The following is a 438535-nucleotide window of genomic DNA, read 5'->3' as shown; positions in this document are numbered from 1 at the left end:
GTGTGAGCTGCGCAGGAGTGGTGTTGATGCAGAGAACATGAAACTTGTGAAAGTTCACGGAGGCACAAGTGCGGACATGATATATGCCAAGATCAGGGAAGCAGAAGACATTGCTATCTCCAATAAGCGGCAACATCAGTTTGACACAATCCTGTTTTTTGACGAAGCCAACACGACTCAAGCTGTCGGCAGCATCAAGGAAGTTCTGTGTGACCACACAGTAGAAGGGCAGCCTTTGGCCAGTGGCTCGGGTTTGCAGATCATTGCAGCGTGCAACCCTTACCGTAAGCACACAGAAAAGATGATTCAGCGACTAGAGTCAGCTGGTCTAGGCTACCGTGTAAAAGCAGATAAGACCAAAGATAAACTTGGCTCCATTCCACTGAGGCAGCTTGTGTACCGTGTCCACGCTCTCCCTCCAAGCATGATCCCTTTGGTGTGGGATTTTGGGCAGCTGAACGATATCACTGAAAAAATATACATACAACAGATCGTACAAAGACTTACTGAGTCGATACAAACATCTGCAGCTGAAATTGGGGTAATAACAGACGTGCTTTTTGTCTCTCAGAGGTACATGAGAGGAAGAAATGATGAATGCAGCTTTGTCAGCCTCAGGGATGTGGAGCGCTGTGTAGAAGTTTTCAAGTGGTTTTACAGCCACAGTGAGCTTCTGCTAAATAATTTGGAGCAGCATCTTGCAGAGAAGGGGTCTGATAAATGTAAATTAAAGAGAAACAGAGTCATCTGGTCCTTAGTACTTTCAGTTGGTGTTTGCTATCATGCATCCTTGGAAAAGAAAGAGTTGTACAGAAGTGTTATCTGTGAGTACCTTCCAAAGCCTTATGATAGCCAGAAAGGGATTCTGGAAGAAATCAGCCTAATGCAAGATCTGTTCTTGAGTGGCGTGCCTCTGAGAGATACCATAGCGAGGAACTTAGCCTTGAAGGAAAATGTCTTTATGATGGTCATCTGCATTGAACTTAAAATCCCTCTGTTTCTTGTTGGAAAGCCTGGGAGTTCCAAATCTCTTGCCAAAACCATCGTGGCTGATGCCATGCAAGGGCAAGCTGCTTATTCTGATCTTTACAAGGAAATGAAACAGATCCATTTGGTGTCCTTCCAGTGCAGCCCCCACTCCACTCCTGAGGGAATCATCGGTACCTTCAAGCAGTGTGCTCGCTTCCAGGATGGGAAGAACCTGAAGGAATATGTCTCTGTGGTGGTGCTCGATGAGATTGGGCTAGCAGAAGACTCTCCAAAAATGCCTCTGAAGACCCTGCACCCACTCCTGGAAGATGGTTGCATTGATGATGTTCCGCTTCCTCACAAAAAAGTTGGTTTTATTGGGATCTCCAACTGGGCCCTGGACCCCGCCAAGATGAATCGAGGTATCTTTGTGTCGCGCGGCGATCCCAGCAACAAAGAGCTCATAGAAAGCGCAAAGGGGATCTGCTCTTCAGAGCGCATCATCCTGCAGAGAATCGAATGCTACTTTCCCATCTTCGCGGACGCATACGAAAAGATTTGCAAGACCCAAGACAGAGAGTTCTTTGGGTTGCGCGACTACTACAGCCTCATAAAAATGATTTTAGCTTTGACTAAGGCCTCAAAAAGAGAGCCCACAGCTTGTGACATAGCACAGGTTGTTCTCCGTAACTTCAGCGGCAAAGATGACATCAATGCCTTGGACATATTTACATCTAGGATCCCAAAAGAAGGAGAAATACACGCTGACGATGTCAGCACCATTGATCTGGTCCGGCAGAACATTTGCAGCGACAGTCAGGATGGTGAGTGCAGATACCTGCTGGTGTTAACTGAAAATTATGCAGCGCTGCAGATCCTCCAACAGGCTTTTTTTGCCGAAAGACAGCAGCCAGAGATTATCTTTGGCTCCAGCTTCCCCAAGGACCAAGAGTACACCCAGATCTGCAGGAACATCAACCGTGTGAAGATCTGCATGGAAACAGGGCAGATGGTTGTCCTCCTCAACCTGCAGAATCTCTATGAAAGCCTGTATGATGCCCTCAACCAGTATTATGTGTACCTTGCTGGCCAAAAGTACGTTGACTTGGGCTTGGGGACCCATCGAGTGAAATGCAGAGTGCACCCAAAGTTCCGTTTGATTGTGATTGAAGAGAAAGAGGTAGTCTACAAACACTTTCCCATCCCACTGATCAACAGGCTTGAGAAGCACTACCTGGATATCAATACCGTCCTGGACAAAAGGCAAAGAGACATTGTGGAGGAGCTAAAGAAGTGGGTGAATGACTTCATAGCCTTTGATACAGAGAAGCATCTCATGGGCAGGCAGGAATATAGCCCTTCTGACGTCTTCATTGGTTACCACTCTGATACCTGTGCCTCGGTCGTCCTGCAAGTGACAGAGAAGCTGAAGCAGAGATACCATCCTGATGAACTGATGCCAAATGTGCAACAAGAAGCCCAGCTGGTGCTGCTGAACTGTGCAACACCAGATTCTGTAGTTCGCCTGGGCAGTTCACGGCTGAGCTCCTGTGTGGCAGATCATCTGGCCAACAAATACTTTAAAGAGCAGCAGCACACCTCGCTTGTGGATTTCCTCCAGGCTCACATCCATGCAGAGTCCAGACATCGCACAGTCTTCACTGAGGTGAGTCTCCCGAAAATTTCTCTCTTAGGTCCACAAACTATCCGTGCACTAGGCTTTTGAACTGGCTTTGTTGGTATTACAGTATCAGTTCAGGTGGGTAGGGGTAATGTGAGCCCTCTCACTGTTTCAAAACCCAGATCTGCAGTTCTAGTGATGTGGGGTGAAAGGTTCATTTCAGTGATCACGCTGATTCATCCTGGAGCCTTTAATCTCTGTGTGGCCTTGGCATCCATGAGGTCGTATTCCCAGATGCTCTCTAGAAGGAGATTTTCAAGGGCACAAATAGGAGTTAGCTGCCTAATTTTCCTTTGTAAATATCCCCCTCTAATCACTCAGCCAGAAAAATAAAATAAAAAATGAGCCCTTACCAAGAGCTCCAGATGCAGGTGTGCCAAGGGTTTCTGATACAGGAGAAAAAGTAATTGAAATGAAAAGGAAAACTGACAAAGGCACATCCTCTGCAGCGTTGTTGTAGCCGTGGCAGGCCTAGAATACTGGTGTTCCAACGACACAGAGCTCTTCCTTGGGACCTGCTCATCAAAGCTTGTCCCTCTCGCTAACAGAAGTTGATCCAATAAAAGATATTATCTGACCCACCTTGTTTCTAAAAGCAGCACATGCTTGTGCCATGCGAGAGATCTAGGTTTAGGTGTCACTTGTAGATCTTAACATCTACAGCCACACATGGTGGGATGGGATGGGAACAACAACTCCACGTGTGTAGTGCAGGGCTCGGAAAACAAATTTGTTCACTCATCAATTTTACGCTGTGAGTTCTGAGCCGCAGCAGAGGCAGACAGTGGGGTTATTCACAGGAGAAGACGACTTAAAACAAACAAAGGCTGGTGGAGGTATTGTGGAGCAGACTTTTTTTTCCTTGTCCTTCCTTGCAGCTGTCAGAGGACTTCAAATTTGTCAGACACTTACTAGCCAGACACTGGGTACAAACCAAGTTTATGCACAGGATCCAGGGCAGCACCCTGGTAAAAAATCTTTGCACCCTACTCCTCCCACTTTCCGGCACTGTGGATGGAAGGATGGTGGGCCTTCTAACCAGGGCGTTGATTGCCTCTAGACCCTGCAAGTCAGGGCCTCCTGAACACTTGTCTTTGCATCTGTCTCTGGCTAGTAGGTTTAGTCTCCAGCTAGTCCATGTGGAGCCTGAGAACTCTCGGACGTCCGGGGCCCGTTTTAAAAAAGCAAAACCAAAACACCCCCTTTAAAAAAAACCCAGCATGCTGATCTCAGGAACTGTGTTAAAGTGTAAACACAATGCAGTTGAGACCCAAGGGTCAAGAGCACTCCGAGGAAGAGCTCTAACAGAGAGCACCTTACAAATGAGGGCGTATGGCATCGTTCCACAGCATAGACAGGCAAATGCTGTCATTCAGTTGCTACTTTCCTTGTTCACGTCTGAGCTAAGAACTCACATTGCAATTCTTGTCTCTAAGATCACCACTTTCTCCAGGCTTCTGACAGCCGCTGATTCTGAGCATTTGAAGGCAGAAGTGCAGGGTAAGGTTCAGAGTCTCGCCATCCAGTCCTGGTCCCTTCAGCAGTTCGACACAGAGCACTCATTCCTGAAGGAGATTCGGTGAGTCTGTCTGCCTTCTCCTACTCTGAGGAGTGGACAGTCTAGGTTAAGTTCAGCGATGACAGATCATTAGGACAATAAATAAATACCAGACCAAAGAGAGGGAGGGAGCTGAGGAGAGGGGTTACTAAGGTGACTCAGAGCACAAGTTGTGTTAATTCCAAGTTGTTGGGGCAGGGGGATTTGTTTTTAAAATTACACTATTCTTACACGGGTGGATGTTTAATGTCTTGTTCTCTCTGCAAGAACCCAAAGCTCATATGGAACCATTTCCTCCATTTTCTTTCTGTCCCCAGGAATTTCCTTGATTCTACGTCGGGAAATAAAATCCTAATTATTCAGACGGACTTTGAAGATGGTTCTCAAAGTGCCCAGCTCATTGCCTCAGCCAAGTATGTCCCGCGTGAGAGAATTGCTGACTGTGGTAATGTCTTCCCCAGTCTTAACTTAGAGCATTATTGGAGTGTCACTTGTTGGGGCCTCCCACTCTGCAATCTACCACTGGAGTAGATTTGATCTAACTTTTGCAAGGGCCAACCACGCTTTGGACAATGTTAAAAAAGACAAATCAGAAACTGGCGCACAGAGTGGGGTTGCCTTGTGCTCCCTCTCTGAGGTAAGATTTATATTTGAAAGCTTAGAAATGCTGAGGGAAGCAGAGGATGTCTACCAAAACAAAGCTATTAGTGACAGGGTCAGGACAGCCTGCTGAAGGTCTGAGAGTCCCAGTCCATGTTTGTCTCTTCCTGGAGGAGAGGGGAGAAAGAGCATCCAGTTACCTTTGACCAGTGTTGTGGAAGGAGGGAGTACGTGCCTCAGGGTACTGTACTGAACTTGTCCTCAGACGTTTCCCTTCCCTTGTAGATACTCAGCTGTTAATGAAATCAACAAGGTGGAGTTGGGAGAAGTCTCAGTCTTTGTCTACTTTATCACTAAACTGTCCCGTATAGAAGGTGGAACCTCTTACGTGGGATTCCATGGAGGTAAGACTGGCATTTTCAGAGCTCAGCAAGTTTGGTCATTTGAACTATGATCAAAAAACTGTAGTGATTTCCATTGGGTACGTTTTGCTTTTTTAAAAATCCAGTGACAGTGCTTCCTGAGGCTTACCAGAGCTGCCACTGCTTGCTACAAGCAGCACCCCACCTGGATCCTCCCCTGCCCCCAGTCCTCCTAGTCTCTTCTGGAAGGATCCCTTATTTCTGTACTCAGTGCTAAATAAATGCTCTTCCAGTTTCATTTGAGAGAAACACAGCTAGAGCATGACCCTAGCTGTGGCCCCTTCCCCTTCCTCTCCTGGCTATATCATGAATAGATCCCAAGGCTCTATTTTTCCCAGCAAGTCCTCCATCAACCCTGTTGTGCCCTGTGGAGTCTCCTTGTTTTAATTGCATCCTCAAGGCCCCCATAACATGCTTATCCTTCCAGTCGAGGAGAATCATACACTACCGTATCCAGAGCAAGTCACTGCAACTCTTTAATTGACAGGAAAGATTAACTATTCAGTGATACAAGAATCAAACCCTGGCAGTTCAGAGCATAAACCTGTTGGACCAAACCTCTGTTTGTTGTTTAAAGGTGCTGGCAGAAAGTTCCTCAGAAACTTCTGTGGAAGAGCATGTTACAGGCCTGAAATGTCTCGTTCTCTGTTTCCAGGGCTGTGGCAGTCAGTGCACATTGATGACCTCCGCAGATCCAAGGACATGGTCTCTGATGTGACTGCCCTGAGGAACCTCACTATCAGCCAGCTGTTCTGTGAGGATGTGGACAAGCCTGAACGTAAGCCACATGCTGGGCATGGCAGCGGGGGTGGTGATGTACCCTAGGGGAGCAGGATGAGAGGTTCATGCATCCCAGACATACTAATGTGTGGAGATCAGAGTCTCAGCAGAGGAGAGAAAAACGTCCACATTAAGCACAGAGGTTCTGATAAGAACTTTCAAGTATAATAAGAGTTTTCAGTACTGTAAATCCGAAGTAACTTTTGTACACTGGGCAAAAGCTATTTATTTCTGGTAGAGCAAATCCATGTTTCTGGGTGTACTAGACGTAAAATCTCAACTTATGCTTTCTTTGGAGGGTGTTGATTTGACACTGGAAACAAGTTCTCACTGTCATGTTTAGATTTTAGTTCACCTAAATATGTAGGAAGAAAACATTATACTTTCCCCAGCCTACCCCGCAGCTCTGAAATCGTAGTCACTTGCTTTCTCTCTTTCCTTCACAAGGGCCTGCAGGATCAGCATCGTAGCTGAGAACCGTACTCAGCAGACATTTAGGTGATCTGAGATTCTATGGAGGATCTAGTGCTTTAGTGTCCAGTCTGTATTAAAACCTTTTATCCCATTGCCCTAGCAGTGAATTGCTTTTCTTTCTAATTAGAAGTTGTGTATTGTGGTTGTAGCTATGATAGTGGATGGAGAGGAGCAAGAGGAGGAGATGGAGGTTGAAACAGCAGCGTCTGAAGCAGAGGAACGTGATGTAAGTTCAGAATCCATTTCTTTTACTTTCAATTACTAAATATGCCTCTCTGTGCTCTCTGATAAGGTACATGACCCGTTTTATACCCAAAGTCATCTCTGACCCTTGCAACTCTGATGTTATCCCACTGTTATTCACATCAGAAATGCTGCTGATTGAAAATAACCATTAAAGGAATGATTCCGTACATCATTCCAGGGACTCACCTTGGCTACTCTTTGTCCCTCACTTTGAGTCTCTGTCAGCTGTTTTAAAGGCCTCTGAGTTGTTTGTGCCTTTCAAGCTGAGGCCCACGTTTTAGAACTCTTAGCTTTAGTCATTTGCCCGTGTGAGTTGGTATTTGCAGTTAAACCATGTTAGTATCGAACTCCTGTCCATCCTGGTGAGGGAACCTGTGCAAGAACCTTGCTAGTGCTGGCTTGTGCTCACCATACTTTACGTGAACTCAAAAGAATGTGTAAATGTCAGCCAGACTCTGACTGTGTCCTGCCGAAGTCTGCGTTTCCCAGGTTGTCTTGTTGCAGTTCCTAAGTTAATATTATCACCTCCACTTCTGGTTTCTGAGCTAGCTGATTATCCAGTGGGAATCTTGTCCTACCTTTCAGTTAATGTTAGGTGGCGAGCCAGTTCACAGCATCACAGGAGGAGTATGTCATGTCAAACGTACCCTAGTGCAGAAAAGGCTGTGAACGTGAGTCTAAGGTGAAAGGAAAGGAGGAAGACAGGAGAAAAGTTGCATATTTACATAGGCACGTTAATGAGAATCTAGCTGTAATTGAAAAAGGGGAAACGTGCACAATCGTAGAGTAATACCAGGTTTGTTTTCCTTCTGCACCTGGAAAGACCCAAGTCCTGGACACCACCACTCTCCTGAGGAGCTGCGTGCAGAGTGCGGTGGGAATGCTACGTGACCAAAGTGAGGTCTCCTGCCGTAGTACGAAGAGGATCGAGATTCTTCTTGGCTGTCTGTCTAAAGAAGATGATTTGAAAGGTACGAGTTCCCCAGGGCCTTGCCCTGGGTTTGTAAGGTGGGCTGGACTCCCTTGTGAGGTCCTCTGCTGAATGACATTCACCTCATGGGAACTGGATTCTGCCCAGAGATGAATCCACTCTACAGTTCCAGGGCGGAGAAATATTGGAGAACTCTGCTTTGCTTGGTTTAAGGTGGTGGGTAATGTCCTTTCCCCTTTTGGATTGGGAGCTTTTCTGAGACTAGGTAGCTGGATCCAGTGGAGAGCTCTCCAGGACCCAATAGTGTCTGCACATGGTCTCCAGAATTATGCGCACCTCACTGGAGTTTGTCTGCATATATTTTAATTCCATCCTTGGTGATAATGCCTTGCCTGGGGTCTCAGATCCTGGACAGCAGCCTCAGGAGGTGCTATAAATTGGCCAGCTTCCTTTGTTGACTGGGTTGTGGATGAAAACTTGGAGAAACTTTCTGTTAGTCACTTCAGCATTTGGCCTGTGTGCTGGGGTAAGGAAAAGGGGTTGCTGAGCTCTGTGCTCTTTCCAGCCTCCTTCCTGAAGATAGTGAAGAATCGTCTCTTCAGCCTCTTGAAGAAACAAGAAGAAAATTCCTTTAACTTGAAGGACTGGGTGCTGCGAGAGGCTTCGAACCTTAACGCCCTCCAGGAGGCTGGGACTTTCAGGTATGGACAGCAGCTAAGCACATTACCACTTGGCAGCTTTTTAAAAATACCATCTGTATACATGGAAATGATAGCAGAGAGGGCACCTTCATGTGCTCTGAATATTGGATCTATTTAAGAATGGTGTAATAGTCTCAGCCCAGTGCTGGTAACTCTCTAGTCCTGTGTTCCCTTTGCTTCAGAGGGAGCGTGGCTTGGGCATGCTTAGCTGGATGGGCAGTGCCGGGGAGGGAGAGCATAAGTGCACTGTTACACTGAATGAAAACAACAGAGAGAAAACCGCATGCCAGAGAAGCAGGTGGAGAAATGCAGGATTAGGTCGGTCTCTCCCTTGTTTACAAATGTAATTGAACAGATTTCCTCTTGGAAACGTCCCGCAGTTGACTTCTGAACATGCAGATCAGCAACGCTCACTCTCTACTTTGTCTACATCCGTCTCTGTCACCCACAGACACACCCTGTGGAAGCGAGTCCAGAATGTGGTGATTCCATTCCTGGCTCATATGGTGTCAATCACAGACAGAGACTGCAACCTGGAGTTATTGGTCAGGCCGAATACAGAGGGATGCGTGAAAAATCTATGGATGTTCATCTTCAGTGATTTGAACCTTCTGAGCATCCCTTACAACGTGGGTAACAGCAGGTGAGCTGCCAAAAACTGCAGTGGGAGGGCTGGAGTGAGCAGTACTGAAGGGCGATCAAGTGAATGGCTCTATATTTGCATGGAGAACTAACACACAAGTTATTTTCTCTTGCAGCATAAGGGCCACATTGCAGTTCTTGCTGGGAGGATGTGTAATCAGCAGGCCCTATCAACACCGTTCTGTGATAGGCAGGACGGCTTGTGTTGTCCAATCCTACGATTCTGTATTTCCTGGCTTTTGGCACTCTCAGTCCCCAGCCACCTGCTTGAAACTGACCAGAGCCCCCCGAGTGACAGCACTGAGCACTAACTGCCCACTGTCTTCTGTTTTGCATGTGCCCCCACTCAGCTCTCAGACAGAGACGATTCTGGTGCAGAACGACATGAAGGTGTCTGCACATGCTGGCAATGAAATGCCCTTCAGCTGGAGGATAAAGGATTATTTGGAAGAGCTGTGGTTGCAGGCTCAATACATCCCAGGCACTGAAGGTGAGAGCCCAGTTTGAGCTCAGTAAGCAAGAGCATTGCAGCTAATTCCTTTGCTGAAAACCCTGAGTTGTCACTGCAACTATCTATTTTCTTACGACTATGAGGCTGCTTTCAGTGCCCTGTCCCATGTAAGACACTTGAGCGCTGCGCATCTGACTTGAGCTTTTTCCTGGTCACACTCTCGTTTTCTGTGCCCCCTGTATTGGAAATACCTGGGAATCTCAGGAGTTGATGTGTCAGTGGACCCCAGTACACTTTTCTTTGGGCCAGGTCCTGCCTTCAAGTCTCTTACCAGGACATGGGGTCCCATCCATGGCAGACAGCAGAGTCATGTGCTAGAGGAAGATGGGCTGTTCTAAAATTACTCAGCTGCTCCAGTGATGAGCATAGACAGATGGTCACAGAAATGGGGAAATACGGTGGGGTGGTTTCTGCTCACATCGGATGTGCTGTCCAGGTAAACGTTAAAAGATCTCTGGGCCCTTTACAAAGGCAGAGAGGGGTGATCTCAGTGCCTGACCAATACTCCTCCTCAGTAAAGCAGGTAGCAGTCTGGGGCTGTGAGGGGAGGTAGTGCTGAGTGCGTCACAGCTGTGTTTTGCTGACACTGCCACGCCACTGGTTAATTCTGTTCTGCAAAACCCGTTTGGGAGGGGTGCTGTATCCAACTAATTTTCCTTGTAACATAAAACTTCCTTTTGCATCCTGATGTTCCAGGCCATACAGAGAAGTTTGTGGGTATTTTCCAGAAGACTCCACTGGGTGAGTTTATTTCAAGTCTGGCCGAGGAAGAAAGGAACATGCTCTTCCACTGCTATGTCAGAGACTTCATCCTCCTGACCATAGGCGTGTCCTCTTCTGAGGAGTTACAGGTCAGTGTTTGAACCAAGGACCAAGAATAATTTAGATGTGGGGGAGCAGAACTTATTTCATTCATGATACTGAAGAACGTACACTAGAGCATTCACCTGGCCTCTTTCTCAGGGGACTCAATCCGAGTCCCTCTTGTGGAGGTGCCTAAAGGTGCCTTGTTGGATGGCAAAAGGAAGATACAACTTGCCACTGGAACCGCTGATTCAAATGGATGGAATATTACTTTCAGAAAGACACCTGGTCACCTCCGGTAGGCGCACCTGGGGACACTGACATGCTAGCATATTTACCGAATCCACTCAAAGATTTGCTCAGTAAAAGCATATTTAAACATATTTTAAAGTCATAGCGTTGATTAGTTCAGGAATGTTCTTGTAGCCATTTTGGGGCAGAAAAAACTTTTATTTTCTCTTAAATGTTCAGTTTCTGCAAATCGCCTTCTTATCGTGCATTGAAGAACTGAAGGCAGCATCTATAGGCGGAGAGGAAAAGATGCTTTCCCTGCCCTGGGTCCACCTTGGGTATCATCAATTTAGGAGCCGGCTGCAAAACTTCTCCAGGATCCTGGCTGTGAACCCAAGTGTCCTCAATAGTCTTCTCTACCAAGCTGAGAAAGGAAACACTTCGTCACCTTCTGAGATGGTACGGTCTCACTCTGGCATTGTGATTCTTAGCCCTGGGAGGAAGAGAGCTCCAACTAGCACAGCTCCCCTACATAGCATTTCATTTCCCTTTGATCTGTCTTTCTATTTCAGCAGCAATAAAGCACCTGCAACAGTGGGGAACTGAAAAATAGATATGGATCTTTAATACCCTGGATATTCAACCCATTATCAGATCTGCCCTGTAGTAACGGCAAGGAATAAATAATTTACCACGCTCCAGGTTAATCTATGCGATCTGCTAATGACCTGAGCCGGGGCACTTAAATCCAGGAACTCCAGGAATGTGAACCAGTGTGCACAGCACTCATGAGTAACCCTACAATAACAAACCAGAGCCCACAGCCCACTACTCACAAGTAGCTGTGAAACTGAGCTGGGAAGAGGATGTCACCTTTCCAGCTGCCAAGTTATACTAAAGCCTATGTGTGCATGTGCCTGTCTAGGTTCTGGATGTGTTTGCTGCAATGGCTTGTGCTGAGATGCTGGAGGATCAAGTGTTGAAGTCCAGGCCACAGATTTGGCTACAGCAGGTGAAGAATCTTCATATGCCCATTGAACTTATCTGCATGGAGAGCTGTTCTAAGGGTAGTGGAAGTCAGTGCCATCAACTGCTCCAGGAAGTCAAGTAAGTAACAATGACCCACTAAGAATCTCAGTCTTGAAAGACTCCTTGTATCTTGCCCTTCAAGGGGACGATGTCTAGTATGGACTGAATGTATCTACAGTACTGTTGTTCTCAGACTAAAACTCTTTTAACCCCTCCAGCATTACTGCTGGGCTGCATTGATTGTCATTTCCCCAGAACATGTCTGTTCTGCATTACAGGGCTTTCTCTATTTTCCTAAGTCTGTGTTTAAAAAAATAAAATAAAATAATCAGCAGCAGCTCCCATTCCAAATGGGATCCAGGATCATTTTAAATCTCTGGATGAAATCACTGGGTGGGTCCTGGTGCTTGCTAGACTGCCACCGTTGAAGTAACAACTCATCTCCACATTAAGCCCTCACGTACACTGACTCTGGCAGATATTTGGAGCTTCACCCCAGTCTTGCTTCCTATCCGAGGATGGTCCCAGACAGTTTAAAATTAACTAATGTCTTAGGAAAACAGGAGCAGGTGAAGGTGAGGGAAAAACCCTGTAGATAGTGGAGATCTCTTATTAGCTCTGTGATACAGGAATCAAACCTGCATAGGGTTGTCCGTATCCACAATCTAGCAAACGTATTGTTGTTTACTCGTATGGCGGTAGCACCTAAGAACTCCACTGTTCTGGGTGCTATATAAAGAGACAACAAAAAGGCAGTTTTTGCCCCAAGGAACTTGCAATCCTAAGTATGAAATGAGACAATAGAGAGAGACAAGAAACGGCGAGAGGAGCACAAGGGAACAATGAGACCATGTTTGTCAACATGAAAGCAGTGGTCATATCACACTGCTCTGACTTGATCTTCTGATGTTGCCTTTTCCCTTCCTCCTCCCTATTTCATTCATTTCAGCCCAGGAGGCTCCCGTGTGATAGTATTGTAACTGTGCTTTCTCTCTGACAGGCTTCGGTGGAATCGGGTCTTCTCTATGTCCCTCTTTGTGGAACACATGCTGCTTGGGACTGAGTCTCTGATTCCAGAATTGCAGGATCTGGTAAAGAGACACATCTTGCTGCTAGGCAATGTAAGAACATCCTCGTTAAGCAGCAGCTGGGGTTGAAGTAGGGATCTCTCCTCTCTTTCTGAAAGATTATTTGAATTTGCTGAAGGAGTGCTATCTAAAACCTGTTCCTGGTCACTAGTCACAAACAGAGCTGGGTAAATCATTTAGAACAATGAGTTCTCAACACATCTCATCTCTCCTTCTCTTCATGAATTGCCTGCAAACATTGCAATTTCCTCAAATGGTCCTTCATAGCCAGTTTCACAGATCCAACAGTGTAGCTATAGGAGGCAGAACCAAATCTGTGGACTGGGTCTGAGACCTGCTCTCTGAAAAGCCCCTGCTTGTTCTGTTCTGCATGCAGAGCTGCAGCCAGACTTGCCGTTTGCAGCCAATCAGAAATCCTGCCTCAGATAGTAAGAATCTCTTGCTTCCATAAGTCAGTTATCATTCTGAGTTGCCTGTAGGAGCTGCTGAGCTCCCTGCTGCTTTGCTGAGGCTTCCTGGTTATTTCCTCTCCTGAATGAAGGATCCACATCCCAACAGACCCCAGCTAGAAAGGGATCACCCAGGCCTCCCTTTTCCAAAGTTGAGTCACAGAAGCAACAGCACCCAGAGGGGAGCCACACAAGAGTGGTGCTTGAAAGGCCACCCTGTCCCCTGCTCCCACAGCTCCTGCAACGTCAGAGGCCCCTGACTGCTCTCAAGAACTGTCGAGCCAGCTGCTTTTCCCTGTACCATACAGTGTGGTGATAGACTGCTGTGCTAATGTGAACCAAGAGATATGGGCAGTGCTGGCTGCATTTGAGGGTTTTTTCCTTCCTCTTGCTTCTCCTGTCTCTGGAAATCTCCATCTAAAGCAGCAAAGTAGAGTCACTTACTGTTGCCCTCTCTTCCAGTGTCTTCAGTGGGACTCTGACATCAAGACTCATAAAACGTTCAGTGCGGTGATGAAAGTGCTGTGCCGGTGTAAGGAGGAAGCCAATGCAACTATTTGCAAGTAAGGCCATTGGGATTGGCGTGTTCCTGAAAGGGTGTGTGCGTAGGGTTACACTGAGCATTTCAGTGTTCTGCACTGAGCCTGGAACAGATAATGTAGCATGCAGAGCGTGTGGACTCAGGGTGGGGAGAACATTGACCCAGGCTGAGCCTTGGGAGATAGGAGTCCCTACAGAGCTTGTATTTTCCCAAGTGGTTTTTCAACATATTATTATGCACTAGGCTGACTTTCACATATCCTCTCGTTACTTCCCACTTCCCTCTTCCTTCAGCAAGCGCAAGGCGGCTCACTCATGAGCCTAGGAGCTTCAGCATAGGTTGAACGAATGAAATTTGTTCCTGTTGTGGGAATAAAGTACAATGGGCCAAATTTATCCTTAATGTAACCAGTGACGGTGGGCAGCAGGTGAACCGCGGGCTTGGGGAGGCTAGCCCCCGGCTGGCCCACCCCTCCTGCCCCCCTTCCCCCGCTGGAGCCCAGAGGGCACCCCCACCAGCTCCAGGCCTCCCGAGCTTCTGCCCCTCACCTTGCCCCGGAGCTCCTTGCGGGTGGGCAGGCAGCACGGCCCCCAGCCTGAGCCCCGGAGCACCCAGCAGGTGGGCAGGCCAGACCAAAAGTGGGGGGATGGGGGGGGTTCCTACCTGAGGTGGAGGCGAAAGCAGCCTCCTGCCCGTGTCCCAGGCCCCCTGGCCTGGCAGGTGGAGGGACCCAGGCTCCCCACAGTGCCCATGCAGCTCTCCTCGACCCAGCTCCAGCTGGCGGGGGGGAGCCTCGGAGCTACAGCCCAGCTATGATAAGAGCCGGGTGGGCAGCTGTGGGGAGCCGCAGTGGACCCTCTACATGCCTGTGGAGCGGGGGGCCCGAGCAGCCCCCGCCCGGGGCAGGTGGAGGGTCCACGACTCCATAGCTCCTCACAGCTGCCCGCACGTGACTCTTACTGTGGCCAGGCTGCGGCTCTGAGGCCCCTCCCAGCCGGAACCGGGTTGGGGAGAGACGCGTGGGCAGCTGTGGGGAGCTGGCCTGGAGTCATGGACCCTCCTCCTGGAAACGGGCCAGGGTCTGCTCTCAGCACCCCCGGGCAGGTGGAGGCTAGGCCCATCCACTTTCAGAAAGGGCTGTGGCCCCCAGGTTCCAGTGCCATTGGCCCTGGGCCCCAGCCACATGGGAAGGAAGAGCCGCGCCTGCAGCAGAGCATGGCAGGAAGCAGGAGGGAGCCTGGGGGTGGAGTGTGGGTGGGGCCACGCAGGCAGTTTGGGTAGGCTGAGCCTTCCCCTGCCATTGATACCCACCGCCCATGCTAGGGACCTAAATACGTGGGATGAACTTCACCCTTACATCCTAGACCAGGGGTCGGCAACCTTTCTGAAGTGCTGGGCCGAGTCTTCAGTTATTCACTCAGATTTAAGGTTTCGTGTGCCGGTAACACATTTTAACGTTTTTAGAAGGGCTCTTTCTATAAGTCTATATTATATAACTAAACTGTTGTTGTATGTAAAGTAAATAAGGTTTTTTAAATGTTTAAGAAGCTTCATTTAAAATTTAAACTAAAATGCAGAGCCCCCCCCCCCCGGACCCGTGGCCAGGACCCGGGCAGTGTGAGTGCCACTGAAAATCAGCTCGCGTGCCGCCTTCGGCACTGGTGCCATAGGTTGCCTACCCCTGTCCTAGAGAATCTACCCTGTGGAGCAGGCCAGCTTGGAGTCTCTAGGTCACTTGGATTATCTGTTTGAAAACGTATCTGGGCAGGTGGATAAAAATGTCCTTTTGGTTTCTTGGCAAAGGAGAAGCCAGTGATATTTGTCACAAGCACTTTTACATGCTAAGCTGGGAAAATAAGAGAATAAAATGAATAGATTATTCCATATGTTGCCTTAATTTACCTTGTGACCTAATTTTGGTGGGTGCTTACAAATGCCAGTGCAGGGTTCACACTGAACTGTAGCAATTAGTTCTCAACCTGTTGGATGTTCTGTGCTGTAACCTGGAATCTTATTCTTGTTTTATGCACCAACCACTTTCTGGTGTATGGCAATTTTGTATTCATCATGGTGAAAGCTGGATGAATAAAAACAACTTGCCGCCTTATCCTCTTCCCTGACCTTGAGAGACCTGCCAGTGAGACCCAGGTTCCCCCTTCTGATCCTTAATCTGAGTTGCAGTAGAAGACTCTTTAGGCTGTAGCTTGAGTGCTTGGATTTAGTTGTGTTGATTGGATTACAGATATGGTCTGAAGCCATGTCCGATCTGCCTGGAAGACCCTAAGGATCCAGTCAGCCTGCCTTGTGATCATGTCTTCTGTCAGAGTTGCATCAAACAGTGGCTGACACCGGGGCAGATGTTCTGTCCATACTGCAAAGTTAACCTGCCAGATGACTATAGTGTAACCATCTCCCAGGAGCTCAGGTATTCCATCCTTCCTATGACAACCCTGTGTCACTAACCCTGCAGCAGGAGATAATTGGCTAGTTGTGTTGGGAGACCCTGACCCTTAGCACTGAAGGTCTAAGTACCAGAAGAGTTGGTAGGATAAATTATACTGGTCTCCCTCTGCCCTGTGTTTAAAGGTCTGGTGAGGAAGTTCCCTCATTCCATTTGAGAAGTTTCAGATACTCTGTAAAGCAAAGTGCATGAATCAAGTGATTAAACTACTCCTATCTTGGGTCACTGTTTTCCGCTTCTTAGTGAGAAGTCAGCGGTAACAGTGTCCTGGGTCACTGGCAGTAAGATCACAAATGGCAGTGGGATACAGTCGTCATAGATAATAGTTCTGAGAAATGCCTTGTAATAATGTCTTTGTTAAAACTCTGGTTGTCGATATAGAGTCTAGTTTTGCTGATAAATCACCCTGTTGACTGGGCATCTGAGCTTTATCCACAGTGTCAGGCATAGAGTTTGAGGCCAGAAGGAATCACTAGATCATCTAGTTGGACCTGTGTAGCAATGTCATGCAATGTAACTGGTTCTGCAGTTGTCTGGCTACCTTAGTGATTTCTTTTCCCACCATTTCCTCAGTGTTGCAATAAAGAGGAATGCCCAGTTCCGTCAGATGTGCAATAGCTTCTTCATAGACCTGGTTTCCACCATGTGTTTCAAAGATAATGAACCGCCAGAGAAAGCAGTGATCCGGGAGCTGCTCAAACTGCTGTTTGTTCACCACGAGCCTTTGAGAATAGGCCCAACAAGTAAGCTCAGTTCCTCCTGCCTGTGTCAACAACCTGATTGAATCTGTTCTCCTGCCTCCCGCTAGCCCAGTGTTTCTCAAATGTGGCCACCAGGGGCTTTTTATGTGGCCAGTGTCTCTGGAGCTGTGCCGTGCCCCCACCCACCCACCCCTGAGCAGCCAGCAGGGGTTGGACACTGCCCTCTTCGGGAGCCACAAACGCCAGAGGAGCAGGCAGCTAGTGAGTTCCCCACCCTCTGAGGGTGGTGGGGTCAGGCTCCAGCCCTGGGGTGGCAAGTGGCAGGTTCCCGCTGCACGGCAGCGGGCTCTGTCCCCCAGCCGCAGGGCTTTGGGCTCCGGCTCTGGGCTCCAATCATGGGGCTCTGGCCTCGCAGCGGCAGGCTCCATCCCCCAGCTGCAGGGTTTGAGGTTCCAGCCGCGAGGCCACAGGATCCAGCCCCGGCCGCGTGGCTGCAGGGCTCCAGTCCCCGGGCTCACCCCCACCCCATCACCCTGGCCCTCGCTGTGACCTCTGGCCCCAGGTTTTGGCCGCATGCTCCATCCCCCTGCCGTGTGGCAATGGGTGCCGGCAACGGGCTCACTCCCCGCCTCCCAACGCTCCTGGTCCCTGCTGCGTCCTCTGTCCCCGGCCGCAGGGCTCTGGTCCCTGACTGTGCGGCTGCAGAGCTCCCGTCCCTGGGCTCACCCCCCTGTCACCCCGGCCCCCGCTGCCGTCCCTGGGCTCACCCTCATCCATCCCCACCATGGCCCTGCTGCCTCAGTACCCCTATCCCCATCCAGGGCTGTGTAAGTCTGCTGTGAAAAGTGACATTTGTAATGTTTGTTAATATCACTTTTCACTGCCTTCCAGCTAGCTAGCAAGTCTGATTCTGTGAAAAGTGATATTAACAAACATACAAATGTCACTTTTCACAGAAACAGACTTACCACCTAGCAAGTCTTTAAAAAAGCAACCAAAAAAGCAAAAGAAACAACAACAAAAGACAAAAACATGCGAAGTCCCTTATTTGTTTCTGTTCTGTTTAGGTCCAGTACAGAATAGAGACAACTAAATTATTTGTATTACTGAGTCTGCAAAAAAACCAACCACCCCAACATAAGTAAATGGCGATTTGGATGTGTGTGCGCGCGCATATTTGTTTGTTTTTCCTAAAATCAATTAAGTATTTTAGGAAAAACTGTCCAAGTGGTCACCAGCAAGCGTAGGTGGCTGCACTCTGAGGCCACCAAAAAATTTGTTGTGAGAACCCCTGCCGTAGCCCATGACTCAGTTTTTCCTCTGTATTCAGATCACCGCACCGTATACACAAAATTGCTGTCCCCATTTGACGACGTGGTGGATAAGACTCCTATCATCCGCTCAGTGGTGCTGAAGCTGCTTTTGAAATACAGGTAAGTTCAGTCAAAAAGCTGATGGGTGAGCGTGGGTTACATGCCCTCCTTAACCTCTTCAGCCAGGCTAGCTTCTCTCCAGTTATGTGCTAGTCACAGAATGAGGGAGAATTTTAGCCAAGTTCAGAGATTTGAACCTTGTCCTGTGAAAACCAATCTTTGCCTCTGCATCAGCACCAGTGTTGGGTGGGGGGTGTATTTGTGTGTGCGCACAGTATCTTTTTGTGCCCGACATTTGAGAATATGTGTCCATCCAGTCCTGACCCATATGTGAGCTAATTGGGAGCTACTCCTTACCTATATGTGAGAGAACTCTTAGAAAAGCTAAAGAATGAAGCTGACACACTGATGCACAAAGAACACTGGCAAATGAATATTTTATAAATCTTTAATTTTCTAACTATATGATGTGAGGGTTTTGTGTTTAAATTACTCATTCTGTACTGTACACTTGTCACATAAAGAGATTGTCACATCCAGAAAAGCTGCCCTTTGATGAAGTAAGCATGTCTGAGGCTTCGGAAGTGTAGTTATTGGGGTCTCTGTGTACAGTAACTCACTTTTGGCCAATCCAGGGTGGCCACATAGAGAGGAGGAATTCCCACAAATGATGCATGTGCTGGTTTCTCCAGTGCTAGATTCAGAATAGAAAGTGAGAGGGCTTTTCTCTGTACAGACATCAGTCCTTGCATATTATGTATTTGTGTTTCCTCTATGGCTGAGGGTCTCCGTTAAAGGAAGACGTGAGAGTGCCTCCGGAAATGGCAAAGGAAACACAGCATAGAATTTCTCAGTTTCATTTGGAAGCTGAATTAGGTTACCATGTTACCTGGCCAGCATTCAGAGCCTACTGGCTCTCAGAGCATAGGATAGTAGAGGTTATATAGGACCGTGCTGGGGTGTGATGGCACACCATTGTTGCCCCTAGCACTGGTTCTTATCACTATGATAGCCTTTTGGTGGATCAGAGGTCCCATGTGACTCCAGCTATCACCTGCCTTGACCTTTGCTTCCCTCTCAGCTGGACCCGAAGTGAACTTCTCTGCTATGTGGCCAGAATTTGCAATTTATGTTCTAAATAATGATTAGTAGCCATCAGCGTTGGAGTAGTTGGTAAGAGGAGGTTTCTCTGTTTCATAGCTTCAGTGATGTGAAAGCCTACCTGCAGGATCACCTGGCGCAGGTAGAGCAGTGCCAGATCCTGGACAAAGATGACAAGACAGAACTTTACACACTTTTTGTCAATTGTTTGGAGGTAGGTCTGCTTGCCCTATCTCCTTCGTGTCAGAAGTGCTGTGCAGGGATGTCCTGGCCCAACAGAATCCATATAGCAATGTTTCAAGAATACGGCTTTTTCTGTAATCCTGGCTGAGCTCGAGCACACACACTGACTATGTGGGGAGAGGGGTCTTATCCACCTAGAAAGAAAACCATGGCTCTGTTCAGCAGCAGACGGTCCTGCTTTGTCAGATCCCCAGAGAAGGCTTGTGCTGCAGCATTCCATGAGCTCCCCTGCTTCCACATCCCCTTCCTCTGCTTCAGGACGCTGCGTGTGGTTTGAGCATGATTAGATCGGGCCAGTAGAGGTTTATACTCCAGCAGTTGGGTTTGGGGCACCACACCTGAAATCAGACTGATTTTTCCCTTTGCAGGATTCAATGTACGAAAAGATTGGAGCCTGCGCTCAGGAAGACCAAATCAACCATCTGCGGGAAGATGGACGTTTTCTGGAGAGCTATCTGAAGAGGAACAACCAAGAAACCCTTCGGGAGTCCTCAATTGAGTACCTGCAGGGAGTGGCCAGGGTCCGGCTGTGCCTGGATAGGGCTGCAGAGCTGCTCTTGGAAACGCAGAGACCTAAAGGCAAGTTGGGCTCTGCTGCCGTCAATGAAAATGCTAACGTGTCAAAGGCTAAATCCAGGATACAGGCCCCTCTGATTGACTTGCTAGACATGTTCCGTGTCTCTGCGTCGCTATGCCTCACGCCAGTACGTGCACAGGGGGAAAATCAGCCTGTCTGCTTTTTCGTTCCTTTTTGTATAGCTTTTGTTTTTACTCCTGATCTTTGGTCGAGAAGCTGCATTAGATCCGTATCTGTCCCTTTACCGTGCAGTTTTAGGGAGTGTCTGTACAAACACTTTGCAACAAGTTGGTGTGTAAATCCACCCTGTACTAAGGATCTGTGCAGACCCTTCTGCTGCTCACTAAAAGTTCTCTGTAATCTGCTCCCATTTCAAAGCCAGTAGATCAAAGTGCACCATGGAATTTTTAGTGCATGGCAGCAGGAGCCACATGGATGCTTAGCGTGGGGTAGGTTTGTACCTCAGCTTGCTGCGAACTAAGTATTCATATAGACAAGCCTGTCACAGAAGCCAACCTACATTGAATAGCCAAACCTGTGCCTTGCGACCTGCAGACGAAAGTAATTAAATAGAAGCCATGGCTTTGAAATGGAGACTTATCATCTCAGCATTGATAATAGAATTATTAATGAAACTTAAATGAAGTCACATAACTGAAGCTCCTCTAGTCTCTTCCTAGCTCCACTGGAGTTTTGCCATCTAGTTTGGGGGTAAATTTTTCAAAAGTGCCCAGAAGTGATTGGGTCCCTGAGGAGCCGAAGTCTCACTGAAAGTCAATAGGCATCAGACCCTTAACTCTGTTAGCTGCTTTTGAAAATGTTACCCTTAGTCTAAAGCTAAGACCATTTGCTCTCCATTATAGAAATGCCCATATCAAGATTTCTCTAGCCACAGGATAAGGGCATTTTGATCTCTGTATATTCCTGGGTAAGCACATCTGAGAAGGAGGGGCTACTAAGATCTCCAATAGTGGATCAGATCAGGGAAATGGATCCCAATGCCGTGGCCAGTTCTGACAGCAACAGCTGACCAAGATAAGAAATTTTGACTTACTTTTATTCTTTCTACAGAGTGGGATAAGGCAGTGGACAAGCAGCAATACCTTCTGAAAGTAATGAGGTTCTGTAGGCTGGCTGGGAATGACTGGTACCGAGTTTACCTGGTCCGAAAGCTGGCTAACCAGTATGGGATGGAGTTTGCTCAGAAGCTTTCGGATGAGAGTCAGTTTCATTGGGTATTCCCAGTGGAAATCATTCAACAACAGGTAAAGCAAACCTGTCTCCCTGACTCATCTTTCCTTAACAATTTATGTTTCTGAATGCTGTTTCCTCCTCTTGGCGTTTTTTGTATTTGCATTTTTTCATGTGTCTGATGGTGTGTGGCTCTCTGGTACTGTCATGCGGGGCTGGAGCAGGTAGGGGTGGGAGTAACCTACTCCAGTATCCCTGCCTTCCGTAGAGAGGAATTTCTTCTGACCTGCAGAAAGGCCATTATTTTGCTTGTGTCAAAGCCTGGCTCCCGGAGCAGTAACATCCCAAGCAGAACCAACCTCCCTGTCTGACTAGCAGCCTGGAAGAGGCGACACCAAACACTCACCCTTGCTGGGAAGTCAGAGCCCTTCTCCCTGCATGCAGCATTTTAGTTAAAATAGAAATTAATCCCATCCCCCAACAGACAACGCGGAGGCTTCTGTGGAACAGTTTCCCACTTGTAAGGTGACATTCTTAAAGTCCGCCCACTATTCACACTGTGGGTGGGTGGGTTGTTTGTTCTTTGTTGCTACAGAGGGACCAACCTAATCAGATTGATCGGTACTTGGTATGTGGCGAGAACTACAGAGTCCTGCGTGATGCTGTGGGAAAAGCAATGATTGAGTGCAAGATGAAGGGCGTTGCAGAAGCACAGAAGGTAAGACTCTTCTCCCTGGTCAGCACAGATGTTCCCCTTTGGGTAGGACTTAGGGTGATCCTTTGCAGAGATTTAGAGGGCAAGTGTTTTAGCTCTTAATGCTTTGCTGTTAGCCATTCCCTCCCCTCTCTCTCTCTCTCATGCCTGAGGTGGAGATTTTTCTTTGCTTGCTGTTATTCTGATGGCTTTTAACTGGGCCTGATCTTTGTTCTCTGTTGACATGTGTCTCAACCAATGTGTGTGAGATTTGGATGATTGTCCCATCTCCAGTGCTGTTTGCCAGTCACATCATCCTCCCTACCACTCTCTCCCCTTTTAAAAATGTTCTGTGAAGCATTTCTTGAATAACAGGCTTAGGCTCTGTGCAACCAACTGGCTGAGGGGCTAAGTGGGTTTTCCATGCTGGCTGTGCTTCCTTTCACTGCCTTTTGATGCTTATGTAATTTCAAAACTTAATAACTATACATGTGTCATGAAGTAGGTGAGCATGTAAAACATGCTGACAGATACTATATACATTTAGTTGTCTCCTTTTTTCCCTACCTCTTCATACATTGCTTGTTCTCCTTGATTGTGAGCTGCTCGGGGAATGACCTGTGTTTTCCTGTTAGTGCATCACCTCCAGGGCCCCAGTTGTGATTGGAGCCTGTGGATGCTACAGTAATATGAACAGTTAATAATAGCTTTCAGTGTGGGTTAAGTGTGTACTGTCTAGTTGGGGCAACAGATGAGTGGCAGGTTGGCTGGACCAGGGAAGTTCAGAAAATATTTCTGGTGGATAGAAAAAGGGTCTGCTTGACTGGTGGTTCAGATACCCAGTGAGTTTTTACATTGTGTTCAGGACAGTGGACTTCCTTGCAAGCAGGTTCTTGTGAGGCTCTGACAGGGAATGGTGGAAATTCACATAAACATAAACTGCTCCCTCTGCAGAGGGGGACTTTCTCAGAGAACGCTGGGCCAGGACCGTGGCCTTCTCAAGTTTGAATAGCCATTTCCTTTGCCTGTCACCATCTGTGACAACGGGAGAGTGACATACGTCAGGGCTGAGGGGAAATGTACGTGTCTGTTACTGAGCGAAGATGGCAGTGACAGCTGAGGTAGCACAGATGTAGCCCCTTATCCTCTGCATAACCAGTTTCTCTTGTTTTTCAGGCATGTAACAGCTCTGGGTCTGCACAAGCTGTTCACCTGCTCTTGGCTATTTTCAGGGAACTCACTGCTCTGTATGGATGCAGGAACAAAAGCCTCCACCCCAAAAAGGAGGTGAGATAGCTTGCACCATTGGCAACTTGTAGACTGTCAGGGAACAGACCTGTTTCCTTCTGAGAGAAGAAGCTTTAGGTCACAGATGTGAGAGAACATCCGTTACCCTTCTGCCCAAAGTGCAGTTCTGAGAGCATCTGGCAGAGATTAGCTGAAGAGAAATCCGAATGTCTTCCAAGGGGGGAACCTGCTCCCTAGCTAACCTAGGGCCCTATCGGACCCTATTTACTGTAGTATCTGAGCACTTCAGAGTCCTAACACCCCTTGTTCAGTAGGGAAGTACCATAGTTACAGGTAGGGAATGGAGACAGAGACTAAGTGGCTTGCCCAAGGTGTCACACAGTCTGTGGCAGAGCAGGAAATTGAAACCCTGATCTCTCACATCTCAGGCCATTGTCCTAGCCTAGCCATGAACCATCCTTCGTCTGCATACACTGAAGGACCAGCTCCAGTAACTAGATAGTCAGTTACTTCAAGGCACTGAGGGTATCACACTTCACTAGATTGTGTGTAAAGAGCTGCTGGTGTCTGGTTGGCAATCGGGTACTTTATTTTCCCTTTTGTAATGTTTACCTTCAGCAATGTGATGCTATGAACAAGTTCATCCAAAGCTCCAAAGCCCTGGATTCTCCAGACCTGAAGCAGTTTGCAGCATCTCTTGTGACAAACAGTCTCCCATCACTGGCAGTGAGTCCGCAACACTTCAGCCCCAGCGGGGCACTGATTGAAATAGTCGTTCACACTGCAGCCCTCTTACTGTGCGGGCAGAATCGAGTCCTCAAACCCCTGAGGAACCTGGCCTTCTCTCCTGCCACCATGCAGGTAAGAAACCTGGTCTGTCCATGGCATCCTATATCAGAACCTTGAAACCAGGCCTCGGATTCAGCCAGTCCATGCTAGTGCTGGCACCTCTTTCATGCTGCCTTCTTACGCTCCAGAACCTGAGTTTCATTTAAAAAAAAAAAAAAGTATCTAACTCTTATTGAAAGGTTGAGATACTCTCATGTCCTGTTTTCAAGGCTAACTGATACAGTGACTTCTGCCAGTGTTTGCAGACTCTGAACCAATCGATCTGAGGGGTCCCATTCATCTCCCTGAGCACTAACTGGGATACCCAGTGCTAACTCTTGGATTATTAACTATTTCACGGTTCAGCCAAAGCATGCAGGAAAGGAGTGGGAGGGTCATGCTATGAAGATCTGCACAATCTAGTCTGAGTGACAGCTCGTTATGGCCCCATGACTGAGTGGGCTTAGGAGAGTGCCAGTTTTTCCCCACCTCCTAATCAGGAAGGATTTAAGGAGTCTAGCAGTGTTCAGCAGGGTACAAAAGGGAAGCCAAGCTCAAGAAACCCAGAGAGCATCCTCACCTGCCCAGTCTACTGGGAGTGGTGTCTCACAGGTGGACCATATTTTGTAGACACCTGGAAAAGTTAACACCACCTTTGTTTTTCTTTTAACCCCAATGTGACCCCTGCCTTAAAACTATCCCCATTCTGCTTCTCCTACCTTCCTGGCCTGGGAAGACTGGCCAGGAATCCCACTGTAGCCTGTCAACCTCCTTCCTTAATTGGCTGGAGGGTTTGTGGAGTAATGCCCTCTTCCCTTCTTAGGGCTGAGCCTGCTGCGTCCTCAGCAACACATCGTATTCAAATATGAAGTTTTCTTACTTTTGAGTAGAATTCACCACTTGTTTTGCCTCTCCCTTTCTCCTGATTTCCTTGCACTGATGAGCAATTGACAATCTGCCACAGCCTTAATGTTCTCTCATGCTAATTTAACTGGAAAACAGGTGTGTTGCTGAGCCACTGCTGTAATCATGTATTTATTCATGCGAATGTTTTCTAGCATTCTTTTCTGCCCACAATGCCTGAAGATATGATGATTCAGGCTGTGAATTGGGAGGGAATGAAGCAGCTGCACTGGTATGGTAAGTATCCCTGAGTGGATTTGGCAGCAGTGTAGGAAGTGCCATTGCCTGAGAATAACTGTTCCAAAAAGTTCAGCTAGGTGTCTGTGGAGCAGGAGTTTAGTATATATGTGATGCCTAAGAGGAATTTCATATTATTTTTCATGCTTACAAAACCCAGTTAGTATACGGTGGCAAAGTCTCCCAGGGATTTCTCTCTAGTTTCTTTATATGACCTAGTCAACCTAGAGACAGAATGACCTCTGGCTTCTGTGTGGGCAGCTAATATGATTCCTATGTGTTCCAAGAATTTTACTACTTTCCACTAGATCTGGATCTGCAAGTATATTTCGTGTGTGTGTGTGTACACAGAGGGGAATGTGTGGGTTTTATTTGTTTTAAAAATGCACCTCTATCCTGCTCACAGTACCATGCTATTGATTTCTTTGTCTCACAGTGTGTCCAAATGGCCATCCCTGCACTATTGGAGAGGTAAGCATTTGGGCTCGGGTGGTGGTGGGTTATTTCTTTAAAAGCTGCCTACGCTATATTTTATTTGCTATTTAATTACGTCCCAAAGTTAAATGCAAGCAAGCTGCATGAGCAACAATTACAGCATTGCATGGGGACTGTTGGAACAGCTACTGTGCTCCAAGTGGTAATACAGCCTCTTTCAGTGAGTGACAGCTTTCCAGTTAGCAAGTTGCATGTTGCATTCAAGTGTTGGGAAGTTGCTTCTTTCTTCATAGGCCTGTAAAATGCCCCCCTCCCCCCCACTTAAAACCATCTTGTTTGACAGATATGACAATATCCTGGACAAACCTTATTGAATTGAAACAACGAAGAGTCCGGTGGCACCTTAAAGACTAACAGATTTATTTGGGCATAAGCTTTCTTGCGTAAACCCCCCCACTTCTTCAGATGCTGTGTGGTTACTTGCATAACTGGTAATGACACTGTGTACTATCTCTGAGGAGAGAGGCAAAGGACGCAGGCTTAGACAGTCTGGGAAAATCACAGTATAGTTAGGGAACTTTGCAGCCTGGAAATATGCTGGTCAATACCCCAAGAGATGCGATGGCTGGGGAGGCCAGAAGTGCCCCCGCTGTACTACTGAGGGGAACTACAAGTGCAATTGCCCTGAACCATCTTTTCACAGTTGTACCCGCGTAAAAGCAATGACCCACATCGACAGGTACCTCACTGTGCGAGGCCTGGACTTAGAACTGAGTCGAGCCAAGACTGCGGCTCAGAGTCTGAATCCGCTCCATTTCTCTGGGTCTGAGATGCTGCTCCTTTGCCTCTCTCTGGGATTCATTAATCTGTGTCACTTCTTCTCCCTTTGCCAGTGTGGTCGTCCCATGGAACAGAGCCGGTGTGTTGACTGCAATGCTCCGATCGGAGGTGTACAACACATTCCCGTCCATGGCTTTCAGGGAGTCCAGTAAGTTTTAACTACTTTAACTTTTTCAGTGCTGACTTATGTAACACTTACATTCCCCCCAGAAGCTATACAGACGTGCCCCATCCTGGTGTCTCAACTGAATCAATGTTCTCTTGAAAACTGCTACTAGCGCAGACAGTAGTGAAGGGGTTAACCTGATCGCAGAGGCCAGTCGAGGTCTGGTTCTGCCGTGACCTGCTAAAAGCTGGGGTTTGTCAGTTGAGCGTCATTCTGCTTTTCACCTCTTCAGTCCTCCTCGGTTGCGCTGTTACTCTCTTTCCTGTACAGTTCTTAACTATTGTTGAATTATCAGCTGAATTTTCTTTGGCAACCTTCGGTTGACATCCTACACCTGACCAGCCTGCACAGAGCATGTGGTCTATTAGAACGCTTTAGGGGCTGTGATTCATGGGTTCGCCCCTGGCCCAGCCAGGTTGGCATTTACCGCCCTGACGTGCTAATGTTATGATCATTAGCGCTAACAGTGGCGGTTTCTGACCTGCCTACCACCTAGTGGCTAATCCTGACTCTTAGCGAACAGTAGCTGTATGGTACCTCTTCGTAGAAGATACATTAGGGGAAGATGCCCTGTGGAGTGGGGTGGGAGCGGCCAGCTAACGAGGTAAGTGAATCAGGCTATTGCAGTGTGAAACCCATCTGTAGTGATCAGCCTTTTCTTATCACCTTTCCAGTGCAAGAGCCTTAAATTGTAGCATGGTATCAATAGCAGTTAGATATGGAAAAGATTCTGTGTGTGTTTCGCCCCATCTCTCTTGTTTTTTCACATCAAGACAGAAAATTCACTGTGCATAATTTTATACAGGCGTTTCACAGACAGAACTCAAACTGGCCACGTGCTCGGGGATCCCAGAAACAGAGAAGCAATGGTAGCATCCGAGAGGGAGATGTCCCCGGTTGTCTTCATTGTGATTCGCTTGCTCACTCACTTGGCAATGCTGCTGGGAGCTACAAATGAAGCGCAGGTATTGCAAACCACGCACGTTGTCTGAACAGAGTAACTTCCCATGTGGAATTTTGGTAAGACTCCTCATACAGTCAGTGCTGCAAAAAGCCTCCAGCTTCTTCCCGGTGCTTCCAGAGGAGCTATTACTAGTGCATGCTGGCAAGACAAGCTGCTGTCGCAGGCACATAACTTTAAGCCCCCTCTCTAATTTCAGAACATAAGAACGATCACACTGGGTCAGACCAAAGGTCCATCTAGCCCAGTGTCCTGTCTGCTGACAGTGGCCAATGCCAGGTGCCCCAGAGGGAATGAACAGAACAGGGAATCATCAAGTGATCCATCCCCTGTCGCCCATTCCCAGCTTCTGGCAAACAGAGCTAAGGACACCGTCCCTGCCCATCCTGGCTAATAGCCATTCATAGCAGGGGGAGGGATAGCTCAGTGGTTTGAGCACTGGCCTGCTAAACCCAGGGTTGCGAGTTCAATCTTTGAGGGGGCCGTTTAGGGAACTGGGGTAAAAATCTGTCTGGGGATTGGTCCTGCTCTGAGCAGGGGGTTGGACTAGATACCTTCTGAGGTCCCTTCCAACCCTAATCTTCTATGATTCTATGATAGACTTATCCTCCAGGAACTTATCCAGTTCTTTTTTTGAACCCTTTTATAGTTTTGGCCTTCACAACATCCGCTGGCAAGGAGTTCCACAGGTTGACTGCATTATGTGAAAAAATGCTTCCTTTTGTTTTAAACCTGCTGCCTCTTAATTTCATTTGGTGACCCCTAGTTCTTGTGTTATGAGAAGGAGTAAATACATTTGTACAAGTGATAAAACCCAGTTTCAAAAATAGCATATCTTCCAAGCACAGTGTGTCTGGTACGTTTCATTCACAAACGGGTTAAAGAGAAGGGTTGTTCCGTCCATTCCCCAAATAGAGGTGAAAGCAAGAATCCTACTTTGTAGTGATTTGTTGGGACCTTTCAGAAAAGCTAAAGTCTATTTTCCAGACAGTGGTGTCACATTATAATGGAGGCTGGGGCAGAAACATATCTTAAGGGCAGCGCTGTCTTTCCCCCAGGTTTGTAGTGAATAAATGATTGAACCTCATGTGTGTAGATACCTGCATATAGTCCTGTCCCAGGGGTAGGTCTTCTCTAAGATGCTGGGTTTGCTAAAAGCGACAAAGAGTCCTGTGGTACCTTATAGACTAACGGACGTATTGGATCAAAAGCTTTCGTGGGTGAATACCCACTTCATCGGATGCATGCCCGTGAATACCCACTTCCGACGAAGTGGGTATTTATCCATGAAAGCTCATGCTCCAATACATCTGTTAGTCTATAAGATGCCACAGGACTCTTTGTCACTTTTTACAGATCCAGACTAACACGGCTCCCCCTCTGAAAGGTGCTGGGTTTGCGTGCATCAGACTAGGGTTTTACACTGCTTCTTCTCACCCTTCTTGTTTTTTGTTCAAGTCTTTGCGAAGAATCCTAAAGCCGCCAGTGCAGGATCCAGTAGGCTTCCTCCAGCAGCACATTGAGAAGGACCTGGAGCAGCTGACAAAAACTCTGGGAAAGAGTGCTGATGAGACCATCAACGTAGTTCATCTCATCCTGTGCAGCCTCCTCAAGGAGCCCCACCAGCACCCAAACCAGTGTAAGGAAAAGTGTACTCGGATGGAATGTGGAAGGCAGCAGGAGGACAGTGTCCTCATTTTAAGTGTAGCAGTTGTGTGGTTCCGCCACTGATAGCACAGCACCAGCTTGGGCAAAGCATTTCAGACTGGCAGCAGCAAAGCCAATTGGGGAGATCCAGAGCTTTAGTGATACCTATTTCCTATTCCTGCAAGCAGATGATTTGACTAATCATCTCTCCTACTGCCCGGGACGCTGGGGTTTAACCTGGTTTAGTAGAATTCTAGACTATCAGGGTTGGAAGGGACCTCAGGAGGTCATCTAGTCCAACCCCCTGCTCAAAGCAGGACCCATCCCTAACTATTTTTTTTTATTTGCCCCAGACCCCTAAATGGCCCCCTCAAGGATTGAACTCACAACCCTGGGTTTAGCAGGCCAATGCTCAAACCAGTGAGTCATTGCATAACTGACAGTATGCTGTATGGAAAGGATTTTCAGCTACAGAAACTGATGAGTTACTCAAAGAATGTAACAGTTGCATAAATCTCAACAGATCAGGTGTAATGGTTTATATGGCACCTTCTAAGCTACAATAGGAAACGGTCATTGAGAGTAGGATATGACTCAGGATGATTCTCAGTAGAATTTGAAGGTCTGAATCATGACACAATGGTCTTGCAGCAGATTTTATTATGGGGTTATTTATATGGAGGAGCTTGGTCTTAGTGGCTAGAGCACTGAACTGGGAACCAAGATTCCTCAAGTTCTATTCTTTGTGCTGCCACCAACTCATGGTGTGACGTTGGACAAGTCACTTCATTTCTCTGTATTTATGTTTGAACATTTGTGAAATATCTTATCTCCCTTCAGATGGGATTGAGGGACTGAATTAAAGTTTCTTAAGCACTGAAAGGTGGTAGGGGAGTAAAAGTGCTCAATTGGTCGTGCATTTTCTCTCCAGTGAGATCATTTAACATGGATGCCTGCCTAGATCTTAGGACCTCTGAAAGTGTAAGTGGCTCATCACACACTGACTGCAACTCACAAGGATGTCATGTTCCCACGGGGAAATCCTAGGAGTTTAAGGAACCCCAAGTTCATTTTCCACTGACATGTTGTAAATGTAACACACTATATATGCCCCTGTTGCAGGGCCAGTTCGCTTTGATGACGCACTCTCCACTAAGGAGCACAGAAATGAATGGGAAAGAATTGTCGCAAATACCATTATTATTCCTGAATTAAAGGTGAGATCCCACTGGGCTTTCTGTATCTGACTGCTAACCTAAAAACGAACTTGAGCAGCCCAAAGACCACTTGGAATTCTGAACTGCAGCCCAGAACTGTGCTGATGTACAGACCCACCAATCCATAAATCCACTCTGCTCCATGCTTTTGAAAAGCACTGCTAATCCAGGGAGGTTAGCATTCATCTGTGCTGTCTAACCACTCCCTGGCACAGCTTCCACATCTGACATCATACCCTGGGACAACCACCTTACTCTGCCTGGGCAAGAGGTAGAATCTGGAACCAAGAAGGGACAGTAGAGGATTCTGATAGACAAGTAGAAGTATCTCTTGGCTTTGGGAGGGATTGTCAGGCCCGGTTAGCAGCATGGAGTCAATCACATCTGACCTTTCCTGGTGCAGTATGTAAGGAACAGAGGACTTTAGGGATCATTGGGGTTGAGTCAGAGTGTGGAGAATAATTTTCTAGTATCAGTGGCTGTCCTGGCATGGATGTTAAATGCCCTGGCTATGAGCCCATCAGTGTTGACATCCTCCTGTGGTAACTGGCCATTAAACTACCATGGAAATGTGGCAAAGCTGTTGCAGAATTCTCTCTTTATACCGCCATCAGCATATTCTCTCTCATAAATCCACCCACCCCCCCGTTTCCAAAGAGATCCTTGTACTTAATTATATGGCACCACTGTTCCATTTTCCTCTGTCCTCAATGGTTTTGTGAGTGGAAGGGGTTGTGTTTCTGACATTGGATCTTTTTAATGCAGGATTTGGACAAAATACTTACAAAGTTAAATAAACAAATCAGTGAGGATGAAAGAATCTGTTCCAACCCAGTGGCGAAAATAGTGTATGGTGACCCCGTGACCTTCCTGTCCCAGCTACCCAAGGACAGCACCATGCATTGCTCGCGGATGTGGAGCTGCAGGAAGAGGATCTCAGTTGAGTACCTGGGGCATGTAGTCCAGCAGAAGGATGGCAAGGACATTGTGCCCATCCTCTGGAAGTTCCTGCAGAAGGTGAGTGTGCCGAGATCTATATCTCTGTCTCAGGACACACTGATGAGTGACTGCAGGTTCAGAGATCCAGTCCCCAGCTAACACATCATCATTAACAAAGGGGAAACTCCAACAGACAGCTTCATGTCTGTCTTTTTCTTTTCAACTATTTATGAATGTGATGCCTTTGATCTGAGAATGAAAACTGCTGTCAGCTACTTGTCAAAACCTGAAGTACATCAGTATGCATCAAGAACACTTTGATATTCTAAAATCACAGATAAAGCATAAAGGTAGTTTGTGTTAGTGTCTGTGAAGTGAAATCCATCAAGGGACCAGAAGCTAATTGGCCTCCCAAAGCTACTCTCTCTGGTTCAAGATTAAACTGTGGTTTGTTAGCTGTTATGTCCCTTTAAAGAGTGAGAAGAGAGGAAAGGGCAATTGAGCCGTTAATGATACTGTGGGATCATTACTTGCATCACCTAAGCTCAACCTGGGTTCTGTCAGCCTTTGTTTCCCTGTGGAACACAGCTCTGCATAGCATGAAGCAGGCCAGCTGGTAGCTTGTTCCAAGACAATGGAGGGTTAGTAGTAGAGAGATTGCCAGTGCAAGATTTCGGATAGTGGAATGATGTGTTCAGACCCACTTAGTGGGTGCGTTGCTGCATGCAGGACCAGTTTCAGTTAGCAGGTGGCCTTCAGGGGCAGCTCCCAGGACAGCTGTGCAGAAGTCTTTTGAGATGGCGTGGGTCCCCAGCCACGAGGCGAAAGGGCAGTATCCTGATTTCATTTCTCATGGGGGTCAGCAAGAAGCTTTCAAAAGTATGGCCAAAGTAATGTCCTAAAGCACAAGATGAGATTACTCTTAGCTTGCATTGATAACAATAATATTTTCTCATGGAACCGATGCAATCTAATTGTGCAGTTTCTTAAAGTAAAATGGGAATCCCTCAATACGTCTCCGTGCAGGAAAGTGCAGTTTGGGTGGTGGTCTCTCATTGCCACTAATGTGCTTCACTCTCTATATGAATCACTACCTAAGAGAACCTCCCACTCTTCCCCCTTCCTCCACCTATCTTTGTGACCTTCACTGAACAGGCAGCCTGGATATTACAGACTCTGGTGCAAGTGTCCTGGAGGGATTGACCACAGTGGTGACTTCCCCAGTGACAAAGCACCGATCTCTGGAAAGCACCTGAAAACAAGCCAAGTACTTGCTTCATTGGCATATGTAGTAAAATCAGACTGATATGGAGAAGGAATAGCATGAGCCCCTCTGCAAGGAGGATGCTCAAATTCAAGACATTCTCCATATTTTTATTTACGTAAGCATTGTCTAGAGCATTGTACACTCGGTGAGTTTTGCACGTGTAAAGCACTGTGCTTTTTGTCATTAAACATTCAGAAATAGTTTAAATAAAAGCACACACCAAGGCTGCAAGTCTGTGTCCTTTGCAAGCCTGTCCAACCCTTTGAGCAGTCTCAGCACCTCCGGTATGATCTGCCTTCAGATAACTACACCATACTCCTGGTGCCTCTCCCACTTTCTAGGAAGCTGAACTGAGGCTGGTTAAGTTTTTACCAGACATCCTGGCTCTGCAGAGAGACTTGGTGAAAAGATTCCAGAATATTACAGATGTGGAACACCGCACAATCAGAGACTTTGTCTCTAAATTCCACTCAGGTAAGACTGGCATGGGATGGTCCAATTTTAGTATTTCTAGTTTGTCATTAACAAAAGCGCACACAGTGCATCAGGCAAACGGTGTGAAGGGCTTGACACTCCGGGAGGTTCAGTGTTAAAGGGGACACGTCTCCTAAGCTTGAAAGCAAAGGCTGCGGTTTGAGCTCCGACTCCCATTAAAGGGAGTGACACACCCTGACCCCTCAGCAGTCCTGGCCCCAGTGCGTGGAAGGCTATGACTCCGCTACAGAGCTTACAGCTGCTCAAATGTAGCTGTAGTGCTGCTAGTGCAGATGCACTAAGCAGACGGGAAACAGCTCTCCTGCCGACTGAATTACTCCAGGCCCGTGGGTGGCAGTAGCTCTCCTGCCGACAGCGCTGTCCACACTGGCGCTTACATCGTTGTAACTTATGTCGCTCCAGAGGTGGCTTATTCACACCCGAGCGACCTAACTTATACTGACTTTAGCTGTAGTGTGTACGTAACCCAAGAGTCATCAGCTAGTTTGAGAGGACGTGAGCACATGAACATGGAGGGTTTGCTTGAGATCTATGTTGGATGAATTACTGAACGCTCAAGTGATGGTGACATTTTAGTACAAAAATTGCCCAGTGGACAGGATGGATCACACTCTGGTAACTACAGCAATTGCTTACAGGGAAAATTAACATTAGGAAAGTATTTAATGTATCTTTAGCTTTCATGCTGTTTAGAAGCTGCTATCCCAGGAGAGCGGACACTCTGACCATCTAGCTAGTGTTCTGGAGTGCACTTGGAAAGCCTGTGTATTATGAGATTCAGAGGTGTGGTGAAGGCCAGCAAAGGGTGTTTCAAGGATTCCTGGTTTTTGTGTTCTTCAGATGAGATGAGGAATCTGTGGCAAATCAGAGTGAACACATTTCTCTCTGTGTGGAACAAGTTGAGAAGATCCTTAGATACCAATGGTGAGTGTGCTGGGTACGCTCTTGCCATTACTGGAATGGCAGGACTGGGAGGTCACGCAGCACCGAGTGATGGAAGATTGGCCCCTCGTTACCCTTTGGTAATCCAAGCTCCTTCCATCACTGATGCAGAGAGATGTACCTGAAAGCTGACTTTAGACATCAAGGTGTTGACGAATGGTGTGGGTGCAAAGGGGAAACTTGTTTTCCCTTCCAATACTCTCCCTTGCCCCCTACTCACCACCCCTTAATACTTTGGATGAGCTGCAAAAACAGCTGTGCTCTGGCTCCCTCTTCCTATGGTACAGCCCATCCTAACCTGCCAAATGACTAGCTCCCTGTCCCAGCTCGGGAGAGGGAGCTCCACCTCTGGGGCTGTGAGCCTGTTGTGAAAGGCTTCTCTGCCCTGTTGCAGGTGAAATTAAGCTTCCCACAGGCTATTGTGATGCTGACTTGACCCTAGACAGCGAATTTGAGACCCTCCTGCCACGCAGACGGGGTGTGGGCCTGTGCTCCACAGCCTTGGTCAGCTACCTCATCAGCCTGCACAACGACTTCATCTACACAGTGGAGAAACACACAGCAGAAGCCAACCGGTATGTTAATGTGTCAGCTAGACACGCCACTGTTTCTCTTTGTTACCGGCCGTCCCCTCAGCCTCCTCTTCCCCCAGCAGTGGGTCAAGACTGCTCATCACTCTGCAGCTCTGACTGTAACATAATGAAGCTTCCTCCTTTCCCACAGCTACTCCATCAGCCCTTCAGAGGTGGCTGATCTGCATGTGATCAGTTATGAGGTGGAGAGAGACCTGATCCCTCTGATCTTGTCCAATTGCCAGTACAGCGTGGAGAAAGGCGGGGAGACTCTGCAGGAGTTCAACCTGGAGAAGATCCAGCAGCAGGTCACCAGCAGGTTCCTGCAGGGGAAGCCACTCATCACCCTAGTGGTAAGGAGGATGGGAGCCAGTTGCAGCCTTTTGCAGACAACTCTTCAGCCAGTGTTGGTGTTCATTTCACTGCTGTGCAGCTGGCATGTGCTACAACAGGGGTGACCAAAGTGCATTCCACCAAGATCGACAACCTGCAGGCCTTATCTCACACGCGTGTGCGCTCTCTCTCTCTCTCCCCCGACAGGGAATACCCACCCTGGTGTACAGACATGACCGGAATTATGAGCATCTGTTTAACGACGTAAAGAGCAAACTCAGTCAGGTGAGTCTCTGAGATTTAAGAAGTAGCAGGACAAGCAAGTGACCAAAGGCGCTTTCTAACTGGATAAAAATCCGGATTTACACCTCCCACATGCACCTCTTGGGTTATAGGGGCCCATGAGGAGGACACTCAGCTGTGCCTCATGTTTTAACCCATTTGTGCCTTAGTGTTCTCTCCTCAGTACATCCTGATTCAGGAAATGGAGGTAACCATCTTTATTGTTAGCTCCCTGTACTTTAAGACTTTGCCCTATATGGGGCTCCAGCCGGTTGGGCACCCATACGGTGCAGGTCTTCACTGCGTAATGAAAGGGAATGACGAGGAATGCTAAGTGGTGACACTGTGTTTCCTCCAATTACAGAACTCCCTCCCCAACTCTATGATCAACATGATCAGTGGGGAACTGCAGTCCTACAATGACATCTGTGAAGCTCTGTCCGTTGCTGAAATCACACTGGGATTCCTGGCCATGGCTGGAGAGGACTCAGATATGCTTCTGACCCATTACGTTGAAGTTGTTTTGCAGATGGGGGATCAGACAAGCCCTCATGTGCTGAAGGTGAGTCGAGTGAGCAGATTCCCTGAGTCTACAAACTCATAAACACGTCCAGTCAGACTGCTCTCCAAGCCCAACAACAGCCAGCTTTAAAAATTGGTAGTAAAGACCCCACGTGCCCCAGGGCAAGTGAGGTGATTTCATCTTTCCTGCACACACACGTGGAGGGAGGGTCTCAGCCAGCCAGCTTGTGGTGTTGGGTAGCGCTTTGTAACAATGACAGCAGAGCTGGGGCAGGAAGTGTGATGTGTCAAATTCACTTGCTCTGCAGATCTTTGTTGTCCTGCTAGGATTCAGGAACAAGGAGGGGAATCCTTGAGTCAGGTGATGCAAGTGCTGGGTATGATGTGGCACAGAGACCAAGGGAAGCCTCCACTGAAGAGGCAGCTTTCACTGGCACAGAACTGAGTATACTCCCCTTATCTCTTAAGGGTGGTGGTGGGGTTTCTCTTCTCCCACTGATGGGCACAGTAGTGCCAGAAGAGACTGTTTCTGGGACAGAGGCAGGGGCGCAACCTGCTCTCCAGTTGCTGAAATCGCGCGTTCCACCTTCACTTTGCCCTCCCTTCGCACAGGTGCTATAGGGATGAGCTGCTGGAGAGAGACGGACGTGGGAGACTGCCTTTTGGAAAGCAGGCCTCCACACCCAGGGTGACAGGGCTGGGTGAGCTCCAGCTTGGGGAGTCTTTGCTTTGTTTATGGTAATATGCCCTGATGTTTACTCCTGCTGATCACTGCTGTTTCACATCTGCTGGGTCACCCCACCTGCTTGCACCAGGCTTCCTGTGCTTACTCGAGTGTACAGGAAAAACCAGAATAGTCTTAATTGTTTTAAGCCTTTCCATGTTCTGCTGCAACACAGACCAGCGACGACGACGTGACCAGCAAGGTATTCCTGAGTGCATCCCTCCCATACAATTCTACTTCATTGGTGTGTTTCTTTTTCAGGCCCTAAGCCGATGTCGCCTAAAGCACATCATAGCCCTGTGGCAGCTCCTCTCTACTCACAAGTCTGAGCAACTGCTGCGTCTCAAACGGGTAGGAAAGTGTCTGGCCTCAGCATTCGGTTCAGTGTCTTTCCTTCTCCCCAGAGGAAACTGCTCACGTGTGCGTGTTCTTGCTGTGCCTTCTAGGATCCCTTTGTGGATGTTGATGCAGCCTATAAAGCTGATCTCGGTTCAGAGAACACCAAGCTCCTCAACACCTTCCTCATTCAGGCCGGGTTGGAGACCTTCCTGCAGGAGCTGCACGAAATGATCATCCTGAAGTTGAAACATACCAAAGTTGGAGATGAGTTCAACCCCTTGTGGAGGTAATGAACTGCTCAGCCCAGAGCTAACTACCTTCACATGCTCATTTTTTATTTCTGTCATTTACGTTGCAAAGGGGCAAAGAATTCCCTTAGTTTTTCCTGCTCAGGTGGACACAAAACACCAACTGACTGAACAGTGAAAAGCTTCAGCCGGTGCGAAGAATGTTTACACAGACTTTGGGGCATGTGACTTTCCTACATAGCCGTACGACATGTCACAGATTCCAATGGGAATTGCAGGGTTGGAGTGCTGAATGGAATGCTAGCACTGGGCGAATCCAAGCGTAGCACAGACCAGCTCGGTTGGCTTTCCATACACGGCTTTGCTCCTGCTCCTCAACCTAACCTGCAGCACTTCCCACGTCTCTGTTCTTGAGCTTCCATGGGGGTCGCCAATGTATCAAGCCTGACCTGTTGCACCATTTAAGCTATCTCACTGTAGAGTGGGGGGGGGGGAGGGAATCCTGTGTAGGATGCATGTGGCATACTGCAATGTTGTTGTTAATGGTGTTTTTCTCACACTATATTTTCTAGCCTGAAGGATACACTTCTTTCGTACATTGAAAGGAAAGGGAGCAGCGTACTTACAGAGCTGGAGGATATGTTCCCAGAAGAGATTCTGCTCTCTCACTGTATTGCTGCCTGGAAAGCTGCTGCTGTCCTCAAAAGGGATCGTAGACTAAGTTAATATAGTAGAGGATCCTGCAAACGCTGCTTTTTACGTGAGGTCACTGGAGGAGCAGCACTGGGTCTATGTAAGCCCTGCTCATTGCACTGATCTTCCTTCCTGTCCAAGGTGCCACAAACACGCCATGTCAATGAGATCTTGAAAGTAACCTCTCTCTTACACTGGACTCAGGACCAAAATGTGATGCACAAGCATAAAGGATTTTATGCATCAGAAGCAGAAGGACTGGGGGGAAACAAATGTATATACAAATATGTGCTATTTCTTGAGTGGGCAAAGCAGAGATGGAAACACTGTTCAGAGGGAGGCGTGGTGAAAATTCATGTATCCTTGAAGGATAAAAAAGCCATCATCCTTCAGTGACCTGGGCAGGGTGGGGATGGAGTTGGGGGTATCGAAGTGTCCTGTGAGCTACTTGGACAACCCCAGTAGAGGCATGCTCTGTTCTCCATGTTTTCTGTAGGCACTGTTCCAGTTCACATGCTCCCTTATTGCCAACCTTTCCTCTTTAGCTGGATGAAAGACAAATGTAGTCCTCCCTCATCCAGGTCTCATCAGCTTCCCTGCTGCACTACTACCCCAGCTGCCTTCATATGTCTAAAGGGTCATATTCGCTCTCTGAGCATTATAGCTTTATTCCTGCTCTACCATTCCATGAGTCCAGGGGTATCAGTTACCAGAGGTCAGTTAACTTCCTCTTTGCATAACACATACAAGAAAAAACAGGACGTTTCAAAGCTCACCACGGAAGTTGTTCTTGTAGCTGCCTTAAAGTAAAACATTAAAAGGCAACGTGGCCCAAATCCCACACCACAGGACAACCTAGGGGTCCTGAATTACTACCTCCACTACTCCTCCCCCTCGAAAGGTACCATACATTTGCATCAGAATGGTGCTACCAGGCTATTTCTGGCATGTGTGCAGGCAGACGTGCACGTTGGAGTTGAGAGAGCCACTTCACTCTTGTGTCTCAGGCACGTTTTCTGGATAGCATGGACTCTCCATTAGGGATTTAGTTGTCATCTTCTTAGCTGATATTGAACAACCATAATCAGACTATTAATAGGGAAAACAGAAATGTAAATGTCATTGGTCTGTGCTGCTTTCCCCATATACATTTCTTGTGTCTGACTTAATACTTTTCAGTATTGCCTTTCTCTAGCAGGAAGCATCTGCAGCTGTCAGTGCCACCCTGCTTTCCTGATATCACAGCAGAGTCATTTACATATATAGTTAGGACCATGTTTCTGTTTAGAAAAGTTCCTTCTGGGCCAGAAGTTTGTACTTTATAGCCAGAGTTTCACTCAGGAGCAAGTTTCTGATCAAATGTAAGGAAATCCAGATCTTTGCTTATGTACCAGTTAAGCAACAGGTTGTTTTTGTTTTTTTTTTTTTAGACACACCTTCAAAATGAGAACCTTTAACTACACACATTTGATAAATTTGATCCCATTAAGGTCTGTCTAATAAATAGTGCAGGTCCACAAATCTGGATTTCACTAGGTGGATAAATATGCATCCTAAAAACACTGGAATATGAATTCTCACTAGGAAAGGGTTTCCCCCCCCGCTCCTCTTATCGAGGGAATTTACAAGCTCTGCACTCCTTCTGTTCCCTGCCATTTATTGATCTGTTGCAGCATTAATATTTTAACAAATATTTAGGATAATTTGAAATGTAATGTTAATCATGATGGTTTGCCTATTGGAAGCAGTAGGGGTTCCATTTACATTTGCAGTATTTCCATCTCTTACTGCACAGTTAATGTTTTCAAGTTGCCTTTAAAAAAAAAAAAAAAAAAGATACCTCAGGGTCTCAGTTTGGACAGAGCCCAAACTAACTTCCTAGCAGCAAGCATTAGGTGACCTTTTCTAGTCACTGTTTTGTTGCTGTTTCTAGCTTTAAGGTGCCTTAGCTGTAACAATTTACTTAGAGGGAATCATGTTAGATGTTCTTATGCTTCATTGAGTTGCTTTGTATGAAGGATTTGATTATTTTTTGTATTTTTCATTTAGTCTTAATAAACTTGATCAGAAAAGTTACGACCAATGTAGAAATGTGCACCTATTTCAGGGCTTTTATTGCTGAGGATTTTGAGGCTGTTTCTTCAATAAATGAATTATTTGCTGCTAAAGATTCCTTAGCTGTCAATAGCGATGCTTGAAACTGTGTCTTGAAAAGCACCCAATGCACAGTTTTTGTACTATGATGAATCTGACATTTTAAAACCTTGTCCTCTTTTATCTTGCAAGCTGCTAATTATGCAGAAGTGCAAATTTGGACAGAGTTAATGGATGATTGCTGTGCTCAATTCCACACAGTCGATGTAAAACAGGAGCAGGGAAGCTTGCCCTGTCATTTCCTTCCCTCCCCTCCCCTCCCAGAGGGAGGAGAGGTGGTGAGTTTCTGACCGGAGAGCACCAGCAGTGGGCCTCTTGTCTGCTGCAGGGCCAGCAAAGTGATGGTGATTTTCACTGCAAAGCTCAGTCGGTCCCCCCCTTTCCCTTCACCTAGTTCAGGGATTCTCCAACTGGGGTCATTTCTCCACCCCCAAACCCTGCTTTACCTCCAGCATTTATAATACGGTGTTAAATATTTTTTTTAAGTGTTTAATTTATAAGGAGGGTTGTCCTCACAGGCTTGCTGTGTGAAAGGGGTCATCAGTACAAAATTTTGAGAACCACTGACCTAGTTTCTGCCTCAGCCAGGTCTTCCCATCACACTTTGCACTGCAAATCAGGCTGGGGCTGGATCCAGACCCGGGACCAGACCAGAGTGAAGTGGGAGGCTGGGCCCAATGGGGGGGGGGGGGGGGAAATAAGTCTGAACCCCGCAAGCTGGGCTGTTCCTCTCACAGATGTTGCCACGCGGTGGCTGCCATGAGCCCCAAGTCTGGCCCTGCAGTGCCCTGGCTCTGAGCATGGGCAGACCTAGGGTTGCCAACCCTCTGGGATTAGCTGGGAGTCTCCCGGAACGAGGCTCAATCTCCAGGAGGCTACTGAAACCAATCGGGGCGATTTTAGGCCACTAAAAGTCTGATGGCGCAACACGGCTAAGGCAGGCTCCTTGCCTGCCCGAGCTCTGCATGGCTCCTGGAAGCAGCTGGCAAGTCCCTCTAGCTCAGGGGTTCTCAAACTGGGGGTCAGGACCCCTGGGGGGGGGGGGGTCACGCGCTGTCAGCCTCCACCCCAAAGCCCGCTTTGCCTCTAGCATTTATAATGGTGTTAAACATAAAAAGTCTGTTTAATTTATAAGGGGGGGGGTGGCACCGATATAAAACTGAGAGCCCCTGCTCTAGCGCCTAGGCAGGGAGGCAGCCAGGGCCGTCTAGGCCCGCTCCCCCAGCGCCTCCGCAGCTCCCATTGGCTGGGACCCGCGACCAATGGGAGCTGTGGGGGTGGGTCTGCAGGCGAGGGCAGTACGCAGAGCCGCCTGGCAGCCCCTGAGCCTAGGAGCTGGACGTGCTGGGCCGGACCCTGTAACCCCAGCCTGAGCCCTCACCCCTGCCCCGGCCCAGCCCCTGAACGTGGGGGCGGGGCCTAGGAGAAGGGGCGGGGCGAGGGCGTGTGGGTTTCTGGGATTAGCAGTTGGCAGCCCTCGGCCGGCCTGCCCCTCCCCCATACTGAGACCAGCCCGCCACGGGCCCCTAGGAACGAACCTCTCCGCTCCGTGTTCCCGGCGGGCGGGAAAGCCGCAGCTCACCGGAAGCGGCTAGCCCGGAAGTGGAGCCATGGCGTGCAGCGAGACGGAGCCGCCGGAGCAGGAGACTCTGCGCCGCTGGGAGCGGTAATGGGAGGGGAGCGCGGCACGGGCGTGTGAGGGGCCCCGTAGGAAGCCCGTGCTTCCGGTTGCGGGGCATGCTGGGATGTGTAGTCTTGTAGCGCTGAGCGGCGAAGGCGTTGTGCGCATGCGTCATACTGTGGCGTAATGGGCGGGCTTCTCAGAGAACCCCTCCCCAGCCAACGTCATCAGGCCCAGGGGACCCCAGCTTTTTGATCCCGGAAAACCAAGCGCCTTTGCTCTGCCCCTGCTCTGAGGCCCCGCCCCTCGCTCGCTCACTCCCTCATTTTCACAGGGCTGGGGCAGGCTCTGGGATGGGGCCGGGGAGAAGGGATTTGGGGTGCTGGAGGGGGCTCCAGACTGGAGCCGAGGGGGTTTGGGGTGCAGGCTCCGGGTGGCACGTACCTCAGGCGGCTCCCAGAAGTGGACAGCATGTCCCTATGGCTCCTAGGCGCAGGGACAACCAAGGAGGTTCCGTGCGCTGCCGTTGCCCTCACTATGGTTGCTGGCCAATGGGAGCTGCGGAGCCGGCGCTTCGGTGGGGGCAGCGCATGGAGCCTCCCTGCCCACCCTTGCGCCTAGGGCCTGCAGGGACACACTGGACACTTCCAGGAACCATGCGGAGCCGGGGCAGGCAGGGAGCCTGCCTTAGCCCCGCTGCACCACTAAGTGGACTTTTAACGGCCAAGTCAGCAGTGCTGACCAGAGCCACCAGGGTCCCTTTTCGACCGGAACCAGATTCCTGGGAATCCTTGACTCCACTGGGCTGGGGCATGGGATGAGGTGGCAAAGCCTGGCCCTTTTAGGCCATGCTGAGCTGTGGCCCCTGGTGTCGCTCAAAGGTGGGTCCCCAGTTCTTTGAGTTGTCCTGACCTGGTGGTAGAAGTGGGTACCATCCCCACATCTCTCCCTTCCCAAGGGGCAGGCGCTGTTTGTCTGAGTGGCTCTTGGACGTCACACCTGTGCTGATTCCTCATTAGGGTGACCCGATAGCAAATGTGAAAAATCTGGACGGGGTGGGGGGTAATAGGTGCCTATAGGACATCTGGTCACCCTATTCCTGATGCTCTTTGGGGCTCTCCCCTGTGCTCCCTGTTAGTGGGGTGTTGTCAGGAGAGAGTGACTCTGTCCCAGTCTCTCCTCTGTGCTGCAGTGCAGTCATTCCTTCGTGCCCCCCAGTGTCCCCCTTCAGGTTTGTGGTCACTAACTGAGCTTGGTCAGGGTCTGCCTTAGTACTGAGGTGAGGTAACTCCTTGGCCTCACATGGTAGGTCTTTGCAGAGATCTGGAGCCAGCCAGCTTGTCAGCTTTGTTTGTTTCATCCCTTCCCATCCATCCAATGAAAAGCATCTGTTCTGGCACAGGATCTCAAATGCTTTCCAGTCAGCCCTCGTGAACCCTGCTGTGAAACATGGGATTTTTATCAGCTCCATTTTCCAATTGCAGAAATTGAAGCACACAGGTTTGCCAAGGTCACTCAGAAGCACTGACAAATCTGAGACTAGAACCTCGGAGTCCTGATGTTCTGCTTCAGTAACTAGACCACACTGCCCTAAGGAATACGCTGTCCACCTGCCAACCCATCATGTCGTTCCTAAACCAGCAATCTTGTTGAATGGAAACCTGCTGAAATAATAGAATAACACGATTTTGCAGGATGCCCGGACCAGCCTGCTTCTCCTGTGATTTCAAGGTGTTGTGTATGGAGTTGGGAATAAAAAGACACTATTTTTGCCTGTGGTTATCTTTCCTTAGGGAGCAGGCCCAGCTAAAGGCAAATGTGATTGAGGAAGACACTGAGGAATGGCAGAAAGATTCCACCTTTGCAGGACTGGAGAGAGTGGGAGGGGTGGACCTGTCTTATGTCAAAGGAAACGACACAGTCGCCTGCGCTTCCCTGGTGGTTCTCAGCTACCCAGATCTTGAGGTAATGGCCCTTGGGTGGTCTCATGGTTGAGTTACCTGTAATGTAAAGGCTTTGTAGAAAACCAACCTACCCCAAAGGGCATCATGGACTGTATCTCAGCATCACAAGGCTGCAGCCAAGTATCTGACCCGCATGTTCACCAAGAAAAGGCTTTCTGCAGAGAGCATGGGTGAGGAGGAGAGAACAGGAGTGATGGTCTCTGGTATTACCTAGCAAAATTAATTTGGAAATACGTAGTTTGGTCACTTCCTGCAGAGAGAAGCTTAGAGTCCAAGAGTTACAGAGAACTTCTGGAGGCCTGGGGAGATTGTTCCAGTGTGTGGCAATTGCTCAGGAGTAGGTCAGAGATGATGATGTTGATAAGAAATAGCTCATAAACTGGCTTTGAAGATTTTGATTGAATTAGGTCAATGATGGAAATCAACAGTTTCACCTTCTATCCAGAAACAAACCGCAGAAAGGCCATTGTTATTCAACATTTACCAGGAGAACAAGTTAAAACAATGTGACATTTCTAGACAGATGGTGCCTTCCTTGTCAGATCCCTCTGGTAATCAGTCAATATGAGATGTGATTTACAATGGCACTTCCAAATCTGTTGTGAATCTCCCACATTCTGCAGTCATTAAACTTTGAATTAATAAAGATTTATCCGAGTTTATGTACAGATTTCAACTAATGTAAAAAGTTGTCACTAACTAAAACCCCTGACAACAAATATGGAATTTAACATTGATATCCACTGGAAATCACAGAAAGTGAGAATCAGATCGTGCCACAGTTCTTAGAGACTTTCCCTAGACGGCTGTGTAAGTTAATTCACCTACTATCCTTGATCAGTGTCCTAACAGGCTTTCTTCTGGAATCCACTTGCTTTTCCAAATGCTGAGTGAGAGGCCCTTTGATCAGGCATTGATTATAAGTCAGGCTAAGATTTTGTCACGGATATTTTTAGTAAAAGTCACGGACAGGTCATGGGCAAAACAGAAACATTCAGGGAAGCCATGACCTGTCCCTAACTTTTACTAACAATATCCTTGACAAAATAGGGATCTGTGGATCCCCACACTACTTCAAGCGGGGCAGCTGCAGGGACTAGGAGCTGCCTGTAGCAGCTGGGGGTTGCAGGATGTCTCTGCCACCTGTAGCTCTGGGCATCCCCCGCTGCCCGCAGGGGCTGGGAGCTCAGGGTTTCCCACCACCCATGGGGGCCAGGAGCTGCCATAGCAGTAAGGAGCTCATCCCTGCCACCTTCAGCGGCCTGGAGCTTGAGGGTTCCCAGCCGCTGCCCACCAGGAGCTGGGGGGTACTCCACTGCCCCTGGGGCAGGGAGCTCAGGGGTTTTCCCACCACCCCCAGCGGCTGGGAGCTCAAGGGTTCTGCTGCCAGTGACAGGGAGCTGCTGGGGTTTTCCCCGTCGCCACCACCGGCAGCAGGGGTACCTCACAGCTTCCTGCCCCAGCGGGTGGCAGTGGACCCTGCAGCTCTTGACCACCGCAAGCTGAAGTCATGGAGACCACTAGAAGTCACAGATTGCATGATCTCCATGACTAAATCGCAGTCTTAATGATAAGGACAGTGATCTCCTGCTATTGCACACTCGAATGGGGCCAAAGCATCCCTAGCCATTGGCAAAGTCCCTGCACTCACTCAGGGTAGTGTAGACGAGCACTTCATTGCTCGTGGTACAAATCAGCCGGAGACCTCTTACTTTGCAAAACCCAGTGTCCTTTTATTTCCCTGTGTTCATTCCCACCACCATCTATAGACAACTGTGTACAATTCAGTAGGAGTTAGGGAGCCACCCTGGGGACAGCTAGTTCCTGTTGCTAGCTAGGAGCAGTAGTTCCTTACTCCTGTTCCCACTTCCTTCCTGCCAGCTTTATAGGCCTTTGCCCCAGCAGGCTCACAGGTGAGTACTCTCAGGCACCTTTAATGAGCCACACCCTGCCAGCTCCAATCAGTTCCCCTTGATGGGAGCTGCGCTAGCAGTTTCTGAGCTAACGGGCTGGTTCAGTGCCTCTTAGGCCAGCATCCTGTTACAGGTAGGCTAGGGTATGTCTGGTCATTTTCCATCGTCTGTCCATCACTTCTCTCCCCCCACCCCCACACTCACACTGAGGGGACAAGTTGGCATGAGCTAATGGGCAGCATTTGTGTTTAACTTTGGGGGAGTGGCCCAGCAGGGTTAGGGGAGAGTATTGAAGCGAGCAAGAGAGAGAGAGAATATAAATCCTGGAGAAGAAATATCTGAGCTGGTCAGGATTAAGCCAGCTATGGCCTGGGTTCAGCACACTGATCCTAGTGCCTGCTGTGTTAAGGTGCCTCTTGCAGACATGAGTCTATGTTCTCAGCACTGTCCTTGTTTTGTCCCAGGTGCTATATGAGGATTGCCAGATGGTAACTGTGAGTGCTCCCTATGTGGCAGGATACTTAGCTTTTCGAGAGGCCCCTTTCCTGGTAGAAGCTGCTCAGAGACTTCAGGAGCGACAGCCTGGGCTCAGGCCTCAGGTGCAGCATGTTCCTTTCTCTCATGGGGAGATGTCCCTGGGGTGCTGGATGTACCTGAAAAGAAACCCTCCCTAGAGGTTGCCCTGCCAGCACCTCTGCAGCAGGCAGGGCAGGGTGCACCCTAACACAGCCTTGTTGTTGTGTGTGCTTCACTGTCTCTGTGGGGATGGGGAAAGCGAGCCAGTGGCGAGCCAGACTTCACCTTGTCTGTGAGCAGGGAAGGCAAGATGCAGGGGTGACTCCCATCCTTTCTTTAGTACTATGGGGGTGCAGGGCACTGGGCTGCAATAGAAAGATCAGCTCCCTACTCCCGGGGATGGTTGTCAAAAGGGGCATGAAAGAGAGAGCGGGGCAGGCAGGGGTGGAGCGAACCTGGGTAAAGGAGCTGTGGGGGTGGGGCAAAGGATTGAAATGGAGCCTTCTCCTTCCTCACGGAGCTGGCCTCACTCACCACTTGTTCAGGTCGGAGGTGTGTTCGCTCAGCTGGAGCGTTCCATGGTGCTTGGTAACTAACACATCACTTGGTGGTTCTTCCAGGTGCTGCTCGTAGATGGGAATGGTGTGCTCCATCACAGAGGTATGAGAGAGCGCTGCCCCCCGACAGGGGACCCCAAGCCCTAGGAGAGAGCACTGCCCCCTGGACTCCCAGGGCCTAGGAGAGAGCGCTGCCCCCCGACAGGGGACCCCAAGCCCTAGGAGAGTGCGCTGCCCCCTGATGGGGGACCCCCAGGCTCCAGGAGAGAGTCCTGCTGTTCACTAGGGTCCAGAGAAGGAGACATTAAATAATTATCATCTAGCAATAGGTTAATTGCCCTCCCCCAGAGGCATTGATTGGGTTCTGATCCCAGCTGGAGGTTCTGGAACCTCCAGCTTTGGGGTTGACAGACTGCCCCTCTGTGGAGAACTCTGTCCCTGCGGCACTGGTCCCCATCTGCCAGAACCACCCACTCTGCGCTTGGCTGTAGTGTTGTCACAGTCTTACAGACATACCCGGGGCTGTGCCTTCTGAGGAGGGTCACCAGAACAGGCTGGAGAACCCCATTGCTGGCCCCTTCCTGTTTCCCTTGACCATCTCTTGGCTTGTTCGGCAGGGTTTGGTGTGGCCTGCCACCTGGGGGTGCTGACGGGCCTGCCATGTGTTGGTGTGGCCAAAAACCTCCTGCAGGTCGATGGCCTGGCCAAGGACGAGCAGCACAAGGGGCAGGTAAGGCCAGCGCAAGCATCCCTCCCTCCTGTGCCAGTGGGGGAAATGGAGTAAGAGCCTTGGTGAGAGGGAGCTCCTAGCGGCCCCCCTCCTGGCCTCTCCCACCATGAGGAGCTGGGGAGCCACATGCTGGCTGGTAAGGGGCAGCTCCCGGGTTCTCCATCCCAGCAGGAAGTGCTGGCGGTACAGTATTACGGGAGCCTGTTCAGACAAAGAAGGGACGTTCTGGAGTAGGCTCTCCCAGACCCTCCTGGAACTGGTGCACTGGAGCTCTAACCAGCTGGCCCTTGGGTGCTTGTTTTAGATCCGCGACCTGCAAATGGGAGGAGACGTATTCCCTCTGAGGGGCACCTCCGGGAGAGTCCTGGGCATGGTGAGTCATGGGGAGTCCGCTCTGCGTGTTGGTCGCAGCTGGGCCTTCTCCATGTTCCCTAGCCTGGCTCAAATGGGAAGGAGGGAGGGGACAAAGTGTGGTGCAGCTCTCTGCAGCCCAGTGACAATAAGCCAGGAGGGCAGGATCTGAGTAGGCAGGGCTAACGCTCACTTCCCATCCCTTTCAGCCCAAGGCGTGGGATCCCCTCCTGGGATGCACGGCCACTTTGTCGTATGACAGTGGTATGTGAGCTGCCATGTCCTGGTCTATCTGCCAGTGTCCTGCACCATTGCAGCAAAGGGCAAAGCACGGGCAGGAGTTTTTTCTGTGGCAGGTCTCCAGACTGTGAGACAGGAACCTCTGCAACTTGGTGGAAAAGGCAGCTTGGGAAATGGTGGGGCTGGCTGGGTCCCCACTCAGAGCTGGCAGGTGTTGGCTGCCTCCTTCGCCTGGGTATATTCTCCACTGAGCAAGGTCCCTTGCTCTGAGCAGTGTGAAATATTGGGGATGGGAGTATAAGGAGCCCTAGGAGACAGACCCTCCCTGTGATGCTCCCAAGCAGAGAGGAACAGTAAAGCCCGGGGCTCTGAAATGTCTGACACCCCCCAGCTCTCCCAAGTGTCCCCATGTGCGTTTGCAATCACTGACGTCTTGCGTTTGTTTTAAACAAGCCCCAGAGCTCTGGTCTGTCCGGTTTCCAACCCTCCAGGCCCTGCGCAGCTACAACAAGAGCACGAAGCCCATCTACGTCTCCGTGGGCCACAGGACGTGCCTGGAGTCGGCGGTGCGCCTCGTCCAGTCCTGCTGTAGGTACCGGATCCCAGAGCCCATCCGACAGGTGCGAAGGCAGGGGCAGCTAGGGGATGGGGAGCCGAGCCTGTCGCGGGAGACGTGGCCGGTTAGGTAGAGAAGGGGGGTGACAGGCAGCTGTGAATGACAGGGCTGCGCTGGCAGGTTGGCCTCCCTTCCTCAAGAGCAGCGCCCAAGTCTGCTGGGCCGTCCCCTCCAGCTACGGGCTACAGCCAATCCTGGCGGCTCTGATCTACCTGTCGTCTTCTTTATAAAACTGCTTCTTCCCTTTCTTTGTCCTCCTGACCTGTCCCTGACACACGGTGCATAGAAGCACCCGCAGCCCTCAGTGCGGCTCCAGCCTGCTCCTCTCTGCAGGCTGGCTCTGGGGTTAATAATGCAGAGGAGCTGGAGGTGCAGCGTTCCCGCAATGTGGAGCCGAACGCAGACTGCAGTGTTCATCCTCTGGGCTATGGGGTCTGCCGCACTCCGCAGCAAGCTGCAGGCTGCCGGTTCCAGATGTAGCCTGTAGGTGGCAGCACTAGATCGCATGCAGTGCCCCTTGCTGCCGGAGATTTTATAATTAAATCACAGCAGGGCTGGAGAAATGAATCTCAAGAAGTGTGAAGCCGTTGGGATTTCTAGCCGGAGAAGAGCTTCCTTCTCCTCAGGATCACCCTGCCATTAGCAGTTCAGGCAGGCTGCCCCGCTCAGCATTCGGGGAGCAGAGTCTGGTCTGTGTCCCTTTTGTAACATCACCCAGGAACACAGCATTCGATTGCTACACCTCGGCCTTCGTCCCGTGTCTGCCAGCCCTGGCTCTGCTGCTTTCTGAGCAGTATTGAGAAGGCTCCTACCAAGGCCAGACGCACAGGCGCTGCAGACAGAAGTTGTTCGTTGGTATTGTGATATTTTCTGAAAATTGAACCGTGTGACACTGTTTAGTTGTAGAGCGACCAGCAAACCTCAAAGCAAAACTGCCCATTGGCGTCTCCTGACCAGAGCTGATCATGGAGTTTCTGTTCCCATATCTCGCCTCCTGACAGGCTGGAGCAGTCTTACAGGTCATCTAGTCCCATATCTCACTGCCGGCAGGGCCAGCACCCAGTGCTTCAGGAGACAGGCTCTCATAGTGGCACTTGGGGGCGTGTTAGGAGGGAAGGGGAAAAGCCTTCCCCAGTGGAAACATGCCCGTAGTTCTCTTGGAAATCATTTTGACCCAGGTGCCCTACTCCTCACAGCTGCTTTCTGTCGCCTTCAGCCCCATTCCCATGCCTCTTCTTTGGGACTGGCTGCTAGACTCCTCCAGCCGCTCCAGCTGACCTGGGGCATTAGTTAAAGGGACAAAATGTATTTGCTGGTGACTCCTTCCAGGAGAAGATTTGAGAACCATCTCCAAGGATTAGAAGGGTGTGAACCCAAGGAGGGAGAGGAATTGTTCAGCACAGGGGTTCTTGGACTTTTTCATAGTACGGGTCATAACTTCATGGAGAGTGTGTCATAGACACTCGTCTGGACCTCACCAGTTCACTATCTCGTGGAACCTGCCCCTCATCACACAGCCTCCCAGGGGTTATGACAACAATCACCTACAAGAAACAAGAACTTTAGTAGCAAAGGATGTAACTTCTTTTGATGTGATTTAGTGGCTGGAGGCGAGATAGCGGAGCTGGCACCAGCTAGGTCTCCACAGATGCCGTAGCTGTTCCCCCGAGCAGAGTTTGGGAAGCCTCTGGTTTGGGTGGTCTAGGAAGGAGGAATGGGATAAAACTGAGCAAACACTGAACATTCAACAACATTGGGCAATCCTTTTCCTGAGATCTAGCTGACATAGAACAGGGATTAGCGTGTGGTAGGGCTGAAAGCTGCAGCCCTTTGAGTTAAAAGTGGGCTGAGTAAAGCACCAGAAAATAGAATCTAAGGGTCCTTCCTGCACTAAGAACAGGAGTACTTGTGGTACCTTAGAGACTAACAAATTTATTAGAGCATAAGCTTTTGTGGGCTAAAACCCACTGCATCGGATGCATAGAATGGAACATAGTAAGAAGATATATATACATACAGAGAACATGAAAAAGTGGAAGTAGCCATACCAACTGTAAGAGGCTAATTAATTAAGATGAGGTATTATCAGCAGGAGAAAAAAAACCTTTTGTAGTGATAATCAAGATGGCCCATTTTAGACAGTTGACCAGAAGGTGTGAGGATACTTAACATGGGGAAATAGATTCAATCTGTGTAATGACCCAGCCACTTCCAGTCTCTATTCAAACCCAAGTTAATGGTATCTAGTTTGCATATTAATTCAAGCTCAACAGTTTGTTGTTGGAGTATTTTTTGAAGCTTTTTTTGAAGCTGTTACAAAATTGCCACCTTTAAGTCTGTTGCTGAGTGACCAGAGAGGTTGAAGTGTTCTCCGGCTGGTTTTTGAATGTTATGATTCCTGATGTCAGATTTGTGTATTTCTCTGTGGTGAGCCTGCAGGTTGTTGAGGAGATGTGAAAGGGGAATGTCCTACAGCAGGTTTTGCCTGGGTAGTGCTGTATGATCGCAGCTTTTCTGATGCCCAAGGTGAACCTTCAGGGTTGTCAGCCCTTGAAGCTTTTCCTGGTTCTGAAGGTTCTGGTAGCTTCAAACACGCGCAGCTCACAGCTGAGCTCAGCTCTTCCATTCCCTCCTTCGCTGGGCTATGGTGCCGTCTTACATGAAGGCAGTGGCTGTGTAGCTGCTGTGGGGACATAAACGTGCCACCTTGCTGGAGGCACAGCTGACCCCATCCTGCACTGGGGTACACATGGCTAAGTTGTACGAAGTGGATGCCAGACATCATCTCGGCCATGGACGCAGTCGTATTTGAATTTGGAACAAGAGATGGCTTTGCTGACTCTGGGCAGGTGTCTCAGATGCAGCAAGTGTAGTGAACTTTCAGAGGAAGCAGAGGGAAATTCATTGTCTGCTACAATAAATATTTACATCTTGCTTGGACCTCATTCCACAAGTAAATACCAGGCCGAGGCATGAGAACTCTGTGTGTGCAGAGGTAGCACTCTGTCTCCTCTGGCAGGCTCATGAATATCCCAGCCAGAGGGACCTCCCAGGTGCAACCCAAACAAAGGCACCCAGGTGAACATGAACCAGTCTCCCACTGCCACAGGCAAAACACCCACCTGCAGCTACTGGTGGCATGGCACTAAATCTGCCTGAGCTGCCCCTGGTGTCCCCAACAAGGGCTCATCATGACCTGTCTGTGGGTGCAAGAATTCCAAGCCTGTCCAGATTCCAAGCTACACACGCATGGGGTATGGAGTGGAGCCTTTTAGCAAATGAGCTCCCAGCCTTTGACTCCCCGGGATGGAACAGGACCTGCACCAGGATAGGCTTTGTTACTCTGCTGCCTTGACTTTCTGCTTTGCTGCCCATCAGACTCCTGCTCACTCTTTTCACTCCAGCTGGCAGCTTGCCCAGCAGAGCAATCTGTGGGGCATCCCTGGCCTGCCACAAAGCAGCAGAGAGGCGAGTCTAAATTGTTGCCCCTGGATGCTGCACTTTCAAGCCACTGCACCTGTGCTGTTAAACTCTCCTCCATCAAGGAACTGGAACACAAGCTATCAGCTCTGCCCTGCCTGTTGCACGTTCCTGCTATCCAGCGGGGGATTGCCAGCTGAGGGCCAGAACCCCCTACTTCCTGAGACCTGACCCTCCTTCCCCCTCCACTAGTGTGCTGTGCCCACATGTGCCACTGCCACCCATTCACAAAATAGACAAGGTAGAAATTCCAGACCCCTAATGCCAGCACTAGTCCCCTCCGAAAATAGAAGGGATTATTACAGCACAATGATCCATCTTATTGATTAGCCTCTTGGTTAATAAGCTGGGTTAAGCTGTGTCTCAGCACAGCATTAGGAGTGAGGGCTGGCAAGTAACTTGCTGCCTAATCAAGCCTTAGCTGTGTTATTGGGCGAACTTGGTTTGGGGTTTTTTCCTCCTACAGAAGAACAGTAAGTGAATGAGGCTTTTGCTACTTGGGCTCCCAGCAGGCATTTTATCAAGCAGTCTGTTTCCCTTGTTATGAAATTCATCACGTAATGTCTTATCCTGAAGAGTGATCAGAGTTATTTGTCAGCTGAGTTATGAAACTGTCCAATTATGAACAGGGGAAAAAAATTCCTCCAAACAAACTGCTCCTTATGTAACCGTATTTCATTGTCTGGCATGTGGAGTTGGTGAGTGGCTCTTAAGCAGTATCTCCAGCACAGAAGGTGCAGGGAAGGCGTGAAGCGAGCTAGTGGGGAGTTGGGTGCAGGAATTTGCACGACCAGCACAAACATGTGAGTTACATCCAGGGCAGCCTCGGGGCGTTTTATTAATCCACCTCACTAGTCCTGGCCTTGTACATTTATCTAGTTCCCTTCAGCTGGAAGGAGCCCAAACTGCTTCAGAGGGGAGTTGTATCATGAAGCCATCTCTGGCGCTGTTCTGAGCTACCACCATGCAGTGAGGTTTTTCAGGGAGGAAGTGAAGAATGACTTTCCCAAATGAAGCTTTGGGGGAAAATTAGCCCAGAACTCCCACCATTACCCTTGTTGAGGTGGCTATGGCTTCTTTAATGACCACAAAGGGTTGTATCTCACTGGAAAGATGGCCCCTTGCACCACACCAGGCCACTGGTTCAGCAATGACTCTGACCTAGCACCAGTGCTGAGTCACCAGCAGCACATTCCATAGCTCTCTCCGTTTTCTTTGGAGGCCTCCCAGCCAAATACCGAGCAGGCCCTGCCCTGCTTAGCTGAGGAGATTTGACAAAGGTGCGTTTTCCTCCGTGGATCACACACCTGAGAATGAGCTGTGCTCTGGGAAATGAAGCTACCTGACTAAGAGACCAGAATTGCTCCTTAAGGATTTCATGTGTCACGTGGAGGACCCTTGGTTCATGACCACTTCTAGGCATCCTCGTCCAGGGCTGCCACAGCGGCACTGGGGCAGGCCGATGCAACTGGCTCAGGTGCGGGCTGGTGTGTGACCTCACCCTGCAGCCCAGAGCAGGGGAGGGAGACTCATTCCCAGAACCAGCCTAGCTCTCAGTTGGGACATGGAACCCTTTGCCTGTAGGTCACCAGTTCAAATCCAGCCCCAGACAAGTCATTCCCAGCTGTTAGCTGGCCTGTGTGCAATGAGTTGCTGGCTCTCAGCCTACTTCCTAATGGACAGGTGTCTGCATCCCTATAGCCACTGCCACTGCTGGCACCAGTGGGTCCCTGGTCTCACGCTCAACCGTGGGGCCCAAGAGTGAACCAGCCAGGGAGACCAAATGACCCGCTTGCCTCAGGGCAGGGCTGCCTCCTGCTGTGGCTGAGGCTGCTGGAGGGGCAGTGTGAGTAGAGTTTGCCCTGCTGCTGCAGCCCCCCTGTGTGTGGCTAAAGGGACGGGTGTGGCCATGTCTACCTTGGCTGGGGGGACAGTGCATTCGTTGACTGCTGCGATGGGGGAGCGAATGCCACTTCTGCCGTAGCCCAGCTCTGCCGCCCCTTCGCGATGCTCCTCCCAGCAGCAGGGTGGGAATGTTCCCGGTGCTGCTGGCTCGCACCGTAGCAACCCTCATGCTGGGAGCGGCAGGTGGGGAGGAAGCTGAGAGGCCAGTGTCTGTAGACAGCGAATGCCTCCACCCAGGGGTGACCCTGACCCAGCAGCACTCGCAGCCACTCCAGGAAAAAGCAATTAAAACACTCGAGCCCTTCCTTCCCCGCCTGCCTGTTTCCAGCACGGGGGGGGGGGCTGCGAGCCACACAGCCAGGTGCTGGCAGGGCGAAATTGTGCTGCTGGTCAGACTGACGTGGCTCCCAGCAGCTTCCGGCGGGCAGAGGGGCACTTGTCCTTCCCTCTGTGGCCGGGCCCAATGGCTGTAGCAAGGGGGGGCGGGGGCAGTGAGCACACGAAGGTGCAGCAGTGTCCTGGACTGAAGCAGAGGCAGCTCCTGTCCAGGCCAGCGCCCGCTTTTCAGGCCGGGCTAAGGCAGCGGTGTCAGAGTATCAGGGGGCAGCCCCTCAAAAGAGCTTTCTCCCCCTCCCCCGCTCCCCTGCCCCTGGGATCACTAAATACTCTGAGGGGAGGGAGACTGGCTTGCTCTCTCAGGGACTCTAACCTGCCGTTGGGGGTCTGACAGGTCGTTTTTGTCTCCTGTGTTTGTTCCCCAATAGGATGAGACACCCTGGGTCTGAGGTCTGGGGCTGTGCAAAGCATCACTCTTTCCTGCAGTTACATTTGGGGGGGGCTTTGCACCCCCATCGAGGAGGTTCTTGTGGACAGAGGGAGAAGCCAGTTGGGCTGCTTTAGGCATGAAGGAGTGTAGTACACCTTGAAGGGACAGGTTGGAGCCTGTGGCTAAAAGGGAGAGTACAGGGAGTCATACTGAAAGGTGAACTGTCAGGCTGGAGAGAGGTTATTAGTGACGTTCCTCAAGGATCAGTCTTGGGACCAATCTTGTTTAACATTTTCATTCATGACCTTGGCACAAAAAGTGAGAGTGTGCTAATAAAATTTGCAGATGACACTAAGTTGGGAGGAATTGCCAAGATGGAGGAGGACCGGAATATCATACAAGAAGATTTGGATAACCTTGAAAATGGGAGTAATAGAAATGGGATGAAATGTAATAGTGCAAAGTGCAAGGTCATGCACTTAGGAACTAACAGCAAGAATTTTAGCTGTAAGCTGGGAATGGATCAGCTGGAAGCCACAGAGGAGGAGAAAGACCTGGGTGTATTGGTCTTGGGGTAGAGTCCGGATTCTAGGACCCTGTGAGGTGAGATGGTCCCAGAGCTCAGACTCTGCGCCCAGAAGTCTGCACTGCAATTAAACAGCCCTGCGAGCCCACGTCAGCTGCACGGGCCAGCCACGGGTGTCTGATTGCAGTGTACACGTACCCTGTGAGTCTGAGACAGCCTGGGGGGTAACAGAGGCCCTGCCCTAGGGCTGGGCTGTGGTAACAGGAACCCGAGCGAGAGAGAGGGAAGCAGAAGCCGGCAGCTGCAGTGGGTGGCATTATTTCACCAAGCAGAGCAGCCTAACCAGAGCCTTTGCCCCGAGGTGAGCCCCTTACACCACGGGTGAGGCTGCTGGGCCTTTCGCTGGAATTCTGGGTCCCACCCCCTGTGCCTCTTTGCCCAAGGTGCAATCCAGGCTCTGCTTCCAGGTGTCGTGGGGGAGGGGGGCGTGCAGTGCCCCTGCTGCTGGATGGGCTGGGTGCAAGGGCAGCTGGGAAATAACTCGGGCGGCTCCCCCTTCACCTCAGCCATTGCCAGGGGTCTGGATTCACTCTGCAGGTCAGCATCCACCTCCTGCTTTGCCTCTTGCCACCATAAGTGGAGACTGGCCTGTCATGCCCCTGCACCACATCTGAGGGCATCAGAGCCGAGGAGGAGAGGGGGCAGATGCCAGCCGGGTGAGGGCTGGGTATGGTACGAGCTGTGCAGAGGCTCACGGGGAGGCATGTTAATTGTATTTCTACTGGACATCCCAGGCACTCGGGTCTCTTAGAGGCCTCTGGCTGAGACCAGCTGAACTCACCAGAGCTCCTGGACTGTGCGTTGAGAGCTGGAGGGATTTGATGGGGATTTGCTCTCCCAGCTGAGCTGCCTGGCTGTTACCCCTGGACTTTGTTGCCTGTTGCCCCCGTCCCCAGTGCTTGGGAGAGGGCCAGGGCTGAGCTGGCCCTTGGCACTGACTGGCGTGTGCCCGCTGCCCACTCTGTGCCTTGCCGTCTTCCGTTGTGGTAAATGCAGAGTTGGGGAGCTGGGCTTTAGGAAATCTCATTTCTGCTTCCAAAATCAACTGTGCTGCAGCTAAGGCTGCCTGGGCAGAGACCCTGCTCCTCCATTTTGGGTCTTTGTCTTCTCGGCCCATGTGCAGTTGAGGGCTAAGTGGAACGGGATAAGGTCAGGGTGGCAGGTGGGTCCCTCCTTGTGTGGGAGCCCTACCCAGGACTGCCGGCCGTATGCTGCAGGTAGCTTGGGGGTGAAAGGGGCTGAGCCTTCACGCCCCTCTCACTTGCAGAGAGGATGAATGCTGTGCTTAGACTGGGGATGGACAGCGCACCAGAGCCTTGCGGAGTGACTCCGCCTCCTGCCCTGTGCAGCTGCCTGAGAGCATCTGCTTGGCACAGTTCTTTAGAGGGCGCGGGCAGTCTGACCAATCAAGTCTTGAGTCTTCTCTAATCCATCTCCTCCCCAATTGCAGGCTGACATCAGATCCAGAGAGTACATCCGGAAGCACCTGTCCTCCCCACTGGGGGGCACATCTCCTGGGCCAGGGAGGTAGGTGTGTGGGTGGTCTAAGCAACCGCACATCCAGAGGGGATCTGCTCATGTAATGCTCTTGGGTAATTGCATTAAAGGGACAGTTGGGGTAACAAGGCGGGATAAAGGGCAGCAGGGTGCATGCTGCCCCCGCGGAGCAGGAGATTTCTGATGGGTGCCGTCTGTGCTGCACCATGTGTTCCCGCTGAAGGTGCAGCATCCTGGGCTGGCTGGACCATGAGACTGCAGAAGGTCACTGAGGATTTTGTCTGTTTCCGGTGTACATGATAAGCAAAGTGCTAAGACCCCTGTGTGTGATGTGAGGGTGGACGAAAATACCCTGCAAGGAGCTGGCCTCTGTGCCTTAATGAATAAAGAAAGGGCCAGGCCACCTCATTCTTTTGTAATGCAGGGCTGGATTCGGCCCTGGTATATTGGTGTAAATCCAGAGAAACCCCTCTGGTGTCTATGGGATTTCACTGGTGTCAATCCGGAATAAGTGAGATTCTCTAAATCATTCTCTTGATATCAACCCCCTGTCCCTCCAGGCCCTTTTTATTTAAATGTAGAGGCAACATTTTCAGCACAGTTCCTGGCAGCTCATAGCTGGATTCTCTCAGTTCTACAGTCACCTGCGCAAACAAGGGGCTGGAGAGATACAGGACAATAAAACTGAATGAAGAATAGCCTGGTTAGTGATGGGCAAATTGCTCCCAAGTCTCCCAGGCTGATCTGCCCTAGAGGGGATCGTAAGGACCAGAGCAGAGCTGGGTGTGGCGTGGAGGTTGGTGCTGGTTAATGTGATGCTCTGATACTGCTGATTGGAGGCAGGTGTGATGTGGGGAGGCCATGTTCAGAACTCGCAGGAACAACTCTACCTGTGCCCCGCTCGTGTCGTGCCTGGCCTGGCACCTCCACACAGCTCTGCAATGCGCCATACCAGCACTGCGTGCTAATCCAAGCCTGAGATCCCCACAGCCAGGGCTTGGCTGATGCCCCTCAATCCCAACTTGCAGCACCTTCCTGCTGGGCCAGTCCTGGGCAGATGCTGACAGTCCCATTGAATGCATGCCCCGAGCTGAGACCCCAAACTCATGCATGAGATATCAGCCCAGTGTCTCAAGATGGTGCCCAGAGTTCCCGTAGCTCCAGCTCCAGTTCCCAGAGTAGCAGGGAGTCACCTAAGCTGGTTTGGCTTTTTTTACTCCTCGTGACCTTTCCTTGTTCTTGTTCCAGGAAGGAAGAGGCTGAGCCCAAGCAATAATTTGGCCCCAGGAAGACGCTGCCCAGCCCCAGTGTGAACTTGAGCCTCCCACCCCCTCTGGGATCAGCTCCGAGAAGTCTCTACAGGGCAGCGTGACTCACCGTCCACACCAGGAACTCAGGGTACTTCATGGGGTGAACAGCCAGGATGAGCAGAGATTAACCAGGAGACGGCTTCCCCCTGGGCTCTGCTAATGGGGAAGGAGCCCCAGCCTTCGATGGTTTGTAAATTCTAGAGAATATTTTATATTCCAATTTTGAAACCACACACTGTAAAACTCAATTCTCCCCAGTGCTCGTACACCAACAAAGCAGGTTTGGGAGGCAAGGGAGGGATTGTTTGCAGCAAGACTGAGAGAATTCACTTTGGGGGGTTTCTTAACAAACGAGTTAAAAACAGCATGAAGCTCCCAGTTTGACACTGGCTTCTTGCCAATCCCTTTAGTGACACAGTCTCATGGGCTCCCTGCTCCCCATCCTCCTTTTACCCTTTCCTCCCCCCTGCTCCAGCCTGTGTGTTTGTGTCACTTCACACATCTCAGGGGAACAGAAGCCCAATAACTAGCTGCTGCTAGTCCTGACAGACGGGCAGAGGACGCTGTGTTTTGGGTGGGCGTGTAACTCACAAGGGAGGTGCGGGAGCCAGCAATCTGCTGCATGGTTTGGAGGAGGGGAGCTGCTAGGCTCTAAGTCCTGAATTCGGATCCCTGGGAAGCAAACAGGCTCCCTGGTACGCAGGTCATGCAGTCCTTGGTCCGTCAGGTCTCAATGGCTGCTGCTCTGCCTGCTGTCAGTTACCGAACCTTGGTGGCCTTATGCAAGAAATCATTCCTCTGTGCAAATGGTGCTGCAGGTTTGTCAGTCTCCCCATGGGACCTGCACGGTGAGCCCTGCTAGGAGCAGCATCCACACAGCATGGCGTGTTGATTCACATTGTTCTAGTGCCCCTCCTCACAGCCAATGGCATAGCCGACCCTTCACAAAGAACGGAACAGAAGTGGCATTCCAGAGCAAGGAGCCAGATAACGCCCAGGCAGGGGGTCCGATAGCCTGAATGCAGTAGGGGCATTGGGGTCAGGTTACTGGGACAGCTGCTTGCTGGGTAGCGAGCTTGGACAGACACCAAGCAGCCAGTGAGCCTTCGCATTGGCTACCAAAGTCCGATTGGTGGAGTGGGAGCCTCTCGCTGTAGGGCTGGGTTCGGGGGTTGGATTCAGCAGTTTGGTGGGATCCACAAAGTCCCATATTTAGGCACTTCTGCAATTCACAAACTCCCCCACAGCCCCCGCCACACACTGCAGGTGCCTCAGCTTGCTCAGCACAGGCGGTTTTGCAGTAAAAGTTCCCTTGTTGCCTGTTTCTGCTGCTAAACAGCCTGCACCCGTCTCTGTAGGCACCCACCTCTCACCTGAGCCCCAGAGCGAGTCATGGACAGGGGAAGACGGCTGGCTGGCTGGCTGGCTGCCCGCCCAAGTTGCAGGCAGGGCCTGATCTGGTCAGTGTGCTCAGAGGCTGTCTGACTCCACAGAACAACCGGGTAGGGCCTCCTGTATAACCTTTAGCCTAGTGGTTAGGCACTCCCCTGAGATGGAGACCCCCAGTTCAGGTCCCCCTCAAAGCTGTCTTCAGGAAATGTTACTTCCCAGGGAAGGAAGCGGGAGCTCTCTAGTGGTTGCAGGGTCAGAACTCCTGGGTTCTGTTCCAGGCTTGGCAGGGCACGTTTACCCTGCTATCGTTCTTTGTCGTTCTTTTCTCTCTCCAGCTGGGCTAAATTTTAATAACGAACAATCCAGCCTCTTCTCTGGGTGAGCGCAGCACCCAGCACCGTGGGGCCCTGGCTTACTTACCCTGTTAGCGCTGAGACGAGCGAGAGCAAACTCCTTTCTTCTCCCCAGGAGCCTGGGCTGGGGTGACCAGATATCCCATTGTTAAAGGGACGGTCCCATATTTAGGCCCTCCTGCAGGAGTCCTGACTTTTTCTTAAAAACTGGCAAATTGTCCCATATTTTCTCTCCCTCCCACCCCCATCAGTACTGGTGGGTCCTGCTGCTGGCCGGATCCCTGGTTGCCCACCTCCTGCCCACCAGCAGTGAGTGGGGGGGTCCAGTGGCTGACTATGGGGGTGGGTGTGCAAGGCTGATGGTAGGGCTAAGCTGCAGCACACGGGGATGGGACGCTCCCTCTGGTGGTGCATGCCAGCCCCACCCACCCCTGTCCTTCAGAGCCAGGCTGCACTCCTTTGATCACAGTGACATGTGTGGGCACAGAGGGGCCAGCAGACAGAGAAGGAAAGAGGGCGGCATTTGATTTCGTATCTGACCCCATTGCAAGAGGGGGTGGGGGAGGCACCAGGAGGAGCGCTGGCTGCAGGCTGTGCAAGTCCTCCCAAGCCACGCATGCAGCGCCACGCCTCATCCGACAGGCGCAATACCGGCTCTGACACCGCCATGTCCCCAGGGAACAGCCCCCGGACAGCTCCTCCTGAAAGCCCAGGACCAGTGCTGAATGCCAGCTTGAGAAGCCAATGAAACGGCTGAACAAACACACCACCACTCGCCTCCCCCGCTGCCGCCTCCTCGCTGATCCTCCACTGAACAAACTGCGAAAAGACCCAGAGCTGTCAGGGGGCCAGCAAGAGCTAGAGGCCTTGCAGCTGGCAGGGCCACCTGTGCTCCTCTAATGCCGGCCAAAGCCATTGCTCAGACTCACAGGTGGGGGGGGGGGGTGGAGAACTCGACAGTGACTCATCATCGGAGTGGCTGGTGAGGGGAGTGGCTGCAGCTCACACACAGTTACAAGGGAGGATTATTATGAGTGTAATTAGCACCCGTGGAGATCTCTCTGTGCAACAGCAAAGTCAGTTGGGCTTAACTATGAGTGCCAGCTGTGCCCAGCTGTTGGCATGGCAGTGCTGCCAGATGGGGAGCTCACCCCATGGGCTAGATCCATCCAGCTACCCACCCACATTCTTTTCTGGATGCCCATCACTGTGAAATCTGAGTGCTTTTCCCCAAAGGTGCATCAGACCCGTTTGAGGGAAAGGCTGCAGCACAGCAAAGACGGGCTGGTTGGTTTCCCTGCCCTGCCCTGCCCTGCTTTGCACTGTGGCTGGACCTGAGCTGGGAAGGGCTCGAGAAGAGTGAGGCCTTGTTCAGGCCTCCCTGTGTACACTGGGTTGACAGCTCTGAAGCAGGAAGCAACCAGCTCTTGCCACCCCCCCAGGTCTGGCTGTGTCTTGGGCATTAGCAGAGCGTGAGCAGTGAGGGTGTTTCTCAGGTCCCCTCCTTGCATTTCTCATGGGAGTTGCAATGTGCTGCCCATGCACAATCTCGTCATGGATGCAGCCCTGCGGGTATTTCAGCCCCAGTACGATACTTGCAATAGACACTCCAGGTTTCCAGTGTCCAACTGCACGTGCACAAAGCTGGTCCCCTTGCAAAGTCTGGGGAGTCCTGGCGGCAGACCCCAATAGCACTTTCTCCCCTCACCTGCCACAGACTCCTGGCTGGGGCTGGAGTGGCTGCTTCCCTGCCGAAGGGAACAGGTGAGGCACCTACAACTGGTGTTGAGGGGGGCCATGGGCACAGGGAATCCAGGGAAGAGTCGATGGCAAGTAGCCTGTTAAGGAGGATGAGGGGGGAGCCCTCCCACATGCCTCCGCCTGGGCTGCAGGTAAGGGGAGCTGTACGGCTCCCCTGGGGGCTCTTGGCACAGAGCTGCCTGGGCTCCACCCAGCACGCACGTTTCCTGCTGGCCTGGGCAGGTGGGTCCCCTGCCGTCCGCCTGAGATGGGCCTGGCACCCCCGGGGTGAGAGGTGGTCGTCCTGGTGAAGGGGGTGATGTGTCATGCTGCAGCACCCAGGCTGTGGAGCTCCATTCCCCAGGGGCAGTTCCGGCCGTGCTATCACGCACCCCTTGGGAGTCAGAGAGCTTAATTCAGGTGGGTCACTAACGAGCTGTTACCTGCTTGCAAGATTCACTGGCTTCTGATTTGGAGCAATGGCCTAGCTGGGCCACTTAGGGGGAGTCTCAAAAGTGCCTAATGGTTGTAGGAACACACATCCCATTCAAAGCCAATGGGACATGTGCTCCTAAATCCCTTAGGCAGGATAGGAATGGAGTTTACTTTGCCCCCCGAGCCAGCCCCGCCAGCATGCTGAGCTTTTCCTCACTCATTAGCCAGGGCGTGTGTGAGATCCCAGGTGCTTCTCTCCAGCTCTGCTTTATCCCAGCATTTCATTGTACAGTCATCTCCATGGTGATTAATCTCTTCGCTTGGACCAGTTATGCAGGAGCCAGAGAACACCAGGAGAGACACCAGGAGTCACTCAGGGTGAGCCAGGTGCATTGGCTGGGGGGAGGAGGACCCTGGAAATAGCCCCTGTAGGTTAGTACTGTGATTGCAACAGCTGGGCCCCTCCCTGTAAATCACCCTCTTAGAAAGTTGCTTTGCTGCCAGCCTTTGCCTGTAACTTCCTATCAGATGGTGGAACCGCAGCTCTCCTGGGCCTGACTACGCAAGAGGAACGAGTGAGTGTCTGAAGCTGCAGTAGTTAGGGATCTCCCAGCACCTGCAATGTAACCCCCCATGGGACGGGGCACAGGCCCTGTAGGGAGGGGGCACGTGGCCTGCTCCTAGGCATTGTGACGGGCTTGCTGGGGAATCCAGCATCAGGGAATGGAACTGGGCTCAGCTGGAGCTAATGTCTCAGCAGGGCAGGACCATGAAAATCCCTCTGCTCTGCTGCCAGGGCTTCTGGGAGTCTCCTCGGCTGGGTTCATCCCCAGTATCACACAAGGGCCTGCTGAGCCCCTAAGCTGGGTCCCAGACTAATGAACCCTGGGCTGCTGCAGGCAGCTGCATTGCTCTGGAGTCGGGGAGCTACGGTCTCTGTGCTGATGTGCTCAGAGCCCTGAGTCTGCTCCCTGAGAGGGAACTGCCCCTTCACCACTTCCCCCGGCTCCCCGCTATCTTGGGTGCAGCTGAATTCCCTGGAGTCGTGGGCTGTTCAGTTAACGCCCCCGATCCCCAGCCTTGTCCTTTGTGCTAAGATGCTGCGGTTGTCTCTGAAACGCTAATGGTGTGAGTGCCTCCCCTACCCCACAACCGTGGTGGGGCAGCTTGGTTCTGTACCTGTCCTGGGCACTAGTTCTTTCAGCTGCCAAAGCCTGAGAGAGGTTAAATGAATCAGATCCTCATTGGGAAAATCTCTGTGTTTGGTTACTGCTTCTGGCCTTCTGAATGCAGTGGGAGATTAGCCAGGTCTTTGTCTAATTGGTTTATAAACTAGGGAATTTAACTTCAGTATCCGGAAAGATAATGGAGCAAAGAATCAAGCAATCAATTTACAAACACCTAACAGATAATCAGGTGATAAGTAACAGCATGGATTTGTCAAGAACAAATCATGTCAAAGCGAGTGGATAGCTTTCTTTGACCGGGTAACAAGCCCTGTGAATGGGGGCGGGGGAAGCGGTAGATGTGGTATATCTTGACTTTAGTAAGGCTTTTGATACTGTCTTGCATGACCTTCTCATAAACAAACTAGGGAAATGCAACCTAGATGGAGCTACTATAAGGTGGGTGCATAACTGGAAAACTGTTCTTAGAGAGTAGTTGTCAGTGGTTCACAGTCATGCTGGAAGTCCCATAGGTATCGGTCCTGGCTTCTGTTCTGTTCAATATCTTCATCAATGGTTTAGATAATGGCATAGAGTGAACACTTATAAGGTTTGCGGATTATACCAATCTGGGAGGGGTTGCAAGTGCCTTGGAGGATAGGATTAAAATTCAAAATGATCTGGACAAACTGGAGAAATGGTCTGAAGTAAATAGGATGAAATTCAATAAGGCCAAATGCAAAGTTCTCCACTTAGGAAAGAACAATCAGCTGCACACATACAAAATGGGAAAGGACTGCCTAGGAAGGACACTGTGGAAAGGGATCTGGGGGTTGTAGTGGATCACGAGCTAAATATGAGTCAACAGTGTAACGCTGTTGCAAAAAAAAAGTCATTCTGGGCTGCATTAGCAGAAGTGTTGTAAGCAAGACATGAGAAGTCATTCTTCCACTCTACTCCATGCTGATTAGGCCTCAACTGGAGTATTGTGTCCAGTTCTGGGTGCCACATTTCAGGAAGGATGTGGACAAATTGGAGAAAATCCAGAGAAGAGCAACAAAAATAATTAAAGGTCTAGAAAACATGTCCCATGAGGGAATGTTGTGGAAAATTGACCACACGGTTGGTTTTGGATCAGACAGCCTGAGGCTCCTTTATTTTATATGAGCATCTATGCAAGGAGAGTCAGCATGGCCCCATGCAAGGTGGCAAGCTGCTCTGGCCTCCTTAAATTTTAGCTAGCTTATAAAGATTAAAACCACAAACAAATTACACATACTTCCGTATTAATTACCTTATTTGGAATACATTGCAAAATTAATATAAGCCAAAAGCAAAAACAAGCGTCTCGCCCACTAGGCCCCCCCTGTTACTCACTGTCTGTTCTTTTGCGGTCAGTGACCTTTCTAACACAACTGTTGTGGTTCTATATTTCATAAGCCTGGCCATTGCAACTTATGCTACTTGGGGACTTTATCACCCTGCCCCCTCATGCCCTTTATACACACAAAGCCATTGTTCCGTTTTGGGAACTTTCCACTGTGACTCCTTTTACCTCTTGACACGCCGAAGCAACTTTCCCTCACTCTTTCATCACTCTGTCCCCCTCCTCTCTTCCCCTTATCCACAGAGACAAGCTGAATCAAAGTTCAACACAGCCTAGAAACAAGCTTATCCAAAGTTTAGGCCTAAAAGCCTGGCCAAAGTTGTAAGCCCACCATTTTTTCCCTCACAGAAGATTGGAAAAAATTGGGTTTGTTTAGTCTGGAGAAGAGAAGACTGAGGGGGGACATGAGAGCAGTTTTCAAGGACATAAAAGATTGTCACAAGGAGGAGGGAGAAAAATTCCTCTTGTTAACCTCAGAGGACAGGACAAGAAGCAATGGGCTTCAATTGCAGCAAGGAAGGTTTAGGTTGAACATTAGGCAAAATTTCCTGTCAGGGTGGTTAAGCACTGGAATAAATGGCCTAGGGAGGTTGTGGAATCTCTGTCATTGAAGGCTTTTAAGAGCAGGTTGGACAAACACCTGCCAGGGGTGGTCTAGTTAATACTTAGCCCTGCCATGAGCGCAGGGGACTGGATGACCTCTTGAGGTCCCTTCCAGTTCTATGATTCTATGTAAATGCATGAAACTTCCTCACAGTGTGGAACTGTGAGTCCTTCCTGAGTATATTCTTGTGTATCATCCCCTCTCTAACCCTCTGCCTGCTAGAGCTTCTCTTGTCCTCGTGGCCTGTATTCCTTCCCTTTCCCCTGTGCAGCCTGTTATCCGGCTGGTGTGAGGTCTGTTCTTCCGTCGATGCCCTGGAGAGTTCTTTGCATATCTCTTAGTAACCATGGGGGAGTTTCTGCATCATGCTCAATGTATGAGGATTCCCCTGGCCCGGTGGGTGAGCCAAGCCTTGGGACGGGCTTGCTGGATGGTGAATTGCAAATTAGACTTCCTATCAATGAGAAGCAGTGATGCCATATAGACCTGCAGTGTCTGGAGATCCCACTCCCTTCTGGCTTCCAGGGCGTGGGAATTACAAATACGGAGCTGGCCCTGGTAGGATCCATCTCCGATTTCACACAAGGCCCAACGTGTGCCAGGGCAGGTGCATAGCGGCCTTCAGCCAGTCTGGTGCATTTAGGAAAGTGGCTATCTGGTAATATTCCTAACGAGTCATTAATTCAGAGCTCTCAAAGAGCTGAGCCAGCAGGGCAGGAATGTGTGAGAGAGAACCTGAAATGGGGGGTAGAGAGTGAGGCAAGTGCAGGTGGAGGAGATGGAGTCTCGTTCCTCTGGTACACTGGGGATCTGCTATTTGCAGCCAAGTTCCATGGGGAAAGGGCTGAGGCTTTAGCCACAGGGGCTGATTCTTTAGTCTCCCAAGGGAGAGGAGCTTTGTGGGGACAATTCAGACCTTGCACCTCCCCAATGGGCCCCCCTTTGTCCCCTGAAGGTGGGTTGGGAGGAAAGCAGGGGGCAGATTGTCCTCACCTAGCTTGTGCTACCACAGAGCTCAGCTAATGTAGGGGCAGGTCCTGGACATGGCTCTGGAACCAGGCTCTGGCTGGTGTCATCCAGGCCACGTTATGAAATCCAGAACCCTTCCAAATGTCTCCAACTCCCTGCGGCACCTTCAGTGCTAGATTCATGGCTCCCATTGAGCCTTGCAAACACTACCAGGCTGGGGGTGCCTCTGCAGAGCACAGCTGAGTCTCCTCTCTGCTCCATGTGAGTGGTTTTTGGAAAGCATCGCTTTAGTCTGTTCTTGGAACTGATGGGCTCCACCTGGCCTGCCCCCGCTCAGCCTCCCATGCACATTGTCTGTGCAGGGTGCATGGCTGGGTGGTTTTCAGAGCCATGATATTCACAAGCTGCTCATGGGCCCTCCCCCAGGGGAATTGGTAGTTGAAGTAACGACTAACTCTGGGATCCAGGCGGGCGGGTGGCCATTCACCCGGCTGGGCAGCGCCAGACTGGCAGTTCTATTGCACTCCCTGGCTGTGCCGCTCCTCAGGCTTGTCAGCACTCACAGGAGAGACCAGGACCTCGGGATCATAGAACCTCTTAGCTTAGTTTTGTCACAGGCCTGGAGCCCCAGGAGACTTGATGCACAAATCAGGCAGCTGAGTTTCCCCTCAGATTTCCAGTGTGGCTGTCTCAGAACAGAGGGAGTTAGTGTCTGTCTTCGTGTCTGTAGCTTTGAGACGCTGGCCCGAGACCTCAGCAGGGTGCTTGTCCTCACCACACCAGCCCTGGGGCGCTCTGTTCCCCATCAATGCCAGGAAACGGCGACTTCTGGAACAATTAATGGTCCAGGCGGGAGCCACCTCGGTGGTGACCCAGTGCACAGCAAATGGAGCTTCCCCTTGGACCGAAGTCTCGGTCTCCAGCATTAGGACCAGACTACACCAGTTAAGTGTTTGGCCGAGTAAATGAGACCTGTCCTTGCCACCGCCCAGGCGCCAGGGAAATCATGTGCTGCTCTGGGTGGAGAGGGGTCTCCTGCTCTGCGTGGCTTCGAGTTGGAGTGTGTGAGCTAAGGAGGGGGGTACTGGATGGACCAGGCTATGCAGCCACCCACCTCCAGCTCTCCAGCCCAAGTCTGAGCCAGGTTAGTATTGCCTGCAAGTCCCCTGCCTCGGAGAGCTCCTTGGTGCCTAATGGGCAGGCGTCCCTGTCGCTGACATCTGCTCTTCTTAGCAGAGAGGTGAGGGCTCAGCCGGATGTGGCGTTAACCCCCTTTGCCCAGGGAGGTGCTGGGCCAGGGGGCAGGGGCTGGGCTGCCCCTGCTCAGTGGATAAACGGCCCTGGAAAGTGCTGTCTGTGAAGCCAGCTCCTTCCACCAGCACTCGCATCACGCTCAATGGAAACTGATCTCAGCTGCCTGGCATTTAATGAGACTCCTGGTTAGCTGACAAGCTGCTGCCATGCAGCCTGTCGGTGAGTGGCGGGCAGGTTGGCACTGGTTTGCAGCCAAGGCGGTGGTCATCTCTGAGGCAGTCGGGGTGGCTGCTTCGCCTTGTGGTGTCTCTCCCACTCTGATCGCTGCTCAGAGCCACCCCCCGCTGGCTGTATTTCTCCCCAGGGAGAAGAGGGCAGGTCCAGGGTGTAGCAGGGTCCAGATGGGCCCCATAAGGAGTTTCTCTCTTGTCAGCAAGGAGAGGTTTCTTACCATGTCCTGGAAATGCCAGTTGAATGGTAACGCACCATGCTAGCGCACTGGTGGTTACGTCCCCCTGTGGCTTAGCAGGGTTTGAACCCAATACCTCCAGCACTCGGAGCATGGCCCTCCACCCCTTGCCCTAAAGCTGTAATCCCACTAGCTGGCAGCAGTAGTTGGCACTTATCTGAGTATGTGGAAAGCCCTAGGAGAGTACATGTAACACGCATGGAAACCATGGGTTGGTTTAATGCCGAGGCTGGTGACTCTACACCTGCCGGGTGTGTCTGCAGTACAGGGCAGCCCCTGACCTCTGACGCCTATGGGGGAAACAGGGTTTATGTAACCAGCAGTGCCGTGCATGGGGCACAGGATAGACTGGGGAATGACCAGCCTCTGGTTAGTTCAGTCTCAGGTTAACTGGGTTATATGGTCCCCGAGAAACGGAAAAGCTGCTGGCAGGTCTGTGCCTTTTCCAGGCTCCATGTTCCTTGCTGATTCCCGCCCCCCAGTGCCAGCCTGGGCCAGAGACTCGGTTGTGGGGCCTGTCTCGGTGATAGCTCTGTTACTCCCGCCCGAAGTGTCCGACTGCCTCCGGGGTGGTCTCAGCTGTGTCTGATTTCGGCACGTCCAGTGTAACAGGCCGACAGGGCTGCGTCTGAGTGGTGAGGGGAACTGTGCATTGCCTTGCTGGTGTAACCTGTCCTCTGTGCGCCTGGAAACAAGCCGCCTCGAGCCTGCTCTCCTTGCCTGGCCTGGAGCAGGGGCCAGCCCCGCGGCTTTATTTTAAGGCATGTTAATTCAAGGCAAATTAATCAAATTTCTCTGACATCCAAATTAATAGCAAATGAGGTAATTACGTGCGGTGCCATTAGTGTGATGGAGGAGCCCGGACTGGGCTCGGCCGAGTGGAGATTGGAAAGGCCAAAAGGCTTTATTTTATCCTTTCCAAAGGAGAAGGGGGGGAGCCCCGGGAGCTGAAAGGACTCTGGGCCGGCGGCTGGGAAGCCTGCATGTGTCCCTTCCTCGGGCTGGAGGGGAGAGGCTCGGAACTGCTCTGGGGGCAGTAGGAGTCAAAGCACATTGCTAGCAGGATGGCCTAGGCGGCAGCTCCCCTCCGGGCCGCGGGGCGGTATGGATGGGCTGTCCCACAGCAGCGCCGCGTGAGCGGGAGGATCGAGGGCTGCAGTAATAGCAACCCCAAGAGACAGAGGATGAGAAACCAGCCTGCCAAGGAGCCTGTTACTGTCTCAGACTTGGCCATAAACCTGTTCCCAGCTGCCTGTTTCCACCAGATAAAGCAGCAGGACAGGTCTCCGCGGTGGCTGGGGACCAGGCAGAGAGCTGTGGCCGTCGGCCTGCACAAAAGCCACTGCAGCTTATCGCCCAGCCATGCCCCTTGCTGCCAAAGCAGCTGCTCCCTGTGATAAAGGTTACAATGGGCCTGAGCCAGCCCTGTGCCTGCTCGGCAAACCCGCTTCTCGGAATTGGCCCCCTTTTGTGCGCAGCCTGGAAGGCAGGCGAGATTCATGGGCAGCCAGGCAGCAGCCGATCAGGAGTGTGATGTCCAGGCTGACGATGAGGCTGAGGGAGCAGGCTGGCTTGGGAGGGAGGAAATGGCTCTCGGCCACGGCTCTCACCCCAGAGCGTTTCTGTGACCTGCAGCTGCATTACTGTTCCCTCTTCCACCACGCACCCATGCAGAGCACACACCCTCTCGCAGCGCACGCATGCACACTCGTCACACACATGCACTCTTACAGCGCACCCATGCACACGCTTGTCGCACGCACACGCCCTCTCGCAGCACACACCTGCACACATCACATGCACATGCCCTCTCGCGTCGCACGCGTGCACACTCTCACAGCGCACACATGCACACTCATCACAAGCACACGCCCTCTCGTGTCGCACGCATGCACACTCTCATGCGCACACACTCTCACAGCGCACACATCACAAGCACACACCCTCTCGCGTCGCAGGCATGCACATTCATTGCACACACATGCCCTCTCGCAGCACACGCATGCACACTCATTGCATGTACACACTCTCGCAGCAGACGCCCTCTCACAGCACACACATGCACACTCATCACAAGCACACGCCCTCTCGCGTCGCACGCATGCACACTCATCGCACACACACACCCTCTCGCGTCGCACGCATGCACATTCATTGCACGCACACGCCCTCTCGCGTCGCACGCATTCACACTCATCGCAGCACATGCCTTGTCCAGTGGGCCCGTTGGTTAGTACCAAACGTGACTGTCGGAAAGTCTGTGGGTGACAAGCTCTCGGTTGGGTTTCCCTCTCAAGAGCTGGTTACCAAGTGTTGCCTCAGGAAGGTGCTTTTCCTTCCTCGCCTGCGCTTGCTGCTTGGCTGTTGTGCCCTTGCCTGTGACGCCCCAGCTGTTCTCTTGCCTGCGTGCTGGTTGCATTGATTGTTTGTAATATAATATTTATTGAGCCCTCCTGAGAAACTCGCACGTGGCAGGTCCTTGGTGAACATCCGAGAACTTTGGCTTTTCTCCCTGATGCAGCAGGCTCTGCTTGGGGGAGACGCACCTTCAGGCTAGTGGTTTATGCAGGGCAGTTTTCGGACTTGTGCAGAGCATGGTGAAGTGGTTCAAGCGTACCACTGGCGAGTTTGAGAGGGGAACCAGATGTCAGTAATCACATGGGTTCAGGAAGCAGCTAAAAGGGAAGAGAGGTCACCCTGGGAGCCAACCTGGTTGTCAAGTCATCACTTAAAAGAAAAGCCCTTTTGTAAGGAGCATTATTGCCAGCTAATAAAATATCAGACAAATTCTTGAGAGAGCTCTTAGGATCTGAAAGTCTGTGATAAATCTGGTAGCTGTGTAACTCACTTGAAATTACGACGTGTAGCAATGTGATTAAAGCTCCCTGTTTAACACACAGACCTTGTTACTGGCGAGCAGAAACAGGATGCTTGGGGGAATCGGGCTGGTGTGTAACAAGGCTTCCATGACAAATTACTTAGGTATCAATTAGCTGACTAGGAAAATGGCACCTGAATCTTTTTGTTTGCAGTAAACTGGTCTCCAATGAACCTGATGTGGTGATTGTCTGTAAGGGATAGTAATGCGCTCAGGAGCATCTTACTCGCAGGAGGGATGAACACAGGCATAAGGACACGTGCAGCCCTGTTTCTAACGTGCATGGCTTCAGGGCTCTGGAGAAGAGGCAGTGAGGCCAGGGTAGCCTGGACTGAAGGCATGAAGCTAGAGCATGAGCCCTAGAAGTGAAACCTAGATCAGCACCCGAGTTAAAAGAATGTGCCGCTGAGCAAATGAACACAACCCCCCACCCTCGGGGAATGTCTTACGGGCCCAGGTGTGTGTCGTTACAATTCAGCAGCCAGATCCTCAGAATAACACGTGTGTGTCTAGAACAACGTCTACTGCATAGGTTGGAGGTGATTCCCTAGCTGAGATTTGCTCTCAGAATAGGACAAAATCCTTCTGGTTTGCACTTTGAACTCTGGCCAGGACTGGGCAGCAAATAGGAGGGTGCACTTTGGGCTGTAGCAAGAAATCCCTGCCTGAGCCTCTGTGCCTGAAGCCTGGACAGGGTGATGGGACCCGGATGGGGCAGTGCCCTGGAGGGTGGGCTGCCTGGAAAGCCCGTGACCCAGCTACCTGGGTGGAACACCCCAATGTGCTCTCTGCAGTGGGGCCAGGCTGGGCTGCCCTGGCTGGGACTTTAAAGGCAGAGCACATGGTCTGCCCCTGCCCCTGTTGATCCAGGAAGTGTGCAGACAGGCTCCGTCCTGTCGCTTGGGAGGAAAACACCTGCAGCATATCGACCAAGGTCAGAGCTACCTTCTCATTGGGGCTTGGTGCCCAGGGCCAGCTGGTCTTTTCTGGAAACCAGGAGTCAGTCAGAGAGGCTGAGAGGAGGAGGAGCAGCCTCTGGGGGGGGCGAGGGGACATCTCCCCAGCAGGGTTCTGCTGTTCTGGGACACTCCCCTCCAGCGACGGGGCGGAGGACTGGAGGTATCAAGCCACCAAAGATACAATCTGGGCTGAACCCACGTTAAATACAAGCATGTCCAGATACCGGGGGGCAGCCTCCCATCCGGGCCCCCACTGGGTCCTTGCTCACCCTTTCCATGCGTGCTGCTGGGGGGTGGAGAAGGTGCTTGCTGTTCTGTGGCCTGGCTGTGAAGGTGACAAGGGGACTGGGGTGTGCACAGGTGTTCCCCAGCACCCATTCATGGTAACCTGGTGCTTTGGCCATCCTGAGGTGCCCCAGGCCTCTGCTGACTGTGCCGTGGGGGAGAGGGGGGGGTGCTCACCTGCCTGGCCTTGTGCCAGCCTGGGCATGTGGATGAGGAGCCGGATCCTGAAGGGAAAAGCTTGTCTCAGTCCTCTCAGGGTTTGAGCTGGGAACCCTCCAGAATCCAGCCCTGGCCCTGTGCTGCTGTGGGTGCAACCAGGCCTGGGCCAGGAAGGGGTCTGAAGACCCACAGAGTTTGGATATAAGGTTCATGGAGAGGGTCCATTGCCAGGGAGCGCTGGGGACAGGGCAGCAGGAGGGAGCACTGGCAGAACAGGGAGCAGGGATGCCAGGTGCACTCTGGTCCCATTGGCTCTGGTCTGCATTAGGCTGAATTCAGAGAGAACTCGGTTGATGTGGCTTTGAACTGAGGCTTGTGTCCCTTCTTCAGTGGACATTACAAACCACCAGCAAAGGCTCAAGGGGTTTAGACACCCTGGTGCTTGCTGGCCCTGGAGCTGAGAGATCAGCTGCACCTGCTGCCCTGGTTCTCTGGGGGTCCTGCATGGCTTGGAGTCCAGCACCCCAATGCAATACCCTACTTACGAGACTGGCATTCATGGGTTATTCTCTTTGCAGCCCAGTCTCGGCGCGCGAGTCTCATAAATGTTAATGACACTGACATATGGATGATCCATGGGAGGAGGAATGGAGGGAGAAGAGTAAGTTGCCAGTTGTGAAAGCACAACTCATCCCAAATCTAACAGCAATGCAACAAAACAAATCCAGTCTCCAAGCGCAGGAGTGGGGAGGGAACGGGAGAGCTGCAGAGAAGCAAAAGGATCAGGTGACTTGGGGATGGGAGTGGGTGGCACAGAACTTAATCACTCGTCTTTCATGTCTGGAGATGAGTTCAAATCCTGTCTTGCCGCACGAGAGAAATGTAGTTTGATTATCACAGACCTGACACGCAGCTTAGCAGTGCTGGCCGCTTTGGATCAAGAGCGCCAGGACTGGCGTAGCTGGGGGCTGGGGATTAGCGGCTTCGGCAGAGCGGCGTGCATAGGGCCTAGGGCTGGGCTACCGGGTTGGGGCAGAGGAAATGCAGGTCAGGGCTGAGCTGCATCAGAGAGCTGCAAGGGTACACGTTGTCTCTGCAGCTGATGCTGTTAATTTGCTTTCATAACCGTTGAGTTCACTGCTAAAATAAGAGCCTGGAGCTCTGATTTTTCTGGGGGTTGCAGGTGGGTCAGGCCTTTCCCTCACCTGCAGATGCACCGGTGCAGAGCCAGCCCAGACCGAGCCCCCACCTGGGACTGCCCCATGGCAGCAAGGAGTTACATAAGCGAGTCTCTGCAGCAGAGGAGCCAGGATGATAAATGTGGAAGTCTGCTGCAGGCTATTGCTGACCTAATTTCAGATATCATTGTGGCTCTTGTCATCTGTTGCTGCTGTCTCAGTGCAGATGGGCTGACAGTGAGCGAAGTGTGGGAGGGAGGCAATGCCGTGGGAACGCCACGTGGTGCCTGGGGGCTCGTGGGGGAGCGGGGAGAATCTGCAGACCTGGCTCAGGTAAAATATTCCGATTCAGTGTTTGATTCCCAAAGATGAGGCTGGGGAAAGGGGCCTCAGGCAAACCCAGAGCATGTGCAGGAGATGCTGCTGCTGGGGCCTGACCCTCCCGTTACTGGGATGATGCACATGAGATATTCAGTGTCCGGCTCAACTTGGTCCCTCTGCATTGCTCCCAAGCTACGAACACACGCCGGCTATGCAGTGTGCTCAGTGTCAGTGAGACGCTGTAGCTATTTGTCTCTGCTTGGGAAGAGACACCCTCCCTCTGCCCTGCAGCTCGGGCAGGGAGCTCAGTGCTCACCCCTCCCATGTGGTCTGAGGTCCCACCACCACCCCGTTTCCTGGGCTGCAAGAAACTTCCCCTTCAATGCACCCAGCAATGAGGCATGTTCCCCTAGAAGATCTTCTATGGGGTCTCAGCAGCTCCTGCTAGGATCAGTCACTCTAGAAGGCATTGGTGACAGACTGGAAAGAAGTGGAGAAAATCAGCATAACTCTGTTCAGGTAGCATTAAGAACGCAGCTGATAAAACCACAGGAGAAGGAAACCCAGGAAGGTTTGCAAAAATGTTCCAAGGAGCCTAGCAAGCAGGGCCAGTTCCAGCCTTTTCTAGACACACCTCTCTCTGCTGTCTCTGGGCAAAACATGCTTGCCTGCTACTGATGGAGGACAAATCTCATTCCTAGTTAGGCGAGGGTGACTTCCAAGAAAGCTGCAGAACCTGGAAAAGCAAAGTTGCCTCTCAAGTTGTGTGTGTAAAGATGGAAAGTGCTGTAAAAATCCCAGAATCTGCTGCAGCGTGATCCCCCTGTGTCACAGAGTCCCCAGGCGATGCTTTGGAACTGCTCCACACAAAGCCAATCAGGACTTCGGGGAGCCTCCTCTCCCTTGGAGCAGACTGTCTCCAGGGCAAGAAGCTCACACGGCTTCACCTCCTGGGTCTGTCCTTGGAGCATTCAGCATATGCCCCTCCGTGCGCTTCCCACAGCGAGTCCGTCCAGGTGGGGCCCTGGGGAAGCCACAGGGTCCTGCACCCCCACTTCGCAGTCAGATGTGACTCTTAGCCAGCCAGTAAAACAGAGGTTTATTAGATGACAGGAACAGGGTCTAAAACAGAGCTTGTAGGTACAGAGAACGGGACCCCTCAGCCGGGTCCATCCTGGGGCCCAGCGAGCCAGACAACCCCATCTGCCCTCACTTCCCGTTCCCAGCCAGCTCCAAACTGAAACCCCCTCCAGCCCCTCTTCCTCTGCTGAGTTCCTTTCCCAGGCCAGGAGGTCACCTGATTCCTTTGTTCTCCAATATCTTTAGCTATCACCTTGCAGGAGGGAAGGGCCCCAGCCATTAGTTGCCAGGAGACAGAGTGTTGACCATTTATGCACACTGGCCTTTATCCCACCACCTAGAGACTTAAGAAATGCATAGGGGAAACTGAGGCACCCATACACTATTCAGAGGAAACATTAAGAACTGTCCCACTTCGTCACACCCTGCAATCCTAATCCCGAGCAGGGACATTCACCACTGAGTCGGCGGGTCTCAGCCCAGCCTGTCACCCTCATGATGAAATCCCCAGCCTGGCATGCACACAATCTCTGGGGAGGTGTAACCGGTGGTTCTGCAGGCTAAGCTTGAGATGCGTGAAGAGAGCTGTATTTAGAGGCCCGGAACTGGCATAGCCGAGGGAGCGGAAGATGAGGATTGAGTGGTGTTGGCAGCGGTAGGGGGAGGAGCCCAGGAATGGAATAGCACCTGGCTGGGGCGGATAGGGGAGAAGCTGCACAGGTTGGGATTGCAGGGCATTGGCTGAGCTGGGAGGTGTAGGAGTGTAAGTAGCGGGAGGGCTGCAGGTCTGGACTGAGAGCATCAACAGAGCTGCAGAGGAAGTTTGCCAGTCACCTGCTCACTATTCCTGAATCTCCCCAGAGCCGTCAGCGGCTACAATTCATTATACCACTTTTTAAAATGAAGCTCCACTAAAATTTGAGACTTCCGGGCAGCGAGCTTGGCAGGCAGAGGCTGCTGCCCTGCCCGACCTGGCTGGGTGCCACTGACGTCCAGGGGCTGGCGCCATCGGCCCCCTCTGCTAATGGGAGAGGAAGTGAGCCTTAAAACTCTCCTGTATCCCTGACACCAGCTTTGCTTAAAAGGTAAATGCAGCCTGACGATTTAAGTGCCTTTGTTATTGCGGCTCTGGAGATGTCGCTCCCACTCCTCTCAGCTGCCAGCCTGCAAAATGGCCTCTGATTCCATATTACAGCCGCATGGGCCTGGCCTGCCTAGGGAAAGACTGAGGGCTGCAGGGGGCCCATCTCCATGCAGAGCTCTTCTAGGAGAGGCCACTAAAGTGTCCCGCTAGCACAGGGGCCTGTCTGCCTCTGCCCAGTGACAGCTGGGGAGGGAATGGCTCCACCTGGAGAGATCTGAACGTTCAGCTTTGTTCCATGAGTGCGTTAAAACTCATCACCCGGAAGGGAGATGCACAGTAACCGGGCGTGAATGACGGGGAGACTGGGAACAGCCAACGCTTAAAAACCGTAAGGAAACAATAAGCCCTGCAAAGAGTTAGCCTGGTTCCTGGAACTGAGTCATTGTTCTGGGGAAGCTCGACTTGTGGGGTATGTTAATCCCCAGTGACTGTGCCGCTAGCCAGGAATTCAGGGAAGGAGCTAGGAAGATCTTTTTTCCTTTTGTGTGAGGATGCTTCATTTATTTCATATTTTAAAGGGATGCTGCACAGAAATGGGCCAGCTGAGTGCAGCATCCTCCCGCTACCACAGCTGGCTATTTAACCCCCTCTGCCCAGGCCTCCCGGGGTTAACAGCACTCCTGAGCCTACCCCCCTTGGAGGTGTGGCAAGGGCATTGCTGGGTGGCAGATCCTATTATGGAGGAGCCAATATCCATCCCGACGGAGGTATTGTCTCAGGGCCTGTCCTGCTCCTTTACTCACCTGGGCCTGATTCTCAGAAGTGCTGAGCAGCCAGAACTGGAGTCAGTGGGATCGGGGGCGGGGGGGGCAGGTGTGTGTGAAAACTGATCAATTGTACAGTCTAGTGCTTGACCATCCTTTGGGTCATTATGAAATATATTCAGGAGACCAGATAACCCTGACTGATGTGGGTTATTGCTATAAGCCAATAATAAGACCGTGCAGGGCAAAGGTTCCCAGTCTCCGGGAAGCTGTCTCGTGCGGCGTTGTTACATTCACCTTATGCAGGTGTGCGCCCAACCTTCCACCCCTACAGCCATCTTTGGATACTCTACAGGGCCGGCTCTACCTTTTTTGCTGCCCCAAGCAAAAAATAAAAATAAATAAAAGCTGCTCGGACTGTGCTGCCCTGAGAATGGCCGGAATGCCGCCCCTGAGCATGTGCCGCCCCAGGCACGTGCTTCCTCCACTGGTGCCTGGAGCCGGCTTGCCAATAAAAGGAACTGCAGACATGCTCTGAAACTAGACTTAACCAATCAGCTTTCTCCTTTGTTGTCCTGGTGCCATGGCATCCCCTGTCTCTCTGTTCTGAACAGGTGCATTCCAAGTGCCAAGGGGAGTGACAGCACCTCCTAGGCCTGTCCTAGGGTTGAACAACCATATGTCTTGTCCTCTTCCTTTGGGACATTGTAGTACAGGCCTGGGAGAATATCTCCACCTCTGTTGCTATGGTAAAGCACTCGTCTGTCCTGATCTTGACAGCTTCCTTGTTTGCTCAAGCCAAAACTTGCTTAAGTGAATACAAGGGGTTATGCAATACTTAGCTTTAGTGAGCAGGGTTATGTTAAAAGCATCGGCCAATTTAGGCGACCTAACTGCTATTATATTACTATTATGTGCTTGATATGACCTGATAGCTGTATGATGGGGTTAATACATATTGCTGATGTGATAGATAAATGCTGGCCCAGCACAGGAGAGTCAGAAAAGCGCTGGTCACTTCTCCATGTCACCCTCAGTTCAGTTATACAGGTGCCCATCTGTGTGTGCGGCTGAGTAATGTGCTAGATGTAACAGTCACACGTCACCATAACTTATCCCCATGTTGGTCAATCCCGCACAGCTCACCTGGGGCACCTGAGCACCGGCACTGCTTCGGCCTAACACCATTACATGCAGTCATTAGGAATCTTGCTGTGCTTCCGTCCCACCCCCTTCGCCAGCTCCAGGAGATGTAACTGGGCCTGTTGACGGAGCCTGGGCAGTGGCCTTTCCAGGCTGGGCTCCTGCAGAGAAGTGCTGCGCTCGCTCGCGTGATGTCCTTGCTGTCGTGCTTCCTCCAGCTCCTGCTCACCCTCCTCTCCACAGGCCGTTCCCATCCCGAGCTCAGTGGGCTGGTGGTGGGCTGGTAGCTCTCTCCTTGGGTGTGTGCTGGTGGGAGTGGACTCCTCGGTTCCCCAGGGCCTTAGATGGAAATGTTCAGAGTCCGTGGGGCTGAATTTCATTCCTACGTCTGTACTTAGGCCGCTGACAATTCCCGGACAGACCAGGCACCTGCAGCTTCTCGTGAGGTCTGTGTGACCTGTGGTGTGATGGGGCCTGGCCCCAGGGCGTTCTCACAGCACACACAATCTGGTCACAGCAAACAGGGTTCAGGTCCCTGTTCCTGAGCTGCCAAAATATCAATTTCAGAGCCCAACTTTAGGCCCCCCCCCCGTGTTCAAACATTTCAGCCGAATGACTTGTCTGAAGGTGAAATAGCAGCGACGTTGGGCGTTCCTGGGTGACATCCTGGCGCTCTGACTCTAACCTCAGACTGGACTGGGGTGGCGGGGGATGGGCCTGACCATTTTTGGCAGTTATGTGGATTTACTGTTGAAACAAACTGCCGGGCCTTGTTGCGTGGGTCTCTTCAGTGCTGCTGCTTTGCTCAGGGGTCTGTACCTGGCGGAAGGGGAGTCTCTCTCACTCATATTGGCCCCTCAGAGGAAAGTCCATGGGCAGAGAGAGGGCAACGGCTCCTTTACAGGAGGGCTGATGGGTAGAAAGCTGGTGTAACTCTTACCGATCAGGCTTGTATTTGGGGGCGAGTGGTTGATGGCCAGTTCTGTTGGGTTTAACCCTAAAAACAGCGTCTTATGCCTGGTGGGGATTTTGTAAGGGGGCAGGTGCCCCCATGCCTATGCATTTCCCTTGTACATCCTTCCTGTGCCACAGTGAACACAGATGTACAGAGCAAAACTCTACAGCCTGAAAAAATGTGCCAAGGAGAGAACCCCAACCAACAGCTTGGGAGAATGGAGAGACCAGGTCTGAGCAGCCTCTGCTGTTAGAAGGGGCATCACCTCTTCCCGCCTGCTCCCTCACCCAAGCTACCAACTGACCAGTCGCTCTGAACGCCCGTCTTCCCAGCAGCCCAGGGAGATGCATCCTGGGAAAAGCGTTGGCACTTGGCGTGCTTGTTGTGCCCTGCAATGTAATGCTCCAACGGGGATTGTTCTCTATTCAGTAGGGAACTAGCTGTTCGTGTGGAGCGCATGCTGGTCCACGTTTCCGTTGCTCTGTGCAAATGCAGGACAACAGTGCTCCCTGACCTCCAGCACAGAATTGACAGCTCACGTCCCTTATTCTGCTCTGGCCTGCATGGGGGCAGGGCTGCCTTCACGCTGCTTTTCTCCAGAGCTGCACAGAGTGTGACTTCTGACCCGTTCATGTAGAAAAACAAGTCTGGACCTTTTTTGTCTGTTATTCACCCACTAGGAATTTCTTTGGCTTTAGCATCTGGCCTGTGGTGCCTGTCAACAACCTAATTCACTTCCCAGCATGAATGGGACCTACCCTGCCCAGGAAAGTCCACTGCAGGGACCTGGCGAGAGCTCCAGACAGTGGCAGCACTACTGCACCAGTGAGGCTCGTCCCCACACCCTGGGCCTCACGCTGGTCTAACGCTGCTGGCATCCCTAGCTGGACTAGCATGACGCCTGGCTGGCGTCGGTGCCATCCAGCTCAGAGCCAGGCCCCAGCTGTGCACAGGTTTCCGGCGAGCCATAGACGCCGGAGGGGGCCCGGCCCGGTCTCGTACCAGTGGCCATAGGGCACTCAGAGCCTGGAGGCAAATGTCCTCGCTGCCTGGTCCCTCTCTCCCGCTGGAAGACGGAGCGTCTGTTGGCAAGATGTGGCTACGCAGGGAAGAGACCAAGAGACTCTCATCCTTCCATCCCAGCTGGAGGCGCCCAGAGCTGGCAAGCAGGGCATGTCCAACAGGAGGAGGAGGGAGCAGCCCAGTTCAGTGCTAGTGTAAAACAAGCGCCGGTCAGCATTCCTGCAGTGACGGACAATGGTTATACTGGACTCAACCACCCCGCACTCGGCTGCCTCGCAAGAGCCGCCACCCCTTGTTTAGACTTGATGAGACCAGTGCGTATCTGAATACATCCTGCAGGCAGCCAGAGACTAATTAAAATGAGGAATCTGGGTCACTAAAAGGACGTAGTTTCCAGTGATTCACCTGCCAGAAAATCCCCGAAGAAACCTGCACTGGGGCTTTCAGAGCAGAGAGAGACTCCGGCTCCTCCTCTCTTCCTCTCGCTGTTGCTTCTACTGACCTACTTTCTCTGCATGGCACATGCTAACGAGCTGCCGCTGCTCCTTGGGGGAGAGACCTGCCACTCCAGGGCTTTGGGTTCTACCCTGTCCTGGGAGCTAGATCCTCCTTAATCTCGCTGCTGAGATACGGCTTTGAAGAAGGCAGCTGGATGCCAGGGTGATGGGCACCTTTCTAACCCTAGATGGGTTGGAGGGGGAAGGTGTGCTCTTTGGATGGGTCAGCTGAAATACACCTCTGTGCAGACTGACTCAGGACGGGATGGTGCCAGGCTCTCTGCCCTGCAGCGTGTAGCACATGACGGATCTGCTCTGGCAGCATTTTACACACTTGTCTCCACGTCTGCCCAAGGTGCAGGGCAATGGCCCATTTGGTGTGCCAACTGGAGCTAAGCCTCACGTGCCACCAGAAACCTTCCAGCTCCTCACAGATACAGCCTGGTTCCACCAGCCTGCCCTGCCTCTGGCCCTGCAGGTCTTGACCAGGGAAACCAGAGTGGCCTGGTTTTAGTGACCCTGGGCACATGTGTGTGCTCGCTTGCGCTCGCTCGCGCTCGCTCTCTCTGCCATTAGTGATGTTCTCCTGTCTCCCTGCCCCTGTCCAGCTCTCCCTCCCACCTGCTCCTCTGCCATGCTCACTGCCTTGGCAATTAGTCCCTGGATGGAGTCCTTAGGGGAGTTGGGGGCCCTGCGGTGACGTCAAGCATGTCATAGGCAATTAGTCCCAGCAAGTGGAGGTGCTGGCAGTGCCCAGCACTCGCTGAGTTTGTAGCTCCTGGATCATTGCTGAGAGGGGGGAGCCAGAGGACTCTGAGAAGCACGCTCGGTGCTGGTTACAGCTCAGGCATGTCTGTTTCCAGGCGAAACAGGTTGGCGTCCGAGAGCTGCTGCCTTAGATCTGCTGGAACCTGCAGTGCTTGGGGGGATTTGGCTTTGGAGCTGGGAAGGATGACGCCAGCACCCCAGGCTCCCAGGGGAGGTCATTTAAGAGCTGAGCTGAAGGGAACAAGGTACTTAACTCCCCCGTCACTGTGACTCGCCTTTGGCAAAATCAAGGCAAAGCCACCTCAGCAGATGGGTACAGTAAACCGCTCCTGCTTTTCTCTGCAACAACCACCCCTCCCTGTACCAGACCGCGCAAGAACCTATTCACACCACTAACTGCCCCTGGGGAAATTTAGCCAGCCACGCACAGGCTCCCTACCATGGGTTGCATGTATATTTAATACAGCTCCCATCACGCCACAGGCTCTGAGCACCCTGCTTTATGACATATGGCGCACATTACACCAATTAATCTAACTGCATTATGAAGCATCTCACATGCCTTTGGTGTTGTATAAATAAAAACAATACTCTGGCCTCGGGAAGAGCTCTGTGAAGGAAGATTTGTCCTTTCCATGGCCAGACACTGGTCCCCTAAAAACACATGACCTGACCTCCCTTGTGTCTTGCATCCTGAACCTCACACGGGTGCAGTAACATTGCAAATAATGCTGAGATGCGTTTCAGAAACCTGCGTTCCAGAAAGCGCCAGTAATGAGTGGAACGCAGCTTCCAACACACACACACGCTCCGACCCCCTGGGACAGACGGGAGCCTGGGTCTTTGTTTTCTGCCTGGTAAAGCAGCTTCAGGTTGTCAGGGCTGTGGAGCTGGGACTCCGGATGGTGGGTCCAGTATCCATCTCTCTTGTTTTATGGACTTTTGGGGGATCTTGCCATAAATGTGGATAATAAAAATGTCTCCTAGTCTTTCCCTCTAATGGCAGAACCAGCTGTGGGGGTTGGGGGTGAGGAATGTCCCTCTAATCATAGAGCCAACCTCATGGGGGAGAGGGAATGTCCCTTGAGCGATAGAGCCAGCCGTGGAAGGCAGAATGTGTGTGTGGTGGTTTTTTTCCCCACTGTGTCACAGGGAAGGCAGCAGCTCAGGGCTGTAAATCCGAGTCAGACCCTGTCCTTAAGAACACTCCCCAAGGCATAGGTCCTGTCCTCACTCAGCCTGAGCTCTCCATCTGCTCCCTCGCTCTCAAGGGCCCCTGGATTCAATGCACTTGGCACCGGCCAGGGTAACATCCTCCCTTGTTTGTTTCCCGCTGGAATGGCTATTTGCCCTGGCAGTCGCCCAGCATCACTTAAGCAGGGCCGGCTCCTGGAGCTGAGAGTAATCTTGAAGGCTGCTGCAGTCTCTTCCAACCAATAGGCCGGGAATCAGGACTGACGCTCCCCTTCCCTACCAAAGTGCCTCTGGCGTCCACGTCCCTGGTGCTGGAGCTACTCCAATCCCCACCTAACTGTGACTGGAGCCTGGGGCAGCCCAGGTGTACAGAGTGTCAAAGGTCACGCACCTGATTGGCAGGTGGAGAGCACTGGCTGGTGCAGCCTGGTAAAGTGATACAACTGCCCAGAAAAGATGGGGTTCAGTCCAGTGACAGGTCTGTGTGCAGGGCTGCTGAGAATTGTGGCACCGTGGGGTCACTTACCTTGCTGTCCTTTCTCACACAGCCTTTGGGCATCTCTGACAAACAAGTCCCTCGGGGCTATTCTCATCTGACTCGGCTTCCCCTCTGCCCCCTGAACTCCTGGCCGTTGGCTCTCCAGCTGGGTTCCTCCCATGCTGCAGTTTAGTGCACTGCCAACTAGCCACATGAGTAGCAGAGAGACCCTAGGTGCCGGAGAAAGCACTTGTGCAGGGCGTGATGGCATCTGTGTCTGCTGCGTGTGTTCATGGGGAGTGGCAGGTGCCTGTTGTAGCTGAATTCAGAGGCTGGCTTGAGAAAGCCAGGAGACAAGCAGCTGCGGTGTCCTCGCTCAATGGAGGGGAGGGGACGCTCCACATCCACCAAGGTGTGACCAGGAAGTTCTTTCCCTTCCATGGACAGCCCTCTACTCAGGAAGCCCAGCAGGTTAAGGAGGCCCAAGCAGGTGGGAAGTGGGCAGAAGTGTGCAAGAGGAACAGAGAGAAGCCGGGACCCAAACCATCTCTTTCTCGCTGCATGCCACTCAACAGCTTTTGCCAAGTTCTGTGTTACAGGGAGCCTTAATGCAACTAGATGGGGTAGGAGGAGAATGGTCTGACCCGCCCAATGCAGTCTGCTGTGGAAAGCAGCCTGGTTCTTTCTCCCAAACCCTCTGCACAGGGACTGGGCTACAGACCATTAGTCTGCTCAGGTCTCTGCAGCCTCCAGCAGCTGGGGGACTGGGAAGTAGCCCATATCTGCTGGCAGACAGTAGGTCCTCTGCCTTTTCCTTACGCAGATCTTCAGGTGGTGGGCAAAAGCCTCCATTAAACAGTTTCCCTTGAGCTATTACTCCACACTGATTGTGCAGCTGCAGTCCGGCTGAAGCTTTCCCAGCCTGATTTACATGCTGATTTGCATAAAGCATGCCCGTCATGCTCCGCATTTGTGTTCTCTATGAAGTGAATCAGAAACTCTCTTTTCTAGAGGCCAGCGCAGGTAACTCGGCAGAGCCATAGGCAGAGCAGAAGATGCCAGAGGTAAAAATCATCCTTCGCACCCTGTGATGTTATCCAAGGGCCCTCGCACCTGGAAGGAAATGTCCCCTTTATTTCAGGGATGTTATTATTTAATATCTAGACAGTGGTAGGGCCCAATAGCCCCCACCCAGATCAGGGATCTACAGTGGTAGGTGAGTTTCCGTGCCTATTAAAGCAAGGTCCAGGGCTTCCCTCCCACCTTCAGCTGCACCAATTTGCTTTGACCCTGACCTGCCCTGCAATCCTCCACTCCCTCTATTACACTCCTACATCCACATACAGCCTTTAACCCTGGCCACAGCACTGCCTGCTACTCTGGGGGGCGGGGAGAAGGTCATTTTAATCAGAGCAGCATTTTCCCGCTGCTGGTAAGAGGTGCCTTTCAGTGTGTATATTTTTATTACTTTTAAACTGTAGTGCCATATAAACCTGCAGCTTCTGGTACTGTGTTCCTTTTCTGGACTGGATGGTGGGCACTGTAGCTTTATACCCCAGCAACTGAAACATTTGAGTGCAACTAATATGATGTTTCCCTTGGAAAGTCTTTGCTCTGAGAACCAGGGAGTGTCTTGGAGAGATGAGTGACTCTGATCACAGGACAGAATCAGCCATGAATTCTGCTAAATAAGAATAGCATTTCCATTGCAAAGATGTAAACTGCTTCCACTGATACTGGGGTTGAGCAGCCTGTCCTTGGAGCAGAGATATTTTTATAAAACATATGAAATGTACATTGGCAAGTATTGAATTGTCGGGCATGTGACATTGGAGGAGAGGATGTTGGTATCCTGGGATATCAATCTATGCTGTTGTGCGTGTGTTCTTATACCACACTCCTCATTGTAGTAGCTGAAGACCTGCAAGCAGTGCATTAGCAATGTGACTAAAGCTCTGTCCCGGGGTGTTTGTTCTCCCCTCCTCTCCCCAAGGGGGAGAAGCCTGGGGAGTGGAGTGTCTTGTTTTGTTGGGGAGGGGGGTGAAATATACCAGGTGTGTGTGTCTGTGTTAGAGAAAGCAAGGTCAAAGAAATGAGTCTTGCCGGTGGAGTGGAAGGTGCTGAGGTTTGTGATGGCTCTTAGTTCCTGGGTACGCTTTGTTTTCCAACCTCAGAGCAGCCCCGGAGAACGTTAACACGTCTAGCGTAACGGGGGAAGTGTGCGTATGATCTCAGTGTCCTGACGTGACCATGGCTCCCTGTACAATGCCAAGTCCTTTCACTGGGCTTTGAGGGTGCTCAATTCCCCCCAAATCTAGGGAGAACCTGAAGAACTCGGGATGTGCCCAGAATAAGCAGGACACTAGCAAAGATGGCGACTGGGAATCCATGTGCCCCAGGCTGTGTTTTCTCTCCTCTGCTTCCTTCCTGGATCCCTGTCATTGCCCGGCTGTAACTTCTTCCCCAGCCTCCTGATCAAGGGGTCTTGGATGGGACTCTGCTGGCAACCCATCCGCACCGTCTCTTTAATCTGCTGGAAATGTCACTATTGAGGGACGCGTCTCACTTCCTGCCTGTCCCTGGGGGGCTGAGCAAATTACCCTGGCACAGGTTTGATATGCTGTATCACTGCACCTTTGCCGCTGGAGGAGTCTTAGGGCTGCCCATTCCCTGCCAAGGGAACCAAATGCTCGTGTCTGCATCTGTTCCAGCCATGGCTGGCTGCACATGCTTCAGGCCTTTATTGCCTCTTGTAGAATAATCCTCAGGCTAGACATAGACCCTGGTTCCCCTAGAACAAAATCAGGCCAGCAATCCAGTTTGGGGCACCCTCCCCCTTCTTCAAGGATTTTTTTTTTACTTGAAACAAGCCCAGAAGGAACAGGGCAGATCAAGGTACCAAACCCTCCTGGAGAGAAAAGGCTTTTATGGCAGGTTCACATGCTCTGGGTGGATGAGAGCTGCTTCCAAAGGAAGCTGTTTCCCTGACAACCAGAAGGCAGAAGGACATGAGGGAGATGGAAGCCAAATGTTTAGGGATGTCCTTAGCAGAGACTGTAAAGTGGATGTAGATACAGCTTCTCCCGAGCCCTGCCACCTGGGATGGAGCAGGCTGCAGCCCGGCAGTGCCCCAGGTGCTCCGCAACACCAGAAATACTTGGGACTATGATCTGGCTACCAAAGCCTGGGACTCTGTATCTTGCTCCCTGGCCTGTCTTTCCCTTGCTCATGCCCCTCTTTGCCTCTTTGGTTCCTGTCTCACTGAGATGGGGATTGTTAGGACATTCAGATTTGGCACTGGCGCCTTTGCCCTGGCTGGGATGCCCTTACGCTGCTGCCACTCCTTGCTCAGCCAGAGAGCTTCCTGCAGAGCAACAGGAGGCCTGTCTCCTGTAGGAGTGGCGGATGTTCAGCCAAAGCATGCACAGCCCCTGACTGAACAGTTGTAATATTCATTTTTGAGATGGCGTAACCAGAACTGTGCCGTATTTAAGGTGTGGGCACACCAGAGATTTACGTAATAGCTAGTAAGACGGCATTATGAGATTTTCTATCTTTCCTAATGGTTCCCAACCTTCTTTTGGCTTTTTTGACTGGTGCTGCACATTGGAGAGTTCTTTGAAAACATCTGCTCATGATGACTCCACGATATCTTTCTTGAGTGATAAACGATAATTTAGATCCCATCTTTTGTATAGTTGGGAATGTGTTTTCCCATGTGCGTTACTTTGCACTTATCAACACAGAATTTCATCTGCCATTTTGTTGCCTCATCACCAAGTTTAGCGAGATCCCTTTGTAACTCTTCACAGTCAGCTTTGGACTTAAGTATCTTGAGTAATTTTGTATCATCTTCAAACTTTGCTACCTCACTGATTATTCCCTTTTCCAGATCATTTATGAATATGGTGAACAGCACTGGTCCCAATACAGATCCTTGAGAGTCTCTGCTATTTATCTCTCCATTCTGAAAACTGACCATTTATTCCTACCTTTTGTTTTCCATCTTTTAACCAGTTACTGATCCATGAGAGGACTTTCCCTCTTATCCCACTAGTTTGCTAAGAATGTTTGGTGTCAAAGGCTTCTGAAAGGCCAAGTATGCTGTATCATCTGGCTCACCTTTGTCCACCTGCTTGTTGACTCACCTAAAGAATTCTAATAGACTGGTGGGGTGTGATTTTTTTTTCCTTTTACAAAAGCTACATTGAGTCTTCCCCAATGCATCATGTCTGTCTGTCTGTCTGTCAATTCTGTTCTTTATTATAATTTCAACTGATTTGTCTGGTATTGAAGTTAGGCTTACTCGTCTGTAACTGCGAGGATGCCTCTGAAGCATTTTTTTTTTTTTAAATTCAGCAATGCATTACCAATATCTGCCTCCTTAGCATGAAAGGCCTTGTGATAGCTTTAGCATGAATGGTAACACACAAATCCAATATTATAGACATATAAATATAGGAACATATCATTTATACACCTCGCTGTAAAAAACATACATGTGCATCATGAACTAATGGTAGAAGATGCAAAGGGACTTTTCCTGCGAATGCTCTGTATCTTATACGATGGTTGTCTTTTTTGGTGACTGGGCTTCTTCAGATTCAATTCTAACAAAAGTTTGTAAGTGACGCTCACCCCACTGTTCTCTCCAGCCCCTTTACCCACACTCAGGTGACTTGGTTCCTGGGGCTAACTGATGCAATGCACTAGGTGTTGAACCACTTGTGAAAGCTAAGGTACAAGAAAAGGTCAAATGTGGCCTGTACTAGATGATCTCCGTGGACAGGCCTGGCATCAGGGAGGGAGTCTAAATCTCAGGTTAGCTTAGGCTTCAAGGAGCCTTGGACAGAAATTCCTCTAAAATAACAAGCAAGCTGTGGCCAGCCCTGCCCATCATCCCAGTAAGAGACCGGTCACGGGGCTAGTCAGGAAAGTTCACAGAACGTTTGAAGGAGAGCCCAGTGTCTTTCTTCACTCTTTATTGTGTAAAAATAAACTCAACAATTCATGTAAATTTCAGCAATAAAATGAAAAAAGCATGAATACCAGTAGAAACAGTGCATTTCCAGAACTGCTGATGTGGATTGTGGCTGTGTGATATATTAATAACCCATTCAAAACCCAAAAAGACTGACAGCAAGTCATAGGAAAAATTTACAGCTTTGGTTAGCAAAATAATGACAAATTAAGATATATTTATTTTCTACCATTCTGTACAGTATATACATAATATCACTCTTTTTGGCAAATCAGATGCAATTAGGACTGTGGCTTTATTTTTTCCAATTATCAGTTTTTCCCGCAGCAAATTGTGCTTAAGCTGCTGATAGCTGAAGCCAACAGTTTCCAATCAATAGCTCAACAAACTGAACTTACACTTTTGGGTTTTTTTTAAGAGCACAGTTAAAATATGCTGCCCTGGGCCACGTTTTGGTATCAAGGTAACTTGATTTCTCTGCATCTCAATGCTGTGTTTTAAAATGGCTGGTCATGTGACCAACTCTCTCATGGCTTGAGTAGGATCAGCCCTGGAGCGCAGCATCAACCTTGAACTGCTTATTCCATGTCCCTCCACGTTGCATATTTATTTGCCACATCTTTGGCGTGTGTCACAAAGGCTGGTTCAGCCTCGTGTGAATTCTCTCTGCCTCACCCAACCCTACCACCGAAGATGGGTTCAGAAGCGGGCTAGGCACTGATCTCCTGCAGACCAAGAGTTGTAAAGGGAAACCATACAAAATAAATCTATTACTTCAAAATAAGCTTCTCTTTGTCACACACACCCCCCACACACACCTACACTGTAGAGTCTTAAAGTATTTTTCAGGGACGCTCAGTTAATTTTATATCCTTTTATTTTTTTTCTCCTTCATAAAAATACCTTTTATTGGTAATAAACTTCCTTTTACAGTAAGATAAATAATATCCTGTGTTATCAAAAGCAGAAAGGCTGAAGATTGAGGGTAGCTAAACTTTCAGGGGCCAGGAAAGGCTATTTGACAGCTGTCACACGTAGGGTGCCTGTGGCGCTAGGCAGAACAGACACTGCTTCTGCAGTGCTTCGTCTCTTAGAAAAGGACATTACCTGAGAGAGGCGTGGTTCAGTCAGTGCACCAGGGAGCAGCAGGGGCAGGGCGGAACGGACTCGCTGGAGGAGCTTCGTCCTCTCTCCCTTCTTTAAAGTGTTCGGGCATTAGGGGCGCCCAAGGAGGGCAAGGGACGGGTGACTCCAGGCCCCGAGCTCGCCGGGGCGTGGGTGCGGGGTAGCCTGATGCTGGATGGACAGATTCCAGCGAGCCCGAGCTCGGGATGGAGGCAGGCGGGGTGCTGACGGGACAGCGGGGGGACGGGGGTGCCGTGGTGCTGACAGGACAGCTCCGGGGTGCTGACGGGACAGCTCCGGGGGTGCCGTGGTGACGGGACAGCGGGAGGGGGGGAGGTGCCGTGGTGCTGACGGGACAGCTCCGGGGGGTGCTGACGGGACAGCTCCGGGGGGTGCCGTGGTGCTGACGGGACAGCTCCGGAGGGTGCTGACGGGACAGCTCCTAGAAGTCGCGGGGCTGCTGGGTCGAAGGCCAGCGGGACCTGAATGTGTTTTGGAGTCTAAAGCCGGGAGCGGTTTAGCTGGAGGGGGAGGAATAACGCTGCCGCCCCAGCCGCGCTCCTGCCGGGACTGCGCCCCCAGGACATTCTATGGCCTGAACATCGCTCGGGCAACCCCCCGCCCGCCCGCCCGCCCCCAGCAGCCCAGGGAACCCAGACGAAGCTCCCGCTGGGATGTCAAAGCCCGCTCACCCCGCCGCCGCCTCTGCAGGAACCCAGGGGTGCCGCAAAGCGGGGGGGTGGGACAGCCCCTCCTTTGTAACTCGCCCCAGGAAACGTGGGACAGGAGCCGCTGGGCTCAGAGCCAGGCCAGAGCTAACCCGCCTCCCCCGGCGGGAGAGGGGCGGCTCGGGAAGCGCTTGACCAGAGTCCGGGCACCTGCAAGCGCCTGACCCGAGCTCGGGCCCTGCTGTGGCCAGAGGATCCAAATCTCCTGCTTTGCCCCCACCCTCGCAGCTCCCCACAGCCCTGCGGGTCTCTGGCTCCTGCGGATGGGCGCTCTGACGGTAAATCACTGGCCAGCGACCCAGCAGGGCCCCCAGGTTACGTTGGCTTCAGCAAGTCAGAGCCGGAACAGGATCCCCCATGGCTCCTAGGGGGTCTCCTGGCCCCGAACCCCAGTTCCTAGGACACAGGGGCAGGGCTGTTCCTGGCCAAGAAACACCCCTGCTGGTCAAACGTTGAAGGGGGGGGTCAGGCTGGCGGAGGAAGGAGCCTGGGGACTCGGAGGGGTTTGGAAAGAAAGCAGGTCCCCCTGCCCCGCGAGGAGAGGGGGGGTGAGCGCGGCCCGGGTTTGCGGCTCCGCTTCCAAGCCCACTAGAGGAAGGAGGGGAGGTGTGTGGGGGGGGCGGGGTCTTCCTTCTTCTATGCTCCTGCAGAGCCAGTCCAAGTAAACAGGAGTCGCGCCCCGGCACTGAAAGACGGAAGGAGCCTCCCCCCCCCCACAAAGTAACCGGGGATCGGAGGCTCCTGCGTCAGCCCCACACCCCCTGGCCCAAAGCGAAGTCGGGGCCGCCTCGGGCTCTGCGCCACCGCCAAGGTGCTGAGGGGTGGGGCGTGCGGGTAGGAACGGAGCCGAGAACCCAGCGCCCCCCGCTTGGCTCCAAGGGGCCGAGCCGCGGGGGAGGGGGGCAGGAGCAGGTCCTCGCCCCGGACGCCGGTGAAGAGATGCGCCGAGGCGCTGCACCAGCCCAAGGCACGCAGGCTTCGAAGGACGTTGGCAAGACAGAAATGAGCCGCTTCGGGGGAGCGGGGAGCGGGGACGCCGCGCTCCAGAGACAGAGCGAAGAAGAACGAACCAACCCTCTCCCCTACTTGTGGGTGGCGCCGCTGGGGGCTGCCCGAGGCTCTGGGCCCGGCCCCCGGCCGGAGCGCGCCCCTCGGCCGGGGCCTGGGGCTTTGCTGGGGCTGCCTTTGCACGGACGGACGGACGGACGGGGGAGGGGGACAGACTTCAGTCCTTGATTCCTGGCGGGGGGGGGGCGCGCTCCAGCCCTAGTTGAGCTGGCGGCAGGCTTCGAAAGTCCACTTGGTGGCCCCCCCGTAGATGTCGATGTTGGTCTCGGACCAGGCGATGACGTTGCCGGCGGGGGCTTTGGTGCTGCACGTGGCCAGGCTGTAGATCTCCCCGGGGCTGAGCTTCCGGTCCCAGACGTTGAAATGGGCCAGTTCGCCCACGAACGCCTGGGTAGCGTCGAACCCCCCGCCCAGGGTGTCCTGGGAGAGATTCAGCAGCGGGTCACAGGGGCCAGGGCGGTTCGCGCCCCTGCTGCCCGCCAGCGCCGGGCTCCGAGTCCCCGGGAACCAGGGCCCGAGTCGCCTCTGGGCTCCTGTGCCCGGCGGGTGACGAGTCCCGCTCGGGGAGCCCGGCTGGGGAACCGGCGCGGGGCAGCCTGGCTCTCCCAAGGCCCGGGGATCAGCGCGAGCCCCTCCCGAGTCAGGCTCCCCCCCACCCCTGAGGGGGAACCAGCCGCCTGCCTCGGGCCCCTTCTGCAACCGCTGCGCCGCACTGTCCTTCGGGGGGGGGGGGGGGAGCCACTGCCCCCCACCGCAAAGTCTGCCAGGGCGCCCGGCGGGGTGTGTGTGTGTGTGTGTGTGTGTGTGTGTGTGTGTGTGTGTGTGTGAGACTGACTTAATCCCCCTCCTCTCCTTTGCCCTCGGGTCACTCCCCCTCTCCCAGCCCTCCCCTGCAGCCCCCCAGGGCAGCCCCGGCCTTCTGGACCGCGGGGCCCCTGCTGCCTGCGCTGGCGGCACCTTACCTGCTCCTGGCCCAGGACCAGGACTCCCTGCGGTTTGATGGGGTGATAGGGAGCCAGGTTCTCTCCGTGGCCCCCCTGCGTGCCGTCCTGGTAGGCCTCCCACACGCCGTCCCGCGTGGTCCAGGTGATGCAGATATGGTGCCACTTCCCATCGTTAATGACGAACGGGAGCTTAGCGACCTGGGGGGGCAGGGGGGTTACTGCAGCCCCGAGGCTGCCGAGTCAGAGAGGTCCCTAGATCGGCCCGAGCCTCCCCCATCTCGGAGCCGAGTCTGCTGCGGGGCAGGGGGCTCCATGGCCCGGAGAGGGGGCCGCTGGGACCGGGACCTGCCCCCGCTCCCAGTGAGGTCAGGGAGCTGAAGTGGCGCAGGATCGGGCCCGTTCTGCGAACTCGGACTCGGACCCGGACTCCACTGGCTGCACTAGCCCCAAGCTCCGGCGTAGGGCGGGTCTTATCCCAGCTAGGAGCCAAGTGTTTGGGTTTGTCAGTCCTGGGCCTCCTGGGGCCTGGCTCCCCCGCCCTGCCCCGGGCTGTCACTGTCCCCACTCCCAGTGCACGGGGAGTGGGGTGAGACACGCCACGCCATCCCCGTGGGAGCGGCGGGGACCCCACGCGCAGGGAGCCGGGGGCTCTGCGGGGGCCCAGCCTACCTTGTCGTTAATGAGGATCTCCATGGGGTTGTTGCCCCACTCGATGAGCACCAGCTCGTTGGCCTGGCCCGGCACCGCGTAGGAGAAGGGCGTCCCCACGCCCGGCGAGGCGCTGGACTTGATCCACATGGCCACGGAGAAGGCGTACATCTCGGGCAGGCTCCTCTTCACCTTGGCGTACATGTAGTTGGTCCGCAGCGGGAAGGTCAGCTGGAACCTGTCGGCCGGCCGGCTGTCTTTCTGCCCTGCCCGGGGAGAGCGGGGGTCTCTGCGCGGGGCCCGGCGGAGAGGCAGCTGGGCCGGGCCGCCCCTTGCTCAGGACCAAGGCTAGCGGCGCCGGGGGCTACCCGGGAGCCCTTCCTCTCCTCCCACCCCCCGCATCCTCCTCCCTCCCTCCCCCCGTTATGTAACGAGCCGTAAGATGGCACCGTCCCAACCCCGCCAGCCCGCTGCTGCGCGCAGTCCGGGCCGTTGCACAGCGCTTGGGGAGCTGGGGTCCCCCGCGAGCCTGCTTCCATCTCCGCCGGCCCCAATCAACCGCCCGGGCAGGGCCCCAAGGCGCAGCGAGCCGGGACGGGCAATCCCGCCGCTCGCTGGAGGTTGGGAGGCGGGAGGGCGCCTCGCACCCGCCCCAGCTCCCCTAGAGCAGAGCCCCGCAGAGGCGCGGGACCCAGGCGCGTCCAAAGCGCAATGGTTTCTAATGGGCCAGTTGCGGGTTTTCTGGGGGCAGATGTGCAGAGGCCAGGACCCAGCGCGGCGGGGTTAGGGCGCTTCCCGGATACCTGGTGAGCGAAGCAGGCCCCTTCGCCCCGCGCCCCCGGCCGCCAGGTCCCGCCAAGGGACAAGGAACCAGACTCGGGGTTAAAACGGGGCCCCTGGTTGGAGAGAGGAACTTCAATCCCGCGGCTTGTCGGCGGGGGGTGATGGTTTTATCCCGCCCTCGCTAGGGTTTGGGTTAGGAACGGCCAGCGGCAGCCCGACCCGTTACCTTTCTCCAGGTCACTGATCCGCTGGTGCAGGGACGTGAGCGTGGTCTCTATTTTGCTGCGTTCCTCGGACTCGTTCTTCGTCAACTTTCCTTCCTCCAGGCTGTTCACTCGGGACAGAACTTGCTTCTCTAAATCGTCTATTTTATTCTGAAGCACGTCCCGCAGGTGGTTGGTCTGGCCTGAGGAATTGATCCTGCTAAACTGCTGCGGGGAGCAAAGGGAACAAGGGGATTGTTACAAACCACATTAACGCCGAGCGGTATTTACCCGGGACACGCTCCGCCGCGCACCAGCTGCGAGTTGAACTCATTTAGCTCGGACCAAACAAGCGGCCTCGCTTAATTAAACTAAAGCGAACGCCGCCGGCGGAGTCACGGTTTGGGCTGCGCGGCACCTTGCTGCATTCGCCGCGCAGACGGGACAACGCCGCACCATTCCCGGTGACCCCGGGGCTCAGATGGGCACCGCGGAGAGGCATAACTAGGACCGTCCCCTCCCGCTCTGCCTAGCGCTAAGGAGGAACAGGAAATGCAGGTACCTCTAGGTTTTCTAGCCTCGTCTTGAGCGACTGCAACGTTTGCCCCAGCTGGCTCAGGGTCTCAGCCGCTGGCGCCCGGGACAGATCCCCCATGGTGTTTTTGGACGAGCCGGGCTGTTTGCGGCTGGATCCCCCGCCCGTTTTGGACTCGCTGGGGCCCGCCTCCGGCCCGCTCTGGCTCTCACACCTGCCCAGCTTAGTGGTCAGCTCCCGGATGGTCTCCTTGTGGTTCAGGATGGTCTCCTTCTGCTGGAGCACCGTCTCCCGGAGCTGCAGGACGGTGGTCTGCAGCTCCTCGGCGCTGCCGCTGCTCGGCAGGGAGGAGGCGCACATGTCCAGGTCCAGCGGCACCGAGGTGCAGATGAAGCGCGTCTGGCCGAAGCTCTGGGCGCATGCCCTCAGCAGGAGGACAGAGGCGAGGAAAAGGCTGCACGGGGCCCCCGCAGGCATGGCTGGGCCTGGCGCCACGTTCCCCCCACGCCGAGCCCCGTCCTTGGCTTCAGCACCCGGGAGCTGTCCAGCGAACTGCCGAGCCGACTGCGCTAGGCGGGCTGCTTTATAGCCCGCGGGCGGGGCTACGCCGCCATTGACGTCACGACGGGGTGGAATCCCGGTTTAATTGCCTGGCTGGCGGCGCGCGCTGGGGAAGGAAGCCCGGGAGGGGGAGGGTCCTGCCCGCTGGAGCTGGCGGGGCTCCCGCCTCCCTCTGCGGCAGAGCCCACGCACGGACACGCGCTCCGTGGGACAGTGCCTGGAAGGGGGGGGTCACTGGAGCGGGGGGGTAAACAGCGTGCGCGCGGGAGTAGTGGTGTGTGGGGGTGTGCGCGCGCACGCAGGGGGGAGTGTGTGTGTGTACACGCGGGGGGGGTGTGTGGACGCACGCGGAGGGAGTGTGCGGAGCCGGGGGGGAGTGGTGGGTGTGTTTGTACACGCAGGGGTGTGCAGGCCCGGGGAGTGGTGGGTGTGGGTGTGTACATGCAGGGGTGTGTGTGGACGCCCGCGGGGAGCGCGCGCGGCGCCCGGGGGAGTGGTGGGTGTGTTTGTACACGCAGGGGTGTGCGGAGCCCGGGGGAGTGGTGGGTGTGGGTGTGTACATGCAGGGGTGTGTGTGGACGCACGCGGGGAGAGTGTGCGGAGCCCGGGGGAGTGGTGGGTGTGGGTGTGTACACGCAGGGGTGTGCGGAGCTCGGGGTACTGGTGGGTGTGGGTGTGTACACGCAGGGGTGTGCGGAGCCCGGGGGCGTGGTGGGGGTGGGTGTGTCCACGCAGGGGGGTGTGTGGACGCACGCGGGGGGAGTGTGCGGAGCCGGGGGTAGTGGTGGGTGTGGGTGTGTACACGCAGGGGTGTGCGGAGCCCGGGGGAGTGGTGGGTGTGGGTGTGTACACGCAGGGGTGTGTGGACGCACGCGGGGGGAGTGTGCGGAGCCCGGGGTAGTGGTGGGTGTGTTGGTACACGCGGGGGGGTGCGGAGCCCGGGGGAGTGGTGGGTGTGGGTGTGTACACGCAGGGGTGTGCAGGTAGTGGTGGGTGTGGGTGTGTACACGCAGGGTGTGTGGACGCCCGCGGGGGGAGTGGTGGGGGTGGGTGTGTACACGCAGGGGTGTGCGGAGCTCGGGGGAGTGGTGGGTGTGGGTGTGTACACGCAGGGGTGTGTGGACGCACGCGGGGGGAGTGGTGGGTGTGGGTGTGTACACGCAGGGGTGTGCGGAGCCCGGGGGAGTGGTGGGTGTGGGTGTGTACACGCAGGGGTGTGTGGACGCACGCGGGGGGAGTGTGCGGAGCCGGGGGTAGTGGTGGGTGTGGGTGTGTACACGGCGGGGGTGTGTGGACGCACGCGGGGGAAGTGGTGGGTGTGTACACGCAGGGGTGTGCAGAGCCCGGGGGAGTGGTGGGTGTGGGTGTGTACACGCAGGGGGTGTGTGGACGCACGCGGGGGGAGTGGTGGGTGTGTTTGTACACGCATGGGTGGGGAGCCAGGAGAGAGGTGCCGCGGGCTCCCGTGCGGGGCTCAGCGCAGTCTCCTCTCCAGCACGCCAGCCCCTGGCACGGGTTTGGGGCGCCCCTCACCCCGCGCCCGCGGAATTAAAGCCTCTCGCCGGGATAAGGGGTTGTTGATCCGGCCTGCGGGGGCGGGCGTTGCCGCTGGGCTCCGGCCCGCGCTCCAGGGGCTCAGCCGGGGCGGGCCAGGCGCCCGGCTCTGCCGGGAAGCGAGCGGCGTTCCCAGGCTCGGAGTCCCGGGGCGCTAGACTGGGGGCGGTCACAGGACGGAGTCCCGGAGCTGGAACCGGAGTCTCTGGCGCATCCTGCGGAGCTGGCTCGCCGGAGCAGCGCTTACTCCTGCCAGGGGCTCGCTGAAGGCAGGAGCTTTCCCAGAACCCCCCCGAGCCCAGCGCCGGAGCCAGGTGAAACGCTCCGCTCTGCCACCCGTGCGAACAGCCTAGGCCAGAACCTGGGCCCTGTGCTGTGGGCTCCGGCCATGCACCGCTGGGGCTCCCCCGCTGCAGAGAGACCCCGGGGGGCCCAGCTGGCTCTGAGCCACCTGCCCCTGTGTACAGAGTGTCTAGCACAATATGGGGGAGGGGCTGATCCCTGATTGATGTTCGGGGCCCTCCCATCATCCAACGTTAATAGTAACGATCATAATTCATCAAAGGGTGTTCCTGGGGGCCGGGGTGAGTGGGGGGTGTGACCAGGAAACACTGGGCACTGGCAATCAGCAATCAGCCCCCGGCATAGGCAGCTCTTCCTGCTCCAGTGCCAGAGACCAAATCAGCCTCCAGCTGGCACCATCAGGGGAGCCCGAAGGTGGATTAGCGCCCCCAGTTCAACCCCTCCCCACCCCCAAGTCCTGCCCTAAGCACAGTTGGTCTAGACTAGGCATCTGGCTTTGTCGGTTTCAGGAACACAGGACTCGCATTTGTAGCACAGTGGTGTTGACACATAGCTTGGTTGTGGGTGTGAGAGAGAATTTTTATTGAAATGGGGAAAACAAATGAACTGACAAAATTAAAGGCCTTGGTGAGGGTACTTGGTAGCCAGGGTTACTCAGAGAAATTGCTGCTTTTTTATCTTCAGTACTTCAATCAAGGCTGACTATTATTCAAGTCTTGAGAACTGAGGATGTGGCGTTTCTGTTTGTATTCATTCCCCACCACCCTTCCCTTCAGATGGGAACCCACAGAGCTTCTCTTTGAATGGAAGTTGTGAGATTTGCATGAGAGCATCGCGGGTGCTTTCAGAGTGGTACAGGCTGCTGCAAGATAGAATAAGCTTCTTTATGGTCCATGATACATATTGCCTTGTCTAATCTAGATGTGTTATTGTTTCCCGTCTCCACTCACTAATAAAAGGTTATACCAGCTGGTGAGTATCGGAACATTAGAGCGGAATGTGTTAGGATGAATTCAGATCTACCTATCTATCGTGTTTTTATGATGCATCCATCACTGTCATTTCCTCACACATTTATGGAGGCCTACAGATAAATAATCTGCATCTCTTTCCTCCAGCCATTTTGCATGGTTGGTTGGTTTGTTTCCTTTTGCTATGGGCAGAAAAGTGAGGTTTCCCCTCTGGTGACCTTATGGTTCAATGTGCACGTTCTGACTCTTCAAATGAATGCTGTCCTGGGTGCTGGAAAGGAAAATGGCTGGTAGTAGTTCCCATTGATGACATTTGAGTTATCGTTTGCCCAGAGCCCCTCCCTATATGCATTGAGCCAGCTCAGTGGTCCGGCCACATGCCAATTTTTTAGATAACAGAACATTCAGGCCAAAGTCTGCCCTGGTGTAAGATTCCACTGATTTTAAATGGAGTGAAGCCAAGGAGTGGACTGAATTTTGATCAGTGAAGTGGGTGAAGGGATGCAAGGACTTCCAGTCTGGGAACACTGTACTGCAGAGAAAGAGTATTACATAACTTCCCAACCCCTTCCTCCTTTTACCTCCCATTGCAGGCTGCTGTCCTGGCCTAGTAAGATCTCTCTAGGAGGTGGAGTAGAAAGAGAGCCTCTCATGCTGTTCACAATAGTTTGCATGTGTGACGGTGTGAATCAGTTTGACAGAAGTTCTGATGCAAGCATTTAATTAACTCCAGCTGTCCCCTGTGAGTCTCGTTACAAAAGACTGAAACATTAAAGGTTCCTTCTCAGAAACCATTCTTATCTATCTCTATGCTTTCCTCCTAGCTAAGCAAAGTCCAATAGATTTAATATGAGAGTTTAGACCCAAAATTTTGAGTTTCACCTCATGCACGGGGGAAAATATATGATAGTTACTGTTCCTCAAGCAAATGGTTTCTTCACATTTGGGGAGAGGGCATGGTCTTTGGTATAAAGGCCTGGTGAATCCCTTGCCATATTCCATCAGGTTCTGTAACTTCAATGAAAAGCTAAGGAAAGCAACCAAGAACATAAGAACAGCCAAGTCAGACCAAAGGTCCATCTAGCCCAGTATCCTGTCTGCCAACAGTGGCCAATGCCAGGTGCCCCAGAGGGAATGAACAGAACAGGGCAATTATCAAGAACTGATCCATCCCCTGTCACCCATTGCCAACTTCTTCAGAAAAGTTGCATCATGCACCAGGGTCTGTTATTGCTTTTGTGGATTTAGTAGGTGTATAGGGCAAGCTCTTTTTATTTTTAAACATTCTCTCCCCACCTCCAAAGAGCGGATTTGGCCTTTGTAACTGAGGCCTGCCAGACACCACTGGCTAGGACCCCTCTAGATGACTTGGTGCTGAATATCAGCCAGAGGGAACACTGTGTGCATGTGGCGGGGTGGCTAGAGGGGAGGATATTACAATATTTCAAAGCAGTTCAAGCTGCTCCCTCAAGGGACTGAGATTCCTGCCTTCATAATAACCTTTGCCAAAGCCCACTGCCTGAGGAAGTGGTAATATATGTAAATATTCAATCTGTCCAATGCTAACCTTTGGGTGAGAACAACAGAATTACAAATATAAAAAGGATTTAAAAAAAAGTGAACAAATCTCTTTAATCCTGGAAGCTGGAGCCCCAGAGAGCAATGAGCTGCAGAACAGTCTCTCTTGTTCAGGAAGTCTGCTGTACATAAAGCACCCTCCTCTGGGGTAGTGTTAATTTCACAGATAATTCTCCTCTCTGCAGTGGGGACAGCACAATCCATTATGGGAACAGGGAGCTTTGAGATGGGATATCATAATGGTTAGGCTTCAATTAGTGAGAAATCCCCGCCCCTTTTGCCTGTCCATCAAGGAGGAGTCAGCTGATAAGTAATGTAGCTGTAGATTGTGCTAGTGCTATCTTTAAGGATCCAGGAGGGAGCAGAGATTCCCTGATCCCTGTTTCTATGACCCCTGGATTGTATGTCTATAACTCATCCAAAAATGTGCTTTAGGGTGGAACTTGGCACCTGAGGGTTATTCTGGGTAAGAACACGATGGGGAAAGGATCTTTACCCAGGATTACAGAGTAATGCCGTCTGCACCTCTTGCTAGCCATGTCCCACAAACAGGGAGAGCTGAGTTCCTTTTACGAGTCTTTAAGGCATAGGATGGGACAAGGAGCACTAAATGAGCTCAGAATGAGCTATTGCTACTGCATGGCTAAGTTTGCTAGGCGGTTTCTGTTTAAAGCTGATTTCCCCCCCCCCCCCTAAAATCCACAATCCATTGTTAGATCAATGTGAAAATTGGTACGGTGTGATAACTAGAAAAGACATTCTGTGCTTTTAAGGTGGAGTGTTCCTTGCCATAGCAGGCAGCAGGCAAACATTTCGCACTGGAGCTCTGAAATTTGCTGCATTTAGCTGCAGTCTCTCTTTGCAGATCGCTCCCTTTCTCTGTCTTCTCCCTTCTTTCTCTCACTGTTCCTGGACCCAAAGTCAGTTTTCTTTTCTGTGCCTGACATTTACAGCCAGTGAGGATGAAAAGATGGTTCTTCAGACTAGCTAGGTCTCAGAGATGCTATAGGGACATGGATCCTTTCATTACAAATAATTAATTTAGCTACATATTGCATAACATTCTGAACAGCTTTCTGGGGCAATCTCAGCTAGCTGGATGCACAGCCCCTATCAATATTACATTACATTTGGGTACAACAGTTATGAAGCTGCATTAAAAATTTAATTTGTGGTTTAAAACTGCAGCATTCCCTTAAAAGTGTAACAGAATTTTTGGTGCTTGGGGCTGGATCCTGCATCAGCTGAAATTGCAGGGGGAGATACACAAGGGGCTCAGATACCATGACGATGCATTCTGACTAGAATGAATGAGAAAGGGAGAGATGACACACACCTGAGCGGCTGTTAGCCTTGTTGTCCCTCCTGGTCACTGCCAACTGCCACAGGCATTTCCTTGACTCCTGGAATGAAGCAGGATTCCTTGTGCACCCATGTTTGGCAGCCAGAATTAGATGGAAGGAGGCCCACCTATGGCCACCCCTCAGCCATTTACCTGATCATCCTAATCCCCAATGTTCCCAGAATTTCTCATTCACCCATTTTCAAAGAAAGCTAAGTGTGAATTTGAAGATGGAGAAAGGTGCCCGCTCCCAGTGCTAGGACATGAAGCTGTGTCTTTATCCATTAACACAGGGTGCTGGCAGTGCCAGCTGCTTTACTCTGCTCAGCCTGGAGCTGGAAGGGGCCCCTTGAGGAGTGGAGAGCAGTGTTCAGTCTGTGGCCCATTTGGTTCTTGGCCTCTTTGCTGAGGCTGCCCACAAGGGTCCAACCTGTGATTGTGGCTTTAGTGTTATAAAATCCATACTTGTGAGGGGGCAAAACTGCAGTGCCCATAAGAGGAGGGAAAGTCTCTTAGTAATAAGGAGTAGGTGCTTCCGACGTAAACACAGGCTCAGAGCCTGCTTTAGGCATCTGCAAAAGCTACACTCCTCTCCATATAACACCCCCACTCCAAATGCAGCCGAGTCTCCAGCTGCTGTGAAATAGAATAAACGTTTCAATGAAAAATTAAATAGAAAATTAAATTTTTTTCACTGACTTTTTAATTGAGAAAATATCCCAGCTGTATTTCACGCTTACGATCAGCATGAATGTGTTCAGAGCCCATTGGTGTCCTTGTCTGGCTTCTTCAGAGAGCAGAGCTACTGCACCTGTGTCATTTTCCTCCTCCGTCTCCGTGCTCGGGTCTGATCCTGCTCTCATTGAAATGAACAGCGAAACAATGCAGAGAGCTGGATGGTATGGTCTGGGCCTAATTCTCAGGCGTGTGGCACACCAGCAGTTCCCATTGATTTTTAAGTGGAGTTGTGGGTGCTCTGGAAACCAGCCCCATAGAGAACTGGACTATTATGATTTGTAAAACACCTACAGCATTCCAAGCAGTGCTCTGACACAACCAGAGACTTAGGCTGAGATTTTAAAGGATTTTGGCATAGAAATCCCAGTGACATTCAGTGGGAATTGGGTGCCTAGGCTCCTTGGACAATCCCAGGTTTAAACCTCAACCCTGCAAGTGGCTCTGCCTCGGCAGCCCTCTGCATCCACATGGAGCTCTGTGTAAGCCTGAGTCCCTGCTGCGAAGAGCTCTGTAACGGGGTGCGCTCACCACTCTGGCGCCTCCTGATGGCTGTCTTGGGAATTAGCTCTGTGTGTTAGTGCGCCCTCTTTGGGTGGTGCCTCGCCACCATCACTCCTGCTCTAGGACTCACATCTCTCCAGGGACTGTGGTGTCCTCTTCAGCGACACAGCCCTCAGGCCGTGCCACACACTGTGCTCCTGGTTTCTGGGGGACATGCAGTCCACTGTTCAGCCACTTCCCGTAGTGGCAACTGCAGTGTAGTGTCTGGCCACTTCCTTGTGGCCCCAGCATCCTCTTTGCCCTTGCCCCAGGGCCTCAGCCTGCAAACCCCAGCAGCCAGGCAGGAGCTGTCTCTTACTCCCCTGGTCTCTGCTAGCAGCACTGCTCTGTCCAGGGTGCTGGCAGCTCTCTCAGCCCTCCAGAGACATAGACCTTCCTCCCTGGGCGCCCAGCAGAGAACTGCCCTCCTCCCCCCTGCAGCTCCCTTTTCATATGGGCCTGCTTGGCCCTGATTGGCTGCATCCTTCAGCCCTTCTCTGGTTGGTTGCTTCCTGTGCAGCCTTCCCTAGGGCTCTATTAACCCCTTAGAGCCCAGTGTGGGGCAGGTGCCCCATCACAAGCTCACATTCCAAAGAGATGAAAGAGAGGGAGAGACGGGACGTAACAAAAGCCAGTGACTGAGCAATGAGTGTCAGTGCCATGATTGTTCTACAAGTGTGAATTATTCTTGCACTCTCTTTCTCACTGATCCCTATGTTAACGCTACGTGGCAGGGAAGGCGAGGCTGTGCCAGCCTTCCAGGAGAGTGGCGATTATAGGAGGGATTCAAAGGGGGGAGTCGGGTCAAGATGGGAATTCCAGGGGTGTCCAGAGAAGGGGCTGGCTAGCCTACGCAGTGCATGCGTGTATATCGCATGGTACACTCCCATTTATCCAAATGCCTGGGGAGACATCTGAAAGTTTTGGGTAACTTGCCGGTTGGATAAATGGAGGTGCTGTTCAATAACACAGGCTACATGGGGCTGGGGGAGACACACTGTGGATTTGGATAACTCGGATTGTTGGATAAAGGGAGTTCAGATAACTGGAGTTATACCATATACGGTACACAACTGAACACACAGAAATGAAAAGGGATGGATTTTAAACACTTGTTTAAATGTTCTGTTGAGCTGGGGCCTTTATATATTTTTAGGCTATTATTTGTTTGGCCTGTGTGGCTCCCCTTTGCTCCTTCCTCTGGAATTCTCACAACACCCCAAACTTGTGGAAAGTACTTTTCCTCCTCTTCTTCTACATACACAAAGTAATGACATTGTCAACATATACTCGGTGGGCCTCACTCCACTTGATGCCAGTCTAGTGGTTCAAATCAGCAGGGTTACTCCTGATTTACACTGGTGTAAATGGCAGCAGTGTCAGGCCCTGGAGTGTGTGTGTGTGCTAATATCAACATTCCCAGATCACATTTGTTAACTGCCTTGTTAATTATAATGAGATTAACCACAGAGGCCAATCGAATTCCCACAGCTCCAGCAGCTTGCTATCAAGTTCACATATCATCCTCAAAACCCAGAGAAGGAATGGGAAATAGGTTTGATCATTAGGTCACTCTGGGGAATTTGAGATTTGAAAAGTGATAGGAAAGGGAGAACTGTTTTAACTGGTTTTAACTGGTTTTAACTGGTACATTTTGCCAAAATGGTAAAGAGGGGACTAGAGATTATACAGATTCCACAAAAAGGCAGAATTTCCATGGCTGGCTAGAGTGGAGAGAGAGAGGTTTTTTTCATTCAGAAGTACACTAGCATTAATTTTACAGGGACCAGAAAATGTTGCTTTTTTTCCATTGAGGACTTGTTTTATTTGGACATGAGTCTCTTGGTTGTTGTCTTTCTTTTTTTTTATTGTACATCATAAAACCAAACATTTTAATGGTTCTGATTATGGAGCAATCTCAGCAGCATCATTTCTAAATGCTGCTGCTGTGGAATAACTTCCATGTTCCTGAGCCCACAGAAATCTGAGTCTAAGATTCAGAGGCATTTACCCCAGTAATGCTGTGTAAAATTACTTCTTCCTGTTAGGCAGCTCAGTTCTGGATAGACAGAATGTCAAGTCCAGCCCACCCTCCTTGGTAGGGTACATTTGACATGGTAACAGCAAAAAAGACATCCCAGAAAACAAGGCACTTGGTCTGAGTGCTTTGCACAGGCTCAGAAAGAGCTAACAGAATTCACTGGCTTCATTTCCCATAGTTTAGGGGCTGTTTTGCCACTGAGTCACAGCAGATACTGATCTATAGTACCTGCAAATTGTTCAAGGAAACATTCCTGCCCTTATAAATGAGAGAGCTGGCTACTATCTGTTAGGAGATAATGATGTCTATAACAGTACAATTATTGTTTATTTAAATACACATACCTTGGTGACAGAGAAAATTATCAGGAGCTGCAAAGAGGCACAGAGAGATAATGATAATTTAATGAATGATCTTACATGTAGAGAATGCCTTTCATTGGGATGGATAGTCAAGTGGTTTGGGAACTCTACTCACTGATTGTACAAACTATCAAATCTTTTGTATCCCCAGTATTGTTGAGTACAGCTCCACTCACGTTTTATAAGAAAACCACCTCCATTAGGCCAACAATTTTCACCAGTCCTGGGAGTGGTCATTTAGGTGAGACTTCACTCTGTGTATAAGTATATATGAATCTTTACACCCATCAGTGAAGTGCAGACACCTTAAAAATCTCTATTCACTTTTATTTTGTATGCCACCTTTCATCCAATGATCTCAAAGTACATTAATTAGCATCCCTGTGAGCCACAGATCCATTAATTGACTGGCCCTTTCATAGTAAAGCAGTGGCAAAACCATGAACAGAAACCAGAAGCCCTGATGCCTAGTCCCCTTCTTCTAACTGCTATATTAGGTTCGTTCTGTCCTGCTCACTGAAATACCTCTCCTGATTGCAGAGCACTTCTGCCACGTAAAGTGTGGTGAGAGATTTTGACCTAAAATTTATCCTGGCCTGGAAGAGGAAGATGAAATTCTGTTGCTCCATCTCAGGCTTTGTCTACACTGGCAAGTGAAAGACAAAACTTTTGTCATTCAAAGGTGTTAAAAAACACCCCTCCCCGCCCCCGAAAGACAAAAGTTTTGTTGATGACACGCGCTGCTGTGAACAGCACTTTGTCGGCAGGAGCTCTCTCCTATGGACAACGCTAATGCCGCTCATTTGGGGTGGAAGATTTTTGTTGGCAGGAAAACTCTCTCCTGCCAACAAACAGCAGCTACACTGCAGATCTTTTAGTGGCATAGCAGTGTCACTAAACGCTGCGTAGTGTAGACATAGACTTTTCTGGGATAAGTGCACCTCTCAAGTGAGCACAACTGCTGTCACTCTCAGGCCTCCTCTCTCAGGACTTGCTGGTATTCTATGGCCCTGGGCTCTGGCAGTTGTGCTAAATAGGAGAGACATGATAATGGCACAAATGGGAAAAAACGGGCGGAGGGGGTGTCTTACAAGTCTCCCCTGCTCTACATGATGAGAGCTGTCTTTGCACCTCTTTGATTGGAAATCTGCCAGAAATGAATAGCTAACGAGCAGGGCGATGGCCTTGGAGGATATCACCGACCGACCCTCCTCTTGGGCTGAGGAAACTCCCAAGATCTTACTGCTAACCTGAAGTGCCCCTTACAAGCTCCTGGAGGCTTTTGGTGCCAGTTGCATGAACAAGTGTGTGAAATATGCTTCTGTCACAAGTCATCATGCTGGTGTTACGTGAGCAGCTGACTTTGAACCCTTCTACTTGGCAACAAAGAAGAGTCCGTGTGCTCGGGGGAAGGGAGCAAGTGGACGGGGAGCAGGGAGGGAGAACATGAGCCTGCACCCCAGCATCTTTTTGCTTCAGAAGCTTATTGCCAGGTGACATCAATCTGCAAATTGAACATCAGGGGTCTGAATCTCCCCGTGCCATACACCGTATGTTGTCCCTTCCATCTGGGCAAAGTGCCCCTTGTGCTGAGCTGTTCCATTCCCGGCTGTGGCACAGGAATGGGGAGGTGTAGGGATGAGGGGGGCTTTTCACTCAACTTGCGTCTCCTGCATTCTGAGGCTGTACTGCCTCCCGCCCAGCCCCAACAGTGAATTATAGCAGCTATGGGCATTGCAACACACTCTGACCATGTCCCTCCCTCCTCCTAGGTAACCCCAGAACTTGGCATTACTGCAGTCAGACATTTTGGGGTCCAGCCACTATTAGCTGAAAACCAAATACAACTAGGTAGGAATAATCTTAGGCTCTGAGAGGCAAGGTCAGACAGCTGCATGATTACAGTTCAAAATGGGAGGATGGGACAGAGAGTTCACGTACCATGAATGGTTGGACAGCTGACCTTGGCTTTCAGTGCCCCGGCATATAAGTTTTATTGTTGTTATGACTAGAAATACTAGAAATGCTTTGATGATATGAGATGAGTAATTTGCTGAAATTAGGCGAATTGGTGACCCCCTGGGGGTTGCTATGGTGACTCACTAGGAGTCAATATGTGTTACATGCTTTGTTTAAGTTAGCTATAAAAGATTAAGCAAAAGAATACACTTGGGAGCAGTCCGAGGAAGCGCTTCTTCAGCCAAGGAGCTGACACCTAAACTCCCCAACAGCTGGACAGAAGGAGGGCCCCCGAAGCCTGGCTGCTGATCACTCAAAACCATCTCAGACTTTGGGTAAATATAAACATTTTGGGATGCTCTGAACCTATTGCAACAGCATATATTTGGGTGTGTGCTTTAGACCTAATCAAAAAGTGGTTTTAGGTAAAAGCACTCTTGTTTACCAATCATTTATCAGATGGAGGAGCTGTGTCCCCATTGATGTATTCCTGACACTGCCAGGAGAGAAACAGTTAAGTTACCCCTGCTCTGGGTTCTGAAAACCCTGGGTAACCCCCACAGAACATCCCCGGAGCTAGGAGCCAGGCTGCCAGTTCTATGCCAGCTGTGGAACTCCCTTATGCAGGGGCGAGGTATTCTCTGAGGGCTACTTCTGGCCTTCTTATGGGCCCTTTATGCTGCAGAGGGGCAAAAAGGGGCTGCAGGATGGCAGACATACTGGAGAGACCCTAGACTCTGTGTGTGTGTGTGTGTGTGTTCCCATCTCTGAAAGCAAAATGAGCTGAAATAAGACACACTATCCACAGCTGTTTAAAAATGGTGTCGTTATCCTCTCCCTTTTCCCTCCAAGTTTGACTCTTATCCTGCTCTCTTTCTACCCAGCGAGGCCGCATCTTGGGGTGAGAAAGCTGCAGCCTGGCTGCTCCCCTGGTGCAGTGTGTAACCTGCTGAGATGGTAGAAGCCAGGCTCCAGCAGTAACTGTTTATCAGATGATGCTTTGTACTCCGGTGCCTTTGGCAGGCAGCCTGAAGGACGCTCTGTTAAGTTGAGTCTGACAGGTTTAATGCTACAGCTGATCTTTCTCCAAAGCTCCATGGTGGGGAGAGAGAGAGAGAGAGAGAGGTTACCATGCCCTTCCGAGCTATCTCAGCCTCTCTCAGAGAGGCAGGTGTTACTGGGCGCTGCTGGGGAAGGGAAAGTCAGTCTTTTGACTCAGTGTGAGGGTGCACATTGAATCTAGCATGTAGCAGCAGCTCCTCCTTCTCACTGTCCCTCCCCCCAACCCCAAAACCTGATTCCTGTTTCCAGGCTCCAGTGCTCTGATTCACAGTTACTACAAGGAGACAAGCACTGAAAGCTGTGCACTGCGGACACATAAATAATAGAACTGAAATCATCCTTAGTTAAAAATAGATATTCTTCTTAATAAATATTTTACATACTGTCTTTAGGATATAAAACTCCCCCCGACTGAAGTGTTAAAACAAACCCTGGTGTTAGACCCTAAGTCAGACCACTCCTAACTTTACAAACAATGCTTGTTTGGTCGAGGGTTTTATATCTATAGAAAGACATAAAATAATTCTAAAACATTTACGCTTTTAGAAAATAGGGACAGATCTCTTTGGCTAAAAGGCAGCTTTTAAGTCTGTGGGTAACTTGGTGACTTTTGAATTCAATTGATGCAAATTAATTTTAAAATACCTCTTGGAAGTTTATGAATATTTTTCTCCTCCCCAAATCAGAGGAACTGGAATTAGCTGTTTGTAGCTTGCAGCAGGGCCATGTGGTGACCAGTGACAGGGGGAACTGAGTTGAGGGCATAGGGTGGCCACTGTGAGGTAAAGATGATACACAAGTAGGAAGAATTTAAAGAACCTTACAACATTCCACATGTCACCAACGGCCCGTTAACGTGGCTCTGTCAGCACAGAACTCACATATTAGAAATAACTTTCCTTATCTCTGTTGCTAATAGCTCCTTAGATTATTTGATAGAGTCTTATCAGCTTGATTTTCCTTTGCGATTTATGCTGGGGGTTTTTACCATTTGCTTGTCACTCAGTTTGGACAATAAAAACAGGTTGGCCAGCTTCTCTTGTTTTTCCTAATCAAGTTTACTATCTGGTGTTCATGCACTAGGACAAGAGCGCTGATTTGGGGGTCACAGCACTGTACAAGATTGTTTCAATTCCTCTATCTGCTTTTATACACACACACACACACACACACACACACACACACACACACACACACACACACACACACACACACTTGTAACTGATTCCACTCTTCTAAATGTCTGTTGATACTAGGTTTTTTAAAACCATTTAAAAAAATGTAACTGATTTGCCTAAAACTAGTTGATAATATTTTTAATTGACTTTTCCTGCTACTTACCTTTTCTTTTCTTGTTTTTTAGTGCTGAATGGTGATGCCATAAAAAGTAGATGGTAGCAAACTGAATGAGCTGGCTGGGCAAGAGGAGGAGGCTGATTGTGGAGGAGCTTTTTACCCATCTACATCTTTGCAATCAACAATGATGGGAACTAGAGGAAAAGAACCCAAGTATTATATGGGGTTTTGGTAGAATATGGGAAAGTTTGCCAAAGTGAGAGTTTCTGGTGATCTTGCTGCAGGTGATCCTGTCTGATATCATTTGACACATGCCTGCATGGCCCACTCTGACATACTGTTTCCTTTTTCCTTAACTACTTAGAAATGGGGGATTTGCAAGCATCAATCTCACCAGCAGCTGATTTGCTAAACCAAGATTCAGCTTTGTAAAAGTGAAGGTCTAGGACTGAAATGTGACTCAGAGATACAGACTCAACCCCTAGCACAAAATTCAATAAATGAAGTGTGTGTGTGTGTAGGCATATGTATGAGGGCAGTAAACAAACACACATATCAGGCAATGCACTTCTAAGGAAAGCAATAGCTGGTGTATCTCCCTTTATTCATAATTATAGTTGTTTTGGTGTTGAAAATGAAGAAGCCAAATGTGTTTTCAGTTACAGGATTTTGAGTCACATTGTCAGGAAACTTAACATAATTGACACTTCAGACTGAACAGATTTGTAATTCCTATTGTTTTGGAGACATTTAGTTTCCTTGGCAATGGAGAATATAGTGATTATTGTTTTGTGGGGACAGGAGGAGTGAGGGGCTAAGGACAAGAGATTGCAGCTGGAGAGGCTGGTGCATTTGGACTCCTCAGTTAGCACAAATAATGTTTTACCCAACCCTCCTTGCATTTCATCATTATTTCCATTTCCATCTTTGCTGATCGCTGAGGGCCTGATCCACTTCCCATTGAAGTCAGTGTAAGTCTTTCCACTGCTTTTGATGGAAGATGGATTGGACCCAACAGTTTTGATGCATTAGCAAAAAACATCTCCTTTCTACCCAACCTGTTCTTTGGAGTCATGTAATGTTCTTAGAGTTCGTGACCTCACAGTGGCTATGAATTGTTTTGTCACAGATGCTGAATGATCCAGGCAAGAAGAGTGGGTGTTTTTATTAACTACTTGACAATTAAATATCTTGATAATCAGCAGGCATGGGAAATGGAATACACATGGAGCCCAGAAACATCCCTATAAAAACTATGGACCAAATCCTGAAATCTTTACTCCGTTTTTACTCAGACTCTACTCAAGCCAAACTCTCTTTGAAATTGATAGGGGCCAGCCCTGAGTGAGTGAGGAATGTGTGAAAACTGAGGACATGCTTTAGGATTTGGTGTTATATATATACAGGATGGTTGAAATGAAGCCACTTCTTGACAGAGCCAACTCTCATGCTGCACCCTGTGGTAGAAAGGCAAGGAGATAATTTCGCCCAAGAACACAAGGCCAAACCTTGGCTCATACAAAAGTCATGGGATGCAGGCTATTAATTGACTGGAGAGACATCACAAAGGGAAGGTCCCGTAGAATGCTTTGTCAACAGGTGTCCTTACCAGAAGAAATCAGGAAAACTCTTTTCTTTTGGAGGAATTTATTGATTCCTGGGGGTAGATCTCTCAAAGGATTTGCAGCACTCGGGGATCCCTGATTCACACAATTGCCTCATCAGGAAACCCAAATGGGATAGTGGCCCCTTCCCGTTTGCCTGAAGGTGTTTAGACCCATTGCATCTTGGGCAGTCATTATATCAAATTTCACAAGTTAAGTAGGGTTGGTCCAAGTCAACACCAGGGTGGGAGCCCAAAGGAAAAACAAGGTGGTACGACCTCAACAAGATGTCTGTAATTCAGTAGATGGCATTCTTCCTCCAACGTCTAATGCCCCAGCCTAGCGGTAGGGGACACTGTGACACTGGGAGTGTCACCTTTTTGATGAGATGTAAGACAGTAGTCTTGACTAATCACGACAATTTAAAGCTCCTATGACTGCCTTTCTCCACCTCAAAAAAAAAATTCACCTGATGTTCTATCCTAATACCAGTTTGGGTAACTACATTTTGCCTCTCTAAATTTCCTTTGCAGTTTAATTTGTATATGGGATTCTTCTTCTCTTCTTGTCCTAAACTATTGTGTGTTGTTCCTCTGTACTATTAGAGATGTCACATTCCATCCCAGAGATGGCTGCATTTTTCTTTGCTGAGTGAAATGGTGCCTTTATCTATATATTGGCTGTAGAGCCTTTTAGGATCATTTTCATAGAAAGATATTAATAGAAATATAAAATATTATCATTAGAGAATGAAATATGAAGAAGGAAAGAGATTAAGAGAGAAGTGGGGAAAAGAGAAAAGGAAGAACATTAACATCTCATGGTTTGAGGCAGGGTTTGGCTGAAGAAACACATGGAGAGTCTAAACTGTAATCTAGGGGCACTGGGCCAAGTTCTGTGGTCCACTGACATCAGTGAGAGTTTTGCTCCAGTAAGGACTGCAGAATTTGTTCCATTGTGAGAGAATCCTGGATCTGACCTTGGACTCTGGACTGCAACAATAGGAACCCTGGGAAAGGAATAATTTCCAATAGCAAATTTTATGGGGCTATAAATGGGGATTATTTATGGCTCCCTCTGTTCCTCACTCTATGGATATGAAATAAGGTGAGTAACTCTGGGTAATGCATTCAGCAACAACCGTCAAGGAGAGGCCATGACCACTAGCCTGAAGATTTTCATTATCAGAGATTGGATGCCATCAGGGCCAAGTTCCTGGCAGTGCTATATTTGAATAAATCAGTTCATTTTGATCTTGATGAAAACTTGCAAAAATTAGGAATTCAAATAGAGACCAGGTCCTGGTGACCTGCAGTATCTGTCCTTTAGAAAGGGCAATCTGTGAGCCTCAGCAAGAGGACTGGTAAAGTAAAGATTTATTATTTTACCTTTGATATTTACTGGGTTTGGAGTTCAAGAATCCCCAGTCACAAATTTCCTAAAAGTAAATGCTATGCCCTTTTTATCATGCATAACAAAAAAAAAGTGTGTATTCAAAACTGTGATTATGTCATCCCAGTCAGGTCCCAGAAACTATCATAACAATGGCAGCATCCTTGCTTCGCCATTCATTGGTGCTCTGAGGACTCCTGTGCTTGTACTAGTCAATGAATTGCACTGGTGTAGAGACCAAATGGACATGTGATGTGTTTCCCCTGTCCTGGGGCTTCCCTAACTCGCAACCCTGCTGCAATGACTGCTCTGGGCAATTGCAGGCTTGCTGAATAGCTGACGCATAGGCACACACCAAACTGTGCCCTCTCCTGCCCTCAGCCTACTCCTGACAGAGAGGCCACCTGTGTAGAGGGTAGTCCCTGGATGAGGAACCTTATGGCTGCTTTATAGCCTTTAGAGCTGGCATAACAGCCTTAAAGGGGCTGTAGGGTATGTTGTGATAAGTGGGCCTACAAATTTACTCTAATTGTTGGACAGTGCCTGGGGTTGTGTAAACACCTTTGGCCCATATATTCCATCTAAAGTAACACAACAGGTATGAATTCCCCACTGCTGCTTAAGTCGATAGCGTTCAAGCTCTGCACCTTGTGTGATTCTGTTGCATTCCACTGTGAACCCCTAAACAAAGCCCAACTAAACGGAATTTGGACATTAACAATATGTAACGAGGGAGCTGGTGGGAATGGAATCCTCATCCTCCAATGGGAAGCAGGATCTGGGGTTCCCTCACACTAAAGCCATGTCCAGGGAGAATGTAGCTAGCATAACATAACACTCTCCTCTTAAACAGGTTTGTAGCCCTGTGGATCTGCAGCGCACATAAACCTGCTGCTGGCAACACCTGTTTCCACAGTTAACTATGTGGTTTTTGCTGGTTTTTTTCCCCTGTAGGCTAGAAATCCAGATGGCCTAATTCTCTGTTGCCCTGTTCCTTGTGTAGCCATTTACACCCAAAGCAAGTGAATGTAAAATGTTGCCAAGTGGGAATGTGCCCCTCACTGGCTCCAGCAGGCATGTACACGTCCAGTACGTTCTTGGTGCAGGTGTAAATGACTACATGGGGAGACGAAGTGGGTATTCACCCACGAAAGATTATCCTCCAAAATGTCTGTTTGTCTATAAGGTGCCACAGGACTCTTTGTCGCTTTTTACATGGGGTAGGGCTCCTCTATGAGCCTGTTATTCTAAAGCAAAGTGAGTTTTTAACGTTTCAGTTTAACACTTATTGTTTGCCTCAGGACCTGGAGTCATAGGACTGGCGCAGCCAGAGAACTGAAGCAAGTTGACAGGGCTGCGTGCTGCCTTAGGCCTGGAATAACCGGTGATGTGAGTGGTTCAGGCCAAGCTGTGTGGGGAACATGTGGCTGGGATAATAAAAGGTATTGCGGGTCAGGACTGAGATGCATTAGCAGAGCTGTGTGAAAGGACTTTGCTGCCAGTCTGCCTCCACCATGACTGGCTCTTAGCTGTGCAGTCAGCCCTCCCTTTGGCTGGATTTTGAGGTTGGTAGTCTTCAAAGCACTGCAACCTGGGGATACATATTGTCCTCCAGTACTTGTCAGTTCATTTGCCCTTGGCTTTCTTGTGATTACCTCGGATTGCTGATGAAACTACAGCCTGCACATTTCTGGGGACAGAATGGGCATGTTTAGCTTTAGTTTTTACATATCTCACATATGTTCAGGTAATTACTCTTGACAATTTACTTTAAGTAGGATTTATGTTTCCACAGATGTGGTCTATAAACAAGGGGACAGACATTAGGTTTGCAGGGGAAGAATGTAGCCAACACATGGTTGCACCATATGCTTAATGTGGATTTAAGAGACTGGAGTTTTATTAAAATGGGATATTTTAAAAATCTACGCTAACATTGTGGAGTGATGCTGACATGTAGCAGGCTGCGGTTATATTGCTGTCTCGTGCAGAGCCCAATTACATCGCAGAGTGAAGCTGCAGAAGAATTCCCTAGAGGGAACCTGGGACAAATTCAACAGGCAAAGACACTCATTGGGTTACAAGGACTGGCTTGAATGGATTTCTCCTGTTGTGCATTGAGAATAAGTGCAGGCTCAGGTGGTCTAAGCCCTCCTAAAAGCAAGATGTTTTCCTGGGTGTTTTTGTTATTATGTATGAGGATGTTACCCTAGCATTTATAATTTTATTATGACAGGAGGTAATTAATTTATTATATTATTTAAATGATAATAAATACCTATGTGCCCTAACAATTAATTAGACTTATAATCACATAATTATAACTGATCAGCACTAAATAATCAGATACAAATAAATAAATTAGCTCACCCAACCAATAAATCAAAGTCACAAAAAAGCCCCTTTAGCTGTCCCAGAAACTTAGTCTTTCCAGGAAATGTTCTTGTTCCAGCCATTTGTTGGCAGCATGCTGGTATATTTTAAAAAATGTAGCTTATGAATAAAAATATAGCTAGAATCTTAGAACATAAGAACATAAGAATGGCCGTACCGGGTCAGACCAAAGGTCCATCTAGCCCAGTATCTGTCTACCGACAGTGGCCAATGCCAGGTGCCCCCAGAGGGAGTGAACCTAATAGGCAATGATCAAGTGATCACTCTCCTGCCATCCATCTCCATCCTCTGACGAACAGAGGCTAGGGACACCATTCCTTACCCATCCTAGCTAATAGCCATTTATGGACTTAGCCACCATGAATTTATCCAGTCCCCTTTTAAACATTGCTATAGTCCTAGCCTTCACAACCTCCTCAGGTAAGGAGTTCCACAAGTTGACTGTGCGCTGAGTGAAGAAGAACTTCCTTTGATTTGTTTTAAACCTGCTGCCTATTAATTTCATTTGGTGACCCCTAGTTCTTGTATTATGAGAATAAGTAAATAACTTTTCCTTATCCACTTTCTTGACATCACTCATGATTTTATATACTTCTATCATATCCCCCCTTAGTCTTCTCTTTTCCAAGCTGAAGAGTCCTAGCCTCCTTAATCTTTCCTCGTATGGGACCCTCTCCAAACCCCTAATCATTTTAGTTGCCCTTTTCTGAACCTTTTCTAATTTTAGAATATCTTTTTTGAGGTGAGGAGACCACATCTGTACACAGTATTCGAGATGTGGGCGTACCATGGATTTATATAAGGGCAATAATATATTCTCTGGCTTATTCTCTATCCCCTTTTTAATGATTCCTAACATCCTGTTTGCTTTTTTGACCGCCTCTGCACACTGCGTGGACATCTTCAGAGAACTATCCACGATGACTCCATCTTGGGCAAATGCAACATGGCTTTATTAATCAAATTATATGTAAAAGCATTTAAAATGCAAATATGGGTGCAGTTTGATTGGATTGCCGTCAAAGGGAAACGCTCTCAAGAATGGGGCAGGAGAACCCCCATTTAGAGCAACATTTGTGTTTTGGGCACCATTTGAGAATGAGGAGTAAATCCAGTTTCTCCATTTCCCTGCATTTTGCACAGTTCTTTGCATCCATGCAAAGCCGTTGTGAGTGGGTGTAAAACACTGTCACATCAGATTAGTAACAATGTCCACTCACATTGCACTGGTACAGGGCAACAGAGAATGGGGCCCAACAGAGTTACACTGGTGTAAAACTAGTCATGACTTAAAATCACAGACAGATTTCACTTTACAGACTCTCCTTATGTGAGGATATCAGGAACGTAATTTGTATATTTTGGTGTAAACTTGTCTGAAAAGCCTGCTTTGTGATCAGTGTTGTGGTGAGTCTTGAGTGATAGCAATGTCAATTGTGTGGTTTTTGAGTGTGTCTGCTTTTAGGGCCCGCTAGTCTGTTCTGTGTTCCATGAATCCATGTCATTAGAAGAACACAGAGGGCATCATGTCTAACAGCTCCTCCCGAAGAGGCTCACGCTGAAAATACAGTGTGGTTAGACAATTACCAGGAGTGACTTAGAGTCCCTGGAAGATATATTGGTGGGTTTGTCAAAACGTCTGTGCTTTCCCTTTCATTCCCTCATTTCCTCGCTGAGAAAAAAGGGGGACCGCAAGGTCTTACTTGTTTCCCCTGGAGCAAAAGACATCATCATAAATTTGCTTTCTTTTGAGGTTGTTTTTTGTTTCATTAAATAATTTTCTGCACAATTTATTACAAAAGCCTGAAATATATAAACAAATCCCAGCACCTTTGAAAACCTCAGGCAGAAAACTTCCTGGAAAAGTTTTAACTTAAAAGTGCTGTGAATATAAAACCCATCTCACCTCCTGACCAATGTCCTATCTGCATAAAATAGCACCCCCCAACACACACTTTGTGACTAACTTATTCCAAAATAATTATACACAAATTTCCACTTTTCTAAAACTTCAGGGACACCTTTATTTTTAGACCCATTTCACCTCACCACAGACAACCACATGCCACAGTGAGCGTTCTTTATTGCCTTCAGTTATTGACATAAAAATGCTGACTTGCCTGAAATGCTGACCGAGACTCAGGGAAACTAAGGTCCGGTCTACAGCTAAACATTAGATTGACTTGGCTGTGAAAAAATGTATGCCCAATGTGACTTGTTAGGTTGACCTAACCACCACTGTAAATGCAGCTAGATCCACAGAAGAATTCTTCCACTGCCTTTTGGAGAGATGGATTACCTACACTGATGGAAAAGCTCCTTCTGTCCATGTAGGAAACGTTTACACTACAGTGGCACAATTGCAGTGGTGTAGCTGTGCTGCTGTAGTGTAGACATACCCTAAGGTTATATAGAAAATGGAACAGTGACTCCTATGCCAAGCCCAGTACCTTCCTTCTCCTCCTCTTGGGTTAGATAGTGTGGTGCCCTTTTTGTGTAAATGGGCTTGCTTATGGGTGTGCTTCTGTCTCTTGTGGGGCTTTGCTGGGTGGGGATTTTGGAGGGTGATTTTTTTGGTGGGTGTTAAAGCAATGTTTTGGAGGTTCTGGGAAAATTTGGGGGGCATGTTAAGTTGTGGGGTGTTTGGAGGCTGTTTTGGGTGTTGTGGAAATTTTGTTGGACAGTATTTGTGGGGCATTTAAGGGCGTTTGGAAATCTGTTGTAAGGAGTGGGGATATTGGAGCTGATGTAATGAGTTTTGAATGTTTTTTGGGGGGGAGCAGTGAGGAGTTTGGGATATTTTGGGGGCTTCAGTTAGGAGTTTGGAGCAATTTGGAGGGTGGTATGGGGAATTTGGGGGAATGTGGTGGGAGTTTGGAGTGCTTTGGAGATGCTGAGGGAAGTTTGGAGACTTAGAGAATGCTTTTGGAATAGTAGGGTGTATTGTGTTCTGGAGTGCTGTGGGGTGTTTTGGGGGCTGTGTGTGTGTGGGGCTCTGGAGAGTTTGGGGAGTATGGGGTCTTTGGGGGTGCTGTGTGGGATTTGGAGGAAATTGGGGGGCTCTGGGGAGTTTTGCAGAAGGCTGGGGTATTTTGGGGGTGCGGTGGGGAATTTATAGTGTTTTGGGGGTGGTGTTCTGGGGAATTTAGGGGTACTGCGGGGTTTGGGGGGAGCTGAGTGGGATCACCCGTGACACCCCCACACCAGGGATTGGGCAGTGCCAGCAGGCTGAGAGGATGCTCTGGTAACCCAGCCCCTGCCCCTCCTCTCCCTGTAGTTGCGATCCCGAACGCGGCCGGCCTGGTTTGTCTCACGCGGCGGCCCGTCCCCGCGGTGCATTGTGGGCCATAGCAATATGGCCGCCTCCTTGGTGTGTTGCTGAGGGGAGTTTAATTCTCCTGCTCCGCAGGACGGTTCCCCTCCTACGGGGGCCGAAGCCAGCCCAGCCGCCAGGGCCGGTGTGTGTGAGGAGGAGCCGGGGGAGGGCACGATGGGCCGAGCTCGGCGCCCGCCGCAGCAGCCGGGGAGCGTGCACTGCCCGCGGGGCTAGAGGCCCGGTCCCCCCGAGTGCTTCTAGCGACACCTCAGCCCTCCCCGGGGCCGAGGAGAAGCCGCCTTCTCAGAGCCCGGCCGGGGCTGCTGTCCGCGGGCGCCCCCGAGGAGGAGACTCGCCGGCGCTGAGCCCCCCTGCAGACACCTGGGACGGGGCCCGCTGTCCCCTCGGCACCTGGGAAAGGGGCACGCAGAGCTCCACCCCGAACACCCCCCTCCTGGGATAGGGACCGCACCGGCCCCTTCCTCTCGCCGGTGTGTGCTGGGCTGGAGATTGCGGAGCACTTGTTGCCTGGCACCCTTCTCCCCCGATGGAGTCTGAGATGCTGCAGTCCCCTCTCCTGGGGCTCGGGGAGGAGGATGAGGCAGACCTGACTGACTGGAACTTGCCTCTGGCCTTCATGAAGAAGCGGCACTGTGAGAAGATCGAGGGCTCCAAGTCTCTGGCCCAGAGCTGGAGGATGAAGGACCGGGTAATGCTCTGGGGCAGAGGTTTTTGTGGGAGAAGGGGAAGGATAGGAGGAGGTTCTGGTGTTAGTCCAGGGTCTGCAGCATGCTTTTGGATGCATCGCTGAGTTTATTTGTTCCCAGTAGTCAGGTTTGCTGTGGTCCCATGCACTTGTTGCACGACTACAGTGGAAGTGAACATATTAACAGATTATGAATGTTGGTTACAGTTCCTAATTATATGCATTTTAAATAGCCACATTGAGTTTCTTTGAAACTAGTGCCCTCCTGACAAAGTAGTGGAATTAATGACGTCTTAAAATAGACTACTTTGGATCAGGTTAATGGTAGGGGTGGCCAACCTATGGCTCTGGAGCCACATGCGGCTCTTCAGAAGTTAATATGTGGCTCCTTGTATAGGCACCTACTCTGGGGCTGGAGCTACAGGTGCCAACTTTCCAGTGTGCCGGTGGGTGCTCACTGCTCAACCCCTGGCTCTGCCACAGGCCCTGCTCCCTTGCCACCCCTTCCTGCCCCTTCCCCTGAGCCTGCTGTGCCCTTGCTCCCTTCCCCCCCGGCCTCCTGCATGTCAGGGAACAGCTGATCAGGAGGTGCGGGGAGGGAGAGGGAGGGCTGATCAGGTGAGTGAGAGGTGCTGGGGGCGGGGGAGCTGATGGGGGGGCTGCTGATGTATTACTGTGGCTCTTTGGCAATGTACATTGGTAAATTCTGGCTCCTTCTCAGGCTCAGGTTGGCCACTCCTGAGTTAATGGTGTGGGCAGACAGTGCAGTAAATGCAGACATTATATTTTGTGAAGTTGTCCTGTGGGGGAGGGAGGGTTTAGTCCCTCTTTGGGATGTTGCATGGAATATATGAGTAATGCATTCTTACCAGAACAGTATTAGGATCATAATATTTTTGAGATGGAAAATGCCTATTTGATCTTCAAATGTGTTTACCTGCCAAGCAGGATATTGTCCCCTGACCAAATATCTTTTGAACATTAAACTGATGCTGTACTAATCTTTGTTACTAAAAGGCAGACCTTTCTGTCAAGCCCATGCAATCCTTTGTAGCTTGTATGCTGCAGCTAAAGTTTTCTGGTTAAATATAAATCTCTAAATGTTGGAAGGAAAAGGGTATGTACTTGATCTACTCTCAGAAGCGGCCGTGAGCTATAGAATTTCTGAGATCTTGGGCGTATACTGCCTTTGTGTGTGTCTGTGTATGGACACCTGTTGTGTCTCCAAATCCACAGCTACCTGACAAATTAAAAAACTAACATTCTCAATTAATTATTATTGTAATCTTGAAAATTGTATTGCAGGAAGCAATTCTGCATTGGGCCTATAGAGGTGGACTCGATGGGACCTAATAGATCGTCTTATTTTTGGTTTTCTTGATACTATGATAATACAGTTGTGATGTCAGAATGTTCCATAATTGTCATGACATTCTTATTTAATAACCACCCCTTCAAAGAACCTCTCCAAATTTCCACGGACACTTCAAATCTGTGGGACTATTGAGACAATTTATTAAACATGTTTGTTACAGTAGTGCCTAGGGACGAACCACTATTGGGGCCCCAACCGTACAAACAGTGTAGTACAATCCCTGCCCTGAATAATTTAGTCTAAATAGACAACATAGACAAAGGGTAGTTGAAAGGGATCTAATGTACAAGTAGAATGATCAGAATGATGGCAGCAGTCATGTTAGTTCCACAGTGTTTATGGAGGGGGAAGGGGTGTTAGGGTATTGGCTAAACAGAGAGGGTGCATGGGACAAGAAGGCGAGGAAGGGGGTTGGTGTAGAGTGAAGCTGAGGTAAAAAGACTGGGCAGGAGGAGGTTGGAGCAAACACCCAACCAGCACAGGTAAGACCAAGTCCAGTCAGAACTGTAGAAAATATCCTCTGTTCCTGCTTAAACTGTTTCTGTATCTGCTTTGCCTACTTTAGTTTCTGGCTGGCTCCTCCCTGAAGTTTTTTCCCAAAGGCCAGTTGGCTGGTGGGAAGGGAGGCACTGCATGGCTCCTGTTGTCCATACACAGTTCTGGGTCCAAGGGACATTGTGGGGGTGGATGTAGCCATTTTATCCTCTGGACCTGGTGCAATTTCAGCTGGATCGGAGATGCTGGAGGTTCCAGTTTACATAAGAGACTTCTCTGTGCTTTTTAATTACTCCATTGCACACTTTTTCTTTCGTACAGCTTGGGTACGTAGCAACGACTACAAATTTATATCTAGGTTTGATAGCCAGTACATTGCTGCAGCAGTGAGCTGGTGAATGTCCTTCAGGCCCTGGTGAAAGAACAAAGGGAACTCTCAGATATGATGTGCTCCATCGTTTGTGGCTGGTGACCAAAGTCGCATACAGGTGTTTGCCTCATTTTCCATTTAAAGAAGGTTTGTCCATGTCTCCCATGGGATGTCCTGATGCGAGTCAATCCGCACCAGTCTTTCTGACATAAATCAAAACCTGGTGGTTCCTCGGCAGGGTTAATGACAAGCTGTTTGTTTTGAGTGGTTGAAACGCTCCATGTGACTCTCTATCGAGCCTCAGCGTCGAAGTTTGGTGTAAGGGTCTTGATGCGGTTCCATAGAGGGTTGCAGGATTTTAATCTTGTCTTTGGCAGATTCTGCAGGTCATGGTGCAGTGGGATCTTCGTGTTTGCATTGACATGGTCATTTCATACTAAGAATCAGAGTGTTAACTCATGTCCTGCCCAAACTCTGTTTTTCATGCACAAAAAATTAACTGTAGTTTCAGTTGAATACAGCGTTCTTTATTTCTTGCCCTAAACTGTTGTGTGCTGGTATTGTGAACTATATAACTTGCACAGTTAGTAAAATGCATGAAGTGCTTTGGAATGGAAGATTCTATAAGAAGAATACAGGCTCATATGCTTGTCATTCAGCAGTGCTTATATGCTTCTGTTTAACTTTCACTTTTATATGAAAAGTCTAATTGGGAAGTAAAATGTCGCAGTGAAGCTATCCAAATTAAAAAAAAACATTAAAAGCTGTTATAGCCACGTGGTAGTTTGCTGCTTGTGCCTGTGCACTCAGTTCTTATGAGCAGGCAAGGTATAAAAAATACAAGAATCCTGCAACGCCTGCAGACAAAATTTTTGTAAGTTTCCTACCTAGTTTTCTGACAAGTTGGCACAGCGAGGCAGTATGACTTGCATATTTCTGTAAACCAAAACACAGCTGGATGGTTTTTCTGTGCCTATCTGCCTTGACGTTCTCTCTTTAATAAAACATTTTGTGCAACTTCTAACAGTAGAAATATAGTGCAACAGCACCAAGTTATTGTGGGATGAAAGTATCTGTTAGTCTAGAATGGGTAGGCAGATTAAAGGTATTCTATACATAGTACACTTCTAATTTTGTGACATTTTATATTTGAACAAGCAGAATTTAATATAAAAGGAGGTCTGTACTTGTAGTCTAAGATTTTAGGTTTTTTAATATATATACTTAAGTTTCACTACACCCATGTGTGGGTAGACTCAGCAGAGAAGCAAAGGACTAAATGGCCTGTGGAACCTGAACTGTTTTGCACTAGAGGATTTTTCCAAGTCAGAGTTACTGTGTATTAACAGAGCAGTATGTGAAAAGTTTGCATTACTACTGCCCATGCTATGCCAGGTCTGTGTTTGAACTAGAAGACTTTGATTTCTAGTATTGTCAATTGGACACCTTCCATGAGCACTAAATTTAATACTTTTAAAAAAAAAGAGTTTTTTATAATAAATGCATATGAATGTCCTTGTGGAAAATAGTTTTTAACCTTCATGATGAAGGCAGAAGTTAGTAGTTCAGCATGTCTGATTAAAGATGAAGAGTCCATCAAAATACAAGCAATTACAAAGAGTGGTGATTCCCCAAAGAGTATCTGAAAGGGCAAGTCCATTTTTAATGTTTAATGCTAACCTTCACAAAGTTTGAAAATATTTTTAGTTTGCCTTTTTTTCTTGTCAACTCTGGGTTTTCTCTCCCTCGTATTGTTAAACAAAGCTGGAATTAAGCATATTGCTGCCACTAAATAAAAAAAACCAAGTTATGTAAGCATCTTTAAAGCCCTGCGAATATATGGATATCCACATCTGGACCATGTTTGCAGCTCTCAGATTGGATGCGGATACAAATTTTATATCTGTGCAGGGCTCTAAGCATCTTGTCATACCAAAACGTTTGTACCCCAGCATCCTCTCTTTTGAGAACACAGTACTGGGAACAGAGTATGTCAGTTAATTGCTACAGAGCCAGTAGAGGGAATACACAGTTTTTGATTTTCAGACTGAAGAATAGCAGGTAGGGTTCTTGAAGCTGTCGGAGTCACCTACTGAAATCTTGGTTTGGCAAAACAATAATGGGACTAATGTTCAGGCTAAAATTAGAATCCAAACTAAATCTGGCTCAGAATGTAAAGCTCTGCTTGACCCAACTGAAATCCCACTGTGCATCTTAAATGAGAGAGTAGACAGTTCCATATGTGTTTTATTTTTTAACTGAGGTGTATGATGACTGTATTCCTCTACTTGGATTCTTATTGACTACTGTTCTTTTATGAAACTTCTACTTTATCTTCCTCCCCTGCCTGAAAAGTTCTCTTGTCAGGGTTCAGGAATGAGACTGGCCTGATCAAGGCTCCTGAAATCCATTCTAATTGATTTATAGTATATGCTCAAATAAGAGTGGCTCCAAATCCAACTCTGTTTCATCAGGTAGTGATGTATACCAGGGGTAGGCAACCTATGGCACGCGTGTCAAAGGCGGCACGCGAGCTGATTTTCAGTGGCACTCACACTGCCCGGGTCCTGGCCACCGGTCCGGGCGACTCTGCATTTTAATTTAATTTTAAAATGAAGCTTCTTAAACATTTTAAAAACCTTATTTACTTTACATACAACAATAGTTTAGTTATATTATAGACTTATAGAAAGAGACCTTCTAAAAACATTTAAATATATTACTGGCATGTGAAATCTTAAATTAGAGTGAATAAATGAAGACTTGGCACAGCACTTCGGAAAGGTTGCCGACCCCTGATGTATACTGTAGTCACAGTGAATGTCTAATTTTATTGAAAACTGTTTCAAAATGGTTACACTAATTGTTGTGGGCCAGATTCTACTATCCTTCCTTATGCCAAGTAGCACCTTCCTCCTCACTGAGAGGCCCCATTATTTTCAGTGGAGCTTTTCATGGGGCACGGTGCAACTCAGTCTGAGCAAGGCTGGCCCTGTGTGAACGCAACTGCAGAATTATTGTTTATCTTATGTACTGTTTCTTTAACTGAAGAAGACAGGAGCAAATCTTGAACCATCAACTTGGGCAGTAAAGTTTTCTGAACCATAAATATCCATAGATTCCAAGGCCAGAAGGGACCATTGTGATAGTCTGACCTCCTGTATAGCGCAGGCTACAAAACTTTTATTGTTGGTGCATCTACATTGAACTTTGTCACTTGTGTCAAGTGAGCTTTTCTTTGTCTTGGGATCTGTGGTGTTTTGTTTTGTAGCATATAGATGGGTGTCACTGTGAATCTGATTAACTTTATCAGGTATTCTTTGTACAGATCTGCCATTCATATGTGTCTAGCCGCTTTTCCTACTAGAGTATAGGGATATACTGTGAACAATTAAAATACTGGACAATTTAATTTAGAAACTATTTTGTTTGTTGTCTTCTCTATTTTCTTTATCTCCCTTTGTTACCCCAAATCCCAGTAACTATTTTTGGTATGTTTTTATTAGATGTCTTCTGCTTCTATTGCTTTTTTCCTACCTGTGGTGTTTGTTTCCCCAGCAACCAGCTGTGATCTCTCAGATGCTTACTATGATTTCATGTAGTGAATAAACACCAGGAATGGATCTTAAAATCTGGCAGGTGCTTTATTAAAGAAATTGACGTTTATTAAACATTCAGTCATTCCCTACCATTCAGCTAACTGAAGTCAACCCCACCCTGGTATTCTGCACATAGATTAAAACAAAGTATAAACAATTGTAGGTGAATAGAGGGTAAAAAATACTGAACCAGTTCTTATTGCCAGTAACTCTCGCAGCCCATCAAAAATGATCATTAAAGGTTACTGGTTTATCCAGAAAAGTAAGTAACTTTATTTAAATAGAGACCAGACAGGTATTGTGTAGAACACCTTTTCTGTGTGGACCGTTGTGAGATAGTGGTGTGGTTAATGTACAGGGAGATATAGCAACTGTTACAAGCTTAGTAATAGCTCATGAGTTGTTGGACTTAAGAACCTGCATTAATGAGAGAGAGAATGATGGCTGGAAGCCTGTAGTTATCCCTTTTCTTTTCAAGAGGCACCAAGGAATTTTAGATTTCAACGTTGTAGAAGGGATCTTATTTTTAATGTGTTTAGAGCAATGTGTATGAGCGCATATGCAGGGGAGTTCTCAGTTTAGAGGGGTTTAAGTGGTGCATACTGAAGGCTCCAATTTTTTTTTTAAAGGCAGTTTTGTTTGGGGAAAAAATTCTAAAGTAGAATTTTCCAAAATTCTTAAGTCCCTTAGAAAGCCAAATCCCATTGACTTTCAGTGGAGTTCATGCTTTTAAGTCACTTGTTGCAAGCCCATATGAAATTCCGACCCAAAGTCTTTGCTTAATTTTTTGAAGGCCCTACCTGTGCTAACAACAACATAATATAGCATATAGGACACACATGTGTCTGCCCCCATGACAGGTCCCAATATGCTAATCTGATAGTTCTCTAAGTTATATGTTTCCTTGAGAGCCACATAATGTTTGCATCTTTCACTTACTTGAAAATGTTTGGATCCATGTAAAAAACAGCAATAAAGGAAACAGTATACATACTGTAGAGTTGCTGCTTTTTTTCTTAAAAGCAGATTCATTTCAAACAGAAGAGCAAAGTTCACTTGTTATATTTCTGTATTTCCATTAAGTAGATCATGAAAATGGAGACCTATTCCAGGAGTAGTATATTAGTATCTGAACTAGTGGAGGTAATACCTGTGAGGAGGTAGGGTATCCAGAATAACCAGATTATTATGGCATTGGGGTTATAGGTAGAATCTGAGAAATTACAGCCAATCAAAGGGAAACTACCTTTCCAGTGATGTAAGGCACAACTTTCAACTAGTCTCTGAAAGTTCATTTCTGACTATTATAAGTTTAAATAATTAAGATAATAGGGCTTCCCCTACTTCCCTTGGGAGGCAATTTGACTGTCTAGTAGATTTCCCTATTAAGAAGTGTTCCCTGATATTCATCCGGTTTCTTAATTTCATTCCATTGTTCTGTTATGCCTCACATACTACCCTAATAATGTCTTCCCATCCTTTTGTGTCCTTCAGTGATTCCTGAAAATCCATTCTCTCTCTCTTGTGTGTGTGTGTTTTTTTTTTTTTTTTTTTGGCTTGCTGAGCTACAGAAAACTATCCCATGAGGGTTTGGGAGTAAGATGGCATTCTTTTTCTTGCTGTATAAGGCTTGATCTCATGGAGGCCTGAAAGGGAAGTTCTTTGGAAGAGAGGAATTGGGTAAGAAGAGGAAAGCCTCTATTTCCCGATTTTAAGAGTGATCATTGGTAAATGTAGTTAAAATGACTGAACATTGTCACGTTACCCCTTTCATCAAGAAGGCCTGCTTTTGCAGAGGTTTTATTCTTCCTGCTCTGGTTCTATGGAATGTGTGCCAGCAGAGTGACACTGCTTTTGTCTATTATTTATTTAAAGAATTGTTTTATCAGAAGGAGTTGGGAGTATGCTTTGAATGTTGAATTAAATCACATAGCTTTGGTAGCAAGTGAGTCATGAAACTTTATTAAAATAAAAGGATCTCAAATATGTTGGATTTTTACTGACAAGATGCTACTAAAGTCAGAACATTTAAATTGAGCCACATTTTACTTATATTGATTTCTAAAATACACAGAGAGCAAAAGAGTTAGTTATAGTGGTTTTATTTTAACAACTTTTTTTTGCTGCTTTATAACCTGCACAATGAGAATTAAATCCTGCTTTTAGGAGAACCGGCATAGACAGACAATTGGTTTTCTACAGAAATGTAGATTAACAACAGTACTGCATAAGAATGCTCTTAATTCAAATAAATTTGTAGAGCTTAACTGCTTGGTTGCTAAACGTTCCATGTTTCACAGGAATATTAATGGAACATGGCAGCATAATAAGTGTAGTGGAGGATTAGCACTGAATTTACACTTTGACTCATGTTTTATGTATGGTCATATTTAAATAATCTAATAGACGATGGTGACCATTACTCCAGCTTGAAATAATCATTGTAAGTCTCCTTACACTAGGTCACATTTGTAATCAAACTGTGCAGGGTTTGCTCGCTGTGATTACTGATTGCACAGGTGATCATGGAGTGCCAACGGTGTGCAGAATTTAGTAGGCCTGATGCTAGTCAATTAGACTGGGATCTAAATCCAAATGACTCAACTGTCTCTGTTAAATGAAGACAAACTCTGGATATTAGGAAGAAAACATGCTAGAGTACTGGATGGCTCTGAGGACTGCTAATGATGTGAATTCTTTCACCTCCAGGCTAATGGTTGAAATCCATTTTAGTTCAATTATGACCAAAAGTAGTTATGGCTCTTCAGTGACATTTGTAAAATGATTTGGTGGGTGAGTCAGGCTGCTAGTGAACAAACATCCATATCACAAAAGATCACCCCCAAAACTGGCATTAATGGGGAGCCTTGTTGGCAGTCTCATTATTGAAGCTATAGATTGAATCTCCTCTTCTCCATAGACATGATCACTCCAACACGCCATGTTTTGCACTAATGGAGTAGAGTTGGGAAGTTTGCAATTTCTGCTTATGTCTACACGCATTTTGTACCTAAAGAGAGAGAGGACTTCACTCTTCAATCAGAGTAGTTAATTCACATGTTTTAGAAGAAAAGGGTCTAATCTTGATATGGTAGTAGCAATTCAAACTGGATAATCTCTGTCACCACCTCTAGAATTTTCCCAGTTTAATTGGGAGTTTGTGGACATACAAGTTTGAAAATTACTAATCCATAGTTCTCTCATGCATTTTGTTTAACATTTCCCAAGTACCCCATCCCATTGTTTGCAATATAACCAAAATTCCCTAGAGCTAGGCTAATGGAAGAGGTTTTTTTGGTATTGCAATAAACCAATGCGGCAGTTTTTGTTTTTTATCCGAGGCTTAATTGTCTGCTTCAGCTGGAAAGTCATGATAACTCCTGCTTTAACCTGTATTGATTTCTCATATATAGGGCCCTACCAAATTCGTGGTCAATTTCATGGTCATGGGATTTTAAAACTAGTAAATTTCATGATTTCAGTTATTTAAATCTGAAATTTCATGGCGTTGTAATTGTAGGGGTCCTAACCCAAAAGAGGGGTTGTGGTGGTTTTTTTTTTTTTTTTTTTTGCAAGGTTATTGTAGGGGGGTTGCAGTATTGCCATCCTTACTGCTGGTGGTGGTGCTGCCTTCAGAGCTGGGCCATCAGAGAGTGGTGGCTGCTGGCCAGGAGCCCACCTCTGAAGGCAGCGCCACAGCCAGCAGTGAGGCAGAAATAAGGATGGTATGGTGTAGTACTGACCCCCTTACTTCTGTGCTGCTGCCTTCAGAGCTGGGCTGTTGGCCAGCAGCCGTCATTCTCCAGCCACCCAGCTCCGAAAGCAACAGTGCAGAAGTAAGGATGGCATGATATGGTATTGCCACCCTTAGTTCTGTGCCGCTGTTGGTGGGGCACTGCCTTCAGAACCTGGCCAGCAGCCGCTGCTCTCCGGCCACCCGCCTCTGAAGGCAGTGCAGAAGTAAGGGAGACAATAACCTTGTGACACCCCCCACCCCCCAGCAGCCCTCTTTGGGGCGAGACCCCCAGGTTGAGAAATGCTGGTCTCCCCCTATACTATAAAGATTTCATGGTCTGTGACACATTTTTCATGGCCGTGAATTTGGTAAGGCCCTACTCATATAGGAAACATAAGGGAATTAATTTTCAAAATATGTATGCACAATTGTAAGTGGAAACTGTGTAATGGTATGCTTAAGTTGTAGTTACGCTGTATGCACAATCATGTATTGAGTATACAAGTTAAGTGTGCAATTGTGCATGCCTTTTTCTGCATGGTGTTTAAGATAAATCCTACTTGAAATCAGCGTTTGAACTCCATAATATAAGTTCAGAGTACATTAGTAGAGGGTCCTTCATGTGTTTAGTATAATCAGTTATTCATGTCAGTAATGGTGATGTAAAGCAACACAATTTTACATTGAAATGGTTGAAGAAAATGTTCTGCTACTTTCAAACTTCACACCACAAATGATGTCCCCTTAATTTTGAAGATATTAAGGTTACCCCATCTAGCCCTGCTCAACAGCATTCCTTCCCCCTCTCCCCCAACCTTCTCTCTGTGGCTGTATCTCTGTGTTTCTTTGTTTTTTTAATTTATGGCATGTTGGTAATTGCCGAGTAAAAGTGCACACAGTGGTACAGTTGTTCAGTCCCCTTGCTCTGATCACCCTTGTTCTCTAGTGTCTTGCATGCCCAGCAAACATTACGGTGAGTTTCTTCTTCTGCACTAGCAGTTTGGAGTCAGGTCAGACCTTTGGCTGTGCATTGACTTAGGTCAGTCTCTCAGTGTAACGATTGACAAAATCAGTGACCAGCTGTTTGATTTCAGTATTTCAGCTCCAACCAATGTGGAAGGGGTAAAAATGTAATTTTTAATTTACCAAAATCACTTGTTTATTGTACAGAAATGGCCAAGAGACTTGTTCACTTAAACAGCTCCATGAGGGTACTTCGTTCTAAATATACTTGCACCAAGAGTAATAAATTGTAGAAATACAGTATTAATATGATGAAAATGAAATCTACATTAATTTGACGAGAGGCAGTTTGGAAAGTGGAGAGATTTTAGTATTAGTGAATGGCATGACAGCAAATTGTTACTGTTTCGTTTTTTCATTCAAAAGGGTATCCCTTTCTATTATGAGCTGTGTGAAACCTTGTTATGGGTTGAGTTAAAATCTTGTTGATGGGAACAGAAACTGAGAGAGACTGAGGCAGGAAGAAAGCCATGCAATAGCTTGTAAGTGCAGCGTGACCCTGGAAAAAGCTAGAGCAGGGGTTGGCAACCTTTCAGAAGTGCTGTGCCGTGTCTTCATTTATTCACTCTAATTTAAGGTTTTGTGTGCCAGTAATACATTTTAACGTTTTTAGAAGGTCTCTTTATATAAGCCTATAATATATAACTAAACTATTGTTGTATGTAAAATAAATAAGGTTTTTAAAATGTTTAAGCAGCTTCATTTAAAATTAAATTAAAATGCAGAGCCCCCAGGACCGGTGGCCAGGACCCTGGCGGTGTGAGTGCCACTGAAAATCAGCTCTCTTGCCATAGGTTGCCTACCCCTGAGCTAGAGAGAGAGAGCTTTTGGGTCTGCTGTTGGCTAAAGAGGCCTGGGGCTATAAGTGATGAAAATGCTCCTTTTGTTCTTGGTTCCTCCTGTACTTGGAGAAGCAGGACTTTTTACATTCATTACATACATTTCTCAGATGCAAGAAGATTGCAGCAGAGAAAATATCACACTCCATACATTTCCACTTCCACCTAGAACATCTTCAGGGCACTGAAATTTGACTAGCAGCTAAGTTCGAAAAAGGGAAACAGGATGTTAAGTTTTTGAGAGGAGGGGAGCATGTATTGTGTGTGCAGAACGTTTAATGTTTTCTTTTGGAGAAAGATTAGCATAGCTGATAAAACCAACATTCCAGCACTGAAAGTAAATGAACATATCGCAGAGTGGAGTGGAGTTGTGCCGTGTTATTGCTGCTTAAAATCACTGATGTCTGTTTGCAGTAGGTTGCTAATGCCCCATCACGTGTGTCTACAGAAACCTAAAATCAGTATAGAAGTGCTGGACTATAATTGTAAATTGCATATTTTAATTAAAATGTCTCTCAGGGTGAGAGTTTTTTCCTCTTGTTTCTCATGTGTGGCAAATGTTAGTAAATACCGGTAGCACTCTAGTGCAGTGGTAAACAGCCAGGTGGTAGTGCACTGTGTCACATGAAGCTCTTCTGGAGAAAACTGGGAAACATCTGTTCTTCTGACAACTACCGCTTTTTTTTATGTTGGCATTGTGTACATTTTAGTAGTTGAGAGACGTGAACCTTTTTGAAATGCTTTGTAAATGCTTCTCTAATTCTCTTTCTTCCCTCTCTCCCTCTCCCTACACAAGTAGGGAATTGGAAGGGTGGCTCACAGATTTCTTCTAAGTATTGGCTTTGCTAGTCTCCAACATGGGTCACACACGTTTTCATTCTTTTTTGGACCTGAGAGTTTTGTGAGCTGGGCGCTGAGTGCTTGCTGTTGTAAAGACCCTCTACTCCAGTCATTCTCAATCAGGGGTTCGTAGGCATCTTCTAGAGGGTATATCAACTCATCTAGATATTTGCTTAATTTTACAACAGGCTACATAAAAAGCATTAGCAAAGTCAGTACAAACTAAAATTTCATGCAGACAATGACTTGTTTATATTGCTCTCTATACTATACACTGAAATGTAAGTACAATATTTATAATCCACTGGATTTATTTTATAATTATATGGTGAAAATAAGCAATTTTTCAGTAATAGTGGGCTGAGACACTTTTGTAATTTTATTTCTGATTTTGTAAGCAAGTAGTTTTTAAATTAGATGAAACTTGGGGGTACGCAAGACAAATCAGACACCTGAAAGGGGTACAGTAGTCTGGAAAGGTTGATAGCCACTGCTCTACTCCCTCAGAATTTTTTCTAGAGTAACTTGAAATCTATTCTATTCTGTGCTGAAAATGGAGGAATATTTACTGCTTTTAATTATGTAAGTAGCTCTTAAGTGCAATTAAAGAATTCCCCAGTAAACCTGCCACACCTAAGTTGCTTATCATGTTCCACTTGACTTTTTTAATGGGGTGTCAGGAACATTCTGTGAACTCCTCACTTCTATTAAACCTTTTAATTTTAACAAGGTGATGAGTTGTACATACCATAAACACAGACTAGACATGGTGACGAGACCTGTCTTTTTGCTGTGATCTGTGATGCTGATTCAGTAGGTAATGGGGTATGCCCAGGGCCTGAAAAGCTCCTTGACTCTTATTCAGGTGGAAGGTACTTGTGCTACCACTTAAGCTACGGCTACACTACAGAGCTTACAACGGCGCAGCTGCACCGCTATAGTGCAGATGCTCTAAGTGGTTCTTACAACTTGTGACCCTGTTTTAAGGGGGTTACCAGGGCTGGCTTGGGCTTTCTGGGGCCTGGCACTCAAGCCCAAGCCTCATCGCCCAGGACTGAAGCCAAAGCTGGAGGATTTCAGCCATGGAGCTTAGATTACAGGCCCCTCGCCTTGGGCTGAAGCCTTTGGGCTTTGGCCCCCCCCAACCAAGGTGGCAGGGCTTGAGTGGGCTCAGGCTTCGGTCCCTCCTCCTGAGGTTGTGTAGTAATTTTTGTTGTCAGAAGGGGTGTGCGGTACAGTGAATTTTGAGAACCCCTGCAAGCCCCTGGGAGAGAGCTCTCCTGTTGACTTAGCACTTTCCACACTGGTATACTTAGGTCAGTGTAATTTTTGTCAGAAGGGGGTGGCTTATTCATACCCCTGAGCAACATAACTTGTACTGACATAAGCTGTAGTGTGTACATAGCCTTATTAAGGCCATGTCCCTCAATACACAACTACTTAACTTAAACTGTCACGTCTTTTCTCTCTCACCAATTAACTGCGCTTCCCTCCCACTTGAATCAGTTCTTGCCCCCTCTCCTGCTCCCTCCAAATTGTGCATACTACTTACTGAATTCTACCTAGTGCATTCTGGTCCTCATACCCTCTCTGAAGGGCTCCCCTGGGAGTTGCCACTCTCCTGGGCTCGTAGGAAGCCCTTGTTATAGTAAATCTCTTCTTTATATGGGCTAGTCTGTTCCCTGTTACCCACTCTTACCAGAAAAGTGTGACAACTGTGGGCACTCTGCTCCTTCCTTCCTTTCTCTTAAAGGACAAGAAGCAACACCTATGTTGCTCTCCTTCCACTCCTCACCTAAAAAACAACTCAGTGACTCCTGGGTTACTTTGCTTCTCTTCTGGACCCTTACCTAGAGAGAAGAAGCTAGCAACTCCCTGGCCCCATATTCAGCCCACTTGCCCAGGCATCCTTTCTACTTTTCTTGGACAGTTGACCTTTTAAAGAGCTGGATATGCATGTTGAAGACCCAAATGGTGTTTCCTGTGATGCAAGGAAACCGAAAACCAGATTGGCTCTCTAGTTCTGAGTTGACTCTGTTTTTGGACTTTACCTTTCCTCTGTAAGTTCCCTCTTGTATGACTATAGCTATTGTACGATGGATTTTCTTTAACTAAAGCCAGTTTGGTCTGCAATTAACATTCTCCTCAACAGAAGCTTTTGTGGATGCTTTTTCTTTAAAGGATTATGAAACCTTCCCTATAAATGTCGTTCATGTCCATAGAGAAGTAATGTGGTGCAATAACCTGCTCCTGTTTTATTATACAAGGAGGATTTACAGTTGGCAGAGTAATAAGTCTGTATCACTGGCACTTGGCAAAATGTGTCCCTTCTTAGTTTTCTTGTCCCAGTGGTTTTGCCAATGACACCTCAGCCGGTATTTTTAACTTGTGATTTTTTTGCTTAGTTTTGTGTTAATATGAGCTACTGCAGGAAATAGCTGTTGTTAATGTAACTGGCTATATAGTCTGCAGAACAGCAAAAAGAAACAATCTCCCAGGAATGTGTAAATTAGGGTTTGTGTTAGAAAGTGATAATTGGAATGTTTTTCTTCCTCTGTATATGTCTTGGTGTCTGGAGCATGATTTGAGAGCTGGTACAAGGGAGCAATGTGCAGCATAGTTTATGCCTTCAAAAGCAGCACATGGTCAAGTCAGAACTATTCTTCCTTTCTCTCCTTCCTTCTAGGGGTAGGTCAACAGCAGGAAGTTAAGCCCCTTGAAGTGCTCAACGGCTTGTGTGTCATTTGGGAGAAAGGCACTGTACAGTCCTGGGGAGCTCACTCAGTCATCACTAATTTTCTTCCTCTCTACTCCCCGATTTAAGTGCCTGGATTAATTTGGGATTTGTGCCTTTCTCCTGTTTGCTCTCCTGAGCTCAAAATACTAGCCTGTCATTTAAAGAACTAGGCACTCCCAGCTATGACTCAGGTTCTCATCCAAGAGGATAAAACAGTCCCTGCTTCACGATGCTTCCTGTTCCCCATGAAGGCCTGTGACATTGTCAGGGATATAGGGAGCAGAGAAAAAGTGTGGAGGATAAATTAAGATACTGAGTGCACCAGAAAGGAGATAAGCATTGGAAGGCTAAATGAAAAGAGTGGGTTTTAAGGACAAAACAAGAAGGAAAGGAGGGTTGCTTGACACACAGGAAGATGGAGGCTATTCCAAACATAATGGGTGATATGAAAATGGTTTAAAATTGACTGAGGCAGAGACAGAGTAGTAAAAGCAGAAGACTGAGTGGAGTACAAGACAGAGGAAGAAATGTGCTGAGATGTGGACATGGGAGGGGATGGTGTAGCCCTCAGAAAAATAAAGATTCATTGATTATAAGGCCACAAGGGACCACTGTGATAATCTAGTCTGACCTCCTGTATAATACAATCTGAATTTATTTCCAATCTGAATATGTCTAGCTTCAGACACTGGATCTTTTTACACCTTTCTCTGATAGATTGAAGAGCCCATTATCGATCTTTTGTTCTCCATGTAGGTATTTTATCAGTGATGGTTTTAGATTTTCTTCCAGGTCATTGATAAAAATGTTAAATTGCACAGGGCAAGAACTGCACTGCAGCAGCCCACTAAAAACCTACCCACTCAATGATGATTCCTCATTTACAATTACATTGTAGCTTGAAAGCTTGTCTCTCTCACTAGCAGAAGTTGGTCCAATAAAAGATATTACCTCACCCACATTGTCAGACTTGTTAATTAGCTTGGTTTAATCCATTTAATGTGTGCAGTGTTAATTTTGTATCATTCTAGTTTTTTAATTAAGATTCTGTGCAATACCAAGTCAAATGTCTTACAGAAGTGTAAATGACACTGTGACTTTTATCAACCAAATCTGTAATCTCAATAAAAAACCCAGATTTGTTTGATAGGATCTTTTTTCCATAAACCCGTGTTGATTGGCATTGATTATATTACCCTCCTTAAATTCTCTAGTGATCGAGTCCAGTATCAGTCATTCCAGTATTTTGCCTGGGAATGATGTCAGGCTGATATGCCTATAATTATGTTGATTGTCCCATTTACCACTTTTAAATATAGACACATTAGCTTTCTTCCCATCCTCTGGAACTTCTCCAATGTTCCAAGAGTTATTGAAAACCAACTTTAATGGTCCAGTGAGCTCCTAGGCCAGCTCTTTTAAAACTCTTGGATGTAAGTTATCCAGACCTGCTGATCTAAAACTGTCTAACTTTAGTAGCTACTGTTTAATGTCCTCCTGAGTTACTATTGGAATGAAAAGTTTCATTATCATCATGATACGAATACCTCATTTGATCCCCCCCTCCCCAATACAGAACAGAAATATTTATCTCATGCTTCTGCCTTTTCTGCACTGTTATTAACAATTCTACCATTTCCATCTAGAAGTGGACCAATAATATTGTTAGGATTCTTTTTGTTCCTAATAGTGTACTTTAAAAAAAGCTGCTGCTGCTTGTCCTTAAATTGTTGGTCATAAATTTCTCCTTGTGTTCTTTTGCTTCCATTATTAATTTTCTGCAATTCCTAGCTTCTGTTTTATATTAATTACTATCTGCTTCTCTCTTTTCAATTTGTTTTTATATATGCACATCTATATATAAATAATGTACTTTTTATAGCTGCCCTTATTTCCTTACTAAGCCCATTAGTTATTTTTTAACTAATGTGGCCTTCTTTTTGATTGTGGAAATATGGCTTTTGGGGCATCTAGTGAAATGTTCTTAAACAATTCCCAATTATTATTCACAATTTTCTGTTTAAATTCTTTCTCCCAACTGATTTGACTCATCATTTCTTTCAGCTTTGTGAAACTGGCCCTGTAAAGCCACACACACACACACACACACACACACACACACACACACACACACACACACACACACACACACACACACACACACACACACACACACACACACACACACACACACACACACACACACACAGAGTTTGGACTTCATTCTGATTGCACATAACAAATGTGATCGTCTGGATCACTTGTACCTATGTTATTGTTAATTTTTAGTTCTGTCATCAGTGCCTCTTTAGCTGCCCAGATGAGGTCCAATTTAAATCCCCCCCCCATATTGGATGCAACACCCCTCGAGTTAGGAAATTGTCATCTATAATATGTATACATTCTGAGGCTGTTTTAGTAGTGGAAGCATGAGACCTCCAGCATGTCACTCAGATATCTGGCTCCAAGGCTTTTTGTCCATGAGAGTAATGAACACTTTCACCTTCATAAACACAGAAGATTATAAAAATTGTGAACAATGTCAACAAGCTTTGTTGCAAAAGTTTAAACTTTCTCTGAAGCATCTGGGAGAAGGTTTTGGGGCACTCTGAAAAAAGGGGACTGCTGAGATTTCCGTTCAAATTAGGGATTAAGTAAGAAAATGGGGACCTGGTTGTGAGGAGGGGGCAGTTACTGTCACACTGCCATGAATGCCAGCTTCAGGGCAGAAACCCCAAACTGGTTCTATAATTAGCTTTCACTAACGCAGTAACAAGTGTGAACTCCTAAAGCACTACAACAGTCTTACTATGGAGTCACAGACAGTCCCCTTGGGCATTCCAGTCTGTCTTGCCAGCCTGGCAAGCTGGACTATGTGATAGATGGTTATTTTTCAACAGTGATACTCAGATGCAGGCTCACAAGATGCACGTGGCTCTTTAATGCGTCTCCTGCGGCTCTTTGCAGCACATGATATTGAAACACTGTGTGATTTCATTATTAACCAATCAGGATGCTTTTACTATGTTATTAACCAGTTGTAGTTGATAAAGTGACTGACCAAGTATTATTATTTTGCTGTAAGAATAATATATATAATAACTAAATATTTCCCATCATACTGTTTAAATATGAATATATAGTACTATAGTAAATGAAGCAATGAATTCACACTACAGTGGGTCTTTTGGGTAATGTTGATCACTAATTTGGATGGAGTACACCACTGCAACAGGAGTTTTGGACAGTTCAAAGCTAGAGCAGGAGAAGCTGCAGCAGGAGAGGGATGGAGTGCATCTGGAAATCCAGCAGCTTGCAGACCAGGAGCAAGATGTAGCCATCTTCACTAGAATAAGTTGAGAGACTGCTGCAGGGGCGGGGTGGGCAATGGGGTAGAAGACCCTGCCTGCCTGCCTGACTTACTGATGGGACACATATGATCTTCCAAGAGAAGGTGAGCTAGTGAGGGACAATGCGTTTGGGATGTTGTATTGTTTTGTGTGATCTGAATTTTCCTGCGCACAATTAAATATAAAGAGCATAAAGTTGGTAGATTAAACAAGGTGTGTTTGTGTTGACTGCTTCACAACTACTGTGTGCCCCAGGGGGAGTTAAATTGTAAACCAGAGGCTCCATATCTTTGGATGGAATTCTGGGAGAGGGATGCTCAAGTACTGGGGAGTCCGAAGAGTCAGCACTGTGCCCAGAGGGGCTAGGGGGCTGGACCATGGGTTCCAATGTGTGAGGGGAGGGGGACACCTGATAGGTGTGTGCCTAGGGATCCTGAGTGTGGGGGAGTGGCTGGACACCATTCAGGCTCCCGGAGCTTGAAACACTCTTGGGAATCCAGAGCAAGAGGCTTGGAATCCTAGAGCGTGACCAGGAAAAGGTGCTCACTAGGATCTGTGACTGATGCCATCCAGACTGTACAGCCTTGTGGGATGGGAAAGGGTATCCAAGAAAAAATCACTTGGATTATCTTCAACATCCTTCCAATTTCCCTGACATCATCCATAATCTGTGAGATATCCCATAATGCATTGTCTTTGGTGCCGATATACACCATTACTGGTGGATTCTTGCCTGTCGACTTCAGAAGCCTCTCCAATCTTAGAGTGATATCTAGGCTCTGGGAAGACAGCTCATCATCTTGTAGTCTGGCTGTTCCTTGCAGAACATTCTTTTCATTCTTCTTAGTATTGAATCCCCAACAAGGATCACCTGTCTCCCTTGTAGGATTGAAGATCTCTTTTTGGGCTAGCTTGATTTTCTTATTGGTTGGGCCGACCAGCCATCCCCAGGTCTGTCCTGTACATCTTTCCATTCCATATGACCAACTGGATCTTCAGAGAGAGGTTCTGCAATTTCCACTTTGAGGCCCGATGAGGAGCTTACATTTCATACGCAAAAAGAGAGAAAACCATTGCAGTGAACCAGAGAGGGGGATGATGCGGTGGAAGATGTCTTTAGCTGTGTCATTTTGCGTTTTGTGTAAAGGCTAGTGGGGGAGTGTAAAGACTGAAGAGCAAGAGGTTGCAGTCATCAAATATTAACTTGTTTCATGCTGGTTTCTTTTCCTCACTGGCTGTCACATCAGTTCACCAAGAGCCAAGAAACACCAATTTGCTATTACTAGACAAAGCAGTGTCATAAAAGCATTGAGAGTTAACTGTGCCAAAAGGAGTGGATAAGCCTCATTGACACTGGAGTTTTTAATCTTCAGTTGAGTGGTTCTGTCATGCATGATTACCTTGGACTTCTGCAGGCACCTTCAGAGTCTGAGCTCAGTGGTCCACATTTTATTGGCTAATAGTATTTCCTTATGTTCAGAGCAGGATCTTGCTGAACTCAGAGCAAGTAAATAGTGTATAAGTGTATGTTGCATATCGATTTCTGCTGCTAATATATCTAGAATACCAGTCCAGAGAAGTGCTTATGAAGTAAACTATTAGTCTAGTAGTTAAAAATCTATTTTATTATAAGCTTTATTTGCATTAATGACTGTCCTTGAACTTTGCTTAGTAGCTGTTTTCATTGGGTAAATAAAAGCACAGAAGTGGGGAGCATGTTGGACATGGGTACACATCTGATAAAATTCCATGGTAGAAGTGCAGAAAACTGAGGATAAAAAAGAGAAACACACACTCAAAAGGAGCTGATGCAGGAATCTAGCGCATGCTGTCACCACAGTCACAGCAAGAACTGACCTTTTGGGCTACAGATGGCCGCAGAGTACTGGCAGGGGCATATGAATTATTAATATTAAACTTCAAGTTTTTTCTTTGCATTCTATTAAATTTTATCTCCCCAGAAAAATAATTTGTTCATAATTTTATATATGATTTTTCTCAAACTTCGTATAAAAGCCTCCTTGAAACTGAGAGCTGTTTCCTTGAAGAATTTCTTTCCCTTGTAAATCCCACTGGTGAGCTGGAGAGGCTTTGTGAGGGTTTGCATGTGCCCCTTGTTAATTGATCTGACCTTTAGGCCACATGAAAGAGACTCTCCATTATAAAACCAGAATAAGGGCCAGATTCTGCCTTGGCTTGCGTTTTTTGCGGTCACTCACCCTGGTGCAAGTGAGTGTAAACTGCTACCAAATCAGAATGGCAGCATTTTGTGCTCATTGTGCTCTGGCCTAATTGACTGTACTGGGTGCAGGGAAATTGAGAATTAAGCTCTAAATTTCTAAGTGCTCTTTTTTAAAAGAGGGTTGGAAATTTAAACCAACTGCTGGGACTGAAAGGAACAAGCAGCTGGGTGAATCTATGTCTGCAGCAGATTTTCCTTCCCCTTTAGCCACTCTTGATATAAAAATGAGTCTGTAAAATCTGGGGTGTCATAACGAATCATCTTGTTATCCCTCTTCAAAATACTTAAGCTGGCTTTATGCATGATGATGGAATCGTGGTGACTAAGAATTGCTTTAAAATGAGGATGGGTAGGGAAAGAAAAAATGTTTCTTTCCCCTCAGAATGCTACTTGTCTCTGCTTGTTACAATTTTCAGCCTTCTCCACAGCTGCCTGATGGGTACCCCCTTCTGCATTCCTCACTCATGTGCTAGGAGCTCACACTTGGACTCTGCCACCCACTCCTGCAGTGTGAGAAGGCAGTGGGACCAAGGTGCTGTTGCACTGAGTAGGTATCTAAAGATGCTGCCTGTCCAGTCTTAGCTCAGAGCGTAAAGAGCCTGTATTGAGGGGAGCTTAGAGATCACCACCACAACCACCCAGGGCAAACCCAATATGAATTCTCCCAACTTAAGAAGCAGTAGGGACCCATTCTTCATATCAGACGTCTTGCAGCCAGAGGCCACAGGGCAACCCCCTTGCCATACTTGCTGCTTGGAGGAACTTCTGTCAGGTAGGGGAGTCTCTATGAGGTGCTGGGGAAGAGAGCATTATTGCTTGTGAGTGGTGTGGAAGGATGAATTTTAAGGGAAAAAGGAGGGGCTTACTGGCTTTTTATTTACTTACTTATTTAGAGAAATTGCAGTGTGGATGGGACAGACATTTTATGTAGGGAAAATTTCAAATATTGCCCACTGTTAAACAAAATTTCAAGGAGCTGCTTAATAAAATTTTGGTGACACGTCACCACAGAGGCTTGTTGGAGAGTTACTCATGGAAAGCTTAGCTATTCTGGACTTCTCTGTATAAAATATCTGCAACCCCCACCCCCCAACCTCGCAACTGTATAAATGGATATAAAGAGAAATGTCATGTCATTTTCCCTAAGGCTTTTTCTGAGTGTTATGCTCATGGCATACATACAGAGAATTTTAGATAAAAATATAAAGTACTCTTTCTAGAAGGTTGCAACCTAACACACTTTGTCTTTAGAATCAGAATCCTAACACAAGAACCAAAAACAGACACACAAAGCAGGCCCTAAGGCATAGGGGCATACCTCCCACCACCTTGCTCTAGGCTGGCTGTTGCAGACTGACTGCTGAAGACACTGCTTGATGCTTCTCTAAACAGCCCTCTAGCCTGCAAATAGGACCAGGAAAACCCCATAGAATTTAAAGCAATAGTTTATAATTTTAACACAGGTTTCAGTGCACCACATTGGGCAAGTAGACAGACTAAATTTTATAGGATCATGCGGGAGATCCAATTTGGGTGGGTCCATGGGATGTCTTATGTTGGAAATTAATCCTAACTTGTGTACTTAATGTTGGTATGGGTGCCCATAGCTTTTTTTAAATAAATTGTCAGAATACATTATTTTTTGTGCACGTTGCACTTGCTTATTTTAGTTAGAAATGACATTTTTGTTAATTAACTTACTGAGACGAAGGAAAAATCAATCTCTAGTTATCAACTCTTAGATGTTTAGCTTTATAATACGATGGAGCCTGTGATTTGAAACTTATTCTAGTACACCTCTACCTCGATATAACGCTGTCCTCAGGAGCCAAAAAATCTTACCGCGTTATTGGTGAAACTGCGTTATATCGAACTTGATTTGATCCACCGGAGCATGCAGCTCTGCCCTCCCAGAGTGCTGCTTTACCACGTTATATCCAAGTTCGTGTTCTATCAGGTGACATTATATTGGGGTAGAGGTGTAGTGTTGAAATTTCAGATGTTTTGGTATGTGGTCAAAAAAATGCCCATTCTGAAATTTTAAGTGGAACCCTAACTTAAAACTAGAAATTCCATCAATAAATTTGACACGGACTTGCTGATTGCTTTACTGAGGCTACATGATAAAGCACTGTCAGTCCTTTTTAAAAATTTGTACTTATGACATAACAAGTCATACACTGCAATTAGGTACCTGCACCTTGTCTATGCCAGCTGACTTGGGCTCGCCAGACTCTGGCTGTGGGGCTGTTTAATTGCAATGTAGCCAGTGTATATGTTCAACCCAAGTTCTGGGACCCTCCCATTTCTCAGGGTCCTAGAGCCTGCCTCCCACGCTGAGACTGGACATCAACACTGCAGTTAAAAAGCCCCATAGCCTGACCCCAGTCAGCTGGCACAGACCAGCTGTGGATTTTTAATTGCAGTGTAGACATACCTTTGGGTGGAGTGGGGGGTGTAGCTGTCTCTGAAGTTTTCATTCTGAAGAGGAATTGCTTTCAGGTTTACTAAAGCAGAAAAAGTGAGGCATCCTTGTGGTGATAGTCTCTGCTCTTTAATCATACTCATTTTTATTAATTACATTAGGGATTTCTGTAGCTGAAAATTACTAGTAGGTACAGTAACTTCAAGTAGTAATGGATTTGCACTAATTTTGGTGGAACTGATTTTAGTTCCAGAGCCTTCAGATAGTTACAGGCAATGTTAGATAACTTTTCTTCATCTGCAATTTTATTTTGTTTCAGGGCTTCTATTCCACTCTTATTTCAGAGCTTATTAAGAGGTGAATGCAAAAGCTTTTTAAACTGTGTCCCAAATCATATTAACAGAATCTGTAAACATAAAAAGGCAGAGAAATGCAGTGCAAAAAAGTCAGGTCCTTTAAGTACCTTCTTCCTGAAACACTTTATAACAAAGCACAGTTATGAATACTCCTCTCGGTTTCTGCTTTCTGTTTTCTAATTATTTTGACAAAAAAATATTTTTTAATGGAGTTAAATGTTTGAGGGGTGGACAATCTTGAGTAATAAGAGAATATTCACTGTCAGGTCTTCGTGTGACCTCACATGCTGCACAGTATGCACAGTTGCAGCGAAAGAAAATGTATGTAGTGTGAAATATGGAATTAAACTGCTTGACAAGTTAGTTCTGTCTCTTTGCTTTTAAAATACCAAATATACGAAACTGACTAAACTATTAGTTTAGTTGGTAAATGGCCTGTTGGTTTTGTTGTTTTGCAAGGGTTAGAGTTAATGATAACCCGTTGGGGAAATAGTCTGCCTGCAGCAAACAGAAAACTTTTACTTTTTTAGGGGCTTAATGAGGGTGTGTGTGTCACACTTTTATTGTAGTACATAGAGTGGTATGAATGACTCCTGTTAACAATAGATGTTATGACTGCACTGTACTGTAAAATACAGCCCTTTGATTTCAAGAGGGAGTTGCTTAGCCTGCAAATTCATCTACTGCCTGCAGTAATAGTCCATTGTAGATACTTGCAGCATGATACTCATGCATGTTACTGGCTGACATCAGTGAGACTTTGCACAATATCAGTAGGCTTCACTGGCACTTGGGTGCCCTGGTGATGCATACATAAGCTATCTAAATAGATGTATAGCTAACCTTGTAATGGTTCTGGGACTGGTTCCTTGCTTGGGGCTTACTGCAATTACAATACATTGTGGTAGTTGTTTGTTTCACAAAAGGGCATGATCCTCATCTGTGTGAAATGGGTTTGTTTGCCATGTTCCCCAAAGCCCATATTTTAAATAAAGCTGCTAGTTAAATACTAAAAATTGGGGGAAGGAGTGTAGTCTTTAACAAATTCTTTTTCTTGTAGAATTAAGTGGTATCCTGTATATCTCTAATTTCATACAACTCTTTGTGTATGATATTCCATAACTGTGTGGCTTTGTGAGAGGGAGGAGGTGGTAGAGAGAAAATCCACATTTATTTAAGATTGGCAGAAGGGTACATTGCACGGGTGTAAGTAATGGTGCCAGGGAGTGGGGAACCAGGCCCGTATGAGTGCCAGGGTGCACACAGGCCCCTCATCCCACAGAATGAACTGGTACTGTGTCCTTAGTTTTGGTCTCTGTTTTGTTACATTTTTCTCTTCTGATACTTAGAGGCAAGTGTCCTGGATGTCATAAATAGGTCAAGTTACACTGAGGGTGAAGTCAGGATTTATGTACTTGGGAGAGAGGAGTCAGTACTAAATAGCTGACCTTTTCTAGAGTGTTAAAATGGAGAGAAACACACACAGTTCTGAGAACACAGGATGTTTGGAAGGCCAGTTTCTTATTTGGTGCTTGACAGGAATTACAGTAACTGAGGTAATAACTTGACTGACACTCAGAGGAGATCTTACATGGACAGGAAAGCAAGCTATAGCCCTGGGATTAGTGGGCTAAGTTCTTTAACTCTGTGGATGCTGGCATTTATAAATTTGTAATGCTAATTGTGTCTGTCTTGGATTGTCACCTACTGTTTGGAAATACTTTAAATGTAGGCTATGTCTACACTGCAGACCTTACAGCGGCACAGTTGTACCTCTGTAGCTGTGCTGCTGTGAGGTCTCCCGTGTAGCCCCTCTGTGCCGTGAGAGAGAGCATCTCCCACCGACATAGCGCTGGCCACACCGGCGCTTTTGCTGGTGAAACTTTTGTGGATCAGGGGTGTGTTGTTTTTTTTTCACACCCCTGACAAAAGTTTGACCCACAAAAGTGCCAGTGTAGACCTAGCCTTAGATGGGTTTACAGTTGTGCCTGTCAGCATTTTCTGCATACATTGTAGAGGTCAAGACATGCCAAAAAGACACTAAAAAGCAAACCTTGTTAAAAAAACAAACAAAACCTAAGCTCCACTCCATTATCCCTCTTCCCTCTCACCTCTCTCCCAAAAAGCTTAGGAAAACTGGTACCTCCTTGTGCTTAAGACTGAGGCTTTGTCTACACTGGACTTTCGTTGGTAAAACTTTTGTCATTCTGGGGTGTGGAAACACCCCCAACACCCCCCCAGTGACAAAAGTTTTACTGACGAAAAGCGCCGGTGTGAACAGCACTTTGTCGGCGGGAGAGCTCTCTCCTGCCAACGAAGAGCGGCTACACTGCACACCTTTTAGCGGCATGGCTGTAGTGGCACAGCAGTATTGCTAAAAGGTGCTTAGTGTAGATGTAGCCTGAGTTGATTATAGTCTGTTATTCCCTGCAAGTCCCTGTAAACTGCATTTTACATTATTTCAACTTAAGTTAATTTAGTGCTTATGTAAGGTGTTAGACTGATAGCACTAGAAAATGAAATTGTTTTACTGCAGAACTGATGTCACAGTGGCATTGAAAAATTCTTGCACACTCATGTATCTCAACCTGTTTTGCAGAGGCCACTTCTAGGGATGAAGGTAGTTCAGTCTCCATGCTCAATGTGTCTCTGGGAACCTGGACTTGAAGGTGTCTTTATGTCACATGTGAAAAGGAGTCTGGAGTCCCACTTGTCTCTAGTGGATTGTTCTGGTGGATTTCCCAGTGCTCATAAAGCCACCATGGGGGCTCTGCTTTGCATGATTGGCAGCCCCTACTGAAGGGAACCAGTATTGTTTCAGAGGGAAAATTAGTAGAGCTTTGTAGGGAAAGGGTATTGTAACCAGTGGTATCAGTCCTCTTTGCTGAGCACAAAACATTACCCAAACAATTAAATTAATGATTAAAATGGGAATCCAGGATAAGAGAGAAAACACTTTTTTTTGTGCACCAAAATATCTGTGGCTGTTTATACTATAGAAGACAAGTTGAAGGTGGACATAAGACATGGTGCTGGATTTTGCTCATATAATTGCATTATGATCCTACTGCAGTAAATCACTGTAGCTCATTAATATAAGCAAGTCTGCATTAGTCATACACCATCACACTTTTTGTTAGTAAGAATGAACAATCGAGTTATAATTTATTTGAGTGTTTAATTAAAAAGTGATTAAGCTGTAATGCTGCTTGCCTTCTCACTGGCATGGTCATCAGACAGTGGCGCATGGGAGGCTATATGTAGCTGGGAGAGACATTATTAACTGACTTGAATAACAAAACACTAAATCTCTGGTATCAGGGTGGGAGATGATATTTCCTGCACTTCTAGTCTTCCCTCCTCCTTCCTCTATTTACTGTTAATTGTCATCACCTGGAGAGTGGATAAAAGGATAAACTTTTTGCTGTAAGTCTTTCTGGTGAAGTGTGTTTTTTGGTGACAATGGCAATCTAGTGTTAATACTGAAGATGTAAGTATGGAGTGCAACATGGATCACAAAAGCATAAGATGTCAACATCTGTTCTAGCAGAGAAACAAACATGAAACATAGATCCAGTGGTTTTAAGGGCATGACCCACCTGCATAACATATAGAACTTTATCCAGGGATTCCTATATAAAGATCAGTAATTTGTTGCTGAAAAATGTTCCATTCTCTATCCCTAAATGTGTTTTTGGCAATATGGCTATATTTGTATTCGGTGTGTGTGTGCTTTTTACTCAAGGTGCTTATAACATTCTTCATTGGAGCTGGCAGGCAGGGTGCAATAGATTTATTGGGGGGAGGGAGGAAGCCCAGAGCTACCTTATACCAAGAAGTACTTCCTTTCCTTAGAGCTAAGCATTGTTTTATTACATTGAAAATAATATTTTCAAGGAAATGAAACTATTTTTTAATAATCTTGTAGTAACCAGTTCTCAGCTTGGCAACGATTCTGTCAGATGAGTCTTCAGAAAGTAAATGAATCGATGATATAGATGATAAAATAACTCTTTATTACTAGTAGTGCTAGTTGCAAATGAAATATCACATGTATTCTACCTTGAATTAAGGGAATATTTAAAAAGCCTTGCATAGTAAGAAACTCTTGACAGAGGTGTGGAAACAGAAGCAGATCAACAGTTGATTCAGATTTTTGACTGTGATGAAATGGTTTAGTTGACATTTGTCAGTGATGTATAAAAAAGGTCGCCACTATGTTTGCTTGGAACCTGATTGAAAGGAACATTTTAGAAGAATTCTTGAAACTTTTTTTTCTCTGCATGCGTAAAGAGTGAGAAGACTTCCACCCTTGTTCTTGTATCAAAGGAAAGGGAACATTAAGTTAAATGTGAGGGTAGCATATGCAATGCGTCAGGATGGAGCTACATCTCAAATGTATGTGAAAGGTGGAATTGCTGAAAAAGGAGCCACCTGCTAGATGAGCTGGTCTTTCTATAGAGAGCCTAAAACATAGGAGCCATGGCACAAGAGCCAGCAAACAGAGCTGAAAACAGCTGAGATCTGTCAGAGGAGAAGGGAGCCAAACCCCTGTTCCTTAGGGGCAGCAAGTCAGTGAGAGAGAGAGAGAGAGAGTGTGTGTGTGTGTGTGTATTTTGCTTGCTGAGTTGTTTTCAGTTTGAAAGTCTGGTGGGGGCAATGTGTTGTGAGAGAAGCAGAGCTTTTGATCACATCTGAACCTTGATTTGGGGACCCTTGCAAAGGAAATTCAACCCAACAGTAAAAGGTTCTTTAGCCATATAAATAAAAAGAAAACAGGGAAAGACTCGGTGTTTAGTGGTCCCACATCTTATGTGGTGCAGACTAGGTGTTGGGCCATACCTAGATTATCTTTAAACAAATACTTTACCTCAATTTTTAATAAGGGTAATGAGGAGCTTGGGGCAGTGGCATGGGGACAAGGATATGGAAGTACAGATGACCACATCTGAGTGGAAGCCAAACTCAAACAGCTTAATTGGACCAACTGGGCGTGGGAGGGATGGGTAAACTCTATCCAAGAACATTAAAGGAACTGTCACATGAAGTTGCAAGCCCAATAGCAAGGATTTTTAATGGCTCCATAAACTCGGGTCATATCCCATGACTGGAGAATTTGAAAATATAGTACATATTTAAGAAGAGGGGATGGGGGAGAAGTGATCCGGGAAACTACAGGCCCTTTAATTTGACCTCAGCTGTATGGAAGGTCTGAGAAATTTTGAAAGAGAGTATTTAAGGATATTAGTTAATGTTAATTGGGATAAACTACAGCATGATTTTACAAAAGGTAGATCGTGCTACACCAACCTGATTTTTCTTTGAGAAGCTAATAGATTTTCTAAACAGAAGAAATGCAATAAATCTAATCCAGTGATTCTCAAACTTTTGTACTGGTGACCCCTTTCACACAGCAAGCCTCTGAGTGTGACCCCCCCCCAATAAATTAAAAATACTTTTTTATATGTTTAACACCATTATAAATGCTGGAGGCAAAGCAGGGTTTGGGGTGGAGGCTGACAGCTCATGACCCCCCCTCAGGTAATAACCTTGCAACATCCTGAAGGGTCCCACCCTCCAGTTTGAGAAACCCTGATCTAATCTAATTAGAGTGCAATGAAATATTTGATGCAGTCTTATGTGGGAATTTATTAGTTAGAGAAGATGGGCATTAATATGAGTATTGAATGGTGGGTAAGAACTGGTTAAAGGGGAGACAACAAAGGATCATATTGAAAGGTGAACTTGCAGGCTGGAGGAAGGTTAGTAAAGGAAATCCTCAAGGATTGGTCTTAGGACCAAGCTTATTTAACATTTTCATTAATGACCTTGGTGCAAAAAGTGAGTGTGTGCTAATAACATCTGTGGATGACACAAAGTTGGGAGGTATTGCCAATACGGAGGAGGACCGGAATATCATACAAGAAGATTTGGATAACCTTGAAAACTGGAGTAATAGAAATGGGATGAAATGTAATAGTTCAAAGTCCAAGCTCGTGCACTTACCGGCTAACAAAAAGCATTTTTGATATAACCTGGGGCTGTATCAATTGGAAGTGACAGAGGAGGCGAAAGACTTGGGTATATTAGTTGATCACAGGATGATTCTGAGCTGCCAGTGTGATGCAGCCATGTAATAAAATCATAGTATGCATCAGGCGAGGTATTTCCAATAGAGATATGGAAGTGTTATTACCATTATACAAGTCACTGGTGAGACCTCATCTGATGCTGGGTCCTCTCAGATTAGTAGAAGGTGCTGTCAGCAGGTATTCTTCATAAGGCCCCTGGAGTTCTGGAATGTTCGCCTGCTTCAGTCAAAAATACCCCAAAGTTGCCAGCACTCTGCGAGGCCCATTTTTCTTGTCTGCCGTTTGAATTAGCAGAGTGAAATGCTAGCCAATTTGTTTGAGAGTGTTTTGTATGGAGAGCTGTTTTTTGGCAGAAGGGGTGAGCTGACTGAAATTGACATTTGATTTGTAATTTTATAGAATTTGCAGGGTGCTCAGAGACTGTGCATGGGCACTTTTTTTGGCTCTAAATTGAAGTAAAATTAAATTTAAAATACTTTTTCACCCAATGTACAATGCACCTATGGAACTCATTGTAACATAGTATCATTGAGGCCAGGAGCCTAGAAGATTAAAAACAAATTAGATATTTATATGAATAACGAGAACATCCAGAGTTAGTCAATATTAAACAAAGCAAAAAACCCTCAAAGGGTTTGGAAAGTGAAATAAATCCATTTGCTTCAAGACGTAAGCCAAACTGTAGCTATTTGGGGGTTCCCTTTAGAGAGCAGTCTGAAATTGTTTGACGTTAGATGGGATCAAAAACAGTTGTGTATATAATGAAGATCCTCATCAACATAAGAATTGTCATAATAGATCAGAGGAGTGGTCTATCAAGTTAATTCTTCCATCATTAGCTGTGGTTAGTATCAGCAGCTTCAGAGAGAGATGCAAGAAAAACTTATAGCAAGATGTTATGGATAATCTGCCCACAGAAACCCATCACTGGCATATTCATGCATGTCAGCTTTTGAATGGTGTACAGATTATTTCTCAGTTGCAATATTTTGTTTGATTTTTCCCTTTATTATGCAATTCCCATCCATATCTTTTCCTCACCATTTACTATGGTACACACTGAGCATTTCTAAGGGTCCTTTAGATCCCCAACGTTGATACTGTTCCAGAAGTTCCTAAACATCCTGTGTGATAAGGTATTTCCCAAGGGAGAGCTGACCCCGTGGAACAAAGTCTCTTATTTAAATGTTCTAGCCTTCTCATCTGTCAGGATGTTTCCCTGGCTGTAGTGTTAATCAGAACATTTTATTATACAAACATAATACAGTTATCACTTATTTATATCAAATCTGATTTCAGTGGTTGGAAACAGTATCAATCACACCTATTTGTACCTCTCTGTTCCTGAGCCCCTTCTAGTTCGAACCAGGGATCACACGTCTTCCGAGGATAATTGCCAGATAACCCCATTGTGCTCCTATTCATCTGGTTTGGCTAACTTTAAACCTGGGATCTGACAAGTGTCCCAGATTTTTGAACATTCACTACAAATATTCAAGGGGTCATTCTCAGTGAGGCACGGGCATGCTCTTGGCATGCATGTTCATAAATGGAGTTCAGCAACAAATATATTTGTTCAACTGATCCACATGCATTTAACAATGAATTTGGATTGGACTCGTGTCCCTTATTCTGTCCTAGAATAAAAGCTTAATATATAAGATCTCTCTGAAACCTCTGCTTCTTACTTTAAAGTGTATCATTTCCTAAGGGCTTTTCAACCACGATGGAATCTCCATGAAATGCTGATAAGGGATTCTTGATTGTGCCGTTCCACCTGTGCCCTAGAAAGCAGGATTTAATGCTTGTTAATGTAACATGGTGATAGCTAACTTGTACTGCATCCCTGATTGATGCAGTGTTTTTTTTTATTAAGGACGTGGCTTGGGATGCAGTCCAGGAACCAGGAGCTAATTTTCCTGCTAATTTTCTGCAGCAGAGTCTCTAGGATAGAAGCAGGAATCAGTAGAAGCTGTAGAAATTTTATCCTGACATACTGGGTTTTTTGTTTCCTTCCTAGAATGTATAGTCTCTTAGCCATGTGCTCCAGTTTCTAGTTTTCTTTATAAATTATACATTTATATGGCTCCAGCTTTGCAGTAAGTTTTTTGCCTGCTGTTCTGAATCTTAATGAGCACCCCGGGGATGTGGAGCATGCGGGTGGCTTTGCTTCAGACAGGCAAGGGAATGCTGAACACTTCTGACATAAATATAAAGAACCACATTGCCTCTTTTGTTTCTTTTCCCTAGTTTAGGTATTGATATGGAGAAGAGAATGGGCAGGAGGGAAGAGCTGCCAAATGCAATTTTTTAAGCAGTATTTTTGCCTGACAAAAGCACTAAGTAGCTGGTGTAGTGCTGGTCCTAGGTACTGATAAAGTTAAGATGCTATCGGGTTTGGATTTCATACATTTGCACTGCCCCTTGTGGATATGGAAGCAAGTGTGATGAATGTGCTGCTTGATCAGTTTTACCTTGTTGCTGTCAAATCAACAGCCTTAGGCAAGACTAAGGGCAAACAAGTGGTTTGTTCCAAACTGAAAACATTACGCATCCTAGGTAGGTACCACAGACATAGTACCTCAGTATACTTTAAAGCCTCTTTTGAGGCTTTAATTTTTTTAATTTAAAACACTTTTTTATATTAGATGTAAGCTATCATGAATATACAGAATAGGAAAAAAACCCTTTAAAATGTAGTGACATGTCTGTGCTTAATGTAGCACAAAACTGGCATATTTAATGCAAAAATGAAGTGCATTTTTAAGGTTACATATATAAAAATTGGTATTTCTTAACTCTGTGGAGTTCCAGTACTAAGGCACAGGAGTAGAAAACACTACATAGTTTGCTGCTGGAATGTTAATTTCTTGACTTGTTATTTTAATGGTACAAACTTAGTCTTGCTTTAGTACAGTTTTTAAATTCAATTTCCTTGTCTATGTTCTTTTGAATAAGTGGGGGGCAGGAGGGAGAAGAATCATGAGCTGTTTAGCTTACATAGTTTACGAGTTTTGCATGCTTTACGAGTCGAGCTGGAAGTTCCTTATATTGAAAAATGTGCATTCAGTAAATGGTATGTGGGGAGAGTGCATCTTCGTGCACGCCTGTAGGCTTCAGGAAATCAACATGAGGTTTTAAATAGCCACATCTTTCAGTCAAACCAGTTTTTTCAACCCAAGACACTAGACTTTGTTTCCAAAAGAATGTATGAAAATTCTGGCCTGAATCCTTATCCCTAAACCAGTTAGTCTAGGGACCCAATCCCACAAACAATTAAGCACATGTATAATTTTATCTGTGAAAGTAGGATGGGGGCCTAAATTAGAACAAAAACAAGAGATGACAACTTGGGAGCAGGTGACCAAGGTGAAGACAATATTGATCCTAGAGTTTCTGTCGAGGGTAAAATGCACTTCTTGAAGATTTGAGACTTACATAGCATCTTAAAGATGGTATCTGCAGAAGTACAGCAGCAAGATGGGGCATTATTTCATCTGTGAAAGAAGGAAGAGTAATCCCCAATGAACTGCCAGCACTTCCTGCAGCACCTGTTTTTCCTTGGTGATCTCCCATCCAAATACTGGCCAGGCCTGACCCAGGGGAGTGTTGAGATCACTACCTGAGGTACCTTTGGCTGCACCATGTAGTCTGGTTAGCTTGAAAAGTTTTTGGTTTTGTTATATTACAAAATAGGAAGTGCTTTCTTTCTTTGGCTTTTTTTGTAACGCTTATTGCTTTGAAGGTCTGTAATTCAGTTCTGGTGTAGTTATTGAGTTAGGATTAGATGTTCAGTCATGTCAGGTTTCTTGCAAGGAGGCTGTTTTTAAAGGAAAGTGAAATAATGATGAGTGCAAATCTAGGACCATTATTGTATGCATTGTAGTTGTAGCCATGTCGGTCCCAGGATATTAAAGAGACAAGGTGGGTGAGGTAATATCTTTTATTGGACCAATTTCTGTTGTTCTTCACCAAACAAGGAGCCTCCACTGGAGAAGTAGATAGCATCATGGAACTGGTCACCTGAATACCCAGAGAGAACCTGCTTCAATATAGAAATAAAACCCCCTTTGACTGCACACCCAGGAGCGGCTCTAGCCATTTCGCCGCCCCAAGCACGTGCTTGGCGTGCTGGGGCCTGGAGCCGCCCCTGTGCACACCTCCTGTTGTCACCTGTCACTCTGCACTGGAACCGCTACAGCTACAACCAATACTGAAAAAAAACTTTCCTGAACCTGCATTTCTTGCCTTCAAACACAACACCCTCCACCCCCCAATCTCTCCAAGCTCACTAGATGCAAGCTCCCCATAGTCCAGGACACCAACGGAAATGGATGATACCAAGCTGTGAGGGGTTGCAAGTGCTTTGGAGGATAGGATTAAAATTCAAAATGATCTGGACAAACTGGAGAAATGATCTGAAGTAAATAGGATGAAATTCAATAAGAAAAAATGCAAAGTACTCCACTTAGGAAGGAACAATTAGTTGCAGACATACAAAATGGGAAATGACTGCCTAGGAAGGGGTACTATAGAAAGGGATCTGGGGTCATAGTGGATCACAAGCTAAATATGAGTCAACAGTGTAATGCTGTAGCAAAAAAAGCGAACATCATTCTGGGATGTATTAGCAGGAGTGTTGTAAGCAAGACATGAGCAGTAATTCTTCTGCTCTACTATGCACTGATTAGGCCTCAACTGGAGTATTGTGTCCAGTTTTGGGCACCACATTTCAGGAAGGATGTGGACAAATGTGGAGAAAGTCCAGAGAAGAGTGACAAAAATGATTAAAGGTCTAGAAAACATGACCTATGAGGAAAGATGGAAAAAATTGGGTTTGTTTAGTCTGGAAAAGAGAAGACTGAGAGGGGGAAGTACGTAAAAGGTTGTTGCAAGGAGGAGGGAGAAAAATTGTTTTTCTTAACATCTGAGGCTAGGACAAGAAGCAATGGGCTTAAATTGCAGCCAGGGAGGTTTAGGTTGGACATTACGAAAAACTTCCTGTCAGGGTGATTAAGCACTGGAATAAATTGACTAGGGAGGTTGTGGAATCTTCATCATTGGAGATTTTTAAGAGTAAGTTAGACAAACACCTGTCAGGAACGGTCTAGATAATACTTAGTCCTGCCATGAGGTGGTGGGACTGGACTAGATGACCTCTCAAGGTCCCTTCCAATTCTATGATTCTTTGATTCTAAAGTGGCACCAGACCCTGTCAGAACAGCAGATGCAAAACCTGCAGACATAGCTCCACCACTACAATGATCAATGCAGGGATTTGGAGCAATCAAATTTTTGAATGGCTCCATTCCGGCTCTGCTCCAGCTCCGGGCATAAATGCTCCCACAGTACACCTTTCAATGGATCCCTCACATGTCTATCACAACATGTGGTATACCTCATCCAGTGCACTAAATACCCCAATAACAACTATGTGGGTGAAACCAGACAATCACTGCATTCTGAAATGAGCTCACAAGAAAATAAGACAAAACCACCCTCTCAACTGTGGGTGAACACTTTTCACAAAGCAGTCACTTAATATCTGATCTATCAGTCCTTATTCTCAAAGGAAACCTGCACAACACTTTCAAAAGATGATCCAGGGAGCTTGAATTCATTACTCTGCTAGACATTAAAAATCATAGACTGAGCAGTGAGATTGGATTTATAGTTTATTACAACAACCTGTAACCCACTGACTCCTTGCTTTTGTCCTATGACTGCAGAGGTGTTAACAGGCCATTCTACCTTGAATGGTCCCTTAGAATATATGTTAGCTACTCATGCTAAACATTTGTTCCACCTTGCATTTAGCTGTTGCACTTGGAGTACCTTTCTCAGACCTGAAGAAGGGCTCTGTGTGGCTCCAACGCATGTCTCTTTTTTATCAACAGAAGTTAGTCCAATAGAAGATATTACCTCCCCCACCTTGTCTCTCTAGGACTATTAGTCATAGGTAGCTGCATAAGGGTTAATATTGTCAGAAGAGTTCCATTAAGATTCTCAAATTTATTTGACAACTTGTCAGATGTGGTGGAGTCTTAAAGATGAACTGTAAAGGAATTTTAAAAAATAATGAAAAATTCCAAGTCCTTCCCAGAATATGTATTCTAGAGTTCTGGGGGCTTCCCTCTCTCCCCATGCTCCAAAAGCTGGAGACAAACTTCTAAAGGGTAAAGAATGCAGTTCTGCTATAGGTAATATCCCAAACTCTGCTCCTGAAAAGTTTAATATTTAAAAAAAACAACAAATTTTTCATTTGTATGTTTCACTTTTTAAAAAGTTACATCAACACCTCCAATACACCCTCTTTTTAAAGAGAGCACTTTAAAGTGTACCTCAGATTGCCAACGCATATTAAAGGTCTTAAAAAAAAAAACAGCTAAACAAAAAACCCACCTTCTAGGCCACTGATTTTTTTAATTTTTTTTTTGTTTCTTGCTTGAGTGGTCACTTAAGGCAGGGTTTACTATATTCTGTTATTGATCTGGAATCTTGAATAGTGTGTTCACATTACTTTTTAATAAAGCATTTCAGTTAGACATTGACTAATCCAGGATGCTTGGCAGAAATCTATTGGCATCTGATCTCCATAATGTACAGCAATATGGGCCCTGGAAATGAAGAAATCTTAGCAATGCAAGACTTAAGTAAAGCTTTATTAAATTTCTTCTGAGAACTGGAGTGAGCCTGCTGGAGGTTTATGAGAATTCAGTGAGATTGCAGATTAACAAAGTAAGAATTAACGCAGTTCTGCTGGAACAAAAAGAGAACTTTCATAGCTTTCTTATCTCCAATTTTTCTTCCCACTCTTAATAGAATGCTTAAAATGTTGCTTGTTAAGGGATGGATTAACAAAGCTGAACTTGAACTCTTTGTGAGAGTTATAAGGTAGCAACGAGAATTACAGCATCGATAATAAGTGGTGAATTTTTTCACTAAGCATTATTATCTTCTCTTGTTTCTAGATGAAGACTGTTAGCGTTGCCTTAGTTTTGTGCCTAAACGTAGGTGTTGATCCTCCTGATGTGGTGAAGACAACTCCCTGTGCGCGTCTGGAGTGCTGGATAGGTAAGCTTATTGAGTATCTTTGGAGCAGTTTGGAAATGTTGCTTTGTCTCATTAATGTTCAGGTGTATGAGCTCATTGCAGCCCCACCAGCATGTGTTTCCTGGGCTAAAGGTAGGTTGAACAAAAGAAAATCTGTGACATCTGATTTGAATATGTCTGTGTAAATAAGTCCTTGCCTACACTACACAATTAGGTCAACACAAGCTGCCTTGTGACAACCTAGCTGTGGAAGTATCTTTACTTAAGTTTGGCTCCTGCCGACGTAAGTGCCTTCCTTTGCTGATTTAGTAACACAACTTCCCCGAGTGGCATAGAGTTATGGTTGATGTAATTAGGTCGACAGTGTCAGTGTAGACACTGCGTTGCTTACGTTGACTGTAAATGGCCTCGTTGAGCCATCCCATAATGCCCCATACTGGCAATTTGATCGATACAAGCACTTCTGATAAGGATGCGTACTACCAATATAAGGAACCAAGTATGCACACAACTGTGGTGGCTGGATGCCGATATAAGTTAAGTCAACATAATTTGGTAGTGTAGAGATGGCCGTAGGCAATTATTTCCCCAACAGTAAGTGCTGTGGTATGCACTACTTCCTGGTTTATTCCAAAATGCAACATGTGGAGGAAAAAGATGATTCTGTTAGCTGTTTATTTTTTTTAGGCTTGCAAAGAGCCTTAAAAATACCATGTCCTACAAAACTCTTTGGCTACTTTGGATTGGGGGCGTGAATTTAGAAGTTAAGGATACTTCCCAGAAACCGTCCTGCTGACAGCCCTTACTCTTAGGAATGTTTGCTTCATTACTGTGGTGGTGGATACTTGTCCCTGGCCTTTTAATTGAAAATGGGAATTTCCCTCATGGTTTGGGGACAAAAGTTAGATTGCTGTCAAATTTGTCTGGTACTAATAATGTTAGGATGTGAAGTATTTCTCCTGTGCAGGCTGTCTAACAGCTGTGTGTTTTCAGTAAATGAAACCTAAAGCCATGCCATCTAGAACATGCAATCTTGGGGCTTACAGCAGACTGAAGCAAATTCTCCATTGTACAGAGTTCCTGGTTTTCAAAATTGGCTATCTCCTGTTTCCACCTTCACTGAAACTGGTATTCAACTTTTCTTACCAAAAATGTTACAAATGCTGAAGATGTTGGAGGAGGAGGAGGAGTAGTGGGGGAGAGGGATAGCTCAGTGGTTTGAGCATTGGCCTGCTAAACCCAGGGTTGTGAGTTCAGTCCTTGAGGGGGCCACCTAGGGATCTGGGGCAGAATCAGTACTTGGTCCTGCTAGTGAAGGCAGGGGGCTGGACTTGATGACTTTTCAAGGTCCCTTCCAGTTCTAGGAGATTGGTATATCTCCAATTATTACCTTTTATTAGTTAAAAAGCACTGAACATGCACCCACAAATGTATCCAAATGCAACAGTTGTATTTGGTGGAATGAGCAGTTTGTAGCATTAATTTCTTGAGTGAAAATGAAATTCACCAAAAACTAAATTGGGTTAGGATAGGACAAAATGAAGAACAATCAGGACTCATCCAAATATGATGATTAGTGATTGACATCAACAAGAAAAATTTAGTGCAGTTCTGTTTTAATTTAAAATATATAAAGTGCCTTTTACATTTTTACGTAAATTTAAAATAGTCACATAAAACCTGTACTGCAATGTAGTTTTGAGATAACAAAAGCATGGATTATGGTAACAACTTCTGGATATGAAAGACTCCTTCATAATATTTTAGCCAGATGCAGGTGGAAGGGAGAGAGCTGTCCTGGGTAGTGATGTTATAGGGCCATTTAACAGCAGTTATGGATTGAATTTAGACTCCTATCTTGTGAACTCTAGTAATAGATGGCAGGCACATTCAATCAAAAAGTCAGATGCAGTTCTTATCATGCCTCCTGGATACTTCCCTGAAACTATCAGAATTACTTTGGTCTTTGCCATCTAGCCTTCATTCATAACCTCCTAATGTCAACCAGACATCAAGGAAGTCATAGAGAGCTAGGTGTCGTCATCATCAGGTACCTTATCCCATGCTTCTTCACTAACCCTCCTACAAGCCCAGTGTACACATTGCACAGGAAGGGAGACAAACTAGAACCCTGGATGAGCAAATGCCACAAACTACCCTCTGGAAATTCTGCTCGAGGGCAAACTGAGCCATCCAAGAGGAGCACTACCCACTTGTGATGTGCTCTGCTAGCAAGTCTACACCAGCTGATGAATGATGGTGTCCACATTGTGTTTGCATGTTGTAGTCCATCGTGCTCCTGATACTTTAGAGTTAATACTATTATTTTAAAGCTAAGAGGCTTATTGATAAAATAAGACGTTTTAAGGGCTGTACTATAACTGCCAAGGCCCACCGCTTTGAATGTGCTTGTGAATTGTTTTGTAAGATGATTCTGTGGAGTATCCCTTGCTGCTGTGACAGTTTTATCCAGATACCTTCGGTGCTCAGCTAATAAATTAAAAAACATGGAGACTAAAGTGTGATTAGGTAATTCTTCCTGCAGTCTGTTCCCTGTGCCTTTCCTTGAATCTGTCCAATGTATCTCCCTGGAATGAGAGTTGAAGGAGGCATGCAGTTATGAATTCTAGCAAGGTGAGGGATTGGTGTGCATATCTCTTGTAATTTGCCCTCAATGAGCAGAGAAACACGTCTGAACTTGTTTTCTATTTGTCTTCGTGAAAGCTAAGGTTAACCATTAGGCCTCTACTCCAGGTAATACACACAGTTTCCATAATGCTTCCTCTCCTTTCTAGAGGAATGACACCTGTCCTTTCTTCTTGTTTTGTTTTGTTTTATGGTCAGACATTAAATGCCACACCAGTAATGAAGAAAATGCCATTCTAGAAGATGCATGCCCTGTAGCATGCGAAGAAAAATCTCTGTTTAAACGTGGTATAAATGAGCCGAATGCTGAACAGGGGGAAATGTAATTCTACAGAAATCTCTTTTTATATATACCACCTAATAGAAGTTGTGCATCAAAGCAAGGCAGGAGTATGTAGAGAGGTTTGTCAGGGCCTTGTTGGGAAATGCATTAACTATAAAGCTGTGCTTGATATACATAAAGAAATGCCCATTTTCGTCCATTTATTTAAAATGTCAGAGCATGTGTCTGTAAAAGTCACAAGAAAATGAAAGTGTTTCTGCTTGAGCTCTTTATCCCGCCTCCCTGCCAAAAGTGCTGCAGCCATTGGGACTGCCATGCAAACTGTAAAACTATCATTGCTACAGCCTTAATCAGCTTTAGTTGTTGGTCTTATTTTGTAACTAAATGGAAAAATTACTGCCTCTTCCCTATCTCAGTAAAGAGAAAATGTAATATATTGACTTATTCCTGTATAATAAATCAATAACTAAAATTATAAAGAGGTCCTATTAATCGTTCCACAAATGCCACTCCCTATGCACATTGCCATCTAATTAGTCAAATTCTGCCAAGGATATTGCTATTTTCAAGCTTTAGTGTGAGATTTGATAATGTCAGTCCTATTCTTGTCCAGCATGAAATCCTCTAGAAGGCACAGGTTAGCTCATAGCAGCCTTAAGAGTGGATGAGTAAACTTTTTAAAAAGTTACTTATTGAATGTGCCTATTCTAGTCTCCCTGGTTTCCAACCTCAGGTTATTAACACCTTCGTTCGCTGGTTTTATAGAGTGGCACCAAGTTCATTATTTTTGTACAAGGCTCTGAAAGGACCTCATGAAAAATGCTAGTACCCCTGAGGCGTTCCAAAGCCCACAGTACACATTTCTTCACTGAGTGAAACTGAAGTATTGTTCATTAGCCTTTTTATGCATTTTACTAAATTCAGCTTGAACTGTTAAGTAATCCTGTACAATTGCCACTGTGTTTTGTTTTTTAATCATAGGGGTACTGCAGTAGCACCTTTTGTGAAGTTAACTTACTATCAGCATTTCTATGATGAAATCTGAGGGGCTTTTGAAAATTTATTATTCACCAGTTCCAAAGGGCTTGTGGTTGAAATTTGGCTTAAATGGCATTAGGCCTACTTCAGTTTTTCCACTATTTGCTTGTTTTCAGAAAAGTGGCAAAAATACATTGTTGCAGTTTAAAATAGAGTTTTTTGTCTAGAGACTATTTTGGTGACTGTTGGAACTGCAGGATCATTAGTGCAGAGTGCCCTGCTTTTGCATTAAAGGAGCTTTTGCATTAAAGGACTGAGTTTCCCCAAAGAAATAAATGGCTAAACATTCATTAATTTCTGAATAGGGCCCTATCAAATTCAAGGACCATTTTGGCCAATTGCACGATCATAGGATTTAAAAAATAGTAAATTTCATGATTTCAGCTATTTCAATCTGTAATTGTAGGGGTCCTGACCCAAAAAGGAGTTGTGGGGGAAGGGGTCCACAAGGTTATTGTGCAGGGGAGTTGTGGTACTGCTACCTTTACTTCTGCGCTGCTGGTGGTGGTGCTACCTTCAGAGCCGAGCCGCTGGCAGAGCCGCCACCAGCAGCAGTGCAGATGTAAGGATGGCATGTTATGGTGCTGCCTGCAGAGCTGGGCCCTCCGTCAGCAGCAGTCACCACTCTCTGGCCGCCCAGCTCTGAAAGCAGCGGCACAGAAGTAAGAGTGGCATGGTATTGTATTGCCACCCTTCCTTCTGCGCTGCTGCTGGTGGGGTGCTGCCTTCAGAGCTGGGCACCCAGCCAACAGCCATTGCTCGGCAGCTGCCCAGCTCTGAAGTCAGCGCAGAAGCAATACCATGACCCCCCTAAAATAATCTTGTGACCCCCCTGCAACTCCCTTTTGGGTCAGAACTCCCAATTTGAGAAATGCTAGTCTTCCCCATGAAATTTGTATAGTATAGGGTAAAAGTACATGAAACACTAGATTTCATGGTGGGAAACCAGATTTTTACATATTTTTCATGGCTGTGAATTTGGTAGGGCCCTATTTGTGAAGCAAGGCTTGACCTTAGTTTATGTAGATAGCTCTTCTTGGATAAAACTGAATGGGAGAGCCCATGGATTTTCTTCTCTTTGTATCTCTTCTAAAATCTCAGTCCTTGCAAAAGCATTAATGATTCACCTCCCAAAATGCTTAAGAAATAAACCTTTCTATGAAGAAAAAAATGGTATATTTAAACTTTAGTGTTGATTTTTGGTATATACTGCTATCCTGCTGCCCACCTTGGCAACTGTTTGTGTACACTGTTGACATCTGCCTGGCAATAGCCAGAAAGAGCTTTGAGGAGCTGGAGTCCTGCCTGCCATTTGACCTTGACATCTTGGCCAAGTACTATTTGAAGTGGTGACAGAACCTAAATGTGCTCTCCATCTCACCAGCCGGTTAGCTCATTTACAGCTACAGATCTTTCTGAACAATCAGCCAATCATTTTTGAACTGTACCCTACTTATTTGGGGATGAAGCCTGACTGCTCTGTTCTTTCAGTAACACATCAAGAAGATATGCTAAAATCCAGTTTAGATTCGCACTGTTCCGCGGGCTTGCCAGCTACTCATGGGGCTTTAGCGCGGCACCCTTATAGACATCTACCAATTTCCTCATTATTGTGTCTGTTGAATACTGTGCAGCAGCTTGGGGCTCCAGTAGTCATTGTGCAAGTTGGACTCGATCAACCCTGCCCTTTGTATCCTTACTTTTGCCATGTGGACAGTTCCAGTCTCCTGGCTAGCATTGCTCCCCCGATGGTTAAATGTGAAGGCAGGGCCCTGGCCACATTATTGTATGCAGCCAATTGTTCAAACAGCTTACTTCACAATTTCATCTCAAAGCCATGTCAAAAAACTGGCTGAAGTCAGATGCCCCTTTACTGGAATAGTTGAGCCTCTCAAATGGTATGTTGGACACAACCTTTCTAAGGAACAATGGCAACAGGTGATATGGGACTATATTTTGGAACTCTGGCGCATTTCTTGGCAGATAGACAACTCAGATCTGCGTCTCCTAGACTCTCCAAATCAGATTGTGTGTGCCCCTCAGAACAATCATATGAATCGAAAGATCATTCTTGTTGTTATAACAGAAGATGTTGTGGTCGCAAGTGGTTTAACTTACATCTTTACTGTTGGGGCTTCCTGAACTCCAGGCTCAAGAACAAACAGTGTGCCATCTGGCTATGAACTGCTCTATCATCTTGTTGGTGGAGGGTGCACTTGATGAGTCCAGATGCTGCTGCTGTGATAGGGGCTACATCATTTTCTTAACATCTAGTTCATTGTTTTTGCTGTTAGAAGCCATATACCAGAAAAAGCTTTTGGTCTTTTAAGAAAATCTCAGTAACCATAAAAAAAAACCCTTAGCTTCTCCCATACTTTATAAAGTGGTGCTATGAAATTCTGGTGCTGGAGGTATGCAATGGAGTATTTATGCTAAAGAAAACATTTAAAATAAATATGACTTCATCAATTTTATGAACCTTGCTTTTTTAATCAATAAGATTCTACATTAACTGGTCAGTACTAGCTTCTAGATTCTTGATACTCATTGTGGCCAGTTACACGGCCATGGGCTTTGAGTAAAGCAGATAAAGAGCAGCTGAAATTGCCAAGTATGTTGGAACAGTGACTCTCCACTGTCTAGGGAGATGAACTTTGTGCTCAAAAGTATAAAAAGCTTTAAAAAGGAGTTAATCAAATCTCTGTTGATAAACCAAGTATTTCCAAGTATTAATATAAAATCTAGGTCCTCTCACTGCCATTGTTCCCCTCACCCCCGGGATTGGTGTATTTTTTTTTTTATTGTTATCGGCTCTTATTTATATTTAAAAACCTAAAGTTACACCTCACATTTTTCCTAAGAAGATTTTGACTTCCCACTTTGAGAAAAAATGTTCTTATTGCAAGTATTGCAAACATTGCTGCTCTTCAATTCTGTATAACAGTAGATAAACTTGGGGTCAATTCCTATGGATACTGCCCTTAGGTAACTATGGTGAAAAGCTTTGTGAATGAATTTGAAACTGATGGTTTTACTTTAAAATAAATACCTTGAATCATGAAAGAAGCCTGTCTTAGAATATCATGAACATATTTTATCACATGCACTAGCCGGGAGGCTGAAAGTGAGGAAAACTTTATTCTCTCTTACAAAGGTTGTAGATCATACTTTGGCACAAATAGTGACTACCCAGATCATTAATCTGAGTTCATTTTGAACTTGACAGAAACCTAGCCTGGAGTAAGTGAAGTTGGGTTATGGAGTCAAATACTCATTGAGGTGGATTATTTTTTTTGGCGTTGTGCAAAAGCAGGCAATTTAGTAGTGATAAAAAATACTCCTTTATGTTTTCTAATTCTAGATCCTCTGTCAATGGGTCCTCAAAAAGCTCTGGAAACGATTGGTGCAAATTTACAAAAGCAGTATGAAAACTGGCAGCCCAGGGTAAGTGGATGTATTTGTTCTTGACTTTCCCCACAGTACCTGTCCCTGTAGACCCGATACTATTACGGGAAAACTGGCTTAGGTTAAAAAGGAAGTTATGCATCTATTATATAACTGAGTGATCTCACAGCCTCCATTGCTTGCCTGTCCATTCTCGTGGACAGGCTCTCAAACTCAGTTAGCTTTATGCTTCATGTGTCTCTTGGCTAACGCTTTCTTTAACCATGTCAGGGGTAATTGTTCAAACTCTAGATGCTACATTGATATATTTATTAATTTTTTTTTTTACTATTAGTGGACGTTTTGGAGAATTTTAGACCTTTTTTGCAGATCATGGTCTCTTTTCTGTAGTGATAATGTTCTTGGTACATTTATGCAACCTCAGCTAGTTGGAATGTGTATCTCTCTGCTCCCACGTAGTAGTGCATTTCTTAATGTTTTAGATGGAACAAACTAATAATCTTGTAAGGCCCATAGCTAATAGATGTTCCTGGTTTTGTTGAGAGAGGTACTTTTAAGATTCAGTCACTGACTGTTAACTCTGCCTAATGCATTGGTTCTCAACCTGTTTACCATTGTGTACTGCATATGCAGCTCTTAGTGTTATGTGGGGTGCATCCACATTCTATCCATCCATCTATCCATCCATACACTACCTGTATGGCTCTGAGGATGTCACATGGGCTGCAGCTGTGTATTGGGCCGCGGGTTGAGAACCACTGGTCTAATGTATGGCAGGTATATATTTTTGAAATGAAAATTTAATGAAGATTTGATCATAATGCCATAAAGCAGGTGATAAATAGCCAGCAGCTTACAGCTGTCTTTTCATTCCTTACTTTAAAATCACTTTTGAACCTTTGGTAAATTTCTTTGCTTCCTGATATTTCAATGTTCAACATTTTAGGAGCCTTGTTAAGGCTCACAAAGATGGAAGTTTATCATGTAATTTTTAAAAAAATAAAAATTTAAAACCTATTGAATTATCCCCAGCATCATTAATTTCCTAGTTTGTCCTGTCTATGTCCTTTTCTACAAGTCTTATCTTAGACTGTGAGCTATTTGGGGCAAAACCTCTTCCTCCTTGTGTACTGTACAGCATTGAGCACATTGTCACTATTACAACAGTAACTTCTCAATATGAAATGCATTTTATGTGACCTGGTTTGATCAGAGGAGAAGTAGCTTTACCAGTTGGGTTTGACTAAAATATATATTGTGCTTTTATATCCTATACCGGAGGTTGAAATTGTTTTATTTCCTAATGTTTGTGAACTTATATTCTCCATTTAATGAAGGACTATGGGAAAGGTTATTGTTTCATCTTTTCCTTTTAACTTACATTTTCAATATTTTGATCACCATCTTTGAGGTTCATATACCTTGTATGTCAGCTAGGGGACTGCTGTGCTTCCCGCCTGCTATACTGACAATCTCATTGTTTCATGTACAAAATTAATCTACTATTTTTTCTGGCTGAAATCTTCATCAGTGGATGGTTTAGGAGCATGTCCTGAAATCTGGAAAATTTCTTTGGTATTTTGTTCCACTCAAAGCAGCGATGCTTGCTGAGAGAGACTTTGCTTTGGTTTTAGCAATGCCCTCAGCTAGTTTTAATCAATCATTCTAGTTAAAATCTAATTGGTTATGCGTTGACATGAGGATGTTTCATAATTAATTGTTTCTATATAATTTATAAAATCAATATAGATAATAAATTTTGTTTTTTGTTTGGTCCTTGGGTGCCTCATGGCTCAGTCTTGCTGTTATCATGGCAGGCATCTCTTCCTGAAGACATTTTTGTTCTTTGTAAGGTCTTTGTTCAAGCTGATAGGTATCCATTAAGTATTAGTACCTTTATCGAGCATGGCTTTGGTGATGGGGTATTCTTCCATTGGAGCAGAAATGGTTCCCTTAGAGTACAGTTGCTGTAGGAGTCCTATTCCGTCCTGTCCTGTCCTCTATAGGTTCTCATACCACTCTCCATCACCATAGTATGTGAATGCGTTTCAGTAGGGCATTAAGTAATGCAATTAAACATCTATCACGTGGCATGTGTTCTCTCTTTGGGTATGTCTACACTGCAATTAAAAACTCATAGCTAGCCTATGCCTACTGACTTGGGCTCAGGTTCTGGGGCTGTTTAATTCCAATTTGGACTTCCAGGCTGGGGCTGCAGCCTGAGGTCTGGGACCATCCCACCTCACAGCATCTTAGAGTCTGGGCTTCAACCCAAGCCCAGAAGTCTACACTGCAGTTAAACAGCCCCTCAGCCCAAGCCTTGCGAGCCTGAATCAGCTGTCAAGGCCAGCTTTTGGTGTCTAATTGCAGTGTAGACATACCTGTTGTCTCCCCAGGTGAAGAAGGGTGTGCAGTCTTGATTTGCAGCGCTTTTTGGTAGGGTGGTTTCTTGATTTTAAATATATAGGGGTGTGTGTGTGTGTGTGTTGGAGAAGGCAAAGTCAAAGAAACTCACTTTGCACCTGCAGTGAAAGATGGTGTGGTTTGTGATGGTGGTTCATTCCACAGTCTTAGAGCAGCCCCCATGTAAGTTGTCTCTAGCACAGAAGATCTTTACCCTTATTGTAGAGAATTCCATTGTGTCAGAAGAGCAAAGTTATTGACCACAGTCTACCTTTTCTGATACACTAAAGAAAAGTCACAAGTTTAGTAGAGGATGTAGAAGGTGTAGTGAAACTAGGCAACCTTTCAATCCATTATCATAGTCCCTACATTTTCTGTCTCAAAGCCAGAGAAACAGTAAAATTTAAGCAGAGATGATTAATCTATTCAGAGTAGTCTCTACCTGTTAATAGCATTTAATTTTCCTATTATTTCATGGTGACGGGATGGGAGCGAACAGCCAGATTTACAGATCACTTTCTCTATACAACTGTTTTCAGTTAAGTATTCAATGGATGTGGTGTTTTGCATCAGCATTTCATTCTTTTAATATATATTTGTTTGAAGGCCCTGTCCTAATTGTAACGCAAAACGTGTTTAAGACAAGTTAATTTTCTTTTTGCATTTTCATTTTGGGTATACCAGAAACTTTCTCTTTTGATTCCCGTTTTTCAGGTAAAGGGTTTAATAATTCTGTGTTGCACAGAAAACCCAATTTCATAGGCCTCTTCCTTTAACTGTTTTCTTTGAGCTCTTATGTAACTTGTAGTATTATAAGGTTACTTAAAGGGGGTGTGAGAGACAGCTTTGAGTACAAGATCCTCCTGAGTACTGACAAGAGTATACCCTGTGTGTGAAACATCAAAATAGTTGTAATGAGTGACACTGGTTATTACACATGATTGCATTTATTGAATTTCCTCTCTTTCAGCAAAATAAGTTGGTCCAATAAAAGATATTACCTCACCCATCTTGTCTCTGCATTTATTAAGTAATGGAATTTTAAATTTTCATGGTACAGGCCATGTCCGGTATCTTCCATTTCAACAGTAATTGAGGAAATTAATGCTCTGGAACACATCTGATGTAAAACTCATAATATACTGTGTGGAATCTAACATTATAACAGTAAAACACCTTGGTGCACAGTAAAAACAAACGTGTTTCTATGCTGTTTTAATAACTGAGCCCATGGTACTGGAGACTGGTGAACAGGCTTCTGTAGCAGCAGGTGCTCTGTGTGTGGGCAGACCTCATGCTGCCTTGTAGAGTTTGCACAAAACATGAGGCAATTACTGAGCTCAGATGTTTGTGTGCAAGGTGCCTGGTTCTTAAAAGTAAATCACAGCCCTTTGAAACATTGCAAAGCTAAACACGTACCACTTTATTGCACTCTACAGGGCTCTTGAGTTTTCTGCAGTAATAAAGAGAAGTTGATGTAACATCTGCAATAAAACAATAGGAATGTTATTGAATTTCCTAGATCTTTGATGTAAATATTAATAGATCTAGTTTTGTCTCTTTTGCTGTTTCTGACATGTTTGGAGATTTGAGGGAGGGAAGAAGACTTGGAAAGGGAAAAATTTGGCAATCTGAAATGAGGCCAGGTCATTAAAACCTTCTAAGAGAGCTAGCTTTGTGGAGCTGCCTGTGTGAACTAGGAAACACCTGTCAATATCTTTCGTATAGTGCAGGCATGAATAGTGCTAATTAATTGTACACTGGCCACTGAACACCTAGGATGGTCCTCACAGTACAGTCCACCCAAGAATTATCACAGGACATCACTGCCAGTGCAGTCTTGTTTGTCTGACGTTCTTCATAGGATGTTATTTGAATCAATGTCTAGGAAATTATTGGTTTAAAATAAAAAATACAAATACACTGGGCAGAAATCTTGAAGAGGGGCAAGCTTGAAAATTCTATTTGTTTCTGAAAGCTCCCAGGCTGTGTCTGGTACACATTTCCTTGCCAGGTCTTATTGAGCCCCTTTCTAAATAATTTATCAGTTTGCCATTGCTTGAAGTATTTCTTCTGATTAAATTTAAGACTTTGCTTTATTGCTGTGTAGCTACATAAATTTGTGTGCTGCAGGAGGGGGAAAACACTTCAGCTGTTGTTTCATGTGCAAAATACTGCAGTTAAATAACATTTCAGTCATTTCATTGCAAGTCTCAAATGAAAGTTTTATTGGGAAAAGGGAGTAGGAGATTACAAAGCTGCGGGCATACAGTGAAGAATTTCTCTCTCTGAAAAATTTTCCTAACAAATTAGAATTTTGGCAGTTCAGCTTGGAGATAATTTAGGTGGTGGTGAAAAAAATGAATTGGGGAAAAAGCAGCCTTTTCTATACACTGCCACCCTCCTCTCCTGGAGCAAAATACTTGATAGGCTTACTTTAGAAATTCTTCATGTACTCAGTAAAAATATTTAGATGAGAGAAACTGATTAAACTTAAATGGTATGTATTCTTCCCTTCCTTCTCCTCACAGGATACTGACACCATCTGAAATGTAATGATAGGGAATAGTCAATTACACCTGTAGCAGCTTGGTCTATGTGTGAGGACAGAGTGTGGTGAAGGTTTAAATTTTGCTGAGTGAGATGATTGGTGTTTCTGTTGGCAACAGTGCATAAATACACCAGGAAAATCCATCATGCAGTGCAAAGGGGATGAACTTCCCTTAGCTTAGTTCCCTGTGTGAAAAACCAAGAGACATAGTTGAGCATGCAGTAAAGTGGGAACAATAGACTTCTGATTGTTGACAGCACTACTGCAGTGATGTGTTTCACCAATATGCAGACACGACTGTGGCCCCCTTCTGTACAGAGTCTGCTGCTACATGAATAAAAAATTGGAAGTTCATCTAAGCACAGCCTGAGGCTTGAGTTCTTGTTTAAATGTTTTGAAGAATTTTTGTGACAGAGAGAGATGATTGTGGAGCAGAGGGGGTCATGTGGGAGGGTGAGAAAGAAGGGCAGCTTGCTACAGTCATGCTTTACAATTTAGTATTCCTTTTCTGATGCCCTTGCTTGAGAGAACACAAATGTTTTTCTGCAATGTCTTGGCTGGAGTCCTCTGAATCGGGCTAGAACTGCCTGGGTATAAAAAGCACTAATTCCCCATTGTAGTTTGGCTGTTAAGCATGTAGCATTATACAGAAACTGCATTGTAAAAAGTCTTCCCATAGTCACTGACAGGTTCTCATAAGTGTGCCGAATATCACCGCTTGCTCTAGTTGTAATGATCAGATCTTCAGCCTCCTGGCTTCTACCCTTCCCTGGACGCCGAGGTCTGCTTACTTCATATTGTGTATGTATTTGTGACAAATTGCAAATGAGGATGTGTAGCCAAAGGCAAAATTGTAGGCTGGATGGCACACAGTTTACATAATTCAGGATCTGATGTGAAGTAGTTTGCAGCATATGCTCATTAAATTTGCATGAATTTAGATTTTTTTTCTTTTTGATTGACTGTGGTTTTTGACTTTTTTTCTTTTAACTCCAAACTGCTCAGAATACTCGGAGTAATGTTGGCTCCAATATATGTTTTGTTTGAATTTCACCCTTGTTTTAACAATGCTCCTTTTCTCTCTTCCCACCCTGCACTTCTGCAGTGCAGTCACTATTCAGAGTCACTGAACTGTGCTCCTGAATCAGAGGCTTCTGCAATACCATACTTTATTCCCACACAATAACTTCTTCAACTCCTTGCAGGCCAAAAAGTGATGTTTAATAAGTGTTTCTGAATAAAGGTCAGGTTAAGAAACCTAGTTTAAAATAATTCTCCACATTCCTGCACTGCCACTGCGTCACATTAGTGACACACAGAAAATGAAATTTCATATCTGTGTGCTCCCTTATCATAACTAGACTGAGCAATTTGACCTTTTAAGAACTTTATTTTCTGTGTGTGTGCGCGCGCAGTGTGGCACTCATTACTACTGTGCTGAGTACCCTAAATGCTACAGCTATATACTAGTAGGGCTTTGCACAGCCATCTGGAACACTGAGATTCAGGAGTTTGTGCAATTCCCTCATGTACTCCCTGGCAATGATGAATGTACAGCAGAGGCAGTAAGTTTGATCAAGCAGGGAAGAGTACTCTCATAAACTCCAAGGCCAGAAGGGATTTTCATGTTCATCTAGTCTGACCTCCTGCATAGCACTGGCCATAGAACTTCCCCCAAATAATTCCTAGAGGACATCTTTTTGAAAAACATCCAATCTTGATTTAAAAATCAAGTGATGGAGGATTCACCATGACCCTTGGTAAATTGTCCCAATGGTTAGTTATCCTAACTGTTAACAATTGACACTTTATTTCCAGTTTGAATTTGTCTAGTTTCAATTTTCAGTCATTGTATACCTTTTTCTGCTAGACTGAACAGTCCATTATATTATTAAATATCTGTTTCCTATGTAGATACTTACAGACTAATCAAGTCACCCCTTAACCTTCTCTTTATTAAGCTAAATAGATTGAGCTCCTTGAGTCTGTCACTATGAGGCATGTTTTCTAGTCCTTTAATCATTCTTGTGACTCTCCTCTGAACCGTTTGCAATTTATCAGCATCCTTCTTGAGGGTGTTGTCCAAGAGTGGCAAACCCTTTGGAGTTGGTGTTGGCCAGAATGTTGTTATAATTTAGGGCCTCAGAAGCAAGGAGATGGAATTATTCAGGCAAACCGATTTTGTAGAGGTTGGTTTGCTGATCTTAGCATCATGTTTGCAACGCTTAGACTTCACTAGTTCAAATCCCAGCAGGTGACTCATCTCTTTGTTCTTCTTATTGAGTCCTTTCCGCTCTGTATGCACACTAAAGATCCCATGGTGGTATTTGTAAGACGAGGAAAATTTCTTCCTTCATAGATTTTCAGTATCTTGATTGCTGCTCTTTATTCCTGAGGTGATTGCATTTTACTGGTGATGTATCTACATTTTATTCTGTGCTTGTGTGTGGCTTTTTATTCTTGTTTTTTATGTTTTGCTTTGTTTTTTGAGTTATGTTTGGTTTATGAAGGTGCTAACACTTGGTTTATTATGTATGGGAAACAGTCATGCTTGAGTGATATTTTTAGTGCCATTGTTTGCGGGTGGTTTATTTAACTTTGACATTCTTTTTAATTTGATACTTAGCGACCATGGCAAAAATAATTGTGTATAAATAAAATAACTGTATGCCACTTTGGGACCCTTCAGGATGAAAGAGTCTACCAAAATGTTTATTTTTTTAAAAATGTCACGTGATTGAATAAATGAACCAAAAATGTGTTAACTTAGTGGTTCTCAGTGTGTCTGGAAAAGGCACCTGCTGGGAGTGACCAATGGAGAGCTGGTAGTCACATGGTTCTGAGTGTTTTCTTTGTTTCCTGATGTTGCTTTTGAACTTGCCACACAGAGGTTAATGTTGACTGTCAATGGGAAGGGAGTTAATGGAGATATAGTCTTGGGACTAAGATGTAGAGTACATTATGAAAAAATTTGAGAGCCTGTTAACTTACAGGTTGGAAATCACAAGTAGTAAGTGAGGAAAGTCAAACTTGGTTCACTTTCTTTTTATTCACCTGGAATATAAAATCCCCAACTTTCCTTTTTTGGTAGAGGAGTGTGTGAAAATTCAATGAGCAGAACTGATTTAGGAACTCTCCGTGTTTCCTATGCAGTTCATCCATGTACTTGACTTCCTCACTCTTTTCCTGTTGGGCCCACAAGTTTTTCTAGGCAGTGACTCTAAAGTTGCAACAACTCTAGCCAGCTTTAGACACCTTGTTCGTTACATTGGCTTGAAGCATCTCTTATCTCATCCAGCAGTAGTAGTGCAGAATTCTGTGGACTATGAGAATTCTGTGTTTGTGTTTTACTTTAATCACCAATATGAAGGCATTAAGATAACCAGTATTCATTTTGATCATGCTAATACAACAGAGACTGTAAAAGCAAAAGCTCGTTGTCCAACCTCAGAGAGAGAGAGAGAGAGAGAGAGAGAGAGGATACACTACTGGGCTTTGCTTGTGATTGCAATTCACTGAACAAATAACATATTTAACTCCTGGACGGTCTAACATCAAACTGCTTTGTAACAATTGCACTGCAATATAATAGCCTATTGAAAATAACAGAATTTATTTTTTATTTAGCTTGTGGTTACTGTTTTTTGGCTCTCTCAGGAAGTTTAGCATTTTTAGCTCCACACCTAGTCGTGTGTGCTTGGTATTCTCAACGTGGTTAGAAGTACAATCTGTATTGCAGTTGGCACTAGCAAGCACTTTACTTGACAGACTCAGAAGCAAGGAGCCAAAGATTGAAATTGTACTAACCTTTTACTCCACAGTTGGACCAACTGGAACTGGGTTGAGTCATGATGGACAGGGATAGAAGTATCTGAGCATGTGGGTGCAAGAGAAAGGAAAGGTTGCATTGCCTCTGTATCTGTTTTGTGGATTGAGGACTCTATCTGCCATAGTTCACTATCACTAACTTAATGTACAGATTTCAGAACAAAAATCAAACCTAATGTGCATTTGAGCCTTGGTATTTCCTGTACATTGAAGCTAACTGCAATGGCACCACAGATCAATGAATGTTCTACAATCATTGTTAGAGCGCAGAGCCTGAGTGTGTGTGTTTTCTAAACGAGCACTCTTATCTCTGTGATGTGAATAGACATTGGCCCACACTGCTTGAGCCTTGGAAACGAGCCAGTGAAAGGTGTAATGGTGTGAAGCGCTCAGCAAGCGAACTGTTTCAAGTGAGTACACTGAAAAGTGTGCAGATGAGCTGCAATCATCATGCTGTCCAGCCTCATGCTTCATTACTCTGTTACTCGGCTGGGAGAATGCCAGAGCTCCCCAGCCAACTCTTCTCTCTCACAATGGAAACGTGTGTGAGCAGCAGCCTCACCTCGTATTCCAGCTGTAGCAGACTTTGCTTCAAAAAGAGTCCAGCAAATAAATAGATTTAGTGTGTATCAAAAACAAAAGGGCTCCACAGTGGAGAAAGGAGTTTTTTGAGTAAACATGGTAAAGGAATTGACCTGGCAAAAGGATCAAGTTCCAGGGCTTCGAGGTGAAATACAATAGGAAGGTGACCTCATCTGAGGATAGGTGTGTCACACAAGGTCACTTTCTGTCAATCCAGCCAGAGCACATGTAGTAAAACTAGCTGTGGAATGAGTAACAGGGAAAGGCCAGTTGTAAAAAATGTGGTTTTATTCCTTCAGTGAAAGTGCGTTTGTATAAAGGACTATTGGCAAAGGTAGTTAAAAATGTTTTTTTTTCATAGTCTGCGTTGATTTGGGAGAGGGAGAAAGCTGGGGTCCTGCTATGTTGTCATGGTGGCATCTCTGCCTTTGCATAGAGATTAATACTGCTGCAACCGATAGACAAAATTTTGGTGTTTCCATTTAAAGGCCTTTCTTGTATTGAGTTCAGCATTGTTTTTAAATCATGTACTAAACTGTCTGAATCATTGTAGGGAATAGGAGATGTTAACCTGTCCCTGGGTTTCAATCACACTAAAATCTGTAGCTTGTCATCTGTGGAACATGTATTCCCCCACCCCACAACCCCTTCTGCCTTGTGAAGCCAAGAGCTATGAGGGCCTTTCATACTTCTCCTCATGATAATGAACAGTCTCAAAACCCAGTCAGTTTAAACACTGCATGCAAAAAAATTGATTTCCCCCTGCTTTTAACCCTGACTCAAACATGTGGAAGTCATTGAGCACAGTATTGATTTTTCTGGTTCAGGTGCTACAATGTAATCACCTTCCTTCCTGATTCCCCCTTTCTCTCCCCTCACTTCTTTGAGATATTTACCTTCAGTAACAGCATGGACATATTTTGATGCTGAGGGATCTGTATTGAATATTTATTAGAACTACACCTGATTGACCTTCAGTGGAGGAGGAATTGCCTGTGGCAGCCAAGAGTGTTAATCAGGGCAGAAGTGTGGTTGAGTTCAGAGGACCTGGAAGGCAGAAGATAAAACTAGTTCTTAATAATGGCATTGGGAAGGGTGGCCTAGGCCAAATTTTGGCATTCAAGCACAACTCTGGATCTTCCTTCTCTTTTTAATAGTCATTAAGGACTGTCTGTGGTTCAATATTACTAAATGCTGAAGACAGTGTTGCTGCCCAATGTCTTCAGGTCTATTGCCTTATGCTGTTCCCATGTAGATTCTCCGTTACTCTTGTTACTGTGGCTTATTAAAGGGCAGACAATGAGATCTCTGAGCTCACTTGTCTGAGAGATCTAGAAATGTTATGGCCCTTTACACTCTATTTGGCCTGTATACATTTTATAAATATATATTTAATGGCTTGTGCCCTCTTGTCATTGAACTCAAGTGGGTGGCAAGACCAGAGGGAACAGAGAGATGGGTAAGAAAGGAGTGTCAAGATCTAAGGGGTAGACTCCAGCACTCAGTATTGAATTTGTAGTAGAACAGTGGCCTGAGGGAATTGGGGAAATCAAGTGCTAATCCCAGGTATGCATTGCCTGTTCCTGTTACACTTTACATAAAATGGAAGTGACAAGGTGGGAGTGAGGTAATATCTTTCATTGGACCAACTTTTGTTGGCGAGAGAGACAAGCTTTTGAGCCACACAGAGCTATCAGGTCTGTGTAGCTCAAAAGCTTGTCTCTCTCACCAACAGAAGTTGGTCCAATAAAAGATTCTACCTCATCCACCTTGCCTCTCTAATATCCTGGGACCGACACCGTTACAACTACACTGCATACATAAAATGAAACAGTCAATTACAATAATTTAAAATAGTTGACATTTAATCTTTTCTAAGTGACCTGTGCCCAGGAGAGAGATTCTTCAATAGCATCTGTCTGTCATTGCACTTAACTGTACAATTTTTCAGGGAAGGTTTTTGTAGCCAGTATCATATGATGTGCTTTGTCTCTTGGAACTGGCATCTACCAATGAATCAAGGTCTTTGGGGAGTCGGGGGAGAGGAAGCAGTTGCTCATATAGTACTGAAAAATTGCATATTTTTTGTGTGCCATGTCTCTCAAAGGAAACAGTGATGCTTTTCCAAGTATGTCTGCAGTTGGAGTTGGGCCTGATTCCCAGCTCGCATAGACGTACTCGTGCTAACGCTCATTGAGCTAGCATGCTAAAAATAATATTGTAGCCGTGATAGCATGAGCTAGCCCCCCCCCCAAGTATGTACCCAGAGGGACCAGGCAAATTGTACTCAGGGCAGCTACCCAGTGCCACAGCTCACTGCTGCCCGTGCTGCTGTGCCTACACTACTATTTTTAGAATGCTAGCTCAATGAGAGTTAGTGCGAGTATGTCTCTGTGCGCTGGGAATCGCACCCCAGCTCCAAGTATTAGACATAGCCTCTAATCAACCCAGGTTTCTTCTTTGTCTCTTGTGATCCCCTGCCAAACAGTTGTCTTAATTTTAAAGTTAATGCAGCCAAGATATTTGAAGCTGCATCATTTACCCCTTTCTCCATGTAATCTGTTGTTGATGCTGTTGTACCCATCATTAAATATCTCTGGACTTTGATATGGTTTCTGAAGTTTCACTCTCCTTGTGTTGCTTCCCTCTTCCTAATTAACTGGTGTGCTGCCTACTGTACATCAAAGGCTGAGCATTTCCTGATGAGTAACTAGTTAAGCATGAAAGCTAATTGAATACATGACCTAATTATTGGATCGTCTCCAAGTCATTGCTCTTCCTTTATTTCTGTAGGGTTTTTCTTTTAAAACCACAGCAAACATTAACTACTATTGCAGGAGAAATCCTGGAGAATTCCCAAGGGAGAAAGTATATGGAAAAAACTTGCCTTTCATCTCCCCAGTGCACATCCTGGGAAAATCTGATTTTGTTAAACAAGGTTCCCAGTTATATACCTTGGTCTGCTATCAGATGCTGTCACAAGATTGCAAAGCTTTTATTATTTTATTTGCTAAAGGTCTATTGAATTTAGAGAACATGATGAAGGCATTTATCACTAATGTAAGCTCTGGTAAAGCTTGACAATATAGACTATTGCTGTTTTGCAAAAGGTTTGAGTTTTCAGTTGTCAGCGTAAACTGATACTTTCTGATGAAAAGCTTGCCATAAGAGTGCAATCAACAGATATGGTTGTCAATAACCATTTTACCCCTCTCCTCCCATCTGAAAAATTGTCTTGGTACTAATCTGAACCTTTGATTATTAGCTGTATGCTACTATTTTTTTTAACCAATTTCATGCTGGCAGAGTTGATAGCCAGGAATGCACAAATCATGAGTAGCATTGAAATATGAGCGGAAAGATAACTGAATCCCTTCTTCTATCTCTTGGGAATGTGCTGAAAATTAAGGATAAATTTTAGTTTGTGAAGATTCAGTTTGAGCACAGCAATAGCTGTTCACTCCACAGGCCTGCCTAAATGGAATGTCTGACTTGTAATTCCTTTGTGTAAACATACAGTAAACACTCACAGCTGTTTCCATGCATTTGTTCTATGTAGTTGCCAGTGCTGTGTGGATTTCGAATAGGTAATACATGAGGATTCTACCTTAAATTAAATTAAATTTAAAAGTTAGGAATAAAGTAGCCTATGGCAGAATTTCTTTGCCATTGTTTAGAACCATTAGGAATACTGAACCACTTATGCCTGATGCCTTGTCTACATGCACAAGTTATGCCGCTTTTATATACTAGGATGGTTTAAAGCAGTACAACTCCCTAGTGTGGAGACATTGTTGTTAATCTGAAGGTACCTTATAGCTATCTCTGTAGGGAAGAGACACCTGTATGCTGATATAAGTGTATCTACCTTAAGAGTTATATGGATTTTAACTATTTTGGTAGAAAAATAACGTAAGATAAATTTTGAATATACTTAAAAATAAAATCACTTGGACACTATAGAAACAAACTACAGAAACATGCACTTTATGCATGTCTCTGGATCTCTTGTGAAGACTGGAATCTCAAAGCAAGAATCCAGTTAAGTAGATCAAAGATGATGGAGGATGCTTCTTCCACAACTGTGCTGAGAGGAGCTGTGGAGGCAGAGAAGCGTCCTCAAGCTGATCTTTGTACTATTCCACAGCAATGACCTGGCATCCTGGAATCAAGTCAACAAACTTGCAAAATCAGTTTAATGGGAAAACCTCTTGGTCTTGCCATGCTGCTCTCAGCTGCAGATACTGCAGGCAATGTGACCTTGACATAGAGAAATCTGGGACAAAGGGGAAGTTGGTACCAAAATCTCAAAAAGAGCCCAGAAACCAGTAAGGAAAAGGCAGCTTTCTGAACTAGAAGATTAATTATATAAGCATTTATTACAATAATGAGTCTGTTTAAGTTAAAGCAGCTTTTTGAAAAGTAGCAGACTTTCCCAGTCACTAAATAACTCAGCCAGTCAGCTGTTGGACAATGCTGACTGCCTGTCATATACGTTCTCTTTAGAGACCATAGCTGAGTCACTGCTGAACTGAGGATCTGAAATGGTCTAGTGCTATTCTTGGACAATCACAAACAACTCCTTCGCAAATAGCACATTCTTTCAGATTTGCATTTTAAGAAGGGTTCACTTGGCAAGGAAAAGCTCAGAAAATAATCCACTTCTTCCCATTTGATGTCTTGGTATCTTACTTTTGGAGAAGAATGGGTCCACCTCACAGTGGTGGGGGATTATGAGGCTTAATTAATGTTGATAAAGTGCTTTCAGTTCATCAAATGGAGGTGGATTAATAACAAAATAAAGTGACTAATTTTGGAATGCTCTATCACAATGTGGAAGCCTAGTGGCCCTGCATGTCTCTTGTTTTGTCTCATTACTGACTTTGACTTTCATATGTGAAGGCTCCATCTTCAGTAAGCAATAATTCTTCTGGTAGGATCTCGGAATCTGAGAGGAACCAGGTTTGGGTTGTATCTATGTCTGTGCTGATGCTAGGCATGTAGCCCAGCACTCAGTGAGCAAGAAGTCAGCACCTAGCCATACGTTTTTATTCTTTTACAATTTCACTGGAACAATGGAAAAAGTCAAGAATCCAAGGCTAACAGTTAAGGGTCCAGATCAACTTGAACTTTGGCCCTTTCCACACACCTCTGTTTAATTTTGGAAGGACCCTCATGAGTTACCGTTTGAAACACGAGTATTCCCTATTGCGATTAGATGCTGTTTACTTGGAGGACTTTACTGGGGTCTGTTGTTAGTGGCTTGGATAGTGAAGTAAAGAATATGCATATAAAATATGCAGACATCAAGCTAGGAAGGGTTGCAAGCACTTTGTCAAGGTCATTCTGAATTCTAATTCTGTCCTCCAAATTGGAGAATAGGTCTGAAATCACCAAGATGAAATTCAGTGAAGACAAATGCTTCTTGGCCTCATGGCTAAGAGGGGTGAAAACATAGTTATATTTAGGAACAAAAAAACCGTCATTTGTAAGACACAAGAGATAATTGTTCCACTCTACTTGGCATTGGTGAGGCTTCGGCTAGTGTACTGTGTCCAATTTTGGGTTCCACATTTCAAGAAAGAGGTGGAAAAATTGGAGAGAGTACAGAGGAGAGCAAAAAAATGGTCAAAGGTGTATCATGACCTATGACTAAAGATTTTTTTTTTTAAATAAGCATGCTGAAAAAAGACCGAGGAGGGACCTCATAAGTCTTCAGATATGTGAAGGGCTGTTATAAAGAGGACAGTGATCTATTGTTCTCCATGTCCACTAAAGGTATGGCAGGAAATAATTGGCTTAATCTGCAGCAAGGGAGATTTAGGTTAGAAATTAGGAAAAAAATGTCTAACAATTAGGATTGTTAAACACTGGAATAGGCTTCCAGGGGAGGCTGTGGAATTCCCGTCATTGGAGGTTTGTAAGAGCAGGTTAGATGTGCCAAAGATGGTCTCGGTATACTTGGTCCTGTCTCAGCCCAAGGGGCTGCAGTAGATGAGCTCTCAAGGTCCCTTCCAGCCTTATATTTCAGTGATTTTATTTTTTTCCCACCAACAAGGACCCCAACTTCATTCTGTGCATGTTCTTTTAACATAGTTTTTAATTTTTCCAAACTTTTTAAAAAAAGCAAATAAAAAACCCACAAATTTCCATCATGTAGAACCATATTGACCTCCACATGGATAACAAGCGGCAGTAGAATCTGGTATCGGAGGGATAGTCGTGTTAGTCTGGATCTGTAAAAGCAGCAAAGAGTCCTGTGGCACCTTATAGGCTAACAGATGTATTGGAGCATGAGCTTTCATGGGTGAATCCGTAAATCCACAGCAAAGACCTCCGCCACATTGAGCTAACAAAGGCTTGCATTCTATGAACAACTACTTCTGACTTCTAGTTTCCTTTATTTCCAACGTTTTTAACCGTGGTTCTAATTGTTCTTCATTCAGATGTTGAGGTTTTTATTAACATAATTGTTCTAATGCTTCAGATTTAGCTATATTCAACTCTGACGATTTTGTATGACAATTTGTTAGCTTTTTGAGATCTTTTATACCCTTGAAGCTTGGAAGAATTGGTAAAATACAATTTGGGGGACATGTGTAGAGAGACAGGTCTGAGACTTCTACAGACTTTATAAGCTGCATGTGACTCTCAGCCAGTGCTCTCTAACATAGTGGTGCTCAAAATGTTAGGGCTCAGTTCTTCCATTGAACTGGTGACAAGCTCGATTTGACCCCTAAGCAACTTTTTCATTAACTGCTGCATATGTCAATTTAATTTATCTTTCTCCTTATGGTCTAGAGCAGGGGTTTTCAACCTTTTTTCATTTGTGGATCCCTAAAAATCTCGAATGGAGGCATGGACCTCTTTGGAAATCTTAGACATAGTCTGCAGACCCTCCACAATCTGTGGACCACAGGTTGAAAACCACTGACCTAGAGATTGCACCTATGCTAATAATACCAGTTCAAGTTGGTTTTAAGATGGCACTGGAAAAAGATTAGAATCCTTAAAAATCATACTAATCACTTTTTGAAGTGTCATATATGCAGCTTTTCTGGACCACCTTAAACAGTGCCACCCCCCTGTGGCAGGGGAGCATTTCTTTGGACATTAGAGCAGTGATAAATGTCAGCCTTAGAATGCAATGTATCTTAGATCCTTAACTGTGGAGTTGCTATTGTGATTCTATAACACTACCAAGCTGCGGCAAGGGTTGGCAGACAATCAGGATTTTCACGTCAAAGCATGTTTGTAGGACCATTGAACTCTTGATGTTTCTCTGCCCTAATACAAGACATGCAAAAAGACCTGTTATCAGAGAGGTTTCATGAAAGGGCTAAGCAGCTCTGCCTGCTCAAATCTGATTGTTTTTCAGTAATTACCACCCAGCCTCTGCTTGACCTATTTAAAAATGCATTGTTTTTGTATTCAGTGAAACATAGTGAATCAGATTAGGGGCAGAGTAGAGCCTGCTACAGATCCACTAAAAGTGACTGGGGTGCTCTTTATCCAGTAAATAACACTGAACATTCTCTGAACAAGAATTTGATAATTGGGGGTTGGACATGCAAATTGCATTTAATGAAGACATTTATTTTTTCCTCTAAATAGTTTCAGAAGCTTTATATCCAACTCTGGTGCCACATGGGGGAAATTGGAGAGTTATATTTATTATCCTGTTCATTTCCCTAGGATAGAGTGGAAGAGTCAAGATATACTTATCTTTACACCTTCCCCTTTTCCTATTCTACTTCCCTGTTACTAATCTCCACCTATCACACCTTTCTGCTATTCTTTCTCCTTCCTCACAGCCAGTATTCTATTCCTTGACCTGAACACTCTTGCACTCTTGATGTGCAACCAGCAGTCTGAGAGCACAACTAGCACTGAATGTCTGTTAATACTGAAAGATACATATTTTTCTTGCCTCTGACATGAATACCTGTTGGCACATGCGCTGTCCCAGGAGATAAAAATTACCTAACGTTGAGTTGAGTTTATGCACCAAAGTGTGGTACTGCAGCCTGAACTGAACCTTGAGTAATGTCTGAGTTTATTTTTAAGAAGCTAGGAGACACATGTGGAGTCTGAAATTTTAAAGAGCTCTTAACATAGAGGTTAAGGGGAAAAGGTACTAAAATAACACAGTTGTGTGGTGGTTATGCGGTCTATTGATTAAGAAAGTTTTAAAGTTGTGTCCCGGTATGTACTTAAAATCCTGTTATACCATTTTGTGATATGACCCATCAAAGCCACCAAACTATCTTTGTAACTGGGGGGTGGGGGGAGATGAGGGGAGAGAGAACAGAATTTGTTCCTTATTTTCTAGCTTTTACTTCATGTATCATTTTATTTCGTTGCCTTCCAAAAATTAAGAAAATTGGCAAAACTAATATTTACTAGATCATTTCACAATGGTTCTTTCTCTGGGCAAACGGAGCAGATTCTTATACACTCTGTGTAAATTATACACATACGATTCAGCACTGAAGTGTAATTGTGGTGGCTAATAGTGTAATTACAAGGTATGACAATCTCTTGGCTGGCGTGTATTAGTTATTCCAAGTGGATGCTCTCCATGTCAACATCTAGTTCTTATTAATAGATTTCTCATTAGTTTTTTGGGGAAAGTGTTATGTGCATGTTAAATTTCAGGCTGGATTGATTTAAATCAGTGATTTAAATCGCCAATTTTAATTATGATTTAAATCAGCAAGTAGGAAACCTTGATTTAAATTATTGATTTTAATCTTAGGTTGCATTTATACTTAGTTATTTTCCTAAAGGAAAGATTGATTCTCCTTGGTTGGCAACCATTAAAACATGTTGATTTGTAGCCTTTACACTCTATTTGGTACCTCTTTTTGTATATCTATACACTATACCAATACATATTTGTTTAAGCATTCTTGGCATTAAGTTGAGTTCATTCAAGTGGTGGAAATGAGGTTTCTCCACAGGGTGGCTGGCCTTACTCTCGGAGACAGAGTGAGGAGCTCGGCTATTCGGGAAGGCCTCGGAGTAGAGCTGCTACTCCTCCGGATCGAGAGGAGCCAGTTGAGGTGGTTCAGGCACCTGCTAAGTATGCCCCCTGTGAGTCTTCTGTTAGAACTCTACCAGGCACGTCCCACTGGGCAGAGGCCCTGAGGCTGACCCAGGACACGCTGGAGGGATCCTATTTCCTGGCTGGCCTGGGAATCCTGGGGAATCCCCCAGGAGGAGCTGAAAGCTGTTGCAGAGGAAAAGAAGATCTGGCCCTCCCTACTCTCCATGCTGCCACTGCAACCCTCACCAGGAAAAGTGGCATAAAGGAAGAAGAAGAGAGAGAATTTTTTAAAGCAATTATATAGCTTAATATATGTTGAATCAGAATCTTATTTTACATTTTTTTATTTTAGAAAATGGTGAATGATGTATTATTTTCTAGATTAATTTTTACTCATGATTTGTGTCAAGCTGCATTTGGATGGAATTTGGAATTCAATGAAATATATACAAAAACAATATTTTAAAATGTTAGTTTAATAACTACTTTAATAATGTTTATCAAAACATATTTTGCATTTAAAACTAAGTGATTTATTAAGCTAAGGAGGTATTATCTGTAGTTAATAATTAAACCGTTGGAGTGCTTCAATATTATGCATAATTATTACCAGTATAATACTTATCTGTACTTGTTATTCCTAAGATCATAATTAAAGCCAAGGTTAACACTGCAGTATTAAAATACAGTTCATACATCAGAATTAAAATAGGCTCAGCATTTAAAATGGTGATCCACTAGACAATTTAAATAGGCTGATGCAGAGTTTTTATATAAAGATGTATTTCAATTTTTTGCACCATTAGTTATTCATTTCTATATTATTAAATTGTATAGTGAGAATACTAGGATTTGTCAGGCACTGTTATAAACCATTGTATGAACCATTATATGAAAACATCATGTTAATGAAATTTGGCTGCTGAGACGGTTGCATTTAGAAACTGATCTTGCATAGTACAGATAGATGTTAAAACGGCAAATACTTTGTGTGGCAAATGATTTTTTTCATGCATGATTAGTGAAGTTCATTTTCAATACTGAGTATAATGGAAAAAATGTCAAACATGGTTTGTGATGCTAGTACTTTTATCACTGTTTATCTAATAAAGGTATGGGGAAGGAAGTGTATAGCTCAGGTGAAAGTACTTTGATTTCAGCAATAGTTGCAAAACTATAACAAATTGTAGTAATAAATGTGATATTAGGTCATGTTTAGTGAGGCTAAATCTCTCCATAACAGTATGGTTTAAAAAAAAAAACAACTATTCTTTTTACCTTCATTTTGCCAGCACATATTGTGGTACAAATTGTGGTAAAGATTTTATGGAAGAATGAAATTCAAGACAGTAGTGTATATGTGTAGGTGTCTACATACAGACTTAAATTCCATAATGACATCCAGCATTTCAAAATAATTAGTATTTTTTGCTCTTTTCTCTTTGAATTACTGTATACTCAAAAGTTCTTCTTTCAGCAAAATTCATTAAGCTAAATACAAACTCTATGCAATCAATCTTCCAATGTGGTATCTTACTTCCCGGACACTGGTGCTCTATTCTTTTGAAGCCTTCTGATAAAAGGTGTTATGTGTTTTTATATGCTTCCAGTGTGTTTAGTATCAAGAAAATAAAACTCTGATGTTGCTCTCTGCTGCATTACACAGCATAATCACTCCACTTTGTGGCTGTGAAATGGTTTTGATGGTGTGCATATGCATATTTTGTATGTCTCTTATGGAAAATTTGTTCCAGATTTGCTGAGGAACATGTTACATCAAACTGACAGTTGCCTCCTGAAGTGTGGAATCTGAATTCATGCTGCTGACGTTGGTCTGAGTTAGAGTTAAACTTACAGGCAGAACTGTTAGTGTTATCTCTTCGAACTGAAGTTCTGCGAAACAGTGATGTGTGGCAGGCTGCAATTTTCTTAGTTTCATTTTTTCAAGAAATTTGATTGAATTCACTGTCATGAAAGTGGGAGATTAACAGCTGCTTTTACACACACTGTAAGAACTGCTGTTCTGGGTCAGACCATGGCCCATCTTGCCTAATATCCTGTCTCCACTGGTGCCTTGTATCAGAGCTTCTGGGCAAATGTACAGAACAGGACAATTATGGAGTGATCCATCCCTGTGTTCCACTCCCAGCTTTTGATAGTCAGACCTTTAAAGTCATCCTGAGCATGAGGTTGGCTAATAGCCATCAAGGGGCCTGTCTTTTGGCTATCACAACATCCATGGCAATGAGTTCCACAGATTAGTTGTGTATTGTGTGAAAAAAATACTTCCTCTTGTTTGTATTAAACCTGCTGCCTGTTAATTTCATTGGGTGATCCTGGTTTTTGTATTGTGAGAAAGGGTAAATAACACTTCTCTCTTCACTTTTTCCGCACCATTTCTATTATATACCTCTATTGTATCCCCCCTTAGTTGTCTCTTTTCTGAGTTAAACATCCCTAATATTTTTAGTTTCTTCTTGTATGGAAGCCATTCCATATGCTTGATCATTTTGGTGAACCTTTCCCAGTTCCATCATCATCTTTTTGAGATGGGACAACTTGAACTGGACACGGTATTCAAGGTGCGGCCACACCATAGATTTATATAGTGCCATTACATTTTCTCTCTTATTTTCTATGACTTTCCTAATAGTTCCTAACATACTGTTAGCCTTTTCAATCACTGCTATGCTCTGAGGAGAAGTTTTCAGGGAACTATCCATGACGACTTCCCAAGATCTTTCTTGGGTGGTAACAGCTAATTTAGAAACTACAGCCCCTGGCATTCCAATATTAGTATTCCCATGAGCAAAATCTAGGAATTACACTTAATCATGCAGTGGCTTTTGCAGTTTGCACTCTTGCATACTAGTGTGAGATCCTCATAGAAGTGAAAATGGGTGACCTATGCCAGGAACCCAGGAATTCAGAGGTTGACGCAGCGTCCCCCTGCCTTAACACTAACAAAAACATTCGTCTTTAATACAAAGCTTCCAGTTTCTGTAGCCATTTATTCTGCTTCCTTAGAACTGAGAAGGAGCTGATGGAGTCTGCTTTCTTTCTGAGGTCAGCTTCACTCGGCCCCTGCCACAACACACCTTCCTAAGGGCTAGAGCTCTTGACTTTTAACCTTCAACAAGCAGTTTATTTTCAGCTGGGAGTAGGTCTGTAAGAACCTCTCTCTACCCTATATTTTTCCTTCTTGGAGCATCTTATGAACTTGTTAAACCGTTAGTTTCAATCATCACTTCATAACTCCCCTCCGCCGTCCTGTTTCCTCAGTGTGAGATGTGGACATGATTTAATCATCATCCTCACAAGTAATGTGGTAGTAATACCCTAAGTTACTGCCATGTGCAGCTGACATCTATTGGGTGATCTTATATCAACCACTAAAACTCAAATCCTTAGTGTGCTTAAAGAAATGCAAATCCAACTGAAAGTCATGGAGTCACTTACTGGCTTATTGTCAAGTAAAACATTTGCATATCAATAACCAGTATTAGCTTATAGTTAATGGATTTAAATCCTTGGTGTGGTTCTGCCTATTTACCCAATTACATATCCTCATAAAATATACACACGGAAGGTGGCATTATGGAACAACTAAATTTTTAGATTTTTCATTATGTCAAACCTATGTGGGGAGCAGGGATCCTCCTTTTGAGGATTTCCTCCTTTGTGCCCTCTACTGGTTGGTAACTGCCTTTTAAAGGATCCACACTACAGCATCTGTTTTAGGGTAGCGATGGGACTATAAAGCCCATCTTAACTGATCCTACATTTCCCAGTGGGTCCTGTCATAGCACAAAGTGGTGATCTTTGCTTCTCCTACTCCTTTTGCTGAGAGCTGAACACTCTGCCTTCACAGGATGGCCAACCCTGCTTGGCCCGTGGAACTGGAAAAGAGGCTTAGGCTTTAACTTCGGTCTCCTAGGTAGTTTTTTTTTTTTTTAAAGACAACTTCAGCACCAGAGTTACGATTAACTTTAATTCTGTTTTCATTATTCCTTAAACCAATAGATTCTGTTCTGTTTGGTACAGCGACAACATGTTACATCTGGAATAGCCAAGTGCTAATTATAATTAGCAAAACGTGAAGTCTGTCATCAGTTGAATGGAATTTCTCCTTTCCTTCCCTTTTAGGCTGTGATGCAGACTTTGAAACGCTTAAATAGAGCTGCTGATCTTGATTTACTTCACTGATTCCCTCTGTCAACTACGGTCCTCTGATCTGCCATCACACTGCCTTTTACATAAAACATAAAATAAATAAGGGAAGCATCACTCAAGAACTTAATTTAGTGAAACTGCTGTATAAGATGGCGTTTGTCGTCTTGGAATAGAGTGCTTTTGTTAGCTTTTTTGTAATATCAGAAATAAGCAATATTTTGAAGCATGGTTTGAAAATCATTTTTATTATCTGATATCTTGGATTTCACCCACCCTTTTCAATGCCTTTCATCATCCCTTTCCTCATTATTTAGTGTGTCCCTTTCTTAAATAGGGTATGGAAATTCAAAGACCTCTAGCTTGGTTTCGGCCTAGAGTCTTGCTGGCCTTTTTCTTTTCTAGAAATCTGGGCAGAATTGTTCATTGGTAAATTTTGTGTGGAGTACAAAACCTATACACAGGCAGTGCTGCTGATATTAAGGAAATAGGTAGAATCTAAATGATCATTGCAGCTGAAATTTAATTTCTAATGCATATCCCATGGCTCTTCGCTCCCTGGCTGGGTTCCATGGGAATCTCAAACCGTGTAATATAAAGTAATTCTTTTTGATGACATCTTTATACTTGAGCAAACTGGGGCAAAAGTCATAACTTTGAACTTGCATGGTTTTGTGGGCATAAACCTTAAACAGTGCAGAGGTCTATCAGTAGCTTCATTTAGTAGGTTTGGCTGGCAAAGAGAAAAAATGGTGGCCATCAAGCAGCTAATGCTCTGTTATTTTACAGTATAACTTAGTACAATACAACTTACATACTACAATAATAGGTGCTACAGAAAATCCTAAGCATATATTGGATAACTTAGAACTGAAGCCTACTCCCTATGTTTATACTCTTAGGTACAAAAAAATTAAATTTCCCCTGTGAATTTCAGGGCAAGCATCCCACAGGTGGTAGTTTGGTGTCTCTCACCTGGCAGTGGTGTGTAGATTGGTTTTGGGTAGAACTGTATGCTAAGATAATATGCTTGGCTCCTTATCTTGTGTCCTTTACCAGGTTAACTGTACCTCTCACCCCTCCTTGTCCTTCTGAGCACATCTCCACACAGATCTCTAGCCATCACCTATCTTGGGGTAGAATCATGTGATTTTCCCACTCTGACTGATCTGTAGTTCCCTGTGATCAACTATGACTACCTTTTGGAAGAACTGGCTTTTCATTTCCATTCGAGAGTAATGACAATGGTAGCCAGTAACTAAACAGGCAAAGCAAAAGTATTATTTATTTAGACCAAAAGCATTTAAGAGAAAACAGATTTTATAAAATAAATAAAAATAAACCAATCTATATGCATACTTGCCAGCTACTAAGGCTTCCTTTTTCTTTCATCTTCTTTGGGGGAAAGTCCAATTACTAGAGACTTGCTATTTTTCAGCCTGTCTCCCTGCATAGTGCTGACAATTGACCATTGTAAGCAGCTTTTTAAGAAGGGCTCTTGAGAAGGGTTTTTAACTTTTGAAACAGAAAAGCTTCAAAAACAGACTCCAACGAGAAGCTGCTGAACTTGAATTAATATGCAAACTAGATACCATTAACTTAGGTTTGAACAGATACTGGCAATGGCTTGGTCATTACACTAATTGAATCTATTTCCCCATGTTAAGTATCCTCACACCTTCGTGTCAACTGTCCAAAATGGGCCATCTTGATTATCACTTCAAAAGTTTTTCTCCCCTGCTGATAATAGCTTCTCTTAATTAATTAGCCTCTTACAGTTGGTATGGGTACTTCCACCTTTTCATGTTCTCTGTATGTATAAATATCTTCTTACGGTATGTTCCATTCTATGCATCCGATGAAGTGGGCTGTAGCCCACGAAAGTTTATGATCAAATAAATTTGTTAGTCTCTAAGGTGCCATAAGTACTCCTTTTCTTTTTGCTGATACAGACTAACACGGCTGCTACTCTGAAACCTTTTTAACTTAGTGGTTTTTTGATCTCTAGGCTCCTAGTATGGCAAAACAAGGTGGGCATCTTCAATGGAGACCGGATATAGGATTCTCTAAGCTAATAGTTCTTATCTAGGGAGCTGTGTTGCCTTCCTGTTTGTTCTTCCAACAGCCCCCCAATTAATTAACACAATATAGACATATAATAAGCATTCCATTGCCTCAATATACAATAACTTCTCTCTCTAAGGGCATATACTGTGTTCATAAAATAAAAGTTAGATTATTATATAGCAATTCCACATCCACCGCAGCTAGGACAAATAATTAACTAAATTTCTTAATCTGAATAGGCCGGTCACTTGTGTTGGGAAATGTTATATTCTGTGTGTTTAGTAACTCATGCTAGTAAAGTTGTATCTTGGGACCACCCTGTGTGGCTTATTTTCTTAAATCATACAGCTGGTGGGTTTTTTTTTAAAGCCAGTTGTGTCATCTTTTCTCTGCATGGTAATATTGATTTCTGGGGAAGGATGTATCACTGTGTACAGTGGGGTCAGATTATTTTTAACTGATCAATAACCCAATTTTAAACTTTTCCTGAGACACTGGAGATGCCCAAGGGAATCTGTACTTAAATACATGGCAATAGTCATGTAGATGTTTGTGGATGATACTCTGTTTCAAGGTATGGATGAGTATAGCCTCTGGGGAGGAACATGGTAAAGTTCATTAGAAGTGATCTCTGCCTTCATGACAAAAGTTCTTTCTGATAAACTGTCAACAGTATCACTTCCTGGTTTAAAAACCAGAAGTAGTAGTTTTTGGGACTGACACATACTTACCATAAGCTGGCAGTTTCAGATGGAACTAAGGACTCAATGAAGAGACTGCACTACCATCTCACCCCTCCAGGTCAGGGCTGATTCGCATGGTGGAAAGATTGCACTGCCATTATTGAACAGAAGGCTTCAGGCTCCAAGTCTGTCAGTCCAGTACCTTTGTATCAGTGCACAATTCATTATAAAAGAACAAATGAAATCTTAACCTTTAAAAGAATGTTTTTTGAGGATTGTTTAGACAGGCAACATAAACTCTTTCCTCAAAGTCTTGAATTTCTGAAACCAGCCTGAGGGATGCATTCAAACTCATACCTACTAGTAGTCTAGTCTTGGAAAGCTTTCAAACATAGTTAAAATGAATTTATTCCTGTTCCACACCGAGGGAAAACCTGTAGTAGTATGAACTCTTTTTGTAAAATCTGTTTTCTTAACATTATCTTTTTGGTAGGACAGTTGTAAGCATTCCTCCCTTCCTACCACAACCACATCTTATTTTTCAAGGAATAATGCCAACAAAGACACTGAGAAGCGTCAGTGTAGCTTCCAGTTGTATTGCATCTCATTCTGTTATCTTTTAGCACTGACCTAAAATATCTGAGTTCTTTTGGAATCACCTTGTGGATAAGTGCTTTTGCATTACCCTGTCACAATTCTGCTGCTTCAGCATTTCTCAACTCATTCAACTCTTGGACTTTCAAAAATAAATTGTTGACTTCTTTCCAAAACCTTCCCTGGTTGTGTACGTTCCCCCCCCCCTTCACCCTAAGCCTTCTTTCATGGTGCGTTTACTCCCTCTAACTATGTCTGTACTAGGCCATTTCTTAGCTTTTCGGGTTGAGTGAAAATCACTTCAGAGAATACTTTTACTTGATCTCTTTAGCATCTCTTGCTGGTTAGATGTGATGGATTTACCTAAATTTGAAAGTAAGGGCTTCTCTCATGTATAGTTATTCAGGAATGCCTTCATGTTTGGACACTCTCTTATTCTGAAAAAGTGTGTTTTCTTCTGGTTTAGTTTGGATTAAACTAAACTGGAATAAATGTCCTCACATGGAGTTATTTAGGAATAGCTATTCTGCTTTAAATTCAGACCCTACCTTAATCTGAATTAAGTTGTAGACAAGCCCTTAGCAATAATCATGCGCTGTGTTAACATATATGCATTTAACATTTGAATTATATTACTGATATATCATCCTTAATGTTTGTACAGGAGGCCTCTCTATTTTGGAGTACTGGATTTTTACATTAGTTCAAATAAATATAAATGTGGAACATTTTGTAAACATGGTTTTGGTAAGGAATGTTACATGGTTCCTCAAACTGAGCACACTGTATAAAGAGAAATGCAGCTGCTTTACTTTGTTCGCTCAGATTTGCATTGTTTTGGCAGTCATTAGTAACAAATGAGGCTGCAGTTTAATTTTTGTTATTAAAACCTGAAAGGACAGACTCCTTGCCGCACCAAAACAAATCCACTCATCTGGAGTAGCATATTTGCTATGTTTTGTTCACTTAAATCCCACTTACTGGCCATTTGGAATGAAAACTGTGTTTTGAAAGAGGTGACAATAAATAAAATTTTAACTTCCAAAATAGTGGGATGTTTCTGAATTTAGTTATGTGAAATTATTTTGCTTCCCCAGGCTAGAGTTTACTAACACAAGACATGAAAACTAAAGCATTAGTAAATGTTTTAGCAATTAAACCCTCTATTCTATGGATGCTTTTCTTTCATTAAAAGCTTTCTATTAATTCAGCCCTTGAGCTCTACCAGCCTTGATTATCCTTTCACCTGTTTCTCCAGCAAACATCTTCATGCTGTTTTTCCAAGCCGCACCTATTCCTGGAGTGCCCTCCATGCTCTGCTCTGCTACGCCACCACTCTTTGGGTGCTATCAAATAATAAACAATGTGAGTGTAGTCCAAGGAATAGCTCCTTTAAGACCATCACAGCCACTGCACTGAATATGGTGCTGAGCAGGAGTATGATGGAGTGCAGAGCCATCAGACTATGAATATTCTCTTATGGGTATATTACCTTGTGGTTTCCTTTCTGCATCCAGATTCCCTACCCTTGTAGTTGTGTGTCAATTGAATCCCAGGTATGACCAAATTGGTTAGGTTAGCGTCGGTCAGCAGGCCCTGATGCATGCACCTACGGTTCAGGGAGAACATCTATGTCAGGGGTTGGCAACCTTTCAGAAGTGCTGTGCTGAGTCTTCATTCATTTACTCTAATTTAAGGTATCGCATGCCGGTAATACATTTGAATGTTCTTAGAAGGTCTCTTTCTATAAGTTTATAATATATAACTAAACTATTGTTGTATGTAAAGTAAATAAGGTTTTAAAAATGTTTAAGAAGCGTCATTTAAAATTAAATAAAATGTAGAGCCCCCTGGACCGGTGGCCAGGACCCAGGCACTGTGAGTGCCACTGAAAATCAGCTCGCATGCTGCCTTCGGCATTCGTGCCATAGGTTGCCTACCCCTGATCTATGTGAAGGCCCCTTGGTGTTTGCACACCATCATGGTCTGAAACTACCAATGGCTTCTTTACCTTTTATTGAGTTTCGAACCTATACTAATTTCATTGTAAGGGACTTGTTCCCAGTACAAATATATAAACACTCTGTAGATGTTTTATCTGTTTCTCAAATTCAGGTAGCAGTTTTAGGCTTTCTTTCAATAATTAGGTAATTGATCCCTTTTATCTATATAGTATTAAATAAGCTGCACATGCCTGGGTAGGGTCTGGTGTTTAATATCTTTTCCATTTAGATATATGTTCAAATCTGACCCAAGGCACAACACAGCCACTAGAGGGCATATGTCAAGTCCACATGATATCACTCTGTATACAGAAGAGGCCTACCTCTAGAATAGTAGAGTTGTTTGCAAATCAGGATTATATTCCAGGACTGGTGCTATGGGGATACACTCTGACCAGTAAGGCATTGTTACTGCGTGCATGCCCTGTAACCCTGGATGCGTTTGTGCTGTGCAACTTTTGTTCAAAGCCCTGACACCAGCAGCATGTTCACAGCACAAGAGCCTCACCCTGGCTTCCATCAACGTGATTACTCCTTGCGGGGTGCATCAACCGCCTTTCCAGTCCTGAGTCTCCCCAAAACCGTCTCTCTGGCAGTGTCTAGTCCCTTTCACTGCGCACTCACAGAAGTTAAGTTCACTGCCTCCAAAGAGATAGGGTACACATCAGCCTGTTAGGTTTGCTGAAGACTCATGTTTACGCCAATATAACAGCTCTGAAATGGTTTGTAGAAAACTAAGAATATATTTATTAACAAAGAACATAGATTTGAGTGATTTCAAACAGTGAAGAGATGCATGAGGATTATAAACGAAACAAAAATAACTCAATTCTAGCAACAGATAGCTCTGCCTAACATAGTTTCTTCCTTGCACCAACTTGTTAGTATTCTCCAGCATGGCTCACTGCTCCAGCCATGACCCTATCCTCACAGAATCAAAGAGTTGGTTTCTTTGTTCCCTCAGGAGATGGATACCCTAAAGCATTTCAGCAGGTCCTTATATCCTCAAAGTTTATCTTTGTTTTCAAAGTCAGGAAGCCCTTCTGGGGCTCAGCTTTCTGTGTCCACCAAGGAGTGGACACCATATTAATTTTTGCGGTCTCGTGATTTTGCAATGCAAATGATCTTTCTGTGATCTCTGATGCAAGTGAATAGTCCATTGTTCTTGGTCACACCTGGCTTGATTTGTGATTGGGCTGAAGAGGTGTTGGCCATTCACCTCTGGAAAAAAACTGTTTTGTCTCCTTGGTCTGTTTATACATACATACATACATACATACATACATACATACATACATACATACATACATACACACACACACACACACACACACACACACACACACTGTTTATATATATCAGGCCTGGTCTATACCGGGGGTGTGTGTGTGTGTGTCCTAAGTTACTCTTATAATTAAACTATACGGTCCTTTCTTAGTGTTCTGGATGGCAGGTAACTGTGTCCTCTCTGGCCTGAAGTGAATGAGACATCCAATAGTTCAATTAAAAGCACCATCAGGAATCTTTATAATTACATAGACATATACCTCCAGCTATAATCTGCTTTACTAATATCTCATGTAGTCTTGTTCTGAAGATTTGAAGAACAGGGATATTTATAGCATTAACAATTCCTTGTTTAACAACCTTGTCTTCCTCCTTTTTTGCAGTTCAAGTTCACTTTTACTGATATCTTTCTAGGCCTCTGTATTGCACTCTTCACCCCATAGTGGAGCTCATGCACTTTGTGCTTTTACAATATGTGCAATGTTTTGGGGGTGTGGTGTCGAGGGTTCTTCTCCTGCAGTGCGTGGCTTGTGTTCTCAAACATGGAAACCCTCAACACCCCCCTACCTCCGGTCAGCTTGCTTTGATCTTGGTTGGTCCCACAGTTGAACTCTCCCGGCCTGCCACAATGAAAACATGTCAAAGGGATCATATATCGTAACCCCTTCTACCTGGCACTGCTCACCAAAAATGCCTCATGCACCCTCTGCCAGCCATCTGATTCTCCCTAGGCTGGGAAACACTATCTTAAGAAACAGATTTACAGCCTTAATTATAGTTTAACCAAGTTTTACTTTTTTGTATTTTTGCAAATTTTCTTACGTTTTACAAAGGTGGAGATCCAAGTTACATGAGGATTGAGCTTGCTTCACCCCCAGGTAGTTTCCTCAGCTGCTTTCTTCCCTCTGTCTGTTCAGATTGACACCATGAGGAGTTAAGATCTCTGCAGCTTAATAATAGTTTAGGAAATTGCTTCTAATAATTAAATTTCCCTATGGTCTCCCCTAAACTATCCAAAAGCACCAGGCCTCCTTAATACCAACATATTAATACAATGTGAAGTTTCTAGGGTAAGCCATTTTGGGATTGCTAGAAGTAATCACCATTGCAAAATAACTTCCCACTTGGAGACTGCATAGACACAATAAATCAGTATAACAGGATCACAAAGGGTTCCCAGTAATAGAAGATGAATGGTTTTGTGTGTTATTATTCTGCCTACAGTAATAATGCAAAATTAAAGTAACAAAGGCCAAATAAAGGCCAAGCTATTTATTTACAGCTGCTGTCTTTTCTACTCTTCACCCAAACTATATCCAGGTATTGCAGCTTTTACTGTTGTGCTTTTCTGTTTAGGGCTGGGATGGGAAATGACATGGCTTCTCTGCCCTTCCTCAGTCCCTCTGGTATCTAGCCACACACACTTGTGGTGTAACTTAGTGGAGCTTTTCTTGGAACCAGAATTCCGGTCTTAAGCTGCAGGGAAATGGGTGATCAAGGCTTTAATCATGCAACTTCATGACAGATTCTGTTCCCTCTCCCCCTTAAATTTCTCCTTTTGGAGGTTTACTTTTTCCTGATGAAAAAGCAGAGGAGAGCCCTGGTCTCTCTGTCATCACACATTGTGCCAGTGACTGCCATCCAAGGATGGGAACCTTGGCCAAGCTCTGAGCCCTCTTTGCCCCTATGCCTATTATTAGCATAGCAAACCAAAATCCTTCAGAACGCTCTCCTATTTAACTACCCTAGGCTCCCTAAGCTCAGCATCTGGCAGGGTTGACCCACCTGGGGAACGAATCTTATCTCCTAGGTGGCAGCCACAGTACTTTGTTGCACAACTGCTGAGCTGCTGCAGTTCTCACCACTCTGAGCATAAGACAATGACTCATGGCAAAGGGGCTGCTTTAACTCTGAATTTCCTGACTACACTTGATTTATGCTTTGACTCTATTAAAAGTTTTAAAAAATGTAATTAGGCAAATGATTTCAAAGCAGAGCATTCATTCAAGTGCAAAAAATCCACAGAACTGCAGGATTGCTCTGTGCAGCCAATAAATATTCCGACAGTTCCCAGTAGGGTAGAAATTGAGGAATCCAGTGAATTGGTTTTTCCCCTCTAGTGAAACTCATCTTTGTGAGGTTGGTGTTTCACCTGTAGATGTTTTATTTATCCTTTGAAAGAATGAAATCCCTCATGAAATGTATAGAATAACTGGGGAAAGGCAGTAATGCTTGTGCTCCATCATTACCTCATTTGCTGTGGTTGCAGCACCGCTACCACCAATGCAGTGCCTTTATCTAAGGCTTATTAAATTAGTGGCTGTGCTGTTACCCACTGAAGGCTTTCGCCAGGTGTTGTCCCTGACCCGCTAATCATATTAGTTGTTGTGTGGCTTAATCATCATTTGGTATGCTGAAAGGGAAATCTACACAAACACAAAACCAGACTTACTGATCTAGCACAGGAAGCTTGAGAGGAAATGACATTGAAATATTGTAGATCCAAAAGTCAGTGCCAAGCCCTGGATATGTAACACCACAGCATTGCAGTTTTCTTGAGGCGAGAAGTATTTGTATGTGATCTGTGTGGTTTTGATGTATGAAACATACAGTCTCTACAGATGTGATCTCTTAGAGATTGATTTTTCATGACAGTGGTAAAGCCGCTAAATCAATAACTTCCCGTTACTGCCCTTTCTTATGAAGACTGAACCTAAATATTAAGTTGTGTACATAAAACAGAGAATATAACCTCCTTCCCTACCGCCCCCAAATCGAAAACCTATTGATAACATCAGTCTGAGAATATCCCTCGTCCCCTTCTCCATTCCTCTCCTTTGCAGACAAGATTTCTACAAGACTGTTAATTAAGGAATCCGGTTCCTGAAATTACTTTGTGTGAGGCTTGAGATTCAAATGTTTATAATAAATGTTGTCCAATAACTATATGCACAGGATTGTAGGGATCCATAGGACAAGAAAATCATGTTATTGCCAATATATGTGGCAGGTGGATCAATGTGTATGCATCTTCCTTTTGCCTTTCTTACCCTGATTGTTTTAAAATAAACCAGCACTGTTGCAGAGGCTATTATAGGCAACATCTGGCGTCCTCACATTTGTAGACCCCTTTTAGTCTAGGTCTTAATGGCATGGCATGGAGATGATGCTAGTCTTATCAGGAGATTGATTAATGGTGAAAGAGAGTGTCCATAAGTATTCTTTCAAATCTTTCCTTTGCCTTTGACACCTTGGCCATGAGGTGATCTTGATGCATCTGAAGACCCTGACCTGCTAGTTGTAATTGTGTTGCCTGCTAAGCCTGAACTTGTTGATCTCCAGGACCTGTCGCAAAGCCTGTTTGCTCAAGACTGTGTGTCTGGTTGGGGGTACCTAGGGTTATTTAGAGGGTGTTTAAAATATTTTATTAGCATTGGCAAATTACATTGTCAGTTACATTAATGACAGGTTCCAGAGTAGCAGCCGTGTTAGTCTGTATCAGCAAAAAGAACAGGAGTACATGTGGCACCTTAGAGACTAAGACATTTATTTGAGCTTAAACTTTTGTGGGCTACAGCCCCCTTCATCGGATGCATAGAATGGAACATACAGAGAGCATGAAATCACATTACTGTGTATTATGTAATGAAATGCATTTTGAAATAGTGTGTGCACTGTCCTAGAGCATTATAATAGTTGCATTGCATGAATCAAAAGTTAACTAAAATTATAACCATTCAAGCTGTCACCCTAACTTTCTCAGCCCTGTTAGCACTGTCCTTCTCTCTAAAGCTTCCAAGGTTGTGTACGTTTTATATGTTTAAATCCATTCACTTTGCGGGTGACTGACTCTCTATATTTCTTGTTTTGACTGGCAGTACAGCCTCTATGACTGAAGGGTAGTGGCAGATAATATGTTTGCATTTGTAAATTATTTATGCTGTAGGGAAAGCGGCCTCTGATTTCTCAGATAGGATGAGAGCTCCATATTTTGAACACTGGAAGGCTGGTTATGAATGTCTTTGTGGTTTGTCATGAGGACAGGCACTCTGTCATTTACTGGAAGCAAAGGATGACTGACGTGTGTGTGAACTGTATATAAGATAAAGTATAGATGCTTAAGACTCTATTTAAGCATATTTTAAAATTGTAAATATTTAAATATTCAAGCTTTTATGTAAAATTTCCTAAATACGTCAATAACTAACATTTTTCAAGTTAGTTGCTAAACGTTTACAAATACGTAACATTAGCTTAGACACCACATACCTATATCAACCAGGCACTGTATTAATTTTTGGAACGCTGGCAATTTTTTCTAAACAATTTTTCCTTTCCAGATGTGATTTCAGGGATCTTCCTCACAGGGTAACTGGTAGCATCATCAATCAAACCAAGACTGTAAAAATGTGCTCCATGGTCTGTTTTTCTTTTTGTAAAATTGTTTCTAGCCCACTTGGTTTTTGAGATAGACTTGAAAATGTGAAACTAGTAAAACAATGTAATGTTTTCTTCCTGAGTCTGCAAACAGCCTGAAACAAGTATGAAACGCTCCCTTTCAATGCAGCAACTTGGAAACCCAAAGATGCTTTATTAAATCTCTGTTTTAACTGTTTCGCTGTTACGCATGCTATAAAAAGCATCCAGCTAATGCATTTAATTTAGTCTAAAACTGCTTTCCATGCCTCCTTCAGTGCCAGAAGCTAGAACTGCCCCCACTCTAGCAGCCAAAACTTCAGCTTTCCCCTAACAATGTCTTCAGTGCAGTGTATTGTCAAATACTGGAATATGTGGCATATTGAAAACTAACAATTGTCGTGTAGGTGGTGGGCAACATTAAAATTTAAAGTTCACATAATAATGAGTGTAATCAGTTGATATTCCTAATCATGCTGACCAGTAGTCTCATTGTTTCCTTGCACGACCCCATCTGTGAGGCTCCATCTATGCTCTTTTCTTTATACTTGGATTGTAAAGTCTTTGGGGGCAGGGACTGTCATTTTGTTCTATGTATGTACAGCACCTAGCACAATGGGATCCTGGTCCATGACTGGGGCTCCTCAGCACTAGGATAACACAAATAATAATAATTAATAACTGTTATTACTGTAATTAATGTATTATTCAGTTTCTCATTTAGTTCATTGAAAAATCTAGTTTTTAATTTAAATTAAGTTACGTGGGAATTTCCAGACTGCTATATGGGAGTGCCACAGAATTAAAGAACCTTGTTGCAGAAATTAAGTATAGCTTGATTTGTGGAGAATGCAAGATCTTACTTAAAACTCTGCAGGGATCTTCACCTATTACACAACTTCAGATGCATCTGCTATCCTGAGCTGTAGTATATGAAATACAGAGTTCTAGACTGAGTAGTTGATTTTTAGGTAACTATTTGGTGTGGGGAGAGGAATGATTTTCAATTTCTGCTTTAAAATGTGATGTTAATGTTTAGATTCTGTTGAGGTTTTGGAACTTAGTCTCCAGCATTTCAGTTTGCTTTGAAATGGAATCTTAAGCTAATCAGTTAGAGTAAATAAGACCTGATCATAGATGGTGATGTACAGTTCTCAGTGTGAGGGTGTGGATATTATAGTGTGGTAATATTGCATAAATAAGCAAAGCTTGTAGCTGTGATTGCATAAATAGAATCATCAAAAGACTGTCCAGATCAGGACTCCCCAAGGTTATTGCTCTTGAGTAATTAAGGTGATCGAAAATCATATTCACACGGTAAAGCCAACAGACATCACTTTCAGCAATTTCATACTTGTTCATCAGTGCCTTTCAGCTTCGCATTTTGACAGCTCTAAGGCTAAATTGTGGCATCAGCCAGGAACGACAGATATAGCTGGACAGCATTTGCAAAGGAATGGAAATCCAGATTGTCCTGTCTGATAGCTGTGACAGGAGGCAAAGGCTTCTTGCCAAGGACTAAAGAAAATCATTCCAACAAATATTATAAAAGAAGAAAGCTGTACCAGGTATGCCAGTGCCCAATAACAGTAATAGAAAATTATTATTACCTCTTGTTAACAACTAGTGTAAGATAAGAGAGGCCAGCATGGTCTTCAGGTGCTGTAACAATCAGTGGCCCAATAACTTTAAAAAATAATTAGTGACACTTTATTTTAAAAATAATATAAACTACTATCTGAGTAGTGGGTACTGACCTAAAGCCTCATAGAAACTTTTCAGATAATTGCTTTTAGCGCAAGGGAGTGTTTTCTAACATCCGAAAGAATGTATTGGGCAAGAGTAATGTGATGGAAAATAACTAAGAGAGAAAATAATGACAGAGGACAATGCAGCATGGAGAGGGATGAAAAACACCTATGCAGAGACAAACTAACTCTAAAGATCTGGAAGAGATGAGAAGGAAATAGGTTTAAAAGCTAAAAGAAAGACATTAAAAACAAAACCATGAGTTAGAAAAGGTACGCCTTCCCAGTCAGAAGTTGAGGTAGAATTCTAGAATCAATGAACGCTCCTCGACAGCAAGTTAATTAGTATGTCAGCGTTGTTCAAAGATTTAATGCACTCTCCCAGTACCTGGAAGAAACGACTGTCCAGGGTTAGTGCATAGTGATGCATTTCAGTCCACTTAATCTTAAAACCAAAGGTATTATGATTTTATATACCAATGCCCTTGGCAAATCTTTTTGAGAAGAGGGTAGTGGCTGTGAATTTGTAAGCTGCAAATTTTTAGGCTATAAAGTTGATACAGTTGTGAAGCAAGTGCGCTGGGCCGACTGTGGGAACAAAGATATATGCTGCTTTGTTTCTCAGAGCTGTGAAAACTGAAATGTAAATAGTTCAGTGCAAAACAAAATAGATTCTACAAAACAGTATAATGAACGAGTAGTTGTGGCTTTTGATTAGCAGTGTGGACCTGTACCCCGATATGTCTAATGTCTTTAGCATTATATGTAGAGCTGAATCAAGAGACCTTGATGGGGGAAGCATGGGAGATATCACCCTACTTCCAGTAGATTCATCAATGAGTTTAATTGTCTGCCTACTTTAGAAGATAGCCTGTAGGAAGTTTTAAAGCCTGTGACTTGAGCTCTCGAGTATCTCATTGAAACTGAGTTCATACAGACTTTTCTGCAAGTTCTTACTGTGCCCACAACACCTCAGTAATATGCCAATGATATCTTTCTTTCCACTAATAACAAAGCCACTTGTGCCACCATTGTACTTGCATACGGTGTTCATGTACAACTTTGTATTTAACAGCTAAGTGACCAACGGTGTAGGAATCCGCATATAATGTTATCTGATAAAATACGCCCTGGGGCGGCTCCAGGCACCAGCATGCCAAGCGCGTGCCTGGGGCGGCAAGCCACGGGGGGCGCTCTGCCGGTCGCTGCGAGAGCGGCAGCAGGTTGCCTTTGGTGGCATGCCTGCGGAGGGTCCGCTGGTCCCGTGGCTTTGGCGGACCTCCTGCAGGCGTGCGGCCGAATCCGTGGGACCGGGGACATCCCGCAGGCGTGCTGCCGAAGGCAGCCTGCCTGCAGTGCTTGGGGCGGCAAAATACCTAGAGCCGCCCCGACCATGTAGATCATTGTTGCTACCAGTGTTATATAATTGCAACAAATCTTGTACAAAATATGTCAAGTAAGGTGTCTACAGAAAGGTTATGATTTGCTGAATATAATTATGCTATTTGTATGCTTGTATCATTTTTGTATCTGAAGTTATGAATATTAACTATGTACTTGTATTTCAAATGCAACACCCACATGGTATTCAGCCTGCACTTCTTGAAGGGACTGTTCAAGTTAAATGGCTCGTCAATGAACACTTAATTCACAATGGGCCATGGAAGACACCTATCTACACTTAATGGACTTTCCTGTGATGGCTTCTGCTATGACTAAGTGAAATCATGCATGGACATGTGACTTGCCCATGTGACTCCAAATATCATCTTGTTCCCTGTAATTTTCCTCAGCTAGAACAATGGGTTTCCCTTCACTTGACAGAAGCTGTAAAAGGCCCTGGAAACATCTCCATTTTGCCTCTTTCCTGTTCAAACCTCTGGACTATGAACTTATATTAATGGGAGCATTCTAACCAATGCTCCCATTTAGAAGCAACCAGAGACTTAACAAGCCAGTAGTTTATTCCATCACTGCTACAAGACTGATCCAAGAACTTTGCAATTGTTGTATGTATTTGATTCCTTTAACCAATTTTAACTCTCACCTTTCTTTCTTTTTATAAATATACCTTTAGATTTTAGATACTAAAGGATTGGCAACAGCGTGATTATTGGGTAAGATCCGAGTTATATATTGACCTGAGTATGTGGCTGGTCCTTTGGGATCAGAAAAACCCTTTTGTTTGATGAAATTAGTTTTAAATAACCACTCATCATTAAGTCTAGTGTCTGGGTGTTGAATCCAGGACTGGAATAGCTAAGGAGACTGCTTTTCTGACTTCTTGTGAGCCAGTGTATTGAAACAGAAGTTTACTTTTGTTGCTGGTTTGGTATATCTTATGGGAGAATAACCACCAGTTTTGGGGTGTGTCTGCCCTATTTCTCAGCAGTTTGTCCTGAATTTGGTATTCTCAGTTGTGACCCATGGAGGCATGCTGCCACTGCATCCCGAGGAAAATGGTCTTTCAGTTCCCACCCAAGGATAACCTGTTGTCAGCAATCTCTAAGTGTTTATAGAGCTCCCTTCACTGGAGTTTTTGTAGAAGATTTACACAGTTTTGTTCATGAAATTAACTCTGTTCCATGTAAACTGCAGCTTCTGTCACCCATTCAAAATTTGCTGTTTCTAATCTAATGGTTTGGCAAAGGAGATAACATCCATCATGCAGAGTACAGTTATGTCTTCTAGGCTACAGAACTATTGGTTGTGCTCTCCTTTTAATGTGTTTTGTTGCAGAGGGGTACTCTTTATTTTCTTTTACTTACATAGAAATGAACATGCACTATGAAATATTTCAGTTTTACAGGATGGGCTTGAACAGAGAACACTTCAATCTCAGCCCTTCCATCATTCCCTAAATGGAGCTTTGTTCAGAGTTTAAAATATTCCTTCATGGAGAACAGAATAAAATTGCCAGCAATAGATGCAAGATTTCTTAGAAAGATAGGGATGCCTGTGTCTTAAGACACAAAGCAATCAAAATGCAGGAGAGCGTTTGTTGGAAAGGAGACTTTAAGCTGCAGTTTCGTTAGATGAGTGATATGTATTTTTGGTCTGGATTCCTGTATCCTTATTTACTGTTTGTACAAGATTTGAGCTGTCACCAATACCGGACAACAGCTGTGCACTGTATTTTAGAGAATTCACTTTGGCAATCTAACATCTGGTAAAATAACTAAGAGTAAAAAAAAAATCTGGTGTTTTCATATTCTTCTTTGTACTCCAGTCCCCCACTCTCTGCCCTCTACAGACTTTGCAGTAGCAGTTCTGGAAAGAGAAACTGGTGCAATTATCATCATATTATGAATGTTAACTCCCTCACACTACCACCCCTTATTTTGCCACCCCTTCCCTCCCTCAGTGAAATAGTAAAAAGCTGGAATTTCCTTGTAGTTGTTTGTTTTCCTGATTCTCCTCCTCATCACTGAAAAAGATTTTAAAGGCTTATCAAAAACACAAAACAAATGACTGGTTATTTTTCTCATCATGGGTAAAACTAATAGATATTGGCTTGTTGTAATATGCATCAGAATAAGCTGAGTAGACTGATGGCTAAAAGTCCTTGGCTGACAGGTAGGCGTTTATCTGCTCATTTACAGGCTCTGCTCCCCCTCCCGCCCCCTCCTCCTGCAGCCCTGTGTTTATAAATGTGTAAATGATATGTTTGTCTCAGATCTGTAGATCTGCAGGCTTTTGTTTTAAAGTATGCATTCACCTTCATGAATTGTGAGCTGTATTTAATATTTATGCTAAAAGGACGTGAGGTGTATTTCAATGAGTATGTTCTCAAAAAAAAAAAAAAGTGGGAATTGAAAAATTACCCACTACTTGAGGGCTCTGGTTATAGTGTCTTGTAAAGGTGCCAACAGGCAGAATATGATTTAAGATGCACATTTTGCAAATCAGCACCTTCATAATAATACTATAAGTAGGGAGAGAGAAGGAATAAGAAAGAAGCCAGTGCTGAGGCTGTCTTCCCTTGCCTTTGCCTAGTGAGGAAACTCCTAAAGAACATCTGAGTGTGACAGAACAAGGCCTCTGTTCCTTAACCTCCTTGTTGTGACTGCTGCTGGAATGCTGCACACTCAGGATTGTGCCTTAGAGGGCTGAAACCAGGCACTGCAAGGCATTCTTTTTGCTTATTGGCTTGAAATGCTGAGTGTTAATTGAGAAACATTAAAACCAAGTTATCACGGTTCTGTTTAGCTGTCTGCTGTGTTCATTAAAGGTACAAAAAATGTAAAATGTTGTACTGGGAGTGGTTATGGAAATCCTTTAATATATAAAAATGATTTAATTGTCTTCGTAGCTTGCAAAACTGTACTTAAGGTGCACAGTCGAAGGTAAAAAATGTTTTGTATCTGTTCAAGATTGTCCTATTCTTATATGCAGTTCTTGTCTGCTGTAATATAGCAGCTTTAGTTCTTGAGGCCATTGTGATTCCGGATTTCTAGTCCCTTGGGTACGTCTGTTCTGCGTGTCTGGGAAAGACAGAGACTCTGCCTATCCAAAGGGCAATTAAAAGGCATTTTCTTGTCACCAGGCTTTGGCGCAATAGTACACCTTAAGTTTGACAAGCAAGCCAGCTTTCACATGGAGGAATCTGCATGGTTTTATACAGTGGATGCATGTTTTTATGGTGGGTGGCTTTGTTAAAGTTACTTCTAGTTCCCTCATCAAGTCGTTGAGTAAGAATGGTCTTGTAGCATTGATTCTTACTGAAGTTATGCTCCAATGTGGGCTGAAATGCTTTGGGATTTTCATGTTTGTAACGTTGTGTTATAATGTTGTGTTACAATGTAACATTGTGTTAGGACTGAGCTGTAGTTGAGATGCAGTATCCAAGGTTATAATAGGATCACCCAGAAGGAAAGTGAAAGCTGCTGCTCCTTCAGGAGTCTTTGGATCCCATTTAACATTGCTGCATGAACATCAGGTTGCAGGTATCCAGTGTGGGGTTTTAGGTGCATGGTTTCTGTTGGAATGTGTTTGTCAGAAAAGATGTACTCTGTGGTGCAATCTGCTCAGTGTTCTGAGTTGTGGATGTCAGACTATGATGTATAATTTTAATATAAAAATCTTGAATAATTTTAATAATAAAATCCTTAGCATATATGGCACATTCAGTAAGCCTGAAGTGCACGGACTCTGGAGTAACTTGATAGCTGATGTTAATAGCTAAAAGTTAGGTAGCCAGCTCCGCCAAACACTCCAATCTTATAGTAGATTAGAAGTTTGTGACATGACATAGTTCAAAAAGTTTGTCTGAGTTGATGGTGAATATCGTTAACTGGTGCTGGCTGATAGTGCAGACATTAGTTTATTTTCCCATAATTCATCAGTCTTATTTAACCTATTTTGGCATGTCCTGGCCACTAGCTGACCTTTAAAGTGACTATATTTTAATTTAGCATTCTTCTAGCATAGTCCTTCATATGTGCAAAGGAGGAGAGAGCTCATTTTGAGACCCAATAGCATTTCTAACCTTGCAGAACTGTTTATGTTAATGAGCTATTGTGATGGAGAAACCTACATAGTTTAAAGTGACTCTATTACTGAAATTGTATATAGTTTCATTATATTTAGACTGAACTATTGCCACAATCCAGCTATTTTTCTGACCTTTATCGGGAGGCATATTTTTTTCTGGCAAAAGCTTTCATATCTTAGAACACCTTCTTTACATTCTCATCTGTCTACACAGTTACTATAATATTGTACTTGGCCCCTGCCCTGCCCCGCGTGCAGTACTTAGCCATTTCCCTCTTCCTTTATGCAAAATGTCTTTGGTATGTTGCCACACATTTTTCAACATGAAAGTTGTTGAAAACTGCACTTCCAGTGTGTTATGTCAGTATGTAGAGAATACATGATGGAATAGTGAAGTATAAAGATTTTATCATGAGTTTTAGGATATCTGCATTACTGTCTGCATTGCACACAAGTGGCAATCCTAAGAGCAGTACAACCCTGCAAGAGTAATGGGTGGAGGGAGAGAAGACAGTTTGCTCTCTCCTTTTCCTATATCTGCTGTGCCTCTAAGTTCAGTCCTGCTGAAACCTCACCGCAGTTCCCCATTCTTCCTAACCTGGAGGCAGCAGTAGCCGTCCAGTTGAGTGTTGTGTTTGGGAGGGAAAAACTCCCTTCTCTTGGCCAGGATTTTCCTGGGTATCAGCACACCTTGCCCCCACTGGGCACCCCTTCACTCCTCCTGCTATCTCTACTCAGTGCCCAGCAAGCCCCTACCCCAAACCAGCTATGGGTTCTTGCTGTGGCCTCAATCCATCGATCCTTTTGTGTCTGCAGAGCATTTTGGTGGGTCCAGCAAGAAATGGCAGGAGGCTTTTAGCTCTGAGGTGAAAAATGATTGAGACCCACTGTTTTAGATGTTACGGTTTTTTTTACTGGGGCTATTTTTGTATGTATCCACTAGTAAAGAGAAGTGCCTTTGTACCAAGACTCCAACTATAACAGAGCTCAGAAAGGAGGGGGGAAAATTAAAAAACATTTAAACAGTCACCTAAAATAGCTATTCTACACAGATACTTTGGGTCTTTCAAGGTTAGAACCAATATCTAGCCCTGAAAGGTTGCGGAAATAGCTGACCATAAATGTGTCAATAGTGCAAGACTGAATATGGTCAATTCTGAGCCTCGGGGGGGAATTGTGAATAGGGAAACGAAAACAATGTTGGGGTAGGCTGATTTAAAATCAGTAAATAAAAGTAGCTGTTTGAAGTTGTTGAGGCATTTGGAATGCCAGTAGCAGTCCCTGGGTTGTTTAGTAAGCGTTCTATGTAATGCATACTGTTTGCTGTGTATTGAAATGTTTATGCTTCTATGCATCTCAAGTATGCATGTGCACATAATTAACCGTTAACTTATTTTTGGTATCACCAGGCCCGGTACAAGCAGAGCCTCGATCCTACGGTGGACGAAGTTAAGAAACTATGTACATCACTGCGTCGAAATGCCAAGGAAGAGAGAGTCCTCTTTCACTACAATGGGCATGGTGTTCCCCGGCCAACAGTGAACGGGGAGATCTGGGTCTTCAACAAGGTGTGTCAGCTAGAAGCGTGGTTAAAAAAGAGCATGCACAGTGAAATCTGTTACTATTTGTAGGAGAGCAGATTAATCTTCAGGAATTAAAATGACTTCATGAATGTTTGATTCCAGAACTGACATTTATTCTCTTTCCTTACCCACTCTCAAAGTTCTTTTGTCAGAAGAGGCAGTCTTGTCCCTCTCTCTGAGAAGTGCTAAACACTTGCTCTCCCAGAGCCTTCGTTAAATGCTTCTCTTAAAATAGTCAGAGGGGACATTACAGAGTAATTAAAGGTGCCAGCTATATCCAAGTTCCTCTACCTTCTCTGTCAAGTTGCACTCCTAGCTCCTGCCAGATTTGGAGCAAAAGATGTAGCTCTTCTCAGATGCTTGGCTTCCCTGCCTTGTGTCATTGGCTTAGTTGTTAGAGTTTATGTTGAGAGTGCCAGCTAACCCTGAATAGCTATTGTTCATGTTATGGCAGTACAATGCATGAGAGACAACAAAATATTCTCAGTTCCCAGTTTTAAAGTACAGAGTATTATGGTGCAAGTGAGTACAGTATAGTAGGCAACTCTTGCATTAAGGTCTTTGTCACTTTTACTGAGGACAGCAAGACTGGCATGATTGAGTATTTGTACAGCTGCTGGTATCACATATTAATACAGAAACTGCTACTCTGTTACATTCGGGCTCATAGTTATGGCTAATTAAGTTGAATGTACTTGGCCTCCCTTATAATTCATGCATATAGCACCTATGAAAGGTAAATGATGGAGAACATAGTTTTATTCCCCTGTTTATTTACTGTCTTGGTACAGTTGCAATAGAGACTTACTGTCAGTAGCTGAAAGTTGCATCCAGTGGAGGGAGAACTTGCTCCCATTTTTATATAATTCAATTGTTTTAGTTTTTGATTTGTATTGTGCCAAGAAAAACACTGCACCCATCTCACATCTTTTGGTTTTTTTGTAGTTGGAAAAGAATCCAGCGCTGATACGAGAGAATTGGGGCAGGAGGGGAATATAATTTTATTCCAATGCATCTAAATTGGAGACTTGATTAGCATTCAGCCCACCATTTTAAACAACTCATTTGAAAGCTGAATTTGGTGTAAGAACAAATCGCGGTGACCTTCTTCTTACTTAATGGGCAATAGGTAATAAATAAGATAAATAATGCTGGGCAGAATGTATTACACATGCAAGAGGAGCAAATTATTGCTCAGTGAAGTTTGTGTTATGCCAAATGCATTTTTAAGAACTGACTGGGTATTTGCCAATTTGCTTGCTATCTCAGCTGGTGTAATCTGATAAGGACTCTACTGGTGATTAGGAGGAGGGGCCCCTTCTGATTTATGGTCCAGTCTAGGGAGAAAGATTTGATCTGCATAAAGGAGGTTGAAATTTAATAGCCTTTTTGCAATATGTTAACAAACGTTGTCTCCCTTTTGGAAGGGAAGGCAGCAAAGTGACTCTTCCCACTCCCTTATTCAAAGGAAGATTTTGGAAAAATATGATAAAAATAGGGAAAACCAATATTTTTTAGAGACCATTTGTAAGGATGTGAGTTTTTGGACTGGGTAGAAGCTAATGAGGCTCAACATGTCTCTTTCCTCCTCTCTTCCCCACCCCCCTTCAGTGTAGTTGAAATAGCAGATGGGCTGAAACATACTATTGATCTTTTAAAATCACACTAACATATGTATCCATTTCTCTGTGGTCTGAAATAGGCCTATAATATGTACCCCCTGGAAGACCTCTGCATACCACCGGTTGAGAACCATTGACTTAGGGTACGTCTAAACTGCAACGTAAACCTGGGATCAGACTAGAGCCCAAAATCTCTTTCTGTCTATACACAAATCTCTCAGACTCGGGCTTGGACCTAGGGTCCTAGGACCCAACCAGGCTGGAGGATCCGAGCCCCAGTCAGGCTGTGACCAAGGGTTCAAGCCCTATTGCTTTGCAGTGTAGACACAGCCCCCCTCACCCCCACCCCTCGACTTGGGTCCTGGAAGTTCACCAAAAGTATCCCACAGTCCCATGGGCCAACTTCCTTTGTCCTTTTATCCCAAGAATCTCCAGTAGACTCCAGTGAAAACAGGAGCAATTCCCCTTGGTGTACAGCAGCAGCTCAGTGAGTCAACGTTAACCCTTCCATTGTCATCTGACCACTCAGCTGCAAATGCACCATCAGAGAGCCTTCTGTGTTTGCAGTGGAGACTGAACAGCAGATGCCTTTTGCAAAGCACGTTGCTTCATGGTCGTGGGAGCACAGCCAGATTTTGGTAAATCTCTGGTGCAAGGCCAGCAAAACTCTGGACTTTAGTGAGAGTACTAGGAATGACTACGCATACACACATAGCGAAGAAGCTGGCAGCTTTGCACATTTACCAGACCAGTGGCCAGTGCAGGGAACAGATGAAGCGGCTCAAAAGTGGGTATTGGAAAACCAGGGACCAGAACCACTCCTCAGGCAACTCGCCAATGACATGCCAGTTTTATGAGGAGTTTGACCAGCTGCTGGGCATTGTGAGCAGCAGCTGGGCATTGTGACCAGCATGGAGCCAATGGTGGTGGTGATGGCGACCTGGTCAGCTGGTCCCCTGCTCGCCTCAGAATCCAGCATGAGGACTGATAGGAGCCAGCAGCAGGCACTGAGGGAGGACAGTGGACTCACTCTGTTGCTGGAACCGGTCCCAAAGCAGCTTTGGAGTAGGAGCAGCAGCAGCAGCACATTCTGGGCCTACACTTGAAGGAGCCATTTGATGTTCCCCAGAGAAACCACCCACTGAGGAGCTGATAGAAGCCACCCCCTGAGCCTGGTAAGTTTCTGGCTCCATGTCAATGTTTGTTAATACAGTAATGGGAGGGATTTCTACTTTATGAATCAAAGCAAAGGTTATGAGAAGCCCTTACTAGCAACGTGTATAAGCTAATGGTGCATTGTACGTCAGTGCCTTGGCATCCCCTTCCCTCTCTCTCCCTACCACGTGGAGTTCAAAGTGACAATTGGGAAATGCAAACGGTAAAGAACATCTTTAATGTGTATTGTTACTGGAAAAGCACAGATTTTTGGTAGGGCCATTCCTGTTTCTTAAAAGCAATAACCTTCCATTGCCATGCCTGTAAGTATGCCACTCTGTAACCACTCACCGGTCTGTCAAGTCATCTAGAAATTGTGTGGGTGTGGGGGAGGGGGAAATGTGCTCAGTTTTACAAATCTGGTCCATTTCAGTTATAGGTAGTCCCTGCAGTCCACAGGTGACAAAATCATTTGTCCCAAATATGACTGGGGTCGGAAACTTTGTCCAGAAATGTGCTAGGGGGAAGAAGTCTATGGCGTCCTGTGTGTTTGCATGCAGCCATGACAGAATAAGCCGTATGGAAGCTAATGCAGCATCCTGTTGATTTTTCTCATGAATTCTGACCCAATCCTGGATGCTGATAGCTGCAAACTTTTCCTGAAGCAGGAACTCCAGATAGGTAGTCATGTTTTGGGGAAGGACATATTTTCCAGGGACACCTCAGTAGCTGACTAGCCTGTCCCCCTCATTGAAGTACAGTTCAGTTACTATATGTTTGAATAGTTAGAGTATATAAACTGCAGGTTTCCCACCGGCAGCTTGGAGTAACTTCTCCCTTTGCCAATCAGGCACCAGAAGAACTATTATGTCCTCCAAAATATGGAAGGACTGCACTGATAGAAAAAGCTTTTGTTGCATAGCCGCTGATTTCTCCCCTCTGCAAAAACCCAAGTAGTTCTGCAGTTTTCTAAAATAAAAACAGCTTTGCATTTTTAACTAATAATTGTGTCTGGACATCTTTTGCTGCAATTAATTAGGCTGTGTCCAGGAGCTTCTGTGGTCTGAAGCATCCCTCTCACAATATATTGAAGTTCTGTTTGTGAAAGTATCATTTTATGTCTTTGAAATTCCACCAGGACTTTTTCTGTGCTCCTGCACTGAGCTATTTGAGACAATAACCCGCCGTGTCTTGTCCTGTTCCAGGCCCCTTGACTTCTACTGATTGCAGCATCTCCGCAGCTAGCCCACATTGCAGCAGAAGCCTGGGCCAACGGACCTTCATGGACTATTCCAAGAGGAAGCGTTTCCATGATGAACTTGTGGTTGAAGTTCTGGAGAGGGCCAACAAGCAGATCCTGTATCAAAGACAGAGGGATTTGTGGCTAGAGGAAAGGCATGGCAAGAGGCTGGAGGAAAGGCTCAGGATGGCTGCACATTTTGAGGACAGAGTTTCAGTGCAGGAGCAGGCACTTGCTTTATAGTTCCTGGAACAGGAATGGCAGCTGAGGGAGGAAGACCAAGCTCAACAGAAACAACTGTTTGAGCGGCTCATGCCACTAATGACCGCAAGAGTAGTGGCTCCTGCTGCATCACCCCCACCACAACCTGAGTTCCCTGCATGCTGCCTACTCTGTGCTGCAGTCCAGAAGCAGCTTGGAAGACTCCCAAGGCTGAGTGGTACATGCAGTTGGGTCTCATGAGCAGCTGGACAGGGCAGCCTTGCCCCATGCAGCCCTCCATATTGACCCCCTCCCCCGTGGATGCCTGCACCCCACTTCCTACAGTGCGAAGTGCATGGCAGATGGGAAAAGAAGGAAGAGGAGAAACAGGTTGCCAGGGGACATGCCATGGTAGGGGATTTCTGTCTTCGGCCTGGGCTACACTAGTGGGGGGGTTCGAACTAAGATACGCAACTTCAGCTATGCTATTTGCGTAGCTGAAGTCGAAGTATCTTAGTTCAACTTACCTGGCCGTCCTCACTGCGGCAGGTCAACCTGCATGTCTCCCCCCATCGACTCTGCTTACTACTCCTGGTGAGGTGGAGTACGGGTGTCAATTCGGGGATCGATTTATCGCGTCTAGATGAGATGTGATAAATCGATCCCTGATACATTGAACACTACCCACCGATCCGGCAGGTAGTATAGACGTACCCTTCCACATGGTTTCAGTGTTTGTACTGTCTATATGCATTTTGTTGTTATTTTTTCCCCCTGTAAGAGTCTGTTGTTACTGGTGTTTTGGTATGGTAATTGGGGCTGGCCTGCCTGGGAATGGATGAATATTGTACTTTTCTAATACATGTTTATAAATAAAGCTTTTTATTTCATCAGGAATGTTTATTGCTCTCATTGCTTCACATCATGCAATCTGTATTCAAAGTAATAAAGATAAACACATGATCAGGGATAATTAAGAATTAGTGTGCAAAGACTGTCCCTCAGTAAATTATCTTAGCAATTCCTACTTCAATCACTTCCTTACATCAATCCATACTATGAATAACCCCTACCCCCTCTTTCATAAGTGGTCATGTCATTCATAAGTATATTGCATGGCACTAAACTCCCCACTCCTCCTCAGGCACTGAAACCATGCAATCAATGAGCCCTCCCATCCTGTTCCCACAAGCATATTCATAAAGTACTATTCCCCTTTTTCCATTGGGTCATTCAAGTCGATAAGGTGGGAGCGCAAAATATCCTTGACTATGTTGCCCAGGTGCATCCACTTCCAGCTGTGGTAGACGGACTTTCTGGCGGAGTGTACTGATTCAGTGGCCCCTCAGTGCCATAGGTTCATTCAGGGGGAAATGGCTCACTTCTGGCTTCACAAAGATTGTGAAGAGCACAGCAAGCCACAGTGATACGAACAGCATTGATGACACTGGAATCCAAACAGGTCTGTAAATAGTGCCACTGGGATTTCTGTCTGCTAAATGCACATTCAGCAACCATTCTACATATCCTGAGAGAGTAATTAAACCGTCTTTTGCCAGCGTGTCTGAAATCAGGGTACAGTTTCATAAGCCAAGGCAAAAATGGGTATGTGGGGTCCCCCAGAATAACAGTGGGGACAATAACTCAGTTTATGACAATGTCATTTGGTGGGAATAGTGTCCTAGCCTGTCCATGAATGTACGCTCCCAATCGGCGAAAAGCCTGAATTTTCCCAATGCAGCCTGTGTTTATGTTCATAAATCACCCTCTGTGGCTCACGAGGGGCAGCGTAACAATGGAGCAGTGCCTTTTGCAGTATTTGTACTCATGCTCCCTAAGGGAGGCAGACAATGGGCATGAGTCCAATTAGTGGCACCAGCACAGCTTGGAAACCCCATTCTCTCAAAGCATGCAATTACTTCAGGAATAACGTTTATGCCCACCACTGTGGGGTAAACCACATACCTGATTGCCTCAGAAACCTCCGCCACCACTTTACCCACGGTCAACTTTCCAACATCAAACTGGTGCAATGGACTTGTAGCAGCCTGGGGTAACCAGTTTCCTGACAGCTACAGCAACCTGCTTCTGGACCAGCAAGGGTGGCCTCATGCATGTCTCTTTATGCTGGAGGGTCAGAGCAAGTTGCTCACAAAGCTCCAGAAATGTAGCTTTCTTCTTTTGAAAGTTCTGGACCCATGGTTGGTCATCCCAGGTCTGCGTGATGATTTGAACCACCAGTCTGTGCTTATGGCCCTGCACTTACACTGCAGTGTAGACATACTGTGATGGGCTAATACTCTGCATTGCCATATGGGAGATCAAAGTTTGACTCCTGGATTCTTACTGTGGAGTCTGAGATCCTGAGAAGTGGAGGGTGTTACAACTTGTGAGATGTTTGGTGGAATGCCTTTATATTCCTAGCTAGAAGCCCTTTCCAGGAAGCTTATTAGAGAAGCCCTGCCTTTTTCTCTTGCCAAGGAGAAGAGTGAGGTTGAGGCCTTATGCTGGGGGAGGGAGGAGGAGGATATAAAATGAGGGAAAAATTGGGGGAACCTGAAAGACTGACAGAGTTGGAAAGCTACCAGTGGGGAAGGAGATAGACAGACAATAATCTGATAAAATACACCACTTCTTGGTTCTGTCAGTATGTACTTCCAGGCTTTAACTGTGCTCCGTATCTCCCCTTCTAACCTCACAGGTTTCTTTGGTCTTTTTGTTGTTTATCAGTGGGTAGATTCTGGTAAGATGCTAAATAATGAACTGGTGCTTCCTGGACCTTAAATTTGTTGCCAAAATACCCCATTTTCTTGCAGACTTCATTTTAATAGCAGGGAAGCATGTCTTGGATGCCTAGGCGCATACTCAGGGTGCAAATCCTTTATGTAGCATCCCATCCTGAGAGCTTAAACCATGCAGTTCATTCATTGGAACCAGGGCTGACACTCCTCAGATACCCACTGTCGCTTAAACACATCTTCTCCCAGAACTCCACCCAAAGGTGTGAGCTCTGGTTTCCATCTTCGAGGGGCCACGGTAGGTGTGGCATGTAATGCATAGATTATTTCTTTTCACTTAATTACTAGGGCTGTCGATTAATCGCAGTTAACAGACGCGATTAACTCAAAACAATTAATCATGATTTTAAAAATTAATCACAATTAATCGCAGTTCTAATCACACTGTTAAACAATAGAATACCAATTGAAATTTATAAAATATTTTGGATTTTTTTTTACATTTTTATTTATATTGTATTATGTGTTGTAACTGAAATCAAAGTGCATATTTTTTATTATAAATATTTGCATTGTAAAAATGATAAACAAAAGAAATAGTATTTTTCAGTTCACCTCATACAAGTACTGTAGTGCAATCTCTGTCGTGAAAATGCAACTTACAGATGTAGGGTTTTTTTGTTACATAACTGCAGTCAAAAACAAAACAATTTAAAACTTCAGAGCCTACAAGTGCCCTCAGTCTTACTTCATTTTCAGCCAATCACTAAGAGACAAACAAGTTAGTTTACTTTTACAGGAGATAATGCTGCCCTCTTCTTATTTACAATGTCATCAGAAAGTGAGAACAGGCATTTGCTTGGCACTTTTGTAGCCAGCATTGCAAGGTATTTACCTGCCAGATATGCTAAACAAAAGTCTTAAAAGAGCAGCACTCTGATGTGGAAACTACAGAACCCGAACCACCAAAAAAGAAAAACAATCTTCTGCTGGTGGCATCTGACTCAGATAATGAAAATGAACATGCGTCGGTCCGTACTGGTTTGGATTGTTATCGAGCAGAACCCATCATCAGCACCTATGTCCCCTGGAATGGAGGTTGAAGCATGAAGGGACATATGAATCTTTAGTGCATCTGGCATGTAAATATCTTCCAGTGCCAGCTACAACTGTGCCATGTGAACGCCTGTTCTCACTTTCAGGTGATATTGTAAACAAGAAGCAGGCAGCATTATCTCCTGCAAATGTAAATAAACTTGTTCATCTGAGCGATTGGCTGAACAAGAAGTAGGACTGAGTGGACTTGCAGCTTCTAAAATTTTACTGTTTTATTTTTGAATACAGGTTTTTTGTATATAATTCTACGTTTGTAAGTTCAACTTTCATGATAAAGCAATTGCACTACAGTATTTGTATTAAGTGAATTGAAAAATACTTTTTGTTTTTTACAGTGCAAATACTTGTAATCAAAAATAAATATAAAGTGATCACTGTACACTTTGTATTCTGTGTTGTAATTGACATCCATATATTTGAAAATGTAGAAAACATCCAAAAATATTTAAATAAATGGTATTCTATTAATGTTTAACAGTGCGATTAATTGCAATTAATTTTTAATAGCTTGACAGCCCTATTAATTACACAAGAAATACGCAGATCTGCCCAAAAATAATAAACCCTACACACATTTCTCTGCCTCAATTTCCTCATCTAATACAGGGCATTCATTGGGCTGGGATCAGGGTCCTTTGATCCCATCTAGAGTCCTTCTGTTCCAATGCATGGCTTATGATTTGAAACATGAAGCCTTCTCCTTAGATGAGATGGCTTCTTCTCACCATGTCCAGTCTGTGCCCTTCCTTCCTTCTGCCTGAACTTTTCCTGTGTGTGTCTGTCTCCTTCCCCTTCCCCTCTTTGGGTCCTTTTATAGACTCTCTTGTTTGTTACCTGGCTTCTTTTTTCCCCCCAGTTTTTGGGAATTTTTCACTCTTCCACTCACCCCTGCAGAGGGGTAGGTGAGAAATGGTTTTCTTAGGCTGAAGCTCACCCATTGTTCAAGGTGTTTCATTGAGTTCTAATTACCCTCCATTGTATCTGGACTAGGAGGACCTGATACAGCTCATGCCAGCAAAGGCAGAATTCACATACAGACAAAGGCATTCAAAAATACACCAGTTCATAATGACAACTTTGCAATATTAACCAGCATTCATAAATTGTAAAGACAGATTTCCAAAAACATCACACTAAGTACAGATTAGATGCAAAGCCCCTCCCACAAAATGTAGGCATACACATTACTCAAAAATAGGTATTTTTAAAGTTACCCTAGTCCTCTGCTCCCAAACATCTGATGCTCTGGGTAGATTGAAGCTGTTAAATTGTAAGGAAAATACCAATTTTATGTACTAAATTACCCAGTCTGTTTCTGAAAAATAAGATCTCCCAATGGTCCTCTTCTGTAGTTGATTGAAATCCAGTTGGTTGGTACAGTCACTGGCAGTTGGATTGACATACTATTGAGTGTGTCCCCGGGATACACTGGATAACACTATTCCAGTTCTGCCCTTTCTCTAACTGTAGTATTGCAACTCCCTGCCAGGCAATCTGCAAATTATCTATTTATCCTTCACCAGGAGACAACAGAACTTGCAATGGGTCCGTGTGACTCTAAGAATCCATCATTGTACGGCAGTGCTATATTTATGAGAGATTAAGCATTATATATTCTGATATGTAGATTAAAAAGGATAAAGCCTTCAGGAAGTATTATTTCAACCTGATTCACTTCAGCTACAAAGCCAAATCTCAGTGGCTTTCTTTAGTTAAACAGGGTTCAAATTCCACAGGGAATTGATGTGAAACTGAGAATGTGGCACAATTTGGATAAGACACTGAAAAAGCTAATAGTTAAATTAACTTGCTGTTTAAAAAACAAACCTGCCTTCCCCTGCACACACATTTTCTGTGAGTTAAATTTTTCATAACTCTTGTCATGTTGTGCTTGCTGTAGTATAAGTGCCTCTGTGGTTAGCTTAATCTTTCAGGGCAGCCTTGTGAAGCAAGCCTAGTTTTTTGATGTTTAATCTAGCCTGACAGATAAAGAGGATCGTAATAAATAAATAATCTGAAACCCATCTCTGTTTGTTTATTTAGAATGAAAACCTGGTCTTTTATGTGTTCAGGAGGAAAAAAAAGACAATCCTGATGTGCCCCCTCTGTCTGTTCTGTCCTGCGTTAGGGAATTCAGGGTAGAATGTAGGAAGGTGCCCACTCTACCCTCACTTCTACTAGGATTGCTCACACTTCAGAAAAGCATTCAGCCCTGTAATTTGTAGAGGGAGAGTTTTACAGTGATACCTGTCTGGGGCAGAAAACGGTTACAGTTGGGATAATCTTTCCTCCTTTCTCTCCAACTGCAGCATCAGATGGTTCGCTGCAGTGTGATAAAATGCGGCGTTACTCTGGGCAAGCCTTTGAAGGCTTGCAATGCTTTAATTTTTCTCTGCAGCTTGACAAACAAACCATTCCCTAAGTGAGGTGGCTGATGAGATAATTATACATATGGAAATAACTGGGGATGGGTTCCCACAGGGTGATCCCCACAAGGCTCTTCTCCTGAATTTTACTGAAAGATTCCATTAGGTTGTGAAATCCCAGGACAGAAACGGAACATAGAAACCTGCTGAAGAAACATTCTAGCTTTCCGGGAATTGACGCATACATAATCTTCAAACGCTGTCTTATCTTTGATATGAAGTGGGAAGAGAAATGGCACCACGCATTGGAAGGAAGAATTATTTCTTTAGAGCTCCAGTTTATTTCTGGATTAGTGGTTTTTATTATTTTTGCAAATAGATGCATGAAATGCAAGCACTATAACAGAAGCCAGAATTACATGATTAAGCTCTTCAGTAATACACTAACCATATGAAACTTGTGAAATCATAAAAATATTAATAAAAAACAAATGTAATCATGTTCAATGTGGCTCTTATTGACTCGGTGTTAAGATCTCCAAGAAACTGGACTGTTTCTTAAATTTTTAGTATTGTTGTTCAATTGATTTATAATCTCCTCTAAAGTTGCTAAACTAAGAAGACCCACATGCCATTCAGTGAGGTTAATTTGGTGTGCTGAAAGATTTGTTAGAAACTGGAGGTCAGTGATCGTGATTGCCTTGAGTATTGAAAACTTTATTATAAGGGGAGCTGGAAGCGACACCTAATATTTAAGTTGCGTAACCTTTTCTATTGTAAAACAATCTTCTGAGCTCTGAAAAGATCTAGCACCAACATTGCTGCAGCAAGGGAAAAGCCCTCTGAGTCTGAAAACTGCCATTTCTTTGTCCCTTTAAATTCTGGTCAAGTTTTGCTGAGAGAGAAATCTTTGAAAATTGCCATTCCCTTTTCTCACTTCCATTCCTCCTGAAAACATTGGCAATCTGCTGAACACCTAAACATCAATCTTCTAGAGCAGCGGTTCTCAAACTGTGGCTCAGGACCTCTGTTTTAATGGGGTCGCCAAGGCTGGCGTTAGACTTGCTGGGGTCTGGGGCTAAAGCTGAAGCCCAAGGGCTTCAAGCCCTGGGTGGGGCTCAGGCTTCGGCTTTGGCCTGGGGTGGCAGGACTCAGGTTACAGGCTCCTGGCCCAGGGCTGAAGCCCTTGGGCTTTGGCTTTGGGCACCCACCCAAGGCGAGGGGGCTCAGGCAGACTCAGGCTTCAGTCCCCCCTCCTGGAGTCGTATAGTAATTTTTGTTGTCAGAAAGGGGGTCACGGTGCACTGAAGTTTGAGAACCTCTGTACTAAAGAATTACTTTACTGGGAGTGCCTGGGAGCACTTGAGTGGGGAGGGGGAAGCTGGCCTAGCTTCCCCTGACCATCCCTCGGACCCAGGGCTGCCAGGTGTCACACACATCACAGATCTGTGTCACCCAGGGCTGGCTCTAACTTTTTTGCCGCCCCAAGCAGGGGGAGGGGGGAAAGGGCGCCGCCCCTCCCATAACAACGCCCCCTGAGCGCCACCCTGCCAAAACAAAAACAACCCCCCCGAGCGCCACCCCGCCAAAACTAAAAAAAAAAAAAACCCAAGCACTGCCCTGCTCTGCCAAACCAAAAAAACCCAACCCCAGTGCCGCCCCACCGAAACAACCCCCCCTAGCGCCGCCCTGCCAAAACAACCCCCCCCACGCCGCCCTGCTGAAACAAAAAAAAAACCCGAGCGCTGCTCCGCCAAAACAAACAAACAAACCCCAAGTGCCGCCCCGCCGAAACAAACAAACAAAAAATCCCTAGCGGTGCCCCGCCCTGCCAACCCCCACCCAAGCGCCGCCCCACCAAACCAAAAAAACCCTAGCGGCGCCCTGCCAAAACAAACAAACAAACAAAAAAACCTGAGCGCCACCCCGCCAAAAAAAAAAAAAAAAAGCCCCCGGGTGCTGCCCAGCCAAACAAACAAAAAAACCCCAAGTGCCGCCCCGCCACTGGCCGCAGTTCACCGCTCCAGGCCAATGGGAGTGGCGGGAAGGGTGGCCAGCACATCCCTCGGCCCGCGCCGCTTCCCACAGCCCCCATTGGTCTGTGATGGCAAACAGCAGCCAGTGGGAGCTGCAATCGGCCGAACCTGCAGACGCAGCAGGTAAACAAACTTTCCCGGCCTGCCAGGGTGCTTGCCCTGGCGGGCCGTGTGCCAAAGGTTGCCGATCCCTGAACTAGAACATCTCTTGAAGAAGAGTATTCTTCAAAAGGGTTTTGACTTAATGATATCCTGCATTTTCAAATCCAGCTTGTTCTTCCCTTTAAATGGCTTATCACTTTAGACTTTACACATAGGTAAATGTTCATAGAATCCTAGAATCTCAGGGTTGGAAGGGACCTCAGGAGGTCATCTAGTCCAACCCCCTGCTCAAAGCAGGACCAATCCTTAAGAATGTGCTTAAGAATTTGAGCATTAGATAAGTTAACTGTTTTTGTGGTGGGTAATTTAAATCCCACTGAATTTAAATGGGAGTTATAGGCCTGATTGTCATCCTAATGATGTCAGTGGTAGTTTTTGCGATTAATTTTATGGGGAGCAGAATTGGACACTGTACATGTGTGAGCATGTTGCCCTCTGGCTGCAGTTTAGAAAGAACATAAAGCTATGTGATGCTAGGAAAGATTTCTGTAGCTCAAGTTTTTTTGGAGGTGAAGGATTAGGGTTACAGCCTCAGTTCTGCAGCTCAGTGTTTTATATAAAGAGGGAGTATAGCTGCTCCATAGCTAAGGCTGCAGTGCATATCGTATTTTAAGGCTCTTTTTATAAATCCCTCTTGTAGCTCAAAAGAAATAAGACCCACGTGCCTTCAGTTTCTAATAGAAAATGCAGCACTTACCAATTGCAGAAGCTGAGTTTATGGGAGCTTCATGTAGTTAGACAGGCTTTGTAGGATTTAACTTCATCAATTAATTTTGAAAGATGCACAGTTGTTGTAAAGGCTGCAATAAAACAGTGAAAGGGTCTCATTAAACCAACACTAGAGATGTCTGCTGATGGACATCTTTGCTGTAAGCAGCCATTTTAAGTTATGTCCATAAAGTTTCCAGTGCCAAATATATTTGACCTTAAATTAAATTAAAGAGCAACCTATTTCTGAAGTTGAAGCTTTTTATGACTTCTTACTTTCCGTGTCCTGCATCAGTATTGCAAGGGCCTGATATGAACATACACTGTTGAATGTCAGGTTACACCTGCTAACATGTTTCAAAGGAACCTTGAAGCAGATTTTAGAATTTGTAAACATTCAAGCTCAATTTAGCAGGCAAGTAATATGACAGAATCTGTTTGCGTATTACATTCTTGAGTGGGGTTGTCATGTAGAATTAGCAATAGGCCCTGAACACATGCAGACTTTCATTCTATGATTTCAAAAGTAGAATTCATGGAATGCATATTTCAGTGCCTCAGAGACAAAGGCTCTACCATCAGTTGTCATTCTCTTCATGTATATAATGTCCACTTTTTATTTTGTTTCCTCTTACAGAACTATACTCAGTATATTCCACTATCCATATATGACCTGCAGACTTGGATGGGCAGTCCCTCCATTTTCGTCTATGATTGCTCCAATGCTGGCCTTATTGTCAAGTCATTCAAGCAATTTGCGCTACAGAGGGAGCAAGAGTTGGAGGTGAGACCTTAGTGAATTGCCAAAATCTTCCTGTGGCTTCATTTCTCTCTCTGCTGGGCATTCAGGGTCTGATCCTGCTCCCATTGACTTCAGTGGAGACAGGTTTGAGCCCATTATGAGACAATAAATATTTAAAAAAAAAGAGTTAAAAAGCAAATTAATTTGGAAAAAATCATGTCACTCCAGTGCAGTCTTTCTGGCTCTGTATGCCTTTCTGTTATAGTCAGAATCATTTTTATTGCAAGTACTAATTAAGTGATAACACTAATAGAATCAGTTTGTGCCTTAATAGTCTTTGCTGCTGAGATGAATGCTGAGGTGAAGCAGAGCCATTTATTTTAGATGCAATTGACCAATACTGATTTGGATTCCAGTAGTGTTTCTTGCTGTTGTACCAAATACATAAATGTTAAACTAAATGATTTAAAACTAATAGACAAAAGGACCTATTGTTGATCACTTTAGCTTGACAGAATACAAAAGTGTAACCTTGTGTTTCTAATGAAAAGACACTTTTCATTATAGTTTTAATTTGAATTTATTGGAGTAAATATGAATTGTGAAGGGGAATATATGAAATAACTTTAAGGTGCTTTCCCGTTGTGCACTAGATGCTTAGTGCAGCAATGTGTCAGAAACTGGATGTTGTAGGCAAGCAGGTGTGTGATTTGATGTTCTCCCTAAGCTTTAGCCCATTTGAAAAGCAGCCTGTTAAAGATTCGTTTCTTATACTTCCATAGCACTAAGTCAAATACTTTTAAAACTTTCAATATGTTTAACAGGGAATATTGGTCAATCAGGCAACTGGCTGGTTGTTACAAACATGATTCCATGACACTTATTGAGGGTGTGCTTGGTTTTAATTTTCTTAAATAGAATGAACCCCAGTGTTGAATTTTGCAGTGACTTTCTGGCAAGTAGAGACTCTCTCTTTCCCTCTTAAAGAAACATGCCAGTCTAGTAACAGTTTAAGACAGTTAGGTCTTTCTCATCATCCCATCTCTTTATAAGTAACGCTACCAATCAGTGAGCAAGTGTTTGCAGGTTCCTCACTGAGGAAGGACATGACACTGAAAGGCCCAGATCTGTATTGGCAGAGATGTGTGTTGAGTGTTACCATTTTTTCAGAACAAAAAATGGAAGAAGTTGCCATTATGCCCTGTGTTCCTCTCATCCTATAGCTTTTTTTATTCTGCTGCTTGTAAGCCTCACTTCTTTCATGTTTATCTTTCAGCCATCACTCACCCTGCCATATTTATTGCTTCTTTGTTTTTCTGTGTATAGATTCTGTCCTTCTGGGTGTTCTGTTTTTCTTTATTCTTCTTCTCTCTTCTCCCAGAGCCCAGGCATACACTAATTTAGAAAGATGCCTCACTCCAGCTCTTTTCTTTCCCCAGTTCTCCTTTGGTTTTCCTTACCTCCCCTTCCCCTGCATTTCTCTACCGACTCTCGGTTCTCCTTTGCTGCCATTGAGCCCTAGAGTGACCTGAAGATATTCTGGGTGTAGGGTAGCTACTGTTCTGTGTAGGTGAGATGGCTAGTGTGCACTAAGGGGATGGACAATGCAAAACTGCTGTTGGGTGTTGATGGGATTGCTGCTATGCAGGACCTTTCAGCACTGCAGTACCATGGCAGCACAGGTGGGTGGCTGGGCAAGCGCATGTGACCATGTTCCTAGGGGCTCTAGAACTCCAGAATAAGTAGAGTGGGCACAAAGACAAGGGCTGTCCTTCCAAACCAGGATATCTGGTTGTCATACACAAGTTGTTGAAACAGCCACCGTTGGAAAGTGTAGTCTCTGCTATCCAACAAAAATGCAAAAAGTTTGTCTGGCGTTCAGGATTTTTTTCCTTCTGCCAAAAACTTGAAAACCCAAACAACAAAAGTGTCTTCAGATGACTCTTCTTTAACTGACGACTTTCTCCCTGTACTGTAATTTATTTAAACATTTTATTTCCCAGGTTACAAGTCCAACTTTTCTGTCCTGGTAACTTACGTACTCTAGGTGTGTGGTGAGCACTGCTGAGGACTAGTTTACTAAGGGAACTGTTTTTTAATTTTATACAAAGTACTCAGAATAGAAGACTTTCATACGTCCTATCTAGAAAAATATAATACCTGCAGTTTCTTACATATTAAATTTTAATTCTGTATGCAGAAGATAAAAGTAAGAATTAAAATAAAGGTTATTTCAGGTGTCCAATTGGTGATGGTGTAATTTTACATTATGTTTTGTAATTAACTTAGTTTTTATCTTGGTGCTATTTTAATTAAGAGTTTGTTTTTCCACTAAGTTTAATGTCGTTGGCTATTGTTCAGATAGTCCACTGCATAAATAGTGGATATTAAAAACACAAAATCGGTTCATAGTTAATATCTCAAAACATTTGTTAATTTCAGTACGTATTGTAATTCCACTTTTGAATAAAAATTATTCAATACATTGAGGACTGAAAACGTGAGCTGCATTCGTTTTCTGCCTGTTAAAACTATTTATATATTTGTGACTTAAAAAAAATTGACCTACTATATTATAGATTCATGAAATATTTGACATACTTTTTTTGCCTTTGATAGTAACAGAGATTAAGGGATGACCAGATGGTGTGTTGAGCTAGATCAGAGGAAATGGTATACGTAGTGCTTAAAAAAATGAAAAAAGTAGACATTTGAAATAAATAAATGGACAGATCACACAGCCTTCTATAAGAAACATAAATGTAGATGTGAGCTCCTGGGAATACCCTCTATTTCAGGATATAGTCATTACTTTTACATTTCTTTTTTAGTGCAAATTCTTCTTGCTGAACGTTGATTATATTTGAGATTGTCTGAGGATTCCAGATATTTATACTAAAATTTCATTTATTTACCAAAATTTTTTAATTGACCCAGAGCTTCCTACCAGGGGCGGCTCTAGCAATTTCACCACCCCAAGCACGTCGGCACGCCGCGGGGGGCGCTCTGCCGGTCCCGCGGCTCCGGTGGACCTCCTGCAGACGTGCCTGTGAAGGGTCCACTGGTCCCGTGGCTCCAGTGGACTTCCCGCAGGCACGCCTGCGGATTCTCCACCGAAGCCGCGGGACCAGTGGACCCTCCGCAGGCACGCCTGCGGGAGGTCCACCGGAGACGCCTGCCGCCCTCCCGGCGACCGGCAGAGTGCCCCCCGCGGCATGCCGCCCCAAGCATGCGCTTGGCGTGCTGGGGCCTGGAGCCGCCCCTGCTTCCTACTTATTCACATTGTTAGACAGTGTAGACATGTGTTTATTATCGCTGCTCTTCTATTCACTCTCCCATTTCCCTCTTATTGTTTGTCAAAATTCATTGCCTCTTGTCCTAAATTAGATGCCAGTTGTGCAATGAGCTGTGTGTGGGTGGATCCTTGTGCAGTGCCCCAGTGAAGTGAGTTGAGCTCCGTATGGCTGCAGGGGTCTGCCTACACACAGCCCACTGTAAGATTCATTCTCAGAGCTCATGCCACCTGGTGTGTTTGTATAGGGCCCAGCATATTGTGGCTCCAGTACTCACTGACTGGGATCTCTGAGCAATATTGTAATGTAAATATTATACACACACACGCAATTTGCCGAAGGAACATTATTAATATTCCAAAGTCAAGCACTCAAATGTTAGAAAATGCCAGAATTAAGGTTGCCTGTGCAACCTTAATTTAGCCCTCTAATGTGTATGCATTATAATAGTCTTTAATTACATGATCACATACTATTTTATCCACAGCCGACCCTGGCCTTCCCCTTTGGCTCTTCATCTGATCTCGGTCTCCCTTATCTTCCTGCTGTCTCCCAGGGCCGCCCAGAGCATTCAGGGGGCCTGGGGCAAAGCAATTTCAGGGGCCTCTTCCATAAAAAACAGTTGCAATACTATAGAAATACTACATTCTCGTGGGGCCCCTGCGGGGTCTGGGGCAAATTGCCCCCCTCTCTCTCCCTCCCCTGGGCGGCCCTGCTGTCTCCTAGTCCCGAAGCCGCTGTTTCCATTCCCTGCTCCCAGTCCCAGTCTCTTTCCTTCTCACAACAGCCTCGAGCTCCAGGCTCCCTCCCCTAAGCTCCTTGCTCTAGTTTACTCCCCCGTCAACTCACTCCAGCTCTTGTTCCCCTCCCTCTGCATTCAAACCAGGCAGCTTCTGCCTAAATGCTTCCTGAGTGCCATCTGGGGCAGGGAGTGGGAGGTATCACTGAGGCACATTCCTGACAAAAAAGACCATCCCCTGAACAACACCCAAATTCAAAGCATGGGGATGCTTGATCTTTTTCAAACTAACGGTTGTCAGAATTTTTTAGCATGGGCAAAAAAAAATTTCTCCTACCCTCTTCCTTGGAAATGGCAAACGTTCTCTGAAATTTAAAACAAACAAACAAATAACATAAATAAATAAATAAATAAAATTGTGTGGCATGGACACCCGGCATGTGAAAATTTCAGACCATGTAATTAAAGTTTTTGGCAAAATGTTATAAGCAATGGAAAGCAGTGTCTTACGATGGGAAATATTGAACAACCTTAATAATAAATTGTGCTGCCAGCTCTCTCTGTACTATCCAACATAAGCACTGGGAATTATCTAGTGAAGGAAAAGGCCAAGGCATAATTTAAATGATTACAGAAAATTCAGACCTGTCATGCAGAATGTTTTAATATTTTCATTTGTGCCAGCTTAGTTTGCAGTTTTGAATATTGAATTATTATGTTTAGAAAATCAATGGGGAAAAAAACCTAGACTCTTTTTTTTTTTAAATCAACACTTTAAAAAATGGATAGATCTGATTTTCAAATTTGCTGAGGCCATGGGAGCTGCTGGGTGCTCAGCACTTATGAAAATTAGCCCACCTATTTAGTTGCCTAAAATGGACTTCTGAGTGTAACTTTAGGCCCCTGTTCTTGAAAATCTATGTGAAGATTTATCGGTATGAGTGTAAGAGTTGTTAGCAGGGTGTTGGTGTAGCAGATCCTTTTATGATACAGGTATTTGGAATCTGGTATCTGCCACTGGAAGAACTGCCAGAAGGATGTCCCTGTCATCCAACAAAGTGGGTATTCACCCAAGAAAGCTCATGCTCCAATACGTTTGTTAGTCTATAAGGTGGCACAGAACTCTTTACCCCAATCATAACTGTTACTGCAGGAAGTGTAGAGGTAATGGTGGAGTTGTTCAGGAGGTAGCTGTAAGATGTTACAACTCCTTCAAGAGTTACAATTAATCCAAACAAATTTTCTGTACATATATTATGTGCCTTCAGTTCCCACTTCATAGAGTGAAACAGTAATTCATAATAAGTTAATACCTTTTATTTAAATAGATGAAATGTAATGTTAATGCTTTTCCAACCTCTGCTTTCTTATACTGGAAGATGTAGGGTAGTGCAGGAGAAAGGAGGTTATTATGCAGTGCACCTTAGATAAAGCTAGGTATTGGAGTATTCTGAGATGTTTTAGGAATGAGTTGTTAGGTTACTTTCCTGGGACTATAAGAATTCTGTATCTGTGTGTTTGTTTACTCGTTAAATATTTGTCTTCAATTAACTTGTCTTGATCCATAGAAATTCTCCTTGTAAGTCTATGGAAGTGTATATTAGAGGAGATTCTGTTTGCATCCATTTAGTTCTGTCTTGTTGATTTTTTTTTTTTTTTTAATGCTAGTTAAAAACCATGTGTTAGCACGGTCACTGGCTCTTGCTATGAAGCAATGCTTCACTCTAGTGTCTCAAAGCCTGCATTAACTCTTACAAGCCAACATCCCGTTAGGAGAGTTGTGTTTGAGTTTTAAGCCTCTTTTCAAAACCAAAGCCTATCTTGACATAATTCTTTCTGTCTGACCCAGACTAAAGCAATGCTGTGTGCTCCCTCTGGTGGCTCCCTGATGTGTTACATAAGAGTCAATTTTTAGGGTTATGTTGATAATACTGAAAATGTTGGTGCACCAATGGACAAGTGCAATGGCACCATGGTTTCAAACTTAATTTAAACTAAACATAAACTCTCTTCATAGTAGCTCAATATGCTACCTTTGAACTTTCTGTTTACCTTAAACTTATGTTTGTAGCAGTTTACCTCTGATTCAAGTTAACTGACATTGGAAGAGATTTTGCATGGGGCAGCTTTTTCTGAAATGTGAATCTGAAAATCTGTGTTGCCAGTAACCATTTGTGTTGGAGAATGTGGGAGATCCCGCAGACAGAGGCCTTTAATAATCAATGATTAGTTCCTGTAATATGTGCAGCATTATGAGATTGCTTCATTATTCCATTTCGTTGTGCTCATGAGATGATGTAGATGTGTGTGTTAGGGATTTGTGTATGTATTCTGGGCACTTCATTCATAACCAGAGACGAGAGTGAAAACGTAACTTGTCCAGCTCTTTCCTCTTGCAGTGGCAATGTTTTACGTCTGGTGGTAATGCTCTCTACAGCTGCATGGCACCAAAGGGCTTAGTGTAAGTCCATAATTGGCCTGTTTCCTTGTGAGTATGAACAGCGTGAAAATACAAAGTACTCACTAAAGGAAATACATTAGATAGAAATGGCAAGTGGGGGATAGATTGGGAGTGGCAGAAGAGAACATAATCAGGAGAGAAGATGCAGGCTAGATTAAAGCAGTCCAACTTTAGCCACACTCCATTTTTTCCTCCATCCTTCCATCCACTGTTCTCATCTGTTTCCCTTCGGAAGAGAAAATTGGGGGGCTAAGTGCCTGTAGATGTCTGACTGGGCCATTAAACCATTTACCAGGACATTTTAGGCCAGGAAGTAGAGCACATTTAATCTGAAAGCATAAAAAATTTAGTTAATGGTGGCTGTGGCCAGTATGAATCATCCTGAGAGGTAACAGTCTGAATTCATATTCTGTCAACTACCTTCATATGTTTATTGTGTTGCTTGCAACAGTTAAGCAAACTCTAGATGTGTTTGCTACAGGAGCTAAACAGGCAAAACAAATGATAGTCTCATTACATTCCCAGGAGAACACTATTTTTTGCCTTGCAAGGTCGGTGTTTTACATAGACTGTGACTGTGGTTTGCATATGCATTAAATAGACAATTCTGGCAGATGATTTCTTCATTTCTGATTTACTGATTAGAGAGTCACCGCACTGGCTGTGGAAAGAGAACCTTAATTTGGGTGGGTAATAAAGCTAAATGTAAACACGTACATCTAAGGACAAAAAATGTAGGCCATACAAGATGAGACACTCTCTATTCTGGGTAGTAGTAACACTGAAAAAGATGTGGGTGTCATGGTGGATAATCAGCTGAATATGAGCTCCCAATGTGACACTCTGGCCAAAAGGGCTAATGCAGTCCTGGGATGAATAAACGGGAATCTCGAGTAGGAGCAAAGAGATTATTTTACCTCTGTATTTGGCACTGGTGCTACTGCTGTTGGAATTCTGTGTCCAGTTCTGATGCCTGCAATTCAAGAAGGATGCAGATAAATTGCAGAAGGTTCAGAGTAGAGCCACAAGGGTGATTAAAGCAGGGGTCGGCAACCTTTCAGAAGTGCTGGGCCGAGTCTTCGTTTGTTCACTCTGATTTAAGGTTTCACGTGCCAGTCAGCTGTACCTGTGATTTTTAGGGAGGGGGAAAGAGATGAGGACTCTGTTAGGTCTTTCCAATATAGCCTCCTCCTCTTAATTTACTAAAAGGCTAGAGTTTGTTTCAAAAGTCCCTTTCTTTTTTACAGTATCTTAAATGGTTTCCAAAGCACTGAAGGAGTAGTGCAGCGACTGTGCAAGCAAAAGGCACGGCCATTCTGTGCTCATTGCTGGCTTGCCCACCATCCAGGACATTAAAGACTCTTATTTAGAAAAGGAGGGCTGCTAGGTCGCTAGGGTACTTGACTGTCTTCCAAAAGTGTCTTGGGATTGTTTAACTTCCACATGGATGGGCAATTAGGACCTTGGTTTAATACCTCATCTGAAGGACGATACAAATAACTCTGCTAAGCAAAACGAGTTTTAATCATATCCAAATAAATACAGAAATTACATAGTGTCTTGTAGATAAAAAACATCCATTTCTTTATAAATAGCGTTGAAGCCCTGGCATGTTATGCGGTTTGACAAATTCATGTCCTTGGTTTAAATGCCAATTTTAATGATTGATACTGTGCCTTTCTCCACTCCCTTTTTGTCACAATCTGTCCTGCAGAAAGCTACATTCCCCGCTCTCCCTAGGCATCTTTCAGATATGGAAGCCAACTTGATCTTTAGAAATTAGATCTGCTGCTGATGGTGTCCTAGGATAATGTCATACCTGGCAACAATGGACACAGTAGTGTTAGTAGCCAGTGAGAACATGCTCAGTTGTAGTGTGTGTAATGGGCTATTTTGGAAGGAGTTGACCTGATGCCAGTATAGGAACATGGCAGGTGAAATGGTGCCTACAAGGCAGGGACTAACCTGTTCAGAAAATACCCTGGGTGTGTATTTCCTTCAGCCGTGATCTCTCCCTGTGGTTTGTTCTGAGAGTAAAGCACCCAGCAATAGCTCTTAATTATCTAATTAACTAGCCGAGTGTATGTAAATATACCACAATTCTGGAGAACTAAGCAAGGTGCTTAAGTGCATCATACTAACTGTGGCAAAGCAATAGGTTAATTTTGATGAATTTTCCTTAGAATTGTGACAGTTGAAACACCTAATTATGGGTCAAAGGAGAAATAGAAAGGGGGGGGGGGAGATTATAAGGCCTTCTTTGAGCTGTGCTGAAATGAGGGATGAAACATCACTTCTCGATGTGTTTTTCTACAGACTATATAATCTTTTTTTCTATTTTCAGCATCTTTTATTGTTTGAATTTCACAGCATTTTACCTTAAAGCATTTTACCCTGTTTTGTTCTCTATTTGTGTAGGAATTAAATTCTGCTGTGGGTGTGCATGTTCCTTTTGCCTCAAATAGGGTACATGACTAACTACTTCTAATCAGAGCTGAGGAACTTCTGTTTTGTTTTGTTTTTTCTCCATCTTGAACTTAAATCTCCAAAAATTAGCTTAATGCCAGAGCAGCAGGATGATTTCTGGCAATGGCATGAAGTATCATGGGGAATTTTCCTAATCCGCCATCTGCTGGAAACAATTACTTCTTTTTTGTAGCTGCATTAATGTCTTCTGCAGGGATGAGGATTCTGACAACTGTAGAAATTCTGTGAAACCAGAAGGTCTGGCCAGCATTTGAAATAACTAAAAACTACAACCTCCAGCCTCCATGTTAAGGCAAAGGCCTTTCGTTACTTTAACTTAAACATGCCTATTAATTCATAAAGACCTGTTTTCCTTGCATTTGCCTGCCTGCCAGCCTCTGATTTATGTGCATAAAAGTTTTGAATAACGGAGGTTTAAAATAGACTTATTGTCTCCCTTTGTGTTAATTACAAGTAGTGAGATTTACAAATCTGTTCCTTTTTCCTTCTGGCAAGTGCACCATTCACAAGTGGCAAAACTGAATACAAGTTAACTTGGGCAGCTATAATTTGTATCCAAAACAACTGATTTGCCATTTCACAGAAGTGTCTAGGGATTTCGGTTTAGCTGATAGCTAAAATCTCTATAAGGTAGCAATATTATTGACTTGATATACCATGGATTTTCCATTGTTCTTTTTACCTATTATGTCATCCCCATTCTCAGTAAAGACAGTTGTTTTTTGTTAACTGAAGTTTGTGATCGGAACATGCAGCTTAGTATGTGTACTGGGGAGGTGGCATATGAGGGAAGATGGTGACAGCTCAGAAATTAAGGAAATATGAGCCATTATCCTCAGGGTGTTAGGGGTAAATTCCTTGTACTATAACAAAGCCCCAGCATCTTTCTAAGCAGGTCTAGGGTCAATTATTTGCATGCCATAATTAAGGTTAATATTTTGTCATGGTTTTTTTTAGTAAAAGTCAAGGACAGGTCATGGGAAATAAGCAAAAATTCATGGGAGCCCTGACCTGTTGGTGACTCTAAAAGTAGCTGGGGGGGAGGTGAGGGGGAGTAATGACAGCTGGAGTCCCATTAGGGGGGACTAAAAGCCCAAGCCCTACTGCCACGGGTGGGGCGGGGGGGGAAACCATCCTGGCTCCAGCCGCAGCCACTGGGGGCAGGGGAGGTGGAGGGGGCACACAGCCCCAGCTGTGGGGGGAGCTTAGCCCCAGCCTGAGTCCTGATGGTAGCTGAAGACAAACAAGTCACGGAGGTCCAGTGAAGTGATAGAATCCTCCATGACTAAATCGTATCCTGAGTCATAAAGACAAGTTTGCAGCATGTGTCTGTGTTTTTAAGATAGGCTCCTACTAGTCAGCTGAAGCCCATCTCTTTCTTCATGGTTGGTTCACAATAGGAATGATTGTACTGAGGGACTGGATAGCCCAGGGAATTCCAAAGCTTTCACCTCTAGGACACTGCTTTAAATTTGATCAGGATGTCAGTTAGCAAAATTTGATACCCTATATTGGCTTCATTGTTGTTTGTGGTCCAGATTTTAATGGCCAAGATTTCATGTTATATTTCTCATGATTAGATCCCCTTATTGGGCATCTCTGTGGCAAACTCAAGGATTAAACAGACCAAAGAGGATGAGCTACTCTTCAGATTTGAGAAGCATTGATGGGGAGTGACATGAGAGAAGCTTGCCCTGCTGTTACCCATGCCATGCATACTACATGGCCAGAGGATTTCAGTATTCAGCACATTTCAGCCAGCATAAAATTCACTTAAACATGTTCCCCTAAAGAGCCCATGTACTGAGGATGCCCAGTGCGTACATCCTTCCTTAATGCATTAATTATCATTGCTAAAGCTGTTTGGATGCTCTGTATTTACAAATCTATAAAGGACAAACCTCCTCCATCCTGTCCACTACCCCCAAATCCCTTCCTGTAGTTATTTAAAATATCTGTTTTTAAAAAGTAGTTATAACATGAGATACTTAAAAGATAAAGTTTAGGTTATTAGAGAAGTGCAGTAAATCTAATCAGAGGTCCTAGGATTGGTTTGAGGATTGGTTCAGCTCCATCTAGGATGTAGGGAGATGACATCCATCTTAGCTGAGGGCAGCCTATTTGGATTGAGAACAATGGGAGGTGGCAGCCATTTGGGATAAAGGCAAGAAACCTGTATGAATGATGCAGCAGCTCCTGAGATTGAATTAAAAAAAAAAATCTGAAACCCCTCCACAACTTTCCTAATGCATCTTTTCTATGCTTCTCTGCAGCAGAGGTGGAAAGTTGTACTGAACTGTGTAGTGGGTGTGTAACATGGATGTACCTTCACAAAGGGCTCTGCTGAGACCACCAAACTGATTTACACTTGTTGATTTAAACAAGATTAGAGACTTAGGTATATAAATATTGCAAAGGGCTAGTGTATTGCCTAACTCAGTGTGAAAAAAGTGAAATCCTTCAAAAGCCATTAATCTTTGGTCATTAGGATAGCAGATTTGGATGGATCACTTTTAGAAGGGCCCCACTTCATTTTTGTTTGTAGTTCAAGTTGTTGATAGGTAAGGCTCAGATTTTGTCACAGATATTTTTAGTAAAAATCACGGACAGGTCACGGACAATAAACAAAAATTCACAGAAGCCTGTGACCTGTCTGTAATTTTTGCTACAAATATCCCGCTACTGCCTGCAGGGGCTAGAAGCTGTGGAGTTCCCCTGCTGCCCGGAGGCTAGGAGCTGCTGGGGGCTCACTGCCTGTTGACTGCTCCAGCCCTGGGGCAGAAAACGTCATGGAGGTCTCTGGAAGTCACAGATTCTGTGACCTCCGTGACATAATTGTAGCCTTATTGATAGGGCAATTTTCCAGTCCTGTTCACTCAAGAAGCCTCACACACATTTGGGTCCAGAGTTTTGGATGCTTGAAAGGGTGTTGTAGACACACACAAGCTAGTGTTTGTGTCTCTACCTTTTTAAAAAAGACACTGGAAGGAAAACCTACACTGTCCATATAATCTTTCTCTGAAAAATCTCCCATAGCACACGGGGAGGGGGGATAGCTCAGTGGTTTGAGCATTGGCCTGCTAAACCCAGGGTTGTGAGTTCAATCCTTGAGGAGGCCACTGAAGGCAGGGGGCTGGACTCGATGACCTTTCAAGGTCCCTTCCAGTTCTAGGAGATTGGTATATCTCCAATTATTACCTTATTACCCTTAATTGCTAGTGCCATTGTAATTCTAAAAACACACCTGGAATTACTGGTGCACAGTATTTCCATTTTACAAGATGATATCTGGACAGACAAATCAAAGGTAAAATGATACAGCTAGATTGTCTATACTTGAAACACTACAGCTCTGCCACTGCAGCACTTCAGTATAGACCAGGGGTCAGCAACCTTCGAGACGCAGCCCATCAGTGTAGACCAGACCTTATAAACTCCTTCATACCAGGCTTTGCCGTTCTTTTACCAAAATCCTGCACATGCTCATATGGCATCCTACTATGCTGCTTACCCTTCGTTTCTTTAAAAATTGATTCCCACAAAGGACCTGGAGTGAAGGAATTGAATAGTACGTATGCAAACCCTATTCCCTGGCGGCTGCTGCAGGAATGCTGTCAGCTTAATGTATTCCGCCAGTGCATGACTAGTGTGAAGGCAGCACTGACACATCTGTTAACTCTACCAGTCTCTCTTTGTGACTCAGATTTGGTGGCCGATTGTTCCCAAACCAATCATAAGTTTTAGCAAGGTTGTCACTGTAGACCTAGGAACTAATTTCTTGTTTAGAGCAGTCTGGCATTGCTGACGTTGTTTTAGCTCATCTGGTTGATGCAGAAAAAACTTGCTGTAGTACAGTTGCTCTGGTGACTGATGTTCACTGCTCTGGACAGAAGTTGCAACTCAGGGGTATTTCTGGTCAATCCTGGGGAGAGACAGACATCTGCCTGTCTTCCTCCTGTCTGTCCCCTGCCCATATTCTAATATTGACTTGCATGCTGCACCCGCTGGTACCTTTGCTGACCTTACACCACACACTCCCCTGTCTCTCATTCACCCCATAAGAGAGCAGACGTTTCCTCTTTTAATTTAGGTGATTCTTTTGCATTTCTCCTTTCCTTTGGTAATACTCCTCCTCCTCCCTTCAGCATGGCCTCTGTTCAGAAGTAAGAGTTCTTGTGGAAGCAGTGTGGGGAGTACTGAGGACTGTAGCAGTAGATACTCTGAGCTCCATCTAAAGCAGTCAGTCGCCTTTCCTCTGTTCAGTTCTCAGCTATTTCCCCACTTTGTAGTTAGTGAGAGTGGGCTGCAAAAAAGATATTTTTTGTTAAACTTTTTTCTCAGGTAGCACAATAGTTCACAAGACTTATTTCTACAATACTTGATTCAAAGGTGGCAGAATCTTGTGGAGTAAGAATCCTGTGAAGTGGTGATCGGCAGTTTAATTTGTGTGTCCCAAGTTGCTGGTTGTATTACTAAATATTGCAATACTACAAATGAGACAGACTGCAAATGTACACTTGAACTGTTCACTCCTGACATAGCTATATCAGTGCCATTACTACTTTAATCATTACTGAATATGGTGATGCAATCAGCCTTGGTAATTCTTAGCCGGTTGTTTTCAGATTTATTTTTTTGGATGGTTAAATCCTCTGATTGATGCCTTTTTCTTTTGATCTATCATCAAGGTTGCTGCAATTAACCCTAATCATCCACTTGCTCAGATGCCTTTGCCCCCATCAATGAAGAACTGCATTCAGCTGGCAGCATGTGAAGCCAATGAATTGCTACCAATGATCCCTGACCTGCCGGCTGACCTTTTCACATCATGCCTTACTACACCAATCAAAATTGCTCTGAGGTGGTAAGTGTCTCACCTGTTATGTGGGGAAAAAGCATGGTCTGCAAAGCTTGTCTGTTGAATTGATAGACTTGTTGATCCAGATATTTTATCCACACTAAAGTTCCTCTGCAGTACTGAATTACAGGGATTTGAAGAGCACACCTGGGACAGCATCTTATTAGTCAAAGCCAAGAAGGTGAAAATATTCGTATCTTGTTTATTACATTTTAGATTCCAGCTCGATACTTGGGTTTGCTCAGATTAAGGGATTTACTCTAGTGGAAATTAAAGGTACCTGCATTTTCACAGGGCAGAAATACCATACAAGACAATGCAACTTTATTTTGTAAGTTATCTTTCATACAAACTACATCCCAAATGTTGCGATAAATAGTACAGTAGTGTTAATAGCACAGTGAAAGAAATTAAGAATTAAAAACAAGAAATATGTATTGAAATGACATAGAAAGTTGAAGAGGCAGAGAAATACAAAAGCTTGGTCCAGACAGTAGCAACTGTACAAGAGCAAAGTTCTTGCACAACGTTAGAGAGATGATGTGGTGGAACAAAGAAAATATCTGCACTGGACAAGTGCATCATGCGGGGAACTTCTATGAGAGCTCAGTGCCCTGTGAGTGCTGAATGCTCTGATGAATTAATCCACATGAACTGGGTGCCCACCAAAGAACAGAAGGAGACCACCAAAGCTCATTTCCTTGATTCTCCGCTAAGATTCCAATTGCAGCCCCAGAATGAAAAGCCCAATGCCCTTTGATGAATTGAGTTGAAATAAATGTATAGTTAGGAGGACTGGTCGTTAGTATGTTCTACTTTGATCTTTGGTTTTGGTATCAGTCCTTAACCTACTAAGGAAATTAGGCGTCTAGCTGTCCTGTATCATCCAGATAAATGCATTTTGTCTAGAAAACAGCTGATAGTGCCCTTGTCCCATGTGGCCCTGATTTGATCCATGTGGTTCCCTGGCATTTTCTTCCCACTTACATCATTGTGGAGTCGCAATTTATTTTTTTGTTACGGAAGAGCCTGCTGCTTACTTTGAATGGCTGACATTCTCAGGCTTATTTGCGAGGGTGGTAGGGAAACTGTTCACTAGAAATGCCACTGTAATGGCTTAGCCCAGACAACAGGAAGATTTGGAGCTGCTGTGTAACAAGTAAAGAATTTTCTTTGTCTGGTTTTACTGTTCTAAGGAGGGGTACTGTATTACTATAAGGGGTTAATTCAGATTTAGCTTCAGACTGCCACTCATTTACCCACTTGAGGAACAATACTAGACCCATCCACTTTGAAGTCCCATCTCCAAACCCTGTTGAGTTCAATAGGGTATCCAGGGGTAGGATCACAGCTGGTCACTACAAGAGCACCCAAAGCCCAAGAAGCAAGACTAAGAGCTTCTGGGGAAGACAACATAACATTCTTAAGGAAGGGTGAGGGCGTTGTTGGGAGCTGCAGATGAGAAGTAGGTCTCACAGACAATGACCCCAGAGGCCAGGGGTCTGGAGCAAAGATGGACTTTCCTAGTGTGTCTGCCAAGAGATGGCAAGCCTCTAGGTAAGATACACGTGCCTATAGGCCTTTTATTGTTTCAAAATCCTTTGTCTTATGCTCTGCTGTGTTCCTTTTGGTAAGATTAAACTTTACTTCATTTTAAGAAAGCCAAAGGTCTCTATATTAACCACTGGCCACCGCTTCTGAAGGGAAGACTTTAGAGTGCCAGGTCCAGTTGGGTCTGTTGAGTTGAGACACAGGATACTATAGCTTGAGTTCCAGTCTAAGTGGGAAAACCACAGGTTTTCACCCCAGGACATGGGAAGGCAAGAAGCTGAACTCCCAAAGGTGTGACTTAGTGAGACCAGAAGAGGGGACAGAAGTGCCCCTAGCCAGGTGATTGACAAGGTGCTTGCAGATTGGATGACTGGGCTGTCTAGAAGCCTCATTACTTTACCTGCCCAGATACTGAAGTTCCGTGGATACTGCCATCCTGGATCTGGTCTCCCACTGTCAAATTCAAAGGTTGCCTGTATATATTTTTCTCCCTAAAGGTGAAAAAGAATGTTATGTTGTGAAAAGTAAGTCTCTCTCTGTATATAAGGAAACCCAGAGAGAAGCTACAGATTGTGAACAGAAAAATACAGTTCCAAAGAAATATTTTAAAATGGTATTGCTATTAACCGATAATTGCTGTCCTGAACAATAGGACACCTGGCATGGGGAGGAGGAGGTTTGGATTATACCACTTCAAAGTGAGGCATAGAATTTTGACTGTAAAAATTCATATTCATTGATGCTAAACCCTGTACCCTCAGAAATACATTGATTCCTGTATTATAGTTGAGTGGTATTGGCATGCTCTGTATAAAACATACACAAACCTACATTAAAAGAATATTATTAACATTGCAAAGTCAAGAACCTAGAAGTTAGGAAACACCCTACTTCATTGCATGTGGATTCAGAGGAGGATATGGTCCATATTCTGCAGAGAAGTTTGCTGTTAAAAGATTTGTGATTCTGCAGGTCAATAAATTTGGAAATCCTGTATTTGGAAGTGACATTAAAGCAATGTCTTAAAGTTTTAATGTGTATAGAGGATACGGGAAGAGTACATAAAAGATGATGGTCTTTTGTGTGGAGCCTTTCGTTCTGAGCCTTTAGAAAACCATTCAGCCAGTTCCAGCACATATACTTACATAGGCAAGAACAGAGACTATTTGCAGTTTTAGTCACTTGGGAGCTTTTAGTACACTTGAGTTATTAATGTAATTCAGCAAAATAAATTTGGGGTAAAAAATTTACAGCTTTTCCTTTTTTATTGGTTAGTGTGGGAAGAAAAATTGCTGCTTGCTGTACCTTAATGTCTTTATGCACCAGGGCTCCAAATGATTTCCATGACTTATCAAGAAATATAACCTACAAATCAACTGCAGTGTGGTTTTTCCCCTGCTTGTAGCTTCCTGTAGTACTTCTGAGCATTCAGTGTGACTTCCTATGTAACCTGTGTGTGTGTGAAAGCTACAGAGTGAGGTGCATGTTACCTGAATAGGGGTGTGCACAGGATAAAACATATCTGAGGGCAAACTTGGATCATCTCCTCTACTGGAACCCAATAAGGTTGCAAAAATTCATCACATTTTCAGTTGCATGTTCTTTGGGACCCAGTCTGATGCACACTGTGCCAATATATCAGGAGAGGACTGCCCTCCAGAGGCTCAACCATCCCTCCTTTCCCTGAGCTGGCTGGACTTCGGGAGCATTTTGGAAGCAGCATGCTCAGATCCATTTGAAAGCACCATGTTTTGTTATCAAGAAGTTTCCCCTACCTAATAATATATCGTCTTAGGGTTGTTTCTGTGGCATCTGCCATCCCAAAATGCACTACATACTATAGAGAGAGAGAGAGAGAGAGAGGAACCACTTCACGCACCGCTGAAAATTGTTATGATCATTAACAATTCAAACAAGTACCCAACAGTTTAGGACAGAGAGTAAACACTATATAGGATGGAAACTGCAGGCATTATTTAACAGACAGGGTAACTTCCCAAATTTGGCAGGACACCAGAGCAAACAGCTATAAAAGTGAACATGTCACAGGGTTTTTTAATGACTGCAAGTGGTAAGGGCCTTGCTTTTATATCCTCTGAAAGATGGTACTTCTGGCATCATGGTGTCACCCCCAGCATGTTAAAAAATATGTTATAATAGCATGAGTTAGACAGTGCATCAGTCTTTTCCTTGGAATGCTGTCTCTTTGTGCCACAACCGTAATAATTTGTATGTGATTTAAATTTGTTTTGACAACATCTAATGTATGAGAGGTTAGCAAATAATACAGGGATGAGTATGAAAGCCTGAGTCAATAGCAAACAAACCATAACAATATTTAAATGTAGTTTCCATATTCAGTGTTTCAAACAGCATGTCACTGGGGGCATATTTCTGTAGTTCAGAGAAAACTTTGGGGACTGCAGCTGCAAGTGCATTTCATGGTATGCAAAACACATTCTTGAAGGCTCAATTTCTCCAAGCTGTATGGAGATTTCTGAATAGTTAACTTGTTTTGAATATGGGTGCAGTTGGGAGGGAACAGAGGGTAGGTGAATGGAAAAGATAAGGCCTCGATCCATTAAGATTACTAAGTATGGTCTTTTAGTCTGCACATGCTGATTTTTAAATGAAAGATCTTTTCACAAATGTATTTTTGCTCTGATTGATTGAACAGAGACCGAAATCAGATTTCTGACGTATTTCCTCTGTTTGCTTAGCTTCCTCTTGTTAGACTATGATTTTACTCTGTCTGTGCCCACTGCAAAGTGGTTGGATTTCTAGCAATGGAAGGAGATAGGATATCTGTGTTAAACACAAGTAGCGTTGCCATTTTACAAAATGGTGTTTGATACAGAATTGTTTTACCCACTTGCTGACTGTGATCCAGTGAAATCCCAATAACTAGCAGCATTCGCTTCCCAGGCAGCTTCCTCAGTGTGAATAGAATACCCACTGAAAAGAGCCCCCAGTATTCTTGTAAATAAAATAACTTATAACTCTTCCAGCGGGACCGTCTCACATGTGCGTATCTTGGTCTGTCAGTGTCAGAATAAATTACCTCTGGAGTAGAGCTGGGTAAGATTTTTCTGACAAATGGTTTATTTGCCAAAAAATGAAGTTTTGAGTCAGCCAAAGCTATTCACTCAAATAGTTTCAGATTCCCCCCACAAAAAAAATTCAGGATAGATTCTCAAAACCACTGGAGGATGAGGTGAAGGGGCTGCTGTCCCTGAGTAGCTCAGAGGTTAGGGCACTCACTTGGGAGTGGGAGACGCAAGTTCAAATCCCTGCTCCAGAGCAGGGATACCAGATTTTCACCCCTCCTGGGAAGTGCCTGAAGCTGTTGGGTGTTCTGGCATGGATCTTTCTCTGTCTCTCCTGTTGAAGTATTCTACTGTGTGTATAATAGTTGGATAGTCATTGGGCCAGAGAGAGAGAATGGCTTATAGTGAGTGGTTAGGGTACTTACATGGGATGTGAGAGATCCAAGTTCAAGTCCTTGCTCTAATGAACATTTAATTATTTATACAAAGTGTAACCACTTTAAGAGGAGAGATGGAAAGAGACCTACCCCAAAACAGCCACTAGTCTGGTAGCTCGGTCACTCCCTTGGGGATGGGAGAGACCTGAGTTCAGGTTCCTGCTCCAGAGTGAGGACTTGAACCTGAATCTCCCACATCCCAGCTGACTGCATTGGACTGCTAGGTACAAACACGCCACCTCCTTCTGTTCTGTGAAACTAGCCCGTCACTTCTGTTGCTTTCTGGTTTTGGTGCCTGAAGTGAATGTTTGATATGTGAATTGAAAATGGTTTTGATTTATTTCTGTACCTTGGTTCTTAAGTTGGCTCAATGGTATTTGAAATGTTTTGCTTTAAAAAAGTATTTTAAATGCCCTTTTTGATGTTGCTTTGTAGTTTGCATGTATGTAAGTATAATGTGAAACGTGTTTTCCCCTGTAAATAGACAACCGTAACTATTCTCTTACAGTATGATTTGCTGTTAATTTTTTGGTTTTTGGTTTTGCTTCCTTATGGCAAGTGTAGCCAGGCTGTCCCTTTGCTTTTGCCAGCATTCTCTAGGTGAGGTCCTGTTGCACCACCATTTCTTAATATGTTCTTCCTCACAAGAAAGCTGGCCTCTGCATATTCTGCTTGTCACAAGAGTTAAGAGGTCTGTTTAAACTCCCACCAGGCTGAAGTACTCATATTTAAATGTCAGCACTTGTCACATGGCCACATGCAAGCCCATTAATAATATGGGCAATAGAACCTTCAGTGCTTTGGTATTAAATCCTGAATCATCACTTAAACTTCATCTCTGCCAAAAGTTGGTCATGAAGATACTGCGGTCGTAACACAGAATAGAGAATTCTTTACAAATCAAGTAGTGATAGTAAACTTTTAAAACTCCTTTCTTTCCCTCTAATCAGATGAAAAGAACCAGTGGCAGTCAAGCTTTTGAATGAGCCTAACAGGACACAAGGATCTGTGTGTATGTAATGTTTCTGTGATTAAAATTCTGCAAAAAAATTAAGTGTTTTAAACAAACTTCCTGAAATATGCAGCCATTGTGCCATTCACTGAATGAGAATCTGAAGTGAGATTGATAAAGCACTGACTAACTTATTTGCATTGACCAAGCTGAAACAAACTAAACAACTTGCCTACTTTAAAAACAAACAAAGTGTTTAATAAGGTAATGAGTTTCTAGTAATACAAGTAAGGAAACTTATTTATATGAATTTAAATCTGACAGTTTCCTTTAAAGTGTTCTTAAATCTATAGGTTCTGATGACTATTCAGCACCCGCATGAAGCATTTTCAAGCATCTGTGCAAACCAACTTGCTGCAGAGTGAAAGCCAATTTCACGTGTCTCCTGCTCGTCCACTTGTGTCCCACTGCAGAGTAAAGCCCTTTTCCATTCTGCCACTGTTCTTGATGCTGAAGGGACTATACCAGGCAAGTTAGCAAAGGCACTAAGCATTGTTAACCTAGTGAATCTGCCCCCAGGCTTCCTTGGCATCATATAGGTTGTTTTTTTTTGTTGGATTTGCTCCATTCGCTCACTAGCAAGGGTTGATGGGTATCAGTACTGTGACTAGTCCCCCGTACTCACTTTGCAATTCCATTGTGTGCGAGCAGCAAAATGAAGCTGATTAAATTTCAGAAGTGCTGCCTGTAGAAACTGACATTTTCGTACCTTAGGTTGGATTCGTGTTTTCTGAAGAAACTCCACTAATGCCACTCATTAGTGGATTGTGGGGAGAGGGGTACTTTCCAAGTAGTACTCTCAGTCTAGCCTGCCAGGTCAGGGAAGACTAGGATTCAAAACTGGGCTCTTGTGCTGCAGTGCCCAGCACTAACCAATAGGCAGCGGTTTTCAAGCAGATCCTTTTTTAAAAAGGAGGGGGAGATAGAAGGAACGGGGAAAGCAGATTGGATTGGTTAGATAAACTCACTGGTATTTGAGGGGCAAAGGGAGAAATCTAGGAAATAACTGGTGAAAACCATTTGACAGGTTCACTTTTCATGGTTCTGGGCAGTACCAGTACAACAGTATTGATTGCCTTGCTTCAATTTAGGGCAACAGTTTTGGCACAAAACCTATAGGAGAGGAAAGGGATAGTGGTGATTAATCTCTCTCAAAAGATTGGTGAATAGTTTGTGGGAAGCTGCAGTGTAGGCTGCCAGCCTGTAGGACCCAACTGCAGTGAGTTTTTTCAGATGTACAATCACAAGTGTCAGTCAGTTGTTGGAGCTGCACCGTGTATAGTCAGCAATGCAGCAAAAAAAGAAATGAGTGGTTTTTTGTTTTTTGTTTTTTAAGAAAAAGATAGCTCCACAAAGCCAGCCCCTTTATGTTACATTGGGGTTTTAAACTGAAAAGCTACAAGGCTCCTGTAAAACACATTCCCTGCTCTGGATTGTGAAAAAATTGAAGACAACTAATTTAAAAACATCCAAATAACACCCACATTGCTCCCAGTGCCAACAAACTTCTCTGTAATTGGTTCAGCTCTTGAAAATCTTTTTTTCTGCTTAAGAATTTAAACAGAGAGCCAGATAATCTCCTGCTTTCTTTCAAATGACAAGAAATTGCCTTCTCTCTTATAAACCCTTCAACTTGTATGAACAAAGAGAGATCCCTTACATATGGAAGGAGGAAAGAAAAAGGAGTGTTTACATCAGAGAGCCTTTGAAAGTTTCGTGAGGTTTATAAATTGGCTCTTAAAACGGTGACTGAAAAAACTGCAGAGGAAGATTGTGCAAGAACATGGATGTTCCCCATACTAAATTGAGAGAGGCAGATTTTCAAAGACAGATCTTATTGTAACCAATTACGTTGATGAGAACTGTTTTGCATCTTAATTATAATCGGAGCTGTAGCACCGCCTATAGTAAGCTGCCTGACACTTCCCAATATAAGACCCAATCTTCAGTTGCATATAACTGTGCCAAACTTAACCATTTGAGCTGAAATACCCATTTTGGGTGTCTGCCTCAGGATGAATTTTGTTGGAAAGTTTCAGCAAAATGCAATAGCGGTTTACGAGAACAAAATTAGGGGAAACTACATTGTTTTGCTTGTGTTAAAAATTTTTAACAGCAGTTTTATTGAGAGGTTCTAGTGCATCTGTGCTTTAGAGCAAGGCCTTGCACTGTGACAGGGGTACTCCCTAGTGTCAGGGATGTACCTTTTGCTGTTCCTGTGCAAAATTGCCTAAATTTGGCCAAGTTATAAGCATTTGAAAAATCTTTGTTTGCACATGCTCAGTAGAGACTTGCTACTTTGGCAGCTAAACTCTGGGAAGATTTTATGTGCACTAAGTATCAGAGAGGTAGCCGTGTTAGTCTGGTTCTGTAAAAGCAGCAAAGAATCCTGTGGCACCTTATAGACTAACAGACGTTTTGCAGCATGAGCTTTCGTGGGTGAATGCCCACTTCTTCGGATGCAAGAGTGGAAATTTCCAGGGGCAGGTAAATATAAGCAAGCAAGAAGCAAGCTAGAGATAACGAGGTTAGATCAATCAGGGAGGATGAGGCCCTGTTCTAGCAGTTGAGGTGTGAAAACCAAGGGAGGAGAAACTGGTTCTGTAGTTGGCAAGCCATTCACAGTCTTTGTTTAATCCTAAACTGATGATGTCAAATTTGCAAATGAACTGAAGCTCAGCAGTTTCTCTTAGGCTTTGGCTACACTTGCACTTCAAAGCGCTGCCGAGCGCTAAGTGTAGTCAAAGCGCCAGCGCTGGGAGAGAGCTCTCCCAGCGCTGTCCTTACTCCACCTCCCTGTGGGGAATAACGTACAGAGATGGGAGCCCCGCTCCCAGCGCTGGGGCTTTGACCACACTGACGCTTTGCAGCGCCACAATTTGCAGCGCTGGAGAGGGTGTGTTTTCACACCCTGCTGCAGCGCTGCAAATTTGCAAGTGTAGCCAAGGCCTTAGAAGTCTGGTCCTAAAGTTTTTTTGCTGGAGGATGGCCACCTTAAGATCTGCTATTGTGTGGCCAGGGAGGTTGAAGTGTTCTCCTACAGGTTTTTGTATATTGCCATTCCTAATATCTGATTTGTGTCCATTTATCCTTTTCCTTAGAGACTGTCCAGTTTGGCCGATGTACATAGCAGAAGGGCATTGCTGGCATATGATGGCATATATTACATTGGTGGATGTTCAGGTGAATGAACCGGTGATGGTGTGGCTGATCTGGTTAGGTCCTGTGATGGTGTTGCTGGTGTAGATATGTGGGCAGAGTTGGCATCGAGGTTTGTTGCATGGATTGGTTCCTGAGCTAGAGTTACTATGGTGCGGTGTTCAGTTACTGGTGAGAATATGCTTCAGGTTGGCAGGTTGTCTGTGGGCTAGGACTGGCCTGCCACCCAAGGCCTGTGAAAGTGTGGGATCATTGTCCAGGATGGGTTGTAGATCCCTGATGATGCGTTGGAGGGGCTTTAGCTGGGGACTGTATGTGATGGCCAGTGGAGTCCTGTTGATTTCTTTCTTGGGTTTGTCTTGCAGTAGGAGGCTTCTGGGTACACGTCTGGCTCTGTTGATCTGTTTCCTTATTTCCTCATGCGGGTACTATAGTTTTGAGAATGCTTGGTGGAGATTTTCTAGGTGTTGGTCTCTGTCTGCGGGGTTAGAGCAGATATGGTTGTACCTCAGTGCTTGGCTGTAGACAATGGATCTTGTGGTGTGTCTGGGATGGAAGCTGGAGGCAGGCATAGTGGTCAGTAGGTTTTCGGTATAGGGTGGTGTTAATGTGACCATCACTTATTAGCACCGTGGTGTCTAGGAAGTGGACCTCCCGTGTAGATTGGTCCAGGCTGAGGTTGATGGAGGGGTGGAAGCTGTTGAAATCGTGGTGGAATTTTTCCAAAGTCTCCATGCTTAGAACACTAAGCATGCCCTAGCACAGGGATGCAGGGGCTGAGCAGGAATTTCCCTGAAATTGCTGCTCCTGGTGCTGGGCACAGTCACTGAGAGCCAGGAGATTGTCTCCTCTGCGCTGTTCCACCTGCTGGTATCCAGGCAGCGAGGAAGAGAAAGACTTGAATGCAGAGGGACAACAGTCAGAGCTGGGGATGGGGAGGTTGGCGTGTGTCTTGGTGGAGGGAGTAGAGCTGGGGTGAGGAGTCTGGTACTGGGAGTTGGGCAGAAGACTTGGATTGGATGGCGCTCCTGGAGGCGGAGTTTGTGTGGGAATACTGACAGACTGGGATAATGAGGAGGAACTGGAAAGGGAGACTTGAAGGAGGAGAGACAGAACTGGGAAGTGCAGGCTGTAGGGGTTGGGATAGAGGTCAGGCTTCGAGGGAAATGAGTGCAGAAGGATCTGGGATCACTAAAACTTGGATAAGAACCCAAGATTTGCATCCTGGCATTCCTCTGCTGTCACTAAATATCTGTGAAACCCACTGGCAAGTCTCTCTCTCATCCCCCTCTACTGGCCAGTCCACCTAGAGCAGTGGTTCTCAGACTTCAGTACTGGTGACCCCTTTCACACAGCAAGCCTCTGAGTGTGACCCCTCCTTATAAATTAAAAACACATTTTTTATATTTAACACCATTATAAATGCTGGAGGAAAAACGGGTATTGGGGTGGAGGCTGACAGGTCGCGACCCCCTATGTAATACCTCACGACCCCCTGAGGGGTCCTAACCCCCAGTTTGAGAACCCCTGATGTAGACGATGATAACTTATTACAGCCATTGGTAATAGCCCAAGTGGCACATGTCTGTTCTGTGGATCTAACAGTCCCAACATTGCTGATGACCCATATTAATGTCAAAATTATTCCATGTGGTGGAATTTCTGGTTTTTTCAGTGTGGCTTTTTAAAAACGTAGGAAATTACACACACAAAACAAGTTAAAGGAACATTAAGCAAAATTTTTGCAACAACAAGTACTCAAAAGTTAAGAAATACCAGAATTAAAGATGCTTGTGCATGTGGGGACTTCCTGAGGTTTACAGGGTGACTTCCCAGCTGTGGCTCTACAATAGTGATCAGAGAGAGAGAACGCGATTCTGACATTGGTAGTTGGTTCAAAGCATATTTGCATTGATGCACAGGAAGTCCAACAGGGACACACAAAGACAGTTATATGTGCGCACACACCCCCAGAGTTGGAAGGAGTTCTGAGGTGTATCTTTTGTGACTGCATGCGTACTGTGAATCCGCCACTATGAACTATTTTCTTAAAACTGCTTATGCATGAAGTAATGGGCGGTGTTGATGTTGCAAGAGAAATTAATTAGTATCTGTCAACCTATAGAATCAAAGTGCACTGTAAGGCTGTTCTTGGGAGCCAAATTACTGTGTTGTTAAGAGTTTCTGTCAGACTGAGGAATCAAAAAGTATTTGTTACTAGTACTCAGATATTCTTCACTAGTGACCAGAATGTGCTAGGCATCGTACAGACCTATAGAAAGACACATCTCCTCCCCTAAAGGTTCACAGTCTAAAATGTCTTCATTCCCAATTTCAACTATTTGAGCATGTGGTCTTAATAGTATGTAGGGCTTTTAGAAGCTCCTCTTTCTACAGCCTTTCCACTGGGAAGTGGACTCTGACTACATCTTTGGACTCAGAGAAAGTAGAGAAGCATACAGAGCTGTAGGAAAAGAGTCCGAAATGTAACCTGGACACTAATTTGACTGGACAGAAATGAGAGATCCCAGAGTGCTGGGTCAGGTAACCTTCCTTTTTTTTTTTGATCTCAAGGGCCCTCTTTTCATCCCTGTTTGAGTGCATAAAGCTGTTTGGAGTCTGTTTCCATTCAGCACTCATGCTCTCTCTCCATGTTATCCACCCAGAAAGTGTGGTGGGTTGAGTCTCTTTCCCAGTGTCTGGTAACATCAGGAGAACAAGCTGGCTGAGTCTCAGTTCAGAAAAGGCTGATGGGATGTTGGCAGGTTGGAGGACATAACCAGAGGATATGGCAAAAATATCCGCCCCATAAGGGCATATGTCTGCCATTTGATGATTGTCAGACTCCCAATTGCTTTTAGATATACATGTATCTATAGAGACCCGGCTGGCTTTTTTACAGATGCCCCTGATCAGGAGGTTGCGGTCCTTTCACTCTGACACAGATCTCACTGCTGTCATCCATGCTTTTCTCACTTCAGGATTAGACTATTGCAATAGGTAGGGCTACACCTTAAATCAACTTGGAGACAGAGGCTAGTGCAGAATGCAGCTGCCTTCTTGTTTAAATAGTGTATCTTGCCATAAACCTGAGACTGCCAGTTCAGGATCTTTACTGGCTGTCTCTTGGTTCTGACCTTCTGAAGTCCTTAATGTCTATGTATCTGCCTGCCTGAGAGCTACTTCTCTCCTTATGCAGTGATAGCACAGGTGAGTTCTGTGGAGGCTCTCAAGCTGGAGTTCCTTTTGTAGGAGAGAGTGACTGGCATGGGGCTGTCCATGATGGCTCCTTGACTTTGGAATTTTTTCTCCCACTTCCATAATAGCCCAAATCTGTAGTCCTTTAGGAGGCATCTCAAACCCTATCTACTGAAGAAGAGTTGAGGTTTCGGTGGAGCATGGATTTTTATTTAGTGGGCATTAGGGTTTTACAAGAGCTTTGGATATGTGAACTTTTATAGACTGAAATAGAAATAACTAAGACTAAAGAAGACCACTTGCTATATAGCACCTAGACAGTAAAGCTCTCTGAACAGTAGTGTTGGAACAACCCAAAATTGTTTCTAAATGTATTTGGCCATGGGAAAGGAGAGCATAGCACTTGGGAGAACAGATCTTTGTCAGTAAAGGATGTTTTTTAGATAACTTGAACATGGGCAGGGTTAGAAGGAATTAGTTTTATTGTTAAGACAATGGCCTAAAACTCTGAAGATCTGGACTTGGACCTTGTCTGTGACCTTGCCCTCAAGGTCACTTAATTTCCAGGCCTGAGTTCCCCATTTGTAAGAAGTGGATGATTAATACTTCCCTACCTCACAGGGGTGTTGTGAGGATAAATCCATAAATGCTCAGGAGGAGCTTCGATACTAAGGTAAATGGATGGATATAGATCAATTAATCTTTGGTCAGAAAGAATGTGATAAATACAGACAGCCCAGCTCTGAGTGGCATTTTGATATAGGGAAAAATCCAACGGGATCTAAAGGGAAAGATGAATGAATGTCTACATTATTCAAATAAAATCTGTGAAATGCACCGGAGAGTTTTTTGTTTGTGCCTTTTGATTACAAAAGGAGTTCTGGTTCTTTTGGCCATATCTTACTTTTTCCAATCCTTCTTAAAAAAAATTTCACCTCTGCAAGAACCAGCATAAGCTGATTTCTTCTTTTACTAGCATTATGGAAGGAGAGTCAGGGCTTGGTGTCATGCCACCATTCAAAGGTCTGCAGTAACATCAGATCTCTCTAATATGGGCAGACTGATTTTGGAAATGATACACGTGAGGACACTTTGCATGGTTTAGCAGTATAAAATGCATATGAGCAGACTGTTGAACTCCTAAGTGATCCTGATCTCAGCATGATTCCATAATCCTGTATTTTTAAAGAGAGTCGACTCTGCTAAAGTTGTCACTTCTGATTTAAAAAAAAAAAAAAGGTTAGGTACTTTGTGCTGCTCTAATATTATTCTTCGTTTCCCCCCTCATTCAGTAGTGCAGTAGAAATTGGTGGGCTGTTTTTCCCTTCCATGAATTTATAATACGAGGGATTTTTATAACTCATATGAATGCAAAAGATGTTTGTTTCTGACCTTCTAGGCAAAATTGCTGGGAGTGATCCAGAAAACTTGCATGTGTCTTAAACAGGAAAACTGTCCCTTTCAGATACTGAGAGAGGTTACCTACTTAAGAGAAGACCACAACAAAAGTGAAAGCATCAGGAAACTGCAAATGAAGCCAAAGGTTTCATTTACATGTATGTTAAAAGTTAAACAAAACTTACAAAATAGTGTACATTACCCAGGGTTTGGTTCCATTTTTGGGAACAGTACTGGGTAGCAGAAGAAGAAAGACAAGTGCAGGCCTTGGGTTTGGCTATTGTAGGACTGGTGTTAAATAAGAAAAATTTGTTCCAGTTCCAAATCTTCAGATCTTTACAGTTAGCCTATATTTATCTGTAGCATCTTCCATCCTAAAGGATCTCAAACTCAAAGAGATCAACACGGTGATCTCTGTACTTACCACTAAAATGTAGCTAGCTCTGGGGTGAAGTGCTGCAGCTACATAATATCTCACAGCCACACTACTGAAGAGTTTTATGCAGGACAGAAAGACAATATTGTATCCATTTGTAGTGGTAGGGGGAATTTACGGAAGCCAAATTTAATTGTCTAGTTGAAAAGAAGACAGGACATCCAGAAGAACACCACCACTTCTCTTTCAAGTAGCACCAAAAGATCTTTAGGTAATTGGTATATCTCCAATTATTATCTAAGCTCCTAGAACTGGAAGGGACCTCGAAAGGTCATCGAGTCCAGCCCCCTGCCTTCACTAGCAGGACCAATTTTTGCCCCAGATCCCTAAGTGGCCTCCTCAAGGATTGAACTCACAACCCTGGGTTTAGCAGGCCAATGCTCAAACCACTGAGCTATCCCCTCCCCATGATGGTAGGTGGTCAGAACGTTGATTTTGACTTTGTCTTATCTAAAAGATGTGAATTCCTATTGTGCCCCTTAACACCATATGGGGGTATTAGATCAATACTGAATCAGAAGGAAAAGTACGATCACTTCCTACTGCACCTTTCTTTCTGGTTTTCCTTGACGTTTCCCAGCCGAACGCTAAGCAAATCAGACCCTGTTTGTCAGGAGAGATCTCTTGCAATCACTGCACTAAGTGGTAACACTACGATGAATTAAAACACACATACAGAGTGTAATTTTTGCTAAGCATGCTTCTGGTTTTTTTAAAACTTTCTGGATAACAGTAAACCTTTAGAGCTCCCATCACTCTTGAGCAAATTTACAGGGTAGTGTTTTGCTAAAAGTCATTTGACCATTGTGTGCACCTTTCTGCCTTTCCTGTCTAATCACCAGTGGTTACCAAAAGATTTATATGCAGTGACTTTCCCCTCTAGCCCATCCTGATGGATTCCTGCAATGATATCACAGCTGCTTGTTCGAGACATCGTGTTTCAGTGCAATGGAAGTGATTGTGAGATTGGTATTGCAGATAGAAACAGAATGTTCCGTATCCTCTACACATATTTTCTGGGCAATCACTACTTTTAAGTGAGGAAATAGAGAGAGACCATTACTAGTTTAAATGGGGGTTTGGTGAACTCGACTGCCTATTTCAGAGTTTGCAGGGAAATGGTGGGGCCTCATTAAAAGCCGATGAGCATTCCCTGCATTAATCTCCTCTGAAGTACAGTGGCAGTGCTGTAGCAGTCCCAGCTCTGTATACATAAAAGCCGCAAGCGCATGCTGTGCTACTTCCCTTATGCTGAATACCAAACAGATATGTGCTGCAGGGTTGTGTTGGAGAAAAGGAGTTTCCCTTACTAATCAAATGCAATCTGCTTTTATTCATTATTCAGTTGCCTTTGAGAAGCCGAAGGCACCACTGAAATATCTGAAATCTGAAGCTTATTTATGTCTTGCCCATAGTTAATTGCCAAAAGCTCCCAAAGGAAGTGCTTAGTGACAGCTTCGTAATGTATGTCATTTGGGGAAATGCCTTTTACAGCTGACCCTCAAAGGTGAGCTTTATTTTCCTAGTTTAGAAATAGAAGGAAATGCTTGACACAGTGATAATTTTTCCAACTCCACTATCCTGAATACTTGGGGGCATGGGGGAGCCATCTGCCAGAATTCCTTGCAAGAAAGGAAGCTGAAGGATCCATTTGCCTTGTGGCAAGTGACCTGTGCTGCTCGACAAGAAACTGTGGTTCAATTCTTGGTCTCCTATAGTGTATACTGTAAGGGGCTGGGAGTGCTGAGCACTCGTACTATCTCTCAATGGCCTGCAGCTAGACTGCGTTATTCTGTGATCCTATTAGATTTCACTAACTAAGCAGGGTTGGTTCCCGTCAGTGTTTGGATGGAAGACCTCCAAAGAAAATACCTGATGCTGCATAAATTGGTGGTGGTGAGTCAAAAGGTGACATTCTTCTTTCTGAGAAAGTAATGAATTAATGCACAATGGCTGCAGCATGTCGTTAGGGAATGGCCTGGTCATCTTTTGGATGAGACATAAATCGGAGGCCCTAGCCAATGTAGTTATAAAATCCCATGGGACTGTTTATATGAATGGGGGCAGTAAACCAGGTCTCTCAGTCAAATTCCAGCTCTGGCTACATTCTGCCTCCTTAAATTCCCCCTGCATTTTGGAGATGGTGTTTTTCTTCACTGTTGAGCAGTATTGCTGTGCAATTTCACCCCATAGGGATTAATATTTCAGCAATGGGTGTAGAGGGTCTATCAATTTAAGGTCCTTTAGGATGGAAGGTACAGAATATCAGAAACAACCACTAGCTGACTGTGACACCACTGAGCTTTTCTGAGCCTTGCCCTGTCATTGGTTAGAAAGAGGGTGGCTGCAATGCATATTCTGGAAAGTAGGGTGTAAAATAGGGAAAGCTGAAGGGTTGTCAGAACTCCACCAGGTACTCCCTGTGCATCAAGGAGCACAGATGTCTGGGGGTTCTTGCTCGCTGCTGTACCATGGGGAATTGGGCAGATACTTCCCCCACTTATTGGGGATGAAAGTGGCACAGCCTTGGATTGGCTTGGAAATGGAGGTGGAGGATTCTCTTCCCTGGCGCCAAAGGAATCTCTCAGCACACAGCCCTGCTGCTCAGACAGTTGTTGGAAAGAGGACCTACGCCTTGGGCAGTTGATCCCCTATGGTTTCAGCTGGTCTTCAGATTCAAGGTCCCATTCAATTGGTTTTCTCTCCAATCACAAAGGCTAGAAACTTTTTTTAAAATATGAACTTGTATTCTGCTGGAAATGATTTGTGAAACTCTGCATGAGAGGACTGGGGATGTAGTGGAGTCAGTGGAGGAACTCCCCCAAGAAGTCTGGGGAGAGGGGGTTGATGCTTGAGAATTGAGCACCTATCTTCTTTTCCACCTCAGATTAGCTAGTCTTGGAGTCTCTAGATATGGCAAACCACAGAGTTAACTGGACTCTGTATTTTTCAGTATGGGCAGTTGTGAAATTGTGGTGCCTTTAATTGCTGGAGAAATGGAATCAGTGTTTTATATTTTAAAATTATATTACCCAGGTGTTTGATCTTGACACATTGCTCTTGCGCTGTTTCTTCCCTCCCCCCTGCTGTGCCAGGTCTCTTCAGGGAAACCCAACCAACGCAGATCATTCTTTCACGAGCGTACACGAGCTCTGCTTTATTTAGTGTCTTGCTCTCCCTCTCCAGGGACTCTGCTGGATGACTGCAAAACCGTTTTTTCTCTCCGTGTGTTGGGAAACTTGTCACTGTGGCAGTTGCAATACCACAAGCTTGTCACCGTGACGATGGAAATCACTGCACAATCATGAGTGCGACGAAAGTTGAGAGCCTTGTTTGATTCTCATTATGCTGCGGCAAAGTTTTCCAAACCGAATGTTATTTTAAAAGCAAAAACACTGTAATAACCGTCTTCCTCATTCTTTCCACAGAACCTCCAAGAGTCCTGTCATTAAATATTTAATTAGTGTGAATTATTTTTCTTCTGTTCTCCACAGGTTTTGCATGCAGAAGAGTGTCAGATTGGTGCCAGGAGTCACGCTGGATTTAATAGAGAAGTAAGCAAGATTTTATGACATTAAAACTACTGCTATCCTGACTTCCATTGTTATAGTTGGTTTGATGGGGGGAGGGGAAATTGCTTTTTAGTCACATTGTCCTCAAGATCCCTTCATTCTGCTTGTGGGCATGCACCTCCTTGGGGTGCTTCTGTTGCCCAAGACTCACTTGGGGGTACCAAGTTTCCCTCTGCTCATTTTTCTTTGACTATCTTACCCCGTTAGTCCTTTGTTTTGCATTTGTTCTAATGCCGATGGGTGTCTCATTATATTGTCTTTACCACAGGCTGGCAGAACAAGCGGTGACTATAGAAGCAAGAATTCATGCAGAGAACACTGTTTAGATGGAGTCTTAGAATTGCCCTAGAGCTTTGCTCAGACCTTTTAACTTACAGGTCACGTAGGTCTCATTCGTGATACGTTGTACATACTCTAGCCTGACAACCGTCAGCCCAGAATCCAAACTTCAGTCACCTTTTTGGCAGTCAGTATTGTCAAGCCACCTAACTGGTGGTTTGGGGCACACGTTGCGAGAGCTTGTCAGTGGGGATCAATGGAGATGTTAGATAATGCTCATAGCCTTCAATTTTTGGAGTTACAACTTCACACATTAAGGTCACATGTGAAAGTAGTTTAGTACTCTCAGCCTATACCCTAGCTGACATAAAACCATGTGGCAAAAGCCTCTGCTTAAGGCAGGCAAAGACTGCTGTAGTAGAGAATGTCTAAAGTCAGGCAGTGAGGTGCATTGGTAGAACTATATGGGAGCACAGAACTGAAATGGTTCCTGCAGTTCTGGTGTTTAGATGCATTGGCAAAGCTGTGTCCAGGGGACACTGGGACTGGAATAGCATGGCCAGGATTGGGATGCACTGGCAGAGCTGTCTTGGGTGTACAGTGCTGGAACTCTGCAGGGGAAGCTTTCACAATACTTGTCTGAGGTGTGAATGTCTCTCGACACAGCTATCATTTTCTTTCATGACCTATAAAATCCATTCAATACCCTCTGTGTGTGTGTGTGTGTAAAATCAGAAAAAACAAGACATGTTTTGTCACTTCCTCAGCACACTGTAGTGTTCTTTCTATCTAATAATGGGATTATATTTTAATCCTTAATGTCATGGAAACCTATAATAATCCTTTCATCCAAACAATACTTGACCATGACTACTGGCTAATGGACAGCCCAGAGCAAAATGATGGACTAAGTAAACTCTTCTCCAAAACAAAGTCCAGGTTATGCAAGCCACCCAAGCTATTGAAAAACTAAATCATAATTCATCTATTGCATTCTTTGTTTTAAAAGTTTTTATAGGAAGGTATTTTTTGCCATCAGGTGAGGTAGTACATGTTTGTGTGGATGATCTCTGAGATCTGTGCCACATGGTTAGTATTTTCAAGCTTTCTATTCTTAGAACATTGTGTACCCAAGTTAAATTAGCTTGGAACAATTAATAAAAGATAATTCAATTTCTGAGATGTTTGCCGTGAGAAACGCTCATTGTCAAGATTAATTAGAATAGGCCATGGACTTGGACTTCTGACACGTGAATGTCTAGAGCCAATTATCCTCTTTCAGTTCTCCAGGATTAGTGTCATTCATTCATTCCTTTAGGTGAAAGGCATTCTCTGTGATGTTCAGAGGGATTGGGTTGGGGGGTATTCAATCAGTGGGTACATAGTAGTAGTGTTTTAATGTATTATTTTTTGCTTTTTTTAAATAGGTTTCTGTAGAATACAGTGATTTGCAGCTATCACTCATTGCTCCCAGACTGCCAGTAGCAAATGATATTTTGCAACCATGGTGATGAGTGTAGGATTCCATCAGCTAAAATACCCAGTTTAACGTGCTGTCTTCTCTCTTGGCTTATTGAATTGTTAAAGTAGATCCGTGTTGAATAACCTGCCCATTTTAACCCCAAATAAATTTCAAAGTATAGTTGAATGCCAGGAAAAGTTCCGTGTAATGTATTTTAGGAGATAGGTCTATATCGAGCTCTTGAGCAGCTTTTAAGTGTTTAACCATTATGGAAGCCATGCTGACATCACACGTTTGATCTATGTGAAAATGGGTCCAGCATCTACAATTTAGGTAGGAGAAGCCAAAGTATGATTCTATTAACCTTAACTTCAAAGGCAGTAATGCATCAATGGGTTCAGACCATGTCCAAGAGATCCAGTAGACAAAGAACAGGCTTGTGGTATAAAGGAGGAGGCTGAAATCACTGAGGGTCCCTGATGTGATCCTCAGCTGACATGAAACTGTAACTAGGCAAAGCCCTGCTGGAACGGTTTGAAGACTGGAACCTGCCAGGGGCTCCATGTGGAAGATGGGTGACACCTGGTAACCTTGACATGCCTGTAGATTGTTTGTTTATTGTTTTATTATATGCTTTCTCTGTAATGTTTTTGTCCTAAATAAATGTGAAGGCTGGCTGGTCACTGGTAAACACATTCAGACCCTGGAAGAAAGCAGAATGGCTGAGGCTGGACAAAGGTCAGATCTGCTGGGATAAGCACAGTGAATTGCTGGGGACTTGCAACCTTAAATCCCTTGTTAAGGAGAGCGATGAAGGTCCCCACACATAAAGAGGTGATGGTTGGAGACCGGAAACCTAAAGGGGGTCCATGAGCAGATGACAGAGGGAGGGGGCAGAGTGCATTTAACCCCGGAACTGTCACAGCACTTATCCGCTTCTTTCTGAGTGAGGATCCAGCCCAAACCATTGACTAAAACTGTCAGAGCAAGGCCCTTGGGTAGTGACAGATTATGCAGGAAAACAAAGAGAAATCTCTTCAGCTCATCAGCTGTGAAAAAGAAGCCGATGCAAAACAGGGTCAGAAATCTGTTTGCTAAAGTAAATAAAAGAACTAAGAGAATTAATTCAGCTCTTTCATCCGTCTCCAGAACTATTTTACATTCTCCATCCCCTAATTCATGAGCCATGTTGAGTTTTTAGGTTTTGTTTTCATTACACCAGCTGTGAACACACTTGATTTTTCTTTTCCTGTTTGCAATAAGCTTCGTGGATTTTTAACTGAGGTTTTCTAAGTATCACACTGCACATTGCAGCAATATTTATGCTGATTCGTCCTAGCAATTGCTATAAAATCTTCATGTCTATGTATAGATTTTTGAATAGTACGGCTTTTTAACTAATGTACTGTGCAAAGTACAGGGAAGATGGACCAGAGTTCCTTGTAATCTGTGAAATATCAGAGGGGTGGCCGTGTTAGTCTGGATCTGCAAAAAGCGACAGAGAGTCCTGTGGCCTTATAGACTAACAGACGTATTGGAGGACAAGCTTTCGTGGGTGAATACCCACATCGTCAGATAGATGACATGCTCCAATATGATTTGATGATTTTTATCAATTCTTATTTTTAAGATTGCTCCACCAGGAACACGGCCTTCTCCCACACCTTGTATTGCAGAGATCAGGTGTCACCCACCCTGAGGCAGTGCGGGAAGCCCTCTGCAGCTTCACAATCACAGACCTACTCGCTCACTCGCATGACAGCAGGGCTGCTGAGGGTTCCCTGCACGGCCACAGGGCTGGTGACTGCCGAACATGTCATTAATGATAATCTATTGCAAATATGTGAGTACCTCAAGGTGAAATGGAGGAGAAAAGTTGTCTCCTTTGAAAATCGGTTCTGTTTCACTGCTAGGTGGGAATACAATGTGTGAAGCCCCTAGCTCAACTTGAAAATGCGGGAAATCTAGGCCGTGTAACTGGGCAGCTGTGTGTTATACTGCTTATAAATAGGCAGTGGGCAGAAGGGTTCAGAATATTCTCAAAGATGTAAAATCATAAACTAAGGGGCTGGGGAAAGGGATTAATCATTAAACCGCTAAGTATTGACAAAGCTGTCGAGCTGGCTGCCAAGATGGGTTTCTTGATTTATTGTGTATTTTTGGCTGGGTGACATACACTTGTCCTTATTGCGGTCATCTTTTTGTGTTTTCAAGGCAAATGAGGCTAAGAGTCCATGTATAACTCTAAATTGAAAATGACAAAATTGACATCTCTACCAGTGGGTGAGGTAATATCTTTTATTGGACCAACGTCTGTTGGCGATAGAGTTGAGCTTACACAGAACTCTTCTTTGGGTCTGGGAAACATGACTACAAAAATGCTGTATTCTCTACCAGTGTCATTTTAAACCCACCTGGGCCACTTGTATCTTCTACTTCTCCCTCTGAATCTGTTTCATGGCTGTTGCAATAGCAGCATTTTAAGCAATGGAATAAGAAAAGTCAGAGCATATTAAAACAGGCAGATGTTGTGGGAACGGGGGGAGCGGTTTACTTTGTTGGCTTTGTTCTTTAGTCTGAACAAAATCCTAAGCACTGTAAATTGGTGACATAATCAGTTACTAAAATCTTTCTGTATTATCTAGAGCAAAGTTATATAAAAATTGTGGCCACACAGATGTTATGAGTCCACATGATATAAAAGCATAACATTAGGAGAGAGTTAACATACGTTACTGATTTTACTAGATTTATAATAATTCTAAATACTTAAAGCTAGAAGAATTTGTTTCAGCAAGCTGTATAGAAATTGCATGAAATTGGTAGCTGTCTATGCTGTGGTCATGTTAGTAAATGCTCTGGATTGCAGTAAGCTATCTAAACAACAGAAGTAGAAAAATAAGTAAAAATGGAGGTGGCAAAATAATTTCTTAGTTTTTCTGACTTCATTAACCACAGTGCTAAAAAATCATGTCTGGTCAAGTGACAGATCAATTAGCAAAACCTATCCTGTCAAACCTTTCCGTCTACTTAGCATGAGATTCTAGAACCACATCTTGTTTCTTAAATATATTAGAAACAAAAAGAATCCTAACAATGGTATTCATCCAACACTAGATGGAAATGGTGGAACTGGTAATAATAATGTAGAAAAAGCAGAAGTGTTCAATAAGTATTACTGTTCTGTGTTTGGGGAAAAGCCACATGATGCATTCATGTTATATGAGGGTGATAAAGTACTTTCCATCCAACAGTAACTAAGGATGGTAAATAGCAGCTACTAAAGCTAGTCATTTTTAAATCAGCTGGTCTGGATAACATGCATCCAAGAGTTTTAAAAGAACTGTCCAAGGAGTTCCCTGTACTGTTAATGCTGATTTTTCAATAAGTCTTGGACTGTTGGAGAAGTTCCGGAGGACAGAAAGAAAGCTAATGTTGTTCCATTATTTAGAAAGGCACGGTAGACGACCCTCATAATTATAGGCCTATCAGCCTGACTTTGATCCTGAGCTAAGTAATTAAATGGCTGAGATGTGCCTTGATTAATAAAAAATTAAAGGAGGGTAATTCATGCCAAACAGCATGGGTTTATGGAAAATAGATCTTGTCAAATTAACTTGATTTTTTTATGTGATTGCAAGTTTGCTTGATAAAGAGAGTGTTGATGTAATATACTTCTGTAAGACATTGACTTGGTACTGCACGACATTTTGATTAGGAAAGTAGGATGATACAGAATCAACATGGCACATATCACATGGATTAAAAACGGGCTGATAAGTCTCAAAATGTAACTGTAAACGAGAAATCATCATCAAGCAAGTTTCTAGGAGGTTCTGCAGGGATTGATTCTTGGTCCTATTCTATGTAACATTTTTACCAGAGACTTAGAAGAAAATATCAAATAATTACTGATAAAGTTTGCAGATGATAAATTGGAGAGGATTCAGAGAAGAAGTTTGAGAATGATTAAACATTTGAAAACATGCCTTATACTGACAGACTCAAGGAATTCAATTGGTTAGCTTCCTGGGGTTGTGTAATAATTTTTGTTGTCAGAAGAGGGTTGCGGTGCAATGAAGTTTGAGAACCCCTGATCTAGAAGAAAGAACACAATGGTAGAACCTAGAGGAGCAAGCTAATGGATTTTCCATTTCTAATTTATTATTGGATTTATTAATTCCTTCTGGGTGTCATTAAGTAAGTAGTTTTTAGGAGGTGAGGGTAGTGGTTTGGTGAACTGTGATTGGGAAGTCATTGCATGTATAAAGGTTGCTGTAGAAAAAAGCTCAGAAATGGGAGAGGAAAATTAATGGGACATCAAGCTGGGCATCACTGGCAGAGCAGGTATGCAAAAGATCATAGAAGATTAGGGTTGGAAGGGACCTCAGAAGGTCATCTAGTCCAACCCCCTGTTCAAAGCAGGACCAAGCCCCAGACAGATTTTTACCCCAGTTTCCTAAATGGCCCCCTCGAGGATTGAACTCACAGAGGTAGAATTCTCCAGGGTCCCTAGGGTGACCAGTTAGCAAGTGTGATAAATCAGGATGGGGGTGGGGGGTAATAGGAGCCTATATATATATAAAAAAAAGCCCCAAATATCAGGACTGTCCCAATAAAATTGGGACATGTGGTCACCCTAAGGGTCCCAGAGTTGAGGATGAGAAATTATAACTCAATACTACTGACTCGTGGGAACCAGTGGAGGCAGGTTCATGGTCCGGTCGAATGAGAAAAATGATGATTGCACCAGGAATTCTGCATGTACTAGAGAGGAGCCATATTGGTTTCAGGGAGGTCAGAGATGGAGGAGGTTGTTGCAGAAGTCAAGGCAGGAGGTGACTAGGGTGTGGACAAGTGTTTTGGGGATAAGTGGGGAAGGGTCAGATTTGTGAGATATTGGGGAAGGAAAAAATGGGGGGTAGGAGTCAGAACTCACTCTGTAAAGTCAGTTGTCCTTCCTAAGGCTTGCTGGTTTTGCTCTTGCTCTTGGACCTCTTAGCCACTTCGGATTTTATGTAGCCATTGGCAACTATGGCTCAGTGCAGGTGAACCTCTGCTTTCCAGTGAGCTTGTTCTTTGTTACCCAGCTTTAATGATCAGTTTGCCTGAAACAGATGAGTGATGACTCCCCCTAGATCAAAAAGCAAAACAGTTGCTTGGCCTTCTAGTCCTTTGCTCAGGCCACCACACCCTGCTTAGTATATTTCCTTTGCAGTTGCTGAGACCAGAAATCAAGCATTTCTCAGTATTGCACTCAAACGCCTCACAGTGCTGTAGGGGGTACTTGTTACAAGAGTTTTTTCTGAGTTCTTGCTCCTTCTTGATATCTCCATAACATACTTTTTAGAAGAGCTGCCTTCCTGAAAAATGTTCTGAATAAAGGTTCCTGAGGATAACAAACATTAAAACCTTTTCATCATAATCTGATAAAGATATCAATTATAGAGAACACATGTTTTTATTATAGTCCCATGACAAGTCTAGCTAGACAGTAGCGCATACTGTAATTTATAATTTAGCTGTCTTTAAACCTGGGGAAAGGAGTTTGTTTTCTAATTAAGATGATGAGTTTAGGAGTAAATTACTCTGCACCTTCCTTGAAGAGCCCAGATTTCTAATTATCTAGGCTAACCCAGCAGCCTGATGAATAAGCATGTTGCTGCCTCTACAGTACATGTATATTATCAATCCTTTGAGAGGGAGCCAAAATAATCCATATTTTGGAACTAATGCTGGAGTTAAGTAATACAATTTTTAAAAGGAACATACAGAATGTGAGGAAACCTGGGAAACTCAGGGGACTGAGAATGACGTAGAGTGCTTTTTTCCAGCGGGGCCATATGTTGGTGTCTGGTACAGATAATTAGTGAGCAGAAGTCCCTCTCATCTGATCGCTGTTCAGTTTTTTTGTCTGAAATGAGTTAATGGTTACAATCATTTGTATTGACCAAATATCCATGGTAAAAAAAAAAAAAAAACCATCACAATTGACATGAATCAATTCCCTTGCCACCAATGTTTTGTTACACATCTTAGCAGACATACCATGTTATCTGTGGGACATGGACAGTCTTCTAAACCCTAGATATAGTCCTTGCAGATCAGGGTTGAGTCACATAGGCAGGAGCAGTATAGCTTGCCTTGCTGCTGCCAGTTCTGTAGCTGTTTTGAGAACACAGATCTCAAGTCTCTAGGTCTGACAATCAAGCACCTTTCAACAGCGCAAAATTCACTTTACAAAAATTACTAGAAATAGCAAGTTTGGTACTAAAATTACCTTTGTTTCCATTATAACTATTATGGCGTGTCACAGGCTGGAAATCAGTAATTCATTAGTGTCTGTCAGTCACTGATAAGATGAGTAATGATTCACAAGGAACTAATTTAGAGATGAAGTGGGAAAAACAAAACCCAAAGAGACTGCACAGCAGACAGAATGTGAGTAATTGGGAAAAATGTAGAAATCATGCTGTAAAGTAACAAAATAACAAATGCCCAGAGAATCTTAATTAGTCCGAGTTGCCTTTAGAACAGTAGATTGGAACGGAGGCAAAGTAGTGTGATTAGTTAGTTAATAGTAGTTTAGTTTTTCATCTCTGGAGATCCCAGTTCAGATTATGAGTAGGTCAAGGATGCTTAGTAATTTTTAGACATCCCAAACCAACACACAATTTGTTGGGATTAGCAAGTGTCTATTCAAGAAAGACCCAGGACTGGACTGAGATGACAGTGGCCAGGTCACATGATATACACCCATTGGCAGATGTCTGAGGGGAAAATCTACGCGAAGGCAGATGTAGTGCAGAAAGTCAATCAGCATGAGATTCACACACTCAACTTAAGACAAAACCGAACACATTCAAAATAGCCTCTCATCCCTTCCCCTCTCTTTCTCTTCCCCGCTTCCACTCCATTAGGGAAAATTCAACAGAAACAGAAAACCAAGAAACCTGGTCGGAGAAGGGAATGAAGACACCTTTTCTGCAAGGCGTTTTGATAGCAGTCCTGGAACTGTAACAAGCTCAGTTTCAAACATTTGGAGCACTAATTTCCTCTTATTGTATGCTCAGCTGATCATGTACTTTGGCATTCAGAATGTGATCATCCTTCCCTTTAACAGCCTTTGATTTTGTATAAATTCATTTCCCCTGGTGCTGGCCGCGTGCTTCCTTGGATACCAGTATGTATTAGCCACATGTCAGTAAGGAAGAACAAGGCTTTATGTGACTCGCACTTCCCCTTAGAATTCCATGAAGGGCCTTTTACAGTTGTCAGAATCAAACTGTTCTTCTCACAACACAGCTCTGTTCTCAGCTCCCTTCCATTACTTTTGAAATCAAAGATAATTGCTTTTATCACTTTTCTATCCTGAGGGTTAGCATGTCCAGCAAGTTCTTGCTCATCTATTTAAAGCAAACTCCATCCACCTGTTGCCACTTTTGCTCAGTAGCCATTAGCAAGGACATTCTTTCATTCCAGCTGAAAGCGTCAGGAGGATCAGACCCGTTCATGTTTTGATAAGAACGGCACTGGCTTCATCCATTTTTAAATAAAATTGTTGCTAACACTAAACATGATTTTTTATATAGTATGCCCAGCATGACTTTGTAATCTATTCTAAAATTTTCTGACGACGCTAGAACTGGTTTTGGGTGGTTTTGTTTTGCAGCATGGGAATAGCCAGCAAGGTGCATATCTCAGTGTATGGGAAAGAAATATTATTGATGGCATCAGTAGTGTGGCTTGGTCTATAAGACAATTAGATCCTTGCCCCAAAGACCCTTCAATCTAAAATAGTCATGAACACACCGAATAAAAACAGTCCAAGGTGTGTAGGAAAGGGAGAGAGAGAAACGGTGGGGGAAAGTAATATTGACTTGGGAGGAAATATAATTCTTGGTTCACTTTTGAAGACTGCAAACTTTGGACCAAAGCTGGGCAGTTCACAGCCCTGGAATTCCTTCTAGTCAGTGTAATGGAAGACCCCCAAAATTGGCTTTAAATATATTTTGAGATTTAAACATGTCGGCAACCAAAGGATAGTAGTGACAATTTGTCATTATACTTAGCTGACAAACGTGGCTCATTAGTACTTGAGTTGAGGGGTGGGGAAGACTTTTAGATTGTCTTTAAGAATGATGATCCAGAAGGTTTTATCTTTGGCAATGAATCATTTCTTATTGAAATGGAGCACTTAGTTTTATCACCATTGTTAGATAAAGAGCCAGGCGCTTGTTTACTGCAAAGCTTATTGTGTATGCGAAGTAAAGATCATACTCAACAAGATGGTTTTCATGGCAACACCGTTCCATTGCTTAATAAAGATAGATGGCAGGACTGAAAACAAAGACACAAAGTTTTAGAACATTCCAGGATAAATGCTGTCAGAACTTTAACTCTTTTGTTGATTGTCTCAAGGAGATGGGCTAGGTTGCAGGAGGTAGCCAAATCCGTTAGAATCATGTCCTTTCTGTATCAGCCACGTGATTGTATGGTAATGAGAGAAATGCTCCCTTTGATTGAACTAACCATTGACGTGCAGATGTATCTTTCTAGCGGAATGACTTACACTGCAAGATTCTGGCACTTGTGTACCCTTTGGGCTATGCCCTCACGTATGCTCTTTGAGACACAAGTAACAAGGAAGCCCCAGAGAGCTAGTAAATATTAGCATTGGTGATTGGAGCCCAGCAGAGAGAGCTACCATACCTACTGCCTCACCACATTTCCCAGATCTTAAAAGATAGACGGGAGAGTGATCAGTGGTTATACTAGTGGCAGGAGAAAATGGTAAGAATTGGACTGAGGACCTAGCCAGGAGCAAGTTTGTAGATTTGGATAATCATCCCAACTTTGAACTTTCCCTTTCACTGCTTATGAACACATCAGAGAATATTAACTATAACATCTTGTTCTAACATGTAAGCCATACATTTTAATGTGCATCTCAATTTTATACACATTAGATGTCCAATAGTAAAGTTAATGCGGTGAAGCTTTTACCAACTGAGTGGGGGGGAAACCTGGCTTCCTTTGAAGTAAATGTTTCCATTGTAATTAAAGTGATTCACAGGATTTTGCTAAATTTCTGAGGACATTGACAGTTGCACCTGGCACAAGTTCAGTGACCTTGGCATTTCGTAGTCCGCACTTTTCACAATATACTGCAGTGATTTAGGGCTTTGTAAAAGTGACTGTTAGGAATAGTTGATGGAAGAAGCAATGGATACTGTAGATATGTTAAACCACAGCCAAGAGCTGAGGCAGTGTGGCCTCCCTCCTCCTTTTAAATTTTATTTGTTTGTTTGTTTATGGCCTAGATTTAGAAATGAAGTCTGCTTGGTCCTTGATGTCAAGGGCTCTCCAATGATTGTCAAAACATAATATGAAAGACATCAGGAGAAGTGAAACCAGGAAGGCCGCAAAATCCCACATGGGACAAACTCTTTCTGGAGCTTTGCTGCCTTCTGCTCATTCCATGTTTGTTTATTTTAGTGGCCACATACCCAAAAAGGTAAAAAGTATTTATAATATTATGGTCAGAGGACTGCCTTGAAAGACCTTGTCCCACAGTGTGCAAGCAAATACACCAAGAATCTCTGCAAATTGCTTTATCTGAAAAACAATTAAGATACTCACGTCTAAGGAAAATCTGCGTATTCAGTGGAACTCTGCAAAAATAAACAAAATGAAAGCTAACTCTGTTTTCTGAAGGGGGATGGAAATTAGACTATTTAATGTAAGCAATCAGTTTTTTATTTTATCATAAAACTGTGAGAAAGGAAATAAGAAATGCTTTACTTTTCCTCCAACCTTTTATTCCATATTTTTTTCTGTAGCATTAGGCAGCAGCTCCCATAAGTAATGGGTACAGGTTGATACTGCTGAATTTCAGTGCAGGTTGATTGAGTTTCTAAGGTTGGTTGGTGATGGACTTACTCAATTTTTGGCTGATTAATTATCCCTATTATTGAATTGATCTTTGTTTAAGCATCTGAGAGTTGAGAATTGCTCCTCCAGTTCCCCTCTGAAGTTAAAATTTGATTCCCAGGCAAAGATGAGATTGACTGTTATCAGATCGTATTCAGATAAAAGCCCTTTCCCCAGATCATTCAGCCTGTCATCCAGGCAACACAAGCAGTTTAATCTTTACTGCTGTCACAGGACAGGAGATCTGGATGTCTCATCTAGGAACAGAAGCATTGCTGACTTTTTTAATGCAAAGATTTATCCTGCTAATTTTTCCAAACTTAATTGAGTCTCTGTGTAATGTGCAGAATAACAGTGCCATCAAATACCTTCTAATGATGTTTGATAGCTGCAATTTAAAATCTATAGGCCCTGGTATATGTGTAGACAGACATTATTCAGAATACTGCCTAAGCACTTATGTACCTGCCTTCCTCCCAGGGCTGGCTCCAGGCACCAGCGAAGGACGCAGGTGCCTTGGGCGGCCAATAGAAAGGGGCGGCACGTCCGGGTCTGCGGCGGCGGCACTTCGGCGGTGGGTCCTTCACTCCCTCTCTTCTTCGGCAGCAGCTCAATTGTTTTTTTTGCCGGTTGGGGCAGCAAAAAAGCTGGAGCCAGCCCTGCTTCCTCCTGTTCACCTTCTCACCCAATAATAATACATAACATTTATATAGCACGTGCATCTCCGAAGCACTGGCAGACCTTAATGAATTTTCACAGCACTGGGAGAGGGTAGGCAAAAGTTTTATCCCCATTTTATGCATGGGGAAGCTGAGGCTCATGGAGAGACAATTTACCCAAGGTAACATAGGGTGTCAGAACAGGGTGTAAGGCCAGATAACTTCCTATTTCAGCCTGTCATTCATAGCTAAGAGCACCAGCCAAAATACACATCTCTGTGCATCTCACATTTAATAAAGAGAATTAAGTGTGAAATTGTTCTTGGAAATCTCTCTATCTCTCCCATGTGGACCGAAATTTGGTATTCTGAATTCTGCTCTGATGTAAGTTCTTTCTACTTGCTTTGAAAATTAAGTTAAAGGGACAGACAAGTAGCTTAGGATCAATATTTGCCCTACCAAAAAGCCTGACCAAGCAATGCTTTTGAATTCCAGCTATACTAATATAACTTCACTATTTTATTGTTGAGTATTGTCTGGAATGTAAGTGTATATTTATATGGAACCTTCACTGAAGAAGTTATGTTCCCTTGTGTTCCCTCTGCGGCAGCAGTTAAACACGATTTCTAGAGATGTATATTTTTCCTCTCATTCCAAACCAACCCAAGATTTTTTTTGAAAGTTAATTTCAAGCAGCTTGAGAAATACTGAGTTACAACAAGGGAAGACAGACTCCTTCTGAATCCTGCACTGGACATTGTGGATCCCTTCCCACATGTTTGTGTGGATGATCTGAAGATGGCTGGTAACAGGCAAATGATAAATTCACCTGCATCATTTAGTTTTGTCTCCAGACTTTTCGAGTCTGAACGAGTGTTACAGAGGTGTGATTGGGGTGGATGAGGGGAATCTGTGATGATAGTTTGCCCAATTTGGGATGCTAATTTTGCCGGGATGATTTTCTTCATGCTAAAGGATATATGTATAATCTTTGAGAGGTATTGAGACTGATCATGCAAAGTTGAAAAAGTAATGTAGTTCCTAAACTCAAGGAGTGAGAGAGAGCTTAGCGGTTTTTGTTTATGTTAAAATGACAGATTGTGAACCATGTAGGAATTACTCATTTTATTATAGAAAAACATACTGAAGAGTAATCTGAAGACACTTGAATGGTGGCAGGATGGGGTGGGTTATTGCTGGCTTCTGATCTGCTTTTGTTTGTCTATTATGTTGGGTGTTTTTTCTGGATCTGTGACTCCTCTCTGGTTTTGGGTAGTGTTTTTTTTATTTTGAGACTAGGCTCAATGGGATTGATATTGTCTTGAGTTATTTTATAGCACCCTAGATTTTCACAGAATACCTAGAAGGATATTTTCCCAGAAGCAGATGAGAAGTCTCACTGAAGTCAAGGCTTAAAGTTAAACATGTTTGTGTTGGTAGGATCAGGGTCTAAATTTTAGGTGTGACATACAGGAGAGGATAAGAGGAGGGTTTTCAAAGGTTCCAGTAACCAATGACACGCTTGCTTAGATTAAGCATGTGAACTTCTTGGTGGGCCTATCAAGATTTTTTGCTAAGTATAAAAATAAAGAATAAGATTATGAAAATTATTAATATTCTTAACATACAGAAAAAGTTAAGGTAAAATAATTCTCTCATTAGCACATATAAATAAATACCTAGATAGCGGCATTGTGAAATTTTGCTAAATATTTCAGATGAGTCAAACACTGCAATCCAACTAAACTATTATCATTATTTCAATGGAAAATTAACATTGAATATTGCAGGCGTGGCCAAAGTGCAAGCAGCATGTGGCTCTTCGAAGGGTCAGCTGCAGCTCGCGGAGCACGGGGCTTCATCCCATGGGGGAATGGGTGGCTTCACCCCACAGTGGGGCGAGCCACTGCTCGCGGCTTCAGCCCCATGTGGGGAGGGGGGCAGAGGCTAGGGTATCACCCTGCAGTGGGGTGAGCCTGCGATTGTGGCTTCAGTCCCGCAGGAGGAGGGGATCCGCTGCTTGATGCTTCAGCCCCATAGGAGGAGGCGAGCTGGTGCTGGGGGCTTCAGCCCTATAGGTGACACCTAGGTTCCTGCTTCAGCAGCACATGCTCATTATAACAGGAAATCGCGTCACTGTAGTGCTGTGTAGACCTCATGTGCTCTGATCTCCATGCGTGCTGCACACTACAGGCCGTGTTTACTGTCCATAAGTCGCATTTGAATAGTTTTATATTTAAGTGTTAGCCTTACATTAATTTTGTGGATGACAATGACATGTAAGAAATGGAAGTATGAAGAAGAAAACCAAAATTTTCAGCCAGAATGGGAGGAAGATTTTGCATTCACAAGCAAACTGGCAAACCCCTGTGCCTAATCTGCAATGCAAAGTGAACAACTTGAAACATCACTACAAAACAAATCACAATTTTTTTTGTTTAAGTACCTTCCTGGATCAGAATTAAGGAAAAACAAGCTACCCACATTAAAATTATGCCTCAGCAGTCAACAGACACTACTTTCTGCGTTCAGTAAGGAAGCTAACCCAACAGCTGAAGCTAGTTTTGTTATGGCATGGAATATTGCTCGTGCTAAATGTCAGTATTGTGATGGAGAATTTGTTAAGAAGAATATTGCAGAAGTTGGTTGCAATTTTAGATCCAAGCAACACCAAATTTCAATGACTAATACAGCAAATTCCAATTTTGTGCCACGCTGTGGAGAGGCAGCTCTCCCAGATCAGTGCCGATGTTGCAAGCAAGATGCAAAATGATCTAAAGAATTCTCTAGCATTCAACCTAGCTATCGATGAATCCACAGATATTCAAGATAAACCACAATTAGCGATATTTGTTCGTTATGTTTCTGCAGATGTAATTGTGAAAGAAGAAATGTTGGACTTAGTGGCGCTAAAAGAAACGACCTGTGATGTTGACATAAAGAACACACTTGACAAAGCATTGACAAATGCCTATGTACCACTGGATAAACTAGTCAGTGTTGCAGTGGATGGAGCACCTGCAATGGTGGGGGGGGGGGGGGAAGTAGGCCTTATCAGACTCTTAAAAAGTGATCCCAAATTTCCAGAGTTTCTCCCTGCTCATTGCATCATCCATCATGACCATCTCACAGGCAGATGCTTCAAGTATGAAAATGTTATGAAAATAGTCCTAGAAATTGTCAGTTTAATCCATTCAAATGAGAAGACTCATCAAGAGTACAAAAATTTCATTGAATTGATGGATCTTGAAGACAAACCTAACGTCTCTTTCTACTGTATTGTTAGGTAGTTATCAACCACAAATGTCTTAAATAGGTTTGTGGAGCCTATCAGTGCTTTCCTTGAAGAAAAGGAAAAGTCCTGTCTACAACTGAAAGATGAGCAATGGATGAGAATCCCTGGTGTTGCAGTTTCTCCGAGTCTCCCAAGACAGGAGAAGTGTTGGCAATAGATCACTGTTTGGAAGGTTACATTGCTAGGAGTTGTTCAGTGTTCTTTTTTCTCCTTTCAAAAATAAAATAAAATTGAAATTTTGGTTCCTCAGCATTTTTAATGTGACACTGTGATGTAGACTCCGTGTGTGTATTGCTGACAAGATCTTCCTGTTCATGGAGGTGGGACTGAACTTCATATCCCAAATCTGGAGGACTGGAGGATGTGAATGTTAACCAAGTGGACTTATGCCACCAACCCACATAGGCCAGAGAACAGCCTGCAGCTGCAGTGGTATTAGCTGCTGTTTGATCATCTCCCTTCATATTACATTAGCAATGCCCCTGACCCTTTAGTGAAAAGGACTTTGTTCTCTTCAAAGAATATTAAACATCATGGACAGAAGATTTTTATACTGAATATTTTACTTTGAAAGCAAGTAGCAAGTAGTTACAGCCAGGAGGATTCAGGTGGTTGAGCATTGAACCTTGAGATAATCTGTACCCTAAACGTCTGGATTTGGCTTAAGTGGAACAGGCAGGATGACTCCTGAAAGACCACAGAGCTCAAATGCAGCCAAAGTGGCGGTAAAAGTCATTGCCTCAGCTTGTGGTGTGGTTTTCTGTGTTACTCAGGGCTCCAAAATACATGCTTTCAGCAGCAGTTTTATGATGGTTTTATTGGCTAGAAGGAGCTTCTCAAGGTGACTGTGTCTGAAAATCTTGAGAGGGAGAAGTTTTTCAGATGAAAACTATTTAAAAATCTCTTCCTGCTCTGCAACTCTGATAGTGATGAAGAGAATGTCTCTTTCACAATCAAGTCCTTGTGCGATACATGTATTAACATTTTACACAGTAATGCAGATCTTGATGGCCCAGTGGGTACCATTATTGCTTTCCAGGAATGCTGACCTGTTCATCAGAAAGCCTTTTGCTTAGAGAAACCCCTTCTGTTGGAATAAGAAGCCACCTAGTGAGTTTAAATATTTACCTGACGTATTTTTCAGATAGTTGTTATGGTGGCACCTGAAGGCTATAGCAATGGATACATAAGAAATATATAGACAGATGGGCATCATATTCACATGAGGCAAATTTTCAAAGAACTTAGTGGGAGGAAAAATTTGGTATACTTGTAAGAAACAGCAAAATGTGCCCCTCATAAATGAACATTAATGACCTCAGTAGAAGAGGCACACATACTCCAATGTGCTTAAAGTATTGTGTGGCTTGAATAATGAGGAGAATCTCACTAGGTCTTACTACGTCATGGATAGACAATATCTTTCTAGTTCATTTACAACAGCAGGGAGTTGTGAAGTAAGTCTGTTACCCTCATAAACCTTTAACAGAAGGGCCACATTTTCCAACCCAATGTGCTCTTTATTATGATTGTAACTGCCTGGAAAGTTGTGTTTGCTGACTGAACATCATTCTGTGCCAGTAGATGCTGAGCAGTTCTTATCCAGAGGCTATTTGGAACATGAGCTCAAAGTTTTTATTATTAATCATATTTTTTATTAAATACTTCAACAGAAGTATTGGGTGGTGAATAAAATGAAGCCAGACAGCAGATCTGATCTGAAGAACAAACTTTTTGGAGTTCCTAACAGCACCTCTCCCTGCAGTGCCCCTCAAGATACATTTCCCTCACCTCATCTCATGGTTTATCATCTCTTGATCGTGGTCCTCCTTTCAAAATGTCAATTCCTGAGATAATTCAGATATTTCTGCTTTTTTTGATAGAATGAAATTTGTCCAGCAATATTAATTCTTGATAAGCCCATTTGGCTTATGATTCCATTATCCTCTTCATATTTGTTCCATCATTTTGCTAGGGAAAGGAGTTAAATTTACAGGATGGTAATATTTGAGATCACTTTTCTTTCCTTTCTTTGAAGATCAGTACTGCCTTTTGCTTACCTCCAATTTCCAGTACCTCCCCAATTGTCTCATCCTCCCCCACAATATTCAGTGACATGGCAAGTTTGTTAGCAAATTCCCTTAGTGCTGTAGAAGGCATAGCTGCTGTTACAGGAGTTCAGAATCTCAGGCATTTAAGTCCTCCATTAATTCATATAGTTCAGGTGATGGAAAGGTGAAAAGCAGCAAACTGGAGTAGGGAACAAAATATGAGGTAAACTGATATGTGGAAAAAGTTCCTACTGAAACAAGGAAATCAAGGAGGTGAACATGGAGGAACAAAGCAACTTCTCTTAATAAAATGAAAGCAACAGTATAGTGACACCTGTGGCCTTGAGTATGGCCTAAATGCATGCATGCATATATATATTTAAATAGTAACATACTTAATAAAAATGTCTTTTTTGTAGGATTCCTGGCAGACTGAATGACAGGAGAACTCCTCTGGGAGAACTGAACTGGATCTTTACAGCAATCACAGACACCATTGCATGGAATGTCCTGCCACGAGGTAGGACTGTCTGGCAGTTAACAGTGCATGTTTTCACCAGGAATAAGTGCTGCCTGCTCAGAGTAGAGGGGTAGGGAAATGAGATAAGGGGGTTAATAAAACAGGGAAGAAAGAGAGTCTGATAACAAAAGAGGTGGAGAAAACATGAGCAGAGGTGAGACACCAGAAGAAAGAGTCCATGCCTGGGAAAGGGAAAAACAGAAAGGCAGAAAGTATTCATTTTCTAAGTGGAGAGAGGGAAGAGTGGGTGTAGAGCTGGGTGAATAATTGATTTTCATTTGCTGGCCATTCTGAAAAGTTGAGGAATAAATTCAGTCCTGGTCAAACTGAATTAGAAAATGCCAAAAAAATAAAATAAAATAAGGCGAATTAAAAAAGTCAGTTTTGGGTCAAAGAAAATGTATAGTACAACCTGAATGTTTTGTTTCTGGGCATTTGTAAAGGGCTAGCTTCACTTTAACTTAGGTCTCTCACTTCCCAGGCAAGGGCCCTAACCACCAAGGTATAGGGTATTCTGAGGTGGGTGTCTCTGCATCTCTCTTGTTGAAACTATTGTGCTTTGCATAAAATACTTGGAATGGTCATTGGGCCAAAGAAAGAGCATGAGATTGACTCTGTAGCCTCGTGGTTCGGGAATGCTCCTGGAATGAGGAGACCAGGCTTCAAATCCCTGCTCCAGTGAATATTTATACAAAGTAGATTAGCTTCAACAGGAGAAATTGAGAGAGACGTGGTGGTGGCTAGCGCACTCAATTGGGATAGGGCCTGAGTTCATGTCCTTGCCCCAGAGCAGGAATTCAAACCTGGGTCTTCCACATCCACTGGGCCAAAAGTTATAAGGTGGGCTCTCCCACCATCACCTCCCATTCCTTTGTTTTGTGAATCTAGCCTGATTTTTTTTTTCTGGCTGAAACTATTCAGCGAATTCATTTCAAATTCACAAATAGTTTTGGTTGACCAAAACTGCATTTTTCAGTGAAGAAACTAGTCAAAAAACTCTGTCCCACTCTAAGTGTGACTTCTCAGTAGAGATGTTGTTGTCACACTTGTCAGGCAAACTCAGTGCCCATTAATCCTTCTGTGGGTGTAAAGTGACAGCAAAACTATTTCTGGAGGTCTTGGGTTTTTGCTTTTCTGTGTATTTTTTTTGTTGGAGGAAAATATTCATTGATCAGCTCTCGTGTGTGTCTGTGTCTGTGTCTGCTGGTACAAAATGCTTCTTACAGATCACTGAAGGTACCTGTGTCACACGCACATTATCTCTCTGCAGATCTCTTCCAGAAGCTCTTCAGGCAGGATCTGCTGGTGGCTAGTTTATTTCGTAACTTCCTGTTGGCAGAAAGGATTATGAGGTCTTACAACTGTACCCCTGTCAGCAGCCCACGTCTACCTCCAACCTATATGCATGCAATGTGGTAAGTCACTGCTAGCAGGGTACCTCTTGCTTTAAAGGCTTTGTACAGATGCCTTGGGGAGATTTCAACAGCCGCTGTCATACAAGGTTGTTATCACCTGAATCTGCGCAGCACTTTCCTGATTAAATTGGTGGATCAGAAATAGAAGCGCATGTGGCAACTTAATACCTATCTCCAAATGTATTGCTTCCCTGTGTGTATGATACCCCATTAATATAATTCTGATATAATTCCCTGATACAAAAGCTCCACTTCAGCTAAGTAACATTTCAGCCCAAATAGAGAAACAATGGAGCATCAGCCAGCTTTCTGTTTTGCTGGCATAAAGCTGTGAGTGTAATGGAGAGAACTGGGATAGTTGGGGCTAAGGGAAGAATTCTTGTAACTTTCACAATAGAAAGTAAAAGGAGGTGGGGTTTGTTACAGAGTTCATTTCCTGGCACTCTGCTTCTTTTTAGATGATTAATGGAAATGCAAATGACTCGCATTATGGAAAGCCTTTTAAATGCATTCCTGACTAATAAACAAATGCTGAGTGAATACAAAAGCCCTCCTTATAATTCTTCGTCCTGTCTAATTAAGGCTAGAATTGTACAAAACTTGGCTAAGTGTAACCTGATGGGGCCAAGCTAACAATTTCTGCAAGAGAAAATGATGCCTCTGTAATCTCCGAAAAGTTAATAAAGTAATTGCTAAATGTAATTGAATAGGCTTAATTTACTTGGATATTCAGAATGCTTTTGATAAACTCCCTCCATCAGACTACAGGGGAAAACAAAGTTTGAGTAGGGTGAAAAGTCATGTCATGGAAAAACTGGTTGAGGTGGCAGAAGTCATATTACATGGAGAGAAGTTCATAGTTCAGTATTGGGATAATTGTTAAATACATTCATTAATCATTTGGAGGAAGAAGTAGACGGTGATTAGAAGTTTACTGATGACAAAAAAATGTGTTAATTAATAAAAAACCATGGAGGGACTATGAAAAATGCACATTGGCACCTGTAGCCAAAGCTGCTCATATGTGCTTTTAAATTGGAGGAGCTTTTGAGGAAAAAGATTTGTCATTGTACATACCACAATGAAGTTGGCTTGTCACTGTGGTGTAAAAGCAAACAGGTTGTTTGTATGCACAAAAGGGACAGAACATGTAGCATACCAAAAAATGAGTGAGCGCTCATCTGTGTGACTGTATCCAATAGTTGCCTCACCTGAAAGGTATGCCAGAGCCTGGAAACCTCCCGAGAAAGACAATACAGATATGGTTATAGGTTGTGCAGGATTTTTATATGGGCAGAGATATACAAACAAATCTTTCTAGATACTTATACCATGCTCATTATCAGGGTATCTGAGCTCCTTCTGGTTTCTTGCTGGAGCCCTTCTGTGGGGCAATGTGGCCTAGTGGATAGAGCGCGGGACTGGAACTCAGGAGATGTACTATTTCCGGCTCTTCCACTGATACTGGATGACCATGGGCAAGTCACACCTGTGCCTCAGTTTCCCCAGCTGTAAAATGGGGATAATGTATTGACCTTTGTAAAGTGCTTTGAGATCTGTGGATGAAAGTGCTAAATAAGAGCTATTATTATTGTTTTCATTTTTACTTAGTATTTAGCAAAAGCAGAGCTTCCTTAGGAAAACATTCATCATGTCTGCTTTTACTGACTCCCAGATGGTAGCCCAGAAAGGGAGAAATGAACAGACAGCTCCTTGATGCATATTTTCAGTGCTCTTCCAAAAGGGAGTATTTAAAATAAAATTCAGGTTGGGGAGACTCTTTATTATTTGTCAGAGGAGGCCCAGCAACATAACAGTTTAATAACTCTAGTTTAATGTCTAGTTAAAGATTTTATAAAAAATAATCCTGTGCCCATGTATAGCACCTTTTATCCTCAACTCTCTTAACACATCACAGACTTTAAGCCTTGCAGCCCACCTGTAAACTTGGGAAGGTCCCGAGGCTCAGCAGAAGTGACTGACTTAGTCACACAGCACGTCAGCTGCAGGGCATGGGGGAAGAGAACATGGTCCTGACTCCCTGTCACGTGCTGTAACTCACTAGATAGTCAGGTCTCCCTAGGCCTCACACAGAGCTGAATTCTGAAGCCTTTCATCTGTTTTTCTTTTTTTATTAAAGCAGATCATTGCAGTTGTTGGGAATTTAACCCAGAAAATGTGGTGGAGGAAAGAACCAGAACTTACATTGCTGGGTGATAGAGACCTATTGGATGACAGAAAGCAAATGTGCTCTGCTGAGTACACTGGTTGTCATTCTGCTGTGAGCTTCTCACAGATTTTTGCACCTGGCAGATCAGAATTTGAATGCTTATGAATGTGGGTACTGGCTGTGCTGTCATCCATAGCGATTTGATCTGCAGGAGGCCAACAAGAAACCCCTAGGATCTGCTATAATATGTAAATGGATGATGAGCTCGAGACACTTAGTCCTACAACACAAAGGTTTTCTGCTTCCCCCTACCCTCAGTTCTAGTTGCTTTGCTTGTTATGTTGGTTGTCACAGGTGTGTTGTGATGGGGCCTTTCTGCTATTCCCCCACCTCCATGCTGAGGCAAGCAAGTATTGTGTGTCTCTACCCCCTTACATTTGATTTCATAGCTTAAAGCCTTCATGCTATTGTGCTGAAGTAGTTCAGATCCTTCCTCCACTCCTCTTCCTCGAGATGCTGATCTCCCCACCTAATCTGCATCCTTCCACACCCAGAAATTATGGGTGATTGGCCCAGTCCCTCCTCGCCATAGACACCACTTGTGCTGCATTTTGTTGTATGCCCAGTCACTGGATAAAGATGGAATCCATGCCAAACTCTGTTCATCCCTCTACTTAGCTGGCTGCAGAAGCAAGAGTTTTACCATATGCCTTCACTGTTTAGAAAACTGTCTGTTAAAACTTACATTGTTATAATACAGCCAGCTGTACTGAAGTGCATTATAATTTATCTTGCTGTTCAGATGTGAAGAAACATGATGAAACAATCTCATTGGGGAAGTATGAAATAGCAATTGTATGTAAAAAACAATCAAATTTTCTTGTGTTTGTTAGTGCATAGGGAGATACAGGATACACAAGCAAGCTGTAAAAAGGAGTCTGCTTTGGAACTGCATGAGTAATATTGAGTCAAATACTTTCTTCCCTTTCTCCACACCCTCTCTTCTCCCCGTGTACTCTTTGAGATCATTAGGATGTTCTCTGTGTCTGTCTTCCATTCAGAAAACATAAGTAATTTTAGTGATTCACTGATTATAGTAAAATATACTGAATGGATTCTGAACTTTGTACATGCTGTTTGCTCCTCCCCCCTTTCTGGGAAACACTGGTCAATTGTACAGTACGGATGCCCTGCACCACACCTTGCAACTCTGCTTCTGTTACTGGAAACCTCCTCACTGTCAGTGTAAGAGTGGAAAGAATAGAAAGCATCTCCTACTTCTTGTAATTCCATCAGGTTCCTCGTTTTAACACAAATGGGCTACAAAAACCAGAGTTCGGTGTTCAAGTTTCCCCCTTTTCTCCTTCCAATTAGTGTTATAGAGCTGGGCCCGGCGCCTTGTTGTTTCTGCTGCAGTTACATCAGTGATAGAAAACCACAAAGCAGTTGACAGAATATCATGACGGTGTCCTGCTCGGCTACAAGGGTACCACAGGGCTGTGCATATGCTGTGAAATGTTTGTCCACTTGACTTGAGCATCACTTGATCTCATGAATAATTATGGCTGTCCCTTTTTAGAAGTTAAACGTAGACCATTTTGCTCTGTATTTTAGTGTATATCTTTGTCTGTGCTTCTGCCTGATGGTTTTCTCTAGACCATGCTCACTTTTCACATCATTTGAGGATCCTAAATAGATTAACCCTTTTCTGAAAACAGTCACCAGGCTGCCAATGGCATTAGAAGTGTCTACAGATAAGAGTGTTTCTCTCTTCTGTCTTAGTCATCTGGAAGTAAATTCTCTGTGACCAGTTAAATCAGCTCTCTTAATTTATTCTGTAGACCAATGCTCTCTAACGTCTAAATCACTTCTTCTAGCCAGGAGATTGGGCTATAGGGCAAGCCTTGTTTTCTGAGGCCAGTTTTCATCCACTGATCAGCCAGTATTAGGATGCACCCAATAGGGCACTGAACTTGATAGTCAAGAAACCTGGCTTCTGCCCCCATTTCTGCCACTGACTACTGTTTGGCCCTAAATGTGTGACTTAACTTCTCTGTGCCTCTATTACACCTCTACCCCGATAGAACGCGGTAAAGCAGCGCTCCGGCGGATCAAATCAAGTTCAATATAACGCGGTTTCACCTGTAACGCGGTAAGATTTTTTGGCTCCCGAGGACAGCGTTATATCGAGGTAGAGGTGTACCACTCCAAGCCTGTCTCTCTCATCTACTTAAACTGTAAGTTCTTCAGGGCAGGGACTTTCTCTTACTGTTTGTACAATGTCAAGTGCAATGGGACACAGATCTTAGGTGAGTCCTGTGGGCACTACTGTGGTACAAGTAGTAGTAATATTCATTGAGGGACTGTCCAACTCAAAGCCTAGATGGATTTGTCTGTGGTGTATGAAGGGGGAAGAAACATTTTTGTCCTGCCTGCACGTGGGTCTCCATGGCCATGGATTGTAGTTTATATACTGTGATCCTCAGTAGAAAATTGTAATGATGGTAACTAAGTAAATTGACAGACTTTTCCTAATGTGTAATGTAGGCCATGTATTAAAAACTAGGCACCTTTATTATGCTGTGGCAGAGATGTGTTTATAATAATAATAGAAATATTGCTACAGTAAATATACCAAGCATGAAATTCTAGCTGAAAAGAAAACCATAATGTAACATCTCAATAACAGGTGAGGAGGGAGATTCTTGAGTCTTTGGACATTGTGGGAAGTATTGCAAAAAAGGTGCAAGTCTGCAGTTTTCTTCACTGGTGGATTTAAAAAGGACTTTTCTTTTAGAAACACAGAAAAGTCTTAACATCTCAGCAAGAGCAAAATGACTGAAGGATTTAGGGGGGCATTTGGCTACTCTGTGTTAGCCTTTTATAGGCTTGGGTGAGTTTGTTTCAATCAGAAACATGAGGTTTTTGGTCTCCACCTCATCGTTAGAGTCTCTAGTACCTATCAGAAAGGCACCCTCCTAGTTTGATCAGGAAAGGTCCAGAGTTGCTATAGCAGGGCATGGGTTGAGGTCAGGATTGAGATTCATTGACTGACAAGAGGAAGGTTGCCCATTGCTGCCTCTAACTAGCACTATCAGACCCCCATTTTCATGAGCACTGAAATACTTACCAAAGATTTTATAGCTCTAAATGTTTATAAAAATACATATTTCTGAGTGCTTCCCTCTTGCCTTCCCTAGAGCAGGCTCCGTGAGTCTGCAGTATCACTGTGGAGCTGCTGGCTTCAGACTGATATTTGAAAATTCAGTCAAATAGGATATGCTGCTGAGTTGTAGCAGCAAAAAAAACAAACATGGGAGTAACGTGTTCAATGTAGTTGGTACAGACTGAAATGTTTCAGTGTCAGAAATGTACAATTCAATCAAGTATATTTGTGTTAGTCCCCAGAGCCCAGATGGCTGAAACTCAGATGCCTTTAGCAGCTCCCCGGAAAATCATCAACTTCGTTTCCAAAATGAAGGAGCCCAGTACTTTTTTTTTTTTCCTGTGGTGGAATGCAGTCTAATACCAGCTGTTTCCACACAGAGAGAACAGAAGCATAACAGACATCAGTAATTCTTTACCAAAAATGAGATGTGCGGATTTAAAAGCATCAGGCACACTGACTCATCCCAGAAAATTAAAGTTAAATGTAATAAGTTCTGCCTTCATGATCTGCAAACCACTACAGTACATGTAGGTGAAGAAATACTGAGGTGGGTCTCTGTAACTGTGTTTTATTTATGTTGATAAAGTATTACTGTGGGCTTCCACCATGGAACATTTTATCATCTCACATAATAAAATGGTCTTTAAGCAAAGCTAGATGCTCTGTGCTTTCCATTCCCCGTTTAACAGTCCAAAACTTTGGAGCACCTCAGAAAACACAAACTAAAGGCGGTTGGAAGAGATCGGGATAAATTATTTAAAAGGTTATAATACATTTCTAAACAAAATTGAAGTTAAAATACATGAGCACTTCCCTCAAAGGAGGGGAGAGTTAATGACAGAATCCAGGTAGTCCTTTCTTGTTTATTTTTTGATGTAGAGTCATGCTGTTTTCCTCAAAGAGAAGACTAAGGGGGGATATAATAGAGGTATATAAAATCATGAGTGATGTGGAGAAAGTGAATAAGGAAAAGTTATTTGCTTGGTCCCATCATATAAGAACTAGGGGCCACCAGATGAAATTAATAGGCAGCAGGTTTAAAACAAATAAAAGGAAGTTCTTCTTCACACAGCGCACAGTCAACCTGTGGAACTCCTTAGCTGAGGAGGTTATGAAGGCTAGGACTATAACAGGGTTTAAAAGAGAACTAGATAAATTCATGGAGGTTAAGTCCATTAATGGCTATTAGCCAGATGGATAAGGAATGGTGTCCCTAGCCTCTGTTTGTCAGAGGGTGGAGATGGATGGCAGGAGAGAGATCACTTGATCATTACCTGTTAGATTCACTCCCTCTGGGGCACCTGGCATTGGCCACTGTTGCTAGACAGGATACTGGCCATTCTTATGTTAATTTCTGCATTGCTTCAAAGTAATAGCTTTATTTTGTATTTCCAGTGAGGGTGCCTTGTGGGACTGATTGATCAGTAAAGATGGAGGTGTTATGTATGGTTGGATTGCTTTCCTTGTAGACTCCTTCCCTAGGCATGCCCCACTCCATTGCCAGTTTCATAAATACAAATGCTCTTTCCTGTTGGGCATAGTTCTCAACTGAGTGAACTGAGCGGAATGTCAGACTAGTGAGAGACTGAAAAATACGTTTCCCAAATTCACTGGAAGAGGGATAAGACTGGGGTATGTCCTCTAAATATTTGAAGCTGTGGCATCTCTTTCTGCCTCTCTAAAGATTATTGAAAACCAGCAACTTTAATTACCCCAACTTCTTTAATTAGGTTGCACCACAGCAGATCATGGGAAGTAATAGTGTAAATTAACCTAGTCCCATTCCTACCCACTTCCTTGAACTATGGCTCTATTCTGAGGAGAAGGGCAAACATAAAGATAAATATGTTCCCTGCCCCGCGGCATTTACTGTCTAAGAAACATTTGAATGTGAGATTCATTTGGGGTGCACAATGCAGGCCCACAAAAATAGTGGCTGGGTTGAGCTGCAGCTGAAAATCGTGGTCCAAAAATGTAAAATGGGCTTCTCAGTTTTCCTAAAAACTTGCTTGTTTCCTTGAGGGAAATGTAGGAGTACATGCCACACTTAGCATTTTGCAGCTGAATGGACATTAAAATAGGGGACTATTGTATCCCAAAGGGGTTGAGTCATTTCTCAAATCTAACCAATTAACTATCTAATGGGTTTGAAAAACCTAACATCCCTTCCTGCTCAGTACCCACCTAGATCTTGTGTTGAACGTTGCTGTGATCTTTATCAGTGTGGACATGGGAGCTAACTCCTACCAGCAATTACAAAGGCCATCAGTCATTTAATTCTCTCAGGTCTGTTTTAACTTAAACTATAAGACTAAATCTGGCAGATGCCCAACTGCACAGTCTTCATGGCATATAGTAAAGAGCAGGTGACTTGCCTCTGCTAAGAGGCATTATATCAACTTACCTCATTCACAGAATAAGTAGGGGCAACAGAGTGTAAAAACATGAAATCTAATTAAAAATATGTTCAGGTAGAATAATGCATAGATGTGGTAATGCCCAACTGTTTTAGGAGACCACCTTGCAACTATTGCATCATAGCTTCAGCACATTTCAAAACAAGAATGGATATCTGGATAGTGAGGAAATGCAATAAAAGGGGGGAAAGCATAATACTGAGCTCTTATTCAACCATTTTTGTTCCTAACACAGTGAAAACTAATCTTCAAAAGCACTTTGCAAACAGAAATCCCCGCAAAAAGCCTAGGAAGGAAGGAAGGGTTATCCTGGGTTGGCTCTCATGAATCATTTCGAGAAAGGAATGGACCCCCCATCCCTGTCCCCCTGCTGCTCTCCAATTTATTTCCTGTTTGTGTGCTGAGGTGTAAGATTAGTTCAGAGAGTGTATCTAAAAATTGCCTGCCTTCGCTGTCCCTCCTGGTAGTCTGAAAACTTCAGTCATTACCTCTTCTCCTTAATGGTCTTTATTTCCCTCCGTGTAGAACCTAAATCTCTCTGGTTTCCCCACCCACATTTAATCACCCATGTCCTTTTATCGGTCTTTTTCTGGACTTCCCCAGTGCCCTTTTAGTGAAGTATGTTTCTACCTAAAGAGTGGGTTCATTCTCTAAACAAAGACACAAGTAAAAGATTAGAAAAGAACTTGCTGGTGTCTTTTTGGCAATTGGAAGTAATACAGTGCTGGCTTCAGTCCGAACAGTATTGTTTGTATTTTTTTTAAGTTTTAGCAATGACACTGTTCTTGGGAGGGAGGGAGTGTGTTGTAAGTAGTTGAATTGGTTGCATCCATGAAGCAATTCATGTTAATCGTTACTTCTCTAGACTGCGAAAGGCAGTCATATTGAAATTTGATATTGGCGATTTCACTTTTCAGAAAGATTGAATATTGGCTGATGTGGCTGCATTGATTTTTAATGATCTGTTTTTAGAAGACTAAAAGGAGATTTGGCTTTAATCTGCTGAAATCTCTTTTCAAATGCCTTATAGTTCTTCCTGATAACATGTTTAAAACTCTCAAGATCTGACCCTGCAGGGCTGCTGTGGACAAATTTTATAGAGGTATTAGTGCTCCTTACCTGAAATGACTTTGAGGCACTCAGTATATAAGGCCTGGTCTACACTTAAAATTCAGATCAACTTGGCTATGGTGCTCAAAGGTGTGAAAAATTCATACTCCCCGAGCATCGTAGTTAAACTGATCTTAGACAAGGGTGGGTCATCGGATGAATTCTCTCATCAACTAGCTACTGCTGCTTGAATAGGTGGATTACCTACATTGACAGAAATCCCCCTTCCATCCCTGTAGGAAGCATCCACCCTACCCTACAGTGCTATAGGGCACAGCTGCAGTACCATAGCTGTGCCGCTGTAGGGCCTGTAGTTCAGACATGCCCTTTGTGCTGTGCCTCTGCAGCATGATGACCTACGCAGTATCCTTTATAAGCAGCACATTTCAGACAGTTGTGCTTCTCCTCTCCCGACCCTTTTCATCCTCATCTAGTAAACCAGAGTTTAATAGTTCATCTCAAAGGTGCTCTGTTTGGCTTCTCTTAATATCTGAGGCTCTGTCTACACATCAATAAAAAAAAAAACCCATGGCACCAAGTCTCAGAGCCCAGGTCAACTGGCTCAGGCTCCTGGGGCTCGGACTGCAGGGCTAAAAATTGCAGTATAGATGTTGGGGCGCTCAGGCTGGCATCCAGGATCTGAGACCCAACCCCTTGTGGGCCAGCTGCAGGTCTTTTGCAGTGTAGATATACGCCAAGAGTCTCTTCTCTTAAGGAGGCCTCCCCAACTCTTTTCAGCCCCTACAGTTAGAAATACTCATCCTTTGGTCGGAGTCAAAGAATCCTTATAGATAATAATTACAATAATTGACTTTGCTTCTGCCTCAACCAGGAATAAATATTTCCCTCAGCAGCTCTGTATAACCATTTTGCCTACAGCCTGGGCATTTATTGAGCATGTGGGAACCATTTATTGCCTGTGCCTTGAAGTGGTTTTGATTATCTCCCGATTATCTCTTAATTATATTGGTAGCCTATTGCCAAGTGGAAAGTGAACGTTGATGAAGCAGGATGGCAGGGTTGGGCCTATTGAAACAAATGACACGTTTTGGATCAGTGGAAAAAAGGTCGTTTTTTAAAAATTCTTTCTTCATCCTGAATGTGTAGATTTTTCTAATTGTAAGCAGCTGGTGGCTTGGTTAATGGAATTGACTCTCTTGGTGAATTGCTCTTCCAGTAGTATCACTGCTTGGTAGTGCAGGGAGATTATTAAGATATAAGGAGTTATTAGAATAGATAACTACAATCCAGTTTATTGATTATCACCTCTAGCCCTACGTTTGCAAATGTTCCTTGACAAAGAGAAATTACTTAGCCTATTGATGTTAATGCTATATCCATGAGCCAAGGAGGAGCAATTCTGTCAAGTGAATAAATTAGTTACTGTATAAAAAACTCTTTGGTGGTGATGCAGCAGTTGAAGTCCCTAGCCTGTCATCTTAAAATTCCTGGGTTCAAATGCTAAATTGAGAAATGTCTTAAATGAGTTTTGAAGAGGGTGGGAGGATAACCATTGCAAAAGTGCCTCAATCCCATGTTTCAGAAGAGACTTAGGCACTTTGGAGCATAAGTTCCATTAACATTTTTAAAAATGGAACTTGGGTGCTTCAGAAAATGTTTCCCTAGCAGAATAGCAGCCCATGTGACAAAACATCAGATAAACTGGTAAATGTTCAATAGAGGTTGCTGTTCTGTATTTGGAGTGAAGAAGGATACCGCCTTTTCATATGATGTTGTGTACGAAATAGAAACTTTATTGCCTGTAATAAAGGAGGGTGCAAGGCAGCATTCGCTACTATTAATTTTTTTCAAATCAACAGACCCCAGGTAACTTAAACCCAAGAGTCGTGAAGGAGCTAGCTGAGGAGCTCGCTGAGCCAACTGCTAATGCTAATTTTTAAGAAATCTTGGAGTACTGGGGAAATTCCAAAGAATTAGAGGTCTGCACATTTGTTTACAAAAGGATAAAAGGGATACCCAAAAGAATTATTGACTGGCTAACCTGATGTTGATCTCAGGTAAAATAATGGAATGATTAATTTGGAATACTTTTAACAAAAAATTAGTGGCTAAAAATACAATGAATGCCAGTCAGCATGGTTTCACTGCAGGTAGGTCTTGTCAAACAGACCTGTTAATTTAACAAGATTACAGGTCTTGTTGATAAAGGCAATGGTATTGACATAGTATACTTAGATTTCTCCAAGGCATTTGACTAAGTGCTTGTCCACACGGAGACTTAGTGCGCAGCAAACTGGAATGTAAATTTCCAGCCCACTTGGTGTGCTTTGACAAGCTGCTATTTCACAGTGAACTTTTAGTGCATGGTAGCAGGCCCATACAGTGACTTAGTGTGCTGCAGATTTACACGCTGCCTCTAAGTGGAGAAGCCCTTAGTACCATATGACATATGTATTAAACTTGAATCATATGGAATTAACAGGGCACACGTTAGATGGATTAAAAACTGTCTCGCTGACAGATCTTGGAATGTAGTTGTTAATGAGGGGATATCAGTGAGCTGAGCTGTTTCTGTCCGGGTCCCACAGGAACTAGTTCTTGGTCCAATGCTATTTTATATTATCAACAATCTAGACAATGATATAAAATCTTTGCTGCTAAAGTTTTCAGATGACACAACTATTGGTGGTCTAGTAAATAATGAGGAGGACAGGTTACTGTTAATGATCTGAATCACCCGGTTCAATGTTCACAATCCAACAAAATGTATATTAATATAGCCATATGCAAGAAAGTACATCTGAGAACAAAGAGTGCAGGTGGTTACATGATGGGAGACTGTGTATTGGAAAGCAGTGACTTAGGTAGATAATCACGTCAGCATGAGCTCTCAGTGCAGTTCTATGGTGAAAAGGCTAATGCAATACTTGGACGTATAAACAGGGAAATTCCAAGCAGAAAAATCCAGGGGCTAGATTATTTTTTGCACTGTGGGGTGTGAGGAGCTCAATGTATTCAGTTTATCGAAGGGAAGACAAAGAGGTGACTTGATCACTGTGTCTAGGAATTACGTGTGAAAAAGACATTGAGTGGGGTGGGGATGGGGCTTTTCAATCTTACCGTTAAAGGTGTAACAAGATCCAGTGGGTGCAAGCTGAAGTTAGACAAATTCAGCCTTGAAATAAGATGTAATTTCCTAGCAGTGAGGGTGATAAAACATTGGAACAGTTTACCAGGGGAATTGGTGGACTTGACTTTCCTTGAAGTCTTTAAAATGAGATTAGAAATCTTTCTAAAATATATGCTTTAATCCAGCTGCTGGGAGAAATTTTATGACCTGTGCTTGGGGCAGCTAACCTTGGAATCTGTGAATCTTTCTGTTCATCCTCATCCTTCGTAGTCCTTTGGAAGAACATGACTGCTTACATTGCCCTTAACATGCTCATAAGACTTGAAGTTTTGCAATAAGATAACTATAATCAAACCCCATGCTTCAGAGCTTCAGCCAATTGCCTGCAGCTGTGTCAGGAAGGAATTTTTCCCTTGAGGCACAATTTTTCAAATGTATTTGGGTTAGTGCCTTACTCTGAAACATCAGAGATTGACCATAGCTGGAGATGGGATGGATCAGTGCTCTGAAGTGGAACAGAGAATCCTCTTTCCTAAATGTCTGGCTGATGTGTCTTGCTTACAATTTCAGGATCAAACTGGTTGCCTGGGAATTTCCCCAGGTTAGAATGGCAGAGACTTTAGGGGGGTTACACCTTCCTCTGCAGCATGGAGCCTTTCTCTGCTAGGATCCTCTGGGTTTGTCTCGCCTAATCAATTCCTTGCCATTTCAGGGGTCTCAGGCATTGGCCCCTTCTAGTCTCTGCCTGTGGCACACAACAGTGTGGTCTCTGTAGGACTGAAATGCTTTAGTCTAACTAAAGTAATTGAGTTTAATAGAGGGATATCTGAGTGAACTTTAGTGACCTTTGATAGGCGGGAGGTCAGAGTAGATGATCGAGGGGTCCCTTTTGGCCTTAAATTCTATGAAAATATGAAAAACTTGTGAAATCAGCACTTCGCCAAGGATGGTATACTGGCAGTTTGGCCAGTGCTGACTTACCTCTTGACCGAGTAACTTGCCTCATTTCAAGGGCATTAATTCCCCTTCTACTACGTACCCATAAAAAACACTGGATGTCTTTTGAGCAGTTGCTTGATAATTAGTCACTTCTGGTAGATTTCCGAGCCCCTCCCCCACTAAAACTTCTGTTACAGTGTACAACTTAACAAGAATGAGCCCTAAGATCTTTCAGCTATTTCCCTATGTTTTTCCTTGGCTCATTGTATACGTATCACCAGCACAAATGTGTACAACAAATCTCCTTAAACAAGGTAGCCATGCAAAACCCAGATCAGAGTAGGATTAATGCAGATAAGGCCACCCTTCAACAGTACATGTTCTGACAGAATTTCCAAGTCTAGAATTTTGAAGAGAAGCTTTATCATGATCCTGTCAGTGTATCAGTGAGTTGTGACTCGCAGGGCCTGTCAACAGGAGTAATTCTTGATGAAGCATATTGGCATGCCTAATAGACTGGAAGCTAATCTTCGAAAGGATGTACTCGGCACCTTAGTGTGTGCTTTAGGATTATGGGTCATGTTGGAGCTGTCCCCTGCTGGTGGATATTAATAAGACAGCAATGAGAATTTGATAATGAGAACATGAAAGTTCACTTTAAAAAGTGGCTGTTCCAGTTAAAACGAGAGCAGGCACAGATTTTGTTTTCTAGTTAAGTAGATAGTTAATATCAACATTTCATGATGAGTTTTGTGTCTGCCAAACCCTGTAAGTACTAAGTGGCAGTCATACAGTGTCGCACATGAGCAACAAGATGCCAGACTCCATTAATGCCAGTGGGAGTTCCATGTTTTTTTACCTTTGAATTGTGCTAGAAATGTGCCAACTAACTACAGGTCTCACCGAGCAGAGGAGTTGTAATGTAAGAACTTCCGCCTACCAATTTACAGTCAATCCAGGATTGTTATTTTTTCAGTTTATAAAAATACACCTGTTGTGCCATACAAACACATGGGCAGAAAAGTAGAACAACAGATAAGTCTGCCTGCCTTTTAGATTAGAGGGAATTTAGTCTTTATATAGAAGTAGTATGCTCACTGAGATTGTGTGGTGTGTTGTGATTTTGGACAAGGGCTGCAGTCACCACTTTGCATGAGTACGAACTGGCCTCCTGAGAACTCAAGGGCTATTACATATTAACTAAGCCAGTTTGGCATCTCTATAAGTTGTCCATGCTCTAATACTTAGCAGTTCAGACTTCTCCCAGCATTGTATACTCATATCCCAGGATGACCTGTCTTTCACTTGTTTCTCCAGGCAAGCTTGGGACCTCGCAGTTGATATTTGCCTTTCCCAATTACCAACAATCATAGAGGAAGGAACTGCATTTCGGGTAAGTTACTGAGGCATTGAAATGTGCTGTGTCCAGTTTAAGCCATTTGTCAATGTTCCAGCCCATGAAATCTCCTTTTTTTATTAAGTCTTGAATTCTTGCAGCCAAGGAACTAGGACTGGGCGGAACTTACATTTCCTGGGAGATCATAAACTGCCAATCATCTCATTTAAAGGAGTAGGCTTAGGGTCAGTTTAAAATCTTTCATTAGCATATAACATTTCTGTATGAGTGAATGCACTTGAATTCAGAGACCTTGCTTGTACAGGCATATGGAGTTATATGTGCACTTATACTTTAGAACGCTCTTAGTGAGATGTCATAATTAAGTCGGGGTGAGGGTTTCTTCTGTTCAATGCCAGTTTTCATTGTTTTAAAAATTGGTGGGGAGGAAGACATTCTTACTGGCAGAAACCTGTAGATTCTAGGTCTGGCCTCTGACATTTCAGATATCTCAGCGAAGTGAGCTTTCTACTAATACAGCACACCACTGAGATTTTACAATTCAATCATTTTTAATAACCATGTAAAAACCTGCAAAAATGAATTGTTTAATGGAGGTGTTTTCAAATAATACAGAGCAAAGTTGTACTCGGTAACTTTGGGGGTACTTTACACCATTTCTTTAGAACAGGAGATGACTTAGTAAAAGTGGTCTCATTAATGAGATTCACTACATTTGTTGTGACCCTTTCGCTTATCTCAAGCAGTGAAGAGCCTGAATGTTTTAACATGGGTTTCCTATATGGGATTATTTTGGATTTTGACATGCCTGTAGCAGTTTTCAAATCTAAGAACATAAGAGACTCTGACATCTTTCCCAGCTAACGTTTTTGTTTGCTCTTAACCCCAGTTTTCTTTCTCATCTGATTTATCTCCTCCTTTTCCAGAAACAGATGTAGGTGTTTTTTACTTGTTCATGCTCTGTTTCAATGACCTTTACCAATAACTTATCTTATTAATCTGACCTATTGTTTGAAATAGTTCTACCTAAATTCCCTGTCTATTCCTAGTTTCATAATTTTTAGATGATGAATTGATAAATTTAATTTTTGATTAGTGATCAATTGTTGTTATCCATGTTTAAAAACAAATCTGAAAAAGCACTGGTAAATGAATACCTCGCTCTGTGGTTCCCAGTGTGTTTTTGTATTGTCAGTCTCTCTTGACTGTAAGCTTCTCAGACTGGGAAGGTGATGCCTTTGGTAACATTCACAGAAGATTATCTCTGCAGCAGTTTGACTGGACCTGAGAGGGAACAGGTTGCTGTCAGAAAGACCAGAGAGAAGGTGGGTTTTTCTGCACTGCAATAAAACCCCCGTGGCTGGCTCGCATCACCTGACTTGGGCTCACAAGGCACAGACTTTGGGGCTATAAAATGGTAGTGTAGACGTTCAGGCTGAGGCTCATGCGTGGGCTCTGGGACCCTCCCCATTCGTGGGGTCTCAGAGCCTGGGCTCCAGCTTGAGCCCAAACAGCTATTCTGCAATTTTATAGCCCTGCAGCCTGAGCCCCAGAGACTGAGTCAGAGGATTTAGACCAGCTGCAGTGTGTTCTTGCAGTGCTGACATGCCTGGAGATTGCTGTAATCAAGACAGAAGAAACAGGATGAGAGTTGAAGTGTTGCAGACAGAGATAAAAAGCCTTGCAGTCTGTCTTCCATTTTCTAGGGCTAGGATTCTAATATAAGTTTATAAAAGAGGCAATATAGCTATAGAGCAAACTCTGTATCTCAGCAGGTATAGCAGGATCTGATCTGCAATGCATCCAGATACATTACAGTGACTGGCTGAGAGCCCAGTGTAGATTTATGAGACTAAAGTACTGCAGTTGCTAGACTCCTTTTGTGATTGAGCTGGTTCAGAGAGTAACTCTGATGATAATATGCAAATTTGTGTGGTTTTAAACTAGCTATTCCCATGCAAACTAAATGGCCGTTAAAGTTGAAACAAACAATCAGAAGAGAAATCTTTGCCTAGCCCTATTGCAGGTAGTTTGACTTTCTGTACAACCAGTTTGAATAGATTCCAGAATATAACCTCAAAATCTATATAGCATAAATCCATAATAGATTAATGTAAATGAGCACTAGTCAGCCTAGCAAGTGAAATGAAACTGGTATTTACTTTGCCACATAAATGATTTTTTCTAAAACCTTCCATGCAAGGAGTTTTAATGTGTCCTAGGATATGGGTCTTGAATGATACTAAGTATCCAGGGATAGGGTATAATCTTTAGTTTACACTTGTATTTTGGATTTCGGCCTTCCACGCACAAGTGGAATAAAATGAGTTTTTATAGTAATGTCCTTGCATTCCATGCATATTATCAAACTATATTTTCCCAGTAGGTTTACTGGCTGAAGTTGTATCCAAGTGACTGACTGCAGCACAAACACTTTGGCTCTTTTGGGGGTGAAGCTGGCAAATGTTCACACACCCTTTAATCCCCTTCTCTTTTCTATACATACTCTGTATTCTAAAATAGCAATAAATGTAATTGCCCCCATTCTGGCCTGCAGTGTCCCCTGCTATTGCAGTTCTGTGACACTGCTCTGATAGTGCACATAATATGCCCCCTGTGGCAGTCTTGGGCATCTGAAAACTGCCTGCCAGTGTGGTTGACTTACAGTGAGGAGTGAGCATGTTTCAGGGGTGAGAAGAGAGAAATATCCACCAGGGACTAGGTAAGAAGCCAGCAAACTAGATTCACTTTATAACCTAAGCAAGACAATTAGAAGTGAAAACAAGCCGTCCTCCAAGCTCCAGTCAATGCTGGGTTTTAAGTCTGATATGGCCAAGGCTGGCTGTATAGATTGCGAGAGGAAGGAGGTTGTTGCTTTGTCAAACAGACATAAAGAAGGTGAAACTTATTTTTTCAGTTTGGGAGGGGGTGGAAGGGGCTTCGCTTTCTACTGTGAAGCTTTGACAAATCATTGAAATGGAAAGACCGTTGAACATCCTTGATCAATCCCTTGTTTTCTAAATAAACATTCTGCCCTCCAACCTCTGCTTTATATCAGCAGGAAGCATTGTAAGCATTGTATATTGGACAAGGTTAGCTGCTGCCAGCTAATGCTAATCCTATAAGAAATTGTTGTTTAATGCAGGGCGGGGGTAAGTTTTATTAAGGTTAATCAGTCTGTTTCATAACGGGGCTGGCAGAAACAGCAATCAGTGTCTCAGATGTCAAATGCTCTAGTGCGAGTCAGAGGATTACTGAGCTACCATTTGTACTCTGGCCTTTTTGGCCACTGTCGGTTTAGATTCCAGTCTAGCCCTGGATAAAGTAATTGATAATCTCTTCTTCAGGGATGTTTTGTTTCAAAAGCATATTATAAAAAACATAAGCCACTGACTTCTGAGTATTCTCCTCTAGTCAACGCTGGAAAAACAGGGTTATCTGCTGGAGAGGAGCCTGTAGCCCAGGCGCATTCTTACAGGGAAGAAGCATGTTGGAGTTGTGTGCGCATGCGCACTTGAATGTGCTTTGAAGGTTCTTTTTCCCATTGAAGTTCTATTCTGGAAGCTGTTGTGTCCTATAGCTGGCCCTTGCTCTCAGCCCGTTTGTACTGCAAGCCTTACGTGACATAAGGCAAAAGGAATAGTTCTTCCAAGAGAATCTAGAGCAGGGGATCCTGCCATGCTGATGGCAAGTTGTCATGAACCCTTAGTGTCACAGCTGAGTTAAATGGCAATAGGGTGACCAAATGTCCCAATTTTATAGGAACAGTCCTGATTTTTAGGTCTTTATCTTATATAGACTCCTATTACCCCCCAGTCCCATCCCGATTTTTCACATTTGCTATCTGGTCACCCTAAATGGCAATGCATTTTGTGCCAATGCTTTACATCTTCCTGGTCCCACAGGGGTTAGAATTAAATCCCAAACAAATGACTCATTTCCCCTGCAAAGAGAAATTAAGAGTATTGAAAATCCATGAGTGCCAAGATGAACTTGCCCTTTAAGCCTACTCTACTCACAATTATCAAGTACAAATTGATAATACCCTGTGCTTACCTTATATAGCATTTTCCACCTAAAGATCTGAAAGCACTTTACAATGAGGAAATGTCACTTCCGGTGTCTCCACTTTCTAAAACTAAGTGTGCCCTGATCTGATCTGAATGAGATTCTCCAGCAGCCATGAGATGCTCCTGCACTTTGTGATGGGTTACTCCCAGCACACAACAGGATTATAGGTTTAGATCAAAGGAGTTGTCTGAAACTGTAGGGTGGACAGCCTCCCACATCTATTCTCCTTTAGGAAGGGTATATGGGGTAGAAAGGTGATTTATAAAGAGGAACTTAGGACTATCTAACTCGTTTGCTTCTTTGCCTCTTGTGATGCATAGTTCCGAACCTCATTCATGAAGCAGTCAGTGTAAATGTATTGTCTCTTGGCATCTCACTTTATATTCTGTACACAGACACACATTGCACTCCGCAATAGGCACCAATAACCTCAGTCTAATATCCACAAAAATGACAAATCTCAGACTGAGAGTTTACTGTGCATTTCCGTTGAGCTATAGGGATGCCTGGGTGGGCACTGTGTTTATAGGACCACCACAGTAACACTTCCTGCTACTCGGAGTATTTAGCACTTCCATGGCTCTTTTTTTGGTTATCCTTCCCCTTGTGTCTAGGCTGCTGGAGACCAGCACGGTTCTCACTCCAAATGCTTGAAAAGGGCAGTGTAACTGTGGAAGAATGGTCAGAACATAAAGCAGTTGTTCCATTAGCACTCTGTAACTCTGTGATCCCTTTGAGTAGTTTTCTATCAGAACACAGCCATTCTTATTGTTTGTAACCCAGTGTATGAATATCTCAGATTTGGAGAACACTCCCCAACATTTTTAGATGTTAATCCAAATGTGATTAATTCAAGATTCCTTTGTTCAGGTTGGTCCTGTGTCCAGTTATGTCAGATGTTTTCCAAGTGCTGAGCAATGTTTTAATCCTTTTTCCCCATAATAGCATCTCCTCTTGGATTCTTGCAGTACTTTGCAAGTCAGTTCCAGGCTTATTTCCCTAACTTGCTACAATCTTACCTGCTGAATCAGGGAATTCATTATTAAGTAGTTTCAGATTCTTCTTGTTTGCATACTTGAAGCCCTTAGATACTCTGCAGATCACCACCAGGATCAGTGGATGTGAGGGAATGAAGGGATTTTGTTTTTTTGTTTGTTTGTTTTGTAAAGAGAACCCCTCCATACAGCCCCAAAACTACATCTTTGAATCACCACCCTTTTTCATAGGAGCTGTAAGGCAGCCCAGGGAGCATGAGACAGGGGCTCACATCTTTTTCATTCTTGCTTGATTATTTTCACCTTGGACTTGGCAAAGGCAGAGCCATGCATTAAATAAGTGAAACTGCCTCTTTCGAAAGATAAATTAACTGCTGCTCTCTCTACTCTGCTTGTGGAAAAACATGTTCAGATTTTCCCAAAACTTTTTTACTCAAGAGATCTTCTTTGCCCACGTTATTTCTCCTTTCCCCCTGCCCTTTTTTAAAACAAATGTTTATATCAGGGGAGTCTGGCATATTTCCTGTGCTTTGTGAGGTTGCACAAGATCGGTGTTTGAGAAATCCTTTTTACTAGTTATGTGCCTTAATTGAAAGGAATAGTTGTTGGGAACAACACACCATACTAGTTAATTGATGCCAAAGCCTGTGGTCTCACTTGGTCTAGGGGCAGACAAACATCACACAAGTGCACACCCTCATAAAGAAGACAGCACAAAATTTACTTCCCTATTCTCGTTCCAACAGCACAGCCCATTCTTTGCTGAGCAGCTGACAGCATTCCAGGTGTGGCTAACGATGGGAGTGGAGAACCGGAACCCGCCAGAACAACTGCCAATAGTTTTGCAGGTGAGTCACCTTGGCACGGGCCAGGTAGTGAGCTAAGCTAGCTGGCACTGCTGAGACTCATGGGCACTCATGTGAATGCGTTTGTGTGCATGTCTTTCCCTGCCTGCTGAGTGCTATGCACTCAGCCAGATGATGTTTGGGTATATAAACTACGTGGGCTCATTCAGGACTAATTGAACCTGAGTGTGTGTTTGCTAGACCCTTGCTGATAAAGACACATTTGTCTTCCCTCTTTGTCCTCCACCTCTACACCTTCAGATAAGCATAAATTCTTGCTGTCGTCTAGTAGCACTTCAACAGCATCAAGCTCCCTCGCCCTCTCCTATTTAGCTGTGAATCAGCAAAGCTTTTTCACAGAATGGTGCACTTGCTGTATTGCTTCCTCCCTTCCTCCCATCATACCTCCAAGCTCCGTGAGGCAGGGACATTGTCTTGTTTCTACATTTGCAAAGCGGGCGCTGCTGCAGTCTAAGTGACCAGTGAATGGTTCCTGTGTCTGTCCCCTAACAGGGAAAGAGGGGTCTGGTACAATTATAGGAACGTGTTCAAAGTATCACACCTCCGGGTGTATTGGGAAGCAGCGCAGGCATGAGGCTCAGAAGGCCACTGCTGCTCCTCTGCACTCCTTCCTATCTGCTTGGGCTGGTCTGAGTTCATCTACAGAAAGGGAAAAATACAGTTTCAGAGTGAACCCTGGGGAGCACTAGAGTCTCATCTTAAACCAAGTTTCCTGGGGAGCAAAGGCAGAATGCCCACCTACACCCCCAAATGCAAATCCTTTCCCTTAGGTAGAGAAATGTAGATCCCCTCCCACTCAAAGGAATGGCGTCCTAGTCTTCCACATGTCCAAGGACATTTGTTTTCCATCCCCATAATGGGAAAAGACTCACCTTCCCTCTAACAGCCACTAACAGACAGTACCATCAATCTTTTTGAGACCAAATCTTAATTTTTCTGAGCCTCCAGAGGCTGAGATCAGTTGGAAAAAGAGATGTGCTGTTTATCTCTGTCACTGCAATGGAAGCAGGCAGGTTTCTTCTCTGGCAGTATGTCCACTGCCTTCCACTGAATTAGTTGGCACTAGGAAGCTCTTCTGGCAATTAATCTTGCAACAGTATTGAGATCTCACCTGGTTCAGGAATATGCTTCCATCATCTCAAAGAGTGAGACTAGGACAGAGCAACGTGGCCAGTGTAAATGTTAAAGCATTGCTATGTGTGGAGGGTAAATGTGTTCACACACTGCTTTATAAATGAGGATTGTTGTTTGAGTCGTGATGTGTCAGTGAACAATTGGGAGGGGGAAGGGTGCACATTTCAACCCCCTCTTGAATGCCGTGTCACATAGATCTTATGTCTACTGAACTGCACCCCTATGACCTAAAGAGGTACATTGCTGCGAATGTATCCCTGGAGAGGGAGGCATGTGAGTGCCACAGACATGGTGCCAGACATGTAAAACCTGGTTCTGCCGAGGACAAGAAAACAGTCCTTTTGTAAATGGTCTTTTATTGACTTATAAAAATTGCAGTCCATTTAGAATCACTGCTCTCTCAGGGGAAGATCTGACAAAGCCAGATTTCTGATTCAGAGAAAAGCAACAGGAGAACTTTACAAAGAGAAAAGTTAGCTGAGAGTCTGAAACAAGCCTGAGCAGTAGATTCTTAATCCTTGCTGAGGCACTTCTTTTCCAGGCTGTGAGAGTGCAGATGGACAGGATTATCACTTGCCCCATGGAGGTAAATAGGAGCTGCAGAGGGAGTTTTTGTTTTTGTTTCATGCAGTGTTGCCCTGTAATAATGGCAGCTGCTGCTGCTGCATTGACCTGATTTCCTCGATCCTGCATTACCTTGGAGCTTTAATGCTAAAGCCTGGACCCCATTATCCATAAATTATCCTCCCATGCCTAGGCAGTGCTGCAACTTGCATGCTCAGGCTTCCTTGGCTTTTTCAGATCCACTTCCCTCCTTATCGGCTTGGTACTCCAGATTTGAAAATGCTGCTTGCGTCTAACCTTGAGCGGGGGCCCTCTGTTGCTGGACAGCTATTGAGAGTTATGTGTAGTTGTTTGATCTAACAAACCAAACTGATCTGTAATCCAGACCTCCAAATGCCCCTGCAGCTCCTGTATCCTTTTAGGGAATGGAGAGATTACTCCGATGCAGTTGGTATGAAGATGCAGTTCTTATAGCAATAGCTCAGTGGTTTGAGCATTGGCCTGCTAAACCCAGGGTTGTGAGTTCAATCCTTGAGGGGGCAACCTAGGGAACTGGGGTAAAAAAATCTGTCTGAGGATTTGGTCCTGCTTTGAGCAGGGGGTTGGACTAGATGACCTCCTGAGGTCCCTTCTATGAAAAATCTCTCTCCTGGTTTCTTTTAAGCTCATATCATTATTGTCACATGGTTCCTGTATCCATATCACTTTTGTCTTCAGGTCATTGTGTTGCTTTGCTTCAGGAAAGTGGATGTGCATAAAAGAGACCCAGATACTTTTCTCAGATAATGAATTACAAGTTTAATTAAATCTTGGAGATATTTTATTTTATACATGCCTCTGTGATATTAACAGCAGTAAGATTCATTTGCATGCTCATTTAGAAACCCTTTTAAAATTGCATCTAATTTTTTTCCTGTCTTTTACAGAATGTGTGGATTTATTTAATTCTTATGAAAGGGAATAATATGCACAGCCCACCTGCTTTCAGCTTTCTCTGCCAATGCACCTTACACCTAGCCTGCACCACCCTCTCTTACTCTCAGTCCTGCCCTGCCCCACCCCCTCTAATCTCTGCTACTGTCTAAAATAGCGCTCCCTGTTACTAATGCCAGGCCTCTTCTGAGCACACTGCTAATTGTGCCAAATTATATAGAGGTTTTATGGTGTAGACAGAAGCCAGCTAAGGTGCGATGCCTAAAGTCCTTTCTCTTTTGACCTATATCGGGATTGGAGCATTATTGAGAGGTGAAAGGTCAGTATGCTCTCTGTAGCCTCACATAAATGCCATCCTTAGTGTCACTCTAGTGGGCTGCAGTATGAAGCATGACCCAGGCAGTATTAGTTACTGCTGTTTAATTTTTAAAGTGGAAGACCACCAAATAATGCAGGGGAGCGAGGGGGCAAATTGTGGAGCTAGATCAGGGAGCTTCTGCCATGATCCATACTGGGGGATATTACTCGTTTTAAACAGAGGATTAAACATTGCATTCCAAAATCTTACATCTGGTAAAGAGATTCACATCTGGAGGTCTCAATCTGTGCATATTTCATACCACAGTAAATGTAAGCCAGTAGAACTACTCCTTATCGGCATCAAATTCTGTTTTAATAAGATTTTTATTGAAGACTAATGTGACCCCTGGCTTAAATCCTTAGTCCCTTATATCCATTTGCCAAGGAAAGCAAAAACTTATTTCTGCTTCCGAGTTGTTTTGGGTAATGGGAGATCGGGCTTACTGCTCATCCCGAACGCTTCCACTGGATGCCATCCTGCTCCTGCTTTGTCTCCTTTCTTCCCTCTGTAAATCAGGAGAGAACATTTCACAGCCAGAATGGCTGCTTCTAACAGGCCTGTGCTGGATCGCTGCTTCTGTGCCTGAGAGAGATGTGAGCAGATGGCATGTGTCAGAAACCCCACTTTCCTAGAGTTGGGAAAACAAACTGCATTCCAAGAAAAAACATTTGCATATGTCTGCATAAAACTTTTTTCAGTGGGGAGCATTGCTGCATTAGAAGATGGCTGGTACCCACGGAGCGCTAATGGGACAAGACTCCAGCCAGTCAGCTTTCTTGCCTTTCAACATGATTCACTTGTTTGAAACCTAAGCCTTAGACGAGGCTGATGTGTCTGAGCGGGGAGCCTCTGGGAAGTCTTGTTATACTTGCCTGGCTGTTACAAGGCTTTCCGTTCATGGCACTAATCTTTGTTTTCCCCTCTCTCTGCAGGTGCTGCTGAGCCAGGTGCACCGGCTGCGAGCTCTTGACTTGTTGGGAAGATTTCTGGACCTGGGTCCCTGGGCAGTTAGCTTGGTGCGTACAATGTTGCACTGGCCCTTTGAAAGGGAGTGATTTTTTTTCAGTGTAGACAATATGGTCTGAAGGATGATTTATGAATGCAGGGTGTGGAAAATAGGCCCTGAGTTTGGAGCACTGATCAGGATCTGACAGCAGTCAGATGGCCTTGAGGTCAACATCAATCAGGTTGCCAGAGCTTAAGCAGGATTTGGAAGCTGCTGAGAGTCCTTTATGTTTAGTCCACGTCAGCTTTAGTCCACGTTGTCCATGTTTTGCTCCTTCTTTTCCAGCTGAGATTATGAATAGTGATGGCTTCTGCATAGAAGTACATGTGGAGATACAGACAGCATCTAATGGGCATGTGAGACCTATGGAACTAATTCTCCAGATGAAATGAAGTCCCTGAACCCAAGTAACAGTCATGAGCATTTCCTTTTGCTAAGAAACAAGTTCACCCCCAGGAAGTTATGGGATCAGACACATTTGTTTCACCTGTCCTTCATGCCTGGGGCAGATGCACTTGAGAGGATGGCAGCTTGGATTGAGGGAGAAGGTGAAACAGCTGGGTTTGGTCTGAACTAGCTATAACTGGGCAAGGAGCAGTTTGGGGGTAGTTGATTGATGTTTTTAATATATAAAATATTTTCATTAACAAAGTAAGCGTTAAAAATGGCTAGGGTTTATAAACTGTCATATAAACTAAATTAAACACAGAACTAGCCAGTTGTCTATCATCCCCCTGGTCACTTGACTTGTATGCTGTATCTCTTTTGCCTTGTCCTTCATCCATTTGGTCTTTTTAGATCGTGTGAGCTGTCCAGGGCACGGACAGCCGCCTTCTGCATTTGGAAAGTGCCTAGCACCATGTGGGTAATAAATACGAATGGAACAGGAGTGTCACTTGAAATACAAATGTTAATTATTTCAGGTGCCTTCTGTTAACAGAGGGTGCTGGTGAGACTTTGACAGCAGGGAATGAACAAATCCTGTGATGGGACCTTCGCAGATTTTTCTCTTTCATCCTCCTCCCAGACTTGTTCCCACACCACTGAGGTCAGATTCTGTTCTGCACCTTCCAGAAGCATAGCACAGAAGGCGTAGCCCTAGGAGGGAGGGGGTCAAAGGTGACTTTAAACTCTCTGGATTGCAAGCTGCTGTGGAGGCAAAACATGAGCAATTCGAAATTACTGTAGCCTCCCTTGTGCTCCTATGGCCTGCATTGTAAGCCAGCCTCACCACGGCAGTGTGTGCAGGGGCAGCTCTAGCGATTTCGCCGCCCCAAGCACAGCGGCACGCCGCGGGGGGGCGCTCTGCCGGTCGCCGGTCCCACGGCTCCGGTGGACCTCCCGCAGACGTGTGGGAGGTCCACCGGAGCCGCCTGCCACCCTCCCGGCGACCAGCAGAGCGCCCCCAGCGGCATGCCGCCCCAAGCACGCGCTTGGCGTGCTAGGGCCTGGAGCTTCCCCTGAGTGTGTGGTACATCTCTGGGGCCTCCTTCACTAGTTTTATACCAGGGGTAGGCAACCTATGGCACGTGTGCCAAAGTTGGCACATGAGCTGATTTTCAGTGGCACTCACACTGCCCGGGTCCTGGCCACTGGTCCAGGGGGGCTCTGCATTTTAATTTAATTTTAAATGAAGTTTCTTAAATATTTAAAAAACCTTATTTACTTTACATACAATAATAGTTTAGTTATATAATATAGACTTATAGAAAGAGACCTTCTAAAAACGTTAAAATATATTACTGGCACACGAAACCTTAAATCAGAGTGAATAAATGAAGACTCGGCACAGCACTTCGGAAAGGTTGCCGACCCCTGTTTTATACCATGTTTGGCCTATGGCAGCCCAGTGCAGTGCCTGTGAAGGGAGGAATTCTGCCTTGCCCCCTGTGGGATGTTTACAGCCCTTATACATCACTACACCACTGGTGTAGCATATAGGTGCTGGAGTAGGGGGACAGAATTCATCCCTTCAGGTTTATTTTGCACTGCACTTGTATAGACTATCTACAGTAGCCACTCAGTAATGGTGAAATGCTAAACAATTTAACTAGCTGTGTGTCCTCCTGCATGCTATTAGTCTCTAATACCGTACAAGTAGCTTAGTTAAAAGCTTCTGTAAGTGTGGGAGGCATGTATGATTTCCAGTGGAAGGACTGTAATTAATGAGTTTTTGCAATCTGTTTACTTGTGGGAGCAAATAGCCCCATCTGAGGGAGGAAAGTGGCACGTCATGAGGCGTGAAGAATCACATGCTGTAACGAATAAAAGCTGGTGCTAAATTAACTCTTCATCTCAGTGGGCCAGATATCTGGGGACATCCAGGAATAAAATCAGCGATAAATAACTACTCAGGAGTCCCCTGTTTACTATAAATGGATGATACTAATTTCTACCAGATTTCCCATATGTGCCATAAGTATGTAGCATCTATGTAAAGGGTGCAATTCTGACACCTGTCCAGCTCTCCTCCTGCCGTGGGTCTGGGAAACCTATGCTAATTTGCTGTTCTACCTTTCTCCCCAGGCTCTTTCTGTTGGCATTTTCCCTTATGTGCTGAAGCTGCTTCAGAGTTCAGCTCGGGAACTGAGACCACTTCTTGTCTTCATCTGGGCCAAAATTCTTGCGGTGGACAGTGTGAGTAATCTTGAACCATTACTGCTCTTTATTAGTTTCCAGAAACATCCTTTATTGTTATCTTCCTTAGCCAATTGCTTTAAAGTTAGAGGCAGACAGTACAATCTACAATGAAATGCAGGAGGTTGGATTTAAAACCAATGTATCCATTTAGTAGGAGTTCCCACCTGCGAAGTCACTAGTGCATTAGAGTTACCTGCTGAGAATTTCTGAATGTGAAATCCCCATTGATGCAGTGACAAGCCTGATTTGAAATGGCTCATTTAGCTCCCTGCACAGTCACTGGACTTTTTGCAAGTGATCACCAGCTCATTAAGGAAGTTATTCCGATCTGTATGAAGTGAAATGTCTCTTCTCTCAGTTTATCCCTCATTCATGCTGAAATCTCACTTTACTTGGAAGAAATTCCATTTTTCAATCATGTTTTTTTCTGTGTAAGGGTGCCCTACGTTCTGTGGGTACTTCCACTCTTAATGACAGCTTGTAGAGTACAGACACTGCAGGCCCAGCTAGCACAGGTCTAAGTAGTAGTGTAGACAGTGAGCCATACCTTAGGTGAGTAGAGTGCTCCGTACACCTGAACCCGCAGGGTACACAGTTCTCTACACGCCCAAGCAGTACCACCTACGTCTACGCTGCTGTTTTTAGCAATCCAGTGTCTTGCTGCCTCCCCGCTGCGTCACCCTTTCTCTGCCATAGTAGAAGTCTCCGCCAGCAGGGAAAGGCTCTGTCATGGGGGAGGCAGCGGGGAAAGGCTCCGGCAGCTGTTGCATGTAGCTACATACAGAGTAACAAGTGTGGACGCAGCCTGCTGTCACTGTGCCGTATAGCTACACATGTAGTGCGTGTAGTCTACATTCTGCTGTAAGCACAGCATAGCCTATAAGTGCTGTAGGTAAATGTCTGTTACAATGGCTTAGTCCATATTGAGGGCTCATGCTCTGTTTGCTAAACTGGTTGAGAACATTTGGTCAGGCTTTGCCTCCACCCGGGCAAGAACAGTCTCCAAACTCATCTTAAACACGTGGTGATCATCAGCATCTCTAAAGCTGTCCTAGAAATAGAGCAAAACTAGTTCTTTGGAGAGTTTAGATACCAGTGTTGCTCTAAATCTAATCTGGTCTTGTTCTCTGAGCTGCAATGACAGCTGACGTTGGTGGGCTTGGAAGTGCTGAAGAGTTCAGAACGGACAGGACACTGGGCTGCTTCTACACGGCCCATGATACTGGACTTCTCCCTTTCACGACACACACTGGTACCTCTTTAGCATCCTTCAGGACAAGGCTTAAAACTGGGATCATGATTTTTGAAGATGGCCTTAATAAAGACTCTGGTTTTTGGTAGAAATATTTGAACAGTTAGTTAATTGCAGCTGCAAATGTGCAGTGATACATGTAGTTTCCTGGTTTGACACCTACAATTAATTGCAGGTTCAGTTATTAGTTGACGTAAAATTGCATCAACTGCTTTTTAAAGTTGGAGTCTTCCTGTTTTAATGTTGGTTGGTTGTATATTTTCATGATCTTTTCTCTTGTTTGTAGCATAAGGAATGATAGTGGATTTGTTGGAATTCTTTCTCTCTTGATCAAGCACTGTCCTATTTAGTTTTATAAATATATTTTAGTTAACATCTTAAGAGGCTTTCGAATGGCAAAGAAAATTAAAATTATTAATCTTAAAACTCATATTGAAAAGCTTAGTTTTGATGCATGCTCCTCCGTGCAGCTTCAGCCCCAGAGACCGGTACAATACATAATAGGGATACTGTAGAATCAACTTAATTAGCATGCACCACAATGGAAACAAACATGCCAGTGAAGGGATTGTCCTGCTTATCAGAGGAAATATTCACTGATTTCAGGAACTGTTTTAAAAATAAGCCTAGAATCATCCTTCCAGCCTGGACTGGGCAGAGACTTGCCTAAATGCGCTTGATGAGACATCTTTGGCTTGTTAAGATGATCAAAAGACTGTGTAATGATTATGCCCACAATAAATATTAAAATCCCTGTAACTTTATAGTACATTTATCTTCCCCCCATCCTCATTTTCACCCTCATCTCTCTAAGAATAAAAATGAAAAATATGTAGTGCAAGACCAATATCTGCAGGATCCAGAAATGAAAGGGACAAAAGGGGTACAGGAAATGTAGCTCTTAGTCGATAGATACAGCAGTGTGTCATGTAGTGTTTTGGCTGTGAAGAGCGCTCTCCTGTGTGAATGTAGTGCTTTCAAGGATAGCTATTTTATAAGATTTATGATGGAAATGACAACTGCAGGGGTATGCCCTGAGAATGTAAGTGAAAGTATTCTCAGATGCTGAAGGCAGTCATGAAAGGCTGTTTTCCATTGTGTTGACTGAAGGATTAATTAGACTGCACTTAATCACTACTGCTACAGTGTTAGAGTACAGCAGGAGTGTGTATGCGTGAGTGGGCAAGCCATGAGAATATTCTCGTATTGGCCACATTTCTAACTGGAACTGTTTTCTTACAAGGGTGGGTGTTACATCAACCATCCAGGCAAAAGCCATGGCTCCTATTTTCAAACACTTTCCCAGAGAAGCTTCCTCCGGGGTGGATTGATTTAAATCAAAGTTCTCAAAGTGATTTAAATCACCAATTTCAATGATGATTTAAATCAGAAAACAGTAAACTTGGATTGAAATAATACATTTTAATCTAGTTTTTTATTTGTACTTTTTAGTGATTTTTCTTAAAGGTTGATTCTCATTAGTTGGAAATTCTTAAAACATGTTGATTTTCAACTAAAATGTAGCCTAAATATGGCACCTCTTTTGCTAAAGTGCATATACTGTATCTGTACATATTTATTTAAGCAATTATAAAGCTTAATATACATTTTTACATTCTTTATGATAGAAAATGGTAAATGATGCATTTCTTATTTTACTAGGTGGTTAATTATTTGCTCATGATTTGTGTCAAGCTGTATTTGGCTGGAATTTGGAATTCAGTTAAAATGCACAAAAACAGCATTTTAAAATTTTTATTAGTTAAATATAACTACCTTAAGTGTGCTGGGTACATAAGCAAGACAAAGTTTATCAAAACATGTTTTCCATTTAAAACTATCTGTAGTTGGTGTATTGAACTGATTGATTCTGGTCACCATGTCCTTCACAATTTTAGAGCTAGTAAATCTCATCCTCTCACATCTCATTTTTATTCATAGATTGGTAGAGGAAAACAAGCTTTACTGCTTTTTCAACTCCCAGTCAGTTTCTCAACTTTGAACCAGTTATTGAACTAATCTAATTGAATAAACTGAAATGAAGACAATAGTCCCTCTGCACCTGCAGAGGAGACTGCTGCTGTCAAAAGCTGGTTTAGCCATTCAACAAACTCTGGCTACAGGTTCTTAGCAATGACTTCCACCGGTTCAGTGGTATGACTTACTTGAAAATTTTAGAAGCAAAGGTGCTGCTTTAATATTATTTTTTAGTTTAATTTAAATGATTCAATAGATTATAGTAAGTTTATACTTTAATATGGGTTTTTAGAATTTGAAATTTTATTTTAAATAGCTTTATTTTAAAAAGAAAAAAATTTACTTCAAAATTTTAGAAATCTGATTTATTATTATTATTATTATTATTATTATTATTATTATTATTATTATCCATCCTGCTTTCTCCTGGTTCTAATTTGATCAACACTGTTTCCTTCATCTAGTTTTGCATGTATGTGCATCCTTCTTCCCTTTCAGGAAATTATTACATTGACATGAGCAGCCAGAGTTAAACTAATTGCTTAATCATGTTTGTTTTTGCTAGTGGGGTATAGTTACCTGAGGCTCTTTTCCTGCCTCTAGTTCCCCTCAGAGGTTTTTGCCTTGTGCTCTGGAGAGCAGACTTTGCTGCTAATTTTTTATTATAGTTTTGGTTTTCTCCCTCCATGCATGAGCAGTGAAACAATAGAAGTAGCCTGAGTGAAAACAGGCAAAGGTGGGTGTGTGCTGCTCTCTTGCATTTGTAATATACTATGTCATAGAATCATAGGGTTGGAAGGGACCTCAGGAGGTCATCTAGTCCAGCCTCCTGCTCAAAGCAGGACCAATCCCCAGACAGATTTTTACTCCAGTTCCCTAAATGGCCCTGTCAAGGATTGAACTCACAACCCTGGGTTTAGCAGGCCAATGCTCAAACCACTGAGCTATCCCTCCCCCCAGATTGATTAGAAGATGCCCTCAATTAGTAACTACCTGGTTTAGGAGTTGTACCTTTGTCATGCAAGTTGCAGGAAAAAGCAATCAGATGTAATAGAAGTGTTGTCTTCTAAGCAAAAATATATCTGTACTGTGAGTGTTCTTAAAAACTTTTTAGTGTCTGAATATATTTGCTTTAATCCTGTATATATGCAGACATTTGCACTGAGGTATTCAGAGATGACTCTAGCTATCCAAGGCTGAGTTTTGTTGGAGTGTTTCCAGCCAATCTACCCCCTGTGCTATACAGCATACATAACTGTGTGGCATGCTGCAGTATATGAATAGCAAGGAAACTGGTGTTAAAGAGTCCTTGGAAAGGAGGTCGGGCCAAGAATTTACCCTGTGTAAAACTGGTATAATTTGTTGGGCAGCATCCTCCAAATCTTAAATATCTCACTTAAAAAATCCACACTACAGTCAGTGAGAAAATTAACCCCCCAAAAAATTGCTCTTCTGATGGAACCTCCAGACTGTCAAGGACAGCCAAGTTACCCAGCGAAGTGTAACTCTGTTGGGATCGTCGACATTACAACCAGTAACTCTGTAGAAAACAGGGAAGTACTAGGTATGGTTGTGTTAATTTAATCTCTACTTAAAACAATGCAGCAAGAATTCAGTGCCCATTAAATGGGAAAAGACAACATTAGAAAAAGAACTTTAAGTTTCTAAGAGTTTAAAGACAGTGGAGAGTAACAGTGTGAGATTTTCGAAGGGTTGCGCTTTGACCCTTTAAATGGCATTTTTAACTGCCAGCTAAATGTTCTTTGCTAGCAGGATTTGAGAGGAGCAGTGGCATCTTGTGGTCAGTACAAATGCTCCAGATAGGTATTCCCCAGGGATAATTTTACATGGCTACACATTTTTTGTGCTCTAGTCCTTCCCCCACCATTGGAAATCTTTTTATTGTATGCAAGTGCTAACCTTTCCCACCTACCTACAGCACGTTTTGTTCTTGTGCCTTTATGATTCACAAGTACAGGATGCGAAGTAGGGAGATGTTATTGACACTGAATATTAATATTGTTCTCAGGCATGGCATAGAGAACATATTAGCAAAGTGTATGTTTAAAGCTATTCTGGAGTTACATGATTTGCTTCCCTCCCTCTGGCCTCAGATGATTGGCTGGTGCTGGCAGCACGTTGGGATGCAGTGAAAGCTGGGCAGTCTTTTCTTAGCAGGCATCTGCCTGCCTGCACACTGGTTTGAGACGACTTTGTCTTTCTAAGGGGCAAAGATACGAAGAAAGCGAAAAATGTTGGGAAGAAGGAAACCAGCTCTCCTTTTGCACAGTGTTACCTATGGTAGCTGCAAATTGACATTGTTCATTCCCTCGCTTCTTTAGTCTGCTGCAAACCGCGTCTTTTGTTGCTTCAGTAATGAAATATTCTCTTGCATCTTTGTCTTTCCAGCCCCCTCCTTTCAACAATTAGTTTTCCTCCCTAGTCCTCCATTCCTGATTAAAAATACATGATGCTGTCTCTGGCATGAAACATACAGCAGAATCGCTGCCACAGGGAGAGTTAAAAGCAAAGTCAGATTTCCACTCAAAATTGTCACTTTAGTGCTATGTATTCTTGTACTCTGACCTTAATATGTCATACCTGGAGCCTGAGATTTCATGCTAGCAAAAAGGGAGCCCCGAGGAGAGGATCCTGGTGATGATTATCAGTATTTGAATCCAGGCTGCCTGCTTCTCCTGTAATACTGTTCCTAGGAGCCTTGATTTCTGCATATTGTGCTGGGGAGAAAGATGGTGGGGTTCATCTGCCAAGCATTTTTTGTCACATGTCCAGAGAGGACGTTACAACATGATAGTGTCCTATCCAGACTGTGACATAGTTTGGTCTTGCCTATGTAGATGAGAGTAAATCATGTTACCAAACTGTGTTCCAGCCCCAGGTCAAGGATGGAATAGGCCAAGAAGAATGGACAGTCCCCCACCCCTCAGAGATCAGCTGTCAATCAGAGTGGAAACTCATTGATACAGGTCACCGTAGGGGGAACATGCAGTGTGCTGAGTGGGAACTTCAGGCTCCAGGATTGTCAGTCCTTGCACCTTTCAGGAGCAGTACCTTCACCTGAACAATATAGTTCCTTGTGGGCATTTATTCACGATTCCAAGCCACCAAACAGGATGTCATTATTAACAGTCTTTGCTCATTAGAAATACAAGATTGGAAAATCAGAGATTACTGGTTAAGATTTGGCGTGCTTGGGGAGAGACGTATAGAGAGAGCTTGCAGAACATCTGCATGTGATATGTTTGCCAGTCAGTTTTCTGTCTGTTTTTAGTGTTCCTAACACACAACCCTTCCTCCCAGCCTGGGTAGGTAGTTTGTGAAGATGATGTGCTTTGAGATGATGAGATGATCAATGTCTGGGAACCTCTAGGCATTTGTCCAGGACTTAGACTGGCCATGCAGATGAATATTTAGCTTTATGTGTAGGAGGTGATGTGTAGAAGTTACCAAAACATCTGATCTGCAGAGAGAAATTCAGCTCTTGTTCTTCCTAGGCTGGGACAGCAGCCATCAGCAAACCAGGTGGAGAATTAGATAAGAGACTTTTGAAATACGTAATTTTATTTCGGTTTTGTAAATGTCAGAAATCTGATTAATCAGATTCCTCTTGTTTTCCCTTTAGTGGCTCGTAACTACCATGGTGAAGGTATGCCATGGAACAAAGGGGAGTCGAATGCTGCCTCTCTCTCTAGGGTGCTCTGAAGAACCAGAGGGCAACTTTGCAGTTTGTATTCCTTTCAGATGCCAACATGCAGTGGAACTATTTGCTTTAAATAACACAAGGCCCTGGTCACCTCTTCATACCCAAGAGTCTTTGGCTGCAGTCCTGACAGGGAAATTTGCTCTTACTTTTGTTTCTCAAATGAAAATGGGATTGAGAAAAATGATTAAGACATGAAATATTCATAAATCATTGGAGGCAACAAGAAGTTATCTCCAAGTTATTGTACTCATTGTTTTTCCTTCTCCCTGTCTCGTTTTTCAGTCATGCCAAGCTGACCTTGTGAAGGACAACGGTCACAAATATTTCCTTTCGGTCTTGGCAGATCCCTACATGCCAGTAAGGACAAAGAGTCTTTTTCAGACTTATTTAAAACTTGCTTAGGTCCTCTTTGCTTTTATGCTGCTATGATGTGGTTGGTGCTATTGGTGGGGATGAAATGGGAACTGTGGGTGTTTTGATAAATGGACTGAAGTGCTATCTAATTTCATGGTACCTTCTGTAGCTACCTTTATTGGTATTCTGTTTAGTATCATCCTACAACAGGATAGCCCTCTAGCAGTATACATTAGGGACTATTCCCCCCCACCCCCCAGTTTCTCTAGTGAGAAAAGCACACAGCTGTCACAAACATGAACTAAATAGGGCACTGGCCTTTTCTGCACTAATGCTTTTTAAATCCTGAACGTAAATGAAAAATGCAATGGAATACAGAATAGTTCCCAGTCACTCAACCCCATGTAAAATATAATAGGATTGCTGCAAATTATTTCTTTTAAATGGTCTGTTTATTTCACTTAAAAATGAAACATAAAGTGGCCGTGTTGCCAGCCTGATGACATAACCAAGTCAGGCATTTCAGAGCTGCAGCTTAGATGTGTGGGATAGCAGGAAATTTCTATCTATCTATCTTTTTTTTTTTTTTTTTAAGCTGTGAAAGTATTCTAGAAACCCTTGGGTCTCTGGCTGCCTCCTTTCTACATGTCAGGCTGTTTTCTGTTAGAATTCTGATTAAAATCGCAGCCTCTCAATAGAGCCACAGCCAAGCAGGCCAGCCATGCTTCCTGTTCTCAGAGAAAGGAGTGGGGCAAGTTTCATGGCCTGTTCCAGACACTTGTCATTAAGCAACTCCAGAACCCAATTATAAGTTTTAGATTCTCGAATTATCACGGTTTCAGGAGATTCACATCAAAGAAGTCAAGAAGGCCAGCATGGTCTCTCTCCTTTCAAACAGTGCAGCATACAGTTGTTCTCTGTCCTGTTTAAAGATAAAAATTAGTTGTGGGTTGTTTTGTTTTTAAGGCTGAACACAGGACTATGACTGCTTTCATTTTGGCTGTGATTGTCAACAGCTACAATACAGGGCAGGTGAGTCCCAACATCTTGATCTTTACAATGCTTCTCCTAAGCCTGTCTCTGTACTGTGACTTTGCTTTGATGTGTCACCAACTGACTTGCATCAGAGCTTACTACAGAACTGGGAAGTTGCGGGGGGAGGGTGTGGGACGAGGCTACAGAGGGAGTATGTGCACAGCCCCTGGAAATACAGGTTGAGGGCACACGTCGCTGAACAGCATCCTCTGTAAGCAGTACACGGACATATTATTAAAGGAATCCTTCATGGTTCTCGTCAGCTGCAAGCCTGGTGGCTGTGATGTGGGTCTTGGGAAGGGGTTTAAAGCCAGGAAAATGGTATGAGCCATAAATCATGGGGCTCTGACAGGTGCAAGGAGTATTGCCAATGAGGGAAAAAAGCAAGTTTATTGCATTCGGGAAGCATTTGTGACATTAACAGTCGCTTGGCTGGCTGTAAGAGCACACAGGTGACCTCCCCAGACTCTTCATAGTGCACTTGTGCAAAGCATCTCCAATAAAATTTTGCAACAAAACTAGTATCTAACCATGGAATAATTCTGTTCTCTACATTGTGTCTATCCCCTCTCTCAAAATCATTTTGTTGTTTAATGGTGAGAGAGGAAAGTGCCTGTCTTTGAATCGCACTGAACTATGTTTTAGGAAGCCTGCCTTCAAGGAAACTTGATTGCCATCTGCTTGGAGCAGTTAAATGATCCACATCCTCTACTGCGCCAGTGGGTGGCGATTTGTTTAGGACGTATCTGGCAGAATTTTGACTCAGCAAGGTGGTGTGGCGTGAGAGACAGTGCCCACGAGAAGCTCTACAGTCTCCTCTCAGACCCCATCCCAGAGGTAATGTTTTAAGTGTCGACGTATATACCAGTTGGGCTGGAGCTGTTTTGAGTGAGGGCTACAAAACAATTTAAAAATCAGTATCTTCAAGAAATCTCATGAATTGATAGGTGTCTGGTTAAAAAAAAAAGCTTTCCATTATTTCTGCAGGAAAGGTGCTTAAGCCATGCAAGATCTGGATCAGGAAAAGCAGAATAAATGCAAAGGATTATATAGTCCATGAAAGAGGGTTTTCAGTGTGATGACTTTAAATCCAGGGTTTATACAAGCTCCACATTTGTTTGCTCACTCCTGTGTCAGAAGCCCTTCAAAACTCTGTTACCACAACTCACTGTATTTCGACAAGTTCTCTGATCCATTTTGTCTAAATCTAAGAACTGTTCTCAGCCTGGTGGATGAAAAAATGCGATTTTAATGGAATGCATGTTTCACCTTTATGAAAATACTGTCCAAGAAAGAAGAGAATCTTGTGCCAACCAACATTGTGATTGACAGACCCTCTGAGACCCCAGTGAAATTATATTCCAACTGGGAGAAGGAAGCTTGGAGATACAGGGCAATATCAATGTGCAGTTATTAAAGTTTAGATTTTCTTCTTTTAGTGATTTAACACTTCCCAGTCTGGGCACCCACAGCCTCCTTTCCTTTTTCCCAGGTTTTTCCCCACCTGCAGATAATTGTCATGCAAAAGATCAGGTGAAGTGTCCTCAAGGCCATCAACTTCTCTTGTCAATCAGCCAGATCAGATCCTTGCTGAGTTATGAGGCACATGCTCCGGAGGCTGATTATGCTGCCTCCACAGCATTCCCAATCTCAGCCAAGGCAGAGAATAAAGGACCACACTTGATCCCAAACCCTGGGCCTGTGTGGGGTGTGGCTGACCCTTCTTCCATTTTTAAGTCATCTGCTCCCTTTCCATGGTCCCATATCAGATAGTTGAAGGTTTTAGAGATCTCTAGTGTAAAGGGGACCTAGGTCCTCAGTGACGATTCCGTATTCACCTTTATGCTGTTAAGCAGAGGGTTCTTGACAGTGCCCATTGAAAAATCACCAAAGGGAAAAGCAACGTGACGTTCCAGGGAATAATACACACTTCTGCACACAGGAGCATTTAGAATTGCACCAGGATAAAACTTGGCAGTGCCCCTATATCTGTTTGTCTTTCTGGTCTTTGGGCTTCTTTCCTGGCCTTGAACTTCCCGTCGTAATCTCTTATTCTGCCAACTCGGATCTCTCCAGAGCCAGGCTACTGTGTTGGATAAATGGCGTAGCCTGGCTTTGGAGAGATCCGAGTTGGCAGAATAAGAGATTACGACGGGAAGTTCAAGGCCAGGACCAGGTAGGAAAGCAATGGTGATCTTTTATTTTGTCTCTCACAGGTTCGCTGTGCTGCAGTCTTTGCACTGGGCACATTTGTGGGCAACTCAGCTGAACGGACTGATCACTCCACCACCATTGATCACAACGTGGCCATGATGCTGGCACAGCTCATCAACGATGGGAGCCCCGTGGTTAGAAAGGTACAGCAGGAGGGACATAAGGAAGTGAGGAGGATTAATGCTGGTGGCCTTCACAATAATGCTAAGAAGAGTTAATTGTGTGTGTTGCTGGGGAAGCAGACTCTTTGTTCAGTGGTTTTCTTCCTAGGCATTCATGGATTTCATTCATCTGGAAGCATTTGTTCAAGCTCTCTGTCCTTTGGCAGCTGGTATAGATACATACTTCCTGCCCAGGGACAACACACAAACATGGTTCTCCTCAGTGACAAGAGCAGCGTAAGTGACAGCTGCTGGCCAGGGCTGTAGCCAGGGCTGGGCACGTGGACAGCTGCCCAGGGCGCAAAGCCCCGGGAGTGGAAAAACGATGGCAAAAAAATGGTAGGGGGCATAAATATGCTTGCTTGCCACATCTGGCCTGCGGGACCATCCTGCCCGGCCCCCAAGCTCCTGGCCCGGGAGGCTAGCCCCCGGCCCCTCCCACGCAGCCTCAGCTCACTCGCTCCCTCCGCCGCCGGCGCAGTGCTCTGGGTGGCGGGGCTGTGAGCTCCTGGGGCAGTGCTGCGTGGCCCGGCTCCAGCGCAACCAGCCACTGGTGCTCCGAGCAGTGCGGTAAGGGAGCAGGGAGCAGTGGGGGTTGGATAGAGGGCAGGGGAGTTCGGGGTGGTGGTCGGGAGGCGGGGGGGGAAACACGGGGTTGAATGGGGGCAGGCATCCTGGGGGAGCAGTCAAGAAGGAGGAGGGGCTGGATGGGGAAGGGGTCCCGGGGCAGTCAGGGGACAGGGAGTGGGGGTGTGTGGATGGAGCAGGGGACAGGGAGTGGGGCCATCAGGGAACAGCGGGGGTTGGATGGGGCAGGAGTCCCGGGGTGGGGAGCAGATAGGAGGTGGAGGCCAGGCCACGACCCCCTCCCCTAACCGGCCCTCCATACAATTTACAAAACCCGATGCGGCCCTCAGGCCAAAAAGTTTGCCCACCCCGGTTTAGCCTGTTGACTACTATGATTGCACTCTCAAAGCTGTAGAAATCTGATAGCTTTGCAGAGTCGTTTTTCTGTAGTTGGCCTTGTAGGTGAGGAAGCACAGGGTTCCCCGTGGGTTTTAGGATCAGGTAGGGGAAGACCAATAAATGGTCAAGTTGACCCACCAACAGTAAAATACACTTGCTGTTTAAAAACATCTGTCATTTTTTCTGTAAGCTTATCACAGAGTAACTTTTAATGGGTGAGTGGGGCTTGGGGGGTTAGAATGTGAGCGGGTGAAAACTATGCGGCTGCCACCTTCTTTAGGAAACCCTGTGGGGCAGTGTTGTGACTGGCCTTTGTTAGTGGAGCAGGAGTTTCTGTCAGGAGTCATTTCAGCAGGCTGGTGTGCTTTCTCATCTGCTTTGGAGTTGTCCCTTGGTTTTATAGCTCATACTCAAATCCCCCATGCGCACATGCCCTCAAAAACAAAATTGCCTGGGTCAGTTGGACTCTCCTCTCTCATCTGTAATGGAATCTTTGCATCGTGAAACTGATGACACAGTGTACTTGCTCTCTTGGTCCCAGATGACCTCTTCTCATTGGTTTTCCCTTGTTTTAATCTCTTGCCCTCAGAGAAACTGCTGAGAAGAGTTTCCTTTAGCATACGTGAGACTCTGGCAGCAAAGGCTGCTTCATCTACAAATGGATACCACCGTCCCAATGGAGCAGCATCGATTTCCCCAAATCTCTTAATTAAAAATTCCTTTAAATAATGGAGAGTTCAGTCTTCTGCTGACTATTTGTATTTCTTTCTCCTATCCCTGCTTGCAAAGTTAAGAAACAAGCTATGAAAGGGTTATTGCCCAGAACCTAATGAGGAGCCTGGCTGCCCAATGGCTTCCTGCAAATGGTTGTGTTATAGCTATTCATGTGCTTCTGCTGGTAGTACGGACTCTCTGTGCGTCATGGGTTTCGGAATGCCAAGGCCTTTTGTGTCGATGATTTTCTGGTTTCATTTCCTGTGAGGTTTATGTAAATGTCAGTCTCCTCTCTGTTTTATGCTGCTGGCATGCAGAATATAGTTGAGTCTCAGAGTTACAAACACCAGAGTTACAAACTGACCAGTCAACCACACACCTCATTTGGAACCAGAAGTACGCAATCAGGCAGCAGCCCAGACAAAAAAACAAAATAAAAAACAAATACAGTTCAGTGCTGTGTTAAACGTAAACTACTAAAAATATAAAGGGAAAGCAGCATTTTTCTTCTGCATAGTAAAGTTTCAAAGCTGTATTAAGTCAATGTTCAGTTGTAAACTTTTGAAAGAACAACCCTAACATTTTGTTCAGAGTTACAAACAACTTCCATTGCCGAGGTGTTTGTAACTCTGAGGTGCCACTGTAAGGTTGTGCTGCTTTCCATAGTCGGCAGACAATACATTTAAATGGGCATGGAGAGCATGATTTGGAATACTGCATAGCCACAGTGGTGCTGGCCATTGGCAGCTCACTAGATCCTAGGGACATGCCTCTGGGAGCGCTTCAGTGTTCGGCGTTCCAGGGTTGTCACAGTAAAGCACTAATGCCATTTGCCATCTGCCCTGAACGTCAGGAAATTCCATTTCCAAGGCTGCGGAGTCTCAAGAATGGATTTTAATAGGCATGGCATTTCATTTGCTGTACAGCATGAGGAATCCCCTGGAAACAGAAATGTACATGGTACATAAAACATATTGTGTAACATAATAACCAAATAATAAAAAGACCATATATTAAAACAGGCTAGTTCAGACCACAGTATATTTGCTGTTTAGCAATGCACCATGAGACCAGTTCACCTACCCCTTCCCTGAAGCCAATGCCTGAACCAGGAATAAATCTGTCAGAGGTTAGTGAACTCATGTGTATGCTGGTTCTTTGAGTTTGAAATCAATGCAGGAGTGGGGGCAGGGAAAGAAGCCTATGCACTTTGGTGTCTTATCCAGAATCCTGACTCTTGAGATTTCTATCTGATTTTGTGACTTCCTCTAGAAACAAGAGCTGTGTTCTGTACGGGTAATGCTCTGCTGTTTGTTACTGTTTTGATAGCAAAGTTTTACATTACAGGACTTTGGGTTTTAAATTAAATATTAAATATTAATTTGTTACTGGAAGCATAAAGTATATGGCAGCCCTATGGGAGGAAGAAGGGAGGGGCTGGGAGTGCAGTGGAGAGAACATGACAGCTCCATTCAGTAAAGAGACCTTGTTGCTTTCAAAAACCACAAGGAAGAATAATATGGTCTGACTGAGCAGTAATGTCTTAGTCTCTTGAAGTTCACGTGTTCTGACCCTCCATTATACAACAAAGGCAGGTTAACTGCTTGCTGGGCGTCTGGATTGTTCCAGCAGAACCCACCTGCCAGACACTGCCAAATTGTTCCTGGCAGGATTCACTTGCCAGCAGCTGCTCAATCATTCCAGACATAGCCAAACTTCCTGTTTATTTAGCTGGAATATTAGTTGCACAACAGGGGCTGTGTTGAGCCACAATGAGAGGTTAATTCTTTGTCCTTATTCCACCAACATCTTATGCTTCGGTTTATTCATTGGTGTAACTGTTTTCCAGTGTGCACAGTCTTTGGAATACGTAGATCTCTCTTTTGGAGATTTAGGCTGCAAACTGGTGTTAGCAAGAGACCACAACTCTCCAGCCAGTCAGTTGGTCAGTCTGTCTGGTGTTTCTAAGGGGCCTAGCACCACAATACCTAAGAGAGGGTCTAAGTGTTGATATCCACTTCCCCTCCTCCTCTCTAGGGCTCCCATGTTGGAGCCATTGAGCCAGAGAGAATTAAGCAGGGTCCCTTATCAGACCCCAGCGTCACCCCTACATTAGCCAGCGCTGGTCCTAGTAGATTAATATAAGCCTTGTTTTCTCGCTTGGGCTGACCGTGCTGCCAAGTGTAGGACTCAAGTTCCAATGTCCTTCATGGTGAGAGCTCAACAATGGCCTTGGCAGCCTATTGGTGTCTCTCTAGCTGAGTTTAGAGTGAGTGTAGCGCAGGCAGCAGGAATCCAGCTCCTTTCAGCAAGTCACACGTCAACAAATAGTGGTTTGGCCTTTGCCACCAAGAGCAAGAGTCCTGCTCCTTCACACAGTTCATTATTTCACTCCAAGAAACATGTGCCTCTCGTGAGCAGGTGGCAGCTTGTACGTGAGAGGAGGGAGCTGTGTACAAGACTCCAGTTCTGTTCTTTCTGTGGCAGTACATCAGTTTGACAATATCAGGCTGAATCAAAGAGTAGGGGTGCCTGGCCAGGAATAAAAGACCTTTTGTTATGAAGAATTCATTTTGAAACTCAGCGCTCTGGCTTTCTTCAGTTCTTTGCACTGAAGTGAAGGAAAAATCAATGCTTCTCCAAACCAAGTATAAAAAAGTGCCCTCATCCCCACTCGAGGTGACAGATGGACATTAATTTTGTCAGAGAGCTGGTTTCACAGGGGCTTTATTCTGCCTTATTTTTAAATGATAAAAAGATGCTCACAGAAGAGAGGCTATTCCCTACCATGTTAGCTCAGAGTCCACTGGTTTGTTGGGTTGGGCATGGGGAGGGAGAGTTAAGAGGGGATTTTGTATATTCTTACTGCTGTAGAGAGAGATGTGCACGCTGGATCTGTCAATAAGCCTCCTGTATCAGCATAGGTCAGGTTCTACACATCACTGTCCAGCGGTTCAGCAAGGCCACTCCATTCTTGTTAGCAGGCTGAGGACTGAAATATACAAGATTCCTGATTTTAAAAGCATTAGAACAGATTCTTGTATAACTCCATACCCTGCCTGTTTTTGAGATCTGAGCTACCTCAAAGAAAGTAAAGACCCTGAGTCTTGTTGGCGAGTGACTTCACTGAGAAGCTGCATTGTTTTGAGGGTTTTTTTTTCTTGTGGGAGCCTTTGATGTGGGGAGCAGGAAAATGTAAGTGAATCAGAAGAACAATCGAAAACCCCTGGATTTTATTTATTTCTTTGTATGCAGGCTTATTTGGGGTCTGTCAATCTAGCATTGCTTTAAATGTAAGATAATGCACTCTTCTGCTCAGAGTTCAGCATGACTTTGCTCTAACAGCAAGCTCTCGCTAGAAGGATGCCTCTGTCCATCTGTGTTACTTATAGGACTTTCTGTTGCATTCATCACCAGAGAAGATTAGCATCTCTGAAATACAGCGTCTGTCTACGCTGCAGTTCAAGCCCGTGCCTGAGCCCCCTTTGCGCATACACTGCAATTGCGCTAACCCAGGGCTTGAACCCAGGGTCCCAGGACCCTGTGGGCTGGAAAGTCCGAGCTCGAGTCAAGCAGGGACCGAGGGTCTGAGCCCTATTGCTTTGCCGTGTAGACGTAGCCCCGCTTGACTCCGGTCCCAGGAGTCAACTGGAATTATTCCATAATTCCATGGGACAGTTTCCTTAGTCATCTCTATCCCAACAATCTGCAATCCATTCTATTGAAAATGGAAGCCACCCCAACTTTGCAAACGGCAGCAGCTCAGGTCCGCATTAACCCATTCTGTTCTGATCACCAATCTGCAAGCACACGGTCAGAGACCCTCCTGGGTTTGCAATGGAGACGAAACCAGTCAAGCCTTTTGCAAAGCAAGCTACTTCCTGGTCACATGCAGGGCAGGCAGTCAGGTTTTCCCGCAGTGCATCATGGTCCTAGGGCTAGAGCAGGGCAGGGGGTTGGGGGAGAGCTAGAGACGCTGGGTTATGGCTACTTTGCCTTGGGTCTACACACTGCAGTGTGAATGCCAGAACCCTAGGTTCGAGCACGGGTTAGAAGAATCTTAACATAGGGTTAAAATACAATGTAAACACTCAAGCCTAGGGCTCCCTAACATAGGTCAGCTAACTCAAGTCCCACTAACCCTGGGCTTATGTTGCAGTGTAGACATACCCACAGAGGGGCACAGAGCGATCCCCTTGCGTTTCATGGGAGAGGAGCATTTGAGTAGAGATTTGTGCCCTTCAAAAAGCACATTTTGTCCTCTGCAGTAGTTTGTATTGGAAAAGGCAGTTGTAGAATATGCTTTGGATGAACTAAGCAAGTTATAGCTGCCACGTCCTCCTTCGAGTGATAGTCCCTCTGTATATTCCCCATGTGGGTACGCATGTGCGTGAGTCTGGAAATTCTTCAAAGCAGTGTCCATTGGCCCGCACATGCGCCGTAGCTCTCCTGGTGCTCCCAACCGAGGGTATAAGAGAAAGTGCGGGTCGACACCTCACCAGTTCCTTTTTAGCAACGCATGGCCTGAGTTGGAATTGTATCCTCCTTCACTTGGTTGCATAACATATAAAAAAAAGTTCCTCCCCTCGGGGGTGTCACAGATCACTCCACATGAGCACAAGCTGCCTCCACGGCATCCCTCTCAGATGTTCTGCTGCAGGACATCTGCAGAGTCGCCCCTTGGAGTTCTATCCACACATTAGCGACGCACTACGCTCTAGTTCATGTCTTGGCTGAGGAGGCAGCAGTGGGATCAGCAGTATTGAAAGTGTCTTTGCTACCAGCTCCCTCGCACCCAGCTCCAGGCTGAGCACTGCTTGCCAATCATCCACATGTGGAATATACACAGGGACCATCCCTTGAAGAAGTGGTGGTTACTTATTCTAACTGGAGTTTCTTCAAGATGTGTGGTCCCTATCTGTATTCCACCACCCACCCTTCGTCCCCTCTGTGCTGGACCCTGTTGGATTTGTGGTAAGAAAGGGAACTAGAGAGGCGTCGACCCACAGTGCCTCATACACCCTCAGTTGGGAGCACGAGGAGCACGGCTGCGCATGTGCAGGCCAACAGACACTGCTTTCAAGAATTTCCAGACTTGGGCATGTGGCGCACATGCATACCCGTGTGTGGAATACTGATAGGGACCGCACAGCTGGAAGAACCTCTAGTTCAATAAGTAACCTCCTCTTTCATAGATTGCAATTTGACAAACTATAGTAGAATTTGTGCAAACTCTGGTGGTCTCATTGGCACTCCCCTGGTGCACGCAAGCCTAATTTACACTCGTGTCTTTGTTAAAAGCCCTTTTACTTTGGTTGAAGCACAGCACAGGAATTCTAAATCAGAGCTTGTTCCCTCTGACTCTTCTTTGAATTTTTGCTGGAGTTCTGTTCCAAGCAGACAGTGGTCCATCTGACTGAGGCACTTTATTTCTAATGGCAAATTCCTTGTCAGGCAGTGGTTTCTGCCTAAAGCAGGCTGTTTTTCCTGACAGAAGAGAATCTCTGCATTTTCAGTGAATAATATCCCCTCTGCTTTAGTTGTTGGGTATGCCTTCTTCTATATTGTGAATTATTCTGGAATGGCCTATTGACCAGGTTGTTCCCCCTCTTTCAGTGATGTCTGTTCCTTGCAGGCAGTTGTTTGTTTCTGACACGCACACTAATCAAAGTTCTGTTTCTCTCTGCTTTCTATCCCCAGGAGCTGGTGGTGGCTTTGAGTCATCTAGTGGTTCAGTATGAGAGCAATTTCTGCACTGTTGCCTTGCAATTTATGGAAGAAGAGAAGAATTATCCTCTGCCCTCTCCAGCTACCACAGGTACATCCTTTTGTCTGCTCATGGCCAGGGGCAGTTTTGATCCTTATAGTGCTTGGGAACCTTAGCTGAGGAATTTGATTGAATGACCAACAGGCATCAGTTCTAGTGATGCTATGGGCAACTCTCACGCCTTTTTGGCACTGTAATGCATTTTACTGCAGAACCGCATCTCAGGGAGATCTCCCTCTGAAAAGACTGAGATGTGCTTCTGGCTCGCCGGGGAGTCACGGAGACTGAAATCCCTGCTACCCTGAGAAGAGAGTCCTCCAGGTGCATGTTAAAGCATGTTGTCAGTACAGTGCGGTGAAGCTTGGCCCTTGCTTTGGCCCTGCTGCTACCCATGTTGCACTTGTTGGATAAACAGGGGACTTGAGGCTCTCAGGCTGTTGAATTGATGCTGCCAAGGAGAATCCTCGTTGTTCTGCAGTGACCCAGTCCAGCTGTTTGTTACTTGAGAGGCTCAGACAGAAGACCGTGAAGACCTTCATATTGCTGTGTCCTGTTGCAGTGGGGCTGCATGCTCCAAAGCCTTTGGTTTGTGATCCTGCTCTTCGGTGCTTGATGTGCTGTTTTTTCCCATTCCTTTCTTCCTTGTGTATTTTGCTTCATTTGAGGAACTGAAGGTTCTAGAGAAACTGTTGCTGGCCCTTCATTTTTTAGAAATTAAATAAATTGGAACTCACCAGGAATAACAGAACTGTTGCGACAGGAACGGGCAGAAGAGAAGATTAACTATTTCCGCAATGATAATTAATCACTTCTTCGTCTGACGTAGTGAATCATATTAGAGAACTAGTGTCCCCCCATTTGTCCTTTTTGCTGCAGAAAATAATCATCCCTTATAATTGCATAGCACTTTTCACCATCCAGAAGGAGGCCAAAGGACTTTCTAAGTGGGATATTCAGGAAGCACCGCTCCCGTCGCTGTGGTGGAATGGGACAGCTGTTCTGTAGCAGTAACATTATGTATGTGCTGTTAGGAATGGGAATGAAGCATGACTTTTCCAGTTGAAATTGCAGGTATTCAGGGCATGAAGTGAAATTTGGCCAGGAAAACCAGGATTAAATAACCCTTTATTATGAAAAATGTTCCCAGATTGTTAATGAGCAGAAGCAATCAGCAATTCAGACTTAAGGATCTAGAAGATGTCCCCTCCAGCACCATGTTTGGGCATTAGTTTGGTATTGGCTTGGAGGGAAGAATCACCAAAACCACCACCTGTAGCACCCTGTTTTTCTTATTGTCTTTCATTCAGGGACTGACAAGGCTTGGCCCTGCTTAGCGTATGGAATATGTAAGGACTACAGACCAAGAAACATGGAGCTTTGTGCTTTGTATGAGCAGAGAGGATTGGGGCAGGGGGAGTAAAGATACCAGCCCTTTATCATAATTTGCTCTTTGTTTAAGGACAGCTTGCAGTGACTGAGCACCCTTTTTATCAGTAGTTGGTTTTAAATTGTTTTAATCATTTGCACTGATCACGCTACATTGCTGTGGGAAGGCTGCTCCCCAGTCTCTCTTGTGATGGCGTGTACAGTGGTTAAACTTTGTCCCCACAGAGTGTGGGAGTTTGACGCCAGTGCGAGATGGTCCGTGTACTCCGAGACTTCGTTCCGTCAGCTCCTATGGGAACATACGAGCAGTCACCACGGCTAGGAACCTGAACAAGTCTCTGCAGAACCTCAGCTTGAATGAAGAATGTAAGATGGCTTTCAAGATTCTTTCATTTTTCCTTACCTCGTGTCTCGCGTGAGACTTTGTTTTATTTTGTCCCTTTGCCAGTTCTTCCCTGCTGTGAAATCTCATGTGGAAAGCATCTCGAGCTGACTAGGTGTTATCACATGGTATCTAGCTGCCAGCCCCCAGGGGAGATATGGGCAACCCTTTAACCTTAACAGGCTGAAATTCTCTGTTCAGTAGTATTGACTTTATAAGCTACTGGAGACCAACCAGGGCACCTTCTGATGCACGTGGTTTTCACCAGCCTGAGTCACTACTGAAGCCTTGATGCTTACCCTCTAATTAAATATGCAGTGTTCAGAAAGAGGGCTTGGTGGATTTGCTTTACCAGAGGAATTTCTCTTCACTTGTTGAATGTCACAGGGTTCATGACAATCAGTTGATGCTTGAGCAAAAATTGTTCTTTTGGTAGTATTCCTGTTTCAGTTTCTCCGCACTTCCCTTTCGGCAGCTGGAAGCTCTGTTGCATTTTCTCCTGGGAATCTCAGCACCAGCAGCAGTGCTAGCAGCACCTTGGGCAGTCCTGAGAATGAAGAGTATATCCTGTCATTTGAGACCATCGACAAGATGAGAAGAGTTAGCTCCTACTCCTCATTGAATTCACTGATCGGTGAGTAGGGGCTCTTCTACCTTCCTCTGGTATTTCCTGCTTTCTTTACCCTCCTCTGATTTTGGTTCTAGATAGATCTTGCAACAGCAGGGGTTTTCCTTATGGGTACATGCCATCATGCTATCTGAGTGGGATTGTATGAAGAAATGAGAGAGGGAGTTAACCTGAAGATCTTGGGGGGCGGGGGGTAGAGCAGGGAATGGGATGTAGCAATGACATAGCTGCATTTCTGTGGTCATAACTCTATCTTGTGTTACAAATGGTAGGATTCTTGCTAAGAACTTGAGCATGAAAAGGGTAGCATCTACTGGAATCTTACAGCCTCTGCAACTTCATGGGCTAGGAAATGGATAGGAAGGCCCTTCATTCTATGGACCTGATAGCTGGGCTCAATGGCATGGACTTCTACCCTCAGTTGCTTTTCATGTAAGCTGGGCTTAGTCTGCTACATAGCACAGTCTTCAAACCTTGTTAGCCTCTGAGGAAGCCTTACCCAATTGATTTTCCATCTAAGTGCATTTGTACATTATTAAATGCGGGGTCAGAAGGAAGAAACCCTGGCTTTGTCCTAATTAGTTGGCAAGACAGCTTGGCATTTCACAGAAATGAGCTCTGAACAGAGTATCATAGGTGATCACTTTACATCCATTATCGCCCCAACTACATCCTCCTGGAGAAAGGTGGGAGAACACCAGCTGCAGCATCTGTTGATCTGCAGAGCACCAAAGCTAAACAGTCCTGTTCTGCCCTGGAGCCTCTGCCCTCTTGGTAATATACCGAATGCTGCAGAGTTGAGATGTTGGTGCCTATAGCGAAGGAGGAAGGCAAATGGATTTGCATTTCCACAGCACATGGTTGATTTGCATGTTGGATGTAGTCTGGCATTTCTTGTATAAAACTGAACTGGAAGCTCTGCACTAAACTAGTTCATTTCTTTGATTATTTTTCTGATGGCTTTTTTAGGCATGTCCGATAGCTACAGCAGCATTTTTCTTTAGCTGATCTTCTTTTTAAACTGGTGTGGTAAGAGCACAGCCAGCTAACATGCAAGGGTCCCAGCGTGGGAAACGGACGCTTGCTCCATGGGCTGGAGAAAGTGCACATCAGAGAAATGATGAGGGAGGCTCATAACCTTCCATTATGGTCAGTTGTGTGGGCCCATGATCTTCTCCTAGCTTTAAAAAATCCCTATCTACCATTGTCATATGGAGGAGTAATAACCTGTAGTAAATTGGTGAATGAAAACTCTACACATCACACTCCAGTACTAGAAATATTCTGGGATCCTGCTACCAGACAGATCAGTTGGCATCTATTGTAGACCATTAATGAATGACTGGTCTACAGGCCCAGTCCCTTGAGACAGTTTAAAATAAATCTTGTCCCATCCTAATAAAGTGTCATTAGACTCTTGAACAATCCAGTCACGTTACATAACAGATAATGACCCTGATCTGTGCACAACAGGATCACTACAATGCTGCTGTCCCTGTGGCAGGTTAAAACCTTAGCTCCCTTTCCTTGCCTCCTCTCTGACTTGGACTCTCCTGCCTATCCTTCCACTGGAAATTGCTGCAGCCTGCTTGATGGTTTGTTTGTGTCTCAGAAGATCTTTACAGCACAGTTGAGAAAGAGTCTAGAAATGAGCTGGAGATGAGCTAGGGAAACTTAAGAAAACAAAAAGTGGCTCTCCAAAGCCTCCCTCATTCATATTCAATCAGGAAGAGCTCATATCCAGCTGTAAACGACATAGCTTATAGAAGTGTTTAAAATTCATAACTTACACGGAATCCCATTACCTTCAGCATTTGCCTGTTTAAAGCTGGAGTTTTTTTCATTTCTGTTAAAGAATTGCAGTCTCCCAACCTGCTCTGTGCTAGGTCCCAAGGGAAAGATTTTTTCAGAATTTCATCAACTCCGGCCACCGTGTTCGGGCGACCCGTTGCCAGGCAGCAGGCCAGGGGTTGAGTTGACCCTGTAGTGTCCCTCCTTGAACTGACAAGGCCAGCTGGGACGATTGTTAACTCAGATGGAATGTATGGGCCCAAGAGTCAAAGGTGTTAACATGACCCCGTTACTGTCCAGTATTAAATAGGGTTAAACAAGGTTCGGGGGTTGATGTACAGAGACCTGAGCCTGCTTAGTACCATGGCGAACACATTATTAAAAATCCTTTTAACCTTTTACTAAAGATTCAGCAAAGAAGCAAAAACAGTTAGAGAAATTGAAATATAGAGTACGAAGTAAGTCTTTCACTTAGCCAACATTCCTTGTTCACTTTCCCTTTTAATACAGAGTCTCTAAAGGAAAAAGCCCTTGTTTGATACTCTCTTAGTAGGTATTAACCATGGTAATAACTGTCTTTTTGGGGAAAGGAGAAGTTAGTTGAGCTGGGCAGAAGCTGGTGGTGTTGCTGATGTTCCTAGAAGACAGCACAAGACAAACATACGTAAGAGGGAAGAGAAAAGAACAGCAAAGACAGAAAATCTGTCTCTTTTGTTGATTTTGCCTTGCAGCCGCACTGCTGGAGAAACACAGGCATGGCAGATGGTCTTATTAGCCATTCCAAGCCCTGGCAAACTTGTACCAGTGTTGAGCTGTTCAGGGCATTGCTTTTATCTGCCTCTCTGGCCATAGACTTACAGCGGTGTTGTAGCCTGGGCCAGTTAACCCACACACTTACTAAACAGAAGGCAAAAGGAGAGGGATAAGAACGAAAACAAATAAGGTGGGGAAGGAAGAGAACACACAAAGGGTGTGTGTGTGACAATGTCTCTCAACCCAGGTGATATTCAGGATTTAGTCAGAGCCTGTGGAGAGCGTCATCTGAGACCCTCTCTCTGGCCTGGTCTTATACAGACATCATTCAGGATCAGGTTGAAGGTGGTTCAGGGTCCCAGGAGATGGTGGGGGAGGCAGACATAAATGGAGAAATTTGCACCCCCTTCCTCCTCTCTTGTCTTTGTCAGCTAGCATTTGCATCTGTTCGTCTGTATTTTTTCCCCAAAAGTCTTTTTTATGGACACCAAAAGAGATAGATGGGTGCAATAGACCATCCCCTCATTATTTTGTTCACCAACTAGGGCTAATTTCTGATACACCAGCTTTAGTCCATTAATTTCTGGTCTCACACTTCTCTTGTTTACTAGGCATGATCTTAACACAGTCCTTGAGTTAAATTAGTAGAGCTTTTCATTTAGACTAATTCAGTCTTTGTCTCTCTTTAATCCTTTTTCCCATCAGTGTTTGCTGTTAGAGGTTATTATGACACTTTAGAAACTTTCACTCACTCCTCACAGTTGAGTTTACAATGCGGGTCAATTTGTAGGCCCAGTTATTACAACATCACCATCCTCTTTCTTTTCTGAGCCTCTTTTAGAGGCAGCCAGTTGTGTCCATCTTCCTTCTGGGTTATTTCCTTAAATCCTTAAGCTGCAACAAAGAATGGACACCATGTGCAGCTCAGAGGGATGGGTTTAAACTAAGGAAGAGCCTTGCTTGTCATCTGCCCTGTCTGAGGAATCACCTGACATTTCTCTTCAATGCCTGCCCCTCTGGCTGGTGGAAGGAGCAATGGGGACTTGTTTTATAGCTGTGGCCATGCCAGGTATTTGAGAAAGGGGAAGAAATGAAAAAGGATTTTTTGGAGGAACAGGTCAAATCCATTAAAAAAAAATGCAGCCCCTAATGTTAAGAAATACAGATCATTCTTGCCTAAAGTTTAACTTTCTGTCCTCTACATTCTTCAGACACACATCCAGCTCCGAGTCATTAGCATTCAGGGGCTTCTTTCTCAATTGCAGTATGTTTTATTAAAGAGTCCTCATTCGCACCCCGTGCCATTTTGCTACAAGGTGCTTGGCATTGACATTTTCCTCTTATTTTGCTTCAAATATCTCTGAGAGGCAATCCAGGAAAGAGGAGTGAGTCCTTGAGCTGCGCGTGTACAGTTCACAAGATGAGCTGGGTTCTGGCAGGTGACTGTCCCTTGGGTAGTTTTGGGCAGAAGAGTCATCTGCTTCTGGCCTCCCATTGCCCTTCAGCTGGCAGCAGGAAGAAGTTTTGGTTACAATAGCTGGTTTGGGGCGGAGGCTAAACCAGTTGCAGTCCTTTCCACAGCCAGATCCACCAGCCGTTAATCTTGCCTCTTTAAATAGAAAAGGGGAGAAATTAGACATTGGCTTTGGGTGCCATGAGACTGAGAACCGTTTTTTCCTACCCAAATGCTATGATTAAAGCCCCTCATTAGCTGTGTCTCATGGTGAAGTGGAGATCACTGCTTGAAAGATAATGCCAAACGCATTCATCAAAGAGGAAAGGAGAAACCTGGAGCAATAAAATGCTGGAGAAGGATTTTGTTTTCCAGTAGGAGAGTTATAAGATTTAATTGGGATGGGGAGAGGAGACTATGCCATGCCATTCAGAACCCCTCCTAAAGGACTGGCTTACAGCAACGGTTACAGTCAGAGGTGATTGTGATCAAACTGGGAGGGGAAGGTGGGGGGCAGACCATAGGCAAATGGGAGAGTGAGGGGGCAGATCTTGGGAGTGGGAGCACTGACAATGGACTTAAATTTGCAATTAAACAATTCATTTAAAATCTTGTAAGTGCACATTTACACTGATTAGTAATTAGCTGACAACAATGACCATATTGTTAGTAAGTATAAAATAGTAAACTAAGATACTGACTATATTATATGAAAACTAAATGCCACTGATAGGCTTAAGCAATATTGCACTTGTTTATGCAATAAATATGCTGGTGTGTGTTCCATAGCATGCCATACACTACGTAAAGAATATGGAAAAGCCTAGTGAGATGGGCTGGTTGGGAACGGCAGGACAGAGGTGTAAGTGAGGAACCAGTGGGACAGTGAGGAATGCCAGAATGGGTGGGGAATGCATGGAGCATGGGAGTAGAGTAGCACATTTTTTTCCCAGCCGTTGAAACTGAGTTGTCTTGGCCACAACCGTGCACCCGATCGAATGTGTAAGGGAGACAGGGAGTGGGTTAGTGGTGGTGGATTCTGAAGGTCCCTTTGTAGACTGTGCTCATAACTACCTCCATCCTGAGGGCACGAACCTTTTTCCTCAAGTCTCCTCTGGGATTAGCGAAGCATCAGAAAGCCCATGCTCTGCTGTGTGGGTCGCTCTTGGGGAGGAACTTTAAACTAGCTTTCCCTATGGTGCAGACTGCACTGCATAGACCAGTGGGGAAAATCTGGGCTTGGGGCAGCCGTCCTGAGCCCCCTTTCCCCTACATCACTGGGACTAGCCCATTGAGCGTTTTTCTGCATTGCCATGTATTTTGGGAAGGCGTTTATAATCGATTCCATCACCAGCTTCATCTTAGAGCAGCTTTAGCCTTGGGAACTACTGCTCCTCTGCACTCTCAGAGAGTAGGAGCACAGCAGTCAGAGGGTCCAGAGAGGCTGGAATGGGGAGGTATCCTCAGGATACCCTAGGTATGAGGTTAGGATTCGGTCATGGGTATTTTTAGTAAAAGTCAGTAACAGGTGGCAGGCAATAAACAAACATTCAGGGAAGCTCACAACCTGTGCCTGACTTTTACTAAAAATACCCTGGGGGTGGTGGGACAAACAGAGTGCTGCCGGGGCTTGCCGCTGCTCCAGCCCCCTACTGCTCCTGCAGTAGGGGCTTACCACTGGCACTCCAGCCCCAGTGGGGCTGACCCAACCCCAGCCACTGCTCCGGTGGCCAGGGACCACTGCTCTGGCGGGCCCTACAGCTGGTCGCCGGTCAGCTGTTTGGTGGCTCTGGGTCTGGCTGCCGGTCAGCAATTCCAGGAGCTGCTGCTCCAGCAGCCCCTGGGCTGACAGCTGCTCCAGCCCTGCCCCAGAGGAAGTCATGGAGGTCCCAGAAAGTCATGGAATCCATGACTTTTGTGACAGACTCGTGGCCTTACCTATGAATAGACCAAGGGTGCCGCCTATAAGCTGTGTGATCTCTGCAAGAAATGTTAATTCTCCAACTGCTGTCATGCAGTATTTTGCCCCTAAGGAGTTGGGCTGCCACTCACACCTACTGAAGTAGAGTTCACAGAGTCATCAGAATTTTAGATCTTTTCTCTATCCGAATCTAGGTCTCACAGGATCTTATGTTTTACTCATGGGAAGAGAAGAGGGAGGTGGGGGATAAATTACAATGCAGAGGTGGGATTAACAGTGACGAGAATTGTGTATCAGTATCCCCATATACCCCTCACTATTCAGTCTGAAATAGTTCAGCTCTATGTGTCAGTCCAAAACTTGTTTTTCACTTCAGGAAGAACATGCAAAAACAAATCAGAGCTGTTGCCTCCAATCGAAAATGCACAGATGCTGAGGTTTTGGTCAATTTGTGGGGTGTGGACTGCATCTCATTTTGGAGCTCCAGGTTTAGAATCACTGCAGTATTTAAAAGAGGCAAAAAACCTGATAAAGCCAAACCAAGGAAAGAGATTAAATAAAGACACTGATGTTTTAATTTGTGTGTGCTGCACAGCTGTGCCCTTGCTAGACTCGGGTTGCAAGGTTGAAGATCTAAACCAATTGTGCTGCCCTGATGTTTGCTGTTAAATTGAATGAAGAGTTACGCACACCCGTACAAAACCAAAACAATCAGTGAAGAAAGGCAATTTCTTTTTGATGTTCATAGCTGAAAGGAATTGTTTTGTAAATCTGTACTGCAAGGTCTATTTAACCAGTGTTGAATCAGTCCAACTAATTACAGAGCTGTCGTTTTAAATTAACTCTCCCCACTTTCCTAGTGCTTTGTCTGTGTCTCGTGGATTTTTTTTATTGTAGTCCATTATGTGAAATGAAACCACTGTTCCCTCCTGCTGTCCGTATCTCCTTTCATTATCACACTGACTCAGGTGGTTCAGGTTTAACAAGGAGCTGTCAGATGCGTCATTCAGCTGAATCCATTCGATGAGCAACACTTTTGTTAGGAAAAAAATAATAATACTGTAGTGAGGGAAGGGAACACACCTCCAAGCACTAACTCGTATGAGTCTAAAAAGCCTTTATAGAAATTCCCTCTGTTCTTTTCAGAAGCTGTTGAGCGAATGAGGAATTGCATTGGTGAAGTCCTCCCCCTCCCCCCCGCCCCCAAAGCTTAGATATTTAAAAAATGTCTTGGGGGGTTTTCTTCCTGCTTGCGTCATGAGTGAGGGCGTTATCAGAGGGGCTGGAAATACTGAAAACTAGATTCCCTCCTGCTCCCACATTCCCCCCCTCCCCGCACCCTCTGGCTTGCTCTTTCTTTAAAAGAAACCAAACCCTTTAGATTCCCAGCAGCCCTTATGTAACTTCCAGTACAGACCCAAACGCATTGGAGGCAGAAAGCTGAGCAGGCTTCAGGGAGCCTTTACAGCTGTGTTACCTGGCTGGCTGCGTCAGTGAATGGTACGCTTTTCCCCCAGGCTTTTATCACCTTGTCTGTCTTGTTTGAGTTGTTTTCAAGGTGAATTTGGTGCTTGTGAAAACTCAGTCGAACAGTGGCCTGTAGCCTGGCAAACACAGACAGGCACTGTGCCATCTTCTTCTGATTATCTTTGGGATTGCAGTCCTGACCTTCTCCAGAGCAGACTTGCTTTGTTTTCTGATGATTTTTCTTTATTTTAAATATGAATAAACAACTTCTAAGGGTGGGGATACATTTTTGCCTTATGGCCAAAGCCAGAATTTGAACCTAGATGTGCAGAAGTGGAAGACATGCTACATTCTTCCCTGTCACTAAGCAGAGCCACCTAGCCCTTATTCCCCTAAACTTACACCCAGTGTATCAGTGTGTTGCCTGGTTTTGAACACTTTTGGTTATGGCCTCTGCAAACATAGAGGCAAAATGGAGCATGAACCTTTTTGTAGTCTGGCTCATCATGCACCTGCCATTTCATCATTAAGGGCACATTTGACATTGTTGCATCTTTGTGTAGCCCCAAATTGTTTCCAGGATCGGTGACGATCCTGTGTGAACCCTATGTATTGGAAGAGTGAGGAAAGCTTGTGACAGTTTGATATACTGACAGCCCACAGTCCCACTGGCCAGCATGTTACTGTTCAAAAGGTGTTGTCAACCGTGTAGAGCCAAGAGATCTGCATACGCAGCTCTGGGTAGTGTTAATAGCCATCACTCTGCTAAATCCCTTGGGCTCTGGTGGGATGAGAGGCACTTGAATTTGCAGGTTGTATTAGGCCATGGAAGTTACGCGCTGCCTCGCAGTTTGCAGAATGCCCTGTCACATCATGGTGAATTTTTCTGGCAAAAGGGAGATTCTCTTGTTTAACCTAGAGAAGCATATGGAAAAGAGCGTTGTCTGTGCACTGCTCAAGCTTGTAACTGCATTTGGCTTCCATTGTGGGCCTGAGTTCAAAACTCAACTGTCAGTGTCTATTTTTTCTTGGCCTGAGTGTCAGGTACAGAAGCTCTCCGAGGAGAGTGCTTGCTTGTCAACCAAGGGACTGCATCTTCCTAACATAAAGCTTTATATTTAGATGCCCCGGGAAGCACATGGGGAAATGAGACAGCTTTCCACACCGTTTACAATTCACTGTGACTCATTCGAAAATCCTATTTTAGTTCCCTTTTGTCACTACAGCACCTACCTTATACCTCTCAAATGGCTCTGCTCCCAAGATCGGTGTTATAACCATAGTACATGGCAAATGGTGTAGGAGGTGTAAAAGAAATTGCTAATGTGCCTAAAACCAGTCAAATAAAATGTTCACCGGAGCCTTCTCAATCATACAAACTCTTATTTATTTGATGTGTAAGGTGTGTTTATCGCTCCCTCCCAGTGCATGTAGTTTGAAGGATTAACTCAACCTTCCACCCTGTAAAATGAATCATAGGACTGGAAGGGACCTTGAGAGGTCATCTAGTCCAGTCCCCTGCACTCATGGCAGGACTAAGTATTATCTAGATCATCCCTGACAGGTGTTTGTCTAACCTGCTCTTAAAAATCCCCAATGATGGACATTCCACAACCTCCCTAGGCAATTTATGCCAGTGCTTAACCACCCTGACAGTTAGGAAGTTAATAAAGAGCCCTGATACCTTCTTATTAGCATTTAGATGTTAAATACACCTGTGGGATGTATAAAGTCCTGAATGTACCAGCTGCATAGCTAACCTTTAATAGGGCAAAAGGATTTTAATAAATGTATCTGTTCAGAGAGACTCCAGACTTCTTACGCATTGAGTAGACTTAGGACAAGACGGTCAAGTGACTTGCTCCAGGGGACTAGAAAATAAGTATTTTGGATGCTAATTCCGGGCAGATATTCTGTCTGTCTGTGTGTCTGTACCCCTTGCAGACTGCCCAAAGGGATCACACTGTGAGAATTTTCTTCTATTTCTTGGACTGTGTTTGAGTGCTTACCTTGATCTTCTCTAACTGCCATTGTAAAGTCCAAGAGCAGCTCATATCTTGGGAGGAAATTAGTCCACATCAGAGGCCTGGGGGTGACTGTAGTTCTGATTTTTGTGTGCTCTCCATGTTTTTCTGTCCTAGGAGTTTCTTTCAATAGTGTTTACACCCAAATTTGGAGAGTCCTTCTACATCTGGCTGCTGACCCCTACCCTGATGTCTCAGATGTGGCCATGAAAGTACTCAACAGCATTGCCTACAAGGTATGACTGCCAGTCTTCATGTATCTCTAAGCTCTTACGTTTTGAGGGGATTTTTCATACTCGGGCGAAGTGTGGGTAGACTGAATCTGCACATGCCCAGTTGGAAGGTTATGGGAAGTGATCGTAGCTCAGTCTGAGCCAGGACAGTACTGGTAGAGAAGGAACTTTAACATTCCAAAACTAAAACACTCAGAGAAGCTCTGAGCCAAATAAAAAAGACTATTTGGGGAAGAGGCTGGAATTTTTTCAGAGATGCCATTATTAGCTAGAGGCCTTAAAAACTGAGTTTTGCTTACTTGCCTAGCAAGTAGATCAATCCCTGGGTGATGTCGTACAGCTACTTCAGTAAATTATCCCTATGCAAACTGATCTAGATTATGCAAATGGGACTGGCCTGCAGACTGAAGCCACAACGGCTCTCCAACCCAGGTGAACTAGTACATGTGAGTCTGCATGCAGACACCCTTCCCACTCCTCACCTCTTCAATACTGGCCTTAATCACCATGCTCATCACGTTTCATCCTGCGAGGATGATGAGAAATCCCTGGAGACTGTGGTCACTGGTACTCCTGAATTGCCAGCATAGGGAGCTGTAATAGCAACCCTCACCTTCCACCAGAAACCAAGCACCTGGCCACTTCAGTACTTCTAATCACCAACAGCCCCCACTGGATTGCGCTGGAACGCCATTTAGACACACTCCTCCCCCCACATCGGGATTCCACCTTCACGGTTGCTCCAACATTAAGACCATGAGCCATTTGAAAGCAAGATGGTGTCTCTTACTGATTTCTGACTGAGCTCCTGGGTTAGCATGGCTGTAAGAGATGTCAGCAGCAGCATCCACCATTCAGTGTTAGAGACCTGCTGCTTTAAATCCGTTTTTCCCTTAAGAGGATAATTCTTAATTTAAACCCTTCGTTACTTGTTTTGAATACACACATGGGTCAGCCTGCAGACTTCAAGTCTGCACACTGTGGGTGTTTGGATATTGAATAACTTCATCCGTTAGGTGATGAACTGAGATCTTCCGTTCGTGACTTAGGTACCAGATAAATCTGTGCATCAGATTGGAAAATCTCAAATTCAGAGATGTGATAAGGGGGCGAAATTAAAGCTTTCAGACTCCCCTTTCTGGACCACATCATGGTAATTATTAGACTCTTTGCAAAATGAAGCTCTGGTTCTGCTAAAATTATAGGATTGGCGTGGGCATACTGATGATCTAGGTTCTCCTTTTCCTGTCTTCCCTATTTTTCTTACTTTCTTACTCCCTTGCTATAAAAAGAGCTCCATGAGCATTACCAGAGAGGTGGTTGTGTCCTCTAAACATCTTCACTAGCACAGTACAATGCTGCTTAGCCAGCAGGAGCCATGCAGTTTTGAACATTATGGTGTCAGGGTGGGCAATGAATTTTGTGCCAGGACTGGTAAATTTTCATGGTAATTTTTTAAGGCTCTGTCAAGTGCCACAGGGCTTAGGTCCAAGTTCCTGTTTCTCTGAAGGCCACAGTCAATTCTATATTTTGGGGGTTGCTATCCTGGTTTGCTGACTGGTCCCCTATCTTCTGTCTGGCAGTATGCCTAGGACCCCAAATCCCAGGCATCTTCCGAGGATAGGAAGCTGCAGTAAGGGCCAAAGGCAATTGGAAAAACCTTCTCATGATCATGAGAGCAGCCCAAGTTTCACTGGGCATCAGTGCGTGCACAGCTGATGGAGAAGTGGAGAGCTGCTGCTCAGGAGGGTGAGGAGTCACAGGTTTGTGGAATGGAATGGCCGTCCACTGAGGATTTCGGCAGCTTGAGCGCACAGACCTCTTACATCTCATGCTCCACTTCCCAGGCGACTGCTCTATGGCCCTTGTGCTGTCTCAGAGGCAGTGATGTTTCAGATGGTTTTACACCCTAAATAATTGAAGCATTTGTCTTTGCAAGGATTTTTCAGCTGCAGATACTTGACCTTTTGCCAAGTTTCTCTCTCCCCTCCCTTAGCCATAAGGTTGAGGAAGTGCCAGTGTATGTAATTCGTCCAGGCACAGATGGCAGTGCTTCAGGCAGCCATGTGGGTAGAGGGAGTTTGGTTCTTAGTGCCTCATGATACTGTGGGTCTCCTTCCACTCCCACTTCTCTCAATGCAAAATGGTTTCTCTGGTTCCTAAAAAGGAACTTAGCGTATAGGGTCTTATTAAAAACCCATCTAAATGGAGAGCTAAGGCTGCAAATACCTGGTCAGATCTTGCCCTAACTCATTTCATTATGCCCATAAATCCCACCGCAAGGGCTCCTGCCAGGATTTACAGCCTTAACTTCACAGGTCCCCACTCTTGTGAGCTGAGGCAGATCGTGGAGGCCCTGAAGTTATTTAAATGGAGTTCTCGCCATTGAATTTCCATTTTAGCTTAATCTTGAGTTTGTACCATTTAGGGTTTTTAATGTATTTTCTTAAACACCCAGCGGTGGCTAGAGGTGAGCTGGATAATACCCGGTGAACTCACTGTGCCCTTGAAAATGTCTTGACGTTCAGCTCAGAGAAGATTGTCTGGAGAATCCCAACCCCCACCACAGGCACACACTTTCTCTCGTCTCTTCCATGGAGCCACAGCAGTCCTGGGAGTTTAGGCTTATTTGTCAGAATCCTTAATGTGCTGATCAGAGCTTTGGATGAGCAAAAACGGGCTCCTTTTGGATACTGGATTGCCACAGGTCCATTGTTCCTCTTGAGCCGGACTGTACAGGACAGATGCTAGACACTCATTTCACTGTTGGAAGGCACGTACATAGCACTGTGATGGGCATGGGATATGAACCTGCAGAGAACAGAATACTGTACGGTATTCTGGAGACGTAGGGAGGCATAGTCCATTGAGTGACTGTGGGAGTCACGGGCATGTTAAAGGCACACTTGAAGTCTCAGACTAGGATACTGCCGTGACAGTATTTTAAATCAGAATGATTTTGCTAAATTTGATTTTTAAAAAGCATTGAAATACACAGTGTTGTCTCTGGGGCTGATTAGGCATTGCTAGTACTCATGTTGGGTTGGTTTTAGCCTAGCAATTGAATTTAAAAAATAAATTGGAATTAAAGAACTTTCCTTCCAAACTCCAACTCAGAAAACCCCAAACTTGTTTTCTGGTGTGTCTGTTGAATTGAAAGAATGAGAGCCCAGTGAGTGATGCTGGCCCTGGAAGATTCTGATCATGATTAATTAATGAAGCTCCTTCCCAGGTTGCTTCATCCAGCAATTTTCAGTGGAAGGCCGGAGGCTCACTCATCTTGATAGTTACTCCTGTGTAACATGCCCTCCTTGTCAGCCACTTCTGTGCATAAACAAGCAGCTCTCTCTCTTTAGCTGACATTGTTATTCAGTTACCATCTCCCCCCCACCCCAAAAAAAAAAGGATGTGATGTGAATACTACAAGAACAAACCTCCAAAAGAGGGGGTAGGAGAGCAGCTGCCTCAAGTTGGTTATTTCAAGCGTCTCTTTGTATCACTAAACCATGGCCCTGAAATTGGAGGATTTGGTCACTACTTTAGCATAGAGGGATTTCTGTTCCCCTTTAAGAAAAGGGAGGGTCCTTTGTGTAACTCATTTCACTTCATATCCCTGCTATGTACAGCTTGGTCTGACTTCAGCCTCTCTTGAGAGCCAAGCTGACCTGAGTCACTTGTGATGAGGGAAACCTGCCTGCAAAATTCTTCAAGCCATGGACCTTTTGTCACTAAGTTAGTTAATTATGGACTATATATAGTTAGTTAACTAGTTATCTTCTACCTTCCCTCCACTCTCATCATGTGACCTTCTCCCTGCCCCAGATAATGGCTTAAGTGCCAGAAGGTTTTATTTGCACTACAGAGAGGGCAGTGATGTTAGAGCATCTGTGTCTAATGGAGAAGGTGGGTAGCACAGGAAAGCAGCTGTTTCAGACCATATCGGTAGGCTAGCTCAGGTGCCAGGCCTTGTTACTAAGAGCACATAGTGCCTGCTTTATTGGCAGCAGCTGCTCTTGTGTTTGGATAGCATGTGGCTGTACTGTATTGTAACAGAATCGTGACCACTCATGTACCTTTGGAGCCAAATCTGTGACACTCAAGAGGGATTGATTCTCCTAAAAGCAACTGACATTGTGAATTTTCTGCTAGGTCATCTCAGGGGAAGGGAGGAAAGAAGAAAGCTGAGGCTGCCTAAAGATCCTCTGGCTCCCTCAAGGAAGAGTGGCAGGATGGGCAGTATGTGCTCTCAAGCACGAGTGCCTCAGTTTTGGGTCCACAGTGAATTGTGTGTGTAAAGTGCAAAGGCAGATAGTGCTGCTCCCACTGGGTGCGAGATCTGCCTTTTATGCTCACTGACTGCGTGGATCCCAGCAAACCATGCACACAGCTCTTTCTGTTCACCTGCCTTGTATTTCTATGACTGCCCTGATCTTCTCATGGTTAGCGTACTTTCTACTGGATAAAAACCCCTGCAGTTGGGAGGTTCTGTTACCCAGGACCTGATTCTTTTGCCCACTGTACAATGCAGAATCTCCAGGTATTTCAAGAGGTGATAAAAGTCAGTTTGCCCATGTGACTTTTTGGGGATAGCATGAACTGCTGCACTTAGTTCCAGCAGGTTTTTGATGGCACAGTGGCGCTTCTGTCCCTTAAAAGCACTTCCAGCATGCAAGAGCCAGGTATGTTAAAAAGGAGGAGCAGGAGGGGTCTGAGTTTTGGGGTTTTAAGCAAACTGAAGATTTTTCCTTTTTTTAGAAGAGAGGGTGGTTGTCCTGGGCTGGCAGCATGCTCAGGCTGGAGAAGGTGAGACAGCTGCTATTGATTTCCTCACTGTCCCTCCTCTGGCTGGCACTCGAAGCTACAGCCAGCCAGCCTTCCTTAGCTGGATGGAAAATCATTGCTCTTGCATTTTCAGTTGAACTGTCCCGTTCTAAACTGTTTTTTGAACACTGTTAACCAGTGACCCCTTTTGCTCCAGGGGTGGCTGCATTTCAGTGGTGGATGAAGTGACCTGTATATATCCCTTACCTTCCTCACAGCAGTGTTGTAAGGCTACATGTTTGTAAGGTGCCTTGAGATCCTCTGGTGAAATTTTGTACATGAGAACATAAGAATGGCCACACTGGGTCAGACCAATGGTCCATCTAGCCCAGTATCCTGTCTTCCGAGAGTGGCCAATACCACATGCTTCAAAGGCATTGAACAGAACAGGGCAATTGTCAAGTGATCCCCCTTGTCGGAAAGTCCTAGCATGTGGCTGTCAGAGGCTTAGGGGATACTCAGAGCACAGGGTTGCCTCCCTGACCATCTTGGACAATAGCCATTGATGGACCTGTCCTCCATGAATTTATCTAATTTTTTTAATCCAGTTGTAGTTTTGGCCTTCACCACATCCTCTGGCAACAAGTTTCACAGGTTGACTGGGCGTTGTGTAAAGAAGTACTTCCTTATATTTGTTTTTAGTCTGCTGCCTATTAATTTCTTTGTGTGGACATAAGAATGGTCAGACCAAAGGTCCTTCTAGCCCAGTATCCTCTCTTCAAACAGTGGTCAATGCCAGGTGCCCCAGAGGGAATGAACAGAACAGGTGATCATCAAGTGATCCATCCCCTGTCACCCATTCCCAGCTTCTGACAAACAGAGGCCAGGGACACCATCCCTGCCCATCCAGGCTTATAGCCACTGATGGACCTATCCAGGATGACCCCTGGTTCTTGTGTTATGTGAAGGGGTAAATAACACTTTTTTATTCACTTTTGCCACAGCAATCCTGATTTTATAAACCTCTATTATATCCCCCCTTAGTCTTCCCTTTTCCAAGCTGAATAATGTCAGTCTTTTTAATAGCTCCTTATATGGAAATTGTTCTATACCCGTAATCATTTTCGTTGCCTTTCTCTGTACCTTTTCCATTTCTGATGTATATTTTTTTTTCTTTTTATGGGTAACCAGAACTGCATGCAGTATTCAGGGTGCCAGGGATTTATAAAGTGGCATTTTTATGGTCTTACTATCTCTCTCTTTCCTAATGGTTCCTAATGTTTTGTTTGCTTTTTTGATTGCCGCTCCACACTGAACAGATATTTTCAGAGAGCTATCCACAATGGCCCCAAGATCTCTTCCTTGAGTTTTAACAGCGAATTTAGACCTCATCATTTTGTATGCATAACTGGGATTATGTTTTCCAATGTGCATTACTTTGCACTTATCAACGTTGAATTTCATCTGCCTTTTTTTGCTGCCTAGTCACCCAGTTTAGTGAGATCCCTTTGTAACTCTTTGCAGTCAGCTTTTGACTTAACTATCTGGAGTAATTTTGTATCTTCTGCAAACTTTGCCCCTCACTGTTTACACCTTTTACCAAATCATTTACAGATTTGTTCAACAGCATTGGTCCCAATACAGATCCCTGGGGAACAACGCTGTTTATCTTTCTCCTTTCTGACAATTGACTATTTATTCCTATCCTTCGTTTCCTGTCTTCTAACCAGTTACTGATCCATGAGAGGACCTTCCCTCTTATCCCATGACTGCTTAGTTTGCTTAAGAGCCTTTTGTGAGGGACCTTGTCAAAGGTTTTCTGAAAGTCCAAGTACACTGTATCCACTGGATCACCCTTGTCCACATGTTTGACCCCGTCAAAGAATTCCGATAGATTGGTATGGCATGATTTCCCTGCACAAAAGCCATGTTGACTTTCCACAACAAATTGTGTTCATCTCTGTGTCTGATAATTCTGTTCTTTCCTGTAGTTTCAACCAATTTGCCTGGTACTGAAGTTAGCTTATTGGCCTGTAATTGCCGGGATCGCCTCTGGAGCTTTTTTAAAGAATTGGCTTCACATTAACTATCCTCAAATCATCTGTTACAGAAGCTGATTTAAATGACAGGTTACATACCCCAGTTAATAGTTCTGCAATTTCATATATGAGTTCCTTCCGAACTCTTGGGTGAATACCATCGAGTCCTGGTGACTTTTTATAGTTTAATTTATCAGTTTGTTCCAAAACCACCTCTATTGACTTCTCAACCTAAGACCGTTCCTCAGATTTGTCACCTAAAATGATTGGCTCAGGTGTGGGAATCTCCCTCACATCCTCTGCAATGAAGACAGATGCAAACAATTCATATAGCTTCTCCGCCATTGTGTTGTCTTCCTTGAGTGCACCTTTAGCATCTTGATTGTCCAGTGACCCCACTGATTGTTTAGAAGCCTTCCTGCTTCTGATGTACTTTAAATATTTTTGCTGTTAATTTTTGAGTCTTTTGCTAGTTGCTCCTCAAATTCTTTCTCAGACTGTCTAATTATACTTTTACCCTTGACTTGCCAGAGTTTATGCCTCTTTCTATTTTCTTGAAGAAGATTTGACTTCCAATATTTTTGTTTGTAACCAGTTCTTTTACTCTGTTTAGCCATGGTGGCCTTTTTTTGGTCCCCTTACTGCTCAGGGTGTAGAAGTTCAATATTATTATGCAGGACTTGGAAGTGGGCGAGGAAAGAAGATAGGAGGAATCTTTGGGTAGCAGCTGTACTTACAGTGAAAGCTCTTACAGGAGTGTGAAATCTGGATTGGAACTTTTGCTTGAAGGAGGGTAAATTTGGAGTATGGTAGGAAATCCAGCACTTCTTTCCTGAGATGAGAGGGAGAAAAATCTCGTTGCTGCAGGGTAACCCCCGAGTTTGCTACTTGCCCATTGGCAGCTTTTTACAAATGCTAGTGCAGATCTGAGATGGTAATTTAATTATGGGAAGGGATTCCATGTCCCTTAAAAGCCTTTCCCAGTAAATAGCAGAAGGACCTTTTCGGATACATGTTTCCTGACTGACCAAGTGATTTAATAATCTAATAGTGATTGGAGGGGAACTGTTCAGGAGCCATTAATATATGTTTTCAAACCCCACTGTGTTAAGAGTTTAACCACATTTAACCGGAGACATGGGATTTTATTAGAGAATAGATAACTGCAGTTGATGTTTGCACCCTCTCAGTTGTGGAATATTTTGATGTTTCCTAGGCAACAGTAAATGCCCGCCCCCAGCGCATCCTCGACAGCTCCTCCCTCACGCAGTCTGCCCCAGCCAGCCCTACCAACAAGGGCATGCACATCCACCAAGTGGGGTAAGTAGCCTGCTAAACGTTGTTACCTTGCCAGTTGCAGCTGAGTGGATTTGGGCACTCGCTCCCCACCACACGCCATTCAGCCACCCCAGTTAACTGAGACAGATGGGACACTTGCAGAACTCTTTCTGTCTGGTCTTCCTCTAAACGTTGGTGAAGGAGAAATCCCTGTAAGAAGCTGGGGATTTCCCTCTGGCACCCTCGTCAGGACAAGGAGCAGCCTGGCACACTGACTGCAGGACAAATCCTCCTGCTCTCAACCCTCATTGGTTTGATCTGAGGTAGATGGGACCTACATTTCCCTATAGAGCTGATCTGTCTGCTCTCCACTTTGAAATGGTGAGACTGCGTCTAAAGTGATCCAGAGCAAGAATGACATGGGCAAGTGGGCTTTCAAAATGAGCTGCTGTTGTGGTTATTCCCAACTCCAGCCTCTCTCCCCGTGGAAAACCACAACTGGCCATTTGGACTTCGCACCCTTGCAAACGTCATGCCAGAAAACCTCCCAGCGGAAAGGGGACACAAACATGTAAAGACTCTGTAGCCATGTGTTTGTTACTGGCCATGGAACAGGGAAAACATCAGGTTATCTCTGTCTTGTACTCTGCAGCGTTGTCATGAGCGGACATGATCCCTGAACTCCTTGGTGAGCTAGAATCACTGTTAACATCTCTTGGGTAAGGTGCCATACCTGGGTTCATATGAATCATTGTGACCATGGCAACCTCAGTGTTCCCCAGTGAGCATAGCTGTTTAAATCTCTAGACCTGAATTGAGGTTTGGCACAGCAGCCAAGACTCATTTTTATTTTGGAGGGAGGTGGCAGTGAAGTGTAAAGCCTAAAAAACAAAAGAACAAACCTGTACCTTTTAAAATTAAAAAAAAATTGCAAGGAAAGATGCAGAGGTGGCACAGTTAGTGATTTTGAGGGCATGCCCTTCTCCAGCACCCAGGTTTATACTCTAGCCTTAGTCTTCCCCCGATAGATAGATTTTCCACCTTGCTCACTTCGTAGGAAACTGGTCCTTTCTCAAGGGTGGAAGCCATTATTTGGTTGTATTCTACCCCGGAGAAGCCTGAATTTCAGTGGATGTTCATCAGCTTGGTCAGAAAGTGAGGGTGAGTCCTGTGTTCATCCCTGTGTTCTTTCCCAATACTAGAGGGTCTCCTCCAACTACCAGCACAAGCATCTCCAGCCTGACAAACGACGTGACAAAACCGCCAGTCAGCCGGGACCTCCCATCTGTAAGACCTTCAAATGTAGGCAGTCTTGGGGTCCAGTACACCCCCCACTCCCACCAGTTCCCCAGGACGAGGAAAATGTTTGACAAAGGGCCAGATCAGGTAAAATGGATCTTTCTACTAGCCATGACCCCTCTACCTTGTGTACTTTTTGTCACACGTCCTGTTCTTTGCTCTCCTACTTTCTAAATAGCCTTCTTTGCTTTTTGCAGCTGCCAGTTTAGTTTCCTCTAATCCTGCCAACATCAATAAAGTAAAAAATGAAATTGATTATTTTTCCTCGTCTCCAGGATAAATGTCGCTTTGTGGCTCTTGTTGTGACATTACTAGCTGCTGCTGCTGCTTCAGAGAAGTGTTTAATTGGAAAAGGTTATTTATTGTCCTGTAAACATTCAGTTACTTTACATAAATTGAGGCTGCTACCTCATCTTAATGAACAAAGTTTCAGAGAAATTCTCAGAGGCCAGGAGTCAGTCGCTCTCCTTTACTGCAGGAGAGAATGTCAGATCCTTTCAACAAGCACCTTTAGTTCGTGGGCCCCACAGGAGCAGCCCTTGTCACACAGTTGTAGGTCATGGTGCACTCAGATCTTCATAATCCCTCTGCTACTGTCAGAATATGCATGTGTTCTACATCAAGTCCATCCAGATAGAAAGAACAACAGTCCATACTGGCTGCAGTGGAGAAGCACACAGGTCAGAAGCATCTAGTGTTTTCATTGTTCAGTGCCAAAAGGGTTCATTGGGTTGATGCTCAAACAATACTTGATCCTTATTTAGCACTTTTCAAGGCGAGCAGGTGTAATTATTCCTACTTCACTAACGGGGAACCCGACACACACAGGTGGTGACTTGTTCTGCATCAGTGGCAGGAGCAGGGAATGCAGCCCATGGGAACACAGTGGAGCTCCTGCCCCCATCCCATGCTAGGTCCATTTGACCAGAGCTGCCACCCCTGGGAGAGGATGCAGGAGTGTTTTAGTGTCTGACTGCAGAAGGAAGCCCAATGGGTAAGAGCTGGGGTCAGGGAGGGGTTTACATACTGCCAGCACTGGCTAGGGCCAGGCAGATGCTAGGCATGTTTTCACACGTCATTTCACGAAGCGAATTCATTTCACTCTGAACGTGGATCTCTAGCCCTTGGAGGCTCTTTCGCAGAGGCTGCCAAACTGTACCACATGTGAGAAACCAGGGGGAAGGACAAGAGCCCCACTCACTGGTTTGTGCAGATAGTGCTGTTAGAAAGTGCCACGTGCTCAGACCTGGAGACTGAATTCCTCTCTGCGCCGAATGCAACCCAGTCAGCAGCACCTGCCCTAGCAGGACCAACCACCTCAGGAAGGAGAGGGGAATTCAGCCTCCATGGCTTGTTCAGTCCTTGGCCTCTCTGCCAAGACTGCCAACTGGACAGCTGGCTGCTAGGAATTGGAGTGGCCCCCAACAATTCACTTCCCATAAGCCACTGCACAGCAGTCAGGTGGTAATGCCTTTGGCACACTACCAGGCAGGAGGGACCAGATTCAAGTCAGCAGCTTAGAGCTGAAACTCGGTGTATCCCATTACGAAGCCACCTCGGCCATCCAGTCCCAAAGACAGACACATCTTTAATGAGCTGGATGAGGTTTGAGAAGGGCCTTTCCCTCCTTCTCCTATATGCCTTTCCACCCTTTTTATGCCTGTATGTATGCTGGCCCCTGTTCTGAGGTTTGGGCCAATAGTTTTTTCTTGAATCATTTTTCCCTATCCCCAATTGTGCCCTATGCTAGACTCCAGACAGGCCATGGAAAGGGGCCAGTGCTATTACTTCATACTTACAAAATAGCTGTGCCCAGAGGCCCTAAACATTACTGGAGCCCATGCTATGTCCTGTGTAGAGTCTGAGTGCTCTCCCTGAGGAGCTAACAGACGTGTTCTTCCAAAGCGTGGTGTGCACAATCTCGTATCTCGGCAGCGCCTTTCAGCATCTATCTGCTCAATTTCTCTTCGCGGTTGAAGTCGGCCTATGATATTAGTTGTGTGTGGGCTCTGGGAAGAGAGCCAGCACTTTGAATGGGGGTGGACAGCATCATTAACAAAAAATGTTTGCCTCTGTGTTCTCTTCCTGGGCAGACCACTGATGATGCAGATGATGCTGTTGGACACAAAATCTTCATTTCGGCCACAATGCAGACAGGATTTTGTGACTGGAGCGCAAAATATTTTGCTCAACCAGTCATGAAGGTAATATTCTCCTTCCATTCGTGTGTCTTGAATCACAGCCCTGGGATGCTGACCGCTGGAAATGTGGGTGCAATGTGCTCTCCCTTCCCTTGTTGTTCCTTTTCTGTTCATCCTGTGGAATGAGAGCGTTGCTCTCACACCACCCTCCCTGATACTTTGTTGATCCACATAACCACCTTGCCTGTAAAATGTGGGCAGAGGAACAGAGAGGCGATCAGAGGGCGGGAGGACTTAGTGGAATGTTACCAGAGAGAGAGCCCCACAGTATGAAGTAAAAGCTATGCCAAGCCCATGTGAGTAGGAGTGCCGGTATGTGGGGAGGGTCTGCTTGTTGGTGCCACTGGTCCAGTCAGCTGAGCAGCGTTGCCTTACTGTGAAGATTAAGCATGGCTGCAGCTTCCAAAGCATTGTATTATCCATCAATAACTAACATGCTGATGCTGTGACTGAATTGTTACGCATCGCACAGTGGCAGTTAGGTGCTCCAGTTACATCCACCACGAGAAGCACAAGTTACATACACAACTCAGAGTAACAAACAAAAATTCAGTCTCCCACTAAACAAAGTAACTTGGCGATGGACTAAATTCTGCAGCACTGATGCCCCAACAGTGAGGACAGATCCTAAAGCAGGGGAGGGGGGGGCCCAGGCCCTGGTCATGAGGCTTTCAGCCAAAGGAGCTTGACAACAGATGTCTCCTAGATTATGAGGGCTTGTTTCAAAGCAGCAGAGTCCATGTCATATTAAGTATTTTGTGTGTTTTCCCCATAACTTTCCTTACTAGTTACCTGAGATATTTGTGTTCAAAAGGGGGGTTTCTCCCTCCCCACTCCCTCCCCACTTCTTGCTTAATTCTGTAGCAAAGTTATAATGCTGAATTGTCACGTTGCGATCATTTCCATAACAGATACATGTCGTAAGCAAAGGAGTGACGTCATTACACTGGAGTTAACACTTCCCTAGCACTAGGTGTACCTTGCAAATGTTAACTGATCCTCACAAACATGCAGGATGGAAGTCCCTCTTTAAAAGCAAGTTTTGTTTTGTGTGTGCTTGTGACAACAAATTATCTTACTCTGAGCCAGGCAGCACAGGGGTGTATTCAGGTTAACTTTCCTGGGAAAATGCTGGAGATTAATCATTCTTCCCTGCCAACCCAGAGAACAAGAACAATGAAAACAACTTGTTTGTTACAATAAACGTCACTCTCCTTTTGCTGTGTAATGAAGCCCCTGTATTCCAACAGCAAGGGCAAAGACGCGGCTTTCTTCCCACCTTTGCATTCTGGCTGTGCTGATGCTAAAACAAGCGGAGGAAATCGTTGAGAATGCTGCCTTAAATGAAGATTTAATCCCAGTGTCAGCAGAGCATGTCCTCCACTCCAAGTTAGATTTGACCCTGCTTACTTGAGTGCAGCTTGAGAGCTGTGACCTACTCACAGGCATCTTGTAAAATCTCCTTTATCTCAGAAAAGGGGGGTTGACAGCAACTGAGGATCTGAAATAGTTCCCAGGAAAAACTCCCGCAGCCTTGGTTACTTAAAAGAAATTACAATTACAGCAAGGAAAGAGGGTGGCAGTGGAATTTGTTGTGATGATGAATCTCCTTTGAGATGCATGGGCAGGAGACAGACAGAGGACTTTGTGTGTGGGTAGGTGAGGGTGTGGGGACAGGGAGAGGAGTTGTGGCTGCAGAAGGGGCGATAAATTAGAATGGGTGGTTGGCAAGCCTCAAATTGTTTGCTTGGGAAAATCAGTATTTTCTTAGCCCTGGAGTGTGGAGGGGAGATGGCTAATGCTGATCTCAGGGCAGATTAACATGGTGTTTCCAAAGACATGTCATGCGGGGGTTTGGAACTGACAGCACAGGTATTTTGACTTCTGAGGGGAAAGAAATGTGTGCTGCCAGGACTGCCAGTGCGTGGATTCTGGGGCATTCCTGGAACACAAGGTTGCAGACGTTTGTGGGAGAGGAAGGACATGGGAAGTGCTGGCTACAGACTGATTCAGGCATGAAGAGGTAGCCTGTGTTGGCATCATGTTTTGCCCAATCGGTGGCATCTAAGTGCTGACTTTTAAGAGGTTGTGATTTACCAGACACTGTGGTGATTCACTTGTGTGGAAATGATCTGCCCCTTATCCCTGCTGTACACCTCAGACAATGTATGAGAGCAGATTTGGACAGTATCAGAGACTTGTGTCCAGGGGCTGTGATAGTTTTCTCTGATTTGGCCGAGCATCTGAATAATTGCCACAGCGACAATATGAAAGCTATTAATATGTGTCCAAAGAACATTAATTGGGAAATGAATGTGTTCATGGCTGGCCAGAAAATGTGTGCGGTATGGCATAGAAACATTACGAGCTCTGACACCTCTACATCTATTGGTAGGGCCCTACGGAATTCACAGCCCGGAAAGATGTCACGGACCGTGAAATCTGGTCTTTTGTGTGCTTTTACCCTATACTGTACCCTATATATACTCACAGGGGAGACCAGCGTTTCTCAGATTGGGGGTCCTGACCCAAAAGAGTTGCAGGGGGGTCACAAGGTTATATTAGAGGGGGTCACAGTATTGCCACCCTTACTTCTGTGCTGTTGCCTTCAGAGCTGGGTGGCCAGAGAGTGGTGGTTGCTGACTGAAGGCCCAGCTCTGCAGGCAGCAGCGCAGAAGTAAAGGTGGCAATACCATACCAGGCCATCCTTACTTCTGCCCTGCTGCTGCTGGCGGCAGCTCTGCCTTCAGAGCTGGGCTCCCGGCCAGCAGCCACCGCTCTCCAGCTGCCCAGCCCAGCTCAGAGGTAAAGGTAGCAGTACCGCAACTCCTCCCTACAATAACCTTGCGGACCCCCTCCCCCACAACTCCTCTTTGGGTCCAGACTCCTACAATTACAACACCATGAAATTTCAGATTGAAATAGCTGAAATCATGAAATTTACGATTTTTAAAATCCTATGACCATGAAATTGACCAAAATGGACCGTGAATTTGGTAGGGCCCTATCTATTGGTTAGGTCTCAGAGGATCTTTCAAGCATTAAGCTGTCAGTATTTTGGAGCAGAAACCTTGTCTGTGATTTCTCTCGCCAGCCTGACACAAACTCCAGCCTCCAGCCATTGTGGAACATAACCAGGAACACCATTCCACTGTAACGTAATTGTCCTTTGCTCCAGGCACCGGATGTGAGTCGGTTTGTAAGAGGGAAGAAGTAATGGCAGTAGAAATGTTTGTATGCCAGGGAGTGAAGATTTCAGGGAGATGCGTTCCCTGCTTGTGGTCGAGGGCTCCTGGATACAGTAGTGAGGAGGGAGCCAGGATGGATGGGGGAATGCAGTGAGTGGGCCAAGAGCATGGGTGGGGAGGTAGGCCAAAGCAGGACAGGTGGGAGCCAGGTAATGGGAGTGTGGGGGAGTAGTGCAGGCTGGCTGGCTGGCTCAGTATGCAAATTCCAGGACATGATATGTATAGCTGTCTAAATGATTACCAACTCCTCCCAACAGCATATCTTTCCTGTTCAAAAAAAATGGGAAATTCAGTAGCAAACATATCTGTTAATACAGAGTTACGGTTGCTTGCTGGTACATAGTCCCCTTGCTGGTACGTAGTCCCCTTGCAGACAAGTTTGAGCAAAACTCAGACTAGGAAATGCACAGGTAAGGTTGCATCTTAACTCTGCTCTCTTTCCGCAGTGCCCCTGGGTGCCCGTTAACACATATACCTTTGCTTTGCCAGTCCCACCATGGCTGAAATGTACGAGCTCTGCACTTCCTTTTACAGCCCATTCACTCTCACCCACAGGATTCCATCTAACGCAATTAAAGGACAAGGTGTGGGGGGGAGTTTGGCAATTCCTCATTCCCTTTCTTCCCTGGAGCTGGGTGAAGCCCCTGGGAATTATTTGTAGACACTCTAACGCAGTCAGGGTGTTAGGTGTCCCACACTAACTGGTGGAGGCAGAAGCTGGGCCTGCATGGTAAAGGGTTAGTTGTGATAGGAGGACATGTGGGTTACTTTGAGATATGTGACAGAGCTGTGACTGTGATATGAGAGGATCTATATTTTGCACCCTCCAATGTGTGTGAGCAATGGAAGGGAGCAACGTGTACCTTCACAATGCAGTGTGCAGAATTGTGTATATTATATTAAGAGCAGAGCACCAGGGTTTAGTAGAAAGGGAATTGTCAGTAGTAAGCTGGGATAGGAGAGCAATTTAAGCATTTATTACCTGCATGCACTCCAGGTAACGCGAGCGTGGTCCGTGTCAGATGTAGCTGCACTGAATGGCAGAGGCAATAGTTAGCTCTGCTTGGTAGAACTGTGTGTGCGAGCTCTGTGGATTATTTTGGGGTGTGTAACAGAGCTGTGATTGTGATATGAGGGGGTCTATGTTTTGCATCCTTGCGTGTGAGAGCAAAGGGAAGAGGTGCATGTGTACCTTCAAGACGTAGTATGCGTCATTTCTGTGTAGGTTGTGTCAGTAGCAGGGCACAGGGCTTTTATTACCAAGGATATTATCAGCAGTGAGGTGGAATATGAGAGCATTCTAACGTGTTAAAGCTGATTAAGTGAAAGTGTAGTTGAGATGGTATCCTACGGGTAAGTGTGAGGGATTTGTAAAAGGTTGTGAAATGTTTCTTAAATTGTAATGTGTGGTATTCTTTCTGGGGAGCTAGCTGTGTGTGTGTGTACACACGTGTACGTACACCAGGATCTGGAAGCTCCTGAAACTTATGTTGCCAAGGACCACTGTGAGTATGTATGTATTAATCCATTGCTCAAAGAGGGTAGAGGGAAGATGTCATGAGCAACCTTTGCGGTTGTTTTGTCCTTTTTGTCTTTTAATTGTGTTAAATGAAATCCTGTGAGTGAGAGTGAACGGGTTGTAAAAGGAGGTGCAGAGCTTGTACATTTCAGCAGTGTGGGGTAGAAGAGAAAAGGGCGTGTGTATTAAGAGGCGTATTGGGGGATTGCTGAAGAAGAGCAGAATTAACGTTGCATGGAAGATCTTACCTGTGCATTTCTTACTTTTCAGAAGTTTGTTTTGCTCAACTCAGTGTTCTGCAGGGGAACAGCATACCACCAAGCAACCATACCTCTTAATTACTTTGGGTTTTTGCCATTGAATGACGGTGTGTGTCTGTCACACAAACCAATAATATGATGGTGCTCTAACAGGAAAGGAATCGGAGGAATACTGCTGGGTGCATACTTATATAAACATCTACTGGTTATTTACGTTTTTCGAGTAGATGGAAAAATTGTATTTCACATGTAGGAAATTCCTCCCATCCTAAGCAATAACAATGAGGCATCCAATACTGCTCATTCTTGAAGCACATGGTTTGTTTTGTTTTTTAAATATCAATATAGGGTAACAGTGTGAGCTAATTGGCTGTGTGTCTGTATTTTATGAAACTAGTTACACTGTAGGCAGGTTTCCAAGTATCTTAATTTTTTTTTTATGTGAATCACTAAGAGGAAATAAAATCATTGGTTCAGTGCTTCATCAGCTCTACTGCTAGTGTAAGTAATTTTCTCTTGACAACAGCAGCAGCAAAGCCAGTAATATATTGGGAAATATTTCTGACCTATGGGGTTTAGTTGCCAGATTAAACTTCAAGCTTTTGGGCTTTATACAAAAATTGGCTGTGGTCAAGATGAGTTTCAGGGTCTCATTTCTAAGTGCAGAAAATGGTAAGTAAGTTTATAAAGGGAAAGAGAGAGAGAGAATTGGGGCTAATAGTGCCATTTAAAAATGGGTAATGTTTTGTGTCTCAATGCTTATTAAAAACATTTGTCTACTTTCTAGGATAGTTGCTCACAAGAGTGGTGTCTTATTAATATAATAAATCACTGTAGACAGCCAGTCAAAAAGCAACATTGGCTTGTGTATGGGGAGCGATTATTTGAGCTTGAGGACATCACATGCATGAAACAAAATTGTTTTTCTTTTTTTTCTTTTTTTTAGAAAAAGAAAAATTTGAAGCTCCATGAATACTAATTTAATATAAGGGGAAATGGGCTGAGAGTCAATCATGTGAATACACAGAGCCTCTTTCTGCATCCATTAGGCCCAAATAATTTGTTGGGTGTTTTTCCCTAAAAATTGGGATGTTCTGAGAACCGCAAAAGAACTGTGTTCATAAACAGAATTTGTACTATGGTTATTTCATCAGTCACATGGTTCCATCCTTTTTCCGACATGATAGAAAGAGGGTAGTATTTGTGATAGTGAGAGTTCTATAATGGTTTCCATTCTAACCCCCTGTTTTCAGGGATTCATTTTCATCATTCAGAATGAAGTTTTCTGGGCTTAGTATCTGACTAGAGATGATTGGGTGTGGGGGAAGGGCATTGAGCAAAATCAGTTCTTTTCTCTTAATACAAGGAGGCAGGTAGGGGAGGAAAGAATCAGTTCCTCATTATTTCTGAAAAATATTTTTGCAAGGGGCTCGAACTGCTCAAGGACCAAAATAGCTGGCAGTAGAAAGGTGAGTTTTGGACTGTGACCTGCTCACTGAGGAGAAATGCCTTTGAGTGTTCAGGTTTTGATTTGACGGAGTTCTGACCATTTGAAGGTTGCACTCCTCAAGTACCCAGTAAACTTTAGCAGTAGCACAAACCTTGTAGTGCCCATAGCTACAGGAGGCAGCAGTGGGTGTGCGTACATAGCTAACTTACCTATTCTGTGAAATAGTTGCCAAGCATGAGTGGTGGATGAGGGAAAGACTCTGCAGGAGGAGCTTTTGGCTGTCTCCTTAGTCATCTTGTAAGGTGTGCAGTGAACGAGCAATGCAGAGCTTCACAGGAGGTTTGTTCACTGTGAATCTTCTAGGGTAAAAACTGCACACTTCCTCAGATGCACAGGAGAGGCGCTCCATTGTGTACATCTCATAAGGCACACAGGACAGGATATTCCGGTGGTGTGGAGCCACATAGTTTGAGAGCATTGTATGCTTTCATAAAAAAAATAATAAAAAAGAGACTGGAAAATCTCTCTTTGAGAGTTTTTAGGTTGCTTGGTTAAGCACTCAGAAGTCAGAATATGTTAATGTTAAGGTTGGATGCACAACCTTAACTCTTCCCCTGTGTGCATATTAACAAATTTCTCAAATGATACAATATAAAATACAGTTTTTTCCCACAGCTCCGGGGGTTGTCAACCTGGAGACTTTGCTATGGGATTCAGGGTGTAAACCAGACCAGTGAGGAGTTGTCACCACTTGCCCTGCAACCCTGGGTGCCTTTCAGTGCTTTGCTGCTGTAGCACCTAGTCTGAGACACTTACAACCAGCCTATAAGCATTCAGGCCACACCCTCATATCTGTGTGCTGCTAGACAACCCTGCTTCAGCAGTTCTGTCTCTGGCTTTCACCAGCCTTGGTTACAACCAGCAAGGGGACCCCAACACACTCCCAGGCCCAAATTTCCCAGAAGTGTGTGCCCTGAAGTGTCCAGCCCTCTCCTGGACAGTTCAGAGAAATAGTATGGTTTGTTTGTTCCTCTAAAGACACAAAAGTACCCGCAGCTTATTAACTGGGGTAAATACACTCTGACCTTTTAAACATAGCACCGACTTGATTTATTGCAAAAATAAAACAAACGTGTTAACAATAAGACATAGATTAGGTGATGCCAAGTATAAGGAGTAAAGTTAAAAAGAGTTATAAGCAAATAAAAGTGAAAACATGCATCTAAAACTTAATCTAGCAAGGAACAGGTTTTGTTCAGGATGGTTTCTCTCCTATATGCAATTTCCAGAGACTTTGGCTTCTCGTCTGTCTGTCTAGTGATGGAAGCCACGGATGGCTTCTGTCTTTCCTTATATTTTCCAGAGTTCGGTGACTTTGTTTCAGGAGGCTTGATGGTACCTCATGCTGCTCTTCCCTTCCTGTGGGCCTTGTCAGGGGTCTTCCCTCACTTGAAACTGGGGGGTTTCAAAGTGAGACCCCCCACCCACCATGTCATCACTCACCCCCCCTTGGAACTGTTGGGCTCCAATGGGACCTGGGACTGACTCTCTAAACTAAAAATAAAAGTTTAGATCTAGTCTAGTAACACACCACCACCACAATCAGGAAATGTGGATTGAGACACTTCCCTCCCCTAAAACCTTAGGAATCCAAATCCCCCCATCCAAATCCACAGAGAGAAATAAACCAAACCCCTCCCCTTTCTCCCCCCCTCCAAGAACCCACCCAACCAAACAAGAAAGTAAAAGAAAATAAAAAAAAAAAAAATAAAAAAAAGAAAAAACTAATCTCTGTAATTCAAGATAGACAATACAATACAGTCTAAGCTTATCAATCTCTGGAATCCTCCCCCTTTCTTCCCTTTCTCAAGTGAAAAGCAACAAAACATAAAGAAAATAAAAACAAAACAAAACAAAAACACAATTTAAAAATAAGAAATCAAACTCAAAAGACTAATCTAATTTTAAAATAATACTCACTATTAAAAATTAGAAACTACTCCAGGAGAACTTGGAGACATGACTGTCTCTTAGCAAAGGCTTCCCTCCACAGAGATTTGAAAAAATCTTGTCTCTGATTGGTCCTCTGGTCAGGTGGTCATCAGGTACTGCATGTTAACCCCTTACAGGTAAAAGAGACCTTAACCCTTAACTATCTGTTTATGACAGGCCTCCCATCCCCCTGTATGTAAATGGGGCTTCCATTGTTTTGATTCCACCATGCTTCATTTACACAGGAGGCTGGTAAATAGCTGCCCTCTCTCTTGTCGGGGAGGGGACCTGTTTCTCCTTGTTTAGTCACAGACTTTAAAGCATAAAGTTGTTAAGTATCCGTATTTCCTCATATATTGTTAATGGATATATGTCACAGTGATATTAGTCACCAGTGTGTCATTACCTCCCAGAAAAACTGCACTCTGTATATTTTGATAAGACAGTAGCATCAGATACAATCAGTTGATTCAATTGCTTATCGCTGGAGGTCCAGCCGCCCGTCTTTATAGATCTGTAAACCTTTGAAATGGATTCTTCACAGGGTTACCCCTGCAAGTAAAGTTTATTCAAGCTCTAAGGAAGGTGACATGGAGTCTGGTGGTGAAGGAAGCTCCATGCCCTTTCTTCCCCCACTTAGTTCTATAGCTTTGTATACTTAATATATATAAAAATGGGCCTTCATTGTCTTTGCCTGAAGATCAGTCTGGTCACAGAATCAAATACACATTCCAGTGCTGGAAGACTTGTCTACCAACTCCTCCTGACATGCCTGGTTTAAACACACTTAAATCATAATTCCAGCATATATCCATAACTCTACCTACCTACTGGGTGTGTATATCACGCAAGAATATTCATGGTCAGTGAGTTGTTTTTTTTCAAATGATACCTCACGAGGTGTATTTTGTACAAAGATTATAATAATCGTGTGTAGGGTGTGAATAAGGAGTGCTTAGTGTCACTGACTTACCGCATGGCAAGCCGTGGTGCGAATCTACAGTACACTGCCCTGCCATGTACTGTCTTCAGATAGACATTTGTGTAATTTGCTTCCATTCCTGTTTCCTGTATTTTCATTGTATACTGCTCCGGTATATCTTTTCTCCTTGATGTTTTGTTAATAAGTTCCCTTCTTTCCAAGTCATGTGTATATATTAATAAAGGGCCTTGGCGCATCCTGCACTTTGGCACAAAGCAAAAGAGGGGACAGAAAGCCCCCCGTACTCTTTTGTGCCAATGCCATGTACTACCACTGCATTCCCCTCCCACAAATGTGCAGGGTATGGGCAGAGCCTTGATCCTGCCTCCCGAAGGGACCTGGAAATGAGCGTACGCTGTGCTGAGCATCCACCTGTCACAGCTTACTCTGTCCCAGGAGCAGCAGAGACACCTAGAGGGAGATTGATTCCCTTAATCACAATCTCCCTCCTGGGCTGCCCTTTGGCTGTGGGCTAGACTGCAATTGTACTTAATGTGTAGTGTATATGAAATAATCTTGCTGTGCACTTGTGATACGGCTTATGGACTCTGTCTGACTGGGGTAGGCAGCGTTGTGCATAGTACTATGAGAAGTTACATGTGGGTATCTAAAGCCTGACCTATACTAAAAAGTTAGATCAACCCAGCTACATCACTGGGGGTGTGAAAAATCCACACTCTGAGCGATGTAGGTAAGCGACGTAAGTCTCCGTGTAGACACCGCAAGGTCAATAGAAGAATTCTTCCTTCAACCTAGCCCCCGCCTCTTGGCGAGGTGAATTACCTATGCTGATGGGAGAACCCCTCCCGTCGCTGCAGGCAGTGTCTACACTGAAGCTACAGCAGTTTAGCTGCAGCTGTGCCGCTGTAACATTGCACATGTAGACAAGCCCTTAGTTTGAAGGGAAATGTTATGTTGCATTGTGTTAACTGAGAAATAGTATGTAGTTGTGCACAAAGAGTAGAGAGAAGGTTCCACATGCAACTTTTTTTGACATTTCTTCATGCTTAACCAAGCAACTTTGATATTCTGATACTACTGTTCTTGGCTGGAATTCTGTAAAATATTCTCCTTCTAGAAGTGCCACTCCTGAAGCTTTAAGGAACACAGAGCCCTGATTGGCTACTGATGCCTTTTGGGAGCTTCAGTCTGCTAAAGAAGTGAAGTGAAAAATGAGCCAAGTGCAGGTAGAAGAGAAGGACATTGCTGTTCCATTCTAGTACTTCATGCAGGGATGCTGCTTCCTAACATAAACAGGGGGAAAGAAAAACAGTCATTTCTGTAATGAATAAATAGAAAATGACTGCGAGCACATCTTGATTGCATTTAAATTATGAGTTTAGCTTTGCTTCATAGCCCTTGCTCTGAAAATGCAGGGATTAATTTCCATTATAAATCACTGGCTCAGTTTCAAACCATCAAACTGGACTTGATTTATTGATTATCAAATAAAATTCAGAAAGAGAACACTGCATTGCAATTGCTTGGTGGGGAGTTAAACAGCAGACAGCTTTGGAAATTCGGATCTCTGCAGAGAACTTGACCCAGCTCAAAGCTCTGAAAGTTCTTGTGGCAAAAGGCTGATCTGCCAACCTCGTGCAAGCCTGGATATGTATCATGCAGCGCAGCCTTGGCTTTGCCAGCTGTATGGAAGCCCCTTGTCAAAGAGAGCAGAAGCCAGTATTCATTCTGTTTGATACTGACATAGTGTGAGGGTAGAGGCTGGAAAGGATTCTGGAAGGTGAGAATTACATAAACAAATCCTTCTTGATAATCCTAGCCGTAACTTCAGCACTTTCACTGCACTGTATCTTGGCAGTCATGCAAAGCCCCAGCAGAGAGATTAACCCTTTATAAAATTGTGGCAGGAACACAAACCAGGATGGACCATCCAGTAGTAGTATTTGCTCTAGTAGAAGAGTGTCAGCCTCTTTTCCTGACCCCCAACTACCGATTCACTCATTGAGAGAGAGGCAAAGAGTTAAAAGAAAACAACTTCATTGGCTTTTGAATGGCACTTGTCTGTGGGAGGATTCAGAATTGTAATTGGTTTCTTTCTGAGTGGCAGCCAAGAGGTGTTAGAAATCTGTGGTGTGTCATGATCCTAATCACGTAACACTATTCCAGACACCCACGTTCCTCTGGGAGCTCTGCTTACAGGAGAGCTGAGCAAAAGCCAACACTGGGCTTTTGTTTACTAGAAGATTTTCTAAAGCTTAAATGGAAACTGGCTGGGAAAAGGGGAGAAAGGAATGAATGATTAGACAATCACCTGATCGGCGAGTGTTCTCTGGAATATATCCCTTCAGCCTTTCCTTCCCAGTCTGTGCTCAGCACCACTCGGGTGTGGAGCGGGAGGCGGAAGTCTCGCTCATACACTTGCTCACTCACATTTGCATTGTAATCCAGGAGTTCCCCAGTTACGTGCGCATGCTAAGAGCTCATCCGAGTACTTTATTATTTTTGTTAGCCAAAGTCCTGCAGTGGCTCAGCGAGATTACTCAGCGGGTCCCTCATGGGGATGTGGGAAGGAACGTTGTTTTGGCCACATTCTCTGTCCCCTTGTACTGGCTGCATGCAGCGACTTTAACTCTATTGCTCTCCCTCCACCCCCAATTCACACAGCAAGATGATTGCCGAGGGGGATCACTGCCTGGCAGTGTCATCAGCAGGCACACAGTGTGTCTGGCACTGTGAGATATGCAGTGGTGGTGTAGCCGTGTCAGCCACGGGATGTTAGAGAGACAAGGTGGGTGAGGTAATAGCTTTTATTGCAGTGGCTCTCAACCTTCCAGACGACTGTCCCCCCTTCAGGAGGCTGATTTGTCTTGTGTACCCCCAGGTTTCACCTCACTTAAAAACTACTTGCTTACAAAAATCACATTATTACTGAAAAATTGCTTCCTTTCTCATTTTTACTATATCATTGTACTTGCATTTCAGTGCATAGTATGTAGAGCAGTATAAACAAGTCATTGTATGAAACTTTAGCTTGTACTGACTTTGCTAGTGCTTTTTATGTAGCCTATTGTAAAACTAGGCAAATATCTAGATGAGTTGAGGTACCCCCTGGAAGACCTGTGCGTACCCCCAGCAGTACACGTACCGCTGGTTGAGAACCACTGTGTTATTGGACCCACTCCTATTGGTGAGAGTGAGACAAGCTTCTGAGCTACACAGGCCTGAGGAAGAGCTCGGTGTGGCTGGAACACTTTTCTTTCACCAACAGAAGTTGGTCCCATAAAAGATATGACTTCACCCACTTTTTCACTGCCAGAGAGCTCATTTTGGGCTGGTTCCCCATTACCTTTCTACGTATTGTCCTTGGAAGTACTGAGTCCATTTTCTTCAGAGCTGAAAAGCCCAGATGCTCCCTTAATCTGCTGCCCCATCTTTGAGCCCTGCACACACCGTATCTTGTCAGGGGAGGGGACAGTAGCTTCCCCACAGACACACAGTTCCTACTCCGAGTCTGAGAGAGCTGCAGGGTGCCAATGGACGGAGTTAGAATTCTGTGCACGCCCCTGCCCCTTCCTGCTTGAGACGGCCTTTAGATCTTACTCCAATTTATTCCTGCAGAAACTGGATTTTCATTAAAGTGTAATATCTCTGCTCTTGAATATGCTTTGATGCATTTTATCCTGGGTTTGTTTATTGCTTTGCATTCTTGGTCATTTGTCATTTCCTTTCTAATAAACCCTAGATTGCTGCAAAATGAAACCTGGGTGTTTTTTTTAAAAAATAAAAGGCAATCCAGCCCAATAATCATTGTTATGAGTCCTTTCCAATGTGTGGGATGTTTTGAACACAGTGTGCGTAGTAATGTCAGGCTATTTAAGTTCTTTTTCATTAGGAAAAAAAATGGGGGTCTGGGAGGGCTTACCCCTCCTTCTGCTCCCCCTCCCAAGAAATACCCCTTCCTGAGCAGCAATTATCCTTTTCATTGACATACACTGGGTGTAACTCCCATCAGAGCCCCCCGTTGCAGCTTTTTAATTGCCCAGAGGGGTGGTTCTAGAGCAATGGTTCTCAAACTTTTGTGAGCCAGGATGCATCAAATGGCAGAAAAATCATCTTTGTCCCTTTCACTTGTTTCTTCTACAATGCCTGTGTGGGAGGGGCCTGCGTGCCCCCAATCCCCTCCTGAGGCTCCCTCGCGATCGCTGGGCTGCAGAACTCTGTTCTAGAGCTCTGAAAGAGAGGGACACTCTTAGCCCCAGCAGCTGAGCATGCTGCCCCGTAACACATGGACCAGAACTGGTATCAAGTCTGGGACTCCCACATGGCAGTGCACACTGCTTACTGGTCACCCCAGTCTTCATCTTTATTGAATCTGTCCCTTGCTATGGATAATGGTTTTTAAGAGGAGGATGGGAAGAAAGGAAATTTTGAAAGGGACAAAGCCCTTTACCTGCTGTATTTACTGTTTTAATATCGCAGTTCTGAATAAAACCTTTAGTGCATCGTTCACTGGTATTTTTATAAAAGGAATTTCTTGTGCCTTTAAATTCAAAGGTGCTTTGGCTTATACATATTTAAAAATACACAACCCAATAATGCTCATTGCAGCATAACTATATCAACAAGCCTTCCTAGTGTAGACACAGTTTATCCTGGGCAAAAAAATGTTTTGCCAGGATAGCTTGTTGTGCTCAAAGAATTGGTATAAGTTACAACTCCATCTCTGTTAGAGCTTTTGCCAGTATAAAAATGTCACAGAAGATGTTGCCTCCCGAAGGCTGTGCCCACACCGTGTGCTAGGAGTGTGATTCCCCTGCTTGGGTATGCTGACTCACACTGGCTTTCATCTCTAGCGTCAGTAGAAATAGCGGTGTAGTTAGCCACCTGGAACTGGTGGGTTTGTACTCAGCACAGCTCTGCCATGCCCTCACTGCTGCTACCCCTGCTACACTTCTCTTTATGCTCATGCTGTCTGGATCAGAGGTACTGCTGGTACGTGTACACAAGCAGGGAATCAGACCCCTCGCTCATAGTGTTGACCTAACCTACGTGACATTACTATACCCACAAAAATTTCTAACTTAGACCTGAGCAGAGATAAATTAAACATTTAGCTCAAGCCTGCAAAGATTCTGGTTACTCCACTGGAATAATTATGAAGAAAGGTTGAAAAATGGGGCATGTTTTGTCTAGATAAGACAGACTTGGGGGATACAGGCTAAGTTTTCAAATATGTAAAAGGTTGTTATAAAGAGGATGGTGATCAGTTGTTCTCTACTTCCACCATAGGACAAGAAGTAATCAGCTTAGTTTGCAGCAAGGGATATTTAGGTTAAATATTAGGTCAGCTTTCTAGCTGTAAGTATAGTTAATCAGTTGACCTAGGAGTGTCATGGAATCTCCATCACTAGAGGTTTTTAAGAACAGGTTAGAAAACATCTGTCAGGGACAGTCTAGGTATAATTAATCCTGCTTCATCGTGCAGGGATGTACTGGGTGACCACCTGCTGTCCCTTCCAGCCCTTTGTATGCCTGTGGGCCTTACTCTGCAACTCATACTCCTGGTTAGTACTTAGTCCTATTGAACCTCAGAGCTACTCAGTGTGAGGAGGGGCTGCAGAATAGGACCCAGTTGTATGGTATTGAGTATATCTTATTTCAGTTGCCCCAAAGTTTCACAGACTGAGGGATTTGTGTCTCGAGCTGGTGTGGGATTTTCCCTCAAAATGGTTTTTGTTAGAAATTGCCGATTTGACAAAACTGAAACTTCTTGTGGGAAGGTACCAGTTTCAGTGAAACTTTTGACAGGTAAGGTAAGAGAGAGAGAGAGAGAGAAATACTCCAGAATAGCCAACCATTCCGTGGTCAGGCCACTCTCCTGGGATATGGGAGACCCAGGTTCTAGCCTCTGGTCTGATGCAGGCAGAGCAGGGCATTGCACCTGGGTCTCCCACATTCCAAGCGTGTGTCTTAACTACTGGGCTCTTGGCTCCCCTGGGGTGCAGCCTGGCTCTAGGTGTGTTCTGTTTGTTGAAAAAGAAAAACGTCAAAAGATCTCGGTATCATCCCTATGCAGAATGAGGGGGGTGCGGGGAATGGCATTCTCAAAAATGTTCCATTTCCAGCCCAGCTCTACCGGTGTGTAATTAAGATGAGAAGATAAGGGGTTACAGAAGTTCCTTGCAAGCTGTCGTGTTCCAGTAAGGGAAGCTAAAACACTCCGTCAGTTTGTCAGTCAGTGCTGCATTGATAACCTGAAAACCTTGAGATTTAAAAATCAAATACTTAATATGATCTTTCACCTCTTGTCAGTTCTAGACAATGAAAGGAAGATTTTAATACAAGTGTTAAACTTCTGCCTATGTGAGAGGGCCATTCTTTCTTTATACATTGCTCTGAAATGTTATATGATGCTTTGATGAGTTGCAAAATAAGCTATATTGTATTTAGACAGAGGAAAGTAGTTGGGTTGGCTCTGGGATAGTTTTGTAAGGTGCAGTTTGTCTATGGGTTCATTGCAGGGGCTACCTGGTGTCATAATTTAGGGCAACTGCACTTATATTTCCCCATTGTGGTCCAACAACAACATCCACTCTCAGGCTTCCAACTCCCTGGCCATCAGCTCTCTTGGGTGGCAATCTGCGTCTCTCCTCTTTCTGGCCGGGTGTTTCCAGGCTGACCAGTTCCCTGCCTTCTCTGTGGTATTCCCAGTGAAAGACAGTCTGCCTGCAGAGACCTGCTTCGTTTCTCTCCTCAGAGAGTGTAATCGCTACCATTATAATACAAATAAATAAGATGAGACAAAATACAGGAAACCTGTCGAGGAGAGGGACAAAGGGAAAAGATTACTAACAATGAGAAGAGTCCAGTCAAAAAGATGCTCAAATATTTAAAATCATACGGTCCTGCGTGCTCTTTCCGTTTACCGTCGGCAGCTGGATGTAGGGTTGCATGTGCTGAAGAATCTCTGATTCTGGCTGGCGTGTGTGAGAGAGAGAGAGTTAGGTTTGCATAGTTACAGCTACTCTGGTTTCGTTTTATTAATGTTTTAATTTATTGGAAGATTCCAGAAGAGCATGATTTGGAGAGCCAGATCCGCAAAGAGAGGGAATGGCGGTTTCTACGCAACACCCGCGTCAGAAAGCAAGCACAGAAGATCATCCAGAAGGGTGAGCTCTCTACTTCTCAGACACTTTTCTCATGTACCGCAGCTAGCATTATGCCCCCTTCTTTCCCCCCCCTCACCACTGGGCGTTACCCGGGGTTCTTTCAACCCAAAGGTCTTGGTGACTTTTACTCTGTGCAAGGTGGTGTCAGGAAATAAATCAGGGCAGACACAGCTATCCGACCGATCAATGGCTGCACAAACAGAACAACACGAGAGTGCTTTCACTTAAAGCTAAACTTTACTTAGTCTCAAGCACTTACACACGTCCGCAACAAGTTAGTAAAACACCCCTGGCCCTCGATAATTACCAAAGCTGAGTGTGGCTCTCGAGTGGCACAGCGGCAGCCCGTCTGCCGGTGGGGAACACAAGATGCATCCAGAGGGAGAGTCCAGTCCTGACGAGTCCCCCTACCTCAAACTTTTCCCCCTTATTTATACATTAGCAATAGAATGCCATGTCCCTTAAAGAAAACTTGTTAAGCAAGCAGTTTCAATGGTCAAGCAAGAGGCTCCTTCTGATTATTGATTAACCAGGTGTGGGGTTTTCCCAGAGTTTGCAGCCTTGAGGCCCCAATAGACATTCCTGCTCTTCTAAAATGCATGTATCAGCAACTTCAACACAATTCTTATCAGGAAGGACGCGGGGTCAAGCTGCCCTTTCTGTGGCACCCCAAACCCCCTCCCCTCCTGCCTTGGTCAAGCTGAGTTTGCTAGATGGCCCCTTTATGGCCTGCTGACTTGGCTGCTTTTAGCAATAATGGTTTCAGGCACTTTACTGGTTTGCCAAAATCTCCCCCTACAGCCGGGGCCTCTAAGCACTCCTGTAATACAAACAATAAATAAGAATAAACTATGCAAAGCCTTTGTGAGACCAGCGTGTTTAACTAGTCACTGGCCTTTTTCATGAGTCGCATTAGGGGAATAGGAGCTTGTTCAACTGTGAAGTGTTTCCCTAGAGGTGATTTATCTTGAAGCTTACAGGGCTTCATTTACTGCTAGTAGTTACTCCTGCTCAGGGGATTGACCCGCTTGTGGTGAGTGTAGACGTTCTCCTTTCCTTTTGAAAACCTAAATGCAATGTTGTTATCTAAGGAATATAGGCATATGTAGCAGCGTCAGCCAAAAATGATCGTCATTTTATGTAACCATCTGAGTTGAACTTGGGGTGGGAAAGAATAAGAGATAAGATTTTTGAGAGAGAGAGAACCTGCTATCAGAATGGGTTTTCCTGCTTAAAAGAATTGACAAAGTTCACAATTTTAAATGCATGTGTTCACCCTGAAGCCTTGGCCTTGAAAGTCAGCAGCTGGACTTTTCAGTAGCTCTGCCTGTCAGAGATGGCTTGTCCTCAAGTACTAAAGTGTCCAGCACAAAATGGATAATTTAGAGGCCCTTAACAGATATTATTGATTTACTGTTTTGGCCTTTCCTTCCTGTCCTGTAAAGTTCTGATGATATTGTGAGTTACATTTTCCAAGGGGTGGCAGGTTAAACTTCAGAGTCCCCACCTGGCCTAAAGGCCACAGTCAGGGTTTTTGATGTGTATCAAATGCTACTCAGGTTACAGTGATGCCAAACCAGCTTGTTTTGCAAAGGTGAATGATGTCTTGTCCTCTTGATGTTTAGCAGGCATCTGAATGACTCCAGAATTCCCTCACTCCACCGAGCTCCTGAGATGATTGTTTATGCCTCATATCCCATTATATTTTTTAGCACTTTTGTGTACAGCCTCATTTACACTCACGGCTGTTCCTCTATTATGCCTTGGATTCATATTTCATTAACATATATTTAGTGCTCTGCTGAAAGCTGATCTTGCTTATTTATAACTCTTTATGCATTTACGAAGTGGCAGTCAAGCTAGAATTTTTTTTTAATGTATTTGAATTCAGCTTAGCCCACTAAAGCAGCCTCTGGAATTTACATAGCTATGATGAGACCTGATATTATTACTCATTCTGTAGCTTGCTTAGCCAGTGAGTAGTGGGGGTTGAATCTGTGTCATTCCCCTACACTGTGGTTCTGTGTGTGGCTGCATGTTCAAGAGATGCTCTCACAATGGAAGAGAAAGTTTTGGGTGTTTTTCTCATATGAGATGCTGGCAGGGAGAGGATCAGTGTGAAACATTAATCTGCTGAGCAAGATGCTATCTGAGACTCTGTTTCTCATGTGCAGCTGGAGGGCTGGCAGGCCTGAGTCTTATACAATGGATGGCCTGGTGTCTACCACGGCAGAATATCATAAACCAGGAAAGTGCAGGGGATGAGTCAGGGACCTTTTCTGAACACAGATAGTACAAAGGAGGGGGGTTGGTGTCAGCCTGATGGGCTTGAATCTCTTCATGGACAGGTTCAGATTCTGTCATCCAGACTGTGAAAGTGAAATGCAAAATATTTGTAAAAATCACACACTCAAGATCCCAAGTATTAACAACAAATTCAAATAGACTTAAATCAATGCATTGTAAAACAAACTATCTCGAAGTCTATAGAGTCTATCTGCTGACAAGCTGTCAGCTCAGGATTCTGCATTTCCGCCACAACCCTTGGTGATATTACTAGTACCTAAGGTGGAGTGGATATAGCCGCATACGTTGGCAATGATTTGGATTCTTACCTTGTAAGGGTTTTCAGAAATTTTGCAATGACTCATGATGCCACCATGCTTATCCTGATGATGATTCTCAAAGTCAGAAATCCTACAGTCACACACTGTGTAACTCTGCCTGCATAAATAAAACCTTTGTGAAACGATGGCCATAGATTCCACATACCGGAGCCCAGAATAATGTAGCAGCTTGGTGTGTAAACGGCTGGCAGTGTTTCAGGCTTTTGTGAGCATTTCCCATTCGGATTTGGCCCCTTTCCTATGAAAGGTCCATCAACATTTTACAACAGTGATGTAGACATGGATCATTTCACGACACTTCTGGACTTGGGAGCCCTCTATTACAGCAGTGTCGTCAGTGGATACGAACCGAAGGCCAGATGTGAGATCTGAGCCCGCGAACACCTAGCCCACTTGCTAGACTGCTCTGAACGGTGCTGACGTTCACTGTCTGGTGGAGAAAAGCTTTCATCCAGTTTAAAATTTGCCAGAGATGCCCGACTATAACTTCAGGAGTGCGAGACAGGGAGAAGAGCTGTGCAGCTTCTCAGTCTCACAGAGGATATGAGCTCCCATGTCCGGGAGAGAGCTCACTGACTAAGCATCTCCAGCATAGGCTCTCCTAGGTGGCATGTTTTCTTCTCTAGTGGGGTGGGGAGGAAGAGATTCAGCCCCAAATAGGCCAGTTGGGGGAGGCCAACAGCTTTAGGTCTCTGAGCAACATGGCAAGAGTGAAGGATTCTAGTTTAGGGAGAGAACACCGTAAACTATTATTGTTTACGTAGCACCATAGGTGTCTGTGGTGCTGCTACGCAAAAGAGTTTTGCTAGACCAGTAGATCAGCATCCCGAAGGGACTCCTGATCACCAGATAGGTTGTGGTTACGGAGGCTTTGGGAGGCAGAAAATGATGAGGGTTTGGCATATGCTAGTTGGAAGTTAGGGGTGGTGTGAAAGGAGGCACAAAGTCTGGTGGGACAAAGGGACTGGCCAAGTGTAAAGCTTAGAAGGATGGGAGTGTGGGTTGAGGATTGAACAGAAAGTAGAGAGCAATATCCTTTTTGTGGTTTGATTCCCAGGTACTGAGTCTGGGTTTTCTCTCATTTCCCCCCTCCCTGTGCCCTTCTCCCCCATCCCTGCCAGGTATTTCACGGCTAGATGATCAAATCTTTCTGAACAGGAATCCAGGCGTTCCTTCCGTGGTGAAGTTCCATCCATTCACACCATGTATAGCAGTAGCTGATAAAGACAGCATCTGGTAAGAGTTTCTGTCTTCCTGATCCTAAAAGATTGGCTTCCAGGGTCATGACTGCACATGTAAGGACTGTCAGCCACAATGATGGATACCAAGTGCTCTGAATTCTTTGTTGGGGGGATGATATGCTTGTCCTCATATTCTCCCCATCCACTTCCATAGCTATTCTCCTTCCAGCTGAGATGGGTCAGGTAGGGCTCCTTCCGCAGCCTAGCAGCATTGTTGCTAGTATTGTCCAGATCAGGGCCGGCTTTAACAAGTGCAGGGCTTGATTCGTACTCACCCGGTGGTGCTCCGGGTCTTCGGCGGCACTTCAGCAGCGGGTCCTTCACTTGCTCCGGGTCTTCCGCGGCACTCAAGGACCCGCCGCCGAAATGCAGCCGAAGACCCAGAGCGAGTAAAGGGCCCGCCACTGAAATGCTGCCAAAGACCCAGAGCGAGTGAAGGACCCGCCACTGAAATGCTGCCAAAGACCCCCAGAGCGCCGCCAGGTGAGTAAAAATTAAAAAGGTGGCGGCACGGGGCCCTCTTAGGCACCGGCGCGGGGCCCGATTCAGGGGAATTGGGTGAATCGGCCTAAAGCCGGCCCTGTTCCAGAGCAACACACAATTCACCCCGCCTTGGGCTGAACACCTCGCCCCCGCGTGGTCCCACTCATGCTGGCGGGACATGGAAAGCCCCCTAGAGACTTAGGCTCCTCTTAGGTGCAGTATGTGATGGTTTTGAAGTCTGCATCTCTCCTGTGTTAAACAAATAAGGTGGCCTTTTGTGTCAGTAGGCAGAGAATCCTCATTATAACTAGATTTGTAACAGGTTAGGATATTAATCTTATTACTTCCTCTGCAGAAGCCAGAGATGTTATAGAAAGGCTTTAATAAAAAGACACTCAATACTCTTAAGGAGAAAAACAAATTAAATTGGTACCCAGTGCATGTAACCTTTAATGGCACTTTAGTGGGAAAGCTGCTTTTTACGGCTTGTGCAGTGAATGCTGATCTGACCTGATATTCCGCTACCTTTCCCAGTTTTTGGGATTGGGAGAAGGGGGAGAAACTGGACTATTTCCACAATGGGAACCCTCGCTACACCAGGATCACAGCAATGGAATACCTGAATGGACAAGACTGCTCTCTGCTCCTGACTGCCACAGGTGAGTTCAGCCTCAGTCACCAAATGGTCAAAGGGCAAGAGAGGGAGGAAGCATTTACAGGCTTCAGATGCTTGTGAGATGTTCTGAGCCCTCCCCTCTCATTTACGGGGATGGTCTGTTCACCCTTCCATGGGAATTCCAAGCCTGGGAGGCTCCTGGGAGAAGTTTATGGCTAGCAGGTTTGAATAATTTAACTGTTTTGAGTTGAACTTGATGCACTAAACACTTCTTGGTATCATTTTCAATCTCGTTTGCCGCCTGATTCATTTGATGAATGGTGTTGAGTCCTCGCCCAACACAGTTACAAACCATTTTACAACCTTATTGTATAGATGACCCGTGGAGGCAACACAATTTCAGTCAGCACTGTTTTTAATGGGAAGAAAATCCTGTCCACAGCAGACAGGGAAACCATGCTACAACTATGCTGTCAAATATTGTTACTAACACAGGTTTAGCTGTAGAGTGGGTATGGCCTGCCTGTATATTTTTTTACATTATAATTTCTCTGCAAGTCTCTTCCCTGTCCCTGACAAATCACCTGGGAAAAGAACTCCTATGGATTGCCCTATTGCAGGATAGCACAAAGTGCTGCTTTTTCCATTCTTCGGCCTCTGGAGCTGTGAGAGGGATTTACTTCTTCCAGGGAACTGTTGTAAAGCTGACGGTCTGAGTGTTTTCAATTGTTGTTCAAAGACAGTGCTGAAGTGTGCAATTATGGCATAATTAAGAAATGTGTGAGAGGGATTCTGAGACCTCTAGGACATCTCTCTTTCTTTTGCTGGCGGGGGGAACAAAATGAGAAGAGACATGATGCTGGTGTGAAGGGCTTGTGGACTTTGGTGAAGCTCGTACTGGGTTGTGTTTTCTATTTAGTAGAGTACTTTGGTTTTCAGCATTGATAGAAAGGAAGGAAAAGAGAGAAGTCCTAGTGAAAATGAACTGTTTCAAAGAGAAGGCTTTACCCCCTGGTTGCATGGGCATAAGATTAGAGAGAAGAAGAACCCTAATGAACAGGTGTAGGAGAAATCATTCAGAAAGGGGCCTGGAAGGTCAGGTGATATTTTCATTCCATTTAGGAGTCCATGATTGCAATTCTAGGGTATTGTTCCTTTCTCCATCTGCTCCCAAGTAACTAAGTGACATCTGTACCAGCAGTGACATTGCCTTTTTTCTATGCTCCTAAAGATGACGGTGCTATCAGAGTGTGGAAGAACTTTGCAGACCTGGAAAAGAATCCCGAGATGGTGACTGCTTGGCAGGGCTTGTCGGACATGCTGCCAACCACACGAGGTGGGTCTGTGCTGAATTCCCATCTGGGGGTAGAAATAACTTACCCTGGTGGAACCTTTTCTAGGGATAGGAAAAGTGGAACAAGTTGTTCTATTTCAGCCTTCAGTAACATCCTTGTTAACAGTCTCTGGGCCTTTGAGTGGAGTCTTACCAAGCCCTGGTAAGGGATTCCTTTTCCCCTTGTCCACATAAACCTCCAACACAAGCTCTTCTGAGCTAAGTATGACTAGAGTAGCCAGGTGGGGAGTAGCAGTGCAAGAGGGTAGAGATGGAGGATAATTCTCCAACGGTGGAATAGAGGAGTACAGCCACATTGTCCATCAGAGGCTCCACTGGAGTTGCATGGAGCTAAGTTAACTTATTTTGCTCCTGAGGAGAGGACTGTAGAACAAGGGTGTACTGAGCACTTTCCTACCCTGAACTGGCTGTAGCAGTGGTTATGTCTTCCCCGATTTGGATTTTATGAATAGCTCACCTATTTCCTCTTTCCCTTTGATTGGCTGCTCACCCTTTGCACGTTGCACTCGTGACCACACTAAGTTTGTGTTCCATTTTAGCACCTACTCCCTGTCATTTATTGTGGGTTGAGAGTTGGTAGAAGAGTGGGCAATCTCATCTGATATGTACAGGACAGTGGCACAATCAGACTCAAATCACCTTGGAACTTAAAAAATACCAAGCTAGTCTGCAGGCAGAAAGGCCACCCAGCCATGCACAATGCCAAACCCAGGAGTCTAATCCGGATGACCGTGAAACCTGTCTTAGGGTATTACTAGGGGGGGATGCTCTTTCCGTCCAAGGCCTGAGGTTACATCAGTGACCTGACAATTATCCTCCGTCACTTGAATTCTGTAAATCAAGGCTGGATGTCTTTTACAAAGATCTGCTGTAGCACAGCCAGCAGTTTTGGGTTTGATGCAGGTACCACTGGGTGAGATTCTCTGGCCTGCACTGTGCAGGAGGTCCGACTAGATGATCGTAATGGTCCAGTATGGCCTTAAACTCTGGCAGCTCTCATTTTTCAGCCTGTGTAGCTCATCTCAGGAGTCTGGCATAGTTTACTTGAAAACTCCCTGGTGCTAATCCAGTATAACTCTGTTAGACCCTATGTAATACCGTCAGAGCCAACACGGCCTGTACTTGGTTCTTGGTGACTTGTCAAACAAGTATTTCCACCCATATAACAAAGGGCTTGTGTACATTTAATTCACAGCGAGCTGGGTGTGAATCTGCCCCACACTTGCCGGCCTCCCGCTAACTGTCCATGTGCACCTTGCTGATGGGCACCATCAGTTTATGCAGGATCCACGTGAACTGTGAATAGGATGCTAGTGCGGGTAGATTCACAGCCCAGCTGGTGCAAACTAAATGTCCGGGTAGACATGTCCAAAGGCTAGCAATTTTTACAGCTCAGTCTTACTTCCCATGTGTCTCCCTTTAACATCCCTCCCCATTTTCCTGCTTCTCTTGTTTGATGGCTTTTTAGCTATTCATTGGATTTTACTTGTACTGCTTTGTTGGATTCATGACTGGTGTGTCCCTGGCTCTGTGGTGGTCTAGTCAGGGAAAAGTAGGATTGCTGTAAGTTCAGGCTCTGTACCACACTGTCATACACGCACGTAATTAATTACTAACTGCTGGAAGTTTGCAGCGTGCTGTGAAAATTGCCATGATTTAAACCTGCAGGAGCAAAAGCAGGAAGGAGCCAATGCACTGAGCTGTTAAGTGCCTGGCTCCCTATTCCTCCTGCTCTGGAGCAGAGGAGAGAAAATCACTAGCCACACACGTCAAGCTGCACTTTTGACTCTCATTCGGTTGGTTTCTCATTTCTCCATTTCTTTTTCCTTAACATCAGCCTTTTTGAGTGATGCTGCCTAAGCTTTTCCCTCCCAGGAATCAGGATATTATTTCCATTGTCCTGGTAATGGACTCTCCCAAATCATTGGCCTCTAGGAATTCCCCAAGGCTCCCATTATCATCCACTCCTTGCTGCATAATGAGTAGAGTTCACAGGAGATGCTGACAAATGCAGACTGAATCCCTTCTGGCTTGCTCCCGTTTTTCTCCCCCAATACCTACACACACCTTTAATCAGGGCAGGGCATTTGTGGCTTGCATCTTGCTCTCCGCAGACCTTGAAAGCAGCAGCAAAAGGAAGGTATGCAGAAGCAATGTTTGACATTGCAGAATAGATGATGAACAGAAGCAAAAACTGATTTAGTTGCAAGTGTCAGGAAGTTGTGCTTGCCAAGACAGCAGTGCTGAAACTTTGAGTCTTTTTCTCTTATGCATCCTCTATACCCTTTCCTTTCCTGTGGTCTAAGCAAGTCCAGGCTTCGCTGCTTTCTTTGCTGTTCAACCAGGGAGTGATTGGATTAGATTCAGAAGAGAAATGTAGATTTCTTTGTGGGGAGGGAAATAAACTCATTCATTTCAAAAGAGCCACGTGAAATGATTCCCTGGGAAATGAGATTCTCGACTGAAGAGCTAGCTTTTGCTGCCGATACCCAGGTTACAGTCCAGCGCTGAAGCAGTTATGTTCACATTCTCAATTTTCTGCCCCTCACTTCCCTCTTTTTTTTACTAAGGATGTTTACATGAAACCAGGAGTTTCACTGGAGTTCAGCTACTCCTGCTGTTGATCTTCCTCTCTCTTCATCCATACCCCCAGTGTCAGAATCCTTCCTCTGTGACTTGATCATCTTCTCCACAGCAACCAGGATGCTGACTTTGCATGGGTGTAAGCGTCAGGAATAGATGAGACGTTAAGAGAAACACAGCACCTTTCCATGCACTTCTCTCATTTGTGAAGAACAGGCTAGGGTGGGGAAAGGAAGAGTACGCATAGCGCTTAATAGAGAAACCAGGGTACTTCCTACAGGGGTCAGAAAGGCATCAGCAGGGTGTTTTAAGTGATGGGAGTTCCATGGCTTTAGCGCAGGGATGGGCAAACTGTGGGCCGCATCCGGCCTGCCAGCCATTTCAATCCGTCCATCAAGCTCCTGCTGGGGAGTGGGGTCTGGGGCTTGTCCCGCTCCAGCCTGGGAGCCTGCACCCCCAGGCAGAGCCCCTCCCGCACCCCAACCCCAATTTTGTGAGCATTCATGGCCTGCCATACAATTTCCATACCCAGATGTGGCCTTTGGGCCAAAAAGTTTGCCCACCCCTGCTTTAGCGCTGTAATTTATATCACAACAGCAAAGTAGTCTTGCATAGTGTCCATCAGTTCCTCACCTGGCTGAGATGCTTGAACCAAAGCGAGGCCATTACTACATAGGAAAGTTGCATCAGTTTAACTTAAATTGGTTTTAAACAGTTTTAGTTAAACTGGTGCAACCCTCGGTGTTGACACTGTTGTTCTGATTTAAGAGATTCTTATTTCAATCCAGTTCAAACCTGTTTCCTATCCATTTAAGCTGAAATGGGACGGGGCAGGAGCTGCTCTTAAACCAAAATAAAAGTGTCTAATTAAGGGGTTGCACCAATTTGGGTTCACACCGTTGGTTAAAACAATGCAACTTTCTTGTGTGGACAATTCCTAAGTCCAGCCAGAGGATGAAGTCTGAAAAAGAGGCAAAGCTCACGTTGTTAATAGCCTAATGTTTTGAACTAGGCAAAAATTAGATCTGCAAGTGCAAAACTGATGTGGCATTTAAGGAAAACTTGGAGCATTTTCTAGTGAGCAGTGTAGGAGTTGCTGTAAAGATGTGGTCCTACTGCTGTGGGCATTGGGGTTCAAATATTTACCATAAACATAGGGAGATTCGTTGTGAGTGGCTGGAGATCCCGGGGTGTCAGATAGGTGAGTAGCTCTCTATCTGTCCTCAGGTTTCTGTACAAGCAGCCTGTATAAGATGACTCAGAACTTGCACTGTCTGGCCCAGCAGTGTGTGTCGTGCAGCTGCACAGCTATGTCTCTGAAGACAAGAAATGGTGCAGACACTTCCCATGAGTGAAATGGCAACTTTCCCATTGTTCCTTCAAGATAAACCATATCTGTGAGGAAAAACGGAACATAAACTGCCACCTCCAATCTTAGCATCTCAGCTCTTTTAAAACTCAGGTTTTGGGACTCAGAGGAGTGTGTGGAAACACAACCAGCTGCCTTGAATCCACCTAATTACATCTACTTAAGTGTTGTGTTCCCCTCCCAGTTCCTCCTGTATACCACTCGCATAAGCCTGCATTACTCTCCTTTGTCCAGACTGGCAAAGAGAACCAGAGTGTGTATGAAACCTTCCTGTTTCCAGGATCGCTTTCTGAACACATTGAGTCTATATGCAAGACATATGCAGGGATCTCAACAAGTATTTAAACACAGCCATACTCTGTGAACGTGCTGCCACCCTGCAGCTTCTTTTGCTGTCCAGGGTTTATGAAGGTTTAAAACTAATCCGTTCTCCAGCTAATTCCCCACTTAAGAGCTGCCTAACTAGCATCTGTAAATTTTCTCTGACTGAGTGTTCATTAGCAATCCACTGAAGTATGGTGCAGGAGACCCCATTATACTGCTGCTCAGCCGCACTCAAGCCGGAAATGACAAAAAAAACCTTCCTGTTTTGTGTTTGGTTTGATCTATACAGATGTTTATGTCATGGGTCATTTTGATTTTCATTTGTCACTCTCCAGTGAGATGCATTTTATTTTATACCAAAGAACAAAACTATAAAAAGGATCTAGAGAGTGTCCAGTTTCAGGGAGAAACGTACCAATCAAATCTGTGGTGTTGGCAAACAGACTGAAGCTCGTTAATGGCTTCCTAGGAAAAGGCTGCTGTGATTAAAACCAAACCAGTGCCTTTTCTCTGGTTGGAAGCATGTACTTGACTTGGTGCTGCTGCTTTTCCCTTCACTGTTCTTTTCCTTTACTTTGAGTTGCTTTTCTAACCCTTTCCGATTTATTTTGCCTTGGCTGACCCACTTACCCTTAGCATCACCCCTTACTCCCTGTCTTCTCACAGGTCTGGCCCGAAGGGTTTCAATCTATCTTGACAGAAGTAAACAGGGAGGTGAGTGCTTTCTTTCCTCTTACCTATGAGCAGCTGGGGTGGGAAGGGCCTTCTGAATGTCAGCTGGAAGGCTTTGCTGCTTCTGTCCCTCCCATTCCTTGTCTTGTACATACGTAGTTAATGAACAATGGGGAGTGTAATGAAGAGTATATGATGCTATCTGGATGGACCCAGGTGCCCAGTGGAGAGGACAGCAAGTTAATCTGATGTGGCTGCTGTGGTGTGGGGGCTTTTTGCAGGTGGGAGATGTTGGGTAGTCTTTTGAGTACATAAAGCTCCTTCTGCGGTAGGAACGTTTCAAACCATCCTTGAGTAAAAGGGTTTGAATGACGGCTTCCAAATGGTGACAACAGATATCGCATTGAGCCAGTGGGATTTTTGTTTGTGTGATGTTAGTTAAATGTATGACATACCCATTATATCAGACTGTGACGGGAAAGAGAATAGCTGGTGCATCTTTATCAGGCTCTGTCTAGTGGGTTGAGTCCTTTGGCTAGTACATGTCTGGTAAATATTTCAAGCCCTGCCGTTACCTTCCATAAAAGTGTATGTAACTCCCCTGTCTTTGGCTGCAGAAGCCTGGGGGTTTGTTGGACATGAATCCCTTCTCTCTAATGAGCCCCTGAAGAGCGAGACAGATGGCGAACTCCTCAGAACACCATTTCCGTGTGTGTGTGAAAGTTGACGTAATCTTCATAGGCTGTTCGTTAACTATTAATAGTCATTAGCTGAAAAAGGCAGGAATGTGTCTGTAGTGATTAGCAGAACAAAAGTGGTTGTATCGGTGTGTGTGATTCAGAGCTCTCTAATTAAGGGCCTTTGCCCTCCGTCTGACTGTTCAAGAAACAGAGCTGTGGGATTGGACTGTGCAAAGCTAATGTGTTACTATTAGCATCCTGGCTTTGCTAGGCGTTCAGTGGCAAATTGAAAGGCTCAAATTAGAAAGTCTTGGCCAAAGGGAATTCCCTGTTCAGTAACTGGGCATCAGCTTAAGGAAATGCCAGACACTCCCATGCAGGATCAATACTGCCAATGCTATGCAAGCAGCACTCTGTCCAGAGCGCAGAAATAGCTGTGAATCAATAAAAACAAGCACAAGTGTTTAGCTCCCGGGCATTCTCCTAATGGAAAATGTAGCAGGGATTTCCCCTATCTCTGTTGTGGAATGAGTTCTCCAAAATGTACGAGTTTGTTTGATGGCCAAACAATCCAGATACACCCTCGTCAGATGCACATGTTTTGCTAAAGCCCCGGGGGCATCCTTACATTCCATTGACTTCCTGGGCCACATTGTTAGCTCTCTGGTGCAAGGTGGCACATTGTCTGGAGTGGGCACGACAGACTGTCAAAAGGCAGGGCAGCCTGGTTGGACATTCTATAATTAATTTCATCAACCTGTTAACAAGTGTGAACTCCTGAAGCACCTCAATAGTCTTACTATGGAATCACAGACAGTCCCCTTGGGCATTCCAGTCTGTCTGGCCACCTGGGCAAGCCGGGCTAAGTAATAGGTGGTTGCCATACACCAAAGATCTCAAAAGTTTCAGGTTACTTAGTCCCAAGAGATCAGGCACTTACCCCAGGTCAGATCTCAAAGACAACACTTGTCAGTCGTATTGTAAACTAACTAAGGCTTCATTAACTAGGAAAAAGAAATGAGAGTTATTTACAGGTTAAAGCAGGCAAACATATAAACACAAACGAGTTGCAGTCTATAGTTTTAAAAGGTGGCGGAGCTGTAGTAATCTGTCTTTTAGGGCTAACCCAGATTGAAAAATGTTCTTGTTCGCTATCTTTATTTCCTTCTTTCAGAATTCAAGCTGATGGGATGAGCCCTTTTGCACATAACCTGGGCTGGGGCAATTAGAAAAGTCTTTGTATTGTAATGTTCCACAGTGGCCCATTTAGTTTTGATAGTCCTCCCTGATGGGCAAGAGATGATCCCTTCTGACAGGCTGACCGGTTCAGGGCGAACACTTTTTACAGTTATAAAGCAAAAACTTAAATATTACAATATCTTTATCACATGCTATAAAGTAAGTGAGATTATTGTATGCAGCAATGTACAAGCATTTCATAAAGTCTAAACACATTATTATAAGTTCAATACCCGACTTAACCTTACTAAGCCCTGCTCTACGCTACAAACTTACGTTGGAATGACTTTGTTGCTCAGGAGTTTGGAAAATCCACACCCCTGAGTGTTGCAGTTAGACCAGTTGAGCTCCTGCTGTGGATGATGCTGTGTCGATGGGAGGGCTTCTCCCACCAACATAGTTCCTGCCCTCAGGGAGGTGGAGTACATGCACCTTTGGGAGACGCTCTCCCGTTGGCATAGGTAGTGTCTTCACAAAGCACTACAGTGGCACCGCTGCAGTGCTGTAAGTGTACACAAGCCCCAACTCACAGGCGAAACACTGGGTTTACAGCAAGGAATTTGTCTGTGCTTGGCTGAGGCCTAAAGCCTTGGCAAGTCCTGGCACCTGGTTTATCAGCATCACGTGGGGACCATCTTTTTGTTCTCTGTCTATACACCGCCTAGCACAGTAGGATCCTGGTCCATGAATAGGGCTTTTAGGCACTACAATAACAAATACAAATAATGAAAGCCGTGCTAAGTAACTACCTAGAGGGCACGAGGCCACAGCTTCTTGTTTGTGTCTAGATTGGCCCTGGAGCCTCCTTACAATGCTGGTGTGAAAAGAGGATAAAGTTGCACCAGAATAACTAAATGGATTTTAATTCACATCTTTTGTTATTTCCATGCAAGGCTGTGTTATTCCAAAATTGGAATGGCCTAGAATGTCTAGAAATGTAAAACCCAGTTAGTTATTTTTCAGTTCAGCACACCCTAGAGAGGCAGATGGCTTCTGGTTAAGGGGAGGTACATAAGGGAGTTTTCTTTGAATAACGTTCTACAGTTAGTATTGACATTTCCACACATCACCTCTCTCCGTGTGCCAACGTGAGCTCAGGTTATGAAAGGGAGAGGAAAGGGGATTTCCTTTGGGAGCATTCACAGGTGAGCGGACAAAGTCCAGGCATCAGAATCAAATGGTGGGGATGAAATAACCTCAGAAGGGATTGTATAAATCCTTGAAAGCCTATAAACTTGAGCATCCTCTTGATTTTCTAGCCTTGCAGCTCTGTGTGCGTGGAGAGAAGGCTGGAGTAGGAAACCTTTTCTGTCTCCCCTCCACCCACTTTCCACCTTAGTTGGTTCTGTGGGGTTTGTTGATTCAGATACAAAATACATGCGTTCGCTCTTACCTCACGAATGGCTCTATTCTTTTCATCCCAGGGAAGAGAAAACAGCATGTGCTCGTCAGCTCATTCCCTCCCTCTGTTCCCCCAGCACTCCCAAAACAAAATGAAAAATTTCAAATATCATATTCTGAAAGAACAGGAGCTTGGCCTCTCAAGGCCTCCACTCTGCCTTTTAATAAAACTGACACTTTCGCTGGCAGTAAGTAAGCAATCTAGATAAGAGAGGTGGGGGCTGCAGGGGGGATGCAGCAGTTGAGATCTCAAGGTATTAAAGTTAGCAGCTGGGGTGGGGGGTGCTGGATCCCAAGAAGAGGTGTCCAGCTAGCGTGTACAGGAGGTTGTCAGCTGGGCTGTGGAGGAGGCTGCAGCAGACAGCCTGCCTGCCCTAATACACAGCTGGCCAACAGGGGCCACGTGCTGAGTGAGATAACAGCCAGAGCACGGGAAGAGCGAAACCCCAAATCTCGCTTGGGGGTTGGTATCTGCTCCTTTGAGGGTGGAGAAAGAGAGAAGCACCTTAGGTAAAGACAGTTCTTCTATGGAAATAAAGCTGTTAGAGAAGCTGCAACTCCAGGACAAGGGTTTTGGGTGTTTTAAATTAAATTCCCAAAGTCACAGATACTTTTCCCTTTCGTTCTGTGTCACTGGAGGTAGTGCTTGGCATGGAAAGAGTGTCACTTAAGGGTACATTTTAGGACTGAAGAATGAGGTAATGCAGTCTTCCCACTGCTTCTTTGAAATTAAAATGGAGATACACCTCATTGCTTCCCCGGGAGGGCCCCTGTTCAAGAGATCAGCAGGGTGTCTTTCAGATGCTTTGGTATTGTGGTCCGTACAGGCATTTGCAAACTCATCAAAATGCCAAGTACAGGTTGGCCACGTTCCAGCAATGATAAAAATAAGTGCACAGAGTTGGAATGAATCTGATTTCAGCGCCAGGGTTATTTATTGAAATTTATACAGGGAACTATCCCATCGAGATATAGATCTGATTTTCAGAGGGAATCCTGCAGGGAACAGCCGTAGAAAGTTACCGCTTCAAGAACAGTTGTTGATATGCATTGCCTATATATCTTTTCACATCATGCAGAACTGCTAGCCCTTGTGTTAAAAGGCTCAGCTAAAACCCCTTTCAAAATTGTTTTCTTGAGTTGTGGAAGACTTGTTGTGTTTTATCATCCAAGAATGTAGGAAAATGTGGTCTCAAGAAATAATGTTAAAGGAGCTGTACTGTCCAGGTTCATGGTCCTAAAATTCACGGGTTTTTAAAAATTCCATAAATTCAGTTACCAGATTTCCCTATGGGTGCAAGTGTATCGCACCATTCCCTGCTTTGTCTGCCCCATGCTGGTGAGCAGGCAGAAATGGGGGGAAATCCGGATCAGAGACTCCGCCTCTATGGCTCACTCAGAGTGGAGGAGTCGTGTACTCTTTCAATATGCTGCCTTCTCATTGGAGCAACGCACTGGCTGAGCAGAGTGATTGCCCAACATGCTTGAACCTGTAGGGCGCAAAACAGCTGGTAGACCTCACTCTAAGCCCTAACACCCTGGAGATGGGTCCCTTTTAATTTAAAAAGGAAACATTAGTGAAAACTGAGAACCATGGCACCGCTGTAGCATGTCTGGTGAAGATGTGCCATGCCGATAGGAGAGCATCTCCTGCTGACATCGCGCAGTGTGGACACTGCTTTAAATCGATGTAACTTGCGTCTCTCAGGGAGGTGTCATTTTCACATCCCCAAGCAACATAAGTTACATTGACTTAAGCAGTTGTGTAGACCAGCCCCCACTTCTGTTTTTCGTACCAATGGTGCCGGAATTTAAGATGTTAACCTGAGTCAATAATGTACCAGTTTCCGTTCTTGAAACACTAAAAACCTCTGCCTCCTTTAATAAACATCAACTTGCCCTTAATTGATAACATGTAGGAGTAACGTCACTGTGTATATTGTGGAGTTTTCTTGTGATTAATATTTCACAGGCAAAAGAATCCTTCTCGTTTACATACTCGTGAATAATTTAGATTTATATAAAAAGTTGCCAGTTCTTTTGCTCTTTTTCTACACAAGTTAAGCTTCTTGTTTGGAGTTTTCTAGTCACATAGTTATTTGTTCCTTATAGCACATCTCATTGAAAGGGTTTGAAAACGTATCGTATCAGCCTCTTGTTTCTCACCGGTTGCTCTTGTCATCTGCTGCAGCCCGTTGAGGCTGGAAGCTGAGATTTCCTGGGATGTCATGCGTGCCTGGAATTCAGCACATGTGCAGCCTCTGGTGACGAGAGGTTGAACAGCTCTCAGGTTGCGGGTATTCAAAGTCTCTCATTAAGGAGGATGCCAAGAGTTTTTTCTCTCTCGTGCCTGGGTTGTTTGGGGTAATATGGGAACCACGGGGCCCCCCTTGGAGCAATGTGTGTCAGATGAGGTCAAAATTGTATTTCCCATTTTGTCGAGGAAGGTTGCTCAGAAGGGCACGCTAGAGAGAAGGTCATTAAAGCTGTGGTTATTGAAATTTGAAATGCAGCCCGTCCAGTCTCAGAAAACAGAGGTGATCAGATACTACAATGATGGAGCCCATCAAAGCATTAGTGGATAGTGGGGGATATAGTGCAACCCATAGGACTATGCATTTGGGTGTTGGCCACATTATATGGATTAAAAACTGCCTAGCAGATGGGTCTCAAAATGTTACTTAAAACAGGGCATCGTCATCGAGTGGGTGTGTTACCAGCGGGGTCCTGCAGGGATCGGTTCTTGGCCCTGTGCTATTTAACATCTTTATCAATGACCTGGAAGAAAACATAAAATCATCATTCACAGAGCTTATAGATGACACACAAGAACTGGGGGAGTGGGAAATAATGAAGAGGACAGGTCACCGATTGAGAGTGATCTAGGTCTTTCGGTAAACCGGGCACACGCAAACTATGGGTTTTTTGAATATGGTTAAATGTAAATGTGTGCAGCTGGGAACGAAGAATGCAGGCCATACTGACAGGCTGAGGGACTCTAGCCTGGGAAACAGTGACTGAAAAAAATGTGGGGGTTGTGGTGGATAATCAGCTGAATGTGAGCTCCCAGCGTGATACTGTGACCAAAAGAGCCAGTGTGATCCTGGGGTACATAAACAGGAGATTCTCAAGTAGGAGTGGAGAGGTTATTTCATCCTGTGTCCAGTTCTGGTGCTCGCAATTCAAGAAGGATGTTGATAAATTGGAGAGGGCTCAGAGAAGAGCCACGAGAATGATTAAAGGAATGGAAAACCTGTCTGAGAGTGGTAGACTCAAGGAACTCAATCTATTTAGCTTAACAAAGAGAAAGTTAAGAGGTGACTTGATCCCAGTCTGTAAGTACCTACATGGGGAACAAATATTTGATCCTGGGCTGAGGAAGGTCTAACACAATCCAGTGGCTGGAAGCCGAAGCTAGACAAATTCAGACTGTAAATAAGGTTTAATTTTTTAACACTGAGGATAAATAACCATTGGAACAATTTACCACGGGCTGTGGCGAATCCTCCATCGCTGAGCATTTTTAAATCAAGATTGGATGTTTTTCTGACATATGCTCTAGGAATTATTTTGGGGACCTCTGTCCTGTGTTATATAGGAGTTCAGACTAGATGATCACATTTCCTCTGGCCTTAGAATCTATGACTCTGTAAGTCGGTCCACCCATTCCTACACACCTTTCTCCAATTTGAACTTTAGCGTTGTTGGGTGCTGAAGAAGGAAGTCCCTTCTGCAAGATGCAGTCTCTCCACGTGTTCCCCCAGCTGGAGGGGACTCCTACATATGTGAAGCATCCTCTTCAAAATTAGATTTCCATCCCTCTTCCTCTCCAGAAGTGGAATCTCTCACAGTGCCCTTCTTTGGTGTGAATTCTCGCTCTTTCCAACTTGTGAAATCTCTCATGATGCGAAACCTCCACCTTTGTAAGAAACAAAATTTTCCCTTACTCTCCTGAAGATCCCAGTGACTATGAAAAGAACAAATTCCCCACGGCTACCCCAGAACAAACTTATTAATAATTGGCACCAACAATACCAACCTAAGCCCTACGACTTCTTATCCTTCCCAGTGGAGGAAAATCTGCGGGTTCAGGGATTATTGCTGCTGATCAAACTGAAGAAGATAATTGTCTTCAAACTGGGGAACATGAATGGAAATTTGGGAGCTTTAAAACTGCCTAGCAGAGCCTTGCCTACTTAACTCCATCAGCGATGTAATGGCAGTATCCATTTCAGGCCTCCCAGGTTTATCTTGTCACATGGGCCATAAACAAGATGACAAATGAAAACACTTTGGAGGTGCGTATAAGCTAAACCACTGCCTGCTTGTTTGCTTGGGATGTCTAGCAGCCCTCAGAGCGGCTGGGCAATCCAAAGTAACAGTCTATTTGACTCACAAGATAAAGATGTGATCTGTCAGCTTAGCTGTGGGTCTTGAATTTCCTGTAATAAGATGAGCCCATCAATGTCAGTGTCTTCTGATCCTGCAATATGAGGTGAGATCAGGAGAGGGCTCAGTTGTGCTTTTCCAGGAGGGGAAGTAGGTAGCAAATTCGGTCTGCATCTGCACAAAACACTGTCATCCCGTTGTCCTCAAAGCAGGCCTACTATTCCTTAGGGTGCTTCAACTTCTGTGCTTCATGCCCTGTCCAGTTCTGGAAGCATGACCTCTTTCCTTGTGGCAGATGTTTGCTTTGCTAAATGGTGTCAGTGGACCTCTAATGGCAACCAGAGCATTGCAAGGTATTTAAGTTCCTGCTACTGCTAATTTTGAAGAGCAAGATAAGAAAAATCCCCACTGAATTCCTTTTTGAGAAGGCACCTCGGTGTCTCTCTTTGGGGTCTTTCTAGTGTTAGAATCTTTCACAAAAGGTCCTGATGGAAGCAAGAAAAGTGAGGCTGCAATCCTAATCTATTACAGTACTCTTGTGAGTCTTCTGCTGTAATGTACCCACCTTATGTTTGGCACCATGTTCTAATCTGTACTATGAGAGCACCGTGCAAAGCTGCTTGTGAAAAGAGAGGAGACTCTAGAGTCTATCTTGGTTTGTATAAAAGAGAACTTGTGCATGTAAGAGAATGCAAACGTCTGTGCTTCTGTGCAACGAAATTCATTTCAGGTTTCCTTGCCCTGGGATTTTTTTTTTCATCTCTGTATGTTCATATGTATAGAAATCTCTCTGGGAAACCCACAGATCCAGGGTGAGTCAGTCTCCCAGCAGAGGAAGCAAAAGGTAATTCGTATATGGCTTTCTGCTTAAATCAGAACGTTTAGGCACTGTGCTGGCAGCTTGTAGCTAGTGTAAAGAAGACCATTCTAATTGAATGCACTGGAATTCTTCCTTGGAGATTACCCCACCAATTAGGAGTTTGCAGAGCCTGCTATTTCCCAAGTCCAAAGTAGCTACCTTGCTCTGACATTAGTATTCTGTGGACTTACGCACTGTTGACTCTCTCTGTGGCTTTTACCACTTAATCCTCTCAATGGGAGAAGGGGTGAAAGACAGTTCTTTGTTGAATAGAAATTGCCATACCAGCAAAGATCACTGGTACATATAGTCGGCCAACCTGTCTGTAGTAGGGGTCCGTATCAGATGCTTCAGGATAAGGTAGAGCCCTTGTAATGCTCCAGTACCATGGGAGGAAATTTTTGCTAGACCCCTGCTGGCAATCAGTTTATGCCCTGAAGCATGAGGATTGAGAGCCCTTGTACATGTGTTCTAGCTAGTGTAACTGCAGAATGTTCTCCTTATCCAGACACATCACTTTTTTTGAGTCTTGCTGAGCTATTTAACTGAATATCTTGCAGCAGCAAATTCCACAGCTTCACCATTCCTTGTGTAAAAACATGTCCTCTTAGTCACATGCAATATTTCGATCTGAGTGGGGATAAGAAATCATAGATTCCATAGTCCTTTGAAAGCAGTGCTGTGGCCATGCTGGGTGCCCTAACTCACGCCAGGCCAGTCTACTCAAGACAATCTTTAGCCTGGTATTTTTACAGGGTGATGAATAATTTATGGGTCCATCGCCCTGCAGAAGGCTGGTTCCATTTTCCTGTAGAGGCCATCTGGACCTTTTGGAGCATCTGCCAGAAGGGGACTTTGCTGAGCAGAGAGATTCCGCTTCCAGCTCAGGGGGGAGCAAGTGTCTTCTATAGCACACCTAGTCCAATGAGTGAGGGACATCGTTTAGAACTCAGGAACAGCTGGTCTGGCCCAATTTTGAGTGAGTGTGCGTGTGATTTTTGATTCTCCCAGCTCTGCTACAAAGTGTCAGATCACAAAACTTGGTCTTTGGCTCTGTCAAGCTCTGCTTGTGTTTGTGAAGAATAATTTCCATGTCCTGTGTTTTTTCTCAGGAGCAGGGATGGTGGTGGACTGGGAACAAGAGACTGGGCTTCTCATGACATCAGGAGATGTGCGGATTATCCGGATCTGGGACACAGATCGAGAAATGAAAGTACAGGTAACAGCTGCGTGTTTGCCCCTTTAACTCTGTCACTGCTACTGGAGCTTACCGGTCTCCCAGCTGACTCCCTGGAATTAGGCACCAAGGAGCGTATTTCCAGGACACATACCATCCACCGATTTAACAAACGCAGTTCACAGGTTCTCAAACTGTGGTCTCCAGAGAGCGGACTTGTCACATAATGCTGGCCCTTTCAGCTGCAAAATCCCATTACGAGACAGCTAAAAATACTTGAATACTTCCCTAACATTACAGTGCTTTTCCCTGTAGGAAATTGCAGAAGCTGAATGTTATGCAGTTGCATTTGGGAGAGGAGGAGAGCAGGCAGTGACTCACAAATGGGAGGCCAGGTGTATGCTACGGTCTCCCTGTTACAGTACAGTCACGCTATAAAACCCCTGGAGAGGGTAAAGTGCAGTGATGGAGGGGGACAAGCACCCCTCAGACTCTGTAGCTTCAGCTCCTAGAATTGTCTTGAAATTATACAGGGCTAATCCTTAAAACTCTGTCATTTTCCTTCCCACCTGCCATCTGAGGCCCGATTCAGGAAAGCATCCTCATTCAGAAAGGTGCTTAAGCATGCACTGAAGTGCTCTCATGGATTCCAAGGCCCCTTTGATCATCTAGTCCAGGGGTTCTCAAACTTCTTTGCACCACGACCCCCTTCTGACAACAAAAATTGCTACACGATGCCAGGCAGGGGGGCCAGGGCCAAAGCCAGAGCCCCACCACTTTTGGCCGGGGGGCAAATCCAAATCCCAAGGGCTTCAGCCCCGGGCGGGCGGGGAGGGGGGGGGGTCTGTAATCTGAGCCGCCCCCACATTCAGGGCTGCAGCCCTTGCCCCAGGAAGTGGGCTTGGGCTTCAGCCCTGGGCCCCACCAAGGCTACTGCCAGCCCTTGGCGACCCCGTTAAAATGGGGTCCCGACCCACAGTTTGAGAACCGCTGATCTAGTCTGAACCTGTGTAACACAGGCTGCAGAACGTCCCCAAAACAAACCTTTTTTAGAAAAATATCCAGTCTTGATTTAAAAATTGTCAGCAATAGAGAATCCACCACGACTTTTGGTGAATTGTTCCATTGATTGTTTACTTTCACCGTTACACCTTATTTTCAGCCAGACAGATTGAGCTCTCTGAGTTTCACTAAGGCAGGTTGTCTAATCCTTTAATCATTCTCGTGGCTCTTCTCTGAACCCACTCCAATTTATCAGGGCTTTCCTGAACCAGGGCTTGCATGCTTAGGATGACATCTATCTGAGACCTTATCTGATCTCACACCAGGCAAGTGAAGTCAGTGGAGTTACTGACTTACACCAGTATGACTGAGATCAGAATCTGGCCCAGTACTGTGTGGCCACAGACTGTAAAGCATTGGAAGTGCCCACTGTTTGGGAAGGTTTCCTTTCAGATCTATGGGGCTCTGCTGAATTTGCCTTTCAGGACTCCAAGGCTTACCATTACTTTCGCACCTTTAAAATGCTTCTGCACCAAAGCACATATATTTCCATTTAAAATAAATGAGGACAAAACCTGTCAGCTTGCATGTCAACTGTGATCCAATTAAAATGATGTTTAGGTATGTAAGGAGAAGCAGCAGATCTGCAAGAATAAAGTCACCATGCAGGGGAAAATGAAAACTAGTCTCCAAAGCTTTTAGAAATTAATTACCTCTCGATGAACATTAATTATGACACTTCTGACCCTGCAATGCAGCATAATTAAGCCTATGCTAATCTTAATTATTTTCAAACATTATTTTATCTGTGTAAATTAGGGAACATCAGAAATCAGTAGGGTGAAAATATTTTAAATTAGAATCGTTAATGATTGTATTGAGAGTATCTGAAAGCGTTCTATTTTTTTTTTTTTTAATTGTGCAAATTGGATTTGTGGAGATCCTGACAATCAAAACTTCCTCAGTCACTCTACAAAGCTAAGATTCAGCACCGAGAGCAGGGGAGCCATGTAATCCAAGCTAATAAAGATGCCTTCCCACCCTTTGAACCACTACGAAAATACCTTTGGGGGCACGTTGCGTATAGCGGTGGAGCAAGTACTTTCTTTCCACCCTAGCTGCATGTTCTTGGCACAGAGAATAAAATCCAGACATGGATCTTATGGAGTTAGAATAACCGTGTAAAAAAAGCCCCTAAAGTTAGGTGTCTCCAGCAAACAGTTAATTCAGCAAAGGCTGCAATGACAGCTAGAGAAGGTGAATGCGCACAGGAACAAAACCAGGATTCGGGTGTGAAATTAGCTAATGCAATTCCATAGTGCCTCTTCGATTGTTACCCTGGCTTGAAAATGTTGCTCAGTTTTAGCTGTTTAATTCTTTTTCCCGGTTGTACACCTATTATTCCAACTGATTCTTTTGTTTGTAGCAGATAAAGAGGGCAAAGCTACAGCATTAGAATAATAATGTAGGGTGTATTTCACCAGTATCCTGGTGCGTTACATTCTTATTCTCCAAATCAATACTTTTAAAAATGTATGCAGTCTCTGACTTCTGCTGATACCCCAAAAGTACAAACTGTTTTATCCTAGTGCAGGGAAGTGGGAGAGAGGACTGCTGGGTTCTAGGCTTGGCTTGGTACTGTTGCACTCTGTTATCATACACAAGTCACTTATTGAGACAAGAAATCATCAGATACTCTCTCACAAACTGGAATTTAAATTCCACCTTTTCTCGCTAATATCCTGGGACCAACATTTCTACAACAACAGTGTAAACAGCAAGTCACTTAATGACACAATGCCTTAACGTAGCCATCTGTAAAATGGGAGCAATAATTCCCAGCCTTACAGGGGGGTTGTAAAGGGTTCTGAGATCCACTGATGAGAGGTGTAAGAGAGAGCCAAAACACTGATAAAGTAAAAATGGAAATGACAAAACAGAATGACTCTTACTACCCAGAATGACTCTAATTATGACTAATGGGAGACATTTTCTGACAAAATGATTTTATTCTTTCCAGAGGAGAAAGAGGGTTTCAGAACTAATGGCAGATTAAGTGCTTACATGGTATATATCAGGGGTTGGCAACCTGCGGCACGCATGCCAAAGGCGGCACGTGAAACCGTAGATTAATGAAGACTTGGCACACCACTTCCCAAAGGTTGCCGAGCCCTGGTATATGGTATACAGTAGAAACCTGTGAAATGAAAAGGCCTCCTGTTGTACCAAAGCTTTTCTTAGCAGGTCTGTTACTTCCATTGCCAAGGTAACAGCTCTTCCAGGAAATAGATTTTGGTTTGATGCATGGAAATGTCTCCCTCTTAACAGATCTATTCTTTGATCAGACCCAGTGTCCTACTGCCTTTCAGTCCTCTACAAGTTTGTTACTCCTTTCTCAGAGGCACGTTCAAACTGCCTCTCAAGATTTGTCTGTGTTTTGGTTTGGACTCTGCAGATCCATTCCTTTAACAGGAGTTTAAGTAGATGCTGCTGCCTATAACATGTGCTGTGTCTCCCCTTTTATGTAGGTTTGGTTTCTTTTTTACATGTCTGACTTAGCTGCAAGCTATTTATTTTCAGCAAGTGTATGTCTCTTCAATGGCTCATCTCCTCCTGCTTTTTTATTATCCACCCTGCCTTTCTAGCAGCATTTACAGCCAACAGAAGCTGAAGATGGTTTATGGAAGGAATTCCTTGCAGACATTTATCTTAACTAATTAGGTGTTTTTAGGAGGAGAATAACAATGATTCTTCCTTTCTGAAATAGACTTTTTCCTTTATTTTGGTGTGTAAAGTTTAATTATTCCCAAAAGCTGATCTCTGAACAGCGCGCGTTGTGCTGCCACAAAGGAAACCCACGTTTGTGTCTCGCTGCCCAGGCTGAGCTTTGAGGGTTGGGGCAGTGACTCATTCAGGCTGCAGGGACAGTCCTGATTCAGCGACCCCATACTCACCGCTCACTGATTCCTGTCATTGCCTTGACAACAGCCTGGCAGAAAGCTAGCCATCCCTGGGTATGTCTACACAGCGTTTTGGAGTGAGCCTCTTAGTCTGGGTCTGCAGACTTGAGTTAGCAGGGCTTGCGTGAGCGCTCTAAAAATACTGGTGTGACAGCTCTTTGACGTTGTTACTCTGGTTCTGAAGCCCACCCCCTTCCCTAGGCTTCGGAGCCTGAGCTCCAGCCCGAGCCATAACTTCCAAGTGCTGTCTACACAGCTGCTTTTAAAGCACCAGCCCAAGTCCTGAGCTCGGAGGCTCCTTCCGAAATGCTGTGTAGACGTGTTCCTTTTGTCCCAGCTGGAGGTTCAGTTCTGCCCCCATGTGAGCGCAGAATTGCAGGGAGGGAGAATGTGTGAAAATCACAATTTAAATTGGTTTGTGATCAGGGTAAAGGAGAGAGGAGATTCCTTGAAACACGTAGGCGAGCCTGGCTCCAGCAGAAGGCCCTTTGGAAGGTAGCTAATGGGTACATCTACACTGCAGTCAAAGACCTGCAGCATGGCCATGGTTGGCTCAGGTCAGCTGACTCAGGCGAATGAGGCTCGGGCTGCAGGGCTGAAAATTGCAGTGTAGACACCGGAGGGGGGTGGGTCTCAGAGCCTGGCACCAGCCTGAGCCCGAATGTCTATGCTGCAATTTTTAGTCCCACAGCCTGAGCCCCGCGAGCCCGAGTCGTTTGACCCGTGCTCTGAGACTCGGTGCCAGGGGTTTTTTATTGCCGTGTAGATCTACCCAATGTCTCCTGTTTTGGGCTGTGGGCTTTGGAGGCCCTTTCCTCTTTCAGCCTGGTTTGTGTGTGTGCTTTGTCCCTAGGATATCCCCACAGGAGCTGACAGCTGTGTGACCAGCCTGTCGTGTGACTCGCACCGCTCGTTGATCGTGGCAGGGCTCGGTGATGGGTCCATCCGTGTCTATGACAGGAGGATGGCTCTGAGTGAATGGTAACTAACTGCAGCATTCCCTGTAGCCCACTGCAGTCCCCCTGACTGGCAAATGGTCTCCTCTCTGTGGGCTCTTGTCGTAAAGGCTCCACGTTCGCAGTGCACTTACCAGCTGTCACACTGGCTTCAGTAACTAGAATGTGTCACTGAAAGAATTTGTAATGTTTCAGTGAGCCCTTTATCGCCTTCATTATAGTACATGTGTGCCCAGTCCCATTCGTTAATATTGTCCCACCTCAGCAACCTTGCTGGAAGCCTGTTGGTTCAGGGATTTTCTCAGCTGACTCAGAGCTCTGTGGTGCTTGCCTGCATAGTGACAAGGATCATGCCCTGCATCATTAGACCCCCCAGGTTTGCTAACAAAGGCCAGAGGTGTGAGAAGGAGTGGCCCTTTTCTTCACCTCCATGATTTCAACCAGCAGGACTCAGAAGGTCCCCAGCTGCAGAGCTCCAGCTGCAGATATTGGAGGTGCTCGCTGTGCCTCCTCAGATTTCCTTCCAAAAAGTTTCCCCTTTCTCTGCTTGCTCCTCAGCCGCGTCATGACCTACCGGGAGCACACAGCCTGGGTCGTGAAAGCATATTTGCAGAAACATCCTGAAGGCAACATCATGAGTGTCAGGTAAAAAGGTCTTGAACATTGGAGACATTTTCCTCTCCCTTTAAAAATTGGTCACTGATATGTCAACACCAAAGAAGGTAAAACTCTGCACTTTGGCATTTCAGCTCAGTAGTTAACTCCTGCTCCAAAAGTTGGTGAGGGAAAGGAGGGAGAAGGAACGAAACCTGTAGCCTACCTGGAAGTGCATGAGGGGGTTCTAGGAGACATTGTATGCTCTGTTTCTGCCTCTTTGTTGCAAATGGCCTTGTGGGGGTTATAGGTGAGAGGACAGAAGAGGAGAGGACGTTCACTCTGCATCCCCTGGGCATATTGCTTGCTGGATTACTTCACCATCTAGCAATTTTCTACACATAAATCCATTTCTGCTGCTCAGTAAATACTGTGTGGAGAGCAGCCGATATTTATTTGCCTGTTAAAGGGACAGCAGAATACAATTTACGGTCACAAAGCTGCACTTTGTCCACAGAGATGCTCTTCTTCCTTGTTTACAGAATGTAAACAGAACATAATTCTCCAGGATGTAATGCTTTCCTGAGGCAGGGGATAGAGTGGCAAAATTTATCACGATTTTTAGAAAGGGGCTTAAATGGTGCAGCTGCCAGATTTGTAGTGCTCCCATATTAGAGTTTTTAATCTTCCTCATAATCTCCCTCAGCAATCCCAGGGAGCCAGGTTGGCATCCCTGCCTTGCATGCCTCTGTCTGAAGGAGCAAACATTCGCTTCCTCTCCTCCACATCCTCCTCAGCAGTGTCAGAAAGGCAGGAGAAAATCTCTGGTCCCCCATCCCAAAGCAACTGGACTCTGGTCAAACAAGCCATCCTGCAGTTCATTTCCTCTCCAGAAAGGAATGCCTTCGGGCTTGGAATAACTACAGTATCCATGAAGAGTGGCTTTTGTAAAAGAATTATCGCCAGCAACTGGTTCCAGTATAACTATGTCCTGAAATGCCTGAGACATTTGTGTTGCCAACTCCACATAGCAGGAAGTCACCGGACAAACCCTGCGCGCGCACACACAGGAGAGTATAGTCACAAAAGCATTCACAAGCAGCTCAATAGTGTTAATAAAATCTATTCCATGCTCTTACTACATTTTATTGCACACCAGAAGCAGCTACAACAGTACACCATCCTCATCAGAAGGGTGCCCTCTGCTCATTGGGAAGGAAACTGCAGCCCTCTGCTCATTGGGAAGGGTGCTCTGTACACGGCAGCCCAGCACGGCTTGGGTTGGTTAATTTCAGCTGAGCCTCCCTTTCTTGCCAGCCTCCCTTTCTTGCCAGCCTGGATTTGAGCTGACAGGCTAGTGGAAGGGAGAGCCCAGAGCCAGGGGGAGGAGGGCAATCGCCTCACCTGAGCTTGGTGCTTCAGGGTGCCAAGAAAGTAGATTTAAAAACAAAAATCTGCTAACTGGACCCCTTCCCCCCACTTCCAGGGTTTGATTTCTGAAAAGAGCTGGGCAGCTAGCCCCAGGCCAAGCCAGGGGAAGGAGTAAAGGGGAACTGAAATCAAGCTAGCTCTGCCTTTGATCCTGTAGTAAGGGCTTCATCCCTGGAGGCCCGGTGCCCCCCTGCCCCGTTGGGGCACATGGCCCTGTCTCATCTCACCCCACCTTCCATCCATGCAGCTCTCCTCACTCTAACCTGCCTCCCCGGCCCAGCCCGCTTCATTAGCCGGCATTCCCTGCATCACAGGGTGTGCTGCCTACTATGGAGCAGCGAGAAAGAACATTTGGGTAAAAACAAGCCCTGGCAAATGTGCTGCTCTCTCCAACGTGTGCCTGGCTTTAGCAAAGTATTTAATTAGCCTCCGCAGACTTCAGTTCCTCGCCTGCAGATTATAGTGATCTCAGCCTAAGCAGCCCTGGGATGTGATTCCTTCCGAGGACACGCTCCATTGAGACGTAATGACACTGACTTGGGGTGCAACAGAAAATAGTAAGAAGAGCACGGAATGGATTTTATCAACACTCTTGAGCAGTTTGTGAATGATTTTGTCACTATACATATAGGTGACGTCTTTCTCTGAATGGCACTGTGATTGGCAGTGACAGTCGCTAGATTTATCACTGGTCACTTGGACACTTATTTTCTCTCTAGGGAAACCAAAAAGTCACTAAATCTAGTGACAAAGTCGCTGAGTTGGCAACGCTGGCAATAATTACCCAGCGGAATCCTAGAGGACCCTCATCTGGATCAAAAAGCACGAGAGAATGAGTTTATAACCTAGAATTGACCATTGTAACCAGATCACCAGGGGAAGCTCACTCATATGACTGAAGGGATGATGACACCTAGGCTGGATAGTCATGTGGTCCTTTGTCCAGCCATTTTGATCTAACCACTAGGACCATGATTAGATTGTCCTATTCTCTAATAGTCCTTTAAGAATTCTTATTCCAAAATCTCAGCCTTACAGATTCATAGAGTATTGCAAGAGGTAGGCCTAGCTAGCTGTGCCTTAGACTCACTTCCTAATTGTGCTTAATTGTGGAGAAAATACGTCAGTTGCGGGGAGGGGAGCGGGAACAGCATGTCTGGTATAGAGCGCCACCTGTGCCCATAGAGTAATCTAGCTTTAATAATCCCTCTGCTTAAGGAATAATCAGCAACCGAGTTTTTAAATTTTCATCTGATCTCAAAACTCCATTGTTTGGGACTGGGTCTAGTTCCTTGAAACACTCCAGCCCCTGCTTGTGCAGACTGAACTTTCTATGAAGGTTCAAACATCTTTACATAAGCATCCTAGTTCAGCAACAGTTGTGTTAAAGGTGATCAGTGTCTTTCTAAGTACTGCTGGTTCAGGATCGCTGACTCTATTGATTATCACTGGGTGCCTCAGCAGCATTAGACCCAGTGGAGTCTGACATCCTCATTTTAGTTAGAACCTGCTATTATTCAGTTTAAATCGTGCTTATCTCATCACCTGGTGTCTGTTTAATTGGGTCAGAGCGGCCATGAATCTTTTCCGTGTTGCTGCCATACCCTGGTGGCCGTATCTGGGGCCAGTTCTGTCCTGCACCGGTAGCTTTGCCTGGATCGACCCTTAGAAGATATAAGCTGTTAATCAGCGTTTGCTGACACCTGCTCCACAGAGTCCTCTGAACAGCAAGGGACTTATGGACCAGGGTCCAAATAACTGGCATCGTGGGCGGTTGCATAGGAGCCCCTCAGATTACTGCCTGCTGCTGGACTGGAGCAGTCACACTGGAGGGAGGAAAAGGAACTGGGGCCTCATACACAGCTTGTTGTATTGTGGGCGTGACATCCCAGTGAAAGCCCTTTTGTCATGTCGATGGGGGTGGAGTCAGATAATAGTCACTCCTGGGGCCAGCAAACGTTCTTTCCTTTGTGTGTGTGTGTACACAGCACCTCGCCTGCTGTGGATCCTACTGGAAACCAGTGGTGCTGGGGTGGATACAGTCATGCTGGACGTAGAGCGGGAGAGGTGGTACTGGGCTGAATCTCTTCTCGGGTGTAGTCCTGTCAGCGCCACAACCAGGGCAGTGCAGCCGCCCAGGGCGCAAAGCCGCGAGGGCAGAGAAATGACAAGAAAACTGTAGGGGGTGGAAGTAGGCTTGCTCGCCCCGGTCACTAAAATGCCCAGTTATGGCTCTGCCGTGCATAATGGTGGTCTGTTCGCAGGCAAGAGAATGGCCTTTTCTCTGGGGCTTTCGAGGCTGCACTTCCAGTGGGACAGAGTCTAATGTGAACCTCCTCTGTTGATAGTGTGAATGGAGATGTCCGTTTCTTCGACCCCCGGATGCCAGAGTCTGTGAAGGTCCTTCAGATAGTCAAAGGGCTGACCGCCCTGGACATTCACCCACAGGCCAATCTGTTTGCATGGTAGGTTCTGACCCTATCCCACCTCCTCTGTGGAAAAAAGAGAGAAGAAATCCATCATTACAAATACCGTTCATGTCTCTTTTTTTCCCTTTGCTATGACCAGTGCCACTTCGTTCCCATGTGTGCAGTTCAGGTATTTTAACCCTTTTGTGTGTTACTGAAACCTTTGCACTGGTGACTCAGAGTGATGGTGCAGGGTGTTGCTAGTTCTCAGTGTGTCAGACTCCCTACCCAAAGGCAGCAGGTGTACGGCTGGGCTGAGGGGGGAGCCCCAGCATCCACTTCACGGTCACTGTGCCCTGGTAGCTGTGGGAGAACCACCTTAGGTGAACATGCACTTTTTCATTGGCTCTATATATTTTACATCTTGAAGTTACAGCATAAGAGATAAATCCTCAGTTTGAGCCTGTCTGTAAATCTCTCTGTGGTGAGGCTGCTGCAGCGTGGATTAAAACCAGTCTCTTTGCTTATAAGCGCGCGTGGTACACACTTTTGCTTTATAAATGACTCCTGTCTCCGTAGCCAAGTGGTAGTGAGTAGAAAACCTTTTATGTAGAATAGTATTGAATGAATGTGGTGAGTACATGATGTTCTCTCTTCCTTCCAGTGGCTCAATGAATCAGTTCACTGCAATCTACAATGGGAATGGAGAGCTGATCAACAATATCAAATACTATGATGGATTTATGGGACAGAGAGTCGGAGCCATCAGCTGCCTGGCTTTCCATCCTCATTGGGTCTGTATTTTCTTTTTAACTTTGGAATTTTTTTTGCAGTTCTGCATGAATTTCTGTGAAAAAGGAGCTGGTCACGATGACGAAAGACCTCCCCTTTGTACAGGAGGGTGCTGCACAGTCTTGCCCAACACAGTTCTGCAAGTGCACCTTAGTCCCTAACCTGCAACCTAGCTGCTTCAGTCCTCGAAGCCACCCTGCTCTGTCAATGCATTGCCATCCTATCCCAACAGCAGCACATGCGAATATGGCCAGTGCACCAAAGTGTGTGGTAGTTATTTAATGTGCAGAAATGTCCACTAAGGGCTAGAACAGGACTCCAAACTTCTGAGCCACTTTTGCTCACTGGTTGACTGCCCGTTTTTTCACTTCACTCTGGAACTGCCTTTTGATTTAGCTTTTCGCTCATGGCAGCTTATGCCAGAGATGTTCTGTAAGGTGTGTTAGCCTAGGACTCAGCTGAGCACCACCACCCTATTCTACAGGAGCCAGCTCTCTCCGCCAGCACATACACATGAGACAAGCCAAAATTTAGCCCAGGTTACAGTGCACCTCTCTATTCTGTGGCTCTTCCTCTAAAACTGATACCATCACCAAGTGCCTCGGAAATGGCTGCTGTCCGAACCCGCCTTACCACTGTATAGTACTGTACATGTGCATGGTGCTGTGCAGCAAAAAACACTGCTGAAAAAGTAAGAGTTCCTGTACAATCTAAAGGCACAAGCTCGTAAAATTCAGAACAAAACAGGGTGGAGAGAGTTTTTCAATGTGAATGTGTCACAGAGCTGGTGGCTCTGCACTAGTCTTTAGAAGGAGGGGAATGAAGGTGGTTGGCAGTTGTTTAATTAGGAGGTGTCACACATTTGCAGTATGTCCTGAGACGGCTGGAGATGGGAATAGTTGAGGGAGTTGGAAGGAGTAGCAGAAAGTAGCTGGATGGGGAATAGGGAGCAGGTGAAGGTTAAAGGGGACACGTAAGGGGGCGGAGTCATGTTAGAACCTTGAAGGTCAGGACATAAGTGGTTTACATTTAATGAGAAAGGACAGTGGCATTTGATGAAGGGCCTGAAGCAGTGGACAGAGCAGCGAGAGGAAGATGAGCTATGATGTGACATGCTATTGGCCCTCTGATCTGGGGGCAGGCTGGGGGGACAGGGGTGGGTGTTTCTCTGGATTGCTAGTAGAGGTTATGTACATTTTACATCCTGAGGCGGAAGACAATAAAGGGGAGCTTGTGCATCTCAGTCTGCTGCTCCTTTGCCTTGGGAAATCACCCTGCAAGAAGTCAAACACCTAAAGAATGATTTGGTCCTTGGGTTTGGGGGATGGGAAGAGGGGGTTAGCAAGTCTGAAAAATTTGTCTCCTTTAAAATAAACAAACAAAGAAACCCTCTAGTCCTGGTCTCTTTGAAGCCTGGAATTGCTCCTGGGGTTCTCGATAGAAGCGCGCCAATTTTCAATCCAGGGGATTGTTTGTAACAAACACATTTAGAAGAATTATACTAGAACTTGGCAGCTGATGGCCACCATAATTTTTTCCTTCAGCTGAAACAGTGGCATACAGTGTGCAGACATATAGGCCGAGATAGGTGGAGGAAACAGACTGTTGTAGCTACCTTGGCAGTCCCGGCTAGGAGCTCCCGAGCATCTGGCCAGCGGTGCTCAGAATGCTGCGACTCCCCACCTGGACTGATATGTATCTTGTAGCCCTTTTCCCTTCCCCACGTGACTCCTGCATATTTCACTTGTTTGCTCTCCGTCCCACAGCCTCACCTGGCGGTTGGAAGCAATGACTACTACATCTCCGTGTACTCGGTGGAAAAGCGGATCAGATAACAGCAGCCTTATTGGAGAAAGAGAGAGTCCCAGCGGGCAGGGCCATGTCTCACCTGTAATGTATATAGAGAAATGATCGACTTGAATGTTTAGTGTTGGCTGCTGCTGCTGCAACCCATAACTTGAACATGTTTTTTCTTCTGACTCAGCTACTGATGATTTGGAGAGGTGGAAAGAGAGACAATCTTCTATTTTCTTTTCAGCCAGAACCTCTGAAAACTACAGAAAAGGAACATTTCTTTTTTGTTTTCAGTGGTTGCTTCTGTTACAAACATGGTTCCAAGGCTCCGAAGGACTGGATGAGACGATACCTTTGTGAGGGGCTTTTTATTTCAGTCTTTGTTCTTTTCTTTCATGGGGGTCTAGGTAACTTAAGGAATGAAGTCTCACCCTACCAAGTGACCCCTCTGCCTGTTACCTATCCTGTGCCAAAGAGCAGCCCCTCTGGCAGGCAACAGGATCCCAGCTGGCCGCCTGCAGAATATCACACCTGGTCTTGAGCAATCTGTGTGTAACCGAGAGAAGGGAGACAGGAAATCATCTGCTGTGCTCGCTGGCCTCCCTCTCTCCAGTGGCAGTACAGACAGAGCGAGCAGACAAGCGTGCATGGCAGCAGGAGGAAGGGGGTCGGAGGTGAGGAGAACAGTAGCAGTGTGGAACACTGACAGGCCATAAAGCTCTGCATCCAGATGGAGGAGAAACAAGAAAATGAGCAACATCCTCAGTGCCCTAAGGAAATTGGATTGTGTCTGATGTAGCTACTTTCTGTTCATGGGCACGTACGTGTGTCAGTGCAGGTGAATGGGGTGAGAGACTTTGTCTTATTCACTCCATTGTTTCAGGAGTCGCTGTCCCTTTGCCCACAGCACACCCCCAGAGCACACGAGATGTCCTGACAACTGCATAGACAGAGAGAGGGCTTGTTCTACCCCGCCTTAAACCACAGGCTTTCATTTTTCTCAGAAGTGCTAATATTCTGCTAGCTAATAGACGTGACGGTATGCACCCAGCTGTATACATGTGCATTTGCATGCACCTTGGTCTATATGCATCCGGGCATATTTGTATGTGTCTGTATGAACCCAGGCAGATATGCATTGCATTGGCATGTCCTTGTGTGTCTACACATCTGGGCATCCACGTGTATGTTCTGATAACAAGAGAATCACTGCCGTCCTGGAGGGAGAGGGGCCAAAAGCAGATCATTCTGCCTCGTGCAAGACCATCTTGTCCCCAACTCTAGGGAAAGCTGATACCCTCTCCCACGCCTTTCATGCCTGTCGGTAATGAAGATTCCTGTCCCTTGGAATCCATAATGTGTCTGGAGATTGATTTGGGGAAGGAGGTGACGAAGCTGAAGGGAGCATTTCCCCAGTAAAGTACTGTCTAGATGTGAATCAGCCGGGCAGAAAGAACAAAACCCTGTAAAATAACAATGACGATGCTAAGCTATCCAAATCTAGGAAAACTCTCTCCATTCTGGTTCTGGCCTCACCGTTACTCACAGGCCAGCTGAGGTGCCTAAGTCAATGACAGTAGTGTTAATGAGAAAAGAAATGAACAACATTGTTGCTGCTTTTTGTTGTGGGCAGTAGTTTCACCTCCCATACTGAACTCAGCTGGGGATGGCTGACCTTGTCGCTGCCCATAACATGCCACATCATTCTGCTTCCGGAGATGCTCATTCAGTCTGAATGCAGCCAGGCAATGCCATGGCATCAGAATCGGCCAGGATCCTATCGTGCTCTGCCATTAAAAGTCAAATAGTAAAACGCTGCTGTCTGCAAATCTCAAAGTATTCCTGTTGCAAGGTGGCTTGAACTGTGGGGACTGAGGCAGGTACCCCAGCTGGGGCACTCACCCCACTCGCAAGCACAACTGCAGTCTTCTGTACCCTACGGTGATCCACGGGCCGCCTCACAGGATGCTGAATCGAAAGCGGTGGAAGGAAAGCTGGAGGAGCTGCTGTTTTACCTAAAAGTCTGTGTTTTTCTAATATGTGGACTACCAAAAGTTAGTGATGGGCTAAAAAAAAATTGCCTCTCTTGGTGGCCCATGGAGCTGCTGTTCTACACAGATTTACTTGCCCCAGTGTCTGTTGCCGTGGTACCAGTCTCGCCCCTCTGATTACCATGCCTGTCCCTCTGCGTGTGGCTCTGAGCTCAGGGAATGGCCAAGGACAGGCGTGCTGGCCAGCATTAAGACAGAGGTTGGGATTTGCAGATAACTGACTAACATGCACTATTTACAAACACCATAGATTTTTAACCTCAATCAGTGGATTTGTTTAAAGAACAAGCGATACCTGGCAAAATGCAAAGGTGCATTGTGGGAAGCTGCTTTGTCTTCATACCAGCATTCCCTGTGCAGCCAGGAGTAGGGTTTTTAACTGACTCGGCCTGTTGAGCTTTCATCTAAGCGTGTGCGTGTCTGGGCTCTGTTTTCACAGGTCTGGTGCAAAAATTCAATCATGAAGTTTAACCAAGGCTCTGGAGAGCATCCTACCTAAAAGTTCACTTATCTCTATTTATTTTACAAAAATAAAAAAGATATTAAAAAAAAAACTCTGAGATTGTAATGTGAGAGTAAAATAAATACAAACAATAAATGGTTAATAAAATATAAATGCAGAAACAGCCTGTGGTCAGGTCGTTTTATTGTAACGAATGGGAGGAGTTAGTGTTGCCTCGTCTTGAGAGCAGGAAAAAGGGCTGTGAAAGGTGGGGGGAAAATCATAGAAAAGTAGGACTGGAAGGAACCTCAGAACGTCATCTAGTCCAGTCCCTGCACTGAGGCAGGATTAAGTATTATCTAGATCATCCCTGACAGGTGTTTGTCTAACCAGTTGTTCAAAATCTCCAATGATGGAGAACCCATAACCTCCCTGGGTAATTTGTTCCAGTGCTTAACCACCCTGACAGTTAGTTTTTCCTAACGTCTAACCTAAATCTCCTTTGCTGCAAGTTAAGCCCATTGCTTCTTGTCCTGTCCTCAATGGTTAAGGAGAACAATATATCACCCTCCTCTTTATAACAACCTTTTACGTACTTGAAGACTATTATCATGTCCCACCTCAGCCTTCTCTTCTCTAGAGTGAAAAAAAAACAAAACATTTTTTTAATCTTTCCTCATAGGTTATGGTTTCCTAGATCTTTTATCATTTTAGTTGCTCTCCTCTGGACTTTCTCCAATTTGTCCACATCTTTCCTGAAGTGTGGTGCCCAGAACTGGACACAATACTCCAGCGGAGGCCTTATCAGTACTCACGAAAGTGGAAGAATTACTTCTCATGTCTTCCTTATGACACTCCTGCTAATACATCCCAGAATGACATTCACCTTTTTGCAACATATAGTTTTATTTAGTTTATTTAGTTTGTGATCCCCTATAGCCCACAAATCCTTTTCTACAGTACTCCCTAGGCAGTCATTTGCCATTTTATATTTGTGCAATTGATTATTCCTTCCTAAGTGTAGTACGTTGCATTTCTCCATATTGAGTTTCATCCTGTGTGATTCAGACCATTTCTCCATTTTCACAAGATCATTTTGGATTCTAATCTTATCCTCCAAAGTGCTTACAACCCCTTCCAGCTTGATATCATCTGCAAACTTTATAAGTGTACTCTGTATGCCATTATCCAAATCATTTATGAAGATATTGAATAGAACCAGACCCAGGACAGATCCATGCAGGACCCCTTTCAATCTGCCCTTCCGGCAGGAGGTCCACCAGAGCCGCGGGACCGGCGATCGCCAGAGCGCCCCCCGCGGCGTGCCACCCTGCTTGGGGCGGCAGAAATCCTAGAGCCGCCCCTGCACACAACTGATCAATTCAGTCCATAGGGGAGGAGGCTCATGCTCAGTCCATAGGGGAGGAGGCTCGTGCATGCCCCACTGACTCTGAGCTCTCACATTATAGCAGCCTCCATGAGTAAGGTTGCGTGTCTGTCACAGAGGTCATGGAAGTCATGGATTCTGTGACTGTCCATGACCTCCATGACTTCTGCGGCAGCCAGTGCGGCTGGTTCTGGGGCTGCCCGAGCACTTGGGCAGCCCCTGGGCCAGCAGCAGCAATTTGGGTGTGGGAGGGGTCTTAGAGCTGGGGCAGAGGGTTGGGTGCAGGGCGGCGCTGACCTCGGGGGCACCTCGGAAGCAGCTGGCATGTTCCTGCAGCTCCTAGGCAGAGGGCCGGGGGGCTCTGCACGCTGCCCCTGCCTACAGGCACCACCTCTGCAGCTCGTGGCGTGGGCAGCGCACGGAGCCCCCCTGGATTTCCCTCCCCATAGGAGCTGCAAGACATGCCAGTCGTTTCCGGGGAGCTGTGCGGAAACAGGTAGGGAACCTACCAGCCCCACCAACCCTCCCTCCAGCACCAGCAGGCACGCGTGCCACCACGTGCCCCCCTCCCAGTACCTGCGGTGCCTCCAGACCGCCCCCCCAGAGCACCCGTGACCCCCCGGCCCAAGTTTTAGTTAGGGGTCTATAGTACAAATCATGGACAGGTCGTGGGCCGTGAATTTTTGTTTACTGCCCGTAGCCTGTCCATGACTTTTACTGAAAATACCTGTGACTAAAACGTAGCCTTGCCCATGAGTAACACTTGCTGCCGTATCTGGTTAGTTAGGAGACTCTACCCCATCCTGATGAGCAATGGTCTGCCTGCATCCTCTCCTGGCTGGATTACAGCACCGCAATATACCTGGTACAGAAAGCTTCAGTCCATCTCCTCAGCAGCACTGGCTACCACGCGTGCATCACGCCTGTCCTGCACTCCGTATACTGACTCCCCATTGAATAGCGACACAAGTTCAAGGTCTCAGTCCTTGTCTTCACAGCATTCCACAGCCTGGGCCCAAGGTATCGAGAAGATTGACTAAAGCTCTTGGGTGAAGACCATGGTCGACGACTTCATTCCTCTGGCACAATGGAACTTTCTACAATAAGGGTAAAGCTCATCTGTGCAGGAGATGGAGCTTTCCAAGGTGGAATGAACTCTCCCAGGACCTGAGGACCATCACAAACCTCACCACTTCTGCTCTGAGTGCAAGGTACGTTCCTTTGACCTTGCCTTGTGTAACATGGGGCTGTGTATGTGTGTGTCCAAAGCAAGACATTCCACTCCACGCACGTCTCCTGCCAGGAAGAGGATGGGAGAACAAACCTGTGACAGATGTTAGTTGTGTTGCTTAATGCACAGCTGGAAGGCACTCGGATACTACAAGTGATGAGCGCAGTATAGGCAGTGCTATAGACTAGATGGGGCTAGAACGGATTGTTTGACGGGCTCATGTGGGAGCATTCCTCTACCTGCAGGGTGGCTCACCATGACACAGGGTGTCTGAGTGGAAGGCTGGCAGGGACATCTCAGAGCACATCCTGTCCCAGAAGGGTGACCCTTCTTCCCTTGGCAGTGTCAAAAGAAGCCCTTCCTGTTGCAGTAAGAGCTTGGAGGTTCCCTCTGCTGACAGAGATCGGGTGATTAGATCTCTATCAGCTCATCCCCTGAAACAGCTTCTAGAGAGGCTTTTGTTAGAGTGGGGGGGGGAATAAATCCCCCGAGTCTGGTGGCTTTGGCAGGGCAGACAGTTTGGATAAATGGCTGTAATGTTTTACTCTGCGTGGTCTGGCATGGCAAGGTGCCTCCTGCAAGCCTCTCATCTAACTGGGACCTTTCGGTGTGGAGGCAATAGTCCAGCTGACCGAGGAAGCTTGTCAGCAGAGTGTGGGAAAACAAAGGGTCTCTGTGAGATACAGCAGCAATAAGAAATAACTTAAACAGCTGCAGACAGCTACTGAAGATGAATCAGTGTGGTTAGCTGGGTCTTGGTGAAAACCGTTACTATAGTAACCCCAAAGGTGCACTGTCTGTTGTGTGTTCTAATCAACTGCAGTGACTACACTACGCTATTGTTTATTTAAACAAAGAGTGTTCGCAGCCATAACATCCGCTGTGCGCTGTGCACTCACTGGAGGGGTGACAGCCTGCCCGGGAGCTACTGGGTTCCATCTTCTGAGAATGTAGTTCCCATGAAAACGAGGGACTGGATAATGCTGGCCAGGGATGAGCATACCATGGGCAGCCACAGATGTGCTCCCAGGAATATAGCTCTGCTGATGCCCCTCAATCCTGACCCGCAGCCCCTGCTGTTCCAGCCTGTGCTCCCCACACGCGCAGAGTTCTGCCCCTCACTCCTGACCCACAGCCCCTGCTGTTCCAGCCCTGTGCTCCCCACACGCGCAGAGTTCTGCCCCTCAATCCTGACCCGCAGCCCCTGCTGTTCCAGCCTGTGCTCCCCACACGCGCAGAGTTCTGCCCCTCACTCCTGACCCACAGCCCCTGCTGTTCCAGCCTGTGCTCCCCACACGCGCAGAGTTCTGCCCCTCACTCCTGACCCGCAGCCTCTGCTGTTCCAGCCTGTGCTCCCCACACGCGCAGAGTTCTGCCCCTCACTCCTGACCCGCAGCCCCTGCTGTTCCAGCCTGTGCTCCCCACACGCGCAGAGTTCTGCCCCTCACTCCTGACCCGCAGCCCCTGCTGTTCCAGCCCTGTGCTCCCCACACGCGCAGAGTTCTGCCCCTCACTCCTGACCCGCAGCCCCTGCTGTTCCAGCCCTGTGCTCCCCACACGCGCAGAGTTCTGCCCCTCAATCCTGACCCGCAGCCCCTGCTGTTCCAGCCCTGTGCTCCCCACCCGCGCAGAGTTCTGCCCCTCAATCCTGACCCGCAGCCCCTGCTGTTCCAGCCTGTGCTCCCCACACGCGCAGAGTTCTGCCCCTCACTCCTGACCCGCAGCCCCTGCTGTTCTACTCCCGATTGTCTCATGCGCAGAGGCTGCCACTGATGCAGACGTCAGCCAAAACTGTTAGTTTTGGTGGCATGGACAAATGTGGACAAACTCATTTGCTCTTGTGACTTCAGACAGGGATCTGCCTTTGTTTTACCAAACCTGGCTTTGTCTGTAGCTTCCCAGAGCACAGACCTTGTTTTGTGTTGTTTAGCATGTGATGGGTCACTTAACTCAAGAGTTCATTGATAACAACTGAAATAACTCTCTGAATTGTTGGAAGGCCTCTACGTATTGGAGTCCACGTAGAAGTTGTGATGCTTTCGTGGGGCGCCAACGCCTGTGCGTGTCCTTGTTTAACACCCTGCGTGCAGCGGGAGAGTCTTGGCATCAGCTCAGTGCAACACTGGCCTGTCAGCCACTCAGCTGCTCCCCTCAAGCCTCTACTAGTCCTATCCTTGCCTGGCAGGTTAACATTAGGTGCCCGCAATGTTCAGCCCCCCTTGAAGAGCATTCCTCTGCAGTGTCCAGCCCCATCACTGGAGACTTGCAGAAGTTACCAAATCTGCTGTCTCCAACGAGACAGTGCACACATCGACCGGCTAGATCAGCTGAGGATGAACCCCTTTCTTCAGTATAACAGCTCCGAGATGAATTTCTACTACAACAAGAAGTTGTTTATTGATGAAGAACAGAGATGTAAGTGATACTAAGCAAGGATAATAGAAAAGAAAATGGTTACAAATAAAACAGAAGAATAATAGCCTTTCTAGTGACTACAACTTAGGCTACAATCCTTGTCTAAGGTAGTTTTCTCGCCTAATGCCGCCTCTCAGCATCACATGCTACCCACTCCTTGGGCTGGAATCCAGCTCTCATGGATGCAAAGAGTGTTGGTCTCTCTGTTCCCTCAGAGATGGATAACTACAATGTCTTTTCCCCTCTTCTGACAGTCCATTAACCCTTGGGAGTGTGACCCCAGACAATGTTCTTCTCCCCCGCTGATTGTTCTTCAGGGTGGGGACGATGCTGTCTTTCCTGTGTTCTTCTCATTCTTCTATCAGTCGGCTTCGCGTTTTGCCTGAATGTGCAAATATCATGCTCATTGTTTTGGTTCAGCCTGCTCCATTTACATTCGAGACCCAGGCCGACAAGCCACTCAACTTTCCTTTGTCTCAGACAAACTTGTTTGCCAGCTCTGCCTTGTTTCATGGATTGAGCATGTTTTCAGTGTACACCTACAACTTTGTCATTGTTACTCACACAAGCACCCCACAATGATTATAATGACCATTATGATATACGTTGTCATTTGATAACAGTCTGTATAGGTAAATACCATGGCAGCAATGTGTTGGGTATAGTGAGTTTGTCAGGTCTGGTGAGTTGCTGAGAGAGTAGTGAACCACAAGTGGGGCTCCGTGTTACACAAGTACCACATGTCGTGGACCCTTTAACATTTTATGATAGAGGTGAGTTTGGTGTGAAGAAAGGATGGAGAGGAAGTAGCTGTCCAAGGTCCTGATCCACAGTCACTTTCCCTTTTTGTGCCTGACTCCAATCCGTCTGGGAGTCAGCCTTGCTGCTGCTTGTGAATGGCACTCTCCTGCTCTGAGCAAATAAACTGCACTGAAAACAAAGCAAACACTGCTTTGCACTGATTGCACAGGAGAATTGTCCCCCCACCCCACTCCCCATTGCCTTGGGTTTTCATTATCCCACCTCTACCTATCTTGTGTGTCACTCCCACCTTTAAAATAAGCATCTGACACTTGAAAAATCCAGCTGTTTCATGTCCATCTAAGTAGACCTGCTGCAATCCAAAGAAGAGGGATTGGTTGTAATTCCTGAGTTAAACCTCTCCCACAGAATACACCCTGATTGTTAAAATATTCGTTGATGAATACCTGTTAGTATGATCTCCACAGGAGGAGTGTGAATAACCTCACAAGGGAAGTTGCCATCCAACTGATATTTCCTGGCAGGACCTGCAGTCTGGAGACATAAGCTAGAACTGGCTGTGGGGAATGGAGGATCCATTTGAATGCAGGGACTTTCAAAGCTGTAGTAAGCTATGTCCTTTGCCTTTCTCCTCCCACCCCAGTATTTTAATTAATAACCATACTTAAATTAACCAAACAAGTGTTCAAAGTAATCAAATTTGTCTCACAGCCAATCTAAAAGTCTCTGGTTATAACATTGAGGAGTCCTTGTGGCACCTTAGAGACTAACAAATTTATTTGGGCATAAGCTTTCGTGGGCTAAAACCCACTTCATCAGATGCATGGAGTGGAAAATACAATAGCAGGTATATGTACATAGTACATGAAAAGATGGGATTTGCCTTACCAAGTGGGGGGTCAGTGCTAACGAGACAATTCAATTAAAGTGGAAGTGGGCTATTCTCAGCAGTATCGGAGGGAGGAAACACCATCAGGGGCTCATTCACCTGCACATCTACCAATGTGATATGTGCCATCACGTGGCAGCAATGCCCCTCTGCCCTGTACATTGGCCAAACTGGACAGTCGCTACACAAAAGAATAAATGGACACAAATCAGACATTAAGAATTATAACATTCAAAAACCAGTAGAACACTTCAATCTCCCTGGACACACAATAACAGACTTAAAAGTGGCAATTCTTCAACAACAAAAACTTCAAAAACAGACTCCAACAAGAAACTGCAGAACTGCAATTAATTTCCAAACTGGACACCATCAAATTAGGCCTGAATAAAGACTGGGAGTGGATGGGTCACTACAAAACCTAATTTCCCCCTACTGTTACTCACACCTTCCTGTCAGCTCTTTGAAATGGGCCACCCTGATTACATTGCCCTCATTACCACTACAAAAGTGATTTTTCATCCCTTGATATTCTACTGCTGAGAATAGCCCACTTCCACTTTAATTGAATTGTCTCGTTAGCACTGACCCCCCCACTTGGTAAGGCAACTCCCATCTTTTCATGTACCGTGTATATATACCTGCCTACTGTATTTTCCACTGCATGCATCTGATGAAGTGGGTTTTAGCCCACGAAAGCTTATGCCCTAATAAATTTGTTAGTCTCTAAGGTGCCACAAGGATTCCTCGTTGTTTTTGCGGATACAGACTAACACGGCTGCTACTCTGAAACCTGGTTATAAAGTGTGTTTTAAATGGACTGAGGGTCATGCCCTACATGATCCAGCTGACAGGTTGTTTCTTTTCAAATTACTCTTCTGTACTGTGTTTTAGACCCTTTAAACAACAGGTTAGTGATTTGCTCTTCCCTATAATTAGATACAGTGATTCAAGTCTTTGATTACATTCTAGGTCTTGTGTTTTGCCTCCTCCTGGTGGTTTGTCTGAGCCTCAATAACCTCTCGGTATGATTTGCCTGTGTGAATCCAGGGCTGTGGGAGCATTGTCAGGGTCACACAACAGGATTAAACCCTGTGATGTTGCCAGTCGCTGAACAATATGTAACATCTGGTTGTAATCTAGAAACACTGGAGCTTTCAGCAGTTGGAAGCCAGACTCTGCTGTGATTTTTGTAGAGATTGATTCTCCTCCTGCCCCCCTGGCCCTGGATTCAACCCGGCCAACAATTTTTGCAGGTGCAGCGTTTGGTTTGTTGAATTGTGACAGCAAATACGAGTAGATTTCTGATTACCTGATCTGCAGGCGTCTGCAGTTTGGGATTGGGGAGAAGGCACAAAAATGGAAGAATGATTCTTCAAGGAGGGAATTGCCCTCACAAAGCCCAGGCGGTTTTATGGAAGCCAGGGCCTTCATTTGACAACTTCTAATAGTTCCATGGAGCTTTGGTCACCTGACAGGGTCCCATTTCACAGACAAGTCCTCTAAAATAACAGTATTTGAACGTCGGCTGCTGAAGGGTGGAGTTGTAATGAATTGAGGTGGTTGCACTGAAGGGTGACATAGCAGCTGCAGGTTCGTCGTCCGTGGATTGGCTTGACTGGGAGTAAATTGCTCTTAAACTGTGCTGAGTAAGAACTCACACCCTGTCTGTCTCTGAGGATTTTAAGGCCCCTCCTCTCCTACCAGCAGCCATTCCCAAACCCGTTGCTACCTTCTCTTCTCTTTAGCCTGTCTTGGTATCAGCCAGAGGGGGCAGGTAGGTTACCCAAGAATGGCTCCATTTTGAGGAGAGAATATACACGCTCTGAGAAGGCCAAGTATCACTGTGCCTCAGTGGGTCACAGCTGAGAATACCAAATTCAGGACAAACTGCTGAGAAATAGGGCAGACGCCCCAAAACTGGTGGTTATTCCCCCATAAAATATACCAGACCAGCAACAAAAGTAAATTTCTGTTTCACCACGCTGGCTAACAAGAAGTCAGAAAAGCAGTCTCCTTACTTACCACCACCAAAAACACCACTAGACTTAATGATGAGTGGTTATTTAAAACCAATTTCATTAACCAAAGGGTTCTTCTGATCCCAAAGAACCAGCCACATACCCAGGTCAATATACAACTCACATCTTTCTCTTGCCATTCCTCTACTATCTAAAATCTAAAGGTTTATTTATAAAAAGAAAGAAAGAAAGATGAGTTAAAATTGGTTAAAGGAATCAAATACATACAACAATTGCAAAGTTCTTAGATCAGGTTTGTAGCAGTGATGGAATAAACTGCTGGCTTGATAAGTCTCTGGTTGCTTCCAAATCATTGGAAGGTCCTCAGTCCCTTGGTTAGAATGCTCCCATTAGTGTGAGTTTATAGTCCAGAGGTCTGAGCAGGAAAGAGGCAAAATGGAGATGTTTCCAGGGCCTTTTACAGCTTCTGCCAAGTGAAGGGAAACCCATTGTTCTTACTGTGGAAAATTACAGTAACTAAAATGGAGTCACATGGGCGAGTCACATGTCCATGCCTGCTTCGCTTAGTCATAGCAGAGGCCATTACCCATACTCTAGTTAGAAGTTCACAGGAAAGTCAGTTAAGTGTAGATAGTATCAGAGGTGTAGCCGTGTTAGTCTGGATCTGTAAAAAGTGACAGAGTCCTGTGGCACCTTATAGACTAACAGAAGTCTGACGAAGTGAGTATTCACCCACGAAAGCTTATGCTTTGCTGCTTTTTAAGTGTAGATAGGCATCTCCCACGGTCCATTGTGAGTTAAGTGTTCCTTGATGGGCCGTTCAACTTGAGTTCCTTCACAATGTGTTGGCTAAGTACCTCGCGTGTGTTACCACATGAGCAAACACATTTGAAATAAAGATACGTGGTCAATATTTATAACTTCAGATACAAAAATGATACCTGCATACAAATGGCATAATCATATTCAGCAAATCATAACCTTTCCATAGACATCTTACATGCCACACTTTGTACAAGATTTGTTGCAATTATATGACAGTGGTCGCAACTATGATCTACATGGTCTTATTTAACCTGATAACGTCACATCAACCATGGCCACTAGAATCATTTTTAATGCCATAGGCCCTGCCTCAGCAATCCAACCCTATTCAGCAAAGCATGTGCTTCAAATGAAATGTCCTCAGGTGCTGTGCTGAATAGGGGTGGATTTACGAATGTGTTTAAATCCTTTGCTGAATTGGGACATTCAATAGTAATTAATTTTTTTGTAACTAAGATATCGTTTCACCAGCTCTTCCCATGAGCATTGCAGTTAGTGTTAAGTCTCTGGGCTCTGGCGTGTGACCCATAGTGGCCGACTTGCTGTTCAAAGCCTAAAGTGTTTATCACATCTGCTGTAGCTAGTCTGTTCTGGGATGATGCTTTCAAAGAGAATGCGAAACCCTCTCCTGCCTGAGCCATACAGTGGGTGGCAGCGTGGCTGTGAGTCATGAGATGGGAGCAAGTCAGCTCTGAAGAAAGTACGACTGAGGAGGCACAGGGAGAGCTCAAAGAATCAAAATGGTGACGCAGGACTAGACACGGTCCCAGTCCGGGATCCCTAATTGCAGCCTGTTTGTATCCATGGCGTGCCAGCCGGTATTGTCTAACCAGAGAACTCCTCTGAGGTGTGGATGTGGTTCCTGTCGAAGCATCGGATCTGGTTTCCAGAGAACTGCCTCACTGAGCCATTGCAAAAGTGTTTGTGAGAATAACCTGGTAGTCAACTGGTCTGCAGCACTGCCAGCTCAGTGTGTGAACGTTGTCAGAACTCAGAAGATAAGCGCAGTTGGTCCTGTTCAGTGCCTAGGAGGGAGCTGTCACTGTTGTGTTTGCCTCATAATGAATCTCCCCGCACATATGAATGTGTCCCTTACAGTCTAATGCTGCATGGTGCTGTTGGTGATTCACAAGGGGATGCTTTTCCCAGTGGTCCATGGTGATGACAGGTGGTGCTACGCTACTGAGTGGTGCCATCTTTCAGTGATGTCCTAGTCTCTTTTGGTCATTAACGATCCCATGGCACTTCCCACAAGAATGATCCAGGGATTAACACTCTGACCTGGGTAATTGCATTCATCCTACTGAACGTTCTCCTTGTGATTTCTAATATAGATGTTGTCCATTTTCTGCCCTAAAGTGTTGCTGTGAGCTGTTAAACCTCTGCAGAGCTCTACTCGAGACGTGGGTGAAGTAATCCCCAGATATAGTCTGTGCATCCGTTTTAAGTTTCTTTAGCGCTTTGGGGTTCTGACAGATGAAAGAAGCTCTATAAATGAAAGTGAAGTTAATGGTGTGATACATCTCATCAGCTCAGGCAAGCACTGCTTATAGAGTCGAGGTTTTCGAACTGTCAGTGACAAGAGTAACATGAAAACACTCCAACTGCCAGATAAAAATATCGTTGTGCGGGTTTGTTTCGTGTTTAGGGATGACCTCATTCAGCAAATTCACTTCATGACGTTCTTTTAATTTGGATTTCTCTGACACAGTCGGAAATTGATTACAATTTCCTGCAACAAAGAAGCTAATTTTGCCCTCATGTGGTTCCTACATGAATTAATTCATTTTCCCAGTTAGCTTGGATACAAAGCCTGGAGTTTCTCTGCCCCATGAATCTGGCCTTTATCAGGAGGATCTCTTGGCCCAGTTTGCGGGGAGGCATTTCCTCTCTAAGGACAGTGCCTACAAGGGGTGCTGCTGCTCAAACTGTGACTGAGTGTTACTGAGCTTCCTTTTCATTGAGCTGCTCAGAAAAAGTTGCAATAATCCTGCTCTCCACAATCCATCACTGATCCATAGAACAAAGAAATTGTTTTCTGCCTCCTTCCCAATACTTGCCGGCCGGGCTGCATCTTAATAAGCTGATGTGACACTGATTTTTCTTTCCTGTTGGTTTGCTATAACTAGCTGAGGAATGTGTAAAGCCATGGAGTAGAAGTTTAGTAATATGCTAAACAGTTTTCTTCCTAACCTCAGTTTAACCATTGCCTTACCTCTTCTTTTTGGCAAATGTTACACCCTCTGCTATGTCTGGGCCACACTCTTCTCTGAGCTGTGGAACACACCAGAAAGGACTGGGCATTGTTCATGGGTGCACAGAGTTCTCTTCTCTGCTTCTGCAAACCCTGCAGGGATCACAACTGCTTTAGGTAGTTGAAAATAGGCCAAGTTCAGCCCGGGGGTAACTCCAGCTGAGTCTGTGGATTGACACCAGGACTGAATTTGGCTTAGAATGTTTTAAACAGACAAGATACTGACCTACAGGGCCTGCATCTTCCAGCATGATACAGTCAGTGGGAAAGAAGTGAACACGAAGGAGGGACTGAATCCCAAGTGAATCCTTTACCTTCCCCATTTGTAGGATTTAGTTTTCACAAATGTTAGGCTTTGTTCTGCTCTACACATTGTGGTTTCTCATTCAAAGCGGGAGCTCTAAATAACATCAGAGCTTTCGAGTGTGCTGGGGCAAGTGAGGTGCCAAAGAATCATCCTACTCCAATTGCGGTGGAGTGGTTGCGAGCAGCCGCCTCGCTTTCCAGATGACACAATGTGCCATTGCCACACTTAAAGCATGCAGGGTGCATTGGAATTTACACAGATACAAGCCTCTGGAGCTAGTTTCCTGCTAATGTGTGGGATGCTTCTTGCTTGTGATAACCGAAGTGTCACCTCTTCTGGGTCATGCACCTAGCATAAAAATAAATGGAATTACAGAACGTCATCCGAACCCAAACCTGCTGCAGACTCCATTTCACAGAGCTTAGTGGGAAATGGAGATGCTGGAGCACTTTCAATTCACTCTTGGCTTTTGAGACATCTGTCAAAACAGCCTGTTTTGCCTCTTTTTTTAAGGTGCTGCACTCTAGTAGACTGATGCTTTCTGTTCCTATTAACTTCACTGCCTACTCTACCTGGAGCTGTTAATGGGCAAGAAAAGCATAATTCCAGCTCCTGGCATTAATTACTTCTGCCTCTGCCAGACCCCTAAAACATCGGGTAAGTAACAAGCAAACAGCTTCTGTTCTGCATGTGGCCATTTCTGCTCCAGATACAGCAAAGAGCTTTGCAGTGAATGGGAGCGGCTGTTCTCATGCTTCTCCTCTCATGGGCACAGTGGTGCCATCCCCATTCTCCTCCCTGTTGTGATCACTCAGCACCCCCTGACGATTACAACCATTGCTTCCCAAGGAAAAGCCTTCAGGGAGCTTTGCAAAGGCACAAATGGGAGTTAGGAACCTGATTCCTATTGACCTAAAGTGGGAACTGTGCACCAGAATGTCCTTTGTGCCTTTGAAAATCTTGCCCCTAATGTCTGAATTGGGCTGCTCTGCCTTACACCAGAGACTGGACCAGTGCCCAGACAGCCCATGGCCAGAGCGCCTGAAGGCCCCTTTGTGACTCCCTCCTTGCTGCACTGAGTGCTCATTAGCCAAAGCCAAGGACTGGGCCATTTGTGTCTATTGTGGGACTGGGTGTACGGCTTCATGCCTGAGCCTGACCCCTCTAAAGCCTCTGCGTATGGCCCACGTTGAGGCTCCGACCGGCTAGCTCAGCGCTGGGCGTTAAGGAGAACTTGGTTAGGAAGTTGTCAACTACTGACTTGTTTCAGTGGAAGCAAAGCCCCAGATCTGGTGTGTCTGGTGCTGACTTCATGGTCTAGGCTTCCCAGCGGGGTGGCTGAGCTGGAATGCTCGGTCAGCCTGTCTGCTGGCCAGTAGATGCAGCAGACCAACGACCGGAGGGCTGGCCCTGTCACAATGGAGAGAGGTAAAGAGCAGGGTCCCCCACTGAGCTGTTCGGGGACCTGTGCTGTTCAACGTGTTCATAAATGATCTGGACGAGTGAGTGAACAGTGAGGGGCAACGTTTGCAGAAGATACAGAATTACTCAAGATAGTTAAGTCCAAAGCTGACCATGAAGAGCTATGAAGGGATCTTGCAAAAGCGGGGGACTGGGCAACAAAAATGGAGGATTAAATTCAATGTTGATAACTGCAAAGTAATGCACATTGGAAGCTATACGTACACAATGACGGGGTCTAAATTAGCAGGTACAGCTCAAGAAAGACGTCCTGGATAGTTCCCTGAAAACATCCACTCAATGTGCAGTGGCAGTCAAAATAGCTAACAATGTTAGCAACCATTAGGAAAGGGATGGATAATAACACACAAAATATCACAGTGCCACTGTATAAATCCCTGGTACAGCCACACCTTGAAAACTGCCTGCAGTTCTGGTCACCCCATCTCAGAAAAGGTATAAAAAAGGCCAACAAAAATGATTAGGGGAAGGGAACTACTTCAATATGAGGAGAGATTAAAAAGACTGGGACTGTTCAGCTTAGGAAAAAGAACGACTACGGGGGATAGAGGTCTATAAAATCATGACTGGTGTGGAGAAAGTGAGTATAGAAGTGTTATTTACCCCTGCTCAAGAACCAGGGGTCACCCAATGCCATTAATAGCAGGTTTGAAACAAACATAAGGAAGTACTTCTTCAGTCAATGCACAGTCAACCTGTGGAACTCATTGCCAGGGGATTTTGTGAAGGCCAAAAGTATTAACTGGGTTCAGAAAAGAATTAGATACATTCCTTGAGGACAGGTCCATCAATGGCTATTAGCCAAAATGGTCAGGGATGCCATCCCATGCTCTGGGTGTCACTAAAGCTCCAACTTCCAGAAGCTGGAACTGGATGACAGGATGGATCACTCAAAATGTTCATTCCCTGTGAAGCATCTAGCACTGGCCACCATTGGGGACCGAATACTGTGCTAGATGGACCATTGGTCTGACCCAGTCTGGCTGTTCTTATGACAAAGGCCCTCCAGCACTGATCACATTCCCCATGACCAAGATGCTGCTTGCCCAGAACTCAAGGCTGCAAAGGGAAAACCCTGCTGAGGATATGTAGGCTTCTGATGGCAAGATGCCCTTAGGGTTCCTAACTGCTTTCTGGGTGTTGCTGCTTTTCCTACCAGTGCAGTAACTCTAGTGAGCTCTCAGGTCCGAGGGGATGCTGTGACGGTTCTTCTCTGAATCACAGTGTCCCAGGAGCAGGTTAGGCTGCTGGCTCAGGGAAGCCTGGGGAGGTCCCTGCCTTCTAGAAGGCGCTAAACCAAATGAGAGTAGAGCTCAGACCTGCTGGATGTTTCCAATCCCCCCCCAGGGGGTGATGGGCTTCTGCCATCTCACCATTGCGGGAGGCATCAGCTCAGCCACTCTGGCAGATGAGACAGGAATCCAGGAGCCTGACTGCTCCCGGCACTTCCTCTAAGGCAGGGGAGGGCTACCTCTATTGTCCAATAAAATCATTACGTTCTGCCCCGTAGGTTAGAATCAACACAATATTTACTTCTTGCCCTAAATTGTTAGATGTTGATTTGCTATGAAACATCTGCTCCCACGAGGGCGGGGCCTGGGGGCATGAAGCGTGGGTGTATAAAGACCTGGGTAGCCTCCAGACTGCCCAACCCTAGCACCAGGCTCACCGAGGCAAGGGACTTTTGTTTCCTCTTGCTTAGATACTGAACAGCCCCCACCCCGCACGGGGCCGATCTCGGGGCAGGGCCTGCACGCCCCTTGCTGTGGCTATATCAGCATGGCCCAGCAAGTTCTGCTTCTTTGGGCAGGGTCTCAAGTAGCCTGGGACCTTGACAGACTGTTTCAGTTTTGATCTGCTGCAGCCCGTGGATGATCTACAAACTCAGTCTTTCTCCAGCCTATGGGGCAGCTATTGGTGCTTAGGCAGGGAGTTTGCAGCAGCTAGTCACAGCTCCTGTTACTCTTGGTAACTGTGTGTAGTAGGCATGATGAGATGTCAGTTTTCTGGCTTTAGCTTTGCACAGGCAGGAGGCGAAACTGGCTGAGGTTAATTTCTCCCCTTCTGAGCAAACAGGCTCTAGGCACATTCTTAACGTACTGGACCAATACATCTCTGCTGTCAGAGGGGGGCTTTGATAACCCACAATTCTTTCTGCGGGGCAAGACCCTGTGAGGGAGGCTTTGTGCAAGAAATGACCTTGACTTGCATTATGCACATGGTTGTGTTCAGACCACAAGGGTGCCTGCTGTGGAGCGTGTAGAGCTGTGTAGTTTAACCCGCGCCTCCCTGCACAATACAGGATGTGCATGGATCAAAGGGTGATGCTGATGCCGTGGTGAACCAACAGCAGCAGGGACAGTAGAGAAAAAGAGAGAAAATACTTTTGCTTAGAGATCTGTAACTGAATCCCAAACCTCATGATGGGCCCGGCTGTATTTCTTCCACCATTGCTGTTAGCTCAATGAGGTGTTTGTACATCAGCAGAAACGCCTGCTCTCTGACCAATCAGCCTCTTCCTGCTGCTGGCTTTGTACAGTGAGCTGAGAGGGTGGGGAGAGCTTTGGTTTGCACACAAGGTACCTCTCTGATCTTCAGAGCTGGGCTGGGGTATTGGGGAAGTGGGTGCTGATCATTTTAGGGGGATCTGAGAACACTCCGTGGGTTTACCATCCTGTGGCTGTCTGGCCTGTGTGAAACTACTTGGTTCTCAGTCCGGTTCCTAGTGGAAGAGGATCCATGTCCCCAAAACCATCACACTAGACACCGCCTGCCTCCTTATCATGGCAATCTCAGCAGAGGGCAGGCGGGAGGGAGGGAGGATGGTCTTATGGATAAGATGCTGGCCTGGGAGGCAGCAGACACGAGTTCAATTCCTGGCTCTCCACAGGCTTCCTCTGACTTTGGGCTAGTCATTTAACCTCCCCATGCCTCATTCCATATCTGTCCGTCCCTGCATTTGTGATGTGCTCAGATACTGCAGTGATGAGGGCTGTGTAGACAGGGACTGAATGAGCCACAGAGCGCCGTCTCCCCTAAGCAGCAGCTCCTCCGAGCCAGGGCTGAATCAGTCACCCTGGTAGGCATTCTCCCATCTCTGCTGCAGATGCACTGAGGGCTTTAGCTGCCACAGTTGCCAGTACTCTTCATGGGATACTCCGCTGGCTGCTTTTCCCTAGAGTATCCGCTCCTAGTGAGCCCTGAGGCAGCTGGAGTGAACAAATGGCACATAAAGGTGGTGGTCCATCAAGGGAGAAGGGGTCTGTTGAAGATGGGGGCTGCCCTTGGAGGAACTCTTAGCTCCTCTTACCTTGTTCGTGGCTGTTTCTTACACATACGCTTGGCATATGGACTTAAGCTCTCCCCTCATCTGTGCCCAGCCCCACATCCCATACAGTGCGTCAAGCTTATATCCTGATTTCCATCTCTCGTTGTCCCCATCTCCCTGTTACCCCACTGCTCGAGAAATTTTAAAATGAGTCTCTGCAAAGCACTGGAAAATGTACTGTAGGGAATTCCTTGCCCGGGGCCCTGGGTGATCGACAGGATGGGCAAAGGCTCCTGCTATAGGAAACGTCTAAACAGCCTCCAGATGGTGCTTTTGCTGCACTCCGGCATTAAAATAAATACAGACGGACCCCCCAGAACCAAGGCTGAGCTTTTCTTGGGAGCAGAAATCTGCACGTAAAGGCCCGGCTGGAGCAGGGGGTGGCTAAATCCTGGCTGGGTAATGATATGGTGTTGCTCAAAAATCCCCCTGGCAGTTCCCAGTGTGTTTGTGTGGTACCGCCACTGCCTGGTGTTGCTGTGCGCAGTGTTACAGGCAGCTGCGTGCTCCACCCCAGTGGAAGCTGAATTTCTGGGGCAAGTGGGAAGGGAGCCTTATCTGTAGAGATTGCAGTCAGCCTGCACGTGCTAAGAGACATGGCACAGGCCTGCACTGCTGCCCCTGCAGCGTTGCTGCTTTGCCTTCCAGGGCTGACAGGTTGAGGTGCCACTCGCAACCCCAGCATTATCCCCGGCTAAAGTGCAGGATCTGGGCTGCATTCCCAGCTCTCTCTCACACTTTCCCCCATGTCACCTTGAGGCAAGTCACTTCACCTTTCTGTCCCTCAGTTTTCCCAGCTGTAAAATGGGGAGTTTAGTCAGTTAATGTCTGTGAAGCACTGAGATCCTCTGCTGGAAGGACCTGGGCTCACCTAACAGCAGCCTCCTCCCCAGAAATGCACAGTAGAGCCCAGGCCATGCACACCTGTGCTCACCTGGACTGGGCTATGGAACATCAATACAGCCCGGAACCAGAGGCTGATGCTTGGAGAAGCCATTTCTGACTCCTTGCATGCAGGGAGCTTCTGACTGGCCCCGATTCCCCTGCTCAACTTACCCTCTCCACGCTCCCAGCTGTTTGCTTCCTTCCCATCCAGTCTCTCACCCCAGCAGGGTGCTGTGGATGTCTGCCTGAGTTCCCGCAGCCCCTTGCCATGCTGCATGAAAGGAACAGCTCGCAAGGCAAAGTCTATTGTGATAAGTGTTCACTGGGCAACTTGTGGTTTTAAACCTGGCCCTGCCATGAAGCAGTTCCCTTTGGGGGAAAGGCCACATTCAGCTCTGTGAAATGTGCCCTGTGCCGCTGCACGACCGCCAAGGGCAGGCATGCGAGGAGGCAGGAAGCAGCTGGCGGCAGCCTCAGCCCTACTCCCATTTAGTATTTGAAGGCCAGGACCTCACAAGGCCTTGGACCCATCTGTTTCCAGCCCATTGCTGCCCAGTGCAAGCAGGGAGGCCGCAGCCCTTCCCCCTCTGCTCAGCTCTTGGCACGTGGTGGCCGCAATGTCACAGCAGCGCGTCTGACTAAAGGAAATCCCATCGCCCCTTTGCAACTCAGCTGCACATTAAAGTCTGGGTCAGCTACGTCGTCTGCACCCTTTGCTGAGTGCAGCAGCTCCCAAACGTCTGGGGCAACTCTAGCCCTTTACCCAGCCGACGCCAGCTGTGCCCACCAAGGGTTTGTGCTTTCACCCACCATGGACATGGAGCTGTTCTTGCAATGTGCCCTATGGGGAGCCAGGTGAACATCCCAGCAGCTGGCAGGGCCTGTGGCTGGGATCCACAGCTCCAGGACATAGTGCTCAGCATTCCTACCCGGGGCGCCACGCAGCCTTCGTGGCCCCGTCGCTCCCTCTCCAAGCCATCTAGGTAGGGTTAGGAGTGGGGCTGGGCTGGGAGCAAGGACTGGCCAGAAAGAGTCACTGGGTGCTGCCCGTTGATGGAGGTGGGGGAGGGAAATCGCCTGGGATGCTTTGGGACAGCTGTGGTGTGGTGTGGATGGGGAAGGGGAGATAGAGCTGGCTACAGCACTGCAGTAATCGCAGCTCCTCAGCCAGCAGCGGCCAAGGGCTGGGAGTGGGTGGGTCTGCAGTGGCACCTAGTGGAGGAAGCCCAAGACGGCAGCTCACAGAATAGAGATGGGACCGTAATAAGGGCACTCAGGTACCTGAAAAAACAAGACAAAAGTCTCCTGTGTCGAGGTCCTTGCGCATTTACCCTGCAGAGCTTATACACGCTACTCGAGAATCCCTCTCCTGCAGCCTCTGTGTACAGCAGGCTCCTGCCCCAGCCTCCCTTTCTCAGTGATCCCAATAAACTTCACGGGTGGAGCACTGAGGCTGTGAGCTAACATGTTGCACTTTCGTGTATCTCTTTGAACATAGCGACATTAATAAAACACCCAGATACAAGCATGATGTCCCAAGTCACCTGAGCGCGCGAGCGGAGAATTCACTTGGGCTGTTCCAGACCTTTAGAAAAGGCCCCACCGTTGTCTAATGGCATGTAGCAACGGGGGGTGTAAGTTACAGCCAATAACAACCAAAAAAACCTGATGAGCCATTTCTTAAAATGATCAAACCCATCGATCTTCCCCTCAGCCAGTTATGCTTTACCATAAAGACAGCAATGCAGACGAGACCCAAATGCTTAATAAAATTCAGGAGGAAATGGAATTTAAAAGCACCTCATCAGAGGTTTCTGAATTATGTCCATTCGATTTCTCTCTTTCCTGTACAATCAGGTAACTTCAAAACAAGCTTGGTGGCCTCAGAATCAAAAATGGTGGTAGCGGGTTTTTTTCTTTAACGCTAGAAGCTGCAGCCAGCAGAATTAATGGCCCCCTCATTCTTAAAGGCAAAAATCCCAATTTGCAAAGTCAAACCTCTTTTTCTGAGTCTGAGTAACTCAGTACTTTTTAATCAGTATTTCAGATCTCCTTGATGACCCCAAATTCCTCCTGGGGCCCTTCTTTCTTGGGCTGGGGGGGGTTATTCTACAGTGTGGGCAGGGTAAAGGTTTAAAAGGTCCCCTGAAACCATTCAGGATATATTAAGTGACTCAGTGTCATTGCTTTTGTCTATGTCAGAGGGGTAGCCGTGTTAGTCTGGATCTGTGAAAAGCGACGGAGAGTCCTGTGGCACCTTATAGACTAACAGACGTATTGGAGCATGAGCTTTCGAGGGTGAATACCCACTTCGTCAGATGCATGTAAAGGAAATGTCCAGAGGCAGGTATAAATATGCAGGCAAGAATCAGTCTGGAGATAACGAGGTTAGTTCAATCAGGGAGGGTGAGGCCCTCTTCTAGCAGTTGGGGTGTGAACAACTCCCTCATTCACACCTCAATTGCAGGGTCTCCATGTGTGAATGAAACGATGGTCTTCAGAGGAGGGATTCAGGATTATTAGGAAGGAGGGAAACTTTTGGGAAAGGAGGAGTCTATACAGGAAGGCTGGGCTCCACCTAAATCAAATGGAACCAGACTGCTGGCGTGGAAAATGTGAAAGGTTGTAGGGGAGTTTTTAACTAAGGGCTGGGGGAAAGCTGACAGGTGAACAGGCGCACATGGTTCAGACAGAGACAGCCCTTGGGGAGGATTTATTTAAGGGACATTCTATAGCCTAGTAAAGAGGAGAGGACAGAAGTTGATCTACAGGTGGGAACTGAAGAGAAACAAAAAGGAGTCCCATTCAATTGCATCATACGAAGGCGGACAACTAAATAGTGAAAAATTGTATAAATGCCTGTATTCAAATGCTAGAAATCTAAACACTAAGATGGATGACCTTGAGGGCTTGGTATGAAATGAGGATATTGCTACAACAGGCAGCACAGTAACTTGGTGAAATCATGATAATCAAGAGGATGTGGTAATACGAGGGTATAAAATATATTGGAATGACAGAGTAGGGCAGGTTGGTGTGGCAGTGGCACTGTGTGTGAAAGAAACCATAGTCAAATATAGTAAAAATCTTAAATTAATCAAACTGCACCACAGAATCTCTCTGGATAGAAACTCAATGCTTGAATAATAAGAATATAGCAGTAGAAATACTACCAGCCACCTGACCAGGATGGTCCTGGTGGTTGTGAAAGGCTCAGGGAGATTAGAGAGGCTACAAAAATAGAAACCCCAATAATACTGGGGGATTTCAACTATCCCCATATTGACAGGGAACATGTCACCTCAGGACGGGATGCGGAGATAAAATTTCTAGACACCATTAATGACTGATTCTTGGAGCTGCTAGTCCAGGAACCCATAAGTGGAGAGGCAAGTCTCAATTTAGTCCTAAGTGGAGCACAGGATCTGGTCCAAGAGGTGAATACAGCTAAACTGCTTGTAATAGCAACCAAAAAGTAATTAAATGTAACATCCTTGGGGGGGGGATACCAAAGAAACCCACAACATTAGCATTTAAATTAAAAAAGAGGAACTACACAAAAATGAGGCGGCTAGTTAAACGGAAACTAAAAGCAACAGTCACAAGAATGAAATGCCTGCAAACTGCATGGAAACTATTTAAAAACATGATAATAGAACCTCTCACTAAATGTAAACCCCCAAATCGAAAAAGAAAGAAAGGGGACCAAAAAATGCCACCATGGCTTAACAACAGAGTAAAAGAAGCTGCTAGAGGCAAAAAGGCCTCCTTTTAAAATTGGGCGTCAGATCCTACTGAAGAAAAAAGAAAGAGGCATGTGCTCTGGTGAGTCAAGTGTACAAATATCATTAAGCAGGCCAAAAAAGAATTTGAAGAGCAAATAGCAAAAGACAAATATTAACAGCAATTTTTTAAAGTACATCAGAAGCAGGAAGCCTGTCAAACAATCAGTTGGGCCTCTGGACAATCAAGGCACTAAAGGAGCACTCAAGGAAGACAAGGCCATTGCAAGGAAGCCAAATGAATTATCTGCATCAGTCTTTATTGCAGAGAATGTAAGGGAGATTCCCACACCTGAGCCATTCTTTTTAGGTGACAAATCTGAGTAACTTCAGCAGATTGAGTTGGCACTTGAGGAGATTTTGGAACAAATTGATTAATTAAATTGTAATAAATCACCAGGACCACCAGATGGTATCACCCAAGAGTTCTGAAGGATCTCAAAGATTAAAATGCAGAACTACTAACTGTGGTATGGAACCTATTACTTAAATTAGCCTCTGTACCAGGTGACTAGAGGGTAGCTAATGTAATGTCACTTTTAAAAAAAAACAATGAGGAGTCCGGTGGCACCTTAAAGACTAACATTTATTTAGGCATAAGCTTTCGTGGGTAAAACCCCACTTCTAAGTTTTTTACCCAGGTGAAGAAGTGGGGGTTTTACCCACAAAAGCTTACGCCCAAATAAATCGGTTAGTCTTTAAGGTGCCACTGGATTCCTCATTGTTTTTGTGGATACAGACTAACACAGCAACCCCTCTAATTTTTTTAAAGGCGCCAGAGGCAATCCTGGCAATTGCAGGCCAGGAAACCTAACTTCAGTACCAGTTAGATTGGCTGAAACTAGAGTAAAGAACAGAATTATCGGATACATAGATGAATACAATATGCTGTGTAGACAGTGCGAGGTCGATGGAAGAATGTATCCGTCGACCCAGGTACCACCTCTCAGACAGGTGCATTTACTACAGCGATGGAAGAATGCCTCCTGCCACTGTCGTGTCTATGATACAACAGCGCAGCTGCAGCCGTGCCCTCGTCGTGATTCTCATGTAGCCATACTCTGAAAGTGGCCCCAGCCTCAGTCCTCCATTGCCACCCACTGGCTGACTGCAGCAGGACCCACCCATTTCCCCTCCATTGGTATAGCTGAGATCCCGCCAAGGAGCAAGTTGGATCCCTGCTACCAGCCCCAGAGGCAATGGAGAGGGGCAGGGCACCTTCATGGTGCCCTAGTTTGGAGTCCCAGTCCCTCGATGCTGGGTATTAAATGATGATTTTGGAAAAGCCTCTTTGGAACTGACAAATGTGAGAATATTTGTGAAAAGGTTCCTGCTCTTGGGGACTCCAGCGCAGACATCAGGGGGTTTGTTTGGCATCTTGGAAAGCAGGAACTGCGGCATGTTGCCAGTTCCTGTGATGTTATTGCACATCTCATAATTTTTGATATTTCTCTGAAAGCCCCAGCTCCTTGTGATTACACAAGAACCTCAGCTTTCAGTTAGTGGCTGGGCCTCAGATCCTTGAGAGGAGCTTGAAAATGTGAACCCTAAAGACTCAAATCTTCAGAAAGCAAATTCCAGAACCCCAGTATTCCTTTTTTAAACTCTCCCTGGTTTGGGGAGGGGCCTGACATTGGGTTTTGACTGGGGGGAGGGTTGGTGAAGGGTGTGCTGGGACCCCCAGATGCTGGTCAGTCAGTCAGGCCATTCATCCAGTGGACGCGAAGCACTTTACAAACTTTGAGTTTGGCTCACTGCATAACCCCGGGGGCAGTCAGTAGTGTTGTCCCTTTTCCCCAGGCATGGGGGGGGGCCTGCACCATAGGGCAGGGACTTGGTTCCTGCAAGGACAGGCCCTGCCTCAGGCACTAGGTGTTTGTTTTCCCTTAAAATCTCTCTGCCCCTGGTGCAGCCCCACCAACCCACCCACAGGGCAGCAAGCACTAGTGCAAATGTGCTGTGCACGGTGATGCTGCTGCAGGCCAAGGATGGGGGGGCCAAACCTTCAGCCCTGCAGGAGCTGCACAGCCTGGTGCATGTGTCCCCGCTAGGGGGAGAGACAGGGGGCCTGAGCCTTCTGTCCCCCCATGTGCTCCCCCACAGTCAGCATCCTCTGCCCAGGGCCAGCTGTAGGCCAATTCCACCAATTCCCCCGAATCGGGCCCCGCGCCCGTGAGAATCCCTTCCCTGGCTAGAGGCGCCTTTTCAATTTTTACTCACCTGGCGGCGCTCCGGGTCTTCGGCGGCACTGTGGCGGCGGGTCCTTCGCTTGTTCTGGGACTTCGGCGGCGGGTTCTTCAGTGCTGCTGAAGATCTGGAGCGAGTGAAGGACCCACTGCCGAAGTGCTGCCGAAGACTCGCAGCACCGCCCGGTGAGTATAAACCCAACGTGGTTTTTTTAACGTGGGGTTTTTTGGGGTTTTTTTGTCTTCCCTGCCGGGGCCCCGCACCTCCTAAAGCCGGCCCTGCCTCTGCCCCTCCCGTTCTCTCCATAGCCCCCCATACACCCCCCAGGCCCCTGCCCCCAACATCCCTCCTCTGCCCCCTCCTCTCTACAGCCCCCATACACACCCCAGCCCCTGCCCCCAACATCCCTCCTCTCTACAGCCCCCATACACACCCCATCCCCTGCCCCCACCATCCCTCCTCTGCCCCCTCCTCTACAGCCCCCATACACACCCCATCCCCTGCCCCCACCATCCCTCCTCTGCCCCTCCCCTACAGCCCCCATACACACCCCATCCCCTGCCCCACCATCCCTCCTCTGCCCCCTCCTCTCTACAGCCCCCCATACACACCCCATCCCCTGCCCCCACCATCCCTCCTCTGCCCCCTCCTCCCTACAGCCCCTGTACACACCCCATCCCCTGCCCCCACCATCCCTCCTCTGCCCCTCCCCTACAGCCCCCATACACCCCATCCCCTGCCCCAACATCCCTCCTCTGCCCCCTCCTCTCTATAGCCCCCATACACACCCCATCCCCTGCCCCACCATCCCTCCTCTGCCCCCTCCCCTACAGCCCCTGCACACACCCCATCCCCTGCCCCCACCATCCCTCCTCTGCCCCTCTCCTCCCTATAGCCCCCATACACACCCCATCCCCTGCCCCCACCATCCCTCCTCTGCCCCTCTCCTCTCTACAGCCCCCATACACACCCCATCCCCTGCCCCCACCATCCCTCCTCTGCCCCTCCTCCCTATAGCCCCTATACACCCCCTGCCCCCAACATCCCTCCTCTGCCCCCTCCCCTACAGCCCCCCATACACCCCATCCCCTGCCCCCAACATCCCTCCTCTGCCCCTCCTCTCTACAGCCCCCATACACCCCATCCCCTGCCCCAACATCCCTCCTCTGCCCCCTCCTCTCTACAGCCCCCATACACCCCATCCCCTGCCCCAACATCCCTCCTCTGCCCCCTCCTCTCTACAGCCCCCATACACCCCATCCCCTGCCCCCAACATCCCTCCTCTGCCCCCTCCTCTCTACAGCCCCCATACACCCCATCCCCTGCCCCCACCATCCCTCCTCTGCCCCCTCCCCCCTACAGCCCCCCATACACACCCCAGCCCCGCCCCTTCTCTCCCCGCCACGTCCCCGGCACCCCGCCCCCGGCCTTCGCTTTTAGCCGGGCCGGGCCCTGCGGCCGCCGTAGCCGGGGCGCTCGGGGCGGGGCGGGGAGCGAGCGAGCGGGGGGCGGCGGGGCCATGGGGAACCTGTTCGGCCGCAAGCGGCGGAGCCGCATCACGGAGCAGGACAAGGCCGTGCTGGTGAGGGGGGCCCGGGCCGGCCGCGCTCGGGGCGGTGACTGCGCCGTGTCCGGGTTTCGGGTCAGCGGGCGGCAGCTTTTCTCCCGCCAGGCCCTGGCGCTGCAGCCACCTGGGGACCCCGGCCCTCCAATGCCCCCGGGCCTGGCAGGCCCCCAGGACCCCCTGCCCCGGGCCCGCAACGGCCCCTGCCCCAGGGCCCCCAGTGCCCCCGGGCCCGCAGCGGCCCCAGGACCCCAGTGCCCCCTCCGGCCCGCAGCGGGACCTCCCCAGTGCCCCAGGACCCCCAGTGCCCCCGGGCCTGCAGCGGGCCCCCAGTGCCCCAGGACCTCCCCAGTGCCCCCGGGCCCGCAGCGGGCCTCCCAGTGCCCCTGGCCCGCAGCGGGCCCCAAATACCCCCGGGCCCGCAGCGGGCCTCCCGGGCCTCCCCGGGCCTGCAGCGGGGCCCCCAATGCCCCCGGGCCTGGCAGCGGGGCCCCCACCCTCTGGACCACAGCGTGGCCCCCCCGTATCCCCCCAAATACCCCCCTGGGGCTGCAGCTGGCCCCCCAATACCCACCCCGGGGACCACAGCGGGGCCCCCCCTAAATATACCCCTGGGGACAAAAGCGAGGCGTCGGGCTGGCACACCCACAGAGTTAATTGCACAATCAGGGCCTTAGCATTGAAGTAAGTTACCTGTGATTCTCCATCTTGACCCACATTCATTATGCTCTAATCACAATGGTGCATTGTATGCTGGCTCCTGTGATCTTCAGGGACTATTAAATGTATGTTAAGAGGGACATGTGTATAGCTGCTCTCTTCTGTTTTTCCTACCACGTGTACAGCATGTATAGGAAACTCTTCGGGGTCGCACTGAGGACACCTGTGTGTGTCTGACTGTCCTGGAACATCCCGACGGCACTTACTTTTGTAACTTTCTGGAAGAACGTAGTTTCCGCTGGCTGCCAAGGGGGTAAAAAACCCCACAAAGCTCTATAGGTGTTTCTATCTTGGGAGCCACTTTTGCAAACGTTTTTCTTTTTGAGGAGCGTGAAGTTACAAAGCAAGGAGGAGACAACAGTTTGAGGGTTAACTTTTGGCATTTAACCACTTTAGCTGCCTACTGTGCTGTTGTCTTCTAGGAACTAGCCACTGAAACGATTAGAAAATCAGGACTTATCTGGATGGATGGAATGGGCAGCGGGTGTGCCCGACCTGGACTGTTAAACAGCAGTTGTACAGTTAAGCTTCCAAGGCTTGTCTTTTAACTGAATGCTGATTTTATTCCTCTTCTCCATTAGCAACTGAAACAGCAGCGGGATAAACTGAAGCAATATCAGAAACGGATAACTCTGAATCTGGAAAGAGAGAGATCTGTAGCCTGGCAGCTGCTGAGAGATGGCAAGAAAGAGTAAGTGAGACACTGCAGCTTCTAATCAGTGGCAGAATGTGACTGCTGGAGATGGCAGAGAAGACAGTGTCCTTGCGATACAAAAGGATCTTTGTTGTTTCAAACATCTGGAGTAAAGTTACCAGGAAATGTTATTGACACATAGAACAGAAATGAGTTCACGGGATACGTATGTAGGGCTTCTTTCTGTAGACAGAGTGAGGTTCAAAAGTAGGATTCAGAGTGAGCCTGTGTGCTGAGCTTGGAAGGCCTTTGCCTGAGTCTCAAAGAGGGTTTGCAAAAATAGACTGTGGTCATCCTCTTCGATACACAGCTGCCATTTGTTAATGCTGTAATTTGATTTGTGTGGGTACTTCCTGGGTGCACCAGTCATTGCTGGGACCTGTAGTTCCCATGGGCTGAAGTAGTGATTTCCTTTTTCTACAAACTACACGGGTTCTGCAGGCTTCAGACATGTTAACAACACAGTCCAGGGTTCGGCAAAATTGGGCACCCCTGGCCAGAAATACCTCTTTTCACTGAGCTTTAGTGCTGGCCTGCTCTGCAGAGGAAACTTCTTAACCAAAGCACGGGCTGGAATAGATGTCATGGCACTCTCTCTGTCCTTTAAGAAACAAAGGTTGTGTTTTTTTTATTTTACTGACAAGATTACAAAATTAATTCTTTGGCTTAAATCCTTCAAAACAATTTATGCAAAAAATCAATTTGGGAAGCATGGCTCAGCTTGTGTTTAATTATAAAGCCACGACGCTTATTCGGATTCATCTGCCTGTGGAGAGAATTCCAGGCAGGCTTTGGAGAGCAGAATCTGTACTCTGGACAGAAGGAATTGGTGCCTTTGGGCTTTGGTCCCAACTAGAACTTCCTAACTTCCATATCCATATCATCGACAGTGCCAAGTCGCTGCAGAGGGCTGACTATGACCCGATTTAAAGTGGTGATGTTGCCTTAAATTTGCCCTTTAGTTTTAAATTTTATAAAGACAATCTTTTATAGACACTCACATCAGTAGAAATATGAACACAATTAAAAAAAAAATCCAATGGAAATGATAGTTTGAGTGCCTAGCTCAATGGGGCCTTGACCTGAGTTCTCTGGTGCTACCATAATACAAATAAACAGTCCTCTGCAGTGTTTGAAATCCAGACATTGCACTACTAAGATCCTGAAAGGGAAACTATCTTAATTATTTTCTTTGTCCAAGCTGGGAGAGATGCTAAAAAGAAACAGCACAATCAGTGACTTGTGAATAGTTTTTGAGAATTCTTTCATTGTTAATATTCAGAGCTATTTTGGATAACTGGCAAAGGAACTGGCATACAGCATGCATATTCTATTTATTGATTTTATATATATATAATTGTATGTCTTGTGATAGCATGCAAAGGCCCCAATCAGGATCAGAGCCCAGTTGTGGGGTTTTGGGTGTTTTTTTTTGGCAATCTCCCAAAGAGTGTGCAACCCAATCTAATATGCTGTTTAGTTAACAATGTCCTTTTGAGTTGTATTTTAGAACAGCAATACACGCGCCTCCTTTCATTGTGCTTTTCTGGTTAGTCGGTTGGCCATTAGGCTCACATCTTAGCCCTCCCAGCCCTCAACTGTTTTAGAATTCCCAGAAATGCTCAGTAAATCTTCATGCTTAATTATAACATAGCTATGCACAAAGTACAAGTCTGATTGATCAGTGGATACTCCCTAACAGAGCTGATACTCTCCCTGGTGGCTCGGTCTGGAATTTGTTGGTCCTGACTCATTAGGCCTAATAACAAACCAAAGAGACGTTCTCCAGGGCAAAATACATATGAAGAGGTCTGCGCGGCTTCCAGTGATGACCTGAAATACTGTTTTTTCTGTCCTTCCGTTGCTCAGACCCCCAGCCCTTTCCCCTGTGTCTTTCTCCCACCGTGGCTGTCACTGTCTGCCAGCTGGGCACCATCTGCTCCTGCCATTCACTTTCTATTCAGTGTTTCCTGCCTTGGATTTGATAAATCTTTGGCATTAAAATGTTTTTTTTAAAGAGAAAGTGAAAAGCAGCCTGTCCCAGAAGAAGCCTTGTGGAGAAGCTAAAGTTGTCATGGAGTGGGGCAGGCCCAGTAGGCCTGGCTGTTGCCTTCAGTCCTGATCAATAACTAATACTTTCTACCCACCCCTCCCCTGAAAAAATCTGTGGTCACTCTGTTGTCTAGATACGAATTTGACGTGATCCATGTTAATCCTCTGTAAGCTGCACCATGCTCTTCCCCATTAGTGAAAGACGGGGGGGAACACGCAACAATCTGAATTAATGCTGGATACTTTACACCAGGGGTCGACAACCTTTCAGAAGTGCTGTGCCGAGTCTTCATTTATTCACTCTAATTTAAGGTTTCGCGTGCCAGTCATACATTTTAACGTTTTTAGAAGGTGCCTTTCTCTGTTTATAATAGATAACTCAACTATTGTTGTATGTAAAGTAAATAAAGGTTTTAAAATGTTTAAGAAGTTTCATTTAAAATTAAATTAAAATGCAGAGCCCCCCGGACCGGTGGCCAGGACCCGGGCAGTGTGAGTGCCACTGCAAATCAGCTCACGTGCCGCCTTCGGCACCCGTGCCATAGGTTGTCTACCCCTGCTTTACGCCATATTTAGTTCTATTTCCTGGCTCTGCAGATGACTAACTATTAATTCCAATTCGCCATTAGGTTTTCTCCCCACTCCAATGCTATGGAATTCCCACAGTTCAGAACTATCTATTGGTCACTGGCTTAATCTTTTCTGAAAAGAAATCTCTTGACTAAATGTTTGACTAATCTGCCCCCTTTTATTACCTCCTTCCTGATGGGAGTTGTTCCGCCAGTGCACTCTGGGTGTACGTTTTACAAGAACACCTCACAAAAGCTGTAATGTAGCATTGGTGTGATCTTTCTAGGCTCACTTGTTTGAGTTTTCTTTCTGCTCTTTTCTTCATTCAGAAAAGCCAAGTTATTGCTAAAGAAGAAGCGCTACCAAGAGCAGCTGCTAGATAAAACAGAAAAACAGATCAGCAACCTGGAACGCATGGTATGCAAGAATCAGTGAATCCCTGCATTTTAGGATGCAGGCTCCCTTTTACCTGTGTGTAATTACAGCTAACTGCCCTAACAGTAATGGCACTTAATGCGAGGCTAGTAGTACAAACATTTCATAGAACTGGCTACACCATGATTATCTCCTAACCTGGGTATGAACTTGGTCCAGTTTTCGTGGACGTCTGACAAAGTGGGTATTCACCCACGAAAGCTTATGCTCCAGTACGTCTGTTAGTCTTCAAGGTGCCACAGGATTCTTTGTTGCTTTTTACAGATCCAGACTAACACGGCCACCCCTCTGATACTAGGTCCAGTTTGTAATGTAGACTGGGCTGTAACGCTGTGTCTCATCAGTAAGTAAAGCCTTGGTCTAGTGCAGCAATGGAAGCCTCCCCTCTGTTTTAAAGAGACGGTTTCTAGAAGTGGGTGGAGTTCAGCTTCAGGACCAATTTAGACTTAGGCCTCTGCTAAGACTGTCAACAAGGGAGCCAGCTACTGCCCACTTCAGTGGTGGTGTTGATGCAGCCACCGGAGCTAAGGAATTCATTTCGCACAGGTCCTGGAACAGCAATCGGATGGTTACGGCTTCTCATTATTACTGACTTGGGGCGGATGTGAACCAATAACCGCTAAGTAAAAGGCTCCACATTCCAGCTGTCTGAGCCTTCTGGTCTGTTTCTATACTGCCCATTGATGGGGGTGTGACTGCTCTTGACTCAGCTGTGACTCATGTTCTTACCCTAGGTCCAGGATATTGAATTCACCCAGATTGAAATGAAGGTGATTGAAGGCCTGAAAATTGGCAATGAATGTCTGAATAAAATGCATGAGGTAAGGGTGACCCCGGGAGCTCTGGGGGAGGCAGAGTTATGGGGGTTCACATCTGTTCTGCAGCCCTTATGTGAGGATTTTGGCGTTCTCCTCCTAGGTCATGTCAATAGAAGAAGTGGAAAGAATAATAGATGAAACCCAAGATGCTGTGGAATATCAGAGGGTATGTATAGCACACGCATGCAGTCCTGAACAGAGATGACCAATCATGCCGTGCTCTTGTGATGTGGACTATGTTCCTTGCTGCCAGCTAGGCTGAGATCTGGCAAAACTCATTTCAGAGGGGACCAAATGAGGGTTTGAATTTAGGCTTCCTGCAGCAAAAAGCCAGAGCAATAACTGTATGTGTCATGGAGTCCCCTTAGCACATGCACTGTTTTGTGTGTGTGTGCAGTGCTGTAAGCAGCCGAGCTGTCATGCTGTGGTGTTCACTGGCACATCCGTCTCTCTCCCGCACAGCAAATCGATGAAATGTTGGCTGGCAGCTTCACTGAAGAAGATGAAGATGCCATTTTAGAAGAATTAAATGCCATTACTCAGGTGAGCCTTAATTTCATGCTCTTGTAATTACTTTTAATCCACATTTCCAAGTGGTAATCTTTCATCAGGGAAGGGGTCGTTTCCCCTGTAGAGATGGCAGTTGATTTAATTCTGCTAGATATCCTTATTATAGCTGCATGTGTTTGATCTATGTGTGATCTAAGGAGCCAGCCAGATGCTCTGTACTTGGGAGACGCTTAAACCACATTGAACTTTTTTAAGGGTGGGTTTTTATTTACACTGTTGTTATAGACAGTAATCTTGTGGCTCGGGGCACTGCCTTCGCTGGACGGCTGTCCCACTTTACTTGACTAAGACCTTGACTGTTCCAGACAGGGTTCTCTGTCCCTCCACCCTTCATGGAGTCTATGGCTGCTCCAAACTCCCGTCTTGAGGTTGTCTGGCTTTACCACCAGAAACCTTCAGTCCAGTGGGGTGTGGTGATGGGAGTCTGCAGCTGGCCCTGCCAGGAGGAAACTCATGGCTAATCTGTGTTCAGAATAAACATCCTTTTACAAAGCCGGGCCATTCCTGGTCCGCTGGACAGCACTGAAACTAGCAACTCTAAGCAGTGGCGTCTCCTGCAGTCCTGGGGGAAGGTGCCTTTTTGCAGGCAGAAGCACCTGTTCCTATAGTTTCCAAACCAGCTCAGTGCAGAAGCCTGGAAGGAGCTCTGTGCCAACACAGCGGCATGTGGGCTGAGTGAGACGTGACATGTTTAATGTGCTTGCAGGAACAGCTCGAGCTCCCTGAAGTTCCCACTGAGCCACTCCCGGAAATGATCCCAGGTAGAGTCTCTTTATTTGATTGCACGACTTCCTGCTTCTCCTGCATCTTCTCAGGGGTCTAACGGCAGGTTGGGACCCTTCTTGTTTGCGGTGGATGTAGCGTTTCTGAATTTGAGCGGCTGAATGGTGCCTGGCGCAGTGTGGGCTTGGGCTGTGCAAGCTTCTTCTGACCAATGCAGCTTACCCTGGACCTTCAGCACCCGCACGGCTCAGCCTCCGTCCAGCCTCTCGTGTTGTTCAGCCAGTGCATCTCGTAATCGGCATAGTGGCCTAGCGCTCCTACCCTCTGTTAAACCAGGCCATCCCAAGTGACATTTCTCACTGGCAGGGAGGCTTCCTGGCACAGCAGCATGCTAAGCTCACCCCGAGAGAACTTGTGTTTCTCCCCCTGAACGTGGGTCAGGCTTGGGAGTCTGTGATACCAGAAACGGTTGGGATCCCTCCCAGCTCGGCTGCTACCACAGTGTGCTGCTGCTAGAGGGGCTTCAGTTCCAATCCAATTGCTGCTCTTTTTAGGGTCATAACCTAGGCCCCTGGCTGTCTCATGAGCACCATGCCTCGCAGAACGCTAGGACCCAGGGGTTCTGCAGAGGTGATGCTTCTTGCCTCCAGGAGGGGCCCATGTGCTGGCTCACCCCTGAGCATCCAGTGCAGGAGACTGTAGGGGTTGTGCAGTTAGCACACAGAGTAGATGATGAGCCAAAAATAGGCCAGAATGCAGGGGCAGGTGAACTGTGACACTCCAGGGCCTTAGCCTGGCTTTGGGGAGGAAGGAGTTAAAGCCCAGCCCCAGAGAAATGGGGCTCTGCCCTTGCCAGAAGAGTTTCAGAGAAACCCTGCCCTGGGGGCGAATGATGAAATGGGGCTGGACTCACTCTGGGTTTGTGGAGCTGAGTCTCCCCTCGAGGGGAGGAATCCAGCCTCCTGATTGTAGGAGCCAGGAGCAGTAAAAGCCGCAGGACGTCTGGTTTTGGCTATGACAGCTGGACAGTAAACAAGTCAGTCAGTCCAGGCTGTCAATCGATAGCCGGCTGGCCACACCCTAACGTGAGCTCTACTTGTAGAGGCCAGCTCAGTCCCTGTGAGGATGCATGTTGTCGTAACTCAGAGATGAGGGAGATCTCTAGCCAGTGCCCTGCAGGAAACTGCTTGCTTTGCCCTTGTGTTGTATGATGCAGTGCACTGGTCTTTCCTTCTCAGGTCTCTAGATTGTAGGGCAGAGGGAGATGCTGGATCAATAGAATTGCTCTTGGTGTATCGTTCAGTAGATTTCCCAGGTATTGCTGGAGTGCTCCTTCCTTGAAGAGACATGGGAGACGAGTCCTATTTCTCTCTCAGGACTTGCCTCTCTGTTTTCTCTTATTCTGAAATGAGTTTCTCTTTCTTCCACAGAAGCATCACCTGTCAAGATCAGGGCCAAGCCAGAACTGGTGGCAGCATCTTAATTCCACTCCGGGGGACAACCCCAAATAATTTCCATCATGAACAGTTTGGAATCCCAGCATGCCCTGGGAACAGGAAACGCCTCAGTAACATCCCAGCTGTGCTGGGCGAATGTGCTGGAGTGAGGTTTCCTGCGCAGGGCAGGAAATCTCAGCAGATTATCGCTCTTGTATCAAGATTATTTTCTAGTGCTTTCTTTTTGTAATTTAAATTCTAAACTCACTCAGCTGCGCTGTCTCTGGATTAAACAGGGACTTTAAAACTTCCAAAGCCAGATGCTTTCTACAGGCTGCTTTCAAGTGCAAATCTGCCTGTGCAACCAGCGCTGCCATTACTGATCTGTTAGAAGCCCATGTGCTGGTCTTGGAACACTGGAGTGATAAGAATGGTTTTCATAGTCACTGTGTTACACTGCACTGCTAGGAACCCATCAGACCTTCTCTTTGGCTGTGATCCTGTGTCCCTCTGATCTTCCTCCTCTGGCTGGGGCTCCACTGTCTAAATCAGACTGTCTGGCTTGGCACTGGGATCTGAGAGGTCGCTCTAGGGCATGGGCAGCATGCAGCCAAGTTGAGCGCCAGCATCACTTCTGACCTGCAGGCAGTGACACTGGGGGTAGCGACAGCCTCTCTGCTGAAGGAGAAGCCTTTAGGGGTGAGGAGAAAAGTTTTACTACTTCAAATCTCTTGCAGCTCAAGCACCCTTGAGTGAGGTGTAGTGAAGCTGTTATGACGCTGGGCCCGGCACAAAAGTGGGTTTGGTGAGGCTGCCAGCAGAGAACTTCCTCCCGTTGACTCTCATTTTAAAACTTGCTTATTTGGGAGGCCAACGGTCTTCTGGGCTGGGATCTCTGTGCACTCGACAGGGCGATTGGCCTGATTTACAATAGGCCGCAACAGCACTCGTGAGAGAGAAGCTGCTCTGCAGTGAGATGGAAGAGGCCAAGTCTCCTACCAGGCCACGAGTCAGAATGTGTCCTGGTCAGACCTCGCACTGTTGCCCATTTGCCTGTGGAAACCTGTGGTGCTAGATGTGACTGAGCAGAACGTAAGTTCAAGGAATCTGATGAACCTCTTAAAACTAGAACAGGGACTCACTGGCTTAGGATGCTGCTCTGCTCCCCACCAGAGGTGGACTCATCTTTGCAAGATGCAGATGGATTGAAATGGCTTCTGCTTTCAGATATCAGCACTCCCCATTCTGTGGTTGGTGTGTGTGTGTGTGTGTGTGTGTAAAAAGCGTGAGTGGGTATGAACAGGTGATTGATTCTGTATATGGGAACAAAGTGTGTGGTTTCTTAAATTATCACCACAAAGATCCTGTGGTGATTTTATTTCCATGTTTGCAAAAAGAAGTTAAAAGTGTGATTTCACTGAGATGCAGAGGACAGCTCTGCACTTCCCCATGGTGCAGAAGGATACAGGACAGGGTGGCTGATGAATCAGACAGAAAGCTGAGGCCCAGGCTGCAAAGCCTGAATGGTGCTTACACTCTGTCCTGACTGACCTTGTGTTCACAGAAACTTTGTCCCTGGGCTGGTAGGTTGCATCAGGGTTTATCTGTCCTTGGAAACCAGCATGCTCTGCTGGATGTCTGCAACCTCGGCTTGTCAGCCTGAGCAATGCCTGCCACCAACATACTGTCCCTTGCTTGAACACACACCCTTCAATTCACCCTCTGCAATGGGGCCCTGAGATGTAAGATAGCCAGAGAGCTCTTTGGGTGCTGCTAGGTGAATGCTTCTGGGGGAATATGCAACTTGGTGCTAGATAATAAATATTGCCAGGGGCTGTGCCGCTTTCCAGTAGCGAAGGGCCAACAGCAAAAGTACTCCTTTAAAATCATGTTCTCCCTCATTCTGTGTGTGGGGAACTCCAAGGACTGGGCTCTGAACTGTCTCACTCCTGCAAGTGATGGGAGTCTTCTAGGTGGCAGGCCCCTTGGAACTTGATATGTTCAGGCTTTTAGCAGGGGGTCCCTATTTGTTTTTTCCAGCAAAGCCAAGGCACAAATGGTGCTGGGAGATCCCTCACCCTCACAGCAGCCTGAGCCCTCCGGGGACTCTGCTTTTCATGGTGAAAGTGGCACTGCTGTTACGGGTCATTTAACCCAGTTCTTTCTGGAGCCAACAGATCAGGGCTAACATGTTCCCCTTTCTGTGTGTGTCATCTTAGTCCTCTCTGGAGCCACCAGGGAACTGGCCCTTAAGCCCGGCTTTGACAGGCAAGAGCTAAAGTGGGTGAGTCAGGTCTTTACACCCCCCCCCATTTATTTTAAAAGTAGACTTTGTTGCCAGTTCAAGTCTTTGAATGTTGTGCAGTATGCGTGTTTTCAGGGTTGTCACCATGTTGGTCCTGGGATATGAGAGAGACAAGGTGGGTGAGGGAATCTCTTTCATTGGACCAACTTCAGGTGGTGAGAGAGATGGTTTTGAGCCAGACAGTGCTCCTGTTAAGGTCTGGGAGCAGTACTCCGAGTGTCACAGCTAAGTCCAAGGTGGAAGAGAGAGTTTAGCATAAGCAGTTAACATGTTGTGAGAGACCAAAGGTGTTAGCAGGCCAGGTCACTTGGAGTTGTCTCTTACAATACGTTTAGCATAAGCAGTTATCTGTTCCACCTTGTATCTAGCCGTGATCTCCGAGTACCTTTCCCAGACCTGAAGAAGAGGTCAGTGTAAGCTTGAAAGCGTCTCTCTCACCACCAGATCTGGTCCAATAAAACAGTGGTTCTCTTCTTTCATTTGCGGACCCCTAAATGTTTTTTGAATGGGGTGCAGACCCCTTTGGGAATCTGTGGTTGAATTCTGGTCAGTCAGTTTTCAGTCTGTCTTTTGCAGTCCCCTGAGACATTGTCCATGGGCCCCCTCTGGTCCGCAGAGCACAGGTTGAGACCCACTGCACTAAAAGACCCTCATGCACCTTGTGTCTGCAATATGCACGTTCTCCACCTGAGGGAGCTCTGTCCTCACAAGCTCAGTGTGTTTGTGTGTGTGTCTGTTTTGAAGAACACAATCTGTATGTATCATTTAATCTCTCACTAGTTCCCTCTGTCGGCTACTCTCATTTCACCCTCGCTGACTCATTCTGTCCAACTGGAGTAGATGCTGGACTGGCAATGGAGAAGAGTGCAAGGCCTTTGCCAATGGTGCGTGCTTTTCCCCGTCAGTATTGTGAGCACGCTCCGTCAGGCGGGGCTATCGCTTATCACTGTGTCAGAGGAGAGATGGAAACACACTTCTGCTCTGACTCTGGGCTTTGGTGAATACCGTGCAAGCCAGGCTTAGGGGAGTTAGCACCCTTGCAGTGTCAGGTGCACTGAAGTGCCAGGCAGGGACCTAAATGTTCTGCTATCCTCCATGGTCTTTTGCTCATGACCCTTTTTTGGGTTCATATCCCAGACAGGCAGTTGGGTGAGCACTGAAGGGGTTAATGCAGCATGCTGCGTTGGTCAGACAGTGAAATGACCACTTCCTGATCTGCCAACCCTTTCCTCTTTCAATCCCTGTATCCAACAGCTTGTGCTGCGTGTCTCCTTGGGAGGAAAAGCCAGGAGGGGTGTGGTGGTGGTATAACAATAAAGTATTTCTAATGGTTTCACCAATTCAGCTTCCGTAATCAGATTGTCATGGGAAATGTGTTTTGAGTGACTGAAGGGCCTTCCATCTCCCACCCAGCCCTCCTCCCTACAGACGGGGGAGAGCTGGGAAAGGAATGGCCAGAGCCTGCACTCCTGTAGCACAGAGCAACCCCAGCTGGGTGGAGCTGGGGAGCAGGGTTTTGTTAACAAGTTACGGGACTATTGCCAAGACTGCGGTGTGGCTTGGGTGCAAACTGGAGCCAGGATAAAATGGGGAGAGAGAGAGAGCTGGGAGTGTGTGGATGTGGTGAACGGTGGATACTAACCCGTAGTTGCTATTGGCAGCTAGAATGAAGGCTGAGAAGGGCAAATCCAGTGTAAACCTGTAACTGCTGCTGGCTGTGACTGTCTTCACCTCCTGTAGTGGTGGAGGGGAGGCGCTGGGCTGAGAGCTGCTCTAAGTGTAAAACAGCCCCCGGTCTCCCTGGGCAAGTCGGAGTCTGGCGAAGGAGGAGGGGTGCGTGCAGGTGCCTGCTCTGAAACCAGGGTGATTCCAACGTGGCAGGATGGGGCTGGGGCTGAAAGTTCCCCCTTCCATGGTTCCAGTTTTGCCATGAAAACGCGCTCTGTCTCAGGGGCCCTCGGTAAGAATTAACCAGGTGAGAAAACGGGGCTGCCGGAAGGCTGAGCTGCGGGTTAGTTCTGATTTTCGTTAATAGCAGTAGGGCTGGGTGGGGCCTGGCTGGACTGCCGCGTGGTTATCAGGTTCCCTGCTCAGCCACTTGCTCAGAGGATTCTCCTGGGCCTTGCTGGGCCTCCCTCGTGGGCGTTCCTGAAACAGCGAAGAAGGCTGTAGCCAGTAGCAGCTCCACCGCTTTGAACAGATGTTCGGGGCCTGGTAATGCGGTGTCTTTAAAACTAGGCACATGCCCTGCCACCCCCGGCCCTCGGAGGGATAGAGAGCGCAGCACAAGGTGAAACGGGGGCATCCACGGACCTACTCTTCCCCTCCCCTGCACCACAGCCCTGGCAGCTTCACTGCACAGGCTGTTTGATGCCGTCTTCCCCACTCGGGACGCTGCACAGCAGGGTTAGTGCAAAGGTTTGTGACCACCAAAAGAATGTGGTTTTAAAGATGCCCATCACGAGCCAAGGGGACGGTGGGAGTGACTTGCATCCCCAGAACCTGTGACGAGCTCCGTGTAGTTTGACAGCTTGTCTCTTTCGCCAACAGAGGTGGGTCTAATAACCAGTCTTATCTGACCCATCTTGTCTCCCTTGTAGCCCCTTAACATTTACAGAGACTGGTGATTTGTCATTTCTAGCCGAGCTGTTGAACATGAGTCCCTGGTATTTCTAATGCTCCAATCAGCACAGGATCCAAGCACCACAGCATTTAGCGTGACTTGTTTTGAAATGGAAAGATCATCTGACCCCGTGCAGAAGTCAGGGATGGCGCGGGTCTGCTGGGAGACAGTGCCACCTTTCCATCCTGTAGTTGCTAGAGAGACTTTGTTCTGGAGGGGTCTTTGCCGCTGCCCATTCCTTCCTGGCTTCAGAAGCCGTCTTCGCCCAACGCTGGGCCTCAGGGAGCAGGTGAATTCTGCGGCTCGGGTGCACAGATCTTGTTCCTGAGAATAATGTTTGTGAGGGGGAGAGGGAATTACAGCAGACATTATGCAAGCAGCATTGCCTTTAAATAGAACGTTATTCAGAGTTGTCCACGAGGTACCGGTCAGCCCTTGGCTCTGTACACTGGGCTTTTTTTAAAAAGTCCTGATAATCCCCTCCCCTCGCTCTTCTGGGAGTTGCCCGGAAGCCAGTGCCTTGTGTGGGGGAGACGCTTTCTTCACACACGTTCCCTCGTGGCCTGAACACCTTCTTCTTTTGAAATCACTGCAGCCCTTTTAGTCTATATTTAATTGAGTTGTGTAACTGCTGTGATGACGCCACGCCAGGCCCGCTGTCGTTTCTATGCCAACACAGCTGGATTTTGGGGTGGGCCGGAAAGGGGCGAGGGGCTTAGCTCTGACAAAGGCTGAAGAGGTCACAGACCCCCCACTTGTCCAGATGTTTTCGGATGCGCCCACAGTGAAAGTGGTCAGATAAAAATCAGTGACTCTATTGACGACTCAGGCCTTTAACCTCCTGCTGGATCTAGGTGTGTTTAGCCCTGGGGGTGAAGTATGCAGCTTCCCAGCGTTTGCAGCTGGGCGATGGACCAAAGGCAGCAGGTGACCCCTGCCTTCATGGTGCATATGCTGCCAGCTGGCGCCTTTGAGTCACTGGCTCTGTATCTCTCTGTTGGTGGGAGCAGAGGGGTTTCTACTCTCCCCTGTGAACACTGAGCCAGGAAATGTACCACTTCTATTTTTGGGGTTCCCCCACTTTCCTTTCTGCTGTCTTCATAACAATACCGTGCCTTTCAAAATCACTGTCCAAGCACTAATTAGGGTAGGTAACGTCGTAAAGATGGGAAAAATCCAGGCACAGAGAGAGGGAAGTAACTTGTCCGTGATCCCGCAGCCCCGTGAGAGAGTCGGAGAACCCAGGAGCTCTGGCTTTGAGGCTCTCTGCTGTAACCACTGGGCCACGCTGAGGACTTGCGAGACCAACCCCTCTGGCAGAGGCAGGCTCAGCTGGGCTCCCCCAGCACATTTTGAGGGTTTGCTATAGTGATCGTGATGCACCGTTCCCAGTCACAGGAACAAGCCGTGCAGCTCAGGAGATCCCTGCTGTAAACTTCACGTGGCTGCATGGTGGGGGGACAATCAGAGCCGCACCCCTGGAGGAAAGGCTGTAGTTGGTCAGATACTCCCCCAGGCCGCAATGGCAGGAGCACGCGGGCTCTGGAGGAGGAGGGAAGCAGGGCAGTGCTAACAGCACCAAGCTGGGATGTGTGGGTGGGAGAAGAGGGGGATGCTCCTGAGGGCTATAGCCCCAAAGGATCTGCAAGCTGAATGCGGCCAGGCAGGGTTAATCCGCTGTGCACGTGTTAGTGGCAGCTCTGAGCCCAAGCTGCAGTGCTCACTGCTGAGAAACCCTGGAAACCCACCCTGGGGGGGGGCACTTTGTCTTGTTCCCTTAGTCACATATTTTAAGTGGCCTTGTCTCACTGGCTAGCTCGGCTGGTAGGAAAGAGCTGTGACATTTCCCACAGGGAGCGTGGCTGGGAGCCGAGCAGCTCTGTTAGCAGCCTGGGGGACTGGGACTCTGTGACCTTAGTGCAGAGTGGATGACGCCCGTGATACATGGAGCTTGGCAGGTGGCAGGAGCGGTACCTTTAGTGACAGATCAGAAGTCCCAGAGTCACCAGCCGGCTGCCCTGGGACTTCAGGAGGAAGCGCAGATCAATTTCCTCCCAGATTTCTAACCTGGCTGGAGCCTCGCAAACTTAGCACTGTCTCCATGTGCCTCGGCTTGGCCAATCTCTCCCACCCCTACCCCACTTCTAGCCCACTCAGCCAGCACCGAACTGGAGGTGGGGGTTCCCCACGCTCATGTGCCACCGTGGACATGCGTTATGGCTCCGCCAAGTTTTACAGCGATGTCTGCCCTGCTGCACAGACGGCCTGATCCTGGCTTCCTTTCAGGAAGCACTCTGGGTTGCCTACAGGTGTCGGCCCTGTGCTGCCGTTCAGCAGACAGCTCCCTTCTGGCCCTCACGGCAGGCTGCCCAGGGCTGAGGTGAGCCAGGATATGCAGGAGCACGCTGACAACGTCCCAATTTATGGCAACCGTAGGCCAGGTCTAGGCTTCTGGGGGGGAGGGATAGCTCAGTGGTTTGAGCATTGGCCTGCTAAACCCAGGGTTGTGAGTTCAATCCTTGAGGGGGCCACTTAGGGATCTGGGGCAAAAATTGGTCCTGCTAGTGAAGGCAGGGGGCTGGACTCAATGACCTTTCAAGGTCCCTTCCAGCTCTAGGAGATTGGTATATCTCCAATTATTATTACCTATTATAAAAATCGGAGTTGACCCAGCTGTCCCCCTCAGGGTAGTGAAAAATCCCTCCCCCCGGGACGTCGTTATGCCCTGATATAGACAGTGCTGGGCTGATGTTAGAATTCCAGGGCGGTGGATTAACTACAGCAAGGGGAGAGCCCCTCCTGTCCCTGCAGTGTCTACACTGAAGGGCTGCAGCTGTCCTAAAATTCTTTGACGAGGAGGAAGTAAATGACTCTGCCCTGGGCCGGAAACGCCTGGGAGATGCCGTGAGGGTTACCAATGCCTCAGGGAGAGACAGCCCATCTCTGCTTTGCTTAGCTAAGGATCCAAATCTGCCAGCTTTACACTCGCTGGGTGTGACCTCTCTGTGTGAGCAGCCCGTGAAATCGGTGGATGTAATAGCTGAGCAGCATGTGCAAGGGCGTGCGCTGGGCCCTGAACGAATCCATAAGGATCCTGCTGTGGCTCTTGGCGTGTCAGAGATGCTGTCCAGCTAGCCCTATGCATGTCTCTGTTTAAAAACGTGATGCACACGTGCCAGCATCCCAGTGATGCAAATCACACAAACTACTCCTGCTTCCTAAAACTTCCCCTGGGAGCTCCTAGTTCAGCATTACTGGCCTAGGATTAGCTTTCCATCTCCCTGGAATCAACACAAGGAGCTGATCCTCTGGGGGGCAGCGTCTGGAGCAAGGATCCTGTTGTGTCTCTCTCCCCCTTGACCTCGGCTTCCTCCCCGGCTCGCTGACAGCGTCACACGTTGCAGCTGTTGCTCAGTGGGTTACCCCAGAGCCACCATTGGAGCAGAGGGTGAGTTTCGCTCTTGGCTTTTGTGCGTTTATTTGCTTTTCTTCCAAGAGCCCGGTGGGGTCAGTGGAATGTGATACTGACAGAAGATCTGTCTTGTTTTCCAGCACGTCATATCAGCCCAGCTCTCTGTCCCTTTCATGCCTTCCCTGCACCCTCCTACAATGAATTCCTATCCATCCATCTGGCTTCCCTCCCTCTTCCCATGGCCCCAGCCTCAATTACCTTCTCTTTATTGATGGTTGCTTTGTCCTCACTATCCATCTAGTTCTCCCACCCACTCCCTCTTTTCCATACTTCTGGCCTCTTCCCGCCATTCCCCACCACTGGGCGCTTGGGGGGGGAAGTTGCTGTTTCACCCCCTCCTCCCCCCAGTTTGATGTGCTACCTGACTGCAGGCTTTGTCCCAGAAGAGCTGGAACTGAGCCCTCTCCCTGAGCAAAGCCAACAGCTGAGCTGGCAGGAGGATGAGGAAGAGAATCGGGTGGGGTTGCAGGAGGGGCTCAGCGAGCCTGTTATTTAAAGCAAGGCTGACAGGAAAGGACAGTCCGCAAGGCATGTTGGTGGCAGGTCTATTGCAGCCTGCAGGTGCCTAGTCCATGGTTCCAAGAAGGCCTCTGAAGACATTAGCTTGCTGGTCTCTGCCATATTCTGCTCTGGTCCTGCTCTCGTCTTCTAGCCATGCTAAACCCCACTCCCTGCAACCCCAGTCCTCACCCTCGCGAGACAGCTCTGTAGCTACCTGGGGCTTCGTTGTAATCGGCTACAGACGTACCTCCTGGGTGAGAGAAGGGAGAATCTTCTTTACTCTAGCAGCATAGGGGTTTATGACACATTGGAACAGGAGAGCGGAGTTTGCCTGTCCCATGCTCTAGCTGTATTACAGGTTGTTATACTTACACATTTCCACTTCAATTGACAAAAACATACAGACCTTTCCAACCCCCTAGAACTAAAATGCCCTCCTGCACTCCCCACCCTGCGCCCCAGGGAAAAGAGAGAAGAACAGGTTAGCCGCATGTGTGTGCTGCATGCACCCCCACCCTCAGTGCGTTATATTCGCACATCCTAGCAGGGGCAGGGTTGACTTTCAGGAATTACTACTGTTCCTTTTGTCGCTGGGGAAGATGCACTGGAGGTCAGGGATGGAAACTGATACTGGCACCAGCTTCCAGCACAGCATGATCTTACTGCCCTGCCTCTGCTGGCCCTTTGTATTTCAGAGGAAAAGGCCAGGGATGAAGAAACCTGCTCATCTTTGCCCCTGCCCCCTCTTTGTTTCATCCACAGGGCTGCAAGCTCTCGGCCATCGGGACTCTCTTCTTACTACCCATTTGTGCAGCACCTAGCGCCCTGGGGCCCGAATCGTTGAATGGCCATGCTCAGCCCCCCCACACACACACACAATAACACACTGGTGTAGGTTAGTGAGTAAAAGTATTCAGCGACCGCTGCATATGAAAATATCCGGAAACAGGAACTTTCAACTCATGTTAGCATCGCTGCGTCAGACGCTCCATTGGAAGAACTGGGCTGGTCACAGCCAGCATACCGTGCCCCAGCAGACGCCTCCTTTCATGCAAAATAAAGCAGAGGAAATGCGCATTGGTGCTGGGAAACGCTGGACATTAGAGACTCAGTGTGACACAAGGTAAATCCTTTTCAAAAAGTTGGTGGCTAATTTAAATGTTTGAAAAAATATTGTAAGGGTGTGATTTTCAGTGGTGCCTACGTGGCTTTGCAGCACATGGCCATTGAAAAGCCATGGGGTGTCTGTGCCCACACAGGGGTGCATGGGAAAACCCCACCCTAAACACTCTGATTTCAAGGACCTTCAAACAGTGCCCCCTCATACCGTTTTTTTTCCTGCCTCAACTATCTATAGCTGTGTCTCTCTCCAGACGTTTGTGTGTGTTCATCACCATGGTACCTTCATCTCTATGCGATAGCTGCCAACTGCCAAGAGAGCAGCTTTATATCTGATTGCTAATGTTTCTGCTTGTATTACTCCTAAGACACTGAAGTAAATTGCTGTTCGTTATTCCCTGGCTGTATTTTGATGAGCCAACTGGCCCAGGCTCACCTCCGTACAGCGCGAGTCCTTTCCATTGGAGTAACCGATTGGCCCCAATCCTGCAAACGTCTATGCAGGTGCTTAACTTTACCCATGCAGGGCTTGAGCCAGAGCTGATTAAAACCAGTGACTTCGGTGGGCTTTGGGGCAGACTCCTGCCCACTCGCGTTGGCTTCAATGGGCTGCCAAGCGCGCGTAAGGTGAAGCATGCACCTAAGGGGCGACAGGCTCTGCCCTTGAGCAGCTTAAGTCGCTCACTCTGGGTGAGAGATTTTTTGTGTTCAACTGGGACCATTAAAATCACAGCGGTTACGTTGGTAGACAAAGCCTTATGTCGGTCTAACGGCGTTGCTTCCGCACTCTTGAGCAATGCAGTTAGACACTGCGCTGTGTCGCTGGGAGGGCTGCTCCCACCTCTCCAGGAGGTGGAGTCCCCATGCTGCCCGCAGAAGCTCTCCAGTGGGTGTAAGTAGCGACCTCACTAAGTGCAGCTGCAGCACAGTAAGTGTAAACCCTCTTCCTTAGCCTGGGCTCCCAGCTTGATGGCTGAGCTGTGATTCGAATAGGGTTTGCGCGCCATTGGTGGTTCAGCCATTCCAGCTGCTGAGGTAGAGCTGCGGGTGCCTCTGAAGAATGATCACTTGTGGGGCTTTCCCTCAATAATTGAGTGTTTGCTTTGTGGCCTTGGAGCTGCGGAACGGAACTTGTCTTCATGGTGACTCAGCCTTTGCAGCTTTTCCACCCAGGAGGTGGGGCCCTTTAGGTGCTGTGTGTGCCTGGGGCTGTTGATCTGAGCAGGGACGGGGCTGTGACTAGTTGGTGCTCGTTCATCACTTGGGCTGGGATAAGCCCTGGAGCTTGTTATTCCTCTGTTAGGAGGTGGCTGTGGGTTGCTAGCTGCTTAGTGATTCATAGATTTCTAAAGCCAGAAGGGACCACTGTGCTCATCTGACCTCCTGCCTAGCGCAGGCCACGGACCCACCCCAGTGATTCCTGAATCAAAGCTGTAACGCTTGTTTGAACTAGAGCACAGCTTTTAGGTGTGTGTGAGAGAGAGAGACTGTGTTCACACACACAGAGATATTATTTATGTATGTGTGATTAACGCTTTGCATTAGCAGGATGCTGGCAGCTGCCACCTGCCCACTTGCCTTGTTTGTCATTCCTCTGTGTCCGTTCGTCTCTCTTAGTGTGGAAGCTGTCCAGGGCAGGGACCGTGTCTCCTTGCAGTTCGTACAGTGCCCAGCACATGGACAGGACTGAACAACAACAATAATAAATCATAGCTGCTATTTCTGACCTCCGCTTATTTCAACAATGCAGCCGTGGGAATAGCCTCCAGAAGCCAGTGCAGCTCCCCTTACAGATACCCTTGCTGAGCTTTCCCCACAGCCCACTGTTCTTTAAGATGGCACTTGGTGACAGCTATGAAGCGTTAGAAATTCAGGAAAGTCTGGAAAATGAAAGGGCCCCAATAACATTAGATCTTTAATCGTTTGTTATGATCTCAACAAGTGAACAATAGCCAAATCCTCTAAACAAGAATTAAAACAGCACCGAGGTATAAGGCTCTGAGCACTAGGTGTGCTTATGGAGTTCATCTTTCTGTACTTCAGGACAGCTCAGTAAACCACACAAAAAAGCTTTAAATAGACCAGTTTCCTCTGTTTGTGTCAATGGCTTGTGTATTTCAGAGCCTCAGGAGCCCCGGTTCTACACTACTAAGTACATCCACGGGATGACAAGACTGTCCCAGGGTGGTTACTGTCTCTGGGGAAAGCTTTTGCTTTGTTTGGATCAGCAGTTTGGTTTAACCCTTGGGTGCCCGTACAGTGAGTGATCATTCCACGAATGGACAAATTAACCAAACAAAGACTGATGGATGCGGTAACTGTTCTGGGTTTCCGTGAAAGTGCCAGAATGAGACTTCTTGACAGTTTGGATAGTGGTGAGAATTTTTGCCTGGCACGACCCTCCCATGGCTGTTCCCTGTTGATGCCCTCAGAAAGAGACAAACAAAAAAATCTAACGTCCTTTTCACATTTTCAAACAAAAAGCCCCAGGGGAGAAAAAAAAACCTTTGCTGTAAACTCATGAAATCCAGAGACCAAAACAGTTACTGGCCATAAGGACCACACAAAATACCAGCTTGCGAAAGGGGACAGGATTTTGCTCCCAACCAAAACTTTGCTGCAAGATAAAATGCCCCCTGTGCAGAAAGAAAATCCACAAGAAAAAAGCGGTTCACTCCGCTGCTTTCGCTCTAGCCCATTAGGATGGTCCCAAAAGGGACAAATCAGATTTCAGAAAATCATGTTAAAATTATTTTTAAAATAAATGATTCTTAGCGGCATATCCAGGCAGTGCACACAGCAGGCAGCGTATTAGGACCCTAGTGGGGAAGCCATCTGCATGAGAGATGCAACATGCAAATTTCCTGGTAATCTCATTTAACAAGCTGACACTTGCAGGTACATTTCTGCCTCATACCACATCATTTGGAGGGGCTTAATGAGACTAACCTGAAATCTTATTTTCTTGAGTATCCTCTAATTTCAGTACATGCCAAAGAGGGAAGATTGAGTATGTATTTTAGACTACCTGCTGCTGTCAGAGCAAAGATGGGATTTTAAAGGGAGAGCCTCTAAGAGCCTAAAATCTACAGAAGAGAGCGAGCATGTGTCTGCCTCTCCCATATGGCGACTGGGTGTCATATAATCATGGAAATTAATGACAAAAGAGGCCTGTTAGATCTAGTCCATCCATCTGTAAATGCAGTCTTATTCCCTGTAGTACACAGACAAGTGGCATTTATTGTCCAGTCTTATTTGAAATGTGCCAAGCAGTAGGAACACAGAATTACCTGACCAGACCAGTGACCCATCTAGCCCAGTATCCTGTCTCTACCAGCAGCCAGCATCAGCTGCTTGAGAGAAAGATACAAAGAACCGAGGAGTGGGCAGTTGTGGAATAACCTGTTTCATTCTAGCCCCCATCAGTTAGTGACTGGTTCATGCTCTAAGACAGAGGGTTTATATCCCTATTTCTTTTAATCCGATCTATTGTGTATGTTCTCATTACCCATATACTGTAAAGGTCTCATTCCTTTTGGAAATCTGGCTGAGCTTTTGGCTTGATGGTATCTTGTGGCAGTGAGTTCCACTGGTTAATTGTGAGTTGTGTACATGTTTCCTTTTCTAGCTTTGAAATGTGTTGCCTTTCATTGAATGTCCTGGGTCTTCTCAGGGGAACAAGTCCACAGCTGGCTACATCTCACTGCCTGGAAGCTTTACCAGCTGTTCAAATGCGACCTCAGACCTGGTTCTTTCCCCCACCAGCTCTTCCCCTCAACAACGAGACCCCAGCCAACCTCATTGCTTGGCTGCAACTTTGCACCTAGGGTACAGGTTCTCTCTGTTACTTGGTTGTGCTTGTTCAAGCTGTTGAATAGCTCTTTTGTCAGTGAACATGTTGCAATGAGCGAGCGCGTGACCCACCTAGGAGCACTAGCATGACACCATAGTGTAATCATTAAAAAGAAGCCCTAATGAAACTTTTAAAGTAGCTCTCTCGCATACTCACACACACACCTGCAGTCACACTGGGTGGATTACATAACATGGTGTTGCTACAGTAACTTCGCTCCACCCCAGCGGCAGCTGGAGGCGGATGTTAATGTGCTGTGAGCTGATACGTTCTCTCTCGGATAGAAAACACCCTCAGACCGAAAGGGAACTGGGGTTCCCATGAGAGGAATGTGGAGAGTGGGGAGTCCAGATTCGTATTAGGAATTCTGCAGGAAGCTGAATATGAAAGGCAGAGCTCCAAAGGGGATAATGTAGACTAGAGTAGGACTCCCCTGTGAGCTGCTTCTAACCACAACTATTTCTAAGCTGTTGGTATAACTTCACTAATGTTGGGCTTGTTATAGAATCACAGAAACCTGGGGCTGGAAGGGGTCTCGTGAAGTCCAGCCCCATGCGCAGAAGCAGGACCGAAGCAGACCTAGCCCATCGCTGACTGGGATTCGTCCAAGCTGCTCTTAACTGATGGGAAGTCCACAACCTCCCTTGGAGGCCTATTCTAGAACTTAATTACCCTCAGATTGAGAGTTTTTCCTAATATTAAGCCCCTTACTTCTTGTCCTCCCTTCAGTGGATGTGGAGAACAATTGATCATAATCCTTTTTATAACTGCTCTTCACAGATCTGAAGACTTATCAGGTCCCCCCTCAGTCTTCTTTTCTCAAGACAAAACAAGGCGTTTTTTAACCTTTCCTCATAGACCCACTTTTCTAAACCTTGCTCTCTGCATATCTTTCCTACAGTGTGACGCCCAGAGCTGGACCCAGTCCTCCAGCTGAGGCCTCACCAGTGCCAAGTAGCGCAGGACAATTATCTCTTATGTCATACAAACACCACTCCCATTAAGTGACACAGAGTCCTGTGTCACCTTATAGACTAACAGACATATTGGAGCATAAGCTTTCGTGGGTGAATACCATCTGATGAAGTGGGTATTCACCCACAAAAGCTCATGCTCCAATATGTCTGTTAGTCTATAAGGTGATACAGGACTCTTTGTCGCTTTTTACAGATCCAGACTAACATGTCTACCCATCTGATACTTCACTCCTATTAACACACCCCAGAATATTAACCTTTTTCACAGCTGCATCACATTACTGTCTTGTATTCAATTTGTGATCCACTATAACTCCCAGATCCTTTTCGCAGTAGTCTCACCTAGCCAGTTATTTCCCAATTTGTAATTGTGCATTTGATTTTTCCTTCCTAAGTGAAGTACTTTGCACTTGTCTATATTGAATTTCAACTTGTTGATTTCAGACTAATTGTCCAATTTCTCAAGGTCATTTTGTATTCTAATCCTGTCCTCCTTGTGCTTGCAACCCCTCCCAGCTTGGTGTCATCTGCAAATGTTATAAATATACTCGCCACTTCATTATCCAAATCACTGATGAAGATATTGACTAGTCCCAGATTTAGGACGGACTCCTGCAGGTCCCCCTAGATATACTCTCCCAGTTTGACAGCAAACCACTGATAACTACTCTTTGAATATGGTCTTTCAACCAGTTGTGAACCCATCTTACAGTAATTTCATCTCGATGATGTTTCCCTA

The 438535-nt window shown here is 45.5% G+C and overlaps 5 protein-coding genes and 1 non-coding gene across 12 annotated transcripts in view; 5 read left to right on the top strand and 1 right to left on the bottom strand.

Annotated features, from left to right (window-relative positions):
• RNF213 (ring finger protein 213) overlaps positions 1-40213 on the top strand; it is an 83567-nt gene extending 43354 nt beyond the window's left edge. The window contains exons 27-66 of one of the 2 annotated variants that reach the window (XM_039500961.1): positions 1-2635; positions 4087-4229; positions 4526-4621; positions 5094-5212; positions 5886-6008; positions 6634-6710; positions 7554-7701; positions 8227-8362; positions 8814-9005; positions 9355-9494; positions 10212-10366; positions 10791-11009; positions 11476-11657; positions 12580-12700; positions 13579-13679; positions 15900-16082; positions 16692-16861; positions 18150-18252; positions 19393-19507; positions 19905-20115; positions 21185-21378; positions 21900-22022; positions 23175-23285; positions 23865-24107; positions 25133-25214; positions 25651-25685; positions 26543-26637; positions 27461-27620; positions 29075-29255; positions 30386-30480; positions 31246-31497; positions 33028-33160; positions 34022-34105; positions 34518-34698; positions 34847-35048; positions 35236-35313; positions 35675-35872; positions 36818-36907; positions 37003-37181; positions 37716-40213. The exon at positions 1-2635 is cut by the window's left edge and continues 962 nt beyond it. In XM_039500961.1, coding sequence (XP_039356895.1) covers positions 1-2635; positions 4087-4229; positions 4526-4621; positions 5094-5212; positions 5886-6008; positions 6634-6710; positions 7554-7701; positions 8227-8362; positions 8814-9005; positions 9355-9494; positions 10212-10366; positions 10791-11009; positions 11476-11657; positions 12580-12700; positions 13579-13679; positions 15900-16082; positions 16692-16861; positions 18150-18252; positions 19393-19507; positions 19905-20115; positions 21185-21378; positions 21900-22022; positions 23175-23285; positions 23865-24107; positions 25133-25214; positions 25651-25685; positions 26543-26637; positions 27461-27620; positions 29075-29255; positions 30386-30480; positions 31246-31497; positions 33028-33160; positions 34022-34105; positions 34518-34698; positions 34847-35048; positions 35236-35313; positions 35675-35872; positions 36818-36907; positions 37003-37181; positions 37716-37869 — 8239 coding nt within the window. In that variant the 3' untranslated portion in view covers positions 37870-40213. The remainder of the gene's footprint in view (positions 2636-4086; positions 4230-4525; positions 4622-5093; positions 5213-5885; positions 6009-6633; positions 6711-7553; positions 7702-8226; positions 8363-8813; positions 9006-9354; positions 9495-10211; positions 10367-10790; positions 11010-11475; positions 11658-12579; positions 12701-13578; positions 13680-15899; positions 16083-16691; positions 16862-18149; positions 18253-19392; positions 19508-19904; positions 20116-21184; positions 21379-21899; positions 22023-23174; positions 23286-23864; positions 24108-25132; positions 25215-25650; positions 25686-26542; positions 26638-27460; positions 27621-29074; positions 29256-30385; positions 30481-31245; positions 31498-33027; positions 33161-34021; positions 34106-34517; positions 34699-34846; positions 35049-35235; positions 35314-35674; positions 35873-36817; positions 36908-37002; positions 37182-37715) is intronic. The other variant, XM_039500960.1, reaches the window with a different exon arrangement.
• LOC120384099 lies at positions 32691-32795 on the top strand. The gene has a single exon (XR_005588634.1). It is a non-coding gene; the product is annotated as a U6 spliceosomal RNA (small nuclear RNA).
• A 1288-nt stretch (positions 40214-41501) lies between the features above and the next one.
• ENDOV (endonuclease V) lies at positions 41502-61267 on the top strand. 3 transcript variants are annotated; one of them, XM_039502358.1, is made up of 10 exons: positions 41502-41656; positions 43405-43576; positions 45953-46087; positions 46625-46664; positions 47179-47291; positions 47596-47664; positions 48374-48502; positions 56686-56762; positions 57981-58228; positions 59770-61267. In XM_039502358.1, the coding sequence occupies exons 1-9, from the start codon at positions 41601-41603 to the stop codon at positions 58006-58008; spliced, it is 819 nt and encodes a 272-aa protein (XP_039358292.1). In that variant the 5' UTR covers positions 41502-41600; the 3' UTR covers positions 58009-58228; positions 59770-61267. The 3 variants fall into 3 exon arrangements, with proteins under 3 accessions (XP_039358292.1, XP_039358291.1, XP_039358293.1); XM_039502357.1 differs by lacking the exon at positions 59770-61267 and having other exon boundaries at positions 48336-48502; positions 57981-59105; XM_039502359.1 differs by lacking the exon at positions 59770-61267 and having other exon boundaries at positions 48374-48470; positions 57981-58042.
• A 28218-nt stretch (positions 61268-89485) lies between these two features.
• NPTX1 (neuronal pentraxin 1) lies at positions 89486-94139 on the bottom strand. Its single transcript, XM_039500272.1, has 5 exons — positions 93620-94139; positions 93081-93285; positions 92093-92337; positions 91442-91621; positions 89486-90899 (listed from the first exon to the last, which is right to left on the bottom strand). Exons 1-5 carry the CDS (start codon positions 94067-94069, stop codon positions 90678-90680), a joined length of 1302 nt encoding a protein of 433 aa, XP_039356206.1. The 5' UTR covers positions 94070-94139; the 3' UTR covers positions 89486-90677.
• A 22449-nt stretch (positions 94140-116588) lies between these two features.
• Positions 116589-389832, top strand: RPTOR (regulatory associated protein of MTOR complex 1). Of its 4 annotated transcripts, XM_039501517.1 has the most exons (36): positions 116590-117314; positions 153762-153864; positions 161172-161254; positions 203499-203657; positions 217654-217800; positions 231427-231602; positions 249329-249388; positions 267505-267605; positions 268876-269020; positions 283234-283309; positions 289086-289187; positions 293130-293213; positions 295730-295840; positions 303079-303153; positions 304117-304182; positions 304831-305022; positions 306402-306542; positions 313941-314058; positions 315619-315759; positions 316251-316409; positions 325930-326048; positions 334062-334165; positions 335326-335509; positions 337516-337626; positions 354099-354204; positions 357953-358067; positions 359090-359214; positions 360403-360507; positions 365468-365515; positions 375154-375260; positions 380034-380161; positions 380695-380781; positions 384510-384626; positions 384730-384759; positions 385234-385363; positions 387128-389832. In XM_039501517.1, exons 1-36 carry the CDS (start codon positions 117153-117155, stop codon positions 387194-387196), a joined length of 4086 nt encoding a protein of 1361 aa, XP_039357451.1. In that variant the 5' UTR covers positions 116590-117152; the 3' UTR covers positions 387197-389832. The 4 variants fall into 4 exon arrangements, with proteins under 4 accessions (XP_039357452.1, XP_039357451.1, XP_039357453.1 ...); XM_039501518.1 differs by lacking the exon at positions 384730-384759 and having other exon boundaries at positions 116589-117314; XM_039501519.1 differs by lacking the exon at positions 365468-365515.
• A 25005-nt stretch (positions 389833-414837) lies between these two features.
• CHMP6 (charged multivesicular body protein 6) lies at positions 414838-423392 on the top strand. Its single transcript, XM_039502045.1, has 8 exons — positions 414838-414946; positions 416230-416339; positions 419294-419381; positions 420134-420220; positions 420318-420383; positions 420680-420760; positions 421494-421548; positions 422941-423392. The coding sequence occupies exons 1-8, from the start codon at positions 414884-414886 to the stop codon at positions 422991-422993; spliced, it is 603 nt and encodes a 200-aa protein (XP_039357979.1). The 5' UTR covers positions 414838-414883; the 3' UTR covers positions 422994-423392.
• Positions 423393-438535: the final 15143 nt, after the last annotated feature.

This window comes from Mauremys reevesii, linkage group 15 (genome assembly GCF_016161935.1).
Source record: "Mauremys reevesii isolate NIE-2019 linkage group 15, ASM1616193v1, whole genome shotgun sequence".
NCBI lineage: Eukaryota > Metazoa > Chordata > Testudines > Geoemydidae > Mauremys > Mauremys reevesii.
Note: the sequence above shows the minus strand (reverse complement) of the source record. Positions and strands in the feature narration are given on the sequence as shown.

What these genes read in the sequence shown, in the direction of transcription:
- CHMP6 (XM_039502045.1), top strand. Translation starts at nt 414,884, where the DNA reads ATGGGGAACCTGTTCGGCCGCAAGCGGCGGAGCCGCATCACGGAGCAG. An exon ending in GTCTGAATAAAATGCATGAG is followed by an intron (nt 420,221 to 420,317) that starts GTAAGGGTGACC and finishes TTCTCCTCCTAG; the next exon opens with GTCATGTCAATAGAAGAAGT. An exon ending in ACTCCCGGAAATGATCCCAG is followed by an intron (nt 421,549 to 422,940) that starts GTAGAGTCTCTT and finishes TTTCTTCCACAG; the next exon opens with AAGCATCACCTGTCAAGATC.
- NPTX1 (XM_039500272.1), bottom strand. Translation starts at nt 94,069, where the DNA reads ATGCCTGCGGGGGCCCCGTGCAGCCTTTTCCTCGCCTCTGTCCTCCTG. An exon ending in CGAGGCTAGAAAACCTAGAG is followed by an intron (nt 93,286 to 93,619) that starts GTACCTGCATTT and finishes TGCTCCCCGCAG; the next exon opens with CAGTTTAGCAGGATCAATTC. An exon ending in AGATCCTCATTAACGACAAG is followed by an intron (nt 91,622 to 92,092) that starts GTAGGCTGGGCC and finishes CTGCCCCCCCAG; the next exon opens with GTCGCTAAGCTCCCGTTCGT.
- ENDOV (XM_039502357.1), top strand. Translation starts at nt 41,601, where the DNA reads ATGGCGTGCAGCGAGACGGAGCCGCCGGAGCAGGAGACTCTGCGCCGC. An exon ending in CCGGGAGAGTCCTGGGCATG is followed by an intron (nt 47,665 to 48,335) that starts GTGAGTCATGGG and finishes GTTTTAAACAAG; the next exon opens with CCCCAGAGCTCTGGTCTGTC. An exon ending in ACATCTCCTGGGCCAGGGAG is followed by an intron (nt 56,763 to 57,980) that starts GTAGGTGTGTGG and finishes TTCTTGTTCCAG; the next exon opens with GAAGGAAGAGGCTGAGCCCA.
- RPTOR (XM_039501517.1), top strand. Translation starts at nt 117,153, where the DNA reads ATGGAGTCTGAGATGCTGCAGTCCCCTCTCCTGGGGCTCGGGGAGGAG. An exon ending in GGAGCCCCGTGGTTAGAAAG is followed by an intron (nt 306,543 to 313,940) that starts GTACAGCAGGAG and finishes TTCTATCCCCAG; the next exon opens with GAGCTGGTGGTGGCTTTGAG. An exon ending in ACAGAAGATCATCCAGAAGG is followed by an intron (nt 354,205 to 357,952) that starts GTGAGCTCTCTA and finishes CATCCCTGCCAG; the next exon opens with GTATTTCACGGCTAGATGAT.